Genomic DNA, 576716 nt, shown 5'->3' on the forward strand with positions numbered 1-576716 from the left:
ATTCATGCGATCTTGTAGTAGCAGTGTTTCAGGGTTTATGGAAAATCACAACACACATCTGGTACCAGTCTTCCCCCTTGACGTCCTTGTTCAAGCACCAGTGAATGTGGTTGTTCTCCGGGGTCTGTTTGGACCTTTGCCTGTGGGGTGGCTGCACAGCCTCTTCCAAATGTCCTCCCAGCAGGGGAACTGCCTCTCCCCATGTGACCCAAGGACCCTGAGGACCTCACTCTCTGCTCCTTGGGATTCACCCCTGCCACCAGAGCACTGCCAAGTATTGAGCTATGGAGTTTCAGACTCTGTGCTCCACCTGTTTATAGAGTCTTAATGGAATTTAAACCCTCTCCTTTCTCCTTTCTCCCTTTTTTTGTTCAGTCTCTGTGGCTGTTTCCACTTTTCCACTTTTTCTCCAGCTGCTTTTGTGGGGAGGTGCTTTTCCCATACTTTCCCCCTGTGTCCATCCTCTCTCTATAAGCAAAAACAGCTCCCTGCCCTCCAGGGCTTCTCTGTCCCTCAGTTCAACTCCTTGGCTGTGTACCTGCCGAGTTGTGGTTCAGGTTCTGCATATTGTTGTGTTTATCCTTAACTCAGTTTTCTAGGTTTGCAAGATGGTTTAGTGTTGATCTGGCTGCATTTCAGGGATGAGAGATGAAAAAAACCAAAAACCAAAAAACAAAACCTTCCATGCTGTTCCACCATCTTGGCCCCTCCCTGTGTCCCAAGTCTTTTCCTAACCCAGTTATCTTGGTAAGTAGCATTAATGGAATTCACCATTTCCAATTCTTTAGGTTTTTTTTTCCTTAACCAGACTTCAGGAAGAGCAAAGTCAAATTTGTCTTTTTAATTTTGGCCAGATATTTGATACATGTACTAAAAAAATTTTCCTTCCGTGTCCTAACTCTACCTATTTATAAAGCTATTTACCATATTTCAACGTGTGTGCACCTTTTACTAATGTGTGTGCAGATTTTTCAGATGTCTGGAACCAACTTGAAAGTCTTCTTGACTTCATATAATTGTAAGCATCCTTTCACTGATATAGTGATTTTAGCAGAATGGCAGACAGACTTGTGGCTTCCATGACCCCTGTTTCCTGGTAGTCATTCCTTTTTATAAATCTTTCCACTTGAGTGTGGGTAGGACCTGTGACTTGCTTCTAGGTCTTAGACTATGGCAAAGGTGACAGTATGTACATGATTTATGTTTATGTGATTGTGTTACATCAGATTATAATGTCTGTCTGGCAAGGAGACATTCTCTCCTTCGTTGGCTTTGACGAAGAAAGCTGCCATGTTGTGAGCTGCCTATGTAGAAGGACATGTGGCAGGAAACTAGGGTGGCCTTTGGCTGAAAGCCAGCAGGAAATAGGGGTTCTTGGTCCAACAACCTGCAAGGAGCTGAATACTGACAACATCCATATGATTTTAGAAACAGATTCTTTTAGAATGTTTGCCTAGAAGTGATTTAACCAGGAGGATATTTATAAATAAATGTAGAAAGCTTAAACTATACAAAAAGCTTCCTTAATATAATTACGTCACGATGCCAAGTGGCAGTTCATGCTATAAGCTTAGGAGAGAATTTTCACTATTTCTCGTGGCTTTCGGGCAGGTAGGGAAGCAGGCAGAAATTTACTAGTCCTCAAATAATGGCTAGAAATTACATAAGTGGTCAAAATGTTGGGAGGAGGGTTATTTCAGGTAGGATAAATAGCATAAACAAAGGTGGCAGAGGTAGCATTGTTTAGAGTGTATTTGAGAGAAAATTATTATGTTTGGATGATCCAGAAGTTTAAGGAATGGAGACAGTGTGAGAGATAGTGGTAAGGAGTACAGAGGTTATTTTGTGGAACACCTTCGATGCAAGGTAAGAAATCTAAACATTATCCTTTGAACCCGTAAATCCTTTGCTGTCCCTTCCCTACCTTAACCCAAATAACTTTGCCTTCATCTGTTTTGTGTACTGGGATTTTTCATATATTTTCTTTAAACAAAGGTCTCCCTAGCTAAAAACAATATGTGAACTTTCTTTAGAAAAGTGAAGCTTTTGTGTTTTTATTCAACAAAGTTATTAAATCCCTATTCTATAATTCATCTGGTTGTAGTTTTCAGGTGGAATTAGAGAGAGATAATTTGATGTGCTAGGGACCATTTAAAATGTTATTTTCATTATTTACCCTGTGAAATGGATTCATTGATGTAGACAAAACAGGATTTTGCAATAGGATTCAGGGATTTAATAGTGCTTAGTCCAATCCAAAGTTTTGCATACTTGAGAATCTCAATAAATATATGTTGAATTGTAGGGATTTAACAATTGGATTCATATCCAGAAAAAACAAAAAAATTTTGGAGAAAATATGTGGGTTAACTATGTTAAAAAATAGTTACAGGGGGAGAGGTGGATAGAGATATTTTATAAAGATAATAAGAGATAATTCTCAATCATTCTGTTGAAAAAATATCATTAGAAGTTTGATATTATAGTATCAACTCTGGAGAAGGAACAAACCATTTTGCTATATAAATTTTTAAATGGGATTTTTACAGTGGACCATAAACTCTTTGATTTGCTTGACTAAGTAAAATCTGCAAAACTCTATAGGATGAATTGTTATTTTGAAAGTTAAAGGGAACTACATTATGTTTATTTGAGAATTTTCTCTATAGTTGGTACTTGTCTCAAAATCATGGTTAGAAAGATTTATTTTTTTTAGAAACACAAAAATTGCAGAATCAATAACTCTCACTAAATGATTTTCTTTCTTTCTTTCTTTCTTTCTTTCTTTCTTTCTTTCTTTCTTTCATAAAAGGAATGGATTTTTATGGATTTTACAACTTTTAAAAGGTAGTCCCTTAATAATATTTTTTGGGAATTAAAAAAAAAATTTAACGTTTATTTATTTATTTATTTATTTATTTATTTATTTATTTTTGAGAGAGAGAGAGAGAGAGGGAGAGAGGCAGAGTGAGAATGGGGGAGGAGCAGAGGGAGAGGGATACACAGAATCTGAAGCAGGCTCCAGGCTCTGACCTGTCAGCACAGAGCCCCATGTGGAACTAGAACTCACCGTGAGGTCATGACCTCAACCGAAGTCGGAAGCTTAACCGACTGAGCCATCCAGGTGCCCTCTGGGAATTCTTAATATGAATAATGAATATTTTAAATAAGAATCTCTTTAATCTTCTTAATTATCCTAGTTCTATTCAAAGAAATTTACAATACATAGAATTATAATTTCTTATTTTTTTTAGCTTTTTTATCTTCTAACAACAACATTAACTTTGCAAAGTAAATATGTAAATATCAGCTTCTTGAACATTATTTTTCATGGAACTTAGAATAGTGGGCAGATCATAATGAGAGCTCAATGTATTTGACTGACTGATGTTGGAAAACAGAAATAGATGTTAATTATAGTTGGAGTAATTTCATTTCTCTTGAGTGAGAACATCAGCATCTAATATAATGCTTCATTGTAACCTTTCATTTATAATTCTATTTCTCAAACAAGCATTTTATAAAATGTGCTTCAGAAATAATCAGAGGACTATTGAATATACTTACATTTAATTTTCTCCTGTATTATTTTCTTATATGGTGTCTTCAGAAAATGTCTATAAACACATAGCCATATCCAATTAAATTATGCAGTGGTTATTGAATCTGGGTCACCCCTGGCTTCTTTCTTTTCTTTTTTTTAATGTTTATTTATTTATTTTGAGACAGAGAGAAGCCTAAGCAGGCTGCACACTGTCTGTGCAGAGCTGGATACAGAGCTTGAGCTCACTAACAGTGAGATCATTACCTGAGCCCAAATCGAAAGTTGGACGCTTAATTGACTGAGCCATCCAAGCACTCCACTCTTGGCTTATTTCTACATTTAATAGTGATTGCTTCTCCAAGGAGGGTGAGAATTTTAAAATCCCATTGACTGGTACATGGAAAAGTGCTAAATATACAAAGAGACATTCTGAATCCTACTATGTGAAAGAAAAAATCCACATAAAATATGTGACATTTTCTTTTAAAATAATAATTTTAAAAATATGCTTATTCCTCTCTTTCCTAAAAACAAAACACACTAGCAGTTAATAATAAAGGAAGATAATAAAATTCTGGAAAGACTGATGAAGATAAGGAATGCCAAATATTTGAATCAAATTATGTGTTATTTTTGATGGCTAAATTTATGTGACTAAAATAATTACCTTTCACAACTCTTAAACATGTGTGCAGACATACACACACAATTATTGCAGTTGAGTTTTATTCTTGTTCTTACTAAACTTTCTTTTCCTCACAGCCCCTTTTAGTCTTATAGAACTAAGAGTGTATTTACCTGTATTTTGCTTGAAATGTGGGAAATTGATCTGCGATTTAGGAAGTCAGTAGGAAAGAACAATCTGGAAGCCAAAAATACTATAGAACCCCCAGTGTGACTGAGAAAAAAAAATTAGATAAAGTCTGGCGGTGATGGCTGAGAATACAGAACTATTTTTGGGTTTTGCATCAGGAGAGCAGGGAACAGATCACTTCCATCCATAGGGTCATGGAGAGATCATACCTGGAATTCAATTTACTGTTTTGTGAACTCTGAGAAAAGAAACTAAGTCAACTATAGAGAGTGAAATGATGGTTACCAGAGGTGCGATGGGTGGGGGATGGGCGAAATAGGTGGTGAGGATTAAGGAGGAGAACTGGGTGATGTATGGAATCACTATAGTGTACACCTGAAACTCATGTAACATGGCATTTTAACTAACTGGAATTAAAATAGAAACTAAAAGAAAAAAAAAAAGAAAAGAAACACTGGAGGAGATCCAGAAATGAGAAATAATAGTGATAAAGAGAACTGAAGAATTGATTTGTGAGGAGAGATTAAGGCAGCTAAATGTGTCCAGTTAAGTGAAGATTAAGTGGGCACTGATAACATGCTGTTCGTATTTCTGAAGTCTAAATGAAGAGAGGACATATTTAGCATAATATGCTCAGACATAAGAAGGAAAAAATAAAGAAGGAGATGGCTTTCAAGGAAATAGATTCCAAAAAACTTATTTTAAAATACCTCTTACTTTTTTTCACAGAAATACTATCTTTGATAAGGCAGTTACTGTAAAAATGATTTTATAAAATAAATATGGGATTATAAACTTCTTAAAGTTATGATGCAGTTCATATAAGAATTTACAGATATCTTTTAAATCTTTATTCCTGTTAACCAGGAACTGCTAGAAATTATAAGACAGCATTTAATGATGGTTTAAAAAAATAAAGAGAAGAGTTTCTAAGACAGCAGTGCTCAAACTTTATGTTTCAGGACCCCTTTATACTTTAAAAAAGCATTTAAGTTTCCAAAGAGCACTGTTTACATTGTTCATTGTTATAGAGATTGATATTTACCATATTAGAAATTAAAATGAAGATAATTTTGACATATTTATCACTTCTTTAAAAATTATGATAGTCAGCTTATTACATGTTACCATATAGGACACATTTTTATTTTTATTTACTTATTTTTTCAATATATGAAATTTATTGTCAAATTGGTTTCCATACAACACCCAGTGCTCATCCTAAAAGGTGCCCTCCTCAATACCCATCACCCACCCTCCCCACCCTCCCACCCCCCCATCAACCCTCAGCTTTTGGAACACATTTTTAATGGAAAGTAGCTATAGAGGAGAAAAATGGCATTGTTTTACATTTTTGCAGGTGTCTTTAATGTCTGGCTTACTGGAAGACAGCTTGATTTTTACACTTAATATTGCAATGTGTTATTTTAGTTGAAATATATGTAAAAAGTCCAGAGTCACACAGATATGAAGTTGGGAAAAAGAGAGTATTTTAATATTTTTTTCAAATAATTGTGAATATCCTTTTTGATAACCACTAAAACTTGACAAGTTGTAGTTTTTTGCAGGTTAGTTGCAATGTGGAATCTATACTATAACAGTAAACTTTTAATACTTTCTTACTTTAAAATCCATTGGTCTGCCATCAACAAAACAAAAAGGCAACCTACTCAATGAGAGAAGATATTTGCAAATCACAAATCCGGTAAGGGATTAATATTCAGAATATATAAAGAATTTACACAGTTTAATATTAAAAAACCAACCCAATTAAAAAATGGGCTGAGGACTTAAATAGACATTTTCCAGAGAAGATATACATCTGCCAACAGGAACATGAAAAGATGCTCAACATCACTAATCATCAGGGAAATGCAAATTAAAACCACAATGAGATATCATCTCACACCTATCAGATTGGCTATTATCAAAAAACAAAAAAATAGTTTTGAGAAAACTATTTGGGGTGAAAAGAGTAACTTCTAAACCTTCTTTTTAGAAAAATTTTTTTTGAGAAAAAAAATAGTTGGTGAGAATGTGGACAAAAGGGAATCCTTCTATGCTGTTGGATGGGAATGTAAATCAGTGCAACCACTGTGGAAAACAGTATGAAGATTTCTCAAAAAATTAAAAATAGAAATACCATGTAATCCAGTAATCCACTTCTGGGTATTTATCTGAAGAAAACAGACTACCAATTTGAAGAGATACATGCACCCTTAGGTTCATTGCAGCATTATTTGCAATAGCTAAGATATGGAAACAACCTCAGTATCCATTTATAGATGAATGGACCCTATATATGTATGTATTATATTCATATATATGTATATATGAATATATAATAGTCCATTCATCTATAGATGGATATAGTCCATTTATCTGTAGATGGATACTGAGGTTGCTTCCATATCTTGGCTATTGCTATTGGTACAATTTGGTGCTAGTGCTCTGGCTTATCTACCATCAGTGCAAAAGTCAAATAATGTCATAGCATAATTACAAAAATAGTTTGACCTCACACACCTGCTGGACATGTCTCAGGGACCTCTAAGTACTGAGAAGCAAAAATTTTGATAATTAATTATTGAGATTTAGAGTGAAGGCTGCCATTTCTCTTTTTATCTTTTGGTCCCTGAGCCCATGTATGTGAGAAATAGTATCATATATTAGCTGCTGGTTCAGAATGCACACTACATGCTAGAATATTCCATATCTTGTGAGGTATTTCTTCACAATAGAGGCTGAAACTAAGTCTCAACACATGTCCTGTTTTAGCACTAAGCTACTAAATAAGTCCTGGGATGGGTGGGAATGTGTAAATGATTCCAATTCCCTTTAGAAGAAGGTAGAGGGGAGATATGCAGTAGTAGCTGGTGGTGCTCTCATAGGCTTCTTTCTTTCTTCTTTCTGCCAATAACACACATCCCTTTCATTCAAGAGGCTCTGGGTTTGGAAACTGAATTAGACCTGATAACTGGATGAAGAGCCAAGGCTTTGCACTGTGATCATACAGTCAGTTCTCTGTCAGATTTAGAGATTCTGCCTCCCCCCCCCCCCCCCCACCAATTTTACAGATACTATTTGGTTGCTCATCTATTTCAGATTTCAGTCCTGGGGTCCAAGAAGGTTTAGAAGTTACTCTTTTCACCCCAAATTTGAGAAATGCATTGTTAAAGAATATAGTACAGCATCCCAAAGTACTATAATAGTTGTTCTATCTAGGCTGGAGATGAAAATGCACTTCCTAATTCCGTGAGGATCACAGGATCTGGGTGTGGCAAGGCCCAGTTGTACCACTTAATCAACAGAAGAAAATATTGTGGTTGTCATAATTAGGTGGTTACCAGATTTTTAAACATTTTAAAATTCATTTATTTAGACTAAAACAAAGCAAAACAAAGCAAAAACAGCAGCCTGTCCATTTCTTTCACCCCCTAATCCCTGCCTCTTGCAACCACCAATCTGTTCTCTGTTTCTGTGAGCTTTTTTTTTTTTTAAGTTTCACCTAAAAAAAAAAAAAAAAGATCATACAGTATTTGTCTTTCTCTGTCTGATTTATTTGACATAGCATAATGCCCTCAAGGTCCATCCATATTGTCACAAATGGCAAGATTTTATTCTTTTTTTACGGATGAATAGTATTTCTATATCTATATCTATATCTATATCTATATCTATATCTATATCTATATCTATATCTATATCTATATATATCTCACAATTTCTTTACCCATTTGTCCACTGATGGGTATATAGGTTGTTGCCATATGTTGGCTATTGTAAACAATGCTGCAATGCTGCAATGCTGCAATGAACATGAGGTTACTGGAAATTTTTGACTATAGAGGTCTTTGACAATACCTACTCATACTCTAGTTTCCTTCAGAATGTTTCCCATTTCTAAAATATCACTAAAGACCTCTTCTTCTTCTTCATCCTTCTCAAATGCTTTCATAGTACTCCAGTTTTTGTTTGGGAAATGTTACTATTGCAATGTACAAAGAAATATTGCTCTTCAATATTTTGCAACAGTAGACAAGGAAAGGTATACTTTATCTAACTAGCTTTATATATGAAAAATTACATAAGTAATCTAGAAAATATTTATCTAAATTTATCGCTTCAACCAAATGGTAAAATTAAGATCACTAAAATATAGCGTAAAGTGTGAAATAATTTGAGGTGTGAGCATACCATATGAATTCAATCAGCCTTTTTCCTCGAAATTTGGTCATTAGATTTTTAAAGTCTAAGAGTTTTCTGGACTTTTTTTTTTTTTTAATTTTTTTTAATGTTTATTTATTTTTGAGACAGAGAGAGACAGAGCATGAACGGGGGAGGGGCAGAGAGAGAGGGAAACACAGAATCGGAAGCAGGCTCCAGGCTCTGAGCCATCAGCCCAGAGCCCGACGCGGGGCTCGAACCCACGGACCGCGAGATCCTGACCTGAGCTGAAGTCGGACGCTTAACCGACTGAGCCACTCAGGCGCCCCTTCTGGACTTTTGTTTTTAAATAAAGGGCTAGATAATAAGTATTTTAGAGTTTATAGGCCATATTATTTCTTTTTTTTTTTTTTAAGTTTATTTATTTATTTTGAGAGAGAGACAGAGAGAGAGTGAGCAAGCAGGGGAGGGGGAGAGAGAGGGAGAGAGAAAATCTCAAGCAGGCACTACATTATTAACACAAAGCCTGACATGGGGCTCAAACTCACAAACCATGAGATCATGACCTGAGCCCAAATCAAGAGTAAGATGCTTAATCGGCTGAGCCACCCGGGTCAGTTTCCTTAGACCATATGGTTTCTATTGTGACTACTCAACTTATGCTTATAGTACAAAAACAGCCATAGATAATATGTACATGAATTGGTAAAGCAGTATTTTAATAAAAGTTATTTATGAAAGCAGGCAGTAGGCCATAGTTTGCTGATCTAAGCTTATGCTTTACTTTTTAGTGTGTAGCAACTTTTATACCATGTCTTTTTGCAAATTTGTTTGAATAATATACCCACATCCTCTAGTTATTCACTCCTTGCTCTCTTATTTGTATCTAAACTTTTGATTCTTAATACCTCACCCCTGAAACTTTTATTAATAGTTATTAATTATTTCTTATATCATTAATATTTTATAGGTCAAATTCAATAACCTTGTTTGGGTTTGGAATCCTAGCTTGCCTACATATTTTAGCAGGGAATATTGTTAGAGTCAGGATTTGGATAAGCCATTTAACATCACATGCTGGCCTATTTAAAAGAGGATATTAGATAAGTTAGTGGATGTATTCTGAACTGCAAGCAGTTGGTCTGATTATTATGTGACTCATTGGTCTGTGTCCTTCTAGGGTTAACTAGTGAGAAATCAATATTACCCAGGACCTATAACTAATGATGCCCAGGAGATATTCAGGTTACTCTGAGAATATCCCTGAAGATCTCTAAGTAAAATATGAGCAGGGGCATTAGACTGGCAAGATGGAACTCTCCTTAGAGGGTAGGAAAGAAGATGATGCTGAGTGACCAAGCCAATACTTTTTTAGAAGTGGAGAGTGAAAAGGTGAGAAAGGTGACAAAGTCTAGTAGTATAAACATGCTAATAAATCTCATTCCAATCCCACAGTGAAATACAGCTTACTTAAATGAAAGCTTCTATAAAGCACTACCTTAATTCCTAAGTAAAATTTGGCTACTTATTTAACAAAATTTAAAAGATAAAATTCACTGTAGGTGTGATAATGTATTAAATTATTCAAAAGGTAATTAAGCTAACACTCTCAACACTGAATCTAATGTGATTTTGCCAACTTCATTTCCTTTTTTTTTTTTTTAACATGTGAAATCTTACAGTTTAGCATGATTTGGATAGCTTAGTTCAATTTTAAAGGAAAATAATTTAGTACATATTTTTTTGTTTCCCTTTCCCACTTGAATAATTTTCCCGACACACTGCCCATCTTTAATGTACATAATGCATGATGTGGTAAAAGGAACTGTCGAGAACAATTCAATCACATTAAAAATATCCCGCAGAAAGTATCCATCACATGGTTTGCAAAGTTTGTGGCTTCATCCAAAGTAAGTGTAAAACTAAAACAGAAGTCGTTGGTCTTTTACTATTGAGTCCCTACCACATGACTATATAGATTTCTGAAGCTGGTTGTTTGGTGTTCTACCTTCCATGCATATTGAATTAATTTTCTTGGCATTTTGCTGATTATTCCACTGCCTTTTCATTTGAACTCAGAAAATGTCATTTGCTTCTCTTTTTAGACTAGATTTTAACATTTCTTCCATTTTGTGATAATCACCATTGCTGCTATTTTCCTTACAGTTGACCATTCTTATGAGATTACCCTGGAGATGTTTCCAGAGAATTATTATGGTTGTTGTGTATTCATGCATTGGGATCTAAGTGTATAAGAAGAGCACAATCCTAGGTAATTCTTTGGTTATTAGACTATGGTGCTTAGATGTAAAACGAAGTTTATGTGTTCATTTTTTTGTTTCTTCACTGACAAATATCATTACATATTTACTATAGGGAACGTATTATGTTGAGATGAGGTAGGGAAGAGATAAAAAGATATATATGATACTATCCTTGTCTTCTGAAAAACCATAAAATTTTAGAACATGCAACCATGCCTTAGATAACATATTTCAATTTTGCAGGATATTTACCATCTTTTATCTTTTTCCCTCTCCCACTACAATACTATTCCTCACCCACCACTACCCATATTTAATGCAAAAAATGCATGATGTAGTGAAAGGAAATAGTTAAAATAGAAACCTACTTCCATCTTTTCATTAGACATGTGAGAAATCATAGATAAAAGTTTTTAAATGGGATGTTTAATATCATGTGACTTCAACTGACTGACTCTAGGAACTCACATTCTAATTTTTAGGAATTTTTAATTTCTTTAAAAAATTATACAGTAATTGGAATTTAAGATTTGGTATTATACCAAATCATTTAATAGGCTCAAAGAATCAGATTAAGGAATTTTGAACTTCTTATTTCTTTCCAAAGGCATTGGTGACATGCATTGTTTTTTTTTGCACAGAGAGGTAAGGAATGTTAACATTGTATTTGATCTATTGGTAGTCCCTTCATGTCCACTGAATCTTGAAAATCATAAATGGGACCTGCAAACTATTTCCAAAATGCCTACTTAGAATGCTTTATTTGCATGTGATAAAGGTAGATAATCTAATTCAAATACCACCCCTCTCTCTTTATCTGCAGTTACTTTGATTCAGAATGGTTTTACTGGTAATTCAGACTTATTAGAAGCTTAAAATTAATAGTTACCAATTACTGATTATCTACCATGTGCCAAGTGCTTTATGTACATTCTCTTTTAAGCATCATAAGAGAAAGCATTATTATCCATTTTTATCCAGATGAGAAGATTCTGGTTCAGAAAGGTTAAGTTGCTCAGAGAGGCTAAGCAACTTTCTCAGTTTCACTCAATATCATGGCAAAAAGTGGCATTCAGTGCCAAGATCAGTCTAATTATAAAGCCTGCACATATTCAACTATTCATTCAACCATTAATTCATTTTTTATTACTTTTTCAGAAAGAATTCAAGGCACTTTGATAAGAAGAATCTCACAAAACATGGTGTTAGTGGGAGAGAATGATAAATGATAAAAAGGTCCTTGAAAACCTCAGTACTAGTAGCTCTAGAATATTTTAGACAAACTTTTAACAGAGCTTGCCAACAAGTACAGTTTGATCTCAGTTCTTGCCAGGTGGATAGGAAAGAATGTTAATTTCCCTTGTTCCTTGTGGCAGCTTCTTTTGTCTCCTAGTGGCATTCAGGCTGATAATCTTTATGGACTGATTTATTTTTGTGTTCTTTACAATCTTGCTCTTGAGTATACTCAAAACATGGAAATATGCAGACAGCTGATCTGAAATAGGAAGGACCAAGATAAAGGGTCAAAAGATAGCACTCCTTTAAAGTTGATGACATTATAAAATGTTTACCGACCTCCATGATTATGTGGGAATGACAAGGTGGTCCCTTGATCAAGCATAAACCTAGGAAAACTTGAAGGTTTAATCCAGCTCAGTAACTGACTTGCTCTGTTGTCTCTCTTAATACTGTCAACAGTAGCCTCCTAACTGTGAAGGACAATAATAGATCTAACATCTGTTTTGGTGCCTCAGTTTCCTTGTCTGTAAACTAGAAATCATATTAGAAGTCGTTCAAATCAAAAGAACGTATGTGATGCCCAGAAATATAAAGTGTTAAAGAATATAAAGTGGTAGCATATACATGTTTTAGAATCTCTAGACATAGCGAGGTTAAATTATATATTCCTTTATAGTCTCTTGTTCAAGCTGTATGTATGTATATGTGAAAGTGGGCCATGATTTGGACAATAAAAACCTTGAAAACAAACTAGTCAAATAGGCCTGATCTTTCTGATATATCGCATCAGATGAAATTTGGTCTTGATTGATATTGGGCAAGTTACCCAATTATCGGTGGTCAAAGAGAAAAGTTTTCTCTAGAAAATTGCCTAGTAAAGGAATTACTGCCTACAAGGCAAAGATGTAAGATAAATAAATATAGTCTCTGTAAGTGGATGCTAGTGAGTCCTGTTTCTGTGTGGCCTTCATTAGGTCATCATGATCTGTCTCGTTTAGTGTACTTTACTGGGGAGGAGAATGAGAAGAAGCTTTGCAGAATGAAGAAAGAAATACCTAAATTATTAATGTTAGCAATTTATAGATTTTAAACCTTAAAACTATAACGTGTTTTTGTTTACATATTTTTAATGGTCAGAAAACATCTTAAATGTATAAAACTAACTGTCGAGTTCATTGGGGAGACTGAAACAGAAGCTGTGACTCTGTTTACTTTATTGGCACTCACTTTTTGTGGGAAAAAAAGTGGGTAGGGGGATAATTTCTTGCCTGAGTTCATAATTATAGAAATTAAACCTCACTACTCAGTCCCACGTGCTTTTTGTCTGGATCAGCTGAGTTCACATCATAATATTGCTATTCAGTGAAGCAATAGACCTTCAGCTGGGTGTGGGAGAGCTGATGTGGTTTCTCCTTCCCTGCTTCCTTAATCTCCAAGGTTGGGTGGTGGATAGTGACCTCAGAGTGACCTCTTCACTGATGAGATTTTTCTTGTCACTTTTTTAATCCTCTTCAAAAATAGCTGTATCACCTTGTATTTTGAACTGGTTCAGAACTGGGGTGACTGGCAGCATCTTAAAGACATCAGAGTCCCAGTTCACAGTAAGAGCTTCTGGACTCCTCCCTCTATTTCTTACTGTTTTGCCTGCTGAGTTTAGACTTGGGTCTTTTATCTCAGTTTGCTTCCTTGTTTTCTGAAAAGGAGCTTAATAAAACCTTGTACTTGCAAAGCACTTTAGACATATTAAGTGGTGCTACTGTATTGCAAAGTACTAAATTCTATATCTGAGTTTCAGTTACGATTTTTTTCCTGTTCCTTTTACAAGATTTGAGTTGGAGTATTGCCCAGGACAAAGGCATATCTTCAGGGGAATCTGGATTTCTTATATGGTCAAGTAAAAGAGTGTGGGCAGATGGAGGCCAGTGTTTCCGTAAGGTGAGGTCTTCTGGGATGTACTTATGTTCTGTGAATTTTTCTCCTAAAACGAGTTGCCTGCATCTCTCATTTTATTACAAGATTTTTGCATTCTTGGTAGACTTGTATCTTTCCACTATCCAGCCAAACTGGGTGGAGATGGGGGGTGGTGGAATCTATTTGTGACACATACCTTCCTTGTCTCCACTCATCCTGTATATAAGAAATGAGCTGAGAAAACAAAGTCCCTTTTGATTTTAGGATCTGAGTTGCTTTATTATTCCTCAGTATTCTATTCATAGGAGATATACTAGTCTTTAAGACTAGTTTTTTTTTTGTTTTTTTTTGTTTTGAGGGGAAGAGCATATTTTCTTAGTGAGAGTGAGAGAAGATAAAATTGTAATGAGAAGAAAGAAGAATGAATGAAAAGGGGAATGAAACCCTCACTTAAGTGAAGTTTTCAGTACCTGAAACCTGTGGGTTTAAGTTGGTTCTGTATTACAGTTAAATGAACAGATTTGTGATGAGGATGGGACATATAACCAGTTACAGAGTTCTTGCCACCACTGGGTACTGCGGCAGTGATTGGAGTCTGTAATTAGGAAAGTAATCAAGACTACAGGATTAGACCTTCCACTTTAGAAAAGAAGAGCCTTGGTTTTATTTACCATGAGCTCAGCTTGCAGATGATCATTTTGCTGTGGTTTTTAGAGAAGACCACCTTGGGAGAAAGGCATGTAAATCACATTTCACTGCTAGTTAAACAAATCAGTGAAAGTTGCAGGGGCAAACCCTCTGCAGAGTGAAGCCTTGCAGTAATTACCAACCATCTCCTGAAAGGAGATGGTGACACACACAGAGAGTATGAGTCCTGGCTTGCTCTTTGGAGTAAAAGAACATGCATTTGAAAAACTGGTTCTCTTGTTATTGTGTCAGAAAGAGAGATTTCTAACAGAGGGATTTGACGGGCTCGACAAAAGGCCTGGTTAAGTAATCAAATGTTCATGCAGGTGTTCTCATTTCCCCTGCAGCACTTGTACATACCAGATGAACTCTGCTTGGGCCTAATGTACATTCTCTTTGGGTTAAGATCTCTGTGTGTAAACATTTTTCATTGATGACATATTTTTATGTAGACATTTTGATGCTAGAATATAAGCGTTTGTTTAATTCAGAGGATGAATGGTTTCTTTCCTATTTCATCGAGCAGGAGATGAGCATTCCTTATGCTATACCATCGTCATTGAGGCTTATTTGTGAGCTTGCTGAATTTGCCATTGGCAACTGCACTATTTGACTTAACTGTTGGGCTCTGAAGCAAGGAACTATAATTTCTCCCCTGTTCCCCTTCCTATCAACGTGCTCCCTTTATTGGTACTGGGCACCATGTGCTCTGCTCTGGTCCAAGACCCAGTTTTAATTAGCGTTCAGACCAACTTAAGTGATAAAAAGACTTGCTGAGAAAATATAATGACTTTTCTCAGAAATAAAATATAGACTGTAGAACCCAGCTCAAAGGAACCACAAGATTGTCATCTGGTTACTTTTGTTTCTTGTCCCCCTGCAGGTGTAATCTCTATATAAATAGACTTATAGTCTATTCTGCTTTTCTCTGCAGCCTTTCCATGTGTACTCATCAGCATGTTTGTGACCATCCTCAATGCCATGTTATCTTTCAGTTGAGCACCTATTGTCATATAGTTATTATTACTATTATTAAATGCTTATTTATTTATTTTGAGAGAGAGAGAGAGAGAGCACATCCATGTGAGTGGGGGAGGGGCAGAGAGAGTGGGAGAGAGAGAATCCAAAGCAGGATCCATGCTCAGTGTGGGGGTGGGGGTGGGGGCACGCAGGGCTCCATCTCACGGCTGTGAGGTCATGACCTGAGCCGAAATCAAGAGGAGGATGCTTAACCAACTGAGACACCTAGGTACCCCCAATGTCATTATTTACTTTAGACCAAATAGGAAAGAGAAGGGAGGATGTAGGGGAGAGAGAGAGAGAGAGAGAGAGAGAGAGATCAGGAATCTGACAGGTTGCTGGCCAATGAATCGTTTTCCCTTATTTATTTGTTCAGTTAGGCTAGTGACAAGCTCAAAATCGAGAGCAAAGTTTTTTTTGATAGGAAAATTGTTTAAACAACAAGATGCTTGACTTGAAGGGAAAACTAGGGTTTGTTCCTTTTAGCCTAATTTATACCTACTTAAAGACAGATTGCCCTACACGTAACAGCTATGTACAAAAAAGTTATAAAATTGGCCTTTTATATATGTATGTATAATATATATATATTTGTATATGTCCATTGTTTTATAATGACAAATGAAAAGCATTAAATTTCTCCAATTATAAAAGATGTACAATAAATTTTATGTTGTTCTTTTTTGTTAAACAGCAAGAGCAACATAACTTACTGGAATATAAGTGCTGAATGAGAAAAGAGGTATTTTCATAAAACTAGTATTTTTCCCCATCCCATCTCCCTTTGATGTTTATTAAAACATACCATCAGCCATTTAGTAAAAAAATGCAATATGCTTGTGCACATAAAACGGGTGGGGAAGGGAAAAATAAAAGAATAGAGAAAACTATACATAGTAGTCAGGATGTGGCAGAACAAAAATTGTGGTTTTCTAATTGAGAATGCCTTGTTGGTCTGGAGGAACAGAGTTCTGCAGTCAAGTATTAGTTTCTGTTTTCAGCAGACATCTCCTATCTGATGCTGGAGCATATCAATTGTATCTTCAGCTTCCATGTCCCACTATGCAGGTGTAACTGTTTCATTGATTGGCTGCCTATCAAATTGCAATCTGATCTACCTCATTGACAAATCCTGTGGTTCACAATGGGCTTTTGTTGGTTTAATAAGTGATGTACGCCTCTTAATATTAAACTGTACCACAGAACCATCTTGCCCCACCACCTTGAAATTGCTATGATCATTGATCTCAGTTCTGACTCCTTCTTTGGGCTTTTTGTTTGCCATGGTGAGTGACTGAGTCTCCTTAGCATCTCAGCCACTTCACAAAAGACGTACCAGGTCCAACCTAACAAGCACACAAGCAGCACCAGGAGGGGCAGAAGAAGCTCTAGGGCAAGTTTTCTTGCTTACACTTCATGTCAATTATGGGTCATCAGGGAGGCTCTGTGCATCGTAATCATCCAGGACCAGGTCTGAGAGAATGGTCACCGTTTTGAACATTGCTGGTCTCCATGCCAGATGGAAAAGAGAGCTTTGCAAATAAATACTTGGCCCGTATAAGTGCACTACTTCCTGCTAACAAAACATGGACCCAAACTATTTTATGACCCTCTTTTTCCAATTGTATACTTAGAAGGGGCCCAAATGGCAAATATTTGATAAATAGTACTAATTGCTCCCATACCTTAGGACAAAGGTCTTATCCTTGTCTATCTCTTGGCATTAATGTAGCCATAAAAACAGCACCTTCTCTTCCTCACTAGTGCTCCTTATTTGTGAAACTTTAGAGAAACAGTGTATGTAGTTTAAGCTATTTAGACTGACTACGGTTTAAGTATTATGGGAATAATGATAAAAAGGGCAATTACTATGTATCTATTATATGCCAGACTGTTCACATAGATGAATCCTTTAATTGCTACAAAGATTCTTCGAGATTGGTAGTATTAGTGCAATTGACTAATGTGACTAATATGAAAGTTGGTAATACTGACTCCAAATCCCATGTCCTTTGTGTCAGTTACCTGGATGCTAACAGGTAGTTTGATGCTAAAATGTTTCTGAACTTACAACTGAAACCTCTCCCATTACTTTTTGTAAATCTCTTGCCTTAGATGTTTATCAGAATATAATGAAAGAAGGGTCATTACTAAAAACATCCCTAGGAAAGCCTGCTGATAATTGTAATGCTCCATGAAGCATAAGATAGATCTGTTTTGTCCTGAATACTTTTGAATGATCTTTCCTTTGTTAACATATAGCTGGCAAAACTATTTATAACTAGTTAAGAAACATACACATTTTAAAACACATTCTTCAACATTTTTTTTATTGAGGTATAAAAGACATATAACATTAGTTTCAGGTGTACAACATAATGATTCAATACTTGCATGTATTGCAAAATGATCACCACAGTGTCTGGTTATCATCTGTCACCATACATAGTTACAAATTTCTTTTTCTTGTGATAAGAGCTTTTAAGATGTACTCTCAATAACTTTCGAAAATACAATACAATGTTATTAGCTATAGTCACCATACTGCACATTACATCCCCATAACTTCTTTGTTTTATAACTAGGAATTTGTATCTTTTGACCTTCTTTACCCATTTCACCCATTCCCCACAGCCAACTTCTAGCAACCTCCAGTCTTTTCTCTGTATCTATGAGCTCAGTTTTTGTTTTAGATTTCACATATAAATGAGATTGTAGGATATTTGTCTTTCTCTGTTTGACTTATTTCACTTAGCATAATGTCCTCTAGGTGCATCCATGTTGTCACTGGTGGCAAGATTTCACTCTTTTTTATGGCTGAATCATATTCCATTATATATGTATATACCATATTTTCTGTATCCATTCATCCATCAATGGACACTTAAGTTGCTTCCATATATTAACTATTGTAAATAAGGCTGCAAAGAACATGAGGATGTATATATCTTTCTCAGAGAGTGTTTTTGTTTTTTTTCTGATAAATGCCCTGAAGTGGAGTTGTTAGATCATATGGTAGTTCTATTTTTAACTTTTTGAGGAACCTCCATACTGTTGTTCATGGTGGCTGGACCAATTTACATTCCCACCAACAGTGTGTGAGAGTGCCTTCCCTCTTCTCCACAGCCTCACCAACACTTGTTATTTCTTGTTTTATTGATAATAGACTTGCTAACAGGTGTGAGGTAATATCTTACTGTAGTTTTGATTTGCATTTCTCTGATGATTAGTGATGTTGAACACCTTTTCATATTTCTGTTGACCCTTCGTATGTTTTCTTAAAAAAATGCCTATTCAGATTCAGTGCCCATTTTTTAATTAATTTATTTTTTTTGTGCTATTTAGTTATATTCATTCTTTATATATTTTGGATATTAATCCCTTATCAGATACATAATTTGCAAATATTTTCTCCCACTGGGTAGGTAGCCTTTCATTTTGTTGATTGTTTCCTTTGCTGTGCAGAAGCTTTTTAATGATATAGTGCCATTTGTTTACTTTGCTTTTGTTGCCTTTGCTTTTGGTGTCATACCCAAAAAAGAATATTGCCAAGACGAATGTTGAGGTACTCACCATCTATGTTTCCTTGTATGATTTTTTATGGTTTCAGCTCTTACATTCAGATCTTTAATCCATTTTGAGTTAATCTTTGTGTAAGGTGGAAGAGAGTGGTCCAGTTTAATTCTTTTACATGCGGCTGTCTGGTTTTTCCAACACTGTTTATTGGAGACTCTTCTTTCCCCATTGTATGTATATTCTTGGCTTCTTTTTCCTAGATTAATTGACCATTTGTGTGTGGATTAAGAGCATTTCTGATAAGTAGCAAAGAATAGGAATATTTAAGTTGTTTTTCTAGTCCCTCCAGTTGGACATTGGAAAGAGTGACACTTCCATCCCTTTACTTGTGACTAGCTGCTTCTCTGCCTCTGATTACCTTGACGCTGGCCCTTTCCAGGTGGCTTTTACCTTTGGGAGCACAGTAAAAGCCTTTTACCACCAAGTTATATTTTGCAAAGGAGTTGTGGGGACTTCATTGATTTTTGCATTCAGTTTTCTATAAAAATAATAAGTCAATAGGTATTCAACCCTTTCCATGTATAAGGAAGAGCCAAAGTCCATTATAATGTTAAACTTAAATATTGTATAATATATCCAATTTGAAACACAGTTAAGGCACTCTAGCCAGAGATGGAAATTATCCTATTGGTGTTACATTGTTTTTTGCTTTATGTGACTTCTAGCTGGTGACCTTTTGGGGTTTCCTTTTCTTTGTGGGTTAAATGATCTCCTATTAGACCCACATGTGGAATTCTGATTAGTCTGCACTGTTCAGTTGGTTTCTTTACTCTTGTAAAGTGTAACCGTGTACTTTATTGCTGATTATTTTTTAACATAAATTTCAATCTCTATCAAAGTAATATATATGTATACACAGAGTATACAACATTTTGTGCCATATATATATATATATATATATATATATATATACACATATGTATATGTATGACATTTGAAGTAATACAATCAAGCTTATAATAACAAAAATTTCTGGCCAGTTCCTATCCCACTCTTCTCTAATTCCCACTCTTCAAAGGCACTCACTTGTAATTCTTTTAGGTAATTGTTCTGCTATTTACCTCTCTATTTTAAAACAACATTCTTACTCTCAGCACAGAGCCCGACATGGGGCTCCAACTCACAGACCCCGAGATCATGAGCTGAGCCCAAGTTGGATGCTCAACCGACTGAGCTACCCAGGTTCCCCAAGATTTGTCAATTTTAGATTAATTATTGTGAAAGATGAAGATTTAGCTCTTTTAACCTGAAACATACGCTTCCCTCTTGCCAGCCATAGTCCATCCACCTGCCTTCACCCAGTCTCCCCGTATAGTTCTATCGCACTTTTTTGTTAAAGCAAAATTCAGTGTTACTGAGTATTTTTCACAGCTGAGCCATGCATACTCTAATTACATTATTTCTTGGAGTTAATAATGCCTCTTTTTATGATTTTTTAGAGACTTTCACTTATCAGTTCTCCAACTTTCTGATAATTTTAAATGTTCTTTCAATTTAGTCAAATATATCCTTCTTCCCTGCTTTACCCGCTCCTTCTTCTTTTATTCCTTCCTTCCTTCCTTCCTTCCTTCCTTCCTTCCTTCCTTCCTTCCTTCCTTCCTTCCTTCCTTCCTTTCTTCTTCTTCTTCTTCTTCTTCTTCTTCTTCTTCTTCTTCTTCTTCTTTTCTTTCTTTCTTTCTTTCTTTCTTTCTTTCTTTCTTTCTTTCTTTCTTCATACATCCTTTATGGAGCTTTCTGTCCTCTTGCTTCACTCTTGATTATTTGCTTTCTAGGCTCAAATTTTCCTGTGTCAGAACCCTAGAGAGGCCTTAATTCTTTCTCCTGTGTCAGGTACTCTGTTTTCTCGATCTTATATCTTGATTTTTACTCTCATTTTCTTGCATCATATCTTCTAGTAGCTTCCTGAAAAAAGGTGATAGGAATTAAATTCACATATTATAATTTTACCCTCTCAAGTGATTACTATTTTGATTTGTCTGAGAATTCTTGGTAGGAAAACCTTTCTGTCAGAACTGTGAGGACATTTCTCCATTGCCCAGTTTTGCTGCTGAGAAGATATTTTGATTCCCAGGCATTTTGATGTAACTTGCCTTTTCTCTGTGGAAACTTTTATCCTATCATATTTTGTTTTGCAATCATGTTTCATCTTCAATTTTTTTTTTCATATTAGAATATTTCTTTTGTTACAACATCCCTTTTTTGTTTCACAGACTCTTTATCTTTTTATGTCTCTTTGAGGCATTTTCCAGTTTAAATTTTCATATATTTAAATGTTTATGTTTCAAATGTTCATGTATTTATTATTTTTAATAGGTAATGCATGTACATGGTAAATAATTCAAACAATAAAAAAATATTCAGTAGTAAGTGAGCCTTCCTTCCTCCTTGACACCTGCCATCCAATTTCCTAATACCAAGGTGTTCTCTTTTGGACCAGTAAGAATCCTAGTCTCCTGCTGGAGGTGTGTAAACTAGGTCCCAGGTGGACAAAAGGCTAAGAGTTTCCAGTGTTAGTAGGTTGACTACCATAACTCCTTCTTTTCATTTTGACACTTCACTTCATTATGAACTTTGCTCCCACTTTTGACTGTGTGTGACTGTGTGGTTCATTGGTTCCAGGGAGGGCTATTACTACAGTCTTCTGCTGGGATCCTAGAGAAGAATAGTCACATAACTGGGATAGGAAGTACAAAGGGAATCTGGAGGTCTGGCCGCTTTTTACAGAGACTTTTAATACCACTACCTGTTTTCAGCCCCAATCTTCATCTTACATTTTAGAGGAAACTGGTTCCTCCAATTTCTGAATCTTTTCTGTGGTTATGGAGTCTTCCGCATAGTCAATTTCAGGTGTTTGGTCCCACCCAGTCTTACTTTTAGGTATTAAATGGCCCATTACAATCCAAAGGAAAATCTTTCTCATTCCCTCATCTAAATCAAAGCTTCTCTGCTATCTCTGCTGAGTTGACTGGGTGGCCACTAGTTGGCTAGCAAGATCTGGTAAGATGTTGTCCCAGTTTTCTTGCTTCTGCTTCTTTTCCCCCTGGTTCAAGTTCCTTCAAGTTTGGAGAAGAAAAAGAGGGAAGCAGAGAATGAAAGAAAAAGCCCTTTTAACTTAATATAGACTGTTAGTAATTCTGTCTCGGTTCTTGTACCCTTTATCATGGCAGGCATTCAAGCACTTGCTCTATCTTATGGACCACTTTTTTGGGGGTGTTTTGGAGTTCCTCCTGCAGAGATCTTGACACTGCATCACCCCTCTTCTGTGCCTGCCTCCCTTACCTTCCCACCCCCATCCTGTGGTCTACCCACAGAGCCTCTATCTGCTTGTATTCATGGCCCTGAAAAGTAGCCTCCTTGGGTAATGTTTTCCTACTTATTTTATATCTATCTGTTCCTCAGTGTCAGCCTAGTCCATGGAAATTTCGGATGATCCCACCAATTTACTCTCTTTTCACCCAGCCACCATGGATCTTCTCTAGCCAGAAGCCTGTCCTCATTTTTACAAATGCAGTCAGATGTCATGATCCATGCTTCCAAACTCTGAAAGACAGAAGCTAAGAAACCTCTCTTGCTTTGTGCCAGTAGTAATAAAGGGTTGACCTATGAGCTTCTGTCCCATTTGGAGAGCATCTTTTCAATCTTTTTAAGAAGTTTCTCTGGGAGACCCTTGTTTCATTTCTTACACACAAATGCATTACAAAGTCTTCATCTGGAGAACTCTTAATGGTTGTCTTATTTAGACCACTGGGGATAAACATTGCTGGGCCAGTTTGCTAACTTGCTAATGAGTTCTATTTGGATATGTCTATCTTTTTTTTTTTTTTTTTAATATGTTTGTTTCAATCCAAGTTTATTTGTTGCCCTTCCTTACTCTGTGTATACTTCCGGAAGGCTATTCCCTACACCTAGAGTCTCTTGGAGCTGATTTCCAACATCCAGTTGAATTTGGCCAATAGGAAATCAATGAGAGAATGGGAGGAGAGAAAGGTAAAAATATACTCTTTCTCATTCTCCTGTAATGTCTCCTACATTACAGCTCCTACAACGTGGTCTCTCCTCCTCAGTGTCAATTCTCCCTGGCATCCCTGGAACACTATTGAGGAATACTCCTGGTTCAACACTACTGGTTGTAATGGCTTCCCACTACTGAAGTCTCTAGGTGCCTCACCATTCTTGCTTATTACCTTAACCCTGCCCAAAACTTATGTAAGTTCTTGCTTCATTAGAGTCTTTTCACGTAAATGGTTTGGAGTGAATCTGTTTCCTACCATGATCCTGAAAGACACAATAGGAGATCTTAGTATAATGGAAAATAAAACCATAGTCTTAGAATTTGAAATAAGATTTGTCACCAATTGAGAATGAACTGCATTGCAGGAAGGAAGGATGGTAATAATCAACAGCCAGATGCTGGGAACCACCACATCCTAGTCCCTTAGCACATTAAAACAAAAGCTTTCTTTATACACACATGCAGCCTAAGTGCTGCTCCAGGCCTTGCCTTGGTGAGGGAAGGGCAGAATATATTATTACAAATTAAGATTTTCTTAACTTTCAAAGGGAAATGGTCACAGTATTCAGTAACCCATTTAGTATCCTTCATTTTGTTGAAGTGAATTTCTTTTTCTCTATTGACCTATCATGTTATGGAAGGACTGATATCTTTATAGTCCTCACCCATTTTTCTCAGCTTTGAGAAAAGGAAAAGATCCATCCATCTCTTATTTCACAAGCAAAGCTCTTGTTCCATGTAGGTTCATGAAGTTAATCTTCTGGATTAAATTCTGTCTGCTCCTGAGAATGTCCCCACTACTTTTAGGGATATTTGCATAAGAAAAAAGAAAAGGAATTAAAAAAAGAAATCTAGGATATTATTTTTGGGGAAGGAGGGGAGGAGAAGCAGTACCAGCCACCTGTTAAATGGCTCAGGTTGTACAGCAGCAAGTCTATGAGGTTCCTGGTGAATCTTGAGAAATATGCAGTGTGTGAGGGAGCTGATCTCTCCTATTGCCCCCAAAGGACTGAACAATAATGACTTTAACAGGTGTTCAGAAGCTTTTGCCAAAAGGAAAAATAATTAGATGCTGCAGGGTAAAATTTTAGAGGCTATATACAAATCATCTTGTCTATTTGATGGATGTTATGAGCATGTGCTCTTGGAGAAATTGGTTTATTTTCGAAAGACTAAATTAATCATAAAGTTGTGATACAACCTGGCATGCTTAATTTATCTCAAATACATCAGTACGTATCAGTTGCAAAGGAAATAAATGCACATATTTATTTTTAATAATGACCTTTCCTAGATTCAAAAGTAAGTGTACATAAACTACAAATAAATGTCATTAATTCAGGAATTTGGTGGAAGGAAGTCAGTGAATGGAAAAAATTCTCTATTATTTATGTCACTTATCCTGTCAACCTATTTAGAAGAAGGGCTGTGTTTCATCTTTCTTTGAATCTGCTTCTGTACCTAACATATAGCAGGCACAAATGTTCATTAGATGTATTTTTTTCATGCAGTTCTGATGACTATCCTCCATCACTCTTCCAATAAAAGTAACTTCTATTCAAGGAGCTACTAAAATAGCTGGGCTTGGGAAAGGACTAAATTTTGTAAAAATTGCTTGAGGGCATATTATTTAAATTGCTTTCTTCAGCTTACTACTTCAAAGCTCTATATAAATATGCCTTTATTTATTGTCAAATGACTTTATTTAGAATACTCTTTGCAAGTAGTCATTGAACTTAATGGTTCAGTAATTATAAAATGCTTCTGATTAGTAGATATTTTATAATTCAGCCTGGCACATAGGGTTTGTAAAACTTCTTAACATTTGCTAAGTGTCTTTTATTTATTTAAAAGAACATTTATTAGGAACTTAGTATGTACCAGTTATACTTTGACTACATGTTTGGGTTAGAAATGAAGGCCAAAAAGAGATTTATGTTTTCATGGAGCTTAAAATTGTATGTGTGTGTGTGTGTGTGTGTGTGTGTGTGTGTGTGTGTGATATAAGGGGGAATATAGATCAATAAGATAAACACAGAATTTCGGTGAAATGGGATCACAACAGTATAGGGGGAGAGCAGGTTGTTAGGTACGAATCCCATCCTTCAGAGTGAGAGCAGGCTGACTTCTAGAAGGAGGCCATTTTTTAGCTGAGAGTGGGGGATGAGTAGGAGTTGGCCAGGTAAAGAGAGCATGAAGGAGGCAGGGACTGGGATCCAGGCAGAGGAAATCATACATGCAAGATAAGGGACCTCAGGGTGTTTGAGATACAGTGCACGACAAAACAAGTAAGAAATGATGTCTTCTGTCTTCATAAAATTCCTCCGCTCACTGACAACAATATTGGTAATAACATTAGCAATGCCATTGACAATAAGTGTGGTGATTTCTAGAACTAGTGACAGCATTTACTAAGTGTTATGTTTCAGGTACTATAGTAAGTGCTTCTTATGTATTATTTTGTTGAATCCTCACAATAGCCATATGAGGCAGTTACTGAGGTTGTCATCTTATAGATGGGGAGATTCCTGATCAGCGACTTTAGGAAACAGGCCTAACATGGCAATAAACTATGGAGTCTGGACCCAGGCAGCCCTCTCTCACTCTAAGCCCATGCTCTTAATTGCTATGCTTGTCTTCCTAGGTTAATAAATTAATAAAGCAACTTTGAGCACAAAATTCACTCTCAGTTAACAGTACACGGTTCAAGAATTTTAATTTTAAAAATCAGAAAATATAATTTTCAACTCTGCTTTTCTTTAAGTCAGACAATTCTTCATGTTATAATAAATAAATAATGAATTGGTTTCAAATACCAAATGTAAACATGTTAAATAATATAAAACATACATGGACACAATACATAGTTTTCAAGTGTGAGGAGAACTAACAAGGCTATATAAATCGAATATGCGTGATTATTGCGGTGTGTTACAGCTAAAGAAAAACTAGTATCTTGTCTTAGGTTTTTAGAGAAGTCTCTCTGAACTGCAGTTATTTGAAACAAGCCCAATACTAAAAGCCATGCATGGTGCTATTTTCAACCTTATAGGCAAACCTTGGCTTCTGTGTGTTTGACATCTTAAATCCCCTATAAGTTCCTCACTGTGATCCAGCTTGGTCTGTTTACCAAATCTAAATCTCTGGAAAATTTGTTCCTGCAGAAGATCTAGAAAAGATGATTTATTTTGATGCTGCATATTTGTCATTCACCTCCACCTTCCCTTCCCAGGGTCTCACTAAGGTTTCCATCATCAGTTCTGACACCACTGGGAATATCCTTTCTCCTTTGGTTGCCTGTTCACTTTCTTTCTGTCCTTCCTATTAAATCCTTTATCTCTCTATATAATTCTGGTTTATCGTTTGTTCTTTTATATACATATCTTTGGAATCTGTCCTCCCAATTCTATCTCCCTCCACTTCATTCTCCTCTTGTCTCCCCTTCATTTCCACCTTTTACTTTCTGCTTCACTCTTTGGAAAATAATGGTAAATACCGATATAGAGCCTGGTGTTATCTAATTCCTTACCTCTTCCTTCTTCCTTTTGCATAGTCTAAGTTGGACTGATTCACAGCTCTGTCCTTCCCTCTTTTGTCCCCTCCCCCCTACATTATTTCTTGCATGATACTGCTCTTGGAGGAGGCTGAGAGATTGCCAAATGACCCGGGGAGCCTGACTGGTGGTCATTTGTTTCTTAGCACTTGAGGGACATTATTTAAATTTTATGGAGGGTGAGGTCTTATTTTGGATACTGTATATCTCCTTTGACCTAGAAACTTCTTTGGGGAAGTGGACATTGAGATCCTCAAGCTGTGTAAGGCTAAATGTTTCCTCTCTGTACATTGCAAACAAATCTGTCCATTAAAAAAATGTAGTTAGTTAAAATGATGCTAGCATTTCTATGTTAGAACATTAAAAATTTCCTTCATTAAATAATCTATGTTCATTAAAAAGAGTGAAAGAAGGGGCGCCTGGGTGGCTCCGTTGAGTGTCCAACTTCAGCTCAGGTCATGATCCCATGGTTCGTGAGTTCGAGCCCCGCGTCGGGCTCTGTGCTGACAGCTCAGGGTCAGGAGCCTGCTTTGGATTCTGTGTCTCCCTCTCTCTCTGCTCCTCTCCTGCTCACACTCTGTCTCTCTCTCAAAAATAAATAAAGATTAAAAAAAATTTTTTTAAAAAAGAAAGAACAGGAAAAATTTCTATAGTCCCCAGGGCAACCATTGTTAGTATATTTTTCATGTTTGTTTTGTTTACTTTTTATGTGCTTCAGGGTTTTAAAAATTATGTTTTAGGGGCACCTGGGTGACTCAGTCGTTTAAGCATCCGAAGTTTGGCTCAGGTCATGATCTCACATGACCTACATTGGGCTTGCACTGAGGGTCCGAAGCCTGCTTGTGATTTTCTGTCTCTCCGTCTCTGCCGCTTTCCATGCTCATGGGTGTGCTGTCTCTCTCAAAATAAATAAATAAACTTAAATGATATTTTGTTTTGTTTTAGTTTGGTTTGGTTTGTGACTATTATATAAATTATATTGTGTATACAATTTTGTATGTTTTTCCTCCATTTAGTTTAATAACTTTTTCCTTCACATTTTACCATAGTCTCTAGAGTCATAATAAAAAAAAAAAAAACTGTGTAACTATACAAAATTTCTTGAAGTGCCTAGAATATAATTTATTCAACCATTTACCAATTGTTCCAAAATCCCTATTTTTTAATGTGTGAGATTTCACTGCTCTAAGTGCTCAGTTCAATCAATATTATTTCATCCTTCAGTGACTTTCCATGTACCCACAGTCATCACATCCGAGTCCTATGTGAAGAGTGACTCAGGGAGTATAAGGAATAAAACACTGAAAACAATCTTGAGGCTCTTTTGAGCTTCCTTCCACTGATCCCTGTTATGATGTAGTACCCAGGAACAAACTGTGAAAAAGCCTGGGAGTAAATATGATGAGAAATAGTGAGGTAAGGCAGTTAACAACATTTCTGGAAATGAAAAATACAGATGTACAGCCACAAATCTTAGAGAAAAGTTATTAATGTCCCACTCCATGTGAAAAAGGAATGTTATACTGGTACCAAGAGGGTGTTTTGTACAGATGTTTGTTGAAAGGATGGAGCAATATAAAATCACTAGAGGGAGTCTGATTTTACATTTGTGTGAGTTAGGACTGCAAGTAACAGAAAACAAAATTAAACTAGCTTAAACAAACATAAATATTATTAGCTCCCATGCTCGAAAATTCAGAGGAGGCGAGCTTCAGGCTGGCTTAATCCAGTAGTTCTGGCTGTTTCTCCACAGTTTGCTCAGCTGTACCCTCCTCTGTGTATTGGCTTCATCTTCAGGCTGGCTTCCTTCATGGAGGTAAAATGATTGCAGTTATTTTAAGCTTCATAGTTCTATTTCATGACTTTCAGAGGAAGTGAGGACTTTTTTCCCGTTTTTTATATTATTATTAATAGTGAGAAAAATGATTTCCCAGGAGTTTTATGTAAATCTTTCTCTGCATTTCATTGATCTAAATTAGGTAACTTGTCCATTCCTGAGCTAATCCTTGTGGCTAGGTCAGTGACCTATGCTACTTGGTTTATGTCTGTATTACTGACCCAATCACTGTGACAGAGGTGATTTAAACCAGTCAGGTTTACTCCTAGAGTTCACAGTGTGATAATTGCCCTTTATGCATATGGATTGTATGGGAGAAGAGATGAATGCATGAAGGAAAATTGGACCATTATTAGGAAAAGGAAAAATGTGAACGGATGCTCTATAAATTTAATCCATGGTAAGTGTCATTCTGGAGCTTGCATTTAGTTTAGGGCTTGATCACTGGAAAAATGCTGAAAACTTAAATGTTCATAGAAGGGAATAGATAAATCATGTGTAAAGTATAATTATGATAAAAATGGAGTTATTAAATCTTTTGTTGAGGTATAATTTACATATATTAGTTATAGGTGTACAATGTAACAATTTAACACTTGTATACACTGCAAAATGTTCACCACAGTAAGTCTAGTTATCATTTGTCACCATAAAAAATTACAATTTGTTTTTTTTTTTTTTTTTTTTAATTTTTTTTTTTTCAACGTTTTTTATTTATTTTTGGGACAGAGAGAGACAAAGCATGAACGGGGCAGGGGCAGAGAGAGAGGGAGACACAGAATCGGAAACAGGCTCCAGGCTCCGAGCCATCAGCCCAGAGCCTGACGCGGGGCTTGAACTCACGGACCGCGAGATCGTGACCTGGCTGAAGTCGGACACTTAACCGACTGCGCCACCCAGGCGCCCCAACAATTTGTTTTTTATGATGAGAACTTTTAAGATCCACTGTCCCAGCAACCTTCAAATATGTACCACAATACCATTGGCTATACTAACCGTGTTGCACAACATATCCCCTAACCTATTCATCTTACAACTGAAAGTCCTCCCCACTCCCTTCACCCATTTTATCCACTCCCCAAACCTCCTTCCCTCTGGTGACCACCACTCTATTGTCCATTTCCATGAATTGGCTTTTTATGACTTTTAGATTCCACCTGTAAGTGAGATCATAGAATATATGCCTTTTTCTGTCTGGCTTATTTCACTTAATACTCCCTAGGTTCATCCATGTTGTTGCAAATGGCAAGATTTCATTCCTTTTTATGGTTGAGTTGTATTCCACTGTGTGTGTGTATATATAGATATATATATAGAGAGAGATATAGATATAGATAGATCGATCCGTTCATCCATTGATGGCCACTTAGGTTGTTTCCATATCTTGACTATTGTGAATAATACTGCACTGAACATAGGGGTGCATTTATCTTTTTGAATTTATGTTTTCATTTTCTTCAAATAAATACCCAGAAGTGTAATTGCTAGATCATATGGTAGTTCTGTTTTTAATTGTTTGAGGAAACTCTAAATTATTTTCCACAGTGGCTGTACCAATTTACATTCCCACATCAACAGTGCATGATGAATCCCTTTTCTCCGTATCCTCACCTGTATTTTTTATTTTGTTTTTAATGATAGCCATCCCAATAGGTCTGAGGTAATAGTTCATTATGGTTTTGATTAGCATTTCCCTGGTGGTTAGTGATGCTGAGGATCTTTTCATGTGCCTGTTTGCCATCTGTATGTCTTCTTTAGAAAAGTGTCTATTCAGAACCTCTGCCCACTTTTTTTAATTAGAACTACCCTCTGCCTGTTTTAAAAATTGGATTATTATCTTTTTGCTATTTGATTATATGAATTCTTTATATATTTTGGATATTAACTTCTTATCAGCTACATGATTTGCAAATGTATTCTCCTATTCAATAGGTTGCCTTTTCATTTTCTTGATGTTTTCTTTGTTGTGCAGAGGCTTTTAGTTTGATGTAGCCCCACTTATTTATTTTGGCTTTTGTTGCCCTTGTTCTTAGAGTATCCCAAAAAACATCACCAAGACCAATGTCAAGGAGATTATCAGTTATGTTTTCTCTCAGGAGTTTTATGATTCAGGTCTTATGGTCAAGTCTTTAATTTATTTTGAGTTAATTTTTGTGTATGACATAAGATAGCATTTTAGTTTCAATGTTTTGCATGTGACTGTCCAGTTTTTCGAGCACCATTAATTAAAGAGATTATTATTTTTTCATTGTTATTATTTTCTCCTTTGTCTTAGATTAATTGACTATTGTCTGGTTTCACTACTCTATTCTACTGATCTCTGTCTGCTTTTATGGAAACATGCTGTTTTGGGTACTTTAGCTTTGTAGTATAGTTTGAAATCAGGGAGCATGATACCACCTGCACTGTGCTTTCTCAAATTTGATTTGGCTATGTGGGATCTTTCGTGGTTTCATACAAATTTTAGAATTATGTGTACTAGTTCTGTGAAAAATGCCATTGGAATTTTGGTAGAGATTTCATTGAATCTGTAGATTGCTTCGACTAATATGAACATTTTAACAGTATTAATTCTTCTAAGTTGTGAACACAGAATATCTTTCCATTTAATTGTGCCTTCTTTGATTTCTTTCATCAGTGTTTTATTATAGTGTTTGGTGGATATGGTTAAATTTATTCCTAGGAATTTTATTGTTTTTGGTGAAATTTTAAATGGGATTGTGTTCTTTTTTAATTTTATTTAAATTTTAGTTAACATACAGTCTAATATTAGTTTCAGGAGTAGAATTCAGTGATTCATCACTTACATACAACACCCAGTGCTCATCACAATAAGTGCCCTCTTTAATACCCATTACCCATCTAGCCCATCTCCCACTCACCTCCTTCTATCAACCCTCAGTTTGTTCTCTATTGTTGAGTCTCTTGTGGTTTGTTTCCCTCTCTTCTCTCCGTCCTTGCCATATGTTCATCTGTTTTGTTTCTTAAATTGTACATATGAGTGAATCATATGGTATTTGTCTTTCTCTGATTGACTTATTTCACTTAGCATAACACATTCTAGCTCCATCCACATCATTGCAAATGGCAAGATTTCATTCCTTTTGATGGCTAAGTAATATTCCATTATTATATCACCTCTTCTTTATCCCTTCATCAGTTGATGGACATTTGGGCTCTCCATAGTTTGGCTATTGTTGATAATGCTTCTATAAGCATTTTTGTATCCTTTGGGTAAATACCTCATAGTGCAATTGTTGGGTCATAGGGCAGTTCTATTTTTAGTTTTTTGGGGAACCTCCATACTGTTTTCCAGAGTGCACCAGTTTGCATTTCTACCAACAGTTCAAGAGGGTTTCCCTTTCTTTACATCCTCATCAACACCTGTTATTTCTTGTGTTATTAATTTTAGCCATTCTGACAGGTGTGAGGTGGTATCTCATTGTGGTTTTGATTTGTATTTATCTGATGATGAGTGATGTTGAGCATATTTTCATGTGTCTGTTAACCATATGATGTCTTCTTTAGAAAAGTTTCTACTCATGTATTCTGCCCATTTCTTAGCTGGGTTATTTAGTTTTTGGGTGTTGAGTTTGATAAGTTCTTTATAGATTTTTGGTACTAATTAAATGGGATTGTATTCTTAATTTTTTGTTCTGGTAGTTTATTCTTAGTGTATAGAAATAGAACAGATTTTTGTATGTTGATTTTATACCCTACAACTTTAGTGAATTAGTTTATTTAAACAGTTGTTTTTCACATAATCTTTAAAGTTTTCTATATACAAAAGTCATATTGTCCACAAAAATAGTGACAGTTTTACTACTTCCTTCCAAATTTGGATGCCTTTTATTTATTTTTCTTGCCTAATAGCTCTGACTAGGACTTCCAATACTATGTTGAATGAAAGTGTCAAGAGTGAGCATCCTTGAGTTGTTCCTGATCTTAGAAGAAAAGCTTTTAGCTTTTCACCACTGAGTATGATGTTAGCTGTAGGCTTGTATATGGCCTTTATTATGGTGAAGTACATTCTGTATATACGCATTTTTTTAGTACCCACAGAGTTTTTATATAAATGGATGTTGAATTTCATCAAATGCTTTTTCTGCATCTATTGAGATGGTCATAGGATTATTTTTTTAAAATTTTGTTAATGTGGTGTATCACTTTGATTGATTTGTGGATGTACAACCATTCTTGCATCCCTGGAGTAAGTCCCACGTGATCATAGTATATGATCCTTTTACTGTATTGTTGAATTCAGTTTGCTAATATTTTATTGAGGATTTTTGCATCTATATTCATCTGGGATATTGGCCTACAATTTTCTTTTTTGTGGTGTCCTTGTCAGATTTTGGTGTAGGGTAGTGCTGTCCTCATAAAATGAATTTGGAAGAATACGCTCTTCAAATTTTTGAAAGATTTTGAAAAAGATGGGTATTAAGTGTTGTTTACATGTTCAGTAGAATTTACCAGTGAAGCCATCTGGTCCTAGGCTTTTGTTTGTTGGGAAGTTTTTGATTACTCCTTAGTAGTAATTGGTCCATTCATATTGTCTATTTATTCATGATTCAGTCTTGGAACAGTGTATGTTTCTAGGAATTTATACATTTCTTCTAGGTTGTCCAGTTTGTTGGCTTATAATTATTCCTAGTAGTCTCTTATAATACTTTGTATTTCTGTGGTATCACTTGTAACTTCTTTCATTTCTGATTTTATTTATTTGAATCTCTTTTCTTGATGAATCTAGCTGATGGTTTATCAGTTTTTTAATTTTTTCAAAGAACTGGCTTATTTCATTGACCATTTCTATTGTCTTTTTAGTCTCTATTTTATATATTTTTGTTTTTATTTATTTATTTAATTTTAAATGTCTATTTATTTGAGAGACAGAGAGAAAAAGCACAGTGGGGGAGGGACAAAGAGAGCCGGAGACAGAATCTGAAGCAGGCTGCAGGCTCCGAGCTGTCAGCACAGAGCCTGACGTGGGGCTCAAACCCCACGTCATGAGATCATGACGAACCATGAGATCATGACCTGAGCTGAAGTCAGACACTCAACTTACTGAGCCACCCAGGCGCCCCTATTTTATATATTTTTTTCTGATCTTACTTACTTCATTCTACTAATTTGGAGCTTCATTTGTTCTTTTTCTAGTTTAAGTGTAAAGTTAAATTTTCTATTTGAGATTTTTCTTGTTTCTTGAGGTAGGCCTGTATTGTTATGAACTTCTCTCTTAAAGCCACTTTTTAAAAAAATTTTTTTTAACGTTTATTTATTTTTGAGACAGAGAGAGACAGAGCATGAATGGGGGAGGATCAGAGAGAGGGAAACACAGAATCTGAAACAGGCTCCAGGCTCTGAGCTGTCAGCACAGAGCCTGACGCGGGGCTCGAACTCACGGACCGTGAGATCATGACCTGAGCCGAAGTCGTCCGTTTAACCGACTGAGCCACCCAGGCACCCCATCTTAAAACCACTTTTACTGCATCCCGTAGGTTTTAGTAAGTTGTATTTCCATTTTTATTTGTATCAAAGTATTATTTTGATTTCTCCTTTGATTGCTTCATTGAATGAAGTATTGGTTGATGCATTGATTGTTCAGTAGTATGTTATTTTATCTTCACATATTTGTGATCTTCTCAGTTTTTTCCTTGAAATTGATTTCTAGTTTTATACCATGTGGTCAGAAAGGACACTTGATATGATTCAAAATTTCCTAAATTTATTAAGACTTGTTTGTGGCCTAACATATGATTTATCCTGGAGAATACTACATGTGCACTTGAAAAGAATGTGTTTTATGTGGCTTTTGGATGGAATGTTCTCTATATATCTATTAAGTCCATCTGGTATAATGTGTTGTTTAAGGTTGATGTTTCCTTATTGATATTCAATATGGATGATCTATCCATTGGTGTAAGTGGAATATTAATGTCCCCTACTATTATTGTATTGCTATCAATTTCTTCCTTTAGATATGTTAATATTTACTTTATATATTAGGTGTTCCTATGTTGGATGCATAAATATTTACAAATGTTTATCCCTTTATGGGATTGACCCCCTTTATTATTATGTAATGCTCTTCTTCATCTTTTATTACAGTCTTTGTTTTAAAGTCTATTTTATTTGATATAAGTATAGCTACCCTGGCTTTCTTTTGATTTCCATTTCTGTGAAACATCTTTTTCCATCCCTTTGCTTCCCATGTGTGTGTCTATTTACATTGGAAGTGAGTCTCTTGTAGGCATCATATAGATGGTCTTGGTTTTTGTTGTGGTGGTGGTTTGTTGGTTGTTTTATCCACTCAGCTGTTCTGTGTCTTTTGATTGGAGAATTTTGTCCATTTAAATGTAAAGTTATTATTGATAGGTATGTACTTATTGTCATTTTGTTAGTTGTTTTCTGTTTTGTAGTTTCTCTCTGCTCCTTTGTTCTTCTTTTGCTCTTTTCTGTTATGGTTTGATGACTTTCTAGTGTTATGCTTAGATTCCTTCCTTCCTCCTCATCCTTCTTCTTCCTCTGCCTCTTTTATCTCCTATAAGTTTTTGTTTTGTGGGTATTGTGAGCTCTCATATAGTAGCCTAATCAGTCTATTTTAAATTGCTAGAAACTTAAGTTCAAATATATTCTAAAACTATACACTTTCATAGATCCCCACACCCATGTTTTATGTTTTGATGAGACATTTCACATTTAAAAATTTTGTGCAGCCCTTAAATGATTATAGTAATTATAGTTATTTTCAATACTTTTGTTTTTTAATGTTTATACTAGCTTTACAACTGATTAATTCACTACCTTTACTATATATTTATCTTTACCAATGAGATTTATATTTTCATATGTTTTCTTGTTATTAATTAATGCTCTTTCTTTTCAGCTTAAGAAGGCCCTTTAACATTTTTTTAAGGTAGAATTAATGGTGATGAACTCCTTTAGCTTTTTCTTGTTTGGGAAGCTCCTTCAATTCTGAATGATAACCTTGTTGGGTAAAGTATTCTTGGTTGGAAGCTTTTTTCCTTTCAGAACTTTGAATATATCATTTCATTCCTTTATGGTCTGCAAAGTTTCTGCTAAAAAATCTACTCATTCTTCTTGTGGAGGTCTTTTGGAAATTGTTTTCCTCTTGCTGCTTTAAATATTTTTTCCTGTATCTTCAACTTTTGACTTTTTTTTCCTTTTTTTAAGTAGGCTCCATGCCCAGTGTGGAGCCCAGTGTGAGGCCAAAACTCATGACTGTGAGATCAAGATTTGAGCTGGGATCAAGAATTAGATGCTTAATTGACTGAGCCACCCAGGCACCACTTGACATTTTAATTATAATGTGTCTTAGTATGGATCTTGGGGGCTCATCTTATTTGTAATTCTTGGGTTTCCTGGATCTGGATGTCTTTTTAATTTTTCAAGGTAGGAAAGTTTTCAGCCATTATTTCTTCAAATAAGCTCTGCTGCTTTCTCTCACTCTTGTCCTTCTGGGACCCTTATAATGCAAATGTTATTTTGTTTGATATTGTTCTATAGATCCCTTAAGGTATCTTCACATTTGAATTTTTTTTTTCTGTTCTGTTTGTGTGAGTTCCACTGTTCTATCTTCTAGATTGCTGACCCTTTCTTCTACTTCATCTAATTTGCTGTTGAACCCTAGTTTTTGACAGCTAAAGACAGCTCTGTGACTTGTTTGGTATTTTCTTATATTTTCTCTTTGTTGAAGTTCTCCTTATGTTTATTCATTCTTCTCCCAAGTTCAATGTGCATCTTTATGACCATTACTTGGAACTCTTTATCAGATAAATTATTTATTTCTGTTTCATTACGGTTTTTTTCCCCTGTAGTTTTAGCTTGTTCTTTTGTTTAGAACATATTCCTCTGTTTTCTTATTTTGCTTGATTCTCTGTTTCTATGTATTAAGAAATAGCTATCTCTTCCAATCTTCAATAAATAGCCTTGTGTAGGAGACAGACCTTATCTTTCAACTTTGCCCTAGCTCTTGGTTCTCTTTCAAATCCTTGTAATTGTCTAAGCAGCCTGATTATTCATGATTGTTCCCAGTTGTTGAGGGTGTGCCAAGCCCTGTCAGTGTTCCAAAGAGAGGACTCTCAGTCAGCACCTAGTTTCAGCCTAATTAGAAGCCAAGCCCCTCAGGCAGGAGATTTTTTTTTTTTTTTTTGCATCCCAGTTAGCATATAGTGCAACAGTGATTTCAGGATTCCAGTGATTCATCACCTATGTATAACACCCAGTGCTCATTCCAATGAGTGTCTTCCTTAATGCCTCTTACCCATTTCGCCCATCCCCTCTCCCACAACCCCTCTAGCAACCCTCTGTTTGTTCTCTATATTTAAGAGTCTCTTATGTTTCATTCCCCTCCCTGTTCTTATATTATATTTGCTTCCCTTTCCTTATGTCGTCTGTTTTGTATCTTAAATTCCTCATGTGAGAGAAGTCATATGATATTTGTCTTTCTCTGACTAATTTCTCTTAGCATAATACCCTCTAGTTCCATCCACATAGTTGCAAATGGCAAGATTTCATTCTTTTTGATTGCCAAGTAATACTCCATTATATATATACCATTCATCATTCTTTATCCATTCATCCATCGATGGGCATTTGGGCTCTTTCCATACTTTGACTATTGTCAATAGTACTGCTATAAACATTAGGGTGCATGTGCCCCTTTGAAACAGCACACCTGTATCTGTTGGGTAAATACCTAGTCATGCAATTGCTGGGTCATAGGGTAGTTCTATTTTTAATTTTTTGAGGAACCTCCATACTGTTTTCCAGAGTCGCTGCACCAGTTTGCATTCTCACCAGCAGTGAAAAAGAGTTCCCCTTTCTCTGCATCCTCGCAACATCTGTTGTTCAGGCAGGAGCTTTTAAGTATATAAATATATCAGTTCCTTGGTACCACGATGAAACTCTGTTATCCTCCAGACCAGAAAATCTAGAGATGTTCCCTGGGTGACAGTTGAAAAAACTGGAGATACAGACAAGTGTATAAGCTCTTTTCTGGGAGACACCACTGAGCTGTAGTAAGGCCTAGAGAGAGCACGAAGAGGTGTCCCTCTGCCTACATTTCCTGCCTACATTTGTAGCCTACAGATATGTGGCAAACCTGAAGTCTGCCCTTTAGGCTAAAGCTCTAGTACAAGTAAATATGCCTTTTTAACAAAAGGTCTGGGAGTGTGTTTCAGTTTGCTGTCTGTGTGGTGCCCTGGGGTGGTAGTCTGCCAAAATGCAACCTTCTTTCTGGCCACCAGAACTAGGTGATCAAGGGGCATCACTTATTGTGGACTGCACATGCTCCCTGGCCTTAGCAAGTCAGCTGGAGAGTGCAGGGCAGGGGCATGCCTGCCTGTTTTCACAGGGAGATAGGAAAATGCAAGGCTGGGGTGCAACTATTTTCTTTAGCAAGCAGTGGGAGAGCACAGGGTCTGGACATGTCCATCAAAATTATCATGGTAGAGGGAGAGCACAAAAATAGTGCCTGTCAGTGGCTCAACTTCGGAGAGTGTCCCAACAGGCCCCTGCCCTTTTGGGAGATGCTGTAAGATTACCAAATTAATCATCTTCACATATAGTCTAAGTGCTTTTCAAACTGCTAATTTTCACTGGTCCCTGGGGTGACTGAGTCTGTATACAAGCTCTTTAAGGCAAGTTTCTCAGTTTCCTATTGCCCTTTGGGTCTCCTGGATATTTTCAAAGCCAGATATTTTGGGGTCTCATATTTATGTTGTCGGTCCTAGGTGTTGGAGTGCCTATGGGGCACAAATCCCTCACTCCTCAGAGAGAAGCTCTGGTTTTTGAGATCCTTCCTGTTCCAGGGATGGGATTTTTGGCAAGACTACCTCTCTGTCTCTCCTAACCATCTTGATCTGGTCCTTTTACTGTTTGTTGTGAAGAAGTATTCAGCTAGTTTTAACATCTTTTTCAAGGGGAATTTATTCCATATGTAACTGTAGATTCAGTGTGTCTGTGGGTGGAAGTGAGTTTAGGATCTTCATACACCATCATCTTGAATCATCCTCTAATAATCAGTGTTATTAAATTTTATAGAGAAGGTGGTTAAGGAGATATTTTATGATATGTGATTCTGGAAGCATGTTTTCTGGTTTTTCAAATCTCACCTCTTCCACTTACTGACTTTATGATCTTGAGCAAGTTACTTAATCTCCTTGGGATGTAGTTTCCTCATCTGTCAAATGAGATCCTAAAAATATCTACTGCATAGGGTTGTTATGAGGGCTAAAGGAGTTAATACATATGAAACTTTTTATGCTAGAGATTAGTTCACAATAGCACTTGATAAATGTTTACTTTTATACTTTTGTTTTCACAATATACTCTGATCAAAATTTCCTCACTGTCCATTTTGTCAGTTATTCATACCATATAATATTTCCACATATTATTTGAAAGAAATAGTTTAATTTCTTCCATGAACTGATGTAAAATTATTGTTACAAAATATCTGGGAAATATGCATTGAAAAGTTACATATATTTTATCTTGTGTGTGTGTGTGTGTGTGTGTGTTAGTGTGTATGTAAATGCATGTGTGTGTATGAGAGACATGGTGTAAGCTGATAAGATTCATCAATACCTTTACACTCCATTCATTTTTATGAGCTGTATTTATTTATTTATTTATTTATTTATTTATTTATTTATTTAAAGTAGGCTTCACCCCCAGCATGGAGCCCAGTACAGGGCTTGAACTCATAACCCTGAGATTAAGACCTGAGCTGAGATCAAGATTCAGACACTTAACTGACTGAGCCTCTCAGGTACCTCCATGTGCTTTTTAAATAATAAAAATAATATACATTGGCCGTTGTCACCCACTCTGTAGAGGTAGATGAACTCTAACCCAAAATTTGATTTTGATGCTGTAAGTGATGATATCACACATGCACCAAGTGGGTATGAAAAGGTTTATTACTTGAAAATGAGCTTTCTGTGAAATGCAAGTTAGTGTCCTAAGCAGGTCCAGAGATAGTGTGAAATAGAAGGGAAAGGAGGTTGGTTTAGCTTTTACTGTAGTTAGGGGATGGGTCGAGGGCATGGGTTCTGGCACATGGCCCAGGGATTATGTGGTTTGAACTTCCCACTGGCACCAAAAGAGGCAGCATCTGGGGCTTTTCATTAGCTTGGCCATTTGAGAGACAGAAAAGGAAGGGTGGTGATGGACATTAAAAGCTGTTGGCAGTCAAACATTATAAATGGAATCAGATTCTTTATTACAACTGTAGAAAACATGAAATATTTAAAAGTCATAATGCGGAAATTAAGATCTTTGGTAATCATCCAATCCGGATATATATATATGTATATTTTCTGTCTGCATCATTCTCTATTTGGATTATTCTTGGCAATTTAAAAATCCCAGAACTTGATTTTTCTAGCTATCCTTTAGCCTTTATGAATTATCATAAGCCTCACATTGATTGTGCTGAACCAAAGAAAAAAATAATTTGGGTTGTGAATCTTCTGGAAAAATCAAATTGTCTTATGGGCTTTCTTCTTTTAAATTCCAAGCCATTTAAGATTATCCATAGTAATGTGTAGTAGATAATATCAGTTTCAATCAATATATTAAACAAATGACAGTATAATTTCTGTTTATATCATGTTAGTCTGGAGTCAGAGAATCAACATCAGTCATCCAGACAAAACCCATACTTAAATGATCTGAAGTGTTTGTATTTTTTTAACCTTACTCATTACCCATTTTTAGAATTATTGTGTTTCATATTTCTATCTTTTTTTTGTACATTTTCTTTTTTGACTGGGCTAAATGTGGGTCACATTGACTCTAGAGAACTCTAAATATAGTTGTTTTAAGAAATACCTTTTTTTTTCCTTTTCATGGAAAAGATTACTCAAAGAATAGAAATTTGAAACTTTCCCTGTCTAGAATAATATAAAGTATTTAACAAAAACCATGAGGTTGTTGATGGCACAGATACAAGGTGCATGAATCAAATATTCTGAAAGTGTTGTTTTGTTCATATTTTAAAGGGTATAATACATTAATCAGGCCAGGAAACTTTCTAAAACTATTCTGTTATAAAGTTTAAAAAGTTCAAAGTACAAACTCTGTACATATATTCTAGAAATAACTCTAGCAGGCTTGCAATGAGTCAGATGAAGCTAATAAATATGCTATTTAAGGAAAATTCTGCCGTAAAATTATATTTATTCATTTATTTATTTATTCACAACATGGTTGTTAATTGCCTAGATCACAATGGTGACTGATGTATAGTCCCCAATTCAAGGAACTTTCACTCTAGTAGGGTAGCAGACAAGCAGTCAAATACAATGAAGTGTGATATACATTAGGATAGAACAAACCAGAACCATACTATTAAGTTTGTTGAAGAATTCATTGTTGTACAATATTCACTTTTCTTTTAGTTGTGTGACCTTGAGATTTTTAAAAATCTATTTGCATCTTAGTTTTCTCATTTGTTATGTATATCTGTTATGCGTGATTTATATATTTTTTTGGTAAAGATTTAGAAAAATGGACAGTACTGAACACAATGCTTGTGTATTTTAAGTGCTTGGTGAATAGTAGCTATTAATTAGCAGTACCCAAATTCCTGATTGTTGCACAACTATTCATCTTAACAAGGCTTTAGAAATATCTTAAAATTGGTAAGAGTGAAACACAATTTAATTATGGTTTGGTTATGTCACTTATTCCTTTACTCCAAATTCTTGAGTGGTTTTTTATTACTTTTCTAATAAAGGCCATTTACTTTTCTTGTATTTTGAGGCCCTCAATAATCTATTTCTCAAGGTTCCTTTTTCAATAAGCCCTGCACTTGCCTCTTCGGCTATTCCTTAAGCGTAATCTATACTTCCCTACTCCTCTTCCTCCGCTCTTACTCTATAATAATAATAGAAACTAATATTTATTGAGCACTATATAACAGGCACTCTGTAAAAGATTTTATGTGAATCATCTTAATTTAATATTTATAGCATCTTTATGATATATTTTTACATTGTCCCTGTTCACAAATGAGAAACTAGACCAAGTTTTATAGCTAGTAGGAAAGATTGCCAGAATTCTGTCACTTAACCGTTCTTAACCATTATACCCTTCTGCCCTTACCCAATCTGCTTGATGAGCTTAATTCATTCTTTATGGCATTTTTGCAATTTCAGCTGCTGTAGAGATCTTTTCCGGTTGTCTTAGCTAAAGTTAACCTTTTGTTTCCACATATACCTGGAGCATAAATTTAAACCTATGTTACAGTCTACACCTTATTCTAATTTCTATACCTGTTCTTCATGTAAATATCTCCTGAATGCTACTTAAACAGCCTGAGTAGGCACCATGTCTTAATTGGTTTTGTGCTTCTTGGGGGGCCACACGTTATGCTTTACACTTCAAAGACCATTAATAGGTGTTTTTGGAGTTAAATTAAGTTACACTGAACTGTTATCTGAACTCTGAAAATATTTTATTATCCATGTTAAGGTGTCTTTAATGAGTGTAGACTCAGTCAGCAGAAGAAAACTTGTTAAAATTTACAGATTGTACAGATTGGTATGGTTAATTTTGTGTTAAAGATAAACACTTCCACGCAGTAAATATGTGTTTAAAAGGTAGCAGATGATGCAAGTATGATAAAGGTCTCAATAGTACTGTTCTAGTTTCAGTAGTTCATACTGGGACAATTACATTCCTCATGGTCAACCAGACCATAATGTTAGAAGGAAACTTTAAGAGGCAAAGCCATAGTTGTCTTGATTGCTAAGAGTCCCCAATTCCTAGAACTGTGCCTGGATGCATAAATCCACATTTATGTGTTTGACATTAATTAAATGTTGAGCCAACTTAAATCTTTGAGAAACAAATGGACTATCAGTTAGTCAAATGATGAGTCAAACAAAGATTTAATTCCAAAGACTTCATTGCTTAAAATGTGCCATTTAACTCGTAACTTTCTTTTCTTTTTATATTGTTATTCCAAGCTGGTAGTTATATGTATTATAATTCTCAAGGTGTATATTCAGTTTTGTTTCTGTGCTATTGTCAAATGTGTAGTAAACCAAAATGGAATGTATTCATTTTTCCACAAGATTGCATTAACTCTAATTTTATGATTGCAACTTTCTCTTTGCCTGTCTCATATCTATAATCTTTTGTGCAGTTTCTGGAGCTGGACTCTCAGTGTAAATCCTTATCTGAAGCCTACACTTCACCACTAGCCTCCTTTGGAGTGAGCCTGGCAGCACCATTTCTAGTTGTGGAACTGACAAAATTCTGAGAGATAACCAGATACATCAGTTACTTTTCATCATTTATAAAAATAGGCTTTTGAGCAGAACTGTGCCTATAGCCCAGAATTACAGTTTGAGGGGGCAGGCAATGGGGCATTTTAATGATTTTCCCTAATGGAAAATCTCTTTGTGGGATATGAGTAGCATGCTTTTTTTTCTCTGACAAAGCAATAACTCTGTGATTCAAGATTACATCCTCCTGATGGAGTGACCACTGTTATCTGCTGGCTGGGGAAGGTTTCACCACCTTGTCTCAAGTGAAAGTGGGAGGGGAAAAGATAGGATAGTGAATAAAAAGGAGTGGAAAGATGGATTTCTGGTCTAAGAATCCTGTTTTCTTTTTCCTTGTTATCTTGAGGTTTTTGTGAATGTTCACAAATAAGGACATTTACTAAAACATTTCACAAAGAAGACTAATGCAGTTGGGGTGCCTGGGTGGCTCAGTCAGTTAAATGACTGACTTCGGCTCAGGTCATGATCTCACAGTTTGTGGGTTCGAGCCCCGCTTCGGGGTCTGTGCTGACAGCTTGGTGCCTGGAGCCTACTTCGGATTCTGTGTCTCCCTCTATCTCTGCCCCTCCCCAACTTGTGCTCTGTCTTTTTCTCTCTCTCTCAAAAATAAGTAAACATTAAAACATTAAAAAAAAAAAAAAAAGACTAATCCAATGAGTTCATTGGAAATCCCAGGAAACATGAAATAGCGAAGGATTTCTCTCCTCGCCCTTTTAATTTGGTATGTGCTTCCCTGGCAGGTAGCCACATACTGCCTGGAGCACAGACTCTTTGAAACTGTCTTGTGGGAGCTTGTGGGTCCTCATTTATCATCTGGATGTGGTCACAGGAGCCAGCAGAAGTGAAAATAGAACTCTTTCCAAGTCACTGGAAGCCCCGCAGGAGTCCTTGGTAACAAATGGGAAACAGCAGTGCTAGAAAATGGATTTCTTTTAAAGGCAAACACTCCAGGAGTCATTAAAAAGTTTCCATTTTCAAGCTCTGTCATAAAATGACTTTTTCCCCCCTCCAGAACATATACAAATTATCCACATTGTCATCAGGTATATTAAAGTTAAGTTAGATGTTTGCATTTTGTAATATTTGGAAAAATCATTTCTTTTACTAAATTCTGTGCAAACAAAGCTACTTCCCATGCCACTAAATATGTTATGAAAAGCTACTTCTAACATTTTAGGACTTAATTGTTTAATCAAGAAGACTCAGATAGTCTATATAGGCCAGAGTTACTGGATTCAGACCTTATAGATTTCCTGATATCTTAAGTATTCTTGTTTGTTTAGCTCATTCTTTTCTTTTCTTTTCTTTTCCTCTATGCTTACAGAATACCCATGTGAATAGGCAATTTATTGAGAGAAGATGATTGTATGAAAATGATTCTGAACATTAATCTTTATCATTCTTTGGGCATGAACCTTAAAGATTTTTGGGTTTTATTCTTTTCCATTGAGAATATTTTGGTGTTGTGTTGCCTTTAATAGAGAAACGTTCCACTGTCCTTGGCCTACTTATCCCTCCACCCCCACTCCATCCCTTGACACCTCCTTCACCCCATGGAGTCTGCTGCCTCTATCATCTTTCTGTGGTGCTGAATGTATATAGCTTCTGAAACACTTTGGAATGAAAGGTGCTATGAAATTGTAAAGTGTTTTTATCACAGAGTTCTGCCAATATGTCTCGATCCTGACATGCAACACCTCTGCTATTTCAGTGTTGTGACGGGGACACAGCTGGTCCTGAGAAGGCATCATATTCAGACAAGCATGTCAGATTGCATTCATTACTGTGGGTGAGTCTGAAACTTTAGAGCATCTACCACATTAAACATAGGTGGGCAATGCATAGAAAAAGAAGGTTAGTGCTTTGTTATTCAAAGTGTAGACTGTGACATCACCTAGGAACTTTTTAGATGTATACGACCTCAGGCTTTGCCTCAGGCCTTCTGAATCATAATCTGCATTTTAACAGGGTCTCTAGATTATTTGTATACACATCATTGGTGTAGTAGATATCTGCTACTTTTGTCTGTCCTGCGTTCCTGATTCTTGTAACCATGCCTCCTACCCCTTCTTATAAGAACTGTTCCTTTCTCCCTCAAATTGTGTGATTCTGGTGGGGTTACCAATCACAAGGCCCCAACTTTTTGTCTGTGCAGGAGGCCACAAAATTCAGGTCTGGACATTCAAGCCACAGTGATTGGTCCAAGGGTGGCCACACAAGATCCAGGCTGGGCCAGCTAAGGTCCTACCCTGTTTCTCTACATTGAAGTTGGGTAACATTCTCAAATAATTTTTATTTCACTAGCTAGAAACCTCAGAGTATTTTTCTAGAATGCTGCTCACAAAGAAGTCCTTCTTAATTACTGGGTTGTGAGTTTCAAAGCAATAACTTTTTTGAGGAAATTGTTCAGAGCCCTCTTTGCCTTGGGCAAATAAGCATTATGACACCATGCTTCTGATTGTCACAATTTCTATGTTTTCTTGATAGGAGCATAAACATGTTGACTCTTTGACTTAAAGAGTCACCTTCCTAAAGGTGACCTTTCAGCCTGCTGTAGGGTAGCCTTTATCATTGACCTCAGCCAGTCTGAGTTCAATATTTGAGCACTTGCTAGTATCCTCAAATACCTCTTTATGTGTTATTCATAGGACAGTAGTGACAACTTGGTAAATCAACTTACTAGTTTTTTAGAGGAGATATTAAATTTGAAGTTTTTTGTGCTACGCTTCCATCTGTTACAGAATAAAAATGTTTTAAAATTAATGATTCTAGAGAAAGTAGAAAAACGTCTTCTAAATCAGTAAAGACTAATTAAAATTTGCTTAAAATTGTTTTATTATTGTGTGTATTTGATTATGTGATTGATAACCTCAGTATGGTAATGGAAATTCCATTTTCTATTTAATTTTTATTGATTGACTAGTTTATATGATGTGCTGTGCTATAGGAGATACAAAATTGAATGATTTGATTTTTGCCTCCAGATATTTAAAACTTTGAAATAATTTGACATTTAGCCATGTCATATCAGAGAAAGCTTCCTCTAATATTTATTTTGAAGGAGGTCATCAGGTGGACATAACCACCAGTTGACCCTCAAGTTGGTCCCAGGCAATTGGAGACTCCTAACCTTCTCCTGTATACTTGAAACATGTGTTCTGATTGTCTTTGCCACATTACAGGCTGCCTCAAGGACACAGCCTTGAGAAAGTAATGTGTTTTTGAGACCATCAGGATGGAATATGTGATTGAACCCAGTTCAGGCCTTTGTATAAACTTTTAAGATTCTGGTGGGTGGGTATGGAGATCTACTTACCTTGTGGGCACCCAAGATGAGCCTTGTAAGTAAATTCCCATGCTAAACTTGTCACCTACCAATCTGGTGTGGTCTCCCTTTTTCTCTGATCTCTCCTTGCCCTTCACATACTGGGCCAGTTTCAGATTTCACCCAGGAAATTCCCAAGTTTTTGAAACAACAACCTACTGGTATAATGCTAGAGTAGCAATATAATAGATATTCATGAAGACTTTTAGATAATACTCTTTGGACTTACTACTTCCTATCCTATCATTACTATCTTGGGGACCTATAACATATATAGTTTTGTTTATAGTGTGGTTCTTTTCAAATATAAGTGCAACTTGGGAATTATAAAATTGAGGAGAGGGGTGCCTGGGTGGCTCAGTTGGTTAAGCATCCAACTCTTGGTTTTGGCTCAGGTCAAGATCTCATGGTTTGTGGGATTGAGCCCTGTGTTGAGCTCTGCGCTTAACAGTGCAGAGCCTGCTTGGGATTCTCTCTCTCTCCACTCTCTCTGTCCGTCCCCTGCTGTCTCTCTCTTTCTCTCTCAAAATAAACAAACATTAAAAGAATTAAAAATAAAATAAAATAAAATTGAAGGTAGAGCCATTTTCTCTACATGTATTCTATATAATGTATATATGTAGACAATATGTAGATAATATGTATGTGGCATGTGAGTAGTGTACATGTTAACTCATTATTAACCAAAATGGTTGGAGGCAGAGTATGGTATAGTGCACTGTTTCTCAACTTTTTCTTTTTCACAATTATCCTCCTAAGTAGAAAAATAAAATTAAATTTAAATTTTCTTCAATAAGAGAAATTAAATATTAAAGAAAAAGATTTCATCAGCAAAATTGAACTTTGGAGGGCCACAACCCCTTGTAGTATCTAAGAATTTTTGATGTCTACTTCCTTTAATTTTTATTTCCTTGGAGGTGATATAACCTCTACTGAAAATGTATGACATAGTGTAAAGAACGGGTCTTTTAGTGTCAAACAGACATGGATTCAAATACCAGCCCTACCGTTTATTAGTTGATGGCATTGGGTAAACAACCTAAACTTTCAGACCTCTAGTTCCCCTATCTACTATGTGAGAATAATAAAACCTATCGTGTAGGAATGTTGTGAGGATTAGATAAAATGTTGGTAAAATGCTTGGCATTTTACTATGTAGTAGCAATTACTGGCAAGGTTAATTAGTCTGAATATCATTCTCTGACTCTGTCAGATAGTGATGAGATGATAGTAAATATTGCCTAATATCCACATGGTGGTAAGTTAATCAATATTCCTGTAGACCAGTGGTTTCCAAACTTGGTTGTACATTAGAACCATCTCAGGATATATTAAAAAATTTTAAGCTCAGGTCACACTGGGACAAATGAACTTGCAGTCCTTGGGGTGGAAATATAGGTATTGGTATGTTTTTGAATCTCCTAGATAGTTTGGATGTGAAAACAAGTTTGAGAACCACAGCTTCAGATATTCAGTCTAAAGTTTGAAGACAGCCAGATAACTGTAACAATTCACCTCAAGGACATGTTACCTGAGATTTAAAATAAAATATCATAGAGTAGTTGAAAGAACAGCAGTTGCTTGGGCTTATTATAGCACTAAATAAGTTGCTATCAGAGGAATGCCTTTTTAAAAAAATTAATATATTAATTACATATATTAATAACATATGACTTAAAAACAGGTAGTTTTCAGTTTCAGAAAACCATGAGTAAATAACCCTGCAGAGTTCACAGTCTTTGTGGCATGTGGTATTTCTCTTTGTGAAGGGAAAGGCATATTTTCCAATTTGAGGCATACCAGAGCCTGGACAGCATGTCACAGCTAAGAAGTAGGCTTATGATATGCTTTTTCCTTTTATTGAGAGACATGTCGCATGTCACAAAAAATTGTGGCTTAACTATAACTAATTGGCATTGACCAGGTAAAGGAAAATATTCCATTTTAATAAGAGTAAGACAAATGCTGTATTTTATATGTCATATACAGCATGTGAAACAATTCTTACTATATTTATTCTTGGTGTTCCATGGTTTGGTTTCTAGAGTTTCAGTTAGTGATGGTTGTCCACGGAGTGATAACCTAATTTTCATCAGGGAGTTGATGCTTTGTCAACACAGGAATGTCAGGAAGACCTATAACAGAACAGACATCTAAATGGGGTATGTGGTAGACAAAAATGTCTGTGACAACTCCCTACAGAGTCTTCATTACAGATGACTTGTTTGTCCATATAGGGAGGAAAACAGGTTTAAAATCAGCCCCATGGAGATGAATGGACCAAATAAACTGAATAAGATACAATTCAGACATATAAGAATATTTAAGAGATACAAGTAGCATGTTAGGCAAACAATTGCCTATGATAGAAAATGATTCACCTTTGAACAAAGTCTGATATGTTGAATAATTTTCTGGTACATATCACTGCCTAATTCTGATTTTGGTTGAAATTTAGGGATTGCTAATGGGTTTGAAATGGAAGGAACCCTTTAGAACTGACTAGCAGAGCTGGTGTGAGAATTGACCGACAGGAGGTCTTGACCCAGGATTCTGCAGAAACGGTCAGAGAGAAGAGTAGAAATCATTTTCTATTTAGATCTATCACAATGCTATCATTGTCTTCCAGGTAGTGACTCAGTCTTAGAAATTAGTCAGTTAAGGTCTCTGGTGTAATAAAAACATATATTTGTAATCCAAATCTAAGAAAGCCCTTTAGCAGAGGTGAAATTAGTTTTGATAATGCAGAAGATTTCCTAGTACTTGAGAAATTATGATATCACAAAATTAAAAATCTGATTTTAGTGCATGAGGAATGGGCAGCTTAGATACAGGTCAATTTTCTATAGATCAACTTTTTTTCTGGTAAATATAAAATATGACATAAATATAGAGTATGAGATTATATAAAGTATGAGATATAAAAACTATTTGCTTTGGGTTTAGGGACAAAAATTAAACATAGTCAATATAAACATCTATTACAATTTCTTAATTGATTCTCTCTCTACTTGTTTTGTGATTACTTCATTATTTTCATTTATGTTTCTAACATTTGCATTGAACTTTATATATGAGTAATTACTTTCTCTCTTCTAATTTTTGTTAGCAATATTTTTTAGATTTTAAACTACTTCTCTTGCTGGATGGATAGCTAAAGACCATGTCATTTGAAATTGAGCATTTGCAAATTCTGGGCACTTGCATACCTTTCATTAATTGCTAATTGTTTTGAAAGATCTTTCCATGAAAAAAAAGCTTTTGTTATTTACAATGAACAGTTGTCCATTGACTTTTTGGGATGAAATTTCCTGAAACAGTAGGACAGAAATTATTAATTACAATTGCCAGAGAAATTAATTACCCTTAATCATAGAAATTGCCACATGTGGGAAATAAAATAGCTTGCATTTTATCACATGTGAAGGTAACTTGGGTTTAACCCAACACTCAGTCATTCTCATCATTTAAAAATGATATATATCATCTCTATTTCATTATAATTCTATTTGCAGTTCAGTGGATAGTAACATTTTCCCATGATTATAGAGGACCCTTAATTACTCATAATCAAAATGAAGTGTTAGCAGACTAATTTCTCAATTAGGCAGTTTTTTTTTTTTAAACATAATTTATTCTGCCAGGAGTTAAAACACATCAAATATGTTAATACCTTCATGGAAAAACATGATGCCAATTCAAGTGATTAATGTATTTATTGAAATGACAAGATGGTGTGAATTTTCAGGAATAGTTGTTGGTGATGCAAGTTGTCTCTCTTCTAAGTTTTATTTCAAATTTTATAGAACTTGTTAGTCACTGGTCATTCATTTAACACATACTTAGGAGCATCTCCTATTCTTTTCCAGCCTCAGTTTTGAGGTGGTCAGTAAATGTCTTACTCCATTCATTTGGGATAAAACAAACACATACACACACAAGAACACAAATTCACGGAAATATTTTTAAACACGCACCCACACACATACTCTCCTGAGGTGTGCAGTGACTGGAGAAAAGACAACCTGGTAACGGGCAAGGTCTTGAGAATGTATGGTGGGTTTGAATGCTTGGTGTGGAAAAGAGAAATAACTGGAATATAATTTAATTTGATATGCCGTTCTATTTTATTCTGAGTTTTATAAAAATGTCTTGGCAGTAGTAACAAACACTGAGAACAGAATAAATTATAGAAAATGCTTTTCTGATAATCTGGGATAGCTAATGTTCAGTTACTGAAAAGTTCCTCCTTTGCCCCCAAAAGAGGGTTTTCCCTAATCAGTTGCCCATATTTTTTTTTAAATGTATTAACTATATCAAAGGACTATGTCTTCTAGCACCTGAAAGAGGGTAGTTCTGGACTCCATCCTACTCAGTTAACATCTCAAATGAAGATGAAGTCCATCTTTCTTTTGGCTTTGACAGGAATAGAAAGAAGACATATACTACAGCTATGCTACAGCTGAGGCTACTGTGTCTGATGAAAGAAATGAATCTAGAAAGGATATGAGAGTCAATTTTAAGAGTGTTTAGAAAGAAGTATTTGGGAAAAATGTGTTCCTATTAATAATTTTGTTTGGAGTTTTAGGTTACAAACTTAAGTTCTAAAATTCCTCTTCTGTCCCCTCAGCTAAGTGCTAGAGGTGGGGTAGTTGGAGCTGTGAAAGATGCTTCATTTATCTAAGGTTTACTCAGAAGTAAGGTGATCTTAACAAGAACTGACTCAGTAACAGAAAGAAGAGTGGTGTGGGGATGTTACCAGTGTGAATTAGGACTAAGGCACCTAAGTCAGAAGCAAGGAGGTTTGGGAAATATGAGACCTTGAGTGACTGTAATGAATGTTTTCACACATGCACCAGAACCTCATAAACAGAGATGACATTTCTGAGCCTCTTTTAATGAAACAGTGCTTCTTTTCTTGAGTATGTAGGTGGGCGAAGCAAGCTTTGTGGTAGTGTGAATGAGTCTGAACCAGCTGATGTCAGGCATGAGGCTGACAAGTAGAGCATATCTTAAAATGAAAACTGATAACTTTCAATGTAGAAATGCATCTCAAGGAAAAAAAGAGAAAAACAAAAATTCAATCTCCTTCCCCTTTGGGACTAGACACTACTAACTTAGTGGTATATAGCTTTCCAGTTTTCTTCCTATGTGTAAATGAACCCATGTTCCTGCATATATAGATCTTTATTTATTTTTTTTACAAAATGAGCTCATATAACTGCTTTGAAGCATGCCTATCCCATTTAAAAATATAAATATTTTTTACATCAATAAATTAGTGTCTGTGTACTAGTCTCATGTATATCTTGTGTAAAATGGAATTTTCACTTAATTCTTTGTTTTTGTACATTTGAATCATACATTCTTCAGAAAACTTGTTTATTTGTTTGATTTATAGCAGAGTTTCTCAGTCTCAGCACTATTTGCATTTTGGGCCATATAGTTAGTGTTGTGGGTGTGTTCTATGCATTATAGGATATTTTGCAGCATCCCTGACCTCTACCTACTGGATGCTAGCTGCACCTCACAGTTTTAACAACCAAAATTATCTTCACATGTTGCTCAAAGTCTTGCGTTTGTGTGTATGTGTGTGTGTGTGTGTATGTGTGTGTGTGTGTGTGTGTGTGTGTGTGTGTGTGTCTAAAATTGCCCCCTGTTGAGAACCACGGATTCAAAGGAAGAATGAAAACAGACATTAATAGATACATCTGTAATATGAAAAATATGTGAGGTTTGAAAATAGCCAGATTTGATTTCAAATTTTGGCTTTGTCATTTACTAGCTGTGTAAATTTGGTTATGTGAATGACAGAGCTAAGATTTGGAAACATATTTGGTGGAATTTAAGGGGCACTAATGATAATTCTCTGTATGCCCAAATATCTCCTTTATAGGATTATCATGGTTCTGTAGGTCCTGAAATCCCCCTGCAGTAAATTCTCTGGATTCCAACATTGTATCTCCACAAGTCCCCCCAAACTATTACCTCTCTGGAGGGTAGGTAACATACTAAGCTTTATGGGTAATTAATCTTTCAACAAGTTTTTGATCAGAGAGAAATACAGTTACACTGGGTATAGGAGTTGGATGATTATGTGGACAAGAGACACGTATGAATGTTTCTTGGTCTATAAGCATACAATTTGACTCTGGCCAGCCTAAGGAGTTGGAAGGAAATTAGGAAAGTTCTTAGAGAATTGAAAGGAGGACAACAAGTAACATGTGGAAAGAGTAGAAGCAGGGTGCCTCTCCTGTGGATCAGGAATTTGTTGTCATTCTTTATAGGGCATTGCCATTAATGTGATTCACCTCCAAGTCACTGTACATCTTAGTTTAGAATTTCAATTCTAATGAGAGATCACTGAATGGTCCAGTTTTGGTCAGATGTCTACTTCTGGAACAATCAGCTGTTTCTACAGGATTTGGGTTGTATAAAGATGTGGCCTCTCATATCTTATACCTATGTTTGTGGCCATTCCCAAAGAGGAGAGAGTTTTGTGCTAAGAAGTTGTTTCTTCAAGTATCTGCCACAGAAGAACAAAACAGTGTATGTTGGTGAAGATGTGAGTCCTGGTTAGAAGGGAGAAGGATCAAGGGCATCAAAATAGTTCACTGACTTCCCATTTGCCTTTGAGATTAGTTAATGGATCTGCCCTTCACATTAGACTGTTAACTCACTTATGTCAGGCACCATGCTGACTTTTTAACAGCTATCGGTGACTAGAAGCACCCAGGATAGTTACTGACAGTGGGTAGCTGCTCAAAGTACTATCCCTAACAAGGCTTTCTCTAATCATTCCCTTGTTGATTCAGTTATTTTCCTTGAACTCATAACATACTGTGTTCATGTTTACCATTTTATTCAACCATGCTACATTGAAATTGTTTTTTCTGTTGCAACCACTAGACTTTGGTATCCCAGAGGGCCAGAACTCTCCCTGTTCATCTTTCCTCCCAGAACTGTACCTGGTAAAGAGCAGGATCTCATTTCATATTGGTTGATTGAAATATGCCAGGTATCTCTATTTATAATCTATTATACTTGGTCAGTGGTTCTCATCATGTGAGTTTCATATGTTGAGAATAACTGAACTAATGAATGAATTAATGAGTGTCTTGGCCAGCTCTGAATTTAAGGCTTTGAAGTACAGCAACATATGTTGTGAACAAAAATCAATTTCAAAAACACAATTCTTGAAGTAACCTTGTGGTTGATTAAAAGCATTGTTAACAGTATTGTTGCTATGATCAATATTAGTGTAGACCTCTATATTTCAGGAAAATTTTGTTCTTGGGAAGTAGTATGAAATAGTACTACTCAATCATGGTGTTGTGACATGTTAGAAGTGAGGCTGTATTTGTTACCAAATACAGTTGAAGTACTGAAGCTTGAAAATAATTTACATTTGAAAATATATTTAGAACAGCCTCAAGGTTATCTCTGTGATAACATCACTCTCACTCTCTCCGATGCTGATATGCCTTTTAGGAGTGAAGTGCACTATATCTAGTGTCAGAAGTTGTGTTGGAGAATATGTCTCACATGTGAGGCTCACATGTTGAGAACCACTGCCTGAGGTCATGGGTCACAGATATAGTCATTTGATGAATCTTATAAATTGTCTTTTTTTTTAATATATATATATATATATATATATACTTCCTATTTTTCTAGATCTTAAGAACAGGGACCTGATAACTTTAATTCAGGGGCCAGAGTAGAAAATATTTCCTGGAAAGAATGGCTGAAGAGATTGTGGATGGTACTTTCTTCATTGGCCCCTTTGAGAACCTTGGGGGATTCAACAGCCATGTAAATGTGGCTCTGTCTTTTCTCTTTTCCCCTCAGAATAGCAGCAGCATGTACTCAGGCCTTTCATTTCAAATATAATGCTACTTCTGGAAGTGAGGTTTCTACTAAGACAATCACATGTGTACTGAATAGATGTAATCCAAGATTTACTTACCTTGAAAAGGGTTTTACTACTTCCTTACCTAGTCCAAATAAATCCAGCCATACTTCCCTGATTTTGGTCATGATATTTTTGCTTGAATCTATGTAAAGTCTATATTTTTCCACTTAAGCTCACCTCTTGGTGAGTGATTAAGAAGTCTATCCACCTAGGGGTGCCTGGGTGGCTCAGTCGACTTTGGCTCAGGTCATGATCTCACTGTGGGTTCGAGCCCTGCGTTGGGTTCTGTGCTAACAGCTTGGAGCCTAAGCCTGCTTTGGATTCTGTGTCTTCCTCTCTGTCTTCCCCTCGCCACTCACACTCTGTCCATCTCTCTCTCAAAGTGAACAAATATTTTTAAAAAATTTAAAAAATAAAAGAAGCCTGTCCTAGTCCTAATTTTTATCTTTTCACTTTTCTTCTCCATTTTCTGTCTTTCTGACAATCATACCCTCTGTTGCAGTCTAGAAATGTGACCCTTTTTTGTCCTTTAAAATCAAACTTTTTTTTTTTTTTTTTTATTTATTTATTTTTTTTTTTAACGTTTTTTTTTTTTTTTTTTATTTTTGAGACAGAGAGAGACAGAGCATGAACGGGGGAGGGGCAGAGAGAGAGGGAGACACAGAATCGGAAACAGGCTCCAGGCTCTGAGCCGTCTGCCCAGAGCCCGACGCGGGGCTCGAACTCACGGACCGCGAGATCGTGACCTGAGCCGAAGTCGGACGCTTAACCGACTGAGCCACCCAGGAGCCCCTAAAATCAAACTTTTAATCCTTATCTCCTAACCCTTATAACCACCCTGTGTGGTGGTATTCATATGGCCCCCATGTAAGCAACTCACTTAGGCTGTGATGGGTGGAGAAAGCACTCACACTCTGCTCTGTGGGGATCCGTAGCCCACACCTTTCATCACATTGCCTCTTCTCAGCTTGCTTCCTACTTCTCTTTCCAGAATAATGATAAAGCACCAGTAGTGCTCCTGTGGGAAGAGAGTTCTAAAAGGGAAAGAGGTTACTTTGCTTTGTCTTTAGTAAGGGGAAGAATAAAAGTAATATTCTACAATAGGGGTTGGTCAACTTTCTCTAAAGGGCCAGATGGTAGATATTTAGGCTTTGCAGCTATATGGTCTCTGTTGCAACTATTCAGTTGTGCTGCTGTAATGTGAAAATGGTCACAGACAAACAAGTGGCTCTGTTCCAGTAACACTGTTTATAGACACTGATACTTGAATTTCATATAATTTTTACTTGCCATGAAATATTCATCTTCTTTCATTCCCCCTGCCCGCCAACCATTTAAAGATGAAAAAAAACATTCTTTGCTTGTGGGCTGTACAAAAACAGGTGGTGGGCCAGATTTAAGGTTCCCAGATTTGACATTTATTATATATTTGGGATTTACTTATACTAAAAAATTTTTTGCTTATCTGAAATTCAAATTTTACTGGGTATTTTGTGTTTTATCTCAATCCTGTCTGGCTTTGTTCTCCAGGCCATCGTTTGCAGATCCCTATTCTTTTTTTTTTTTAATGTATTAATTTTTAATTTATATCCAAGTTAGTTAGCATATAGTGCAACAATGATTTCGGGAGTAGATTCCTTAATGTCCCTTACCCATTTATCCCATTCCCCTTCCACAATACCTCCAGCACCCTCTGTTTGTTCTCCATATTTAAGAGTCTCTTATGTTTTGTCCCCCTCCCTGTTCTTATATTATTTTTGCTTCCCTTCCCTTATGTTCATCTGTTTTGTATCTTAAACTCCTCATATGAGTGAAGTCATATGATGTTTGTCTTTCTCTGACTAATTCCTCTTAGCATAAAACCCTCTAGTTCCATCCACATAGTTGCAAATAGCAAGATTTCATTCTTTTTGATTGCTGAGTAATACTCCATTGTATATATATACCATATCTTCTTTATCCATTGATCCATCGATGGACATTTTGGCTCTTTCCCTACTTTGGCTGTTGTCGATAATGCTGCTATAAACATTAGGGTGCATGTGTCCCTTCAAAACAGCACACCTTTATCCCTTGGACAAATACCTAGTAGTGCAATTGGTGGGACGTAGGGTAGTTCTATTTTTAATTTTTTGAGGAACCTCCATTCTGTTTTCCAGAATGGCTGCACCAGTTTGCATTCCCACCAGCAGTGCAAAAGAGATCCTCTTTCTCTGCATTGTCGCCAACACCTGTTGTTGCCTCAGTTGTTAATGTTAGCCATTCTGACAAGTGTGAGGTGATATCTCATTGTGGTTTTGATTTGTATTTCCCTGATGATGAGTGATATTGAGCATTTTTCCATGTGTCAGTTGGCCACCTGGATGTCTTCTTTGGAGAAGTGTCTATTCATGTCTTTTGTCCATTTCTTCTCTGAATTATTTGGTTTTGGGGTGTTGAGTTTTATCTTCTTCCATTCCATCAGTTGCCTTTTGGTTTTGCTGATTGTTTCCTTCGCTGTGAAGAAGATTTTTATTTTGATGAGGTCCCAGTAGTTCATTTTTGTTTTTGTTTCCCTTGCCTCCGGAGACGTGTTGAGTAAGAAGTTGCTGCGGCTGAGGCCAAAGAGGTTTTTGCCTGCTTTCTCCTCTAGGATTTTGATGGCTTCCTGTCTTACATTTAGTTCTTTCATCCATTTTGAGTTTATTTTTGTGTCTGGTGTAAGAAAGTCGTCCAGGTTCATTCTTCTGCATGTTGCTGTCCAGTTTTCCCAGCACCACTTGCTGAAGAGACTGTCTTTATTCCATTGGATAGTCTTTCCTGCTTTGTCAAAGATTAGTTGGCCATACGTTTGTGGGTCCATTTGTAGGTTCTCTATTCTGTTCCTTTGATCTGAGTGTCTGTTCTTGTGCCAGTACCATACTGTCTTGATGGTTACAGCTTTGTAATACAGCTTGAAGTGCGGGATTGTGATGCCTCTAGCTTTGGTTTTGGTTTTTGTTTTCCAGCATTGCTTTGGCTATTTGCGGTCTCTTCTGGTTCCATATAAATTTTAGGATTGTTTGTTCTAGCTCTGTGAAGAAAGCTGGCGTTATTTTGATAGGGATTGCTGCAGATCACTATTCTATAATTCATTCTATAATTCTGCATTCAATTCTTGCAAAATATTTCTTTGGTTGCATTTGGTGGAGGGGTGAGGGAGATTAAACCCACACATACTTTGTCCATCTAATTTTAAATAGTGATATGATTGTCAGTTCTAATGGGGTTTTCAGATGTGGGAGGATATTGATGTATTCAGAAACCAGTGTTTCCAGAAAAATAGTCATGACATTAGAGCTTAGGTTTGCTTCAGAAATTTATAAGGCCAAGGTGAAAAAGAGTTTTGACACTCAACTATATGATAAAAAATGTTTGTTGTAAGGAGGAATGAATAATATTGTCTTAAGCTTTCATTGTACTAGCTAAGATAGTGACTAATTATTGAAATATTGATAATAAAATATTTGTGCTAACAGTTGTCCAATTTCTTAATATTCATACATTCAATGAATATTTATTGTGTGCTTCCTATTTTCCAAGCAGATTCTAAGAGCTGACTATATAGTAGTAAAAAAAAATGGACAGAAGCTCTTGTCTTCAGGAAGTTTATATTCCAGTGGAGGAAAATAAACAGAAAACAAGCAAAATATTTATGCTGTAGATGAAAAGGGCTATGGAGACAAGTCAAGAAAAGGAGAATAGTATTGCTGAAGAGGGTAGGGATTGTACTTTCCATAAAGGAGTCCCTGAGGGGGTTACAGTACAGCAAGGACTTCAGGGAAGTAAGGGGATGAGCCATGTGGCAACTGGGTCAAAAGCATCCCAGACAATGGATGGGCTACTACTAAGGCCCTGATTGTTTGAGGAACAATAAAGGGGCCAGAACAATAAAGGGGCCAAGCAGAGTGAACAATGGAGAGAATAGTAGAAAGTGAGTTAGAGAGGCAACAGGGTGGAGGAGGTGGAGGGTGTGATGTGAAGGTTACGTAGGACCTTATAGAATTGGCTTTTAGTTTGCTGAAATGAGGTGCAATTTTAGGGTTTTGAACAAAGTGATGACATGCTTTTCTTAATCACTTATGTTGTACTCAATCACTCTGAATGGCTGTGTATCTAATAGGTTAGAGAGAGCAAGGGCAGAGGCAGGAGGCAAGTAAGAAGACTACTGAGCAATCCAGATGAGAGATGATGGTGACTTGGATAAGCACGGTGGCAGTGGATATAGTGTGAATCCAGATTATGAGTGATATGGAATGTAGAATTGACAGAATATGCTGATGGATTCAGAGTCAGGTGTGAAAGAAAGAGAGGAGTTAAAGATAACTCCCAATTTTTGACTTGAGTAACTGGGAGGCTAGGGTTCCTATTTACTGAGAAGGAGAAGACAGTGGGAGGAGAAGGTTTGGGAGAAAAGATCAGAAGTTTGGTTTAGGACAAGATAAGTGTAAAATGCATGTAAGACTTCTAAATGGAGATGTCAAGTAGGCAGCTGGATATATTAGTCTGGAGTTCAGAGGAGCTGTCTGGCTCTAGCTATAAATTTGGGAATCATCAGTGTATAGATGATGTTTAAAGCCAAATAACTGGATGAGATCATCATGGGAGTGAGAGTAGCTAGAGGGAACATGAAGTTCAAAGAGCATGTTTTGTATGAATTAGTAGAAATGGCTTCATAGCTACTGTATTAATCATAGCCACAAATATAATTAATATTGGGTACATTCAAATTATATCAAAACATTAAATGCTTTATGGTAGTAAAGATCTTTCACTTAGAATACTGTTCAACTGAATCTTTTCTGTAAATGAAATAAAAGTGTTTAAAAATTTTTGTATTTCTCTATTGAAACATCTAAACTCTTGGTGTGAGATTTGACCACTTTCATTGTTGGAGGCATTGTAAAGCCTAGGAAAACATGTGTCTTGTTTTGACACTGCTGATAGAGGAAAGAGTTTAAAAGAAATGGAAAAAAAATTCTAATTAGTTGGTGCTTTTATGTTTATGTTTCGCAAAATATATTTTATTGCTAAATTAAAAAGATTTGTACTTATATGAATTTAACTAAATGTGTGTGTTTCTATATATCTTTTAATAGATTTATCAATAGATAGATACTCTCAAGTGTCTTGGTAGGAATTTCTAGAGGCCTAGAACCCTCCAAGCCAAAAACTACTTTGAAACGAGACTTCTTTCCCCTCTGGTCATTAAACTATTTCCTAAAGGTAAAATCTAGGGTTTAGATATAAAACTAGCTGAGGAATTCTTCATCAAGCAGAAGTCTGAACTTAGACCCCAATATTATCTATAAATGTGGAGGTATCATTGACATTTTAATTGTGATTTAAAGGACATGGTGGGATATTGTTAACCTGGGAGCTCCAGGCCCTGAATATCTGGCCATCAGTGATGAGTGGGCAGCCTAACCTCTAAACACTTGGTCAGCTTGCCGTGTGATGCTACCTGCTTCTGGTTTGCATGGCCACTCCCATAAGAATTTGTGCAAGTTTGCTGGCTCCATAAGAAAGTGGCAGCAGATGTGTAAATCCTTCCTAATTATCTAGTGGATGTTGATCTTGTGATCTGTCATTTCATTCATTCATTTATTGTATTATGTTTATCATTGTAACAAATCACCCCACAATCTAGTGTTTTAAAACAATAAGAGATTTTTAACTCATAGTTTCTATGGGTCAGAAATTTGGAATCTGCTTAGTTGGGTGGTTTTGGATCAGGATATATCAGGAGATTACATTCAGGTGTTGGCCAGGGCTCCAGCTGTCTGTAGGCTTGGCTAGACTGTATTAGTGAGAGGAAATATCTAGTACATAAGTATAAGGATTGATTTTTTTTTTTTTTTTTTTTTTGTTAGGAACATTGGACAATTCAACAAATGGTGGCAGGCAGGAAGGCAAAGATGTTTGCTGATGCAGGCATGTGGGAAGATGTGTTGTTGGAAGTATGTGGACATTGTTTTTTTTTTTTTTAATTAAAAAAAAATTTTTTTTTTAAGTGAGAGAGAGAGAGAGAGAGAGAGAACAAGTGGGGGAGGGGCAGAGAGAGAGGTAGACACAGAATCCAAAGCAGGCTCTAGGCTCTAAGCTGTCACCACAGAGCCTGATGTGGGGCTCGTACTCACAAACTGGGAGATCATGACTTGAATTGAAGTCGGAGGCTTAACCAACTGAGCCACCCAGGTGCCCCATTTTTTTTTTTTAATTGTGTCCATTTTTTTATTTAGTAAAATAGGAAGTAAGGTTATGAACTGAGGATAACAGTGGGAGAAGGGGTATTGAGAATTTAAGAGAGTATAAAATGGCAGCTTACATGATTCAAAGAGTGCATGGATTAGAGATAACATGGTATGAATGGTAGGGCACTCGAGGTTTATGTCAAGTGTTTAAAGCAAGACCATTCATCCTGGTTTTTATTTTATCCACTATGTTTAGCACAGAGGAAGGTTTGGAGTAGGCAGAAATTTGATTTAAGTAAGATTATAGTTTGGGAAAGCAAGAACAGCAAAGCTGAAGAGAGGCAAGGGAGCCAGTAGAGTTTAAATTGGAAAAGGGGGGAAATAAGAAGGGATTGTTGAAGGGATGAGAAACAGTGAAAACATGTTAGGATCAATGGCTTAGCAACACCAGTGGTGTAGAAGAATTGGGGTACAGAATGGAGACAGAATAGTATGAAAGGGTAGGAGGTGATGTCAGAGAGCAGGATGCATGCAACTGACACTGAAGAGAAGATGTAGTTATTAATAGAAACAAAGTCTAGAGTAATGGCCATGGGAGTAGCTAGGTTGTTGTGACAACAACAATGAGGATTCATGGGTGATATAATCTGCTCACAGAGATCCTAAATGGGCAGTTTTTAGGAATGAGGGGGGATTGGAAAATTGCAAGCAGCAATAAGGAGCAATGAGGACATGTTCTGTACTTCTAGGCCTAGTCCTGCGAGAACCACGGGAGACAATTAACTCCACTAAGGGAACGGGAGCAGTAGCAGTTTCCTCAATGGAGAGCCAGGTTTCTCTTAAAGCATGAAGGGGAGAAAAGCATTCAGACAGTACTTGCAGCATTAACATAGGGGATTTTGCTGGTGGCTGACTGAGTTTTAGAGGATAGAGTGGAAGGATGTAAGAACTTGGGGAGAGATGGGAAAGGCAGACAGAATACGTTCACAGAGGCTAACAGGGATTCAACTGCAGGAGTTAAGAGGCAGTGCAGCTGTCTAGGGGTGGCCTACATGGAGTAGGATAAAAGGCAGGGATGAGGTCAGTCCTGGTCGATTAAGGCTGATGATGGTGGTGAGACTGTGAATGTTGTAGGGGGAGAGAGGAGGGCTCTGGTGGAGGGGTGGGCTCTCTCAGGTTCTCATTGTCAGGAACCAATCAAGATGGATTTCAATCCAGATCTCCCCAGCTCCAGAAACAATGTCCTTTCCTCTCCACTGCATTTAAAGTGCAGACTAAGGTCTAGCCTGAGAACTTGTTAGGAATGTGGACTCTCAGGCCTCATTCCAGATCTACTGAATCTGAATCTGCATTTCCTCATGGTCTCCAGGTGATTCATATTCATGGTGGAGTTCGAGCAGCACTGCCCTACACCACATATTTTTCACCCTCTTAAAAATTACTTGTTTCGTGTCCACTCAATGAGATTTCATGGATTAAAAAAGGAATATAACTTTTTGCAATGTAGACTTTCTGAAATTTTCAAGACTTTATAGAAAATTTCAAAATAAAGGTGTGCAAAAATTGGAAACAGGTGAGTACAAGATGAAAAAAATACTTGTCATATGTAGTTGTTTGGTAGATAACTAATCCAGTAAAATGCATTATTTTCCAAAGTTTTAGGGGTATGTGAGGAGAGAAACCCCTAAGCATTCGAGGTTAAATTCTTCCTTGTTAGATTCTGGTGTGGTCACCAGTCTGATTAATAAGTAAACCAGAACTATTAGGAAAAGGAAAGGGGAGGGGTAAAATGAGTGTTTATTTTCTTCAGTTATTATGAATCTAAGCTCTGGTGTTTGTACCAAAGAAAGGAATTACTTGTATTTATTCTTATGGCTAAGTTGCTAGCAATAAATTATGAAAAGAAAAAAATAACCATGTGGGATAATTGACTGAAAAACAAATGTCAGTAAAAGTAAACAGTCTGGATTCCACTAAACCTATTTGCAAAAATGTCAGAGGAGTTGAGTTGTTTTCCCTCACAATATTTGTGCTGGAATAAAGGGACTGAAGTTTAATTAAATTTCTCCATAGAGACTGGGTATTCCAGTAGATGTCACTTTGTGATTTTGCTCAATGAAGGACTGAATTCTGATTAAGTGATGCTACATTTGTCCTCAATAGTAGAGCGCTGATGATCGACACCTCTTTTCTCCAACTCTTCCATGCTAACCCAGCGGCAACAAATGAGAAACACTGGCCACTGAAACAGGACTCCAGAGGCTGGGCCTAGTCTTGCTTTATTCACTAACCAGCTGTATGACCTTGAGCAAGTCCCTTAAGACTTCTAGCATATTAAGGATTGGAGACATTGCTTTTTTGCCTGTGACATAAGTTCAGCAGTCGGTTCTAAAAGGCTTCTGGCTCTAAAAGCCTCTAGTTATGTTGTATCATGTTATATGTTACACAAATATACAGTCAGTGAAATTTAGCAAAAGGAAGAGAAATTTGGGGAGTTTTGGAAACTAACAAACTTTTTACTGGGCTGGAGTCATCAGGTAATGGCATATTATTCCGGCATGAGAAATTCAAATGAATAGTATGTTTGTCTACACTTTTAAATCTTAGACTTTCTTTACCTTCAGTATTTAATTTACCAGACTTATAATGCAGGTAGTACTGACCTTTCTTGATTTTGGACATATTTCCAAGCCATTTGAGAACAGCAGACAAAAGGATAACTATCTTCTGTATGTATTGCATTTTCTTCTTTTTCCATGGTGTCTAAGGTGTGGGAGAAAATGTTAGACATAATCAGTATTTTTTTCTTAAGGACCTCAAACTCAGATATAGAATTGGAGGGAACAATAGGCATCTAGGTATTTGTTTACTAAACATATGACAACAATTAAAAACAGATTAACCACACAGGTACCAAAGAAATGTGTTTGGTAAATGAGTTGGGTAAATCCGGCTTTGCTAAACCCACCTAGGTTTATCCTAAGGTGGCATACCATTTTGGTTTCTACTGCTGTGAGATACAGTGGGCCATAGATTTTAGGAAAAGTGATAATTAGTCATGTATTAAATAAATCATATTCCAATTGTTCAAGTATAGTACATGTGGGTAGGTGAAATGATAATTGGCCTCACAGCCCAAATATCTGCTGTTCCTTTGTGTGTTTTCCTGTTGTATATCCTGTATTCCTGCAGGAACTTTTATCTGAGGTCAAAATCAAATTTTCCTCAGTTGTAGCTTTTACTTCTGGGTAGATGCTATCTTAGCAGGGAAGATATCTAAGGGTATTTCTCTTGACTCTGATTGTGGTGAAGATAGATAGTAGGCATACCTTGGTATGTTTGGTGAAGCTTGGTAAATTTATCTAGAGTGACTTTATTTATTTATTTTTTTTTTTAAATTTTTTTTTTCAACATTTTTAATTTATTTTTGGGACAGAGAGAGACAGAGCATGAACGGGGGAGGGGCAGAGAGAGAGGGAGACACAGAATCGGAAACAGGCTCCAGGCTCCGAGCCATCAGCCCAGAGCCTGACGCGGGGCTCGAACTCACGGACCGCGAGATCGTGACCTGGCTGAAGTCGGACGCTTAACCGACTGCGCCACCCAGGCGCCCCTAGAGTGACTTTATTAACTGGATACTTTACTATTACTCTTGCAATAAGAACTTTGGACATATTTTCTGCTTATCCATCTCTTTTTATTTCACCTGCTGGTAATTTATAAATTGGACTTAAAGTGAAAATTCAGCAAAGTTGACCAAATGGCACCGTCACTAAAGCATGGACAAGTTTGTGGAAAACATTGTAACAATAGTAGGAAAATCTTTCTTTATAGCTGGTCACTGACTTACAGGAAAACTATTTTAAGGATTCACAAATTAAAAACAAACAGACAAACCAAGACCCCGACCCCCCCCAAACTAATTATTTTTATTAGTTTATTTTTTTATTTTTTTTATTTTAAGGAGAAAAACTTAAGATGTCCCTCATAGTCACTTTTAGGAGTCAGGCCAGGAAAGAGGGAAAATTGGAGGGGAATTTTATTGTAGGACAAGGTCAGAGGGAATATTGCTCATTACTACTGCTCTTTGAAAGGCTGGCTTAGAATTCTTTCTTCCTTGCTAAGTAGTATGGATTCTTATTCAAAGTTTGAAGTGTTTCTTTGAAGAAGAATTTCCCCCAAGGAGTTCTGGAAGTTTCTCCTACCCATAACTAAATAGCTAAAGTTATAAAATTATATTTTGAAAGAAAGTGACTTTTTCCATACTTATCAGTTATTCATTCCTTTACCATATATTTGTTGGGCTAGTCACCAGACAAGGAAATTGAAGATATAATAATAAAGTAGGCATGAACTTACCTTTAGGAGGCTTCAAGGAGTAGATAGCACTGGAACACTCAGGGGATTTATTGGCATATGCTGAAAAATAGAGTCTATTTTAAGCCAGTGTTTCTCATCTTGTATCTAATCACAGTACACATAGATAATGATAATGTTTGCAATGTACATTGGAATAACCTGCAGGAATTTATGGCGATAATAATAAAATACAGAGAAGAATGAGAGAAAATCAATGCTTAATGTACTAAAAATGCAGTATTTAATTTGCATAAAGATCAAGATAAAGTAATAGGAAGCTTCTTTATGAGATTTTTAAATTATGATCTCTTCAAGTTCTGATGAGAGGTGCCTGAATGGCTCAGTTGGTTGAGCTTCTGACGTCAGCTCAGGTCATGGTTGTGCGATCTGTGAGTTTGAGCCCTGGGTCAGGCTCTGTGCTGACAGCTCAGAGCCTGGAGCCTGCTTCAGATTCTCTCTCTGCCCCTCCCCTGCTTGAGTTCTGTCTCTCTCTCAAAAATCAATAAACATTAAAAAAATTTAAAAAAAATCACTGATGAGAAATTATTTGCATAAACAGCAGAGAATATTGTTAAAACATATTTTTACCATGTAAAAATTTATGCCAGTTGAAATTATTAAGAATCCAAAAGCCTTTAAATGTCTTTGAGTAAAAGATGTAATGTTAAAATATCTTGTGATGATGTACACAAATAGGGAATGGAATCCTTTTTCATATCAAGTATTTTTAAAATAAGAAATCTGTAATCAATAGAAATGCATAGATAGGTAGAACAGTCTCCCTCCAACTCACTTGTACACTGCTACCAGAGCCTATAACCAACATCAAAGAAAAGTATCCAGCAGAGGTGAAGATTGCTTGCCAGCCTCCCTTTCAGCTTATCAGTCAGCCCTTTACAGCTATAAGCTTAGGCTATGCTATGCTTGATGAGTGCCTTTAGTTGCTCCTTGGGCCCTGGATCCATGGTGAGCATCAGTGGGCCGACTATTGAAGTAGAGATATTCAGGTAATATAGCATAAATGGCTTATACTTAGCATGTCATGGTAGAACAGTGAATAGCTGGGTGTCACTCTTGGTTTTGCTGGCCATTGTGACCAGGAGGCACACAATCAATCTTCATTCTACTAGAGCAGTCCTTTGAGGAGCTCTAGAAAAAGACGTTCCTGGATGGAGGTGGTTGGCCCTGGAACTCTGACCACCCAAACTGTCCCCAGCCTATCTAAGAGTGGATGGGAACAAGAGTCACAACACACCTGTAATTCATTTGTAGCACATTGGATGCATACTTGCCACCAAATGAATTGTTCACTGATACAGGAGACAACCTGAAGAAAAAGTGTAGTGCTATGCAGTTGAAATTTAAGAAGCTACCTCTTTGGTATTTTGTAATTGACAATTTGTGCGTTTACAAAGTGAAAATTAGAGTGCAGGAAGTTCTTCCAAAATTTCATAGTTTTGTAATGTATTAAGAGCTCATGCTTTTTGAAAAGAGACAGAATTAAAGTATATCTTCACATTGTTTTCCGTGAATCCAATGCTGTTTTTTTGTAAATTCACCAAACTACTCTCAGTGCTGGGCGAGCTGTCACTATATGGCGGCCCACCAGCTGGGCAGTCCCTGACCTTTCACAAAAGCAATTACAAAACATGTGTCATCTAATATCCACTCAAGGGAAATTGAAGAAGACATGAGTGACTCTCCCTCTGGACCTAGTATAGGTTGTTAGCATTCAGGAATCTACTTTTAGAAGCACAGTGTATTAGTCAGGCTTCTCCAGAGAAACAGAATCAATAGGATGTATCTGTCTCTATCTCTATCTCTGTATCATCTGTCAAGAGATTTATTTTAAGAAATTGACTGACGTGATTGTGAAGGTTCACAAGTCCAAAATAGGCAGAGTAAGCCAGGAGGCTGGGTGCCCAGGAAGAGCTGATGGTTGCAGTTTGAGCCTGAAGGTAGTCAGCTGATAGGATTTCTTCTTCCTCAGAGGAGATCAGTCATTTTCTTAAGGCCTTCCACTGTTTGGATGAGGCCCACCCCCATTATGGAGGATTATCTGCTTTACTCAGTCTACTGATTGAAATGTTAATCTCATCTTAGAAGTACTTTCATGACACTATACAGAAACATTTGGCCAAATACCTTGGTGCTGTGTCCTAGCCAGGTTAACACATAAAATTAACCATTACACTAGGCCAGGTTGAGTTTCAGGGACACAGAGAAAGTCCAGGTTTAATCCAAACTTTAACAACTTTCTCCTAAAGATGAGCACCTAGGCTCTCATAAGCTCCTCCAGGAGAAACGAGGAGGGTTTTACTTTTTCCTCATCTCTTCCCTATGGTGAGCATATGCATAAATTTGGAATTTAGTTAAGCCTTCATAATGATAAAATCACTTAGCTAGTTAAGTGAGAAACATCCACTTTTCCAGTTATAGGAATCAGTGCCACCACTTGGGTATTGGCATTCAGATATTTGCTTTTAAATTAGTTGGACAGCAGATGAAGCTAGGCAGAATAAAAGTAGGTAACATTTATAAAATATTCACCCTATGCCAAAATCAGTTTCAAGTACTTTACCTGAGTGAAGCAATTTAATCCCCACAGAACCTTAGGAATGAGTTCAATTATCCCCATAGTACATAGATGGGGAATCTGAAGCAGAAAACGGCTCAGTAGATCTCTTAAGGCCACACAGCTAGTTAGTGACAGAGCCAGGACTCAGGTCAAGATGGAGAGAGCCTGGCTTTAGGGTCTGTTCCTAATAGTAACCATCCTGGATGCTGAATAAAAGAAGCAAGTTGCAAAGTACTCAGCAAAGCCCTGACACAGGCTGGTCCCAGGTCATGGAGCCACATTAATAGAGACTGAACATTGGTGACTTCCCCCCCACCCCCACTCCCACCAGAGCAGAATGAAAGGTGCAAACCTGAATAGGGATCTACTGATAGTAATTGTGCTAGAAATACACACTGACCAACTTCATTAGCAGAGTCTTAGATGATGGTTCTAATATAAAAAAGCACTTTTTGGTTTCTTTCATATGGCATGAGAAGGACTAAAGTACATAGAAGAGGTCAGAGAAATGAGCATTGCAAAGAGATAAGGGAGGCTGATGCCCTGGAACAGAGACCACATGTTTGGTCATTTGGCTAAGAATTTTTACCAACTCTTAGAGAGGAGATAATTGGAAATTTATATTAGAGCCTTACTGCATAGGAGTTATAGTTTTGGTATATACAATTGACCTTTGAACAACAGGGAGATTAGGTACTGACCACCCTCACTTCTCACTACACAGTCAAAAATCCATGTGTAAGTTTTGATTCCCCAAATTATAATTAGGTTTATTACATATATGTACTTCATTCAATACTGTAGATTTAGTGATTACTCAATGATTTTCTTTGTTTTCTTCATGAAGCCTGAATTAAAGAATACTTTGAGCTATTGTGCCTTGAGCTGCCCACCTGGACCGGGTAGACCAGATCCTACCTTGACTATCATGGCCAAGATTCTGATGGTGACTGTGGTTAATCTGCCAAACTTGCTCCCTTTCATGATAACACCTGGGTATGCTATATCAAGTCTGTGTTCTGCACAGAAATTCACAGTGATTGTCTTCTCTCAGATAAAAGCAGTAAGTGGCCCTCCACAGTGCCTACCTCTTGGACATTGTGTCTTAACTCTGTTTGGGTGGAAATACAAATTCATATGCTCTTGAACAAACCACTGATGCTTGAAGTATGAGGAAGGCTGATTAGAATGAGGAGTAACAGCAAGAGCTGTTGAGCTGTTTGAATACATTGGTGGAAAAGATTAAAAAAAGAAAACTTATCTGCAAAACTAATTATGTGGATAGTCTTCAGAATGATTTAGAGGCTTTGGAGTGATCAGGCCATCACAAGCTTGGCTGTGGTTATAAGATGTTCACTCTTTTCTTTTACATTCCTGGCTGATGTTCAAAATTCTGAGAGGTGGCAGTGAAGGCTCCCCACAGCTGTCAGCATCTTTGTGGGCATCTGAGAGGGCAAGGTGCCTACATATGGCAGTGAGTCAGGCATGGGTCTTCCTTTCCACACTAGGGCTATGGGTGACATGTTGGCAAGGCCAGCCTTAGTATTGCAAGGGCTTGCACTGAGAGAATGTCTTGACTTCCACCTAGTGGTAATTGCGAATGGGTCAATCATTCTTTCCTGGTGAGGGACATTTCAGACTAACAGCCTTTCCAAATATGGGACTTGGGGCCTTCCTAACTGCTTCCTTTAAAGGCAGGCCCATTCTGATTGCTACCAAAAAATATCAACTTGTTGGGTGCACCTTCACAGAGAAACTTTTAATTTCACAGCAAGTATCATTTTGTATGTTCTCAGTAGAGGGAAAATGAAAACTTGACTTTTGGTAGTAAAGCTAATTTAATCTTACAAGTTAAAACTTCATGTTTTTCAATAATTATGAGAAAGCAAATATATGGTTAAATTCATCTTTGCTCTCAAAATTACTGTTTTATTTGACACAGAGATAATAATGCAATGTTCTAGATTAATTTATTCCATTTTAAACCACTTGCATTCATGTACTTATGTAACTTCACTTGGGAAACTAAGAAAATTAGAATATTGACTTATGGGAACTCTTTCGTATCTTCCATTATATTTATTTCTAAAGATTTATATGTAAAACATGCTCTTCAGCAGTAATTAATGACAGTTCAAGATATATTTACTTCTTAAAAATTGTTTCAAGATTCTCTTTTTTTTAACTTAGAAAATCAAACTTTTATTCTTTCTTTTGCTCATTACTTAGCAACCAATTTAACATCCTCAAAATTTGGTTTCCATTATGCAATTTAATTCTCTGATTTGATTCTGAATATAAAGATCCAGTATAGCATTAAAATACCATAAAACTATTAATGTTTGATTAAATTCTGTATGTATGAAATTCCATTGTTAATGATAAATCAATAAAATATTATTCCATAAAAATAAAACTTTGATGTATTTCTAGTTTTAAGTGTGTTGTTATGAGTACAAGCATTTAGAATTGTGAAAATTAAATTCAACTTCTTTGGACACATGTATCAATATGATTGTTAAGGCATAGGGTGTGGCCTTTTAAAAGTGGTGTGTTAAAGGCAGGGAGGCAAGAAATGCAGAAATCACAATGACTTTTTCATTTTGAAAAAATATATTTATACAGTGTTGTTAGGCTACATGAAAGATGGTATTTGTTTACTCTGTTTTGGTCCTTAACAGCATCATTAGGAACACAGCCCCCATTCCTGTTGCAGAATGGTTATTCAGGGAGCTCTGTCCCAACAGACAATGTGCTGTTGGGCTGCACCCTTCACTCCCTAGCTTTCTCCTTTTTTAGGAGTATGAAGCACACTTCATGTAGTCCCTGTATTACTGGAGGTGGAGGCCCAGAAATCTGTTTATTTCATAAATAACAGAAGGTAATGAGGTTCTTTCTGCTATTTGGCTCTGGGCCCAAATAATTCTAGCTTCATAAATGACCTTAGTGTCAGAAGACACTGAATTATCATCTACTACATCTTGAAAAGACTAGATATAGATGGAGATAGAGATAGAGATAGAGATAGAGATAGATGTGAATGTAGATTTAGATGTAGAGATTGGTTTTGATAGTAGCAAAACTCATCTAAATGCAGTAAGGGAAAATACTCTGGGGTTCTAGCATATAAAGTATAAAAGGAAAAGTAAAGATACCAAGTGGGCCAACTTTTTCACTTTCATGTTTTATGTTTTGCTTGCTTGCCTTATAACCTATTTCTAAAGTATTATGAAGAAGTATTATATATATATGTATATGCATGAATATACATATGTATTCTGATATATGTATCTCTATCTATTCATACCTATATAACCCATATCTATGTATATGTATTTATATATAGGATTTTATTAACTTTGTAGTTGAATGTAAGATTACACTTGGTTTGAATTTATGCTATTACTGATAAATGAAAAAAAATGACTAGTTTGGTTGCATTATTCTTTTTCAATAATAAAGCAGAGATATCCTAAGCTATTTCTTCCAGCTTAGTTTTATGGTTTTGATGCAGTCATAAATTAGGCCAACTTCTTTCATTTCAGGAGTTTCATTTTACATATAAATCTTTAGAAAACATTAACTCTTTTTTGTGCAAAATAAATGAGAATGTTTTATTGTATTTTTCCTATAAATTACATAAAATCCTGTAAAAACTTCTCATAGAGGTTAGGAGCTCAGCATATATATATATATATATATATATATATATATATATATATATATAGTCCTACATATATATATATACATGAGCTCCTAACCTCAGCTTATATATTTGTCCTTCTGAGTAATATATTTATATCTTTATACACTTAGTTTTCTAGGGAGTCTATTTATTATTGTAGTTTTCTTTATAGGAACAACAATTATGGAGAAAAGAAAGAATAGAAAATATGAAATATGAAAATATAAATATTTGGTGTCCTACTCTTTTCAGTTCCCCCAACCCTGATTAAAATGAATTTAATTAAAGTAACTTATATTAATAAAAATTCATCCCCTGCCACACACAGGTATTAGATGACCCCACCCGACTCTGTAAAGTAACTTCCAGAGGATTGTATTCAGTCCTGGGTATCACACTTTCAAGAATATAACAGATTACACTTTTTCTGGGGGAAAAGAGCAGGAAGACAAGGGACTTAAAGCCATTCCAAATAGGAAGAGTAAATAGAACTGTGACCACTTCAGAGGGAAAGGAAAGGCTCAGGGGAATTTCTGGGAGCTCTCTTCAACTATCTCAGGACTCTTTCCTGGAGAAGAGTTGAATTTGTTCTACACAGCCCTAAAATGGACACAGAACTACTAGCTGACACTGTAATGGAAGGATTTAGTCTAAATATAAGGATGAATTTCCCTGTGGTCAGGTATGCTCAAGAAAGAATTGACAACTTGAGATGTAGTGAAGGGTTTGAGCATAGCCTGGATAACCTCTTGACCAGGGGTGGCTCTATCTTTAGGGTGTGGTTGGATTAAATTGTCTTTAATAGTCTTTCCAAATCTGAGGTTCTATGATTTATTTTAATCTTGTGTCAGATTTGTTCTAAAGAGCTGAGGTCTGGAACAGCTGTTGTCTTTACTTTTTTTTTTTTTTTTTAAAGAGATTTGTATACTTCTCCTACATTATAATGCAACAATCCCTTAATTGTCTACATGAGGACTATATTTAATATTTCATGCCAGATATGATTACTGTTGTCAAGCATCAGAATAATCTTGTTTTACTTATGTAATCTGTATATGGAAATATCTTCATGGAAGCCATTGCAGTATGTTCATAAAACTTCATTTGAAATTTTAATGGTCGAAATTTGTAGTCAGTAGTGGACTTGTATGCTTAACTGTATAAATATTTAATATTGGTTGCCTAAATCACTCTATGTTGCTCTCTTTGCTATGAAGAGTAGTACATTGGAGGGCCCATTTCTTTTCTTTTACACCCTCCTTCCAGGGTGATTTTATTTTAGTTGGTTGGCTTAATGAATAAATATGGTAATTTTTGGACATGTGAGATCTGAAATCAGGTCTGTCTGAGGATGTGTCTCATTTTTTGAGATAAGAAGTCAAATTACTAGCCTAGGGCTTTAGAGATTAAAAAAAAAAAAGTCAGGATTTAGAGATATATTGAATTTGTTTGTTCCATACAATTCCTTCTAGGTTCTTTTGTATTGTCACTATCTCTGACTTTAGTAATAGTGGGGGAAGGAGAAATGGAGAAAGAAATGAATACTTTTTGCCAGGGAAAAAAGGAATATCTGGCTTAAGTAATCCCCAATTTGCTTCAGTTGCAAATTTATAAGTCTATCTAAGAGCTTAAACTCTAATAAGGAGTTTGAGAAATTGGAAAATGAAAAAAATATTTAATAATTACATTGCTTCTAAAATTAGAAAATGAAAAATAGAATGTAAAGAGTCTTTTCTCCTTTAGCTCTCCTTTAGAGTTAATCTCAGGGGATAACTTCTGGAGCTAATGGTCTTCCATTGGTAGGTCCTCATGCATAGACATGTTTGAACATTACCCTAATCTGTGAAGAAATATTACAGTGTTAGAGGGAAAGTTGTGAAATTTTGTGTCTTATTCAATGGATTTACTGAATCTAACATCTTCTGTGCTAAAACAGAACAAATAAGAAGATAATAAGCAAGGGAGGAACTGTTTAGGTAAAGTGGGAATAGACACCTTTATAACTGAACATGGCATGTTATGAATGGCCTGAAGATGGAGCTCTTTGCAAAGTTTTCATGTAGAGTATGAAGACACCATCTGGATATTTGTGCTTGTTTACAGCCTTCTAAAACTTACCTTTTTCCTTAGACTTTGTTTCATGATCTGCTTGGAATATAAGCTTAGACACCGTGTTTTTAAAAAGCCAAAGAATTAAGGAAAAATTATACAAAAGCTATAATCTTGGGATCATATTTCTGCAGATGGTAGCCTAATTTATATCTTAAAAGAACCCTTAACAGTTGTCCTTATTTTGTTTTCCTGTAACTCCTCCATGGCCTCATTTTTGGTCATAGCAATCATAGTTCATTATGTAATGTTCATGGTGGACATCGTACGTTAATTGTGCTTGATACCTCTTTTTCCATGGCTATCATGTTTATCTTTTCTATTTATTTTCCTTTCAGATATGAAATACCACATGCAGAAAAAAAAACCACATATCTTTCAGATATATGTTAGCAATATTTTAGAGCTGTTTTGTGATCCAAAGGAAATATTTTCTGTAGCAATCTGTTATCTAGTTTTATTTTTAAAATGAATGAGTGCCCATATTCCCTCTCTTAACCTCTCCCTTCATATATTTATTGAGAGGAATTTACTGTTACTCATTTTTCTTAGTACATAGTTGCTAAATCTTTTTGATGTTTTATATTTCCTCATTTTTCACATTTATGCATTATGCTTTATAGCCCTAGGATTATTTTAGGAATGGAGTTTTATTTATGTAATATTTTAGGATGGATAGGGACACATTCACTTTTTAAAATCTTGCTTATTTAGGATTCAGTGTGAAGTCTTTATGAGGAAAACGTTTTTAATATTTTCTCTATTTCCCTGTGTTTTAGTCAAGCTTCACACTGAGCATTGCCTGAGATAACTCAATTAATTATAATTGTGTCTGATGAACGAAGGCAATTATTTTTAATTCTAAAATTTTAGGTCACAAGGTTTAAAGTCCTTCTAAACCACAGCTGAGATAGTCTCCAATGTGTATAAGACACATCCTGTTATATCAATTCCTTAATTCATTGTTACGTGATGGTTTAATTAAGATGTTTAATCAAGCTTCAGAGATGATATGGTAAGAATTAATCTTGTCAACCTTTCTTTTTATGAACAAGTTGCTTGCTCATTTTTTTTTTTAATTTAAGTTATAAAGAGCACTACATAAATACTGGAAAATATCGCCTTTACTCCGTTTAAATATAAACCAAAATCCTAAAGCTTTACTGTCTCAAAACAAAAATTAAAATGTATGCAAATCTCAGGTGGTATATTTTGGTGTAGTTAATAACCAATATTTTGCTATATTTGTTTATATGTTTTTAACTACACACACATATGTATACATATATTATGGATGAAGTTTGGTCAGATATTGGGGTGGCTTAAAAAATTAAAGAACAATGAATGTCTGATTATAGTGTACTGAAAAAATGTTAAAAATACCTACAAATGGTAGTAATTAATTTGTTTTTCTTTTTTTAAATAAATGAAAAACAAATGGTTACAGTTGTATAATAAGTATTTTGAAATATGGAATTTTTGTAGGTTGATGCAGAGTATTGAACAGCCATTTAAAAATTATAATAATTATTGGTCTTTTATTATATAGAAACGTCACTAGATTAATAGTTTTCTTTGCATTGAGCTGGATCTTTAGGGAAGATCCACTCACCACTGCCTTTTCTAGAAAAAGATGCAGTTGTACTAAACTCTGATGGCCTTCCTTATACTAGTACTTTCACATAATATGCTAACCTGGCATTAACAATTTAAATCCAGATTGAGTCCATTTGTTTTAATTTGAATGTGACAGGCAGGAGATGTGGACCTCTGTAAGTAAACTCCCTCTTTCTTCTAGCAGGAACCCTTGTAGGAAGCCTTGCTGAACTTCCAATATCTCCCCATCCCTAGCCATTCTGGACCAGGCACTTCTCAATTGCTCCTACGGTACCCTGTACTTAACTCTTCCAAAACACATGTAGCACTGTATTGTCATTACCTGTGTATTGCTCTCTTTCCTTTCTCCTAATAGATTAAGAACAAGAATATGTCTTATATTATTACAAAGATTAACGCAGTGAATAGATATTTTGGCATGCAATAATTATTAATGAACACATCAGGATTTTATAGTATCTGGCTGCATGCACATGGTCTCCTTCAAAACAACAAGCCCACTAATGGTATAGTTATTCTTGCAACTACCATTTCTATACACTCCCATTTACATATGTAAATTTAGAAACTTGAATCTTTTTTTCCCCCTGAAACTAGTAATAGTATTAGTTTGAAAGTTTTTTATTGGTAATTTGGCTTTCAACAACTTGAAATGAATAGTTATTTTCTTCCATGGTGATATACTTTTACATTTCTTTGATATTCCTTTTAGAATATGATTTAACAAATTATAAATGTTTTAAAAAGGTCAATAACTTGTATTAATTTGTCAACTTAATATGGTCACGAGTGATTATTTCTATAAGAGATTTGGAGGCATACAGTGAGTGGCATTGGGATAATTGTCTATGAATGAATGGAAATATACTGTAAAACTGTCCATTTGGTTTTATGCTTTAAGTAATGTGGATTGGTTTCTCACCACTGTAATGAAATCATCTGAAATCCATTAAAATCCACTTGGAGCCCATGAAATTCAGAAGACAGAGAAATCATTTAATCCCTCTATGGCATAATGGAACAAAATAAAATCTTACATGGTACCAGTGATTAAAATCCCAGCTCAGTAGTCTTCTCAGTCATTTGGTCTCTTCTTCGTTTACTCCTACCTTTGTAGATGAGACCCTTGAGATTTCGGTTTAATTCTCACCAGCTTTAACATGATCCCAGATGCCACGGAAGAATGCCCCATCCATTGCTAAATTGATTTTTCTCTTAGTCACTTATTTGCAAGTTTAAGAGATTATCCAAGGAATTTAGAAAGGTGTTTTTCCCTCCCCTCCCCCTCTCAAAATCTGTTATTCAAGAGCCTTATGAACATCTTAAATTACTTCCTTTACCACCTTGCCACATCCTCTTCCAAACCTTTTTTGTCTTGAGTTCTGCGGTCAGTTATCCTGTTTGGGACTGATGAATAAGAACTATTCATAGATCTCTCAGTAACCCAGCAGATTAAGAGTCTCTTTGGGTATTTCCAGTGCTGAAAAATTAGACTGCATAAAATAATACTTAACTGAAATTTTTAAAATAAAAATTTATATATACGATAAATATGATATGATATAGACACCCAGAAAGCTATGATGTCTTTGAACATTGTATTTTCTCTTTTGAAAAAAATGTTAAAAGCAAAATTTACTTTATTTTGGTATGATTTAGGTTAACATTGGAGGAAGCATCATTAGGAAAGCATGAACTACAAAGATGCAAACTAAAAAAGATTGACTTAGGTATTGTTATGTAGAAAAAAGGTTAGTAAGGAGCAGTGACTATAATTAGAATTTAAGTGAACACTCTTGTTACTAAAATGATCTATACACATTTTTACAGGAAAAGAGGGTTGGATTTTTTAAATAATCTAAATCAGAGTTAACTCACGGTGGATTGTGGTCAGCCAAAGAAAAACAGCACAACTAATTAAACAAAACAGGAAAACCATGAAATCCTTTAACTCTTTGGGTTCTTTGAATGTTAAGGTGTGAGGAGAGACTGTTTGGTAAGTGGAGCACGGTGCTGTTGATGGCAACTTGAGGCAATTTTGAGCACTTTAGACACTGATGGTATTTTTTAAAATCAAAATTCTGTAGTAAAGATGCTTTCTCCTTGTGGCAATTTACTATTAGTTAACCAACACCTTTCAACAAGAATTAGAGTCCTCTCCACAACTTACAAATAAAAGAAAATCTAAAATAAAATGGGACATTGATTTTCCTAAGGTAAATGAACAAGAGTAGGAAGAGAGAAGTGAAACGGAGGTTAACATATATATACTTTTAAAGGATATATATGTATATGCATATACTATATATCCTTAAAATATACACACATATACTTTTTATTGGTAATTTAACTATCAACAACTTAAATGCATATTTTCTTCCTCAGTAATATATTTTCACATTTCTTTAGTAGTCTATTTAGAATCTGATTAAATAAAAATTGTGTTTGATTTTAAGAGGTTATGTTTTGAATTATTAATTTGTTAATGTATGGCTATCATCAATATTTTTATAGGAGATTATATATATTATTTATATATATATGTATATATATATACATATATATATACATATATATATATATGTATGTATATACATATGTAGTTGCCAGTAGTGAAAGGAAATTAAATGGGGAACATACTGTGTGTGTGCCTAATCATGCAGAAGTAGAAAGGAAGCAGTAGGAAAAAAAAAAAAAAGAAGCAGAAGGAAAGAGAAAGTGGGTGAGCCAAGGGCAACTTGGTTCCTTGGGTGAATGAAGGGTGGGAGAAGGCACTATGCAATGAAGTTACCTTCTTATTATTTAATAGGTCATTCATATGAATAAATATTTGTTTATAGCTAATCAAATCCTGTTTCAGGACTGGCAACTTCTTAGAAAGACATTCTCATCTGTACTGTACCAGGCTGTTGGCATGGATCTGTACACGCTCAGTAGGCAGCTGAGTCTGAAGAATGGGAGCCCAGAACTCTGGGTTAGAGCACCTATTCAAAACTTTGCTACAAAACTATTTTTTAACTACAAAACTCTGCTGGCAACTGTTCTACACAGACTTTGCTCTGCTCTTTTAGGTGGGCAGTTCTACTAAATATATCAGAATGGTAAAGCCAACAAGAATCCTTTTTTGTTTACTTTAATGCTTTATTTTATTTTATCATGTCATTTCATTTCACTTTATTTTGAGAAAGAGAGTGTGAGCAGGAGAGAGGGGCAAAGGGATAGAGAGAGAGAGAGAGAGAGAGAGAGAGAGAGAGAGAGAGAAAATCTTAAATAGGCTCAATGCTTAGTGCAGAGACCAACATGGGGCTTGGTCCCATGACCCTAGCATCATAAGCTGAGCCAAAATCAAGAGTCAGACCCTCAACTGACTGAGCTACCCAGGTGCCCAAACACTGTTTTTTTTTAAGAGCAGTTTTAAGTTCACAACAAAATTGAGAGGAAGGTACAGTAATTTCCCATGTACTCCTGTTCCCACATTTGCATAGCCTCCCCCACCATTAAAATCTCCCACCAGGAGGGTACATTTGTTACAAACGATAAACCTACAATGATGCATCATTATGACCCAAAGTCTATAATTTATATTAGTGTTCACTCTTAACCATACATTCTATGGGTTTGGACAAATGTATAACGGCATGTATCCATCATTATACTACTATACAGAGTGTTTTCATTACCCTAAAAGTCCTCTGCCCTCTTCCTATTCATCCCTCTCTTGCCCCTAACCCTTGGCAACCATTGATCTTTTTACTATAAATGTAGTTCTCCTTTTCCAGAATGTCATATAGTTGGAATCATATAGTATATGGCCTTTTCAGATTGACTTCTCTGACTTAGCAATAGGCACTTAAGTTTCCTCTGTGTCTTCTTTATGGTTGTTTGGTAGCTCATTTCTTTTTAGTGCTGAGTAACATTCCATTGTCTGTATGTACCAGAGTTTGTTTATTCATTCACCTACTGAAGGTCATCTTGGTTGCTTCTAAGTTTTGGCAATTATGAATAAAGGTACAATAAACACCACTTGTGTGGGCACAAGTGTTCAACTCCTTTGGGTAAATATCAGTGAATTTGATTAATGGATTACCTGATAAGATCGCGTTTAATTTTGTAAGAAACTGCCAAACTGTCTTTCAGAGTGGCTGCACCATTTTCTATTTCCACCAGCGATGAATGAGCGTTCCTGTTGCTCCACATCCTCACCAGCATTTGGTGTTGTCAGTGTTCTGGATCTTAACTATTGTAATAGGTGTGCGGGGGTCTTTCATTTTTTTTTAATTGGCATTTCTTGGATGACGTAAGATGTGGAGCAAATTTTTTGTATGCTTATCACAAATTCTTAGTTGCTCCAATGAAATAGAAATAGACTCTGACAAGTACATCAGAAAGAGTTCATTTATACCAATTATTGTTTATTCACCATCTTACAGGCATTAACAACTAAATACATGTGATAAGCATTCGAGATGTACAGACATCTTTTTGAAGTCAGTCACAGAATTCTTTTCTTTTTGTTTTGGTTGGTACATATCTCTGAAATTATAATGAGAATAATGAAAAGCATTCCATTAGATATCCAAATGTTATTTTATATGTGCTAAAAGCTACTTATATGAAGCTGTCTATACAAAGCTTTGGAATTTAGCTTTCTATTTTATATTTTACATGTATAGATATGTGATAAAATAATAGCAATTTAGAAGTACTATGGACTTAAGTTTATCTTTCTAGAAGAACTCTTTATCAACCCAGATAGAGAGCACAGCACCTCAACGGAAGATAATCCATTCCATTCTTTCTCATCTCTAATTATTAAAACAATTAGTCTAATATTGAGTTACAAGTGGCTTTGCTGTATCTTATTCCTCTTCTGTAGCATTGGAATGCACATTTAAAGGCTTATTGTGTCCCATCTTGTCTTTCCCTAACTCCTTTAATGATGCATGCTTGATTAATTTATAGGCTTCGGTGCCATCTCTTCCCCTTCTGGTCCATTTTGTCAAAATTTCTTAGGACTTGTGATGATGAGGACAGAATAAATCAGGATCACTCATCCCTTGTCTGTACTTTATCTGTACCAACATAACCGAAGATTGCATTAGGCTTTGAAACTACCTCACCCTTCTGGATCATAGTAAACCTATAAATTCCAGTTATTAGGATGTTTTTTGATTGGTTGTTCTAATCCTGGACTTTGAATATTGACGTGTAGAATTCAAATAATTAATCAATAAATAAATGTTTATTAAGCACCTATTAAATGGCAGATTCTGGATAATGTTCTGAGGATATACAATGGTATATAAACAGCCCTTGCTCTCACAGAGCTTAGATTCTCAGAGAAGAGCACCACCATAAGGAATGAGCATGGAATTAATGCTACTTAGTTCAATGATTAGAAGTAAAGTGGGGAGGCATCCATGTTTTTTTTTTTTTTTATTTTTTTTTTCAACGTTTTTTATTTATTTTGGGACAGAGAGAGACAGAGCATGAACGGGGGAGGGGCAGAGAGAGAGGGAGACACAGAATCGGAAACAGGCTCCAGGCTCCGAGCCATCGGCCCAGAGCCTGACGCGGGGCTCGAACTCACGGACCGCGAGATCGTGACCTGGCTGAAGTCGGACGCTTAACCGACTGCGCCACCCAGGCGCCCCTAGGCATCCATGGTTTACAAAAATAATTCAATGTTACCTCTTTTTCGGCTACATTTTTTTTTCTTCTCAAAATATCAGTTTCTTTCAAAAATCCCTTATTAATTAATTTATATTGTAACATAGTAAAATTTCATTCAATTGGAGCATAGTTTATTCATTGCACTATTATTTTTATTATCAATACTTTGCACAAGATACTGTTGTAAATATTTAAATATGAATTACGTTTTCGGGGCACCTGGGTAGCTCAGTCGGTTGGGCATCCGACTTCAGCTTAGGTCATGATCTCATGGCTCATGAGTTTGGGCCTGCGGTGGGCTCTTTGCTGATAGCTCAGAGCCTGGAGCCTGCTTCAGATTCTGTGTCTCCCTCTCTTTCTGCCTGTCCCCTGCTCTCACTCTGTCTCTCTCTGTCTCTCAAAAATAAATAAACATTAAAAATAAATAAATAAATAAATAAATAAATAAATAAATATGAATTACGTTTTCAAACTGTGTAAAGAAACATTTCAGCATGCCCAGTGGCTTCATGTATTTCTTTTAGGTTCTCCACTGTCCTCTTCTCTAATTCTTCATTTATTTTCACTTTATAGTGATTTTTTTCTGGAAAAAAAATCACTAAACCGAAAAGTTAGATAAATATTTATTATTATTTTTTTGGTGTATTTACTTAGGTGATAATGAGAGTTTGAAGACTATAAAAAGAATAAACTAGGGGGATGGCAAGACAAACAAAAAATCCTTTGTGGAAGGAAAATATTTGACTTATAGAATCTGGAAACATTTTTACCCCTGCATTAGCATGTCCTTCCAGAACAAAACAAAACAAAACAAAACAAAACAAAACAAAACAAAACAGGAATGGAACAAGTTTGATGTGTTATATATGTTTACATTGTCACTGAAGGGGTTTGTTGGGTATTTATATGTCCATAGATTCTACAAATAAAAATAAAAGATGTGTCTAAATAAATCTGAATAGTATTAAGTGACTGGTTATGGTATCAAACTAATGAGAACCATAATCCATTTGAATTTATTATAAGGTCCCAACGTTTGCATAAAGTGTTAAAATATGTTTGAAACTGAATGCAATTAGTGATATTTGATTTATTTTGGAGATTAATACATTGCAATGAAATGCAACTATGATTTTGCAAAAGAATACTGGCCTAGCTGGCCTTTAAAATGCATGTAGGATAGTGCATAGCCATTAATTCTTTCCTGTATTATTGAAATAGAGAAGAAAGGATAGGTAGCAGTGACCCTATATCCTAGATGTGCTGGAATGTCCTGGTTTACACCTGTTGTAGATTAGTCAATGCCTATTATTTCAGCCCCCCCTTTCATTCTCAATGGTGTCCCTATTTGCATAGAAATATATCCTCACTTTATTAATAGATTCAAGGGTTTAATTTTATGTAGACAACTAAATTAAAGAAAAAAATGATGATTTTTTTCCCACAGAAATTTAAACCTAAAGTAAAACATTTTGAAAAAATGGCAAGATCACAAAATCAACCTATAGTTTTCAGAGATATATCCTGACTTGACTAGTAATTGGTTCCTAGGACAATATGAATATTTCACTTTTAATTTCTTTTCTTTAAAAGTCTATATTTGAGAGGGAGAGAGTGAGAGAGTACATGTGCACATGAGCAGAGGAGGGGCAGAGATGGACGGAAAGCAAAAATCTCAAGCAGGGTCTGCGTTGTCAGCACAGAGCCCGGCACAGGGCTCGATCCCACCAACGGTGAGATCATGACCTGAGCCAGAATCAAGAGTCCGAGGCTTAACCAAGTAAACTACCTGGTGCCCCAACTTTTAATTTCTTAAGCCAAAATATGTTTTTCAATTTGCTGTGCTCTATAAAGCTTTGAAGGACCACCTTAGAGCTTCTAAATATGGATTATCAATATTTGCAAAATATTGTTAACAGGCAACTTTTTAATCAGTGTATAGCATGAGCAACCACTAAGAATTTTTATGTGATTTTATTTAATTTTCAAAGCAACAAGATGAGGGTGACTATTATTAGCCCTATTTTACAGCTGAAGAGATTAAGGCTTAGAGTGTAAGTGATTTGTGCCCTTTCTGTCTTTCACCTTGCTGAAGAATTAAATAAATAGATACATTCTAAATCAGCAATATAACACAGGTACAGCTCTGCTTCTTACCAGTGAACATAATATTAGTATTTGCTTCCTGACTCTCATTAAATGCTTAATTACATCTGAGAGATTATTTTGTTATATATGGGGATATTGCACACAGAAGATGTAGTCTGGGCATTACTTTATATATTTTATCTTATTCTGGAATCAAGTCACACCACAGGGCATACATATATGGATAATATTGCTCTGGAACATTAAAAATGTACTTTTTTGAGCTAGGTTCTGTGTTACTCCCTAGGTTTGACTTTAAGGGAAATATGAGAAGGTGATATGTTTTTGTCGTTCATTTGTTTTTGTTTTTTTAGACTACTTTTTGTTCTTTCTCATAATGTCCATCAGAGGAGAAGCCATGGTTTTTGTTGTTGTTGCTACTGGTATACCTTTTATTTTATGGGTATACCTTTTATTTTCTGATTGTGTTGTTTTCTGTCTTTGGTTCCAAGAAAATCAGAGCCAAACTTATGATTCACATTTTGTATTAGACAAGATTTTCAATGCACATTTCTTGGGCTAACTTTAACTCTGGCTTTGTTTTCTTTCTCTATCCTTACTGTCAAGAGCATGGATCTAGAGTCAGATCGCCTGGATTCAAATCCCAATCCCAACCGCTCCTGCTCCTCTCTTAGTCTCAGTTTCTCATCTGTAACAAATGAGGATTGTACTAATAGACTAAGTAGACTAAGACTAATAGACTAATAGATTGGCTTCATAAGGCTGTTACAAGAAATAAACAAGATAATGCATGTGAAATTCTAACACTATCTGACATGTAATATAGTGTGTTTGTGTGTGTGTGTGATTATGCCATTACATTGCTCAATATTTGTGAATCTACTCAACTATTTTTTGAGATTTGAGGCTTTTAAAGTAAATAAATGTTAAAACGTTGCCTCTTTCTCTATATTTAGCATGAAACAGAAACTTATAAATACTCTCACCAGATTGAACTGTTTCTCAAAGTATATGTTATACTGAACCTACAATCACAAAATATAATATAGATTTTGTTTAGTTTATTTTGTTTATTTTCATAAAATATTTACAGAATTTAGGCAAAACCAGAGAACTTGAGTGAATGAGTAGCTTTGAATGACATGTAATAGATACCCTGCAAACTTAGAGAAACTGATTACATAAATATAAACTTCTGATTCTGCTAGGATAGAAAAGAAATCTTTTAAATAGGCAAATACATCTTATAAAAAGAAAACCATGTATCAAATAAATATGGAATTTTTCAGATACTTAACCTTTTCAAAGACATGAAAGTATTTTCTGTTATGTTGTGTAGGAGGAAGAATTTGAGTTTCAACCACAAAATCAAGCATGTTCAGACAACTGAATATATGCAGGAGTGGTTGGACAGGCCCCATTTCTGCAACATGTTCATGAAAGATGGGTTAATTAGGTTAATACTCTGGCCTATGAAAAAAACATTGAGGAAAATTAGCTCTTGTGGGGACATTGCCTCTAACATTTCCTTTTATTTCTTCAAAGTTCTACCAAGTTATAAAATAAGAAAACATTTTTGGTTGAAGCCTAGAACTAGTGTTAAATTACAAGGGATAAAAATTGTTTTCATTTTTAATTTGCCTGAGCTTTATTATGAAGAACATTTGCATTATGCTTACAGATAGTTTTATTTGTTTTTGAATTGTTAAGGTTTATCCTGGCCTATATTTTTTTCACTTGGCTGACCATTATACCAGAATTATAATTGTCAGCCTCGCTATTCTGGATACCACCCAGGTCATGGTTTGGACTGTAGGACATGTCAATGGGAAAATCAAGGGGAAGAAATTTTAAGAGAAGGATCCTTCAAAGTGAGGTCTTCAATTTACTGAAATATAGAAACAGATGACCAAGTTGCATAATACATGTTTGAGGTCACTTGTTGTAGGGTATGGAAGGAGGAGGGAGTGGATTGGCAGGGTTAGAGAGGTAGGATCCATCTACCATTATATCAGAGGATAAAATTAGAGTGGATGGAGAAGGGGATTGGAAAGAAAAAAAGTATTTATTACTTCATGTAAATGAGAGACAAGCTGGGGACTAGTTTGGAATAAGACCAAATCCTCTTCCTAGTAGTCCCAGGTCAAAAAGGTTAGCGAGGGAGGGAGCCAAAACATAAGAGACTCTTAAAAACTGAGAACAAACTGAGGGTTGATGGGGGGTGGGAGGGAGGGGAGGATGGGTGATGGGTATTGAGGAGGGCACCTGTTGGGATGAGCACTGGGTGTTGTATGGAAACCAATTTGACAATAAATTTCATATTAAAAAAATAAAATCACTACTTTCTCTTAAAAAAATCCAATAATCACCCTCTAAGAGTTAATTTCTTGGCTCAGTTAATTCATTCAGAAGTTGCATTCACTGATTTTAAATTAATTAAAATCATCAATATGGATCTTGTGCATAATCCTGAAATTCCTAGTTTGGTATCTGCCTGTAGACTCAATTACATAAATAAGATGCCAGAAATCCAATGGATTTACCTGGGCTACTACAGAGTGGGAAGGAAGGAAGAACACAACTCAAGAATACTTGTGATTTCAATGCCTGGATTTAAAAGTGGTGTCACAATGCTGCTTTTCTTCTTCCCCTGAAATACTTTATTTTCTTAGTTATAATGATAAAGGCAAATATTTACTGAGAATTTATTTTTATTAGGCACCTTAATATCTTGTTTAATCTGTGGAAAAATGATGTGATTTACCTTTTCCAATTAACAGATAAGGAAAGAGAGGGTCAGAGTTATTGCAAGACTTTTTCAGGTACTGCAGCTACTCCATGAAAGGATTTCATAAGATTTTTCATAACTACATTTATGGAATTGAAGATATGGAATAGATTGTAATGTAAATCTTATAACTTGACCAAATGTTTTCTTGAAACTAAATGAGTCTATCAAACCAGTACACACTTGCCTTATAGAGGTATTTCACTTAAGAATGCTTTGTAATTCAAATAATTTCAGATAATGTAATTGAGATTTTCACATTTAGTAGTTACATTCAAATTTCCAGTAATGACTGAATATTCATGGAGGATGGAGACCTAATCTTTGCTTTTACACTTGATGACTATCTTACATAAAAAAAACCTTATATCATGGTCCGTATTTGCACACTTATCCGTAAAAAATAGGAATGCATGCCTGTGTATTTTACTGTTGCAATTTGAAAAACAAACAAACAATAAACAGAATTGTCTACTCTCTGAAAGATTAAACCAAATAAAATTTGAGCTTCAGAAAAACTTTAACACTTTAAAGATGGGTTATCAGAAAATTTCAAGAGGTAATTAAGAGAATAAATGAACCAATGAACCACAGTAAATGTTGAGAATTTTTATGTTTATGGAATAGTATATAAAGCAACAGAGCAGGTCTGACCTGGGGATACATATATGTATATTTTGGTCCATGGATGATTACTCATTTTAATTATCCATTATTTTCTTAATATTTAAGAAATATCAATGTGGTCTTCTGCAATCTTTCCCAAATGAGTTATAAAACATATATTTGAAGAATGAAAAAAGGTTATTTGAAGGGAGATTAAACATTAGTAGTGACTTGCCTTTCCATAAAGTTTTGATAACATATTTTAGAGAATGTTTTTCTCTTAGTTCAAATTTTGGTTCTGATGGTATTGTGTATCACAAATTATTGAATAATACAAAAAATACTTTTCCCCCCAAAAATACTTTTGCAAACAGTGCATAGCTTAATAAGTTAAAATTGTTTTCTCAATGGGTCCTTATTCAGTGTCTGATATTCTGTTTGTGAACTAAGCAGTTTTGTCACTTTTCTTCTATCTCCTGTTATCTCTTTGGGATACATTTCACTGACTATCCGTTGATGTAATAAATTTAAGCCATTGTGGTCAATAAGGCAGTAAATAATATCTGTTGATTTTGATATTAGATGACATGGGATGTAGAAAGTAAGTTTTTAAGGCAATAAGTGAATGAACATAAAGTTGAAGGGAGAATTATCAGTAATCAGTATATATTCTTGAAGTGGTAGTAAACATAAGTTTGCTTACACAATTTATTATGGATTTCAGTTCCTGCTTCTCGACTTTCCCATCTCTGTGACCCAGGTGAATTATTTAGTTTCCTAAAGCCTCAGGTTCCTTAAAGGAAGTACTTAATTCATCATGTGTTATGACTAAACTAGATAATGTAGGTTTAGTGCTTAGTCCAGTACCCCTTAATATCTGCTTAGGAAGTGTGGTCATTACATTTTTCCTGGCTATTGTTTTCTCCCTCCTGGCATACATTTCTTCTATCCCTCCACCTAGCCTAACTGGTCTACTTTTAAAGTTCTGCACAAAGCCCTCATCCCTGCGAAGCCTTAACTAACTCACAGTCATTCAGGTCACAGACCATGGCCTGGCCTTTGCCTCATTTTTCTCTTATTGCCTATAGCTAGTCACAAAGTTGTGTGGTATACTTCTTGATTGTTAGCACCACTACCTAAGTGGTGATATTTCTCTTGATTGTTTAAATTTTTATCCTTTATTCACTGATGTACAGATATATTAAATTTTTAACTGATGTACAGGTATCTCAAATGCATTTCTGCCTCTGTGTTTTAGTGATTCTTTCTTTCCTTGTCCTTCTTTCTTTCTTTTTATTTAGAATCTCAAGGCCATTCAATGATTCTTGTCTCAATGATCTATCTTTTCTTTGAATTCTTAATGAACTTGTCTAGAATCTTATAATTAACAACTTTAAGATGAGATCTCTTTGGATTAAAGATAGAATTATTAATTCAATTCAGTTCAACGAGCTTTGTTGAGCACCAGCTATTTGCCAGGCATTGTGCCAGTTGCTGAGATATGGGTTACAATGATTTACTCATTAATTCAACAAATATTTTCGAATTCTTAAAATATGCCAAGTCCTGTCTTACCTACTAGTTTCTGCCCTCACGGAGCTTATATGCCAGTTGAGATAAGTATTTCCACTGATGTTTCTTCATGCATGCTAACAGTATGCATGCTAAAGGTAAATCACAAACCCTTAACAAGGAGGAAACTGATTGGCCTTCTTTATTTCTTGAATGTCTCCTCATTTTTCTTAGGCACCCTTATTTCTGGAAACTCCTTCACCTAAATCCTCCGCTTCACTCCTCAGCTCTCTTTCCATGTTCTTCAGCAGCAAATTCAGTGCCCTTGCTTCTAATCACCTTCCAAAATCTGAAAACGAGTCCTCATGTCCAAGTTCCTACTCATCAGTTGTTAAGATCCAACGTGCCTAAACATAAACTCATGTTCTTTCACCACAGTTTCCTCCTTCAGTTTTATTCATCATGGCGCCATCTCTTCTTGAAACCATCCAGTCATCTTTGAGTCATCATTTCTCTGCTTCAGTCCTTACGTCTAATTAGTCATGAAATTATGTTGATTCTTCCTTCTAATTGTTTTTTATATCCTTTTCTTTGACTGATTCATGATCATGTTGACCACTCTGGATTAAACATCCATCATTTCATACTTGAGCCATTAGATTAATTTTCTAACTGGCCCTTTATCTTCATCTTTTACTCCCTCCATCTTCCTGCCATAGGAACATTCTTTGAATACTTCCCTTTATTGCCTTTCTTCCTGTTCAAAGATCTGTAAAGAAGTCCCATTGTTTATTAAATCAAATCTAAGTTTTCTTGAATTTTCAGGTACTCTATAACTTGGTTCTGATCTGTTTATTCAACTTTTTTTTTTTTTTCTACTCTCAACATGATTCTTTTCTAGTCAGGCTATTTTCATTATGCTATGCTCCTTCTCATGCCCTTGTTCCAGAAGTAGTAGTAGAATAAAGGTTAAGAGCTTGGCCTTGGGCATCAAACAGACCAGGGCTGAAATTCACTTCCTGCTTGTGAACTTTGCTATCTCTGTGACCCAGGTGAACTACTTAGTTTCCTAAGCCTCAGGTTCCTTAAAGGAAGTACTTAATTCATTGTGTGTTATGACTAAACTAGATAATGTAGGTTTAGTGCTCAGTACAGTACCCCTTAATAGCTGCTTACTAAGTGTGGTTATTACATTTTTTCCCTAGATATTGTTTTATCCCTCCTGGCATACGTTTCTTTTATCCCTCCACCTAGCTTAACTGGTCTAGTTTTTTTTTTATTTTTTTAATTTTTTTTAATGTTTATTTATTTTTGAGACAGAGAGAGACAGAGCATGAACAGGGGAGGGTCAGAGAGAGAGGGAGACACGGAATCTGAAACAGGCTCCAGGCTCTGAGCTATCAGCACAGAGCCCAACACGGGACTCGAACTCAGGACAGCGAGATCATGACCTGAGCCAAAGTCGGACGCTTAACTGACTGAGCCACCCAGGTGCTCCAATAACTGGTCTACTTTTAAAGTTCTGCACAAAGCCCTCATCCCTATGAAGCCTTAACTAACTTACTTGTGCTTTGTCTGAATTTCTAAATAACAGATAGATTACATAGAAATTTGGAGGTGAAATTACATATGTAGAGGGTGAATACAAACTGGTATTTGGGGATCCAAGAGGCCTGGAATCTAAGCTATTTTTCCAATAACTAGCGTGAGGCCATAGACATACTCATTCTGAATCTCAGTTTCCTCATCTTAAAAATGAGAAAATTACTACTTTTTTCCACTTTATAATGTTGTCAGAGGATCAAATGAACTTACCTCAGAAATTGTCCTGGATTGTTACATGTACATGTTTTTTACCACATGTTGATAGATTGATTGTTAAGATTTTTTTTTTCAGCTCTATTGAGGTATAATTGACAAATAAAATGGTAAGATATTTAAAATGTAGACCATGATGATTTGATATATGTATGCATTGTGAAAGGATCTCACCATCTAGTTAATTAACACATACATCACTTCATGTATTTATCTTCTTGTGTGTGTGTGAGGACATTTAAATTCTACTCTCTTAGCAAATTTCAGTTAGACATTATAGTATGCAGTATCAACTATAGTCACTGTGTTATACATTAGATCCTCAAACCTTATTTATCTTATAGCTGAAAAGTCTGTACCCTTTTACCACCCTCTCCCTATTTCTTCCACACCTCAAGCCCCTGGCAACCACTGTTCTACTCTGTTTCTATGAGTTTGACTTTTTTTTTTTTTTGATTCCACATATAAGTGATATCATATGGTATTTTTCTTTCTCTGTATGGTTTATTTCCCTTAGCATAATGCCCTCAAGGTCCATCCATGTTGTTGCAAATGGTAGGATTTTCTTCTTTCTCGTGGCTGACTAATATTCCATTGTATATATGATTGTTAGGATATTTTGGTTAAGGTTACACATTGAATTGTGTAGCATTTATAGAACTTTGGGAAAATAACTATATAAAAATTATACTTATTATAGGTATTATTTAACAAATACATTTCTTTAGGACAGTACTAAAATAACTTGTTATGAAGAAATTCAGTTTTCTAAATTTATTTTGTATTCATTATTGTTTTGTCTAGGACCTTGAGAATTACACTTCTTGAAAGGATGGGGTTTAAAACAAACTTTGAAACAAAATTTTGGCATTCTTAGTGCTTAGTGATAATTCTAGAGATTATTATGCTTTCTTGATTTATTTTAAGGCATAAGGAATAAAGGAGACGTTAAGAATAAACACTAATTAGTAAAGCTTATTTTTTGCTAGCTTTAAAGTCTAACTTTTCCCTATTTTTAAACTGTTTAGTTTTATTTTTAGTTAGTCTGAAGCCCACCAATTTTTGTCCAAAGGGCAAAATTATTGCTAAAATGGTCCAGTATGTAAGATTACCCCTGTGTTGGCCCCACCCAGGCTAATTGACATTATTGAAGGTGGGTAGAAGGAATGCTAGCCACAGGGAGTTGCCCATTTTCTGTGATTCATATCTTGGAGACACTGGGGTAAAATTTAGAGGGAATCCACTCCTATTTAAATGCCAGGTTCTCACTCCTAGACAATTATTTTTCAGTACACAACCCCCCCCCTCGCTTTTTTAAATCTGGCCACACCTCTTAGGAAAACAGAAAACACCTCAAGCCATCACAAGTTGCTTCTTCAGTCTTATTCATTCATAGTTTTGTTAACTGCAAACACAAGAAATAAGATGTACAATTCAAAGTGGCGTTAGCTGTGTTTCTTTTTTGTTTTGTTTTGTTTTGTTTTTTGTTTTGTTTTGTTTAGCTTCAGCTCTGGAGATTTTGTAAATAAAAATGCATGCAGTAGAGGTGAAAATGATGGTTTTCAAAGACACAATTTGGAGTTTCTAGGAGTTCCTTCCTGCCCCTGCCCCCCCCCCCCCCCACCCGCCCTGGCCCCCACCCTGTGTTAATGCTTTCAGAAGAAACAATACTGCAAAATTAATGTAATCTGTGAAGGAACCCTTTTGAGGCTATAGAGCTTTCCAAACTGACCATGCAAAGTACATATGCTATGTTAGCTTCTTTGGTGATTTAGAAGAACCTGTGGCAATAACAGTAATAGGCCAAACTTTCCACTAGGGTCTCTGAGTAGAATCCTTGAACAAAAAAAGTGAAAGTAGTGAGCATAAAGTCAGAAAGTAATTAGACTTAACAGATGTCATTTATATAGAATTTAAAGCAGTTTAGCTGTCATCTTCCTATGGAAATGTTTCCATTTGTTTCTGTACTGAAGTATGCTGCTAAGAAAATCTTTAAATTCTTTCTTCCATCCTTCCTTCCTTCTTTTCTCCTCTTTCTTTCTTTCTTTCTTTCTTTCTTTCTTTCTTTCTTTCTTTCTTTCTTTCTTTTCTTTTCTTTTCTTTCTTTTCTTTCTCCTGGAGATTTGGATTTGAGTGGAATTTGAAATGAAAATTACCATAAAGTAATATGCTTACATTCTTCCTTTAGGGTCAATATTTAAAGTTTGCTAATGTAAGAATCTTTGAAAAGTAAGACTTTCATTTTCAAAAGTTTTTTTCTTTTTCTTTCCCTCCTGAGTAATTCTTCCTTAGTGGAGCTCCAGCCCTGTTTTCCAAAAGAGAATGATGGCTATGTCATTTTTCTGGTTTGTCTGTTTTTAAATTAGTCTTTGGTTCTCATATTATTTCCATCAGCTTATTTCAAAGTCTAATTTTTAAATGAGTTTCTTTGACTTAATGAATTCTACTGGAAGTGATTATATTACTAGCCAAAATTCATTAATTCAACTAAATTTAATAATTTGCTAGGAAACATGACTGATTTTTTTTTTTTAATGGCAGTATGCTCCTGTGAATTGTGACAGGCCAAGCAGGAAAAGGAAAACAAAAAACCTCTGTAAGCTTCTATTATCAAAACTATTTCTGTGTACAGTTCTCTTCTTTTTTTCTACCTCCACTCAAAATCCATAGGTAAATATTTTCTTCTTTTGACAACAAAGGGACTAATATAGTCTTTTTTGGGTTTTTGTTGTTGTTGTTTTAAGAATAGGAAGTTTGAGGAGTGGAGGAATTTGGGAGTAAATGTGGGTTGTAGGGTTAGCATGGGTAATAAAGACAGTATTTTTCAACATAGCCTCTGGGGTGAAGAGTGGAAGTTTCTTGGACCTACAGAGGAAAGTGAAAGTCTAGAGATTAGATAAATCGAGGTTCAGCTATATAAATGAATTGACAATTTTTAGCTACCTCCCATAGAACACTTCAGAAATTTGTTTCTACTGTGGCCCATTGCAGAAAAAATATAAGCATTGTTGATTTAGATCACTGATCTTATACAAATTGTCTACATTTCATGCAGTTTTAAGTAAAGTGATATTACAACATTTTTGTGTGGTGTTGGTTCATTCTCATTTTTTCTGATGGGTATGTTGTTCCTCCTCACTCCAGGTTCCCACTAAGTTTTCCTCTCACATGTCTACGACTCAGAGCATATAACCAAAGAGAAAATGGGTGGACAACCCCAATATGAGGGGTGGAAAAGATTAAAACGCAAATGAAGGATATCAATTTTTTTTCAGTCTAGGCTGCAAATCTAGATTGTATTTCATAAAACAGGAGAAGGAGTTGCAGGAAGGTTTTCCCCTGTTGCTGTGACAGGTCACCAATTCTAATCTGAGGGTCACAGCCAAGTTCCCTGTTTAGTAATTGCTTGATTTGACATCTATCTTGACCTTTATTTACTTTGGCCTTTCTGACTAGAGGTCACAAAAGCACAAGAAGATAGGAGTCTTATAAATGCCTCGATGATGAAAAATGAGAATAGTATCCCTTTGGCCCTATGTATGAATATATGTATAATGTGTTGGGGTATTTTAACTCTTTGGTGCAATCCACAGTGGTAACACTTATACATTTCCATCTGATTTTAGAGATGTATTTTGTAATGACTTTGGGATGAAGATAATACATATTAAAAATGGCAAAATCTTGTTCAATCTAAATCTTGACCATAGGAAGTAGAGGCAGATTGTCATGGATTAATTATATTTTTTTATCTGATCAGAATTCACAAGCACATAATTGAAGTGTCCCAAATAGAAGTGTTACTTTCCAAATCCTCTAAAACAGGATTTTGATATTTTTAACTGAATGCACATTATGGATAGGGATACGAATGGGAAATGTGGTATCATGAACAGATGATAAATTTCTCTTTCATGTATTGTTAGATATAGATCAGGCAAAGTCTTAACCTTTTCCAAGAACAAAATATTATTTTTTCCCTAAAATAATGCTATCAAATAGAATTCAGATACTTTCTTTTTATAATCAGCCCAGGAATACAAATTTGAACGTGAAATGCTGTGTTTTCTTTGCCAAAACTTAAAAAAAATTTTTTTTATTAACATTTATTTATTTATTGAGAGTCGGAGAGAGACAGAGCACAAGCAGGGGAGGTGCAGAGAGAGGGAGACACAGAATCGGAAGCAGGCTCCAGGCTCTGAATGGTCAGCACAGAGCTGGATGTGGGGCTCAAACCCATGAGCCGTGAAATCATGACCCGAGCTGAGGTCAGTCGCTTAACCGACTGAGCCACCCAGGCGCCCCTCTTTGCCAAAACTTTTGTCTTAACCAGAGAATTTTACTAATGTTCAATACGACAATTCCTTAGAAAAACTGAATGCTATAGCTGAGTTTATTATAAAACAACTATATGCTTCTTATATGAGATAATCTTTAATTTTTTTTTTAATGTTTATTTATTTTTGAAAGAGACAGAGACAGAAAGCGAGTGGGTTAGGGACAGAGAGAGAGGGAGACACAGAATCCGAAGCAGGCTCCAGGCTCTGAGCTGTCAGCACTAGAGCATGACGCGGTGCTTGAACTCACCAACCTGAGATCATGACCTGAACGGAAGTTGGACGCTCAACCAACTGAGCCACCCAGGCGACCCTTATATGAGATATTCTTTACATTAGTAGTAATAGTGGCATGAGGAAGAAAATTCTGATTTTCAATACTATTCAAATTTCTCTGTGTCTGTATCTTTGTAATGGTATAGCAGATGAATATAATGATTTATAAATGGAAAATGATTGCCAAGGGACATGTATGGACATTTTTAGAAAAAAATATATCACTATTTAGCTGGGTTTTTCATAATAATAGGTAAGATAAAATTTATTAAAAATCATTATAATTGGCTTTCTATGAAACTATTATTATTTTAATTCTTAGTGTCTAATGACATTGGTGTTTTATTTTATATGATTTAAGTGATCTAGAAGGTTGAAGCATCAAACATATTATTTAAGTGTCTTTTCTCTATTCTTTCTTCATAAAATCACCATTTGTGATTTTACATTTATTTCTTGATTAAATTTTTTTTTGAATGTTTATTTATTTTTGAAGGAGAAAGAGACAGACTGTGAGCAGGGGAGGAGCAGAGAATCCAAAGTGGGCTGCAGGCTCTAAGTGGTCAGCACGGAGCCGGACCCAGGGTTTGAACTCATGAACTGTGAGATCATGACCTGAACCGAAGTTGGATGCATAACTGACTGAGCCACCCCGGCGTCCCTATTTCATAATTTTTTAAACTAATATTTGTATCTCAAATATAAACTAAGAATAGGAACTAGGTCTATTGTTTGCCAACTGTAGAATACTCACACTTAGTTTTTGACACATAGTAAGCCTTCAGTACATATTCTTGAATACATGTGAAAACAAAATACTTATAATGAATAAATTATCCTTTGAGACAGCTGCAATTTACCAAGGCAGAAATGAGGTCAGTGGCAGGAGAAGAAAAGGAAAGGTAAGAGTCTTTACTTCTTTCACTATAAACAGATGGGACTTATTGGCCAATGACCTGTCCCATTTTGAGCAGGTTGTAGAATGCTGTCTTACCTAGGGCTTTTATTCATGATGATTTAAACCTGTGTTTATGAACACAGGAAGGAAAATGGTGAAGTTTCATGCTGTATAGAAAAATGTATCTCTGATTTGTAACTTTTGACAATTTTTGTGGTACAAATACTTTCACCAAGAATGATTTCAAATACCAAAGTGATGTTACCAAATGCAAAGTTGGAAAGAGATATGCATGATGAGCTTTCTTGTGCAGAACTAGCACATCAATGTGAGAACATGTCTTTGAAAATCTACTTTTTCAACTTATTTTTCTTCTCCCACATGAAAGTTTATTCTAATAATACTGGACATCTGCTAGATTTATATTTGTGGTGAATGGGGGACCTGGTCTGCCTAGACTCCTTCCAGAAAGGACCTGTGCCCAGTTGCCTCCAGGTCTTAGCTTTTTTTTTTCTGACTACCTCAGCTTCCTAGTGCTGTCTCACCCAAGGTCACATCCTTCTGGACATTCTATGACAGAGCCAGGCAAGGATGTAAGGTCTGGCTCCAGAGCTCCCCATGGTGCTGACAGACTTTCAAGTCCTGTATCACAGTTTAGTTTCCCCCTCTGCCTGATCCTCCTTCCTCTTGTTCCTTTCCACAGATATTTATCTTAATAATATCCTGCATTTAGTGTCTACTTCAGAGAACCAGATTTGACCACCCTTCTGTACTATACTTCATTTTGCTCCATTGCCCTGGGAGAACCTTCCCATCTTCCCTGCTGACCAGGTGCTTATCCATCTTTTCCAAAGTTAGCACAGGTTCATCTTTTCCAGGAAATATGTGAACAACTATAGGATAGGCCAAGTGTTTTCATAGCACCCTTCTCTGGGTTTCATATAATCTTGGGCAGATTGCTATCTCTTTTCTTACCACCTGTGTCAATATCTGTTTGCTTATCTTGCTCTAGAGTGTGAATAGCTCAAGAGGTCTCTTCTATACTGTTACCTCCATGCCTGACACAATGATGACACATAGTAAGCTCTTAATAAATAGTATTTGTTGAAGTTAATTAAGTCAAATGACTTATCTAAACTCATCCATTTCCCCTTGTGAGTTGATTATATAATAATAGGAGGAGTCTGAACCCCTGTGCTAATGAGGTGGAGTCCTGTAGGAAAGCAATTGTTGAAACAAAGCTGAAAGAACTGCTGAAACAAAGTGTCTACAATTGAGGGGCTTAAACAACAGAAATGTATTGCCTTAGTTCTGGAAACAAGAAATCTGAGATTGAGGGGTGTCAGCAGAGCTATGCTTCTCTGAGCATATGAGGGAAGAATCTTTCCCAGGAATCTTTCCCAGAGCCTGTTAATTCCTTGGTTTGTGGAAGCATAACACCAATTTCCACATTGCATTCTTCCTATGTCTCCAAATTTCCCCTTTTTGTAAAGACACTAGTCATGTTGCTGTAGGTTCACTCTTTTCCAGTGTGGGACCTCATCTTAACTAATAGCATGTGCAATGACCCTATTTCCAAATAAGGCTTTATTCTGAGGTATTAAGAGTTAAGACTTCAACACATGACTTTGGAATTCAACCCGTAACAAGAGCCAATACAATTTATGGCCAGTTTTAACAAAGATGCCTCCCATTGTTGCCTGGTACTCTAATTCTTTCTCTAAAATACTGTTTATTCAGAGATCACATGTTTATGGGATTCTATCAAATTAATATTATAATTATTTTTTATTGACTCTTATGGGGAATAAATCCATAAGATACCATGCTGAACACTTGACAGAATGAAACATTTAGTGTACCTGGCAGCCTGCAGTGTGCAGTGTCTGGTCAAGTGTTACCAGCATCACAGGCAATGTGCTTTGTAAGACAAAGTCACTCTAATGCTTCTTTGGTGTCCACATTTTCTAGTACTACTGTTTTATCTAGGCTGTAGGAATCTTTTTCTGGTGCTCCCAGAGCTAAGCTGTTTTTCTCTTAGAAGCAGTGTGAAACCAGGTTTAGAACGTAGGCCTAGGAGCCAGAGACTCATGCCCAGCCTTACATCACTTGGTGCTCTTGGGAATATCACTGCCTTTTCAAGGTTCCAACTTCCTTTTTATCACATGAGATTTTGAACTAGGTCAGAGATTGTATAGCAGTGCTGCTTAGACCTTTAGAATCTCTAGAGGCCCAGTGAAAAGAGCATAGAAGTAGAAGAACCAAGACCCTTCATACCCTGGCAGTTTCTATACCTTTAACTCTCAGACAATAGCTGTAGAGTAAATCATTTATTTACTGGGGATCTGAGTATGATTTTGATCTAATGCTACATGATGGATTGAAAATCACTAGACTAGATTCCATGTTGCCTTCATGTTTTGAAATTCTATGTCACTATCATTTGAATAGAAATTGTTGTAAATTAAGGCTCCTTATCATGGCTTTCAAAAGAAAAGAAATATATAATTTCATTATGGAAGATATCTTTATTCTAAGAGATTTTCCAATGTGTATTACAAGAATCCTAAGTATATTAAACCTTATAAATTGCCTTTCTTCAACACTATCATTATCTTTCATTTAACCCTACTCAATAAACAAATATTCTATTATTATTAGCAATAAAAATCTATGTATACTTATTATGTGCCAGATCCAGTTATAAATATTGGAATTAAAAGATGAAAGCTCAGGGCTCCTAGGTGGCTCAGTTGGTTGAGTGTTGACTCTTGATTTTGGCTTGGGTCATGATCTCATGGTTTGTGGGTTCGAGCTCTGTATCATGCTCTACATGGACAGCATGAAGCCTACTTGGTATTCACTCTCTCCTCTCTCTCTTACCCTCCTCCACTTGTGTTCTCTCTGTCTCTTTCCCTCCCAAAATGAATAAATAAACATTAAAAAAAAGATGAAAACTCCACCTCAAACAGCCTCTAGCCTACTCAATGAGGCAGACAAATAACCAGAACATTACACTATCATGTGGTTATGCACTGAGCTAGCTACAAGGAAACCATTTCACTCAAACTGAGTAGGAGTTGGGAAATAATCAAAAAGGTGTTTTGAAAGAGTTTAATTTCAATTGGAGAAACATTATAGGCAATGGGGAAAAGGACATGGGAATACTGTAAAAGAGAAGAGGCAAATTGTTACTGCATCATCTCTTACCCATGGAGGTGATATTAGGAGATGAGAAATGGGCAGAATTAGAGGGACCTCAAAGCTCAGCTTGATAATGACAATATATTCCTTGAGTGTTTTGAGTCTAGTGCTGTGCCAAGCAAGAGTTTATTCAGGAGATAATCAGAGGAGGGGATGCTACAACTGCATCCTGAAGATGTGACAATTAGGAGAGATAGGGATAGAGGAAAAAGTAGGGAAGCAATCTCTGCTAAAGCATAAAGACAAAACACAAGCCAGCATATTTTGGTAACTATAGAACATTTGCTGGGGCTGGATGTAATCAGCTATGAGAAGAGTAGTGAGAGATTAGGATGGATAGGTAAGCAAGGGAGAATTAACTAAGAGCCTTAAGAGTGCTGAGAAGGCTTTGGAGTTTACCCTGAACACTTTAAGGAACCATTTAGGGATTTTCAATTGGGATGACTGTATGATAACATGTGCCCTCTTGAAAGCTCATACTAATATGAGCTTGTGATATAGAGCCTGTGTTAGAGATAGGTTACACTGTAAGTACAAATATCAGTTGAGCACTTTTATAACAGTCCAAGAAAGACATTATGAAGCTCAGAACTAAGACAATGGAAGTATAGCTGGAGAAAACCTGGCTTTAGTTTTATATATATACATATATATATTATTATATAGTATCTATTATATATATACAGTATATATATTATATGCATACAGTATTTAGTTACAGTATATTAGCAGTATACAGTATATTAGCTAATATTTAATATATATTATTATATAGTATATATTATATATATACATAGTATTTAGTTACAGATTAGTTATATAGTTATAGATTTAGTTGTATATATAGTATTTAGTTATAGCATTTAATTATAGGTATATATTAACTTAAAGATAGGGTCATAAACTATTGTCTGACTAGGATACTTTTATAAATGAATGTAATATTTAAGCCATATAACTATTAATATTTAAGCCATATAAGAATTATACAAGATGGATGTGTGATCACTCTAGTTTAAGGTGGAACAGTTCAATGGAGAGTTGGATATATGGCAAGAAGCACTGTATGATGGCAGAGTCCAAGGTTTAGATTTACTTAGATCTGCATTTGAATTTGGTTTGTTTTTAGACACTATGTGTTTTGAGAATATAGTTTAGCTTCTATGAACCTCAAATTTTTCATTGTTAGTATGGGGGGTAAAATACCAGTCTCAAAGGATTTCTGGAACATCGAATGAAGAAACTTAGGTGAGCACATACTTGATCTTCAATAAATAGTAGTTATTATTATATAAGGTCACAAGACAGATGAGGACTGGAAACTTCTGAATGACCAGTGTGTTTACAGCAGATACACCAAAGGAAATAGGGTAGGCAATCTCAGCTGTGCTTATCATGTTCATGTTCTAAACCTTACACAGTCCTTGGAAGCCAAGGATTGCTTTTTATTTTTATTGAAAATATTATTCGACATATAGGTGTAACAATGAGAATTGCTCAAAATATACTATACTGCTGTTCAACTTTGAAGTCAAAATTTTAATCCTGGGAATGTTAGCAGATTCAAGGAATGATGCAAAATATACTTATAAAGAACTTATTTTGGATGAAATTCTTTAGCCAGTAAATTTACTTCCAAGAGTTAATTTCATGTTTCCCTAAAACTGTGTGCTGCTGAGACTTTGTCTCTGAAGTAAAACTTGGCATAGGGAAGTGAAAACTTGGATGCTGTTTAACCACTTCTTGAGGTATTTTTCCATCTTTGCTGTGTCATCTTTTAATTTTACTGTCATATAAAATTAGACAATTTTAGTAATAATACTACCTTCCAGTGAATAAAGCTTTCTTCTTTTTTATCACATCATATAATTAAGAACCATTAACTACTGTTAGGGGATTTGGTTAAGTCATCTTTAAGTTCGTGAAAACAAAATGAATGGCCTTTCATAATCTTAAAAAAGAGTCATAGACTTTGGCAGGCAGTACGATGCTACTGTCGACAATTCACCTAGAGTATTATTGCATTGTGGGATCTTAATCACAGAAGTTTTGAAGGCCTTATCAGTGTTTTTATGTAAACTTTCTAAAAGGTTTTGGGTTTACAGCAACATTAGCTAGTTATAACAGGCTATTCATTGTTAAAAATCACTTTCTAGGGAGCTTTGTATTTTTAGTAGTGACAATTCGTGTATTTTAAGAATGAATGCATTGTTAAATAAGCAGAAATTAAAATCTAAATAAAACTTTTAAAGACAGTATTTAGGACTATGCTTAATTTTTCTTTGTTGTTTTTGTTGTTGTTAGAAAAGGGATAAAGGAGGACTTCGTTGTTTCATGAGGCATGATAGACCTTTTACCTGCAATTGCAAAAAAATATTTTCTAAAAATTTTTCCTACTTCTCCACCACCAGTATCTCTTCAACTTTATTAAAGGAGATAATTTCTTTCTCATTGTACCACAGTATTGTGATAATATACTTAATTTTAGGTTGTTGAAGATAGTAATTATTGAGATAATGTATTTTGCTTTAGCCTGACTTAATGGGAAGAAGTGTTGGTCAAATGTTGAAATGGGTCCAGAGAATATCTATGATGATGTCAGACCACTGGGTACAATTTTGAAGACATCCAATCATTGCTGTCTCCTCTACTAGTCTTTAGAAATGTAAAGCAGTTCGGGTTACTTCATAAGTCACGGGCAAGTCTGATCTTGGTGGGAAGCAAAATTAGGAAGGAGACACATGCTTTCCGTAGAAGGAAGCAATCAGATGCCAAATCAAGGGGTGGGGGTACTATTATTTGTCACTTAAAAGAATAAAAGGTATAAACCTGGCATGTGGACCCTACTTACTTCACGGAATTAGAGCTTTGTCCAATTTTCCTGCTGCGACAAACATAGTCCATACACAAGTATTCAAACAGCTTCAAGGTACAATTTGTAAGAAGGTATTTTTATCTTGTGAAACGATGATTCCTTTCAAAGTATCTGTTGGGGGAAAGAAACTTTTAAACAGAAATGGTTTGGATCCTGAAAAATGCCAGCTTCTTTCCAATAGATGCTTGGATGTATAATGGGTCCCTCATGAGTAACAAATTCCAAACTGGATTCATTGGCTTTCTCCCTCATCCTCCTGGGCTCCTGTCTTTCTTAATCAGGCTTGACTTTTCCATCAAAACCCATATCTGATAAATACCTGAGCCCTGTAAATTCTACCTCGATGTATTGTTTTAGACTTTCTCTTTACACTCACTACTCTTGCCCTTGTTGGGACCTTTAAAAAAATCTCTCTTTCCTGGGTTTTAAAAATATCTCCTGATATTTTCCCTCCAGCCCAGTCTTTTCTCATGCATCCTTCATATCCTGGTCGGAATTCTTTTTCCAAAATATATATGTATTATGTGTTTGTTTGTTTTTCTTTTCATTAAGACCCTTCACTGATGCTCCATTGACAGCAGGATAATCTAAACACCTTAGCGAGGCACATGAAGCCCTCCTTGAAGTGGCTCCTGCCCATGACCTTTGATGACCTCATCTACAGCCCCCTAGCAATATATACCCATCTGCATGATACTAATTGCAGTTTCAGTAATGTACTATGTTATTTTGTGCCTCCATGCCTTTGCCTATAATATTCCTTCTGCCTGGAATGCCTTCTCTCTCTTTTCCATCTTTTCCCGTTCTAGGTAGCCCCCATTGCTCATCTGGCAGAGTCACTTTCATTCTTTAAAATTCATTCTCTGAAGTTTAAACTTCTTTGGGAAGTTTTCCCTGAACTTGTCCTCCGCTCGTCATTGTGTCATCAGCACCTAGCACATGATAATATTCAATAAGTGTTAGGTGATAGTGATGGTGATGTCAATACACACCATTAGGTCAGACGTAATTCTTTCACTTCAGTTTGGTTAGTTGATTTGTCTGTTGATTGAGAAGAATGTAGGGGTATTTTATTCTTGCTCGTTGCTCTTTTATCAAAATTAAAAGATTCCTTTCTGGTTATGCCCAAAGACAGAAGAGATCTATGTAACCTTCATTTAACTGAACCTGGTGTTAAATTCTGAGGTAATCCTAGGGCTTGGACATTGGGAAACTTTGATCTTGAAGGTCCTTTATTGATTGATTGATATGTTGGAATTTAAGAGAGATACAAGAGGACTAGGGATATTATCTTAAAATATTATTTAATTAAGTTCCTAAAACATGCCCTATTACTTAGAAATAGTAAATTTTTGTAGGTTAACTGTAATGTGTGAATTTACCAACCTGCATACTAATGAAAAATGCTTACAGGATGACCGGTATAATTAGCAAAGAACTGGAAAGATAAATAAAATATATTTAAAATATTACAGACTTTTTGAATATAGTATGGTTACTGTTCTTTATTTTTGAGGAGACCTGTTTTAAGTAAATTATGTTTCCTGAATTGTGATTGGATTCCTTTTCTATATTACTTTTTTACTTACTTAAATTATGTTAAAGCATTGTATATAATTGTATTTGTCATATATAATTGTATATAATTACATATATATGTCATATACATATGTCAATACATATATATATATGTCAATACATATATATATCATATATAATTGTATTTGTTCAATAATAATCATGTGTTCAATTTTAGAACAATGGTATATTTAGACCTGGATAGCCGTGATAAATTTTTGTTATAGATGAGCCATTGTTTTTAAAAAATTATCTTTTTGGTGGATGGGTTATAATATGGTGATTTTCTAATCATGGTATAGAGAGACACTGTGCTATGTCAAATAAAGTATTAGAATTTCTTTCTCCAGCATCTATAGGAACATTTTAGATAGTCTTTCCTGGATACCACTTATAAATTAAATAATTAAATTAAATTAAATTAAATTAAATTAAATTAAATTAAATAATTTCTCTCTTTCTCTCCTACCCCATATATAAACTTCATGCTTGTTATAAATTTTAATATAACAAAGTCAAATGGGTGGGAAGAAATAAATATAAGAACATAAAAATAGCAAAATCTAAAAGATGAAAAATAGTGCAGATCGTATTATTTTCTGTTTTTCAAAGGTAAAAATTATTTACTAAACCATGATTTTCATTTAGAATTACATTTAAATATATTAGTAACCATGTGGATAATAACCATAGTGTAGATATCAATGCATTGAATACACACAGCTTCAAATTATTATTGTAAAAAAACAGATGTCATGGTGTTACTGTAAAATTAAAGAAGCTTAGAATTGAAAATCATCTTGATACAGACTTCTAGTCTTCACATTTGTTTTTATGGAGTCTACAAAATTCAAACATTTTTCTTCTATTTTGTTCTTATTTAATTACAGACCACTGAATAGTAGACAAAGAGGAAATTTGTGGTAAATGATACGATTGCCAAAATATTTTGTAGTTTTCTGTACTGGACCCTTCTTTTCTTGGCCCATATCTACTCAGGGCCTTGACAATGTCAAATTTAGCCAAGTTACATATTTTGAGCAATTAAATAAGTTACAATGAAATAAGTAAGGGCACAGATGATACGGGCCACTTCCATGCTGAAGTTTTAAAAGCTTTTTTCCCCTGCGACAAGGTCTCCACGTTCCACAAAAAGGCTGCTTATTTAGATTTTCCTTCCTAAATGAAGAGGACATTGAGCATAGATGTAGCTCACCTTGAATAGACATAAATGTGAGCAAGAAATAAACTTTTACTGCAGCATGTTACTGCAGCATGACTTAACCTAAGCTGGCTAACACAGGTGAAAATTTTAATAATAAAATGACAATAGATGTAAATAAAAGCACATGCAAATTCTTTTTTCAATGACTTCAAAGTACAATTCAATGACTTAATATAAAAAATAAATATATCTTCTAAAGTTAATTTTTAAGACAGGGTTGTTCCAAAAAAGGAGATAGCTTAACCCAATAGGATTTCTGTTGTGTTTCAATATCCCCTGGAAACGCAATTGGTTTCAAGCTAAAGGAAAAGTAATTTAATTTCGTGGGAAGGTTAAAGAAGATTTTAAAAGGTGTTATTAGCTGGAAATTGGAATTGTATTTTATATTTTGGAATTTACTGTAAAGAAAGCATAATTTATTGGTTGGAATTAGATATAATATACTTGATCTTAGCCAAATGGCTGAGAAGCAATGGAATTAGATATAACAAACAGGTAATATGAGTGTTAATGAAAGTTTGTATCAGAAGTTTCTTATTAGAAAGATATTTGAGTTTGTGTGCAGAGAATAAAAAATGAGTATAATTAAATTAAATAAAGATACCTCATGTAATAGAATATAACACAACCTTGAAAACAGATGTGACAATGAAGGTGCAACTCTCTGATGAATGTAATAAAAGCCTGGAAGAGACTGATAATCTTTTTGTAAATAGTATGCCCTGTTCCACAAAGGCAAAATATGTATTAATCACTCAAGTACCTACCCACTTTTTTAGTACACCTTCTTAATTGCCCAAGAAGCCCTGTCAACTGTTAATGGGAAGCTAGTTTTACTTCCAGTACTAGACATAGAGAGAACAGGAAAGTTTTTGCAGTTCACTGATGACTTTGACACCGTTGGCCAAATAGTTGCAGTGCCAGGCTTGATTCTTTCTGCTGGACGCCTGTCCACTCTGTAAGATTGAGTCACTATGTGTATATGCTTATATAAGATTCACTATCACTATAGCACAACCACTGGGCCAGGGTGACTGAGTCTGAAAGTCTTCCTATGTCAGTCTCACTTACTGTCTAACATATTACTCTCAGGAATGCCTTCAGTTTTTGTTCAAACTTCAGCTAACAGCCTAGACTCCCCCTTCACTTAGGGACTCCTTGTTCTTTACTCTTATCAGGCCCTAGTTGGAGCTACCATGGTCCTGGACTTCCTATGAAAATGATTTACCATCTCCTTAATAATAGCTCTACTTATAAAAGAATGGGGAGTATTTCACTAATGTAGTCAAAAAGCACAAGCTATTTTTTATATCAATCTCCTTGGACCCCAGGTGCCTCCTTATTTTATATTCGCAACTTATACCCAAACTAGCTAGTATTCAACTACCCAGAGGGCAACTATATTTTGGATCTATGTACTGGTAGAGAAGAAAATGTTAGGTTTCTTGTGGTCTTTGAAGTGATGCCTATTGACCTAAATTATCATAATGCACCTGGCTTGCTAAAGGGGTTGGGCTGAAATGCCCAGGCATACTGGCCTTTCCATACATGATTTGGTCAAAAGAGGTAAACCCTTTCCTCAAATACCCTTCGTTTACTGTCATATTTTGGCCATCTGCATTGATGACACATTTCTGTGAATTTTTAGAGCATTTCCTCTACCTTTGTTCTTTGCGATTTTTAACCCACTGAGGAAAACTAGCCCAGGTTATTATTTTTTGCTGAATAATGTGGTGATGATCAGTATATATACTTGGTAAGGCTGACACATTTGAGGGCTGTGCTGCTAGGGATCCTGTCTTGCTACTTGACTTCTAAGTGTGGTTCAGAGCACCACTTCTGAGACTATGTGAGAACAAGATGTGTCTTTTGTGATAGTGACCAGGACCTTGAAAAGTTAGATACCATCACCATTTCATGGAACTTAAACTTGGACTTTTTATCATCTTTCCAAAGGATATTGCCATTTCTCATTCTGTTCTCTCTTTTTTTTTTTTTTTTTTTTTTTTCTGCACTTATAGGAGTAAGTCTTTATCTTGGAACATCCTCCCACCCCTTTTTAGTCTGAAGACCAATGTTCACATTTGAAATTATTCTCAAATCCTTCTTAGTCCTTGAGGTTTAAAAGCTTAACAGTTAAGTATCTGTTTGGGGAAATGCTTTTGAAAGGAATCTGGTCTGTGTGAATATTAAGTTGGAATTATTTATTTTTGAATACTTTTATTCGTGAGTGTTTTCTTTAATTATTGCATGTTTCCACTGGTCTCCTACTTTTTGCAAGTTGGAGCTCCAGGGTTTTTTTGCTTTTTTTTTTTTTTTTTTTTTTTCTATTTGGGCTTTTAATTTCCTTAGCATTATAATTTGTTAGTGCATTTTAGCTATGATTTTGGTTTGCTACATTATGTTTTACTCTAAATTATTGATTCTTAATTCTGTTATACCATTCTTTTTTTCTAGTCTCCATGCATGTTTCCTCTTCAACATCAACAGTGTTCACAAGTACAACAAATTTATTTTGATTCATCGCTCACTGTGACCTCCTGAATTTTAGCCTCCACTTCTGTACCTATTTGGGAGATGTCATTTATTAGTCACCTGCCTTTCAGTCATTTGTTGCTGGCAAGGCATTCAGGACTGTTAGTTCTGTTCTGGAGCCCATTCAGATATTTTCAAGGCAGATGGCCGTGGACTTGACATCCTACCCCTTTGAAAGTAAGGGTTTTACAAAAACATACATTGCAGAACCTCAGTAGTCACCTATGCAAAATACTGACTATTCAACATAAAAGGCCTAAAATAACATGCTGTGACATAAATTTGATAATCTTTCACAAGGAGCAGAATATAAAAAACAGTTTAAATGTAGCATTTACTTTAATTTTAATAAAGCTCTATATTTAACTTTAATAAAGCTCTATATTTCATTAAAAATGGTAAAGATTCAGCAGACTTAAATAGGGAATTAAAGTATATATATTTATTTATAAGGAATTTCCAATGTCTTCCTACACTCAAACCTCATCATGTAATTTGGCCAGGTTAAATAGTCCATCTGTGGTTTGCCATTTCTTGAAATATTGCAGAGAAGGCCCTTTGGCCTAGTAATCCCAGAGTCATCTTGGATTATTTTAAAATTTTGGCAATATCCTGAAGTGACACTTTGACCTTGTGATCCCTGGAGCCTCCCAAGAGTTGATTTGAACCCACTGGCCATTGTGCCTTTAAAGAATCTATCTCACATAAAAATAACTTTTTGTTCATGATATTGTCCAGTAGGAAAAAACTCCCTAAGGTTTATATAGTTTGCTATTATGACAGTCATTCAAAAATTCTGGACAGATTTTCCCACTAATACATCTGAAGATGCAATCAATTATCTAGTTTCATTACCCTTCCTTAAAAATTGGATACATTATTTTCCTTCTTAACTGCTTCTAAGTACCAGTATATTCTAATCCTAATACTAATATTCAAGTAATATATTAAACATACATGTAGTTATTGTCCTCATGGAATCATATAAATCTTCCTGATTACTTTGATTATTCTTGTGCTCAGTACAAATGCATTTTCAGTGAAAATATAATCAGCAGAGAAGATTTTATTATCACCAAACCAGTTCTGTCCCAATCTATTGACCCTTAGTTTAAGTAACAAGTTAGAAATGAAGTTAGACTAAATGACTATTGATTGATATTGGTCTCTAGTTTCTAGGATTCAAAGTAAAAGAAGGTGCTGCAAAAGTCATTACACACTAACACATTTATCCAAAATGGATTTATAAATTAGTGTCTAAATATTTATGTGAAAATAGTAGATAGTAAATGGTTGCGTTTTATGAGTATTGGACATCAAGTTATGCTCCTTCTCTTTCTATTTCAATCCAGTTTAAAAATCTCTTCACTTAAAAAAGTGATTGCCTAGAGACCTTTGAAACCAGGGAAGATGATGTGGGGGCAAGAGGTTTATTCCCAGGGTCACACTTCATTTGCATAAGCTAGTAACCATAGGGCACCGTGGAATGTCTGTAAATAGATTTCATTACAGGAGTTCAGCTTAAAGGGACTAAAATAAATCCTCAAGCAAACATTTTATATTGCTTCAGGTTCTGCTCTAATAAAAATATTTTAGTAACACAACATTCTATGAAGACAGGAAATGAAACAGGAGGGTCTCCATATCTTTCTTTTGGTGTACTGTTATGAAATGTTTTAAAAAAGACAAACACAATATTCTTATTATTTTAACAAAATGGTTCTACAAAAACAGGATTATGTCATTATATATGGCTGTCATGAGGCAGAAGGCAAATACAAGTCTCTCTCTCTCTTATTTTCTCTTCTCTCACTCCCTCCATCCTCCTCTTCTCTCTCCCTGTCCCTGTCCCTGACTTTCTCCTTCTCCTTTTCTCCTCTTTTTCTATTTTGGTTTTGTCTCTTCTGAACTCTTACTATACCATCCTTTGGACTTTCAGGTTCATTGTTGTAGCATCTGCCCCAAAACAGGAAATGATGGATACTGCAGTCTGCTCTTTAAAGGAGTTTTGGCCAGAAAAACATGATTTAAAACCCAAATATCAGATTTAAACATTGGCATTTCTGAAAAAGGAATGAAGGTAAAACACATTGTTTTAATTCTGACGCAGCAAAAAGAGAATGTTCCATTAATAACTCCTAATTAAGTTTGAACTTGAGTGAAAACAGTGGAAGGCATTGATATTCCCAATTCCTCAGATTATAATCTGAAATTAAATATGAAAGACCATATATTATGGTACATTAAAATGTATCAGTTCTTCCAACAGAAAGTGCTACTATAAATGAGATTTTAATGAAATTTATTCTAATAATACATATTGTCATAATTTTGCATATTGGCTTTAAGAAATAGATTAGTCAGTACATTTCAAACTTATAGGTCATGTTGTATACTCTACCAAATATATTGTGTATGTATGTATGTATGTATGTATGTATTCATTCATTCATTCACTGGATATTTACTAAGCAGCCACTACAGAATACTTGTGGGATTTATATAAAACTTAGGTGAAATGATTAGAATTAGGTATGTTATATGGATGCTGAAAACATCATAGCTAATTTTATTATTGTGGTTAGTACAGATTTTTTCCATTTTTAAGAAAATTAATTATTTTCTGTCAGTGCAGAGCCACTTCGGAACCTCTCCTTTCTCTGTCCCTCCTTTGCTCACACTCTCTCTCTCAAAAATGAATAAACATTATAAAAAGAAAATTAATTATTTTAAACAATTTACAATATTCATTTATCAGTGATACAGGAACACATTTTTTAATGGTTTCAAATTCAAAGGTCTCAATAAAGCAGTTTTTATTTGCATTTGTATGAGTTCGATACAATTAAAATAAGTTTAACGGACTCAGCCATATTTTCAGAATATAAGGACTAATTCATTTGAAAACCTTGAGGCTTAATCTGGAATTGGTATTCAGGAAGAACATCTATAAAAGAAGTAAGATGTTTGTTAGCCTAGGAACTGTCAGATCAGAATCTAAACATATAATGCCATAGTATCTTTAATTGCACATGCCCCAAACTTCTATTTGTATTTAAAATATCCCCATATCCTCCATATGTATTTGATTATGAGAAGGTGTAAGTTATAACAAAAAAAGGATAGGTAACACAGAGCACATAAATACTTCATTTTTCTGTGGGAATACTACTTTTTCATAGCAATTTAATCAGATAATTTCAGTTTATGTTACTTTGTGTTTCATCGTGTTTACTTTTCTAATAACTACAATTATTCTCAGACTGACATTACATTTTCCCCTAGAATAGATGTGCTTAAATTGAAAAAATCCAATTGAATAAGAGCATGTAACGAGAAATGTAATCCATCGTTATTAAAAAAGGCAGCTTACCTTTATCTGGGTGTTAAATAGTACAAATCCATGAGAGCCAGTGAATGTTTTGAAGTCAAAACGAAGGGCATTACCAAGGCTGAAGTGGATTTGTCACAGAATTATACGTATTACCTCAGAAATAGGTTATTATACCTAGGAGGGGTAAGGGGAAATATGAAGGCATAAAATGAGAGAAAGACCATTTTACTTCCATATATTTTTACCTGGGTAAAATACTTCTGATTTAGATTTTTATGCAAAATTTGTTTAAGATAATAAAATCCAAAGCAGTGTAAAAGAGCTTTACATTTAATTTATTATATACATTATGTTTTCTAGAAGGAAGCTTTAGATGAAGATCTTTCTGACTAATAAGACCTCTCATAATGGCATTATTAATGACTAGCATAGAGAGCAGGCATTATGAAGGATGGCAACTATTTTGACTAGGGATCCATACACTTAGTCCATAGAATTCATGTTTGGTTTAGTGTTGTTTGTAAGGCTTTAAAGTATTTATGAACAATGCCTTTCTTGTTAAATATGTGGCCACGTACATAGTTGCAAAATTTTTTTTGGAGTGGCAGTGACAAAGTCAACATTACTTTAAGCATGGATTTTTAAATAAAGCACTAAAATATGCTCATTTATATATAGTTGTGCTCTTGAATTTATTTACAATGACTAACAAAATGCTGTGAGAAACAGCACTTCACTGGAGAGTAGCACTTTAATATTATAGGAGGCATAGCATGGTTTGAGGTAAAGGTACCTGATTAATTGATTTCCATTATGATGTGATTTTACCTATGCATTAGACCCTGCAGCATGGAATTTATGGACCTACTTAGAGCATTGTGCTAATGTTTAAATAACATGCTTTATAGAATCAAATTCAAATGTGTTTGTGTATGTCACCGAAAATGTCATGGAATATGGTAACCATAAATATAATGTGTTTTTAGGTAAATAGTCTTTCAAAAAGAATCTTACATGCATTCATATGAAGTGATCCAGAGTGAAAGCTTGACTCATCTTAGTAGTCCTTAATACTTATTCACTCTTTATCCTACTATTGTTTTTTCTTTTATACTTATAAAAAAGAGATTTTGTTTACCTTTCTGCTCACTGTTTTGTATGTCTCTCCTGATACTCAGGATAAACACAAGACATGCTCATGATCCAATGTTATTTTGATTATGAGGAAATATTTTTCTAACTTTCAGATTCTGGAACACACTGTATGCAATGATACTGCTGCTACAGAATTTGAACAGTTATGACTGAGTAATGTAAGTCCCTGTAGAAAGTATCCATCATTATTTCCTACTGATGAAAGTTGGGGTCAGCAGCATTCCTGAAGAGTAGGCATGAAGTAGGCATGAAATACTTAAGAATTTTGGAATGACAGATTGCAGGGTTCCTGCACCAGAGAAGAAATTACCTTAACAGAGAAATAAAGATAATAATAGTTGTTATTATTTATTATGGTGTAAATAGAAGCCCAGCACAATGCTTTACATGCAGTACCCTAACAATAATCTTGGAAGGCAGATATTGTCTTCATAATTTCACAGTTGAAGGAGCTAGGCTTTATAGAATTTAAGTAACTTGTTGAATGCCACACAAACAGTGGCAGAGCTAAGATTCAAATACAAATTTAATTCCATAGGACAAGCAGAGATGGATGAATGTATAGGTAGAATGAAAATGGACAGAGAAGTATGTAGGAGAAGAAAGACTGTGGATGTGAGTGACAAATCTAAACTGTGAACAATTGTGTGGGTTAAGATAGTGGGGTGGTCTCTGAGGCTACAGAAAGGATATCAGGTGTCTCAAATTTGTTGGTGCCCCAGGATTTGTTGATGTATTTGGAGGGGCGGAGTATTGACAGGCCATAGTGTTCACACTGGAAAGCCATGGTCATAGGACTTCAGGGGGTACTTCCTAAATGTGAATAGGTTGAATGGATCTGAGTACTACTTTGTCAGAGATATTTATGACTCACATAAGACACATATGAATATAGTTTCATTACACAAATTTAACAAAAAGACTTCACAGAATAAAAAGTGGATCTTTTTTATTTGCCCCTCATAGTAATACTCTTCCAAGAGATAATCATTTTTAACAATTATATGTGTGTATAACATATACACATACACATTTATAAAATCCATTTCTGCACATATATCATGTGGATTTATCATGTTTTTGGTTAACGTTTATGAGGATCATATTCTAAACATTTGCAGCTTGAGTTTTCATTTGTGTATCTCTTAGATATTGACAAGGAAATATCTATCATGTTCTTTTTAACTGATAAGCACACACCAAATGGGTATCAGCATTTATTCAAACCATTCCCTTATTGGTGGATTCTTAGAGTGTTTTCACATTTCCACCATTGCAATTAATGAAAAGAATATTGTCATAGAAACCTTTCTTACACATGTGTAAATATTTCTCTAGAATATATAACTACAAGGAATTAGTGGGTTAAAATGTATTTGCATTTAAAATTTTGATGGATACTGGTGAATTGAATCTCAAAATTCTTTACTATTTTACCCTACCACATTAAAGTGTATGAGAATGTTTATTTTTCCAATACCTTTACTCATACTGAATTTAACTTTTATCAATGTGATGGATAAAAATTATATATCCATCCATATGTATGTTGTTGAATATTTGGTAGCATTGAGAAATGATCAGAAAATAAACATATCTGCACCTATGTTGATTATATTGTCCTTCTAATCAATACATTAGAAAAATCAGCTGGTTTTCTAATTAATACATTAGAAAAATCAGCTCATAGTTCATTTCACTAAGTTGGTCAGTACTAATCTGCTTCAGATAATAGCTAATGAATGCAGTTTAGCCATGGCTACAGGTGCTAAAATTTTAGCTAGACTATTAGCAGGGACAAGATGATATAGTATTTTGAGATTTTTTTTTAGAATGTATTATATTTCACCTTCTAAATGAATTATGATTAAATAAGGGATAACTGCAGCGTGTACATATCAGAAGTGATGTACATTTCTTATTGTGACATAATAAAAAATAAATATATGGTCTTTGTCCCAGGTTCCTGGCACAGAGCTCCTAAAACCCTTGGAATTTACTGTCATTTGCTAATGAGATGACTCATAGCGTGGGGGCCCAATGTCTTTAGGATGGAGTCTGGTCACCAGAAAAACCAATCAGGTGATGAGAGGGTTAGAACTTTCAGTCCTACCTTCCAACCTTTGGGGAGGGGAAAGGGGCTGGAAATTAAGTTCAATCACCAATGGCCAATGATTTGATCAATCATGCCTACGTAATGTAACCTCCACAAAAGTCTCTAAACAACAGGGTTTGGGAAGCTTCGGAGTTAGTGGATACATCCATGTGCTAGGAAGGTAGTGAGAAGAAAAAGATGGGCAGAATAGATGAAAATAGGAAGAGTTGGTAGGTTCATAGGGAAAGTTGGTAAGTTCATAGTAAACTCCATAAAGGAACATATGACCAAATAATTCCTATTCATCCATATTTTATGGGTCCTTAAAAACAATCTAAATAAGGTTTTTAACCTTTGAGTACACCTACAGCTTTAATCAACTTTTTTAGTTTTAAATTACAAAGGACATAACAAAATGTGCAGGTTTGAACGTTATCAGCACTAATAATATTATTAACCCTTTACATTTGTAAAGCATTTTATAGTTTACAGAGAGAGGGCTTTGTCATGCTTATCTTCATTCGATCTTTCTTACAACCAAACTAGTCACAGTTGTTATTATCAAAAATGGAGACTAGGGGCGCCTGGGTGGCGCAGTCGGTTAAGCGTCCGACTTCAGCCAGGTCACGATCTCGCGGTCCGTGAGTTCGAGCCCCGTGTCAGGCTCCGGGCTGATGGCTCGGAGCCTGGAGCCTGTTTCCGATTCTGTGTCTCCCTCTCTCTCTGCCCCTCCCCCGTTCATGCTCTGTCTCTCTCTGTCCCCAAAAAAAAAAAAAAAATGGAGACTACACAGAAGTTATGTCTCTGGGCCAGAGTCCTAAAGATGTATTGGGTGAACCTGGGAATATGCTGAAAATCACCAAGTGGTGTCTTACATGAGCTCCCTAAACAGTCTAGTCAACTACCGAGGATTACTCCTTTCAACTCTGAAGTTCTATTTCCCGACCATGCTTGCTTACTTTCTTTCCTTGGATAGATTTGCTTTTCCTTCAGAGGTCTGTAAGCCTCATATAAATGAACTTTTGTTGGGGCTTCCCATTTATATACAAATATGTTTTATTTTATTTGTTTTATTTTTTAATGTTTATTTTGAGGGAGAGAGAGAGAAAGGGAGGAAGGGGCAGAGAGAGAGAGTGAGAGAGAATCCCAAGCAGGCTCTGTGATGGCTGCCAGCACAGAGCCTGATATGGGGCTTGAACTCATGAACTGTGAGATCATGACCTGAGCCCAAACCAAGATTCAGACACTTAACCGACTGAGCCACACAGGCGCCCCAATATACAAATATGTTTTAATCCAAACTGGTGGAAGAGAAAAAAGATAATAATGACTGTCACTGGGGGCAGGGAGGGGGAACAACAACAACAAAAGACAAAATGGACCAAAAACTGGCATATCATCAATGCCAATTTAGTGATTATACCTGCCAGGATTATTTCAGTTTCAAGTGATTGGAAGTTGAATTCCAACTAGTAAAAATAAGATTTATTGGCTCACATAATTGAAAAGATGATGGACAATACTAGTTTCAAGCTTCACTGAAACTTTTATTTTTATTTATTTTGGAGAGAGAGAGAGAGTGATTGAGAGAGAGAGAGAGAGAGAGAGTGATAGAGACAGAGAGAGAGACAGAGAGAGAGAGAGAGAGAGAGAGAGAGAGAGAGAGGAGAGAGAGAGAGAGAGACCATGAGTGGGGGAGGGGCAGACAGAGAGGAAAACAGAATCTAAGCAGTCTCCAGGCCTGAGCTGTCATCACAGAGCCTGAGGCGGGGCTCAAACTCATGAACTGTGAGTTCATGACCTGAGCTGAAGTTGGATGCTCAACCTACTGAGCCACCCAGGCACCCCTACATTTTTACATTTATACATTTCATTTTGATTGGTTTCATTTTCAGGCAGAACTTTTTCATTACAGCAAGATGACTTCCAGAAGTTTTAGTCTCAAATGCTCACAACCCAATGCCAGTTGCACAAGACTGGAATAACAAAAATGGAGACTTAAGGAGCTTCAAATACATAGCTGGTCTTCCCTTCAAAACATTTTGCAAAATTCAAAGCTATAAAAGTTGGAAGGGTAAAGAACCAAGACCCCTGAAACTGAGACTTTGAAAAAGCAGAACAGAAATTATAGCAAAATCTTAGTGTTGAGGGATGAAAACATGTTCTCAACGGAAATTCCTGGAAGGTCGTGCTCTGTGAATAGAAGTGGATTAAAGGTGTACTGAAGAGCAGAGTCAACCCCCCTCAGCCCATGATTGGATTAGGTGATTTGTTTTTGTTTTTGTTTTTGATTTTTAACTCTGTGTCCCACTGTATTTGCTTGGCCAAAGAAAGGCTGAACCTCAAAAGTTGGAAGATAACATCATGACATACATCTTCATTTTTTAGGCATAATTCCAAAACTTATTACTAAGCATGTGAAAAGGACATCATAGGTAGATCCAGACATTGAAATTAGTAGACAAGAATTTACTATACATATGTTCAGATAAAGAGAATTTCAGAATAAAATTAGTTTGTGAAAAGGCAACAAATTGGAAACAATAAACCTGAAAAACTCATCTGAATGTATGGGTTTAGCAGCAGATTGGTCATACCAGAAGACAGGGTTAGTGAGCTGTATATAATATAAGTCAACAGGAAATATCCAAATTAAAACAAAAAAAGACAATATAAGAAATATAGAACAAAGTTTAAGAAATGTGGCACGTTGTGAAAAAGCAGATATATATGTAATTGGATAAATAGAGAAGACAGAAAATTGGGAAGAAGTATATGTGAAAGGATAATGGCTAAGTATATTCCAAAAATAATAAAAGACACAAACTCACAGATTGAAAATCTCAGCAAACCCCAAAAGGATACATACCAAACAAACAAAACCAGCACACACATACCATAGTTAAACTGCTGCAAACCAAGGACAAAGAGAAAAATTTTTAATAAATAACCTTAAGACTGACAGCTTACTTCTCAGCAGAAATGATGAAAGCTAGAAAGCAATATTAAAAGAGTTGAGAGAAAATAGCTATGAGTCTAGAATTTATATCCAGAGATAATAACCTTCAAAAATGAAGTGTAATTTTAAAATATTTTAAGCAAATAAAAACAGAGTTTGTCATAAAAAAACCTGAATTGAAAAAAAATACTAAAGAGAGTTCTTAAAGAACAAGGAAATAACCTGAGACAAGACAACAGAACTGAAGGAAGAAAGGTAGAGTATTGGAAAAGATAACTGTGTGGATAAATATTGACTACACAAAATCTTATGGAGTTTAAAGTATTTGTAGAATATTTGTAAAATAAAAATTAAAAAAATAACTTAAAAAGCAGGAAGAGGTAATATTGGATTTAAGTTGCTTAGAGATTTTAGGGGCAGCTGGGTGGCTCAGTTGGTTAATCGTCTGACTTCAGCTCAGGTCATGATCTCACAGTTGGTGGATTTGGGCCCCACATAGGGCTCTGTGCTGACAGCTCAGAGCCTGAACCTTGCTTGGGATTCTGTGTCTCTCTCTCTCTCTCTGCCCCACCCCCCCACTTGTGTTTTGTCTCTCAAAAATGAGTAAACATTTAAAAAAAAAACAATGCTTAGAGATTTTACCATTTTTCAGAGAAAATGGTAAAATCAGTGGTAATAATTTACATGAGAGTATCATAGAGGATGCATGTTGTAATTTCTATAGTAATGTCTAAAAGAATGCATATCTGACAAGTTACAAGTCAGAAAATGAAATAATACAAATGAAATTTGTTTAGTCCTCAGGAAGGCAAGCAATGATAACAGACAAATGTAAAAAAGATCAAATACAAAAAAAAAAAGGTGAAAGATATAAACTTCATGTTATCAGTATTTAAATTAATGTAACTGGCCTAATTTACCAAGAAAAATACTAAGGTTGTCAGACTTGCGGAAAAACAAACTATGTGATGCTTAAAAGAGACACATCTCAAACATAAGACAAAGATTGTAGGTAAAAAGATGAAGAAAGATGTATAATGTATACACTAACTGAAAATAAATAATTCTAGAGAAATTACACATTAAGTCAAGAGCTATCATCGGAGATAAACAGGGCCATTTTAAATGATAATGGTAAACTCACCAGGTCAATATCATGATCTTACATCTATGTATGTAATATAGTTTTATGATGCTAGAAAATATAAAGCATAAATTAACGGAAAGAAAAGGAGAAATACATAATCAGAGTAGGTGACTTAAATAGACCTGTCCCAATAGCTAAGGGTACAAGAAGATGAAAATCTTTTTAAAAGAATTCCAAATGAAACGATGAAAATATGACACATTAAAATTTATGGAATGTAACTAAAACAGAGCTGAGATAGAAATTTATAGCATGAAATGTATGTGATAAAATGATATTAAGCTGAAAATCAATGTTCTAATGCTTCCATCTCAATAAGATAGAGAAAATGACACCAAATTCAATTGATCAGAAATGTAAGAAGGAAATAAAGATGAAAACAAAAATAAATGAAGGAGAAAGTAAACTTAAAGAAAATCAAGAGTCAAAATTTGTTTTTATTAAAAGATAAATGCAATTGAAAAGCCCCTTGTAAGACTGATGAAGAAAAAGAGAGAACACCATTATCAATATCAAAAATAAAAAAGACAATATTATTACAGACATTTAAAGGTAATAAGACATTATGAACACTTTTTTACTATTATTTTCTTACCTCAGAGTCTTTTGCTGATCCTCAAGCATCTTTTCCCTTTTTATATTTCTGCCCATTCTTCATTGGTTTAGGCTTCACAAGCTCAGATTATTGAAATGACTTTCTTAATTTTTAATTTTTTTCTGCTTTAGATCTGCTCCTGACTCCAAATATTTCCTGAATATTTATGGCCTCATTGATCTTCCCAAAGCACTATTTTTATATTGGATTACTTATGATCTCTAAACAATTCTTGAACTTTTTAAGTCTTGAATGTTTGCTTAAACAATTTTTATTTTCTTCTACACAGTGGTTCTCGATTTTTGGTTGTTAGATCAGCTGCCTCAGCATTATCTGGAAACTTGCCATTAAGTGGTAACTTCTTAAGTCCCAGCCTAGACTTACTAAATCAGAAATTCTGGGGCATCTGGGTGGCCAGTCAATTGAGTGTCTGATTCTTGATAATGGTTCAGGTCATGATCTCACTGTTCAAGAGTCTGAACCCTGTGTCAGGCTCTGTGCTGACAGTGCAGAGCCTGCTTGGGATTCTCTGTCTCCCTCTCTCTCTCTGTCCTTCCCCTGCTTGCTCTCTCTCTCTCTCTCTCTCTCTCTCTCTCTCTCTCTCTCTTCCTCTCTCTGTGTGTCTCTAAATAAATAAATAAATAAATAAACAAACAAATAAATAAATAAATAACCTAAAAAAGAAATTCTGTGAGAGTTTCTGAGTTAAATCTATTTAATAAGATTTCCAGGAGATTCCAGGTGATCCTGATCTATGCAATAATTTCAGAAACATTCCCCTACATAGAGAACCCTACCTTGCAAGACTTCATTAAATGACCTAGATAGGCATTGAATCTTTTTTTTATTTTTGGATACCTATATGCATTTATTATTTACAACATCATTATTATCACATCATTTGCTACTGCTTTGACTTACTAATCATCCTTTTATATATGTATCGTACCTTTTTAGCCAGATTGTATGTCATGCAAGATAAGGAAGCATTTACTCTAACAGCACTTTATGGCATGTTCTTAATTAATTAAATCAACTAGAATACATAGGTATATGTTTTTCATTCTTGATGTAACAAATCACCACATACTTAGCAGCTTTAAACAACACATATGTATTATTTTCTAATTTCTGTAGGTCAGAAATCCTCATGGACTTGATAGGGTTTTCTGCTTAGGGTCTCACAAGGCTGAAATAAAGGTTTTGACTGGGTTGCATTTCTTACTGGAGGCTCTGGGGAAGAATCTACCTCCATATTCATTCAGGTTATTGGCTGAATTTAGTTCCTTGTGATTGTAGGACTGAGGTCCCCATTTTCTTTGTTAGCTGTCAGCTAGGGCCAGTCTTTGCTCTTAGGGACTGTCTGCATTCTTTCTCAAGTTTTCCATGAAACCCCCTTTCACAATGGTGAGCTGATTCCTTATCATGTTTCAAATCTCTCTGACTTTTTCTTTTTAATCTCTCTGATTTCTTCTGCAGCATCCTTTTTGACTACAGTTAGAAAAGTTAACTGTTTTTAAGGGCTCGCGTCATTAGATTGGGTTTACTTGGAAAATCCCTTAAAATCTATTTTAAGGTCCATAATTTTAATTACATTTGCAAAGTTCCTCTTGCCATGCAAGTTAACATATTCACAGATTCTAGGAACTAGGGCATGGGCATGTTTGGGGGGCTATTCTGCCCACCATGTCAATGATTTAATGGCTGTATGCAAAGTACTGTGATTCAACTGAAAATTATGAATTCTGTGTTGCATTTGTAACCTACTAATTGTCAAAACAAAAAAAAATTACAGTACTATGAATTTTACTAGTAGTGAGAAACATTTTTCCATATGAGTAGAACTGAGTGATATAGGGAGAAGAAAAAACAATTTCAAAACCCTTTAGCATTTTTAATAGTAGGGAGAAAAATGCCTTAGCTTGTACTCTAGTAGGATAAACTTGAGACTGCATCTATGTATTACAGTTGACATTGCCTAGTGTATCTTCAAATGCTGTTGGCAGTTTCTGGATAATGATGGCTTCTCCCTTTGAGAGCACCCTGCCAGGGACCTCCCCATTGGACATATTAGACAATTATTACTTTCCTAAGTCAGGTCATAGCAAAGATACATGCCAAATTTGGTGAAAATCTGTCTAACCATTTTCAAGTGATGTTGTAATAGCTAGCAGATGAAAACTTTATTTATATAGATTAAGTCATAAATGCTTTGTATGCCAATTATGATGTAACAGTCATGCTTGAAAAGCTTTGAAATCTCTAAAACAAACATAAGGTATTATTATCATCAATAACAACAATTATGTTTTATGATTTTCATTGTAAGCACTGTCATTTTATTTATGTCTATAAATAAGAAGGGATAAAATGTGCTATCAAATATCTGTTTAATAGGGCTTAATTATTTATTATGGGACTTAATAGTATATTTAATAAAATTAATGAGATTCTGATTACTTGAGCCTACCACTCTCTTTGGATGGAAACTCTCTTTGATAAGAAGTAAAGCAAGATTGCCAGTTTTCTTATGAGAATTACAGGGTTTGAGGATTAGTCAACTGAGAATTGGTGAGGTCCTCCTCTAATTAATGTCTTCCCACTGCTGTTTGCCCTAATCTCCCCTTTTATTACATTTATTACAATGCTTCAGCGGGATGTCTGTGTGGCAAGGAAGATCTATTAAATAAGGTTACTATTCGGTTAGTGAAATAGCAATAAAGGTCCTAATTCTGCATTTGTTGCTTTGTTAATTCCTTTTAATTTAAAGAGTCATCTTGAGGGAGGCACACACTTTTAATGGGAAGAACAATTGGACTGGAAGTGAGGAGATCCACAGCCAATCTTGCCTTTGCAATTTTGGGTGGGTCATTGGATCTCTTTGGCCTCCAGTTTCCCAAATTATAAAACAGGGTTTGGACAAGAGGTTCTGTAAAGTCAAATTAGCCCCCAAATTAAACATTTTGCTGATTTAAAGGAAACGCAGAAACTGATGAGGAGATACATTTCCACAGTGTTATTTGAATCTCACTTAGATTTTTGCAATTGTCTTTTAACTGAATTTCCTGCTACCAATATTTTAATGCAATAACTGTTCTGTATTCCATTGCCAGATTTAAGTTCATAAAATGCTACTTCATTCCCTGTTCAAAAACATTCCATATTAAGTCTGAATTTCAAGACTGTCTGAATTTTGATCTGATCTTATTCTCTGCAAAATTCTTCTTCTCAACCCCATGTTTTAGCCACTTCCCTTGCTATAATTGAATATGTTTACATTTTGTCCTCCACATCCTTACTTATGCTATTTTATATACCTGATATCCTTTCTTTTCCAACCCTATCCCCTTCTACCCAGCACTCAAGCACACATTTTTAACCCCACCTACTGAAATTCTATTCATTCTCTAAGGTCAACTCAAGAACTATTTCCTTTAGATAGTCTTCTATAATTATACCAACTGGAAGCAATCTTTTCCTCTCTGATATCCTATAAGACAATATGTTTACAACTCAATAATAAACATTTAGCACATTTTTTAAATGTGTATGTGTTCTGGTCACTGTCATTGGTACTGGGGATAATATAAGAGGAGAAATGGACATGGTCACTGTCCTAATGAACTTACTGTCTCACGGGCAAGACAGATATTAGTCATAATTATATAAATTGAAATAAGTTATATGGAAGAAAAGCCTTACTTCATTTCATTTACCTTTTTACTGTTTAAATCTTAGCTCCTATACTAAATTGTAAACTTGAAAAAGGAGTGGTTTTTCTAATCTCTGACAATATTAATTCATTTCTAAATAAATATTTATAGAATAAAAGAAATGCTTGAACTTTCAGATTTGGGGTTGTAAATTAAAAATGGTCACTAAGATTGTCCTAGATGAGAGAATAATTTGGACATTTTCCCCTACTTTCTCAAAGTTAGGTAGAAGTTATATTGGATTAAGTGCATTAATAAAAACCATGCATTTAATTTGGAATCTAAAAGATTCATTCTTGCCACCCTGTGTTTTAAGAGTTTTAATATTAAAGTAATTGTATTGTTATATTTTTACATCTTCATTTCATAAAGAGGTCATAACTTTTCTAAAATATGGTTACTAAATACTGTCTATATATATATATATATATATATATATATATATATATATATATGACTGTGAAACTAGTTATGGATGCTACAGAATAGTATGAGTTCGTTCAATAAGCATTTGTTGAATGCATACCAGAATCTTATGGTGTAGCGGGCATTGAGCATGAATCAGGCACAATTTATGCAATCTGAAACGGGGTAGTTTGGGGGGAAGGCAGCAACAAATATTAATAGTAGCAAAATTTTGGATCCAAATATGGCTATTTTGTTTAATGAACATAAGTTCATATAAATCCCAACAATAATGTTCTTAAGAAGATAGAATTAAGAGCCATACAATGTGAAAATAATGAAGACTCTAAGGAATGCTGTGACCATATTCATCCCATTGTGTCAGGTCTCTGGTTTCCAAGATAGGTTATTATTGTTGTTAATATTGCTGCTGTTGTTATTTTATAGAGGGAATGGAAATACTTCAAAGATATACTTTCAGCTCCTATGAATATTTTCAACTTAATATTTTTGGGTATAGTCATCCATTGTTCACACTAATCACAGGCCTAAGAATCTCACCTTCTACACTGATGACTGGTTTCCAATTACCAGAGAGGAAATTTATCAGATTGGTTAAACTCTTAACTCTAGATTCAGATAGGTCTGTGTTAGTATCAAAATCAAGGCTTTACTGCTTACTAGTAGTATGATGCCAAAAAAACCATGTCTCACTAAATCTCAATGTCCTTATGAATAAAATGGAGTTAATTACAAAACTATCTCACAGTAAATACTAAAGAAATGTAGCTATTCTTTATCTTTTCAAGCAGAATCTAATTTGAAAATGGGGGACCTTTATTGTACTTGTAAAATATTTTCAGTCTGATGCTGAAATAAGCACACTTTCATTCAGTGAAGCAGTGATAATTAAGATGGGTCTAAAAGCAGAGGATAATATTTAGCCAAAGAAATAAAACTAAAGGCAGCTGTATGAGTTTACATATGCATGGTCAAGTTACAACCAAATTGTCAACTACTGCTCAAAAGAGCATGGATTTTAAAGAAGATATAGGTTCTTTCTTTTTTTTTTTTTAGGTTTATTTTGAGAGAAAGAGAGAGAGAGAGAGAGAGAGAGCAGGGGAGGGAGAGAGAGAGAATCCCAAGCTGGCTCTGTACTGTCAGCACAGAACCCTATGCTGGGCTTGAACTCCTAAACCGTGAGATCATGACATGAGCCAAAATCAGGACTCTGATGCTTAACTGACTGAGCCACCCAGTCACCCTGAAGGTATAGGTTCTTTTTTGCTCAGTTTTGTTTACAGAATCATCATGTCGTAGTTTATGAAATCATATAAGATAGGTCTATAGAATATCTTTTTAAGGAAAAAAAAAAAGCATAAAAGCCCCATAGTTCCAGAATTGTGAAGGCACAAAGAAGCTTTTAAATTTAGCATTACAAAAAAATAGACTTAGGGAACTCATTGGGGAAGAAAAAAAAATAGAGAGGTAGATAAAAGAAAAATAAGACAAGTAGCCCTGAGTCCAATAAATTTTGTTCCTTTTTTGTCTTTGTAATATGCATTTAGAAAAGCATCTGACAACTGAGTGAGAATAACATGCTCTTTTCAACATTAATACTTTCTAGAATATTAACATTATAAATTTTGCTGCCAACAGTTCAGAAATCCACAAAATTAAGCTTATATGAATCTCCTTGTTGAAGTGAAGCTACATAAATTATAGAAATAAAATTAATTTTGAATAAGTACTATTTTGGTAAAGCTGAGTTTATTCCATTTAGGTTGTTTTTTTCTGCTTAAGGAATGGCATCATGTGGAGGTTATTAAAGTGAATTTATAAAGAATTATAAAAATATATATTCTATCACTAGTTCTAACTCTCAGCAATCTTTTACTCATTACCTGGAAATGTAACCTGTAAAGTTCAAAATGCCATCTTATACTGCTAGGTCTTATTGTGTTCTTCACCAAAGCTCATGATAATACATGACTGTGATCAAATTTGAGATGGAAACAAATGTTAGGTGGCGAGAGAGAGAAAGAAGAGGGAGGGAGGGAAGAGAGAAAGGGAGAATAAAGAAAAAATGAGATTAAAGGCCCTAATAAATCAATCAGGAGGCAATATCAGATCTGCAGGAGCATATCTGCCATCTTGAGAAAACTGGGGGGAGCTCTGTTTCCTTCCTAAGAAGAGATTTCTTAGGATCAGTTTCTTATTTTAGTGGGACATTATTTCTTTTTTATTTTTTATTCAAGTATAGTTAACATACAGTGTTTTTATGGTTTCAGGTGTACAATATAATGATGCAACAATTGTATACACTTCTCAGTACTTATCAACATAAGTGTACTCTTAATCCCCTTTATCTATTTCACCCATCCTCCCACCCACCTCCCCTCTGAAAACCATCAATTTGTTCTCTGTATTTGAGTCTGGCTTTTGTTCTGTTTTGTTTTCCTCTTTTTTTTCTTTGTTTATTTTTTTTGTTTCTTAAATTTCACATTGAGTAAAGTATGATATTTGCTTTTCTCTAATTTCACTTAGCATTATATCTTCTAAGTTAATCCACGTTGTTGCAAATGGTTAAGATTTCATTCTTTTTTTGGCTGAGTAATATTTCAGTGTGTGTGTATATGTGTGTGTGTATGTAAAATAAAACAACATATATACATATACATACATACACACACACATACCCATCTTCTTTATCCATTCATCTATTAATGGGCACTTGGGTTGCTTCCATATCTTGGCTATTGTAAATAATACTATGATAAAAATAGGAATGCATATATCTTTTCATATTGGTGTTTTGCTTTCTTTGGGTAAATATCCAGTAGTGGAATTACTGAATCATATGATAATTCTATTTTTTCGTTTTTGAAGAAATTCTGTACTGTTTCCCACAGTGGCTGCACCAGTTTACATTCCCATCAACAGTGCAAAGTGTTCCTTTTCCTCCACATCCTTACCCACACTTGTTATTTCTTATGTTTTTGACTTTAGCATCCTGACAGGTAAAAAGTGATATCTCTTTGTGGTTTTAATTTGTATTTCTAGGGAGACATTATTTATTTTTAAAGTATAAACTTAAGTAAATCTCAAGGTGACCTAGAACAATATGAGAAATAAGTTCTTTCAGTATTACATTGTGAAATGCTTGTTAGATTTTCTTTAGATTTCTTCTAATGCATGTTAATTTTCAGTTAAATAATATAAGATTTTCATTGATAGAAATTACAATAATGGCTAAGTTTGCAATTATTCATGTGCTTGGAAACAACTGCAGCAATACTGATTTGTCTTGATCATCCTAGGTTCACACTTACTTACCCAAGTCTGAAAGATATCCCTTGATTCAATAATGTGGCTTGATTTAGAATAATTAATAATAATTCAACTCAATGAAGAATGTACAAAGGCTTTGACTTTCATGTGCAATTACTTTTTCTTCTGTTGTGGTCTGTGTTGAAAATGTGAAAATGAACTTCCTTGTGAATTTTCCAGGTTTCCAGATAAGGGACTATACAATAACTTTTGTGAAAATAGTCGCAAAGCAACTTGTTTTGTAATTGTATTCCACGGCTTCCTATTTCTGGGATGGCCAAATGTATGAAGAGTGGATTATTTAACACTTATAACACATTTTGAAAACCTAAATCACATTGTTGCAACTAGGCAACTGTTGAAAAAGTAAGTACCAGATTTATTAGCAGCTATTTTCACAAAGATTCCATTTAATAATGTTGGTGTACCCTCTGTAATTTATTTGATTAATAATATTTGATTTGAACCCAAATGATGACTTCTCACATATATGACAGAACTAATGAACTGTGAAAGAAGAACTGTTCAGATGGTCACCAATAACCACTGCTTTGTTAATCCTTTAAATAAACTGGAGCTCACAATGTGTCCCTTTGAAGTCATAAATAATGTATATTTTTCTTTTGACTTTTAATAAGCCAGTAGGGTTCATCTCACAGTCTCCAAACACATATATTTTATTATGGGCCTCTGCAGTTTACTTTAATTAGTGTGTCTGAGTGCTTTGGGAGACTTAGCCCTACTGAAAACAAACAGAGTCTTACCATCTATAAAACATTAGCTCCCTTTGGTTTATCCTGACACAGCGGGGGAGGCTCAGTGAGAAACACATGGTGTAAGTAAACACTCATAATTGCATTAGCATTCTCTGGTGGATTGGTAATTCAAGCTCTGTTCCATGATATTGTAAGAGCAGTTAGAACAGGTTTACCAATCTTGTGGTCTGCTGGGGATTTCATCAAATTCCATGTGAACAGAACTTTAAGTGACACATCTACTGGAAACAGAGTGTGAGAGAAGGAGGCTGCTGTAAAATGGAAGCTTAGTATAGGCAGTATAACTTTGTTTTGTTTCTGATGTAGCTGTGGGATTTTTCAGTTCTAGTTGCCATTTCTTTCCCCATGTTATTTAATATCAGTCAGTTTCAGTCTCTTCTTTGGATACAGCCACTCTATGGACTATGATTGTATAATAAGACAGCTGGTTGATGGATTAAAATCCTCAGCTTTCAAGTTATCTATTTTGATGTAATTATACTCAAATATACTTGCCAATAAAATAACCATTCTACTAAATGTTGATCGAATGCATATATTATATTTTAAAATAATTAATTTGTAGTTAAATTTCTAAGTTTTATAGAGATATTTTGTATGGATAAGCCTAGTGTATCATTATCACTCTTAAGCTTTTGAATTTAATATTCTAGCAATTACTTAGAATAATACATGACCAATATATACGAGAGGGTAACAGGAATGAGAAGTATTCCCTAGTTGGATGAATCTGATTGACCTGGCTCTTTGAGTGATTTGACCAGTAGAAAATAGAATAACACGAGTGAAATATAACATTTGCCTTTCTCTGACTGACTTATTTCACTTAGCATTTTATCTATTTTTATATAACTTTTCCATGCTTTATGTTTTTGCACTTGGATTTTCTTCACTTATGTTTTTCTTTTGGCTAAGTTTGGTCATGTTGGTCAAAATAGGCAACTAACTTGCTTAGGGTATCTGCTACGCACTTCAGGAAAAAAGAAATATCAAAATTTTGATTGAAGTCACTGATTATTGAGTACCATGTATATTCAGCCTGTACATGTGCTGCCCATTAAAAATATAATGCAAGAAATATAATTTTGCATTTTCTGGTGGCCATATTAACAAAAGCAAAAAGAAACAGGTGACAAAAATTTTACTTATATATTATTTAGCACAATATATCCAACACATTATCATTTCAACAGTAAACAATATAAAATGTCTCTGAAATCCAGTGTACATTTTACACTGAAAGGACATCTCATTTTGTGCTAGTTACGTTTTGAAATGCTTAGTAGCCACATGTGTCCAGGGGCTACCATATTGGACAGTACAGGTTGTACGTTTTCATACAGAAGAAGTAAATAGATTGTTGAAAAAAAGAACTAGGTTGATTTTTTTAAGCCACAAAAATTCATATTCCTTATTATATATATATTGACTTAAACATTACTCTTTCTGTGACTGATTCCTGATCTTATTTTTAAATTGCAATTTTCCTACTTTATTCTAACCTCTTTTCTCAGATTCTGATTCTATTTCATTGTTTTCTCTCACTGGTTAATATTTTGAAAACTATTTGGAAAATAGTATGTATTCTAAGGAATGTAATTTTTCACATTGATGTCTATCATAGTAAATTGTGTTATTACTGGTCTAAAATTTATTTACTCAACAAGTGATTGAAAGAGCTATGTGGAAAAGATTATCTTTCAAGTATCAAAAAGAGATTGTGTTTTTCAGTATTATACTGTTTTGGATTGTTTTTGTTGGCAAAGTCCTCAGTTTGGAAGTATTCATTGCCTGCTATTGAAACAATATGAAAGAGAAAATATTGGAGCTTTGAAATTTTTTAGCGGAGTAAATAGCAGAGTACTAGAAACTATTTCCCCTCCTAATTTCCATGTTTTAGAAGTAAACTTACTTTCTATATAGAACATATTTTAAAAATTTGTTTCACATACTGTGCTCTATAGTTTTTATATAATTCTTGCTGCTTAAGAAAATTTCTTCAAAGCATCATTTTTTATTTAAGGGAAAAAAATTCCAAAATGGAATCTTACCAGTAGTCAATTAGTAGGCAAATGAAGAGAAAACTTACAAATTTCTGATCCATAACTTGCTATATGTACAAAGATATTTCCATCTGGCGCTGCCTATTCCTATTCAATTTTAAGGCTATGCTGCTTATACCTTTTTATATGAGTTCAAATTACACAGCACTAATATTTTAATATTTTAAAGTATTAAGAGTGCTAAGATAAAAAAAATCATGCAATATTTATGTCTTCAGATAATTAATTTAAAAATGAAAATTACCCATAATACCTTTTAAAAAATGTTTTAAAATTATATCATGGTTCAAGTTATATTATTTAATTTACTGAGCCAATGTTTAGTCAAATGGATCTTTTCATTTATCAAGTTTGCTGTTCACATTTCCCTATGACTATCATTGATGCCACATTTTTAAATATCTGAGTGTTTTAAGTTCTTTTTTCTAAATTTGTTCATATAGTGTAAATTTAAATGCATATTTAAGGACTTCATGTATAACTGGACATCATATAATATATATATTTTACATATTATATAGACTCTAAGCATGTAAATAAAATAAAAATATATCACTTATAAAGTAAAAGTATAGATTATATTTAACTTGCATCACAGGTAAGTTTAAACTGTGTATTTTTCATTTCCGTTATTTATTTTGAAGATTGTTTTATATAAAATCTGACATGAGATTCATTAGATATTTTATTATATCATTATAAATATTTAGTTGACACATTCTCTAATTTTGTATTGACTCTTGGAAATCTTTTTTGAATTACCATATCCAAAAGTATATTCATATATAATCTTAATAGTAGAATTCAATTTCCTAAAATCAAAAGGTAGATAATATAACTAATAGAATAAGGCAACTTTTCTTAAACATCTGAACTATTAAGATAGGACATACATATGGGATTGCTTAAATTAAAATTTTTAATATTATGAGGCACACTAAAAGATATGTCAGTATATATAACAGTTTTTAAAAGTTGTAACACAACTTTAGTTTTGAAAAGATATTTTTCAAGTTAAGATTTAATTTGTAGAACCGACTTTACGTTTTCCCACAATTTATGTAGGCTCTTTGTTTATGTATGAATGGCTATTAAAATCTCATGTAGGAAATCAATCTGCCAAAACTTTCAAGCTTTTATTTGATAACTAAATGAACAGTGCTAAATAATTCTTTGAATTATCTCTGTAAACTTGTTCCCAGTGTCTTCTTTAGGAGTAGAAACCAGATTTGCTTTGAAAGCGCTCAAAGTTTGCCTGCTGCCAAAGCTGAGCTGCGGGATAAGCACACCCACTGGCTTAAGCAAGGTGCCTGACTGACTAGAATGGTTGGTGAGGAATCAAAAATATGCTTTAATCCAGTGTTCATTTTCGTATCACAAAAGGTGCTACAGAATGATTGCCATTCGCAAAAGAAAAAGGCAAGCACAATTAAAAGCCAGGTTTCTAATCCCCTTTGCCTGGGTTTAGAACCAGAGCCAAAAGAAATAGTGTTTTAACAGGTACATATGCCCTCCGGGGGAAGCACACCCCGACCACCTAGCTGGTGAGATGAAAAGATACCAGGATTTGGTTGTATCACTGGGCAATAAATTGTGCCCCAACTGCTGTGGCTGACAGAAAAACGTAGAAATGGTGGGTGGTCACAAAAGCTCTATTTTGTGACAGTGGGCAGACAAGCATTGTGGCCAATCAAATATTGTCTTTTTAGCCTGTAGCTTCTGTCTTAGCAGCCAAGCCATATATCATCAGTATGTGAGAAAAACCTTAGAGCAAGGGCCTGACACTTGTGTGGATAGCTATTTCCCAATGATTGAAGGGCAGTCTGAGCTGCTAACCGCTAATTAGCCTAATTGACACCAAATTGAAAGGGATGACTCAGCTGTTGGAGAAACACCGCCTAATGGTAGTGTTGTGTCTCAGCTGCTTGAATGAGAAATGATTATTAATTGTACCCTGTGGAAAGAGAAACTGCTGCATTATATTAATATGGGGGAAGTAGAGGATTAAACTTCTTATTAATCTGACTGTAAGCTTGCCCCACCCTGCTGGTACTCTTGTCATCAGAAATAGCTGACACTAGTTGGGTAAAGTGGCTTAAGCTCTACTATTGCTCCACTGAGGATTTTGCAGAGAGGTTGAATTGCAAACCGACCAGTTTTCTGTCGGAGCACCAATACTGTTATTCTGTTGAGCACCAATACTATTAAAGTATATTTAACATTGAAGACTTAACCAACCAAAAAACTCAATAGGGGATGCTGGATAAGTGTTTGCCGCTGAAGAATACAAGTTTTTGTGGTTATTATTATTATTAATGTTTATTTATTTTTGAAGGAGAGACAGAATGTCAGTGGGGGAGGCGCAGAGAGAGAGGGGGAGACACAGAATCTGAAGCAGGCTCCAGGCTCAGCTGTCAGCACAGGCGGCGCTCAAACTCACAAACCTCGAGATCATGACCCGAGCTGAAGTAGGTCGCTCAACCAACTGAGCCACCCAGGCGCCCCAGTATTATTTTTAAATACAGCAAACATTATTTCAAATTAATAAAGGGACTTTTATCTATTCTACATATTAATTTCCAATTGTTGGATGTGACAGTTGATCAGTAAGTGTCTTCTGAACAAAGGAAGGAAGGCATCTTGAGGTTACTACAAGTTATAGATTCATGTATCAGCAAACACTTGAAAAGTAAATTGACTTTAGTTACACTGGTCTTTTTAAATTGAGAAACTAATTTCTGGTACCAATATAAAGGAAAATTTTTGAAATACAACTATTATCTGGGAGGGCTGTAGTTTTCTCTTCTCCTGTAAATTGTTAAGGATTCCATTATTTCTTAATAAAGATGAAATGTTTTTCTGTTTGCAGTTGTAGTACTGGAAGGACCTCTACAGGCTATTTGGGGTTTGGGCGAACTGACAATAGTAAGAACAACAGAGGAACTGCTGCCTTCTCTAACGTTTGAAACTTTTCATTCTGAAGGAAGTTATTGAATTAAAATAAGGCACAGTGATAAAAACAGATTTAACCAAGGCTTTTAAATTTTATTTGGGAAAGCTCATCGGGGAAGACAAAATTTGATCCTACTGTAACAACAGCTATAACCACAAAGTTCATAAAGATTTGATCTAGCAGTTGAGAAACAACATTACATTTTTTGGTCCCTAGTAAGATGCAGAGTTGAATGAAATTATATCAAATGTAGTCAGTTTCCAAGTTGGCAATGAGATGTGTTCTAAGTGAGCATTTTTCAAATAGGTTGGGCATCAAAGTGGATTTAGATTCCAGAAGAGTGATTTGATCTTACAATATCCATTCATTCATTCACTGATTTATTCATTAATTCAGTAAAATTTCTTTAGCATGTATTCAGGTATCATATAAAATCTCTGGGCTAAAGGTCAGATTAGCTAATGGACACCATTACTTGTAAATGAAATCAGAATATTTCCAAAGACAGTGGTAGAAAATAATAATTATGCTGCTTACCAAATAAAAGAATGCAATTTTGAATCCTTTTTGTGCCTTTTTAATAAAACACATGAAATGATGAAATTTCTCCCTTCTCAAAAATATCCTTATTTCCCACAGCAGCCCAAGGAAGAACAAAGATATTTATCAAAACACATGAAAATATAAAGCTGGTTGTTGCCTAACTTCCCACTTGGAGCAAGTCTCCTGGTAGAGATGATCTCAGTGGTAACATGATTATAGTGTCAGTGAGGAGAAAAAAGGAAGGCGAAGTATTGGGAGGGTAGAAACTCATTTTAGAAAAAAATATTTGTAGGGTGCGATCAGAGCCAGGTGCTTTCATTTATTACCATTTTTCAGATGCTCACCTGGCCTCCTGTGGTATAGACAGGTTATCCTTAGAAAATCTGGGCCAAGAAGTTTGGAGAAATAGTGACAGTACAGATGGCAATGATTTTGGACAATTTTAGGAATATAGTATTTTCCCTTACCTACAGTTTGACAACTGAATTCTTCCACTGCTAAATTCAGAAATGCTTCTACAGTATTTCTTCCCTCAATAGCCTTCATATTACATATACTGTAAAATAACTGAGGGTACATTATGCAGGTGCAGCTATATTATAGATATGCCTTCTAAGGCACTGTCCAAAAGATGGTATCACAAGATTGAGGGAGGGCATAAATATTCATTTATTTATTCAATAAACACATGTCCATCCCCTCTCTATGCCAGGCACTTGAGCATGCACTTCCTATGTGGAACCATTCATGGTGACCCTACAGGTTAGGAGGTGGCAGGAGGCTCTGAAATCAGCACAACCTTGCATGTTGAGATGTAACTTAGGGAAGAGTTCTAGTTATTTACCTTCCTCTTGACTTTATTTGGGGTGCCAGGAAATAAAGGCAGTTACTTCTCTGGGCCTAAGAATCACCATGGAAGTTGTCTTTTCCTTTCCTCTTCATTTTTTTTTCAGACCATGGTATTGTCAAGATGTGCAAAGTGGAGAGGGAGGATTTCAATCTTTAAGCTCATGGGTTCAGGGAAAGAGGTTTAATATCAAAAGCTTAGCAGAGAATTAGACTTTGTTTTTCAGGGAAGAGAGAGATGTGACGGGAAAAGGGGAAGGAAGAGTGATGACTGGGGTGCCTTTAATTTTCCTGGTAACCATGCGCATAGCTATTTGGAATGACAAGTTGGGACGTCACTGAGTTTTTGAAGTTATATTTCCAAGATTGCCGTGAAGTGGTGTGGTGTGCTGGAGGTGGCTCGTAGAGGCTCTCAGGAGCTGGTTGTGTGCAACTCTTCCTAACTCTGAAGTCAGGGACCTCTTCAGTCTCTCGAAATTGGCTGTGGTAGAAATGTTTACTCCATGGAAACTGGCAAATGCTATAAATCAGGGCTGGGTTTCTCCCCACCCCAGAAAGCTGGTTGGTAACCATTTACTGGCACACCACTGGCTGTAAGAGATTTAGGATCTCAGTGACTCATTCAACCACACACAACCGCACGATGACTGCGAGTTCCAGCAATTAGCACTTAGCTACTGATACAGTATAAATCCAATCTGAATCACTCAAAGACACTGGGAAACCCAACTACTGCAGTTGCCTCATCGACGATACATAACAAATAATATGACAATTGTTCATTCGTGTCACCCTCAGGTTTTAGGTATAAATAAAGACAAAACCACAAATAGTTTAGGACTTGTAACATGAGACAAAACACTTTCTGTTCACAAGGCATCGATATCCAAGGAACTTGTTTCACATTAAAGACTTGCTAAGATCTTAAAGGAGAGGAGTTTTTAAAACAAGAAATAAAAGAAAAAAAAAAGATCAGGAAAACGTATGCTGGAGTTGATAATGTGCTTTTGTGACACTGCAAATACGAGTATTTCTGGCATTGTTTCTGAAAATTTACATTAGTTTATTTGAGTTTCTAATGGATAGGGATATTTATACTTTATTTTCCTTGATTCTTTTATTTTAAGATTTTCTGGTTTAGTGGTTCCCATCATTCTTACTATGTGATTGTTTTTACTTGGCAAGGTATTCTAATCTCATTTCGACAAAAATTGCCTAGAAGAATGTAGATTTGCTATACTTGTATACAGTTGTATACCTTGTATTGGAGCTAACAAAAATGTATTTATTTTGGATCAAAAAATATTTAGTCTTTCTGGCGTTGTGGCTTTCTTATAGTTTCTTGAGTTAGTTTAAAAATACTTGAACTGAAAGTTAGGGTATACATATGTTTAATTACATATACATTATCTAATTGCATATATATTGAATAAACATAGAAAACAAAAAGGATACATATTAACATTTGGGGAATGGGTAGGGAGAGAGTGGGGCAGTTATTTTTTAATGTATACATTTGTGTTTGAATTTTTACAATAAATGTGTATTAATTGAGTACTTTCAAGTTTCGTTTTTGCAATGTTCTCCTCACTCAGCCCCCTAAATGCAGGGGGAAAAAATGCAATGAAAGGAATAAAGATAAGAGAGTGTAGTATATAAATAATTTTGTGTGTTTTGCCTTTATTTGTCAAAAGAAACATACATGAGCATTTTTTATGCTTTCAAAAATCTGACTCATCTTTTTTCTGTTACTGTTTCTATTTTTATACAATACAAATAATCATTATATCTATTTCCAAATGAGATTTCGGCAAAGGTTTTGTTTTGCTCTGCTAATGTTTTGATGTTTATATGGAAATTTTTATTAGTCCAGTTTTGAATTGGAACTTATTTTGTAGAAGGTTTCTTGCCCTGAAATCTTAATGACATAGGCTAATCTGCCTAATTGGAATAGTTTACATAGTCAAGAGTTTGTTTGTCATGTGGTTTGTAAAGCAAGGAAAAATAGAGCTGAGATATTTTTTTTCTAACTCCACTGGATTACTGTGTTTTTTATGTTGATACAACTTGAATTGTGGTGGTAATATTTTTTTCATTATTATTAAAAAATTCAAGTAATTCGAGTGACAGTTGAACAAAACAATGGGGATACATTCAATAAAGGAGAGCCCTGAAGCTTACTATACTTTATGCACCTTTTAACAAGATGAAAGTAACATTTTAAAGTCTCAGGCAGTCAGAAAAAAAGTTGGAGGTGTGTCGTTACCACATCACCTCAGCTTTTTTCAGTCAAGAGCTATTTCAGATCTCTTTGCGGTATGTTTGGCAATACACTTAAAAGATTACTACTTAAGCTACTAATAACCTGGCTTCAAGCAATTGTCTGTCTGTCCATCCAGCTGCCTATTCTTTCTTCAGTTTTCAAAAACCCCAAAATGAACAGCATGAAACACAACAACAACACAAAAGGAAGAAACCATAATCCTGCTCTGAGTTTCTCCCTAGCTTTCAGACAGCCGTGATATTACTAGAAGGCTAATGTACTCTGGACTCATTTCTAAGCTTTTTCAGGGAGTAGAGTGCGATGGGGGTAGAAGACAGAAGGTGATGTGGAATGGAATAATTTTGAAATTTCCATGACCTCTTTGGTGTTTTAATCTCTCCCTTTCACTATTTTAATTTAGATTAAGAAAGACAAATCTCTTTAGAGTTTTGAAGTTCTGTTTTTGAGGGATTCACTTGATGGAACATTGCTCTCATGAGTCCAGCTAAAGACAAAACTAATTTGGGGTGTTTTAAGGACAGAGGCAATTTACAAAGTAAACTTGTTGCCTTTGACTCACTGCTAAGGTCCATATTTTATTTATCTCATATTTCTGGGGACTCATATATATAATATAGTTGACATTTACTTAAAAATAATTTGCTTTTAAAAAGAAGTGGAGCATTCATTTAAATTATAAAGCCAGAAAATACGAACAAGTAATAGGTTGTTCAATTCTGTCATATTTGAATTTTGTACACTTTCATAGGCAGTAAAAAATATTTTTCACTTTTCCTGTTAATACTAATATTAACAATTACTGAATAAATCAATGCCCTAGAATTCATTCATGAATGGTAAAATATATTGATATTTAATAAAGTTTTTTCATTTTGTGCCATTTTAATTTTATTGCTCTGAAATAACTGACTATACACTACATATCCTGTATATACAATCCTATATATATATATATATATATATATATATATATGTGTGTGTGTGTATGATATATACTATATATGTGTGCACACATATATATCTAGTGTTAATATACATTATTTCTTAAGTATATTTTATTTTTATGTTTTTTCTTTTTTTTATTTTACTTAAATCCAAGTTAGTTAACATATAATGTAATAATGATTTCAGGAGTAGAATTTAGGGATTCATCACTTAGATATAAAACTCAGTGCTCATCCCAGCAAGTGCCCTCCTTAATGCCCATCACCCATTTAGCCCATTCCCCCACGCAATACCCCTCCAGCAATCCTCAGTTTGTTCTCTATATTTAAGAGTCTCCTAATGGTTTGCCTACCTCTCTGTTTTTATCTTATTTTTCCTTCCCTTCCCCTATATTCATCTGTTTTGTTTGTTAAATTCCACATATGAGTGAAATCATATATTTATCTTTCTCTGACTGACTTATTTCGCTTAGCATAATACGCTCAGGTTTTGTCTATGTTGTTGCAAATGACAAGATTTCATTCTTTTTGATTGCCGAGTAATATTTAATTGCACATACATACCACAGCTTCTTTATCCATTCATCAGTCAATGGACATTTGGGGTCTTTCCCATGTATATTACTAATGGTTGTAAACATTATATTTTAACCTTTTTAAATGTTAAGCATATGAGACTGGTTCTTCCTATTTTTTTTCTCATTTCTATTTCAAAGATTTCTATTTCTATTTCTATTTCTCATTTTCTCCTTTCAAAGACAGAAGAGATACTCAGTTATGTTTGATAACTTGATTGATAAATTGAACTTTCATTTCCAGTGATCTCTGTGGTCTAGAGAAAGTCAAGTTTTCTCTTCGTCAAATGAAGCCAGGTCTACAGCATTCCTAAGATTCTTTATTATTCTTAGATTTTCTGTGATTAGCCCCAAAGTAAATATTCAAGTTAGTCTAAACCAGTTTCTTGAAAGTATATAAATGGAATATTTAAGTAGATAAAAATGAGGTGTTTAAGGTTTCTGGAATATGACCAGAAGACCAGTGGAAGGCCGCTGGAATATGACCAGTGAAGACCATGGAAAAGACACTGTACTATAGAAAAGGACTGCGCAGTGTAGTTTTTTGCACTTGGTCACTGACCCATTGTCCTCTGGTGGGTATTCCCTTCCAAGGTGGCTCTTTTTTCTCCTGCTCTTCTCTGGCTTGTGGAAATTACTCATTTCCTAGCTCCTCTCGGGTTTGCAATCTCCGAGAGTGAGAACATCTTTCTCTGCCACATACCTGGCCATTCCCTGGGCTGCTTCACTGTGGATCCATTCTTTGTAGAGAATCTGTGGATGTGATATGTCCAGGTTTTGTAGAGCTGGAAGTTTATAATAATAAAAGTCTACAGGGACTTCTTTTGCAAAAATAACACAAAATTAGGTACAAAAAGAAATTTTTATAATGAGCAAAAGCCTAACAAATTTTAAAATTTCAAAAGCTGGAAAATATGGCAAACACCACAAAATCTAGAAAAATAGCATGATTATTTTACTCGACTGCCACACAATGATAGCTTTTCTCAACACACTCGGCAGCATTTTTTTTATTGCTTCTTCATGTGATAAAGCAATATTGTAATATCAGTTTCTATAAAGAAAATGAAAAGATAATTATGTCTTTTCTTTGGCATAGTGCATCAAATTTTTTTATTATTGACAGCTTAGAAAAGTTTCTTTCTACTCACGTCTTCTTATTGGTAATCTTAAGTAAATGTTTAAGGTTGTTTTAGACTTGAGAAATCCTCTATCAAATTTCTTTCATGAGTAAGATGTGTGAAATTGTCTTGTCCAGTGACCAATCTTAAATCTCTTTAATTTGATGACATTCTTTACCCATATTGCTAAGGGCCCTTCAGAGGGCATTGGGAGGATATCATGCATTTAAGGGGCCCTAAGTTTAAACATCATTTCTGCATGGTAACTCCACATCTGGTGATAGTGTTGGCAAAGAAAAGACTTTGGGGTTAGATCCATGCTCAGACTTCACTTTCATTACATTTTAGCTGTATACCTTTAAGGAATTCATTTAACTTCTCTCGGCTTCATCTTCCTCAATTCTAAGTTGGGAATATTAACGTATCAACCTCAGTAGATTGTTTTGAGCATTAAAATAATAGTATGCTTCTTGAAACTGTTGGTTCTGTCCTTCACTTTCCCTTTCACAGTATTTCCTAATCAGAATTTTAATGAGGCCATTTGAAACCAGGTCTTCATGCCAAAATTGGACAACATTTTTTTATCATTATGTCTAACTATTTGTGAAAGATATTTGGCAACAAAATTGGGACATTTGTGAAGATAAAATACAAATGCTTTGAGAACCTAATATGTGCCAACTACTTTCTCATGTATTATTTTGGCTTACATGCCTTAGGCTTTCTTATCAACTCAGCCACATATCTGCACACAGAGAGAGTCACTCTCTCACATGACCCTATCTCATTTTCTTATTACCACCAGAGTTTAACAGTATCTGAACCTAATTATAGGGGCGCCTGGGTGGCTCAGTCGGTTGGTTAAGTGTCCGACTTTGGCTCAGGTCACGATCTCGTGGTTCCTGAGTTCAAGCCCTGCATCGGGCTCTGTGCTGACAGCTCGGAGCCTGGAGCCTGCTTCAGACTCTGTGTCTCCCTCTCTCTCTCTCTCTCTGCCCCTCCCCCGCTCATGCTCTGTCTCTCTCTCTGTCTGTCAAAAGTAAATAAACATGAAAAAAATTAAACCTAATTATTTTTTTAATTTAATTTTTAATTTTTTAAAATTTACATCCAAATTAGTTAGCATATAGTGCAACAATGATTTCAGGAGTAGATTTCTTAGTGCCCGTTACCCATTTAGCCCATCCCCCCTCCCACACCCCCTCCCATAACCCTCAGTTTGTTCTCCATATTTATGAGTCTCTTCTGTTTTGTCCTCCTCCCTGTTTTTATATTATTTTTGTTTCCCTTCCCTTATGTTCATCTGTTTTGTCTCTTAAAGTCCTCATATGAGTGAAGTCATATGATTTTTGTCTTTCTCTGACTAATTTCACTTGCCTAATACCCTCCAGTTCCATCCGTGTAGTTGCAAAAGGCAAGATTTCATTCTTTCTGATTGCCGAGTAATACTCCATTGTATATATATACCACATCTTCTTTATCCATTCATCCATCAATGGACATTTGGGCTTTTTCTCTACTTTAGCTATTGTTGTTAGTGCTGCTATAAACATGGGGGTGCATGTGTCCCTTCGAAACAACACACCTGTATCCCATGGATAAATGCCTAGTAGTGCAATTGCTGGGTCTTAGGGTAGTTATATTTTTAGTTTTTTGAGGAACCTACATACTGTTTTCCAGAGTGGCTGCACCAGCTTGCATTCCCAAAAATAAACCTAATTATTAATGAATAAATGAATGAATGGTCTCATATAATCCTACAACAGCTCAGAGAGAGAGGCTGACCTTACTTTTAGAAGTAAGGCCTCTGATAGGTAAATCCACTTGTCTCTAGTAACACAGCTCATAAGGCCCCATCAAACCAAAGTCTTTCTAAATTCCCCCTACATTTTATTATACTTGCATTCTTTACAGATTTTGAGGCTCTTCAAGTCATTCCTTGCAGATAGATTCTTAATCCATACACTTTGGATTGGTCCTCCTGAAATACTTTTTAATCTTTAAGCTTCTCTGTTTGATACATTTCATTCATTACTAATCAATTATATTTTAAAGATGTAGTAAGGTCCTTTTAAAAAATTATCTCAATAATTTTTATCACTAAACCTTTTACTCAAACACCTCTTTGCACATATTATTGTCACATATATTTGCACATATATTGTCTAATTTATGACTCTGTTAATGATTAAAGAATGGGTATTTTTGTTATATGAATAGTTATTAATGTAAGAGTTACAATTATACAATTCATGGATTGCTACTTTTTATAAAAGTATAATGCACATTGCAATTATAGTGAATGTAAATTTGCTTTGATAATTTACAACATCTCTTCGGTTCTCTTGTACCAAAGAATATTCATGATGAACATCAAATGCTATTGTTCCTCAGACATAGAAGGTATAGGAGATAAAGCTGTCAGAAACTAAGATTGACTTTATGAACTAATCTGGATTAAAAAAGTCATTCCTGTTAGCTTGTTTATTTATTTTTATTTCTAGTTTGTTGTTTTTTTTTTTTAACATTTATTTATTTTTGAGAGACAGAGAGAGATAGAGCACGAGCAGGGGAGGGGCAGAGAGAGAGGGAGACACAGAATCTGAGGCAGGCTCCAGGCTCTGAGCTGTCAGCACAGAGCCCAATGTGGGGCTTGAACCCACAAGGAAACCACGAGGAACCCACGAACTGCGAGATTATGACCTGAGTCGAAGTCAAATGCTTAACTGACTGAGCCACCCAGGCACCCCACTTGTTTATTTTTCATTTACCTTCTTGTCCATCAGAAAGAGAGAATGATACAATTGTATTTTTATATATCCCTTTGGATTTTGGAAAAACTTGAATCACATCATTTCTACACTAACTCCCTAATATCTTATAATTCCAGTTTCCCTGACAGTGTGCCCAACCTTATGTTTATCTATGCCCTCTACTCTAAACTGAAAACTCCATATTCAGCTGTATACACTACAAATCAATGTCAACGTTTCTTAAGTATTTCAAATTTAAACTGAACTCCTGATTTCTCACCTCCACTCCCCCACACCTAATCCCCTAGTGATTTTTCCTGTTTCTGTAAATGACAGCTCTGTCTTTTCAGTTGCTCGGACCCCAAGTCATCTTTTTTTTTCTTTCTTTCATAGCCCAAATCCAGTCTACTACATATCTTGTTCCACCACTTCTGACCACTGCCCCCATTACCATACAAGTTCTTGTAGCCACCATCTTGTGCTGAGATTATTGCAATAGCCTTTCCTTTTAAAAGTAAATCAGGTTGGGGCGCCTGGGTGACTCAGTTGGTTGAGCGTCTGACTTCGGCTTAGGTCGTGATCTTGCAGGTCGGTGAGTTCGAGCCCGACGTCGTCAGGCTCTGTGCTAACAGCTCAGAGCCTGGAACTTGCTTCAGGTTTCGTGTCTCCCTCTCTCTCTGCCCCTCCCCCACTCATACTCTGTCATTCTCTCTCTGTCAAAAATAAATAAACATTAAAAAAAATTTTAAAAAAAGGAAATCAGGTCATACCACCATGGTCAAAACGCTCTTGTGGTTCTCTAGAAGTTCTCTCCATCTCTTACACTGTTCCAGCAATGCTGGCTCCTTGGAGTTCCTTCCTTCTCCTAAGCACACTCCCTATGGACCTTTGTGCTTACTATTTCCTCTGTTTTGAACTGTCCTTCCCTGATAATAATGTAATATGCTTCCTCTCCTCCCTCTCTCATATCTCTGCTCAAATGTCACTTAACAAGGACACCTTCCTTAATTACCTTAAAGAAGAAAGGAACTTTTTCTTCCTCCTCCCTTCAAAATTTTCTATTCCTCTTACCTGCTTTAGTGTCCTCCATGTCAACCATCAGCATCTAGCATACAATACGTTTTAACTATTTGTTTGTTTTGTGGCTTCCCTAAGTAGGATATAAATAGCATAAGAGCATGGGCTTTGTCTGTTTCTTTAGTTAATAAACTCTGTTTCAAACAGTACCAGCCATAGAGTTGGCACTCAATAAACATTTGTTTGAATAATGACGTCTCACTGAATGAATGAATAGTAAGTGGCTTTAAACTGTGTACTCATTCACACTGTCGTTTGTATGAGTGATCTCTCTCTCTATATATATAGATACATTACTCATACAGGGTCCCAAACTTAAAATTAAAAAAATGATATTCAATTTTAAATATGAGAAATATAAATGTTACAAACTTATAAAAAACATAATTTGAAAGTTTAATTATTTAAAATTATTTTATTACCATACTTAAAGAATTTTCTTTAAATAACTCTGTACATATTTCTTCTTGCAACGTTACTTAAATTAAAATTATAATTTCCGGGGTTCCTGGGTGTCTCAGTCGGTTAAGCATCTGACTTCAGCTCAGGTCATGACCTCATGGTTCATGAGTCGGGGCTCTGTGCTGACAGCTGGGAACCTGGAGCCTGATTCAGATTCTGTGTCTCCCTCTCTCTCTGCCCCTCTCCTGTCTGCATTCTGTCTCTCTCTTTCTCTCAAAATAAATAAATAAATAAATAAATAATAAATAAAAACATTAAAATTGTAATTTCCTACTTACCTACAGTGAATAGGGTTTAGATATTTTTGTTAATTGAATATCTTGTTAAAGTAGAAATTACGATCAATTAGTTCACAGATTGCTACTTTTCTTAAAAGTATAAGGCACATCACAGTTACATTGAATGTAAATTTACTTTGATAATTTAGAAAACAACTCATATACATAATAGATTGTTGATGTAATAATGCAAATAAATAATAAAAAGTAAATTTTTAATATTAACTTTATTCGTGCCATAGTTTCTGGTAGAGAAAGCCTTTTTCTCTGTCCACTTCATTAATCTGATCTTTCTTCCTTAGACTCTTGTGGGGTCACATAAAAACTGTTGTGCATGCTTTTTTTTTTTTAGTATGAAATTTATTGCCAAATTGGTTTCCATACAACACCCAAGCTCATCCCAAAAGGTGCCCTCCTCAATACCCATCACCCACCCTCCCCTCCTTCCCACCCCCCATCAACCCTTAGTTTGTTCTCAGTTTTTAAGAGTCTCTTATGCTTTGGCTCCCTCCCTCTCTAACCTCTTTCTTTTTTTTCTTCCCATCCCCCATTGACTTCTGTTAAGTTTCACAGGATCCACATAAGAGTGAAAACATATGGTATCTGTCTTTCTCTGTATGATGTATTTCACTTAGCATAACACTCTCCAGTTCCATCCACGTTGCTACAAAAGGCCAGATTTCATTCTTTCTCATTGCCATGTAGTATTCCATTGTGTATATAAACCACAATTTCTTTATCCATTCATCAGTTGATGGACAATTTAGGCTCTTTCCAAATTTGGCTATTGTTGAAAATGCGGCTATAAATATTGGGGTACAAGTGCCCCTATGCATCAGCACTCCTGTATCCCTTGGGTAAATTCTTAGCAGTGCTATTGCTGGGTCATAGGGTAGATCTATTTTTAATTTTTTGAGGAACATCCACACTGTTTTCCAGAGCGGCTGCACCAGCTTGCATTCCCACCTACAGTGCAAGAGGGTTCCTGTTTCTCCACATCCTCTCCAGCATCTATAGTCTCCTGATTTGTTCATTTTAGCCACTCTGACTGGCGTGAGGTGATATCTGAGTGTGGTTTTGATTTGTATTTCCCTGATGAGGAGCGACGTTGAGCATCTTTTCATGTGCCTGTTGGCCATCCGGATGTCTTCTTTTTTTTTTTTTTTTTTTTTTAAATTTTTTTTTTTCAACGTTTTTTATTTATTTTTGGGACAGAGAGAGACATAGCATGAACGGGGGAGGGGCAGAGAGAGAGGGAGACACAGAACCGGAAACAGGCTCCAGGCTCCGAGCCATCAGCCCAGAGCCTGACGCGGGGCTCGAACTCACGGACCGCGAGATCGTGACCTGGCTGAAGTCGGACGCTTAACCGACTGCGCCACCCAGGCGCCCCATAGAGAAGTGTCTATTCATGTTTTCTGCCCATTTCTTCACTGGATTATTTGTTTTTTTGGGTGTGGAGTTTGGTGAGCTCTTTATGGATTTTGGATACCAGCCCTTTGTCCGATATGTCAATTGCAAATATCTTTTCCCATTCCGTGGGTTGCCTTTTAGTTTTGTTGATTGTTTCCTTTGCAGTGCAGAAGCTTTTTATCTTCATGAGGTCCCAATAGTTCATTTTTGCTTTTAATTCCCATGCCTTTGGAGATGTGTCAAGTAAGAAATTGCTGCAGCTGAGGTCAGAGAGGTTTTTCCCTGCTTTCTCCTCTAGGGTTTTGATGGTTTCCTGTCTCACATTCAGGTCCTTTATCCATTTTGAGTCTGTTTTTGTGAATGGTGTAAGAAAGTGGTCTAGTTTCATTCTTCTGCATGTTGTTGTCCAGTTCTCCCAGCACCATTTGTTAAAGAGACTGTCTTTTTTCCATTGGATGTTCTTTCCTGCATTGTCAAAGATGAGTTGGCCATACTTTTGTGGGTCTAATTCTGGGGTTTCTATTCTATTCCATTGGTCTATGTGTCTGTTTTTGTGCCAATACCATGCTGTCTTGATGATTACAGTTTGTAGTAGAGGCTAAAGTCTTGGATTGTGATGCCTCCTGCTTTGGTCTTCTTCTTCAAAATTACTTCTTCAAAATTACTTTTGTGGTTCCATTCAAATTTTAGGATTGCTTGTTATAGCTTTGAGAAGAATGCTGGTGCAATTTTGATTGGGATTGCATTGAATGTGTAGGTAGATTTGGGTAGTATTGACATTTTAACAATATTTATTCTTCCAATTCATGAGCATGGAATGTTTTTCCATTTCTTTATATCTTCTTCAATTTCCTTCATAAGCTTTCTATAGTTTTCAGCATACAGATCTTTTACAACTTTGGTCAGGTTTATTCCTAGGTATTTTATGCTTCTTGGTGCAATTGTGAATGGGATCAGTTTCTTTATTTGTCTTTCTGTTGCTTCATTATTAGTGTACAAGAATGCAACTGGTTTCTGTACATTGATTTTGTATCCTGCGACTTTGCTGAATTCATGTATCAGTTCTAGCAGACTTTTGGTGGAGTCTGTCGGGCTTTCCATGTATAATACGATGTCATCTGCAAAAAGTGAAAGCTTAACTTCATCTGCCAATTTTGATGCCTTTGATTTCCTTTTGTTGTCTGATTGCTGATGCTAGAACTTCCAGCACTATGTTAAACAACAGCGGTGAGGGTGGACATCCCTGTCATGTTCTTGATCTCAGGGAGAAAGCTCTCAGTTTTTCCCCATTGAGGATGATGTTAGCTGTGGGCTTTTCATAAATGGCTTTTATGATGTTTAAGTATGTTCCCTCTATCCTGACTTTCTTGGGGGTTTTTATTAAGAAAGGATGCTGAATTTTGTCAAATGCTTTTCCTGCATCGATTGACAGGATCATATGGTTCTTATCTTTTCTTTTATTAATGTGATGTATCATGTTGATTGATTTGCGAATGTTGAACCAGCCCTGCAGCCCAGGAATGAATCCCACTTGATCATGGTGAATAATTCTTTTTATATGCTGTTGAGTTCGATTTGCTAGTATCTTATTGAGAATTTTTGCATCCATATTCATCAGGGATATTGGTCTGTAGTTCTCTTTTTTTACTGGGTCTCTGGTTTGGGAATCAAAGTAATGCTGGCTTCATAGAATGAGTCTGGAAGTTTTCCTTCCCTTTCTATTTTTTTGAAATAGCTTGAGAAGAATAGGTATTATCTCTGCTTTAAATGTCTGGTAGAATTCCCCTGGGAAGCCATCTGGTCCTGGACTCTTATTTGTTGTGAGATTTTTGATAACTGATTCAATTTCTTCACTGGTTATGGGTCTGTTCAAGTTTTGTATTTCTTCCTGTTTGAGTTTTGGAAGTATGTGGGTGCTGAGGAATTTGTCCATTTCTTCCAGGTTGTCCAGTTTGTTGGCATATAATTTTTCATAGTATTCCCTGATAATTGTTTGTATTTCTGAGGGATTGGTTGCAATAATTCCATTTTCATTCATGATTTTATCTATTTGGGTCATCTCCCTTTTCTTTTTGAGAAGCCTAGCTAGAGGTTTGTCAATTTTGTTTATTTTTTCAAAAAAACAACTCTTGGTTTCATTGATCTGCTCTATAGTTTTTTTAGATTCTATATTGTTTATTTCTGCTCTGATCTTTATTATTTCTCTTCTTCTGCTGGATTTGGGGTGTCTTTGCTGTTCTGCTTCTATTTCCTTTAGGTGTGCTGTTAGATTTTGTATTTGGGATTTTTCTTGTTTCTTGAGATAGGCCTGGATTGCAATGTATTTTCCTCTCAGGACTGCCTTCGCTGCATCCCAAAGCGTTTGGATTGTTGTATTTTCATCTTCATTTGTTTCCATATATTTTTTAAATTTCTTCTCTAATTGCCTGGTTGACCCATTCATTCTTTAGTAGGGTGTTCTTTAACCTCCATTCTTTGGAGGTTTTCCAGATTTTTTTCCTGTGGTTGATTTCAAGCTTCATAGCCTTGTGGTCTGAAAGTGTGCATGGTATGATCTCAATTCTTTTATACTTATAAAGGGCTGTTTTGTGACCCAGGATATGATCTATCTTGGGGAATGTTCCATGTGCACTCGAGAAGAAAGTATATTCTGTTGCTTTGGGATGCAGAGTTCTAAATATATCTGTCACGTCCATCTGATCCAATGTATCATTCAGGGCCCTTGTTTCTTTATTGATCCTGTGTCTAGATGATGTATCCATTGTTGTAAGTGGAGTATTAAAGTCCCCTGCAATTACCACATTCTTATCAATAAGGTTGCTTATGTTTGTGGTTAATTGTTTTATGTATTTGGGGGCTCCAGTATTTGGCTCATAGACATTTATAATTGTTAGCTTTTCCTGAAGGAAAGACCCTGTAATTATTATACAATGCCCTTCTTCATCTCTTGTTACAGCCTTTAATTTAAAGTCTAGTTTGTCTGATATAAGTATGGCTACTCCAGCGTTCTTTTGAGTTCTAGTAGCATGATAGATAGTTCTACATCCCCTCACTTTCAATCTGAAGGTGTCCCCAGGTCTAAAATGAGTCTCTTGTAGACAGCAAATAGATGGGTCTTGTTTTTTTATCCATTCTGATACCCAATTTCTTTTGGTTGGAACATTTAGTCCATTTAAATTCAGTGTTATTATAGAAAGATATGGGTTTAGAGTCATTGTGATGTCTGTAGGTTTCATGCTTGTAGTGATGTCTCTGGTACTTTTTCTCACAGAATCCCCCTTTGGATCTCTTGTGGGGCTGATTTAGTGGTGATGAATTCTTTCAGTTTTTTTTTTTTGGGGAAGACCTTTATCTCTCCTTCTATTCTAAATGACAGACTTGCTGGATAAAGGATTCTCGGCTGCATATTTTTTTCTGTTCATCACATTGAAGATCTCCTGCCATTCCTTTCTGGCCTGCCAAGTTTCAGTAGAGAGATGGGTCACGAGTCTTATAGGTCTCCCTTTACATGTTAGAGCACGTTTATCTCTAGCTGCTTTCAGAATTTTCTCTTTGTCCTTGTATTTTGCCAGTTTCACTATGATATGTCGTGCAGAAGATCGATTCAAGTTATGTCTGAAGGGAGTTCTCTGTGCCTCTTGGCTTTCAATGCGTTTTTCCTTCCCCAGATCAGGGCAGTTCTCAGCTATGATTTCTTCAAGTACACCTTCAGCACTTTTCCCTCTCTTCCTCCTCTGGAATACAAATTATGCGTAGATTATTTCTCTTTAGTGCATCACTTAGTTCTCTAATTTTCCCCTCATACTCCTGGAATATTTTATCTCTCTTTTTCTCAGCTTCCTATTTTTCCATAATTTTATCTTCTAATTCACCTATTCTCTCCTCTGCCTCTTCAATCCGAGCTGTGGTTGCCTCCACTTTATTTTGCACCTCATTTATAGCATTTTTTAGCTCCTCCTGACTGTTTCTTAGTCCCTTGATCTCTGTAGCAATGGATTCTCTGCTGTCCTCTATACTTTTTTCAAGCCCAGCAATTAGTTTTATGACTATTACTTTAAATTCATGTTCCGTTATATTGCTTAAATTGTTTTTGATCAATTCGTTAGCTGTCGCTACTTCCTGGAGTTTCTTTTGAGGAGAATTCTTCCATTTCATCATTTGGATAGTCCTTGGAGTGGTGCAGAACTGCAGGGTCTTCCCCTGTGCTGTCTGGAGTAACTTGTGTTGGCGGGCGGGGCCAAAGTCAGACTGGTGTGTACCTTATCTTCCCCACTACCAGGGGCAGGACTCACTGTGGAGTGGTGTGGCCCCTGTCTGGGCTACTTGCACACTGCCAGGCTTGTGGTGCTGCTTCTATGGAATCTGGCGTATTAGCCAGGGTGGATCCGCAAGGTGCACAGGGGTGGGAGGGGCAGGCTCAGCTCACTTTTCCTTTGGTGGTCTGCTGCAGGAGGGGCCCTGTGGCAATGGGAGGGAGGCAGACTCATTGGAGGGATGGATCCAGAGACACACAGCGTTGGGTGTTTGCGTGGTGCAAGCAAGTTCCTTGGCGGGAACTGGTTCCCTTTGGGATTTTGGCTGGGGGATGTGTGAGAGAGATGGTGCTGGCCAGTGCCTTTGTTCCCCGTCAAGCTGAGCTCTATCTTCCAGGGCTCAACAACTCTTCCTCCAGGTGTCCTCTCACCCTCCCACTCTCTGAGTGGAGCTGTTGACTTATAACATTCTAGATGTTAAGTCCTGCTGGCTGTCAGAACTCACTCCGTCTGGCCCCTCCGCTTTTGCAAGCCAGACTCCGGTGCTCTGCCTTGCCAAGTGGGCTGCCCCTTCACTGCCCTGGCTCCCTCCCCCCCGTCCGTGTAGCACGCACCGCCTCTCTGCCCTTCCTACCCTCTTCCGTGGGCCTCTTGTCTATGCTTGGCTCTGGAGAGTCCATTCTGCTAGTCTTCTGGCAGTTTTCTCATGTATGCTTTAATACTTTATTCTTTGAATGATGTTTAGACTAGGATTACAAACACAATCCCTGTAATATGGATGCACATGTAGTGTTTTTTTTTTTGCAAACTTTAAAAATTGACTACAATATATAGTACAAGACAATGGTTATGTTAAATGTTAATAAGAAATATGTCAACATGTAACAAATTTAATTAACATTTTAACACTTTTTTCTTTTTTCTTTTAAATTTTTTTTAACGTTTATTTATTTTTGAGACAGAGAGAGACAGAGCATGAATGGGGGAGGGTCAGAGAGAGAGGGAGACACAGAATCTGAAACAGGCTCCAGGCTCTGAGCTGTCAGCACAGAGCCTGATGCGGGGCTCGAACGCATGAACCGTGAGATCATGACCTGAAGTCAGACGCTCAACCGACTGAGCCCCCAGGCGCCCCATTGAAAACTTTTTTCTAAGTGTATAGTGTTATGCTTCTGAGCTTATTAAGGCTTAAAGCTCTACAAAGACTTTTGGAATCCTGTGTATATGTGAGTCTTTATCTGTGCATGATACTTAAGTAAATTGTCAAAATTACTTGGAATTTATTAAAAAAGACACATTTATGGGATCCTTGTGCTATATCCCCATTGCCATCAGACTTCTAAGTCTATCAGTCTGGATGGTACCTGCAGTCTATATTTATAGTACCTACAGTTTATATTTACTAGTCTCCTCCCAAAGTTCTCAGTAATGAATAGTGTCCACATTTGGATGAGATTAGAAAATGCTAGGCCCTGTACATCTGGAATATAGACAGTACACATTGTCATAGTATAGGCTTCAACAAGTCCTGTCGTTATGAAATATGAAACTTTGGTTAACCCACAGTTTGTCAAACTACTTGATCGTGAAATCCTATTTTTTCCCCACAGCAGCTGTTAACAACCCTTAAAATGTGGGAGCTGGCATGCTGCTTTCAAATTTTCTGTCTTTGTTAGACAACTGAAATTTCATCAGGCTGTTCTTAAATAAAAGGCTAGGCTATTCTTTATAGAGGACAGAAGTTTTGAGACATTTTAATTCCTCCCCCAAACTCAAGTTCATCTGTATACTCCATAAGGTAAAGTTCAGTTGCTATTATTTTTCTTAAATATTTCCAGAGATTTTTTCTACTTTTTAAAAGAAACAGGTAAGAGTAAGTCTTCATAGTTTCCAAAATATATTTCTAATGATAGATCCAGAGAATTGGCATGTTGTTAAGATATTGGGTGATGTTATCCTTTACTGGGATTAACATAAAACTATTGTGTTTACTATGTGCTCTAGGCTAGCCTCACTCCTTGTAAGTTTGTTTGGAAACAGTGGCATGTGGGGCCTATTTTAAAAGTGGCTTAATTCAGCTATTACCATAGCTTCTATTCCTGTCTGTTAGTTGCTGTCACAAGTGTTGGCTAGAAGAATCCTGGGAGTAATATGTTCCAAACCCTTCCATTCTCTTTGTTCATACTTCAGAGAAAGATTGTTTCTCTCCCAACCAAATGTATTTCTAGTTTATCTGTGTTCTAGGAGACTATTACTTTCACAGAAAAGAGTACAGAGGCAGTACTTAATTATTTTGGTACTTTCCTGATAGTACTTTTTCTCTCTCTATCTTGTTTTGATTATCTTTTTTGGTGTTAAGTTATCTACCAGTGTTGTTTCTCTAAGGCCCCCTCTTGTCTTATTTATTTGTTTGTCCCTTCCTATTTTCATTTCCCATTTACACACCTGTTCTTTATGAGCAATCAATGTAATATATTTAACATCTATCTTTTTGAATATATGGGTTCTCTTAAATGTGTATTTTTGTTAACATATACATTAAAAAATTCACATACATAGTATTGTGCTATTGATATCATTCTTCTTTGCACCGTCCCTGCCTCCCTGCCTCCCTTCCCCTCCCACCCAACCCCCTCCACCAGCACTCTATTGGTGTGTTCCTTTTAACTATTTCATGGTACTTTGTAATGTTCACCACATTCTATCTATCTGATACTTACCCAAGGAAGAATATCCAAATAGCCTTCACTTCCTGTCATCACCAACAACAGTATAATGAACATCATCATATTTTCCCATTTACATATCTGTTGGAATTTCAGTGAGCTACATACCCAGGTAAATAACTCAACTGAATCCTGCCAGTGCGCTCTTCTTTAGGGTGGCTGATGGCTTCCATCAACAGTGCCCACGATTTGGATATCACCACATTCTCATCAATGTGTGGTTTTCTGTTGCTGTATCATTTTTGCTAGTCTATACAGTATAGACTGAAATTTCACTGTGGTTTTAGTTTGCATATCTCTCATTAATAAAGAGCTTGAGAATCTCTTAATTTTTTGTTATTTTTTGGGTTTCCTCTTTTGTAAATTGGCTATGATAGCTTTTTATCCTTTATCTATGTGATGAAGTTGATTAAATTTAAAGACTTATCTGTAGCAAAAATTAATTCCTTTATGTTTTTAAATTTTTCAATGTTATTGCATCTTGTTCACTTTTATTTCAGTTTATTTTTTGTTGCATAAGCCCATGAGTTTTTTACCTTAAGTCTTAAGATACGTATTTTTGTTGACTACTTCATATAGAAATGATAGTAATTTGGCTCTTTCCTTTTTCCCTAATCTGTAATGAAAATATCTATGGCACAAAAATTCTCTGCAGACACCATCCAAGTGAAAATATCAAGAGAGATACATTGTAGGGATCTTGCTCTCCCTTCACTCCTCTGCCAGCCAATGGTACTAGCATGTTTGCCCTAAAAGGAAAATCACATAATAGAAAACCAAGATAAGCCTTGCTTGCTGCTGTAGTGTCTAGAGTGGGGATTCCATATGCACTTGGTAGAAAAGAGATCCTATGAAAACCCTTTCTTCAGAGATGAATGCTCATGTACTCCTTCAAGTCAGCTGAGAGACATTTGCGAATAGGGTATAAGGATATCTCCTCCACCCTCCCTACATCATTGTGAGTTTTTTGATTAAAGAAAACTGAGACGAATGGGATCCAACAATGTAAAAGAAAGAAAAGGAATCAGGAAGCCAGCCCATTGTGATCACACCTCTGTTTTCCTGATGTGGCTGTGTTGAAGGCAGGCATGTTCAGATGGGATTCTTAAACATTGCAGCTTTCACTTGATATGTATTATTCAACTTTTTGTAAAGAAACTGTTTTGCACAGTTTCTGTGGTTAGACCGCACATCCAGCACGACTATGAATAATCTTTAGCAATCAAGTTTCTGTGAAGATTCCTTGGGCTCATTGGTTTTAGCACAAATTGTTTGTTGTTTGTTTGCTCTTAGTTCTACAAAAGATTAAGGACATAGCTTTTGTAATTCAAGGCATTTTTCTTTTTTTTCTTTTTTTTAATGTTTTTATTTATTTTTGAGACAGAGAGAGACAGAGCATGAGCAGGGGAGGGGCAGAGAGAGAGGGAGACACAGAATCCAAAGCAGGCTCCAGGCTCTGAGCTGTCAGCACAGAGCCCGACGCGGGACTCGAACTCACGGACTGTGAGATCATGACCTGAGCCGAAGTCAGACGCTCAACCGACTGAGCCGCCCAGGCTTCCCATTCAAGGTGTTTATCAATAATTGTTGGGGGGAAATTGAGAGGCAGAAAGAGGGAGCATTTTGGCAAGATTACAGGCGCTAATTACAAACATATCAAAGGGAAACAGCCACATCTCCTGACCTCCATCACTTGCTCTAATAACTAAAGGCTGCTTTCACAGTTAGGACAAGGAGTCAGTGTCAACTTGGTATATTAAAGCACTAACCTAAAACAACAACAAGATGGAAGGTTATGAAAGTGACAATATCATACTTGTTCAATCTTCTTTGACTTCTTTCAGTTTCCATGCCTGACTCCACAAAAACACTGAATATCACATAAACAAATTCACCCTACACTCACTGTTCAGTCTTTGTTCTGAAATTTCTCCTTAGCCAATTTTTAAAGCCTAATTCTTTCCTGATGTTCCTGGCCACCAACTATGATGTGTTTTCTGCCTACAGCTTTTCTTTGCATTTAGTTCTCAATATCTTTGTCCTTTTGTTCTTTACCCCACTGTTCCATCAGTCATCTTAGTTAAATTTGGCTCAGGAGCTTTTTACATTGGAACCACCGTAAAGAAAGATGTTTCTATGGGTCTTGTCCTAGATATTCAGAAGGAATCAGATACTTTTAAAAAGTTAATTAAGGTTTTTTAAAATTTATTTCATTTATTTTTAAGAGAGAGATTGAGAGCACAAGTAGGAGAAGAGATGTGAGAAAGGGAGAAAGAATTCCAGGTAGGCCCCACACTCATCCCAGAGTCCAACATGGGGCTCGATCTCATGACTGTGAGATCATGACCAGAGCCAAAATCAAGAGTCCGACTCCTAACCGACTGAGCTACTTAGGTGCCCCACATTTATTAAGGGCTTAAAAGGTTGGCAAAAGATTTTAACAGACACTTCAATAAAGAAGATATATGAGTGACCAATAGACACATGAAAAGGTGCTCAACAAGAGTAGTCAATAGGAAAAGACAAAAGTAAAACCACAATGTAATACCAGTCTATACCCATTAGCCATTACCCATGGCTAAATTAAAAGACTGACAATACCAAGTGTTAGCAAGGATGGAAAGCAAACAGAACTCTCATACACTGCTGGTGAATAATATGATATAACCATTTGGAAAAGAGTTTGACAATTTCATATAAAGTTTAAATAATAATTACTGTAGCATCCACAACTCTGCTCTGAGTTAATGTTCAGATTTTGACTATGGTGGTGGCTACATGGTATACATGTTTGCCAAAACTCATCAAAATGTACACTTAAAATGGGCACATTTTGTTGTATATAAATTACACCTCAATAAAGTTGCATAAAAATTAAATAAAATTTAGTGGCAAAAGAGAAATTCCTCAAAGAAAAACCTTAATTAAGAAGTTGCAGGAATTTGGGGCAGTTTACAAAAGATGCCACATGTACAATAAACTAGGCTGTATTGTCGTCAAAGCATGTTGTCTTTGAAAAGTGGAATCAACATCATTCCTTATATGCTGATTTTGTATTAGGAATCATTCAAGGCACTGTGTGACCGTTGTCATGTTAAATGATCAAAATATCCCTGTGAAGTGGATATTTTTAGCCTCATTTAAAAGAGAGTGTATTTTAAGTGGAACAGATATTTTGAGATGGATTTGTTTAGACACAGGATATAACTGTAGCATAGAAGGCCTGATAGTGTATGTCCCTACAATAACTAATCCATTCTCCTATTTTCCACAAAAATAGAAAAATGATTGATGAAGCCTCTTGGAAAAATCATTTATATTCTTCTGTAACATCATTCACATCTAACTATAAGAGTAAAGCTATTTCAAAATATTTAAAGTATTTTTATTATTACAGTTTGACTAATTTTTTACAGATTAGGATCTAGCACATTCATTATATCTTGTAATGTTTTTGAGAATCACTTTTTTAAAAATTATTTTATTATGGTAAAAACTTAATTATGAGATTTATCCTCTTAACAGGTTTTTAAATGTATAATACATTATTGTTGACTATTGATACAATGTTGTATAGCAGATATCTAGAGCTTATTTACCTTACTTAACTAAAACTTTATGCCTACTGATTAGCAACTCCCCATTTTCCCTTCTTTCAGTCCTGGCAACCACCTTTGCACTCTTTGATTCAATGGATTTGACTACTTTGATACGTTATGTAAATGGAATCATGCAGTATTTGTCTTTTTGTAGCTAGTTTATTTTACCTACCACAATGTCTTCAAGGTTCATTCAAATTGTTGCATATTACAGAATTTTCTTTTTTTTTAAAAGACAGAATACTATCCCATTGTGTGTATATACAATATTTCCTGTATCCATTTATCTGCTGGTAGACATTTAGGTTGTTTTCACATTTGGCTATTGTGAACAGTGCTGCAATGAACATGGGTGTGCCAATATCTCTTTAACATCCTGATTTCAGTTCTTTTAGCTAAATACCCAGAAGTAGAATTGCTGTTTTTTTTTTTTTTAAGGTTTATTTATTTGAGAGAGACAGAGCAAAAGTCAGAGAGGGACAGAAAAAGAGGGAGAGAGAGAATCCCAAGCAGGTTCCATACTGCCAGCACAGAGCCTGATGCGGGGCTCAAACCCATGAAGCTGCAAGATCATGACCGGAGCCAAAACCAAGAGTCAGACACTTAACTGACTGAGCCACCCAGGTGCCCCTAGTAGTTCTAGTTTTGAATTTTGAGGAAACTTCATGCTGGTTTCCACAACAGCTGCACCATTTTGCATTCCCACCAACAATGTGCAAGGGTTCCAATATCTCTACATCCTTGCCATCCTCATCTTTGTTTCGATAGTGGTCATATCTCAATATTGTTTTTATTTGTGTTCCCCTGATGACTAATGATGTTGAACTTTCTAATTATTTATTTATTTTTAATATGCTTAAGGGCCATTTGTGCATCTTCCCTGGAGAAATGTCTGGTAAAGTCCTTTGCCCATTTTAAAAGGATTTTTGCTATTGAGTTGTAGGAGTGCCATATATATTTTGAAGATGAATCCCTTACCAGATAGGTGATTTGACAATATTTTTCCCATTCCATTGGTTGCCTTTCTTTCTGTAGATAATTTCCTTTGCTGTGTAAAAGCTTTTTAGCTTGATGTAGTCCCAAGTATATAATATTCCTTTTGTTGCCTGTGCTTTTGGTGTTTGTCCATGAAATCATTACCAAGACCAATATCATGAAGCTTTCTTTTATGTTTTCTCCTAGGAGTTTTACAGTTTCAAGTCTTATATTGAAGTCTTTAATCCATTTTGACTTTTGTGCATGTCTGTGTTTGATGTTAGGGAAGGTCCAAATTTCATTCTTTTACATACGGATATTCAGCTTCCCAACACTATTTGTTGAAAAGACTATTCTTTCCCCATTGTGGATTCTTGGAACTCTTGTCCCAGATCAGTCAACAGTGTATGTATGCATTTATTTCTGGGCTCTTTATCTAGTCAATACTATATTGTTTTGGTTACTGTGGCTATTAATGTATTTTGAAATCGGGAAGTATGATGTTTCCAGCTTTGTTCTTCTTGCTCAAGATTGGTTTAGCTATCTGAGGTCTTTTGTGCTCCATATAAATTGTAGAAATATTTTTTTTCTATGTCTGTAAAAAAATGCTACTGGAATGTTGATAGAGACTGCATTGTGTCTATAGATTGTTTTGAGTATTTTGGACACTTTAACAATGTTAAGTCTTTCAATTCATGAACATGGATGTGCTTCAATCTGTGTGATTAATTTCTTTCATCAATGTTTTGTTATTTTCAGGGTATACTTGGTAATGTTAACTAAAATGGCTAAATATACAATATATAATAAATAAAATGGCTAAATATACAGTAAATGGAGTCTCAAGCTTATAGAAGTAATTTAAAATTAATTTAAAACAACTTAAGGATTTCTTACTTTTTGGAAAAAAAGGTAAAGTTTTATAAACTTGTTATTCTTTTATCAGACCCATGAAGACTTTAAGGTCTCTTAGTTAAGAAATACCATCTTTGAGGTGCCTGTGTGGCTCAGTTGGTTGGTATCTGCATCTTGATTTTTGCTTAGGTCATGATCTCATAGTTCATGAGATCAAGCTTAATATCCCTTGGATTCTGCGCTGACAGCATGGAGACTGCCTGGGATTCTCTCTCTCCCTTTCTCTCTGTCCCTCTCCTCCTCAAAATAAATAAGTAAACATTAAAAAAAAGAAATACCATCTTCTTGGCACAGATTTGTCTTGAACATAAGCAAACTTTTTTTTTTTTACCTAGGTTTTGAATTCTTGTTACAAGTTTATTTAAAAAGAGGTTTAATATAACAGGCATCAAGTTAATAGATAATATAGAAGCAGACAATTCCCAAAGACCCCAATATCACAGTACTTTGAATGCTTTTCATATATTTGAATTGCTAAAGATATAGGAACTGTCTTTGGTCCAGTTTCTGGCATCTCTGATAGCATCATGAGTCCAGTAATCCACTTTTCTGGACTTTATAGGTCAAGGTTAGTTCTTTGGGGAATCACTGGTTCCCATGTAACCCTCATTTTGGTTTTTTTTTGCTTAGCTCTTACATCATTCTGATCTTTACTTGTCAACTTAAAAGAGGAAAAGAAGAAAGCTAATCTTTATTCAACTTTTGACTTTAATTTTCTTTGTGATTCAATGTCTCAATTTTTATGTTTCCTTTTAAGAGAGCTTGGAACTCATCTTCAGTTTATGTAGCTTTTAAAAGTTCCCCCAGCTATCCACACAGGTATCTCTCTCCTCTCTTTAAAAAAAAAAATTTTTTTAACATTTATTCAATTTTTGAGAGACAGAGAGAGACAGCACAAGGAGTGACAGAGAGAGAGGGAGACACAGAATCTGAAGCAGACTCCAGGCTCTGAGCTGTCAGCACAGAGCTTGATGCGGGGCTCTAACCCAGGAACGGTGAGATCATGACCTGAGTTGAAGTCAGATGCTTAACCAGCTGAGCCACCCAGGCGCCCCTCTCCCTCTCTTTTTAAATGCCAGTATACCTAAATAATAAAAATCCAACTTCGTTCAGTGACTTGACAGCTATATGAGAGACATAGTCGTAAATATTATGTATCAAAAGCAGTCCTAGATTCAGTTCCAGTACTTATAATATTTCATTTCGCTTGCTTGCATATAGCTCTCCATTCATAGGAGTAGCAGAAATGAAGAGGATAAGATGAAAAATACAATGTTTCATAAAATATGAGCTAATGATTTCAGTGTACTCTTAATGAGGTATGGCTTTTTGATAGTTTCCAAGAACTTAACCCATACATTATTATCTCTTAACCATTGTATTCTGAGATCACCATGCCTGCTACTTTACTGGATAGATGAGATGAGAAGACCATCCTACCTACCATCAGAGCAAATGAAAGACACAAATGAAAGAAATGTTTGTTTGCAGTCACTGTGTCTTTACAGAAGATAGGATTCATTAGAAGATAAATGTAAATTTCTTATTTCCATATTTGGAATAATTGATTATCAATTTGTAGGATCTGAATGGATAGAACTTGTTTGTTTGTTTTTTTTTTCTTTCTGAAAAATCATAGATTGCAAGATTTTTGCCAACTTACCAAAGGTAACCTAATCATAAATCTCATAGTTAAGCAATTTCTGTTTCACATACCAGGTTCATTTTAGGACCAACTGCAGTATATTGGTTGATTTGTCACTCCTGCAGGTGACTAGAATCTGAACAACAGAATTCCAGGCATCCTGTAATTTAGGTATTTGTTCTCTGCGTTCTTATCACCTAATTTTGATGTTTAGTGACCTCCTTTGTTGGCTGATTGGACCTGTGTTTTAGAAGATGGAGCTAAACTCATGTCACTAAAAGCACTTAACTATAATGTCAGCACCTCACACTTTTCCAGTGATAAATCCTTTAATATCTCTGTTTATAACTTCTTATTTCCAAGTTGAGAATCAAGAAAATATAATAGTTTCCTAAAATTAAAAAAAAAAGATCACAATTGGACAAAATATATAATGTTAACTACATTGATACTTATACATGTGAATAGTGACTAGAAAGTTAAAGACAACAATGACAAAGAGATCAAGATGGTGAGATATTACTAATGAAAAACCATTTAATTTTCTTGTTATATTCTTTTCATGGAGATGATAACCAGTAAAGTACGACTTACTAGTGAGATCTCTTTCATTTTCAGAAATTATAATTTGATTTGATATTTGTTAACGGAATGAGTGAACGGAGCAAGCAGCTGTTTTTAGAACTATTGATTGTTTATCCATAAGAACACTAGAGGTCACTGTAGCTAGTCTTTGTGTCACTATTTCAATGATTTTGTTAAATTACTAGCAATTTTCTGTTTATTTAAATAACTGAATGTTTTAAAGGGAATCCCATCTTCCTGATGTGATAGATTATATATCTTTATATATTGATGTTCTTAGATAACTCTACCTATATTTTTTATTCTATTTTAAAAAGCAAATAGGGTAAAACCTTGGATTGCGAGTAACTTGTTCTGCAAGTGTTCCACAAGACGAGCAAACATTTCTAATAAATTTTAACTTGATGAACGAGCGATGTCTTGCGATACGAGCAGTATGTGATGCCAAATGTCACATGATCAAAACTGCGCCAATGGTTCTTGAAATTCTCTTTGATAGATTAGTGCTCTGGATTACAAGCATGTTTCCGGAACGAATTATGCTGGCAAGCCAAGGTTTTACTGTAATTTTAAAAAGGGATATATACAAGACAGTTGAGAAATGCATGTCTGTCAAAATTGGATGTCCTACAGTCAAGTCCCAATTTCAATTTCTCAAATTATTAGCCCATGACAAAATAAACTTCAGGTGACAGAGGCGCATGCCACTTATACTCCTAAGTGATTAATTAAGGCCTGATAGAATTGCAAGCAGGCAAGAGAAGCTGTTTTGAGAAGGTAGAGGGCAGAGATACTGCTCTCTAGTGCCTCCACATTATTGGCTTAATCAGGACGGAAAATTTGTGATCTAAGAGCTATCTTGGAAATAGGTCTGCAGCCTCATCAGTGGCTTTAGGAGAGTCCAGTCTCATTGAAGTCAAAAGCTGGATTTGCTGCTTCAACCTGTGAAGGCAGTGGGAGCAGAGGACCTGGGTCTAATTGGTATTTATTGTTGCCATTGTTTTGCATTCCAGACCTTTGATAAACCTTTCCCAGCACAGGGAACCCATGGTTAACTCCACAGCAGTGAGGAAGCTATGGGAGCAGAACTGCAATTAACCTTCATGGGCAAAACAAAACATAAAAAACCATGAGGAAGGCTTGCTTTTTGCAGATGCAATTTTTAATGACAGCTGGCAGGTGAAAACAATATACCTTAAAATGAGAACATATTTGTGTTCATACACATTAACCAGAGAAGAGACATTTATCTTAAAGAGGGACAATTATTCATATTGAAGTGAAGGGGAAAAAAAAGGAAGAATGTAAAAGACAAAATCATTTTAATTAAATAGTAGATTGTTTCTAATACTGAGATTCGAGAATAAGTGTTGTCAGGTGGCTTTTTATTTCAGTGGCAATGCTCAAAAAGTACAAACAACCTAACCCCTTTCTCGAAACTTTTTCCGTGTTATGTGTAAGAGGTGGTGTTTATAATGGGAAATATTCTGTCTTAAGAAGCTGCAAATTCCAGGTAATTATCAGTGGGCAAGACACTTACTGGCTCTAAGTCTCAATTTCAATATATGGAAAATTCAAAGAGGCACCTTAACAGTCTGTTAGCTGAAGGGTCTTCCACATTATATTTTGAGACCCTTCGGGGCTCCAAGCTCTATGAGTCTATAATGCTTTGTAGTAGAACATCTCCAGTAATATATCCCTTAACAGACTGCTTCACGTGTTAGTAATAACAGGAGGCTGAGGAAAGTTCATTAGATGAAGATTAAGGGAAATAAAAGCCAAGAGAGAGAAAAGCCAAACCCTGAACCCAGAAAAGAACAGTATTTTGAGGTAGAGGAAAGTGACCTGGTAGAGGTGGCTGTGTTAGGGAGGAGAGGCCAGGTAGCAGTAAAAAATAGAAGAAAGGAAACCAGAAAGGGGACAAAGGTAAGGAGGGGTTGCATGCATGAATTAGTTAAGGAGACACATTTAAGAGGTGGGATGAGGTATCAGAATTGATGCGTCAGGCTTGTTGGTCAGAGGGGTTAGCCTAACCTCCCTCCTGGTTCTTATCTGAACAGTCACCCATCACCCATGGTTGTGAATTGTCTGTGCACAGTGCTTGTGGGCTCACTGGTGCTGGTGAATAATAGAGGCTTATAAATTTGAAAGGCATATATATCTTCCCATCTTTATTCCAAAGCATTTTCCCTTCTCTGAAGCTGTGCTTTGAATTTAGAGGCTGCTATGAAGGTTGAACCCTCAAGAGAGTCAAGGCAATGTTGTATGTGGGATATGGCTGGAACCTGGGCCAAGGCCCAGAAATTCTGATCCCGTGAATCTTTGAGTGTCTGCTCGGAACCTCTGGGAGTTGCTGATATTGTGGGCTCTCAGCTGGAATATATTCAGTACATTAAAATTTTTTTATTATGTCAGTTTTCACTCCAAATTGCTTGTCAGCTTGGGAATATTCTGGTATTAGCTTGTCCCCTGGTGTTACGGTTTTTCTTGTACTTTTCTAAATGCGAAACTATTAATGAAATGCTATGTGGAATAAAGCTCTGCTCCTGTCTTTTCCCTGGCCATCTCTTTTCCCTAAAGTTTAAGCTGTGTTATTTAAATTTCAGAAGTTCTTGGAAATTTTATCTCGGTACTTTTGTTACTTTAAATTGATTTTCTATACAAGGGAAGTCCTCCTGGATTTGACCTCTATCCGTTTTTCATCTCATCTTTACATACACACCAGCTGTTACCAGGTGGTGAAGAAGATTGGACAGTGGGCCTTTGCTGGCGAGAATTCAAAGCATCACTTTCTCCACGTCTCTCTCTGAACTGTGCTGACGTTCCCAGTGGCCGCTGGGGGGAGCCACATACCCGTATTCTCTCACCCTTAACAGAGTCCCTTTTTAAGGAAGCTGAGATCATATTTAGCTTGTGGCCAATATGAAAAGTAAATTGTTTTAAATGTCTTTGGAAAGAAAGCAGCAATTCAGACTGACAAATTTATGGGTTTAAATTTGAATCAAATAATGTATTTGACTTTCTCCATTTTTTTTTTCTCTAGAGGATGTGGAAACTAATGAGAAAGGGAACGTATATATCTTGAAGGAGAAATGCATACTTGCAAAACACTGCTTTCTTATCTTCCTGTCGAATGTACTTCTCAGGTTAATAGCTGGGAGGTTGTTAAAACCCCAAATATGCTTGTCTTGCTAAGGTTATAAGCACATGTTGAGTTAATATGGCTCCCAGTTTGTCTGGAAATATCAAACTGCATAAAAGGGAGTATCTTTTTATTTCATTCTTTTTATTTTGCATCTCTCAAATATCTGTAAATTGAGTCTACTTTTTAACATTATCTAAAAACAATATTAAATCATAATGTCAAGAGATTTCCATACTATGGGAAGCAGAAAGGTAAGTAGTAGAGATATCAGAGCTACTACTCCTGTATCAGCTTATACCAGTGGTGGTTTTGTGTACTGTTCACACACAGTAATAAACAACAACAACAACAACAAAAAAACAAAACAAAAACAACAAAAATCCCCAAAACCAAAAAAAAAACCAACAAAAAACAAACAAAAAGAAACAAACCCAAAACAACAACAACAACAACAAAACGAGAAAGAGTGATGAAATTAAATTTAAAAAATGGCATTTCATTTCAGGAACCTGGGATTTATTTTAAGCCGTTTTTTGAGGAATAAGGCCAAATGTATATTGAGAAATATTGGATGTGGGATTTAAGAAGGTTGTAAACCCAGTGACTCAAAACCTTAATTAATGTGATGCAAATAGAAGGACCAGTGCTTCTGAGACCCCTTTGCTTGGCTCAGCTGTGAGAAGGACCCCTCATTTGATGAGACTGGGCTAGTAGTCTGTTCATTTTCTCACAATGCATTTTACTGAGTTTCATAATGTTGTTCCTGTTTTCATTTAGCTGCCATATAATCAGCTATCTCTTTGAAGAACAATAATCAAAATAATTTTAATCATGTTAAATTTGTGCCAGATTTACATAAACTATATATGCCTGCTTATTACATTTGAAAAGACAAATTCTTCTTTAGAAAAAAATTAAAATTAAACAGTGTTAGAATTCTATGACCTAAAAGATCATCTCAATCCAACCCTTTGTTTTTTTATGATTACAAAGAAGAGTCACACGCGTGTTTGTGGCAAGACTTAATTCTGAAAGTAAAATTTAGTTATAGATATGATTGGAAAATTGATTGTTCACCACCATTATTAAGAAACTGTTTTTATAAAGGAAGACATAGTATTGGCAGATCATTTGGGGCAAGTTGTTTTGTAGAAGATGAGCATTTGTTGAGGGTTTGCCCTGTATCAAGCATTTTATATACATTTGTTCATTTACTCTTCCCAATAACACAATAAAAATACTATACCTTTTACAGATTAGGAAACTCAAGTGCAGATGTTAAATAATATCACAACTTTGAACAGTTAATGTCAAAAACGTAGTCAAAACAGGTCTCTGTGATACCAACATCTATTCTTCTACTTAAGAAAAATTCTTCCCTTTTTCCAGTTTTCTTGAGAAATAATTGATATATGTCGCTGTATAAGCTTGAGGTATACAGAATGATGATTTATATATATATATATATATATATATATATATATATATATATATATATATAATGAAATGATTATCACAGTAGGTTCAGCCAACATCCATTTCTTACATAGATACATAAAAAGAAAATAAGAATAAGGAAAAAATTTTCCTTATGATGATAATTCATAGATGATAACTTATCTTTTTGTGATGATTTACTCTGTTAACAATTTTCCTGTATATTTATTAGCTATAGTCATTATGTTGTACATTACATCCTAGTACTTATTTATCTTTAACTGGAAGCTTGTACCTTTTGATCAACTTCCTCTGATTCTCTCTCTCTCTACACCCTGCCTTTGGTAAACACAAGTCTGATCTCTTTTTCTATGAATTTGGGATTTTTTCTTAGTTTTTTTTTTTGTTTTTGTTTTTTTAGATTCCACATAAAAGTGAGATCATACAGTTATTTGTCTTTATCTAACTTATTTCACTTACCATAATGTCTTCAAGATCCATTCATGTTGTCACAAATGGTAGGATTTCTCATTTCTTATGGCTGAATAATCCATTATTCATTAACCCATTGGTAAACATTTAGGTTGGTTGTTTCCATGTCTTGGCTATTGTAAATAACACTGCTATGAACATGGGGATGCAGATACCTTTTCAAGTTAGTGTCTTTGATACCTTTGGATATATTCTCAGAAATGAAATTGCTGGGTCATATAGCAGTTCTATTTTTTAAATCAATTTGAGGATCCTCCATACGGTCTTCCATAGTAATACCAATTTCCATAGGCTATACCAGTTTACAATCCCACCAACAGTGCACAAGAGTTTCCTTTTCTCCACAGCCTCACCAGCACTTGTTATCTCTTGGCTATTTGATGATGACCATTCTAATAGGCATGAGGTGATATCTTACTGTGCTTTTAATTTGTATTTCTCTAATGACTAGTGAGATTGAGCATCTTTTCATACCTGTTGGCCTTTCATGTATTCAATTTGAAGACATGTTTATTCAGGTCCTTTGCCCATATTTTCACTATTTTTTTTTTCTTTTGTGTTGGTTTGTTGTTTTTTTTTTGACATTGAGTTGGTATGAGTTCATTACATTTTTTGGATATTAACTCTTATGAGATGTATGGTTTGCAAATAATTTTTCCCAATTTGTAGATTGTCTTTTCACTTTGTTGATACTATCTTTTGCTGTGTAGAGTATTTTTAGTTGGATGCAGCCCCACTTGTGTATTTGTTATTTTGTTTCTTGTGCTTTTGGTATTGTATACAAAAAATTATTACCAAGACCAAAGCCAGAGAGCTTTGTTCCTATGTTTTCTTCTAGGGGTTTCTTCTAGGAGTTTAATGGTTTCAGGTCTTATATTTAAGTCTTTTATCCATTTCAAGTTAATTTTTATGAGTGGAATGATGTATGGGTCCAGCTTCATTCTTTTACATGTGAATATCCAATTAAATGCCATTGGAATCTTGATAGAGATTGCATTGATCTACAGACAGCATTTGGTAGTATTCACATCTTAACAACATTAATTCTTTCAATTCATGAACAGGGGACACCTTTCCCTTTATTGGTATCTTCTTCAGTTTCTTTTTCAGCATAGAAATCTTTTAACTCCTTACTTAAATTTATTTCTAAATATTTGTCCTTTTTGATGCTATTGTAAATGGGATTAATTAATTTATTTTTTTCAGAAATTTCAGTGTTAGTGTATAGAAATGCCACTGATTTTTGTATGTTTTATATCTTGCAAATTTACTGAATTCATTGATTAGATCTAAAAGTTTTTGAGTATAGTCTTTAGGAATGAATATATATATATTCATTATATATATATAATCATATCGTCTTCAAATGCAGGCAGTTTTACTTCTTCCTTTCCAATTCTGATACCTCTTATTTCTTTTTATTGCCTGACTACTCTAGCCAGGACTTCTAGTAATAGGTGGAACAAGAGTGGTGAGTGTGAGAACCCTTGTCCTGTCTCGATCATAAAAGAAAAATTTTCATTCTTTCACCACTGAATATGATGTTAGCTGTCAGCTTGTCATATATGACCTTTATTATGTTGAGATATGTTCCTTCTATGCCTAATATTTTAGGAGTTTTTATCATGAATAGATGTTGAATTTCACTGAATGCTTTTTCTGAGTCTACTGAGATAATCATATGATTATTTTCTTTCATTTTGTTAATATGATAGATAGATCTGTGTATGTTGAACTATCCTTGAAAACCAGGGTTAAATCCCTCTTGGTCATAGTGAATGAACCTTTTAATCTGTTGCTAAATTTGATTAACTAATATTTCATTAAGAAAAATTTCAACTTTGTTCATCAGGAATAATGGCCTGCAATTTTCTTTTTAGTAGTGTTTTCTGGTTTTGGTGTCAGAGTAATGTTGAGTAAGAGTTTGAGAAGGATTGATATTAATTATTCTTTAAATGGTAAAATTCCCCAGGGAAGCCATCTGGTCTTGGTTTTTCTTCATTGGAAGATGTTAGATTATTGATTCAATCTCTTTATTAGTAATTGGCCTTTTCAGATTTTCTATTTCTTCTTGAATTAGTCATAGTAAATTGTATGTTTCTAAAAAATTTTTCCATTGCTTCTAGGTTGTTCAGATTGTTGGCATATTTTGATCTTTTGAATTTCTGTGGTATCATTTGAATGTATCTTTTTTTTATTTATAATTTTGTTGATTTGGGTCCTTTTGTTCATTTGTTTTTCTTTTGTTTTGCTTGGTTAGTCTAGCTAAGAGTTTATCAATTTTATCTTCTGAAAGAACAAATTCTTAATTTGGTCAATCATTTCTACTGTTTTTCTCTTCCCTTTTTCATTTATTTCTGCTTTAATCTTTATTATTTCTTCCTTCTGTTAACATTTGGCTTACTTTGTTCTTTTCCTAGTTTCTTAAGGCATCATTAGGTTGTTTACTTGGGATCTTTCTTGCTTCTTAGTGTAGAAGTTTATTATCATAAACTTCCTCCTTAGAACTGCTTTTGCTGCATCCCATAAATTCTGGTAAATTGTGTTTCCATATTTTTTTTGTTTAAAGAAACTTTAAATTTCATTTTAATTTCTTCTTTGATTCATTGGTTGTTTAGGAGAATGTTGTTTAATTTCCATGAGTTTATGAATTTTCCAGTTTTCCTCCTCTTACTCTTAGTTTCATGCCATTGTGGTCAGAGAAGATACTTGGTATGATTTCAGTCTTCTTCAATTTTCTAAGATTAGTTTTGTGACCTAACATATGATCTGTCCAAGGAAATGTTCCAGGTATGCTTGACAAAAATGTGTATTGTGCTGTTGTTGCATACAACGTTCTATGTTCTATATTTGTCTGTTAGGTCCATTTGATATAAGATGTTCAAATCAGTTGTTTCCTTATTTATTATCTCTTGATAATCTATCCATTGTTGAGAGCAGGGTATTACAGTCCCCAAATATTTTTATATCATTGTTTATTTCTCCTTTTAGCTCTGTCAGTTTTCACTTCATATTTTTAGGTGCTTTGATGTTGGGCACATAAATATTTACAATTATTATATCTTCTTAATGTACTTACCCTTTTATCATTTTATAATAACCCTCTTTGTCTTTTTTATACCATTTTTAAAGTCTATTTTGTCTGATATACATACAGTTACTCCTGCTTTTTGTTGGTTACCATTTGCTTGAAATGTTTTTTGTTTTGTTTTGTTTTGTTTTTCCTATTCCTTCACTCTCAGTGTATGTGTCTTTATGGCTAAAGTAAGTCTCTTATAGGTTGCATATTATTAGATCTTTTTTTTTTTAATTCAGCCATTCTGTGTCTTTTGATTGGATAGTTCAATCTGTTTCCATTTAGAGTAATTATTGATAGGTAAGATTTACTTTTGCCCTTTTTTTCATTGTTTTATGCTTGTTTTGTAGATCCATTTGTTCCTTGCTTCTTACACTTCTGTCTTTTTTGTGGGTTTTGATGTTTTTGGTGTTAGTGTGCTTTGACTTCTTTATCATGGTCTTTTTTCAAATACCACAAGATTTTTCTTGTAGTTATCATGAGGCTTACATAAAATATCTTAGTCCAGAAGTGAGCATTGCTGGGGTGTGGTTGTGGAGAGAAGGTGACTGTGAGGAAAGCATTTCTCCATTGAGCACTTGGATTTATCTCCCTCATTTCCAAAATGGAAGACACTTAGATCAATTCCCTGGACCCTGAAAAGCCATTACAATGCCCCTGTGATAAAAACCACAGATGAGGGTCTGCAGGTTTCCTTATCATCTTATCAAGTGTAAAAAGAATCTTTCTGATGTCACAAACAATTGGCTACTTGTCTCTTTAATGCTCACCACCAGGTTCTTTGGCCCCAAATCAGTCATTATATCTCAAGCTGTAATGATAAAAGTTGTATTGTGCAGGTTGTTGTCAACCAAACCAGAAATCTTGGACAGGAGACTCTGGCTGAGAGCATATGGCAGTTCCATACTTGCAATGAAGAGTGGGATAAAGATCTGTGGGAACAGACCAGCACCCATTTGTCTGGGGCACAACCAACTACTATGGCAACAACAGCCCCGCAAGCAACATAGTTATGGAACAAAAGAGTAAACTGGCTTCAGGTATGTGCATTCCCAAGTCTCTGCTATATGTTCTGCCATGGAAAAATAATGGAAGTGCACAGTAACAGAATGTCTATCTCATCAAATGCTGCGCCCTAGAAGACTCTTGCTTCTTTCCACTACCAGTGGGTTATTCATCTCTTTTCTCCTAAGCTAATTATAGAAAGATAAACTGTGACTTTCAAACTGAAAAGAAAATCTTAAATTTTTTAAGGAAAAAAGTGTTAAGAGGGGAGGAGATAAGATGGCGGAAAAGTAGGGGAACTGGGATGTTCCTTGTCCTTCAAACACAGCTGTATTGAGGTCAGAACACCCGAAATACCCAGGAATACAGTGTATGGAGTGACAGAAAAATCTCCACAGGTGGAAAGAGGTTGGTGGGACAGAGGTGCATATCTGCAAATTGGGAGAGATAAAATGGGTGGTGTCGGCATGGAAGGGGGGAAACTCCTTCTGTGGAGAGACAACAGGAAGACAAAGAGAGGCTGTGGAAGTGTGATATTTTATGTGGAGAAGAAAAAGACCTCTCTGGACCATGGACTGAGGAAGAAAAAATATGAAGAGTGCCAGTTTATACTTTGCGAACAGCCTTGGAAACTAAACATCAGAGTTTTCAGGGGTGCGTGACTCTCTCCAGACCAAAGCCACTGCTGTGTGATCATGTCCAGTTGGGAAGGAAGCCAGCCCTGGGACACAGTAGCCATTTCAGGGGCGCACTGGGAAACAGTAGTCCCTTCTCTCGAGTCTGTGGGAAGAGGGTTTATTGCCCATCCAAGGACAAAAGACCCTGCAGTCTCCAGCCAGAGGCCCTTTATCAGCAGGGTGGGGTGGTGCTACCCCAGATCCAGGTTCATATTGTGTGGGATCCTTTAAGACATCAGGTTTTGAATCCCAGCTGAGAGCTTAGGAGGCACCGGAGACGAGCACAACAGGCTGATTGCCTGCACTACTCTGTGAGGGCTTCCTGAACAGTGTGGTTTGAGACACTCAGTCTGGGGAGGAAAGATTGGGGTGTCGCCATTTTTCTCCCCATCAACAACAGGGTGGGGCTTCAGGGAACAGGACGGTAACCCCAAGGGGAGGCATGACACATTTACACCAAACCCCGTCCCTCTGTGCGTGGTAACTGCTTATCTACTGAAGTAAAACTGACACTGACCAAATCAGGGACCAGATGGCCTCTCCTCCACACCAGCATAGCCACCAATCCCAGGTACCAACAGGCAACTGTCCTGCAGTTTTGTATGATAGTCTGTTTTTAAAAAAAAAAAACTTCTAAAAACTATTATTGTTTTTTCTTTTTTCTTTTCTTTCCTTCTCTTTTCCTTTCTTTTTCTTTCTACTCTCCTTTTTTTTTGTTTGTTTGCTTTTTAATTTCCTTTAGAATCAAGCTCATAGTTTCTGATTTGATTTGGGGTCAAATACCTTTTTGATACACACACACACACACACACACACATATACATACATACACACACACACACACACACACATACATTTTTTTCCCTTTCTTTCTCTATTCTGGTTGTTTAATCAGGCATTTTTATTCTATTCTTTTTACACCTTTTCCTGTATCTCTCTCTTCTTTATTTTCCTCTCTCTCTTCCTGGATTAAGCCTTATATTTTCTTTGATTTTCTGCCAGGTCTTTTTTCCCCCTCCCTTTCATTTCTCTTTCTGTACCTGTGTAAGGTGCCTCCCACCCTTTCCCCCTTTTTCCAGGGTTACTTCAAGGAAAAATCAAAGCACACATGGTGGAAATACCAAACAATCCACCACAATGACAATGGGATAGAGCAGCCCATAGAGTTGGGAAGACGCAACACCAGAGTGCATGCAAAACATTCCAAAAACACTTCCTGAAGTGCCAGGCCCTGGACATTGTATGACCCCTTTTAAATATAGTAGTACTTGTAGGTGGACAAATTCCTAGACACCCACACACTACCAAAACTCGAAAGGGAAGAAATAGAAAATTTGAACAGACCCATGACAAGTGAACAAATTGAATCAGTTATCAAAAATCTCCCAAGAAATAAGAGTCCTCAGCTAGAAGTCTTCCTAGGGGAATTCTACCAGACATTTAAAGCAGAGTTGATACCTATTTTTCTCAAGCTGCTCCAAAAAATAGAAATTGAAGGAAAGTGTCCAGACTCATTCTATGAAGCCAGTATTACCTTCCCAAACCAAAGATCCCACTGAAAAGGAGAAATATAGGCAAATATCCCTGATGAACATGGATGCAAAAATTCTCAACAAGATACTTATCAAATTGAATTCAACAGTACATTAAAAGAATTATTCACCATGATCAAGTGGGATTCATTCCTGGGATACAGGACAGGTTCAATATTTGCAAATCAATCAACATGATACATCACATTAATAGAAGAAAGGATAAGAACCATATGATCCTCTCAATAGATTCAGAAAAGGCACTTGACAAATTACAGCATCCTTTCTTAATAAAAACCCTCAAGAAAGTTAGGATATAAGGAAAATACCTTAACATCATAAAAGCCATTTATGAAAGGCCCACAGCTAATATCTTCCTCAATGGGGAAAAACTGAGAGCTTTCCCCCTGAGATCAGGAACACAATAGGGATGTCTACTCTCACCACTGTTGTTTAACATAGTGTTGAGAGTCCTAGCTGCACAATCAGACAACAAAATGAAGTAAAAGGCATCCACATTGGCAAAGAAGTCAAACTTTCACTTTTCACAGATGACATGATACTCTACATGAAAAACCCAAAAGACTTCACCAAAATGCTGCTAGAACTGATACATGAATTCAACAAAGTCTCAGGATATAAAATCAATGCATGGAAATCGGTTGCATTTCTATACAACAATAATGAAGCAACAGAAGGAGATATCTAGGAATCAATCCCATTTACATTTGCACCAAGAACCATTAAATACCTAACCAAAGGAATAAACCTAACCAAAGAAGTAAAAGATCTGTATGCTGAAAACTATAGAAAGCTTATGAAAGAAATTGAAGAAGACACAGAGAAATGGAAAAACATTCTATGCTCATGGACTAGAAGAACAAATATTGTTAAAATGTCAATACTACCCAAAGCAATATACACATTCAATGCAATCCCAATAAAAATAATATCAGCATTCTTCACAGAGCTAGACCAAATGATCCTAAAATTTGTATGGAACTGCAAAAGACCTGGATAGCCAATGTAATGTTGAAGAAGAAAACCAGTGCTGGAGACATCACAATCCTGGACTTTAGCCTGTATTACAAAGCTGTAATCATCAAGGCAATATGGTATTGGCACAAAAACAGACACAGAGACAATGGAATAGAATAGAGAACCCAGAAATGGACTCACAAAAATATATAGCAAGCTAATATTTGACAAAGCAGGAGAGAGTATCCAATGGAAAAAAGACAGTTTCTTTAGCAAATGTTGCTGAGAGAACTGAACAGCAACATGCAGAAGAATGAAACTGGACCACTTTCTTACACCATCCACAAAAATAAATTCAAGATGGATGAAAGACCTAAATGTGAGTCAGGCAACCATTAAAATCCTACAGGAAAAAACAGGCAGCAATCTCTTTAACCTTGCCCACAACAACTCTTACTTGACATGTTTCTGAAAGCAAGGGAAATAAAAGCAAAAATGAACTATTGGGACCTCATCAAGATAAATAGCTTCCACATAGCAAAGGAAACAATCAACAAAACTAAAAGGCAACTGATGGAATGGGAGAAGATATTTGCAAATGACATATTGGATAAAGGGTTACTATCAAAAATCTGTAAAAAACTTCCAAACTCAACATCCGAAAAACAAATAATCCAGTAAAGAAATTCCAAAGAAGACATCCAGATGGCCAACAGACATGAAAAGATGCTCAACATCACTCATCATTAGGGAAATACAAATGAAAACCATATTGGGATACCACCTTAGCATCAGATGATGGTGAGAATGTGGAGAAAGGGGAACCTTCTGGCACTGTTGGTAGGAATGCAAACTGGTGCAGCCACTCTGGAAAACAGTGTGCAGGTTCCTAAAAAAATTAAAAATAGAATTACACTATGACACACTAATAGAACTACTAGGAATTTATTCAAAGGATACAGGAGTGCTGATTCATAGGAGCACACATACCCCAATGTTTATAGCAGTGCTATCAACAATAACCAAATTATGGAAAGAGCCCAAATGTCCACCAACTGATGAATGGATAAAGAAGATGTGGTGTATATATACTCAGTGACAAGAAAGAATGAGATCTTGCCATTTACAATAATGTGGATGGTACTGGAGTATTATCCTAAATGAAATAAGTCAGTCAGAGAAAGACTGGTATCATATGTTTTCACTCATATGTGGAACTTGAGAAACTTAATAGAAAACCATAGGGGAAGGGAAGGAAAAATAAGTTACAAACAGAGAAGGAGGCAAATTATGAGTCTCTTAAATACAGAGAACAAACTGAGGGTTGATGGGGTGGGAGGTTGAGGAGGAGGGCCCTTGTTGGGATGAACACTGGGTATTGTATGTAAGTGATGAATCATGGGAATCTACTCCTGAAGCCAAGACTACACTGTATGTTAGCTAATTTGACAATTAATTATAAAAAAAAAAGAGAAAGAAAAAATGTTAAGAAAGTGTTAAGTCTTAGGTGTTAAGAAAATGACACTCTATTCTAAATGAATAACAACTCAACTTGCAATAAAGTTATTATACTTTACACTTTTACTTCTCCCTCTCACAATTTAGGTTATTGCTGTTATGATTCACATTTTTAAAAATTTATTGTGACCCTAGTAACCAATTATTGTATTTATGGTTATTTTTGTGGTGCTCATTTAATTTTTTTTAATATTTATTTTATTTTTGAGACAGAGAGCATGAACATGGGAGGGGCAGAGAGAGAGGGAGACAAATCCAAAGAAGTCTCCAGTCTGTCAGTGCAAAGCCCAATGTTGGGCTTGAACTCATGAACCATGAGATGATGACCTGAGCAGAAGTCAGACACTCAATTGATTGAGCCATCTAGGCACTCCTCTGTGTTCATTTTTTTTTAACTTTTAAACTAGAGTTGTATGTGAGTTTTGCACCTCTATTACCATATTGCAGAATCTAACTATGATATATGTTTACAATTACCAGTGAGATTTTTACTACCTTTTTGTGCTTTCATGATGTTAGTTAATGTTATTTTACTTCCACTTATAGAACTCCTTTTAGCATATCTTGTAAGGTAGATCTAGTGGTAATGAACGCCCTTAGCTTTTGTTTGTTTGGGGAGGTCTTTATCCCTCCTTTGTTTCTGAAGGATTACTTTTCTGGGTATAGAATTCTTGGTTGACAGCTATTTTCTTTCAAATTTTAAATATATAATTTCTTTCTCTTTTGGCCTGAAAAGTTTCTGTTGAGAAATCAACCTATAGTCTTGTGGGGTTCCCTTGTATATAAATTCTCTCTTTTTTTTTTTTTTTTTTTTTTTTTTATTTTGGGACAGAGAGAGACAGAGCATGAACGGGGGAGGGGCAGAGAGAGAGGGAGACACAGAATCGGAAACAGGCTCCAGGCTCCGAGCCATCAGCCCAGAGCCTGACGCGGGGCTCGAACTCACGGACCGCGAGATTGTGACCTGGCTGAAGTCGGACGCTTAACCGACTGCGCCACCCAGGCGCCCCATAAATTCTCTTTTATCTTACTGCTCTTAAAATGTTTTGTCTTTGACTTTGCATGATGTAATTATAATGTGTCTTGGTGTGGCCCTTTTTAGGTTCAAGCTATTTGGTATCTTTTGGGCTTCATGGAGCTGGATGCTCATCTCTCTTCAAGTCTGAGAAGTTTCAGCTATTATTTGATTTCAATATACTTTCTATATCTTTCCCTTTTTCTTTTTCTCTAGAATTCCCATAATGCAAATGTTGTTTCTTTTCATTGTGTCTTATAATTCCCATACACATTCTTCACATGTTTTCATGCTTTTTTTCCCCCTCATCTAACTAATTCCTTATATCCTATCTTCCGGGTCGCTGATTCTTCCTTCTGCATGGTTGGCCTGCTTTTGAAATTATTGAATTCTTCAGTTCAGTTATTGTATTTTTCAACTCTAAGATTTCTGGGTTTTGTTTTGTTTTGTTTTTGATGATTGCTACTTTCTTGTCAAACTTCTTATTTTTTATGCATTGTTTTTTTTTTAAATACTGTTTAGTTTTCTGTGCTTTGTTGTAGTTTGCTAAGCTTTCCTAAGATAATTATTCTGAATTCTTTGTCTGACTGTTTATTAGATGTCTATTTTTTTTAGGGTCAGTTATTGGAGCTTGGTTAATTTCCTTTGGTGGTTTCATATTTACCTAATTTTTCCTTGATTCCTTACATTGCTCTCTGCACATTTGAGTAATAGAGCTTTTTTCCCCTAGACTTTATAGGTTACTTTGGCAGAGACAGTTCTTCATCAATTTTCTCAGTTTAGGTTTTTCAGTGTGTCTGCTGAATAGGGCCTCTTATTATGGCCTCTATGAACAGTGAGGCAACTGTTCATGCTCTGAGGACAGGGATGGAATGTGTGTTACTGGCTGCTGGATAGGATTGCTAACTTTGCTCCCTACCAAGTGAGGCTATAGGATCAGCTCCATAGTTGTCTGAATTCTTTGGTCAAGCGTACTAGATGGTTAGGTCCAGGCACCATACTCAGTAATAGATGGGGATATGAATTATCTTCTCTGCCTGGGGAGAGCACTAGTACAGGGTCTAGGGCCTGTACAGTTCATTGGGGGCCCAAATCAGGCCTGAGTGTGCACTGAATTCTCTGGTCACATGAAGCCACTAGTTTTGCTCTACAGACTGGGGAAGCCATGTGCGGTGTTCTTTGTTCAAGTGCCACTGTACCTAGGGCTGCTTAATTGGCTACATCTCTTCCCATGTGCTCTGGTTGGGTTGCTTCGTGGGACAGGCTGAAGGCTGTACTTAGCAATGAGTGGTGCTACAAATTATATTCCCCCCACCCCCCGCCCCCGGGGTACAGCAGAAGCATCTCTAAAAATTTGGAAAAGCTCTTTGTTTGTTGTCTTAACTAAAGCCAACCCACATCCCAAGTTCCCTGGGTTCCCTTGAAGTTCCCAAGTTCCCTTGAAGAAGGTCACTGGCTTTGCTCTGCAAACTGTTGGCTCTGTCTATCCTTTTGGCTTCAGTGCTGCTGAGCTGAATAGCTTTGAGGTATTGTCACTAGCCCTTCTGTTTAGATGGGGCTAGAAGGCACCCTCCAAGGAGGTGGAACAATGTCTCAGCTCCCTCTTCTGGGAGTGTGAGGGCCACTCCAGGCTACTGGTGTGACAATATCTCAGCTCTGTGTGGGAGCTGCAGGGCTAGTCCAGGCTACAAGCTCTCTATTTGGGAGGAACCAGGAGCTACCCTCAGCCTTGGCTATGAATTAATCCCTCTGCCTGTGCATAGTCTGGGAAGCTTCCATACCCAGTATTGGCTTTGCTCTGAGGGTAATCAGCAATGCTTATCTGCCTCTCAGCTTGAGTATCACTGGGCTGCATAGCTATTAGGAGTTGTCACTAGCCCTCTTGGTCTGATGGGGGCACTTTCCACAGCATGTGAGGCTGTGACTCAGCACCTTGCCTGGGTGTGAGCCAAATGGACTCTAGGGCTGTCAAAACCCACTTGAGGATCTGTCACGTAGATCCATACCCCAATGAGTTCCCTGGTCAGAGTATCCCCAGCTTGATTTTGCAGATGAACAAAGCTGCTGATTGGGATTACCACAAGGGCATTGCAGATATGAACTTGGTCTGCCAAGATCCATTGCTTGTTTTTGCAAGCCCCTCCTCCCTTTTCTGTCACAGTCAAATTCCCAGTGGTGGGGTCCTACAGATTTCCCTACAGTCCCCATAGTGCAAGATCAGAGTGGAGCCTCCCACAAAGTGACCCATGATGCTGATTATCTTGTCTGGAGGACAGGAGCTACCCTCAGTAGCTGGAGGAACTGAAGGATCAGGGGAGACCTCTCCATGTGGTGCTGTGCTGTCCTGGGGATGGGGCAATGTGGTCAACATGTAGCTGCTTCTCTTACCCTTCTAATGCAGTCTGTCTTGGTCTCTGGTGTGGGGGTGGTACCTCAGACCCATCCCCATCTTCTAGGATTCTCTCAGTGTCTTGCTCTTCAGTAGATGTTAGTTGTTTTTGTGAGGGGGAATCAAGTCAGGAATGACTTATGTTACCATCTTGATGATGTCACTCTAAGTTTTCTGTTTATTTTTGTACCATTTAATTTAAACTGTTATATATGTTAATTTACATAATTTATGTTTTCTTAATTTTAGAATGATATGTCAAAATAGTCTAAAACAAATCCATATTTTAATCTTGTATCAACTTATGTAGAGAATTTGCACTGCTATTCTCTGAAGGCTATGGTGATTAACAGTTTAACTAGTTCTCCTTTTCTAAAACTTAGACTTTTAGATTTATTAAATTTCTCACAGTGAAGAAATAAATGTAGGTGTCTTATTCCAGTGTCTAATTAATACTATCTTAGCAAACTTCAAATGTATAACTAGATTTGATTCTAATGGGTCTCTTCTTCCAGTTTCGGTGTTGAGTACTATCTTATGATTTAAAGGTAAATGGAAAACACATATAAATATCAGAAAAAGAATGAGGGGAAATGTGGTTTCTATTTCATAAGTAGCTCAAATATTTAATTGAGCAGGTGTTTATTGGATAATAGGGAGAAGGAGGTGATTGTAGAGAAGTTAAGTAGGACAATAATATCTGCTTTAATTGCAGGTACTGAAGAAATATTTATAGAAAACCAGAGAATAGCAGCAAGTAAAAGACTATTCTTTTATTCCCTTAATTTGTTTATTTGACCAGTATTTTATGTTATTCAACAAAAAGCCTTAGTTTAACAAGTGATATATTAGCAATAAGTAGAAGGAAAGGGATACTGTATTAGAGGAATAAACATTATTATAGTTAAGAGGAATATTTTTAAATGATAGTGGATTTTGCTCCAAAATTTGCTGTCTTAATGTCATAGCCTATGCAATCAAGTAGCTAATATACAAACTATGTATAATAAATAAATTTTAAATTATAAATAACAAGAAGAGATTCAAAATGACCTAGATAAAATTTTCCCATGGGCATATTACTTGTCCTCATTTCATTGTTCTAGGTACAAACTTGTCTTGAATAATTTAGTCTGGCTTCCAGAAGTTATTTGGAGCCAACAGTCTAGCCTGAGTCTAGATTACTGACTTTTTAAATTAGAAGAGCATGTTTTTATATTGTTTGTAAATTTACTTCTAATTTACTTAAGAGTTAAGACAATTCTCACTTAGGTTTCTCAAAAAATTAAAAATAGAATTACCATATGATCCAATAATTCTATACTGTGTTTTTACCCAAAGAAAACAAAAACACTAATTCAAAAAGATATATGCACCCTGTGTTTATTGCATCATTATTTTCAATAGCCAAGATGTGAAAGCAACCTAAATGTCTCTCAATAGACAAATGGATAAGGAAGATGTGGGGTAACACACACACACACACACACACACACACACACACACACACACAATGGATCTTTACACAACCATAAAAAAGGATGAGATCTTGCCATTTGTAACAAGATACCTAGAGGATATTATACTAAGTGAAATAAGTCAGACTGAGAAAGACAAATACCATACGATTTTACTCATATGTGGAATCTAAAAAAAGAATCAAAATCAGAATCAGATCTATGAATACAGAGAAAAAACTGATTATTGCCAGAGGGATGGGAAGTGGGGAGATGGGAAAAATGGGTGAAGGGGAGTGTGAGATACAGCCTTCCAGATATGAAATAAGTAAGTCATGGGTATAAAGGCACAGAATCTGGAATATAGTTAATGATATTATAATAGCAATGTATGGTGACAGAGAGTAACTACACTTGTGAGTATAGTATGATATATAGAGAAGTTGAGTCACTATGTTGTACACCTGAAATTAATTTAACACCGTGTGTCAACTATAATTAAATGAAAAACTTAAAAAATAAAAGAAGATAATCCTTCTTTCCCCTCAACTTTTCATTTTGAAATTTTCAAAACTTCAGAGCAGTATAAACACCAGCACATATCCTTTGCCTGGATTATGCAATTGCTAACATTTTGCCACATTTTAGTTTTCTTTCTTTTTCTCTGTCTCTGTCTCTGTTTCTGCTTCTCTCTCTCTCTCTCTCTCTCTCTCTCTTTCTCTCTCTCTCTTTTTCTCTCCATACACCTACTATTTATAAATTAGTTGTAGACATCATGATATTTTACCTCTGGATACTTCAGCATGCACTTTCTAAGAACAAAGAACTTTCTCATATATAACTATAAAACTGTTATCGCACTTAAGAAATTTTACATCAATTCAGCAATTTTATTTATATCAAGCTTATTTAAAAATTTTTCCAATGATCTCCTAATGAGAATTCCTCCGCAAGTCTCAGTTTAAGTTAGTTCCATGGAAGATGAGGCTGATACCAGACACTGGCCTTTGGAGCCTCCATTTTTCTAATGAATCTACTTCCTGATCCTAGAGGCTTCCAGTTCTGTTGCACAGATCACTTATGCCTCATCTATGCTATATAAATATGTAGATCTTAATCGATAAAGAAAGGCTCCTCTCTACTTCACATTGGCCAGACACTTATCTATGCCCAACCAAAACTGTGAGATTATAAAAATTATGGGGACTACAAACTCTCTTCTGTTTCTGCTTTAAACCTTTCACTCAATAAACCCCATTGTATATACTACTACTGTGTGTCTGTGACCTGTATGGATGGCATCCCCCAGAGACTTAAGCAATATATTTTTTTCCTATGTACAATCCAGTCAGGGTTCACACATTGCATTTAGTTTTTATGTCTATTTAGTCTTACTAGGACAGGGCTCCTCTGTTATTTTCACCCCATGAGAGTGACTTTTGAGTTCAGGGTAATTTTCTCTTAGATGTCACACATTCTAGATTTTTCTGATTGCTTCCTCATGGTGTCATTTAATTGGCGCCTCTACCCATTGTTTTTCCTGTAATTTGGATTTGTGGTCAAAAAGGTTGACTATATTAAGTTCAAAACTTCATGGCAGGAATATTTCATAGGTGATCCATTGTTTGTATAACATTGTATCAGGAGGCATATAACAAAGTTGTCTCACTATTAGTGATTGGGTGAGGTGCAGACCACCAGAATTAGTATTGAAAAAAGTGTACTTTTGATCTTTTAAATTAACATTTAATATATTAGATGATATTTTGGCACTATGTAACTCACTTGTTATATAACTACATGTTACCCAATGCTTTTAGCTTTTTTTATTAATCCTTGCCTAAATCATTTATTACATTGAGGGAACATAAAATGATGATTTTCTAAATGTCTAATTTCTTCCAAATTTGTTACTTGGCACTCTTTTATAAGTAAGACTGTTCTTCCTCTCCACTCATCGCCTTTTCTTTTCATTTCTTCTTTTTTTTTTTTTAAAGACATAGACCAAAATTTTTATTGGATCAAATACATGTAACCTTTCCATGGAAACTGGGTGCAATATAGAATTGTTGAAGATAATGTGACTTTTCAAAAAAAAAAAGTCTAGATTTCCTGTTTAAAATGACAATCTCAGTTCAAATAATACATTTCCATCACTTTAAAATTCTTTTTTGTCCTTTACCTTTTCTAATAACTATAGACTTTTTAAAAATTCATTGTATCATAATCAATTATCATTGTTATTTTTATTGATGATCAAATTTCCCTAAATAGCCTATTCAATTTGAACTCATTCAAGTTTGTTCCTTTGCAGATATGATCTATGTGATAGGTAGCCACTAGAATGTCTCCCAATGGTCCCTGCCTAAATATTCATGCCCTTATATAATCCTTCCCCTTCAATATGGGCTGGACCTAGTGATTGACTTCTAACAGACAGGAAGGGCAAAAGTGATGGTATGTCATGTCTAAGATTAGGTTATGAAAAGCCTGTGGCTTCTGTCTTGCTTATCCTCTCTTTCTTGTTTGCTTATGCTAATGGAAGCCAGACACAATGTTGTCAGCTTCCCTATGAGGAAGCCCACATGGCTAGAAATTGAGAATGCCTTTTGATCAACAGCCAGCAAGAAACTTAAGCTTTCAGTATAACAGGCAATGAAGAAGCATTTGTCAACAGCCACATGAATGAGTTTAAAAGTAGCTCTTCTTTCATATGAGCCTAGGGGGACTGCAGCCTGGCTGAAAACTTCATTGCAGCCTTTTGAGAGACCTTAAGCCAGAGGACCCAGCTAAGCTGTCCTCGTGTTTTGGAATCACAGAACTGTGAGATAATAAATATTTATTGTTTTTACATCCTAAGTGTGGGAGTAACTTATACCAATGGATAACTAACACAACCTCACTAGTCTTTGAGCACTTTTATTTATTTATAGTTCAACATGATTTCTTAGATTAACTTTATATTTTTCCCAGTTTATTGCCTGAATAAGCATTTCTCCAAATTTCTCTATTTTCTTTCAGTGGAGAATGGTGTTTAGAATACAAGATCTGGTCACAAAATGTGCTCATTGTTTAAGAGATGTCATTGTTTCTATATCCATCCAGTGAACAGAGCTAGAGAACAAATATAAAAAATCTTGAGCTCATACTGATATTACCAATTTTCATTTAATATTACATGGCTCTTCTTTGCCTACTTTATTTGCATATTTTATCTCTTTCCTCTTAAAGTGAAGATATTGCTTTCTTTAAAAAATTTTTAATGTTTATTTGAGAGAGAGAGAGAGAGAGAGAGAGCGCGCGCGCGCGAGAGCGGGGGAGGGGCAGAGAGAGCGGGAGACACAAAATCTGAAGCAGGCTTCAGGCTCTGAGCTGTCAGCACAGAACCTGATGCTGGGCTCGAACTCTAAACTGAGACATTGTAACCTGAGCGGAAGTCGAACGCTTAACCAACTGAACCACCCAGGTGCCCCAAGATCTTGCTTTCTAAATAGTGGAAGGTTAAAATTACAAGGAAGAGGATTAGTGAGCATCACAATTTTAGCGATGACAATAAGTTGTCCGGCTTTATGTAATATCTTCTTATAATGTCTTCATTTCTACCAGTTAAGATTTATTAGTTTGATTCTTCTGGGCTTTTTGAACGTTAGAATTTTTTTTTATCAAAATTTTTTAGAATTATTTTCCAACTTAGAAAAAAGATACAGAAAGAATAATATTTTAAAAAATTAGGAGAAAATAACAAAAAATATAAGTAAATAGCTCTGGTTGTGAATTTGTGGTTTTGTTTTTTAAATTATTATTTGTTCACAAATAATACAACTACATGTCACCCAATGCTTTTAGCTCTTTTTAATAATCCTTACCTAAATCACTTATTACATTGAGAGAATGTTGTGCCTCTAATATAATGCTCTTCACTCTTTATGTCACTGTAGTCTCAAAGTTTCTGTTTCTGGCTAGAAGAATTTATATTCTGGGGAGGGAGTCATATAAATGTATCAATATAATATAATTAACTGATACCAGAGGTAAATAGCATTTTCCCATGTTAAATGTTGTCTAGAGGAGATATACTATTTTAGTAATAGAAAATGCAATAATTTGTTTTAAAGGGAGCAACGGATAGATCAAAGGGAGATGATTCTTTCTGAATTGGGAAAAATGTCAAAGGGAACAGTAGCTAATTTCACAATTTTCATTAAACTTTGATGAGTTAACAAGAGGATTTCTCAAATAAAGCTTTGCTTGTTAGCCTCCTTGCTTCAGATATAACTACAGATCTTCCTGACATTCGATGAGGTTATGTCTCCATAAGCCCACTGAAGTTGAAAATATCATAATCTGGGGGCACCTGAGTGGCTCAGTAGGTTAGGCATCCGACTTTGGCTCAGGTCATGATCTCACTGCTCAAGAGTTTGAACTGCACATGGGGCTCTCTGCTGTCAGCGCAGAGCCCTCTTGGGATCCTCTGTTTCACTCTCCATCTGCCACTGCCCTGCACTTTCCCTCTTCCTCAAAAATAAATATACATCTAAAAAAATCATAACCTGAAAACGCATTTAATACACTTAATCTACTAAACATTACGGCATTACAGCTTCGCCTAAACTACCTTAAACATGCTCATAACACATTAGCTTACAGTTGGGCAAAACCATCTAACACAAAGCCTATTTTATAATAAAGCGTTGAATATCTCATAATTTATTGAATACTGTGCTGAAAATGAAAAGCAGAATGGTTGTATGGGTGCAGAGTGGTTTTAAGTGTATCAGTTGTTTACCCTTGTGATTACGCGGCTGATTGGAGCTTTGGCTTGCTGCTTCTGCTCAGCGTCACTTGAAAGTATTATATTGTATGTCACTATCTCAGGAAAAGGTTAAAATTCAGAAATCGAATTATGGTTTCTACTGTATACATAGAGCTTTCATACCATGCCACATTCAAAAAATAATAAGTCAAACCATTGGAAGTTGGAGACGGTCTATAAATTTTATTCTGAATTTGGGTCCATAGTAGCATACATATTTATGGCCAGCTGTCATGTGGTTAATGAAGGAGTATGAACATAAATATCAAAAACCTACTAAGGTGATTCTATATATTTCTAAAAAATATTGTTGTTTTTTATTTTGAATCTCTAGCTAAGCTCTCAGATAAAACCTTTACAAAATCTGTACAACTGTGATTCCTGCTCATGCTCTTAAGGAGCAAGAGTCAAGGCATTAGTGCAAGAATCTGTTCGGTATCATTCATAGAAGTCCTTGCAGAAAGGAGAAGAGTAGGTGGAGAAACAGAAAAGGAAAGCAACTCAACTGGCACTCACGTTTTTAATTTTTATTTTCTTTGGTAACTTAAGCTTATCTATGTTGTTTTTCTTTGATTTATTTTGTCATTTATATTGATTGAACTGAAGATAATCCCGATCAAGGCAGAAAAATGCTATAAAATGACTTAAAAAATTTTTTAAACATTTATTTATTTTTGAGACAGAGAGAGACAGAGCATGAATGGGGGAGGGTCAGAGAGAGGGAGACACAGAATCTGAAACAGGCTCCAGGCTCTGAGCTGTCAGCACAGAGCCTAACATGGGGCTGGAACTCACGGACCGTGAGATCATGACCTGAGCTGAAGTCAGCCGCTTAACTGACTGAGCCACCCAGGTGCCCCTAAAATGACTTTAGTAGAAAATAAATCAAGGCTGACAGTTTCAACCTATTTGGTAATAAACACACAACTGCAAAACTTTCATTTCATTAGTTATTCCTTAGAAATTCTAGGGAAGTGCAGTGTATTTACAAATGATAACCATCAACACATAAGAAGTTCTTGCTGGGCCAATCGCCTGTCAGGCTTTGCAGGGGCTAACCATGAATGACTGGATGAGAGAAAGCCACTGAGGATGGATTCTTTTGGAACATTTAATTATAATGAAATTTATGCAGCTCTTTTTTTTTTTTTTTTTCCTTTTCAGTTCCATTGCTAGCTCATGAGCATAGTCATTGGGACAATGCATGTTGATATAGTTTCAGAGAGGAGATTTCTGATTTTTCAGAGCTAAAACAAAAATCAGAAATTGCTTTCTACTGGTTGCACTAGGCACTACAGGTACAGAGAATAAGACAAACCCCCTGCTTTCAAGCAATTCTCAGCTTAAGCTCATTTGAGTCATTACCATGGACACAGACATTTGTATTAGGAATGTTTTATTGAGCAGTGTCAACCAGTGAGGACCGTGGGATATCACTGGAAAATACCCATTTAGGAGAATACCTTGCGGACTCTTTTAGCTCTTCTGTTCTTTGTAACACCTGAAACAAAATGAATTTATGTACTTACTATCTTGTCATTTTGTGATACATAACAGTGAAGGAAAGGCCATGAGGAACTAGCCTAGTTCCAAGGCCTTGTAAACCATAGTCAATTTGATGTAGCTGTCCATACAAAGTGGTTGTGAGTCATGGTTAAGTGATTGTGACATGTCTGAAAGGCAAACTTATGTCACAGAAAAGAAGAGCTCTCTGGATAGGTGGTTACATATAGCTTTTGTAAAGATATTTGGAAACTTTGATCTGGAAGAGACCACATCACAGAGAAACTGTTATTGTCTGAAAGCACACTGGTGATAAAAACCTTTCAGTACCTATCTAAACTAAATCTTATATGTGCTCATATTGCCACCTTTTTTTGTGATTACTGGAGCTAATATTCTAACATTTTATCTTATTTCCAATATTCACTGTAACTATGATATCAATATCAATAAATTTCACTTTGAGTTTTCATGTTATAATTCTATTGTCTTCTCATAAGACCACAAAAATAATGGAAGTCAAAAACAATATATTTAAGAAAGCTGAAAGGAAAGATGTTCATTTATTTTACATAAAGTACATTAGTATTCTCCATGGCCTACCTTCCAACTTTCCAGAGTTAATTCTTGCCATGTCTCAATGTCTCAGTTGTTTTCTTTTTTATTCACCCAAGCCAACCAATTGACAACGGTTTCCTAGTGTTCTAATTCCTCCTAATTGGTGTACATGCTGCATCTCACTGTCCTCCTTGTGTGCTTTTTAATATCCACAACAGCCTAGAGGACATTACCAGAAAGAAAACTATATTGCTATTGGCCCAGTTAGTGTCATGGAGACCAAATTCATTTTTCCTTCTGGTTCTGTTCCTTTTTTCTTCTTTGCCCACACTTCCCTGGGCCTTCTTGACTCACCTACGTTGTGATATTGGATTCTCTGGGAAGCAGATATGGAGACCAAGTAGGAGTGCAAAAGGGGAAGGAAAGAAGGAAAGAGGCAGAAATGGACAAGGGGAAGCTATCTGACTGTGATGCTGACCTGATGAAGCTCAACAGACAGGTCTGGAGCAGCAAGTGCCCTTAGAGGATCCCATATTGGATGAAAATGGCCAGCTTCTTATATCCCTATTTGGGTCAGGCATTGGTTAGATTGTCTTCCTCTGTCCTCAGATAAGAGTGACCTCAGCTGGAAAGCTGGGATAGCCCCTGGTATAGTTAATGGCTGGAGGCTGTCAGTCTTACATTCCATAGCTTGCAGCCAGGAAGCCTGTCCCTTCTTGGAGAGGAGTATCTCTCTTTGCCACATCCTGCTCCTAGGATCTCAGTCTCACGTCTGACATGCAGCAAAGTACTCAAGGTCACCAATTTCTGATTCCATTGGGGGATATTTTCCCCCTCAATTTATTAGAAAGAGGCCTTAGATTTTTCAGATTCAAGATAGTAAGAATAAATAACCTTTCTCCAGTTGATTTTAAGAATCCCTCATAATGAGACCTTGTTGGCAGTCTGAAGGCTCTATGTTTTTACTATGTCTCCTTGATCTCTAAACTACTGTAAGAAGAAAAGAATGAGGAAGAACCATTCAGATCAAAGGGCACGTTCTTTGTGGAGGTTTTTCCAACACCCTCCTCTAGGCTGAATTCGCTGTTTTTCAACTGTACTTGCACTGGCTGCTGTGAATGCCTCAGTTATAGCACTTAGCATATTGTGTTCTAGTAGTTGACCGTCTTGTCTGTTCCTTCATTAGACTGGACACTTTTTATTTAAAATTTTTTTTAACATGTATTTATTTTTGAGACAGAGAGAGACAGAGCATGAACGGGGGAGGGTCAGAGAGAGGGAGACACAGAATCTGAAACAGGCTCCAGGCTCTGAGCTGTCAGCACAGAGCCCGACGCGGGGCTCAAACTCAGACTGCGAGATCATGACCTGAGGTGAAGTCGGCCGCTTAACCGACTGAGCCACCCAGGCGCCCCATGACTGGACACTTTTTAAGGGCAAGAAAATTCCTTGTCCCTCTACTGTCTTCTAACTCTTAGGCTTGTAATAGATGCTTTGGGTTTGAACTCTTGTGGTGCGACAGCAGCCCCAAACCCACTGTGATATAAAGCTGTATTTTCATTAGATTTCCAGATGGTTGAAAAATATACTCAATGCTTTATCAAACACTTTATAAAATGTTTATAATATACACTTACCAAATTCAGAAAAATACCGAATAGCTTTTAGAAGAAAATAAAACTTTATAATTATACAATCTCAATATAATTAATGTTGATGTTTTGTTTCCTTTGTGTTTTTTTATGATTTAGAATTTTATAAGTTGATATATGTACTTTTGCACCTAATATTATATTTAAAGCATTTACCATGTCATTTAATATTATTAAAAGTTATTTAATTATTTTTCTGTTATCGGAAATTAGGTAGTTTCCAATATTTGCTTTTATGGATAACCTGTCATGAACTTCTTTCAAAATAAATCTTGATTCTAACCTGTGACTATTTCCTTCAGATTAAGCAGTAATATATTTGTTAATATTTGTACATGTTGTTGAACTATTTTCCAGAGAGTTTATACCAGTTTATCCTTACCTATAAGTATGTGTGTGAAGTCCTCACCACACTCATGGCAGCACTATTATCTTTAAAACAGGACAAATTAGACAACATAAACAATGGTTCTTTCTGTTTTAATGGGGATTTCTCTGAGTCCAGCTAGCTAAATCTAAATATAAAAGTTTTTATATTTTATTTTATATTTCATATTTTATTTCATATTTTATTAGTCACTTATATGCTACCTTCTCTAATACTTTTATATTCATAGTATTTGTTCATTATTATGAGTTTGAGCGAGTTTTTAATGTATTGAGTGAGTTTTTTAAGTACTATTAAATGTGTTTGTCATTACTGATATAAACAATATTCTCAGTTTGAATTGTCTTACAATTTTATAAGATTCTGCTCTTCAGAGAGCCCCAAATTTTATCTAGATAAATTTAACCAGCACTTCCTAATCTATTTAATTCCATATTTAGAAAGTACTTATTCACTACAAGATCAGTTCATCATTATTCCCATCTGTTTTCTGCTTTTATTTTAAAATAAAATTTATTTTAATGGGTGGTAGTTTAAAATTGTGATCCAACTTAATATGTTCCTCAAAAGTATAATTTCCCCAAAACCTTTCAGTAATTCATCTATACACATTGGTTTACAATGCTTCTTTTCTATCTATTATGATCTTTTTTATTTTATTGGTTTTAAGATAGTCTCTAATATTCTGCTGATTTATTTGCCCATTCTTGAAACAATATTTACAAATGTTTTATGGATGCTTGAAAAGAAAGCACATTCACAGTTAGTGGGAAACATCCATCCATCCACCCAGATATTCCACGTTTGTTTCAGATCAATCCAAACACCTTTAGAAATAAAGTGAGTGATATGAATGTGCCCAAAGGCCAAGTGTAATTCATTAGGAAGTGGTTTCAATGAGGTTGGTGGGGAGAGCACATGCCTGGCCTAGAGACACAAAGTCAAATATTAAAAAAATATATTTTACTGATGCAATTCCTCAGTTCAAGTATGTTTATAGAATGAATTTGGCTTCTTGTCTCTACATTCACATACTCCAGTATGCCTAATTATGTTGGGAGGGGGAACTTTTTTCAAAACAAACCAAAACAAAATAAAACAATTGTAACAGCCTTTACCTTCTGAGTGAGAGGAGGCAAGAATGAGGTATATATTTTATTGGGAAAACAGATTGTGATGGGAGGAGAAAGGAAAGCTTGAACTTTCAAGGCTTCTATGAATTCTTCTATGTTAAACTCAAACTATCGGGTCATTTGCTTATCAGAGCATATGATCTAATCTTTGGATTTTTGAAAAGCTAAATTACTGCGCAGACAAATAGTGGTGAGGTTTGGGGCTGGCACTTAGGGGAATGGAGGGAGAAATTAGACATCTTGTCTTTGTTGAGAAGTAAAATGATGAGAAGTTTGTGCCAATATGTATTTAGGTTTAAATACTACTTTACAAATAAATAAATTGCTAAATAAAGGGAAAAAATTCCATTGGTTCCAGATGAGATAACCTAGGACACCAAGCCATTTGCCATAATATGAATACATGGCAGGGAAGGGACCAGAAAGTACAGACTTGATCACCTGGGCCAGAGAACAGTCACAGGATAGGGTGGAGAACTCACACATGAAGAAGGTCCATGAGAGATCAACTCTTTTCAATGCCTTTCATTCAGAGAGGCCACTATCAGCATCCAGAAGAGTGGCATGAACTGGAATAAACTAACAGAGAGTCTGTCACAGTGAGGGAGCATTGAAAGGGATTTGTGAGGAGAGAGGAAAAAGGCAATAAAGGAGGAAGGTTTGGGTTTGTTTTTGTTTTGTGTAAATCCAAATAAGCACTGTTTATTAAGAGGTGGATCTCAACTGGATGGAGTACAAACATGAAATTTTATTTTTCTCTAATCAGGGCTTTCAACATTTATCAAATTCTTCACTTCATTCTTTAAGAGTATCATAGACACATTCCATAACCTTTGGACACTCTCCGATTTAAAAACTCAACCCAATCAAGTTTAAAAATCCCTTCATACTTGATCTAAAATTTTGCTTCACCACATCACTTCTTAAAGTCATGATTCATGGGTCTTTAAGTGGGAGATTAACACGAGCGGTTCTTGTACCCTCTTATTTCACCCTCTCATCTAGACAAGTGGAAAAATGGACTGAACAGTACCAGGTAGAGTTGTGCTTCCCTCTTTGTTGGCTTGTGCTGGTTTATGCTGCTCCTCAGGTTAATCCTGACAGGCTGGTGATGGTGGCCTTTCCGTGTGAAAGGCACTCTCTCAGTGGAGGCGCATGTGTGAGTTCTTTACACCATCCTATGAGATCTTCCTGTAGTTCATTTCTCTGGCATGGGGCATCTTCTCTTGCATACACACTTCTAATTTCTTCTACCCAGTTCCCATCCACAGTGGTATACATTATAGACTCTCCATGCTGTAGTCCCTTAACCTGGAGGGCAGCCTTCTTGGATGAGGTACTGGCTAAAGATCTCAAGATTAGTTCCTTTTCTGGTGTCCCTTGGATCTATAAGAATTCATCCACCCTTAGAAGAGCAAATGATGTCTTTGCTATTCTATTGTTATCATCTCTCTTTAATTTGTAGGGGCAAGTCATCAAGTCTTGGCAGATAGTCATTCCGCCAATGCAAGGCCAACTTGCCCATTCTGGAGGGACTAAATATTTCTATTCAACAGTTTCTGAGAGAATCCCCTCCTGGCATCTTGACTTGAGTGCTGTGGAAGTGCATTTTCCCATGAATACTACATATACCAAAAGCCCAATGACTTCAACAGTCTTTCCTTCTTTCTCTCAAGTCAACTCCTTATATAGGTGGTTGGGGTATGGTGTGGTGGGGATGGGACCTGGATGAGGATAGTAGGCTGATTTTTCTGTTTTTCATTAGATCAGAGATATTGATGCCCAGAGCCTCTCTTTATGATGTGATATAATAGCTTCTCTTTGTCCTCAAATTTGAACTCTAGTAAGGTTAGTATATGTAACAAATTAATAGATTATACAGTTTATACAGTTGCATATCCATGTTGCCTGAACAGTTCCACTCAATATTGTTGCATGGAGAAAATCATGCACTAGAATAAGGCAGAGTATTGTATTCCTGTGGTCTGTGTCAAATCCAAGCAGTGGAATCATCTTGTTGTTTAGTGTTCTTGCCCTGCTCTTATTTCTGCCTTGGAGGGTTAAGCTGGTTCTTTTGGGAGGGAGTAAAAAAAATCTTTGTTTACGCATTAAATACAGAGCTTTCTAGAGTATATGCTGTGTTGTGCTGATAAATGTGTCCTCAAAATAAGCAAACAAAAAATCAAGAACAGAACAAAACAAAACAGAAAATCACAGGAAAAAAACCCAAACTGAAACAAAAACAATGATATTTGTAGTGTTTTCCAACTTCCAAGGTGTAAATACTTACACTATGTGGATTTTGACCTCTGGATATGAAGTCAGTAAATGGGGAGTAGGAAAGAAATCCACATAATTGTCTTTAAAAAATTTTTTTTTGAATGTTTATTTATTTTTGACAGAGAGAAAGAGACAGAACATGAGTGGGGAAGGGACAGAGAGAGAGAGAGGGAGGCACAGAATCTGAAGCAGGCTCCAGGCTCTCAGCTGACAGCACAGAGCCCGAAGCGGGGCTCAAACTCAGGAATTGAGATCATGACCTGAGCCGAAGTTGGACACTTAACCAACTGAGCCACCCAGGCACCCCTCACATAAATGTCCCTTGTGAGCCAGTACAAGCTGGCTGCAGTGCATCATTATTTATTAGGTGTTACTTTATAGAGCATGATGGAAATTACGTTGATATTGTAACCCTTCTGATACGTTCTACCTGAGCTAATTGTTGGAGGTATCTTTAAGAGAGAGAGAGAGAGAGAGAAAGAGAGAGAGTGTGTGTGTGTTATTTTCTGAGATAAGGCAAAATGAAGTAGACCTGAAAACAGAGCAACAGGGAAATGTTTGGGCACTTTTCCTGGGGGAAGCAGAGCTATGTGACAAGGGAAGAAGCTAGATTTACTAGAAAAATGGGTGAAATTCACAGTGGTGGGATAGCCAAACTCTAATGACTTTTAAGAACAGGCTGTCTAGTATACATAGTCTGCTCATCAGGGTTGTAATTCTACTTTACTGCCCCAAACTTTTACTTACATTGACCATACATACAAAAAGACCTGTTTGAGCTGTTGTTAGATAAATGAAGAAAAGGGTCTGTGTGCCATGTCTGGGTCAATGCACAGTGAATAAAGTAGAATGAAACAGAAGGCAAGAATCTAATGAGGTTGAGAGGGCAAGAACAAGGCTGGAGGGAATTTTGAGAAGGGAAGACATGGGAATTCCCAGAAGTGGTGGGGAGGAACTTTTGCCTGATGTGTAATGGGGGTGTTTACCAATTTTATTTTTGACAGAAAGATGACCTTAGCTGACATCTGGATATCATTTAGTCTAGTGTTAAAAATAATCGTGACCTTATTTTAATTTATTTGATCTGCCAAAGGTTATTATTTTTTACTATAACTGTGTTTCTGTCATTTACTCATATATTTAACAGTCTTATTTCATACACGTTTTCGTTATAGTGTTTGAGGCATTAAAATTCATGGCTATTACAACTTATTTGTGGATTATCAAGGCAAATTTTCCTATTGTTTACCCAAGAACATGACGTGCTTTTTCATTTGTTCAGATCCTATGTATCTCTCAGGCAATTTAAAAGTATTTCTTTCTAGATCTTACATTTTTCTTCTTAAACATTCCTATGTGTAATAGAGACTGCTAATTGTCCCCTAATATTATTTCTCCTCTTGTTTCCCTGCAGTGGAAGCCCTGAATTTTAGCTGGCACATGTCTGCCTCATTTCACAGCCTCCATTGCAGGTAAGCCTGGCCACTGACCAAGTTTTGGACAAAGGGATGTAAGTGGAAGTGGTATATGCAATTTTGAGGAGTGTTTTTTAAGTGGGAAGGTATGTTCTCCTTTCTCTTTCTTGTGGTGAGAATGGGACACTATGGTTAGAGCAGAAACCAGGAAGGAGCCCAGGATTCTTAGTGATCTGTGGAACAGCTGTTCTAGTCTTGGACCCCTGACCACTGGACTTTGCACATGAAACAATAACCACTTGTGTGTCTAAGACACTGAGTTTTATGTTGCATATAGCTGAACCTAATCGTAATTTATTTGCTAAGCTTTAAAAAAATATTATAAATGCAATATTTTTCTGATTATATCTTCTGATTGATTATTATTTTTACATACACAATGTATTGATATATTCACTTTGTATCTTACTATGTGACTGAATTTTCACATTGTAGTAGTTAGGAAACAAGGATGGAACACAGAAGAAAAAGGAGGCACTGGTTTATGTGATTGCTTTAGCAGTTAAAGATATGAGGGGGTCAGTGTTTCTTATAACAATAGTGGAGATGATTTGCAGTTGTTAACTGCTACAGAAGTTTCGCTAGACAAGAATGACAGGTTCAGGGCAGCCAACTACCAAGGTACATCATGAAGACTAAAGAGCTTACAGAGTAGCATTTAAAGAGAGCCTCATCTCCTGCAACCAGAGAGCCACCTGTGATGAAAATTAGGCCTGAAATTTGATTGTGAGACTGGCAGAGTTACAAGAGACTGGATTCATAGTCCCAGCTAGTATCCCCTGGTAAAGACAAAATCGTGGAATGGGGACATTTGGGTAGATGCTCTTGAGAACCACAAACCCACAGATTCCTGTGAATCCCCCAGTCTGGCTAACTCACCTCCCCCTTGTTAGAGGACAGTAGTGTCCTGCTGCATGCAGGCAAAAACCTTATCTGAAATGTATTTCTTGAAAAAGATGTTTATTCTCCTCAGGATCTTTCACTACATACATATATACATACAATTTATTTATTTATTTATTTATTTATTTATTTATTTATTTATTTATTTATTTTTTTTTTAATTTTTTTTTTCAACGTTTTTTATTTATTTTTGGGACAGAGAGAGACAGAGCATGAATGGGGGGAGGGTCAGAGAGAGAGGGAGACACAGAATCGGAAACAGGCTCCAGGCTCCGAGCCATCAGCCCAGAGCCTGATGCGGGGCTCGAACTCACGGACCGCGAGATCGTGACCTGGCTGAAGTCGGACGCTTAACCGACTGCGCCACCCAGGCGCCCCTTTATTTATTTATTTAATTTATTTATTAGCTGATGGAGCCAGGCCTCAACATGGTCTTTCTATGGAACTACTACCTCTTCAGGAGACATATATGTAGGCTATGGCTCATATTTACTAGCGGGAATCAGAACGAAAACAAGCAAACAAAAAAATGTATTGGGATGGATCTTGAAGATGCTCAGTTGGGAGGGGCAGAATATAAAGCTGAGTAGGATCAAGCTTTGCCTTTTATTATTTTTTTTCTCCTCTTTCCATCAATGTAACTTTTTTGTTATATGTGTCATTTGGTTTTACTTTTGGAATCTAGATCTTAGGTTTCAGGTGTTCATGATGATTGGATTTTGCTAGGCGTGCTATACCTGGGTGATGGGAAAATGAAGAAAGGAGATTACTTCTGTATTGGAAGAGCTGTGATAGAGGCATTACTGAGTTGGTGGTCTAATGAAGGCAAAGTGCTGCTTGGGGGGAGAGGTTGAATAAGTGAGGTGGAAGGAGAAACAGTTATGGTGAGAAAGTGGCTGTGACTCATTGTTTTTGGAGATGGAGCAATCATGGATTGTGACAGGGCTGGGTGCCAATCTGGTGTGGGTATCCAAGTTGGAAGTGGAAGAGAAGGTTACATGGAACCTGTAAGCCAGGAAACTGAAGGACTGGGTTTGTTGGAACAGCAAAGTTCTTCAGGCAAATGATAGGTTTTAACATGGAGAGAAAACTCGGTCGGATGATAAGGACCTTCACTTCATTTTGATGACACTAACAAGAATGGAGTGGAGAGTATAATAAAATTGCATGAGCCTTAAAGAGCAGGTTTTATGTGACAGGAGTGGAGGTAGGAATGGTCTGAAGACAAAGGTACATTCCTTAGAGTTCTGAATTCTGTAGAAAGACAGTGGAAGAAAAAAGATTTTCTTCCAGTGTTCTTTGGGGTAGGAAAATAGTTTTTTCTCCATCCAGTCAGATCAGTCTTATTGTTTATAGAAATTACTCCAAAATGCCAGCAATATCAGTTCTGGCAATACGAACACATTTCAAATGTAAAGTTGTGAGAGGCCAATTCATAGAGCCACCAACTCACTGCCATTTTAAATAAAATCTTTATTATATATGTCAGTACACTATATATATATATATATATATATATATATATATATATATATATGTCAATGGGAAACTGTATTGAGTTTATATAAATTTTATGATTTTATAATATTCTTCAGGTATTAATGGCTTAAGACAAAGTAATGCCAACGTAACTGGACAACTTAATAAAAAATTCAAAGCCGTTATTTTAACACAAATGTCGTTATTCAAAATGACCAATTCGTTCATTTCATTACTGATTTAACAGCACAGTTTTTTGGCCTTTCAAAGTTTTCCATGACAGCTGTTTTCTTTTATTTGTTTCTATTTTTGCCTGTTACACCATAGAAAACAATAAACAGAAAATTCTGAAACAGATGGCTACTATTGTATTTTGTAGTTTATTTTTAAAATATGCAACCCAAAACATCTGCCATAATCTGGAACTAATTTTCAGAAAATGATTTTGACTTAATGTTTAATGTGGATCCAATTGTAAATGATAATGGTATATACAGTGACTAGACAGACACTAAGGTAAGCATTTTGCTTCTGTGGAAGCATTTGATGAAGTTACTAAGGTTTTATTTTATTTTTTAGTTAAATTCTACTCTTGTATCAATAATCTACTGAACTTCAATTTAGTCTTTGTACTTGGATTTGTTTTCTTTCCATCAAATCTCTCTACATTCGCTCCCGTTTTCACACCAAATCATACTTCGTTTTATAGGTCTAGACATGCTAGAAGGCAAAGATCCGTATTATTTTGAAATTAGCCCCACTGTCCTATTATTTACTGTATGGACCTCATTGAGATAATTAGGAAGTATATTTAAATAAACATCTGCTTCCAAGTTTACTTATTAACAAAATGCATGTTTTTCTAGGATTATCATGAGAACAGTGGATATATTCAGATATTTTCTAGGTCATCATTTTATCACTTTGAGGTTTAATGTTCTCTATTGGTATTCTAGAAAACAGAGAGCTTGCAAATCAGAGAAAGGTGACTTGCTCATTCTTCTCAGAAAAAAATGGAAATGCTGAAGAGATATTTAGTTAGGATTCTAGCAAATAGGTACCTGTGTTAAATTAATGCAGTTCATCTAACAACTCTATGCATCACATATTATATGTGCCATGTTTTGATATATATAGTTTTTTGATATTTTAAATTAATCGATTCTTTTAGCAAATATTTATTGAAATCTTACTGTGTTTCAGACACCACCTAGATGTTGGATGTGAACAAACCAGACAAAGTTGTATTCAAATGGGAAGATGGATAATAAATAAAAGTACACATAGTATAATTTTAGAAAATCACAAATGCTGAGGAGAGGAAACATCATAGCAAGGGAATAGAGAATGACTAATGGATGGAGATAGGGGCATGTTAGATATATTATTTCTTCATTTCAAAACACTTAGATCAAATCTGTGATATTCACTGCATAAGAATTTATAGACATTTTAAAGATCTTAAATATTTATGTCTGCAATTGATATAAAAGTACTAACACTTCCTTTTTTCCCCTCTGATCATTATCATTTGCAATCCTTACCTAGAATTTTAAATTTGCAAGTTATGCATTATTTTTTTTTCCTTTTGTAACCATCTTAGGTAGCTCAGTAAGGGGGGAAAACAGTTGCAGTTAGTGCACGAGAAAGCTTAATGAAAATAGAAATAAATGAAAATAGAATTAAAGTCTCATGTTCAGATATTGAATAAAGAGTGTAATACATAGATCTTTAGGAGAACCGGATTTTAAGTTACAGCTTTTATTTATTGATTTACATTTAAAATGCATGCGTCTGGTTTGCCTCATCTGCAAATGAAGACAGAACATTTTCTAAATTTGAAGACTGATGCTTGAATAATAAAATTAACTCAAGAAAATTTCAGATCTAATAATTTTGATGCTATGAAAAATCAAATTTATAATTAATGTTCTAAATAATAATGATATGTTTTGAGACTTGGAAAAATCAATTTGTAAATACCACTGTAACAAATACTATCTTTAATCAGATTTCATTCTTTTTGTTTGTTTTGCCTATAGCACAAGGTGGACTTATGTCCTGTATCTGAATGAACTAGCATCCAATATACTCTTACTAATTCCAAACATCGATTATCTGTCAAAGAACCATCACCTTTAGTTTTCTTTACTTAAATTAGCATTAGCCTCTGATTTTTATGGGGATGCTTTTCCCAAAGAAAAGAAACTGCTTATAACCCTAAACACAAAAGAAACAGGGGACAAAATGCATTAGTTTTGTTGAATCCACTTGGCTTCTTGTGACCACCTCCTTTATAGTGCTCACAAACCACCCACTGGTGGCCTGTTCTACACACTTAACTAAGATCAATACAAAGCTTGCAAGTTTCAATTCATGTTTCGTATTTTCTTCTTATTTTCGTTTGTTTGTTTTTTGTAAATTGAGACATCTCTCAATCTCTAGTGTTCAGTGATAAGCATATTACAATCTTATTTGCAAGTTATTTCAGTATCTTGAGTTGTAATATATTGGAGTTAAAAGTCTAGAAAACAATTAGGCCCTGTTGACTGCTCACCTGCATTGTTGAAAGTTGCCATGTTCTACAGAAGAGGGTTATGTTTATACTCTGAGTGTTGGAGTTTTCCCAAAGGTAAATAATCCATCACTCTCTTTGGCCTACATTCCATTCCTTACATGTGCTCAATATAATTGTGAATAGCTCTTCTACTTAGTGTGAGAGGGGAGTGTGTACACAGTGGCATTTTAGTCATTGCTTAGGCTGTGGTCTTTCCTAATGCCAGTTGCCAGTGGGCCTCAAAGGCCAGGAAACCAAGTAATACAGAACTGATAACTACTAATTCTACATTCGTGAAGCTTCTTTTACTTACTTACTAAGGAGTATAAATGAAGGGCAGTTCTGAGTTGAGGCTGTTCTGAACTGTAGATGTGTCTCTTGAAGAATGTCTCATAGCTCCACCTTACCTTAGATTCATGGTCTAGTTTCTATGTGTTAAATACAATTCACAAAGGTACAAATCCTCTGCTTTGAAAGTAGTGTTATGGAAAATATGGAAAATAAACTTCCTGTTTATTGATCTCTTACATTACCACATGGAACAGAATACATTTGTTTGTATACTACCTTTTGATAGGCTTAAAGTTGTCTAATTTTCCTATAAAGTTAATTGATTCAATGTTGCTACGCTATTATTAATGCATCATTAATCCAAATAAGTCAATAATCTGCCTATCACTATTGGAATATATTAAAAATTATTTATAATTAAAGAAACATCAGCAAAGTAGTCATCTCTCATCTTTCCATAATTCTTTTGTTTGTGGTCCTCTTTTTGAGGTAGTGCAGTGGCCTTTTGTAATGATTGATTTGGACCATTAATGACAAGTCCAACTAGGTTTTGGTTCATCCATCTTCTCTTAGTCCAGCCAAAAATGTTCCTATAAATAAACATCACGTCTGAGTGATTTTTGACGGAAAGAACTCCAAGGAGTCTCGTGGCTGTTACGTTTGTCTCTTCATCTACCTGACCGGACTGACACAGCTCCGACTGGGGCCATTTGACCCTGAGTTTAGCATACCCAAAACCTAACTGTGAGATAACCTTTTGGGGGTGCTAACTTGATGCCTTGAAATTCTGGAACAGTTTCTGGGATCCCTAAGGCTATCTGGGTGTTGGTGAGGAATGACACATCGAAACACAGGCCCTTACTACAGCACCACATGCAGGGGTGTATATTTCTGCATGATGTCTCTGCGTGTGGAAACTGACAAAACCAGTAGGAGAAATTGTGCTAATGGGATATTACCTTCTCTGATGACAGTACTGTTTTCAAACCTTCCTTTTCCTGGCTGTGACAAAAAGTGATTTTTTTAAAGTTTCTGTTTCAAAGAGGATGTGGATATAAGTGGTGGATGAGCAGGCATCACACTGGCAGGCAGATTCTCCAGGGCACGTTGTGCTGAATGCTCCCTGTTCCTGCTTTTCATTTGATTCTCTTGAGGAGTCTGTTCTTGTCTCTGCAGGAAGGTATTAATTATTCTCCACTTGTACCTCCTGGGCTTCTAAAAGCAAAAATATGCAAAGCAAGGTTTTCAGTAATTTGAGAAACTCCTTCATAAAGTAGAAATTCAGTGACTTTATTAGCATGACTAAAATCATTACAACAATTCTATTTATGTCTGCTGTGCTGTTGAAGGGTAGACCTCTTTTCTCCTAAGGCTTCTGGTAATTTTCATCACTGTAAAGCATTTTTTTTCTTTTTTAACTCAATCAATTTGTTCTTACATATTCATACAGAGTTGGAACCGAACTTAAAATTTGGGCTGGAAATTGTGAGGTATATTTAACCTGTGGAAAATTTGATGTTTACATTCTTCTTGCATTTAAATATGATGAAATTACTACAAAGGAAGACAAGTTTTTGGATTCATTTTGGTGCAACTGTCTGAAGCTTTCCCAGTATCTCCCCCATTTTCTGAAGTCTCCAAAAAGAGATTACTTTCAAGCAGTTTCTAAATAGCTCACTACCTTGAATCACACTTCATTCAATGCCATCCATTCTGCCAGAGTGTCTCCCTAAAGTATTACTTAGACCAGGTCACTGCACTGTTCAGTGTCCATTACCCAGTGTCTAATGCAAACACCATACCTGATTGTCAGTGTCTTCTATAATTTGGGCCTATCAAACTGTGATATCTGGTTAATTGCCTTTTCAAGTCTAGTGACATTTCTGCCTAAATATTGGGAACTATTCAGCAACAATTGTATACACTGCTTCTATAGCATATGATTTTACTAGATCAGTTATATTTCTCTGAGACATGCACTTGTAAACGTAAAAAAAAATTAATTCAAAATTTTCAAAGTATACCAAAGTCTTGTTCATGAAACTGCACTAACTAGATCCTGGCTCAGTAGGTCTCTATGGCCAACAATTCTACTCCTTAGGTAGGTGTTCGTTAAAGTTGAATGCATATGCCAAGTCAAAAGAGATGTACAAGAATATTCAAAGAAGCATTATTTGTAATAGTCCACAGGCAGGGTAGCTATAGATAGAATTTATAGAGTGTAATTTGGCTAGAAAAAATCAATATATGAAAATCTATTTAAATTCTTTGAATTAGAAAGAATAATTTAAAAATTGGAACAGATATATCTTATTTGAAATAATGATAAAATAAATATAATAAGCAAGGTATTCCTATGTGGAAAAAGGTTTTATATTATTGGAGGATATTATATAAAGTCTAAACAACTACAGAATCATAATATGTTTCCTAAGGGAAAGAGTTAATATTATAAAAATATAAGTTCCATAAAAATATTATTCAAATCATAATTCCAGTAGAGTGAAAGTTTCATTGACTAGAATGAGATAAGTGAAGTCAAATTTCATATCGAAGTATTGTTGTCTGAGAATAGCTATGCCGGTTTGAAAAAGGGCCTAGAGTGCTTGATTTACCAGATATTAACTGCTACAATAATTCTGTAATTCAGTTGCTTGTACAAGGTAGTGTAAGTGCTATGACCAGCAACCCTCAAGTTTTAGTGGCCAACACAATTATTTCATATTCCTGTAATAGGTGGTGGAGGTGAGAGGCTCTTTTTCACCAGGCAGTCAGGGATATGCTGTATCAGTCAGGAGACAGAAACTACAGCAGTAATTTGAGCAGGGAAATTTTAAGTTAGAGATTTATGAACTAGGGGGATTAACTACTAAGGTACAGAGAGAACACTGTAAAGAACAGAGAAATAGCAGATAAGAGAAGCAGTTTCTACCTCTAGGGCTGAAGCAGAGTACTCAAAAGAGGGACAGACTTGGAAGCGCCTCTCCTGCAGCCCCCAAAAGCTGAGTCAGAGCTCCTTGGAAAGGATGTGGCTGTGGTCAGTTGGAAAGCGAGAAGGTTTGCTGAAGTGCCACAGGCTGAGGCTGGCAAGCAGAAAACTACCCACTATGCTGGTGAGGCTCTGTAAGAAGCTGCCTGCCTGTGCTCCAGGGAGACTTGCTGGGTGGCTGAGTGCCACCAAGTATCCGGCACACTGTTGCCATGGGCTTCAAGAATCAATAGGAAAAAACACCTCAGAATCAGGATAAGAAGCCCATTCCTCTTGTAGCGTCCCTCTAACACCTTCTGCTGACAAGCTTAGCCTTGTGCCACCTGGCAAAGGAGGAGTGTTTGTTTATAGGATCTGACTTCAGTGTGACAAAGCAGGGCAAAGAGGGGTAGATTTGGCGCTGAGAGAGAGGCAAGACAGTGATAAACCAGCACACCTGTAGTCCTTCTGTCTTGTGGCTTTTCCTCCCTTCTGAAAATCTCTGTTCACCCAGTGATTGGCAAGAAGATGAAGTCTCACCCTAAACTTCCTTGAGGAGTAGTCACTAATCACGTGGCCTTACCTAAATGCAAGAGGAATGAGAAATGTATTTTACTATTTATTTATTTATTTGTTTGTTTGTTTATTTATTTATGAGACAGAGAGAGAGAGACAGAGACAGAGACAGAGAGAGAGCATGAGCAGGGGAGAGGCAGAGAGAGAGGGAGACAGAGAATCCCCAGCAGGCTTCGTCTGTCAGCACAGAGCCTGATGCAGGGGCTCAAATCCACGAACTGTGAGATCATACCCTGAACTGAAATCCAGAGTGAGATGCTTAACTGACTGAGCCACCCCAGCACCCTGAGAAATAGATGTTAGTGGTGTACATAGGAAGAGGAAGAAAACACAAATATTCATTAGCAATTGTCATCTCTACCATAACCGATCAAGTGTTATGTTAGTTACCACCCTAGAAAAAGACAACTAGGGGCGCCTGGGTGGCGCAGTCGGTTAAGCGTCCGACTTCAGCCAGGTCACGATCTCGCGGTCCGTGAGTTCGAGCCCCGCGTCAGGCTCTGGGCTGATGGCTCGGAGCCTGGAGCCTGTTTCCGATTCTGTGTCTCCCTCTCTCTCTGCCCCTCCCCCGTTCATGCTCTGTCTCTCTCTGTCCCAAAAAAATAAATTAAAAAAAATAAATAAAAAAATAAAGAAAAAGACAACTAGATCAGGCAAATAGAATAGAGAGTAGATCAATGCATATTAAATACCCAATTTCAAAATTAAAAGTACATACATTCATTGGCTCTTTGAATATCTATCTTGTAATAAGAAATAGAAGCTCTATTATGGATAGATATTTATAGAAGATGATTTATCACAGAATTTTTTTGTAATGGTTTACGAACACATAGACAAGCAAATAAAACCCAAACAAACTCATGAATGCCCAAGTTGAATCAGTTGTGGTATATCATACTAGAGAATATAATTCTATAATATAAAATGAGTTAGATTCTGGTGTGCTTGGGTGGCAAAGTCAGTTAAGTGGCCAACTTCAGCTCAGGTCATGATCTTGCAATTTTGTGAGTTCAAGCGCTGCATCGGGCTCTGTGCTGACAGCTCAGAGCCTGGAGCCCGCTTCAGATTCTGTGTCTCCCTCTCTCTCTTCCCCTTCCCTGATTGTGCTCTGTCTCTGTCTCTCTCTCTCTCTCAAACATAAATAAGCATTAAAAAAAATAAAATGAGCTAGATTCATATTTATGAACTGGAGGAATGTTTATATGTTAAGTGAGTGATGCAATGTATTTGGTACAATTCCATTTTGTAAAAAAAAATAATCTTTAGAATTCTATGTACATGTATGCTTGTATATTTGTGTATGATCAAGGAGAAAAATGCTCACATTGTTTACCCGAGCTGGGGGATGGAAAAAGAGGGAGGGAAATCATTAAGTCCTTCTTCGTGCATTTTAGCTTGTTTCATTACATGCTTAGCACAAATTTCTTTTCTAAGACAAAATAGTAAAATGTGAAGTAAAAAAATAAACTTTTATCTGTGGTACAAATAAACAAATGTCTTAGGTCTGGAAACCCATGCAAAAAGCTGCCTCTTCCAAAATGCTGACAGACACAAATTTGAACTGGTTACTTGACTCACCTATACCTTTGTCTTTGAACACTTGCAAGAGAGAACTGCTCATAAGAGTTAGATGACGTTTCAGACATAGTAGTATTTAGTCAATAACAGTCTTTAACCGAAATAATGTGTTGACATATTTATGCTGAAGGTGTGGGAAGGCAGTTTGAGTATAATGATAGTGTAAGTTGCTGTATATCTGTTGTGTAATATTTAGATTGTGCTAATATTTAATAATGATATATATGCATTTGTAAATATATATATATTATACACATGTATGCATACATACATAAACATCTGTTGTTTCTTATGTTATTGATCGTAGCCATCCGACAGGTACTGAGGTGATATCTCATTGTAGTTTTGATTTGCATTTCCCTGAAGATAAGGGATGATGAACATCTTTTCATGTGTCTGTTGGCCATCTGTATATCTTCTTTGGATAGATGTCTGTTTATCTTCTGCCCATTTTTTAATTGGATTATTTGATTTGGGGTGTTGATGTAAATATGTATATATATTATCTTTCTTTTTTATTTTTTAATTTAATTTAATTTTTTATCTGACAGTAATCTTTTTAGCAGTCTTAAAAGTTTAAAGTTGTATAGATGAAGAAACTAAGAGATTAAGTACTTGCTTAGTTTTTTATACCTAAGTAGTAGAACTAGAATGTGAATTAGTTCTTTCTGACTCTTTAAAAAAAAATTTTTTTTTAATGTTTTTGTTTTTGAGAGACAGAGAGAGACAGAGCATGAGTAGGGGAGGGGCAGAGAGAGGGACACACAGACTCCGAAGCAGCCTCCAGGCTCTGAGCTGTCAGCACAGAGCCCGATGTGAGGCTTGAACTCACGAACCACGAGATCATGACCTTAGCCAAAGTCAGACACTTAACCAACTGAGCCACCTAGGCACCGTGTTTCTTTCTAACGCTTAAGTAATTACCACATTAAAATAGGCTACTCAAGGAATTTCAAGCCAGAAAGGACTCTTTTTATGTTTAAAGTTGCTATTAGTAACGCACATTGGGAAATTTGTTAGCGTACTGGGACCAGCTTTTAAAAGTGGAGTGCTACCCTACAGGTGTGAATGGATTTTCTGATCAAGCTCCTGTATATTGATTAAAACTATCTTCTGGGAAGAATACGCTAGGTTTTTGTAATTGATTTTGTTTATTGTGGTAAAATATACACAGCATGAAAGTTACCATTTTAGCCATATTTAAGTGTACAGTTCAGTGGCATTAAGTGCATTCATATTGTTGCGCCCCATCACCCCATCCATCTCCAGAGCTTTCTTCATTTTCCCTAAATGAAACTCCTTACCCATTAAACAGTAACTCCTCGCTTCTCTTCTCCCAACCCCTGGTGGTCACCATTCTTTCTGTCTCTATACATTTTGATAGCTCTAGGTACTTCATCTGTGTGATGTCATAGGAAATGTGTCCTTTTGTGACTGGCTTCAAGTATAGTGTCTTCAAGGTCTATCCATTTTGTAACATGTGTCAGAATTTCCTTCCTTTTTAAATCTGCATAATATTTCATTGCATTATATATACCACATTTGTTTATCCATTGACCTATCAATTGACATTTAGGTTCCTTCCACCTTTCAGCTATTGTAAATAATGATGTTACAACATGGGTGTACAAATACCTGTTCAAGTAGATGCTTTCTTTCTTCTTTCTTTCTTTCTTTCTTTCTTTCTTTCTTTCTTTCTTTCTTTCTTTCTTTCTTTCTTTCTTTCTTTTTAAATTTTAATTCCATTTAGCTAATATACAGTGTTATGTTAGTTTCAGGTGTACAATATCATGGTACATCACTCTGTGTTCATCATTATAAGTATATTCCTTAATCCCCATCACCTATTTCACCCATGCCCCATCCCTCTTCCCTCTGGTAACCATCAGTTTGTTCTCTATAATTAAGAGTCTGTTTCTTGATCTCTCTCTCTCTTTCCTTTGCTTATTTGTTTGTTTTCTTAAATTCCAAATATGAGTGAAATCATATGGTATTTGTATTTCTCTGACTGACTTATTTCACTTAGCATTATACTTACTAGGTCCATCCATGGGTTGTTGCAAATGGCAAGAGTTTATTATTTTTTATGGCTGAATAATATTCCATTATATATATATATGACCACATCTTTCTCCATTCATCTATCGCTAGGCACTTGGGCTGTTTCCATATCTTGGCTTTGTAAATAATTCTGCTATAAATATAGGAATGCACATATACCTTTGAATTAGTGCTTTTGTATTTTTTGAGTAAATTCCCAGTAGTGTGATTCCTAGATGGTAAGGTTGTTCTATTTTTAACTTTTTGAGGAAATTTCATACTGCTTTCCATTGTGGCTGCATCTGTTTGCATTCCCACCAATGGTGCATGAGGGTTCCTTTTCCTCCACATCCTCGTGAACACCTGTTGTTTCTTCTGTTGCCAATTGTAACCATTCTGACATGTGTGAAGTGATATCTCATTGTAGTTTTGATTTGCATTTCCTTGATGATAAGTGATGATGTACATCTTTTCATGTGTCTATTGGCCATCTGGATGTCTTCTTTGGAGAAATGTCTGTTCGTGTCTTCTTTCCATTTTAATTGGATTATTTGGGTTTGGGTTTTGGGTGCTGAGTTGTATAAGTTCTTTATATATTTTGGATACTAATCCTTTATCAGAGATGTCATTTGCAAATATCTTCTCCCATTCTGTAAGCTGCATTTTAGTTTTGTTGATTGTTTCCGTTGTTGTGCAGAAGCTTTTTGTTTTGATGTTGTCCCAACAGCTTATTTTTGCTTTTGCTTCCCTTGCCTCAGGAGACATGTCAAGTAGCTACTCTCAGTTCTTTTGGGAAAATGCCCAGAAATAGAATTGCTGGATCATGTGGTTATTCTATTTTTAATTTTTTGAGGAACCACCATACTGTTTTCCATAGCAGCTGCGCCATTTTCCATTCCCACCAGCAGCGCACATTTCTCCACTTCCTTGCCAACAATTGGTTTTTGTTTGTTTGCTTGCTTTTTTGATAATTACCATCTTAATGAGTGAAATGGTATCATTGTGGTTTTGATTTTGCATTTTCCTAATGTGTAGTGATGTTGAGCATCTTTTCATGTGGTTTTTTATCATGTGTATACCTTCTTTGGAGAAATGTCTGTTCAAACCCTTTGTTTTTTAATTGAATTGTCTGTTTTTTGTTGGTGGTGAGTTAAAGGAGTTCATTATAAAGTCTGGGTGTTAACCCTTTACCAGATATGATTTGCAAATATTTCTTTTCCATTCAGTGTGTTGCCTTTTTGTTTTGTTGAAAATGTCATTTGATGAAGATAGTTTTTGATTTTGGTAAAGTCCAGTTTATTTATTTATTTATTTTTGTTGTTTATGCTTGGTATCATACCCAAGAAATATTTTCCAAATCCAGTGTCATGAAGCTTTCCCCATTTTGTTCCAAGGGTTTTATGGGTTTAGGTTTTGCATTTAGATCTTTGACCCATTTTGAGTCTATTTTTGTATGTGATGTAAGATAAAGGTTCAACTTCATTCTTTTGCATGTGATTGTCTTATTTTCCCAAAACCATTCATTGAAAAGTCTATCCTTTCATGAAATAAAATGATGTCAGTCCAGAGGGAAAAAAATAAAAAGAAACAGTACTAAAATAATAAAAAATCAAGTCATAGTTCTTAGGGGGTTTAAAAATGACAAATTTACATTGATCCTGTAAAAATAATTTAAATGTTTTTTTTAACCCTAATATTTATTTTATGGCTACTGACGAAGAAGTAAGTACTAACACATATTTTTTTAATTACATGTCACATTCTAGGTACTTATATATGTCCTTACTCCTCATAAACCTATGTATAGGTGCCCAAAATAGAATTTAACCCAGGTCCAACTCCAGACTTTTGTTTGTCTCATATAGCATGGGAGCAATTTTTAATATAAATGTGACTGTGTGTTTGTGCATAGGTACATATATACATACATATATGTATATGTACCTACATGCATACATATGGAGAAAACAAACCATCAAACTTATTTTAAATATGAAGTATATACCTAAAATATCAGAAATGAATAAATTTGGGGGAGAGCAGTTTATAATTGGTTGCAAGGCTTGAGGGTTTCTGTGTTAGTCATCCTTTCCAAATGGCTGTAATATTTAGAATGCCCAGTCTTGGTTTTTTTCCCCTTCTCAGATTACTTTGTGACCCTCTTTCTGTTTCAATACATCATTGATAATAGCACTGAATTGGAACTAATGGGAGAAAGAGAAGCTGCAAATGTGGTGTTCCAAGTTAAAGGGGAATAAACACAGGCCTTTCACTTGGAGTAGTTGATGGCGCTTCAGAAGCACAGTCTTCAAACTTGACTGCCAAGTGATCTACTCTGAACATATCCCTCAGTTTATCTTCGGCTCTTCAGGCACTAGGCAGTATTTACGGGCAAACCAAAACAGAATGAGTGTCCTTGATTTTTCAAGTATGGATGCATTTAGATGATTCTTTGAAATGTGTTCTTATCAGTTTGTATTGATAAAATTTTTTAAGAGAAAAAGCAACTTGAGTAACGATTTTGGTATCAGTCTTTCTCTGAGTGAAGCATTTATGTCAATCTACAGGGAGGAAAGTGTTCGGAGGCTTGTCTTAAAAGGCTAGATAGGAACCCAGTGCCATTTGGTGCTAGGCCCTGCTGACAGATTTACTGCCTGCTCCGAGCTGTGGCTGCAGCATGATGGAAGTGGCAGGTGAGGGCCGCAGGAAAGAGGATTCCCATGCTTTGTGTGTGTGTGTGTAACTGGCAGCATCCAGGGTCATGGAGGGGCAGGCCTGTGTTTACAGTCAGGATTTGTGGGGGGAAAAATGTTATTTTTCTCTTATCCCTTACAGCAAAGAGCTCCCCTCATTTCTTGGCCAGGAGACGTTTCCAAATGACCAGACCAAAAGACGAGCATGGGCTTTAGAAATAGGGAAATGATCACACCTTCCACAAGTTCTGTAGCATGAAAAAAAGTCACAAATGCCAAAAAATTAAACTAATCTCTCCCCTCCCCTGTGTTAAATAAAAGACACTTGACGTAAACTAATGGATATGACGTAAACAGCATGGATATGATGTTTTCTTTCTGTAAGTAACAGGCTATGCAGAATTTCAAAATTACTCAGTTCATAATGAATTAAATTTCAACCTAAGAACTATACTGAGTAATTGTTAGAGACTTACTTCTGAAGCACAGTAATGTGTAAATTTATTATAAATGGTAAATGCATTCAAGTTCAGATGAAAAAGGGACTATTTCAGTAAGTGCAACTGTGGAATCAAAGTATCTCATGGACAGAGAGATTGTGTGTAAGTGTATATAGACCAAAATTGGAGCTAATGTGTCAGTGCAAAGAGAATTCTGCACAAACAGTGCTGGAAAGCATTTCCTTTGGTGTGTGTTAAAATTCCTTTTTTTCTTTCTAAGTTTTATTAATTTATTTGAGAGACACAGAGAGAGAGAGAGAGTGCAAGGGAGGGGCAGAGAGGGGGGAGAGAGAATACCAAGCAGGCTCCGCGCTCTTTGTGCCTCCCACCCATCTGTCCTGATGCGGGGCTCAAATCCACATACAAATGGAGAGGGATCATGACCTGAGCCGAAACCAAGAGTCGGGCACTCAACTGACTGAGCCACCCAGGCGCCCTGATGTGTTAACATTCTAAGATGTTCTATACATTACTGACTTTCCTAAAAAGAGAAAAATTTGACCTAATTAGTCAGGGAGTATCTTTACTCCCACCCACAATTTAAATACATCTTCAATACTTAAAATTGGTAATTTGGTAACTAAATTGATAGTTAATTTTTAGAAGTTAAAAATACCTTTGATATTTTAAATCGGTAGCTAATAAGGGAGCAAAGTTTTATAGAAATATATTGTGTAGTCAGATTGGCTGGTAACTATTCTGCTACAAATACAAGATGTCTTAATTCAGTTTCTTTGTTTTAATATCACTTGTTAGATTACTTGATCCTGTCCTCCATCCACCAGGTCTCCTTTCTTTCTGAATCCTCAGTACCCACCCTGGAGCCTGGAGTCTGTCCCACAGGTGCTTAGTTAGTGCGTATTAAATCTGTGTCTAAAAGGAAACTTCTCAAGCATTTGTGCCACTGCTTTTGTTCTTTTGAGTCCTAGACTCGCAAAGCCAACCTCACTTTGTGGTCCACTTAAAATGTTTATATGTGCCTTGATGTGCCCAGAAAAGCAACAGAACTGATTTTTCTTGCTGATAGTGGATGTGTTTATGGCAGGGTGCAGTTTTGAAATCATTTGACAATAATACTGAACTGCTACCAAGAATGGGGGTTTGCAGAGCAGCTAAGTTTTAATGAATTTTTGTATTTAACACTTGGAGTTGTATGGGTTGGTGTGGTAGATGGGGATGGTGTCACAAGTTAATGAGTTATGAAGAAACTCCTGGACACAGAGGAAAAAGACCTGGACAAAGAGATTGTAGGGAAATTCAACTGACCCGTCTCTTGTTTAGGGTCTGTACTAAAATGAAAAGAAAAATCCCTAACATGGCACTTTTCACATGGCACTGTAATTAATTTGTTTATGAATGAAGTTTACTTTCTAACTTTTTTTTCCAAATCTCTCTCTCTGAATAACGTGTGAGGTTTACATGTCTAATTTATCTTTATCCAGTATTAGTGCCTGACTTTAACAGATCCTCAACAATTATTGATTACATCAGTAAAACAAATGAGTGTGATTTCATAGTCAGTATTTGGAAAACCACATGTGTGTGGGTGTATGGATTTACTTATATATAATTTCATATAATTACATGTTTTTAATATGGTATACATATATGATGTTGCTGTGTTTTGTTTTGCTTGTGGCTCTTGTTCATAGAATAATAACATTCAGTGCAATGAGCTAGTTGAAAAATTAAATGAAGATAAATTCAAGATTAACTATCCAAGAGCTTGAGAGTTTGCAAGACTGATGTATAGTAATGTGTCAAAAAGTTTGTATCTCACTGATTTGAGTTTAGTGATTCTTGGAATGTTTAGTCTCTATGGACATTTGTTGCTCCTATATTTTGGAAATAAAATAGAAAAAAATACATACATTATCATTTAGAATGACTTCACTGTTCATGAAGGAAGAATCGGGCTTAAAGCCATTTATGTACCTTAGTGTGAGAAGAAGGCTCGAACCATCTGACATTTTGTTGTTTATAGAAGCCAATAGTACATGGCATCACTGTATGACCTCCCCCCCCTCCATGTGAAAATAACTCAAAATTTAGGCCTCAATTAGAGAATGTAGATAATCTGACTAGATCACACCTGCTCCTTACCAGGCTACCTGTTCCTAGTAAAAAATAGAGTTAAGGGGCCCCTGGGTGGCTCAGTCGGTTAAGCGGCCAACTTCAGCTCAGGTCATGATCTCATGGTCTGTGAGTTAGAGCCCCACGTCGGGCTCTGTGCTGACAGCTCAGAGCCTGGAGCCTATTTCGGATTCTGTGTCTCCCTCTCTCTGACCCTCCCCTGTTCATGCTCTGTCTCTCTCTGTCTCAAAAATAAAATAAACGTTAAAAAAATTTAAAAAAAAAATAGAATTAAGCGGTTTTAAGCATGTTTCTTTCAGAACCTGAGAAAATGGAATGGAAGAAGGCCAGGGAACTTGCCTTTTCTCACTTGCCATGGACCTTTAGGGCACAGAGCTCTCTGTTTTTTATTGAACTAAGTCTATTTCAGCTGCTTTGATCCCTTTGTCCTGACCAAACTTGTTACATACTTCCTGAGATGTATTTTTCTTATCACATCATGTTAGGTCATTTTTAATTATCAAATAGTTTATTTGAGACTTCATCAGAGTGACAAGTTGCTTATTTTACCTGGGTGTGGGATAAGTTGAATGGAATGTCCAGAATGCATACAGTTGGAACCACAACATGTACTTTTTGCTGGAATTGTACATCATTTCTGCATTTGAGCAAATAAGCATGGGCACATGTTAAAGTTTGGAATTCAGTAGGATAGCTGCCTGTAATATAAAGTTTAAACTTATTAAATACTACATATAGCACAAACTGTAATCATATTATATAGAAGGGAGTATTGTGTGGATTTTGGAAAGGAGAATTCAAGTCTGTAAGCCAGAACTATTCACAGTGCCTCTGTCCCCCTTCCCCATGGAAGGGCTAGTTCTCAAGTCCATTTGTTGTCCTTAATTATGTCAATGGTCAATATCAATTTTCCAGTAACATATTAAACAAAGGTAAATAAGGACTCTTCTCTAGGTTTGTTTACTAGGAAGCTTTTGACAGAGCTATTGAAGAGTTTGTTGGGAAAAGCCTTAATGAATGTAGCCTGCAATTTAAGACCAATTTATTTGAGCAAGCTTATGTGCATCCATATTGTCAGCAAAGTGATATAATATCACTCATTTTCCATCATGTTCATTGGTGACATCAGAAGAAATGCTATTTAGTTCTCAATACTATCGATTTATACTTTACTATCCACAAATCTCCTATTGCATTTTTTTCTAATAAGCCAGAAGATTAATAAGAAAGCTGACTCAGGAGCTGTTACCGGGTTCTGGCTAGGACAAGTTTTAACTGCTTGGCTTTTACAAGTAGATCTGCAGTAGAAATATATTAATATAGTACAGAGTCTTTTTTAAATTTATTTTCATTTTATTAATTTTAGAGAGAGAGAGAGAGAGAACAGGGAGGGGCAGAGAGAGGGAGAGAGAATCCCAAGTAGGCTCTACACTCAATATGGAGCCCGATGAGGGGCTTGAATTCACGAACTGTGAGATCATGACCTGAGCTGAAATCAAGAGTTGGAAGCTCAACTGACTGAGCCACCCAGGTGCCCCAATATAGTAGTACTGAGTCTTAATGGAGAAAAAGTAATTCCACTCTGTTAATAAAATGCCTTACAATTTTCATGTTGCAGGTAAAAATTTGGGGTAAAATTGAGCAGAGTAAAATAATTCTTCTTGATGCAGACTTGAGCCCTGAGGTATTTTAAAAAGACAGGAGACACAGTCACAAGTAGGTCATTTTCACCAAACTTCTTTGTCCAAGATCCATTTTTAAATACAACATGTGTTACTTTGAAGGGGCACTTGAAGAAATTTGTAACTTCAATGTTACCTTGGAACACTGTGTGTGTAAATTATGTAACTAATAATTCTATTTTCTAAAGCACCGTATTTACTGGCTTTCTTTAAAAGAAGTTAGTTTCACAGAAAAATACATTTCCACAGAGTCCTTGAAAGTTTTAAATTAAATGTTTGGTTTTTGTCCAAAGAGCAGTCTCAAGACTATAATTTTTGTATTTTTATACGTAATAGCAGTAAACTAGATGGGAGGGAATGGGATTATCATTTGCCACCACTACCCAAGCTTGATGTGAAGCTTGACGTGCTTCCATTTGTTTTGTGTAAAGTGTACCTCTATTTACCAAGTATTTCTATTAAGTACTGAGTCCTGATTGTCGGTCAAAACTTCGCTGAAGAAATAAGTTGATTAGTAGGATTTAAAAAGCAGAAACAAGAATAAAGTCAAATTTCCAAATGGAGGAATTGATCTCTATGAGAAAGACAGCCTTTTGAGACTTTTCAAAAGAATTGGGTGTCCGAGGCACTCTCCTCTCAGATTGTTGAGCATAGCAGTGTCTGGTTGGAAAGAATCTCACCATGACATGTACGTGGCTTGTGTGGTCATCTCACTGTGATCCGAGAAGTTTCTGCTTACTGTGGTGGCATGCTATGTTCCGCCTTGCTGCAGCCTTATGCAATGGGTTGCCTTTTATTTCAGAAGACTTGTTTCGCCTACAGACTATTGAACAGCTACTTTGGCACCTACTACTATATGAGTGTTATTCACTTATATTTGTCCAGGATTTTAGAGCAGTAGTCCTCCACGTGTGGCACTTGGTCCAGGACTTATCAAAATGCAAATTCCCAGGCCCCACCCATGACCCACTGAATCAGGAACTCTCAGAGTGGGGCCCACCTATCTGTGTGTCAACAAGCCCTCCAGATGATGCTGAGGTACCCTAGAGCTTGACAAAAATGAACTTGGGGTTTTCACTTTGGTATTAGGTGATAGGGCACTGATTTTGTTTTTAAAGTTTAGGGAAGTCGATTGATATGCTCAAGCTCACTCAAATCTAAGTGGAAGAATTTGGATTTGAATCATATTCTCTGTGCCCCAAATCTTATCATTCTTTCCATGCCATGCTTTCTACCCACACTTGTCAAGTTGTGGTAACTGGGGGTTAGGGAACAGACCCAGGCTCTTGCCAAACAACTTCATGATGGTGAATGCTGTCTGGACTCTAGGAGTAACTGGCTTAAAGGGGCAAGATTATTTTACTTCCCTTCAGTGGGCAGGGAGGAAATATGAATCTTAGTATAACTGTAATTCCTGTAAAATCCAGGCAATCAAGTCACAATCCTGGAGACACCAGAGAGGGGATGCTAGTTCTCTAGTGAGATGCCTGCCACATTGGCCATATTTATTACCACGTCCAAGATTTTCTCGTTGCAGTGATGATAGGACGCGAGGGGCATTTATGTCTCTATACTGAAAGTGTGAACTCACCTGGGCAATAAGACACAGTACAAAATAGTTAAATGAGGTGATTTAATTTATGACATACAACATTTGTTTGGAAAAACTGATTGTGCTTTACTTTTTGTGCTGATGTCACTTCAAAAACAATCCTGGGGCACCTGGGTGGCTCAGTCGGTTAAGCGGCCGACTTCGGCTCAGGTCATGATCTCACGGTCCGTGAGTTCGAGCCCCACGTCGGGCTCTGTGCTGACAGCTCAGAGCCTGGAGCCTGTTTCGGATTCTGTGTCTCCCTCTTTCTGACCCTCCCCCATTCATGCTCTGTCTCTCTCTGTCTCAAAAATAAATGTTAAAAAAAAATAAATAAATAAAAAAAAACAAAAACAATCCTAACAAATTCTGTTTATCACTAAGTTTCCCCAACTCTTCTTTCCTTTTGATTTCTCTTAAGGAAAGAAAACCTTAAACACTAAAGAGAAAGATAATCAAGTTTCTCTCCTTGTAAAAAATTATTTAGTATAAAATATATTATATATATGTATATATTCAATATATATTAAAATGTGAAATACCCAAGTTTCTCAAGTTTCTCAAAAATGTTGTTTTGTAGTGGAAGCAGAGGACTAATTATAGTAAATGTTAAGGATAAGTCATAAAATGCTTCAAAACTGGGTTTTGGTTAGCATTTTTAACAGGTGATTCTGTCCTATTTCCCAATTTGTAACTTCAAACCTAATTTCCAAAAAAATTGCACAATATCTGGAAAAGAAGAACAATTTCTTATTATTCAGTTTTTACAGTGTGGTATTCAAAATGAGAATGATAGTTATTATGATATAATTTATATAGTACTTTTTAATTTTTAAATAATTTCCACCCACATATTTTTGTTTAATTCATAAAATAAAAGTATGATTTAATTTTTGTTATGTCTTACTTGATAGGTGAAGATACTAGGGCTTAAGGGAGTGACATGAATTTTCAAAACTGAGTAGCAACTTGGACCCTCTGACTTAAAATCTCATTCACTTTCTACCATACTGAACCTACCACAAAGGACACCATGAGCCATGCTTCTTGGCTGTAAATGATGGGAAAGTTTACTAGTTAATGTATAAGGTATTTATTTATATCTCTGATAAACTTTTATTTAAAAAAACTATAACATGTCTCAGTTAAAAAAATCTATACTATATCTTCTTCCATTTTGTCCTTGAAGGGCAGTGATTATTTCATAGATAAATTTGCTAATATTCAAAATCCTTGTATTTTAAAAATTATGATAACTTACTCCAAGTAAATTGCTTCTACTGTGACTTTATATTTACAAAACATTTCAATGGAGTAAATCACACTCAAAATTTATCTCCTCCTTAGTATGTTTCCTTCTATCTTTTTCTACCTGTTCCTACCTTCCTTCCATATCCTATAATTTAAGATCCTGAGTTGTGGAGACAATTGTAAAAAAGTTGAAAACTCTAAGATTTATTTCATCTTTAATAGTTTTGATTCTGCTTTGTGTTTCTCATATAACTGGCAAATAAATAAATAAATAAATAAATAAATAAATAAATAGTTTGAGCAGAGAGACTTACTGGTGTCCAAGACTGTAAGCCCCACTCCATATTGGTAGAATGTTCAATTATTGAGTTTTTAAAAAAAAATTAGAGAAGTCTAGAAATTAGTCAAAGGGATGCCTGGCTTATGGATAAAAACTGTAAAAACCACATGAGATAATCTTGCATTTTATTGACAACAGTGAATACTTGATCTGAAGCCAGAGTCAGTTACTAAAACAGTTTTAAAAAATTATCTTTGGGGAAAAACTGTGTGTTATCAGTTGAATTAAGCTGCTATTTAAGCAAGCTGTGGCTTTGGAAGCTGTGCTCCTGGCACACTTGACTAAGGAAAATGGGTTAGGAATATTGGAACTGGCAAGTTAGATATTGCCAGTAATCCACTTAGTCTGATGTCTTGTGTCTATCAGAAATCTCTTTTGATTACTTCTAAAAGGCTTCTCTCCTAACCCAAAAAAGAACCATTTTTAGTAATATATCATGTGGAATATCTTACTTTTTTCTTATGGCATTTATACATGTGTAATTATTCCATGAAATGTTATTTCACAAAAGGTTAGCATGAGCTAGAATGGGAAAAAAAAACATTCTTTATTTACTGGCCTGATTCTTTCAAGACTGAAACATTTACAAGAGTTCTGTTCTTATTCAGGCTCTGAGAATTACCCAGATCAGTTGACTACCAATGGGCCAATAGGAGAACAGAGAAAAGTATAGCACTTAATACGAAGAACATAAAATCTTGTCAACTTTAACTTGAAGTTCTTGATGTGCATCCATGCCAGATTCTATATGAGATAGAATGAAAGTATAGTGCCAGTGTTTCTTTTTGTCCTTATGGAAAGATGAAAAAAATGTCATTAGTTTTCTTTTGTCATAGGGAGTTGCTGTGGTAGATGGTGTTATCCAAAAATGGCACAAGCATTATTGCTGGTCCCACGTGCTCTTCTAGAACTTTGCAAGCCTGCATCAAGAAGTAAGGTCTGTTCCCCCTTATTTTGAAACTAGGTAGCATTTTGTGCCAGACCCTCCACAGTTGAGTGATAGAGTTCATGGTGCATGACTTTGGAAGTGAGGTCATAAGAACAGTAAAGCTTCCTCCTGACTCTCTCTTCTTTGGAACTTTTACCCTTGGAACCTAAACCTCATGTTAGGAAGAAGCCAAGCATCCTCATTAAAAGCCACATCTAGGTGTGCAAGCCACAGCTCCAGATGAGCTCTCAACCAGCAGCCGACATGAACCCCCAAACATGTGAATGAATCTTTAGATGATTTCTGGCCCTCAGCCTTCAAGCCACCCCATGTGATGATAAGTGGATTAAAAATGAGCTGTTCCCACTGGGCTCTGACTCCATTGCAGATTCATGAGAGTATGAGTATTTGAGGTGGTTTGTTATATGGCAATAAATAAAAGAATGCATGCTCCAGAAAAAAAAATGTAGCAGCATTTCATATAATCACAATGAGAGAAACAAATTTTTTGCACACATATGAAATATTTGTGAAAACCAGACGTCATAAGGGTCTAGAATGCAACAGAAAATTATATATTAGACAAGATAAGGAAAAATTTCCATCTCTGAACATCCTTTTCCTGTTCTACAAAACAATTCTCAACAGCATTTTATTTATTTATTTATTTATTTATTTATTTATTTATTTATTTATTATAAATGTTTATTCATTTTTGAGAGAGAGAGAGAGCGTGTGTATGCTCATGTGTGGGGGAGGGGGCAGAGAGACAGGGGGACAGAGGATCCATAGTGGGCTCTGCGCTGACAACAGGGAGCCCCATGCGGAGCTTGCATTTACAAACCATGCGATCATGAACTGAGCTGAAGTCAGACGTTCAACTGACTGAGCCACCCAGGTGTCCTCAACAGCATTTTAAAGATCATTGCCACTTCTACTTCCCAACGTCCCAGCTCTACCTCTTGGATTTTCTGTTAGTCCTTGTTTGTAGCCTGGATAAGCAACAGTATTTTCAAGAAAAAAACAGATCCTATGATACTCTTTCTAGAAGATTAGCACTAAAAATCCATCAGGTAGATCTGAACTAAAATGGGCTACAAGTCCACCTAACTAAAACAAAGTGGCCTTTTCAGATGCCCCTGAATTATTTCAAGCAGTCTACTAAGTTTAGTTGAATTATGGCTATTTGGTTGATTGGAGGACTTTATTCTCCTTTTTAATAGAAAAAAATTTATCAGTGGCTGAACATCAATAATGATATGAGTTGATGATTGTGGCGGTTAAGAGTTAATTTATCTAAAGCACTCAATATTCCCTACACAGAGTGAATACTATTTGTGTATACATATATTTTGATTATAATTATGATAGTCAAATCTGTTGCTATTTATTTAAATATTAAAGTAATGCACAACTATGATTCCCTACAGTGGATTAAGAAAGAATTAAAAAAACAAAGTAGTGCATCTACTCTTTATCAAGAAATCAGAAAATTACTCTGTGAGCTTTCAAATAAATTAAAACCAGTTTAGAGGGATGGTTTTTCTAAAGTTGTGAAGCCATGTTTTGCTTTCCCACTGGAGATTCTGCTGATAGTACATTAGGATTTCCGGAACACCATGCAGTCTTTGTAGCCCAGGATAGGATACACAGGAACCTTCTAATTTTGGACAATTCTGTTGCTTATTTAATTCCTATGTTGTAGTGGCCTGAGAATCTGTAACTCTTAAAGAAAAAAAAAATCAGAGAGCTCTGTACAAAGTTAAAGAACAGTTTCCAACACCACTTGCTTCTTACAACTGCAGAAATTGGGGTTCCAAAGATCATCCTCAGTTTTGCTAGTTCACTAGAAGGATTCATCAAACTCACTGAAAGCTGTTATACTCACAGTCACAGTTTCTTACAGGGTAAGGATACAGATTTTAAAATGTCAGCCAAGGGGAGGGGTGCCTGGTTGGCTCAGTGTCCGACTCTTGGTTTCCGCTTGGATCATGATCTCAAGGTTTGTGAGTTCAAGCCTGGCATCAGGCTCCGTGCTGACAGTACAGAGCCTGCTTGTGATTCTCTCTCCCCCTCTCTCTCTGTCCCTCCCCCTGGTTGCTCTCTCTTTCAAAATAAATAAACTTCAAAAAACAATTTTTTTTTGTTTAAATCAGCCAAGGGGGAGAGTTTCACGGGGAATCCAAGAAAATTCCCAACAAGGAGCTTCCAATTATCCTTACTCTTATGGAGTCATGGACAGTGTTACTTTTCTGGTGACGATAAGTGATGATACACATGGAGTACTACCAACTGGGGAAATTCAGCTAGGGTTTGATTATGAGTTGATTGCCCAAGTGTCTGATCTTTTTTTTTTTTTTAATATTTATTTATTTATTTATTTATTTATTTATTTATTTATTTATTTATTATTTTTGAGACACAGAGAGAGTGCAAGCTGGGAAGGGGCAGAGAGAGAGGTAGACAAAGAATCTGAAGCAGGCTCCAGGCTCTGAGCTGTCAAGGCAGAGCTCAACAGGGGCTAAAATCTCAGTAACCATGAGATCATGACCTAAGCCGAAGTCAGATGCCTAACTGACTGAGCCACCTGAGTGCCCCCTAGGTGTCTGATCTTTCTTTAGTCTCTAGCTTCTCTGGAGGTAGAGCTGATACCTTTAGTCTCAAGACTCAGCTGAGGTAGAGTGGATACTGTGTGGCCCAAAACCTCCTTCATAAGTGACATGGTTAGAACGTTCTGTGTGGCCTGAAGCCCCCAGGTTAAAAAAGACACTCCTCCTAGAGGTCATCTCCGAGGAGACAAGCGCAATATATCCAGACCTCTCTTTGGGTAAGACTAATTCTTTTCTACCTGTTCTGAGGTTGAACTAACCTAAGTGACTAAATACCTGGTCTAGTTCTTTCCCGCACTTCCTGCTAACTTGGTCCTGATCACCCAAGAGGTGTCGTAAAATATGTATTATTGCCTCCTCTTAAATAGTTATTATGTTTTGGTGATAACTTCCAATGCTTTATCAGTAGAGAGACAATGGAAATGTGTGGCAGGTTGGGTTCAGCTTTTCAGCACATATTCAAAGGTAAATGTTCTGATTCTAATGCAGGAACCTGAGGCCTAACAGTCATTAAGCCATATAGCTTCTCTTTGTCTTTTATATGTTACACCAGCCTTACCCTTATGAATCAATACTGCCTCTTCTTCTCCTAAACACCAGCACCCTCTTGTCTCCTCTTCCCATCACTGTACAAATAAATGTTAATTAGAAAACAGTACATCAAAATCTTTTTTTTTTTCCAAAATGGTTTTGGTGAATGATTTGAGTCAAAATTATTAGTACTGAATTATTTGAACTGCAGGTTACCTTGTTTCACTCACTCATTCATTCAGAGTCTGTTAATCTCTTGTGATGTTCCAGGTACTGATATGCACATAATTATAAATGCAGTGTATCTCCTCCCTATAGTGGGGAACTTTGTAAAAATACACATGACCTCTCTCTTCATTCTCTCCTCCCTACCTTCCTGTGTTTTGTCAGTCTTTAGGATGGAGTAGGAAGTGCTGGAAAGGTTAATGTATATATACAAAGAGGTCTCTAGAAATGATCCATGCACCTCCTGTCCAACCACTGTGAAGGACTGTTGCTAGAAGTTTCCTGTATGAAGGAAGGAGATGAGATAAAGAAATAACTACAACCCCCCAGGTGAAACACTGATGGGGGATGTTCAACACATTGCTAAATACGTTCAAGTGTTTGGTTAACATTGTCAGAGTGGAGAGGACAAAAAATGTTTTCAGGTACTTTTAAAGTTTGCACTTTGTTTTGGCCCTATGAATTCATGCTTGTGAGATACTTGGCATGGAGTATTTTCAGGATTAGATTGAATGAGGAGTTACTGATAGTGGTGGCTGTTCTAACCATGGACTGACATGTAGTTTCAGAGGAGAATAAACTTCAGTAGCTTTAGTATAGTAGAAATTAAAAAAAAAAAAATATATATATATATATATAATCATTATTTATACAACGCCATTCATAGGCATTTTACTGTAAGCAGAAAAATAAATCTTTTTTTCTTTTTCATTAAAAAGAAATCTATATAGATGTAGCCTAGAGAGGATGAAAGTGTCGGTTTTTACATTTAAGGATTTGTGCTTTATGAGCCTTGATACGTTAATGCTTCCTCTGGGGCTCTTCTGGATGAGCACATTGCACAGGTGGCCCATTGAATTTATGGACACAATAACTAAATGGGAGAAATAAGAGGCCAGAGCATTTGTGGCACATGGGATGCAGCTGGCTTGGCCACTTAACAGCCAACATAAGTTTTATGTGACATAGTCACTTACTAAAGCACAGGAGACACTGTTTTTCCTGGGACCCCAACCTACTGCTTTTTTCACTCTTCCTTTTCTCTGGCACAGACCAGGAAAGGGCCTGAGAGCTGCTTTGCCAAACTCTGAAATGAGCAAATTAATTTACAATAATTTATAACATTCTGAAGCTCCTTGAAAGTAACATCTGTTAAATGCAACATCACTTTGTAACATTCTAAAACTTCAATGAGTTACACAGTTGAGGGGCTTGGAAACTTGAAAAAGGTAAAGTGGCTGTGTCTGAAGAAAGTTTGAAAAACCCAGGGTACTAGTTTTCACAAATTTAAGTGGTTATTTTATCATCTAAATTATAAACACCACTTGGGTGGGGGTGGTGGTAGATAGGGTGATTTGACCAGAATATCCTCCAGACCATTGAGATATCTATTGCCAAATCTTCTTGAGAATAAAAAAATAAATAAAAAGTACTACACACACACAGATACTCTAAAACTTAAGAGACTTAGAATTAGTTACTGCCAAATACTTTTACAGATTCTCCTGACAGTTTAATCTAAGCTAGTGCCATATTCAACACAGTGCTATTTCCAATGAGGGATATGGGTTCTGGAAAGAGAAGAAAGATGAAAACATGAGAGAAATGGAAAAAGTTAGAGAAAGATTTATATAAATATTACATACATATAATATACATTTTATCTACACATAATATATATACATGTATATAAATATATATGTATATATACTTTATGTATATATATAAAGTATAAATAATACTTTTGCATATTTATGTTCAAGGTAAGATATTAAGGTATTAGTCAATTTATTTTTTTCCCTATTATTCCTTGTAGCCAGACTCTAGTGTCCTTGAAACGTTTGTTTAGAGGACAAAAGTGGAAGTTATTCACAAATAACCTGGTTTTGGATTTTGTTTTATAGAAGCTTGAACTCTTTGGAGAGGGAGAAATGAAAATGAGGACATTCTTTGAGGCTGGGGTGGGTCTGGCAGACTTTTGGTCCCTAACTGGGAGATGGAAAGTCCTTAGAGGGCAGTGCTGGCAAGATGGGCCCTAAAAGCGTGTCCTCAGCCTCTGGTTTCCAGCCTCAGCCAAGACTCTGTTGTGTTACCTGTGGCACAAGAGCAGCAGGCTGACGTGGCCCCATCTAAGCTTGGACAAGGGACATTTTTGCACCAACCTGTTCAGAGAAAAAAGCAGAGGAACCTTCATGATTTACTGACATGGCATGGGACCTCTGGACCATTGTAATACTTGAATGGAGTAAGGGAATCCTCCCAATAATAACTGACGAAAAATGCCCTGCATTCCAATGGGATGAGGGTTCCGATTAGGGTGTGTAGTTTCATATTTCTCTCTGCTACATTTGGTTTGTGGGCTTGGGATTTCCTTTTCAATAGCTTCCAAGTATACCTTACCCCTTTCTTGTTTTATTTGTAGCAGAGAAAAATATTTACAGATATTTTTAACTCTATCTTTATAGATAGATGTAGGTACAGGTATATATGTGTATATACACACACATAGACATTTTGTTATTTTTAATCTACCATTTCCCACAATTGTAGATGATTTGTTGGGGAAAATTATCAATTCAATGATAATCTCCTTTCCACAATGAACAATAAAATATAGCTAAAAGTATTGTGGACCTATTGATTTGAGACAAGAGCTAAATCTAAATTTATTCATTATTTAAGATATAAGGTCTATTTAAAAATTAAGAATTTATAAAATTCTTTGGGTTAGATATTTGATATTTTTATGAGCCCACATAATGTAATGGTTAATGAACTTAAACTCTGAGACCAGGCATAACAATTCAATTCTCATTGAGTTGAGATTCAATGCCAGCTTTTCTTAACGCTATGTAATATTGGGCAAGTTACTTTATGTTTTTCTCAGTTGTGGAGGATCATTGTAAGGACTGATTGTAAATGTGGGGTGAAGCACTTGAACAGTGCCTGCACAGACTTATGTTTACTGCTTAATAATGCTACTAGTTTTCTTGCTACTCAAGAGTCCCACTTATAACAACTTAGGATATAACCATATGAGGCAAGCAATTCATATGTTCACAGTAAGTCATAATCTTTGGTTCATTTAAGCTAGACCCCTAGGAATTCCTAACTGAACACATTTTAGTATTGCTCTTCTGTGTACCCAGAGAAATAAATCTGTATTTCTTTGGGATGCTTTAGAAATCAAGTGATTTACTTCTTCAAACTGATACTTCTCTAGACTTAAATGAAAACTGAGATGTTTTTATTCTATAACAATACATCAGTATATGTGTTGGCTTGCTTTGTGCAAAAGTAGTAATGGATTGCACTAAATTATTAACATAGTTTTTCAAGTTTTACCCGGTACTTCTACTTATCTGTCTTGAGTGCATGTATCTATTTGCCTGTGTGCATGTGCACATATGCCCACATTCATGCACCTAAAGAATCTAAAGTTACCTAAGTTCCATACCTTAATGGATATTGGTGTTATCACATTGGCCTGGTAAACACTGAGCACCAATTTAAAAACTAATTCAGACTACAGAGAACCTATGACAAGATTAGATAGTGCATTATAGAGCATTTTTATGCAATATATGACATAAACTGATGGAAATAATTTTCCTTAAGATGCATCCTGTAAGTGGTCATGTTTGTTCTGCAGTTTTTTTGTTTTTTTGTTTTTTTCTTGTTTTGTTTTTTTAGTTTATTTATTTGTTTATTTTAAGAGAGACAGAGAGCGCGAGCAGGGCAAGGGCAGTGGGAGAGGGAGAGAGAGAATCCCAGGCAGGCTCTTTGAGGTGAGTATGCAGAGCCCGACACAGGGCTTGAACTCACAAAAACGAGAGCTCATGACCTGAGTCTAAATCAGGAGTTGAATGTTTAATAGCCTGTGCCATGCACGTGCCTCCTGTTCTGCAGTTTTTAAAAAATGTTTACTTATTTATTTTAAGAGAGAGAGAGAGAACATGTGCATGAGTGGGGGGTCAGCAGAGAGAGAGGGAGAGAGAGAATCCCAAGCAGGTTCCACACTGTCAGTACAGAGCTTGACACAAAGCAGGGCTCAATCCAAGGAACTGTGAGATCATGACCTGAGCCAAAATCAAGAGTCGGATGCTCAGCAGACTGGGCCACCCAGGCACCTCTGCTCTGCTGTTTTTAAAAAAATATATAGTCTTAATTTTAATAATATAATGTCCATCATATTCAAGATATTTATTGAGTTATTTTTACCTGGGAATTTATTATTGCTCATAAAAATAGTTAGAATAACTGAACAGGTACAATGGAGTGAGAACTTTACACTGTTAAGTAACAATTTATTATGATTATATAGCTCAAAAATACAAACAACTCACAAGTTTTTGATGAGATGGTCCTTCCTCACTAAAACTGGGTGGACCACTTGGTCAGATGGAGTTGGCAGTGTGGCTTCTCCACTGACTGCATTGGAAGGTTTGTTTTCTTACATAAGGCTTGGAGACAGATCTGGAGCTGTTTCTCCTCTTGCAAGTGTTCAGAGCTCTGTCTTTGAGGTTTTCTCTGTGCTTCCTGTTATCTTCCAGATCTAGGCAGAGGCTGGACCATGGGAAAGTTTGCTGTGATGACACATGCTGTCTGAGGAACACATTCTTTTTACCCTGGAAATAATGACTCTCTTTGAGCTACAGTTTATTTTCTGTCTCCTGGAGTTCATGGCAGTGGTGGGAGGAACTCAGCATGTTCTAGGTCAGGGATGAAAAAGATTTTTACTGAAAAACATTTTTATTTTTCTTGAAAAATTCATGGAGAAAAAAAGGAAGAAAGGAAGGGAATGTGAGGTTGCAAAGTCAATTGTTTGAGTTGAAAATATTGCCTTGAATAGTTTCTTAAGGCTCATGGAGAATTAGTTTGTGGTAGCAGAATGAATGACTCAAAAAGGTCAATATCCAGTAGATTTCTTATGGAGTTTTACTAATCCAGGTAATGCATTATCATATTATTGGGAATATATGATTGCAAAGAATAGTTAATAGATAAACCCTGCTTAATAAAGAGAGTTTAGCTACTGAGCAGAGTCAAATAATAGATTCTTCCAATTTCTAAATTTATCCCAAAACAAGAGTGTATGCACACACTTGACTATATCAACTTGCTTACTGTAGCTTTATAGTATGTTTCTCTAGCTGATAGAACAAATTTCCCAGTACCATTCTTTTTTTAAAAATGTAAATTATGTATTTATTCATTCACAAAATCTGTAACTCTGTCATATTCCATCATCTTTGTCATAAATTATATTTTTATTTAAATTATATTAAATATACAAATAAATATAGTAGAATTAAATCTGTACAGTTTTGAGATTTTCATCTAAGAATACTGAAATATTTTTTAACATTGAGACAATACATTATATCTAATGCTGTCCAATTTTATATTTGTGGTTAGGCTCATTTTTATGCTTATCAAAATCATGTTTTTTTCTGAGAGAGAGAGAGAGGGTGCAAGTGAGTGAGGGACAGAGAGAGAGAAAGAATCCCAGGTGGGGAGAGCAGAAAGAGAGAGAGAGACGTGGGGTTCACCTGGAGCGGGGCTCATGTTCACCCAAAGCGGGGCTTGAGCTCACCCGATGTGGGACTCGAACTCAAGAACCGTGAGATCATGACCTGAGCCGAAGTCAGATGCTTAACGACTGAGCTACCCAAACACCCTATCAAGATGATTTTTAATCTTATACATTAAGTGTATAACAATCTGCTTAGCTTCAAAATTTTGATGAGGATGCCTTTGTATGTTTAGCAAATTTAAGTTTAAAGTGTTAACAGCACAAAGCCTTGTACACAAAGCTATAAGATGCCCTAAATTTAACTGAATAGATTTGTGATCCACTTAAGGGTTTTAAGTAATCTCTGTTACATAATTCTTAACTCTGTTTAACATAAAAACTATATTTTTAATGTAGAATTTAATTTTAAAAACTCATTCAGGTATCATTCAGGAATCTTTATCGTTTCCATGTCATTTTATGTGGTAATAATTTTTATACTATTCATATATAAAAGTATTGATTATTGATATTAATATTTGGCAGAATGCCCAATAAACAGGTTTCACTTCCTAAATACAGTAGTATTAACTCCACCTCTACAAATAAACTCAACATTCCTCTGCTCCCTTTTCAAAATCTCACCCTTGCTCAATGGCTCTCATCAAATCTCTTCTATTGAGTCTGTTCCTGCGTGGCCAGTTTGTCCAATGTTTGGCACAGTTGCTGAGGCAATGAAAGTCAATTTTGACTGCTTATTAAGGACCCATAAGTCTTGTGATGAGGAAAGGATTAGGAATCGATCTGTCGCTCTCAACTTCAAATCTGATGTTCAGTAGATGAGCTCTGATTGCACTAGCTTGCCTTCTTTCTAACTAACTTCATGTGGATCCCGTGATTACTAGTTTATAATCCAAGTACAACTGAAAATGAAATCTCGTCCTGAATATCAGGCTGATTTGGGCCCTACCCTCCCTAAGCCTTTATTTCTAAGAACTTGAATTCCATATTTCACATCCAGCCATGCTGGCTGAGGCATTGCCTCATTCTATTTTCTCCTTCTACCTCAGGTCAAGATACTACTTGCCTACAGATAGGGATTATAGCTTCCCAGAGTCATGTCATTATTACCTTACCTTCTAGAATGTACTTTGTATATTGTCAATTTGAATGAATTCCAGGTCATGAATCCCCCTCTTAGGCATTTGGTTTACAGTGTTGGTAATTCTGCTTGGGTTCCACTCCAGAGTCATTTCACTTTTCACAGACTCAGAATTATTGCAGTTCTGGATATTTGTTTTTTCATGCCAGCCTACTGCTCAGGTAGCTTTAGACATTTTATCTGAGACAGTGAAGATGATGAAATTACCATGTCTTCCTGAACAATTCTAGCTTAATTATTAAATTATTGTCTTTCATTCAGTTTTCAGTTCAATTACAAACTTTCAAAGGACAGGAATTTTGTGTTATTGTGTCTTTTATTGTTGTAGCAACCATGTATTATTTTCTGAACAGATCCAGATACATGATTTTATAAAAAATCTGGTATCCTTGAAAATTAGAACATGGATTATTAGAAATAGAACCTGACACTGTATTCTGACTAGTATGGTTATCTTATTTCTAGCATAGTTTCTTGTATGCAGTTTTCAAAATTTGTTTCTTGGTTAATATGTATGATTACTGCATAAAATGCATTGTTAAAAGAAACATCTTTTTTTTTTCTTAGATTGTTTAAAATTGCAATTATCATTCTCAGAGAACTTTTGAACAAATTGCTCTGTTGAAAATTCTTAGCATGCATGCATTATGTCAGGAGGACCTTAAATATTTTGTGTATAAAATAGTCTTTTCAATACGGCACCTGAAGGGGTCACTCATACACAGGACAAATAATACTCTCAGTGGCAAAGACTCTTGATTTGAATAGTAAAATGTCTTTGAGTGGTGCTAGAAACATTTGTGTGACTTCTGAGGACAGAGGAGTTGAATTCCTTCTGGAAATAAATGTTGTTTTCCTTAGGAACTTAAGGGATATTCTTATCAACTTTCAAAAGTTTTTATTTCCTTGATATTTTCCTAGAAACTTGTTTTAAGGATAGCAATGAAACCCAGAGCACATAAGCATTAGAGAGATTAGACTTTCAAAAGGTTTGAAGAGAATGAGGGTGAAATTTTTTCAGGCTTTTATCCTCTATTTTCTCATGAAGAAAGTATTTTTTAGGAGCAGGATTGAGAAGGGTTACAATTGCACAGCATATCTTTTTTTTTTCCAGATCTAAATTTACTTGTATTTTTATTATCCAAAATATAGCTCAACAAAGTATACCCTTGTTTCATGGTTTATTACTGATTTCACCCTAGGCAAAAATATATGAAAACAAGCAGCTTTTAGCAATTAGATATTGCTATGGTGAAATCTTTTCATAATAGTGATATTTTTTCCCATTAAGAAAATGGAATTGGTTAATTTCACACAAAGAGAGATTGCTTGGAGAATTCTATCACTTATATGATTGTTGTATACTTAACTTATTCTTTTTTTTTCAAATAAAATGTGTTTGCTTAAAAATCCTAGCACAATGAATACATGATAAAAGTTCTAATTGCTTTTGAAATACTTTAAGTCCATCTATGGCTAAAAATTAGATGAAAAGTCCAATTTTTCTATACTTTCACTGAGTAGGTTTCTTTATTTCTAAATTTAAATTAAGGTTGACATCTTAAAGTACTTTTATAGAGAAAAGTATGGTCACATTTCTAGGTTCCTTATGTTTGACACTTGGATTTCTTCAAGCAAGCAATACTCATTGATTACCTAGAAGGTTTCTTTATGCTTTGTTAATTTGATAGACCCAGCAATTTATTAGGTGTTTCCTGTTTTTAACTGTAGTCTGATTCTGAAGGAAATGAGCAGTGTCTGTGGCACAGCAGATGAGTCTGTGTCTGATGAGAGCCATGTGGGCCAAACTCTCATTTTTCATAAGTGCTGTCATTTTACAGATGTATGACCTTTTTCTTCTTTCTTCGGAGAAGGAGGGGCTGGGGGAAGAAGATAATGCACAGGGTTCATTTGAGAAAGTCTTGTAGGCAGATACACAAATCATGTCATGTAAACCAGAACAGGCAAAGGAAACCTCACATCTCTTTTCCGAAGACAATAACAGATAGGACAGAGAAAGATGGAGTCAAAGATGATTAGGAAAACAGGAATGGTTAATGGATAACAGCAACGTGGCGCCAAGCTGTTCATTCCATGTCATAAAGATATGAAGCCACACAAACAGAGGCCAGGTAAAAGGTCTCTGAATGCATATCCGATCAATGCACATGTAGATCTGTGCTTTGAGACTATTTGATGGAGAATAATTTGAAGCATGGAGAAGTTACTGAAAACGCATGAAGCTATTCTTTCCTTACACATTGCAGCACACACCCAGAGCTGGCTTCATGGATGTATAGTGTCATCCAGGCAGCCACACAGGTCTCTCCACTCATTTAATGCTCTGCTATTTTCCTACATTTTCATTTTGCACTGGGTCCCACAAGTTTTGTAGTCATTCCCGAGCCTGCCTAATAGGTTTTGGACCTGTATTTCTTACGTTTTAGTACATGACATTTTACTTTTCAATTCTGAAACCATAGATTCACCTGGTCCTTGAAACTAAGGTGGTTTAAATGCTCATCATGATGGTCAGCAAGGAGATCTCTTACCTATTTTCATACCTAACATCTGACCCACCTTTACTTCCTCTAGGCTTAGGCGGTTCATTTAAGTAAGGCTACATTTGATAAAAAGCTGACATATCTGAAAGACTTTCACATCACAACTCATGTTTATGATAGAATGAAAAAAATGAAAAAAAATTCTTAGATTGTGTTCCTGAGTAAAAACTCTATATTATATTCTCTAGACTTGAACTCACACACACACACACACACACTCTCTCTCTCTCTCTTATACATCCATCCATACATAGTTAGGAATGTTTAGTGATAAAAGCTACATATGATTTTAAAAAACACAATTTTATTTCACAATATAAAAACAAACTGGATCAAGCCTAAAGATTTCAGACATACGAAGGGCCATAACTTCATAATATCTCTTTATGGAAATGTCTCCACTATTTCAAGTCTTCATTTGAAATAAACATTCTATAATATTATCATCATACCATTAGAAAGTGTTCATTGAGAAGAGTATTAGTTTTTACTTTACTCTTGCTAAAATATTTTGTAATATTGAGCCAGTTTCTGTTTCTGAGCGTTTAAGTTAGGCCTAACAGTGAGTCCTGTTGCTATAATGTGAAGTCAGTTTCTCATTTTATTCTGGAGAACTTTTTTGTTCAATTCATTTACTTGGTCCTGTGATAAAATGAGATATGAATGTAACTGATGAAAGCCCAGTGAATTATCTCGCCTGGGGTTTATTTGACTTCATTATTAAAGGGAATTCTCTAATCTGAGCTTCTCAGGAGCAGCCTCCATCCATTTCACGTACATTACAAACTGCACTGGGAGCCTAGCCTCATCCTCCTCCTGTCCCTGATGCAGGAGGTAATGTTTATTTTGGGGTGACTACAAAGGGAGAATCTCTTTCCCTTTTGTTGATCTTTTTCAAAAAGAAGATAACACACAATGCAGCTACACAGATCCTATCTATTGATAAATGGGAAGAAAAACTCTGCTATCAATTAAATCAACTTTATACATTCATCTTAAAGAGCATTCAATCAATCCAAATGCTTTCCGGCAGTGTCCAAGCAGAACATTAAATGACAGTTGCCAAGCAATTTCTATTTTACAAATCAATTCCATACTAAGTGGAGGTATATGGCCAAAACGGCTAATCTATTACATAGTTTTTTAAAAAGACCTTCCCTTCCCCCAACCCAAACTGTTAATTATTGCACAGTCAAGGCTGCAATTAAAGGCTGGAGAGATTTGTCTAGTGAGATAACAGAGGGAAGAAAACAAGGACACAATCTCTCTGGGCAGTTACATCACACTTGATAGCTCTCTCATGGATGCTATTGTGTTTGTTCCTTCATAGAATGTCCTAGTCAATAGATATGTAAAAATAAAGAGCAATTGAGATGTACATCTGCCTGATTATTGGAGAGGAATACATCCTATGAAAGGCCTAAAAGATTCTCCTCTACCCAATCATATCAAATACAGCCCTTTCTCTTTTGTTAATGTCTCTGGATAATATCGTTGGTTGGAATACAACTATTCAATCACTTATTTCTTGTAAGATAAGGGACTATAAACTCGCTTAACACAGACATAGCAGTTCTTCTAAGGAACAAGTAAGATTTTCTCATAAAATTTAATTTATCCAACAGACTTGAGCTAAGACTATAGAAAGATATTTAAGAGCAAAGATAAGTTTCTTATAAAATACCATTTTATTTCCATTATAAAACTTGAAGGCTCTAAACTTATAGCTCTAAATGACTCTGGTTTGTTTCAGGAAAAATCTTTTCCATTACTTATAAAAAAAATATGTTCAGCTATTTTTCATCTTTCCTATTTCAATTTTAAAATCATCTATTTCTGAAAATAAATTTTTCTTCATCTTCTTTTTTTTAAATGATAGTCAACTTCTTGTTATAATCTTCTGGAGCCACAGCATTTGAAACTGGATAAATAAACTCTAATTCATTTTTAACTTTTCTTTTGAATTGTTTCTCATTTATCTAATCTCTTTTAAGAGTCTCCATTGTGTATTTAGTTTGGGTACACTTATCCATTTATCTTGTAGCAATACTGTCCATCTTGATACAGGGGGCATTGATTAAAGTCTACCTAGAAATTAAGTACTTTCTCCTTTTAATAGTTATTGTGTTATAATATGGTTTCTATATACTTGACATTAGAAATAATACATTTTCATCTATTTGTTGAAATCTCCATGAAATATATGAAGTACTAAAATGATAGATACATCATGGCGATGTTTTGAATTGAGTCTCAAGTTAGGTCAAAAAGATATTTAACATATTTTTTTGATAAATGTAACTATCATAACTACATACTTGTATAGTTTTACAACTTAGGGGAAACATTTTTTCTTGCCATAAAGATTGAAGATGGCCTAAGGAAAGTATGACATAGCCCCAAAATAAAGTGTTAAAGGAGTAAGGAGTTGAGAAAGGTTGGGCTTACACTTAACTTGCTGCTTGTAATATTTTAGTAAGATTTAGTTAGGTTGAGATCCTAAATAATGTTTTTGCTTTTATTAGTTCATAATAAATACAAATAATTTTAGAAACTAGTGATGGAATTTGAATGAAAGGGCTTTATGTGAATCTAAAAACCCTATCTGTGAATATTATACAAGAATTGATCTTTCTGAGATTTTAGACTTTTCAGTTAGGTCTGATATGTATGTATATAGATTTATGTGAAACATGAAAACACTGGGCTCTCCTAAGTGTGGAATCTTCTTGAGCCATTTTAATAGGACCCACTTAATCTTTCCTTTATAATGAGTCTTCAGAAAGGCCTGTAAGATCCCAATTTAAGGCTTAAATTGCTACCCACACAGATTCTAAGTTGTTTAGAAAGCTCAGTCTTATCACTAGGATAGAGCATATTCTAGCTTTTCCTTCTTAATAAAGGCAATGACATAATCTAATAGGATGTTGAGAGTTGAATCCTATTTTGTGTAATATCTGCTAGGCAGCAATTCTGAGTTGAAATAATGTAGCAAACTTTCTGCACTAAAGAGTGATATATATTTTTTAGGCTTTTTGTGTAGGAAGTTGAAAACAAAGTACAAAATAGTATGCCTATTTTGCTTAACCATAGGATTGTAAAATTTAATATTCAACCAACATGCAAATTAGAAAATAACATCCTAGGAACTGGTCAATCAAAAAAAAAAAATCCCAAGATTAAACAATTTGTTTGATAAGCATTCAAAGAGACCCCCCATATTCTTTCTCTTTTTGGCACAGATGTTTCCCTTCTTATCTTCTCAGGCCTAAGGCATTTCATTTGCATTTTATTTGCCTTTTGTTCTTAATAGGAAAAAAGAAAAAGCAAGGAGATAAGAGAAAGAAAGAAAAAAACAGTTCCAGATATCTAGCAGTAACCAATTCCTTGGTGTTAGTCTGTGCTTTTGAATATTTTATAATTTATAAACTGAAAACACATTATGCTCTGCTTTTCAAACAGGCCATGTCACATGCCTTTCCTAAACCTTTTAAGACATAAGGCTTGTGACTGGGATAAAAAATATGCATTCTTTATTTCTCCATATCTCCTGCGGTGCTACGTTGTGGGATTGGAAGAATAGAAGAGGTTAGAAGGAGGTCTGAAGTGCCTGCTAATCATTGACAGAGGCAAAAAACTGATTTTTAACTTTTTACTTTCATTGGAAAAAATATATGTTAATACTTTTAAAATATCAAGAGAGTGTATGTTAGCTTGAGAAGTCCTTTTCCTGACTGCTTAATCATCATTTGGACACATATTTTTAGAGATGCTGCTAAGAGATTTGTTGAACCTTATTGAAATAAAGCCAACTCATCAATTCTTAACAGGAATATAAGTTGATTCCTAATAACTTCTGGAATGTAAAAGAAATGCTGACCTTTAGTCTAGATGTCAATGGAAGCAAAGTCAAGAGCCAGAGAGTTTTGGTAAGAAATTTATACATTGCTGATAAGAGATGGAGATTGTCTCTGTGTTTCATATATTGGAATCCAAGGTGGTGTTTCTAGTTCTGCTTTTGTAAGACCAAGACCAGTCATTTAACCTCCCTGTCTTTTAATTTGCTTTGCATGCATGAGAATTTGTCAGCTTATTGTTTTTCTAGAGACAAAATGAATGCTGTATTAATGTAGCATACTGATTGCTACATGTATAATATAAATGATTTCAATTTGCTAAGAGAAAACACCCCAAGTTAGCTAAAGACCAGATCTGGAAATAGAACGTTGAAGAGAAGGGCAGAGCCTGGCTGTTCTCCGAAAAGGGTGGCCATGCGCCATGCAGCTTCCAGACAACTGCTGGAGAGCCAGGCAGTGCAGGGATCCTGTAAAACTTCAGCCCTTGAGTTCTGCAGTGATAAGGCAAGCTCTCTGGATTAACAACCCTGTCAAGGGTAACCCTCTGGAGTGCTTATTTGTTTAGAAGAAGAACCTCATTCATCATCAGGGAGTGATAGATATGGGGGCTCTCTGACACTATATCTGAAGGCTACCTGGATGTATGGGCTCTTTTGGCACCGTGAGTAGGAAGAGGAAGAGAAAGGGCACTATTGCTATTTAGTTTCAACATAGTATTAAAATGAAATGTATTATACATGTTAAAAATGTCATTTGTTATGATGCGAATCTCATCTCTTTTTCTTACAAACCTCTTTGGGGAAGAGTTGCAGTTTGCCTTTTAATTATTTTATTATTAGATCATTTGAAACCTATTTTATCAATCAATTCTTTTAGTCAAGCTTGTGGATTTGATGTTTGTTTGCTATATATATTAAAAAAAGGGATTATAAACCCAAACAAGTTTTCTTAAAAATTTAGTTTAAAAAATGATTTAAACGAGTTTTGGGATAACCCCAGATGTTTATATGATAGTTTAGAATTTAAAATGATATGAAAATGGGAAAAGTTCAAGAGCAAATATCCATATCTGTAGAAATTAATGACAATAACTGGCATAAAAATTGAGTGCCTTGAGTGTAAATAAGAATAAGATTACTTGTTAGGTGGATGAAATTTTAGGTACTATACTTAATTAGTTATGATTGGCAATTAAAAAAAATTCTGTGATTTGGAGTGTGTCTGTAATTAATAAAATTTTAGTTTTATTTAAAGCAGAAATGACCTATATTTCCATTACTAATTTGTACTTACATAGTATAAAACTCACTACTATATAGTACTCTATTCATATATCAACAGTACATATATAGATATAACCTATAAACTACAAAGCATATCTTCACTTTCTAATGTAAATATAATTTATTGGGAATTATGTGGTAATAATGATTTCTTTATAACATTCTTACAAGCAGATGTTGTGGTCTTAGTTTATAGATAAGTAAGTTTTAGGGAGGTTAAATAACATGTCCAAGGTCACATAGCTAGTATGTGGCAGAAACAGAATGTGAAGACATGTATACCCAGTTTAAAGCGGTTGCCATTTACTCATGCTCACATCACCTCCTTTTACTGTATCTACGTGTATATATTACAAATGTCATTCTTACTTCTTTAAAAAATTTTTTTTAATGTTTATTTATTTTTGAGAGAGAGAGAACGCATGAGCAGGGGAGGGGCAGAGAGACAGGGAGATATAGAATCCAAAGCAGGCTCCAGGCTCTGAGCTATCAGCACAGAACCCAATGTGGGGCTGGAACCCGTGAACTATGAATTCATGGCCTGAGCTAAAGTTGGATGCTTAACCAACTGAGCCACCCAGGTGCCCCTACAAATACTATTCTTACTTCTAATAATGCTGTGTGCAATGCTTTCCTCAAAGGATCTTTCAGATACCTTGATGGCTTCAAAGAGAAAAACAAAGCAAAGCAAATACAGTGGTTGATTCTTGTTGCTTTCTAAGAATCAAACCCAATGTAAATGATTTAATGTTAGAAAGTAGCAGGCCGACATCAGGGGAAAAAATTGTGCTATAGGCAACGTGTTTCTGATATCATCTCACTTGTTCATTCTGTTTACTCCACTCTTTCCCCAACTCACCTTAGAGTCCTCTATATATTTCTTCTTTACTCAGATCTGACTTCCCAGGAACTTCCCTCCCTTTTGCCTGATTTCTCAAAGTCCTGATGTTTCCTGGGTGATTATGGGAAAAATAGAATATCTTACCACTCTAGTTAATATGGTAGTTAGCAAAGTTGCACCTATTCTGAGAAACTTAACAATAATAAAACCAACAAGAAAAATAAACAATAATAATAAACATATAAACTACTTACTACATACACTGAGGAGTGAAACTACTTAGCACCCCTACTATATCCTCCCGCCCTCCCCCCTCGCACACACACAAAAACAAACCCGAAACAATAACAACAGCAAAAACCAACCAATTTACTGTCTACATTAACTTGACTATTTCATGAGACTCTTGTCCAGGCAGATGGCTTTATTGTTCACTACAGGAACTTCCCGAAAGACTCACCAAATCATCAATGGAAAGCATCAAAACACACTTAGGGATGGGCAATTGTATCCTAATCTTCACCTAATGATAAGCAAACCCTTTAACTAGAAGATTCACATAAACCAAGCTTCCAATTCCCCACAAATTTTGACTTTGCCTCCTTCCGCCTTTATGGCACTGTCAAAGCTCTACGAAGGTTTTCTTTTTCCTTACTGAGGTAAGCAATAAAGTCAACAACAGGTTGTGTCAGTAACATTTGGGGAGCTGGCATTTGAGAATAATAACAGCTACTATTTCCAAGGCACTATGTGTCAAGTGCTGTGTATGCATGCACACACACACACACACACACACACACACACTTACACATATATCATTTAATCCTCAAAACAACACTATGAAGCAGGAATTAATATGTTCCCCATATTACAAAAGAGGGAACTGGGGCCCAAAGAGGTGTTAAGTAGCTTGCCTGGACAATACAGATTCTTATCTTGGCCTCCTAAACTGCCTCTTGTACTATACCATCACCAAAGAAATGGGTCTGCAGGAGGCTGTACAACATTGACTGTTAAAGGGAAGCTTGTGGAACTGTGAAAGCAGATTTAGGGAGATGGTTGTCCACTGGATACTTGCTTCAAGTTATATTAGCTGCTGTCATTGTCTACAGCACTACCAGCTTGCATGTGAGTAAATCAGGTTGAAGGAATTAGTGTGGCATATAAATTGAAGGAAAATTGTTCCACTCAGGGTCTGAGTGAGGTATAATTACCCTAGATAACAGTCCTCAGGAGATGGTTTTCTATACCAACTCTATCAACAATTGCAGTAAGTTCTGCTATACTTACCTCTAAATAAGGGATGACTTACCCATGGGAAAAACATTAAAGGCACAGAGGAAAGAAGCTACAGATAAGAAGCTCACAACTTCATACTTGAGCCATGGATCATGTCAATGCCATAACTGTAAATCATCATGATTCATTAATAGATGTATGGCTGGGATAACTTTTTTCTTGATGTTCTATCATTTCTCTACCAATGAACTTCTAACTGAATGGTACTGGTTATATTTCCTCCATCACTCTCTCTTACCCAGTGTTCTCTAACAATACACACATTTCCTGCTATCCGAATTCATTAAATTCTTGAATTGGATAGCAGGGGACACCTGTATGTTTCTTGGTCTTCTCTTCCTGTCTCTCACACAAATTTCTCTCCAACTCTTCCATCTTTCTACTTTCCCTCTTGTTTTTCATGGTGCGATCACAATTTTGCATTAGTTCCTTTGCAAAGGTGGTGACTGGGTTGACATGTGTTTTGTGACCTTATCTGTGGAGTTAGCCTTTGTTGAATTGCTATTTGATAATATGTCACCTGGTAATGACACTCCTGGAAACTAGGACCAAAGAGTCTTGATAGGAATTAGTATAAAAGTAAATATAGGCTAACATATAATACATTTAAATATCTCTTAAATCATTTATCCTACATGGCTGTCAAGTGAAATACCTCATTAGGATTCTAATTGTTTCTATGTTATATATCTATATCTCTATAAGTATAGATAGATATAGATATGTTTGTGTATATTTCCAAATTCTAATGCAAAATACTATGTTACTCTTTCTAAAGTAACTACCCTGCTCGAGCTCTTCTTTTACCGTCTTTCATCTACAAATAAAATCTGGAATGTTTTCTGATGCTCAAGGCTCATATCTCTATTTGTCATGCTCTCTTGCTATAGTTTTCTAGAACAGTGCACCTCAAACCTTAAGGTTTGAACCATGTAGAGATCTAGTTAAAGTAGAGTCTGATGCAGTAGGTCTCAAGAAAGTCCTCAGGTGCCACGCCTCTCACAAGCTCACAAGTGATGCTGATGATGCTGACCCCTGAACTACACTGTGGAGTGGGGAGAATCTACATTCTAGAGCCTTATTACTTCAGCCAACAGTCATCTGTTCTGCCATTACACTTTTTCAGTCTTTGCTTTTCCTGCCAACTTGACTTTATCTATGCTCTTTCATGTGTACCTCTTTTTTTTTTCTTCTGAGGTTTGTATTATCTACAGAAATGTAAATGAATGTGATAATTTCTCACAGCATTTCCTCTCAAAAAACCACATCTCCTTGATGTGCCCTTGAAGGAAAATCCCTTGCTTTCCAGTTTCCTGAATAAACAGATTTCTTTGAACCACGCCCTTGCACTGTCAAGAATTCCAAGGACATGGAAAGACTCTTTGGTTGTAGTCATGTGACATAGAGACAGTTTAAGTCACTGAAGGGATAGGTGCAGATTGAAAAGGCTGTCTTTGGCTCATGGAAATAACACTTACTATAAAAATATTAAGAAATGTATCATAAATGTTCCTTCTCTTTTTCTACAATGGAAAGCACTGCAGTCTCCGGATGAACACATTGAATAATTCTGGCTTTTAAGAAATATCACACCCTGGCTGGTTCTGCACATTGGAAGCCATCCTGAGACCTGCTATGACTCTTGTGGACGCAGGCATTTCTTTAACGTTGTTTTAAAGTGACTGTCTCACTACTTAATAGCAAGCTCCCTAGAGAGTGCTAATTAACACACAAAAGAGTCGTGCCATGTTTATACCTGTGGGGTACTGGCTTCTAGGCCCTCAGGACAGCGGGCAGCCGGGTGCTGGCCAGGTGTTGCCTGAGCCGAAGTTAATCCCCGCGCTGAGTGTGAACTCAGACTCCCTGAACACGCTCTTCTCAGGGTTGATAAAGCCCTTCTGGCCTCGCAGTCCGGACTTCCTGGCCGCACTGCTTTCTTGCCTCATCAAAGTGAAACTCTCCGCTCACCTGGTTTAACTGGCTAATCCTAAATCAGCTTTTAGATTGTCACTTAACAACTCTGAGGAGGCCCTCCAGCAGGATTCCGTGCAAATCCCGAGGTGAATGAGGCCTAGGCTGAGTGAAAATGAGCCAACAAAAGATTTAAAAATGGACAGCAAATTCTTCACCTAAATTGTACTTTTAGTTCTTTTGTCTGAGAATTAAGGTCATAGGTCATTTCCAAAGATGATGTATGACTCTCAGACTTTACACAAATTTCCGTGACAAAATCAGGTGATGAAACAAAAGCTCCTTTTTTTATTAAATTTTATTCTTTTCCCTTTTTAATTTACTGATGACACATAGTATATAGCTCTTAAGATTTTAACTTCTGCTTGAGGCTGAACATTCTCGCTTCTAATTTATTCAGTAATACACCCTTTCAAAATATTTGTGTTTTGTTATGAAAAGACTCGTGTTCTTTCAAGTGTATTTCACTTTTGTAATGACATAAACATATTATTGGTGCCTCAAAAGAAGTTCTCAGATTTAAAATACAAATTCCTACATACCCATCAGTGTTCTGATTCAGTTATTTCTAGAAGGAAGCCAGGAAACTATATTTTTATCAAGCCCTCCAGGTCATTTTGATGCACACTGAAAATATGCTCTGTACATCTTCTTGAAGCAACTTTCCTTCTTTATTTAACAAATTCTTACCCGAAGTAAAAGAGTAAAAGACAAACAAAGCGCGTTGTTTGTGAGGGCATGCTTCCTCAGCTATGAAAGGAGTCACCCAGACGGCTGGTGGACCATCACCCCCAGTGGCTCCGCTGGCACAGAGCTAGAGTTTGGTGGGAGTAGATTAGTGCAGAAAGATTCAAGGGAAGAAGGCAACTGGGAATTCTTGTGAGTGATTTTGAAAGGAAGGGGTGATTTGAGCAGAGGCCACATGGTTTAACTTACAATGAACCTGCAGGTTTTGAAAATCGCATGCTGGATTTCCTCATAAACATACATCAATTTCAGGGAGCAGGAGGCTCTGCTCTTTGGTATGCAATCTTTTGGGAGTTTTTTCTCATTCAGTACAAATACATAGAAAATATACATTAGAGTTGAGAATTAAAAAATGCAGAGAGATGAAAAAGCTTTCAATAATTTAATAAAAAGCATGTGGGCAAATACGCCCTCTAGTCATTTTCCATTTAAATTATGAAACCTTTGAATTTGCTTTTAGGGGGATAAGCACAGGGTCCCTTGGCATTCTCTCTCTCTCTCTCTCTCTCTCTTTTCTTCTTCTTCTTTTTTTTTTTAAATCTGCATGTCATTGCAGAATGAAGTGGTAGCAATTATTCTTAGGGACCCAAGCAAGCGGCAGCACTTAATAGGATGAATGATGCATGGTACAGAATGAAATTGGGGTTGCCATCTGAAGCTCAGCCTTAAGCACTTGTCTTTTCTGATACACAAATACACAGGAAAAAAAGAAATATGAACACACAAAGGTATAAAAGTATTATTTTGCTGCTTTTTTGGAATTAATAAAATACACAAAAATCTCTGGTTTGTCTTGTAGGAAGTTTAGCAAGTTTCTAGGATTAAATGGCTTTCCTCCTCTGTGAAGGGTCTGATGTAAACTCTTGTACCAAGGCTTAAAGTCTTAAGGCTGTTAGAAGTTTCCATCAGTCAGTCTGTATGTCAGTGGATAAAGTCGTTGCTGATCTAACCTATTCATTGCTCTCTGGAAAAATGCATCAAACTATAGAAGTATTTTTTAGTGATGAAGGAGGGCTGGGGAAGATACAGGACTGTCAGATGATAAAATGTGGGGTTTCTAACCCGCAACATTTTGGAGCAACATATTACCACAATGCCTTCTAAGTAATTTTAAGTGTTATGTTTGATGAAGTGGTGAAAAAAGGACATTGGTTGTCTTTGGTAATCTATCTTTAGTTCCTTCCATGAACTGGAAGTTTCCCTCATTTCCATGGTTAGAAAAGTTTGTGCTCAATGTAGATTCTTCTTGAAACAGTTCATTTTGCACATTCAATACCAGAAAAACTAAGTGAAAGGTCATGAAATTTGTTTTACTTTCCCCTGCCTGGTTCTCTGTTGTCATAAGTTGATCTACATTTTTTTAATATTTGAAATGTCTGCATTTTGTGATACCATAGAGTCTATACAGGGGGATGTGTATGCCTTGTTAGTCAACAATTATTTGACTCTGAGTGCTGAACTGTGTATTGCACTCAATGAAATGTTAGCAAAGGGGCAGACAAGGATAGAATATAGATAAAATACCACATATGGCCTTGGCGTTGGCCCTCCAGGGGTTTATATAGTATATTTGAAAACATATGATTGTAGAGCTTAATAAGCTTGGTTGAAGGAATATAAGGATACATGTGCTTTGCATGCGCGTGAATTCTTAGGAGGCTGCTCTTATAGTTCATGTCACAAAGTTCACTAAAGGAATTTGCTAATGATTTAACAATGCTGTTGAAATTACTGGGTTACTCTCTAGTTAGACTGGCAAACTTTCTATGAAGCGTTGTAATCCACATTATCACATTCAGTTCCAACAATGGGGTTCCCAAAAGGTTGGTCAGTTTCTCTCCTCCAAAGTTATAGTACTTTTGTCAGATATTCTCAGGAGCCAATTATGACTATAGAAAATAAGTTGATTCATAGGTATGTAAGGTGAATTTTGACATTTTCCTTTAGTCTGAATGACTGTATCCCAGAATTGATTTAGTCTTGTCTCTGCATAGCTTGGGTAGATAAATGCTAATGTCATTCACATTTCCAACTGTTATGACTAAGTTTTTGACTTGAAAGCATATGGAAATAAAGTCTTATTGCAGACTTTAGAAAAACACAAGTTTTTGTACGTGAGCAAAAGATAGCAATAGGAAAATGACAAACTTGGCTTGCTATTGATTAGAAGAAATTTCATACCTTTTGGCAGATACAAAACAGTAATATGGTGTTTTTTTTCAGATCTAAAATTTTCTTCAGTCAAATCCTGAGAATAAGTCAGTTACTGTGAGTTTCAGTATGGAACTTTGGGAAGGGCAACAATTCTGATTGGGCCACTTGAATATTATAAATGTGTCTAGCACTTCTTAGCAGAGAGGCTCCTTCATATGTAGCATGTGGCTCAATGTTTGCTTCATTATATTAGCATTTTTTTTTCAAAACCTGGGATTGATTTCCTGCTGCTACTTTCAATCTCAGTTTAGATGTTTTTTTGGAGTTGATATTGTATCTGCTTTCTTCCGTCCCTCCTTTCAAACCTCCAACCCAGATGTCAATTTTTTTTTTTATTTGAATATAGAGAAGCTCATTAATTTTTCTTTCAAAGGAGCTTTGGTAAACATGTAAACTATGAGGAAAAAAGGAAAATAAAACCTTATTAAAACTTATAAAATAGTTCTAAATTCTAGATGACTATAAAATTCACCTTAACAAAGCACTAAAAAAAAATTAGATACTAAATGTTAGCCTAGAATCTAAACAATAGAATAACTCAGAATTCTATCACAATAGGTGAGAGACATTTCCTCATTTAGTTTTTAAACAATTGTTTGACAACAGATCTTTCCACAGATGCCAGTAACTCCAGTCATGTGACTTGACTTGATGGTCATGGGGGTCAGGGGTGCATCTCAACTCATCATGTTTGTAGTCAAAGAAAACAAGCTAATAAAAGTTAGCTTGGTTAATTTTTTGTAGCTGATACTATTTGTAGAATGCAGAGTTTATCGTTTGGGAGGAGGGGAAAATCATGATAGATAGAAAATAAACATTAAACTCACATAGTGCAAAAGCAAGCAAAACAAAACATTGGTCAATTACCTAAGAAAAGAACTTCATGAAATAACCCTGAGCAAGGATATTTTTGCTTTGCTTTGGGAAAGATTGGTCATCCTGTATATGATAGTAGGTTCTTGTTAACTTTCTTTAAACTTTCACCCTAAGTTTTCCCAGTACTTTTCATTCTAATCAGTAATATTTAGGTGAAACTTTTTTTATACAGAATAACTAGTGAAGGTTTAAAATGTATTTGATTTATGCTAACCTCTGTAAAATCCATGAAAGGGCATGGGATATTTGCTAACATCAAAACCTGAATACCTTAGAACTGAGGAGATTGTTCCTAAGATTTTATTCTAATACTTACCAACAATACTTACCAAATGGTTGTTATTTACCATTTAAAATTGGCTTTTGGTTAAAGCGTCTGAGTTATTACAAAGAATGTTGCAAAGGAAAAAACTTTATAATGTGTGAATTGCCAAAAAATATTCTTATGTGCTTTGGCTATCTGCATGAAGAAAGATGCTTGACTTTGAGGTTTTATTAATCTTTTTCCTCAACAAAATTTTGTTATTATAATGCTAAATAGAAGCAACAAGTATCATAATTTTTAAGTTTCCTTCCCAAATGCCATTGATGTGATTTTAATAATCATAATCTTCTAGTGATAGAATGTCCTATAGATATTTTCCTTTTATTCTTCCAAAATATCATGATCTAATTTTTTAGAAAATGTTTGTTTATTTCTGAGAGAGAGAGAGAGAGAGAGAGAGAGAGAGAGAGAGAGAGAGAGAGCGCCAAGTGGGGGAGGGGCAGAGAGAGAGAGGGAGATGCAGAATCTGAAGTAGGCTCCCAGCTCTGAGCTGTTAGTACAGAGACTGATGTGGGGCTCGAACCCACCATGAGATCATGACCTGAGCCAAAATCATACGCTGAACTGACTCACCCACCCAGGCACCCCAAAATATCATGATTTAGTGAGAAATTAGGATCTGGCCTCATGTCTTACTATGATTTTGGTGACTAAAGTACCTGGTTTTTAGCTTCAATTGCCTTGATTTTGAACAGAAGACCAATAATATGTAATAATTATGTGACAAATGCTGCTTTAAGTTTTTTATTTACTTTACAGTGATGTTGTGAAAACCATATATTATTCCTATGTTACAGATGAGAAAACTGAGGCAAGAAAAAGTAGCTTGTCCAGTTAATAAATAAATTAATGAATAGCAGAGTCAAGATTTGAATGCAGGAAATACTATTTTAGTATTATTCTTAATACTTTAAGAATAGTGTTATTCTTGACACTACTTTAGTATATGTTCTTAATCATTTAACCCTTCTGCATTAGAGGTATTCTGAGCATAAATTAAGGGTTAGTAGATGCTTTATATTTATATATAAGTTCATAAAAATCTGTCTGCCTTCATAATTTTCTTTAGCCCTTCAGACTTAAATTAAAAATAATGACATACAATATTAATTCTGGTGAAATTTAAAGATGCGTAACAATTGAGATCCCTCCCAATTACACTGAAATTTAAGTTTATGTTAATTTGGCATAATTTATTTTAGGCTTTAAGACTCTGAACCTACATTAATATGTGTTAACATATTAATAGTTAACAAAAACAGCTAACAGAAAAAATGTTGAAAAAGAAAATATAAAATTAGTGGTGAATTGTATATGAGGATATTAACATTTGATCAATGTCAATCTTCCTTGGATTTGTATAAAACCATCGTACCTACTGTAGATGTTAACAGTAGGCATGTATGGCAGTCAGTTAAGTGCCAGATATAAAGATGTTGATTTAATAGTTTTTTATTGAGCACCACATGGTTATACAATTTTTTGGGGGGGGGCAGGATATACAATATTGGAAGACTCAAATGTGAATACTTCATAATCTTTTGCCTTTTCATAGTTATTTTCATTGGGAATACCAACGCATTTCACCTCAAATTATTAAACATCCTCAGCATAAAATTATTTTTGGAAGAAATTTCTTGGTACACATGGATCTCAGTGTTAAATTCCTCAGATGAAAATGAGAATACATGAATTCTTCTCAGTTCTGTGATTTTTAGAATACACACACACACACACATACACACACACACACACACACACACACACACACACATGAGTGAGAGAGAATCTGTATGTCAATGTGAGATTGAGAAAACAAGATAAAAAAAAGCCCTCAGTGCTTGTTTTTAGGGAAATCTTATTTCCCACATGGTGATCTTTTAAGAAAGTTAACTGTTGTTACCTTCAAATAAATAACTCAAAGAATAATATCCTAATAAAAACCATCACACCAAATGCATTGTTTGATCTTGTCTTTCGCTGCCAAATGTGGATATATTTTTTCTAACATCTATGGATGATAAATTATAGTAGGGATAACAAACTTAATTCTACACTATGTATTTCTTCTTATTTTCTTCTTTATTTAAAAATAGTGGAACTGTCACATTCTCATCTCTCCTTTTTCATCATTTGCCTGCCCTTTCTGGTGCCCAATGCCTGAACTCCATTATTACCTGTGAAGGACTTTTTAAAAAATTTTTTTTAAAGTTTATTTGCTTTTGAGAGAGAGAGAGAGAGAGAGCGAGCAAGTGCACACGAGTGGGGAGGAGCAGAGAGAGAGGGAGACAAAGAATCTGAAGCAGGCTCCAGGCCCCAAGCTGTCAGCACACAGCCTGACTCGGGGCTTGAACTCACCGACTGTGAGATAATGACCCGAGCTGAAGTCGGACACTTAAACGACTGAGCCACCCAGGCACCCCAGGATTTCTTTTTTAAATTGTGATAAATATACATAACATAAAAGTTACCATTTTAAACTATTTTTAAGTGTACAGGTAGGTAGGGTTGAGTGCTTTTACATTGTTGCATAACCATCACCATTACTTCCAGAACTTTTTCATTACCTCAAACAGAAACTGTTTAAAGAGTAAACTTCTACAGCTCTTCCCTTTCCTTAGATCCCAGTAACCTTTATTTTATGTTTTGTCTGTATGAATTTGCCTATTTTAAAAATCTCATATAAGTGGAATCATAACAGTATTTTTCCTTTTGTGTCTGGCTTGTTTCACTTAGCATAATGTTTTCAAGGTTCGCATATATCAGAATTTCATCCCTTTTTAATTTAAGGGTGAATACTATTCTGTTGTAGGCATATGCCAGGTGAATAATATTCTATTGTATGTATATACCATATTTTCTCCATTCATCTTTTGAAGGATACTTGAGTTGTTTCCACTTGTGACTATTGTGAATAATGCTATGAACATTGGAGTAAAAGTATCTATTTGAGTTCCTGCTTTCATTTCTTTTGGGTATATACCTAGGAGTTGAATTGCTGGATCATGTAGTATTTCTATGTTTAACTTTCTGAGAAATCACTAAACTGTTTTCCACAGAAGCTGAACCATTTTACATTCCTACCGGCAATGCACCAGGGTTCCAATTTCTCTACTCCCTCATCAATACTTGTTTCCTGTTTTTTGTTTTGTTTTGTTTTGTTTTGTTTTGTTTCATACTAGCCATCCTAATGGGTGTGAAGTAATAGTTCATCGTGGTTCTGATTTGCATTTCCCTAATGACTGGAGATGTTGCTTGTGAAGTATTTAACTGTTTTGACCAAATTATAATAAACCTTGCAGGAACCACATTGAGATTCACCTATCACAGCTTCTTAAGTTATTAAAAATCAAAACTCTTCTTCTTAAAACTTCCATAGAGCAGGAAGGGTAACTATATGGGAGGCTACACAATGTGTCATAAAACAATATGATTTATAAGTAAGCAGAATCTGAATTCAAATCCACTCCTTCACTTGCAAGCAGTAAGATCTTGGGCAAGATTCCGTAAAATAGGAAACAGTTATTGCTTATGGAATATTATGAGGCTTTCATGGAGTTGTGTACGTATATTTGTTTTTTGTAGTATCCCTAGCACTTGTAACAGTGCCTGGGATATCACAGGTACTTAATATGTATTTGCTGAATGAATGAATAATGATTATAACATGGCTCAATTAATTTTAACTATTCTTATTATTCAATAAGCAGAAGCATGAACCTTCTATTTAAACAAACTTAAATGACAGATCTCAATTTGTTTATTTTTATAATTTTAAATATTATCTAGTGTATGTATAATAACATATATATATATCTTATATACTTAAATATACTTATATATCTATAAATATCATTGGTATCGTTTGACAAATCATTTATCCAAATATATATTAGGTAAATATATAGCTTAGAAAAGTTTGAAAAATACAATCCAATACTAAATATTAAAACTTCTCACAGAGCCAAATACTGAGCAGTTGAATAAGAGAACTGTAGAGCCTACTTCAGTTCATACTGCTTAGGTTTTAAAATGATTTAGGATGTTTCTTAAATGAGAATTTGATTGTTTTCCGGTAATCTAGACAATGTATATTCAAGTAAGAGTCGTTAGAAATGTTTTGGGGTGTGTCTAAGTGAATTGATTTGAATATTACTGTCTCAGTATTCACTACTCATTCTTAGAAGGTGAATCCTTTGGGTTGGCTCAGTTGATTGAGCGGCTGACTTTGGCTCAAGTCATGATCTTGCAGTTGGTGGGTTTGAGCTCCTTATAGGGCTCTTCACTGACAGCACAGATCCTGCCTGTCTCCCTCTCTCTCTACCCCTCCCCAGCTCCCTCTCTGCCTCTCTTTCTCAAAAATAAATAAACATTAAAAAAACTTAAAAAATAAAGAAGATGAATTGTTAAAATGTCTGTACATGTGATACATAGAGACAAGCTAGATCTCTCCTTGGATTTCCAGGTATTTTTAGCTATTGCTTTATTTATCTACTTCAGTTTTACAATTTGTGTTTCTTTAAAGCCACTCACAGAATAGACAGAGTGTCTTTGTATTCATCATGCAACACGGTAAACTGACTAACATACTACAGAAAATCCAACCCTCTTGTGATTTTTTAAATTTGTTTTAACAAGATAAATTAGAAACAAAGCTATATACTCATTTACTTTTTAGACCATTAGCTCTAAACAACGATTAGCTCTAAACAATTAGCTCTCAGGTAGTTATTTTAAACAGCCTTGGGAAATAATGTTTGACGTTTCATGCTTAAAAATGAAAAAAAAAAACACAACACTTGATAGGTTCTGTTATACAAAATTATTAACAGAATAACCTGTCATCTCAAGTTTTATGGATTCTTAGTGGCTCCTTTTTACAAAATGCTGATTTCTTCTAAGGGATTATCTCCTGGAAAATTTCCATATTCTCTATCTGAGGCTTTTCAATTTTGTTTGAATTATATTTGGAAAATTACCACTGTCAGTATGTTCTTTTCTCTCTCTCTCTAGATGGCAGCATTTGCCTTACAGACTATCTCCCCTTTCGTTTTTGGACCATCTTTTTTATGAGGGTGTGACACCTGGGGAATAAAAATGATGTCTACCAGACTAGATGACTAAATGCATGACTGCCTGGCTTGTTAGTGAACATTGAGGTTATTTATTTTACAAATCCTATTTGTGTCTTCTCAACAAAATACTTGTATTTCACGAAATCAATTCATGGAAATTTAGGAGGAGGTATTTCAAATGAAATGAGTAAATACTAAATCTGAAGGCCATACTTTCCCCCATTCCCCGTATGGTCACATGGGATACTGTAATTCTTCCATCTTAGAAGATTAAGATTTTTATCAATTTGGATGAAACTCAAAAGCTCATGAATGTAGAAAATCCATTTCCTAGACAAAGTAATCTGTGAAAACATGTATCCACTTGATATGTGGAAATAGAAATAAAATCTTCAAACTTTTTGAGGTTTGCACATCTCCGATACAAGTTATTTGTAGGAAGTGTGATGATGGGGCATGGAATTTAGAAGTAGTTGAAATATGCCACCATTCCTGGCTGCCTCCATGGGCATCTGATTTGTACAGCTGCATAGGGTTCCATACTTAGAAGGGCTCTGAATCTAGGCCTTTTAATGCTCTACTGTAACCATCTAGAAATTCTTAATACTTTTTGCATAAGAGGCCTGAATTTTTATTTTCCACTAGGCCCTTTAAATTGGGTAGCCCATTCGTATTTTTACTAAGGGCAAGTATCTCAAATTGACAATACGTACATATTGAATGCTAATAATAATTCCTATTATGTCATGAAGTGTGAAGTAGACAAAATGTTATATGATAACTGAGACCTCTAGGGATAATTAGAAAGCACTCACTTAAATTTCTTGGATGTTTAAAGTCACAATTTTGCAAATAGCAAGATTTTCTAAATTCATGTCAATAAAGGAAAAGTAAAGATTGACGAAAATATTCTTTTTGTTAAGAAAAAAAAAAAAAAGAACTGAGTGGCACCTGGGTGGCTCAGTCAGTTGGTTAAGTGTCCGACTTTGGCCTAGTCATGATCTTGGGGTTTGTGGGTTTGAGCACCGCTTTGGGCTCTGTGCTGTCAGCACAGCCTGCTTGGATTCTGTGTCTCCCTCTCTCTATGCCTCTCCCCCACTCACACTCTTTCTCTCTCACACACAAAAATAAACATTAAAAAAATTAAAATTAAAGAAAAACCTGAATATATTTCAACACATTTGTTTCTGTGGCTTCAAGTGGAATCCAGAAATCAGTAACACATATAAAAGAAGGAAAACAGAAAGAATTAAATGTACTTCATTTATGTTCTTTTGTATAAAGTATCTCATAAACTGTTAATATGGCTGGAGAAATGGAGTGAGGATATAGTGTCACTACCAAAACAAAGTCAGCAGACAATCATTTTTTTAACTGAGTGTGTAAAAGAAAAATACATCAGGGCATTGAGACTTTTTTTTCCCACAAACTTAAGAAAAAAACATTAATTTATAGCTTACTGTAAACAAAAATTCTATACTCATTTTCATCTTGAAGTAGTAATGTAACACAGAACATGCACTGACATATTACTGCCCGAACAAAATAGTTGTTTATAAACCACTCAAGAGATCTAAGGTGGAAGGGAGTTGGAGTTGACAACTGAAATTTATGGCTGTGTGAATTCAGCTTATTTCATTGATATCTACTTAAATATGTCATTTAATAGTGGCTGACTTTTTGGATCCTGAATAAATAGAGCATGTAAGCAACCCAATAACCCCCATCAATCAAGGGAAAGTGCAAATAATGTCCAGTTTCCTGTTTATCTCATCAGTGTGTTCCTAGATACCAGGGCATAAGCCAGAATGGTCCTAGAAAGTCATGTGGTATCTAGAGATGCTTGTATGCATAAGAACTTAATAATAATTAGAAGAAAAGGAAGGGAAGGCAGGAAAGAAAGATGAAAGGACTTTTTCTGTGTATACTTAGGCTATGGGATTAGTAGGAGTAAGAGCAGATGAGATTTATTGAATTATAGAAAAGGATTTTAAAATTTTACTCTGAATTCCTAGGTATGCATAAGGTTTCCTCCAAACTTGTAGACTGTGTGGTTAAAAAACATGTATAGAGGGAAGTTTCAACCAAAGATTGCTGAGTCGGGGGGAAGGAATGTTCATGTAGTTCTCCTTTGGTCTGAAACCTAAAGACAGACACAGTCTTCCGTGTCAGGGATTAGGATACAATTTACACTGAGTGTCTTTGGCTTTGTTTTTAAAGGTAAAAGTTTTCATTCAGCGAGGCAGTGATAAACCCTGAACTTATACCTAAAAATAAGGAGCAAAAATAGTGCTTCTCACAGTATGATACACCTACATACCCTATACAGTGAGAAAACATTGGCTTTTTGAGGCTTTTAAATACTTTCAAAATACTAAGCGATTACAGAAATAGGAGATTGTGAAAAAGATGCCAAAAGGAAAAAATAGAATCTTGTGCTACTTAAACAAGAAAAAATATACTTTCCTAAGTGTCTTTCCTGCCTACATGTTTGGATAGAGGTAGGAGAGTGGTATGAGTCTCTGTCAGTATTGGAATAACTCAAAGAGATAAACAAAAGTTATCTAAACAAACAAGTTATAATTCTATTCCATGATGACATTTATAGGAACAGTCATTTTTTCCCAAGCTGATAGAGTATCAAGAAATACATAAACATTGAAATAAATTGCATATTCTAGATATATGTAAAAAGGAAAGGCATCGTGGTATAATCAAGCACATATGCATCACACATAGTTTCGTTCTGAGCCATAACCCTGTCTTTTTTTCCTCCAGTTGGGAAGATACATCTGTTTCTTCTCCCTCATTTGATATGATCCAGCAAAATCCAAGCTTTGGAGATGCTTGCCTGGAACATCAATGATTACTTGATTTCTCAGCACATAAATCTAACTCCAATCCTTGTTGGGCATATATTAGTAATGAGGTAACTCAGCCTATGGCATCATCTGCTCTTTACTTCCTCCACCAGGAGACTCTTTGTAACCTGCCACTTTAACACTGTCAAGACTGATGTCAATTGTTTTCCCAGATCAGTACGGTGGGGAAATATACACTGTTTAAAGAAAAACAGAAATGGCTGTGGAGGTTTGTAGTATTACGGAATGCTGATTTCTAAACTCCAAGTTAAATTTCAAAACATGATGCCATAAAAGACTCTGCTGGAACTTGGACGCCAACCTCTGTCAGATTTCTTCTTTTAATACCTAGATGGACTTCTCCCCCCCATACACCCATTTTTTACTTTACTTACCATGTTTCCCCTTTTAAAGGCTTTTACACACTAAAAACTCTTCCTATTTAACAGACTAAAACATATACATAATTACATTACATTTCTTCTATTTTAGTTTTAGAACATTCATGAGCCTTGCCAGTGGAGCATGAACACCAGTTATCTAAGAGTGAATTTTTCTGTTATTATATTAGTTTTTTGGTTGATGTAGTGGAAGTGAAGATATTTTTGTTTGCTGTGCTAAACTGACTGGGACGGACTGAATTGACAGGCTACCCCGATACATGAACAACTACCTATGTAACTGCCTTTGAGTATATATGTTTAATTGTATTTCACATACTGTGTTTTAGACTTTCAGCAAGGCCAGCTTCATGGGCATGACACTTATGCAATTCCATAGGACATCACTCTTAGTGGGACCTTCCATCTGATTTATGCCCTGCTGTTGTTGCCTTGCAATTCTTAATGATTTTTGGAGGCAGTACCTAGATCTTCATTCTTCCCTGTGCCCCACAATTTATATATCTGGTCCTGACTTTCAGTAATAATTTCTTTCAGATTTTTGGCCTCTAGGTACATTGCTACTGGTAGGAAAAGCTGGTTTATTGTCCATGAGAACATGCCGGGGACTCAATAAATTGTTGGTTTACACAGAGCTCTGACCTTAAAAGAAGAATATAGGTGTCCAATGATTATGCAAGATTGTTTATAAAGAGTAACTGTATACATTTTTCCATTGACTTTCATCATAAAAACAAAGATTTGTTCTTATGGACTATTCTGTCAGTGAACAACTTGGAATCATTTGGTGGAGAGGAGTTAAAATTGAGGAGCTTCCTTTCCTCTTTGTCAATGCTCTGGGATTGGCCTGTACTTTTCCTCATGTACTTCAGCTTGAGATTGTTAAGTAAAGCAATTTATTTTGCCCTCATAAAAAGTAAACAGTTAACATATATTTGAAGCCCCAACTGCTTTGCCTTCTGGCAATTTAGGATTGGGTTAACTTCTTCTTTCTTCTTTCTCCTCCTCCTTCTTCTTCTTCTTCTTCTTCTTCTTCTTCTTCTTCTTCTTCTTCTTCTTCTTCTTCTTCTTTTTCTTCTTCTTCTTCTTCTTCTCCTCTTCCCCCTCTTTCTCCTCCCCCTCCTCCTCCCCTCCTCCTCCCCTTCTCCTCCTCCTTCTTCTTCTTCTTCTTCTTCTTCTTCTTCTTCTTCTTCTTCTTCTTCTTCTTCTGTTATTCTTTTTTTAAATAACATGAGCAATGAGGTTTTGTTTAACCTAACTTTGTAGCAGTCTATAAAACACAGTTTCCCATTTTGGCCTTCTCCTGCCTGTAGTCCTCCTCTGGTCTAAAACCTAAAGGCAGTTACAGTCTTCTGTGTCAGGGATTAGGGTACAATTTACACTGAGTGTCTTTGACTCTGTTTCTGTGTTTTCTGTGTTTCTGTGTTTTTACAGTGGACTTTTATTAAGTATTGGGTAACTTTAGAGTTTTTTTTCTCCTGTACTTTCTACCTGAAACTATCATCTCTTCAGATCATCAGAGTATCTTGTCGTTGCCTATCTGTTGGTCATGACTTTGCCTTGGATGGTGATAGCAAGGACTAGCCAAGAGAAGGCTGGGGTTAAGAACCCAGACACATCGGGTGAAACTGCAGGAATATGAATATGAGATTGGAAAAATGTTAATCATTTTCAGGCTGCCCCTGTTAGTCTAAGAATCTTTAACTGGTCATGTAAAAATTAAAGACCATCAACAAGAGAAAGGAAGAGGAGAGATACAGGTACCATTAGGAAAATAATTAAATTTGGTATGAGGACGTCTATTCAAGAAAATTCAAGATAGGTAATAATGAGTTCTCAGATAGGTAGTCAGCCAGCATCAATTAGGATAAAAAGTAATTGTTTAGGACCAATTCATGGAAAGACAGGGTCAGGAGCAAGTAATTCAGTTCCAAAGGCGTTGAGATTATCAGGAAGAAATTCCACTTCTTTAAAACATAGAGAAGGCAAAGAAAGAACCAATTATTGAGGTAAGAACAAAGGAACTGGTTAATAAGGTGCTGTGACCCCTAGCTAAACTATCTCAATACTGAAATAGGAAGTTACTAGTGTAGGGAGTATAAAAAGGTAAAATTTGCTATACATTGTCAAGTACTGCTGATGCTTATAAAACTTCTTCAGAAGCCTTTTGAGTAGATGTGGAAGATGGTGGGGGCATAAGCTAAAGTTACATAATTTTATCATTCAGTTTATATGAACTATCTATCCATTTACTCTTTGATAAAATGTAGTACTACCAAAAAACAAAACAAAACAAAACAAAAAAGATTCTTGGCTATTGAAGGAAGTAAGAGCATATATTTATATAATTATAATGATGGCTTCTTCCCTCTGTTCAATGCATGCTTTTGGGGGAAGTTATGTTTATTGTCATATGTTCATTGTAAGTAAGGATTGTAAAGTCTTTTAGAACAACAGAGATCATATTTAAACCCTGACCATGGGCACAATGGTGGATTTAATCTCTGACTACAGTAAAGCCGGGCATTTTGACATTTTACTGCAGTAGCAGGAGTGTTTGGCTTTGTTTTTTACAGACTGGCACTGTGCCATTACTTTATATCCCCCTGAAATAGCACTTCTAATACCCGTGCCTCCTTCCAGGACTCTTGCACTGGTTCAAGACTGAGAAGCAATGGCCCAGTGCCAGCTCTAATTAAGCAATAAGACACTCCAGGCGGTACATTTCTGAGGATTACTGCATGCCTGCTTTAAGTGTGTCACTACTCAAGAAGGGCAATCATCCTTTAGAAAATGCATTCTCTGAAGTGACTTATTGCTGTTTAGAAGGGGAACTTTTATAACCTGGAAAGAAAAAAGAGAGGAGGAGAGGTATTTCCCATGCACCACGCGGCATTCTGTGTGTGTGATTTTCTTATTCCTTTGAAAGAGGGAAGCAATATTCACCTGAGAACATCAGAGTCAGCAATTAGACGTTCTATCTAGACCAGATCTGACCGCGAACACATGCTTGTCTGATTATCTTCTCGTTGCAGGTCAGTACACACAATGGATAGGCATTTAATCTGAGGTATTTTTGCCCGTTGTGTAAAAGTCTCCTCACCAGACAAATTTTAAAATAACACTACACCTCTCTTGTTTTAAGTTCAAAATGACAAGAGTTGCAAAATGAATTTGGATGAATTAAAGACAGCCAAGTGCTTTACTTTTTGTATATCTAATAGGCGTGTGGTATAGAGTACTGGTTATGAAGCCATGCTCTCAATTCAGAATGCTGAGTCGGAGCGCCAACCTTGACACTTTTTTAGCTGTATGACCCTGTGGAAATTATTTCAATTCTCTATCATTTATCTTGTCTGTAAAATGTGTGTAACAAGCATATATACCTACCTTATAGGCTTGTTTTATAGATTAAACATGATGATGTTATGCCAAGCAATTTAAATTGCTGGCACATAGCAAATAAAAAAATGCATCTCTTGACTTTTTGAAAATAATTATTATATTTAAATTTATCAGTGATCCTCAGAGATGTTGAGCAAGGAATCAGAATTACTCTGCATCACTTTAACTGTGTAAATTGGGAAAAGTTGACAACTCTAGATTTAAACTTCTATATCTATAATATGGTCAAAAATTTAGGCAGCTTCTAAGATGGCCCCAGTGATCCCTGTCTCCAGTATTTACACCCCATATAATCCCCTCATCTTGGACCGAGACATTACTTCTCAGATTAGGTCATGAAAGGTGGTGGCTTCTGTCTTGGAAGTCCTTTCTAGCTCTCTTTCTCAGAGTACCAGCTGCCATGTCATAAGAACGCGCTCAGGCAGCTTATGGAGTGGCACGTGTGGTGAACAACATGAAAGGATCTGAAAATGGGTGTTCATCCCTGACAAACCTGAGATAACTGGGGACCTAGCTGATAGCTTGCTTGACTGTGACCTCGGGAGAGATGTGGAACCAGAGCACCAGCTAAGCAAGCTGCAAACAGTCCTCATTACAGAGACAGAGATGGTAAATATTTCTTATTTGTAGCTAAGGTTTGAGATAATTTGTTTGTTGTGTAGATAACTAATACAGTCAATAAACTAACATATGTGTAAGGCACTTAAAATGCACAACATACTTACAAAATTGAAGTATTAATATTGTTAATAGCTGTCTTAAAGAAACTAAATCATATATGCAAAATATATTGAAGTATATTATTTTATTGTTTGTTCCATATGTATTTGTATCCTTCATTAACAACAAAAAATACCTGGAGAGATATCTGTACCTCCTTATGTGCCATGCACCATATGGGACTGGTAATACAGCAGCAAAGACAACAAATATCCCTGTCCTTTTGAAGCTTACATGTGGGAAATAAAGAAAAAATAGGGCATATTATATTTCAGTAAGTACGTATTGTAAAGCTTAAACACAGAAGGGGATAGGGAGTACTTGCATATAGGTTGTGGGTTTTTTTTCCCAATGTTTATTTATTTATTTTGAGAGAGAAAGAGAGAGAGAGACAGCCAGGGAGGGGCAGAGAGAGAGGGAGAGAGAATCCCAAGCAGAGCCTGTGCTGTTAGCACAGAGCCTGATGTGAGACTCGATCCCACAAACTGTGAGATCAAGAGTCAGATGCTCAACCAACTGAACCATCCAGGCACCCCTAGGGTGTGTGTTTTTGTTTTTGTTTTACAGTTTTAAAAAGGTTGTCTGGGAAAAGACTCCATGTGAAGGTAATATTTAAGTCAAGATCTAAAAAGGCAGAAGTTGGGGTGCCTGGTTGTCTCAGTTGGTTAAGCATCCAACTCTTGATTTTGGCCCAGGTCATGTTCTCACAGTTGCAAGATTGAGTTCCCCCAAACTCTGTGCTGGGCGTGGAGTCTTCTTAAGATTCTCTCTCCCCTTCTCTCTCTGCCCCTTCCCCATTCATGTGTTCTTTCTCTCTCTCTATCATTCTCTCTCTCTCATAAAAAAATACAATACATAAAAAGGCAGAAGTAATAAGCCTTGAGGGTCTTGAGGGTGGAAAGAATGTTTCAAGCAGAGGTAATACCAAGAGCTGAGAGCCTGAAACGAGGGGATTTCCTGGTCCTTTAGGAACATCAGGAGATGAGGTCAAATGGGTGTACGGAGTTGGTGAAGGTTCCTGTAGGTTATTTCAGATCAGGCTTAACTCTGAGTAAGATAGGAAATCACAGAGGGCTCTGAGGGGATCATAGCATGATCTGATTCTGATTTTACAGGATCCTTGGCTGCTGAGTGGAGAACAGACTTGGGATGGGGGTGTAGCTGGAGGGGAGACAAGAGTGGCAGCCAGGAGGCCAATTATTGACATTAGTTTAAGTGAAATAATAAAATGTGATTTAACTCTGTGGTAATTGGGGAAAAGATAACCTAAAATTTCCTTTCATTTATAAATGTACTGAATTAACTTTGTTAAATTCTCATGAGAAAATGTGTTTAAGTATTAAGACAATGTGTATTAAGTATTTTTACTTCTGTAAAAAATGTTATTTTATTCATTCCACTTGATAAAACCTAACCTTAGGAATGATTATGAATGTACATCTAACTCTTAAATGAGTCAGCTACATATATATACACATATGTGTATGTATATATGCACGTGTATGCGTGTGTATATTATACAGCTATGTGCACATGGAAGGGAGCATGCAAATGTGACAAAATGTTAGTCACTGATAAATCTAGGTAAAGGTACATGTGTGCTTATTTACGACCCTTGAAACTTTTCTATAGGTCGGAATTTTTCAAAATAAAATGTTAGAGGAAAAATGCATCAGAATTGTGTATTCATTCAAAATTGATTTTTTTTTTTTACTAAATATGTAAATATACCATGGTAAAAATAAGAAAGAAATAGGATTATGGCCTTGAGTTTCTCACTTGGGTATTTATACACTAATTAGACTAAGCTAAACCCTATACAGTTAAATCGAATTATGGATGCTGAGGGCTCTGGCCTCTTCTAGCTGATTACTTTGTAATTTAATGCTCCTAAACACTTTCAAGAAACCTCATTTACTTGCTAAAATAATTAAGCACTTCAGAAAACTTGCTAAGGGGAAGTGGGTACATTTAAATTAACAGATAGAACATGGCATTGTAGAGGAATGATTAACTTGTATGATATATGCCCTGCTCAGAGAAGAGATTCTGTACACATGTCTCAGACAAGATGCATTGTCCCAGAAACACACAGTCAACTAAGCAATCACTGTGGACAATAATACTTTAGAAGTTTGATCCATGAAAATTGTTGTTGGCATGCTACCACTGGTTCTATACTAATTCTATTCTTATCTTTGTCTATCAAGTACAGTGTCGAAGCATTTTAAAAATTGTTATTTCAGTTTTATTGGGAAAAAAAAGTTAAAGCAAATGGAATAAAGAAAATAGGGACAGAACAGAAGTTATTTTAGATCAGCCTCCCCCGCCCCCAATTTTCATCACAAAATAAATGTAAGCAACATATTTTTTGCTATGATAAGCCAAAAGTTGTAGTAAGAATGCTCCTTCATTATAATATTTGGTTTCTCTAACAGGATCACCAAAAAAGTATGTCAAATTTCTACAGACTTTATTAGTCATGAAAATAATTTAAGATTTAATCCCCAAGATCTTTTTGGCAATAGCAAAGTCTGATAGCTATCTAAAATGAATCAAGTGTCTTAAGTAAATAAAACAAAAATAACAAAATTCAAGTATTTGTAAATATATGTACAGTTTCTAAAGTTTTATAGAATTTAGGAAAAGCCAGTTCTATTTTAATTCAACTTATTGTACCCTTACAAAGTTGTGAAAATTAAATTATGGTATATTTCTTTCCATATCTGGTCTTTCATAGGACTGATACATGGAGATGGTTTATGTTCTTGGCACAGATTTTACTAATAATAATTGTGGAGAACAAATGGAAAATTGTTTTTTAATTTCTCAGAAAAACACACAGTCCAGCTGTAGAATTTTTGTGGCCAATACAGGTGAAATAATTTTACTTTTATAATAATTGCATGTGAGGACTGATATATAGTACAATCAAGTTTTAATGTTGCAGTTTTAATGTTAGTTGATAAATAATAAAAATGGCCATTAAAGTCTCTTAAGAGAGGAAGTTAAGGTTTTACATATATATATATAATATATTTATATATTTATATATAAATATATATTTATATTTCTTATATATTATAAAATATATTAATATATATTATATTATATATTTTATAATATATTATATATAATTATATATTATATGACATATATTATAAAATATATTTATATAATTCTACATATATACATTTTTTTTGCTAATGATTGCATCAAGTGATCTTGGAGAGGGGGAAAACATGTTCTTTTTATTTCAGATTTAACAGACATGTTACTAAGTTCTCCTATGAGTAGACTAATACCTAGAATATATCTTTAATTTTAAGTAGTTTATCTTCATGAAACACCCTTTTCCTTATGCTAATTTGCAAATGAGCATCTTGTGATAGCTCACCAGCAGGTTTGGTCCCACTCAGCAATATCACTGAAGGGTATTTTCCTACCTGAGTACTAGTAATCATCAGGTGCTCAGCGTCTCCTGAGGCAGCCCACAAAATGTTGGATAGTATGGGATGGGGAAATTGTCAGGGTTAATTTTAGCAGCAAAATCATTGGCCTCGTGTGAACAGCATATGCAGTTTTCAAACAAAGTAGTAAGTATCTCCACATGTCAGGTAGAGTAAGTAGCCTCTCAACAGCAGAGTAGCCATATTGGGGGGTCTCTTTAAGCTCAAGTTGGCCAAATAATTGAGATACATGCCTTTATGTATTTATATGTATATTCCTGACAGATGATATTCCTCATACATAAGAACTACAAATCTATTTCAGTATATTCTCCATATTATTTTCCTGTATTCTGTCTCTAATATTCTCTTTAACAATAGATTGTCTCTAAGTAGTCTCTTTAACAACAGATTAACAAAGGTCTTTGCTTCATTAATTATTGAGCTTCTAAAATTTAGAATCTCTAATTTCCCCTAGTCTCTTGATGAATTTAGCTCTGTAAAACACTAAGAATAATGATGTATGCTTCTGAATAAAATGAATTTCTCAAGTGCAGTGTTTCAAATTATTTGTTGTTCAAAATAGGAAGTAGGTATTCTTGGGGCTGGTTACCTATTTAATGTGATGTCAGGTCCCTGGAAAAGCTTAAAAGTAAATGATTGGAACCTGTATTAGAATTCTATTGCTGTGTTGCACAATATCAACAACTTAGGAAACTTAAAACCACACCCACTTATTAGCTCACAGTTATGTAGGCTGGATATCTGGGCATGGGATGGTTGTATTCTTTGCTCAGCATCTCCCCAGGACAAAATCCAGTGTTGGCTGGGGCTGTGGTTCTCATCTGGGCCTCAGGGCATCTTTGAAGCTCAAGGGCTGTGAGAAGAATTCGGTTTCTCACATTTGTAGGACTGAAGTCCCTATTTCCTTCTTGTCTGTCAACTGAGTCCTGCTCTCAGCTCCAAGAGGCTATCCTCATTCCCCACCAGGTGGTCTCTTCATCTTCCAGCCAGCAATGGTACATTGGATCCTTCCTGTGTTTTGAATCTCTGACCTCCTCTTCTGCAACCAGCTGGAAAAAGCTTTCTGCTTTTAAAAGGCTCATGTGGGGCTCCTGGGTGGCTTAGTCAGTTAAGTGTCTGACTTCGGCTCAGGTCATGAACTCGAGCCCCTTGTTGGGCTCTGTGCTGACAGCTTGGAGCCTGGAGCCTGCTTCAGATTCTGTGTCTCCCTCTCTGTTCCTCCCCTGCTCGCACTCTCTCTTTCTCTCTCTCTCTCAAAAATAAATTTCCCTGTTTAAGATCAGTTGAAGTGGGACCTTAATTACATTTTCAAAATCTCATCATTGCAGTGCCTAGATTAGTGTTTCAATAATTGGGAGAAGGTTTGTCTATACCAGAGAAAGCAGAATCTTGAGGGCGGGTTTTAGAATTTTGCTTACCACAGAGCTTGATTCTTGAACTGTCTTGATTAAGAACCATGTCAACTTCCTGTAAATTCCTTTTAATACATTTATTAATCTGGAATCAATAGTTGTGCTTTGCAACCTCATTCCATGATTTTGAGTCAGCTATTAAAATTTCACTTCTATTTCTGTGGGGGAAAAATAATAATTTTTTAGGACGTCTTCCTAGTTATGAATATACATGTAACTGACATGCCTATTCAGTGAGGGGAGAATTGGAATGAAATTCTGTAAAAATGAAAGTTTTCCAATTATCCCACATTTTTCAGCATCACACTTATTTAGATGCCATGTAGAGATGGAGATGTTAGATGGAGTGGGATGAACCAGTCTACACCTGTGGTGTGAGAGGTGGTGATGAGTTGTGGGGGTGTGGATAAGTGTGGAAAAGCAGAAGTGTCATAGAAAGCTTTGCTTAACTTCCTGATGCCATTGCTTACTCTGTGTTAAGAAGTTATAGAAAGAGATGTTCAGTTATAGAACATTGAACCATACTGAAGAGTGGCCAACTTTTCTATCTCATGATTTTGGCATCATTTTGATTTTGTGCTTTCCTTTTCCATCTTATTCCCACGTTCCTCACTGAGGCCTGATCAGCTCATGATTGGTTTACCACTATAGTCTTTTTCCTCACCCTCTCTCCTTGGGCTCTCCTCCTTTGACTCAGCCTACATTCAACTGCTAAATCAATCTTCCTAAAACGTTGCTGTTGTCACATTAGTCCCTTGATATGGCAGACAGAACAGAGCAGGCAGAGATAAGCCAGGAGACAGGAAGCCTCCTCTAGGGTCCTGGCTTGACCACTGCTGGCTGGGTGCCTTTGGATATGTCCTTCTCCTGGTCCTCACTCCCTTCTAGGCAAAATGAAGTTAGTGGAGTCATAAAGTTCCCTCCAACTCTAAAATCCCATATATCTGTGATCAAAAATCTAGTCATATGGGTGAGTCTATACAAAATCTGACCTGTATGTCTCTGCCTCCATCCTTTGCCTCCTTTTCTTACCCGAGTGACCCACACATTTTCAGCCCTGTCTACTTACAATGATTACAAAACTTGTGGACAATGAGAAGTTAATCTTCTGAAATACTACTCACATGTGCCCAGATGGATCGACCTCATGGTTCATCTATGTGAAACTTCCCGCTGATGTCTTCAGTTTATACTCTAATTCACACATATGGAACTCTCACCTTTATCTCTTTCTTGTGGATCATCTAAATAATGATGACAATAATATTAGCTGAAATTTATCAAACACTTATCAAGTATTAGGTACTACATTGTTTTCTTTTTCCTTATCTTCTTTATTCATTCAACAAGGTCCTGTTATTATTTCTGCTTTAAATTTCCTTTTCATTTTTGAAAGAGAGAGAGAGACAGAGCATGAGCAGGGGAGGGGTAGAGAGAGGGAAAGGGAGACACAGAATCCAAAGCAAGCTCCAGGCTCTGAGCTGTCAGCATAGAGCCCGATGTGACACTCAAACTCACGAACCGCAAGATCATGACCTGAGTCAAAGTCGTACGCATAACTGACTGAGCCACCCAGGTGCCCCAATATTCCTGCTTTTCAGATAAGGAAACTGAGGCATAGACAGGATAAGAAATTTCCCAGAGGTTATCCCGTTGTTAGATGGTGGAGTTGTAGCTCCTGACAAGATCTGACCAACTCCTGAACCACCAAACTGCACCATTGATGATGATGTTGTTTCTATTTTGTCTTTTTCCCTCTTGTAAATAAAGTCTATTGTCAAGAACGCTATCTTATACCTTTTATTAAATACCACACAAACCTGATATGTGACAAGTACATATAAATTCCCAGTTGGAAATAGTGATGAATTTAATAGAAATTAGCATTTTTCTCAGGGCTGGGAATATTCTGAATGTGTTAGATCTGTATGTATTGATGAGGAAAGTAGTTTATAAGAAGTTATTAATTTTAAAAATATAGAATAGTGTGATAAAAACAATGTATATATTTAAAAACTTTAAAAAGATCACCTGTTTTTATATTTGCACATTTTAAAATTAGAAATTAAAAGAGGACTGTAAATGAGTGTGTATATACTTATAAGGTATAATTAAGTTAACTTAAAAAGAAGTGAGAAAATATACTAAATTTTTAATATTGAGTATTCTGGTGGGTGAGATTCAAGGGAAGGAAGAAGAGGCTTAACTTGTCTTTAAACTTCTTCATTGTTTGAAATGACACAAGGGACATGTGAGTTTTTTTAGAATTTGAGAACAAAATACAAAAGAAACAAAGATTGAATCTTGGACTTAAAAATTTTTTTAATGGTTTCATTTGGGATTTTTTAAATAATTTTCCTGAAAACATTCCTTTTTATTTTACCATACACTTGGCTGATTTTGGCAAGTTGAATGTAGATTTTTCTTAATATTTATTATGAGAAGAATATTATATTATAGCAAGTAGAAAAAATAGAGAACTATTTGACAGGTTTCTTCAGCGCGGCTTGTTTGAACTTCATAACTGTAGGGTTGACATTTAGGATTGTGAGCTTTACTTCCAAATTCAGTCAAACAATCTCTTCTTAGAAAGTGTCTGACACTGAGATTGCTGTTGACTTATTTTTCACATGAAAGATTTGATATTAATCTGTTAATTAATTAAAAAGTCTAGTCATATGAAAATATTTCTGGATCCTTTTACCTATCATGCTTCACTAACAAAGAATACCAGAAAAGCAATATTTGAGGACAAACGCTTACATTTTTGAGATGTAATATTCTCAAATATTGGCTGTGAAATTTCTATAATTAGCATGACCCTTGGAAAATGTCATTGGATATTTGATGAAACAGGGCATGAACTCTTCTCCTGCCATCCAAGGGGCCTGTAATACTACCCAGAATGACGCCTGGGAATTTTAAACTACGAGATAGTTCTTATCTGAGAAACTCAGGGAGAAAGGCATTTGTCTACTCTACTGACTTCTGTTAGCAGATTTATGTCACTTAGATCAATATGTTTCTATCTTCCTACCTACCCCCTAAAACTCCACTCCTTGGATGAAAAGAAAAAAGAAAGGAAACAAAAGAAGAGAAAAGAAAAGATATGCTTGATCCCAATTTTCATAACTAAAACAACAACAACAAAACAACAATGTATGATAATAATTTTCTAGTAAACCACTCTAGTTCATATTCTTTGTTATATTTTTTGACATGCCTAGAGATACAAAGGTGCAAACACAAAGAAAACTATTGACTTTCCTTGTAGGACTAATCACACATTTTAAGAAAGCAACTAGAATTACATTGAAATAAGAGGCTAATAATGAGATACTTTATTAAAAACATTTCAATCAGAAGTCATTATTTCTTCATAAACAGCTTTTCTAAGTGGTCATTGTTTTAGTAATTATAAGACCATTATCTTTTCTCTTAAATCAGTCTTGACTAAAGATCAATAAAAGGAATAAATGTCTCTTTTATAAAGATAAATACTGTTGGAGAAAGGATGATTTTTGAAAATCGCCTATTGTAACCAAGGGTTTGCTCTTTGATTAAAAGTATCTCTAAAACAAATAACCTGCATGCGTATATGTGTGTGTAACTAATGCAATTAATCTTCATGCTAGATTAACTTGATAAAATATTGACCTAATTTGGGATTAAAAGATTACGAGTAACATTTTGCGCTGAAGGCTGCAACATGCCTCATGTCAACGCAGTAATGACAGAATTAACCTCCCAAGGCCTCTTCAGTTGGGGCATTTCTGAACTGCTACTTGAGCAGTGTTTAGATGACCTATAATGGTTGGTGCACAAAAGGCCCCATGATGCTGTTTTCTCAGCTAGCTGAGCTGCGTCCCTGTTTCAGAACGGTGCAATGGGAAAACATATTCAAGAGATATTCTAGAAGTGTCAGCTTCTGCTTGTCAAATAAATGTTTTAATTTACTAGCAAAACGGGTTGTCTGGAGTTACTTACAAGATTTTTATTTTAAGCACAAAAAATGCCATGTATAAACATTGTATAATTGCTTGCAAGTGTCAGACATTTTGCTTTTAAATGTAAAGACTTGAAGGTAGAAAAAATTTCCCTATTGTTTAATTCTCTTTCTTTGTGATTTTGGTTATAGTTTTCTGATAATTAATAAAGAATTCTTATTGATATGTTAGAGTGGCTAGAGATAATTGTGCCTGACTCCTTTTTCTGATTGGGCTTGCTGTATGATACGTAAAATTCCAATCTATAGTTAACCCTCAGTTACTCTTGGCAGTAACGGACGAGGTTGCATAACAAATGAAATATGTAGATGATTAAAATGATTTTTTTAATAAACAATCAATTGTGAGAGAAAGAGAAGCAGTGCTAGTGTAACCTGTAATTATCAAGTGGAATAAAATAAAAACTGGCTACTGAGCCTTACATTCTTGAATGGATCATATCTTCCTTTAATAGAGTTTCTAGTTATGTAGATCCTGATTTTCCTTATCTGTAAAGTACAGCAAGTATTTGCATGGGAGAGGGATAGAAAAAACACCATTCTTTGCACTTATAAATGATAAAAACTCCATATGTGTAAGTATGTGAAAGAAGACTATCTCAGGTGGGGCCAGCCTTATGTGGAGATATTATGATAATGATGCTCACAAGGGGCTTTGAAGGCCTTTTTTTTATGTTTATTTATTTTTGAGAGAGAGAGAGACAGAGCACAAGTGGGGGAGGAGCAGAGAGAGAGGGAGACACAGAATCCGAAGCAGGCTCCAGGCTCTGAGCTGTCAGCACAGAACCCAGCACAGGGCTCAAACCCATGAACTGTGAGATCATGACCTGGGCCGAAGTCGGATGCTTAAACGACTGAGTCACCCAGGCACCCCAAGGGCTTTGAAGGGTTTTAAGTCAAGGTTTTATGATACACATTGTGAACCAGTCTCTAATCTTTCTACCATTGGAACTTCCTTCAGTAATCAAAAATCTTCATGTGGAGCACACATGCATTATTATTTTTTCCAAGTTCTGTAACACACTGTGGATTCTGCATTCAGAAGTGACTTCCAGAGGAGAATTTTGACCAAGCTAAGAAATCCATTGTCAATATTTCTTAGAAGAAGTAAAATTTAAAAGGAAAAACATATCCTGGGGCACCGGGGTGGCTCAGTCGGTTAAGCGTCCAACTTTGGGTCAGGTCATGATCCATAGTTTGTGAGTTCAAGCCCCACATTGGGCTCTGCACTGCCTCCCTCTCTCTGCCCCCCACCCTCTCTCTCTGCCCACCACCTTCTCAAAATAAAGAAATAAACTTTAAAAAATACATATCTTGATGCATTTGATGAGTTTTCTGCGGAAAGCAATATGTGAATTTGGGCCATGAAAAGCAATAAGATATATGAGCCAACTCATGCACTCATTCTTTACTGTTTTTTAAAAGTGGAAAATTCCTATCATCAGTTAGGCCGATCTACATTAGGCAGTATTTAATGGCTTATATTAGTTCAACATATGTGTCTATATGTACATAAAAATACTTCAAAAATATTGTCACCAAGGGTTCTGATTTCCTGTGAATGGAGGGCTACAGAGACTACTCTTTCAGCAATTTCTTGCCTGCTATTCTTTCTGCATCATTACTCATTTCCTTTCCTTGTTGTGTAGTGTTTTTATTCATGAGTAACTCAAAACCTTTTTGGAGTCTCTGCCATTTTATCTCTGTAACTATTCAGCACATTGAACCAGTCCTCATTGTATTTCAAATATAGAAACTCAAAATGAAAAGAAAAAGCAACAGAAGAAATTGCTATTTTGTTTCAACCCATTGAATGTGGCATATATGGCAGCTTATACTTCAGATGTTTTTGTAGATAAAAAGACTTTTAGCTATTCTGGCCTCTCAACAGGCCAAAAAACAAAAATTAATGGGTAAAAGAGATTGTAATCTTTCAGCCAGTTGTGTGTAATCATTTCCACAAAATGATTAGTGCTTATAGTAAATAAAGGGTAGGCAATCACCAAGTTGTAATTTGTGCTTGTACAAAAAGTTCTACTTTTGTACAAAGCATGAAATTGCTAGAGTGTGCCAAGGAAAAGAACAGAACATTTCTGTTTTTTCTGATAGAACTTGTTTCTATGTACTATTAATACTATTCAGTGTAGCAGAAGTGATTGGATAAATGTTTCAGGACATTTGTACTGGTTATACATATACATATATGTATATATGTATACATATACACACATATATGTGCTACATATATGTATGTATGTGTATATATGCACATGTATGTGTGTATATATACATATATACATATATATGCTATACATATATGTATATGTATATGTATACATATATAGCACATATGTGATACACATATGTGTACATATATATCATATATGTGCTAAAGCAAATTGACTTTTTCTGTCCACATTCTCCTTGACCTGCTTGTGAATTTGAGATTCTAAACTTGTATTTCCTCAAAAATCTTTTTCTTCAGTTTCTTGGTGTGTCATTATCCCAATTCTTTTCATATTTGGATGATTCTTTCCACTTCCTTTCCTTTCCTTTCCTGTATCCTTTTTTATTAAAAAAAAATTTCCATGCTTATTCTGTTTTAGATTTATTTTCATCTCTCTTTTGGTTAGCCTTTTGATTCTCTTGACTTCAACTATCAATTCTATGATTTATCAACAGAATCATAATTAACCTTGGTTATTTTTGAGGAGTGGGGTTATGGGGGCCTTTTTCTAATCTCTAATTGAATTTAATCTCTAATTTGAATTATTTTCAAGTGATAGTTATTGCTTTTAATATTGAAAGTAATGATGACATTTGTATGCCAATTTTGAATGGCTTACACTGGTACTTCAGGTCTTAGATCTTTTTCAGCAGATTTTGTCAGTTCCACTTTTTTTTGTCCTCCCTTTGAGTCAAAATATGGTTCAAACATCTGCTCACTACCACAGCTCCAGGGGCCTTAAAAGTGGGTTCCAGAGTGTTCTCATCAATTTACCATCATCTACAAAGATCTCATCATTCATTGCATTATTTCTGCATTTACAGACTCCCTGCTGCCTTATGATTTCTCACTAGGGGATATGTTGCTTTATACACTTACAAGTTATTCACCATTATTTAAATTATTTTTTCATTCGATTTATAAATTCTCTAAGGGCTGAAAATTGTAATGAGGATAATAATGGTAAAACATAAGCCAGGTTATTTCTCTCCCCTCAAAGACCTTCAGTGTTTTACCAGTTCATTTGCATAAAAAACAAGACCATTTACAGGTATACACTCTTTAATCCACTTCTAAGTGTATACCCAAAAGAATTGGAAGCAAGAACTCAAGCAGATACTTGTATACAAATGTTCTTAGTGGCATTATTCACAATAGTCAAAGGGTGGGATCAAGCCAAATGCCCATCATCACACAAACAAAATGTAGTACATATAAACAATAGACTATTATTTAGCCTTAAAAAGGAATGAAATTCTGATATATGTTACAACATGAATACACCTCAAACACGTTATGCTAAGTGTAATAAACCAGACACAAAGAACACATATTGTGTGATTCCATTTATATGATACCTAAAACTGTCAAATTCATAGTGAATTTGAAAGAGTGGTTACTAAGGTCTAGGAGAAGGGGAAGTTGGGGAGTTATTATGTAATGAGTCCAGAGATTCAGTTTAGGATGATAAATAATTCTGGAGATAGGTAATGGTGATGGTTGCACAACAATGTGAGTGTATGCAATTCGGATTCTGTATCTCCCTCTCTCTCTGCCCCTCCCCCTCCCCCCTCTCAAAAATAAATAAACATTTAAAAATTGTAAAAACCCACATAAACAGCTACTTGTCACGTGTCTGCATGTGACTGTCAAGTTATGTCTCCAGGGCTGAATTATAATTTGTCATTTGTTTCCTTCTGCTTATGTAAGTTCTAAAACCTGTTTGTAAGCAGAAGTGGGAACAAAAAGAAAACAAAGTTATGAACAAAAGAAAATCAAGGGCAGCAGTTTAGTAATTGAAGTTCACAATATTTGTATATCGTGTCTGTGGAGAACTGACCTAGATGTTTTCATTCATTCATCCACCCAATTCGATGTGCCACGGTTCTGAGCGTCCAGTAGTAAGTGAGACAGATAAGATCTCTTACCTAATGGGTAATTTCAGGCACTAACAAGTGCTATGAAGAAAGGTAAAGCAGAATAAGTTGATAGAGTGTGCATATTTGCACACATATTTGTGTTAAGATGGGATGTTGATAGAGAAAGAGAGGTGGGAAAAATAATGATTGTTTAACTGGTCTCTGTACTACCTATTGCTGTAATGGTTTCCAATGATGATGGTGCTCATCCCTAAAGTCCATTGAGAGCTACATTACTAAGGGGTCCCTCTCTCTCTCTCTCTTTCACACACACACACTCACACGCGCGCACACACACACACACACACACACACACACACACAAGCACAAGCACACATACACACAGTTCTTTACTTGGGTCTTTGAAAATATAGCTTTGATAACATGACTTTGCAAGGGTGGTAAAATTCACCTACCAGTTCATATGTAGGCATTGCATTACTCCAACTTCCTACACCTGTTACTGTATTGCTCTGACAAGTCTCTTTTGGCAATATTCACAAGAAGGAAAATAGCATTTCCTCACAGTGTATGTGTATCTTTTTCTAAGTAGGTCCTCTTCTTGTATGATTCTCTCTCTGAGATATTTATTGCTATTGCCTTTTGTTGTACATTAGCACCTGGGTTTATTTTGGTTAGAGTATACATTCTTTTTTTTTTTTTAACTTTGTATACCTCCCACCACTTTCTTCAGTGTCTAAAGCAGAGTGTGTTTTCTCAGTAAATACGTCTCAAATTGAACTGCATCCATGATTTGCAGGTTTAGTTTTGCATATTAGAGATGGTCAGAATTTCATGGTTGTTTTATTATTGTTGAAAGATCTGGGGCACCTGGTTGGCTTAGTTGAGTGTATCCATCTTCAGCTCAGGCCACAATCTCATGGTTTGTTAGTTTGAGCCCCACGTCCGGCTCTGGGCTTATAGTGTGGAGCCTGCTTGAGATTCTCTCTCTCTCTCTCTCTCTCTCTCTCTCTCTCTCTCTCTCTCTCTCTCTCCCTCTCTCTCTAATTTTCTCTCTTTCTCTAAAAATAAATAAGTAAACTTAAAAAAGGAGAACTTAGTAATATTTTTCTTCCTTTGGAATTGTTATAATTATATGAGGCAATACTTTTGGGGTGTGCCAGCTTATAGAGTTTGAGAAGCTAAAAGAAATGTTGTATGGAAAGCCTGCTGACTTCCTGCTCATTTACTATTGTCAATGAACAGAGCTGTTGCCTACACTTGAGTGTGCCTCTGGTGCCCATACTTTCTGGAGATTTTCAGAGTCATCTTATTCTTCCTTGATAGAATCATGACGTTTTTTCAAAGGTGGGTGTAAGGGTGAATTTAGATGTTGGGTGTTTACATTTTATTTTTGGTGAAGTTCCCATGAAAGTTCTGAAAACACCTTCTGGTCAAAGAAAATTTCACCTATGTCCTGATGGCAACTTTTTCATGCAGTCATATTCCCTTAAAAGTTTACTCAGGGACTGCCTAGGTTTAATTGTAGAATTGGACAGAAAATGATTTTGAGGTCACTCAGATTCTTCTATGTAATTGTTTTAAAATCTCTATTGCAAACATTTGAAAGGTATTTCTGGGTACATTCATTTAGACTTCATTTTATAACTACTTTGAAAGTTTAAAATATTTTCTTGGATGCCACCAATTAGAACAAAAACTGTGCTTATCTATTCCTTCATTGCCAACATTCCCCAATATTTTGTCCTTAGCCTTCCAACCCTTTCGGCCATCTCACATGCTACCTAAATTTTAAAAGTTCCTATTATTTGTGTTAATGGTACCCATTTTCTTGATCCATCTGGCTTATGTCCAGTCCCTGAGTCTCTCTTGAACATGAACCATTATAAAACTATAGTCCCTAATTTGACCAGTTGTAACATGCCCCCTGTTTTAGCACTTCACCCAGTCTCTTTGATGATTAAATCTTTCGTCATGTTTCTCATGTGACATGTTTAACCATTTCCTCCTGTCAGCAATGACCTCTTCATTTACTAGAAAATTGTGCTTATCACAACTATGTTGCAAACTCTTATGATAACTTGTCCTTCTACCTATAAGCTGCTTATGTCTAGACAAACTTAAAAAGTCTTTTTCCTAAACTCATAGATGTATCTATCCATTCTATCCTTTGATTCTGTTATGCCCCCATTTTGCTGGATTTTATTCCATTTTTATAGGGCTAAACCCAACTTCAAACTCACTCTGTCTAAAGGATCCTTCTCATAAGCCTATAGGAATGCTCAAATCTCTCTCGTTCTAATAAATATCTTTTAATACTGAGTCTCTACAGTTATTATCCATTTTTTCATCTCCCTTTCTCATCTAAACTTTACAAAAGAGTAGTTTTCACTTTAATTAATTTTTCAGTTCTCTGAAATGTGATTTTCTTTTTATTTTTAATTTTAGTTTTTAAATGTTTATTTTGGGAGAGTGAGAGAGAGAGCCTGCATGCATGGAAGCATGTGAGCAGGAGAGGGGCAGAGAGAGGGGGAGAGAGAATCCCAAGTAGGCTCCACAGTCTGCACAGAGACCAACATGGGACTTGACCTCAGGAAACTTCAGATCATGACCTGAGATGAAATCAAGAGTTGGATGCTTAACCAACTGAGCCACCCAGGTGCCCCTGTGATTTTATTTTTAACCACATACTGACACTTCTTTTTTTTTAAAGTTTATTTATTTATTTTGAAAAAAAAAGAGACAGAGGGAGCGCATGTGTGCCCACAAGTGGGGGAAGGGCAGATTGAGAGAGAGAGAGAGAAAGAGAGAGAGAGAGAGAGAGAGAGAGAATCCCAAGCAGACCCCGTGCTGTCAGCGCACAGCCTGACTTGAGGCTTTAGCTCATGAACCGTGAGATCATGACCTGAACTAAAGTCAAGTCTGATGCTTAACCCACTGAGCCATCCAGGTGCCCTGAAACTTCTTTTATTAAGGTAACATCTATACACTTAAAATTTCTGAACCCAATAATTATTTTTCATCTTTATATTACTGGGGTGGACACTGGACGTAAAAAAGACATATATGATGTGATTGTTAAATTGTTTTGATTTGTAGTGAGATTTTATTTTATGCTAGAAAATTCACAACCACTTAAACATGTCTACAATTTGATATTCTTATTTAGGTTTGAAAGGATATAAAACAACAAGGTTTGCAAAGATACAAAGCAGTAGGATCATCTACAACAAAAAGTATAAAACTAATCAGCTGAGGAAAAATATCATAACATGAGTTTTATAGGATTTTAGGGAAGTGACTGTCATTAAAAAAAAAAAAAAAAGAGTAATGACATAATACAAAATCTTTGCTCCACTAGGAAATGGTGATCTGGCTTAAGGAGTTCAAAGACTCTTCATTTTTATTTTATTTTATGTAAAATTTTTTTAATGTTTATTTATTTTTGAGAGAGAGAGAGAGAGAGAGAGACAGATTGTGAGTGGGGGAGAGGAAGAGAGAGAGAGAGAGAGAGAGAGAGAGAGACAGAGTCCAAAGCAGGCTCCAGTCTCTGAGCTGTCAGCACAGAGCCTGATGCGGGGCTGGAACTCACAAACTGCAAGATCATGAGATCATGTCCTGAGCCGAAGTCATATGCTTACCCTACTGAGCCACCCAGGCGCCCCCAGAGACTCTTTAAATGTGTCATGGTTTTAGTTCCTCTTCCCACTGTTTCATCTTTTTCCATTGAATTCTTATCATTCACCCAAGCTGATATCATATAGGTTACCATAGTCATGGATAAGACAACTATTCATTGACCTGAAATATTTGGAGGCCTTCTCACCTTTGACAAAATGGGGAAGCCTAGAGAGCTGGGCTTCATTCTATGTTGTAGGTGGCTTCATAGGAATGACTTAATAACTGCCACCCACATAAAGCTGTAAAACTTCTTCCTCTGCCAATCTTTTAACATATTTAAAATTGTAAATATTTGGAGTTTTTATATAACTCCAAATCATAGCCCATTTGTTTGTTTTTACACTGACTCGTCTATGTACATAATATGAATGGCAGTTAAATAAAGTTCTCTTATTCTATAAACATCCTTTGAGGATGATGTTTTCCATAAGCTTCTTTTATATTTCAAAATGTTTTCCAAGCAGTTATATTATTCATGGAGTTATTTTTATTACTATTTTGCTATTTAAAATGAAGAAATATGTTTTAGCTTCTATTATTGCTTATTTTTTATATTTCTTCAGAAACAGGAAGACCAAGGTCTCTCTACTTTCATAACTAAATTCATGACATACTTGTCGTGAGATTGTAAAAAATCCAGTACTTTGGGACTTTCTACCCAAGGTGCTGTGGCACAGAGGCCTATTGGCCCATGGTTTAAAGGTGTGAAGACAGATTGATGTCTTCAGGGAGACATTGAGGAAGCAGGGTGGACTCTTAACCAAAGGGAGCTTTCTCTGTTAAACCAGGGCCCAAAGAAATATTATCATTTCTTTTGTAGGCTACATTATGAAAATAATCAGGCAGCACTATTTTACAGTAAAACCAAACTTATCTTGAGGACAGTTGTGGGGAAAAAGAAAATCCTGATATTTATTTATGCAGATGTTTATATTACTACAGAATAGTGAATAAAGAGGATTTTTCATTAAAAATCAAGAAATCAAAATTGTTTCTGATGGTTAATAACTGATAATAAAATACTAGATGTGTTAGTAGTTTGATGTTCATTTTTAAAGTGAGAATAATTTTATCAGTGATTTTTTTTTTTTTTGGAGTAATACATTGCATAATGATGGCCTGCGGTTGAACTGATAAGTAAACACAAGTCTGAAAGTGTGTTTATACATAAAGACTGGTTTAATTGATTCTAATTTTAAAAAATCATGGTTGCAGGCCAACAAAGAGCTTTTAGTTATTATCATGTGAAATACCTAGTTCAAGTCTGTTTTTTATTCATTTTTATTTTATGCTTCATGTATTAATATTATTTGCTAGAACAATATTATGCAAAATAAAATTTCTAATAGGTAGTTTTCACTTCTTGTGGGCCAAAGTGAATTCAATAATTTTTGCATTAAATACATTTTTATTGGCTTATTTATGTATTCATCAAATATTTATTGACTGCCTGTTGTTAGCCAGATGCAGCAAGATGTCAGAGCAATGGAAACTCCAGATGGAATTCTCCTCAGATAATAGTGTTAATTTGGGGCTGTATATTCCTTCTTTTGGTAATAATATATGCAAAAGTACACAGACTGAGTTTATCCTGAGGAACTGGGATTTTATTTATACTGTTTCCCGTAGAGAAGAAAACAATCTCTTCTCCTTAGGAAAAGAAAGAGTGTGTTCTTGAAATCAAAGAGGAAAGCATCAATGAGTCCTGCCGTGTTACTATGAGGTCTAGGGGTGTTAGCTCCTGTAGATGACATAACTATTTTTGAAATGATAATGAGGCCACAATGATAATTCATCTATAAACCCAAATATCTGAACATCCTAATTTTTGGTATTTTGGAAACAGCTAAAAATATTTCTTAGTTTTAACTGAGTCTAAGCAGAAAGATTGTTTTCTGATATGATAATTTTCACTTTAAGAAATTCACTTTAAGAATCCCAAAGTGGATAATGAAACTTGTAAGAAAAAAACAAAGCCTAAGTTATTTTAGAATGCTAGATTTGTTTGTAAGTGGAAATTGTATCATTACAACTATTTCACAAGTATTCTTTAAGAATTCTGGTAACTCCTATATGGGAAAAATGTAAACCCCTTTTATAGAGACCAAAGTTTCATTTGATATAAGTACAAATATGTATATCTTTTAACTCTCTCAGATGGTTCTGGAACTGATGCTCAAGTCCATTTGTGAAAAAAAAAGTACCTCTTATACTGTATTTTATCATCATAACAAATGTGTTAATACGATCATGATTATTTACTTCCTTTTGGCTTTAAATTTCATTAAGTAATACCATTGTCTTAAAAATTTGTTGCAGAGGGAAGAAAGCAAACCCATGTCATTTGGCTGTCAATGTCCAAGTTTCCTTTCATCCTGGGAGCCTGGTGGAGGAGTGTAGGGTGGAGAGACAAAGCAGTGTTAGGAGAATGAAGGCTCTGTCTTTCTTGGAGGTGGGGGTATTATTTTATGAATCCAATTTCATATCTATCTTGCCATCTGCCACTAGACAGAAGAGATATAGGACAGTGGCAAACTCATGTTAAAAAGGCTGTCTTGGGATAACAAAGAGAAAAGTTAATGGACATGGATTTACAAATTATTAATGATTTTTCTTGTCATTTCTTGAAAAATGAAAGCTATGCACGCTGCCTCTTTCCCCAAACAGATTGCATTTTATTCCTCTGCAGTTTGTCCATCAGCCTTCACTCTGACAACATAATCCAGAACTAATCCAGAGCATTCAGTTTTCCTTGTTGGCTCTCAGGCAGCCTGCTTAGACAAATCCTGCTACCTGTCAGCCCTCCTGTGGGTGCCAAACCGGCTGCCAGGTTAACCTCTGGGGAAGCAGGAAGACCTGCTGATTTAACCCCAACTTCCCTTCCTGTAATCCACAGTAAATAGGGAGGATGCAGACAGGCTAACTGTTTTAATCAGTCCTGGATCCTTTAAAATCTGTTTCATACACAGCTTTAAGAACTAGGGTTATGAGCATCCCTTACATAAAATCATATGGCAGTTCCTCCAAAGTGCGGGCCCTGAGGAAGCAGATGTATCAGATACCCTGGAAGGTCTTAATCTTCTGAAGTAGTCTGTGAAATATATACATCACTTCCCTAAACCACATCATTGCTTATAAATACTTACTAATTGTCAGGATAAGGTCAAAATTGATTGAGGGGTCAAAAAGAAGAGGAAGAAAAAAAAACAACCCACCCAATTTGGTAATCATAAAGACTCACGCTTTGCTAATTTCTAAAATGTTTGCCATAATTTACCTTCTCTTTATCCCCCGACTCCCCCAATACATGTATATGCATACACGTTAATTCTTGTTGCATGACAGTGAATTTGAATGTTGTTTACAGATCGGTCTGAAATGATTCCAATATGAGCAAATAACCAGACAAAGTTTTCAAATGAGTAAATACAAATTAATGTTGCATGACATTTAAATGACCCACATCGAATTGATCGAGAATAAAAATGGAACACATTGAAGTAAAAAGCCTTTTGAAAATACTCACTCTTTATTCAAAAAGAACACACCACCTTCTCCTTGTTTGAATTCAAGGCACATCAGTTCATCTGCTCCTGCAGCATCAACAACAATCCACAGCAGAAAAAACAAACAAACGAACAAACAAAAACCCAACTTCCATGAACATGGCGCTCCAAGGCACGCTTTCAAGTTCCACTAAGTTTAGCCTTCTGAGAAATATAATGAAACTTCACTCAGCTCTTTCAGTATTGGGAAGGCAAGATATCCAGGTTAACAGGGAAGAGGAAAGCATAGCCCAGTCCCTGGGAAGAGCAGCAGAACTCTACCACAAAGAGGTGGGAATCACTGTGATTCTAATGAGAATCTTTAGTTTTCCTCTATTTAATCACAGGCTTTTCTTTAAGAGCAAGAAGGACAAGGTTTGCCCCATTCCCATCTACTCCCTCCCACAGAGCAGAAGATGACAGATGAGGAAGTTTCGTTATGCAAAACACCCAGATATGGTTCAATGAATTGAGTGCACTTGTACACATATACACACACACATACACCACTCACTTGTTGATTTCTGACCTAACCAGTTTTGAAATTAATATTTTATTCCTATTTAATCCTCACGATGATGGATGTATTTTCGTGATAACAATTATATGTTAAAACTATGCAGTAAGAAAGAAAACACACATTTCGTTTTTTTAATACGCCATTGCTTTTTAAAAACCTATCTTTTCTTTCTTTCTGTTCAACAGAAAGATAAATACAAATACAAATCCTTGTATTTATTTGAAAATGGAATTTTAATTTTCTTCAAACTTTTTTGATTTGTTTTTGTTAGCATTTTTTTCACCTCTCTTTTTCCATGGTCCATATTCTTACTTTTCTTTTACACCTTTAAATTCCTATTTGTTTTATTGGTGATAAAGTTTGCTAGGGTGTCAGACAGTAATTTATCACAAAGCAGCTGACTTTCATAGTTAAGGTGAGAACAGGGATTAATTGTTAAACACATCCTGTAAGATAAAGCTTTTTTTAAAGCAGACCTATTCTTTTTTTGTTCTTATTGAGACTAGGCAGTTATTCAACTGACATTTGGAAATATAAAATCTGAAATCAGAAATACAAGACGAAATTAAAAAACATTGGTTACTGGAGTGAAAAATCTTCAAAGTCTTCCAGAAGATTATATTGGTCACCATTAAAAAATGTTCTTAAAAGACAAGTTTATTACAGCACTGACTCTAAGTTTTGTGATAAGACACACTAGGGTGATAATGTTAGGATTATCAAAGGATGATAATTGAGTCACTTGCTAGGAGCCAAAGGCCAGAAATAAGGACTTGAGTGACAGGGTGGGATTAGGAAAGCCAGTAGATCTGGGATGCAGCTCTGAGGGGAGGAAAAAGTGGCATATGAGAGAAGAGGAGTGAACTTTTTGAGAGAAGAGCTTCAGGAACATACATAAATGAGTTGAGAAGAGAAGGGGAAGTAGAAAATAAAAGAGAGAGAGAGAGAAAAGAAAGACATCTGTGGCAATTCCTTTACATGGATATTCCCCTTTATGGACTGAAACAATCACAGAACTTTTGGAAAAGGGCGTTACTCAGTAACAGGATCCTTCTGCCACATTTAAGACATTTAACAATATGCGTCCATAGAAATTTTAAAGACACATACTTTAACATATACATGCGAGATACAATAATCTCTGTATAGTTATACCCAGGTTCAGAGTCTAAGATCATGAATGATAGAGCTGGACTGGCTAAGGGTTGAGACTCAGTTGCACCAGCCTCTAACCCAGTAGGCAGGGACGTATTTATTCTCCAGGCTTCATTCTCTTCTCTGAAATGGGGAATAGCCGTTCTGTAATGCTGCTGTTCAGATTACTTGAAATAAAATATCTGTAGTGCTTAAGATGGAGACTGACATACAAAATGAGCTTGAGGCGGTTTAGCAATTATTCCTGAGTACAAATGCACTCAAACCTCATTTAAACTTTTGGTGTTAGAATTCTGTAGTCAGTAATCACAGGTCCATATTTTGTTAATGAAAATATTGAGTTGTTTAAGGTTCATATTAGATGGAATATTTAGAATCTCTATATCAGACTTTTTTTCCCAGAGCTTAGAGCTTTAGACAAGAGCTCTGATCCTTTGGGATACTGAGTAAATTGATTTAAAAACCCTCATATACTACTTTGACCCGAGATTTTTCAGAGCTTAAGTTGACCTACTTTTTGTTTGTATTTGACTTATTTACTCGGTGAAGAACACACTATTTTCAGGATAGTAAAGAGAAGTGCCAGGATGCATCATTAAAGCCATATATATTAAATTATTATAGATAAATAGTATATATATTAAATAGAAATATAAAAAAATCAATAGGCACACTGAAAAACAGTTTCATAGCAGCTTCATGGGTTTCTATCTGATTTGTATGAAAAAAGGCAACTTCAGCTTGAGCAGTCATGCTGTTTAGAGTACATTGACTGCTATACAATTGATCAATATATTGTAAACAAATGCTAAAAATGTTATGTCATTTTTAACCATCTTTATTTTCTAAAGTACCAGTTGTAAGACGCTATCTGGTTATTGATCATGCTTCTTATCAGCTCTGCACATTATGGTATGTTTGTAGTTGGAACATAAACTAAACAATACTGGCCTAATTCACTGACCTTTGAAATCTGGGTCTAAATGGCAGTAAAACAAGAAGACTGATCACACTTAAACAAGTCTTTAACTCAGTCTTACTATCTGCTAAAATTGGAAATGATCATAGCCCCAAAAGTAAATTAGACTGTACAATTCACCTGAATAAAAAGAATGTTCCAATCGATGGATGAAAATAAAATTTGAGCTTTGTATTTTTAAGCCAGTTATTTTATTTTATTTTTTTTAGAAAACAGGAACTATACTCACTTATAAGAACCAATATAAGGAGACCAGCCTCTGCCAGAATTTTGACTCCTATTTCAGCTAAAGGATAATAGGATGACCCTAGAATGGTCTATAACACATGACTGATTTTAATTTGCGAGAAAATACCTCAAAAACTTAATTGAAGTTTTTGTGGTTTGGGGCTTTTAGAACAAAAATTTGTCTAATACTTGGAGTACACAGTATTCAGTGACCACACATAAATCTGTTTACCAAATGAATTCTAAGTTTATATTAAAAATTATAAAAAGAATCATAAATTAAAAACAGAAGAAAGAAAAAATCTAAATTAAGCAGAACCAATGAAACTAATGGGAACTTTTAGTGAACAGATTTATACATCCTTCACCAGCCCCTGGCAGTTTGATATATATTTAGTTTGGCTTTTTTTTTTTTTTTTTTTTTAATGAGACGATACAGTGCTTACACATATCACACTTTCAAAATTTATCCTACTATTATTACTTTTGTTACCTAGGAGTTATTCTTTAATATAAATGTTCCAATAGATATTTAGGCATATCCCTTTTGAAAGATGAGATTGTTTCCAAGTTTTCACTATATGGATCATTCATATGTGTAATATATTTACACTGTTTCACACATTTCCTTAGGATAAATTCTTAGGGTTGAAATGAATAGGTTACATTGTACCTGTTTTTTTTTTTAAATGTCATTATAAGTAGTGCATATGACCTTCTAAGAAGAATGTATTGATTTATACTTGAACATCCTTTGCGTATGATTATTAGCATTCATATTCCATTGCACTATTTTCATTTTTTATTGCTTTTTAATCTGGCAGACAAAAAAGAGATATATGTTATTATTTTTTAATGTTTATTTATTTATTTATTTATTTATTTATTTAGAATAGAGGAAGAACAGAGAGAGAGGGAGAGAGAGAATCCCAGGCAGGGTCTGCACTGTCAGCATGGGGCTAGATCCCATGAACCGTGAGATCATGACCTGAGCTGAAATCAAGAGTCAGATGCTTAACCGACTGAGCCACCCAGGTGCCCCTGTATCTTATTATTTTAATTTGCACTTGTTTGGCTAACACAGTGAACAACTTTTTGACTTCTCTATTTATTTGCTATTGCATATGTTTCCACTGAGTTGTGAATTTTGTTTATTTATTTGTGAGAACTTTTTATAATAAATATTTTCCACTTCACTTATACATAAAATAAATATATAATATATATTTAGATAGTTAATATAGTTTCACTATATAGTTCAAGTATTTCCCTAATTTATGTTTTAGTTGTTGCATGTTTTTGATTCCTAATTTTATTGTATTATGATCAGAGAATATGACCTGTCAAAATTTTGCTTTTTTGGATTCTCTTGCAGTTTTCTTTGTGACATAATATACAATTGTTTTTAATAAATATTTCATGAATACTTAGAAAATAAGCTATGTTCTCTATTATAGATTGAATCCAATATATTAATCTTACATTATTCAGATATTCTATATCTTCTTCCCTCTTCATTTATTTAATGTGACAGAGATTGAGTAGTAAATTAAATTCTTCCAGTACAATTATATATTTAAAAATTTCCAAAGACTTGGAATGTTTGAATTATATATCTTGAAATTGTTATTAATTATTAGAAGTTTATGTTTTTATTTAGGAAGGATTGCATTACTTTCATCTTAAAATGACCCTCTTAGACAAACATAATCTTCTTCCTTAAATTATTGTTGTTAGTATTATTTGCTAGATCTTTGAAAATCCTTTTTATTTTCACTCTCCCGTGCCATTTATCTAGGGATACTCTTTTATTTGCTTAGTATTTCTGCATATATCTCTTTAAGTAAGTCAGAGTTTTAGCGGTTTGTAGATAGCTCCCTTGGTCAGGTTTTGGTGTGAGGATTAGAGTAACATCAAAAAGAGCATTTGAAACTATTTTTTTTCTATGTTAGATAATACTACATAACATTGGCATTATCTCATTCTTATGAGATCAAAGTAATTCCTCAGTAGTTATTTTGGTCTGAAACTGTTCGAGGACATAGACTCTAATCTACTTTCAATTTTTTCCATTTTATTTCTCTCTTCAGGTTCTGTATTTTAAAAATGTACTTTTGAAGTGTATATATATTTTAAAGTGATATAAAATTTCAAATTGATTAGTACTAGAGTATACAGAATAAAAATCTTTTAAATCTCATTTCTTCGTTAGGCATCTTTCTCATTCTCATATGTGGTTGTTTTGATACAGTCTTTTTCTTCATTTTATTTACCATAAGTCTGTCTGTTTTATTGTTAATATATAAGTCTTAATTAGTGTATTGCTAATCCCACTTTGGCTTGAAATTCACTAATCTGTTATTTTTAATATTTTATTCCTCCTGGTTAGGATCTCATGCATTCTACTATGAGTCTAAATTTGGCACTTGTTAGCCGTATGATTTTGCACAAGTGTCTTAAACTCTCTGAGCCTCAGTTTCCCATGTGCAAAATTCAAACAATGGTATCTACCTCATAAAGTGAAAGTTAAAAGTAAAAAACTATTCCAAAGTGTTTAATAGACTATACTAGCAGGCGGTTGCTTAAAACAGAAGCTTCTATTGATATTATTAATGCTTATATAATAATTACAATTTTTAAAAATGTTTATTTATTTTGAGAGAGAGAGAGAGAAGTGGGGGCGGGGAGAACAAAGAAATAGGGAAAGAGAGAATCCCAAGAAGGTTCTGCACTGTCAGGACAGAACCTGACATGTGACTTCATCTTATGAACCATGAGATCATAACCTGAGCCAAAATCAAGGGTCAGATGCTTAACTGACTGAACTACCTAGGCACCCCAATAATTATAATGTTTTAATTTAAGTGCTTGCTTCATTTATTTTTATTTTTAATGATTACCTGTAAGGCTATACATTTATCTTCATTAAGATTTGGCTGTGTCTTCCAAGTATTGAAATGTAGTGTTCTCAATTTTATCATTTCCTAAATTGTTTAGTATGGCTTTTAAAATTCATTATTTAACTCAATAATGATTTAAATAAGCTTTATGAAATTCCAATAGGGTACTTTTTCACTTAAAATTTGTATATTCCATTTTTGTAGTATTGTCAGACACAGATATGGATGGGACTTATGCAATTTCTGAAGTTAGGGATTTATTGAGATTTTCTTATGGCTTAATTTATATATATGTATATATATCTGTATCTATAGAAATGCATGTATGTATATATATATATATATATATATATATGTGTGTGTGTGTGTGTGTGTATTATAATATTTTGAAAATATCCAATGAATACTTGAAGATAAATTAATTTTGGGCCTCTATAGGTTACACAGTTATAATATAACCTTATAATAGTATCTTAATTTTCCCTGCCCTTATATATTATTTGTGTATTTGCTTTGTCACATATTTAAAAAGATATAATAAAGTTTCCCAAAATAATGATTTATAATACTTTTCTTACCTTATCTCAGAACAGTAAGTTTGCTTCATGTTATTAAGGTAAAGTTCATCTTTATGTCTCAACTGCAAATTCTAAGACAATCAAAAAATCTCACTCGATGTCCTATTGTATTAGATTTAGGTGGTAGTACAAATTTTATATTTTCTGTTTGTCTTTTTTTAATATCTTATGGGAATTTGAGAGAGGATGCTTCAGAGTAAATGAGAGAAAAAGTAAAACAAAGAAACAAAAAAAAGCAACTTGAAACTTGTTTGTTTTTAAGAAACAAAATAACTTTCCACTAACAGAATGAAATATTGTGAACCTAGGCAGGAAAGTGGGAAGGAAACAAGTTTATGTAATGGTGAAAATTAGTCTCCTCATTTTAATGAATATAGCTTATCAAACAACTTATTCATTCTTCCAAAAGCATTCATCTGCAAAAAGCAATGTATTGTGGATCACACACCTAGTACTTTGGGAGTATTTAAAGATTGATAGGACAATGATTTTGCACTTACAGAATTTGTCTATAGTAGACAGACAAGACATGGTCATAATTAGGTAAATACAGTAAAACCTTGGTTTCCGAGCATAATTTATTCCAGAAACATGCTTGCAATCCAAAGCACTTGTATATCAAAGTGAATTTCCCCATAAGAAATAATGGAAACTTAGATGATTCGTTCTACAACCTAAAAATATTCATATAAAAATGATTACAATACTGTAATATAATATAAACTAATAAAGAAACTACAAAATATGAAGAAAAAGAAACAAATTAACCTGTGCTTACCTTTGAAAACCTTCATGGCTGGTGTGAAGGAGATGAGAGAGAGGAGGGTGATTGTGTAGGACAGCTTTCACCATCACTCAGAAAATCACTGCTATTTATTGGCGTGGTGCATCTTTTTCTTTTCCTACCACTTTAACAGGAACCTACCCAGTGACACTTGCTTGCCTCCTTTTGAGGATTTCACCAAAACGTGACATAGCGGCGTTAAACAGATTAATTGCTTGCACTGCTACAGCCTTATTCGGGTGGTGTTTTTCTACAAAATTTTGCAGTTTCCCACATTTTACACATCTCCCCAATCTCACTTGAAGTGAGGGATTCTTCCGCCATTTTCTTCTCTTCCACTGTGGATGAGATGTCTTCCATAACCTCTTGCTGTTACTTGCATGGATGTTGACTATAGTACAGTATTGATAAAATCTTGTCATCTACTGTATTTAATGTAACTGGCAATAAGGCAGCAGAGGAAAGGGTCTATACCTGCATGCAGCCTGACCTAGAATGAAGCAAAGCATTCCTAAGCTTCCTCTTGTATGGAAAAGCAAAGGACTGTCCATAGGTGCTTTGAAGTGACAAAAAAATACACTAGTGCCAGTTGTGGGCACATTCCAACGTTCAGAAAAATCACTGATTTCTGCCAAACACTGAGGTCTGAGACTGAGCATCCGAGACTGGGAGACAGTCACACACAATCCCACAGCAAGAGAAGAACCACTGGCTCAGTGGTGATCATGGGATATTTGGCATAATGTACTACTCGTATTGCAAGACATCGTTTGTTTATTAAGTTAAAAGTTATTAGAAATGTTTGCTTGTCTTGTGGAACACTCACAGAACAAGTTACTTGCAATCCAAGGTTTTACAAATAGAGAGAAATTTTTGTTTTCTTAGCAGCTGGTATAAAACTTCAAATTATGAGGGGACTCCTGCCACCCATGCCTCCCAATGATGTTTTTGATGATAATTTGATGAACTCACATCTGGACAGAGGCTGAGATTCCAAAGTACTACTATCAGGGGCGCCTGGGTGGCGCAGTCGGTTAAGCGTCCGACTTCAGCCAGGTCACGATCTTGCGGTCCGTGAGTTCGAGCCCCGCGTCAGGCTCTGGGCTGATGGCTGGGAGCCTGGAGCCTGTTTCCGATTCTGTGTCTCCCTCTCTCTCTGCCCCTCCCCTGTTCATGCTCTGTCTCTCTCTGTCCCAAAAAAAAAAAAAAAAAAAAAAAAAAACCGTCAAAGTACTACTATCAGCTGGGGTCCAGACTTCATAAAGAGGAAGCAGCTCTCTGCTTAGTGGAGGGACATTTGGCCAATACAGTGACCACTCTGGGTGGCTGAGTGTTAGAAGATAAGAATTCCTAGGTCAGACCAGTGGAGACAGAGACTTGGGGAAGACAGGATATAGTTAACAGGGATTTAAAGTGATTCTTACATTGTTTTCTGAGAATCTGTAATGTAAAACACCTGTCCTACAAGTTATAAAATTTTATGTAAAAAAAAATCTTTGTTTCTCATCAATTAATTTCTCAAGTGGACTTTTTGGGAAATGTTAAGAAGTGTAGAGTCATGCATACAAGCTGGTGCCAAGTGAAACCAGAAATGGCTACATACATATTGGAGACCAAAGAAAAAGGGGGAAAGCTGTCTTTAGGGTAATAGCAGATCAATATTTCTGATGTGGCAAAACGTATCCACAAAATTACCACCACCCCTACCTCCCCTTTCAAAGGAGTTTAGAAACTAAAAGATTTTTTCCCACTCTGTACGATCTGTGGAGACAGTGGCATTTGAGATGGGTTTCTTTGGAAAGTGCCCTGCAATCATAAGAGATATATTGAGAACATGTATAATGGGAAGAAGAAAGTGGGTAGATTTGGAAAAGTAGACATGTATCAGGTCTGTTCAGAGAATGGGGAGTAATTCAGTTTGTTCATACCTTAAAGATAATGTAGGGGAGTTTAGAAAATAATGTTAAATGTGTATGAATGAAAAGATTAACACGCTTCTAAATGTGATGTTCCATACCAAATATAATTGTAATATGCTTGTGGCCAAATGAATAGGTATATTAAGGGTAATTCTTATGAAAACCTATGGTTTGTTTTGTGAAACAAAATAGTTTGAAAACTTACCTAGAATAATAATCATATGAATGTATATTCAGAAAAAAAATTGCGACGATAAAACACAGATGAATAATTTAAACATTTCAGTAGTGGTGTTGAGAATAGGCAGGGCAATGCACTAGAATTCCTTGAAATTGGCTGACTGGGTTCAAGAAAACAGAACGGAATTGTGAAGGGAAGGTTTATTTGATACATAGTATTAACTGGCCATTTAGAAAAAAAAAAAAGTGGTCTAAGCCAGTTAACATAAAAAAGTCATGCCAAATCGAATACTTTAAAAATATAGAAACACCTAGAAATAAATGGAATGTAATAACTCTCAAACTTTTATTTTGAGGAAAAAGAGTAAGCATAGGACTGGCAAATGTTAGAAGTAACTGCAATCATAGATTTGAATGACTATAGGTGAAACAAATAGGACTGATATAAACAAATAGACTATAAATAGGGGTGCCTGGGTGGCTCAGTTGGTTAAGCATCTGACTTGGGCTCAGGTCATAATCTCATGGCTGGTGTGTTTGAGCCCCAAGTCGGGGTCTGTGCTGACAGCTCAGAGCCTGGAGCCTGCTTCAGATGCTGTGTCTCCTTCTCTCTTTGCCCCGCCCCCCTCAAAAATAAACATTACAAAAAAATTTTTTTTAACCAAATAGACTAAAATTAAATAAGAATTTGACAGAAGGATAGTCTATTTTGAAGTGTAACAGTTGAGGAAAGCAAATCAAGAACAGAATTGGTGCATCAGAGAAGGAAAGAATTTGTTTAGAATAGGGTAAGTGGCAGGAGGTTGACTGTGAACTGGCCTGGAGCTATTGAAGACATTTGCAAGGCAGAGGGATCCTATTGGCCTGCTGGGAGCAAAGTGTGCTGTTGAGAATTGCTGAGAGGTCAGATTAAGAAAGGCCTTGAGAATCCTTCTCAGAAGTGCACTGAGGAGTGTGTGAAACCATTTAGAGGGTGTTGTGGGAAATTAGGCATGAAATAAACACAGAGGAGTGCTTTATTTTTGTTTTTTAATGTTTTTCTATTTGCTTATTCAGTATTTTGTCCTTCCAATATAAATCTCCAGAGAGGAAAAACCAAAACTTCCTTTCCATAAAAATGTCTTTGTGACCCCATGTTCTGAGTGTGAAAGATGGAATAGACTCACAAAGTTAAATCATCATTAAAGCCAAATGAGAGGAAATGAACAAGCGCTTGGCGTAATTGTTTTGTGCCGGTCAGCACCGCACCATTTATTTTTGATTCACTGGATTTTCAGCTAATGATTCCAGCATCGAACCAGATAAGATCTGTCTTGCAATTTCTAAAATAGCCATTCTCAAGAGGTGTGAAATATGGAGTAACACTTCTTTGCGTTTACTATTTTATTGATTACAGTGCTCCCTTTCATTGATGATTCTGCCTCCAATTCTAAGAGTTCAACGTGCTCATGACAGCTGCACCACAAAATGGTGAGAAATGGTGAAATCTGGGATCGATTTTCACAGGAAGATTTGCTAAATTTTAGAAATGATCAATGAAAAGGGCTAATAAGCATAGCTATGTATGTAAATGTAATAGCTAAACTAATAATTTACTTGCGTCTTATTTCATCTTTAAAACCATCCGCTGAGGTGAGTGCCCATGTTACATAAGAAGAAACTTGAGTCTGATAGTGGTTAAGTCACCAGCCAGGATCACAGAACTGGTGAGTGGCAGAGCTAACCTTTGAGGCCGGGCAGCATAGCACCAAATCCCAGGTTCTTAGTGACTGCATCATACTGCCTCCACCATGTACCATGTGTTGAATTTCCCTTACTTGTCAAGACTTGGTTAAATCTTACGGTCTTTCTGAAGACTTTTCCAATTCCTTACCTGAATTTACTCACTATGCTCTTTAGGCTCTCAGTAAATTTTACTTGTACCGTGTGTCACACCACAGTTTAGTCTGTTTTATAGTTAAAACAAGGATTGTAAATTGCAGTCGGAATTGGACTGATAGACTATTTTGATTTGTTAGCACAAGGTTTTAAAAATAGTTTAGGGGTGCCCTGGGTGTCTCAGTTGGTGAAGCACCCGACTCTTGATTTTGGCTCAGGTCATGATCTCGTGGTTCGTGGGTTTGAGCCCCACATCAGGCTCAGCCCTGACGGTGTGAAACCTGCTTGGGATTCTCTGTCTCCCTCTCTTTCTGCCCCTCCCCTGCTCACACTCTGTCTCTCTCTCAAATAAATACGCATTTAAAAAATAAATAAAAATAATTTACTTTGCATGCCTCTGTATGGGGATGCACTCTACAGTTAGAGTTCTTACCACTCCCTCATGTCTCTTAGGTAGCTTCTGAATTTGTATTTCCTGCCTGTCTTCTCAAAGGCTTTTGTAGCTGAGTTCTGTGGCTTGTGTATTTTAGTTCACCTCTGCCTAGTGTGCTTCCCATTCCTCTCCTACTCCCCTCCCCAAACCTCACTCCTAGATTAAAAGCTCTCTGAAGTCAGACCCTATGTTTTATTGTCTTTTTACTTCCATCACCATATGCTGCAGTGTCTGCTATACAGCTGGCATTAAATAAAAGATGACTTTTAAAATCTCTTGGCCTACTTTTCTCAATTCTTAGGATTATATAAAACTTCTATAACAATTGGAGTGCTCTAATGAAATGTCTCCAGGAAATTTTTGAAAGGGCTTTAGTATCATTGACCTTGAGGATAAAGTATTTTAAAATGGCTTAGATGACCCTTGTAAATCATTCCCTTAGGCCTTGCTTTTGTTTAAAAATACATAAACAAATTAAGGAAAACATTCCCCCCTCAGGAGAAATGTTTAAATTTGGTCAAATGTCTCTTTACATAGCATTCTCACTAATTTTACCCATTTCTAATAAGGCAGGCTGCACAATTATCTTCTCTTTGCATTGTCCTGTGTTAGTACTATGGGGCTTCGATTCCATATCTTATCCTTTTCAGGATTGGTATTGTCATTTCAATGAATTTTTTTTGAAATGTAGATAGGTGCTCAGATAATCATTTTGAAATTGATGTAATTCTTAACAAGTTATTAAAATCATAATTGTGAACATTATGTATAAAGTTTATGATATAATGTTCCATAAAAGAATCAAAGTGAAAAAATGAATAAAAAATAAATTTAGTCAGATGTCTAATAGTAATCTCACCAAACAGCTATTTGAGGAGCAGTATTTTTTTTTCAGAGCACTTTATGAGTCTAGATATATTTATAATGATTGCAAGTCATTATTTCCTATCGGACAGCATGTTATTTTCCTAATCTGCAGTAACACTCAACTCAGAACAAACCTACGCTGATACCATTTTGTTATCTGTAAATTACAAATCTAGTCAAATCTTTTAAAAGATCAGGCAATAATTTTCACATTTTGTTCTTTATTACAGTCAAAACCAACATTTTAAATTTGAAAGTTGTTAACATCATTTCAACCTCCTTGTTTTTATGAGGGTCGGAATCGGAAAAGATTTGTTGAATCTGTCAGATTCAAAAGAATTTTTTAATCATTTTTTAGAAGAAAATTTTATCCCTAGGATCAACATTTACAACATCTTAAGAATAATTCTGTTCTGAAGTGGATTTACCAAGTAGATTATGTTTATGATCCAGCTGTACTGGAATATAAAACTACCTCAGTTAAACTAAATGTGTTTTGGATATGTTACTTCAAATAGTTATTATTTGGCTCAAATTATTAAGTAGCTATTGGACAAAAGGGGTGTTTTTCAAGATGAATGAAGACAATGCACTGAACTAGAAGAAATAGAAAATGTTACATGTGCTAGAGTTGACTATGGGCAGTACCATTTACTCCAATCTCCATGCATATAATGTAGAACGTGTGTGTTGTTCCATGACACCCTTTTGCAGTTTCTGTTACTGCCAGCTTCAGTTACTGTAAACATCTCATCAGATACTCCTCACAAGATGACCTTGCTTCTGTGGGGATGTAACAGGGGTTTTAGTTCTAATGAGAAGAATGCAAATTCTTAAGGCCTATACCTTGGACATACTTTTAACGATTTGAGTCTAAATGAGAGCTATTTCACTGCACTTATGGATAGAAATGAATCATAATTTTTTCTTTAAATCTTGGGGCAAAGCATTTAAAAATTATGAAATTAAAGCTGCACAGTAATTGTCATGCATGGCTGGAAGCCGTAACCACTTCAGCCTTTGAAATACACTGCGATTGGTGTTCATGTGGATTACATTTTAATATTATGCTGGAAGCTTAATTATAAAGGATTATTAGCAGATCATAAGAGGACTACAATGAAATAGGGTCGTGCAGAGTGGAATATTATTAGCTGTCTAATCTTTAAGTCATATCTTTCTCTGAGGTTGACATCTTTCCTCAGTGTGAACTGTGGACTGGGTTTATAAGTTCTATCTACCAGGTTTTTGCCCCAACATTTTTAGCAAAAAGTCTGACTTCTCCCGGTTGTTGGTTTGGATTTTTTGTTGTCTGATCATTTGGTTGGTTGGATTGCTCCTCGGAGAGTTCTATGATCCTTAGGAGGTGAGCTTCATAATGTGATCCCTCCAAAGCCTCTTGTTGTGGACTTAATGTATCAGTTAACAAATGTTGGTTCATAAAAAAAATGAAGATGATATTGGATAAGCACATCTCTATTTTATTTCTCTGGCAAAAATAAAAATAAATAAAAATTGTAAAGCGCTTGGGATCCCTGTTTAAACTCTTGCAAATCCCACAGTAAAACTGCAATTAGGCAAAGAATCAGTGCTCCTGTTGTACTTTTCAACAGATGATAGGAGGAACCCGGCGTGAGCAACTGTCTTTTACAACCCAGGAGTAGCGTTGTCCTAAAATAGCACTGATGTTGACTTTTGTCATGTTAACTGTGGGAACTTTGGGGGAAATACATTTAGGTACTTGAAGACTATAAGTTAAAAGATAAGAGCAACTGATATTGTGAACAGTGTGCCTGAGAGGTAAATTACATGGAGAAACCAAACATGACAGGCTTAGATAAAACACTTATTATGATTAATACCAGAAGTAGTAACGAGCTCATTTCTTTCTGCAGCCCCAGGAAACCTCACTTTTACCTGATAATGTTTATGGCTACAGCTCACTCACCCAATGCCCACACTTTCCTAATGGCAGGCTACTAATCTGTGAAACATCAGAACGTTAGGAATTTTTGCTTCTCTGATTTTCACCTTTCTTTAGAAGATTTACAAATCGTGATTGTCAAATATCCCGTCAAGACTTAAAGGAGATAGGCCAGGGGTCCAAAATTCACTGAAACCCAGATTTAATATCATTTGTTTTCTTAAATGTAGTTGGAGGTCATCTGCTGTTGGTTTTTGGAGCAGGTATAGGAATATAGTTAAGCGATTTCACTCGAATTATTGCCAAGGGCAACAAATCAGGTAGACTAATCAAATCAATAATGGGGAGCTTATTTGGGGCAAATATAAGAAGCAGCAAAAGATGAAAAGTCATGGCACATTAATACAGATACATCTGTATTTTCTTAGTACTATAGAATTCTGAAATTTAGAGAGACTATAAAGGTCTTATGATCTGACCCACAACAATTCTATTACAAATCTCTGGCATTTTCGTCATGACAGTCTCATTATCACTTGGGGAAGGTCTTTGATTTTCTAAAAAGCTTTATTCTTATCCACTTTTAACTAGTATTGATTTGACATCTGTGGCTATATAACTGTGGCCTGATTGTTCTAGGTTGGTGTCATGGTATTGTCCAAACAATGTATTGTTCTTCTTTGACAAGGCAATTCTTCAAGACCCATCACTGTTTCTCTAAGGATGTCTTCAAATTTCAGAAAATTCCTATTTTATTCAATCATTCTTCTGTGGCATTCAGAGTCAATCTATTGTAATCTAAACAGTTTTGTATGTTTCTTAGCATTTATAGAATAATATAGTTTATTACTCTTGCAATAAATACTTTATCTAATGAACTCTAAATTGTACATTTCTTAGTTGACTCATATATAGTCAAGTATAGAATTGTCAAAGAAGGCCTAAGATTTTTTTCTTTTAAACATATATTAAGATCTGATGCTGTTTACTTATTTATTTTTTAATTACTTATTTTTGAGAGAGAGAGAGACAGAGCATGAACAAGGTAGGGGGAGAAAGAGAGGGAGACACAGAATCTGAAACAGGCACCAGGCTCTGAGCTGTCAGTACAGAGCCCAACATGGGGCTCAACCATGAGATCATGACCTCAGCTGAAGTAGGATGCTTAACCGACTGAGCCTCCCAGGTGCCCTTAGAACTTTAAAATTAATCTCAGTAGTATGGTCCAAATGTTTCAACCTATTGGAATCTTATATAAAATCTTCCCTCCAAGTTCATATCAATACATAAATTGTCTTAGCTTTAATTGTATAGTTACACAGTCTAATAAAGTATATATTATACACCTTGGCACAAAGCAGGCATTCAGTAAACATTGCATATAAACTGCATGAAAATAAGGAAGCTTTATTGGTCTTTTTGCATCCCCAGCTTTCAGAAAAGTGCTGGTACACTGGCACATAGTAAACACTCAATAAAAACTTATTAAATAAGGGGCCCTTGGATGGTTCAGTCTGTTAAGGGTCCAACTCGATTTTGGCTCAGGTCATGATCTCACAGGTCATTAGTTTGAGCCCTGTGTGCAAAGCTTGCTTGGGATTCTGTCTCTCACTCTCTCTTTCTGCCCCTCCCCTGCATGCTCTCTTGCTCTTTCAAAGTAAATAAATGAATTGAAAAAATAAAAACTTGTTAAATAAGTGAATAAATGGTCAGGTACATGAAAACTGTAATGTCATTAGTATTTGAATATGGGAATGGAAACTCAAAATAATGTTAAAGGCAGGAGGAACCAGACCTAGAAAATAGATGTGCCTATGAAACCCTGAAGGTGTGTTTGCTCCCGTTTCCAGTGATATTAAATTCACTTGAAAGATAGCAAGCCCAGACAGATGTTAGCCAGAAAAGTCCAAAGGAGTTTGTTGTGTTTCTGTGTTCATTCCATTTCACTTAATCGTGGCATGGAGGAGGCCAAATGTCTTAACTTTCTTCCATTTCCCCTGGCTCAAGAATAGTAGGAAAATTCCCACATAGCCAGTGGGGCATAGAAATTTCATGGAGAGCTGACAGACACTAGACCACTTTATTTGAGTTTCAACTAGTTTTCCATTTTCCTCTTTCTGTTCTAGGATCCACTCCAGAATACCACACTGCATTTAGTCCTTATGTCTCCTTAGTCTCCTCTCATCTGGGGCAGCTTCTCATTCTTATTTTTCATGATCCTCATATACCTGAAGAGTACTGACTGGTCAGATATTTTGTAGAATGTCTTTCAGTGTGAGTTTGTCTGATATTTTCTTCATGATTTCACTGGGATTTTATTCTATTTTAATCTAAACATTTTGTATTTTCTTAGCAACTTGATATCTATCATCTATCTATCTATCTATCTATCTATCTATCTATCTATCTATATCTATCTCACTACCTTCCCTATGCAGTAGGCCCCTTTCTTCCTACCTATATGCTTTTTCTTTTCTTAGTTGAAATGCAGCAAATTATACCCAATCAATTAACCAAACCACACAAAAGCAACCTAACAACAAACAAACATAGAACTCCCTACTCCCCATTCCACAGTTATTTTGTTGTCCTGGATATTTTCCAGAAGACTCAGTTCTGTGTGTGTTCTAGCTGTTTTCTTCTTTGATATTCAAGGCTTTTTATTCAGAATAGTCCCCTTCCATCTTCTGTTCACAATAACTCCTGTGAATGCAGATCAGTTTCTTCAGCTGTCTCTGGTGTAAAGTTTACTTTTATCCCATACATAATTTTTATGGATTTCCATCCCCCTTGATCAATTACTGTTTTAGAATTTCCAGTTTTATCTGCCTTTCAGTTTATGTAAGAATATGTCATGTTACAGACCAGGGCACATTATTTACTATAGCTAGTATTTATTTTTTTGAGTTAGGCAAGTTCTGAGATGAGAATCCCTCTTTGCAAACACTATTGCCAGTTTCACTTTATTCTCTTGTTCTTTATTATAATTATTTCTTCAAATATCACATATCTATTGGGTGGCTACTGTGGGTATGGTATGTGCTAAGGGCTATGAGGATACAAAAATGAATCAACTATGCATATCATACTAAAAAAAAAACTCATAGCCTACAAAAAGAGATTAGGTATATGCAAAAATAAATCTGATAAATTGCACAACATGATGGTTGCTTTCATCAACAGCACATATAAAGCATTATAAAACTTGTGATCAGCAGAGAGATCACTGAAGACTATGATGAACATCATGTTTGAGGTGAGCTTTGAAGAGGTTGGACAAAGAAGAAAGAAACTGCATTCTAGTTCAAAGTAATAGCAAAAGAAAATAATAGGAGTATGAAAATGTGTCCTCTATTTAGAGAAAAACAAGTTGTCATTTGGGCTGGATTGTAGGGTAATTGGAAAGAAGAAAACAGTTTGCAAAGATATGTGTTAGAATCAGATGAATGTGATGTCCTAGAGTTTAAACTAAGAATTTTGGGGGATTTGTGTTGCTAATGGAGAAACATTGAAGATTTTGACCTGGAGAGTATCACAATTGGAAGTTTAATCTGCCAGCAGAAGCCAAGATAAGTTAGAAAATAGGGACTCTGGAGCCTGGAAAATAGTTGGAATGCTTTTTGAGGGGATAGAAAGGGTGAGACTTGTGGTTTAAGTTAGCTGGCAATGAGGCTCAGAAACAGAGATATGTTTATGGGTTACAGAGTAGGGATGAATTCAAGAGTTTCAAGGGATAAGAGAGAGAGTTATCAACAAAGCTGATATGCAGCGGATATATAACAACATGGGTATAATGTTAGAATGTTGCAATCCTGAGTGATAAATACCACTTCCCTGAGACACACAAGTGTCCCACCAGTTCACTGGATGCTCAGATCTCTCTTCGGATCCAGGGCATCCACTGTCCAGCTCACAGAGTAACTGCTGAAGCACGGGGGGCCAATGGGACCTGACTGGTTGGTACCTATTCAGTGCTGCTTATGAAATAGTGCAAATATCACCCTAGGTGGTAGGATTTATTAAATTAAGTTCAAAATACCATTTCTCCACTCTTGCTTCCTTATCTTCTTAAAAATGAAATTATCAGCAAGTCAAAGCAAGGAAAGACAAGGCAGGGTTTTATCAGATGCTCTGCTATTAGCAGGACAAGACTTCCAGGTGACAGCCAGAGGTTTATATTTTCAATCAATCATACGTACATCATGCTTATGTGTCAACTTTGTAATTGTGATTAGGAAAATATCAATATTTTCTGTCCAGTCAGCCCTGCCTATAACTGTAGCGTCATTATTACTATTAGCCATGATAACACTTAAAATTTCTGTACTGGCTATAGGGCACCTGGGTGGCTCAGTTGGTTAAGCCTCTGACTTCGACTCAGGTCATGATCTTGCCCCTGGGTTTGAGCCCCGTGTCAGGCTCTGTGCTGACAGCTCAGAGCCTGGAGCCTGCTTCAGATTCTATGCTCCATCTCTCTCTCTCTGCTCTACCCCTGCTTGTGCTGTCTCTCTCTGTCTTTCAAAAGTGAATAAACATTAAAAAAATTAAAAAAAAATTCAGTACTGGCTAGGATGTCCTTTTGTCTATTGAATAGGAAATTTTGGGGAAAAATCTGTATCAAAATTATTATAATAATTAAATGTTATAATAAATACATATTTAAAAATCCATTTAGCTACATCTTTTGTTGCTAGTTCAGTTATAATTATTAGGAGGTACTCCAAGTAGATAGATTGAAAACCAGTTTTTTTTTTTTCCTGCGTTTTGAATAATCCTAAACATATTTGTTATTTTCTTTGGGTCCCAGTTTTTCCTGTGAAATAAAAATTGTTATTACCTATTAGATCAATGCAGAAAGTAGAACTTGAAAAAGAGAGAATAATAGGAAGTTGTAATGATTCAAAAAGGTCTTGGTTCTACTGTTTCAATCTACTGGAAAATTTTTGTGTTCTGAAATATTGAGTATTAGATTTGCAATTCCATGGGTAAGCACAGAATCTCTGATTCTAGATCACTCTTCCATGGAGCTCAGACGCAACACATTTGAAAACAAAATAAACACATGATAACACCTACTTTTGAAATGATGAATATAAGAGCAATCAATAATTGTAGAATTCATTTGCCATTCATGTTTTATGAAAACTATATTTAAAAAGTTTTAATGTAATTTGATTTATTTGCAAAAGGCAAATAAAATTACTTTTCATTTTAAAGGAATCTAATGTAGACATATGATGAGACGTGTAGTGCTTTAGTTTAATTCAATTTAAAAATATTAAATTCCTGCCATGTTCAAGACACGATTCTAGGTACTTCAGAGAAGATAACGATGGACATTTCTTTTTTTTTAAAGTTTATTTAATTATTTTGAGAGAGAGAAAGAGAGAGAGAGAGAGAGAGAGAATGAGTGGGGGAGGGACAGAGAGAGAAGGAGAGAGAATTACAATTACAAGCAGGCTCCACAATACCAGCGTGGAACCCAATATGGAGCTCAACCCCATGAACTGTGAGATCATGAGCCAAAACCAAGAGTCAGATGCTTAACCAAGAGTCAGATTGAGCCACCAGGTGCCCCAAGATGGACATGTGATGGTAATACAGGAAAAACAGAAATACACAGAGAATTTCAATAGTTGATAGATGTGGAAATATATTGAGATACACATTCAAAAATTACATTAGGCATTCAAGAAGAAACTTCCATACATTTGGAATGATGTTGATATGAACATCTAACATGTTTTAAGCAATTCTTTTGGCCAAGCATTATGTTAAATACTTCACAGGGGCTATCTCATTTACTTTTGACAATGTTTTCATGAGATAGGTACAACCATATTGCCATTTTATAAGGGAGGAAACTGACTGTTGGAGAATTAAATAACTTTCCCAAGGTTGCCATTGTAGTAAGCAAAGGAGTCAAGATTCAAAATATCATAATATAATTTCAAAGCCCAACTGTTTACCAGTTTATTCTCTTACCTTGATTAAAGTTTAAGGAGAAGCTATAGTTTAGAAAAGTCAGGGTCATGGGCCCGTACCTTATCCAACTCATCTGAGAAAGATAGAATGTATTAGAAAAATGAAATCTTAATTTGTTTATTTATTTTTGTATCAGAAATAAGCTTTGGAGATATTGACAATTGACTGATAGATCTAGAATAAAAATAAAATTTCCTAGCACTTATCTCTATTAAGCTAAATCTCCAGAAATCTAAAAGACAGAATGAGTCTGAAAATCATTTTTTATGAGATTGGGCTGGACTGTAAAGTGCAGTACTTAATATGTCTCTGTAAAGGTGTTATTGATAAGCGCCATATGTATGGCATAGTAAGGAGGAAACCTGAGTTACTTTGAATTTTAGTCTCCTCTCTAAAAGCATTATAAATTATATTATGGTTAAAAAATAATAGAAAACTAACTTATGTGAAAGAAGTACAAATGTAGCAATTTATAAAATCTTTTGTGTGGGTTGACTTTCAATAAAAAAATGAAAGGGAAATAATTTAATTAGAAAAATACTGCTGGAAGAATAAGAAAAAGTTCACTAATATAAAAAAAACTTTTCTATGTTGTATTATATAGAGAGGAAAATAATTTAATTTCCAGTGTTAAACTATTAATAAATTCAGGCAATGATTATTAATTGAATGTTGTCTATATGCCAGGAACTATTTTCAGAATTGGAGATAGAATTGCAAACAATATAGACAAAGTCTCCACTCTCTTGAAGTTTATATGAATAAATAAATATTAATGAATATAAATAATAAATAACAGTCATGCCAGGTGGTGATAAGTGCTATAGAGAATACTAAAGTACAGATAAGTGAAATGAAGAATGACTTTTTCAGATGTATGGAGGTGGAGGGCAGAAATCTTGAAATTCTAAGCTCACACGTGGTCATGCTATTTTTTGCTTCTATGTCTTCACACATTCCATGATAAGATATGTGACTAAGGAAACATCAGGATCAGAGGACATGAAGAGCCATTTGCCTTTGGGGCATGGGATTGTGTGATTTCACAGTTATTATGTCACTAACACTGTCAGATATGGTTGTGTCTAGATCAACTGAGCTACAGTGCATTAAAACCATTCATTTTCTTGTAGAGGAGATATTTATAAATTTATTACTCCATTAGTTCTTAGGTGAAGGACTAAAATGTTACTATCCGGAGAAAGCACTTTAAGTGACACCAAGAGGGAGTGAGATTAATTTGTAGAGTCATCAGTCAGGAGAAACTTGGGGAAAAAGAAAGCAAAGTTAGTAAAAGTTAGAAATAATTTAGTTAATGTTTGTATCTACTTAGGACTGACTCCATCTTTCTGGTGACAAAAGATTTCCTGTGATCACTGTCAATTTGAAGAGATTGATTTATTGTTTCCTTTTGGAAGGTATCACTACCAGAATAAGAGAAATCTATAGAATATGAATATATCATCATATACAGGCATACATGGTGAAATACTTTATCTAATGGAGATATTTCAGGTAAAAAAGAACAGAGAGAAAGACTAGATTTTAAAGATATGAGATCTTATTTGGGGGTAGACATAGAGCCAATTTAATGGAAGGATAGAATATTTGAAAAATTTCTATGGCAAGAATATTTTAGAAGTTGGTATTTATTTGAGGAATGGAATACACAATTTCTGTCCTCCATCTTGTTCCTCATAACAAAATATGTAAGTAATTAAAGGAGAGAACAATAAGAGAATTAATAAGGAGCAGGGCCTCATAATAAGTGTTCGACCAGATGTTGGACATCAACATGGGCATGATTTGTGACATTCTCAGTGACATGAAGTTTCACGAAGGTCTAAGTTCTCCCCTCAGTTGTTGTTCTGCCCAAGAGCTCTTAGATGGTTGAGGGGCAACATAAACACACATGAGCTGGTACAGGACAAGGACTATTTCATGTTGAGTTTTTAAAAAATAACTTAATTTTTTTCATAGAACATGATATCTATAACTACACATGATTTTGTTTTATTATTAACATCTTAATATATTTGAATAAAATTTCAGAAATCACAAAATGTCACATTAGAATAATGCACTTTTAGAAAAAAAATGTTCTGTTAGATGCTTAGAAAGCTGGACTGTTTCGTCTTTTATTGTGTGATTTTGTAAGCTATTTGCCTACGAAAGTAAATCTTATTTCATGATACCTGTCATCACTGTATGCTTTAAAATAAGAAACATTTCTATTATGAATGGAAAAAATTGTTTAACATAAAAATGATTCCTAAAACCACTTAATTGAAACAACATTTTTGTCAAGTATTTTTGTCTTCTGGGCCATAGCTATAGGGTATACATTTTATTTAGAATATAATTATTTTTATCAAAATCAGTTGTTTGGTAGAGCCAGTTCACTCTTACAACTGTGTGGTAGGTAAAAGCACAGATTTCTCTTCACCCGACTAGTCCAGTAGAAGACTATTCTCTCAAGTGGGTTTGCATGCTCTGTGATTGTGAACCATGATCCACCAGGTGGGAGAGGGCAAGATTATAAATTCCACTTATGTTGATGTTCATCTAAATGGGAAAAGAATGAAAGTTGATAGTATTTAGTATGTTTTCTGACCCTTCCACTATCCCTGTGTCTGATCTTCAGATAATGCTTCTCGAAGTTAAGGAAGCATAGGTGTTTTGACAATAGCATGCTCGCATATTTGTTCATGTTCAGCTTATGGTGAAGCATTGTGGTGTTACAAGGTGTCATTAATTTTGTAACGATAAAACCAAGACTTTTATTTTTTATTTATTTATTTTTTTTTAATTTTTTTTTTCAACGTTTTTTATTTATTTTTGGGACAGAGAGAGACAGAGCATGAACGGGGGAGGGGCAGAGAGAGAGGGAGACACAGAATCGGAAACAGGCTCCAGGCTCCGAGCCATCAGCTCAGAGCCTGACGCGGGGCTCGAACTCACGGACCGCGAGATCGTGACCTGGCTGAAGTCGGACGCTTAACCGACTGCGCCACCCAGGCGCCCCAAACCAAGACTTTTAAATGCCAGCATCTTTAGTATTGTGTGGAATGACCGAGAAAATCTTTTTACCACACAGAAATTCTTTGGCTATCTCATGAATTGCCAAAGATGAGTTATACACTTTTTTTAAAAAAATTGAAAAGCATTCCAGTTTTCCTGATTTTTTTTTTTTTTTTGGTGTGTGATACCAAGTGGATGATGATACCATGCTACCTAATAGGTATTACATAAATAATACACAAGATGAAGTTTAAATGGTTTAAACAGTGTTTAAAAGATTAAGTCCACTTAAAATAAGCTTGTGGTTTTGGAGAAAGTATTTTGTTTGTTTGTTTTTCAAGTTTATTTATTTTGAGAGAGAGAGAGAGAGAGAGAGAACATGTGTGCACACAGTGGGGGAGGGACAGGGGAGGAGGGGGAGAGAAAGAATCCTAAGCAGGTTTCAAACCATCAGCACAGAGCCCAACACAGGACTCAAACTCACAGACTGTGAGATCATGATCCAAGCCAAAATAGGGTTGGACACTTAACTGACTGAGCCACCCAGGCTCCCCAGCACTACTCTGTTTTTAATTCTTTGGGGGCATGTATCTAGGAGTAGAACTGGGGGATCATATGGTAACTGTGTCGAACTTTTTGAGGAATGGCCAAATTATTTTCCATAGTGACTAAACCATTTTGCATTCCCACCAGCAGTACATGAGGGCTCCATTTTCAAGGAGGATACTTTAAAAATAAACAAATGCACTCGTGTTAGTGGTGCCTGCCCAAATGTTTTTCACTGACTGGAAATAAAAATATGAAAAGTCTGGAGCCTACTCCAGAGAAAGCCCTTTGGCCCCATGTGAGGTGAGTGTATGATCACGTATGTTTGTAGGATGGAATAGGGCTGGGACACTGTAGTTGTGGGAAGCAGGGTCTGACTCTCTTTGGCCTCAGCTTTTTCATCTGTAAATGAGAAGTTTCTACAATGAGATTGTAGAGTATCCCTAAGAGCTCTGTAGGCCACTAGTCACTTATTATTCCTCAGGCTCTATTCTGATGAGCATTTACATTTTATACATGAGAGGAATGAAAATAAATCACAATCTGACTTCTTATGAATTGTACAAAAGTTACATGTACTATTTGTTTCTCTCCCTCTCAGCACACTGGGCTGCATTGCAGTTATCTTACTGTAGATGCCTTTATTGCTAATGCAGCATCTTTTTTCTTTAGGGCACCATGGAATAAAAACAATCATAACAATACAGAGAAGCTCCCTCATGTAAGGCACATAATGCATTCTTACAAACATAATTTTTATTCAAGTCTCATTAGAACCCATCTCTCCTTTATAAAGAAGGGGTCTGAAGCTGACATAACTTAACAAACTTGCCTAAAGAACAAAGTAGAAGAGCTTGAATTAGAATACAGGTTGGTCTGATCTCAAGATAACTGTTCTTTCCATTTCATTTTCACTGGAAAGAAAAATTGTTTCCATATTTCTTCTGAATGCCCTGCTGAGTCATTTTACCCGGCAACTTTCTGACCTTGGCTTGATTTAGCTTTATTATACATAGGGCACTGCTGAATTGTAAAGTATCACTAGCCGCATGAATAGGAGATTCTTTTCTAGAAATCCTTAATAATGCCTAAGATGATTTCAGGCAACCTAAGGAGACTCTGTCTCTCTGTATTCCTTCTCCCCTAAGGCAGGTAGATGAGGATTTGTTTGTTGCTTTTGATTAAGCTCATTCTTTTGTAAGTTTGTACATTTACTTCTGGTCCAGAAAAACAGAGATGCATTAAGCCAGTAAGTCTCAGGAGCTCAATTCCTGAGACTAATCATTCTGTATTGTAAAAGAGCCATGTTCCTCTTATATAACCATTGTACATTTCCTATGCTGCATTCAATCAAAGAATTTACAAAGATCAGGAAACCCTGTTGGGAGCTCTAGAAATACAAACTGAAGGCAGGGACAATGAAACCCTCCAGCAAAATCATCTTGATAAAGAAAAGTGTCAAAATAGTGAGAAAACCACAGGCTAGGCCTTTAGAATCCTGGGCACCAAGTTTTAATAATATGACTACATAGAACGAGTATACATTGTTATTTACCACAAATGCCACTATCTAAGCATTGTGTTCATTGTTTATAAGATTCAAAACTAACAAGAGAAGTATTCTTCAGGAGTTCAGTGAATCAGGCAATGGGCCTCCAATACTACTACTGAACCCACTTAACAAGTCCCCATAGTGATTTAGTAGCTATTTTCTCCAAAGACCATGTATTACTTACTTCTCTTGTCATCTCTGATGCCCAGCACCATACCTGGCAGACAGGAATTGCTCAATAAAGGTATGAAGAAATAATGGATAAAAGAAGCAAAGATGAAATTGTTTCTTAAGGCAAAAGCTTTTTATTATGCATGTTTTAATGACTTTGCTTTAGATTTAGTATGCTTTTAATATGAAGGAGGATATTCTAGAATGGTACAGATATAATTACGTATTTTTAACTCTGAAGAAGAAGGCTCTAGAAGAAGAGAAGACACTCATAGATGATGCTTCTGCTGGCTACCTTCCTTCTGCTGACTTCTCAGGTGCTCTTTGGGCCTTCACTCTGGGCTGCATTAATGGTTTCCCTTGCCTCTGGGTTTTGGCTGGATTAGACTAAGGCAGTCATAGCAAGAGACCAGATGGCAAGAGGAGAGTGAGTCAGATTATTTATCCTCTTTACTTCCTCCCCACGGGATCATGGTGCGCTGACTGCATGACCTTTTCAGGTGGACTTTGCCAGACCCATCTCTGTCTCCAGGTTCCCATAACTGCTCCTTCCACTCATTCTTTCAGTTCTTGGGAATTTATGTGCCACAGAGAATGTACTCAATGGTGTTCAGGCTTGTTTTCTCAGCTTTCATGAACACGTTTATTATTTTTTAATTGTAATAAGATAATTCATTAGGATCTCTTTACATTTATCTATTGTTTATACTTCTTCAGGAAAAATAACATAGTTACTACTAATCTGAAACCCATTTTACCTACACATTTTTACCTACATGTTTTTACATGTCTTTATAAGGCAATGTTTTAAATGTAGGGTTACTTTTGGGGATGCCTGGTGGCTCAGTCGGTAAAGCATCTGACTCTTGATTTCAGCTCAGGTCATGATGTCACATTTGGAGGATCAAGCGCCACATTGGGCTCTGTCCTGAGCATGGAGCCTGCTTGGGATTCTTTCCCCCTCTCTCTCTGCCCCTCTCCCACACTAGCACTCTCTTTCTCAATCAAAACAAATAAATAAACATTAAAAAATAAATGTAGGGTTACTTTGGAATACACTAATCTGTCAGTAGGACAGATTGCATTATTTCTTATGAAATTCTGTAGTTCTATTGTCCACTCAATAATATAATTGCTATGAAGCCAACGTTGTTACTTTTAGCTACAGATGCAAGATCATACGTTCTGTTGTCAAACTACCTGGGTTCCAAATCCTGACTCCAACACTTACTTGAAATTTTTAGAAATTTACTAGTTTTCACATCCATAATATGTAAATTACACTAGTGTATTTATTTTTGTGTTTTGGGAAAGGCTGAGTATAAAGCATTTAACCCCCTACCTGGCAAGAGGAAAACACCTTATGTATGTTCCCTGCTATTGTTATTTGCTACAACATCTCTAACATCATCAGAGAGTGTCAGTTACCTGCAATTTGTTAAGATCTCTAATTTTAAAATGCTTTATTTATTTCTATGGAAATCCTTTGAAAATACACCTTATTCTTTTCTTCATTTTTAAGATAAAGACCACCTTGTCTTGGTGACCAGGCTTATTTTAACAGACATTAATTTTTATTGACTCATTATACATTTGTAGATATTAAGGTGTTTTGCTTTACTCAATTCTTTACTAAATGCCAACAAGAGGAAACTGCTCTATAACCAAGAAAGTGTTAAATACCAATTCTAAAAACATTTTTGGGTTCTTTATGAATTATACAGACAATAAGTTCCATAGGATTGCTGTGGATTTTAGTGATTAAAGAAGGCTTTATAGATGGGATTTCAGCTGGATCTGGAAAAATGGACTTATTTTTACTAATCCTCAGATGAAGTGAATCCGTTTACACTGTGGGCTCAGTCAGTTTCAGGTGAATGCTCTCCAACAGTCACCTGGGGATAAGACTATCATGCCAGAGAAACATAGGCTAGGAGAGTTTCCTAACAACACGGAGCACGAACTGGCCTGCCTCTGGAATTTGGATGGAGTATTGTAGGTGCATATCCCTGGCATCAAGCTACCGCTCCAAAGAAAGCAATGTTTTCCTCTTCTTCCCTCTTGGAGGACAGTGCTCTGATGTACTGGAGAAGAAGAAAGGAACTAACATAAGAAACATTAACTTATGTTTCAGGTATGTCAAGCAAGCCTTAGGATTATTAAACTCACAGGATGATATCTCAATTCTCCACTTTGTCAAGAGTATACTTGAAATGGATCATGTGTTTAACAGTGAAGTGATATTTAGATAACTGTGCCCTGTTAAAAATTTGTTTTGCCAGGAGCAGAAATAGAGGAGTTGAGCTAAAAGTCCAAATATGAGATGAGCTTCACAAATAATTCGATGATTGTTGTTGGGGGAAGTGTCCAAATTAAAAAAAAAAACATAGGAGAAAGGGCAGTGGAAGATCAAAGTGGACAGGGAAGCAGAGAGCTGGAAGGGCAAAGCCTGGCCCTTCCATTGTGTGCGTGTGCAGCCAATATCTCTGAGCTTTGATGATGCTGATGGAGGATTATAAGCTTCCTATGGTATTTTTGGAGAAACTCTGAAAATCGTTTTTTCTAAATTCAGGTTAGGTTGACTATAAGAGGATTAACTGTGTCTGTATCAAAAAGGCTTTCAGGGATATAGGGATTTTAAGGCACTTGAAATAATCCCTGCAGAGCAGGCAAGAAAATAGTATCTTTACTTTAATCGAGTAAAAGATATTATTAAGGAATCACACATGATGGATACAGTTCAATTTATTACAAAATTATCTGCTTAGCAAAATTAAGCAATACTTTATGAAGGAAGCTTTATGTATATAATTTTTTCATGTATTGATGTACCATTTGTCTCAGCATATCTGTTGCTTACAATTTAAAAAAAATGTCATTTGCTATTTTTAATTTATTTTTTGCTCTCTCTCTCTCTCTCTCTCTCTCTCTCTCTCTCTCTCTCTCTCTTCTCTCATCCCCCCACCTCCTGGTTGTATAGAAGTGCAGTATAATGTAAGAGTTGAGAGTCTGATTGTGGAGTGAGGTAGATCTAGATTCACATTGAATCCTGGGCGACTCATTCCATATATGCCTTTCAAGTTACTTAGTTTCTCTGCCTCAGTTTCCTGATTAGTAAAGTGAGGATACCAACACATATCTCACTGTTTTGGTGACAATCCAATATGGTAATATATGTAAGGTGCTTAAGTGGATAAATATTGTGGCACATAAATATTGTGGAATATATAAGAGCTCGTACTTTTTTATTCCTCATATGAGCTTTCATGATGATTCTGCTGACAGTTCATACTCCATATTTGATGTACAAGCAAATTTATATTTATGTTTCCCAGTTTCAGTTTTGCAGTTTGATACAGGTGATGATGGTGATGATGATTCCCTGTGAACAGATAAGACAATTGAGCCTCAGAGGTTTTAAGTCATAAACAGAAGTAACTGCTAAATAGAAGAATTAAAATATGAAATTAGTGCACCCAATTTTAAGTGACTGAGATTATTTTTCTCTTAAGTGGTATGTAGAGTGAGCAGTATGGAAAATGAAAAAGGAAAGTGATTTTTTTAAAAAAATCAATATGGTGTTATCATTTATAACTCATTTCCCTGATTCTGTTGTCCTGTGACTAAAACATCGTGTCTTCATCTCTAAGGGCTCACAGACAGTGGCAGGAGAAATACATGTTGCGTGTATGGAAAAGCACACAAAAGGGGAAATGGGCAAGTATTTTCAATGCACCACTTTAAGGAATGAGATTTTTTACTGTTGCCCAGAGAGTTCTTAAAATATGGGGCATACCACATAAAATATAATTTAAAGGAGCTCTCCCATCCCTCTGAGATAAGCAAATGGCTATAGGGATTTTATCCAGCTTAGAAGGCAAAGCCAGGACACTTTCAGCCTCATTCATATCCTTGAAGGGAACTGTGGAATAGGGTATTTTATTTGGCTTCATTTCTACTGGCAGAAAAAAAAAAAAGAAGAAGAAAGAAAGACACAGTATCAGCTCAACAGGATTTTTCAGGTCTTAAGGATTAACCATTGAAAGAAAGACAATTTTATTAAAACTTCTTCACTTTAACCATCTATAAAGGATTGATTTGAGCTATAGACTCCAAGAGGTTTTAAATTAGGTAGCAGAATCATTCGTCTTTACAAAATCAACCAGTCAGGGCATCAAAATCTAAACTCCTTGGGAAAAATAATGCTATATTTCTTTCAGTTGAGTATTTCTATACTGAGGACAAGATTAGAAGTTATGACATTGGTTAGGAAAAGCTGCTGTTTTTTACTTCAAGCCCACAAAGTCACCTATCTTTTATTTCACCTACAAATGCTTTATGTACTTTTTTAAATGAAAGATAGGATAAATACATCATATTTTTTAATTTAGCAGGTTTCAAGATGAGTCAGTTTCCTAGCATCCTCAAAAAGTGACCAATACATGTGAATTTAAACATGCAGTCTGTTACAGTTATTATCCACATGGATACCTGTGGATACAGGCTTGGATACCCAAGCCTGTTTTACTGTCCCAAGAAATCTCTCTTGGATTCTGAGTCTTTTGGACATACCCTAAATGGGTTCTGACAGCTTTCTTGCTTTCTTACTTGTGTACAAGACTCATCCTGTATACTTGCTACCCAGCCACTTCTTTTTTTTTTTTTTTTTTTTTTTTTAACGTGTATTTATTTTTGAGACACAGAGAGAGCATGAATGGGGGAGGGGCAGAGAGAGAGGGAGACACAGAATCAGAAGCAGGCTCCAGGCTCTGAGCCATCAGCCCAGAGCTCGATGCGGGGCTCGAACTCACAGACCGCGAGATCGTGACCCGAGTTGAAGTTGGACGCTTAATGGAATGAGCCACCCAGGCGCCCCAACTACCCAGCCACTTCTTAAGGAGCCTGGCTTACTTATAGGGGGCAACAATTTTTAGATGCCACAGTTGAATGTTGGGGAAACCAAACATTTTCTGTAAGATATTTAGCATAGCTTATTATCTGAAATCTTTAAATTATTATAATTATACTTAAAATTTTTTTTTTCAACGTTTTTTTTTATTTATTTTTGGGACAGAGAGAGACAGAGCATGAACGGGGGAGGGGCAGAGAGAGAGGGAGACACAGAATCGGAAACAGGCTCCAGGCTCCGAGCCATCAGCCCAGAGCCTGACGCGGGGCTCAAACTCACGGACCGCGAGATCGTGACCTGGCTGAAGTCGGACGCTTAACCGACTGCGCCACCCAGGCGCCCCTATAATTATACTTAAGTACCAAACCAGAGTAATTTATTTTTATTTGTATTTTTTATCTTTAATTTTTATTGTTTTTTTTTTTTTTTTTTTTTTACCTTTGACCTCCTTCACCCATTTCTCCCACCTCCCAATCCTCACCTATGGCAACCACCAGTCTGTTCTCTATATCTATGATCTTGTTTCCCTCCCACCTCAAATTCCATATGTGAGAGAGATCATACAGTATTTGTCTTTCTCTGTCTGACTTATTTCACTTAGCACAATGCCCTTGAGGTCTATCCATGTTATTGCAAATGGTAATATTTCATTATTTTTTACTGCTGAATAATATCCCTCTTTGTGTGTGTGTGTGTGTGTGTGTGTGTGTGTGTGTGTGTGTGTATACCACAATTTCTTTATCCATTCATTGATAGGCATGCAGGTTGTTTCCATATTTTGACTATTGGAAATAATGCTGCTGTAAACATGCAGTTACATACATTTTTTGAGTTAGTGTTTTAATTTCCTTCTGATAAATACCCAGAATTGGAATTGCTGGATCATGTGGTAAGACCTACTTTTAATTTTTTGCAGAAAGTCTTCACTGTTTTCCATAGTGGCTGCCCAATTTTCATTCCCATCAGCCATGCACAAGAGTTCCCTTTTCTTTACATCCTTGCTAACACTTATTATTTCCTGACTTTGATGATAGCCATTATAACATGTGTGAGGAGATATCTCACACATGATTTGCATTTTCTGATGGTTAAAGATGTTGAACATCTTTTCATGTGCAACATGGCTTTTTATTAATGGTTTTAATTTTATTAATGGCTTCATATTCTGTGCAGATTTTAGTTTGATGTAGCCTCTCATATTTATTTGAACTTTGGTTGCCTTTACTTTTGGCATCAGATTTAAAAAATTCATCACCAAGACCTATGTCAAGTTGCTTACCACCTATGTTTTCTTCTAGGAGTTTTATGGTTTCAGGTTTTGTGTTCAAGTCTTTAATTCATTTTTTAATCTGTTAATTTTTGTAAATACTATTAGATAGTGGTCCAGTTACACTCTTTTGCATAAGGCTTACCAGTTTTTTCATCATGATTTGTTGAAGAGACTGTCCTTTCCCTATTGCATATTCTTGACTTCTTTGTTGTATATTTATTGACTAAATATTTGTGGGCCTATTTCTGGGCTTTCTATTCTATTCCATTCAATTTTTTTTCCTTAATGCTTTATAGCTTTCAGTATGCAGGTCTTTTACCTCCTTGGTTAAATTCATTCTTAGGTGATTTATTCTTTTTGATTCAATTGTTAATGAGATTTTTCTTCTTAACTTCTCTGATAGTTTGTTATTTTTGCATGTATTGATTTTGTATCCTTCAACTTTTAATTATGTTGACTAAAAGTGGTGAGAGTGAGTATCCTAGTTTTTATCTTGGTCTTGGAAGAAACACTTTTTCACTATTGAGTGTGATATTAGTTGTGGCCTTTTCATATATGGCATTTATTATGTTAAGGTACATTCTCTTCCTACCCACTTTGTGGAGAGTTTTTTTTTAAATCATAATTGGATGTTAAACTTTGTCAAATGCTTTTAAAAATATATATACTTGCTTTTGAGAGACAGAGAGACAGAGAGAGCATGAGCAGGGGAGGGGCAGAAAGAGAGGGAGAGAGAGCCCCAAGCAGGCTCCATGTTTATTGCAGAGCCTGACATGGGGCTTGATTCCATAACAATGAGATTATGACTGAGCCAAAATCAAGATTCGGACTTTCAACTGACTGAGCTACCCAAGCACCCCTTGGCAAATGCTTTTTATGCATTTTTAAGATGGTCAAATGATTTTTATCCATTTTTTATTACTAATAATTTATTTATATTTTAAATTTACATCCAAGTTAGTTAGCATATGGTGCAAGAATGATTTCAGGAGTAGATTCCTTAATGCCCCTTACCCATTGAGCCCATCCCCCCTCCCACACCCCCTCCATCAACCCTCTGTTTGTCCTTTATATTTAAAAGTCTCTTATGTTTCGTCCCCATCCCTGTTTTTATATTACTTTTGCTTCCTTTCCCTTATGTCCCATCTGTGTTGTATCTTAAAGTCCTCATATGAGTGAAGTCATATGATATTTGTCTTTTTCAGTCTGACTAATTCCGCTTAACATAAGACCCTCTAGTTCCATCCATGTAGTTGCAAATAGCAAGATTTCATTCTTTTTGATTGCTGAGTAATACTCCATTATGTATGTATGTGTATATATATATAATATACATATATATATATATATGTGTGTGTGTGTGTGTGTGTGTGTGTGTGTGTGTATCACATCTTCTTTATCCATTCATCTGTCAATGGACATTTAGACTCTTCATATTTTGGCTATTGTCGATCGTGCTGCTATAAACATTGGGGTACAGGTACCCCTTCAAAGAGCATACCTATATCCCTTGGATATAGCAATTGCTGTGTCATAGAGTGGTTCTATTTTTAATTTCTTGAGGAACCTCCATACTGTTTTCCAGAGTAGCTGCACCAGTTTGCATTCCCACCAAAAATGCAAAAGAGATCCTCTTTCTCTGCATCCTCACCAACATCTGTTGTTGCCTGAGGTGTTAATGTTAGCCATTCTGACAGGTGTGAGGTTGTATCTCATTGTGGTTTTGATTTGTATTTCCCTAATGATGAGTGATGTTGAGCATTTTTTCCTGTGTCAGTTGGCCATCTGGATGTCTTCTTTAGAGAAGTGTCTATTCCTCTCTTTTGTCCATGTCTTCACTAGATTGTATTTTTGGGTGTTGAGTTTGATAATTTCTCTATAGATTTTGGATACTAACCCTTTATCTGATATGTCATTTGCAAATATCTTCTCCCATTCTATCAGTAGCCTTTTAGTTTTGCTAATTGTTTCTTTCACTCTGCAGAAGGTTTTTATTTTGATGAGGTCCCAATAGTTCATTTTTGCTTGGGTTTTCCTTGCCTCTGGAGACGTGTTGAGTAAGAAGTTGCTGTGGCTGAGGTCAAAGAGTTTTTCGCCTGCTTTCTACTCAAGGATTTTGATGGCTTCCTGTTTTACATTTAGGTCTGTCATGCATTTTGGGTTTATTTTTGTGTATGGTGTAAGAAAGTGGTCCAGTTTCTTTCTTCTGCTTGTTGCTGTCCAGTTTTCCCAGCACCACTTGCTGAAGAGACTGTCTTTATTCCATTGGATATTCTTTCCTGCTTTGTCAAAGATTAGTTGCCCATACGTTTGTGGGTCCATTTGTGGATTCTTTATTCTGTTCCATTGATCTGAGTGTCTGTTCTTGTGCCAGTACCGTACTGTCTTGATGATTACACCTTTGTAATACAGCTTGAAGTCTGGGATTGTGATGCCTCCCCTGTTAGTTTTCTTTTCCAAGATTGCTATGGCTATTCGGGGTCCTTTCTGGTTCCATACAAATTTTAGGATTATTTGTTCTAGCTCTGTGAAGAATAGTGGGATGGGTATTGCATTGAATATGCAGATTGCTTTGGGTAGTGTTGACATTTTAACAATATTTGTTCTTCCTATCCAGGAGCATGGAATATTTTTCCATTTTTTTGTGTCTTCTTCAATTTCTTTCATAAGCTTTCTACAGTTTTCAGTGTATAAATTTTTCACCTCTTTGATTAGATTTATTCCTAGGTGTTTTATGGGTTTTGGTGCAATTATAATTGGAATCAATAGATTCCTTGATTTCTCTTTCTGTTGCTTCAGTTTTGGTGTATAGGAATGCAACTGATTTCTGTGCACTGATTTTATATCCTACAACTTTTCTGAATGCGTGGATCAGTTCTAGCAGTTTATTGGTGGAATCTTTTGGGTTTTCCATATAGACTATCATGTCATCTGCAAAGAGTGAAATTTTAACCTCCTCCTGGCCAGTTTGGATGCCTTTTATTTCTTTGTGTACTCTGATTGCTGAGGCTAAGGCTTCCAATACTGTGTTGAATAACAGTGACAAGAGTGGACATCCCTGTCTTGTTCCTGACTTTAGGGGAAAAGCTCTCAGTTTTTCTCCATTGAGGATGATATTAGCAGTGGGTCTTTCATATATGGCTTTTTGATCTCGAGATATAATCTTTCTATCCCTACTTTCTTAAGGGTTTTTATCAAGAAAGGATGCTGTATTTTGTCAAATGCTTTCTCTGCATCTATTGAGAGGATCATGTGGTTTTGTCCTTTCTTTTACTGATGTGATGGATCACATTGATTGTTTTGCAGATATTGAACCAGCCCTGCATCCCAGGTATAAATCCCACTAGGTCGTGGTGAATAATTTTTTTAATGTATTGTTGGATCCAGTTGGCTAGTATCTTGTTGAGAATTTTTGCATCCATGTTCATCAGGGAAATTGGTTTATAGTTCTCCTTTTTAGTGGGGTCTTTGGTTTTGGAATCAAGGTAATGCTGGCTTTATAGAAAGAGTTTGGAGGTTTCTATTTTTTTGGGACATTCCATTTCTATTTTTGGGGGACAACTTCAAGAGAATGGGTGTTAACTGTTCTTTAAATGTTTGGTAGAATTCCCCTGGAAAGCCATCTGGCCCTGGACTCTTGTTTTTTGGGAGATTGTTGATTACTAATTAAATTTCTTTATGGGTTATGGGTCTGTTCATATTTTCTATTTCTTCCTGTTTCAATTTTTGTAGTTTATATGTTTCTAGGAATTTGTGCATTTCTTCCAGTTTGCCCATTTTATTGGCATATAATTGCTTGTAATAGTCTCTTCTTATTGTTTGTATTTCTGCTGTATTTTTTATGATCTTTCCTCTTTCATCCTTGATTTTATTTATTTATGTCTTTTCTTTTTGATCGAATTGGCTAGGGGTTTATCAATTTTGTCAATTCTTTCAAAGAATTGACAGCTTCTGGTTTCATTGATCTGTTCTATTGTGTTTTTGGTTTCAATAGCATTGATTTCTTTTCTAATCTTTATTTCCTGTGTTCTGCTGGTTTTGGGTTTTATTTGCTGTTCTTTTTCCAGCTCCTTAAGGTGTAAGGTTAGATTGTGTATCTGAGACTTTTCTTCCTTCTTTAGGAAGTCCTGGATGGCTATATACTTCCCTCTTTTTTTTTTTTTTTTTTTTTTTTTTTTTTTAATTTTTTTTTTTTTCAACTTTTTTTTTTTTTTTATTCATTTTTTGGGACAGAGAGAGACAGAGCATGAACGGGGGAGGGGCAGAGAGAGAGGGAGACACAGAATCGGAAACAGGCTCCAGGCTCCGAGCCATCAGCCCAGAGCCTGACGCGGGGCTCGAACTCACGGACCGCGAGATCGTGACCTGGCTGAAGTCGGACGCTTAACCGACTGCGCCACCCAGGCGCCCCTATACTTCCCTCTTATGACTATCTTTGTTGTGTCCCACAGGTTTTGGGCTGTGGTGTTATCACTTTCATTGGCTTTTATGTACTTTTTAATTTCCTCTTTAACCTCTTGGCTAGCCCATTCATTCTTTAGTAGGATGGTCTCTGGTCTCCAAGTATCTGTTCTATTTCCAAATTTTTTCTTGTGGTTGATTTTGAGTTTCATAGCGTTGTGGTCTGAAAATATGCATGGTATGATCTCGATCTTTTTGTACTTGTTGAGGGCTGATTTATGTCCCAGTATGTTATCTATCCTGGAGAACATTCCATGTGCACTGGAGAATAATATGTATTCTGCTACTTTAGGATGAAATGTTCTGAATATATCTGTTAAGACCATCCGGTTTAATGTGTCATTCAAAGCCATTGTTTCCTTGTTGATTTTCTGTTTAGATGATCTGTCCATTGTTGTAAGTGGGGTGTTGAAGTCCCCTACTATAATGGTATTATTATCAATGAATTTCTTTGTTTGTGATTAATTCATTTATATATTTGGGTGCTCTCACATTTGGAGCATAAATGTTTACAATTGCTAGATCTTGGTGGATAGACCCCTTAATTATGACATAATTCCCTTCGTCATCTCTTGTTACAGTCTTTATTTTAAAGTCTATATTGTATGGCTACTCTGGCTTTCTTTTGTTGACCATTAGCATGATAGATGGTTTTCCATCCCCTTACTTTCAATCTGAAGGTGTCTTTGGGTCTAAAGTGGGTCTCTTGTGAACAGCATATAGATGGATCTTGTTTCTTATCCATTCTGTTACCCTATGTCTTTTGATTGGAGCATTTAGTCCATTGACATTTAGAGTGAGTACTGAAAGATATGAATTTATTGCCATTATGTTTCTTGTAGAGTTGGAGTTTCTGGTGGTGTTAGCTGGTCCTTTCTAGTCTTTGTTGCTTTTGGTCTTTTTTTTTCATATTTTCTCCCCTCAGAAAGTCCCCCTTAAAATTTCTTGCAGGGATGGTTTAGTGGTCATGAACTCCTTTAGTTTTTGTTTGTCTGGGAAACTTTTAATATATCTATTTTGAATGATAGCCTTGTTGGATAAAGAATTCTTGGCTGCATATTTTTCAGATTCAGCACACTGAATATATCCTACCACTCCTTTCTGGCCTGCCAAGTTTCTGTGGATAGGTCTGCTTCAAACCTGATCTGTCTTCCCTTGTAGGTGAAGGACTTTTTTTCCCTCGCTGCTTTCATGATTCTTTTCTTACCTAAATATTTTGTGAATTTGACTATGATATGCCTTGTTGATAGTCAGTTTTTGTTGACTCTAATGGTAATTCTCTGTGCTTCCTGGATTTGATGTCTTTGTCTTTCCCCACGTTAGGAAAGTTTTCCATTATGATTTGCTCACATAACCCTTATATCCCTTTCTCTTGCTCTTCATCTTCTGGGACCCTTATGATTCTGATGTTGTTCCTTTTTAATGAGTCACTGATTTCTCTAATTCTTCAATCATGCTCTTTTCCCTTACTCTCCTTCTTTTTTTTCTGCTTCATTGTTCTCCATAAGTTTGTCCTCTATATGGCTGATTCACTGCTCTGTGTCATCCATTCTTGATGCTGTGGCATCCACTTGAGATTGCAGCTCAGTTACAACATTTTTTTATTTCATCCTGATTAGCTTTTGTCTCCACAGAAAGTGATTATAATCTGTTTTCAGCCCCAGCTAGTATTCTTAATATCATGAATCTAAATTCTGGTTCAGACATCTTGCTTGTATCTGTGTTGATTAAGTCTCTGGCTGTCATTTCTTCCTGTTCTTTCTTTTGGGGTGAATTCCTTAATTTCATCATTTTGAAGGAAGAAAAGGAATTAATAAGGTCAAAAAAATTAAAATTAAAACATTAAAAACAACACACAAAAAATCAAATAAAGGATGTTAGATCCTAGGTGTGTTTTGGTCTGGTTGTTGAAAGGAGCTTGATATATTAGAGTAAAAAGGGAAAGATAGGAAAAGAATAAAAAAAAAGGAAAATGTTTGAAAATTTGAAAAACTGAATTCAATGAAATAGAATAAAATGAAATGGTGGAAGTAAAATAGAAGTTGAAAAATTTACAAAAAATGTAAAAAATATAGTAGATCAAAATTAGAGAAAAATATTTTTGATAAAAATGGAAAATAAGCATTTTTTTCTTTCTGTATTCAAGAATAAGAAAAGAAAATTAAAAAACATTGAATAGACGGACCAGCAAACAGACTGAAATACAATGGAAATTACATCAGTTTCCCCTGGAAATCAAACTATGAAGCACTTTATAGTCTGTAACCTAAGCAGGCAGAGAGACTGGTGGTATTCCTGAGGAGCAAGGTTGGCCTGGTTGGGTGGGGCTTAGTGTAATGGCTCCATTCTCCTCTAGATGGCACTGCTTAGCTTACTGGGGTGGATTGTAGTGGTACACGTAGGTGTGTATGTGTATGCATGGGAGGAGTGAAAATGGCTTCACCCAGCTACACAATCTCTAGTATCAGAACTCTGCTTTCCCTGACCAGCTATTGGACACCCCTCCTTTATCTCTGGCTCCTATCAACTCCTGACTTTTACACTGTCCATGATCAAGCCATCAAGTTGCCAGGCGGCACCTCCCTCCTTACTTATATCTCAGATGGGGCTGTTTCCCATCCCCTCACTTCTGAGGGACTGCAGCTTTGACCTGCTCAGATCTTCTAGGGGAGGGTCCTACCTAGCAATGGCCAGGTGCCAGCAGCACCCAGGAACATTCATGGGACCGTGCTGCTGCCAATGCCCAGAGCCTGTGGCTGGGTGCCAGCCTGCCCCAGAAAAAGTTCATGCAATCATGTAGCAGCAGCATTTCAGAGATTATGGAAAATCACAGCAAACATCTAGTACCAGGCTTTCCCCTTAACGTCCTTGTTCCAACACCAGTGAATGTGTTTTTTTTCCAGGGTCTGCTGGGACCTTTGTCCATGGGGTGGCTGCGCAGCCTCTACCAAATGTCCTCCCTCCAGGGAACTGCCTGGCTCCCTGTGGCCCAAGGACCCCTCTGACCTCACTCTCTGCTACTGGGAATTCACCCTTCCCACCAGAGCACCTCCAGGTATCAAGCTGCGGAGTTTCCAATTGTGCACTCCTCCTGTTTATAGAGTCTTAATGGAATTTAAACCCTCTCCTTTCTTCTTTATCCCTTTTTTGTTCAGTCCCTTGCATACTCTTTCTTTCTCTCCAGCTGCTTTTGTACTCTCCAACCCCCCCCCCCCTCGCCCCCCATCTCCATCCTCTCTCCACAAGCAAAAACAGCTCCCTGCCCTCTGTGGCTTCTCTCTCCCCCAGTTCACCTCTCTGCACCACATACCTGCTGGTTCAGGTTGTGTAGATTGTTGTGTTAATACTGAAATCAGTTTTCTAGGTGTGCAGGATGGTTTAGTGTTGATCTGACTGTATCACAGGGATGAGAGATACAAAAAAAAACCTTCCATGCTGTTGCACCATCTTGGCTCCTCTCTCTACCCTTCATTTGGTTAATGTGACATACCATACTGACTGGTTTGTAGGTGTTGAGCCAGCCTTGCAACCCTGCAATAAATCCCACCTGATCATGTTGTGTGATTTTTTTTAATGTATTGTTGAATTTGGTTTGGTAATATTTTGTTGAAGATTTTTGCATCTGTGTTCATCAGAGATATTGGCAGAGTAAGTTAGTTCAATAGTTTCCAGTTAATTTTGGTGATGTGTACCTGTAAGTAAAACATTCTCATGATACACCATCATTATAGGTACATTTACTCATTTTTGAACTACATACAAGTATTATTATATTAATGTATGTCATAAAAAGTTAGCCAAAAGTGGAAATAGACTTTCTTCATTTAAATTTTTTAAGTGTTTATTTATTTTTGAGAGAGAGAGAGACAGAGCACAAGAAGGGGAGGGACAGAGATAGAGTGAGACATAGAATCCAAAGCTCCAGGCTCCAAACTATCAGCATAAAGCCTGATGCAGGGCTCAAACCCATGAACTATGATATCATGACATCAGCTGAAGTCAGATGCTTAAGCGACTGAGCCACTCAGGTGCCCTGGAAGTAGGACTTTTATAATATTTTCTTTTCACACTCCAATGTGTTGTATTGTGGGTGGGGGAGAGGGATGGGTTACCCTCTATTGCAGAAAATACTGATCTATACTATGAAGGTCAAATATTGCATATTATGATTTATGTAATACTTTACACTTTTACCTGAAAATTTCTTCTTGTCAGTTTTGAAAATTAAATCAGTATTTAGTGAGGATTCATTCTTTGATAAATATTGTAAAATACTTGAGATTTAGAAGAAGGAAATTCTGAATGTTCCTGTTCAACATTGTTTTTTGAATCATAGGCCCTCTGGAATTCCTTGGTCTGGCTGGTGTTTTAACTGTTTTGCTTAAATACTTGCCAGCCAATAATAAATAAGAAGTCATTATCTGTTAGTCTCAATTTAATTGGCACTGTTGAATGTATATAGAATTCTCTCACCTTTTCAAATGCTAGTGCTTACCTTCTGTTGAAATCAGTGGTTTTTATATTCCTGGAAATGTAATGAAATGCTACTTAATAAGAGTTAGTTTGATTTTGGGGAATGCTGAATTTTCATTTATGATGATAGATTTAAGTTCTATTGAAGACAGTGTTTGGGGCTTTATCATAAACTGCCATCTATTTCAATATAGTAATACAATTTAATCTCATTGCCTGGGTGTATACTATAAACTGCTGGTGAATAAAAACTATATATATATATATTACTAGGTTTTGAAACAAAACACCACATCACTATTCAGAAACAGGTTATGTAGTTCATTTTGAAATATGCAAACTCTTTATATAAAACATAAAATATTTATTATGGTTAAGAATGATCTTTGCTATATTTTAAAATAACTATGTTGGATTAATTATGGAGCTAATAAGTATCATTCACATTTTGTGTCTGCATTTATTTTGTTACTGTATAGTTCAGGATTGGCAAAGTGTAAGAAACCAAATAATAAATATTTATTTGAGGCTTTGGAGGCCATATGGTCTCTATTGCAGCTATTAAGCTCTGTTGTTGTAGAATGATATTAGCCAGAGACAATACATTAACAAATGACGTATACTGTGTTCAAATTAAATTTTATTTATGGGCACTGAAATTTGAATTTCATATAATTTTCATTGTCACAAAAAGTACTTTTTTCTTTTAATCCTCTTCTCCAATCATTTATAAATGTAAAACCATTCTTAGCTCACAGCCATAAATGAACAGGCGGTGGATTGGATTTGACCTTTGGGCCATAGCTGCTGATGTCTGGTGTGGCCTAGAGAACATAGTCCACAGGTTGGAGTTTTCTACCTGATTATTAATTTCATTGTTAATTTAAAGGAGCCAAGAGAGACTACTAAAAAAAATTAAATTTTAAGGGCTCCGTGGCTCAGTCAGTTAAGCCTGAGACCCTTGATTTTGGCTCAGGTCATAATCTCATTGTTCATGAGATCGTGCTCTGCATCGGAGCTCCATGCTGACAGTGTGTAGCCTGCTTGGGATTTTCTCTCTTCCTCTCTTTCTGCCCCCCCTCACTTTCATACACATTTTATCTGTCAAAACAAATAAAAAAAACTTAAAAAGATTAACTCCAGTGCAGTTAACGTACAGTGTTATATTAGTTTCAGGTGTACAATATAATGATTCAACAATTCTATACATTACTCAGTGCTCATCATGATAAGTATCCTGTTAATCCCCTTCACCTATTTCCCCTATGGTAGCCATCAGTTTGTTCTCTATAGTTGACTGTGTTTTCTGGTTTGTCTCTTTTTTCAAGAGAAACTAATTTGAAGTTTTTCAGAATGTGGGTGCCTCTCTTGGTAGCAGTCACTTGATGGTCAGGTTCAAATGTCTAAATATTTTAGGAAGTAAGTACAGAACTTGATATTCTTCTAAACTCAACTGTATTATTAATCTTTTCTCTAATTTCCTTGTCTTAAAGGGGTTCTTTTTTTCTACTTACATGCATTAAATGAATTATCAGATTAGAATCATGCATAGAAATCAATTCAAATAGTCTATGAAGCTAATTCTAGTTTGTTTTCCCCTCCAAGCATGGAATCAACCAAACAGATTATTACTTAAATTTATTATAAAATGAAAAATTTAATAGCACTTTGCTTTTTGCTTACTTTATGTAATTTGTTCCTGACAATAGCTTGTGAGGCAGGTGTGATTATTACTCCATTTGCAGAGGAGGAAATTTTAGAAGAAATTCTAAAAATTACACAGTGGTGGAAAAGTTGGAAGCAGAACTTGAAGTACTATTTATCTTTAGATTCCAAAGACTGGTCTCTTTGCCTTAGTAAGGGTCTGAGTGTCCATGAATACATGCACACCTATACATCCATGTATACATAACGACTTAGAATTACCTACCTTTATTTATTTGAAAAGGAATCAGAAAACCTGCAGAGAATTTATTGTATAAAGTTGAAATAGGGAACCTAAAATAACTTCCATTTCTTTAGTAATTTCTTAAAGGACATGTGTTCAGAGCTTTATACATATAATTCAGAATCTTAAGCCAATATATTGCTTAACAATGCTAAAAATGGGATCCTCAAAGTTTACTTTTAAAAATAAAACATTTTTATTTATCTTTCCTCCCCTCTGCTTCTGCTAATTAAAAAAAAATATTTGGAGAAGAACCAAGGATTGTTGAGATAGAGCCAATCAGAGTGGATGAAATGGAAATTGAGACAGGTGAGATAAAAATATGTTTCTTTCCTTCAGATTCAAAGGCCGCACACTTGAAAATTATTTGGTACAGCTAGGTTGCTAGTTTTATGTTGATTTAAAGGAAATTAATTGTTTTAAACTTTATATTCCTATGAAATTTAATACCAACCTTATGATGTGTGCTTTGTGGCAATAATTTTCAAACTATGAGCCATGACATGTTAGTGGGTCATGAAATCAATGTGGCATTGTGGTCAGCTTAAAAAAATGATAGAATAAAAAACATGAGAGTGCACTGCACTAAAGGAGGATAAGTTTTGTTTCATGAGACTTTAACTTCAATTGTGGATGTTTAGTTATGTCTATGTTAATGTGCTTTCTGGGTCCTCATATGAAATGAATTTCTCACTATGAATGGTGGTCTCAAATCTTTGGAAACACTGATTTATGGAGGTGGTAACTCCCTTTCACTTTTGCTGCATGTACTTCATTGTCTCAATTCAAACTCAGACCCCAGCTCTAATTACTAATAAGGGATCCAGAACTTTATTTAGAGTGCATTTGATTTAAAATATGTGTGCCTTCTTTTCTCATCAGGACGTTTAGCTGTTCTAAGCAAGAAAAGCCCAGATTCAGAAGTTTGGACAATTGTTTAATAATAGTCTATGAAAACATGGCAGATGCTTGGAGAAGTCAGATGCAGGAGAGAGGAAATAGAAGAAAAAGGGAAATAGAAAGAGACAGGCAAAAACACACGTGGATACACAGTCAGAAACCATTTCACAAAAACACAATTTAGGGCTTTTACAGTACTAGAAGAGTATATGGATTATGTACAGAAAAGGCTATGTGTACTAGAATAATGATATGAATTAACCACATTTTTCAACGAGTAACACATTTATTTCCATGTGAAATGCTGAACCAGTTGTTTTAATACTTTTGCTTAGAGAAACTAGTAAGAATAAGGTAAAGCTGGGGGATCAGGCAGAATAGTTTTAAGATTTTTATTTTATCAAGATAAAGGAAAAAAATTAAGCAGCTATCATTCTTTATAACATCTCTTGATTATTCAAAGGGTATTTTAACAAAGAAAAAGCACAAATTGCCAAAACAGAAATTACATTTTATTTAAAATTCACTATGTTGTCCTTTTTTTCTTTTCTTTTTTCTCATTTCATTAAACACTGAAGGAACTTACTGAGTTTCATTTGGTAACCACTGTTCTAAATTTCTTTCCAAAACTGTGGAAAGGGTGTGACTGCCAGTCTGCCAGTCTGTCTATCTGTGTTTCTATTCAGAAGAGGAAACACGAGACCTTGGGAACATGTGGAAATGCTAAATTACAGCTATACATTAACTGGCTTTCCAGCATCTGAGGAAAAGGGTGGTTCTCAAGTAGATTAGCATTTGAAGAGAGAAGCAGGCAGTTAGTCAAATATATTGATGGCTTGCTGGTTGATTCTCTATTGGTTATATTTGATGGTTATTGGCTATATTTGAGTGCCTACCTCTCTTAGCATCTATGTTTTTTTGACCATGGTTTCACTGAAATGTTAAACTCTTAATATGATGTAAATCACAGTAGGTGATTGTGATGTCATATCTCACTCATGATATACACTGTGTCCTACTAACTCACCTATAAATTTGTATGTCAAGATAACTGACATAATTAGAATTTTGTCTTAAACTTTGAAAACTGTTTCTTTTCCTAAATCATTTTTATAATCTTCTTGATTACTACTCTCACATATACTAAAAGAAACAATTTCAGAATTAGGTAATTTAGATTATTATTTTCTTTGATGTGTTAAATCATTCAAAACATTTGCTCTGGTCTGCCTTCTTTTTTCATCTAATTATCAGTGGAATTAATACCTCTCACAGAGATTCACATCTTTTTCTTTCAACTTTTAACTTGGAAGATATTTTTCTATGAAAAATGTATAAAAAATACACTTCACATTCAATTATTATCATTAGAAACAGTACATAAAACATTCAGCAACTAAAGGTCAGTGGTAGCATCATTATTCTTTAAATCTTTTCTTTAAGTCTTTGGATTCTGTAGAAAACCAGTGACAGAGCTTATGTGACTAATATTATCCTGGTTTTTAGCAAAATCACATGTGTATTCTCTCTAAAGATCACACTCCCTACCATAAGGATTCCATAAAACTATTCAGCTGCCCAAGTAGAATGGTGCTGTCCTTGCCAATCCCACTCAGATGTGGTGATGGATGTGCATTGGGTTTTGCTAGTGTGCTAAAAATGTCCTGGTTGTAGCACTCCCTGCGTGACTAGACTATCCACAAGCTGATGAGCAACTCTTCCTAGGTCCTTCAAAGAACTGTACAGATCTTCTCTCAGGAACTGAAGGAGTTTGGGCAGAAGATTGGGAAAGTTGGTGCAGATATTTTAATGCGATTGTTATTCGGAGAGAATCTTGCCCTAGACTTCCAGCAATTGTTCAAAACCTAGTTCAGTCATTGGTAACTGTTACGGTCACATTGTTCTTACACTGGCTCCACTGTCAGTGATGAATTAGGAAGAAAGCCCTGGGAGGCAAAGCACAGGTTCATTCATTCTTTGAGCTTTAAAAGTGAGTTTTAACACATAATGTAACTTAACTTAAAGCCAAATAGTATCAGTTACATATCGAATTTCTTTTTCTTTCACATTCATCCCGTGAAGCTATTTTTAGAGCAAAATGAGTAGATCTAGATCTCCTCACTGGCTATCTTAATGGTGTTTGAAGTTGAAAAGTCACTTAGTAATTGTGAGGGAAAGGAGGTCTGGCAGTTTATGCAAGGGAAGAGTAATTTTTTTTTTTAGTTTCAAGTTTTTATTTAAATTCTAGTTAGTTAACTTATAGTGTAATTTTAGTTTCAGGAGTAGAATTTAGTGATTCATCACTTACATATAACATCCAGTGCTCATCCCAACAAGTGCCCTCCTTAATACCTATCACCCATTCAGCCCATTACCCTGGCCCACTTCCCCTTCAGTAACTCTCAGTTTGTTCTCTATATTTAAGAGTCTATTCCAGGGTTTGCCTCTCTCTTTTTTTCCCCTTATATTTATGTTCATCTGTTTGTTTGTTTTTTTTTTTACTTTTCTTAATTATTATCTTTTTTAAGAGAGCAAGTGAGAGAGAGCACACAAGCAGGGAAAAGTGGCAGAGGGAGAGAGAGAGAGAATCTTAACCAGACTCCACAGTCAGCATAGAGCCTAATGTGGGCCTTGATCCCACGACCCTGGAATCATGACCTGAGCCAAAATCAAGGGTCAGACACTCAACTGAGTCTGTTTCATTTCTTAAATTCCACAGATGAGTGAAATCATATGGTATTTGTCTTTCTTTGACTTATTTCACTAAGCATTATACTCTTTAGCTCCATCCATGGCATTGCAAATGACAACATTTCATTCTTTTCGTTTGCTGAGTAATATTCCATTGTATATATACACCACATCTTCTTTATTCATTCATTAGTTAGTGGACATTTGGGCTCTTTCTATAATTTGGTTATTGTTGATAATGCTGCTATAAACATCGAGATGCATGTATCCCTTCAAATCAGTATTTTGGTAAACTTTGGGTAAATACCTAGTAGAGTAATTTCTGGATCATAGAGTAGTTCTATTTTTAACTTTTTAAGCAACCTCACTACTGTTTTCCAGAGTGGCTACACCAGTTTGCATTTTCACTAACAGTGTAAGAGTAAAGAGTAAATTAAAAAGCTATGGTCATATCCTCTTTCTTCTTCCACTCCAACTAAAAATCTGTCATTTTTCATTTATTTTTCTCTTATACAATCAAGTAAATCCTAATTTCTTTTCCTTAAGGAATCAGTATGGTCTCAATGGCATGCAGGAATTCAGGGATCTTTTAATGACTTACAATAAAAGCATATCTAAAAATCACTATAAACACTGTAAAAATAATCTTTATTTAGATTATTTTGAAAACATGAAGGTTAAGAATGGGTAAGATGTAGTATGTCTATTTTAGGCAGCTAAATTTAGTCTCATGATTATTTTGGTCAGGTTGATTAATGTCTCCAAATGAAAATTTTTCATTATTAATTTTTAAAAAAAATTTTATTTACTTTTGAAAGAGAGAGAGAGAAAGAGCAAGCACACGAGTGGGAGAGGGACAGAGAAAGAGGGGGACAGAGGATTGGAAGTGGGCTCTGCACTGACAGCCGAGAGTCTGGTGTGGGACCCAAGCTCACAAACCATGAGATCATGACCTGAAAGGGTCAGATGCTTAACTGACTGAGCCACCCAGGGGTCCCTCATTATTTAAAAATTTTAAAAATAAAAACATTATACAGTTAATTTGTTCACTCATCTACCAAGAATTTATGGAGTACCTATAATTTCCAGACTTTAAGCTGGTCCTAGAAATACACAGGTGAATCAAAGCTAGTGCCTTCCTCAAGACCAGTACTTTAGTGACAGAAATGGACTTAGATATTATTGAAGCATTTGATATGGGAGCATAACCAAATCAAGGAGTTTCAAAAATCAAGGACATTTATTTTACTTTCAGAATCTCTTGGTATTACTTCACTCTACCAATAGTTACTCTTTGACCTTGCCTTTTTCAAAGTAGATCAAATTGTCTGCATTAGTTGTGATAAAGTCCTGGTCTCAACACTACCAGAAAACCCCATACAGTGCAAAGTGTAGTGAAAATAAAGGTCTAGTGACCTTTCACTTCATCTTCCTATGCCATATTTTCTAATACTCAGAGTTTTTGTATAGATCAAATGAGATAAACAATACAAATGCTATGTGATATATAACAACAGGTTTTAATTTAAGACTATTAATCAATATTGTAAAATCTTAAAAAATAAAGAATTGGGTTTGTGAAATGTTATCAATGAAGGAAATAGTGTTGAATGTCATCCTGAGTTTCCTTTTACATGTAAAATAAACACCGAGTGTTTAGGAGTGTACATTAGAGGATTTGGCATTAACATCACAGTTCATAAATCTTTGGCTCTATATTTTACCATTTTGATCTGTATGGAAAAATTGCCTCATTTCTCAGCACATCTATAGTCTGCATTCAAGTGCAAGGAATTATCCTTCCAGGATTTCAAGTTTATCACTATAAAGGCTTTATGTTATTATGGAAGGAACATTGGACTAAGAATCAAAGACCTAGTTTAGAGTTCTTCATCTGCAATTCTTTATGTTATCCTGCCTAAGTTTTGGTTTACTCTTTTGGAGAAAATGGAGATAATAATTACCATTATTTCCTTTATTAACTAGTGGGGAAGAATAATTGAGCAAAGCTTTAAATGCCATATAGATATGGGGGCTGTGTCTGGAATTGCAGTAGCAAGGCATATATTGCACTGAGAGAGTTAAAACTGCAGTAAATGCAACTTTTTTGGAATGTGGAGTTATTCTAATAATAGAGGGTGCCTTGGCATTCCCTTTATGTGAGTTATTTGTACAGAAATAACAGCCATGATTTTCATTGCCTTTTCATGAGTCCTGGGAGGCAAGATTCTTTGTGAGAACCTTATAGATATGTCTGCCTCAGGACAGAACTACTGCCAGAGGAGCTAGTAGTTAGCCATCTACCTGGGAATGTTCCAGCTGAACAGTACTCTATTTTTTAAGGTTATTTGTTTTAAGTGAAATAAATGTGAACATGGCACACACACATGCTCTGGTCAGAGAAAAATGGACTTTTTCCATAATATCAGAAGTTGTGGAATCTTGATATTTGGACATATTTAAACAGCAGTATTTTATGAGGGATCAGAAAAAGATGAAACTAGAAAGGATCATATATAGCTATAGTCCTTGGTGTAAAATAATTGCATGATGTATGGTAAGAGAAGCATTACAGTCTGTATGATAACAATGCAGCAGATGGGATTTCACAGAGGGAAAAGGCTTTGAATGGCTAGTCCCTATGAAATGTAAACCAAAACAATTTTTCTTCTCAAAGCAGATGATGGATCCTCAATAGTTCCATGGCTCTCCATCATAGGACACCAAGCTATCTTCTAGTCCTCTTACTAGAATCCTCTTTTCAATTATTGATTGCATGCATTTATGATAATCATGTGAAGTTACTAATTTTCTTATTGTTGGTCTTGTTCTCTCTATCCACTATCCCCAGAAGAGTGTCAGGTACTTATGAGGAATCCCTTTATTGCTTCTTGAAAAACTGAATGAAAAAATTAACCCTAATAACACAGTGTCAGTCTCACCTGTGGCAGGTTTAACAGCCTTCATGTTACAAGTTTTACTTGTATGTACAGCTCTCCTATTGGTTGTACAGTTTTTGAGGGAAGAGATGGTAATTTATTTATCTTACTATTGCTACAGAATCCCTAGTACTTTGTACTTGATAAAGCCTTAATAAATGATTGTTGGATATATGAATACATATACATCTATTTAAATATAATTTAGGTATTCCTTTTTGTATATAAACATATAAATGAATGATAAAATGTTAATCACATTTAATCATTATTCCTTTTAAAAATTCTCTTCTCACTCTTAAATACTGAGAATAAACTGAAGGTTGATGGGGGTGGTGGGGAGGGGAAAGTAGGTGATGGGCATTGAGGAGGGCACCTGTTGGGATGAGCACTGGGTGTTGTATGGAAACCAATTTGACAATAAATTTCATATAAAATAAATAAATATATAGATAGATAAATAAAAACTCCCTTCTCTATGTGAAATTCAACTGACAATGACATATTGCTATTTAAAGTTATTTTGAAGCTTTAGATATCTTTTTCATAAATCTAATGCTTTTTAAAAAATGTTTATTTATTTATTTTGAGAGAGAGAGAGAGAACAAGTGGGAGAGGGGCATAGAGGGAGGGAGAACAGCGTGTAGCCTGACTCAGGGCTGGATGTCAGGAATCATGAGATTATGACTTGAGCTGAAATTAAGAGTCAGACACTTAATTGACTGAGCCACCTAGGCACCCCATAAATGTAATGCTTTATATAAATACTTAAGTTCTAAACACATTGACTTAAAATAATTGATTAAGTTTATTAGATAGCTTAGTAATTTCTAGGAAAAAACACATATTAGGAGTACATAATCTGAGAAGAAGCTATTAAGTGGCTGATAGTGAAAATGATAGTCTAAGGCATAGCTGGGTGCTGTGCATGGCATGTTTTGATTTTCTGTATCTGCTCTCAGATTTCTCCAACAGTCTAATTTCAATTTCACATGTTCCCACACTATCATTTGGAACTTATTGAGCATGACAGACTTTGTTGAAATGAATAATCCCAAACAACATCCAAACATTTCTTTCACTCTCTGTAACTATCAGCTTCAAACTTAATCCTTTTCTTTTTATAGTCATGTTATTCAACAAACAGTTTTAATGGTCACATTTTTTCCTACAGTGTATTTTCCAGTTGATAACATGAGATAGTTTAAAGAGCATATATAATTCTTAGTTTGATGGTGGTGTTTTAATCATCATGATGCTATGGCATAGGATAGTTGAGAGAAAGATGAACACAATCCCAAAGTATATGAAATGACTATATAATGAAGTAGCTGTGTTTTCCTTCGTAAGGTTCCATAAGGAAACTGTGAAATATTAAAAGAGTAAGCATAGAAGCCTTATTGAGTAACAGGGAAACTTTATGTAGATAGTAGGGGAAAAAGTACTTTTAAAATCAGAATATTAAAAAAAATTGTATTGTGTGAATGGGTGCGTACGTGCTCTTATGGAAAAAGGAGAAGCAGATAATAAAGGTGATGAAGAAAGGGTCTTAACTGATTTACAATAAAAAAATGTGCATAAATTTAGTCTAAGTGACATTGAGCTCAGCCAACACTAAGCTTCTCACAAGGAAAAAAAGTAAGATGAGAGATTTCAGAATTCAAAAAATGCAGTAAAATAGGTGCAGGCTCTTCAAGTAGCCAAATTTAAGAAAATCTTGTTCCAGTCTTTCATATGAAGCCGGTAGTCAAGCAAAGATTTTTTTTTTTTCTTTTGCTGAATCTCCTTTGGCCACTTCCTTATTTATTTAATTGTTTATCTCAAAGATGGTAGATTTTAGTGTTTTCTTTGCAGAACTTGGAATATGAGCATTATGTGTGGTAAAAGATGATAAATTACCCTGTTAAGTGATGTTCTTTTTGATAAATTAACTCATGTTGGTAAATAAACAGTGAGTCATTTTTTTTTTTCTTTTGAAGCCATTGTGATATCCAAGACCCCAAGGAGCCAGTATCATATAGTAATCAATTTCAAAGACGGTGAGAGAAACTACCAGACAGTTTGACCCATCAGGACTGCCACAGTGGTGTGGTTCTTTGACTTTATTCCAACTCTCTTAAATGTGTTATTTAAAAAAAAAAAAAAATTTAATGTTTTTATTTATTTTTGAGACAGAGAGAGACAGAGCATGAGCGGGGAAGGGGCACAGAGAGAGGGATATGCAGAATCTGAAGCAGGCTCCAGGCTCTGAGCTGTCAGCACAGAGCCTGACGCAGGGCTCGGACTCACGAACTGTGAGATCATGACCTGAGCTGAAGTCGTACGCTTAACCAACTGAGCCAGCCAGGTGCCCCTAAATGTGTTATTTTTAAGGCTAAAAAATTTTTAGAAAACCAGTCTATATTGCATTGTGACTCACACATTAACTCTATAGCAGGACTATCATTTTCTTCTACGTAGATCTTGTATTTCTATGTGATGGATATTTCTATGTAATTTCCATGAAGTAAATATTTCATTTATGATTTTGCACTTCTTTTTTTGCACTAATTTTGCCTCTGGTTTCTTTAACCTTCCATTCATCAAGAAATCTGGTTTCTTTACTTTTGTCTTAAACCTTCTTTGATCCTATAATTTATTTTCAATACAGCAACCACAAGGATCCTTAAAACTTAAGAAAGATCAAATCACTCCTCGCTAAAAACCCTCAATAGCCTCCCTTAAAAGGACTGCGAGCATTTTAATCGATAGAATTTTTCTATTAATATTTAGAATTAATTGAGGCTTCCTTTTTTTGGCTGCTACATGATCAGTTTCTGAAATAACTCATATGCTTAAAAGAATGTGTATTCTCTAACTGCTGGGTGCATGGTTCTTCATGTATATTAGATCAAGATTGTTGATTGTATTGTTTACATCTGCATCCTTACTAATATTCTATGTGTTTTGCCTATTAATTTCAGAGCTATATTTTTAGATACATTTATATTGATGGTTGTTACATCCTCTTAGACCATTTTTTCTTTTATTAATTAATAAGGTCACATTTTCTCTCTATTAATCTTTTATTAATACCTCATCAAAGCATTATTTTGATTAATATTTTCCTGTGTTTCCTCCCATCATTTTATGTTAACATTTCTGTGTTACTGTGGTTTTTTAGCATTTATTTATTTTTATTATTATTTTTTTAACCATGATATGAACTTTATTATTATTATTTTTTAAATACAATTTAGTTAGCATATAGTGTAATAATGGTTTCAGGAGTTAATTTAGTGATTCATCACTTGCATATAACACCTAGTGCTCATCCCAACAAGTGCCCTCCTTAATGCCCATCACCCATTTAGCCCATCCAGCATCTGCCCTCCAGCATCCCTCAGTTTGTTCTCTGTATTTAAGAGCCTCTGTATTAAGAGCCTTATATGGTTTGCCTCCCTCTCTGTTTTTATCTTTTCTTTTCCCTTCCCCTGTGTTCATCTGTTTTGTTTCTTAAATTCCACACGAGTGAAATAATGATATTTATCTTTCTCTGATAGACTTATTTTGCTTAGCATAATACATTCTAGTTCCATCCATGTTGTTGCAAATGGCAAGATTTCATTCTTTTTGATTGCCAAATGATATTCTATTATATATATACACACATATATATATATATACATATATATATGTGTATGTATGTGTGTGTGTGTGTGTGTGTATATATATATATATATATATATATATATATATATATATATACACATATATCTCACATCTTCTTTATCCATTCATGAGTCAGTTGACATTTGGGCTCCTTCTGTGATTTGGCTCTTGTTGATAGTGCTGCTATAAACATTGAGGTGCATGTGCCCCATCCAATCAGCATATTTGTATCCTTTGGAAAGATACCTGGTCATGTGATTGCTAGGTTGCAGGTAGCTCTATTAATTTTTTGAGGAACCTCTGTACTGTTTTCCAGAGTGGCTGCACCAGTTTGCCTTCCCACCAAAGTGCAAAAATGTTCCCCTTTATCCTCAACCTTACCAACATCTATTGTTTCCTGAGTGTGTTATTATGTTTTAATCTTGTCTTTGGTAAATATAGTGATATTGCAGGTAATCCAATCTCAGAATCTCTACTTCAACAAGTAAGCTTAATTTAGTTTCATTGATTGTAATGGCTAATGAGGCTGATTATAATTTCGTCATCTTGGACTATGTTTTTCCTGGATTTTTATTGATTGCTGTTTTTTTTTATTTGTTTGTTTTTACCTCTCTTTCTTTTTGTAAATTGATCTCCTCCACCCTATTAATGATTTTGAACGTTAAACAGCCTCTATCTATATATTCTTTATCTACTTATACATTTAACTGAACAATGTCTAAATTTAATCAACATCTCAATTTTCCCACAGATTTTATTACTTTGTTTATTCACTTAAGCATTTTAATAATATTTATATAAAAGTCGTTTTCAGATTGCCCTACTATTTTGAATATGAGATTTCTTCTCTGTTAATCTATTGACTCCTTCATGATATGTTTTCCCTTCTTGTTATTTAAACATTTTAGTTGTAAACTCTTTTTTTTTCTGCTGACTATACTGAAATAAAAATATAATAAAAATAAATAATGAATTACTTTTAAGAACAAACTTGAAAAATAAAATTTTATATTCTGTAGGGAAAATTGTCAACCTGTGAAAGTCCTGTGTATGACCTAGATTGTGGAGGCAGCAACCTCTTTCCACCCCCTTCCAAGATTACTTCTGTCATAGCTCAACAGGATTAATTGGTTCTTGACCAGTTCTCTTATTTGCTTCTTAATACAGGCTTCTGTACCTTAAAAATATGTGTGAATCTGAGTTCCACAATTTGGGAAGGGGTGGATATTCTTTGTCAACACATGGCTCAGAGTCTGTGGCCTACACCTGTGTTGCATTTCCAGTCCAATGTGCAGATTTGTTTTTTCAAGTTCACCAACTCTAGTTCTCTTTTCTTGGATGAGACAGCTCCTTTTAGTTCTGGTATATGTGTATATACTCTGGCTTCTAAGGTCTGGCTTCTTGCACAAGATCTGCAGTGTTGGATTTCATTCTTACTCATGAAAACCTGTCTCTACTTGTATACGGGGTCCTAAACCCTGTGTACTTAACTTTATGTAGTTTGGAATGCTTATGTGCCTCCATCTATCTATCTATCTATCTATCTATCTATCTATCTATCTATCACCTATCTGCCATCTATTTATCTATTATATATCTATCCATCTATCTATCTTGACAATTGTTAGAATTTGGTTTTTATAGATATCAAAAGACATTTTGGTCTTTGATGGCATTTTGTTAGCACAACTACAAACCTTATTCTTGCCTCAGATGAACAGTTAATTCTTCATTATTTACATTTAAGCATTTTTTCTATCCATATCTCATTAAATGGTCTTTGAAGACAAAATATTATAACTTTTATTTTTGAATTATATTGACTCTTCAGTGTATTCACAGGAGATGTTTATGCCTATTAATATAATTGGTTTTAAATCTATAGCCACAAGAGTTTTGGTGGTGTCAGGTGTTTATGAAGAGACTATTGACATGCACACGTGTGCACACACATGCACACAGGGTATAAGGGTAGATGAGGCTCTTGACTTAATCAGATAAAGATGCAAATTCTTATTGGGAATAATAAGTTTACACAGAGTGGGAATTCATGGGATAAATCTTACCTGAGCTTCCCTTGATTCATAGCATAATGACAGGGACTTATAAATGCCAGATCTGAGGTACTCAGTTCTCATCTCTTTATACTCACCTTTTGGAGTGCCTTACACTAACAAACCAAGTGTGTCTATTTCAGAGAATGTTTACAAACATTGGATTTTCCTGGATCTTGCACCAGGCTCAGTGTTAGCAAGGCCACAAGACCCTTTGAGAAGATGTAAGATTCTATGCACAGGTGTTTTGAATAATTTCTCAGCCTTCAGCCTTCCACTAACTATCTTGGAAAGCCTGTTTCTCTACAGATCACTTCTAATTCTGATTTTCTTATGCTTTTATCTGGATAGTTCTGATGAGTTTGGTCCAAATTCATTATCCTTTAGTAGGGTTCAATAGCCACTATCTGCCAGGCAGAATGTGGATGCTGGGAAGTAGTGGAATTGGTCGTTACTATCTCAGGTGGAGCTCATGGTCTGCTAAGTTTGTGTGGTTGTGTGTTTTTCTTTCTTTTATTTATTGTTATCATCGTTACTATTGTTGTTGTTATAGCGATTGTTAGTGTTTTGCAAATAGCTACTGAAGTAGCTGCATTGATAAAAAAGTAAAATCTCCAAAAAGGCTGGTATTAGGTCAACTATTCTGCAACGGTCAGATTATGCTCAACTTGTAATACTCAGTTTGGGGCATTATACTTTAAGGGAGACATAGACTGGCATTTTTGCAGAAATGACCAAGACTTTGAGGGGATTTGAAGCCATGTTATGTGAAAATTTGGTGAAAGGATTGGAGAAATAGGATTGTTCATAATGAGGTTGGAAAGACTTATATTCACCAATCCTTTCTTCCCTTTTTCACATAACATGATGACATTTAAAGTAAGAAGTCTGTCATTCTCTATTTCTATCAATGTGAATGTCATATTAACTATTTTACCAGAGCCATGCACATGGCTCTGGTACATTTACTAGATTGTCACAGACTCCCAATGGCTAATAGTAGTGATCAGGCCCCTCCACTGTTTATTATTCACCAAATACCAATGCCTATGGCTGGCTCGTGTCTTGTTTATATAAAAGGATGCCAATGCTACTATTGTATACTGGAGGAGTCCCTTCACATTTGTTTCTGGTCAAATCCAAATGTGAATCGTCTTTAATTTATTTATTTACCCAAGAATAAATTATAGCTTTTCACACTGAGAATAAACTCTTTCCATCTGTATCTTTTCAAAATTGTGTTGTGCCATGCATGGGGCTTTTGTGAGCCACAGATAGAGTCACATTTCTTTCTACTAACTGAAACAAGCTTGTAGAAAGTTAACCATCAGAAAGTTAAATATTTGTTATGGGTTCTACAAATGGAAAATATGAACATGAAATTAGTTTTTCTTTTTATTGAAAATATGATCTATCTGTAGAATGGTAGGACACCAATATAAAAATGATTTTGGTGCATGATAAATTCATAGTTTGCTACATCAATTTGGGGGAAGAGGGGATAAAAAGTTGGAACTCTGGCTTGTTATCAAATTTAAATCATTACCAGACAAGATCATGCTAAAGCCCAAATACTGTGGTTTGGAACTATCTGAATCTATTCCAAATTACCCTTGGAAAACATCAGACAGGTTTAGATTCATTGAGCTTATAAAAGAAGTTACTCTTTGCTGTACTGGCTCCATCTGTTCTAAACTGCAGTGAACATGTCCCACTTGGGTCTGCAACCCCAGTAAAGGTGTCTCACAGGTGCACATTGGGCCACTTGCTGGCAAAGGGTCACTGAAATTCCTTTCCAACTCTAATTTCAGATTTAGCCTCCTTCTTAGAGAAGTGAAGAGACCAACAGAGTAGAAAGGATAGAATGCTTTATGTCAAGGAAAGTTTTATTCATATTTTTTCTTTCTTCTTTCCCCTGAATTATTTAAACTTGCATAGACTATTTTCTACTCTGGTTCAAGGTTAACTTCAAAACGTCTTTGGACACACCTTGTTTTATGTCTTGTTGTGTATGTCATTCCAGTAAGGTAATGTTTATGCCAGTTCTAGTGAAGACCTTGAAGAGAGGGCTTTGCACACCAGCTGGAAGATATAACGTCTGAGATACTCTAGCACTTTATGGAATCATCTCTTTCAATGAAGACGATTTATAGTCTCATCTTTTCAATCTTTACTGTTTCTTATCCTTCTTACCAGCACCTTCCAAGAGAAATTTGCACAGTTTACATAATGTAGAAACATATTCATCATGATATATTCAGAAGTCTTTGGTTTACAAATATTACCTGGCATGTACTGAGTACTTAGGCCACAACAGACTATTATTGACATAATGGAAACTTAAAAAAAAAAGTGTGTTTTCCCTCAGAATCTTCATAGTCTACTTTGCAAATGCAATTTTACATTATCAAACAATTAGGAATGACTTTAAATGTTTTTTATCCTTATGAAGAGATATACGAGTACATGTGTACTTATATATCTCACATAAGACTTTAGTTTCCAATAAGCCTTTATACTGATGTATAATCTAAGCAAAATAAGACAAAACTTTCCCAGTTTTGAAATCTCTTTTCCTTTGTTTTCTTCCTCACAATGACAGCTTCACCTTATTTTTATTTTCTATTTGCTCCCATTTCTCTCTCCCTGTAGTGGCCAGTGTTTTCCAGAATGTAGGATGTAGTTCCTAGCTCCCCTTCCAGATCGGTGTGGGCATGTGGAGGTCATACACTCTAGCCAATGACCTGCAAGCTAAAATCTTCTATGGTGGATTTGGGGGCATCTTTTTGATATATGAACATAGTCGTCTTCCTCTCTTCTCTCATTTTGCTGCCCTGAAGCATGGGTATAGGTCATCTTGGATCATAAGCACGAAGCCACTTGAAGAGTGTTAGAGCAGTGACTGGAGAAACCCCAGAGGGTTACATTGTTGCACAACTCCAATCGGCTCTAATGCACATTGTAGCCCCTATGAATTGTACCCCTTGTAACTGGGTAATGTAGCAGCTTCAGAAGCTGGGTCCCTGAGGACTTTGTGGGGTAGAGTCATTATACCAGTCCCCAAATCCCCCAGAATGCATATGTGTGAGGAACAAACTTCTTGTTATGGCCATTGTGAATTTAGATTTTAGTATTTATTGAAGTTGAATCCAATATTGTTTTATATACCCTTTATCTGAAGTAAGCTTATGGTCTAGCTGGAAAATGAATATGCATATTTAAGATGAAATAAAATAATTGACAGCTTATATGACAGGTATAAATATAAAATAAATGATCACATATTGGTGGAGGCTATCGGATCTTCCACAACTTAGGAAATACACATAAGGAGAGAGTTTCATAACATATGACCTAAAGGCAAAAACTAAAATATGTTGACAATGGACATTAAATTAAGATAGTAGGATAAAGGAATAGAATTAGACAACAATGAAGCATGAATTAGGCAAAAAATGAGAAATTGAGATACAGATATGACACAGGGCACTGGGTGTAATGAGAAAGTATATAAGAGTGGGATTTTTCATGGTCAGATCATGACTTGATTTTTGACTTACATTTGAAGAGTTATTAATGTGTATGTGTCTTAATGTAAGTTATTACTATATATGTGTATTATATAACTTCTTATAAGTTTAAATCACCAGATTATAAATGATAGTGATTTTGTCTTCTATTATTCTATAATTTCTCCAAATAGCCTTGTATTTTGTAGTAAGTAAAATAGTAAGAAAAAAATACACAAAGGTTCTTAAAATAAATTCTCTTCTTTTTAAGGGAAATTTCAGGCTCTTTTAGATCATGAAGATTTGAACCATTTACTTTGGGTCTTCAAAGAGATTTAATTTCAAGAGATTGTGTAATTTCCCATAGTAGCTCATGACCACATTTAAAAATTTTCACTGTTGAGAAAGTCTTCCGTGTACTTAAGTTAAATCATGTGGTTTTGGTGAATTTTTCTGGATTGTCCCTTCATATAGGTGAAGTTTCATGTCCTATGCAAACAAGAACAATGATCATTGTAAAAGGGAATTCAGTTGCATGATAGTAAATGTAACATCTTTACCTTATGGAGCTTTATATATTACAGTACATGATTATATATATATATATATATATATATATATATATATATATATAATGCATGATAATATATATTTAGTTTTTATAGCAGTCTGTAATAACAATATTCTTATCCTAAGTAGTAGCTTAATATCACCTCTCCTGGAAATTAGTGAATTGAGAACTGAATCCATCTCTTATAATATCAAATCCAGGAACTCTGGGTATGAATCTAGGTTTTATGACATATGAAATCTAAATTATGCAATTTCAGGGGCCCTCCTGTTGAAAAATAATGCAGCACTAAAAATACAAACAGATTCAGGTGTGAATAATTAAGGAAAGAAATAGAAGTAAACAATTTAAAAAGCAAGCAAATGTAATATTTGAAAATCCTTATAGTTAGCTATCTGATATATTTCTATGATATTTTTATCCTTAATTTTGTTGCAGGAAGTACACCACATACTCTTTGCCTCTTCATATGACAACAATTCTTTAATTTCTTTACATAGAACAATAATTCAATCCATCTTCTGGAAAGTTGATGGAAATTTCTGGGATCATTTTTTATTGCTGGATCTGAAAACTTAGCTTCACAGATCAATTTAGCAATGTCAAGTAGATTTTTAGGCTTATTCTCAAATTTGGGAAAAGTATCCACTGTCTTTCATGTAAGGGCTATAATATTTCATGGTATTTAAAGATTACTTATGCAATAAGTAATCTTAAATACTCTGCATTAACCAGTTTTTTTCTCTACTATGTCCTTGTAGTAAAGAATTATTGTGAGTTTTGTGTTATTTTGTATATGTTAATATTTTGTGTCAAATTAGCAAAAATTGTCTTTACCAATGTATTTATAAGAATTAGTCTACTTTATTAATTGGATTTTCAAATAATCTAAGACTATAGTCATTACTTCTTTTCAAAATCTGTGTCTTCCTTTCAATGAATAACTGCTTTTAGTGTGGCCTAAATTTTGTCATAATTTACTTCTCAATGTCAGAATAAATTCTATTGCTTCCTTTGCTAATTTTATCATTTTGGTTCATATTCTACTAATTCTAATCAGAATTTTCATGGTTGTTTTCATAAATAAATTTAAGGATGACTAAAAAAATTACCCTTCGATTGTGTCAAAATCATGAGTCTCGAGCTACATATAATATAACCCAACACTGATATGTGCATTGCTTGATTGATGAATATATGAGGAATTTTGCCACTGAACACTTGTTTCTTCATATTGGCTTGTTGCATATGTAGCAATTTTGGATGCTTTTTCATCTGTAACCTTCAGACTTCATTGGCCATGATGAGTCAGATACACTTAGACATGACCCAATATGTTGGCATGAAAGTGAGTGATTTCACTCACAAACATATTAGTTGGAGCAACACTTCTGGGCTTGTGTTCTACAAACACAGGATTTTTTTTTTTTTATAAAATCCTAATGCAATTCCCATAAATAAATAAAATATCTGTTGCATTTATGGTTTATATACTGTATTATTCAATGTATTTCTTTCCTGATAAGGGAGAACTTATATTTTGTCTAGGCATTGATGAGAAGCAAATTCTTCACTTATAACTTTACATGTTTGGTGACTGGGAAAATATCCAAAGGTTAGTTTCTGGCTCCAGTCATTCATTCATTCATTTCTTTCTGTTTCCTTCATTCCTTTCCTTCCTTCCTCCCTCCCTCCCTCCCTCCCCCCTTCCTTCCTTTCTTCCTCTGTTTCTTTATTCTTTCTTCTTTCTTCCTTTCCCTCTTTCTTTCTTTCTTTCTTTCTTTCTTTCTTTCTTTCTTTCTTTCTTTCTTTCTTTCTTTCTTTCTTTCTTTCTTTCTCTTTCCTTCTTCTCTCCCTGTTCTGCTACCCACATACTTCCAGTCCTAGGTGTTAAAAGATGTGTTCATATCATACTACCACCTCTGGCTCTTTCAGTGGTTGGTAGTAAGACTTGTGGGAGCCATTTATGGCTAGCAATAAGTTAACTATACATAGAAATCACTGAAAATCCCCAAACTATACTCCAGTAAATCTAAATTAAATGTTTTTTCCAGATAAATTTCCCCTTAGCTGGATCTCAAAAATATCCTTGGCTACTCTATTGTCACCCAAGGTGATCGGATGGAAATGGGGAGAAAGTTGGAGTAGAAGGAGACAGATTTCTGAGCAAATTTTGGCTGAAATATTCAACCCTAGAATATTTTGCAAAACCACATAATCTTCGTGGTCCTGGAAGGAACTTATAAAAGTGAGGGATGCTAAAGTTTCAAGTACTTTGCAGCAAACCTGCCTCTATGCAGTGCTATCATTTTAAAGATACAGATTTTAGATCTAAAATTGAAATGCTTGACTCTTCATTGTTAGATAAAAATGTAAAATTAGACTTATGACTGAGATTATTTTTAAATCCAAATTTCATTTGTAATATTCAACTGGGTGGCCATTCTTTCTGTTTTTTATATATGTGTAGAGTTCTGTTTTGTTTTATCATGGTCTACATGATACTCATAGTTTGCTATGCATGGAATGAATTGTTGGTTACTAATACTTTCTGATAGTTAATGTCCATGCTGTGCTACTTTAACTTAATTAAAGTTTTAGTAACTTCTTTCTTCTTGCCTTGTCAAGTATGCCAAGAAAGAACCTTCTGGTTGTTTTCCTTCTTCTTCTCAGTTCTTCTGAGGTTGGATTATTTTGCAGTGCGCAAGCAAAAATGGTGGATGGCCCACCTATAGTACAGATTTTTGTTGTTGAGTCTGTAGTATTGAAACCGTTATGTTTTTTATTGATATTCACCAAGTTAAATGTGTCACATGTTGCACATCCATACATGTCCCCACTATATTCATGTTTTCCTTCATCTAAAACAATGCAATATATTTTGTTAGCTATATTCCAAAATAACTAACATCATATTCTTGGTATAATGTCCTGCTTTGTTGTGTAGAAGAGATACCAACAGTATTTTTTCCCTAGGTAGTGCAGCATAAGGATAAATATATATTTTCTTGATTTAGCTTTTCATCTCAATATTTACTGTAAGTTGAGCTTGACATAAGTATCACTAGGTTAAAAATTCTCCGCATCAGGCTGGTACCATGACCCCAAATTTCACCCATTTTTTTATGCTGGAAATAAAAACCCATGGTTTTCCTGGGGATAGTTTATAATACTTAGTGATGATATATGATAAGAACTGCGTGTTTATATTACCTGTGTCAGGATTCCCTTAGGTCTATAATTAACATGTTGGCCAAACACTATACAATTCTCTGATGAATGTACTCACCCTTTTAACTGAGTGACCCAAAGATATGTTGTATTTTAATCTCCACCTGACTTCTACATTCACTTTTTCCAAACATTTTATTTGGCATTTATCACATTTAGTGCTCTCCCATTCTTTTCATCCTTCTTGTTTTATTGATGAATAATGAGAATGTTAACACTGCTTATCTTGACTTGGGCAAATGAAGAGTGACTTACCTAAGAGCCTCTAGCCTGAATCAACTGGATGATTTCTGTGTGTTTGCTTCCAGTTTTAAGCTATGATTGCTTACACCTAACAGTAGCTATAAAATACACATTTATGGGGAAGGCTCTAATCTCACAGTCAACGAAAGTAATCTTATTCTGTGATATGACTATAAATGAAATCACACTTCACAATGGCTAGTCTGATGCCCATGTAAATCCAGAAGGGTTTGAGACACAAGAAAATTCAGAAGATATAGCTCAATAGGCATCTTATTTCTATAAGCCACTTTTTTTTTCCAATTCAGTCATTGCTGCATGAATATTCTTTTTTGTTTTTAATGTCTATTTATTTTTGAGAGAGAGAGAGAGAGACAGAGAGACAGAGACAGAGAGACAGAGCACGAGCAGGGAAGGGGCAGAGAGAGAGGGAGACACAGAATCTGAAAACGGGCTCCAGGCTCTGAGCTGTCAGCACGGAGCCTGAGACGAGGCTTGAACTCACAAACTGTGAGATCATGACCTGAGCTGAAGTCGATGCCTAACTGACTGAGCCACCCAGGTGCCCCATGAATATTCTTTTTAAAATTTTTAAAAAAACGTTTATTTATTTTTGAGAGAGAGAGAGAGAGAGAGAGTAAAAGCAGGAGGGGGCAGAGAGAGAGGGAGACACAGAATCTGAAGCAGGCTCCAGGCTCTGAGCTGTCAGCACATAGCCCAACACGGGGCTCAAACCCACAAACCACGAGATCATGACCTGAGCTGAAGTTGGACGTCTAACTGACCCACTCAGGAGCCCCACCGTGTGAATATTCTCAAAATATATTCTTAAAATTAATGGGTTAGCCACCTTTGTGAAAGAATTATTTTCCCAGAGAGATGGATTATATGACTATGATAAAGTTTAAAACCAAACTCATAATTATATGAAAAACTATATAAGCGTAGGAAAAAGGAGAGTTATGGAAGAATCTCCAAATGACATTCATTCTGAGAATGCTGACTGGTGACACAATGTGTGTGTCACAAGGAGTTGTCATATACATAAGAACTTGAGTTACATAAAGGGTTATGGTAAATACATCATTCTCACTGTGTGTTGTGCATACACATATATATACGTATTCATATATACATATATATGTGCACATACATATATACATACATGCATTTATGTACACATACACATATGTAAGTATCAGGATAGAATATATAGAATATAGAATATATTTAATATAGAATACATATATATAATATATATTAGGATATAATATATTTTTTTACATATTTTTATATGAATATGCAGCAAGTATTGGTACCTTAACTTAAACAAGCATTGTTATTATTTCAATACCCATATATGCATGGATATATAAAGTATGCATGCATGTATGACCATATTATGTATAAATATTCAGGAAATGCCTAACGTTTATAACATATTTGGCTGACCAAGTCCCAGCTCAGGCAACCTCAGCACTTTAACACTTTTGGAGGCCAGCACATTCCTAAAATTGCTGAATTCATCTTTTACAAGAAAAAGAGTTTGTTCTTACATCTTATCTTTTAAATCCTCATGCTGCATTGATTCTTCCTGAATCAGATTCCAACTAAGAGACATATTTTTAAGTTTTATCTTCTATTTACAAACTCAAGACTGTCAGTCTGCTTAGTCACACTGGATTGATGTTTAGTTATCATCAAAGATGTTACCGAAGCAGACTCAGCCACACATTCTTCTCTTTTCCTTTATTGCTCACAGCACTGTTTCTATTAGTAGAAATTACTAATTGAAATGAGAAGGGATTTTTGTGAATTAACTTCCTCTTATCTTTAATATTATGTATCTTTAACTCTGCAAATAGTTTCTACGACTTTTGCCGCTCCAATCTCATATTTTTATTTGCTTTCTGAGATACACTAAAAATGTATATAAAATACATAAAGGGAAGAAGCCTATGCTGGTCATAAAGAACTGAGTAACTAAGAAAACTCCACACATACTGAGAGAAAATCACCAGTTCTTGTGGTTTTGCCTTTTCTAAATAAGGTATCTGTTCTTGCACATTCCTGAGACTTTCAAGGGATGTTATGAAAAGTAAGTAGGAGTGAGTACAACATAACTTGGGCACTATTTGTACTGAGAAAGTAGTGTGATACGGTTGGGAAGAAAATCAGTCCTCTTCCATAAATGAAAACTTTATTACTTCAGGAAGCTTTGGCCCTAGCCTGTGAGGTTAGTTTTTATCACGTGATCTGTGCTATATTTGTACTTCCATGAAAATATCCATAAGTATATGAGTCCTTTTTCAAAATGCAAATTCCTGAAATATTTTGTTCTTGTTGTTAGGTGCAGTGAAAAAAATGTTTTGAGTTTGAAACACTGGAAATATTATTTCAGAGCACTCTTTGATTCCTTTAAGATACTTCTCATACTCCAAAATTCACTTTATCTTTTTGCAAACTTACAAAAAAAAAAAACCCAAACTTTTGGTACTTCTGTTAAGGCACTTGAAATGTCATTAATCATGCAAATCCCTGAAACCGCTAAGTTTTAAATTTTTGATATGCATCTTCTGACTCTCTTGGTCAACATTATAAACTGAGCTTGGACTGAACGTTAGGGTATTTCATGTTGACAATATGTGCTGTTAAAACCCTGGGTAGGATTCTTGGCTTTACCACTTCTCAGTTGCTTGACTTGAGGGAGGCAGCTTTGGCCCAGATGAACTTCAGTACTCTCACTTCAAAAACAGATATAATAGTGTCTAATTTACAGAATGGTTGAGAATACATGTGTATTATCTTATATATGTAGTATTGTGATTTTTACTCAGTAATAGATGAAAGGCATCATCAATGTTATTCTCAAGAACTGAGTAATAACTCGATTTAGACTTCTCACGTCTCCCAAGAGGAGTGAATTTAAGTAATTGTGAGAGGAAATATCCGGCTGGACCCTGTGTAACGGACTGAGAACACAATGGGCAGATAACATTATTATATTCAAAGGAGCACCTCACATATATTAGTGCACCTAGCTGGGTGAAGAAATAGTACTGATAGATGCTGAAATTTAGACTCTTGATTTAAGGGATTAAATTGGAAAGAGGGATATGCGTTCATATAAGTAAAGGTATTCTTTCTGGAGAGGTCATAATGACCACAAATATGTTTCTATTTTATCAATTCACATTGAAAATTATCTTTAGCCCTAATAGTTCCGTAACAACTGTTCAACAAAATATTCCAATGAGACCAAGTACAGCTGTTTGGCACACCATAGGTACTGATCGTATATATGCTCGATAGTACTGGTAGAAAGCAGTAGTACTGCATTGTGCTTAAGCAGCCCTCCGTAGTATGTCAAAACTGTAATCTTTCTTAGGAGTCATGTGTTATAATAATATAACATCACGTGAAGTCAAACCCTAGTCGTTTTTAAAGTAATAAACTTAAAGGGCAAGTAGATTACTTCTATCACCCTTCCAATCTCTCAACCTTGAGCTTGGGTGATAATTTAAAATACAGAGAGACACTTTGGCAGAGTTTTTTAAGATGAAGTTTAATATCAGCACTGTATTATATAATTAATCCTAAAAACAGCACAATTTCTAAAATGACTTCGAACAAAATTTCACTTCAAAAAGCAATAGAGGGGTGCCTGGGTGGCTCAACTGGTTAGGCATCCAACTTCGGCTCAGGTCATGATCTCAGTTTGGGAGTTTGAGCCCCATGTAGGGCTCTGTGCTGACATCTCAGAACCTGGAGCCTGCTTCATATTCTATGTCTCCCTCTCTCTCTGCCCCTCTCCTGCTCGCAATCTGTCTCTCCCTCTCTCTCTCAAAAATAAATAAACGTTAAAAGAAATAAAAATAAAAGGAACAGAAAGAGAGAAAGGAAGAAAACATAGCAAAGAAATGAAAAGCAACAACAGAGAAAGGAACACAATGGTTTTATTTATTTACATAATTATAAATAGGATGATAAAATATTTCAGTGAATGTTACTATGTAGCTGAGATGAAATATATGGATTTAATATGGGAAATTTCCCAAGATATGTCTGCAAAAATACAAAATGTTTTTAAACTATCAAGTGAATTCTATCATACAGTAATTTAAGTTTACTTATGAATTTGCAAAGTTTTCTGATAATATTTGCTCCTTGTTTTGATGTCCTTACAGATGCTTATAAATTATCAAATGATTTCACAAAGAGGTTTTGGTCCTGTTTATTCTTCAGCAGGGATGGCATTAAGTTTTTCTTCCCACAGTACATTATCTCTTCAGAACTTATTAGTCAGTCATTTTTCCCTGGAGTAACATTAATGATTGATGTTTATCTAAAGATAAGTACTCTATAAGAAAAAATAAGCAAAACTATTTTTAAAAAATTTGGCAGATATTCATTTACATCAATAATGATATTATTAAGCAAAATTTCTGTACAAATAAATCATTGTCTTTGGAGCTTCAAGAAATATAAATATGGAAAACAATGAGATTTATCTAGTAGGAGGATATAACAAATAAATGACTAAGGACAACTCACATCTCCTGAGTGCTTATAGATGGAAGTTAACTTGTGAGATTTAGGCAGGAAAAGCTTCAGTATTTTTGTCTGCATATTTTAAACATAATCAAACAGAAATTCCCATGCATGCCAGAATATTTTTCAGAAGCTTTCATGTGATAAATGGCAAAAGAGAAGCCAAAGTTGGTGGGAGCTCAGAGAATCCAAATACCACATCTCGTTGATGGTGGAAGGACTCAGAAACACTTTGTGGGCTCGATTATGTCTCCATATGTCTATATCTTACCTACTTCTATATCTCACCTATATTTTCAAATAGATGTTGGTCAGGAATTTTTTATTTATGTCCAAGATGGAAGTCTTGGAGTTTTCTTCCATGTATTCAGCTTTTCACATCATAATAAGTAGGACCAGCATTTTTGTAAATGCTCAAGTCCCAAATTTAGGAGATACCCTTTTTATCCTTTGTTTTCCTCCACCCTCTGTGCCAGCATCACCCATCTAATCACTGACTGAGTTTCTATAGTTCTCGTCATCATGGCCACCACCCATCCATACTAACATCATCCCATTTCCAGAGCTCAACCAATCATTGTCCCGCTTAAGACCTTTTAATGGTCTTTCTCTTAGAATGCCCTCACCTGGGCCGTTTGCACAGATGGTCTCTTCCCATCCTTGAGATTTCAGCAAAGATACCATCTGGCCAGACAAGTCTCTTTTCCAGTTACTCTCTCTTACTCTTCTATATTTATATTTTTGCCATTGTCTGAGATCTGTATTTATCTTATATAACCATGTAGTCTTTGACACTAGAATATAAGCTCCACTGAGGATGAAGAACTTGCCTCTACCAAGTACTTGGAATATAACAGGTGTTCAATAAACAACTATTGTGTGATAAAATGCTTATACATGTGCTTTGGGTACTTCTTGGGGAAAGCCAGAACACAGATGATATCATGAATATATGGGAAAAGAGATTTAGGTATCGGAAACAGAGAATATCCAATTTCCCTTGATTTCAATTAAAGCTCATGAAGTAGAGTAATAAGAAATAAAGCAGGAATAGTAGTTCTGGAACAATTTGTTGAGGCTTAAATGCAAGGGAAAATAGCCTGTACTTAGTTGTACATCAACAAGGAGATTGCAGATCTCTCTAGGTCATTAGGTATATGAAGACACAGTAGGCCATAATGACAACTTATCTGGGGAGCTAGGATATCTGAGTTTAAATTCCAGTTCTGTTGCTTCCTAGCTGTGTGGCCTTGAAAAAAAAATTCCTTCACTTTTCTGTGCCTCATTCTTTTCATATATAAAGTAGGGAAAGTGGTTTTAATATGTCAAAGCTTTCTCAATTTTAAATAAATCAATATAGATAAAGTACTTAAAATTATATATCATTTATATTTAATATTATCTATTCTTATTTTACTTTTAGCCACAGGTGAAAGTTCATGCAATTTGCCCATATTCTCATAAAATATTCAAACCTATAAAATGGCATGGTAGGGAAAAAATTAACTATGCCAGGTACGTTATCTTCCAGCATAAAGACTCAGTAGGAAATAGTTTTTGGATAAGTGTTGTTGTTATTTTCATAAATACTCAAGTTTTCAGGGTTTCAGTCTCATCCTTCCCCCACTGCCCATCCAAAGTGAGAGATGCAAGTCTGATACCTGTGATTGGAGAGAGGAAAGGGAGACTGATTGGGTAGGAAGAGTCTTAAATTGACCAGGCCAATGAATCCTTGAGCCAAAGATGTTCAAGCATCCTGAATTTCACAGGAACATGCCTGCTTTAATTCCCCTAAAATCCTTTGTCATTGGCTAGGAGTAGCACAATAACAATGATTATTTTGACAATTATCTTATAAATTATTTTTGTCTTTAGTCATAACATATAAATTATTTTTGTCTTTAGTCATAACATAATTATTTCTTTTGAATCCATATTACACCTTTATTTAAATATAACTATAAAGTAACAAAGAGTTCATATTTGTTTAAATTAGATAGAGTATGCTGTGACAACAATCCCAAATAAACTAAGACTTTTATAGCATAAAACACACAGTATGAACATGACTTAAAAAAGAGATCAGAGTTGAGATGTTAATATCCAGATAGTCTAGAAAGGGGTATTTTTTTTAAGTTTACATTTATTTTGAGAAAGTGAGCATGAATGGGGCAAAGGCAAAGAGAGAGGGTAGAAAGGGCTACTTAATATTGAGAAAACAAACTGAGGACAAAGCAACTTTACTGCAGAATTAATAATATATTAGACACAGAATGACCAAACTATGTGTGATTCAAAAGTTAATTGCATGTGGGGCGCCTGGGTGGCGCAGTCGGTTAAGCGTCCGACTTCAGCCAGGTCACGATCTCGCGGTCCGTGAGTTCGAGCCCCGCGTCAGGCTCTGGGCTGATGGCTCGGAGCCTGGAGCCTGTTTCCGATTCTGTGTCTCCCTCTCTCTCTGCCCCTCCCCCGTTCATGCTCTGTCTCTCTCTGTCCCAAAAATAAATAAATAAAAAACGTTGAAAAAAAAAAAAAACAACAACAAAAGTTAATTGCATGAATTAAAAGTTTGAGGTAACCAACATATGTAGGATGAGTAAAACCAAAATCTTAAGGAAACTAAAGAGAAAGTAATATACATGGAATATAGATAAAGGTGAGCAAGATGAAGTCGAAAACCCATAAATGTATCAGAAGAAGTTTGATATTATGTACATGAATCTGAAATACAGGAAAAACAAAAACCCAAACTGAATCTGCAACTTGTAAAGGACATAGAAAAAAATGTTGAAAAGACAGTCTCAAATCTCAATCCCAAAGGCATCTTTGAAATCAGCAGTGCTTTTGGGATGTGGATATACTATCTTAATAGTGTGAAGGGGAAAATACAAGTTAAAGAATAAATTCAGGTTGGTTTTATGACTTGTCCCATCTAATGTTTATGCCTGATGCCCAGAAGAATTAGTGCATTATTACAAAAATATTATAATGTCTTCTTTGATAATGTATAAAGACAACATATTTGTTAGGAATCACTTCAAATTAACTTTAAAGTAAAAAAGAACTTAGTAGAATTACATGAGAGTGCCAAACTTCTGGTCAAGCATGGATATTGTTTGAGCTTTTGAAATAACTATAACAATATAATCTGGTTGCTAATAAATTTTTTTGTCTTTCTTCTTTTCTTTGGGTGCCCATATTCTTCCTTCTTACCATAGATTTGTTTTTATCATGTAGCAAAAGAATATAGATACAAAAGCTATGGATTTTGCAATTCTCAGTCTTAAATTACTGTAGATAGACCAAGTCAACTTTCTTGGCCCCATACCCAGGAAAGGAGCTCAATGGCTTAGTTTAAGGCAGGAATCTGTACAGTCTTCTATCAACTATAGATTTTCAAATAGATTTTGCCCAGCTATCTTGAGGTTCTTGGTTGCCCACTCATGTTTGAAAATGAAAGAAGAGGTGTTTATTTTAGACAGATTGTGTGTTTTCTCTCTTTTGTCCAGGTAGGTATGTTCCCAGTGGACTGTCTCAAAAATGAGAGGTTTAACTGGGAATTCTGGGTACATGGGTGGAATTGGCTTGCTGACAAACTACTTTGTGGTATAGGGAAGGAGAGCAGAATAGTTGACTGAGGATCCTATAAAAAAGCAGAATTATCCAGATTTTCTTGAGGCACCAACATCCACACTTTGGTACCCTCAGGCTGAGGGTTCAGTTTTTCATCTGAGAAGACCCCTAGTTTTTGTCTGACCATAAAAATTGCATGGGCAGGAGTGGGTACAAAGAAAGCAACTAATACAATCCTTTCATAAATGCACCTTCATTTAGGCCCGAGGGTCTACCCTAGTCCATACACATGTTTCTTTTTTTTCTTTAATTTTTTTTTTTTTATTGCCAAGATGGAGTTCTGAGCCTTTCCAAGATCCTTTTTGAAAGAATAACATACTTCCAGTGCAAGACCCTGGTTCAAGTGGTATGGGCTAAAGTTTCCTCTAGTCTGTTTTGTCCTTCAACACAATTTCAAATACTTTTCATTTTACAGACATGTGTTAATATCTTATCTCATATCTGCTGACCATAAATTTGATTTAGGGTTCATATTCAAAATATTTAAAACACATACGACAGTGGAAAAATGAGACAAGGAGTTAGGCCAGGTTATTAGTAGCAAACAACTGTGACAACAGACTGACAGTGTTGGTTATTCCTTTGGGTTCTGTGTTGCTACTATTGTTAAGGAGTCTTGGAAGCAAGTGTGGTAAAGGCATGCCAACTTAGCTTTAGAATAATTTTTACATTCTTTCTCAGTCACCTGCTTCATATTTGCATTGTGTGAGGCAGAAAACCCAACACAAAGTTATAGACAGTATTATAAAACTAAGCTTCTGACCATTGATCCTATTTTCATATTAGTCCATTCTAAAGTTCTTAATTCTATGTATTTTATGGAAGAACATAATATTAGACTAACATGGCTTTAATGAAATTACAGATTTAGACATGGCTAAAACAGAGAGGACATTATGTCATAAACTATAAGTAGTGAAGCTCATTGTTTCTTTTCAGTAAATATGCTTTTTAAGGAGGATATAAGTACATATTTACATTTAAATCATTAAATTAGCCTCATTCAGAAACCCTTAGATGCTGCACACTTATATTTATTTGTCCTCTTTCATTTGGTCCTTCATAAAATGTAGCAAATGTCTTGATACACCTTCAGGAAGGAATCCAAACATACACATTTGGATGAAGATACAAAACCAAATGAAAATAATGCCTTTCATTGCTATACTGTATTTTATCAAAGTAGAATCAGTTTTTTCATTTATATTATAATGGCTTTTCTTCTTTCAATTTATATTTAGTTGGTATAAGGTTATATTCTTCAAATATCAGATAATTCAGACCCAAATTATGCAATTAATTGAGGAATATAGTTTTAATGCATTCTATTTTAGAATAAATTGATGCTGTGTTGACTTGACCATAGAAGACCACACAGTGATTATACTACCATAGAACTAATGAAGAGGTAACAACTCATTTGACTTTTGAAAACTGTATTCAACTAATGTTGAACATTCCTTGGCATTCCATATGCTAGTTAGGTGGTAAAAATTAGTTTCATTAAAATGCCCTTATCTTTTATGCCTTTGGCCTGTTATTTTACACTCATGGTTTTATTTCTTCTAAGGATGTTTTTGAGAACTTGGCTTACTTCATTACACAGTGTCTTTTTAATGAAGATGTAGGATATATATATTTATATATATATATAAATTTATATATAAATTTATATATATATTTATATATAATTTATATATATATATATAAATTTATATATTTATATTTATATAAATATATTTATATATTTATATTTATATATATATTTATATATTTATATTTATATATATAAACATATATATAAATATATATATATAAACATATATATAAATATATATATATAAATATATATATAAATATATATATTCAAATCTATATATTCAAATCTCTATACTTTTGAGAGTTGGGTTTCTGACAAACATCCCTTTTTTTAACTTTATGGCAACTGAATCATGGAATTGATTAAGATTCCACTTTGAAATGACTATTGACAAACCCAGTGCTAAGTTTGTTGGTTATTCCCCACTAGGCATTTTACAGGCATAACTTGGGAGTTATTGCAGGTTCAGATCCAGACCACTGCAATGAAGCGAATTTCACAATGAAGCAAGTCAAATGAATTCTTTGCTTTTCAATGCACATAAAAGTTAGGTTTACACTACACCGTAGTCTATTAAGTATGCAACAGCTTTATGCCTAAAAGAACAGTGTACATCCCTTAATTAAAAATGTTTTATTTTCAGGAGCACCTGGGTGGCTCAGTTGGTTAAGCATCTGACTTTGGCTCAGGTCATGATCTCCTAGTTCTTGGGTTCGAGCCCTGCATTGGGTTCTCTGCTGTCAGTACAGAGCCTACTCTGGATCCTCTGTCCCCCACCCCTTCTGCCCCTCCCCTGCTTGCATTCTCTCTCTCTCAAAAATAAAATAAACATCAACACAATATTTTATTGCTAAAAATGTTGACCATCATTTGAGCTTTCAGTGAGTTTTAATCACTGATCAAAGTTCACCAGAACAAATATAATAATAATGAAAAAGCTTAAAGTATTGCAAGAATTGCCAAAACGTGAACAGAGACACAATGTGAGCAAAAATGCTGTTGGAGGAATGGTGACTCTAGCCTTGCTCAACAAAGGGTTGTCACAAATCTTCAGTTTGTAGAAAATGCAGTATCTGCTGAATTCTGTAAGGTGAAGGAAACTTTAATAAAGTGAGGTATTCCTGCATATACTAATCTTACTCCTGGCTTCATCTTAGTTATTTTTTTTAAATCTTAGTTATCTTTACAATATTTCTTCTTTGTGCACACTTTCTCATTTACTTTTATTTGTAGTATAGTATTTAAATATAAATATAAATAGGTTTTAGTATTTTCAAGTTGCATAAAATCCTTTCTGGACAAAGTAGAAACTAACTACTATTTTTATTAATGACTACTAAAGTAGTAACTTCTTTTACTACTTACCATTATAAAGATGAATTGATTCAGAGTTAGCTTTTTAGCTCATTATATTATTTTTCCAATTTATTTATTATGCATGCCAACAAAAATGAACAGATGACACCCTCAATGTCATGTGATAGATACAGAGACATGTAAATTTTCCACAAATATGTATTGGGTGCCTTTATGTTCCCAGGAACTTTCTAAGAACTAAGAATAAATCAACAAATAAAACAGACTTAGATGCCTACCATCATGGAACTCACCTTCTAGTGAGGGTAGATGGGCAATGGTATACAATAAAATGTATAATAAATTGTGAAATGTTCTAAGAACGAAAATTAAAGTGGGGAAAAAGAGATGTAGGGCTTAGCAAATTAAGTGGGCAGACAGAGAAGCCATCACCCAGGAGGTAACATTTGCATAGAGACCTAAAAGAGGCAAAGGGGTGCCCCATGTAGACATTCAGATACCAGGAAGCAGGAGTGTACATGACTTGAAGGGGATCCTGGCCATTGTGTTGGAGAAAGAGCAAAGTGATCTGTCACTGAAGTGAAGTGGGAAATATGCAGAGTAGTAGGAGATGATGGCCAGCTTTTGTAGACCCTTGTTGACCATTAAAATTCCATTTTTTTCTTTGCTGGGAAAAAACACCATTGGAAAGTTTTTTGAGTATAATAAGATTCCTGTAACCTGAAGTGTTTTTAAAAAGAATTTTTCTACCTGCTCTGTTAAGAAAAGATTTAAAAGGGTTGTGAAGAGAATGAAAGGCAAAAGACAAATTAAGACACTACTGCAAAAATTCACGTCAGAACATATACAGGAAGACTGTGTAGTCTTATACCACAGACATAGAGGTGAGGAGTGGTTGAGTTTGATTGTAAAGCCCACTGGATCTGTTCAAGATTGGATATAGTGTTAAAAAAATCAATGATGGGGTGCCTGCATGGTTCAGTCAGTTAAGTGCCTGGCTCTTGATTCTGGCTCAGGTTATGATCTCATGGTTTGTGAGTCTGAGCCCCACATTGGGCTCTGCACCAACAGTGTGGAGCCTGCTTGGGATCTTCTTTCTCCCTCTCTCTCTGCCTCCCCCGTGCTCACTTGCACTCTCTCAAAAAATAATATATAAAATTTAAAATAATCAGCGAAGATGCTGGAATTGTGCCCTGAACAACAAGAACGATGGAGTTGTTGGAAACTATTCTGGGGAATATTGCCAAAAGAGTGGATTTGCTGGGATGATCAGCAGTTCGCTTTTGCTCCTTTTGAGTTTGAGATGCTTCATGCTTTCTCTCCACTTAGAAATCCAAGTGGAGAGATATGGATATGCCAAGCAGATTAAACATTACCCAGTGATGTGTATGTATGTAATTGCATATTTATAAATGCAGATGATCCAGAAAGCTTGGAAAGTCCTGTTTCACCTGACAGGATATGTTTCCCCATCAGATATATCTAGGTATTTCTGCTGCCTTCAATGTCTGCTATAGTAAGGACACTGGCTTCTATTTAATTACCGAAGGTACTTAATTCCCCATTCATATTAAAAGATGCACATAAGTAATCTTTTACAGAAAAAAGAAACATGTGAGTATTAGCCAGTATTTCCTCATATCCTCACATGGTTTTCAGGTCAATAAGAAATCTGATGAGAAAGACAAGAATATGAAATTAGTATCCGTTCCCCCAATCCCTACCCCCCCCCCAGAAATAAATCAAAAGAGACTGATCCTTCCACTCTAAAAAGTAACAGGGAATAAAGAAATGTTTATGACTATCAAGGACCTATTGTATTAAAGGGAATGAAAATAAGCTGTTTGTATCTGGTGATATAATTAGCAGGACACTTCCTCTGAGAGAGGCTTGCTTGTTAAGGCTGTAAAAGAAGCCACAGATAAGGTGGAGTGCTTACAACTTAGCAACAGCTTGGAAAGTATTGTCAATAAATGCTCCAGTTTGAAATGGGGCCAAGTGATAGGATGTGATAATATTGTACAATTGAAGCAGCACTTCAGTATCTAATCTTGGGATTAGAGTAGATCTGGGGGTTCACACCAATGAAACCATGTCAGGGTGGAATTTATAACTCTTCTCATTGATATTAATAATAGCCACAGATTAGTGCAGGCAAACTTTGATACAGTTTACTGCAATATATCTATGATAAAGTGTGGAAACTTGCTCTTTATACCAGGAAAAAAAAAATAAAGACCCACCTCTCAAAAGTGTTGTAATAGAAACTAAAGCATCTGGTTCCCACTATCACCATGTTTTGTATAAGTGTTTCCAAAGATGTAGTTCCTTGATAATGGCCTTTGGTAAATTCATTTAAGAAAAACCTGGCCCCACACCAGCATTTCCCTACACAATGCCTTTACACGTGAGAATCATTTGCTAACCTAGCCTTTCATAGTTAACCTAATGTTGAGACAGTTTGTATTTAGTTCATAATCTGCAAACAGGAAATCCCAAGGAAGTGTGTTGCCTCTTCACAAATAGCTGGCCAAGAAGCCAGGACGGAAGGCAAAGAGGTGACCAAGGTAGGAAGAAGAGGATGAGCAAAGAAGGGGAGCGAGGAGAGGAATGGAGTGTGAGAGAGAATACAAATTGGAAACAGAAGCTTGAATGGGAAAATGCCATTTTAGAAAGTAATCTTTTGAATTCTGTTTTTAAAGTCGTGCCTAGAAGCTGTCCAAACTACAGCCAAATAATAAGATTATGTCTGATTCCTGATCCGAGCACTGTCAGGCTTGGTTAGGGTGATGTCTATAATGTATTTGGTGTGGTTACTTTTTGTTTTGTAGCACAGCAGGAATCCTCTACATTAGACATAAATTGTTTACAGGTTTTTTTTTTCATTGCCGAATTTGCATGGAAATTTCAAAGTGAACATTTTTACTTTACAATATGGTTCTTTCTTTTTTTTTTTTTTTGACCCCAACTAACAGATACAACTACTCTAACACAAATGAAAATCACTACACACAACCAGTAATTCTTATTTCATGAGAGTTAGAGGGGATTTCACGTTTTTTTGGTAATTTTGCATCAGTATGAGAGAAACTTCGCTCATTTTTCTATTAAAGGTACATCACTACATTGTTTTAATAATATTATTAATAATAAAGTCAACGCGAACAAGTGGATAAGGTTACACTTAGAAAACTTAGTATGGTGACTTCTTTGTTTTTAAGACTATTTTCTGTCCTTTTCATCAACTTATCTCAGTAAATGTTTACTTCTGGGTTCAACACACATAGGTATTAGAAGCAGAAAGCAGATTTATGGCTGAGGCATATGACATTGACATTACTTTTCAAGCTAAAGATTTCACTAATTCTTTTTTATTCTTGTCCATTGAGGAAAAATCTTTTTATCCTTTTGTTTCCTAAGAACACTTACAAGACTAGTTGGTAAATGCTCATGACTTCCAAACCATACACTTCAAAATGTTTTGTTATTATGAATAGTACTAATAGTTGTTCATTTGATAGAGCCCATAAAGAAATGATCAGCTCATTTTATGGGTCTTACCCCTAGAAAGGAAATTAAAACCGAGTCCTGTGTTGAATACGATTGGAGAATATAAAGTTCACATCCTAGTAGAATGAAGTTTTAGGATATATGCCTTGATTTCTATCTAGGTCCTTAAGCGATTTTTCCTTTAAAAACTTTCTCTAAAACTTGCACTCACATCTGGATATAGGCTCACAATCTAAGATCGCTTGCACTTCCTAACATCAGACAAGATGCCGAACAGTAATCATGTCAGTTATTTTTGTTGTTATTCTCACTGTTGTGCACAATACATTTGACAAAAAGTGGTGAGAAAAATAAAAGAATCCAGAGGTAAGATCTTCCTAAGATTATTATCCTTGGTCGCTCTTTTTAATGCAAATTCTAATTATCATCTGGAGTGTTCTGGCAGGATTTTATTATGAATTGACTTCGAACATTTCCCTCTTCTTAAACAAAGACTCCTGGAACTTTAGTCTTCTAGCCCTGTAAATCTGCAGTGTTTCTTTTTTTGTCAATAGGCACGCGGAAAGACTTAAAAAGACACATTTATTTCATTTCTGAGAAATTAAATCCAGATTTAAAGCTTTTCTCTCACCCACTACTGTTGGCTCTCTTTACAATGATTCTGTGGTGGTGCTGGGCCCCAGGAAGCATTGTAACATGTGTTGGCAATCTTGCAAACCAAATTTAGAGTCCCTTAGATTCAATATCAGGATATTTATTAGGAGTAATGCTTGCCTTGAGCTCTTTCTGTGGGTTGATGTTAAGCCACTGGCAGTGTTTCTAGGGTGAGTTTTTCTTGTTTATCCCTGGTGATGTTTAATGCAAAGCTAATCCACTTCCCGGGACATCCTGCTGAGAGCAAGTCATTCTATTAATAGTTAGCAGCCTTGATTCTAATTTCCAAGTGGGATATAGAATTAAGGTCCATATCTTCTCAGTAGCTTTCATTTATACAAATCAAAATTATCTTGAGATAATAGAAAAAAGATGAAATGGAAGAGTAGTTTTCTCTTATTATTTGTAACATCTCGCTGCACTTTGTTTTTAATGTACTTAATTTGTTCTGAATTACTTTTTGAAACAATTCCTACCATTTTTAGCATGGAGCCAATCCTAATTCAAAAACTACAAAAACAGAAGACATTTGTTGTTTAACAATATTGGTTTAGTTATCTCACTTAATGTGCCCATAAGTGTTTAATAACTGCCTTTCTAGAAAAAAAAACATATTTGCATTATTCACAAATTTCCAAGGTATAAATGTCCCCAGTCGTGATTAATCCCAACCTAACAACCTGTTGTCAAGTGGCTTTTAATATTCCTAAAAATTTAACAATTGGCCAGCAATAGCTGGCTTCCACACTTCACTGGAAAAAAAATACTGTGTGTAACATATATATCTTCTATGTTATTAAGTTCAAGCCTTCCCTAATTAAAAGACTGAAAATTACACTAATTACACAACAGTGTAATCTACAAGAATGGATTATTTGGAATTACCAACTCTGAACTATGTCATAAAATCCTAGAATTTGGGAGCTAGGAGGATTCTGGTTTCATATCTTTGTGTTGAAGAGTCTGAAACTCAGAAAAGATCATTTTTTTCAAGGTTACAATGGCAACGATAAGACTCAAACTGCATCTACTGGGCTTCAGCTCAGTGTTCTTCCCATTCGTTTGGCCTTGTTTCTTAATTATTAGCTCATAGAGATGATCTTGAGTTACCTGGGTTTTCCTTGTTTTTTTTTTTTTTTTTAATGTTTATTATTTTTGAGTGACAGAGAGAGACAGAGAGACACAGAGCACAAGCAGCGGAAGGGCAGAGAGAGAGGGAGACACAGAATCCGAAGCAGGCTCCAGGCTCTGAGCTGCCGCACAGAGCCCGACGCAGGGCTCTAACTCACGGACCAGACTGCAAGTTTGTGACCTGAGCTGAAGTTGGAAGCTCAACTGACTGAGCCACCCAGGTGCCCCTTCCTTGGTCTTAAGAAAGCTAGTTTGTTGCCCAGTAGTTATAATCTCTTGTTAAATCTCAGGACTGAGGCATGAGTCAGTAATTGCTTTCTCATTTCTTTAGTGACTATAACTAATAATTGTGCAATCTACAGTAAATTCTGCAAAAGGAATATGTGCCCTTATAACTATGATGTCTCTATTTTGCCACTTCAGAGCTCAGCCAAACATGCAAATGAATGGCATACCTTTTAACCCACGGTTTTGATCTTTCATAACTTTTAACTAGAAAGGTATTCAGTTTTTCCTATAAAGATAATAACTGGCTTCTATCTGTAGCTGTTGTTACCCTGTGTAAATCTTCCACTACAAGTTTACTGGACTACTTACCCCTAAGTTAGTTTTCATCATGATATGTCTCTTTAAAAGGAAGAACAAAAAAATTATTGCCTTTCATCCAACCCAATCAGTCTACTTTTCTTACCATAAACTCCTGATGACAAGGATCAAGTATGTTTTGCTCACCTATATCCCCAGTGCCACCACAGTGCCTGGACCATGTCTGTATTAGCAATCACTTTACATGTATCAACTTATGTACCCACACATACTTTGGAAGTGGGAACTACTAGGATCCTCACTGTGCACCTGGAGAAATAAATAGAAGTAACCTCCCCAAGGACGCACAGCCAGTTAGTAGCGAAGCCTGTATTTGGACTCTGCTTTTCAGATTGTACTTTAACCACCATACCATATGCTACCCTGTTGAATAATTTTGACAGTCTGACCTAATGTGGGGTGTTCTCTATAATTTGGTGTAAGTCCATCTCCCTAGGTTTTCTCTTTCTAAGCTTCTGGGTGAAGTCTTGACTTGAGACATGCTGGTGCTCTCATGATCCAAATGGGCTCCAGAAAACCTCTATTCCTTTGCTAAAATGTGTCCCATGTTGTGTCATTGGAATCCCCCTTTTTGTTCACCAACATCCTAACCTTTCATCAGGGCTGTTTGTTAACCACCTGGCCTCTGCTTCTCACTGTGCTCTCTTCTCCCGAAGTCCATGCACTGCTTTGCCCTTCTGGTTGTTTTTTCTGGATGTCAGGCCTTCCCAGAGTTCAGATCTCTTTGAACGGGGACAATGAATTATGCTTTTTTATATTATCCACTGTGATCTGTACAATATTGTAATCATTTTATAATATTTATTCAGTATATATTGATGACAATTTTGTCAATTATTTAGATATTCACAGGCATCTTGACCGCATCTAAAAAGTAAGATCCTGGAAAAGAGCATTGAATTTCAAAATGCCATTGAAAGTTGAATGATGTCTGATAGAGACAATAAAGAACAATTCACCTGTGAAGAGAAAACTATCCTAAGAACACAGACTGAACCTTTCAGAGTGAAGCAACAGTAGCAGAAAAATAATGGCATTAGAGTGGATAACAAGCTAACTGGGAATCAGCCGTGTGCCTTTATGAACTGTGCATAAATAAAAGTTTAGCAGGCAAGAAGCCCGTGCTAATCCTCCTACTAGATTTTGCATAGGTCAGGCTTTCTGAGGAATAATTCACCTGATTCTGAATTGTTCCTTTTCCATCGAAGTGATGAGGAAGGAACTATAACAGTAGGGATTTAGATGATATATTAGGAAGATAATAGAAAAGAAAGGAACATAAAATTCATTCAGCTTTCTGCCCTTTGAAAACCATTTAACCCACAGCCTTGATTGTGCAAAGAACTGCTCTCAAGCCAAACCAGAGGGCGTGTTAGCCTTGTCTTACAGTTTCTTTACAGTTCACAAACTCTGTCAACACTGCTTCGGCTGTGCAAACCTAATGATCAGGAACTTCCACACAAGGCTCAGTCCCAAGCTGTACTGTCATATTCCACAGCTACTGGCTGTCCCAGGATGGCTCATTTGAGAGAGCAAGAGCCAGCCAGCCCTGAGGGCCTAGGGAAATCCTGGCTTAAGTCCATATTTACATATTACCTTATGAAAATCCTTGTTCCTTTGCTTTTGAGTTGCTAAATTAAGCTATTTTTAGCCCCCTGAAATTAATGCGCTTACCTAAAAAGATACAGTGTGGAATGATGACCCTTTTAGTTCTCTGAGGAAACTTGGTTGAGTTGTGTGATGGGAATGATTGCTAATAAGTATTTTGGATGCTTAGGAGTTTCTTCAGCTTCACTCTTTCTCGTATGACTTGTTCTTTCCTTAGTTCTAATGAATATGTAACCAATCTTTATGGATTTGGCAGCATTAGAGGCATTTCACACTCATACCATCTGATAACAACCTTTTGAACTGGTATTATTACACTTACTTTCGTAAATGAGGAAACAGAAGTTAAGTGCCTATCCAATGAGAAACAGCTAGTAAATGCCTGACTTTATGCTCTTTCTACTATATTACTGAGTCACACAAAACCTTCCCTTTGATTGGGCTGGTGAATTTGATCAAAAATGCTCGGATTCTTCCATAGTTAACACTTGTAGTAAAAACTTTCGTGAAAGAAATTTGTCGCCTGTTTGCATTGATAAGCAGAAAGAATCTAAATGAGACAACAATAAAAATGGCTGCAGTGTGTCTCATACTTTTACAAAATAGAAAACGTGAGATGCTAATAAAAACGTGCCGATAAAGTGCCTCTATTACAGAGGTACTTTTATGAGGGAAAAACAGTATAAAGTTTTAACAAGGAATCTTCTTAGGAATCGCATCTAGTAATTCAAGTTTGTAGACCTTTGACTTCTATAAGCTCTATTTTATTATTAGCATAGCTATTACCACAGGTTGTGTTTTTACTGTGTGCCTTGTTGTCATCATTTCTTTTTTCCATTAATGCTCAGGAGCTTCCTTGAAGTGCTGATAGTTCCACTCCAATAGGCCTAATGGTGCAGTAACTTTACACTAACCTTCCTTAAATGGCTATCCGTTGACATGCTAATTTTTCACCGGCTAAAACTGCAGCCTGTTAAACGTAAATGCATTCCTGCCAGGCTCCAATGGTGGATTCGGAGCTCAGATGACCCCTTGACATTTTACAGGCATTGACAAGGTGCTGTCCCCTCTCTGGAAATAATCTAAACATTGATCCCAACCAACAGAGGGGAACTCTAGATAAGCAAAGAAAATGTGTTTATAGACATTTTTAGGCCATTCAGGGTGTATTACTGAAGGCTGAATTACTTATGCTTTTGAAGAGTAGGAAGTGGAGAGGGAAGGAGTTCTATCAAACCCACTTAAATAGTTTTGAAATCCTACCATATAAATGATTCCTCGGATACCTCATGAGGTTAGTAAAATGCAAAGCATGTTTGTTTCCTGTTAGGGATGATGCAGCAGATACTGACAAGATGTGGGATAGCATTAGATTGTACCAGATAAAAATTTCCCTTCACTTTCTAGATCTTTTGGCAATTTTTAAAGAAATAATCATTAGTTTAAAACGTATATCAGAGAACACAGACTGCAGGAGACACTTGCTTTGGATTTGTTTAAAAAATCTAAACATTTTTGAGGGCTACAATGATTTTTATGTTCATACAGGATTTAATGCTTTACAAGTCATACACTGGGGGTGTGGTTTAACTGTTCACACATTTGACAAACTGCAGTTCTTGGTCTCAAACTCAACAGGGTATTTGTTTCTTTTGATGATATTACAGTTCAAAATTCCAGGTAAAATGTATATTTTCTAATATAGAGAAAACTATATATATATATATATATATATATATATATATATGTATATACATATACATATACATATACGTATATGTATATGTATATATATATGTATATGTACTATATATATGTATATACATATACATATACATATACATACATATACATATATGTATATGTATATGTATGTATATGTATATGTGTGTATATATATATATATAAACATTGTTGTTTTTTTTTAAGAATTTAGTTTAAGGGGTTTAGAAGTAAGCCAGAAACTTCTCCTAGAATGTCACTTGCAGTAGGATGACGATTTTTGTTTATTTAGGCATTGCTTTATCCCTAATGGCTGACATATGGTTGATGCTTAGTAAATATTTTTTTTTTTTTCAACATTTTTTATTTATTTTTGGGACAGAGAGAGACAGAGCATGAACGGGGGAGGGGCAGAGAGAGAGGGAGACACAGAATCGGAAACAGGCTCCAGGCTCCGAGCCATCAGCCCAGAGCCTGACGCGGGGCTCGAACTCACGGACCGTGAGATCGTGACCTGGCTGAAGTCGGACGCTTAACCGACTGCGCCACCCAGGCGCCCCATGCTTAGTAAATATTTTTGAATGAATGAAAATTCAGTTCAGGAGTGTTTATTCAATACAGTCTAGATGAAAGTATTTCCGATCTGAGGATTTGCTCAGTTAAACATAGGTATAACCTTATTGTACATTCGGATACATAAGACTCTCTTAGATAGGCCCCATTACGTGTTCAAATAGAAGTAACATTCCATCCTCATCAAGAAAGCTTTAGATTCTCATGTCAATTACCAATAGGTTAAAAATATTATATTGTGAGGAAACCATTTTCTAGTGTGTGGTTACCTTGGAAATTACTATTCTTATCATAAACTAATGAACTAACATCAGTATTATAGTTAGCTCTTTCTAGAACTTGGTAATATTAGTCTGTCTTGGGGAGACAACTATATGTGGAGCAGGGTAATAAACTAAACACTGCACAAGGGCAGAAAACAAATAGACTGCTGTTCTTCAAGGAGGAAATCAGATTGAAGCACACATGAGACTTTGTCCTAAATAAACCATATGCTATAAATGCGTATCAGTGCATTTATGTGGTACATAATGTGAATTTGTGAGCCAATGAAGAATAGAAGTAGAGTTAAGGAAGGCTTCCAGGAAACAGAAAATGAAAATAGATTGGCCTCTAAGAAAGAGAGGGATATCACAGGTGGTGAAAAATGCTCCAGATACAAGATGCAAAAATGGAAGAAAGAGGTTATATGAAGGATAGGTCAAGTAGATTGGCTTAGGCATAGTAAAGAGGATGTGTTAGGAGAAATTAGATATGAGGTAAATGTGATAGATAAAACAAAAACAAAAACTTGCTATCACAAGTAGAAGGCAATGAATAGAGAGCCTTACATAGCATCCATGATTACAATAATTTTGAAAATTAATATGTAGCTTTGTAACTAATACTAGGTGTTTGGTTATTACTTATTTGTTTTTTTATAAAGATTTTATTAATTAATTTATTTTTTCAGAGTGAGAGGGGAAGAGGAGAGAGAGGATCTGCAGGCTCCATGCCCAGAGGGGAGCCTGACACAGGGGCTCAGTTTTACAACTCTGAGATCATGACCTGAGCTGAAATCAAGAGTGGACCGCTCAACCAACTGAGCCACCCAAGCGCCCTTATTTGTTGATATATAACAAACTACCTCACCACCATGTGGCTCAAAATAGCAACATTTAATTATTTATTAGGTTTCTGTTGATTAAATAAGGCTCAGCTGCATGATTCTTCCACTGGTCTCACTTGAGGTAACTCTTGTGGCTGTGGTCAAATGGTGGCCAGGATTAGTGCCTTGGGTGGGATGACTGGAAAGTTGGGTTCAGCTGGGATGGTATGATGAATAGATGCCTTTGTTTCTTTTTTCTTTTTCTTTTGAGAGAGAGAGAGCAGCAGTGGGGGTAAGGAGCAGAGGGAGAGAGACAGACAGACAGAGAGAGAGAGAATCCCATGTGGGGCTTCCCACATGACTCGAGATCATGACCTGAGCCAAAGTCGAGAGTTGGATTTCAGGAGTCACTCAACCAACTGAGCCGCCCAGGTGCCTCCAAGACTGCTTTATTTCTTTATGTATTCTCTGAGGCCTTGCTCCTCTTTGTGGCCTTTCTTCAGGGTTTTTCTACATGGTCTGTCTCTATCAGGTTAGCTGAACTTCTTACACAGTGGCTCAATAGGTCGCAAAAGTGTGTTAGAAGAAGCTATTCAGTATTTTTAAGGCTTAGTTCCAAAACTAGAATAGTGTCACTTCTACCACATTCTGTTGGTTGAAGCCAGCCACAAGGTCAGCCCAGTATTCAGTGTGGAAGCAGATTACACAAGGGCATAAATATTGGAGGCTTGTTGATCATTGGGGGCTGTTTTGGGGGCTGATATCACAGTAGGTGATATCAAATCATTATTCTTATCAACATCACAACTACAGCAGCAACAACAAAACACATTTAGCAGGCCCTTTTAAGTGCTAGGCATTATTCTTAATTAACTTGTGTTAATGTGTTTAAATCTAGAGAAAAGTGATATTATTATCCCAGTTTTACAGGTGAGAAAACTGAGGCCCAGAGAAATTAAGTAACTTGTTCAAGATTACATAGCTTGTAATTTAAACCCACACAGTTTTACCTCAGAACCTGTGCTAGTGAGTACAGTACTGTATTGCTCCTCTTGTAAAAGTACAAAATTTCAAACCTAGCTCTCTCTCTCTACCTGTATGCACCCAAAAAGTGTCTGCTAAATAAATAAAGTGTCAAAAATCATTGAAAATGATGTGGTATCCCTGTGTATTTGTACCACTATTCCTAAAATACTTCAACGTAGCTCAATAGATTTAGTTCCATTTGGTATGCAAAGGATGTGATACCAAATGTCAAGGTTGGGCTTGCTCAAGTTGAAGGGCTATATATGATGTTGCCCTACTTCAGAAATCAATGCACTCTGATGTGAGTGAAATCTGCTGGAGATGTGAAGTGTGCAGCTGTCCAGAGGGACCACAATTTGAATATGCTCCCCAGCATCGGGCCATGTGACTAACGGGTAGTGTCAGATTTACAGACCATTGCTTCAAACCTGAATTCTATTTTATTTTTATTTTTGTTGTCAATATATGAAGTTTATTGTCAAATTGGTTTCCATACAACACCCAGTGCTCATCCCAACAGGTGCCCTCCTCAACACCCATCACCCACCCTCCCCTCCCTCCCACCCGCCATCAACCCTCAGTTTGTTCTCAGTTTTTAAGAGTCTCTTATGCTTTGGCTCTCTTCCACTCTAACCTCTTTTTTTTTTTTCCTTCCCCTCCCCCATGGGTTTCTGTTAAGTTTCTCAGGATCCACATAAGAGTGAAACCATATGGTATCTGTCTTTCTCTGTATGGCTCATTTCACTTAGCATAACACTCTCCAGTTCCATCCATGTTGCTACAAAGGGCCATATTTCATTCTTTCTCATTGCCACGTAGTACTCCATTGTTCAAACCTGAATTTTAGATGAAACTACAAGATCAGCATGTAGGTGTCTATATTTTTTCTAATGAGTTCATTATTTGTGTCTTTGTTTATACTAATATATGATATAGAAACTGTAAAGATATTTCTTCATCTAATGACATACACTGTATTTGGATTGATCTGCTGAGAAGTTGCATAGTTTAGTGTCAAGGGCTGTGAACTTTCAATCAGAAGAAAGAGGCTTTAGATCTGACATATTCTGCTATTCATTGTGTAACTGCAAGCAATCACTTCCTCTAAATTTTAATATAGCTGTATAATCTTAAAAAACCATTTGATGCTATCAACATGTTTCCCTATCTGTAAAAAGAGATGAAAATCTTTAGTTCTCAGAACTCTGTGAATCTGAAATAAAAATGCAAATGTTTGTGTGCTAAATGGTTCCATGTAATTAAGTTTATGCAAATACATGGTAATATTAATGGTAATTGAGAGAAACTGTAGCTGAATTGATGTTTTATTATTAACGCTAGAAACCACCTCAATTATATTACCTGATCAGTGTAGTGATCTTTCCGGCATATAGTATACATTAAGATATCCCAAAAGGTTGAGGAATGATGGAGGAAAAGGCTTGAACATGTAAAAAAGCAAAAAAAAGAAATGTATATCCTTTGAAAGCAGACTTTACACAATTAATCTTAGCTACTCAAATGTCTTTGTTAGTTTATCTTTTTTCTTTTTCTTAATTATTTTTTAAGTTTATTTATTTATTTTAAAAGAGAGAGGACGAGTGGGAGAGAGACAGAGAGAGAGAGAGAGAGAGAGAGAGAGAGAATCCAAAGCAGGCTCCATGTTGTCAGCAAAGAGCTTGATGTGGGGCTCAATCTCACGAACTGTGAGATCATGACCTAAGCTGAAAACAAGAATCTGATGCTTAACCAAATTAGCCACCCAGGTGCCCCTATAAGTTTTTTCTTTAATTTCATTGGGTGCCTATTACATGCTAGGAATTATACTGGGCCAGCACTAGCCAATGAAGCTTTCCGTGATGATGGAAAAGTTTCATGTCTGCACTGTTCAGTACAGTAGTCATTTGACAGATGTGGCTATTGAGCACTTGAGATGTGGTTCTTGCAACTGTTTAATTGATTTTTAAATTAAATTTAATTTAAATTAAAATTACATAACTGTATGTGGCTGGCAGCTACCATATTGAATGATTCGGTATTTAACACTGCATCACTGTATCCCACCATCCTTCAGATCCTAATCTCTTTTGGGAAGGGATACTTGGAATCATTCATTTTTTGATAGTGATAGATCTCATTCATCCATACTCCTTGAGCCTGCCCTTCTTTGGATATGGGTGCATATTTACAAGGCTACTGACAAATGTTAGGGAGGTCATCGGACTTAAGGAATGCAGATTATAACTGCTCTCTCTAGGCATGTGGAGCTCATAGTTTGAGTCTGATTTTCCTTGAACACCAACCAATATAAAGAAAAGGAAGAAAGAAAGAAAGAAAAAAAGAAAGAAAGAAAGAACCCTAATTGATGAATCCTTAATCTCCTAATCATACTTTGAGAAGAAGAAATAACATATAATCATGTAATTGGTAGTAAAGAAGTCATCTGAACGAACAGGAATACAACATTAAAGTGGGAAGAGCTCAGTGTCCTCTTGTCCACAGTGTCATACATAATTTAATTTTTTAGCTTTGGAGAAATTCAAAATTCATTTTATTGGGTTATTTTCATTCAATTTTTAAAACTTAGGAAGATTCACTCCGTATGTTTCTGATTGGTGTAGACATAACTCATCAAAATGGGTTTGGTAAGACTTGTTTTGAAGAGGTTCCAGAAGTCCTGTGAATCTTTTGAATGAGGAGGAAGACCGTATCGGTTTTAGATAAAACTCCCATTTGGCCAAAGGTGCCTTAGTACAAAGTCCGGCAATCTACGAGGCCAGCTGACTGCTGAGGCAATTCCCCCTTCCATAGCTAAAGTACTAATATATTAGTATTTAGAACTATGTCATCTCTGTGCATACGATACAGGATTCAAAAGAACCTAAAAAACCATCACCTACCTTTTTTTGTCAAATTTAAAAATGAGGAAACCTTGGCTGTAAGCGCAAAAGCAACTTGAGCAAGTTCTTAAACATGGTTTATGACAGATCTGGAATTCAAACTCAGGCCACATGTTTTCTGGTCATGGATGCTTTTTGACATAGCATACAGTTGCATCTTTATTCCTTAAAAACCAATATAGTATAGATTAGAAAACTACTACTACATACAAAGATGGGTGCTTGGGTGGTTCTGTTGGTTAAGTGTCTGACTCCTGATATCGGATAAGGTCATGATCTCACAGTTCATGAACTTGAGCCCCAAATCAGGCTCTGCACTGACAGCATGGAATCTGCTTGGGATTCTGTCTCTCCTTCTCTCTGTCCCTCCCCCTGTCATTCTCTCTCTCTCTCTCTCTCTCTCTCTCTCTCCCTCTCTCTCTCAAATAATAAATAAATAAACATTAAAAAAGAACATACAAAGACACCTGTAATTTTATATGACTTTTCCTGTAATGATACTGATTTATTAACATTTTAATTAAATATGTATATATCTGTCCAAGTTATCTTCAAGAGAAAAAACATATTTTAACTGACATGAAAATACAGACTCTTATGTTGAACATGCAACAGGAAATTCCTTTTGGCTGCCAGCTGTTTTTCAACCAAAGGTAAATGAAAAGAGAAGATTTTGCCTAATTACTTTTTTGAGGAAAAGAAGTGGAACCATATTCTATATGATTTGTTAACATAGAGGCTTATAGGGTGATATGATGTAATCCAACGGATGAATTGTATTTCAGTTCACACCTGATGCCATGAGATCCGATGGCTCTTTTTCGTTTTTGTTCTAGGGATTTTAGAAAAGAGGTGTCACTTAAACTCTTAAGTGCTATCAGTTTGTCTGGGGAATGTCTGTCTGAAGGAATCTTCCTGTCTCTAAATTCTTGTCTGTTGCTGTCATCAATTCAATACCATTATAGCTCTCCTCTAAAAATTTATAAGCTAGCAGAAGGCTGAAGCTGGGAAGATTAAAAAAAACGCCCATTGGGTTATTTATCATTTGCCTGTTTCAGAGATGTTTACACACAGATTTTTCTTTGTACAGCGACTATTCAACTATTCAAGCTCCTGACAATTTACAAATGCCTTCCTATATCGATTAAAAAATTAACCTTCAGGAGACTGAAGGCTTGGGGGGATGAAGATAGGAGGCTTGGGGTACAGACTTCTCTCTGTGCTTTACTCTGGGGTAAGATTCTGATATTGGGAGATCTTGGTCCCAGTACTCAACCTTCTACTTTGTGACCCTGAATGTCATTTAATCTCCTGTGCTCATTCTAGTTTCCCAGTTTTTAAAGAGGAGAGAGCAATTCCGCAAAAATTAGAGTGCAATTAATAGTTAGCAACCTAATACATTAGAAACTCTCTGTAACATTATTCCTTAAACATCAGATGTCATCACAAGGAAGAGTATGCATTTAACCTTACCCAAAAAACTCAGTTATTGAAAATTAAAAGATTGGTCTTCTAAATATCTTCACATACAAAAATAGAAGAAACTTAAGATGCTACAGATAGAATCAAGATTTAAAAAGTCTCAAAAAGGAGAGATGGAATAGGAAATGCTACTAATGGGGGAGGGGGATATCTTAAAATAATAATAAAAGCAGGAACATTTCCTAGAATTTAAATTTTAAAAAATGTAATGCTTAAAGAAAGAAGAAAAGATCACTATAAAAGAATTATTGTAGATAATCAAATTTTATAAATTTTCTTCAATATACTGTTCTAAGTAAAATTTCTTTGTGATGATTATAATGAGGTATAAAAGTTTGAAAAAATGTACTACATTTATTAATGTTAATGATATAATCTAACATATAGACATTACATATAGTTTTGTGATTCTAATAAGTCATATGTTGAGATATTTATTAGAGATTATTTCAGGGTTTAAAATTTTTCATGATAGATGTGGCCTAGTAGGCCAACTTTAATTCAAATATTCTCCTTGTTTATGCCTCTTGCTGAATATTCGCATTTTTTTTCCAAATGCTAGAGAACTGATTTTTCACCTCTGGTAATTTTATTACCATGATTGGATTTGCTATAACCTCAACTCTATGCAAGAGAATAAAGACTTCAGTAATGTCAAATAAAATAGCATGCGTGTGTAAGTGGCCTTGTAACATACTATTATTGTTTCATAGCCGCATTTAATGATAATTATTCTTTGGAGAACGTTGCATTATGTGGTTTCTGTAGAGTTACATGTGATTTAGTGACAATGGCTGTCTTTTTAGTGATTACAGATTTAAAGGATTACTGAACCCTTCAGATTTTAAAACAACAGAATATCCAAGAGGTTTTTGTTTTCAACTCTTGTTTACTTCCTAAATCATGCATTAATGTGATGTTTGGAAAATGAGCTAAATATTCCAGTGTTGATCCAAAGCCATCTAGAATGTGAATTAGAAAAGTGGAAGCAAATTGCCCATGTGTCCTGGAAATGATGTGTTATATACAAATGCATTTACAAATAAAACACATTAAAAGTGGGAGTGTGAGGTTGGGTGTACAGCTGGTTAGGAAATAAACCTATTTTTTGCATGCATGACATGACCTCGCGTAGATTAAAAAGGTTAATATACGTAACGTATGTAGACTAGTGCCACACACACAGAGCAGCACAGTATTTGCCATCACCACCACCACCATCACTGTTGTCCACCTTGTCTCTTTCTGGTCTCTGACTTGTATCCTCAACTTAGATTCCAGGCTCAACTATTTTAAGAACTGTCTTAAAAACCATTCTTAATTCTTTTGTCCTTTTGCCGTTCCACCCTAGGGGTGAAGCAATGGCCAGCGCTGAGTCAGTTGAATCCTCCTCTTCCTCCAGTATTAGAGGGTATTGACGGAGAAAAATATTCACTTCTGCTGGTTGGAATGCCAGAATTTAAAATTGAGCCTTAGGACTGTTCAGCAATCCTCTCACTTATCTCTAGTCAACTCATTTCTCTGTCTCTCAAAGGAGAAATTTCAAATCTTATTCCCTTCTTTAAACCTCTGCCACAACTTGATTTTCCTTCTCTCTTTAGCAAATGACCTCATCTCAGTCTTTGCCATAAAAGCAAAATGATTAAACTTCTACTAAACACACACACACACACACACACACCCCTTGTTAAAACCCCTCAACTTCGATCTCCTATTGCTTAAAAAAAAAAAAAAAAAAGAAAAAAGAAAAGAAAAGGAAAGAACCCCCCCCCCACACACACACACACACACACAACCGGAGTGGCTCAGTCTGTTAAGCTTCTGACTCTTGGTTTCAACTCAGATCAAGATCTCAGGGTTTCGTGTATTCCAGCCCCATGTCGGGCTCTGCGCTGACGGTGTGAAGCCTGCTTTGGCTTCTCTGTCTCCCTCTCTCTGCCCCTACCCCACTCATGCTGTCTCTGTCTCTCTCAAAATAAGTAATAAACTTATGGGGCGCCTGGGTGGCTCAGTCGGTTAAGCCTCTGACTTTGGCTCAGGTCATGATCTCGAGGTCCGTGAGTTCGAGCCCTGCGTCGGGCTCTGTGCTGACAGCTCAGAGCCTGGAGCCTGTTTCAGATTCTGTGTCTCCCTCTCTCTGACCCTCCCCTGTTCATGCTCTGTCTCTCCCTGTCTCAAAAAGAAATAAAACGTTAAAAATAATTTTTAAAAAATAAGTAATAAACTTTAAAAAAAAAGCAACAATGGCAACAGAAAAACAAAACAAAACAAAACTCTGTGCTTGCCCTTCTTTCTCTTCTGCCTCAAGTAAAGGAGCATTTATTTCTCTTCCAGAGCTCCTGATCAAGACCCTTTTCATTTCCTCCCCAATCTTTCTCTATCTGTCATTCCCTATCTAGGATACCTTAAAATATATTTCTCTTCCATTTGCTTCTTTTCTCTTATAAATTAAAAAAAAATCTATCATCATCTTTGAAAAAATAAAAATCCTCTTTTGCTCCAAGAAATCCAATATTCTTCTTCACTGCCAACTTTCTCATAAAAGTTTAAAATTTTTGCTTGCACTATTTCACCTACCATTTATCCTCACCCCATTGTGTCCAAAAGACTAGTAAAGCAGCAGAGATTTTCTAACTGTCTGATCAATGGGTTCTTCTTGATCATTATCCCGATTAATCTCTGCAAGCATTTGGCATTGACGGATGTTTGCTTTCTTGAAGTCACTCTCCTTGGGAGACCCTGTGAGTTTCTTTCTTGCTGTGTCTCCTCCCCTGTTCTTGACTCCCCTGTTTTAATATCCTTATCTCCTGTAGTACTTCTTTTTCTTGTGTTTTTCTCTTATGTGGGACCAACTTCCCAGAGTTCATTTTGAACTTTCTCTTGTTACTTCATATTCCATCCCCATGAGGGATATTTTTTCCATCATTTATTCTTGTGGCTTGAACTTTCACCTATTTTCATATAGGAGAAATATAGAGTACTTTCCTCTTACAACAGACATCGTAAATATATGATGGAAGTATTATGAACTCTAGCCATCTGTCAATGATCTATCATCTCTCTATCATTTATCATTGTTTGTGGCTCTGTTTCTCCTCTGGAACTACAGATACATTTCTAAATATTTACTGGCAGTATGACCTGAATATTTTGATGACCTCTCTCTTATCATTACTACTGATATCCATTTATCCACCAAATTCTGTCAATTCCATTCCTACCTCTTCTACCTACTTCGCCTCTTCTACCCAACACACCTGTATCCATTCATACTCCTCAATTTGGCAGTTCAAACTTCTTCCCTTTCTTATTTGAACTATTGGAGTACTATCACTGTATTGTGTTTAATTTATCTTTATTTCTATTTATTCAGGATCCACCAACTCCAATCCATTTGTTACCTTTCGAACAATTATTTTTCTAATAATTCAGATCTGATTATATAACTCCTTTGCTGACTCTATCCTGATTCTCTTTTTGTACTATAGGATAAAGTCTAAATTTCTTAGTAGGACGGCCAGAGAGTTCTTCAGAACCTGCATTTCTAGTTTTATCACCTTCATTCCCCTGTGTACAAAATCACTGGATATGCAGGACCATGAAGCTCCTTCTATCTCCTATCTCAACCCTGGGTAGAGTTTGATCTTTCTGCCAAAATATATTCTCTCATTTTTATCGATCGGTTACACAGATAAAACATTAGAATGGTGCACAGAGTAATTATTTAATACATCTGAATATTTTATTATTAATTACTGCTATTTTTATTTATATTTTAATAAATTCAGTGCCACCTCTTCTACTTGGCCTAATTGGGTTCTGCCAAGTTGAAATTCATCACTCTCTCCTTAATCTCCCATACTACTTCATAAACTCTATATTGCCTTATGGCTAGTTGCTTCTTTGTTTGCTTTTCTCACTAAAAAACACAGGCCGAAGTCTGAAGAACTTGAATTCAAATCTGAGCTTTACCACTTGGCAAGTCTGGTGACTTTTCAATCTACCTGGCGAAGACATAATGTTTAAAATACTGAGTGTTGGGGCGCCTGGGTGGCTCAGTCGGTTAAGCGTCCGTCTTCAGCTCAGGTCACGATCTCGCGGCTTGTGAGTTCGAGCCCTGCGTCAGGCTCTGTGCTGACAGCTCAGAGCCTGGAGCCTGTTTCAGATTCTGTGTCTCCCTCTCTCTCTCTCTGACCCTCCCCTGTTCATGCTGTCTCTCTGTCTCAAAAATAAATAAATGTTAAAAAAAAAAAAATACTGAGTGTTGCCAGAGGGGAGGGGGATGGGAAGATGGGTATTAAGGAGAGCACTAGGGGGGTACCTGGGTGGCTCAGTCGGTTAAGCGGCCGACTTCGGCTCAGGTCATGATCTCGCGGTCCGTGGGTTCGAGCCCCATGTTAGGCTCTGTGCTGATAGCTCAGAGCCTGGAGCCTGTTTCAGATTCCGTGTCTCCCTCTCTCTGACCCTCCCCCGTTCATGCTCTGTCTCTCTCTGTCTCAAAAATAAATAAACATTAAAAAAAAAAATTTAAGGAGAGCACTAGGGGTGAGCACTGGGTGTTATATGTAAGTGATGAATCACTAAATTCTACACCTGAAACTAATATTACACTATATGTTAGCTAAAATTTGAATAAAAACTTGAAAAAAAGATAAAAGAAAATACGGAGTATAATGCCTGACACCTATTTAACATTTAATATATATTAGTCCTTATCTTTTTCCCCTTTCTCCCTCTCCTTTTATTAACTAGCACCTATCACTATGCAAACAGTAAGTGCTCAATTATTATATTATTGTTGAATTGAATTAAAAGAAACCCATAGAAGAACCAGCTCAGATATCTTCTTCAGGATATAGGAAATAAAAATATTCACCCAGTAGAAATTTGGAATTATTATCAGCTCCGTCCTTACTATCACATGACAACTTTCCTTTTATTTGTAATTACAGCATTATTGGGCTCTGTCAGGCACAATGTTAAGCATTTTTTCATGGATTGTTCATTTTATCCACAGATTAATGTCATGAAATAGGTGCTATTTCCAGGGACTCAGAGATAGCAAGTAATGAAACTGAGGTGCAAAACTGGGTAGTCTGACTTGAATTAAAACTCTGCACCACCATATTACATTAGCATCATCTCTGTTTCTGGCTTAGTTCTACCACTTTCTATGTATCAATTGATTGCATTATACAGGAAAATACTGGAGAGCTGAGACTGGGTATATTGCAGGACTGAAAATGCAGCTCAAAGAGAGACTAAATTTAAATATTGGAATATGTGACTGATGGGATTTGAAGGGATAATGGGATAAGGGTATAATAATCAAGAATGATTTGGGGCAATAGAACGGGTAGGTCAAAGAGCAAGAAAACTATTCAGATGACCTATATAAGCCCTACTCAACCACCTCAATGGAAAGTTTCCTCATGTGCCTTGTGAAGATGATATGAATCAATGAAGTCATTTACTGTCATAGACCTGTATGACTTAATCGTGGTCCACTGGGTAGACAACCATGCATGATGACTTTAATCTATAGGAAATATGTGCTTTTTGTGCTTTGCTTTGGGAAGACAGATATTTGGTCCCTTTCTTTACTTTAAGTAAAGTGTAGTTAAATAAATATAAAATAACTTTTGATTTTAGTGATAGGATATTCTTCTTTCTCTAACAAAAATTAAATTTCAGAATATCAAAAGTTAGAAGAAAGTTGAGCATACTATGGGAATGTACAAACATTTCCTTGCTGTGTCCAAAGAAAAAGATTTCAGAAACAATATTTTTCTTTTTAGGTAATCTATTTACTATGAGGATTATATGTGCCATTTTGAAAAAAAGAGTGCACATTAAAAGCAATTTCCACTGAGTTAAATTCTTGATTGCTGTGTAATTTTCCTCTAAACGAGATGTTGAACTTAATCTACCAGTAGAGTAGGTCATTCATGCTCAAAAGCCCATTTCTAGATAGCAAAGTGGAATACTTATTTAAGCACTAAAAGCACAGCTCATGGAGGATGACAGGGCAAAAGAAAGATTGTTATGGCTTTAAAATGTTTGTAGGAAGAAAATGGAAGACAAAGCTTGCCACAAATTTCAGAAAACTGGGAAGATGCTGCTGCATCGTTTTTGTTTCTTGGTTTAGACATGAGGTAATTACTTTTGGATTTTAAGCATTACATGAACCTTAAGATCTTTTAGTGTACTTTTCTTAAATAACATTTTGCTATCTCTCCTTTGTAACTCCAAGATGCCAGGTGTAACTTCAAGTTATAAACCCTCTTGACCAACTTTCAAGTTTTTCTTTTTTTCTCTTCTAACAAAAACACTGCTAATGATTATGTGGTCTTGTTGTAAGGCGTGTTTGCTTGACTTTCTTGCAGAGGTAAATAGTTTATATATGAAAGTTTTCATTGTTTAGCATATACCTCCTATCCAAAAAAGACAAAGAGACAAATGTGGTTCAAGTTGGCATTTTGCCATAAGAAAACACACTTAGAATGAGAATCATGTTATCTTAGAGAAATTAGGGAGAGGCATGACCACCTACCAAGAAATCTACAAGTAACAATTGTCATTTATCACTTTATCTATCGTAAACTTTTTCCTATTAGGGGAAAAGCTGGTAGGAGCATTTTGTGTTCTGAGGACGAATTAAACTGGAGAGAAGGATAGTTCGAGTTTTGTTTAAAACTGTGTCTCCAATTTGCTTTAGTTTCTGAAGTGTTGAAATGAGGGTACTTCTACACCAGCATTTGTATGGATGATACAGCTACTATACTGAGACTAAAGATACCCACAGATACTGTGACCACACAGGGAATGAAAATGTGCATGGGATTTAATGTTTCTGGTTCATATTTCCAGAGATGGAGTAATTGAGCATAGAGTCACATTAGTTGATGGTACTGGTCTACCTAATTCAAAAATACACTGCCCTTAACTAAGCTGTCTTTTAAAAGGGCCAACGCAGAAATTGACAATGTTTTCTGTCATGTGCTCATTGTGGAAGGGAAAATATGTGTTGTATTGGTCAGGAAAAACTGGTATATGGGTTATTTACTGAAATAAAATTTATAGAGCTAATTTTAAACTGACAATTGATTCAGGTTTTCTAATACAAATGAGAAAAGCTGCAAATCATTATAATCTTTTGAAAAGCCAGGGTTTCATTTGAAGTTCAAAGTGATAAAAATATTGTAAGTTTAAAATTAAGAAAAATAAGATTTTCCATAAAATACATCTACTATTTTCTACGTCTTTGTTAGAAAAGCTTGGGAAATATTACAAGAAGGGGATGCCTCAGACAGGGAGGCATCCTTAGCCAGGTAGTCTACCTTGCTGTCATGACCTCTGTACCATGATGGCCAAGGGTGCCATTTTCACTGTTTGGAATTTGTGCAGTCAAATAATTAAAAGTGTCTTTGCTGATTTTCACTTAAGCAAATTAAAGTTAACAAACTTTAACAATGACACTTTGATAAAAACTAAACAGTAGAAAATATCTTACCATATGTAATGCGGTTTAGTACATATATATGTGAAACTACATTTACATCTCTTTACCCAACAGCAAAGGAAGAGAAGTTTTATGAACTGACGTTGTGTTAGTCACCGAAGCTTACCCTTTTGTGTGCCATACCATTTCTATCATTCTGGATTAAATTTTTATAAAATATATTATGCATTTCCATACTGACTAGCATAAAAGTTATAAGACTATATTTAACCATTTCTTGACTACCAGTGTTAATCATTTTGAAAGAACATCCATTCCCATGTGGTAACAGATCCCCATGTGTGCCTTTTTCTGTCACCTTTCTTGGTGTTAGCCTGTCAACTGTCACTTCATTGTAACAGCCCAGTGACTGCCTCTAAATTTCTCTTCCTACCTTCAAACCTTCAACTGTTTGTAGTAATCTTGTGAATACTAGGAAGCCACATAACAAAACTTTAAAAGATTTCTGATTATAAAATAAATGCATGTTCATAATAGAATAAGTGGTACAAATAGGAAATATCAATAGTTTTATGGTTAACATTTGATCTAATATATTTTTTTATCATTTTGCAAGGCACATAAAATTTGTTTTAAAAATCATCAAGGGAGGGGCATCTGGGTGGCTCAGTCAGTTGAGTGTTCGACTCTTGACTTCAGCTTGGGTCATGATCCCAAAATTGTGGGATTGAGCCTTGTGTTGGGCTCCACACTGGGTGTGGAGCCTGCTTAAGACTCTTTCTCTCTCTCAAATAAAATAAAATAAAATAAAATAAAATAAAATAAAATATTAATAAATCACCAAGTGAATAAATCTCTGAATGAAGGTTGGAAGAGAACAGTTCAATGACACTATCACATAGGCCAAGTTGTCAGAGAGTTGGGGTTATCTGCAGAGAGGCCAGGGTAAAATCAAGAAGATCTTCAGTTCCATCCATGAGTGACAGCATCGTTGCACATTGGTCAGGAATCAGTAAAAACAGCAGCAGGCGAGGTGAAAGAACTATACGTTCTGGTGAGTGGGTTTGTTTCTTCAATATTATCAGAGATAAATCATGAACTCTGTATATATTGGTTTTTTTCTCTTAATTTTAATTACTCTATAACTAATAGTTCTTAGGAACCTTTAGTTTTGAAGGGAAATCTTTTGATTTCCAGTAGATTCCAGTAGATTCCATTTGAATCCAGTAGATTCTTTATCCATGCACAAAATTTTTTTCTTCCTCGGGTCTACTGAGATATAATTGACACATAGCACCATGTATACAACATGATGAATGGGTATACATATACATCATAAAATACCTGCCACTCTAAGTTTGGTTAACACATCTTTTATTTCACATAATAAAAACCTTGTATTTGACAGAAATAAGCTATCCATTTATAAGAACATAATTTTCTTGGAGAACTGTATTAATGTGTCATGTTTGACAGTGCAGAATACTAGTGATAAATATGGATCAGAAACAGAGTTTGAAATAATAAACACACATTTCTTAACTTTAAGTTAAGCACATTTAATGATGACATTTCTGTGTCTTTATTAAAATGGGTACATTTTTCAAGAATCAGATTATGTATCTGATAGATTCATAAGATTCTGGAGCTGGGAGGGTCATTAGAAAACTTCCAGAGTACTATTTTCCACAGTTCTGTGGGACGCTATCTTTTGAGATGCCACACACACACACACACACACACACCCCAAATTCTTTTGTCATATAACTTAGGACACATTGCGAACTGTATCTCCTCTCTTGGAGATTCATGATACACATCAATATTATAAAAGTTATGATAAATCCTGCAAAAAATAAAATCTGTTTAACAGTGTTTTAAATAAACATTTCCCAGGTGTATTTGAACACTGGACACTGTTTGGTTTGTTTAGGACTTAAAAATCTTATGTGGAACAACTTGTAAGAAATGCTGATCTTATCTTAATCCCTTATTTTGCATACAAAGAATTCTATTCAGAAAAGGCTTGTATGGGGCACCTGGGTGGCTCAGTGGGTTAAGCGTCCGACTTCAGCTCAGGTCACGATCTCGCGGTCCGTGAGTTCGAGCCCCGCGTCAGGCTCTGGGCTGATGGCTCGGAGCCTGGAGCCTGTTTCGGATTCTGTGTCTCCCTCTCTCTCTGCCCCTCCCCCGTTCATGCTCTGTCTCTCTCTGTCCCAAAAATAAATAAACGTTAAAAAAAAAGAAAAATTTAAGAAAAGTTTTGTAAAAATTAGTAATAGCAGACCCAGAACCAAAATCTTTGTTCTGTAACTATGACGCTGCTGCTCTTCCCACACCCCATGCTACTTTTCCTGTTAGTCTCTCTTCTGATATGCCAAATTCTGCACTGTCATCTTTCATTGCATCCAAAGTCCCACCTGCCTCTTCCTCATCCCTACCTTTTGAGACTCCCTCCACACTCACTCTTGGGACATCTCACCCACTCTCAGCTTCATGTATCACCTCTACATTTTGTCTTCTCCATGCCCAGCTCTAGTTCTGTCTTCCCACCAAATTGTCATTTCAGAATCACCAGGCACCTGTTGTATTTATTTTCTTGTATATCTTGCCCTTACTTTTAACAGCATGTCTAACACCAAAGTTACCTTCTTGCTATCCTTTCTAGCTAGCTTCTAGCTAACCTGACTATCCTTTCAAACATCTCTCTTTCTAGCAACAAAATTATCCCAATACTGAAGGTTTTCTTTCTTACTGTCAATTTAGGAGTATTTACATCTTTTATTATTTAGATCCAGTCAGATCCTAATTTTTCAAAGTACATGTCTCATAAAGGTCATCCTAATTCACCCTTTCTTCTCCTTTCTCCATTGTATATTTTCATTTATGCCTACAATACTACAAATTCCTTTTTCCTTGTCTCTTATACCAATCTCTGTATTGTCATAATTTACGTATGACTCCCAGGTTATTCAGTCAAAATCAAGTTCCATCCCGCAACTTCCCTGTCGAAGAGTCTTTAATGGGTTAATATTTCCTGATGTTTCTAGTTTTGAGCCTCCATAAGTTAGCCTCATGTGGTCTGGCCAGTAAGCATGACTTCAGCCTCCATATTTCGGAGGATGCTATGTTGTCAGCAGGTCCATTGCCCTCTCTGGTGATGGAGAATGAACTATCAACAGGAACCAGGCTGGTGACGGGCTGATGTGGTGATACCTGGACACCTGGACTTGATTCAAGTAAGAGATTGTGTCCTACGAGTTTCATTTGATATGCTGTCATCATTGTTTCTGAGCAATGAAAAATAGGGAAATGGAATGTGGTTTATTCCATTTCCCTCATAGCCATGCTTTTCAAATGGAGCAGAAGTGATGGATGAGAGGCTACTGAGTTACAGAATTCCTTACAGCCTAGTTAAGGCCAGTTAGAAGGAAGGGGAGAAAACAAAAGGAGGATATATTATGCTTATTATTTCTTTTGAGAAAGTATAAGAAGATAAGGTCTGTTTGACACACAGAGGAGTTCTAGGTGAGGATATGGTGAGAAAGAAAATAATGGCCAGGTCTCCATTTGGGCGTGGTCTCCTGTGGTGTTCTTTCAAAGGCCATTTTCTGCTCCAAAAGGCATTATAATCATTCCCTTGTGTTAGCTTACTACATTTCAGCAGTTCAGCAAAATAGGTACTTAAATTGTCCAAGTCTCAGATGGAGCAAAAGCAACTAATTCATGTCCTTTGCTGAGGTTGGGAGTGCTTCCTAAGGAGTTGGTTACCTTCCTCAGCTTTTCCCAGGATCTCTCTCACTGAGGATTGATTCCTCTCCAAGTCTCCCAGGAACAAGAGAGGCTTGGTTATGGAACCCCTTCTCATTTGATTTGTCATGGTAGGATGTTCCGTAGAATTTCCTTAGGTGTAGAAAGTGTTTTTGTATGCTAATTTAACACAGTACCAAATGATAGAAGAATGATCAAATACATGGTATGCAGCAACATGGTGTAAATTTATGGAACGGGAAAATGTTCTTTCAACACATGAAAGTGGTGTAGATGACCATTATGAAGTCTTTTTGTTTATGCAGAAATTTGAGAGACTCAGAGATCCTTCTCTGAAATGTGTTAGTTCTGTTAGTTCTTCTTAGATGTAAAAACAGATTATGGGCATACCTCATTTCATTGTGCTTTGCTTTGTTGCACTTTGTAGATACTGTGTCTGTTTGTTTGTTGTTGTTTACAGATTAAAGGTTTGTAGCAACCTGGTGCCATTTTAATAACAGATTTTCTCACTTTGTGTCTTTGTGTCAAATTTTGGTAATTCTCACAGTATTTCAAAATTTTCATCACTATTATATTTGTCCTGGTTGTCTGTGATCAGTGATTAAAACTCACTGAATGCTTAGTAATGGTCCGCATTTTTTAGCAATAAAGAATTTTTAAATTAAGGTGTACACATTTTTTTAGACAATGCTATTGCACACTTTATCGAATACAGTATAGTGTACACATAATTTTTATATGCATGCACTGGGAAACCAAAAAATTCATTTGACCTCCTTTATTGAGATAGTCACTTTATTGCTGTGGTTTGGAACTGTACTCCCAATATCTCCAAGGTATGCCTGTACATACTTTCAACTTTTTAGATTTAGGGGTATAGCTCAGTCTGGGCAAATGATTAATTTCCTAGATGAAGATGATTTTCTCATTTAAAAAAGCTATCTCAGTTTATATATTTTGATGTTTTATACTATGATATTTTCAAAAAATTCAATGAGCGTTTGATAGAAAACAGATTTCTTCTTTACATAGTTGAGACAGAAAGAAAAAAAAAGAAAAGCATAAACATCACTCCCTTGCTGGTATAGATAACAAAATTGATGGTGGGAGTAGGGACGAGACCATTTGACTCCATTTTGTGGATTTTCTGGAAAGATGCACTTTTAAATAAATCACTTCATGGGGATTTGAGCGAAATTGTTAGTGTCTAGGCTTGAAGAATAAGAAAGGAGCACTTGTGAAGTTACTAACAGAATTTTGGGTAAAGGCAATGGGCCATCAGCATTTTAAGTGCTGTCCTTCACTGGAGCTCCCTTTTCCTCTTTCAGACTCCATCCCCCCTTCGGTCTCCCCTTCTTCATTTCCCTTTGGTTCCTCTTTCTCACATATACATTTAAAAGATATTGGCTTTTTTTGTTTTTAATTCTGGGGGTTTCATGTTTACAGAACTATTTGGGTGAAGTAAAAAACTATCTTCTAAAGATTCCTTCCCATACGAGTAGTGCACACTCCCTGCCCAGCTAGTATCCTAGTATCCCCACCCTGCCCCTGTCCTCCAAGAAACAAAAAGAGATAAACACCAGTTTCACATTTCCTGTTGTTGGGAGTTGACCCTCCAATCCACAATTTCATTAAATACAATTGTTGCATGGAGAAAACGTAAGCTACCCTTTGACAACGATAATGGAAAAAAAAAGCTGGATGCTGATGCAAACTTTATATGTATATTTAAGACAAATAACGTGTGTACATAAAGACAGAAGACTGTGCTATTGTGCATCGCCTGAATGTTCAATTAGGAGGAAAGGAAATTGCCCATAAAAGGTAGTACATGCTCTGATAGAGGGAGGGGCCACTTGTTCCTGGTGCATATAGATTTTCTATATGATAATTGCTCCTATTCTTGGCCTCCTACCTTAGCTAAGAAAGAAGTGGCTTACATTGGCCTGTATGCATTTAGATGGTTACGGATACCATATCCAATTATTGACAGCTGCATGGCCACCAAAGCTGTTTTCATCTATGAGTTATTCCTCAGAGCCCGGAGAGGAGGGCAACATTAAAACTCCCTTCTATATATAGGACAGGAGAGGGCAGTAGTGGGGGAAGAAACTGAAGGAGAGAGCATACTGAGAGGGCTAACTTATTAAGCCAAAACAAAAGAGAATCGGAGGGAAGAGAATAAAGCTGATGGTGAGCTAGCATTGAATGAGAGGATTTCCAGGCCAGCATCAATTACAAATGTCTCTTACACAAGGCCATGCCACAGCCTGCTGGGCTGATCAAAAGTCTCTAGTTACAAGCTAAACATTTTCTTTGGTCTCAAAATGGATTCCACATTTTTATTTATTTTATTTTATTTTTTTTACATTTGTGACTCTCACCCTGACAGCACTGGAGTCACATGAGAAATTTCCATAAATGCTTATGCTCAGGTTTCAGCCCAAATCAATTAAGTCACACTCTGTGTACAAAAAGATCATCAGGCAATTCTAATGCACAGCTAGAATCTAGGACCACTCAGGAGACACAGAAGGCAAGGCAAAAATTTGTAGTGTGTGTGCACAATTTTTCAGGCGTTTTTTATATCTATGTTGTTAGGGCTGAAATATATGAAAAGCTATCCTCTAGTAAGGTGTTTTCTTACCTATGTACTCCATTTTGTCCTGCATTTACCCCCAGCTTTATTGAGGTATAATTAGACAATAAAATCATAAGACATTTAAAATGTACATGGTGGTGATTTGACATATGTTGTGAAAGAATCTTCCACTTAACTAGTTAACACATTCATCACCTCACATATTTATCTTGTGTGTGTGTGTGTGTGTGTGTGTGTGTGAGAGAGAGAGAGAGAGAGAGAGAGAGAGAGAGAGAGAGAGAGAGAGAGAGAAAACATCAATTCTATTTTCTTAGAAAATTTCAATCATACATTACAGTCTTATCAACTACAGTCAACATGTTTTACATTAGATCTCAGACATCATTCATCTTATAGCTGAAAGTTTGTACCCTTTCTTGCATTTTGTTTACATAAAGTCTAGATGGCTCCCATGCATCACACTGCATTGTTTAACAGCAGTGTTACCAAATATGCCAATGAAATCAGTGGATAGAAATACTTGGGAAATGTTATGCTTTGGGGGAGTTTTCAGAGACTTTACTATGTATATTGGTGTGTATATACTTACTAACTTATACTAACATAAATTTTTAATCTCCAATGATATTTTTAATCTCCAACTTAACTCCAATTAAGTTACATATATATGTGTGTATATATATACACACACATATATATACATATATACACACATATATATACATATATACACATATATATACAAATATATACACATATATATGAAACGGAAGTGTTTTATATATATATATATATATATATTTGTATATATATGTATATACATATATATATGTATATAAAGTGTTTCCTAAACTTATTCAATCAAAGAAATATTTTGCAAGGAGAGAGAGTGTCTATCTATTTAGTTTTGTGTTCCACAAGATATACTTCGGAAAATAATGTTTAGTGTCTACCACCCCACCCCTAACACCCTCCCTACTGCATTCCTATCCCATACCTTCTGAAGTTGACTGGCAAGAGTTACACTGGTTCTGATTATAATTCTGAATATCAATGAAACATTACCATATACAGATTTATGTAAATATATATCTTTCACAGTTGCTAAATGGGCATGGTCTTTGCCCAGTGGGCTATGGATAACCCTCCAAAGCCATACAGTGTACAACTTGTTTTTTTAAGTGTTAAGTTCCCAAAAGTCACAAAATTTGACCAGTGCTAGCTCTTTAGTAGGAGTCAATATTCCCATTTATGACAAAGTTTTCTGGGTGTCAAAAGTTTCCCCTCAGTATACTGCTATACCCTGGTTTCTATTGAGAAAGTGTAGTGCCTTCATCCATCCCACATATGTTGACCTTGAGACCTGGGAATGGTCAAAAGTATACAGGGGTTCTCAGATCATGTCCCAGTCACCCTTTTCTCAGGTGAAGTAGATTTCAGCAAGGAGAGTGTTCAGTTACATGCAGGGAGGTCAAAATTGCTCATTGCAGAAAAGCTTCAATTCTGTGAGGACATATACCTGTGGGCAGAGAAAATCACTCACCTGGGTTATTTCTTGGTCAGTCTCTGCTTTTTTTCTTTCCTCAGGTCTTTATCAACTATTTCCCCATTTCTCGTCTTTGATCACTGTCTTTTACTCTTCTTGTTTTTTTCGCCCTTATAGTTGCCGTGTCATTCTCTTTTGCATTTAAATCTTTATGATATAGTTCCATTTCATGATCTCACAACTTATATATACCTGATGGCCAAAGAGTTGCCTATTAGTTTATCAGCCCTACTCACTGAGAGAGGTTTTCTAAAAAAGAACTGTAGGGGTTTAAAATTAATTAAGCTCAAATATCTCAAATACAAAAGACATCTTGTTTTACAAAATGGTATAGGAATTTAGAGTACATTGTGATTATATTTTAATTAATTATTAGGATTTTGGGGTTATTTTAACACAGAATAAATTGATAAAAATAGTAACAGCATAATTCTGAATTGATTATTTGCAAGTAAAGGAATAGAGATATAATAAAAACCAGTAGAGTTTTAAAAATCCATTTAAACATTTTCCATGGACACTATTTAGGGTTTTCTTTGAGATTACAGATACTTTTCCAACTACCAAGCCCAATAAGACAGCCTCTTGAGGCCCTCCAAAATGGACAAGTTTTATGACCCTTCAGTCTTTTCCTCCTTTCATCTTCATAAGGTGAATAAATTGTTTTCTATACAGCATTCAATCTGGAGATCTTCTCTCTAGAGACTCAAATCTTCTTTTGCTCTTTGTAGCCATATTTTTAAAACCCTGTGATATCTTCCAGAAGAGTAGGCTTTGTATATAGCCTCAATGGACTCAAACATTAGGAACCTAAATGAAAATCAGGGAAGTCAAGATCTTTGCTTATGTCATTGGTGAATTGTTTTTGCTGGGATATTTTTGTAATACACTTCTTGAATTTATAAAGTCCTTTATATTCTTAAAAGGAATTTTAGATCAATCAACTTCTGAGAATCTTTTCTTGTGGCCAAGACGTAACTGTTTCTGGAAGCCATTATTTGCAAAGAAGGAAAATGTTGTTTACAAGGGCTCCCTCCATTCACACAACCAGAATCCATGTCTTGAATACTAGTTTTTGGGTTTTTTTTGTTTGTTTGTTTGTTTTTGTCTGTAGATACATAGTTACTCTTATGACTACTTTAAGGGAGAACAAAGTGAAAGAAAAGGAAGGATTAATAAAAGTAAGGAACAGAAGAAGAGGGGCAATGCATCCTTATATATTAGCCTTACAATGAATAAAATGGTTTTTGAAAGTGGAAATGAATTGGTCTTAATAATGAGTCAAAATAAATATTTTAAGATAAGAGAAACAAAATAATATAAGAAAATTTATAATGAAATATTTTCTAATATACTTTTAATAAATAAGTTTCTTCAGATCTATATTGATGTTTTCTTTCTCTTTCCTTTCTCTTCTGTTTATATCCCTTCTCACCCCTTCCCCTCTTCATTTCCTCTTACTTTTTCATAATGCTTATGATGCAACGCTGATCAAAATGGGAAGTTTAAAATTATTATGTCTATTGAGAATTAATAATATTTTAAAGCTCATGTGAGGAGCATCAAATTGCTATTAACTTATTGGTAATCTTGTCAACAAAGGCATCAGGAAAATTATATATAATGTTCCACAATGTCAGCAGTAGTACATTAAGCATTAACTATTATTAGGAAACAATTGAAGAAGTGGATAAGTGGTGAATAGTTGTCCTGGATAGCAAATCCCATCTTCCTGTTTTGCTCTATGGGTTTGAAAGGATTTTTCAAGCTCCAGAGTAAACAAAGTAAGGAGAAAATGTCTACATTTCATTCTCATAAACTATAGAATGCTCTATGGCTTTTTATGTCTAATTACACTTCATAAAGGATTTTGAATCAAAGATATAACACCACTAGCTGTTAGGTATTTAAGAATTATAAGAAGAATCTCAGGAAATTTTCTCTTCATCCTGACAGAGTATCTTTCCTTCCTCTTCGCCTCCTTCCTATTCTGGTTCATTACATTTATTAACCAGGGAGGCTGTATTAACCCATATATGTGTATTTTCCATGATATACAAAAGTCCTTGGATTAATTTCATTATGTTAGAAAATGTATTTCCATAAAGAGTGTTGTTTTGTTGCTATGCTGCTGAATTTTACTCTGGTAATGAAATAGGCTTCAGTGTTTCACTTGCATGAATGTATTAGAAGGAATAGATTTAATAAGGTGATGAACATAATATTTGGCAGATATGAAATCTGGGATAACCTCTTTACCTCTTTCAGCAGAAAATACTAAGTGATTTTTCATAATTTACTGACCACAGCTGGATGATTCTATTTATCATGCGAAGGGGAGGGATTTTGATCCCTTGAATTACACAAGGTAGGCATACATTTTGTGTTTAGAGAAAAAGCTGTATGTCAGGATTTGAAGATTCATAGACTTAAAGAATCTCATATTTGGGCTGTTTAAAGGCCCCTGCTTCAACCTGCTATTTAATGCTCAAATCAACTCAGATTCCAATAGCTACTATCTGCTGAGCTGTGTAATAAGTGCTTTAGAAACATGCTCACATTTAATCTTCCTATCAGGTATGGGTTATTGAAAAACAAATTAACAGTTCAAGGAAGTTAAATAATTTGCCCAAAGATACATAGCTACCTAGTAAGTGGTGGATTCAAGATGTGAACTTCTAGCTATAGGGCTCCATAGGCAATGTTCTTTGCATTGCCACCAGATTATTTGAACTTATAACACAATTTACATTGAAGAATCTGAGAAGACTATGCTTTTGGTTAGCCAAAGACAGATACTGCATTCATCTGTTCCCTGACTGTAACTAGGAGCAGTTTCTCTCTTAAGAGTGAAGCCCAAGCTTCTATAAATATTTTTTTTCTACAGATAAATGATACTCCTGACTAGGACTTATTTTTGTAGATCCAAATCCATTTTTCCTCCCTTCCACTAAAGAGGAGGAACCATCTCTACAGAAAATAATATTACCTGAGTGAGGAGAACAATCAAATTGTCTTCCAGGCATGGACAACTTGTGATATGACATTTATCTTTTATAAAAGGAAGAAAAAAATCATACTTTGGAAACAACCCACAGTTGGTCTGTACCAGTCCTTAGTAGTTTATGGGAATCTATATTCATAGTGCCTAAAGGACAATGTCCTGACAATTTATTGCTCTGAATCTTACTTTCTTCACTAACGCGTAGAACAAGAACATATTCCAGATATTTGAAAAGTGCTTTGAACAACTTAGTATTAATCTACAGGGGTTTATTATTCAACTTCAAATCTTGGCTCTTTTAATTTCAAAAAGCATGTATTTAATATTTATTGAGTACTTGCTAAATTCTGGAAACTGTTCTAAGCATCTTACATGCCTTACCTCACTTGACCATTATAATAACCCTATCATGTATGTACTATTGATACCTTTATTTTATAGATGAGGAGTTTGTTATTGAGAAAGATTAACTACTTTGCTTTATGTTCACAGAGCCAGTAAGGGGGGTAGTCAGGATTCAAATCTGAATAGTCAGAAACTAGATGGAACCTGAAGAAGTGAGCCGGAAGGAGAAGTTCATGGTATGGGAGAGGTCATTTGCATAGATATTAGTGGTCCTTCCACTTGGCACTAGCCTGGGGGAAAGATCTCAAAGCAGAAATGTTACCTGAAATTAAAAATATTTTTGGGAAGAGTTAACATGAGTACTGTCATCCAGGTCTTTCCCCTAAAGGGATGTCTCTCCCAAGTAGACCGTGGAGTTTTCCACCTTGTCCTACTGCCAAGTTCCAACCAAAAAATCTATATGACTAATGACGATGCAAGAGGCAAAGAGCAGCTTTATTTTCAGATTCCAGATGGAGTTTATGATGTTGTCAGATAGAAAGTCATTTGACTTACAACCGCAGTAGAGTCAGTACGGATGCTTTTCAGAGACATAATATATGTGGAATGCTACATCATAATTTAACTTTTCAAATATATTACTGCGTTTTAAAATTTAGCAGAACTTTTAAGATAGAAAACTTCAATAATAAACACTTCTGAGTAGTAATTATGGTAACAAAATCATAATGAGAAGAATGGGTACTCTGGCATCAAACCTGGGCTTTAATCCTGGTTTAGGCTATGGAACTTGGATATTTTTTTAAAAACTTTTGTATCTCAGTTGTATTATTTGGAAAAGGGGGATAATAACCTTTAGCATGGTTTGGAATTACAAATTAATACAAGTAAAGCATTCAAAACAGTGCTCAGCACTAAGGAAGTAATTCAATCAAGTCAGCTCTTAAAAGTCCACTTCAATTTCCTTTGGATGATGTTAGATTGGATGAAGATAAATACTTCAACTCAGCAACTACCTCCCTCCCTCTCTCCCTCCCTCTCTCTCTCTCTCTCTCTTTTTTTTTTTTTTTTTTTTTTTGCTTAATTTACGGTGACTCTTCTTTTTAATTAATTTTTTTAATGTTTTTATTTATTTTTGAAGGAGAGAGAGAGCATGAGCAGGGGAGGAGCAGAGAGAGAGGGAAACACAGAATCTGAAGTGGGATCCAGGCTCTAAGCTGTCAGCACAGAGCCCGATGCAGGGCTCGAACTCACGACCTGTGAGATCATGACCAGAGGCGAAGTCAGATGCTTAACTGACTGAGCCACCCAGGTGCCCCTATGGTGACTCTGTTTAAGTTTTTCCCATTAACTTGTCTAATACCTGTTATATTTTGTTATACACATGTGACCTCGATGCCACTTCGCTATGCTTAATAGCAGATTCATTCATGAGATGGTTCTTTTTGTTGCACAAAGCAATACTCCTTTCAAAGGATAGAACTTTTTCTATAATAATAAATTCTAGACACCGAATTGAGTATTTTCTAACAGGGGAACTTTAATGGGCATTTCTATCAAACAAATTTTTTTCTTGTTCCTTTCAATAGTGATGTTTAGATGTGGGAGGCTTACAAGGCAAGGCCTAGTGTCAGAATGACTGAGTCTAACCTGCACCTACTTTATATCTGCAAGAAATATAAATCCTCAATTAAAGTTGATTATAAGGATAATTATTATATAATTTCTTAGATTTTTGTATTAATCCTTAATCAGTTAGTATCTCAAATACTAGAAAGAGCTAAAAGTAATAAGAAGGGTGTAACAGTAAGACTAAATTCCTGCCCTACAATTTTTAAAAGAGTATGAACCATGAAGTTTGAAAAATATTGTAACATAATCTTCATTTTTCATATAAATTTCAAAAAGCACAGGCCTCCTGGAGCCTGCTTCTGATTCTGTGTCTCCCTCTCTCTGACCCTCCCCCGTTCATGCTCTGTCTCTGTCTCAAAAATAAATAAACGTTAAAAAAAAAAAAAAAAAAAAAAAAAAAAAACACAGGCCTAAGTGCCCAAACAGGCACAGATGTGTCTCTCTGTATTCTTACCTTCCTGAATAAGAAAAATGTAAATAGTTTGCATCAAATAGTATAAAATAATGGTGGATTACAAATACGAGATCATACCATTTGCTCTCAGGAAGACATGCAGACAGATGGCTGTGCATAATGCAAGGATTGTATTAAATGTAAGGAACTCTTTTATAGCCTTCCACTCATTTTTTTTCCCTAAATTCAACCTTAAGATTTCTTTTGATGGAGTGCCTTTGTTTCATTCTTTTTTTTTTTTTTTTTTAATAATTTTTTTTTTAAATTTATTTTTGGGACAGAGAGAGACAGAGCATGAACGGGGAGGGGCAGAGAGAGAGGGAGACACAGAATCAGAAACAGGCTCCAGGCTCCGAGCCATCAGCCCAGAGCCTGACGCGGGGCTCGAACTCACAGACCGCGAGATCGTGACCTGGCTGAAGTCGGACGCTTAACCGACTGCGCCACCCAGGCGCCCCGGAGTGCCTTTGTTTCAAAGAAGAGACATATAACAAGTCAAGACCAGTTAAAAGAAAGGGCTTTGGCATCAGAAAAGAAGACGCTTCCAGTGTCCCTCCTTTCACTGACCAGCTATGTGACCTTGGTCAGTTTTCCTACTTCTCTAAGCCTAAATTTTCAGGATTACTCATAGTATTCATCTCATTGGCTTGTTGTGAGGACTACATGAGATAACACACTTAAGAGCATGTAACACATGACTAACATACTAGTTATTAAGCCTACCAAATTCCTTAGGATTATAATGATTTGAATCTTTGCCTACTAAATAATCCTTGTGTGTAAAACACAAACAGGATATTCTGTGTAATATGTGGTTCACCCAGTTGGATCAGGCTGGTCTGAGGTATGCTTCCATAAGGCACTAAAAACAACTCAAAGAACTAGGGCCATCCATCTGATAGCCAGTGTAGTCCTCAATTTCCCCAAGGTCTTTTTCAGCTCAAACACTGTAGAAAGAACAAGTGGAGCAGGCTTTCGGATAATCACTTCAGGCGCAGCAAAAAACCTTTTCAGATTTAATGCTCTCCAAGGAGGTAAGCTAGAGCAAGGGTTTCTGCCAGAAAGCTGGTGATCGGGAGACGGATGGGATAGAACTTACTCCCCGGGGAGACCAGCAGATGAGGGCACGTGAGGAAAAGGGTATTGAGAATTTCCCTAATCTAGAGACTCTGGTTACTGGGACTCTCCCAAAGTTTCTGAAAAGAGAAAGGGCCCTTCCTGGAAAATGGTATAAAGGATTCTACTTAGCTATGCCACGTGCTTTACCTTGCCTAGCTCAAATAAAGAAGAGATGGCATATTCTTGGGACAGGGTGGTTCAGGTGGGACTACCTCTTATTCATCTTTGTATTTGCACAGTAATGCCTGGCACTAGGAGAGTTTCTGACACAAAGTAGTCAGAAATTGTAGCATTGTTTGGAACGGGCTAATTTTTGCCTAGCTCTGTGGCTACCGGCACTGCTGGCTGTATCAATCTGCCAGTATCATTTTACCTTTTGGTTTCCCCATGGCAAAATGGAGCTAACAATAGTTTCTACCTTGAAATTTTTCTCCGTTGATAAAATGAGATAATACATGTGAATTCTCTTTGCAAACTCTAACTTGCTAACAGATATTAAAATGAAAGATAAGAGCTATTTCCACACTGTTATTACTCCAATAATTCCAGACACTAAGATTTTAGGGTTAAGTTTCTGTTTTGTCAGTGACACTTTTCCAATAAATGTAAGGTAGCTTTTAAAGATAAGACCTTCCTCCCACACACAATTCAGCGAATACAATTTTGTTTGTGTGAAAAAAATCTAGCTTGTAAACATTTCTGTTCTTACTGAACTGGATCTCATGCAAAATAATGAGTTCATCATGCTCTAAGGTTTACTGCCTTTTGGTTGGCCTAATCTAAATTTAGAAATGTGACCCTTTTATGCACACTTCTATGTGGACTATGTCTGCAGGTCACAAGAAAGCTAGTCTGACTTGCTGATGTGTCTGTGTTAGAGTTGGCCATTTGCTCTAACATACAATGCCAACATTTTAGTGGCTTCACATAATAAAACGTATTTTTCTCTCCTATAATAGTCCATCATGAATGTTCTCAATCAGGAAGTTGTTTTTGTTTGTTTTGTTGTTGTTGTTGTTTTGTGGCTCTCCTCCAGGTGATGATTCAGGGATCAAGGCTCTTACCATAGTGTGGCTCTACTAACCCCGAAGGCCCTGGAGTCATCTCCAAGAAAACAGAACATGAAAAATTGCTTGCGTGAGGCTTCACTGGCCATTAGTCAAAGCTTGGTCATATCCCACCAAACATGAAAAGAAGCCTTGGAAATGTGGTCTAGCTAGAAAAAAGCAAAAGGGCTGTATTTGTCTCTGCCAAAGAGATATTTCTAAATGTCATTATGTCTAAATGTCCATAATGACATTTAGAAATGGATAACAGGGGCGCCTGGGTGGCTCAGTCGGTTAAGCGGCCGACTTCAGCTCAGGTCATGATCTTGCGGTCTGTGAGTTCGAGCCCTGCGTTGGGCTCTGTGCTGACAGCTCAGAGCCTGGAGCCTGTTTCAGATTCTGTGTGTCCCTCTCTCTCTCTCTGACCCTCCCCCATTCATGCTCTATCTCTCTCTGTCTCAAAAATTAATAAACGTTAAAAAATTTAAAAAAAGAAATGGATAATGAATATTATATTTTAATGAATATCATAATTGCATCTCTGTGTAATGTTAATTCAAAAAGTGTGACAAATAATCACACACTCTCTGAGTCTTCTTTTTAAGTGTATGTAGGACATAAACACCTGGCCAACAGGGCTTTAGTACATAAAAATTACTTACAGAAAAACTTTTATTAGCAAAATTTCCTTATATTTTACTCTTCTAAGATCGATCTATCTTCATTTTTATCTATTGTTTTTCAGTTGAGAAAGCTTTATTGGATGTGAAAATATATCTTTTTTACATAATTTAAACAATAGTATAACCCTTTTCTTCAAATTTCCTAAGACACATCTTTTCAATGCAAAACATAATCTTGAAAATTGTCACTCCTTAAAAAAATGATTTGCAATAAAAATACTTTCCAATTTTAATTCCAATGTTAAGTCTAAATATCATAATTCATCATTTGATAAACTAACTTTGTACAGCATCTTGGAGGCCAAAATACCCTGAAGCATGGGATACCATTTGTTTCTTAAAGGCACATTAGACCTCAGGGGATAATCTCACTAAGAAGTGCTTTGAATAAAAATAATCGGTTATGAATTATAATTATTTGTATATATATGTGTGTTTTCAAAAAACTTCATTATGTTCAGCACTCATATTTATCACACCCAGAGATTCACTGATTCTCAGAGTTTAGTATTAGAATACCTAAGATTTGTACTGGAAAAAAATTAAATATGGTAAGTATACTAAGCTCAGAAAGCAGTTTAGAAAAAGTGTTATACGAGTTTAGAGAAAACACACAGAAGCTTCTAGTTGTGAAGGAAATCAGAGGTTGCTTCAAAAAAGAAATGCCATTTCAATTAGTTCTTGAAGATTCAAGTTCACAACAAAATTGAGGAAAGATAATTTTTGCCAGAAAACAATTTACAGACAAAATTAGGAGAAAAGTTGAGAATCAGTAATACACAAGAAACAATGTTGTTAAAATGTCCCCCATGTAGACAGCATGGAGGAGATTATGGGGAAATAGGGCTGGGAAAGTAGAGGGTGATGGAAAAGCCTGAAATCGTTGGCAAAATCCCTATTGGCTTAATTCAGTGAAAAAAGGTGTTATATTTTTGCCAGGCACCATTTTTGGATAGAGATAGAGATTGTGATGGGAATTGAAAGAATACTGAACTCCTTCAGATTGAGTTTGAACTTCCTAGCGTTCACTTATATTATCTGATATTTGTTACAATCATGGTCCCTTTAGTATTTGAAGTTAGTAAGCCCTCCCTTACATGACTCTAAAAATGAGCAAGAACGTTGTTTTTTGAAAACATGATCAATGCATCAGTCCCAAACTGAGAAGCTAAAAAGAAAAATGCAGGAAATCTTCAGAAATCTTTGACAGTAAGAAAAATAAAAGGGTGAGATTAAAAACCTATAAACTTTTAACAGTGTATTATTCACAACAAACGATTTCAACACTTTCCATAAACTCTTTTTCTGCCTTGGAAAGATTAACTGTGCTTTAGCTCTATGAATATTTGTAGAATATGATAAATGACATAACAGTGTTATCTATTGTGAAATGAAAATGTCAGTTTAATGAGGGCAGTGTATTGCTTCCTCACCAGGGCCTGGGACTGGGTCTAACTCATGAGAGCCATTGAATATTTGTCTGATGAACAGATGAATGTTTAATCTGAATCGAAAGTACATATAGTTTAATTCCTATTCTGCATTCTAGAAGTGTGTATAAATATTTATAAAATTAAACTTTTCTGAACATTTAGAGTTTCAGTCTTACTCTGCTTGGATTATTGAAAGCTTTTAAAAACAATGTAGATCTAGGTTTCAAGGTAAAATTGGGCAGTTCCTAGCTGCCATCCTTTAGTTGCCTTTATTCTTTAAAATTTCACTGGCTTCAAAATAAGTATATATATGTATATGAAATTGGACACCAAAAGAAGGACAATGTGAACATATAATAACTAATAGCACTTGTTCATCTTCAGCCCATGCTTACCTCTTCTCTCCCCAACTCTCATCTCCCAACACTGACATATAGGCCTAATTTTCAAAGCTGGGTTAATGCTCAGTATTTTTAATGGTCTATATAAGCCCAAATGCAAGGAAACAACTCAAGATACTTTCCTTTTATATTGTATCATTCATGCTGGGCTTGGTCAAGTGGAAGTTCATGTTACAGAACAGGCAAAAAGTTGCTTATTTTCACTTATGTTTAATAATCATTTTTTTTCTTTTTGCTGTGGAAAACATTAATATCCTCCTTTTCCCTGAATAAAAAGTAAAATTTTTGCAAGTTAGTACTAAGTGCCCACATAGAACATTTATATTTCACCATTACACCTCACTATTCAAAGTATCTTTTAGGGATAATTTAAAAGTAATGTCTTAAATATAGACTAAAAAAATGACTAGTGTAACCAGTCTAAACTGGAAGCAAAAACAATCACACTCTTTGCTGTCAAATATCTGCTTTATTTACTATAGATGGACCTTTTCAACAGTCATAAAACAGTGGCAAATATTAATGGAGGAAATATTTTCCAACCTTATTTACCTCTAACAAAAATACCTCTAGGAATTTCTAGAGATTTATTGTTTCTCAGGAGAAATTATAATGAATAATATTTTATTTATAATTAACACTTATTTCCCATAAAATTGAAAGTAATTGTATTACCAATTAATCTGAATTAAAAGATATCTTTTTCTGAAGGTTTCTTCAAAGGAATTGAAAAGCAAGCAGACATTGAAATCGTTTTCAGTAACTGGAATTATTGATAAACTATCACAAGGAAAGCCACATCATTCAGTTGGTACAAGCTCTGATCCCAAACCCCTTTAAACAGACTCTTTCACCTACTAGAAAACTATTTTACATTAAAATGATATTCCTGCATTATAGGAATATGAATATAATAGTTTTATATATTTCATATTAAGATTCTGGAATATGTAGGAGTCGTATAGTTATGGAGAAACTATCGTAACACTTCAGTGATGATACAAATTTCAGAGTAGTGAGATTTTCCACCAAGATTTGACTTATTGACTTCAAAATTCACAGAAAAAATATAAAGCATGTATTTAATTTTTTAATTGAAATGAATTAAAATTAGATTATATTTTGGAAATCCTGCTACACCCTGTGTGATGACTGGTAATGCATGCTAAGATCAAGTTTGGAATTCAGTGCTTGCAAATTCTTTTTGAAATCTGAACTTTTACCAGTGACTCCAGCAGAGGGCACCGCAGGTAACTTCCAACTTCTTTCTTTTCCTGCCTGCCTTTAGTCTCCTTAAATCATGCAGGGGCTCCCTCTGCTGTCCTTTCAGACCAGAGAACAGAAAGATGTCAATTCATTGACCCACAACCTCACAAATTTTGTGCAATTATATTTTAAACATTATTGCAAAATGTTGTAGTTGCAGAGCTTTTGAACTTCACTATCTACAGGATTACAAGAAAAAATAGCAAGCAAGTTGAGTAAGGCTTAGTTAAATACCTCTGTAAATAAATGCTGAAAATGTTATTTCTTCTAAGGTGGCTAGGTAGACAAATAAATTCTAATGGTACCTGCATATTATACAGTAGGAGGAGAGAATGGCACATAGATATTGAATTTTACTTGCGATGAATCAGAGAATCAAAATACCTGGATTAATGTCTCTGCGAGTGAATAAATGTGTGTGTGTGTGTGTGTGTGTGTGTGTGTGCTGGGTGGGGAATAGAGGTAGAGAGGAAAGAGACACTACCTACTTGACTTTACAACTACTTTTGACCCAAGTTATTTTTCTGTATTGTTTTTTTGATTTGTATTTTCCTTTTTTCATTTTAAATAAAGCCAGAAAATAGGTTTTGGCAAACTTTTAGTTTGTCCACTTATCTAATACAATTAAAACAAATGAGATTATGTGTTTCTGCAAATGCAGAAAGGATACATATTGAGGTAATTGTGTTGATAATTGTTTATTTCAAAATAAATTTAAAAACTAAACAGTGGGGTAATTGCCGAAGAAGTCTTTCTTAGCTGGTAATATATCTTGCTACATACTGAATGCTGTTTAATTTTTGTATAAAAGCCATTAACAAATTAGTGGAATAACATAGATTTTAATTTCAAATAAGTATTCTAATTCTTTACTTTTCTACCAGGATTTGTCTCAGTTTTATGTATTGATAAATGAAATTGTGTTTGCCTTTTATACCTCAAGCTAAACATAAGCCAACAAAATTATGGAAACTCTTGGAATGTCAAAATCCATTAGCTCCTTTTTAATAATGAATCTCAATAAATGGAATATTCATGCCTCAATGTCGCAATAATAATGGACCTCTTTCTACTAATTGGCCAAGTGTGTTTTCTGATTGTTAACAATAAATAATCGTTATCTACGATACATTAGTTAAATGGATAAATGATGAGGCAGAAAAGAGAAATGATCTTACACAATATAATAAGAAACAGATCTGTCAGGTCTGGTGGGCTATTCCAAACGTTACCAACAGTAGGGTTCTTGTGGGAGAAAGCCAATGGAGTTTTTTCAAAATTTCTCTTGTGGGATTTGGAATAACATGTGTAATGCTGTCTGGCTACATAAAGTTGTCATCTTGAGTAGAGGCATTCCTTGCACCACTGGCGCTACTCTATTCATCCAGTGGTTCTGGAACCAAAATTTGGGGAAAATTGCAAAACCATTATCATTAAAGTATTTTTTGTTTTAATTTTACAAGCCTGTAAATCTATTACCCCATAGTCAGAGAAGGTTTCCAAACAAACCGTATGAGAACACAATGCAACAGGAGGTACAACTTACAATTTGAGGAGTTAATATTTTCGTTAAGTTAGCCCATTTGTCTCATGATTGTTCCAGGTCTGGGGCATTGGTTGGAGAGCAGAAGGTGAAATCTAAACTTTAATGAGTGATGCAATTTTAGGTGTAGCAGAAACAAATCCTTAATAATATTTTACAGTAGATCTTTGCTTGTGATATATTTCAAGGAGTGGATTTTATTCTTCCGATTTGGCATACATTTATCTAGGAAATTATATTTCTGGAAATAGAAAATTATTTTTTTATTCACCTGTAGTTTTAGTCCTAAAGCATTGTGGAAAATTTGGATCACCATCTCACCTTTAACATCCCCCTTATTGTTCTTAAAGTTGACTGGAAGTCTTTCTCATTCTGCTTGTTTGACTCTATCTTCTGGCCTTACCAATTACTTGTCTCTAAAAGCAATTGACGATGCCGCTTTGAGGAAGCACAAAGCCCAGGCCAAACCAAATATTGAAAATTATGACTAAAGTCACATTATATTCAGAAATAAGAAAACATGTCTTTAGTAGAGTCCAATAAAACAGTATCATAGAAAAAAATCATTCCAATTAGGTGATTTTTAGGAGATTTTTATATTAAAATGTTTGACCAGATATACTTTTTATAAAGGTGGGATTTGGCACGCTTACGTATGCATGAATTTTTTTTTTTTCTTTAGAATTGCTACCATAAAAAAAAATGACTCAGATTCACACAACAGCCTTCTTTGCTGTAACTAATCCCTCCAGATCTGGCTGAGCTGTTCAGGCTGTGCTTCCTGCCTGAACCCGCCTGTGTGAACTAAAGGCAGAACAGAAACAAAATAGAAATTCAGCAAAGATCCTTTTCATTATTTTTTAAGAATCCCAAACTTCTTGTCAAATTAGTTAACTTCAAAGTGTGTCCCTGTCTCTCTAACATTGTCTCTGCGTGAAATCCTATTCATTCATTGTCTTGGGGGGGAAAAAGAAAAAGGAAGTTCCAGGTCTTTTCAGGGAGTGTTTCAAGGAACCCCTGTGTATTCCAGCAATAAGAAGGCACTGAAGGTTTGTAACAGTAACAGTAGAGCAAATCAGACACTTTCTTCTTCTAAAAAGAATTACCTACAAAAATATTAAGAAATCTTAAAGGATTTTATTTTAGGAAAGTCTATAAAATAATCTGCTTCAACTATGAGGGTTCTTCTCTCTTTCTCTCTCTCTCTTCTAAGATTGGAGGAATTAGGACTACAGATAATTCATATGGATCAAAGTGGGTTGGTTTAGTTTATCTCATGTAAGGTTTTATTTGAATCTTTTACAAAAAGATTTTGGATTAAGTCTTGTTGGGTCTCTGTTTTGCAACTCTAAGCTCTGTGTTATTTATAATATTTTAACAGGGATTAGTGGAAGGGAGGTAAAGTGATAAGCTTCCACATTTAAATAGTTTTTCCAGCAAATTTTAGTTAAAATATCACAGACTATATTTGCACAGATGGAATGCACTGATAGAGCATCAGTCTGGCAGTGACTCACAAGTCCAGGTTTCTCTTGTGAACATTAGTCCATGGAAGACATTTCACAATAGGAAAACCTTCTAGACAATGGGCCCATCTAGTCTAACTGTTAATATTCTTAATTTTCACGTAAACCACCATGATCTCACTACTGGCATAAGAATTTTTTTAAAGTTAGGCTAAAAACATTTAAGGATTATGTAACTCCACCATTTATAATTTTAAATCCTCTGGAAGATATCATCAACCCATACATTCTTTAGGACCATATGTTGCCCTTGAAGACTATCATCCCAGAGAGATAGAATGTAGAACTTACCTCCTTACTATAGCATAGTTTTCATTTCTGTATTAAACACAAGTATTTTGCATGAAAGAAATGTTCTACATACGTTTGTCTCCTTGTAAGATGACCCGTCTCTGACACAAGTTTGTGAGTCATTGAGTTTTTCCTTGAATTTTCCACTTTAGCTAAATTTAGGTGGTACCTAAATCTTTTCTAGTGGATATTTAAGTCTTACTTTTCCTATCTTAGAAAGCTGAGCCTGTTGTGTAGGAATTCTTTTGGTGAACAGTTTGGCCTGGGTGGTTTTGTTTCCCATAGAAGAATGTAATCTGTTGCTCAACTGATAGACTCTGTTCTATGAGAATAGCATAGCTCTGTGTTTTATGAGTACAGCCAGGAACACATAATCACATAGGATTCCTCATACTATCCACTGGCTAGCTATCTATCTATAAACATGTTTTTAGAATGCCTTTCAGTTATGGTCCATCCAGACACCAACCCAATCATCTTTGTATTATTTATATTTGACCTTGCTTTATAAATAATTTGGTATAGTTGATGACAAGTATGGACATCGAAAAAGTATATATGAATAGATACTGATGTTTCAGGGACTAAGGAGAAAAAAAAAAGAAAAGAAGAGTGTAACATCTTGGAGACAAATGGCTGCATCTTGGCTTAACACACAAAATGTGATCCATCATTATTTGTTGAAGAAATGAATGGATAGAGAAATGATAGATGTAAAGACAAAATTAAGAGGGAAAAATGCATAGTTTGTCTCTCAGGTTCTGTGTTTCGGAGTAGTCAGCACCCACCCACCAACCCCCCACCCCCGACACACACAATGGTAAATCTCATAAAATCAGACCTTTATTTTTCAAAGTTTTTTTCTCTCTAAATAAGAAGGATGGTAACTGAGGGAGAGAATATGAAGTGAGCTGTTCCACTTTGTACATGGGGGTACATTCTCTTTTCATTCTTAAAAAGCTGCATAGATTGTACTGTCCTGAATTCAAATGAAAGAATGTAACTATTACGGGAAATGGAAAAAAGAAAAACCCTATCATTTCTTATCAATTTTCTAATGGCTCTGTTTGTCAAATAATATGCCAGCTGTAAAGTCCTTAATAATAACTTCTTAAAATTAAGCATTGAGAACCTGGAAAAATATTTTTCTGGATAGAAAAAAAAAAAAAACAGACACAGAAAATCCCTGACTTCATGTCAGTTTAAATCAATGAAAGAATTGTCATAGTAATCTACTAGTCCAGCATTCTTGCAGTGAAAGGTTTGCTCTGCAGAGCAAAGGGCTATTTATCTTCCTTGATATCAACCTCAACATTTAGAGAGAGAGAAAAGACAGCTTAGTTTCTGTGACTAACCTTTTGTTATTCCGTTATCTGTGAATTCATATCAGCTTTAAAATTTTCATTTTCAGGAAAGTTATTTTCAAATACATTAGCCATTTCAAGCTCTAGGATATGATTATGATATTCCAATGCATGCATAGGTAGTACATGCACACATACGATACTCGCATACACACATAACACAATGTAGATGGAATGTGTCTACAGGTGTTGATTTATTCATATATTAGTATGCCTCTTTGTATGACCAGGTTAACTGAACATATTTCTGCATGTATGTGCATGAATTCACAAGCATATGCTATCGAAGGTACACCTACATACTTTCTCAATTGTCATCTTTGGCCTTGCACATTACTATTTCCCAATCTTCATGGCCTCAAGCATAAACATACCTTTCCTCCCCTGTTTACTGATTTACTCTTCACCAGATAAACACAATCCTGTGACCATGACCTGCCCTTATCCTGTCTTCCTTTGCCAACCAAAGGAAGTATGAGTGCCCGAGATCCTTATCGGTGGGCAGGGGGAAAATCATTTATCAGTGGTAAAGTTTGGGACTTGCACAAGAGAAACTGACACTTTTGAATACTCCAGTGACTATCTGGAGCCAGCAGATGTTACCCTGCATGTTTTAAGCTTAATGACCTCTCCCACCATGTAAAGATTATAATGTTTCATTTCTCAGTAAACCTAAATGAAAACTTACTATTTGAGAAAGAATATCATTTCTCCTGGGAAAACAAATCAATACCAGTTCTCTAGTTTCAATACTTACAGTAAGTGCATATTTCTCATGCTTTATTCACAAAGGCATCCCTTTGTACAAATAAGTTTAGATGCTTGCTAAAATTCAACGGGGCAGGCTGAGTCTGTAAGAACATTGACAAGTCAAGGTTTTCACACAGAGATCATGTGCACATTTTGCTTGCGTTATATTAAATTAATAATGGAGAAATATGGTTGAAAATATATATACCATCGGCAACCACAAATGTCTATATTACAGATTATGCGGTTGGGCTGCAAGCTATTGCACGCGAAGAATGCCCGGCACCACCTTGCTTTTCCGAACACCATGACAGTATGAATTATCATCTATTTACAGCAAAAACTAAGACTGTTAAATCAAAAGGGATCAATTTAACCCTTGCAGTCTAAGAAAGTTCTGATACATGACTTTCACACCATTGACTAGAAAAAATACCTTAACTATTGACATTAACCATGTTTCAGATCTTGCTCTCTTTTTCCTCAGTCGGATTTAATTGTTCAGGACACTATACTCCTTTCTTTGAGGGTCTCCACTTTTAGTATGAATTTCTAGCACCAAAACGCCACAGCTCTTCAATGTGTCTGGCTTTTAGGCTAAACTGTTTTGCACATTATAATTAATGATAATTATATCAATCACCACAGGGAAAATATTTCAATATCAATTTCTTTAGCCCCAGAGTCTCTAAACAAGTTTAGCTACTTCATTTTTATAGATGGTACCATAAAGAGTGACAAACCAAGGGAAGGTCCTAGGAATTTGTTGTTGGTGGTGGTGGTGTTTTTACAGAGCAGATACATTTGTTGTCCATATTATTGGTTTCTAGTATTACATAGTAAAGCACTGCAAGTGAATTCCAAGTGTACAGCAAATTTATACACACTCACCATGTTTTTTCCAGGCTGCGCTCACCACTTCTTTCCCTTCCTGCCTGACAATATGTTGCCATGCTATAAAAGCCCTAATGCCCATTTTCAACGATTAGCTGTACATCAGCATTACCACCACAAATCCACAAGTTTCACATCAAGCATTAAATGGGATGAATATTGATCTGCTAAAGAGGATTTATTTATTTCTAGCTCTATCCAAAGATCAACTGCTAGCAGCTTTTGGGGGATCTGTGAAGCTCTCACAGCACAAAGCTACTGCATACATGACACTGGACTTGACATTTCAGTTCTGGAAGAAAACCAAACAGTAAATTCAGTGCAATAATCCTAGATAAATGAGATGATCACTGGAAAAGCTGAGATAGTTAAGTGGTCTATCAGAGAAGTCCAACGGATGGTATTGAACAGTTGCTACATAGAATCCTCACTCATGTCAATATGGTCCAAAGCACCATCATATCAGATGCCAATATAATCACATTAAAACAAGCTCTACCTCCTGCTCTGATTTTCCTGCCTGGGTGTTTTGCCGGATTTACAAGTGATTGTAAATAATGCACAATGTGACAAAAGCTGGAGCTTAAAGAGTATGCATAGCAATTGTTTTGAATATGTGTAAGCTGCATTATAATGTGGCATGACATATATGAAATGCATTAAATCGAATTATGCTGTATAGCGTGCGGGATGCAGTTCCTTTTTCTTACTGGTAGCTCAAGGGATGAGGGGGCAGATCTGTGTAACCTAAATCCAATCAGTTTTTGAAAACAAAGATCAAATTCTGTCATGAATCTTCTAAGACTTGTGCAGCACTCGCCCACCTCCCCAATTGGGAGTACCTGTTCTCCTGTTGTATACCATTCAATCACTGTAATCACTAAAACTCACAATTGAACATTGGTTGAACCAAATAAATATTCAGCTTTTGTGCCAGTTCAGCGTTGCTGAGCGAGACACCCTTTAACTTTCACACAACCAAAAATTCACTCCTACCCAAATGAGTATTTCAAAAAAGTTTGTCCCCCCTAAGTCCCTGATTACCAGAAAGTAAAGAGGTTTGTATTTGTATATATTTAACAGAATTAAACAACCGTTCATTTATTTATTTCTCATTACCAAAAATATAAAACATAAAATAAATCAAAAACTTTTTGTATGTCTAGAAACATAAGAAATACTTACATTAATTATTATCTTGGTCCAACTCATCACACAAACTCAGCAAACTTATAAAACTTATAAAAACTTATAAAAATTTATAATTTTAAGCAATGTAAAAATTGTTACTTGTGTGTCAGTGTTTTTTTTTTTTTTTTTTTTTTAACCTGTGTGTCATTTTATACCACTTACTCATTCACATGAACTGGAATAGTGTTAATTTTACTTTGCCTCATAGAGACACCCTCTTAAAGAAACTACTTTATAAATCTGCAAAGACTGAGAGGAAGAACAACAAAAAACCATCTTAGATTTTCTTCCCGCCTCTACTGCATTGTAATGCTTTGCTGTTTGTTTACATTGTCTTAATTATTAAATTTGTGAAACTGGTGAGAGAGTCCCAATACCCAAAGAAAGAAACAAACACAAAAAGTGGAGTAAGTCAAGGTTTTGCAGTTCTAAGAAAATGAAAGCACTATCTCAATTCGTAACTCTACCCTTTTGGAAAAAGAATACTTCTATATTAATCATAATGTTTCTGGAGGCTGAAAAATCATGCTTTGTTATGGATATTTGAAACTTTTGGGAGCAGATGTCCTCGGAAAAGGTACCACTTAGCTTAATTAGGGTTTGTCTGCAGACCTGAGGGTCTAGATTGCCAAGGCCAAATGATGTTTATCAGTTTAAACAGTGTTATTGGAAGAAAGAAGCTGAAATAAACATTGCAGACCCATTTATCTTCACTCTCTGGTTGTGTAGTTCATTAAAATTCATGTTAGTCACCTGGAAAATAGGCAGAGTGTACGCTGATCTTAGAAAAGAGTAAAAAATATATTCCAAGTGCATGTGAGAGTAGTTTGGGGCTAGGTTTTGAGATGGTTCGGTTATCCACTTTGAAGATCTTTAAGAGACAGAAAATTTTGTGGTTTCAGTATTCCCACCCCCACCCCCATCCCCAAAGGAAAACAAAGCATTTAATAACTGTATTATTTGCAAGTTAATAGTTTCCTTTCACGAGTTGAATTTTCCATGTTTCTGAATCATATACCCTTTGAGGAGGAAAATTAAAAGAAAATTGAGGGTGGGATTATGACATAAAATTCTGATCATGTATTTAGGGCATTTCTCAAACCACTGATCCTAGAAACTGGAATAGTCTTGAGAGTTTAAAGGCCATTTATGAATTCATAGACTAGGGATCTGTATGGTTAGTAGAACCCATAATTGACACTTACCAAATTTCTCCATTTATGAGTGCAGCTCATTCTCTTGGATCGTTTTACCTGTCTTCCTCAAATGCCTCATCTTCCTTTTAGACACCTTTTTGGCAGTTTTTGTGAGAAAATACTCAATATACATTAAAAATGTCTATAACATTGGGGCATCTGGGTGGCTCAGTCGGTTGAGCATCCGACTTCAGCTCAGGTCATGATCTCCTGGCTTGTGAGTTCGAGCCCCACACCAGGCTCACTGTGTCAGACTGTCAGTGCAGAGCCTGCTTTGGATCCTCTGTCTGCCTGTGTTTCTGTGCCCCTACCCAACTTGCGTTCTCCCCTAAATAAATAAATAAATAAATATTTTAAAAATGTCTATAAAAGTCAAAGGCTTGTAAAGATCAAGAATCTCTAATATCAACTAACTATCCATTTATCACTGTTATGCTTAAAAGTTATCAGTAGACACATAGTGGGCATCCAATAAAACTAAGCTTTTTTATTGAACTAAACTTTTTCATCCAGATTTTCTTAAACGTGACTCCAGTTGAACCTATCTTATAATTATTATTACTCAATTAATTAAGAGGAAATCAAGTTTCCGATTCTGTGTCTCCCTCTCTCTCTGCCCCTCCCCCGTTCATGCTCTGTCTCTCTCTGTCCCAAAAATAAATAAAAAACGTTGAAAAAAAAAATTTAAAAATAAAAAAAAAAGAGGAAATCAAGCTATTTAAAAAACTAGAAAATGCACTCACAGATGGCTTAAACAAGAATTAAAAGGCATATATACCTTTAATAATCCACACACATGAGATTCTAAAACCTTTTTACATATGTCTCAGTGGATATGATTCTAGTATACCTGGAGCAGTCAGTCATGCCAAAGCTAAAGCTGCAGAATATTTGCCTTATTCTTCTTGGACATAGTGCTGTTACTGAACAATGACACCTTTCTTCAGAAACACTTCATAACATATGCCACACTGAAGTGGACCGCAATGCTTGCGGTTAAAGAAACATGGCAGGATTTCAGATAGGAAGGAAAGCATCTCTCTCTCTCGTCCACTTAAAAAAAATATATATATATGATCAGTCACACCTCTTCCCTTTCTGTTGGATATTAAGACAATATCCATTCTCTCTCTCTCTCTCTCTCTCTCTCTCTCTCTCTCTTTTGTGTGATTGTTGTAGGTAAACCAAGGCCATTTGGGTAATGTGCTGCTTTTGTCTGGATTGTTTATGCCAGCTGGGAGCAAACGTGTAAGAAAGGTGCTAAAGGCAAGCTTTCAAGTCACTGTGCTGAGAGCTGGACTAGAAATTTGAGTTGAATTACTTAGTTAATCAAATGTCTAGATGTAAAAAGAGTGTGGAAGCACTGTTTTGTGGTAGCTCATTTAAGAGACAGATCTGCTTAGACCTCTGCTACCGTTTTTCCAATTTCCTACCAAGAGTAAATTGGTTTTGCTCACATTATTGCTCTTTCTCACGTTTCAGTTGGTCTTACCAGAGAAAATGACTCAATGCTGTAACAATGATTTGGAGAATACCAATCCCTCTGATTTAGACAACAGGTTTTTATTTCTTCTCATCTATTGTTCTGGATGCTTTTTCTTCTGTTTATAAACAGACTAGAACAAAGGACTATTGTTCTTAACATGCACTGCATGTGCTAGAAACATATATGGAAAAATATAAAAGGAAGGGTTCTCTTTTCCAGTTACATATTATACTACTGACTAACAAAAGTGCTGGCGGCGTAAAATCATGCAATAAACCTCTCTAACAGTAGCTGATTTGTATGCAACAATGACCATAAGGGTAACTCTTCAGCAAACCTGAATCTCATATATAATGCATAGCACTTAATAAATCATAGTAAAATCAGATGGCTTAGAGCCAACAATACCTAACTAGTAATGGAAAGGGGTGGAAAGATTTATAGAGAGACAGAGTCTGTCTGGATTTTGCTTTTAAGATGCTCACCAACTGCAGTGGAGTATCTTACACGGTTTCTAACTAGATGTGTATTCTGTTGATTGATTCCATCTCTTTTTCTGAGGGTCTTTTGCAAAAAGTGGCTACCCTTTTTCTTCTACCACCAGGTGGAGTGTTTTCTACCAAGTATTTAAGGTTTTACACTTTAGAATCAATACAAATCTAATGGGGGAGAAAATGATCCTTTTGAACCTCTACTTAGTTGAAAAACAAGTTTTTAGTAAGGTGTTTCCCGCAATCAAATACATGCAGATAAATACTCCTTGGGATTTCTGCCCCAAAATCTAACTTTATATGGCATGTCACATATCTTGATAGAGAGACAGGGTCGAATTTTTGCTTTATAGTTTCAGAACAAAGTGTTCTTAGATGTGCTCATTCTATCTCACTGCTAGTGTTTTACTGGCTGTATCATGTGAATCTTAAAAATGCAGAATTTGCAAATTTGTCACATGTCAGGAGACAGAATACTGAAGACAACATGTGCCATACAGATCTGAGAGAAGCATTCATTTCAAATCTGTTTCTGGTTATTAGTAGGTTTTGGCCAATTTCCGGTGCTGACATGGGCTATTGAGATGTGTGGCAAACACGTCACTTCAGAGTTAGGAATATTTGAACCTACTGAATTATGACCTTTTACAAATTCTTAACATTAAAAACAATGAAGATAAATTACTGACGTAGGCAGTAGATAATACAAATTATTAATGCCTCTGTTTAGTTGCCTACATAATTTTCTATTCTGTGCAGACTCAAGATTTTATTTTAGATCACTTCACATTTACATTTTGACCAAGTGTGGAAAAGAGATCTTTTTGAATGTTATAATACTAGTGTACATATTTTCACTGAAAAACAATGTGCATTATGGTGCCTCTTTAATGATGTACATTGGAAGTAAATGGATAAAAGACAGAGAGCATTATATCACCCGAGTCTTTTTTTCTTGCTCAGTGGTTCGTTAGGATTATTTGCCTTCAATTATAATGGCCACAAGATGGCAGTAATTCCTTATTAAATGGCCAGTCATCTTTGCTCTGGCTAACTGGGTAGGGACTGATTCCTGGCTAAAAAGAGGTAGGAAAATTAAGAAAAGGACTTCCTAGTATTACAGCTGAAAAAATGGTGCAAGGGGTAGAGATAATAGGAATGGTCTAAAGTAGAATGAAATTAGTTTTATACTAATGTCTTTCGGTTTTCAGGAGGCAGAAATTTTAGGTGAAGTGGTGTTCTTAATCAAAATGATCACCTAGAAGGCAGTATTATAAAATGACCATTTTGGAATAATCTGGGAATGTGATTAGTTTCATTTCTTTATGTAGTAATTAATTTCCCAGTGGCTATAAAACCTTGGTTTGTTTTGGCAGATCTAATTATTGGCTCTCATTTGACAGTGCTGAAGTAATGCACAGTAATTGTAGGCGGTAGTTAGATAGAGATGTTTCACTGTAAAAACCTGTATATATCCCTGAAATGAAGCATTAATTCAAAGTAAAATAACTAAAGACAAAAATACATAATTAGGTGTCCAAACTCTTTGTTTCCCCCCAAACGTTCTGTACTTAGAGCATTCAGAACAGCCCATATTTCAAGGTAGTAGCCATATAAGCAGCATTGTAGAAAGCAAGGCAAATCTGAAAATACTACTTTTTAAAAATTTATTCTTTACAAACAGCTCCAATTGATAAAGAAACTAAGCTTTATTTTTGCAAATGTTAGCCAACATGGATAAGATATATGTAAATTGGAGATTTAGAAATAAACATTGTCAATAAAAATATTTTGAAAATCAGGTAATCAGATATAACTGCATAAAATTTAGCAACGAAGCTAGAGGAAGCAAGGGATCAGAAAGTTATTTGTCACAGAGGTCTGAAAGGCTAAGTATGGCTAACATCTAAAAAATACCACATAAAATTAGTGTGTTTAATAACAGATGAATTGGATTAAGTTTTACACAATTAATGGAAAGGAATTGTATTCATTTTCATCGATATGTAGAAAGTCTATTTCAACTATTTTGAATAATTAATCTCTGATTTCCTGTTCAATATTATAATTTTGATTGTAGTGTTTCAGGATTTTGATTGGTTTTCTTTGTGTCCACACAGGAAGAGTCAAAGGGGTTATATGGATACTTCAACCTTAACGTGTTATTACTAGAAATATCTAAATAATTAGAACAGAAACATATTTTGAAAAATAATGCTTACTGTTTTGGCTCAATTTGTCTGTATTATATTTTTTGCTAGCATAGATCCAGTGACAGAAAAATATTTATTTCTGTTCTTCCTTTTCTGAATTATCTAAAATGGCTATTTGTAAGAGGAGGTTAGTAAATTTAGTTGAATTTCTCCTTTTAAATATATAGGCAGAAGCTAAATTTAGTTCCTGTAAGTATATGGTATTTAATATATTCTTACCACTGTCGCCAAGCATATTAAAGTCATTAGAGTATTTGCTTCATTTAAGCCGGGGTTAAAGCAGATGTATAGTGATCATAGCAGGAGGGCTGGGGGTTTTAGTCACATTTTCTCCATGTAGATAAACCTTGCTTGAAAAGAGAAAGGCTATGTTTAGAGAAAGAGAAGAAGAGGGCGGTTGAGAAAACCTATGTTTCTTTTATCTGTCTGTTTATAAGCTTTGATTTATTCATGATATAACAATATTGAAAAACATAACTTTGAAAATTCTGTACTGGAAAAATAAATTTCTCCTGAGAAGCAGAAACTTCAAAGACATGAAACTTTCAAACAGGAGAAAATGAAGAATCATAAGATTTTTTTTTCCTCAAAAAAACATCTAAATTATAATCATCAAAGCCTTTAAAAATATGGTAATATTTTAGCATAGAAGACTATAGATATTTCCTAATCAACTAGAAAATTATGAAAATGTTCAAAATTATTTACCATGGCATAAAGAAACTGCATAGCATATAGTTCTTCAAGGCCAACTTGCCCTTGGCTATTCATAACAAAATGCAATATTGTTAAGCAACCATTATATAAATAAAATAGGCAGGATCATGGCTGAATAAGATGTTCCTTCTTTCTGTTCCCTTTCTGAACAATAACAATTTGGCATTTATTTATAGACAAAAGTTCCTTTTTGGAGCTGTGGGGTCCAGCAGCATATACCAAACAACCTGGTGGCATATTGTTACCTGTTTATTGGATAAAGAGCATGCAGACCTTGGTCCCATTTGTGGGCCCTACAGTAGCCCCTGAACTGGATTCAGCTTCTCTGGGCTTGGTCCAGAAGCCACTAGAAAAGACTGTCTTAGGTAATTACCCATGGATGAGAGAGCCTTTGTGGAAATCCATATTTCCACCAGAGAAGTTCCAGTGCACTGTTAAAGCAAATTAAAAAAAAAAAATGAGTTTGGATGCGTTGGAGAGAACAGTTAGTGATGACTAGAGGAAGTGAATACTATTTCAAATACAAAGACAGCAACACAAAACTTCAAAGAACATGAAAAAATCAAGGAAACATAACACTACCAAAAGATCACAATAATTTTTCAGTAACCAATCCCAAAGACATGGAGACCTGTGATTTACCTGTTAAAGAAATTCAAAATAGCATTACATAGACACTCAATGAGCTACAAGAAAATACCAAAATATCATTAAAAAAAGAGATAAATATGTAAGGTGATGGATGTGATAATTAAATAGATGGGGGAATCCATTCACAAAGTGTGTGTATATATATTTAGAGAGAGAAAGTGAGAGTGAGAGGAGTGAGAGAGAGAGAGAGAAAGAGAGAGAGAGAATCTTAATCAGGTTCCATGCTCAGTGCAGAGCCCATCATGGGGCTCAGTCCCACACACCTGAGATCATGACCTGAGTTGAAATCAAGAATCAGATGCTTAACTGACTGAGCCACCCAGTCACAATGTATATTAAATCACCACAATTACAATTAGACTTAAAAAAAACTTATAATTTTATATGTCAATTGTACCTCAGTAAAGCTAAAATTAAAAAAAAAAAGATTAAAAACAAAGAATACAAAAAGCCAATTCAATAAAAATCAGGGAAATAATACACAAACAAAATAAGAGGTTTAACAAAGAAATGCAAATTAAAAAAAATAATCAAGCAGACATGCTGGATATGAAGAATACAATGAGTGAAATAGAAAATGCAATAGAAAGCATCACTAGTGGAATGGATCAAGCAGAAGAAAAAAATGTCTTAGTTAGAAGACAGGGATTTTGAAATTATCCAGTCAGAAGAGAACAAAGAAAAAGAGTGAAAGAGAGTGAAGAATGCCTATGTGATCTATATGATAACCACAAAAGAAACTGTTTGCAAATTATTGGAGTTCAGAAGGAGAAGAGAGAGAGACGAGGGCAGAAAAATTATTTTAAAAAATAATAGCTTAGAAATACCTAGGTCTCGAGAGTGTTTTGAATATCCAACTTCATGAAGTTCATAGATAACCAAACAAACTCTTCTTAAAGAGATCCTCTCCAGGGTTGATGGGGGGTGGGAGGGAGGGGAGGGTGGGTGATGGGTATTGAGGAGGGCACCTTTTGGGATGAGCACTGGGTGTTGTATGGAAACCAATTTGACAATAAATTTCATGAAAAAAAAAAAAGAATCTAAAGTATAAAAAAAAAAAAAAGAGATCCTCTCCAAAACACATTACAATAAAATTGTCATATATTAAAGACAAAGAGAGAATCTGAAAAAAAGAAAAAGAAAAAAAAAAGTTTGTAATTTATAAGCAGAGGTTATCAGCAGATTTGTCAGCAGAAACTTCATAGGCTGGAAGAAAGTAAGATGATATGTTCAAAGTGCCGAAAGAAAACAAAAAACAAACAACAAACTAACAAAAACTACCACCACAAATATTCTATCCAGCAAAGTTATCCATCAAAATGAAGGAGAAATAAAGATGCCCAGAGAAACAAAAGATCTGCCTTATAAGAAATTGCCAATAGTTCTTCAAGCTGAAATGAAAAGATGCTATCTATCATAAAAACATATGACAATATACAGCACCCTGATAAAGGTAAATATAGTCAAATTCAGAATGTTCTAATACTATAATATGGTGGTGTGTCAATCACAGAACTCTAGAAGGAAGGTTAAAGGATGAGAGTATTAAAAGTAACCATAGCTTGGGCACCTGGGTGGCTCAGTTGGTTAAGCGTCAGACTTCGGCTCAGGTTGTGATCTCACAGTTTGTGGATTCAAGCCCCGCATGGGACTCTGTGCTGACAGCTCGGACGGAGCCTGGAGGCTGCTTTGGATTCTATCTCCTTCTCTCTCTGCCCCTCCCCACATGTGCTCTGTTTTGCTGTCTCTCAAAAATAAATAAATGTAAAAAAAAATTTTTAAATAACCATAGCTACAATAATTGGTAGATAAATACAGAATATCAAAAGGATAAATTTTGACATCAAAAACATGAAAAAGGGAGAATAAAAAAGTGACGTTTTGTATGCAATTGAAGCTAAGATTTTATCAACGTAAAATAGACTGTAATATCTATGTTTCATGTAAGTCTCATGGTAACCACAATGCAAAAGCCTACAGTATATTCATGAAAGAAAAAAGAGAAGGGAATCAAAGCATAACACTATGGAAAATCATCAATGTTTAAAGTAAAGTGGTAAGAGAGGAAGAAAAGGAGTCACAAAACAGCTAGAAAACAGTAAGATGGCATTAGTAAAGTCATACCTATCAATAATTACTTTAAATGTAAATGGATTAAATTCTCCAATCAAAAGACAGATTGGCTGGATGGATGTAAAAACAGGCTCCAACTTTATGCTGCCTTAAAGAAGCTTAAGTCTGCTTTTAAAACACTCATAGGCTCAAAGAAAAAGAATGGAAAAAGGCATTCTATGCAAGTGGAGACTAAAAGAGAGCAGTTGTAGCTATACTTATATCAGACAAAATAGACTTTAAGCTAAACACTGTAACAAGAGACAGAGAAGATCATTGTAAAATGATAAAGCAGTCAATTCATCAAGAAGATACAATTGTAAATAATATATATAATATATATTTATATTTTTATACAATTATAATATTATACACACACACACACACACACACACACATACCCAACACCTAAATATATGAAACATACTAACAAATTTAAGGGAAAAATAGACATGTGGGATTACATCAAAAGCAAACATAAACAAATGGATTATAACAAAGCTTCTGCATAGCAAAAGAAATAATCAACAAAATGAAAAGGCAACCTATGGAATGAAACCAAATATTTGTAAATCACATATCTGATCAAGCATTAATATCAAAAATATATAAGAAACTTACACAAAATACAAAACAAAACATGAAAGAAAAATAATCTGATTTAAAAATGAGCAGCTGTAGTCATCAAGACAGTATGGTACTGACACAGAAACAGACACATAGATCAATGCAACAAAATAGAAAACCCGGAAACTGACCCACAAATATATGGTCAACTAATCTTCAACAAAGCAGGAAAAAATATCCAGTGGAAACAAGACAGTCTTTTTTAACAAATGTTGCTGGGAAAACTGCAAAGCAAAATGCAGGAGAATGAAACTGGACCATTTTCTTATACCACACACAAAAATAAATTCAAAATAGATGAGAGACCTAAATGTGAGACAGAAAACCATCAAAATCCTACAGGAGAACATAGGTAGCAACCTCTTTGACCTAGGCCATAGCAACTTCTGTCTAGACACTTCACTGGAAGCAAGGGAAACAAAAACAAAAATATACTATTGGGACTTCTCAATATAAAAACTTCTGCACAGTGAAGGAAACAACCAATGAAACCCAAAAGGCAGCCTACTGAATGGGAGAAGATAATTGCAAATGACATATCTGATAAAGAGTTCCTATCCAAAATCTATAAACTGTAAACAAATTCAACAAAAAAACCCCCAAATAATCCAGTTAAGAAATAAGCAGAAGACATGAACAGTCATTTTTCCAAAGAAGATACTTTTCATGTGGCTAACAGACACATGAAAAGATGCTCAACATCACTCATCATCAGGGAATAAAAATCAAAACTACTATGAGATGTAACCTCACACCTCACACCTCACACCTGACATTTAGTCAGAATGGCTAAAATAAGCAAGAAACAACTATTGGCAAGGATGCAGAGAAAGGGGAACTATCTTGCACTGTTGGTGGGACTCCAAACTAGTTCAGCCACTCTAGAAAACAGTATGGAGTTTCCTCAAAGAGTTAAAAATAGAACTACCCTACGATTCAGCAATTGCGTTACTAGGTGTTTACCCAAAGGATATAAAAATACAGATTCAAAAGGGTACATGTATGGAAAGAGCCCAAATGTCCGTCGACTGATGAATGGATAAAGAAGATGTGGTTTATATTAAAAAATGGAATATTAGCCATCAAAAGGAATGAAATCTTGCCATTTGCAACTACATGGATGGAGCTTGAATGTATTATGTATTATTGTAAGTGAAATACATCAGGTGGAGAAAGACAAGTACCATATAGTTTTACTCATACGTGGAATTTAAGAAACAAAACAGATGAACATATGGGAAGGGGGAAAAAGAGAGACTGAGAGGGAAAGAAACCATAAGAGACTCTATGATAGAGAACAAACTGAGGATTGCTGGAGGGGAGGTCAGTGGGGGGAATGGGCTAAATGTGTGATAGGTATCTTGTGTTGAGCACCAGGTGCTGTATGTGAGTGGTGAATCACTAAATTCTACTCCTGAAAGCAATATTATACTATATGTTAACTAACTAGAATTTAAATAAAAATTTGAAAAAAATATTAGCTGTAAGTATGGCTAAATTTTTTTTTAAAAATACGTAACAATGAGCAGAGGGCATAGACGTACACATGGCTAACAGGAACATGAAGAAATGGTCAACGTTAGTAATCATGAGGGAAATGAAAATTAAAACCACAAGGTACCACTTTACACCTGTCAGAGACAATAGACAGCAATTGTTGGCAAGGATGTGAAGAAAATGGAACTCTTGTGCACTGTAGGTGGGATAGTAAATTGATTCAGTCATCATAGAAAACAGTATGGAGGTTCCTCAAAAAATTAAAAATAGAACTACCATGTTATCAGGCAATCTCACTTCTGGGTATATGTACGGAAGAAATGAAGCCGTTATCTCAAGGGGATATATATACTCCCTGTTCACTGCACCATTATTCACAGTAGTTAAATAATCAGTCGCTAAATGAATGGATAAAGATGTGGTATATATACAATGGAATATTATTCAGCCATGAGAAAGAAGAAAATTTTAACATTTGTGACAACATGGTTGGACCAAAGGATATTATGCTAGTGAAGTAACTAAGTAAAAACATTTATATACCAAATTAAAAAAATTAAAGGTGGAAAGATCTGACTAAAAATGGATGTAACTCTCATAATCTGGGCTTTACACTGTTATTTGACAAATACAAAATCAGCCTGATGGTATTGCTTCTTCAGTTACTTGTAACTGAAGTTACAATTTATAAATTGCTAGTTATAAGATCATTTAATAAGGGGTCCAGTCAACCACCCATTTGTTCAACTGCTTATAGATCCTGTCTCAGTTGAAACCTAGAAACACAAACACAAAGACTTGTTCTGGAAATGCACATGACCAATGAAGACATAATCTGTGTTCTTAATTCTCTTTATTAGTAATAGATGATTTTAAGAGATGATTTTATGTTTGCAATCCGTTGTTGACCTTAGACATATCTCAGAAACTGCCTATTGGATTTCATAGCCATTTGGTAATATTATACAACATGAAATGTCCTGGTGGCCTCAGAGGATGTTAGAGGCCATCCTCTAACATGTGATATCTAGGACTACAACTTTATTCTAAAACTATCTGCCAAAATATTAATTCTTAATTCTTAAAAAAAGTATCCATTGAAATCTACTAATTTCAATTCCTTCAGATATATACCTGGAGTGGGATTGCTGTATCATATGGTAGTTCAATTTAAATTTTTCTTTTTTTTTTTTTTTTGGAAGAACCACCATACTGTTTTCCATAGTGGCTGTATCATTTTCACCAACTACACACACACACACACACACACACCACAGACACACACATAAACACACACACACACACACACACACACACACCGGAATATTATTTATCCATAAAACTGAAGGAAACCTTGACATTTGCAGGGCACTGTGCTAGTGAAATAGGGCGGAAGAGAAGGACAAATGCTGCATGCTATAATTCATGTGTGAAATCTAAAAAAATATGCCAGTTTCATAAAAACATAATAGAATGGTATTTGTCAGGTGTTGGGGGGGGGGAAGAATTGGATAATGTAGGTCAAAGGGTACAAATTTTCATTTATAGGAAGAATAAATTCTGAGTATCTCATGTATAGCACAATAATAATAGCTAATAATATGGTTTGAAAGTTGTAAGAACAGATCTTAAGCATTTTTACCACACACACACACACACACACACACACACACAAACGCACACACAAGAGTTAATTATGTTAACTAAGGGGATGGATGTGTTACTTTCATTGTGGTAATCATTACATTAAATATATACATATATATATTTATATATATTCACCACGTTGTACACTTTATATATATTTGTCAATTATTTCTCAATAAGTTTTTTAAAAGTACACATTTTGGCTATGAAATTAAATAAAAGCAAAAGAGAAATAGAAGGATTCAACTAAAGTGAATATTATTACATATTGGATAAGATCTTCCAAAATATATTATTAAAGAAAACGTATTTTAGGAATTTTCTCATGGGAAATTATTACTTCTCAACTGAGAAAAATTCAAATCATTAAATATTTCAATATTGAAAGTATTTAATATTTCTGTGTGGAATTATATGTCCATATAAATATATGCTGTCCCCAAAATATATACTCATGTCTATACATATATGATATTGGAATAAATTTCATGTGATGTCCTTTTTTACATGACATGCATCTTCAGAAATTTTCATCTAAATGAAGGGGTGAAATAAAAACAAGGATGGAAATAAGGCAAACAAAATTATTCTTATATATCTATATTATCTATAGATATTATATATTTATATTAATGTATATCTTATCTATGTTTTTTGTGTTCCCTAGTTGTCCAACTTGTCTGTGGCACAGGAAAAATGTCACTACTTGAAGTACACACATGCATACAGAAACATACATATTCACACAAACTAGAAGAGAATTCCATGGATTAGGTAGAGCCTGCATAATTTTGATATCTTGTATGGTGAGCTATTTTCACCAGTATGGAATAAACAGTAAAAACTAACTGTTTTTATGGAATAAACAGTAAAACTAACTGTTTTATGGGAAGATAACTAGTTTGAAGGATTTAGTTACAGGTAGTTAAAATAACATTTCAAAGCTATTTGCATCCTTTATTTATTCATTCATGCTCATCCCCTGTCTTCATTAATGTTCAAGTTAGTAGGCATTGAGTGTGAAATCCTGGGAAGACAATCAACCAGGTATTAAGGACGTGAAGTATACCAGAGAAATCTTTCTCCTCCCCATTTATCCACTCAATAAATATTTATCACTCATTCTATATATACAGTCTTCTAGGAACTTAGGATATAACAATGAACAAAACACAAAAGGTTACTGACTTTGTAGAGTATTCATTCTAATTGTGGAAGACAAACAATAAGTAATAAACAGGATTAATAAGTAAATTATATAAAATGATATCAGGTGATAAGAGCTAAGAGAAAAAAAGGAAGATAGAGCATGGTAAGGGGCTTTGGGACTATGGACATAAGAATGCAGCCTATGGTATCAAATATTCTCAGGTCAGCTTTATTAGTTGAGGAATTAGTGGGGAAAGCATTAACATAATTGTAGAAATAATAATTACAGTTATGGTAACTATTATAGGGCAAAACACAGGGCACTGTGAGAGTGTACAAAGACTGAAGAGTCAGGAAATGTTTCCCTAAATAATTGACATTTAAGCTGCGACTTGAAGAATGAGACCTGAGGTGACCTTGAGTTTTATTGTTAAGCATTCTGGTCTTTCACTCCTGTGCTGGAGTATTCTAGGGCATTAAGTAATGGTTATTGAAAATATCACCTGTTTGCCACTTAATAGCTTTCGTTCTGCAACACAAAAGAGAAAATGGAAAGAAATCCCAAACCTTCTGATGCTGTTCCCCAAAGACCGTTTAGTATAGTCTGGACAACTTTGAGGCTTGGATTTGTGTTGGATTATTGCCAGGAAAATGTGGGAGACGTTTTCTGCTTGCCAGATAAAGGCTGTTTTATCCCTGTTCTTATTGGGCTGACATCAAGGGAGGAATTTGTAGGCACTACATAGGTTCCTGAGGGAAGGTCAAGAAGAAAGGAAACTGGTGAACTAAAGGAATCATCATTAACATGAATCATCCCTTTTCCCTCAAATTCTGGCTTTTATCAGATAGAGACTCATGATCAAGCAGATCATCATTCCAATTTTGCTGTAACCCATTCTCACTCTCAAACTTTCCCTCCTTTGGCTAAGGATGGAAACACAGAAATTGAAATGACATTCTAGACTCTGAGACAGTACATGTTCATTCCTAGTAGGACTAGGAATAGGAGTGATGGATTCACAAGCTGGTGGGTTCTATGTATAAATAAAATCTTCTGAAATGGGGCAATGTATCAATAGACATAGATACAGTTTTCTAGACTAAACAAGTGAGGAAACCATGCAGAAGTAGTGCAGTAAAAAATTCCAGAAAATGCTTAGAATTTACAGAAATCTAATACAGAAGTTCTCATGAGTAAGGTCACCAAAGTAAAGATGGTGAGAGAGGTGGGAGCACATCAGCAGAGGGTCCATGTGGAAGAATGAGGTGTCTTAGTCCCCCAACAGCAGCAGTCTGAGGTCAAATACTTATTTCTTCTATTCTTTCTATTATCCTTTTCTCCTGACTCCCTTTCTTTTCTCTCCATCTTTTTTTTTTTTTCTAGTAGGAGTGAAAAAGGAAAGGTGGGAAAGATTTTGACTGATCTGGGTGGGTGAAACAGAAGAGAATGGGGAGATCAGGACAGGGTGACATTGGCAAACTTCTAACAACTTGGCATTCTAGCCAGAAGCCTGATAACCTGTAGAAGCCACAGGAGAGAGAGCAGGCTAGCCACCCAGCCACAGTTCTTGCCACTTAGGGAATACTGCCAAAGTTCCTCTTCAGCCTCAAATACATTATTTTCTGAATCCTTCTACACCCTATGCCATCTCTCCTACCTTTTCACATGCCCACATATTTTCTGGCTTCTGTGAAGGGGCAACTGTGACCTTGGATATATTATTACCTTTCTCTGGATCTCTATTTCCTCCTCTGTAAATAAACCATGGGTAATACTAGTATCTAAGTAATAGAATTGTTGTGAAAATTAAATAAGATTTACCCATGCATGGTACTAAATGCTTCCAAATGTTAACTGCTATTATTATTACTATTATCATTATTCATTAATTTTGTCACTCATTCATTCATTCATTCATTCATTGAATTTTGTCTATGTGAAATTCAAAATATCCACTCAACTAAGAATCAGGCACAGTGTTGGAAGATACAGAGGCGACCAAGACACAACCCCTAGCCTCAAAAATATAGTCTAATGCAAGAAAATTGCTGTAGAAGTTTGTAATTGCTTTAATAAATGTAGTCACTGGATACTTGAGAGTATAGAGTAAAAACTCCTAATTAGGTCTAATTCATTCCATGCCCATATTATTCACCTATTCAATCTCTCCTTGCACTATTCTCCAAGATATTTATTTTTTGTTATTACTCATCTGGTAACTTTAAATGGGTCTCATTTTTATTAGAATTCTCTTTTCCATATGCACAGACCCCCTTGCTTCCCACACACATACATTGCAAACTCATCTCAAACCTCCAGTCCCCAAATAGGGATTTCCTTCTCTCCCATCAACCATAGTTGATTATTTTCTAATTTGCACCACAGTTATTAATAGGTCTGCTATTATTTTATCTCACAAATTAAATTACAATTATTTGTTTACCTTACTGTGTTCTCCCGCACATTTTGGATGGAAAGGTCCTTGAGGATGGAGCTTCTGGCTTATTTATTCTTTTTACTTAGAATATAGCACAAAATTGGTTATACAGTAGTCTTTCACTGATGCTTCAAAATTAACTAAAAGTTGAAATTTCTCTCCCTTGAAATGTTTCATGCTTTAGAAGTTATCTATTCTTATTTATTTATTTATTTATTTATTCTACAGTCAGAACTCTCATTTTTTTTAATAATTTTTTTTTTTTTTTGAGAGAGAGAGAGAGCTCATGAGTGGGGTAGGGACAGAGGATCAGAAGTGGGCTCTGCTCTGACAGCAGCAAGGCCAATGGAGGCTCAAACCCACAAACCGTGAGATCATGACCTGAGCCCAAGTTGGATGCTCAACTGACTGAACCACCCAGGTGCCCCACAATTTTCATTTGTTGATAATGAGTTCTAATTTTATGAACTGTTATCATGTATTAATAACTAATAGAATTTCTCTTTTTGGAGAATACAGATACACAAACCCTGAAGTGTGTTGAGAAAAATGGGAACCTATATGTCATGTTTCAAGTGGGAAATATCAAGGCACTAAAAGCCTGGAATACTCAACTCCTTATATATCAGTATTCTACATAATATAAAATACTTAATAGACCAGTTACCAAAATTATTTATCACTTAATAAATACGTAATTTAAATAATATGTTTTTGTATAATACTCAGTAACACTATACAGTATTGGATATGAATTGTTTTACTTCTACATTGTAATAAACAAGAAATTGAATAATCACCATTTTCAAATCACTTTTTCATCTCCAGCTCTTACAAAATATGGTCATTTCTGGTTTTTTTATTTTCAGATTAAATTAATTTGTTTTCAGCTATACTAATAGTATATTTGTGCTCTGCCCAAATCCCCTCTGCTAGTGGGAATACCTACTGCTGACCGTCACTGAGTTTACCCCCTTGCCAGGGATTGCCAAAGGTCACAGGGTAGCACCTCTCACAAAGTTATACCCCTCCCATGGTTCAGACTGTGCCCTCATAGTCTGATATGAGGTTGAAAAAGTCTGCTTGCTTCAAGTTGTGATAACTCTGAAGGTGCACCCCAGTTCCAAGGGTTGCAGGATTGCTTGAAATTTCCATTGCTTACAGCATTTTGTACTTTATTTCCCCATTGGTAGTAAACCAAGATGAAATACTGTGGAGGATATTGCACTAGCTGGTGAGGTATGAGACAAATGATAATTACTGTTAAGAATATGGAACTACAACATCGTTGCAGAGCACTGAGGGGATAATGACAGGCTTGGGCTGATTAATCACCAATTTGTGAAAGCCAGAGGACCTCCTTGACAGTATTGAAGGAAATTTTTATCTCTTGTAGCTAAAAGCACAGAGAATGAAGGACCAGGCTCAGGATTTAGTTTGTATGGGTAATAGACCTTCAGATGCTTAGTCCCAGCATGTCTACTATACCAAGGGCAGGGCCCTAAGAAGGAGAAATTGGAATCCTGAGACTGAACAAGGGATTCTGGGCAGATGTGGGGAAATCCCCCCTAACTCTGCTGGGCCTTGCAAAAGTGGCCCTTCTGTAAGGAACCCTTGTTTGAAGACCAGTGAAGAGGCCTCAAATGAGACAGGTCCTTATAAGACAATACTTGGCCTTCCCTTCCTGGCAACCAAGGAAATAACAGGAATCCAACCCCAGCTTACCTCAGCAGGGGCTGTGCTGTTGAACCTATTAAGGGAGGAGTGAGACAGTTGCCAAGGGAGTTCAATGTATGTCTAACATGTATTAGTAGGAATCTAGGGAGTATGCATGAGACTTGATCCTGAGGGTGCTGAATCAAGGCGGCAGAGGTATAAAGTTGAATAGGGGAGAGCTGATCAATATGCAAATACTTTCCTATGGAACAGAATTTAGCACCTAAGCATGAACCTTGAGTATGGTGTCAACAAGTAGCTAAGATGGCTCTTGGAAACTTGGGAGTTGGGGACAAACAAATTGAAGCATAAATGTTGGTACAACTTTAGCAGGTGATGAAGGATCAATGGACTCATAGAGTGAGTATGGTAGAGTGGGTCTACCATGTAAGGCTGGAACTCTCCACTAGCTGGTTGGATATGTTGCACAAAATAGCCCAGAAAACAGTTTCTTCCATAAGTGATAAGGAATATACTGATAAGAGCAGCACCAACCGCAATGATAAACTCAGTAATTTCTGTACTCTGTGACCAGGGATGATAGGAGATACTATTATGGAATTGAGTGTCTTGATGGTAATGGGAATAATGATGTCCTGAAATCTTGGAATCCATGACAGTGGATGAGGTGGTGGTACTTAATCGTCAGAAAAAGGATGAGTGCTACTATGTCAATGAATAGTAAGACTGGTGTGGTAGCCAGAGCAGAGAAATGGTTAATAGAACACAGTGTTACTAGAGGCAAGATACATGGACAGCCAAAATATGGATTGGCTTAATTTATTCACTCAAAAGAAATAGAGAATGGAGGCTGATCAAAAGCCTGATGGCAGTCACCTCAACAAAAAGTCCCTTGATAGGTTTCTCTCCTTGACCCAGAACCCACTGACTGAAGGAAAGCTTCTTATAAATATGGGCCCAGCAAGAGGTGTTTTAGAGGTGAAAGCCAAGTGGAAAACAAAACTACTCATCCAAGGCCATAAATCAAAACAATACTACATACTGTGGGTACGGGAAGTTAATTACCTCAGAAATTAAAGAATATCAAACTTAAACAGGATGGCGATCTCTGTGATATCTCTAATTTATCAATTTGTTACCACTTTATCAACGGGGATCATCGCAAATGACAGTGGAAAATAGCTGAGCATACTTCACAATTGACTAGACTTCATATGTCCATGAGTTAATGGTGCAACGCAAGCCCACTCAGAGGCATTTGTCAAAGGGAGTGCAGTGAGAGGAACTTTTTCCAGTCATTGGAATTTTGGGGATCTATTTGGTAGGGAAATGACCCTGAGGTAAAAATATACATGGACTTATAGGCAGTAGTAAGTAGCCTGGCTGACTGGTAAGTCTGGAAGAGAAAAGACTAAAATATTCTGTTCAAGGGTCTATGGAATCATCTATCTATCTATCTATCTATCTATCTGAAGGTTTCTGTATTACCCACCAGAGGTTACCACCATAAAAAAGACACTAAACAACCAAGTAGAAAGAATGATCCAGCAAGTTTTTATTAGTGAATTTCTCCCAAGTGTTGAAATATGGGTACATGAATGAGGTACTAATGGTGGCAAGGAGGGAGACGATATATGCACACTACATTATGGGCTGGCACTAAGACAGATCCAGCTATTTCTAATGCCAATATCTAACCTGTCAACAGTAGATATTAATACTGTGGCTATGATATGGTATTATCTCCCCCACCCCACCCCCCCACACAAAAAAAGCCAACCCGCCACTTGTGGCAAGTGGACGGACATTGGGCCTCTTTTGCTTTGGAAGGGGTAATAACTCAACTTGACCGAAACTGACACAGTTCTTGTTATATGACAGTTTCTCATGATGATAAAGTTTTGGCCAGCAGTATTAGTGAGAGATGTATATATTGTTTGACCTTCTAACTTAAGACTTGATGTATTACCACCTTAGATGATAAAAAACAAATTTCAATAAAGATGATGGAAATGTGAGTTTGGGACATGTGAGTTTGAGTCATATTCAAATGCTGTTGGCTTTATAGAGAGGTGGGATGGCTTCCTAAAGCACAGCTGAATTGCCAGATTGGGACACCATCCTATAGGATATGGTATACACTCTAGATCCATAGCATTTATATAGTACTGTGTCCCCGCTGGATAAATGTGTGGGTCCAGGGACTAAGACAATAGGCATGTACTTGATGAATTTATAGTCTCTGTTCTGAAAGTTTAGAGTTTGCAGGCCTAGAGCTCTTGATTCTCAGAGAGGGGAGTTTTCCACCTGGGGATACAGTAAGGGTCTCATTTAACTTAGACCATAGTTTTATAGCTATCACCAGTAACTTTAAACATCTGGTACCAAGAAATGAGCAGACAAGGAAAGAAGTCACTATTCTGGCAGAGTAATTGAACAGGATCATTAGGAAAAGGTAGGGCTGCTAGTACAGAATGTTGAGTTATAATATTAAATGGAGACGTATAGAAGCCATGAAGAGCATTTCACACAGAGGTAAAATAAGTATAAAGTATCTAAGGCAGTAGCACACTTGACTGTTTAAGGAAGAACAAGGAGGCCAACTTGGCTGAAGTGCATTGGGTGAAGGGAAAATGGAGATAAATGGAGGAGTAACTAGAAGCCAGATCACTTGGGACCCCCCCCCCCCCAATACTTTTAATTTAATTCTAAATGTGGAAGAAACCAAAATGAATGTTGAGCAGGAGAGGAACGATACACAAACTGTGGTTATGGATGAAATTGAAGCAACAGAGAAGATGATATACAAGCAGAATGAGTAGGGCAATAAGTTCTTAAAATCCCATTCCTACCATGAAACCTCCAATACCAGATGGAGGAGAAGTAGGGAATTATGTCTGGTACAAACCCATAGAAACAACTGTTATGATTAATCTTATTGATATACATTTAATACATTTATTTTGTGTGCATATTTAATATTTTCATTTTGCTTGTTAAATTACCTCCTTTATTTCTGTTCATGAAACTTTTGACTTCTTTTATTGGAGGAAATATTTCAATGAAGTGTTATGCCTGGTATCTTATTTTATATAAGATTAATAGCGTATTGAATAAGGACTAGAGCGCAATTTGTAAATTGTGTTTGTGAGGGCAATATTTCTTAAGTTCTTTTTTTAAAGATTTTTTTATTTTTAAGTAATCTCTACACCCAACATGGGGCTCAAACCAATAACCCCAAGATCAAGAGTCTCGCACTTCACTGACTGAAGCCAGATAGGTGCCCTAGGACTTCTTAGGTTCTAATTATTCATTCTTGATCATGCCTCTGTGCCTTCTTTCCTATCCTCATTCATTTAATGAGTTGTCTTCTCTTAGGTCATCAATTGGGGCAGACTAATCAGGGGCTCATTTTTTCTGTACAGGTACTAAAATTCTTATAGGCTCTCTAACAATCTTCAATTCTTTACATAAATATATATCACTTATTTTGTTGTCATTTTATTGAAAGCAAAGAAGTAGACAATGAGGACTAGGTTTCTGCTTGCTTTTGCAACTTAAAGAAGTACATATTTAGTTTGCAGTTTATCTAACTGTACTCTGTACTGTTGAAAACAAGAAAGCATTAGGCATAGTCCCTAATCTTGAGAAACTTAGTGGAAGAAGTCACAGTGTTACGCATAAGAATTATGGAACTTTGAAACCTACACCAGAAGAAAATTTAATTATAATAATAATTTTTGCAGGTGTTCAGATATTAGAGAGGATGATATATCTGTATTAGGGAGGCTTTATAGAGGAATTAGAACCCTGAAGGATGATTGAGATTTGAATGTCTTTACCTGAAAAAGCAGGCCTTCAAAGATGAGTTAGATTATAATTTGTGGAAATGAAACTACCAAGAAGAGAAGCCTGGTGGAAGTGAAGCGTATTTTGGCCCCCATTCTGATGGTAGGAAATAGCAACAGTGAAAATGATTGTAGAAGACCAAGTTCCTGGCCTTTGAAATGTCTGAGTTCATTTTCAGGCTTCAGGTACCTCTGGCTGAGGATATGAACATCAGAAATCAATGTTAAAAGGAACTTTCATTGCTGCACACTGAAGTCTGGTAGAAAGGGATTTGAAATAGTAAGTCCGTTGTCCAGGCTGAACTGGACAAAGCTACTGGATCTTTATCGACGTTATTAGATAGGAGTTTGTGCAGTAATGAAGTCCTTGGCCTTGGATATTGTGTTGAAATATAAAAGAAAGGTTGAGCCTAAATATTTCTAAACAGAGGTTAATAGGATTTGACCAGAGGGTTATATAGAGGGAAGAACACAAAAATTAGAGATGGCACATCAATGGCTTAAATGGAGGAAATGAGAAGGATTTCTCACTATATCATGGTTTAGTAAGTATAGGACTAAGACATAGGTGGGGAGCAATATTACCCTCATCTTCTGACTGCCCATTAAATGTTAGAATTATGTAGGGTTTGGTCCATTGTTTCATTTCTCATCTACCTGTCCTACTTAGATATGCTTATCCCTGACTGTGGTTTCAACTTCCATCCATTTATATTTGTATGACTCCCAAATGCATATATCTCATTCTGACTTCACCCACTGAAGCTAGAATCATATTCCCAAATGCCAGCTGGGTGTATTTGCCAGCAGGCAACTTACATAATTGACATATTAAAACATATTACTTTCTTTTTGAGTCAGTCCTACCTGCATCCTCTAGATGAATAGCAGAGCTGTCTTCAGTTGTCTGGACCAAATCCTTACAGATTCTAATTCTCTAATAGACCATGTGATTTTTTTTTTCTTTAGGAAATTTAACAAGCATGAAGAGTGCCCCCTCCTCTGACAGTGTTTCAATATACCTCAGGTACTTTTATGTCTTCACTTTGGTATCATAGATACACATGCAGATAATTTGCTCAGCAACTTTCTTTGTATATATTTCTGATGACTGGACTATTTTCCTCCCCACTCTGACTATGTAAAAGACAGATAAGGATTGCTTAAATTTCTTACATGTTTTCTATAAAACCAGCCACACTTCACTGTTGTATCATGAGCAAAAATATTCAGGCTTAGACTCCATTTCCCAGTCATCTTACTAAAATACCAAGAGACTACTTCTAGACATAATCTCAGATCTATGTAATATTTTCCTGCATTGTCCCTTTTTACTCTTATATTGGCAACTAGAAACTGATGACTACTGTTTGAAAATGACATTACAGCAATTTTTGTTAGTTTGTTTTAAAATAAATAGCAAGAGACATTCAGGGTAAAGTCAGAAATATTTCCAATGCTGACTTGAATGGTATTACAAATACTGTTGCTCTATAACTTTATACCCTGTACTCCTACACAGATATAAATTAAATTGAGCTAACATAACTGGTTGTGTGTATTGTCACTTTATCATATATATTTATCATCCTTTAAACATAGCTTTTAATTTGGTTAGCTTGTTCCAGTATCTTTTCAGATCTCAACATCAAGCTGATTGACTTGACTGATAATATCTTTTGTTGTCCTACTCATTAAAAAATAAAAATGATATAAAAATGCTTCGTGTCTAGTAGAGTGACTTCTACCTCCCTAAGCAAATGTCAGCAATATTTAAATATTACTTTAATAATTTGTACATCCTTGAAAATTAAGCAAACTATCATTACTACAATCCCTACATATTATACTATCCTAAATATTCCTGTAGAATTTATTAAATAAAACTATGTTCACTGCCTTTCTCTCTCTCTCGTATACACACACACACACACACACACACACACACACACATATATATGTGTGTGTGTGTATTTATTTATTTTGAGAGAGAGAGAGAGAGAGAGAGAGCAGGAGGAGAGGCAGAGAGAGAGGACAGAGAGAATCCCAAGCAAGTTCTTTGCTGTCAGTACAGAGCCCGAAGCGGGGCTTGATCTCCTGATCATAACCTGAGCCAAAATCAAAAGTTGGTCACTTAACTTTGTTAAGCCACCCAGGCACCCATCTACTCTATATTTTATATACCTTTGAACTACTACTGAATGCCCTTTCCATCATTGCAGCATTTGACTAGCCCTTCATTACCATGTCATGAAATGTGGTTTCTTGTCCTTAATGATTCTCTGTGTTATTTGCAACTCTATAAAAGGAATTTAAGTAATTGCAGGTACACTTACATCATACCAAATCAAGTACATGTGAACAGTTTTAATGGTTAATAATGTTAGGTAATTTTTATATTAATTCATGTTGAAATATGATTATATCCTTAGGGAAAGTGGCAAGGCCAGTTAATTTCTATTATTAAATTCTGACCTTGCATTTTAGAGTGAAATAAGTTTAGATTTATTAATTTATTTGTTCAACTAAAATATGTTCATTCCTAATTGTATTCATTCCTGATTATATACTATGCATTGGTAAACAAGGAAAACAAAGCCCTTTTGCTTAGAGCTTATCAGCGAGGTCTAAAAGGCTTATAGACAATGAAGCAAGTGATTAGAATAAAATCTGCTGTGTTCGATAGGCTGATATGATGACTATTATTCATATTTTCTTGTAGTTTCAAACCAATACTAAAACAAATTGTTGGCTTCTCTGAATTGTTAGTTGGCCAAATTCCAGTGGGAAAATATTTTGAGTTTTAACTTAGTTGTCAACTTTAAACAACCTCAGAAATGTGATCTCCTAAATTCTTTTCTTTTCTCTGCATCATATCCATTTCCGCTAATGGTGAAATGTTTCAGAATCATCTTTTCTTTTATATTTGGTGGCTTAGTATACCTTTTTTTAAAATAACCTTTTACATGAAGTTACCATACTGGGTAACTTACTACTAAATTATTCATTCAAGACCCAATTCAAAAGATGTCTCCTTCAGAACTCCTTGTTTGCTATCCAAAGTAACTTCTTAATTCTGCAAGTTCACCTTTGTGTAAATATCATTTGTATAAATCCATTGATATACCATGACCTATGTATACATTTGTCATAACTGTTTCTTTTAAACTTCAAAGGCAAAAATGGAATTTATTGCCTAGCTTTTGAAATTCCTTAAATATGGAACAAGTGCTCAAACGTAGGATTGCAATACAGTGATTGCTTGATGACAAAAAATTTGCACAAGGTCCAGAATGCCTCCCAGAACATTTGACCAGTTAATGACATCACTGACATTTGTTTACGATTCCTATTTTCTAGATTTGGGAGCTGAGGGTCTTTCTAACGTTTCTAATTTCCTCTGCTACTTTGTAAATTTCTTAAAGGCAGAGATAATATCTCATTCAACTTCACAACATCTATCATACTGCTCTTCACATAGAAGGAACTCAATAAATATCAGTCAAATTAATTAATAAAACATCAACTGAGGCTGATAAAACAAGATGCCATGGACTGGGGGGGGGGTGCTTAAATAACAGAAATTTATTTTCTCACACTTCCAGAGGCTGAAAGTCTGAGAGCAAGGTGCCAACATAGCTGGTTTCTCATGGGGTCTCTCTTCCTGGTGTGCAAACAGCTGCCTTCTCACTGTGTCCTCAGGTGGCAGAGAGCGGGCAAGGAAGAGTTCTGGTGTTTCTTCCTCCTTGTATAAGAGCACTAGCTCTCTTGGATCAGGGCTCCACTCTGTGAACCTATTTAACCTTAATTACTTCCTCACAGACCCCCATCTCCAAATACAGTCACATTGGGGATTAGGACTTCAACATATGAATTTTGGGGAGACACAAACATTCAGTCCATAGCAATTATTAATGTAATCATTAAACACATATAGTGGACATTTGATCTTGCTCTCATGTATACCACAAATCAATTGTGGAAGTACCAACCTTTTTTTTCTAAGTTTATTTTTATTTACTTTTTGAAAGAGCAAGTGGGGGAAAGGCAGAGAAAGGAAGAGAGAGAGAATCTTAACCAGGCTTCACACTGCCAATACAGAGCCCAGAGTGGGGCTCAAACTCATGAACCATGAGATCATGACCCGACCTGAAATCTAGAGTTGGACACAACCGATTGAGCCACCCACACTCCCCCTTATTTTGTTATTCAGTGGATAGAAATAAAAAAAACAAAAAAACAAAAAACTACAATAGTGTTCTATATATGAATGCCTGGAAAAGGTTTTATTTTCTTTCTCTAGTATTGTTTTTCAAAATTTCCACCTATATCCTTTTTGGGGCATTTTCAAATCATCCCAAATTTGAGAGAAAAACACCCTCAATTTCTCCTTTCTCTAACCGCCATGTCTAACTAGTCACCAAGTCCAATTAGTTTACTTCCTATATGCTCCCTGAATCTCTTTTTCCTGTCTATTTCTGTGGCCACTGCCTCAGTTCAACCATTTCATTTTTATTTAATCTAGAGATTAATGCAAATACCTGATAGCTGGAGGTAGGTGATAAGCTGTGTGGGCAAGTGCTGACCCTGGAGTCAGCTGACTGTGTTCAATGCCCAGTTCTGCCTCTCAATGGCTGTGATGCCTTGTCAAATAAAATATATATGTGTATGTGTGTGTGTGTGTGTGTATATATATATGAATTAATTATTCAGCAGACATTTACTGAGTATAGGCTTCATGTGTGTGTGTGTATATATATATATATATATATATATATATATATTTCCTCATATAATTTTAATTATATTAAAATAATTTAGTAATTATCAAATGAGATAGTACACTCATAATAAACCACTAAGAAATTCTCATTCTTCCCCTTTTTTTCCTAGCTTCTGTTTTCTCCTATATTCTCCCCAATGTACAAATCCCCTTAAAGCTCATATTTGTACATGCTGTTCTGTTTGAATTCTATTACTGACTTTCCGTTAACATACAGGGCGAATCCCAAGCACTGTAGTGTATTATTCAAGGTCTTTAAAAATCTGAAACCAACCTGCCTCTTTCAGATCAGACATTTCAACTAACCACATGTGTCTACAGTCCTTAAGGCATCCCATGCTCTATTTCATGTGGCTTTGTATGTTTTTCTATTATTCGAATTAATTATCTGCTCTTCTTATTATTGATGTACATGTCTCTCTCCTCTATCATCTCAACCCCTTGTCATGTCTCCCCAACACTGCTGCAAATAGTCATACTTTACTAATCTTCAAGTTTTTCATTTATCCTTTCAGTAAACATATTCCTTGGGGTTCTGCTGTATTCTTGGCATGATGTAAAGAGATTAAGAAGACATGACACTAGTCCATGCAAATTCTTTGTAATGTTAGGAAGGACAGTTTTATAGATAAACTGATGCAGAGAGAGGATAAGTTCCTCACAAGGTCTCACACTTACTAAGCTGTAGAGACTGCAAATCAGGTCTTCTAACTCCTAAGCCAGAATTATTACTACTCTGCCAAGGAGACTCCAGAGCATAACAAATAGAAATGACAAAATTCTATAATTTGACTGGTTCCTGATACCACATATCGGTAAACACTTTGCACAAACCTTTATATTAGTTACTCATAACGTTTGCTGATGCACATAATATCAGAAATAATATTTACTCATATATTGCATTAAATGGATGGTGGAAGAGAAAGGCATGCCAGTAAGGTAAGGTGATATCTTGGTAGTGTAGAAATGTAAGAAATATGCCATTAGTACTTGGGAAGGAAATGGTGAGTATTTAGTTCTTTATACATAACAGTCTTTGGTAATTTTAAGAAAAAAATAGCGTATGCTTATATGAATTGATTATTCGGCAGACATTTATTGAGTACTGTATGCCACATATTCTTCTATAAGCTCTTTTTTTAAGTTTATTTATTTTTCAGAGAGAGAGCCAACATGCACATGCACGTGAGGGAAGGGGAGGGGCAGAGAGAGAGGGGGAGAGAGAATCCTGAGCACTCTTCACACAGTCAGCACAGAGCTCAGTGCGGGGTTTGATCTCACAAACCGAACCATGAGATCATGACCTGAGCTGAAATCAAGAGTTGGAGACTTAACTGACTTAATGACTTATCCATGACTAGTGTTTCAATAAAAGGTACAGTCAGAAAGTGATTAAAACTAGAGGATTTTAGACACACGTCTGCTTATTATTTAAAATTTCTTACAAAAAGTAACAAAATACACTGTAAATGTAGGGGTTTATGCATTAAATTTATGACATAAGCAAACATCAAAAAAATTAAAAAATAAGAATCAAATCTGCAGGTCATCAAATTAGTAAAATTAGCAAATTGTTCTAATTTACTTACGTTTACCATTTTTAACGATGTGCAAAACTTTGCAATCTTTCTGAATATTAAGTAATGTTTTAATGTACCTTTAAATTTTGGTTTTTGTTGCTTCTAGAATTTTTTTGTAAGCATGTCTACTCTTTTTTTTTTTTTTTTTTTTTAGGACTTGTCATTCTCCTCTTCTAAAATGTAAAAAAGAAAATGGTGGGGGAAGGAGAAAAGAAAAGGTAAAGTAAAAGGTATACTCATGGTATTTAGACCTAGTGGACAGTATTTAAAAGCCCACACATGAAGCAACTTGTTGTTGGTTTAAAGAATAAGTAAGTAAATGACTAGCAGATTGGGACCTTTTATGGCAGAACAATGCAGGGATGAACTGAGGGCATTAGTCTCTGAAAGAAAGCTGGACCCATTACTAGTAATTATAGTTAATCAGCAGCAATTGTCTTGACTAAGATACAGATCAAGATTGAGCACTAACCCAACAGGACTAATGGGGGTAATGGAGGATGAAGAAATCCTGATTGAACTCAGCAAGGCATTGAACAACCAGAGCAGATGATGCATTTTCAATCTGTTACTTTAGTCCAGAAAGCACTAGCTTTCTTCAAATCAGGGGCCCATGGTTGTAAATCTCAGCATAGAAATTGAAAAGTGGTTAATGTTTAGCATAATGAGTAATATTTATTTATATGGCCCACACCACATTCGCATGGTGGCACTGTCTTTTAATCCTTGCTACTGAAAATGTGGTTTGAGGACCAACCAAATTGACATCTCCTGGAAGCTGGTTAGGTATTCAAACTTTCAGGCCATATCCCAGGCCAACATAGCCAGAATCTGCTGGTGACAAGATTCCCCCAGGTGATTCCTGTGCACTTTAAAGTTTAAGAAATACTGATACTCTAAATTGAGGGATCCTGGAATCTAATTATTGTGTTGCCACACATTAGTTATCCAGGGATAATTTCTTAGAGAGGAACAAACTATAATAACTTGCACTCCAGTCTATGATAAAACTAGTGTATTTGAGAAGAAAAAGTCATTTTTCTAGTGCTTATTTAATCCCAGACCACATTAATGCTCACAAAAGGAGAGGTAAAAGGTCTCCTCGGGGAAGGAAGAGCTGGGTTGGTCTATGTATACAGTGCATAGAACACAATGTCTTCCATTAAATTAGAATTTTTTTTTTGTTTGTATTGCAACAATCTCTGCCAAGAAGCCAATGTGTGTTACACAGATAATAATTCATTTTTACGTCTCCAACTAGATAACCAGAGGCATCTTTCCTTTTTCATTCAATATGGGGAGAACATCTGAATCCTGAGAAAATTAAGTGATTTGGACCACTTGTTCAGTGGAAGTTTTGAGACCAAAAAGTAAAATCTTTCATTTCCCACCACTCCATACAATGCAGTAGATTTAGTGAATGTCAAGGTCTCACCTAAAGTATTAGATCTTCACCTTCACTAGATGAATATAATACCAGATTGTTGAATTGCATACATTTTAACTTTGGCCTGTGGATCTCAGGTATTTATATTGTACATTGAAGTTAATTTTGATGAGCATTCTTAAAGAGTACAAGATATTTATGTATTTATTCAGATAACTGCGAATACAAAAGGAAGGATGTGAGCTCACAAATATTAAAATTCTGCTATGCTTTAGTTACTTTACAATTGTATCATTTATTTCCATTAAAAATAAGACAGACAACAGGCCCAAAATGGAGTCGCTTACGCTAAGCCCCATGTCACTAAACAGACTGAACTTAATTACAGTTTTGGCCTCTCCCAGAAATGGAATCTTAAACCAGTCAATCAGGAATCTCCTGGTCAGTACTAGTGATGTAATCTGACTGATAGACTCCTGCCATTCCCCACAAGGAAGTGACCTTGCTGCAAACAACCTACTGTTTGCCTAATATAGCTTCCTCGTTTCTGTTCCCTTCTACCCATAAAAGTCTTTCATTTCATATAGGTCCTTGGAGCTTCTTTTTATCTGCTAGATGAGATGTTGCTTGATTCATGAATCATTCAATAAAGACAGTAGGATCTTTAAAATTTGCTCTGCTAAATTTTGTGTTGTTATAGTTTATTTAAACATTTCTGACAACAGCACTTGATGATAAAGAACTTATCCTCATTTTTGCCACATGGAAACTGAGGCTAAAGAAGTCTAAATAAATAATTTACCTAATATGGTAAGTAGAAGTGAATGCAAATCATGTCTGCTTGATAGGAAAACTCTCTATTTACCATACTCATTTGGCTTGATGAGGATTTCTGTCCATATTCTACACCTTTGGAAAGTAATCATTATCCTTATCCAAGAAGAGCTAAAAAGAGTACAAGAAGATTTTATTACAAATAGAACAAACTCTTGCTCCATACCTTCTGTCTTCTTCTTCTCCCATAGCCAAATATTCTAAATTCTCAAATTTACTTCTTCTTGCTCTTGTATCCAGTTGTCTATATAATATTATTATCTGTTAATTATTAAATCAATTTTAGATGTTAAGTATTTATTTTACGTTTTAATAGTTGAAAACTTAGCTCTTTTTAATTTCTTTTAATGTTTTATTTTATTTTTGAGGGAGAGAGAGAGAGAGAAACAGAGTGCAAGCAGGGGAGGGGCAGAGAGAGAGGGAGACACAGAATCTGAAGCAGACTCTGAGCTGTCAGCACAGAGCCTGATGTGGGGCTTGAACTCACAAACCGTGAGATCGTGACCTCAGCCAAAGTCGGACGCTTAACCAACTGAGCCACCCGGGAGCCCAAAGACTTAGCCCTTTTTATATTTTCCACCTTTCTCTAACATTTTTATTGCTTTGGAGGCTAAGCAGTATCTTGTTTACTTATTTATTTATTTTTTTTTTTGAGAGAGAGAGAGAGTGCATGTGCACAGGTAGGGGAGGGGCTGAAGGAGAGGGAGAGAGAGAATCCCAAGCAGGCTCCATGCTCAGCACAGAGCTTGAAGCAGGCCTAGACCTCATGACTGAGATAATAATGTAGGCCAAAATCAAGAGTCAGATGTTTAACTGACTGAGCCACCCAGGAGCACTTAATTTGTTCAGTTTCATATGTGCTAACCAACCATTTGTTTCCAAAAGCTCCAATGGATCTTGCAAATACTACTTAATAATAATTATTCAAAGTGCTCAAATTCTTTTTAAAATCAGTATTCTGCACCCCCCCCCCCCCACAAAGGGACTCTCCTTCCAACGCCCTCCATCTCTTGCTAAACTTGATAGTTTTCTCTGGAGTTCTGCTGCAGAGTTTATAATCCCCAGACTCCCTTCCCTCTTTCCAGTGCTTGATTCCCTGTTTTCTGGATTGGATGTTTCTTTTCTTTTGGTTGACCCATCATATTGCTAAAGTATTCCATATACTAGTTCCCTGAGAAATGATTTTTGGGAGATACATATTCTGAATTGTTGCATGTCTGAAAATTTTGGGATTCAGTTGAGGGTCTAGCTGATATTCTAGTTATGTATTTGCTGTATAAGACATTACACTGAACTTTAGTGGCATAATGTAACAACTATTTTTTTATGTTCACTAATTTTGTGGATCAGGAATCTAAGCAGGCACAGTGAGGATGGCATATCTTAGCTCCACAATGTCTCATATCTGAGCTGCAAAGGCTTAAGGGGCCATGAAACAGTCAAATGGCTGAGCTACAATCATTAGGAGTTTCCTCATTCACAGAGCTGGTACTAGATTGGGTTCAGCTGATGGACTGATGTGCCTAACCAACACAATCAGTATAAAATTTTAGGTTTAAAAAATCATATTTTTCCCTTTGGAATTTGAAACACTCAATAGGAATATCTAATCTGGAAACCAGTGATTTTCAGTTTTATCTCTTTTCTTTTGGATTTGTTTAGAAAATTTTCATTTCATTGTTCTTTTTTTTTAAGCTTATTTTTGAGAGAATGTGTGTACATGTGCAAGCTGGGTAGAGGCAGAGAGAGAGAGGGGAACAGAGGATTCTAAGTGGGCTCTGTGCTGACAGCAGAGAACCCAATGCCGGGTTTGAAATCATGAACCATGAGATCATGACCTGGACTGAAGTCAGATGCTTAACCAGCTAAGTCACCCAGGTGCCCCAGATTTTCTCTTTTTTTAGTTTCTGAAATTTATATTGGTTGTATACTGCTTTTTAAACTTGATCTAATTCTTGTATGTTTCCACTTTAGTTATCCATCTTTTTGTTATTTTAACTTCCTAGATTTTTTCAGATTCACCTTATCATTTAAAAATTATATTTTTAATATGTAGGAGCTCATTTTGTTCTCTGATTAATTTTGTTCATAGCATTCTACTTCTGGATCATAGATTAAGTATCTTTTCTTTTTTATTTGATGGTATTAATAATGATGATGATAAATTTTGTATGTTACCTGAGTTATCTTTATTTCATCTAAATTATTTCCTTTTTTATTTGTTTTAGTCTCTCTGTTTGAAGATTTTTCTCAAAGCCTTGGTAATCCTTTACCTTCAAGAATGTGACCTAAAAAAAAATCATGAAAATAATTTGTGCATTTGTGCGGTGGTGGTAATAGAATTCTAGAGGCATTCTAGAGGAAATTTCTAGCTTTTCACAGAAAGATGACAAATATTAATCCCTATGTAGGTCTTTTCTCATTTAGTTTCTCTAATGAAGAACCCCCACCAGTCTCTTGTAGTAGAAGTATATACCTAGATATCAGTGCTCTGGGAGCAGTATGCAGTAAGGTGACTGAGAGGCCTCACTACTCATGTGCAGATTTTATTTGATCCTTGTTTTTATTCTGGCACCTGACTTCCCTCTTCCACTGTCCCTGGTATGTCTCTAGTTCCGTTTTTGTTTCTGTTTTTGTTTTTTATCAAGTGAAGTTGTGGAATTTCACAAGATTTGGAAGTATTAATAATGGTGGGAGAAAGAGATCTGTGATCTAACCCCTCCCAATTAAAACTTTCAACCAACCTGTCTTTTGAATCCAAGCCTAACCCTTTCCTTTTATGTTATTTAGTTCTGGCAAGAAGTAAGATTTTATGAGTTCAAGGCAGATGGGCTCAACTTCTCTTTATTATTCCCATCCATTTAACTTTCCGTTCCATCTCTTCTGTCATGTAAGTTACCTCTCCTTCCTCCATTTTCCAGCTTCAAAATGAGTTGAGCAATTATCTGCTTATAATCAATCACCTCTCTTGTTTTCTCTGTTCTTTTGGTTTGTATCTTTTCTTTTTCATTTACTATTACCTCAATGTGTTTTATGGAGGCAGTGGTAGGCAAACACATTTTGTTCTGTGGAGCGGTCTGAATATAATAATAAATGAACTTCAATTCTCACAGGCTTAAAATGCAATTCATTCCTACCTTTCACACAAGGAAATTCATCACAGTCTAATGGGTGGTCCATTGGGTGGACCATTGGGTGCACTGGGTGGTCCAGTGCAATGGGGTACTTTTCACCATGGGGTCATTTGGGAATCCAGCTCCCTGCTCTACCACCAACCAGGGCCTTGACAGCCTACTGGATCCTCTGCACGTTAGGAGAAAAGAGTCTATGTTCTTTCCTACATCTAGGGTGGAGATAACTGCGGACTAAGGAGTTACATGTCGCATTTGTACACATGGCTATGACTAAGCTTAAGAGAGCTTCAAAAATGTAGTCTGGCTGTGCCCCTGTGAAGAAAGGGAAACAAGTTTGTGGAGCATCCAACTTATGCTGCTGGACACATCTATTCTATCTTCTACTTAATCAGAAGTTTCTAACATATTTTCTTTCCAAAATGTACTCATCAGGTAAATACATAGGAGAACATAGTTCAGTTCCTAATTTCTGGGAATTTAATTTACTTGGGAAAGAGGAATCTAATTTTAATTTTTAATCATCTGAGTGTAATTTCTCCATCTTTAAACTGAGGGGGTTCCTGGTACCCTTCTACTTGCATGGCCTTTTTGAAAAATATTAAAATAATTTACACTTAGGATATTCTGTTAATATCTTGGAGGAAAGTCACCATGGAAATGTAAAAGGACAAAACATTTGTTAAGGGGGGAGATTAAGAAAACAAAATTTGTTATTTTTCCCTGACAAGTTTAAATTATTGGTTCTGCTCCATAAACTCTAGACGGGGTTATCTAGATGGCTAGCCTGCCTGCCATTTTACCTACTTATAAATTTGGTTCTCCAGCTTTAACTAATTGTAAACTTTAATGTCAAGTACTATAATTAATTTTTTTCTGGAAAACTGGATTTTATCAATTATGTATCTTGTTGAGAAGCTCCTTTTGCAAATACTAATGCTCATTCTATGAAACCCATGCCCATGCATGTCTGGCTACACAAGTTTTGTGTTAGGTAAAGCAACCAAAGTAATCCGTTCATATGAACAACCTTTTTAAATGACATACTTCTCTTGTACATGAAGAGCAGCCTTTCATTTAATGCCAGTATCGCTCCTTGGCAGTAAGTTGAATGTTTAGATAGGCAATAACTCTTCTATTTTTTTCACTTGTCAGTTCTCAAATTGTTCCAAGAAAGCAAGCTCACTGACAGAGAACAAATATGTGAAAAATCTGTCCTATTCTCTATAGAGGTGGGTTCTGGAGGCACAGCCAGATGCAATTGGGTGCATATAAATATTTTAAAGTTTTTATCATTAGTTTATATACATTTTCTATTAGAGTCAATAATATATTTTTTACCTTTAACTTAAAATATTATTCTCCTTCCAAAACTATCCAATTACATTATGCTCAAGGATATATAATTAATTTTTTGAAAATTATTATTATTTATTTGGAGAGAGAGAGAGACAGAGAGACAGAGAGACAGAGAGTGGGGGAAGGGCAGAGAGGGAGACACAGAATCTGAAGCAGGCTCCAGGCTCTGAGCTATCAGCGCAGAGTCCAACATGGGGCTCAAACTCATGATTGTGAGATCATGACCAGAGCCTAAGTTGGACGCTCAACTGACTGAGCCACCCAGACTCCCCAAGGACAAACTATTTTTTTTTTTATTTTTTTAACGTTTTATTTATTTTTGAGACAGGGAGAGACAGAGCATGAACAGGGGAGGGTCAGAGAGAGGGAGACACAGAATCTGAAACAGGCTCCAGGCTCTGTGCTGTCAGCACAGAGCCCGACGCGGGGCTCAAACCCACGGACTGCGAGATCATGACCTGAGCCGAAGTCGGACACGTAACCGACTGAGCCACCCAGGCGCCCCAGGACAAACTATTTTTATTCCTGTGACCATGCTTTGTATTACTCACCCAGTTTGACTGATAAAAAAAATAGTGAAAATGCATTATAAATATCAGTGTTTCCTCACCCTATTGTGGAGAAGATGGTAAAAATCTATGATTTTTCACTTCAAACTGTGTGCAGCTACTATTTATTTGCTGTGTCAGTGGTTTTATGTCTATGCAGTGACTGATAGCAGTAATTTATATAATAACCCAGTTATTTGTTTTATCTTTCTATTATATCGATTGGAGCAGCCTTTTTTTCAGATTTTTTTTCTGTATACTAGTTGAGCTCACAATTACTGTAAGAACTGTGGGATCCTGCTGAGATGTACAAGCAGATAGGAAAATGTTCATTGGCTAATTGCATGAGCTTTGCATTATGTGGGATGTTGAACAATGCCTTGTATTTGTATTATTATAATATCATCACTGCCTTTATAAGAAAAAGTGATAGAGTTGAAATCTTATACCTTTAATCTTAAACTATAGGTCATATTCTACTAGATGATGCCATTAAATTAAATAGCACCTTTCAAAATGATAAAATATTAGATAATAATTAGAATCTAAAACATTTGAGAGATTTATCAAACACTTATGAAATGTGTAGACATTGGGACTTCATTTTAAATTTCCTATTGGCAGTTCAAAAATTGAACCTGTCTGCTCATGCTTTGTCCATCACCATTTTTCAAACTTTCTTCTTAAAAAAATTTTTCTTTATAAAAGATTCTTCTTCAGTATTTTTCAGCCAATATTTTCCCGGTTTCTCCTCAAGCTTTTCAATTGTTTACTCCTAGCTTTTCCAGTATCACTTTTTCCAATATTTCTTACTCTTGTTTTACTTATGTCAGATTTTCCTTAAAAATAAACATAATTTTTTAGGTTGGATCATATGAAATTACTGATAATTAACTGTCTTTTGACCTACAAAAATGACAATTTTATGATTCAATCTAAAAGTAATAATTCCATCCTATAGGCTATTTCTTCAATGTTAGATTTCTCAAGCATGGCATTTAGTTTCTCGCAATTAAATATATTATCATTTGTTATCATTGTCATTATAATCTCTTGTATCTCAAACTACTTCATCTGGATCCCAAAGGCCACCAACGCTCCTGCACTGCCTAATTAAGTTACCTCTTGTAAATACTCTTTTTGCTCTCTGCAACTTTTGGATACATTAGCATTTCTAGAGAAACTTAAGCACTCTGAATGCTTTAAACTGCCCCCCCCCATGTTTATTTACTTTTGAGAGAGAGAGATAGCAAGAGCAGAGTAGGGGTAGGGGTGGGGAGACAGATATTCTGAAGCAGGTTCTTCATTGTCAACACAAAACTCAAGGTGGGGCTCAAACCCATGAACTGTGAGATCATCACCTGAGCTGAAGTCAGATGCTCACCCAACTGAGCCACCAAAGAGCCCCTAATCACTCTGATGCTTTAATATCCTGACAGTCCATCTACCTTTCTGTCCTTTCTTCTTTAGCATCTCCATGGCTCCTTTTGCTCTATTTTTATTGTGAGTCTTCCCCATGTCAGTCTGTGGACCTGCTTTCTTATGGCTTTAATCTTTTTTTTTTTTTTGAGTCTTCCACCATGCTCATTGTATTGATGATTGTTATGTGCTACTTTGTGTCCTCTAAAATTCATATGTTGAAGCTCTAAGCACCAGTACCTCAGAATGTGACTGATTGGAGATAGGGCTTTCAAAGAGGTGATGAAGTTAAGATGAGGTCCTTAGGATAGCCCTAATCCAATCTGGTATCCATAAAAAAGAAGAAATGTGGACTCACAAAATGACACAGGGGATGTACACATATAGGGAAGAGACCACATGAGGGCACATAGTGAAGGCAGCCCTCTACAAGGCTCATCTGCATCCTTATTAGCAAGCCAAAGAGGCACCAAAAGACACCAAATATGCTGACACATTGATCATAAACTTCCGGTCTTAAGAACTGTGAAAAAACAAATTTCTGTTTAAGCCAGTCACCCAGTCTGTGGTATTTTGTTATGGCAGCCCTACCTAGCAAACTAAACAATGATCTATGTCTTCTTCACTTTTATTTTCCTATGGATTAGAAATCCTGGTAGATGTTTCATAATAAACAAATGGTGCTTGAACAAATTTGGAGAACTTTATGGATATAAAACCACTGTATTGAGATTTGTAAGGCACATAGGATATTAAAGACTCAGATCTTTTGCAGTAAAGGATTATTTTGATTCAATGCTTCTCAAATTTATACTTATTTAGCCATGGCTGCTTTTTCTTTTATTTTTATATCTTATTTAATACTTTATAACATCCCATGGAACATATTTTGGAAAATGCTATTCTGTGTCTCTGACTGTAACCTCAGAGCTCATATTTTCAGTTCTGAATCTCTACTTGCCTAATAGTTAATTTCTACCTTCATATCATTGTTTTCTCTCAAAACCTTATTTGATTTTCTGTACTGTGTAAATCCAGTTTCTCTATTATCCAGGCTCAAACCCTGTGCCATTTCATAGTCTTCTCTGTTTCCCACAGTGAACAAGGTAAAAAGTCCTGACAATTCTTCTGTAGGCTCTGATTCCCTCATATCGTTCTAGAGCAGGAATCTGTCATGATATGTTTGGTTTATTGCAATAGGTCCCTTACTGACCTTGGCTTTTTTTCTCTTCATGCTGGGCCATACCACATGACTCAAATTTCCAACATTCTTTAATTCTTAAAATTACTTTTTCCTTAATTACTTGCTGATACAAAACCTTTTATTATTCCCGATTATCATTGGTTTATTACAAACTTCTTTGCTTGATATTTAAGATTGCTTTGAATTTGATTCCAGCTTCTGTTTTTCTGCATTATTCCTCTAGTAGAGTTCTCTGTTCTATCCAGAATCATCTGAAATTTCTTTAATTCAGCTGGGTTCAGCAAACATTTACTGAGTACCAGTTAGATTGACAGTCTGTGAATATCTAGTGAGTCAAATACTTTGCTAGTTCTGCAAGGGTTGCTCACTTCCTACCTCCCCTCCCCTTTGAACACTTCTTCCTTCCCAACATGGGATGTAATGTAACAGCCATTGTGACTCATTCGTTCATCTCATAAATCCTGAGCAAATATTTTCCTCAATCGATCGACACAGGGACTGGGGGCGGATACACCCATCTTAAATTGAAAATATTGTAAGTAAAACTACATTTAATACACCTTATTGGTAGAATGCCATAGCTTAGCCTAGCCTACCTTAAATGTGCTTAGAACACTTTCGTTAGCCTGCAGTTGGGCAAGATCATCTAAGACAAATCCTGTTTTGTAATAAAATGTTGACTATCTCATGTAATTTATTGAACATTCTACTAAAAGGGAAAACAGGATGATTGTATGGGTGCAGAATGGTTGCAAGTGTATCAGTTTTTACCCTGTTTTGTGTGGTTGACTGGGAGCTGTGGCTCACTGCCACTGCCCAGCATCACAGAAGAGTGTTAGAACATGTATCACTAGCCTGGGAAAGAATGGAATTTCAAAATTTGAAGTACAATTTCTACTGAATGCATACTGTTTTTACACCATTGTGAAGTCAGAAAATCATAAGTCAAACAATCGTAAGTCACAGATCATCTGTATTTATTACTTGATCAAGTCCCTGGGGATACAACAAGAAATCAAAGCTTCCAGTAGGAGTGAAAGACAAAAAAGAAAACAAATATGCATTTTAGACATTCATATACGCCATGAAAAAAATATATTCATTTGATAGAGAGTGACAACTGGGAGGAATAAATAATAAGCTAAGGCAGAAAGACTGAGAAGGAATCAACCTGGGAAAATATGAAGTAAGAGGATTGCTGTCAGAATAATTGCAAAGGTCCTGAGGCATGTTAGAACTTGAATGTTTACAAAGTAAACCAAATTACGAACAATTGACTTTTAGTATTCTAGAATTAACAATGGATGATTATGCCTATGTTCTTAATTAGCATCTTTTATTTCTCAGTGACTGTCATTAAATCTTCCTATTCATCCCAAGCCAAGACCAAGTGTCATCTATAAGTTTCCATGGCAGTGTGTTCTCTGGCAGACTCTAGGTTCTCAGCATGCATTTGATTGCTCATTGTCTACTAATATAAATATTTTTTGTAATGATAGCTAGTATTGTGCTATTTAACATTTTAAATAATGTATATATATTTTGCTTTACTGTTAAAATTATAAACTTAATGAAAATAATATACATTTTCAAACACCCAGTAGCTGCCTTTCAGAGTGTGATTGAACATAGAAGTTGTCTTTGTAGACCTTGCATTCTAGAGCAGAAAAAAAACCCTGAAAATAATTGTGGCATACATGGACATAGAGTAATTGAGAATAGAATCCATATTTGAGTCTTGAGACATTTATTTTTATTTTTTTAAAAATTTTGTAAATTTTTTATTCATTCTTGAGAGAGAGAGAGAGACAAAGCATGAGCAGGGGAGGAGCAGAGCGAGAGAGGGACACAGAATCCGAAGCAGGCTCCAGGCTCTGAGTGGTCAGCACAGAGCCCGACGCAGGGCTCGAAGTCACAGACCGTGAGATCATGACCTGAGCTGAAGTCAGATGCTCAACCGACTGTGCCACCCAGGCACCCCGAGTCTTGAGACATTTAAGCAATAAAACAAATTGTGATATTCTGCTACTTCAATCTATAGCTGTGGTCAGAAAATATCAAAGTGGAATCATACATTAAGCTATTCCAAGAAAATATTATATATAGGCTTATTGCCATTTACGGTGACTACATGGTGAAAAGGAGAGGCAGACACTGAATAGCCCAAGCCTACCCATGAGATCTTGACCCACATTCTGCCCTGTTTAACCACTTCCAAAATGATCTTTAGGGGATGTGTGTGTGTAGAGCAAATCAGACAAAAAACTCTTAACTTATGAATGGGTGTTGATACCAACTTCTGTGCAATTTCCAGGTAAAGTTTACTAGACCACCTGTGAGTTATAAGCTCACACTTGTCACTTTAGCTCAAGTTCTAGACAAAAATGCCAGCTTGTCACATTTCCCCAACCTGTCTAATTTTGGCATTAAAGGGATTAATGCCATTAGTTTTGATTGGGTTCAAGAAGGACAAGGAAGAGAAAGCAACAAGTGAAAGAAAGAAAACTAATCTAAATTCTGGAGCAGAGTTTACCTAAACTTCCAAATTCAATACAAACAGCAGTGGTGGAGAATGAGGGAGAAAGAAATGTGTCCTGGTCTTTTTTCAAGAGGAAGGCAGTATGAGTTCCTTTTATTGCATGAGTCTCAGAGTAGTATTAAAAGAGGAAATTATTCAAAAAAGAATAAAGGAAGGGAAAGAGAAAACCATAAAGACACAGGAGATACTACTCACTTATATATGGCCCACCTCAGACCTATTCTACTCTGGAGCTTCTTTTTCACCTCCAACCCCAGTAGAGTGTGTAACCAACCAATCATGGGGCTGTAGATTACAGAGTACTATCACAGATGCAATAATTGCTTCTGACATAGTGTAAATTAACTCCTAATGCTTAAGGATGTTACAATCTGGGTTTATCTTGCTCCTGCATTCACTAGCTGGCATGTTGGGCTAATTACCCATCAATGTATAATGGAGATAATTGTATTCCCTCATGGTGTGCACATGAGCGTTATATGAATACCGTGCCTAATATGTAGTGAATGTTCAACAAATTATTTGCTGTTATTTTTATCATTATACCTTGCTCCTTTGGATACAAAATATATAGTATGGAATTAGAGAATTTAATATTTACCTCTCAAGTACTAAGAACAATAGCTTTCGCTTGTGATTCAAGTGCCCTGTACTTGTAAAGATAATTGCTTTTACTTATAAGTTGCTTGGATGTTTTCTTAAATGGCAAAGACCTCTTGTATCCCTGCAGCATGAATCAAAAAGGTATGATATATCTAGCCTTATAATGTGACAGGAAAAATAGCCAATATTTACTCTATATGATGGTATTATCTAACTTTTATTACCAAAAATAAATAGTGAAAGGACCTAATAAGTAAAAGAAATCTTTCAAAGGAGATGTTCCTGAAATGTTAAGTGCCAATGCTGGTGTTCTAGTTATTTAGTTCAAGAAATCTCAGTGTGCCCATTTGAAAGGTCAGCTAAAAAGGGCCCATTCTGCAGAAAAAGTACAACGAGGAACACAGGACAGCAATTAATTAGGTTTTCCATTTTAAGAATAATAAAATTATTAATAGTCCTGATACTTTTCTATAAGGATTTACTTACTTCTTATTCTTGGTATCTTAAGTGCTAGCACTTTTTTAAAATTTCTCAAGTAATTTCGAACTCAAATCTGTAACAGATCAAATCTGATTTAAGGTTTATGGATATGTTAAAATAGTTAAAATTTAAAGTAATATTAAATTATTGATGTCTGTCCTGCCATATGTTTTCCTTATTTCTGTATTCAAATATCATTTTTATTTTGTGTGCTTCTCTTCTCTGCTACTCTGAAGAGGGAAAGCAGATTTTGAACCCAGGTTGTGACTTGAAAAATAATGTCACATCACTTTGGACCTACATCCATCATTCTGGATATCTAGAAAAAAAGACAGAAAATATTTCATTTTTTCAAAGGGAAGTGTTGTTTGCAACCATCTGTGAAATATTTCTTGTGAAATTTTAAGGTGATTTGATCAATCTTATAAACATTAGACACCTAATTTCAATCTTTACACATGTGAACTTCTAAAATTATAGAGTGTGAGGTCATGACATAGAACATTTTATTGCAGTTTCTGAAAATTGTAAGAGATACAGTATATAAATATACAGTATATAGGTATTTTTAAAAGGGGAATAATAATTTTTATTGAACACACACCATATTTTCAACTGATGTGCTTTGTTTGTATTCAGTTTTTAAGTTATTATAGTATCTGGATGTCTTCTTTGGAAAAGTGTCTATTCATGTTTTCTGCCCATTTCTTCACTGGATTATTTGTTTTTCGGGTGTTGAGTTTAGTAAGTTCTTTATAGCTTTTTGATACTAACTCTTTATCTGATATGTGATTTGCAAATGTGTTCTCCCATTCCATCAGGTGCCTTTTAGCTTTGTTGATTGTTTCCTTTGCTGTGCAGAAGCTTTTCATCTTGATAAGGTCCCAATAGTTCATTTTTGCTTTTATTTCCCTTGCTTTTGGAGATAAGTTAAGTAAGAAGTTGTTGCGGCTGAGGTCAAAGAGGTTATTGCCTATTTTCTCCTGTAGGATTTTGATGGTTTCCTGTCTCACATTTAGGTCTTTCATTCATTTTGAATTTATTTTTGTGGATGGTGTAAGAAAGTGGTTCAGTTCCATTCTTCTGCATGCTGCTGTCCAGTTCTCCCAGCACCATTTGCTAAAGAGACTGTTTTTTTCCCATTGGATACTCTTTCCTGCTTTGTCAAAGATTGGTTGGCCATATATTTGTGGATCCAATTCTGGGTTCTCTATTCTATTCCATTGGTCTATGTGTCTGTTTTTGTGCCAGTCCCATACTATTTTGATGATTACCACTTTGTGATACAGGCTGAAGTCCAGGGGTATGATGCCTCCAGCTTTGGTTTTCTTTTTCAACATTGTTTTGGCTATCCGGGGTCTTTTGTGGTTCCATAAAAATTTTAAGATTGTTTGTTCTAGCTTCTTGAAGAATACCGGTGCTATTTTGATTGGAATTGCGTTGAATATGTAGACTGCTTTGTGTATTATCAGAACTTTAACAGTATTGTTCTTCCAATCCATGAGCATGGAATGTTTTTCCATGTTTTGTGTCTTCTTCAATGGCACATGAAAAGATGCTCAACATCACTCATCATCAGGGAAATGCAAATCAAAACCACATTGGGATATGACCTCACACCAGTCAGAGTGGCTAAAATTAACAACAGATGTTAGCGAGGATATGGAGAAAGGGGAACCCTCTTGCACTGTTTGTGGGAATACAAACTGGTATAGCCACTCTGGAAAACAGTGTTCAGGTTCCTCAAACAAATTAAAAATAAAATTTTCCTATAACCCAGCAGTTGCACTACTAGGAATTTATCCAAAGGATACAGGAGTGCTGATTTGAAGGGGCATATGCACCCCAGTGTTTACAGCAGTACTATCAACAATAGTCAAATTACAGAGAGAGCCCAAATGTGCATCCCCTGATGAATGGATAAAGAAGAAGTGGTATATATATACAATAGAATACTACTTGGTGATAAAAAAGAATGAAATCTTGTCATTTGGAGCAATGTGGCAGAACTGGAGGGTATAATGTTAAGCAAAATAAGTCAGTCAGAGAAAGATAAATATCATATGATTTCATTCATATGCAGAATTTGAGAAACTTAACAGATGAGTGTAAGGAAAGGGAAGGAAAAATAAGTTAAAAATAGAGAGAGAGGCAAACCATAAAAGACTCTTAAATACAGAGAACTGAGGGTTGATGGGGGTGGGGGACTGGGAGGCAGGGAAAATGCCATTGAGACATTGAGGAGGGCACTTGTTGGGATGAGCACTGGGTGTCATATGTAAGTGATGAATCATGGGAATCTACTCCTGAAGCCAAGACTACACTATATGTTAGCTAATTTGAGAATAAGTAATAAAAAATTATTATAATAACCCTATGTAGATATTCAAAAAGGTTAAGAAACTTACCCAAGTTTATTTGATCAATAAGAAATAAATCTAAAATATGAACTTTGGTAGTCTAATTTTAGAGTAGGTAGCCAGCCAGCTAAGCTCCAAAATTCTAGTCATATAGTGACATTGAGTCACAATAATTTCCATAGACAAGGAAGATGTTATGTTCTATTAACGTACATTCAGAAAATAGAGTCACACAGCCACTAAATGTGAGCACAGGACAGTGAAAATGACACCCACTAGCTGGTTTCATGAGACATATTGCAAGGAGATTAACTGGATAATTTTAACTGACCTTGAAAAGAAGCTATTAAGGTGCCATAATCTCAACACCATGGAATACTTTCAGACACATATTCGGACAAGGACACATTTCTTTTAAGATAGTGCAGGTCTTCTGAGAGATTGACAAGAATGAAACTGAGAAGTTGATGCTATATGCAGTATTTGTTCCCTCACTAGACCATTCTTGATTGTATTTAAAACTCCACCTTTTGCCTCTCTCAGGTTTGAATTCAGTGACATTCCCCTCTCTCTAAATCTGGCTCAAAGGCCTAATGATAGCATAATCAGGTGTGTGTAGATACCAGATCTCTAGGCAAGGACATAGTATATGTGATTATTCACTTTTCACATGTACATAAAAGGTAACATGTCATTTAAGGACTCAAATTAGGTGATGCAGCAATTACACAAAAATTTCAGATGACCATTCCACATTTAAGATGAGCCAAATTCTTTTCCTGCTAAGCAGAACTTAATTTAGTGGTTAATAAGCTAACTTATTGATAACTATTTATGAATATAATGCATTCCATATACTACTCATGATTTCTAAAAGCAACATTGTACCTTTATTAATTGGCATAAAATAACTTCAGGAAGTAGTGGTTGCATAAGTAGAAGAACCAGCAGAGACATGGTGGCCAAGGAAGGAGAGAGTTCCAAGAAGGACATAGCTCAAACTGCCAAGTAGCAGACAAGTCAGAAGAGGACATTTATCTCTAGGCCTATGCTTGTGTACAACACTTTCTTATCTCTGATGTCACTTAAAAAATTCACGAAATGTTTGCTGCTGATGGCCATGGTACTTCATAGTTATTTCCACTTAAATGTGTGGTTCTGACGAGTGGAACCCTTTTAAGACTTAAGACAAAATGCTGTCCTAGAAGTAAAATCAATGTTGAATTTGGAAAAGAGTTGCGTACTTGGTCAACCTATAGTCTTAGAAATCTTCAAATGTTAGAATATAAATTCATACAATCCTTATTTGATGGATGAGGAAAATGAGTCCCAGAGAGTTAGATGCTTTTCTTTAGATAGAGCACCCAGAGTTATGACTACAGTGAAGGTTGTTGTTGTTGCTGGTCGTGCTGGTGGTGTGTGTCCATGTGTGCCTGGCTATGTAGAATGAGGTAATAAAGAAACCTCTTTCCTTCCTCTTCTTCTTCACCTTTGACTTTCCTCATCTTCTGATTGGCCATTCACATAATCATTAAAAGATTAAAGGGTGGGAGATCTTCCTCTCCAATGGTTTTGGACAGTTCTAAGCTGCCTGACTTGGACAGGTCATTTCACTTGCTTAGTATATATATTGAGCATTTTTCATGAACTAGAACAGAACACTGAGAATAAAGGGTGGCCAAAACGCATTTCTTGTCCTTATGGATACTGAAGCTTAGTAGGAGGTACAGAAATTAAGCCAATAATCACACAAATACATATATAATACATTGCCTATAATGAGTGATAAAAAGCATGTGGGATTATTAGAACAGATGACCTCTGCAGGATGGGGTAACAGAGAAGGCCTTTTTGAGCATGTCACATTTAAACTGAAGGACAAGTACCAGTTGCATTGTGAAAAATAGGTGAATGTGTTTTCCAGACAGAGGGAAGGGCATGTAACACTGAGGTTCCAAAAAAGACCTGAGTCAGCGTGTTGAGTTAGGAGAGAGTAGCACAGCATGGGGCTAAAGAGGTGTGCAGATGCTAGATAATTGATAGGATTCTGGGCCCCATTAGTGTTTTGGACTTTAGCTTAGGTCCAATGGAATGGTTTTGAAAAGCTTTAAGCAAGGGTTTTAACAAGATCTAGTTGGTATCTTAAGAACATCTATTTAGGTGATATGAGGAGGATTGATGGGGAGAAATCAAAAACCGAATTGAGCAAACAGTTGGGTTTTTTCAGTTTTAAGGAAAAAATGAAGGAAAGTTTGATAGTTTGAAGAACAATGAAGAAGGCTTTGATTGTTTAGTAGACAGAGGGTAAAGTCTTGGATTGTCAGGGTGGCAATGACAATGGACAGATGTGAAAAAATTTAAGATATCTCTTTCTTCTGGAATCAATAAGTATTTTCCACATATTCGATGTCTGGGGACAGGGCCATGTCATGGATGACTTCCAAGTTTCTGTCATGTGCAGCTGTGTGGATAAGGTGTTGTTACTGATATGAAGAACACTGGAAGAGAAGCTGCTTGGGCAAGGATTAAAGCTGGATTGTAGCTACTTAGTGAGATGAAAAGAAACGCAAAGTTTCTGATGTTTAATTCCTTCAGGGAATATTTGTTTGATAAACCTCACTGTAGATAAAACCCTGAAGTAGGTACTATGGCTGATGAAATTATGTTCAACACATGATTACTGTTCTTTAAGATCTTCCAGTAAGAATAACTACAGGGCATAATTTTTTGGTTACGTTGGACTTCTATTCAGCTAAGTACCAAGCCCATCTCTGAAACAGCTGATTCAGGACTTAATTTTCTCAGTTTTTCTCATTTATAAAATAAAATGATTATGCATACAACCCATCAATAGAATATTTAGCATCTGTGTTCCTGTGAGCTTATTAAGAGTGCAAAATCTCAAGTCCCATGTTAGAGCTAATAAATCAGAATTTGCATTTCTGCAAGTTATCCAGATAATTAACATGCATATTAAATTTTGAGAATTGCTGTTTTAGATGATCTCCCACCCCCAAACTGGATTTATAGAGCTAAGTCATATCCTTCCCCCAGGGAAGTTTAGGTTTGGATTTTCACCCATCTGTACCAATATATGTTAGTAGTAGAGGATGGAGAACTATGGATATAATTACCAAATCAATTCTGGAAACCAGTTGGAATGTATGTAGGGAAGATGGCATTATCTAGATAGGAAAATGAAGTATTATATGTTCCCTCTCATTTGGTTCAAACTTGCCAACAGTAAAAACAGATATTCTAAAGTTAATCTATTGGGCCTTGATTAGGCTTCATGTTTCCATTTATCTTTGTGACAAAAAACTTTGAATCATTGGTGAATTTGAAATGTAATAAATTTTATGGCCAATAACCCAGAGTAGGCATTAGAACAATTGTAAGTACTATATTATTTAATAAATAGTCCACAATCCACAACAATTAGATATCACAATAAATATTATAATTATTATAAATTATTATAATTATTTATTATTATTTAGGAGCATGTAATGGTGATAATTATATTTACAAATGAAAACTTCTTGGCCTATGTTTTGTGACAAAACTAAAGATATAGATTAAAGAAAACATTATAAGGCCTTTAAAAACATTTTTTTAATGCTTATTTTTGAGAGAGAGAGAGAGAGAGAGAAACCTAGTGTGAGCTGGGGAGGGACAGAAGGAGGGTGAGACACAGAATCCAAAGGAGGCTCCAGGCTCTGGGCTGTCAGCCAGAGCCTGATGCGGGACTCAAACCCACAAACCAAGAGATCATGAACTGAGCCAAATCAGAAGCTTAACCGACTGACCTACCCAGGCACCCCAGGCCTTTGAAGCGTTCAAAGTCAAAGTCATGTTATTGAATTGATGATTTCCTTTTTAACAATTTATTACATATTCTTTATAGATCAAATGAAAAAAATATAATCCTACTTTAAAATTGTGATAAAATTGTTTTATTTTTCAAGCACATCTTGATTAAATATATAAGCTCTTTACTTTTTTAAAAAACGTTTATTTATTTTTAGACAAAGAGAGACAGAGCATGAACGGAGGAGGGTCAGAGAAAGAGGGAGACACAGAATCTGAAACAAGCTCCAGGCTCTGAGATGTCAGCACAGAGCCCGATGCGGGGCTCGAACTCACGGACCTCGAGATCATGACCTGACCTGAGCCGAAGTCGGACGCTTAACCGACTGAGCCACCCAGGTGCCCCTAAGCTCTTTACTTTTAATTAAATATGTATTAATACACTGATTAAACATCCACATTTAAGAATCACATAATTCAGATAAAACATCCACATTTAAGAATCAGATAATTTCCTTTGTAAAGGAATTTTCACATTTTAGAAAGAATGAACTGTGAACAAATTTTTCTTTAATTTTTTAAAGATTTTTTATTTATGATTTTTGAGAGACAGAGAGAGACAGACCATGAGTGGGGGAGGGGCAGAGAGAGAAGGAGACACAGATTCTGAAGCAGGCTCCAGGCTCTGAGCTGTCAGAACAAAGCCTGATGTGGGGCTCAAAACCGCAAACCGTGAGATCACCCACAAACCACAAGACCATGACCTAAGCTTAAGTCGAATTCTTAACCTACTGAGCCACCCAGGTGCCCCTGAACTGAATATTTTTAAATGCTAATCTCATCTCCTGCTTTTAAAATGTTATTCAGTTTAGATAAATTGAATTTATACAGGTATTTTAAAAACATACCTACTGAGAAAAGTCAGTCTCAAACTAGTATGGAAATCTTAAGATAATTTACAAATTTGTTCTTCACTAGATAGGAAGAACATATTTATTCTATGTAAATATTCTGCGTAAATATTCTACATATTTATATTTCTTTTAGTTGAATCTTAAGTTTCTTTATAGGCACATGAATTGCCCAAATGAATATTAAATTCCTGAGAATAAGAAGCATGTTTTCCCTCTTATTTTTTTCAACAAAGCACATCATTAATTGAGATAGAACAGATACTAATAACATTAATGAACTATACTGTAAAGAAATAGCCTTTCTTAATTTTGCCCTATTTTTATGTTGATCATTTGGAGAAATTTTGAACTTCTGTAATTAAATAACCTTGAGGTCATTTCTCTTTAATATTAAGGCTCTGGAAAACCTATTTCTCTACTGGCAGGTTTTGCATACATGATTATAAAAGAGAGTTTGCTTTTTGGTTAGTTCTCTTCACTTACAACAGAGACTAAACCAAAATATTTATAGTTCAACATTGAAGTCAGAGTTTCTTTGTGAAGTTCTTCATTTTCTTCATCTTCTTTTTTTTTTTTTTTTTGGCTTAAACTAGTGATTGGAGATACTTTAATCAATTTTTATGTGTTCATACATGCCTAATACTTCTCTCCTTTATTAAATGTACTAATAAGTCCTATAATCCTTAAAATGGATTGTGGACTCAAGCTGTCTGTGTTTTCACCTGAACTCTCCTTGGCAACCACAGAGATATACTTGCAAGACTCCAGATAAATCAGGATGTCACAAACTATAGTTAATACTTATTATCATATCAATATGTCTCAGTCTCTCTCTGTCTCTCTCTCTTAATACCACACTCTATGCTGGATCCAATGTTTCTAATTCAAAAGAGGATATACAGTGCTACTTTCCACGATAAATATTTAAAATATCTTAATGCCATAGGACATTAAATTGAATCCTATTATTTTGATCTCCATCATAGGGGGAAAAAAATCTACGAGTATTTATGATGGCAGAAGGAATGGATGTTAAGAGTGGTGTGGTGGAATTGCTTGGGTGCCAAGATCAACAGTAAAATACAGTTTAGAGTTATGGTTTAGAAAATGGATCCAGTTTTACAGATGGGTGGAGTCAATGTAGAGTCAGAGGAGAATTCCAACCCCCAAGTGAACAGAATTATTACAATAGTAAAAAACTTTTAGAGAATATACCTTTTATCCTGTTTATTTAAAAACAATGTGCCTTCAAGATATTAAATACGTCTTCCCAAAGATTCCCAGTTTCTTTAATTTTAAGAGTTAAATTTAAATTAAAAAAAATTATGCTCTTACTTGGCATAATGTTTTAACTCAAGACTGAGAGGCATTTTGAAAACATTTAGCTATAACCAAAAGAGGTAGAAATATTCTTGCTCATATTTTCCTGAATATAACCTTATAGTTCAGTAGCTAATTTGAAATGGATTGTTTTTTACTCATAAAAGTTTATATTTTAGTTTGAAATCTAGCAATATTGAATATTTTCTGTAAGAGTTTATTTACATAGAAAAACACGTATAGTTTTAAATTGAAATTTTTATAATATAGAATAGAAAACTTAAAATTTATCTTTCTTTGATTATAGATCCAAATTGACATCAAAATACTGTGTATACCTTTTTTTTTTAATGTTCATTCATTTTTGAGAGACAGAGAGAGACAGACCATGAGTCAGGGAGGGGCAGAGAGAGAGAGAAACACAGAATCTGAAGCAGGCTCCAGGTTCTGAGCGGTCAGCACAGAACCCAATGCAGAGTTCGAACTCTCAGTGTGAGATAATGACCTGAGCTGAAGTTGGACCCCCACCCAACTGAGCCACCAGGCACCCCTGTATATACCTGTTCTGAGTACTACATTTGTAATTCTACATTGTGACCACATTCAGAATTCATAAAAAAGGTTTATGGTTTCCATACATAAAATATGCATGTCTGATAAAACCAATATGTAATTACAAATGGTAAACCAACTTGGGCGTAAGTTTGAACCATATCTAAGGATATTTTATATCTGAAGAAAATTTCAAAAAGTTTGAAGCTGGACCTAAGAATCTATGAATCTAGGAATCTAGGAATAAGATATTAATAGACACTAACTATACTTACTAGATACATCTCTAAAAAAGGTAAATAATAAATTATAAAAAGTGTATTTTACTTATCATATATATATTATTGCATTCTGGTGCTGAAGTTATTACATATTTGGAAGTATGCTTTATAATGTTTATAACTTAAAAGCCATGTAACTATAAAAGAAGTTCAAGAAGCTAGTTCACTAAGAATTGGGAACACCCAAGAGATAATCTTTTTGAAAACTGTTCACTTTTCTATCACCAAAGTGTCCAATAGGAAATTTCTCCTGTGCTCAAAAATATACTGTTGAATTGGATGTATAAATATGTCAGGTGGGTGAAAATATTTAATGGAGGAAATCTAGTAGATTTTCAATCTTGAAGGGAAAAAATATATGATGTACAATATTTATTAAGGTTTCATGACGTATTTTCTCCCTCTCTGTTAAAACATAAGAAAAAACTTTACAAAATATCCAGGAACTACCATTTTTCTTTGTCCTTCCTAATGGTATATTTTACTCGAATAGTTGTTTTCCTTGGCATGGTTTTTAGAAAGCCTAGATCTTATCTAAGTTTCTCTTCTTTCCAAATAAGCCATGAAGAAAGGAAGAAAACAAAACTTTAGGAGTCAATTAGCCATCCCATTGCAGTTAGTGGTTCTAAATTTTCAGAAATAGAATTTGAAATTAAGGTCTAATAAACTCCTAAAAGATTTCCTTGAGATGAGCTTAGCTGAATGCAGTGGCAGTGTTATCTTGTTTTTCCCCTCCTACCAGGGACAACGTCTGCTTTTTCCACATAGAGTTTTCTTTACTTCTTATCATGAAATCTTCTCTCTCAGTACTGTCCTGTATCATGCTCCTGGTATGTCCTCTGGAGCACAAGTTCTATGAGATTTCTTGGTAATTGGAAACAAATTTTAAAACAATGATTATCCACAGTGTATCCATAGAATTACATAACTGTTGAATAGAATCAATTTTGGTATTTTCATAACGTATATGTATGACATACTGTGATTTTAATCTCCTTGTGTTTGTGAATAGAAATCTAAAGCATTTGTGGTAGTGGTAAGGCAGAGAAAGACATGAGCCTGGATACATTTATTCACTGTCTTTAAATTTTGTTGATGAGTGGTTTATTTATAGCACACTCTGATTTCATTAGCATAAGAGACAGAATCCTAAGAATGAAAAAAATATGATTATTAAGTTAAAGATGCAACATAACCAAGTTGCAAGTATTTTATATATATAATTTTATATATATATAAAAGTGTGATTTGGCTAATTTTTATTTTTTTTCAAAAGCAAGATGCACAGTTTTCAATGTCTTTTGGGTGGAGATAGGTACAGGATGGAGAAGAAGGTGGGGATGTTTTGGTTTGCATTCTATACACTATCTGGATTTTCCTACAAATCAAGACAAGTTTTTCAAATCGTTTCACATTCCTATATGAACTCACTATTACATATTTTCTCTTGCTATAGCTCTCATGGTAAGTCCTGGAAATCCTGGGCAAAAGTTTTTCTAAGCAGTGTGATACATTTTATGTTTCGAACTCTTGAAAAGTAAGAACTGTTTTATGTCTATGTCCTTGGATTAATAAAATTTTTCAAAAGTTAACACAATAAATACCGTAGTTTTATTCCAGATGTGATGCCCATGTGATTATACACTACAGTATTATTGCAGTAAGGTGATCCAGGAAAGGCAAGGAGTAATCAGGTCAGTTTCACTTTTTACCATTATAGAGGGTACTATTTTATTTTATTTTATTTTATTTTATTTTATTTTATTTTATTAATTTTTTAATTTTTAATTTTTTTATTTTTCAATGTTTCAAATACAATTGTCAAGTTAGCTAACATATAGCGAGTACAGTATGCTCTTGGTTTTGGGGGTAGATTCCCACGATTCATCATTTACATACAATACCCAGTGCTTATTTCAACAAGTGCCTTCCTCAATGCCCATCACCCATTTTAGGAGTACTTATTTTAAATGAACTTCAGCCATTCAATAGAGTGTTATGCAGGTATATTTTAACTTCCTCAATACAATAGTAGTAAATAGAGAAAGTGATCACTGACATTAGTCCCTAAAGTCTGCATAATGAATTCTCTTTTAACCTGGTGACCCATACAATTCCATGCAATGATTCAAATGACAGGAATGTTCACTTTAATACTCCTAACTATAGGTTTGGAGAGCAGTCTGTAATTAAGGGGCAGGTGATTGAGAATCATTGATAAATCCAAACAACCCCCATCATTCAGAACCTCTCAGTATGGAAGTCATTTACACAAATAACCTCTAACTGCTCTTAATTGATGTGCAAGTGTATAATTTATACTATTTTCCTCTGGACCTGCTCAACCAAAGCATTCATTTCCTGTTCAGTAATGGTGTTTGGTGCGAGATTTAGGACATTTGTGAAACATATCCTGCCATTGATATTGAACATATTGGCTGGTGACTTATGGCTGATCCCATGCAGTGATAAGGAAAAATAAAACAAAACCTGTTTGGGGATAAACTTTTTCATATCCATATTTGAGTATATCTATCTACAATGATTTGGGAAACAAGGTGGGACATGCATAAATGGTGATATGAATAAATATTTTCACCTTGTATAACCGTAGATTCCTCCCACCTCTCTCTCTTTCCATTTGTACCCCTTACTTTCATCTATTTGTGTCATCAAAATTCATACCACGTGAAAGCAATTTTCTTTTTCCTTCTGAATTGTTCTCTTTTATTTTTCCTTTGTTTTTGGCACATAGCTAGATGACATTTCAATACTTTTTAAAGTTTACAGACACTTAAGTGGGCAATTTACAACTTAAGCATCATGTACCACAGTGAATATTGTTGCAGGTAGCTAGCCTTATTCTGAGAATACTAAAGGATGAATCTGCATCATGCTCAAGGAACATTTGGAGTGTAAGATGTTCTGGGCTCTCAATTTCCTCTCAATGCTGAAACTAAAAGGAAAAAGAATGAGTGAACAGCTATAAGGTTTGGATCATTCACTACCTATGTACCGATTTTAAAAAGAATAAAAAAGGAAAACGAAGACGATGTGGAATTTTCAAGTCTAACAATAAAGAGCAACAATCAATAGCAGACACAATATAAAGTCAGAAGGCAAGAACAGTGTTAAAAATCACTTATTTCTCACTCTGAGTTTGTCTCACTGGGGAGAAATATTAGCCTCGTGATTGTTGAAGACAAGATCCCAGGATTTAAGAGAGATGCTTTTTTCTTTTTTAATCAGCTTAAAGCTTCACAGTTTGCCACACCCTGGGAAGGAAACATAGCCCCTAGTTTTCCCATCAACCTGAAAGAATGATGGCACTGGTGTTATTGTGTCAGCAATATCACCTGCCATTTTAACTACACACTTTGGTGAACCCCTCCCATGAGTATGGATTTAAGTAGTCAATTAGCAAATGAAGTCACACTATTTGCTTTTGTTTCATGTCATTTCACCAGAAATTCCATTGGTCTTGTGTTAATTAGTATTTTCTTCCTATTTTGGTTTCCAGGTATGGGAATATTCCTGATTATAACAACGCTTATATTTCCGAGTTAATATATTGAGGACAGGCCTATGAATAAGAAAAATACAACAAATAAAATGTATGAGAACAAAAGCACAAGACAATTAAGATGAACAATATGTAATTATGTTAAATGGACGTGTGAAAGCACGTTACACAATCGTATGCTAAAATTACGGAAAGGCTACCTGTATCATTTCCATCCTGCAGTTATTTTATTTCTGTTATTTTCCTACCATCCCCAGATGCACACTTACTTATTCCTGTTATAACATGAAGTTTTCCAAGGGATGTAAATATTTAAGTAATTTTTTAAAAGGGAAGTTTAAACATAATTGGTAGATAATTTGTTTGTACCTACCTAGCTATACCAAAAGCAACATTCTCTGATTTTATCACAGAAGGAAAAAACATAAGAATTTTTAAAAGATAAGCCTCTAACAGGAGAATATTCCTAACATCTATTATTTGAGATAGTACTATCTCAGTAGCTTTCAGTGCTCTTGAGAATAAAACCTTAATGTCATATTTACCTACTAGCTGCAAAGTATATTGAAATAGGTACCAAGCTGGGGCAAAAAACAAGACCGTTATGGCAAGGGGGCTACACGCAGCAGCAGGTCGATGCATTAACCTTTTGCCTCACGGCACCTGAGGTTAAAGTGTGCTTTAAATCAAAGATGAAATGATCATGGTATCTCAATTCCAAACCAGTTGATATTTGCCCACATCTTTGAAAACTAGCAATTGAAATATCACACATTGACTATGACTGTATGAGTTACACGTTAGAAAGGAAAGGGAAGACAGTTCTCTCGCTGGCTGGGCTCTTGGGAGGCAGTGTGCAGAGATGTACGGGAGGAGTAATTAACTGGGAGAAGTTTTCACCTGGGCAGGGAATGTCCAAAGGCTGATTCAGTCACTGAGCAATCAGTGGTCCAGGCTTTTTTGTCCTAAGGGATTCTGACAATCCTGTCTAACGTGCACTCATTTTAGTTGCGAGTACTTCTAGTTCTACCGATAATAGGGTTTCCCTTGGAAACTTAAGAGCGCTGGTTTAGGGGAGCAGGAGACAGGTTCCTGCATTGGTAATGACAGAAACTGTATCATGAGTATCAGTTACCTCAGCTGTAAAATGGGCATAAAATACTATTTTACTTCAATAAAAATAAATCTTCTACTTATGCCTGGTGTCATCCTTATGTCTCTGACAGATCCACACGATTCCTATAATTATGACCAATATATTCAGATTTATTATTTGGTATAAATGGCAAATTGCTTATGTCATTCAGAAACATCAAAGCATATGAAACTGACTTTTATTAATTCTAAAAATTAAGATTTATCAACTCTTGAAACTTACAGAGATTCATCTGGGTTCTAAAATCTGAATAGCAAAATACTTCAATTACAATTTTGAAAATAACTATCAATGTACAGATATAACATTGTATTAAATAGGTCTATTTTTTCATGAATATACATAAAATGTTAAAATACATAATTATATATCAATTATATATGATTATAATTATATAAATATATAATTATATAAAACTATATATGTTATATATAAATTATATATATTATATATTATAACACAATAACATATATAATTATATAAACATATATTTTTAAATGTTTGTTAATTTTTGACAGAGAGAGCACAAACAAGTGGGGGAGGAGCAGAGAGTCTGATGCAGGGTTTGAACCTGTCAACCTCAAGATCATGACCTGAGCCAAAGTCAGACACTTAACCAGTGAACCACCCAGGTGCCCCGTTTTCTTCTCTGAAATAAGCTAGTGTTCAAGACATTCTCACTTTTCCTGAATTTAATGTAAGGCCAATTCAGTCCATAGTCAAAATTACAGGAGAAACGAAGTCAAGGGTGAATACGGAGCCCCAGATTTTGTACTGACCAATTTGTAACATAATGTTCCCATATTTAATTCTTAGACCTAATTTTCTCAACTCATCTCAGGCCTGAGGATGGAGATATTTTTACTCTGTTGGAATATGTCTTGATTTCTCCCCTACCAAATATATTGAAGGATATTTCTCCATAATCATAGTGGATTGAACATATGTATTTATCTTTTCTCCCTTCTAAAACACCACCAAAACCCAGCAAATTAGAAAAAAAATGTATTATCCATCAAGAACAACAGAACAATAGAATATAGCCTATATTTGAAGAAATATTAGGAACATGCAAAGATGATTCAAGAGTTGCAATTGACTCACAAGAACAAAGGCAGTTCCCTTCTATCTGTAGAAAGCTAAAGTCTGTAACTACAAATAGGCAATCATGTTAAAGTCCATAGACAGCATACTTGGCCTTCAAGTTCCCATTCTCCACCCTGCTCAGGCAAGCTGCTACCCATCCATATTGACCTACTCACACACACGCACACACAAGCCATTCTCTGAAACATTGGGGACACAGGTATAACTGAAAGCAAGGGTGAGGCACAGAGCTGACACCAGGGGATTAGATGAAAACCTGAATGCTGACTGATCAGAATCTCCATTCTGATCTCTCCCTGCCTTGTTCCCAGAACAGCATTCAGGAATGTGTATTTCATGGATAGGAAATTAGAATATCCTTCTCTAAAGCAAAGGGGTGGCTCAGAGACATTAGGCAAAGTCCAATGTAACCACTAACATTACACAGAAAAGGGTATGGAACAACAACTTCCTTAGTTCCCCTATAAAGAAGTTCAGTGGTCTTCACTCAGTTGTAAACGGAGAGCCAAAATCTTGAGATACTTAAGGGAAATCTTCAAAACAAAGAGACCAAACCAAATGGAGAGAAACTGAAACAGAGACATTAGATCAAGGATAATATAAAAGAAAGTAAATTGTTAAATAATCAGATAAGAGAGGAAATTGTACTAATGGTAAGAAAAAAACCCCCACGAAGCTATAAGAAAAGAAAATTAAACTTACCTCCCTCCAAAAAAGAAGTCATAGAAATTAAAAATATGAGAATTGAAATTAAGAAGAAGTAAATAGCATGTCCTGAAGAAAAGGTGAGGAAATGTCCCAGAAAGTAGAACACAATGATACAGAGATTAAAAATTAGGGAACAAGCTGTTAAAGCCAATTCTGAGGGTCAATCCGTATGGGCACCACATCTAAGTAACAGGAGCTCTGGTAAAGAAGGACAGAGTGAAGAAAAAGGAGGCCAAAAAATCCTGGAATCAGGAGGATGGTTGAGGATTCACTCACAGAAGCCACAGTGGACCTGGAGAGAAAACCATCTAGACAGGAGCAGGAAGAGTGGTTGGGGTGGGGATCTTGAGGTTAAAAACAAACAAATTGGTGCATTGCCTGAAGCAACTGAGCATTGGAGAAATTATTGCAAGGAATATGATGGGTTTTTGAAATATATGGGGAAAGTGGGTATCTGTACTAGAAAACCAAGTGAATGAAGAAAAAATAAACAGAAAAATAATTGTGGGAGAAAGAAAATATAATTCATGGCATGTTACTTGGCTTAGAAGTAGACAATAGTAATATTTCAAAATTGAAACCAAAATTATGAAATAAGCATACTGGCAAAATAGAAAAAAAAAAGGGAAAAGAAGTATGATAGAGTAAAACTTTTGAAACGTTAACTACCATTAAAAGGAGTCAATTAATCCTGTCTAAAATTAGAGATAAACACACACACACAAACACTGCTACAAAAGTTGCAAATATAAATGCCTAACCCAATCGCCATCCTCCAATGACCCCAGCACAGACTTGGTGCAATCTTCTGCAATGATGAAAATTCTATAATGTACAGACTGGTGACCAATGGGAAGTCTGATTCTCTATTTTTGTTTTGGGGGTTTATTCGTAGGAGGAAATTTTTCTCAAAGCAAGATGTGATCTGTAGTATCTTCATTCACTTCTCCTGTTCCATCAAACTTTCTCACTAAGCTTTCCATCCTTCTACTTTTTTGTTTTATTTTTATTTAGTGATTCATTCATAAAGTTTATTCATTTCTTTTGAGAGAGAGAGAGAAAGAGTGAGCAGGGGAGGGGCAGAGAGAGAGAGAGAGAGAGAGAATCCTAATCAGGCTCTGCACGGTTAGCGCAGAGACTGATGTGGGGCTGGAACTCATGACCCAGGAGATCTTGACTCAAGCCAAAACCGAGTCAGACGCTTAGCCCACTGAGCCACCCAGGTGCTCCTATGTTTCTACTTTTTTAGAAGGAAAATTGCTACAATGCTCTTCACAGAATAATCTGCAATACATGGGTAAATTTACTTTGCTTATCTAAACAAAATTTACATAATCACAAAAAGAACTTTCAGAACTCTCCTCAACTCAGTGAGAACTTTCCTCCTGTCTACTTTCATGGGAATTTGTATAAATTTCTATGATGAGATTTATCTTGTTGATTATATTCATATGACAGGAACTTTATTCAATTTTTGTGTTTTCAGAATCTGTTAGAGTGATTGAAACATAATAGGAATTTGTAAATAAGTGTATGACAAATAAAATGAACTACTTTTAGACAAATGTTTGATATAAAAGAGTTCTTTTATATCAAAAATATGATAATTATAAATCTGACATAATGAAATAAAAAGTACAGGATCACATACAAAAAATAAGAGATTCTGATCCTGATAATGTTTTTTACTGCATAATCAGTTAAAATGTTTTATTTGTTTTAAACCGTTCTCTTACCCAGGTATAATGTTCAGCATACATAATACTTCTGATAATGAGGATCAAAGCATGTGGCTGCTCTCTAAAACTGAGATGTTACGTAGAAAAGCAATATTTGGCTCTCACATTACAATCATGTTCTATACCTTGGTAAACTGTTATATTTCTTTCTAAGTTTGGATCAGCCTCCAACATTTTATCCTTCATACTTTTAGTGCCATAGAATATCTCTGAGAGCTCCATTAATATGAATATTGTTTGCCAGTAACACTTCCTCAGGGAGGTTGTTATTCTTTTCATCACAACCCCTTTCTTTTGCTTCCCTTCCCTTCTCTTTTCTCATCTTTTCTTCTCTTTTCTCACCTTTGCTTTCTTTTCTTTTCTTAATCTTTTTTTCTCTTCCCCTCTCTCCCCCTTCCTTTTTAATTTTTTTCTTTTAAATTCTAGTATAATTCACATAAAGTATTATATTAGTTTCAGGTATACAATATAGTGATTCAACAATTCTTTTTTTGTTGTTTATTTAAAAAATTTTTTTTTAACATTTATTTTCTTGAGACAGAGAGAGAGAGACAGAGCATGAATGGGGAAGGGTCAGAGAGAGGGAGACACAGAATCTGAAACAGGCTCCAGGCTCTGAGCTGTCAGCACAGAGCCTGACGCTGGACTCGAACTCACAAACCATGAGATCATGACCTGAGCTGAAGTCGGATGCTTAACCGACTGAGACACCCAGGTACCCCTATAGTGATTGAACAATTCTATGCATTACCCAGTGCCCATCCTGGTAAGTGTACTATTAATCCCCTTCATCTATTTTTACTATCCCCCCACCCACTTCCTGACTGGTAACCACCAGTTTGTTCTCTATAAATAAGAGTCTGTTTTTTGTTCGTTTCTATTTTTTTATTTTGTTTCTTAAATTCCATATATGAGTGAAATCAAATAGTATTTGCCTCTGACTGAGTTATTAAACTTAACATTATACCCTCTAGATCCATCTGTGTTGTTGCAGATGGCAAGATTTGCTTCTTTTTTATGGCTGAGTAATACTCATTCTATCATCTTTATTCATTTATCGATGGATACTTCCATATCTTGACTATTGTAAGTAATGTTGCAATAAACATAGGTGTGCATATATATTTTCAAATTAGTGTTTTTGTACTCTTTGAATAAATACCTAGTAGTGGCATTCCTGGATCATATGGTAATTCTAGTTATAATTTTTTATGTTTATTTATTTTTGAGAAAGAGAGACAGAGCTTGGGCAAGGGAGAGGCAGAGAGAGAGAGAGAAAGAGAGAGAGACAGGAAGAGAGAGAGAGAGAGAGAGAGAGAGAGAGAGAATGTGAAGCAGGCTCCAGGCTCTGAGTTATCAGCACAGAGCCCAATGCAGGCCTCAAACCCATGAACTGTGAGATCATGACCTGAGCCAAAGTCAGATGCTTAACTGACTGTACTACCCAGGCTTCCCTCTATTTTTAATTTTTAAAGGAGGTTCCATACTGTTTCACACAATGGCTGCACCAGTTTACATTCCCACAACCACTTTTCTGGTTTATGCTAATACATTTGCTTTCACTACATTCTGCTGGCTGCACATCTAGGGGCTCCTAAATGGCAGCAATGCTAACATCCACACTCCCACTATTTCTTCTATAACTCAGTTTATATTTAATTCAAATTTCACTTCCAGCTTTATCATTTTTTGTTTCTTTGCTATTTCCATCTTAATTAACCAATTCCCTCTTTTAATTTTTTTTTTTTTTTTTTTTTTTGTAAAATGGCACCTGAGTTTCTCCTTAAGACAAGGAGGCAACATAGCCACACAATTTGCTGTCTGAGTATGAACTGATTAACAGACACGGAGTGGCCAAACCCTGGCAGACATTAAAAGGAGTGACATGCTTGGTCACTGATCATGATGGGCATCTGTTATTCCATAGTAACTTGTGAACTAAAGAGCTAGCAGTGAAATTTATGCTTTTTACAGTTACAGTTAATACACTGTGGTAATTGAAATTTGAACTGTGTTGTAGCAGAACTGGTGTTAGTTAACTAAACTGTGGTAACTGAAATCCATGCATTTTGGAACCATACAAAGTGAGGGTTGTATTTTTATCGTGCTTATAATCACTACCTAGCTACCTTGCCACTTTTTGATAGAAGTAAATTATATTTATCTGCTATTTGTATGATAATCAAGAATAGGTTTATACCTCAAGAGATTAATATTTTTGTTAATATGAGGAATGATTGCAAGGTAATAGATTTTGACAATTTATATTCTAATTCTGAAAGTGTCAAAGCATATTTTTTAACCAACGCAATCCCTTTAATTTATCACAATATAGAAAATGTACGCACACTTAGAAAATTAGAGTTTGATAGAAAAAGCTTCAATTTTAAGTTAAGGCTGTAGGTATAATTTTTCTACTCTCCCAGTAGAGAGAATTCTCTTTTCTGAAATTCAAGGGGGAAAAACAGGGCAGTACTTAATGTAAAATTAGCCCTTTGGTTCTTTCTTTAGAAAAGTGACAAGTGGTCATTATTGATTCCTGGGGTCTGGTTTGGATTACACTATATAATTAGGTTTTAAGGATGCATCTGAGGTTATGCAATGGAATGAGAATGGGGCTGATACAGTAGAAAAGGAAGCGAGACAACAGTAATGGCAGAGCGCGTTGGCAAAAATTAATTTAAACTAGTGCATTGGCACTAATCTCATGAGTTACTGATATTTTCCAAGAGCTCATTTTTAGTGGGAGAACCACATCTCTGATTTTGCTTAACTGTTTCCTTCTTTCCTTCTTTCAAATGCTGGAGACCGCTAAAAAGAAACATAATGAGACATTTCAAATCTTAGTTACTCCATATAGGGATGTTAGGTTTCCTTCCTGGGAAAAATATGTGAAACTGCTCCAATTAGGAATTAGGCTTCCCTTGCATTTCACAACACTGATCTGGATGCCAGTGATGAGACGTTCTGTCTCATTTTCTTTCTCATGCTATTCTCACATTATATTTTTCTGCATATTCTTGCTACATTCCCTTTATAATGACTCTTGAAAAGCCATTTTGTGCTTTCTCTGTCTCAAAGTCCCCAAATTATCATATGTATTTAAAAGTTCTTGGCCCCATCCCCTCAACACATTTCTCCAAAGAGAGTATTTGTAACCATTACATACGTACTGGTATAGTCATGAGATTACTGTTTAGACCTGCTTTTGCGAAGCTCCATGTATAAATCAATCAATTCTTTTAGGCCATTACTGAGAATTCAGCTACTTTCTTTGCATCAGAAGTTTAGGGTTATTTCTCGAAAAAGAAATCCAAACCAATTATTCTTCTATCTGGTTTTTCTGTCTACTGCTGTCACCATTACCAAGTTCATTTCTTATATAAGGCAGACAATAGGATGACATTTCACCATTTAATACTCAAAACCTCTAAGTAATACTCTCCCAGAACAGATATGTAACCCTGACACTGAAAAAAAAACATGTTTTTAAATCCCCTCTAGAAGATCACCCTCTGTCCCCCACCAAATACAAACATTGCTTATATTCTGGGAAAATGCTTATATAATTCAAATTGACAAACTAGAAGGAAATGTTTGCTGACATATTTTTATATATATGTTCTGTTTTGTCAGGATAAATAACTAACATGCACCATGAAAATCCTATGCCAACTGTGAAAGATTAGAAATCTAATAAAAGATGATTTTTTAAAGAATAAAATTTGAGTATTTTGTGATTCAAAATTTTATTTCTTTAAGATTAGTGCTCATAGTAGTATTTCCTCTCCTTAAGACCTGAGAAACACAAAAGATGTTAGTTCTCAGAATATGAATATGCTTGGTAATTCCTCCTTTGTTGTAACTTTTGGGAAAATTAGTATTCTTACACAAAGGAAATAGACATTGTTAATGATTCAACTAGACTATGTATTTCAGAGTCATAATTATAAGAGACTACTAATTTCAGAACTATGTTCTTATACTAGTGAAAGACAAGGAAAGCTAAGCTGTGCGAATATCTTTGAAATTTACATATGTTGATTGGAAATGCCCTACTCAGTAATATTGTAAGTGTAAACTCCCAGTAAGTTATGTCAAAACAAGAACAATCCAAAATGATTGAGATTCAGATAGAGAAGAAATGATATACTAACACTTACTCTATTTTGCTCTTTCATAGAATATTCTTTTCAGATAATTTAAGAACATTTTATATAACCCTTCCTTTTAGAGTTACAAAATCCTTGAGTAGAAAATAAGAGCATATTTGGAAAATAATATTTCTAAATTTTTCTTCAGTGTCCTTTTCAATAAAGAGAATAACGATAATGATTAAGTCTAACTACGGCTGAATTCACTTTAGTTTGCTAGCAATCTGCATATGCTTTGTGATATGACAGTATAATAACATGATTTGACATTTTGTATTGTTTTAGTATCCCTACTAAGTGTGCTTTTTAAGGAAGAGGATAATTTGACTACTTTTTGCTTAAGCGAAATCATTACAAAAGAGCAAGATTTAAATAATTGACATTATTTATGCAGCAAACAAATACTAATCTGTCAAACATGTGCTAAATTTTACTTTTTTTCTCTTTTGGGAATTAATGCATGTAAATTTCTAACTGTATCCTCGTGTTTGTTGTTTGTTTGTTTGTTTGTTTTTGTTTGTTTTAATCCATAGAATGAAAAGGGAAAGTAAGGAACAAGTTACACTCTGCAATATATGGCACATAATAATTTCATTTTTGTGAAAGTTTCTTTCTCCTTTTACTTATATATTTTTATTCCCCATTATCCTTATTCTTTACTCTTCTCTCAGCAACATTCTGTTACATTTGAAGAGTGTTTTTATTAATACACTATTATTTTCTTGCATACACCTTAAGGTGCATGAATGATATGCACCATAGATCTTTTGATGTTGCTTAATATATAATTCATCCACTGTGTCTAATTGCTACAAAACACAGTGATTCACCAAATTATGTTTATACATACCTCCACATGGGCATGTACCTTGCGTCGATCTCCCTGCTACAGTAATCTTGCTATCGGAAACACCTTCACGAATATCTCCGTTACCAACTTGTGTGATAATTTCTTTAGGAAATTATCCCAGGAGCAGGATTTGGATTATGTATCTTTGAATTATTAAACTTGGCTAAGCTCTACCATCTACATTGCACTTCAGAATTATGGCACCAAACTACATTACTACTTGTATTTTTGTCAGGGCTTTCAGACTTTTCATTTTTTCTGGAGATTAACCATTTGCTTCCTTTCCATTTTACCAATAGGACTACTATGTTATTCCTGTTAACTTGTGAATTTTAGGTAAGGGTTTTTTGTTGGTATTAAATATTGCACATTGTTTCTACCCCAACCTGTTATTTGTATGTCAGTTTTTTGTCGTTTCTTTTTGAGGAGAAATCTTAATTGGTTCTAATCAAATTGATCAGACCTTTTGCCTTAATTTTTGTGTTTAATTATTTGGTTTTTGTTTTAATAATAGGGCATTTCAACCATATAAAACAAGATATCCTAAATTAACATTATGATTTTACAAGTATTGGGTAAAATTTGTCCTGTTATATGTTTTTTTGTAACAATTTGTAAGCCCCTTGAATATTTGTTATGACTCACCCTTAAGCAATCCAAAGCTGTTTTAATACTATGAAATCTACCAGGATGTATAATTGGAAATTGATTTTATAACAATATGTGATAAAATTCATAGAGTACTTCTTTAAAGCACTGGGAATAAAAGGCTCTTCTATATCAGCATCTTGATTAGTGGCATAAGATTAAGAGGGTGTGGCAGGTGGTCTCCAAATTCCTTCCCCATTACTGACATACAAGTTAGTCTTCACAAAAGTCAAAGCTCAATTCTCTTTCCCTTGAGGTTCAGCTAATTTTGTGGTTGGCATTGGCTGCAGTCAGTGATAATATGGGATTTCTGAGCCCAGAATTTAAGAAGACTGGAAGTTTTCTGTCTCAGAATCAGTTTCAGCTTGATTCCAAGCTACCGTGTTTTGAGAAAGACCAAGGAGTCATGTGAAGGAAGTAAAATCAAGAACTAAGACCTTCAGCCAATAGCTGATTTCTTAAGCATCTGTCAGCCATCTGACTGAGGTAATTTTTGAGATTGTGGCCATCCCGAACCCCAGCAGACTCCAAGGGAAAGTTGCCCAGTTGAATACAAGAACTGTGAACATTTATATATCGTTATTTCAAGCTAACACATCTTGGAGATAATTTGTTATATAACAATAGGTTAACTGAAACAGTATAAAAAACTAAACAAACATGACTGATAATACTATTTTTACTTGAAATTCCAGTCATCTCAATAAAGGTAAAACAGATATGAGAAATAAAAATTTTCAAAGGAAGAAAAAAATTATTAGTATTTAGAGATGATTTTTTTATTTTTTTATGCCAAGATGAATACAGTATAATAAAATCTAAAACTTTAAAATTCCTATAAAATTATAGATCTTCAAGAGGAAACAAAATATATCAAATATGGTAAATATCTAGGAATATATAAAATACTGTTTTCCTCTTAATTTTATTAAAATCCAAGGGACTATTTGAAACAAAAAATATAACTAATTTGTGGGATTTATAATCTCCGCATATATACATATATGAGAAATATAACAAAAATAATGGTAGGTAAATGGGTTTAAATGATTGCAGTTTTCTACATTTTACATAAACAGTATAATATCCATTTTAAGTAGAGTATGAAAAATTAAGAATGCACATTAAGACCCCTGGATCAACAATAATAAGACTACAACAAAATTAATGCAAACAGGTAGTTTAAAAGCCTAAAGATAAATTAGAATAAAAATCTGAAATATATTTAAGTACTCAAAAAAATAATAAAAGGTTGAAAGGAGAAACAAAAGAACAAAAACCCACCCAGAGATAATAAACAGAAAAAAAAAAGAAAAAAAAATCCAAAACAATGGTAACCCTAAATTCCATTATGTCAATAATTATACTAAATATTAATGGAATAAGTAATCCAATAAAATACAAAGATTGTTTGTTAGAGTGGATTAAAACAACAACAATAGCCACAATTTCAAAAAAACAAGCCCTAACTCTAGACTGTCTACAGAGATGAATTTCAAATCTAAAAACACAAATATACCTGAATAAAATTGATAGAAAAAGATATACAAATAGTAAACTAAGAAGGCTGGAGAGGCTATATCAATATAAGATAAAATAGACTTCAAAATAAAAGAATTGCCAGAGCTAAATAGGGATATTTTATAATAATTTTAATTCATTAGTTAGACACAATAATTACAAATATATATGCACCAAATAATAGAGCCTTAAAATATGTGAATGAAAAATCAACAGAAACAAAGGAGAAATAGACAATTCTACAATCAGAGTTGTAGATTTTTTTAAACACTTTTCTCTGAGAAATTGAGACCAGTAAGAAGTAATTCAGCAAAGACATGGAAGATCAGAAAAATCTCAATCACCTAGATCTATTTATATTTATAGATCACTGTATTTAGAATACATACTCTTTTAAGTTGTATTTGAAATATTTAGCAAGGTAGAGCATACATTGGGCCATAAAGCTAATCTCAAAAAAAATTTTATAATAAAATCATAAAAGGTATAATATCTAACCAGAGTGGAATAAGATTACAAATCAATAATAATATATCTAGAAAACACTAAATATTTGGAAATCAAACAAAAAACTTCCAAATCATCCAAGGATCAAAAAAAAAAATCACAAGTAAAGTTCAAAAATACTATAAAGTGAATAATAATAAAAATTCAACATATCAAAATTTGTACAGCTAAATAGTACTAAAAGGAAAACATAATGCTCTACATTTGTTTATTAGTAAATTAAAAAAGTATAAATGGCCTGTGGTAGATAGAAAAGGAATAGCAAAAGAAAATAAAGAAGGTAGAAGTATATCTATATAGAAAAACTCTCTCAATCCTTTATAACATACTGAAAGATAAATTTGTGAATGATTATAGTTCTAAATGTAAAAGCTCAAAGTGTGAAATTTTGGAGGAAAATACAGGAGAATATTATGGTTACCTGTTGTTAGGCAAAGTTTTCTGAGGTCAAGAAAGTGATAAATATTTTAAAAAATGATCATTTAGTCTTCACTAAAATTGAGCACTTTGCTCATCAATAGTTACCATTAAGAAAGTGAATAGACTAGCTTCAGAAGGAGAGAAAATATTCTCTCTCTCTCTCTCTCTCTCTCTCTCTATATATATATATATATATCTGACAAAGGACTGGTATCCAAGACATAAGGAGCTCCTCATATTCAAAAATAAAAATGTCAAATAACCCAATTAAACATAGACAAAACATGTGAATGGGCATGGACAAAATATCTGAAGAGGCATTTACAAAATAGATTCATCAATAGTCACAAAGGATATAAAAATATGTTTGATGTTTTTAGTCATCAGGAAAATGCAAAACAGTACCACAATGAGATATGATTGCATGTCCAACCAGAATGGCTATATATTTCAAAATCTGATAGTAAGTATTATTTGTGAAAATGAAGAACAACTAAAAGTTGTATATACTGTTGGTGTGAATGTAAAATGATACAACCATATTAGATAAAGCTGTAGTTATCAGTTGTAAATCTAAATTTACATCTATCTTATGACCCAGAAATTTTACCCCAAGAGATAAAGCCTATATGCACAAAATAATTATAAATCTATATTCACAAAATAGTTTTAAATAATTTAAATAGTTTAAACTGGAAAAATTATTTGTAATGGTCCAAAATGGAAATAGCCTAATGGTTCAGTGAGAAAACGGAAAAATACACTGTGGTATATTCATGTGATGAAATATTACTTACCTTTAAAAAGAAACAAACTGATGTCACAGATCAAGCTCTAAATATTATGCAGCTCCAAAATATTGTGCAGAGTGTAAGAAGTCTTACACAAAAGAGAACATATTGTGTTTATTCATTTATATTAAGATCTAGAACAAGTAAAGCTCATCTATGGTATAAAAATTAGAATAGTAGTTGCCTTAGAGTGAACCTTGAACTAAGAGTGAGGATTGACTGGGAAGAGACACAAGGGAATTTTGAGAGTGATAACAATAAATATCTTGAGAGGGGATTTAGTTGCCCAAGTATATACATTTGTCAAGTGTATATAAGTAAGTTTTGTGGATTTCATTGTAAATTTCACATGAAAATATTTTAAGCAACATTAAATTCTGAGTAAAGATGTGCATCCGGAAGTATTTTTTGGCAAATGAACAGAAGTCTGTAATTTATTTGAAATGCATTCAAATAAAATGGATTAATAGATTGGTGGAGGGATAGCTATAACACATAAAGTAAAATGGCAAAATCTAGGTGGTGGCTACCTGGTGTTCACTGTAAAATTCTTTTAACTTTGTTATATGTTCATAAATTTTCTTAATAAATGGCTGGGGGAAAATACAGTATGAAAGGAATTCTTATACACTGTTGGTTAGAATGTAAATACATGCAACTTTTCTTCAAAAATCTGTGCATACACTCATAATATTCATACCTTGAGATAGTAACTACACATCAAGACACAGTTCAATAGGAAATGATAATAACTACTAAAATGTGTTTTATGTTCATAATGATGATTTAGAAAAAATATGAAATGTCTAATTTTAATAATTGAGTAATATACAGAATTGAATCACTATATTGTATACCTGAAACTTATATAACACTATATGTTAATTACACTGGAATTAAAATTAAAAAAAAAACTGTGAAGTAAGTTTCATTTTATTGATTGATTGATTGATTTACTTTTGAGAATTGCTAAGTAATTTTTTGATGAACTTTTTTACTTTAGAATTGTTTTAGTTGGAAATTTATCTTTGAAAAGTTACAAAAATAGTACAGCAACCCAGTATAATCTGCACTGTTTTCCTTCATGCTAATATCTTACATTACCGTGGTACCTTTGTCACAATTAGTACACCAGTAACTAAAATGTATATTTTATTCAGATTTTTTTAATTTTTTTCTAGTTTATGAAATGAAGTATTTTATAGTCATTAAAGTGATTTTAAAGAATTTTCAGCAACATAGTGAAAGATTTGGGATAAAATATTGAGGGAAAACTTACGATGATTGCCATTAGTTAAACCGTAATATGAATGGAACTTTATTGTTTTTCTATAAAAAATGGTCATGTTTTTCCTTTGTTTCTTGTTTTCCTCCTCTCTTCCTCCTTCCTCCCCCTTTACCTTCCTTCCTTCCTTCCTTCCTTCCTTCCTTCCTTCCTTCCTTCCTCCTTTTCTTTCTTTCCCTCTTTTTCTTTTTCTCTTTCCTTTTCTTTCTTTCTTTCTTTCTTTCTTTCTTTCTTTCTTTCTTTCTTCTTTCTTTCATATATATTTAAATTTATATATTTGGTGTCCTAATATACATATATAACTTTTGAATGGAATAAAAAACAAAGCTCTAATTAAATCACATTTAAGATTGACTTTTTAATTAAAATTGAAATATAAACATTGATACAGATATATAAATAATAAGTCAACAACCTATTTCCAAAGAAAATATTTAATATAATGTCATATATGTTTTCCCAACCTAGTGATATAAATGCTATAATGGACTTCACCTGGTACAAAACCCATACAGTGTGTTACAATATAAGAAAACAGAGTGCAGGCTGACACCTAATGACACCCATCAAAATGTTGGAGGAAACTAGAAACAGATACTGTGTCGGGGAGTAATGGCTGTTCTTATGTTATATGGTGTGATTTGAAGAGGTTACCCAAAATGGGATGTGTAGCTCTTTTGCCCCAGGATCATGACTGCTGTACTCATGATTTATATAAACATGTGGCATTCTACAATGCTCCTCCTCCATAAAAATCATCCTTAGCCAGCTGGGTGATGTTAACTAGGAACTAATCATAAACATCTGGTTAGTTTACATACATGTTGCCTTTATTCCCATATTTTCACTGAATGAATTATCTGTTCACTTTCACACAAATTATTTTCGCTTTTTTTCTCATAATGTAAAAGGAAAGGAAAATGTTTCCTTTAATGTCCTTAGTCCCAATAATTTTTGTTTGCTTATTTCTTGGACCAACACAGAATTTAACAAAAGTTGTTTCTGCTTGAAATACACACTCTCTTTGTTAACATTTTATATAAAAATCTCTGACATTTTTTATTCAACTTAGCAATACATTTTTATGTAAATAATGGCCCAAGATATGCTCTTCTATTAGAAAAGCAATCAAAAGTTTTTCAAATAAGTCTTATGTAAACTTATTTCTTTCAGAAATACAACTAAAATGCTTGTATAAAGTTAGGTATTTAATTTATGGATGATAGCAAACACTCTCCATCTAGTCATTTATCAGCTATTCTCTCTCTTTTCCTCCTCCTCTCCCTCCTTTCTTTCCTTCCTCCTCTCTCTTGAACTAATTTACAATTTTTTGATAAAAGCATGAAGTCCTGTATGGTATTTTTGTCATACTAGGCTACTTACTAAAATTTATGAATATCTGATTCATGCATTTACCCCTTTGGTTTGTTTTCATCACACCTTTGTAGAAGTGTACCATCATGAAAAGCTGGAAAAACGTGAATATCAGGAACATCTTCTCTTTGAAATTCTTAAATTCTGATTTGATCCACATTGTTTAACACAAATTCCAAAAATAAAAGTACATACCAGGAGGGATAAGTTTGCTCTTAGCTCAGGCTGTCAACAAATGTTGACATTCTTCTCTGGAAAAAATCTTGACAAGATAAACCACATGGTCTTTTTACTCATTTTCATTTTCTCGCCTGTTCTTTCCAATTAATTATCAAAATTTCACATGAAACTTATTCCTAACAGAAAACTTTACTTAAATTTGTCTCAGTGTGCCTGTCCATGTATCCCTTTAGCCAGGTCGATTTTAAGTTTAATTGTTTTGCTTTTTGTGTATATTCTGTTTTAACTTTCTAACTAGAAAGACTAAGCTCTTGTCTTTTCTAACAAGATACGTTATTTAAGCTAATATTATTTTATTTACCTTCCGATAAAATTGTTATCATACTATCCTAGCAATAACTGTATTCACTAAGCAATCAGAAAGCTGACCATATCTGAATTGGGTTTAATATTTTGCAAAGCAGTGGAATAATAACCCTTTGAAATTATATGGTAAATTCTATTTTAAAGGATTACAAATTACTTCACAAAAGTAATATAGACCACAAATATTCCAAGAGATTTTGCAACTAAATGATTTGCAGTATTAAAAAAAATTGGACAAGAGGGAAAAGGTGATTAATATCTCTATTTATGAGGGAATGGTTAGTAGCAAATACTGCACTAAGCATTTTATGTACGTTACCATATTGCTTTCTAATATTGGCTATTATCTTTATTTTACAGAGAAGGAAATTGAAGCTTAGGAATTCAAACAAATTGTCTAACATTGTATGACAAATAATTGGCTGAGTCAGAATTTAAACCCATGACTGTCTGAATCCAACTCTTGTATCTAATATGCATAAAGAAAATACAAATTTAAAATTCAAATTACAAATGTCTGTATCGTAGTTGAATATGAATTTCCATTTTTCTTATGTTACCACCGTGGTTTATTTATACTGTCAATGTGCCTAGAGTTCCCAACCAGCCTGGAATTCTTCTGTTAGAAAATTTCAATTATTTTTTATTAGAATTATTTTTTAAAATCAATTCCCAAGGCTATTCCTTATAGATGACAGGCCATAAGAGGCAAATTTCAAAGTTACTTGACAATTGTGATGTGTCCTCCTATATTATATAGAAAAGCTGGTTGACAACACATTCAGTAGAATCTGTTATCCTTGCCATCAGACCTGTGCAAGACTGCTCTAGCTTTAAATTCATCTAAGATACGTTTGAGGCACTCAATACATATTTCCAAAGGGAATCCATAAGAACTCTGAAAGTAGGGGATGACTTTTGTCTTTCACTATTTTTATAAGGTAACACTTTCTATTCGTGATGACTGAATGTTTAGATTGAAGCAAAAGCATTTCATTTTCTTGTTTGGATGATGGAATGGCTAATAAGTTTATCTTTCTGGTTCTATAGTGTGTGCCTCCAAAAACCATACTGCAATTTATCTCTAATCTTTAAATTCTACACCATAGGTCCTGGGTTTGAGAAAAGGGGGATGGGCAATGGGAAACAGGTAAGAACAGTGTATGGGAAAGAAAGCAAGGTTGAAATAGTAAAAAGAAAAAAAAATATTTCCAGAATGGGAAAATTCCTTCCACAGAACGTCCAAAGTGCTACTTTAATCAAATGCAAACTATGGCACTGTAGTATTCTACTTCAGAAAGGTAACAGTTGTGTATTACTTCAACGCTGTGATTTCATGGAATTTAATCGGGGGTTTTTCCTTAGAACTTTTGCACGATATGAAATTTCCTCAGGGGACATGTGACTCATTAGGGGAGACTAGACATGAATACAAAAAAACCTGTAAATAAAGACAGAAAAAACTGAGTTATGCAACAGCTACACAAATGCTGTCAAAGAAAAGTAGAGTAAGGTTCATAAAAAGAAATGATTTTTGAGATGAATCTTAATAGAATTTGTCTAGATATATGTGGGTAGGAAAGGTATTTTACACATGGAAATTATGAGATGATGTCTGGAGATAGATTCTCACTTAGCATATTTGATGATTAGCAACTGGAAGTATGCAGTTAAATAAAAACGATGTGCATGCCTGGCGGAGCTATCTCTCAAGAGCCTCTGTCATAGGTCTTTCTTTCTTTTGCTTATATCCCAGCAAAAAAATTGTCAGCCGGACATGCCGCTTGTGTGCCTTTCGCCTTACAATGTGTGTAAGTATGTGTAAGGAAAAAGAAAGTAAAATGCAGCAACTGCCTTCCACCATAAAAGGAAGGATGGAAGGACACCTGCAGAACTCAGTCGGTTAAGCGTCCAACTTCTGCTCAGGTCGTGATCTCACGGTTCGTGGGTTGGAGCTCCACATTGGGCTCTGTGCTGAGGCTGGAGCCCACTTAGGATTCTGTGTCCCTTTCTCTCTCTGCCCCTCCCCCGTTCACGATCTGACTCTCTGTCTTTCAAAAATAAAAACACACACACACAAAATTAAAAACAAAATACAATGAAAAAAAATTAAAAAAGAAGGATGGAATGCCAGTCAGCTGAATAAAAAACAGTCACTTGAGGGGATGATTGGAATGGTGGTCATTCTATGGCCCCCCGCATTGATGAAGACAAGGCAGCTTATCAGTATTTCCATGACGTAAAGGAAGACCTACCAGAACGCACCTGGGCCCTGATATGGAGCCCTGGTGGCCTGAGAGGGCTGAGGGATGTCTCTGGTTTTCTCTACCAGAGGATGAGCCAAAGGGCCTCACCACCTAAAGGAAGCAGTCAAGACACAACCTGCCCTAGCATTCTGGCTTTCTCAGCTTCTCTCCAAGGCTTGCACCAAAGAAAAGTAACCAGCCATCCTCCTGAATGCTTAGCTTTTTCTAGGTCCCGCCTTGCCCCCCACTAGAAAGTTAACACCCTATAGCTTATAATTGCATTGCTCCTTCCTGTGTTACCATTCACCCCCTCACCATTCTGTCATGAGTTGATGAGTGTAAGAGAAGTGGGGTCCTCTCTCACCACCTCTGAATAGTCAGGGATATGACCTATAAATGTTGGAAGTACAAAATACTGGGTAGTTTCTCTGCGGTGTGACCTTGGCAAACCTTAATTATCTTTTGTGTAAGATGAAGACAGTATGATTACTTATTATATGGGACTGTTGTAATACTTAAAACCATACATGTAAACCTATTAACACATTGCCTAATGCATATTAAATGCTCAGTAAGTTTAGTCATGTGTGTGTTCTATCAGTGAGAGAGACAGAGAGAGAGAGAGAGAGAGAGAGAGAGAGAGGGAGAAAACACACGCCAGTGAATATTTAAAATCTCAAACTTAAGTTGTACAATTAACATAAAAATGGAATTTAGAAACAGAGGCACTTCAGAGTATGGCTGGGGGGTAGGTAGACGCTGCTTTTTAGATATTGGCGGGAGAGCCCAGTGGAGATGCCTTGGAAACAATTATAAATGTGATTGGGACTGAAGTTGAGAAACTACATAGAACATTATATTTTTAGGAAATTTACAGAGCTATCAGAAAACATGTCTAAGGACAGAATTAATTGAAAAGGATGAAAAAATGTTTTAGAGAAGATAAGTGCAAAAAGATAGTGACAAAGATAAAGAGAAAGGAAATATTAAAAGAAGAAATAGTCATTAGACAAATGTTGCATAAAGCTCGAAAATTGGGAATAAAATTTAAATATACCCAAACTATGTCAAGTAAGTTTGCAGTCTAATTTATCAAGTTAGCAAACTCAGTTTCCAAAGTTTTCTAAGTAATACATCTTAAGAAGTACAAGGAGGCAGAAAACATGTGGTTTAAAACATTAGATCATGACTTTAGGGCCTCTTTTCAAAAATTAACTAAAAATTTCAGTTTCAGAAATATATCACACCTGCCTGTCTATTATCATTCACATGAGTTCCAGTTATCACGAAGGCAAGTTTGGAGATTTGCCTACTGAAAACCGATTTACATCATCAGTGATTTTTAACAAATTTTTGCCTCTCTGTTGAACAGATGCTGTTTAATATTGAATATGTACCCACTAGAATTAAATCTTTGCTTTTGAGGAGCTTCTGAGAAGCTTGAAATCTAGTTGGAGAGAGACACAGGAAGAGATTTTTTTTTTTTTTTTAATTTTTTTTTTTCAACTTTTTTTTAAATTTACTTTTGGGACAGAGAGAGACAGAGCATGAACGGGGGAGGGGCAGAGAGAGAGGGAGACACAGAATCGGAAACAGGCTCCAGGCTCCGAGCCATCAGCCCAGAGCCTGACGCGGGGCTCGAACTCACAGACCGCGAGATCGTGACCTGGCTGAAGACGGACGCTTAACCGACTGCGCCACCCAGGCGCCCCCAGGAAGAGATTTCAATGCAGTAAAGAAGTTTAGTGATTGACAGATGTGCTGGGTGTCGTGGATGGACCTAGAAGGTGCAGTCTGGTCTCAGATTTCTTAAAGAAAACGATGCCTACTTCAATTTTAAGGGATGCTTAAAAATGTCCCGGGTGAAGAAAGGGGAAGTCTTGTCAATACGTTGAGAGAATAAGTCAAGTCTCAAAAGCACAGAACAGTTACATTGTGCAGGGAAACAAGAGTAAAGGCCCATCTAAAATATATTTTCTGGTTATCAGGTGATGATGACCAAAAGCTTGACTGACAGAAACTTTTTGCCAAGTAGAACATTTGGTTTGCATTTTTAACCAATGAATCCTACAGTTGGGATTTGAAAATGCATATATAGGAAGAAAATTGATTATTACCAAAGCTGTCAGTGCCTCTTTTTTTTTTTTAATTAGGTGTCATTTAAAAAAGAAAATCCTGTATATGATTTAAAATCATATTTCAAGTATATTATTTACTAACTTCTGGAAGGAACAAAGATGGTAAATTGTATGAAATGGTTGTGTATGAATCAGGGGAGGATAAACCAATCAAAATGCAACAGAGAAAAAGAAAACTTTTGGGCACCTATTGCCCAAATGCGTTTAACCAGGAAAATAATTACTTCATGTAGAACATTGATTATAGATGTTAGCTCTATAAACTTTTTCAAGAGTTTTACATTCTCTTTTTTTTAATACTTTTTTTTAAAGTTTATTTATTTATTTTGAGAGAGAGAGAGAGAGAGAGAGAGAGAGAGAATACCAAGCAGGCTCTGTGCTATCATTGCAGAGCCTGATGTGGGGCTCAAACTCAAGGACCATGAGATCATGACCCAATCGTAAATCAAGTCAGATTTTCAGCTGACTGAGCCAGCTAGGCACCTCTAGAGTTTTAAATATTCTGATTACAAATTATTATTATTTTAAAGTTTATTTATCCATTTTGAGAGAGATAGAGACAGCATGAGTGGGGGAGGGGCAGTGGGAGGGAGAAAATCTCAAGCAGGCTCCATGCTGCCAGCACAGAATCCAATGGGGGGCTCAAACCCATGAAATAGTGAGATCATGACCTGAGCTCAAACCAAGACTTAGACTCTTAACTGACTGAGCCACCCAGGCACCTGATTACAAATTATTTTAAAGAAGAAAATAATTTGAATCTAGTTTTGACAACTCAGTGGTTACACATAAGCCTTGTCATGATTTCTTTCCTCTCAGTAGTAAATATAACTACTAAAATATTTTAGCAGTAGAATAAAGCATAAGTGTAGACCTGCTAATATTTTTGAGTGTACGGAGATTCATTTCTTTGATTCATCCATGTACATCATTTATTCATTCATTCATTCATTCATTCATTTATTCATTCAGCAAATAGTTATATATCACCTCGTATGTGCTCAATAGAGATGTATAAATGAATATATGTCTATTATTTTCTAAGTCAGTGCTCTCTAATCACCCAAGTCTTTACCTTTCCCTCCGGGAAACCTCAGGGTTGTTGTGAATCAAGGTTATAAGAAGAAAATAGGCCTGGAACATATTTCTACAGAATCTATGGGACATCAAGAAATCTCGGCAATGGTAATTAAACTATGAAGTCAGGTAAGATTGTGCTAGAGGCTCTCCACCATTTCAGAAAGCTTGTAAAACTCAATCAGGTATCAAGAAACCTCTGTCAAGTCCAAAACCAAGAGGAATCCTCTAGAGCAATATCTGAAAACTTTTTCTGTAAAAGTCTAGCTTATATATATATATATATATATATATATATATATATATATATATTTTATTTTATGGGTCATACAATTTCTGTAGTAAATTTTTTAACTCTGTGGTTTGGCACAGCTAAATACACTGCAAAAATGCAGCCGGTATGTAAACAAGGGAGAATACATGTGTTTTAATAAAAAGTTATTTACATAAATAAGCTGTGAGTCAGATGAGACTTTACAAATTGAAACAAACTGAAATTAGATAAAACTCAGTTCCTCAGTCCCACTAGCTGTATTTCAAGTGCTCGATAGCCACACGTGACTTATGGCTGCCATTTTGAATGGCACAAATTATAGAATGTTTTTGGCATTTCATCAAGTACTATTGGACAGCACTGCTCTAGACTTTCTTATAGCACCTATTTATCCTAGATATGGGAAGATAAGGAAGAGGTGAATGGGCTTGATCTTCCTGAAACTCTCAAGAAAAATAGAACAAAAGTGTGACTAGGAAGTTTTAAGAAGTTAATATACTGAGAATCAGTGTGTTAGAATACTTACACTCTTATCAACTTTAGTGTATTAAACCCATATAGGATCACATTAATAAAAATTGACATCAATGACTGAGTAGCTACAAATACTATAAAACTATGTATCCCACTAAAAATGTAGTTTCTTAGTGTATATAAGATTTTTTCCTCACTAAAGATTATTGAAACAGTGAGAGACTGTAATGTTTTCATTTATTTCCACTGGCTTTTATTAATGAGACAAAGCCTATGTGAATTTATTTTCTAACTTCAAGCATTTGTTGAGAAAGCATTAAAAAATAGTTCAAGTCTTCTGGACAAATACATAAATCTTCTAGATAAATATAAGTTAAGGAAAGAGTACATTTGGCTCTAAAGCTGGTAAGAAATCAAAGACCAATTTAATAGTGCAATGAAAGAAAGTGAACAAGCATTAGATGACATTGTTTTGATTTAAACTATACTTCAAGATTCTAATAATTAGGTTCAATTAATCAAGTTGTAAAAGTTGAAAACAATGAAGAACAATGCTGAGAAAGGTGATGCAAAAAAATTACCCTTCCTTAGTTATTTCTAAATAACTTGGAAATTATCTAGTGTGATGATAATTTGGCTCACCTTTGTGACTGTATATCTAATGTTTCATGACAACTTCTTTCAGGAGTGTTAATAACTACTTTAAACACTTTCTTTAAAATTTTTTAATGTTTATTTATTTTTGAGAGAGAGACAGACAGAATGTGAGCAGGGGAGGGGCAGAGAGAGAGGGAGACACAGAATCTGAAGCAGGCTCCAGGCTCTGAGCTGTAAGCACAGAGCCTGATGCTGGACTTGAACTTACAAACCATGAGATCATGACCTGAGCCGAAGTCGAACGCTTAACTCACTGAGCCACCTGGGTGCCCCTTTAAACACTTTTCTTGGCAAAGATTTACATACTCGCTTCTAGCACTTTGTTAGCCTGTTTGTTGTGTATCTTTCTCCTGTATTTTGCAACTTTTGATGAGCCTTTTCATCAACTAATGACTGTATGAAGTTCCTTTTAATAGTAGATACTTTGCTATTGCCTGCCCTTGCTTTCATTCATTCTGTATTAAATTGTGGTTTCAATTTTATAGAAATGTTCAGGAGTTTCTCTTTAACATCTATATGCCTTTAAAATTAAGCAGCACTTGTGAAATTTGTCATAGTTCATTAAGATCACTTGTGTTGATGGTTTTGAGCATTTAAGATAAAACGTTTTACTTCTATCTTCTAGAGATAGAACTGCCCCGTGGCACACTTTCTCTTTTTTAAGAGTTTCAAATTGAAGATAGATGGGTAAGGACCCTGGCTTCTCTTCCTACTGCTGTTATTAACCTGCAGATACAGATACGTATGGGACCTTCTTGTACCACCAAAGCAGAACAGAGAGGCAGATAACAGCAGATCATAAGAGGAAAAGCACAGTTCCTTGCACAAATTGAGTTTATCTACTACTGAAAGACTGTGTTAACCACAAGGGGATTTAAACCAAATGTCCAAAGGAGTCTCAAAATGTCGAACCTGATACTTAAACCACGAGCCATTCTCTTGTGTTTATCCAATGTGCTTCTTACACTGACCCCTGGATATTAGAAGGACCCTATGCCCTGTGGAAGCCTTTCCACATGCTTCCATTATTAAATGAGTTTGTTTAGCTCTGACTTCAATTGTGATAGTAAATAGTATTTCCTACATTAAAACATGGGGATGAACTCCAGGTGGACATAGCCAGCACGCTTAATGTCTCCAGTGGTTTTCCAGTTTGGGAAGGGAGTGTGAACATTATAAGAACTTACAGATGTGTTGGACATAACATTTTAAAACTCTCTCTTGCTCACCATTTTAATAGCACATTTTATTTTATTGGTACCCTTTGATTTTAGCAAATTCTCTGGAGCCTATTTCATAGGGCTTTTCATTTGTTTTCTCTTTAAAAATCATTTCTTCCAGGAGAAATCCTCAAACACGTGAAAAATTTGTATTCAATTCAAGCTCCAAGCTTTGTGTGGAACACCACTTAAGAGACCACTCGGAAGCTTCAGACCCTGAAAATGCTGTGGTCTGCTTGCTTAACTAGATTGGTTACATGAAGCATGTTACACCTGTGCTCTGCCATCTGTGCTGATTGCCTTTTAGCTTCTGAGTGCAATTCAAGGTGATCATTTTAATCTCTAAGGCCCTGTATGGCTTGGGACCCAGTTATCTGCTAAATTGCCTTTTTCCCTGGGCATGGCAATTAATATCATCAGAGTGGCGCCAATAGCGGTTCCCCGTTCTGAAACTGAGGAACTGAAGGCAGGAGTGTGTTTGCAGGAAGTGTGCTCCCCAGGGTGTAAGACCCATATCGCTGATACTTTCTAGCACTTTTCAGGTGAGCATACATATATATACACAAGTGACATGGATCTTACACACTGGGGTGCACGCTTCTGGCATATATATACAACTTCTGTGGATGTACACACACACACACACACACACACACACACACACACACATTGGGGTTAACCTTTCTAATTGGCGACCTAATCTTTTTAATAATTAGTGTTTAAATTATTTTCAGCACTTATAAATTTCCTTTGGAAAAAATGGTTAACCTTTACTATGTTCCCTATGCATTACATTTCATTCTTATGACTTAGTCATTCCATAACTGGAAGGCTGTATCTCTATACAAAAATATGCATTATTAAAAAGAATTTTTAAAAATTGTTAACATTTGCTTTGATTATAATATCCTTAACACTTCAGCGGATGGGTGGTGCTTTTTAAAGTAAAAGCCATCTGTGTTACTCACATTCTCAGAAATATAAATCATTATTGGATTCAGTGGAAAACTGAAGTATTCCTGAAGAAACATACTCATTCAATAAACATTTATCAAAGTCTCACTATGTAGCAAGTACTTTTTTCAGACATAAAAAAAGGATGAAAAAATATAGTGTTGTTTAAAGAATAACTGCTACACAAGGGCGCCTGGGTGGCTCACTAGGTTTAGTGACTGGCTCTTGGTTTTGGGTCAGGTCATGATCTTATAGTTTGTGTATTCAAGCCCCATGTCAGGGTCTGGAGCATGCTTGGGATTTTCTTTTTCTCTCCTTTTGCCCCTCTCCCTGCTTGCACTCTCTCTGTCTCTCTCTCTCTCTCAACATAAACAAATAAACATTTTAAAAAAAAGAATAACTGGTACATAAAGTCAGTGTTTGCTGCTTTCCTTGTATACATAATCATAAATTGTATTTGACAAAATTAATGATGTTTTTTAGACATACATACTTTCGTGCACACAAGTCCAAACACTGATATTAATGGGCATTATTTGACATTGTGTATTAAGGCTGCACAAGAGTTGGGGCGTCTGGGCGGCTCAGTTGGTTAAGTGTCCAACTTTGGCTCAGGTCATGGTCTCACAGCTCATGGGTTCAAGCCCCGCATTGGGCTCTGTGCTGACAGCTCAGAGCCTGGAGCCTGCTTCAGATCCTGTGTCTTCCTCTCTCTCTGCCCGCCCCCCCCCCGCCCCCGCTCATTCTCTCTCTTTCTTCCTCTCTCTCAAAAAATAAAATTAAAGGGGCGCCTGGGTGGCGCAGTTGGTTAAGCATCTGACTTCAGCCAGGTCACGATCTCGCGGTCCGGTCCGTGAGTTCGAGCCTGGCGTCAGGCTCTGGGCTGATGGCTCGGAGCCTGGAGCCTGTTTCCGATTCTGTGTCTCCCTCTCTCTCTGCCCCTCCCCCATTCATGCTCTGTCTCTCTCTGTCCCAAAAATAAAAAATTAAAAAAATTAAAAAAAAGTAATAAAATAAAAATTAAAATAAATAAAAATAAAATTAAATTAAATTAAAAAAAAATTTAAAAGACCGCACAAGAGTTAGTGATAGTGGTTCAATCTATCCAATTCTAGTTACTTTCACAAAAAGGAATACATTAAAAGGATATGAATAGATGAATGGACAAATAAGATGTCACACGCACACACACACACACACCAGAATATTATGCAGCCATAGAAAAAAGAGTGAAATTTTGCCAAATTTTGTGACAATATGGATGGATCTAGAGGGTACTATGTTAAGTGAAATAAGTTGGACTGAGAAAGACAAATGCCATATGATTTCACATTTTAGACGTGGAATCTAAAAAAAAAATGAATAAACAAAAAGCTGAGTCAGACCTATAAATAACAGGGAACAAAATGATGGTTGCCAGAGGGAAGGGCGGGTGGGAGGATGGGCAAAATGGGTGAAGGGCAGTGGGAGATATGGACTTCCAATTGTGGAATAAGTCATGAGAATAAAAGCCACAACATAAGGAATATAGTCAATGATATTGTAATAGTGTTGCATGGTTACAGAGGGTAGGTACACTTGGGGTGACCGTCCCGTAACATGTAGAATTGTTGAGCCACTATGCTGTACACATGAAACTAATGTAACATTTTATGTCAATCATAGCCAAAATAAAAATAGAAATTCAAAAATAATAATAAAATAAAATGAGACACTCTCAGCTCACACATACAAAAAGGATGTGAATAGCTTACAGAATCAGCGATAACAAATAGTCTATCTTAGGAAGAACAGGTATGTGGAAAAAAACGAGGATCTAGGGAAAGACTAGATAGTAAAATCTTTCATTATACGTCTCTCCATTCCAACTGTTTCTGTCACTGCATCATTCTAATCAAGATTCAGATATCAGGGAGCAAGACAAGAGAGAGCAAAAGAGAGAGAAATATTCACTGCAGAATTCAGAAACAAGATAGATTTGTCCATTTAAAATTTGGCAGATGGAAGGTTCCTCGAATAGGTTTCATACTTGTGTATTCCTGTTCTGGCAACCAGCTCTACTTGTTCCCCAACTGCAGGCTGATCTTCAACCTGACCTTTAGAATAAATCTGGTCTCTAGTGTGGGAGACTATTGGCTTTCTTGCTCAGTGGTTTCGACTTGCTGCGACAGTCCCCATAATTGGATTTCTGTAGCATATCTGCATTCTCCATGGTAGAGTCTTCCACTCTGGCCCCATATCTCCCAGTGACTAGGGACCTGACCATTGCTATCAAACCTCCTTCACTGTCACAGCCTTCTTGTACCACCTTTATTAATGGTTTAAATGATGTTTGCTAATTGATTATCTTACTTTTGCTTGAAGGACAGCCTGGAGCTAAGCTCTGCTTCAACTCTGGTTAATAGTACTAACCGTCCCTGTCCCCTCTCCTGGTCCCCCCAACTCCTACCCATTTCAAGGAAAAAATAGATTTGAAATTCAGACCTTGGACTCTCACTGACAATGTTTTTCTTACATCTACTTCTCATGGTCAGATATGTGTTATTGTTAGTTTGTTGTTTGGTTGTTTGTCCAATGGAACCATTTGATTGTCCAAGGCTTGACTAGTCTCTTGAAACAAGCCTTCTGGCCCCTTGGTTCTTTCCTTTCCTAGTATGACTTTCTCTTGTCTCCCTGAATACCAGTTATGATACTTCTAAAAGTTATCAATTCATGCTTTCTTTTATGTATTCACTAGTTAAATCAACAAGTCCTTATTAGATATTTCTATATTGACATACACCTTTTAGTAATTAAAAAGATGAGTTCAAACCTTGTAATTGTCTAGTGGAAGAAATAACATACACACTAAACACAGAGACTACAAAAGTGCAAAGTTATACACAATTTAGTGTCAACATAAGAGTTACAGAAATAAATGCTACAGAGGTTCAGAAAAGAAAGGATGTTATATGGGTGTACTCAGAGAGGGAGGGAAGAGATGAGATTTGATATTGAGGCTAAAGTGAGGATAGAACCTGAATAAATTGTTTGGAGAGGGTAGTTGGGAGGGCTTCCTGAACAAGCATTTACATTAAGGAATTTATTTGGCTTGTTCAGAGGATGATCATAAAATGATTAGAACCAAGAGCTGAGTCACTGGAAGAACAATTGGGAGATAAATGTGCTAACAGAAAGTGTCCTCGGATTGTGAAGCCTCTGTCCTTTGGATTTCTTTCTAAAAACATTTTTTTTTAACATTTATTTATTTTTGAGAGAGACAGAGCATGAGTGGGAGAGGGGCAGAGAGAGAGGGGGACACAGAATCCAAAGCAGGCTCCAGGCTTTGATATGTCAGCACAAAGCTCAATGTGGGGCTGGAACTCATGAACTGTGAGACTGTGACCTGAGCTGAAGTCGGACGCTTGACCAACGGAGCCACCCAGGCACCCCTGGATTTCTTAACAAAAGCAACAGTAGTCACGGTACCTTTCAGAGCAAAACAAAATCTCATTGTGAGATGTAACTCCTTTTTGGAAAAATTTAGCTCTCAAGAGGAGAAGGAAAAAAGAAAGCCAAGCAACTATTTTGTTTGCTTTGTTTTGTTCTCTTATGAAAGTGAAAATATCTGTGCGCATTTTAAATGGTTTTTCTTCATTACTAAAACAAACTAGATTAATATAGAAAATTTAGGAAGAAGAAAGAAAAATATAAAACAATTTATATTTTTAGAGCTTAGAAATAGATCTTGTTATTAAAAACGTGTTTCAGATTTTTAAAAACAATTTATAAAATTGGGATTTTTCTTTGTCTCTACTATTATGTCATGAGTATCTTCTTCATTTTCTTTATTGCGTTGAGATATTTAACTCCTTTATCTCAAGCAGCCCACTTTCTGAAGAATACATAATTTATCAATATCTAAGAATCTCCTTACTGCACATATTTATCATCCAGACTTCTATTTTCCCTTTTGTTTTTGTTTATACTTGCAGCATTTTAAAGTCTGGGTGCAATATTGTAGTTTATCAGAAACTGTTAAAATCCAGTCAGACCACCAAATTGTATACTTTAAAACAGTGAATTTTATGGTGTATGAATTATATATCCCAATGAAGCTTTCATGAAAAAAATCCAATGGACTTTCTTCGTATTTCAAATCTATTCTTATTGCAGTAGTCAATACATATAAGATAGAATATTCACAACTGAAAAAAAATTCTACAAAAATTTCTATTGCATTGGAACTCTAAAAGTTTGGGCTTTTAAAAAAATTTTTTAACGTTTTTTTAATTTATTTTTGAGACAGAGAGAGACAGAGCATGAATGGGGGAGGGTCAGAGAGAGAGGGAGACACAGAATCTGAAACAGGCTCCAGGCTCTGAGCAGTCAGCACAGAGCTGGATGTGGGGCTTGAACTCACAGACAGTGAGATCGTGACCTGAGCCGAAGTTGGATGCTTAACCGACTGAGCCACCCAGGCGCCCCAAGTTTGGGCTTTTTAAAGACATATGTCATTTGTTTTCCAGCATGAAAAGGAAAAGATTATTGAAGGATTCCTGAAAACAGTTTCTCGGACCATGGAATTTCAATGGGTCTTCTAACATTACATGTACTAATGTTAGGATCTGAAGAAAACAATTCTAGCTACATGCAGTGTGCCTGAAAATCATTTCATCTTTTGAGATTTGGTTCTTTAAATTGCAACAAGGGAAGATTTTTTTTCATAAAGCATTATTTGATTTTTATCAGTTCTCTATTTGAATTTACATTGCTTGAGAGATACTTGCCTAAAAGAATGACGATAAATACTCATAAATATGATCAAGCCACTATTAAAGTCAACAGGACCCTTAAAAACAAAAAGAAACTATAAATTTGTGAATGATTGCTACAAAGCAAAGTAGAATGTATAAAATCTGTATCTTAGGGAATAATTTCCTAAAATTATAGTTTCTTAACTGTTATTACTCCATATGATTTATTTTTTGAAATAATGTTTGAAATTCATTTAATATTAAAGTGTTCAGATTTTTTTTTTTTGAGAGAAGTTACTTTTTAATTCCTTTAAGGTCAAAGGGAATAAAGAAAATATTAAGGAAGGAATTATCTTCCTTGGACCTTCAAAGAGAAGTAAGACCAGATGACACCCTTGATCTGCCTTCCCATTCTTTAAAAACAATGCGGTGTTTGATTTTTCAAGAGATCTTAGAGAATAATCGATGGTTTGTTTTGGAGATAAGATTACTGAAGTCTACAAATCATAAAGTGCAGAAATCTAGGGCTCTCACATCAGCTATTATACTCTCCAGTATACCGTGCTGTTTAAGATAAAAATTTAGAACTAATTTTTATGGATTGACTCATGACATGTATTAATTTCCAAACTTCAATCTTCACGAAAGGAATGTATGCTCTTGAAAATGGTACTACTAAAAAATTCAGTTTTTACAAAAAAAAAAAAGTTTACAAAGTTTGGAATACACTGAAACCATATCAGGTCTGCAGGCACCTGTTCCTGTCTCACAAATTGCATGCATGTAATATGTAGTTGGGTGGTCCCAGCCATCCAATCTCATGATACTCAGGACAAACGTGAACATCAGTGCACGATGATAGTTTTATGAAATCTTTGATTATTTACACTCATCTCATTTGTAATACCAGTTACCAAATATCAGTTATTGGAAATTATTAAAATTTTCTAATTATACAGTTGAAAATGAGATCTTGGCTAATTTATTTTTAAAATAATGGTTGAGTGGAAATACCTCAATTTGTTTCAAATTGTAGTTGTTTTTTCTCTGCCATATTTTGTTGAATTGAGACTATGTGGTAATATTTACACATATACTTGAATAAGTGCACACATATATTTGAATAAATATAGAATGGATATATGAATAATACCAGTAGTATTGGTTTTGTGACATGTAGGGTCTCCTTAAGTTGGAATTCCTAAAGTAACATAAGGAATCCCATTTCCCTGGAAAAATTCATTTGCTTCACAATAGCATAAAACTATGAAAATTCTTCTGGATATGCTCATAATTTTCTTTTTTTTTTTTTAAATTTTTTTTTTCAACGTTTTTTTTTTTGTTTTTTTTATTTTTGGGACAGAGAGAGACAGAGCATGAACGGGGGAGGGGCAGAGAGAGAGGGAGACACAGAATCGGAAACAGGCTCCAGGCTCCGAGCCATCAGCCCAGAGCCTGACGCGGGGCTCGAACTCACGGACCGCGAGATCGTGACCTGGCTGAAGTCGGACGCTTAACCGACTGCGCCACCCAGGCGCCCCACTCATAATTTTCATAATTGGAAATAATTTCAAAATTTGGAAGTCAACTGTTGCTAATCAAATTAAATAATGTTTGATGAAATTTTATTCAGAAGTGTTACAGCATAGTTATTACATTAATTTTATTTTAATACCCTCTTCTAGAACTTCTCTTTACTAAAATAATTATTTTTATCATAGGCCTTCCTGTACCTTTCCTTTTTACTTCCTTCTCTTTCTGTCATAGCATTATCTTTTATTGTAATTATATCTTTTGTTGAAACTAGAGTCACTTTTGTTACCTCAAAAATCTTTGATTCTGTAAGAAACAGACTCTTAACTATAATTTTTTTAACGTTTATTCATTTTTTGAGAGACAGAGCATGAGTGGGGGAGGGACAGAGAGAGAGAGGGAGACACAGAATCCGAAGCAGGCTCCAGGCTCTGAACGGACAACACAGAGCATAACGCGGGGCTCAAACCCGCATACTGCGAGATCATGACCCTAGCGGAAGTCGGACACTTAACCTACTGAGCCACCCAGGTGCCCCTAGACTCTTAAATATAGAGAGCAAACTGACAGTTACCCAGACGGGAAGTACGGGTGTGAGGATGGGTGAAATAGGTGATAGGGATTAAGGGGTACACTTGTGATGAGCACCTGGTGTTGTAGGGAAGTTTCGAATCGCTATATTGCACACCTGAAACTAATATTACACAGTAAGTTAACTGGAATTTCACTAAAAACAAAAAAATATCTGTGGTTCTGGTAATTAAAAATAAAGAGTTTAAAATATAATAGTACAAAAATGTTATTTATGTCAAACTAAGTTTATTTGAGTAGGCTTATTAAATAGAAACTGTAATAATTGATTGCTAAGTCATATGACATTTTAGTTCAGCTTACATTTGGCCCTTGATGTTATTATACAGTTTTTTGCCCTTGGTAATTTTAATTGTTATTCTCTTATCTTGTTTGTAACTGGCAGCACTTAGCTATACCTTATCATTGTGAACACACAACTCCTTAATTACACCAGTTGCTAATTGAAATCCACTTTCTTCTGAGGGCCTTTATTTCAGAATCTCTGATTTTCTGCTTTAATATCAATGAAACTTTTACTTTCTAGACCTGCTGCAACCTAACATTTACATCTTACATACTAGAGAGTCGATAAATATTATCTGAGAAGATAAATTACAAAATAGAGGTTTGAATACATTATTTAAGGTAATAAATACTAAAAAAATTTAAAAACAGAAATTATCTTTCTACATTTTTTAGGAGAAGGGATGCAGTGGTTAAGTAATTAAAATTCATTTTTCTATGAAGGTGAAACTTGTAAATATTTAAATTGATATTTTTTGAAATTAAAGTATAGCATACTTTTGGAGTTACTTAAATAACCATCAAAGAAGAAAAAAATAGAAATGATTGAACATGGTTTTGTCTAGGGAAAAGTCTAAAAGTATAAGAGAGGCTTTTACTTTTTCGTTGTCTAATTGTCTAGATTTTGGAACTTTCTTGCCCTCAGTCTATTTACACTTATAATAATCATACAAGACAACCACTTTAGAAACAAAAAAAAAGCGATTTTTGTCATAACCTGAAATTAGAATATTTAAAATCAGGGAATGTTTATTAGCAAAGGGCAAATGAGAGTAAGCATTTTTAAAATAAAAATCAACGTTACTTCATATTAAAAAATGCTTATTGGTAGCTGTGTATGTGACCAGAACTATACATAGTGTTGGAGATGCAAAATAGTAAACAATGAAAATGTGTTCCCTTTCCTCACAGACATAGTAGTTTAGACAAGTAAAGACAAGAAGCTAAAGGCTACATAGGAAGACAGCTGACACTCAAAATAATGCCTGTCACATCCATCCATCCTTATCTCAATGCAGTCTTATCTAATTTATCTTTTTCTCCTCCAAATAAAACAAGCATAAACAAAATAAAACATACACACAAACAGATTCAGAAAAAGTTTCCAGTTTTACACTGGTGACCAATCTGATACACCATCCTAAAGCGTCAGATTGTGATTTCACATAGCTCTAACCAATGAAAAAGTGTGGTCTGCATCCATACTCCGCTTGTAATTTCCAACAAAACAGTATTATTGACCATATAATGCTGTGCAGCAAACATCACAAAATCTCAGCTATCTACAATATTCAACCCTTATTGAGGTGCTTATCCAGACAGTTGGCAGTCAGCTGACCTAAACCTGGCCCAGCTAGGTGTTTCTGATAATCTCAGATGGCCTTTCTCAAGTGCTCTGGGGGTCAGCTGGAGCTCAGATGGTCTAGACTGGTCTTGCTGTGAACAGTTTGGATAGGCTCCATGTGTTTCTCATGCTACTTCTGGAACCATCAAACTGGCCCCGGCATATTCTTTGTAAGTTGATGGCAGGGGTCTCAGAAAGAGACATGAAGCATGTGAGGACTCTCGAGGCCTGCTTGCACAGCTGGCATGTGTTCAACTCTGTCTTATACCATTGGCCAAAGCAAGCAAGTCTCGAAGCCCAACATGAAGCCAAGAAGCAGGAAAATACATTCTGTCCATCGGGGGGAGAATCTGAAAAGCCACGGAGCAAAGAGTACGGATGTAGGTTAGCGTGGAGAATTGAGGCAGTTGATGTAAGTACACAAATAATAAAACATAGGCTAATTATAAAAATGTTCTGCAAAAATTTTCCACTATACCCACTCTATCGCTCTTTTCAGATAACAAGATTAAAAATGTTTCAGGGGTGCCTGTGTGTCCGACTTCAGCTCAGATGATGATCTCACGGTTCGTGGGGTTGAGCCCTGCATCGGGCTCTGCTTTGACAGTGCAGAGCCTGCTTGGGATTTTTCTCTCTCTCTGCCCCTTCCCCACTTGCACTCACTCTCTGTCTCTCTGTCTCTCTGTCTCTGTGTCTCAAAATAAATAAAGAAATAAAATAAAGAAAAACTTAAAAATAAATAGAAAACAGTCATGGGTAGATGAGAGGGACTTAATAAGACTGGGTGAAGGACCTGTAGAGGGTAGTTTACTGATGTTAGTTCACACGTGTGAAATTTAAGAGCTAGAATTTATAAAGTTATTTCTAAAATTCTGCACCATTTTAATTACTAATCAATTCTATAATAAAGCCTTTTTGCTCGTGTATTAACCTGCCTAGACCTTTAATGGACAATATATATAGATTGTCTCAGATGTCAACAGGTATGTTGATTAGTTTGTGGATGAAATAATAACACAAAGTGAAATGTTGAATTCTTAGGTACTTATGCTATGTACCTTCATAACTCCTATAAGGGAATGATCAGTGCTGTCAGAATAGACAAAAACAGGGGCGCCTGGGTGGCTCAGTCGGTTGAGCGACCGACTTTGGCTCAGGTCATGATCTCACGGTTTGTGAATTCGAGCCCTGCGTCAGGCTCTGTGCTGACAGCTCAGAGCCTGGAGCCTGCTTCTGATTCTGTGTCTCCCCCTCTCTCTGCTCCTCCCCCGCTCATGCCTTGTCTCTGTCTCAGAAATAAATAAACAGAGAGTTCCGGAAGATGGCGGCGTAGGAGGACGCTGGGCTCACCGCGCGTCCTGCTAATCACTTAGATTCCACCTACACCTGCCTAAAGAACCCAGAAAACCGCCAGAGGATTAGCAGAACGGAGTCTCCGGAGCCAAGCGCAGACGAGAGGCCCACGGAAGAGGGTAGGAAGGGCGGCGAGGCGGTGCGCGCTCCACGGACTGGCGGGAGGGAGCCGGGGCGGAGGGGCGGCTCGCCGGCCAAGCAGAGCCCCCGAGTCGGGCTGGCAAAAGCGGAGGGGCCGGACGGACTGTGTTCTGACAGCAAGCGCGACTTAGCGTCTGGGAGGTCATAAGTTAACAGCTCTGCTCAGAAAGCGGGAAGGCTGGAGGACAAAGGGAGGGAGAGCTGCTGAGCCCCCGGACGACAGAGCTCAGCTTGGCGGGGAACAAAGGCGCTCGCCAGCGCCATCTCCCTCGCCCATCCCCCAGCCAAAATCCCAAAGAGAACCAGTTCCTGCCAGGGAACTTGCTCGCTCCGCGCAAACACCCAACTCTGTGCTTCTGCGGAGCCAAACCTCCGGCAGCAGATCTGACTCCCTCCCGCTGCCACAGGGCCCCTCCTGAAGTGGATCACCTAAGGAGAAGCGAGCTAAGCCTGCCCCTCCCGCCCCCGTGCACCTTGCCTACCCACCCCAGCTAATACGCCAGATCCCCAGCACCACAAGCCTGGCAGTGTGCAAGTAGCCCAGACGGGCCACGCCACCCCACAGTGAATCCCGCCCCTAGGAGAGGGGAAGAGAAGGCACTCACCAGTCTGACTGTGGCCCCAGTGGTGGGCTGGGGGCAGACATCAGGTCGGACTGCGGCCCCGCCCACCAACTCCAGTTATACACCACAGCACGGGGGAAGTGCCCTGCAGGTCCTCACCGCTCCAGGGACTATCCAAAATGACCAAACGGAAGAATTCCCCTCAGAAGAATCTCCAGGAAATAACAACAGCTAATGAACTGATCAAAAAGGATTTAAATAATATAACAGAAAGTGAATTTAGAATAATAGTCATAAAATTAATCGCTGGGCTTGAAAACAGTATACAGGACAGCAGAGAATCTCTTGCTACAGAGATCAAGGGACTAAGGAACAGTCACGAGGAGCTGAAAAACGCTTTAAACGAAATGCAAAACAAAATGGAAACCACCACGGCTCGGATTGAAGAGGCAGAGGAGAGAATAGGTGAACTAGAAGATAAAGTTATGGAGAAAGAGGAAGCTGAAAGAAAGAGAGATAAAAAAATCCAGGAGTATGAGGGGAAAATTAGAGAACTAAGTGATACACTAAAAAGAAATAATATACGCATAATTGGTATCCCAGAGGAGGAAGAGAGAGGGAAAGGTGCTGAAGGGGTACTTGAAGAAATTATAGCTGAGAACTTCCCTGAACTGGGGAAGGAAAAAGGCATTGAAATCCAAGAGGCACAGAGAACTCCCTTCAGACGTAACTTGAATCGATCTTCTGCACGACATATCATAGTGAAACTGGCAAAATACAAGGATAAAGAGAAAATTCTGAAAGCAGCAAGGGATAAACGTGCCCTCACATATAAAGGGAGACCTATAAGACTCGTGACTGATCTCTCCTTTGAAACTTGGCAGGCCAGAAAGGCTTGGCACGATATCTTCAGTGTGCTAAACAGAAAAAATATGCAGCCTAGAATCCTTTATCCAGCAAGTCTGTCATTTAGAATAGAAGGAGAGATAAAGGTCTTCCCAAACAAACAAAAACCGAAGGAATTTGTCACCACGAAACCAGCCCTACAAGAGATCCTAAGGGGGATCCTGTGAGACAAAGTACCAGAGACATCACTACAAGCATAAAACATACAGACATCACAATGACTCTAAACCCGTATCTTTCTATAATAACACTGAATGTAAATGGATTAAATGCGCCAACCAAAAGACATAGGGTATCAGAATGGATAAAAAAACAAGACCCATCTATTTGCTGTCTACAAGAGACTCATTTGAGATCTGAGGACACCTTTAGATTGAGAGTGAGGGGATGGAGAACTATTTATCATGCTACTGGAAGCCAAAAGAAAGCTGGAGTAGCCATACTTATATCAGACAAACTAGACTTTAAATTAAAGGCTGTAACAAGAGATGAAGAAGGGCATTATATAATAATTACAGGGTCTATCCATCAGGAAGAGCTAACAATTATAAATGTCTATGCGCCAAATACCGGAGCCCCCAGATATATAAAACAGTTACTCATAAACATAAGCAACCTTATTGATAAGAATGTGGTCATTGCAGGGGACTTTAACACCCCACTTACAGAAATGGATAGATCATCTAGACACACAGTCAATAAAGAAACAAGGGCCCTGAATGATACATTGGATCAGATGGACTTGACAGATATATTTAGAACTCTGCATCCCAAAGCAACAGAATATACTTTCTTCTTGAGTGCACATGGAACATTCTCCAAGATAGATCATATACTGGGTCACAAAACAGCCCTTCATAAGTTTACAAGAATTGAAATTATACCATGCATACTTTCAGACCACAATGCTATGAAGCTTGAAATCAACCACAGGAAAAAGTCTGGAAAACCTCCAAAAGCATGGAGGTTAAAGAACACCCTACTAACGAATGAGTGGGTCAACCAGGCAATTAGAGAAGAAATTAAAAATTATATGGAAACAAACGAAAATGAAAATACAACAATCCAAACTCTTTGGGATGCAGCGAAGGCAGTCCTGAGAGGAAAATACATTGCAATCCAGGCCTATCTCAAGAAACAAGAAAAATCCCAAATACAAAATCTAACAGCACACCTAAAGGAAATAGAAGCAGAACAGCAAAGGCAGCCTAAACCCAGCAGAAGAAGAGAAATCATAAAGATCAGAGCAGAAATAAACAATATAGAATCTAAAAAAACGGTAGAGCAGATCAACGAAACCAAGAGTTGGTTTTTTGAAAAAATAAACAAAATTGACAAACCTCTAGCCAGGCTTCTCAAAAAGAAAAGGGAGATGACCCAAATAGATAAAATCATGAATGAAAATGGAATTATTACAACCAATCCCTCAGAGATACAAACAATTATCAGGGAATACTATGAAAAATTATATGCCAACAAATTGGACAACCTTGAAGAAATGGACAAATTCCTAAACACCCACACTCTTCCAAAACTCAATCAGGAGGAAATAGAAAGCTTGAACAGACCCATAACCAGTGAAGAAATTGAATCGGTTATCAAAAATCTCCCAACAAATAAGAGTCCAGGACCAGATGGCTTCCCAGGGGAGTTCTACCAGACGTTTAAAGCAGAGATAATACCTATCCTTCTCAAGCTATTCCAAGAAATAGAAAGGGAAGGAAAACTTCCAGACTCATTCTATGAAGCCAGTATTACTTTGATTCCTAAACCAGACAGAGACCCAGTAAAAAAAGAGAACTACAGGCCAATATCCCTGATGAATATGGATGCAAAAATTCTCAATAAGATACTAGCAAATCGAATTCAACAGCATATAAAAAGAATTATTCACCATGATCAAGTGGGATTCATTCCTGGGATGCAGGGCTGGTTCAACATTCGCAAATCGATCAACGTGATACATCACATTAACAAAAAAAAAGAGAAGAACCATATGATCCTGTCAATCGATGCAGAAAAGGCCTTTGACAAAATCCAGCACCCTTTCTTAATAAAAACCCTTGAGAAAGTCGGGATAGAAGGAACATACTTAAAGATCATAAAAGCCATTTATGAAAAGCCCACAGCTAACATCATCCTCAATGGGGAAAAACTGAGAGCTTTTTCCCTGAGATCAGGAACACGACAGGGATGCCCACTCTCACCGCTGTTGTTTAATATAGTGCTGGAAGTTCTAGCATCAGCAATCAGACAACAAAAGGAAATCAAAGGCATCAAAATTGGCAAGGATGAAGTCAAGCTTTCGCTTTTTGCAGATGACATGATATTATACATGGAAAATCCGATAGACTCCACCAAAAGTCTGCTAGAACTGATACATGAATTCAGCAAAGTGGCAGGATACAAAATCAATGTACAGAAATCAGTTGCATTCTTATACACTAACAATGAAGCAACAGAAAGACAAATAAAGAAACTGATCCCATTCACAATTGCACCAAGAAGCATAAAATACCTAGGAATAAATCTAACCAAAGATGTAAAAGATCTGTATGCTGAAAACTATAGAAAGCTTATGCAGGTAATTGAAGAAGATATAAAGAAATGGAAAGACATTCCCTGCTCATGGATTGGAAGAATAAATATTGTCAAAATGTCAATACTACCCAAAGCTATCTACACATTCAATGCAATCCCAATCAAAATTGCACCAGCATTCTTCTTGAAACTGGAACAAGCAATCCTAAAATTCATATGGAACCACAAAAGGCCCCGAATAGCCAAAGTAATTTTGAAGAAGAAGACCAAAGCAGGAGGCATCACAATCCCAGACTTTAGCCTCTACTACAAAGCTGTCATCATCAAGACAGCATGGTATTGGCATAAAAACAGACACATAGACCAATGGAATCGAATAGAAACCCCAGAACTAGACCCACAAACGTATGGCCAACTCATTTTTGACAAAGCAGGAAAGAACATCCAATGGAAAAAAGACAGTCTCTTTAACAAATGGTGCTGGGAGAACTGGACAGCAACATGCAGAAGGTTGAAACTAGACCACTTTCTCACACCATTCACAAAAATAAACTCAAAATGGATAAAGGACCTGAATGTGAGACAGGAAACCATCAAAACCTTAGAGGAGAAAGCAGGAAAAGACCTCTCTGACCTCAGCCGTAGCAATCTCTTACTTGACACATCCCCAAAGGCAAGGGAATTAAAAGCAAAAGTGAATTACTGGGACCTTATGAAGATAAAAAGCTTCTGCACAGCAAAGGAAACAACCAACAAAACTAAAAGGCAACCAACGGAATGGGAAAAGATATTTGCAAATGACACATCGGACAAAGGGCTAGTATCCAAAATCTATAAAGAGCTCATCAAACTCCACACCCGAAAAACAAATAACCCAGTGAAGAAATGGGCAGAAAACATGAATAGACACTTCTCTAAAGAAGACATCCGGATGGCCAACAGGCACATGAAAAGATGTTCAACGTCGCTCCTCATCAGGGAAATACAAATCAAAACCACACTCAGATACCACCTCACGCCAGTCAGAGTGGCCAAAATGAAGAAATCAGGAGACTATAGATGCTGGAGAGGATGTGGAGAGACGGGAACCCTCTTGCACTGTTGGTGGGAATGCAAATTGGTGCAGCCGCTCTGGAAAGCAGTGTGGAGGTTCCTCAGAAAATTAAAAATAGACATACCCTATGACCCAGCAGTAGCACTGCTAGGAATTTATCCAAGGGATACAGGAGTACTGATGCATAGGGGCACTTGTACCCCAATGTTTATAGCAGCACTCTCAACAATCGCCAAATTATGGAAAGAGCCTAAATGTCCATCAACTGATGAATGGATAAAGAAATTGTGGTTTACATACACAATGGAATACTACGTGGCAATGAGAAAAAATGAAATATGGCCTTTTGTAGCAACGTGGATGGAACTGGAGAGTGTGATGCTAAGTGAAATAAGCCATACAGAGAAAGACAGATACCATATGGTTTCACTCTTATATGGATCCTGAGAAACGTAACAGAAACCCATGGGGGAGGGGAAGGGAAAAAAAAAAAAAGAGGTTAGAGTGGGAGAGAGCCAAAGCATAAGAGACTGTTAAAAACTGAGAACAAACTGAGGGTTGATGGGGGGTGGGAGGGAGGGCAGGGTGGGTGATGGGTATTGAGGAGGGCACCTTTTGGGATGAGCACTGGGTGTTGTATGGAAACCAATTTGACAGTAAATTTCATATATTAAAAAAAAAAATAAAAAAAAAATAAACAAAAAAAAAAAAAAAGAAAGAAATAAACATTTAAAAAAATTTTTAAAAAAGAATAGACAAAAACGATCTCTGGAGAGAGTATAACTTGATATTATGACCTTAACAAATATTTAAGATACAAATGTGTGGAAGAAGAGGAGAAGGATTCATGATAGGAGAAGATCAAACAGAAATAGGTATAAGGAATGGTCAGGATGGGTTCCACTGTCAGAAGAATCCTCCTTAAATGCAAAAGGCAGAAAGAGACTGAGTCCATTGGAGTCGGAAGATGCAGACCGAAAAATCAGTCAAAAGATTTTGGGCCTGATATTGCAGCCAAGAGAGAGTTGTGGTAGCATAAGGAAGAAGGTGTTAGAAGGAGGTGAACCTGGTTGTGGTAGGCAGAGTAATTTGAAAGAGAGAATTGGATGGCAGGGAGAGAATTAAGAGGATATTTATTTAATCCAGGAAAAGAGAATGTCTAGACCACAGAGGAATAAGAGAAATACAAATATATTTTGGAAGAAACAAAGGGAAAAAATCAAGAAGCCCGAAGGACGAAAAGAGTCACGTCAACATGAAGAGAACTCTGATGACTGTGTGGTGGATCAAAACCGGAAAAGATGAAAATGAGGTGTTCTGGGATTATGCAATCCTGGAGGTACCTGCTGAACACCTCAAAAGAAAAAAAATGGAAATCACGATTTAAAGTGGAGATATGTGGCCAGTGATGGAATTAGAGATTCCACAGCCAATTTAACAAGGCTGAGATAGATGATGCCATAAAACTGGCTTTATTTATTTGTTATTTTTTTATATTCAATTTTAGATGATAAAACTCAAATTATTAACAAGAAGTAAGCAAACAGTATATTTTTTGAAGGAAAAAAAATCCATTCCATATTACTATATTGTTTTGGGATATGCACACAAGAATGCACAGAGGGGGAAAAAAAAGAAGGCACAGGGAAAGAAAATTCTCAAATGTCAAAGTAATCTTTTTAGTAAATATTAAAAGAGCTAACATTTATATTGCTGGAGTTCTAAGTACTTCACAGACTCATGCAGTTCTCACAACAGTCTTAAGACATAAATATTGTTATCTTTATTTTTATAGATATGGAAACAGATGCTCAAAGAGTTTAAATGGCTTGCTCAAAGTCATCCGCCAAATTAAATGGCAGAGCTAGGATTCAAACCCAAGTAGTCTGGCACCATTTTACTGTCTTACTATCCCCGCTATACTTTTTCTGGCACAATGATTGTTAGCTGTGAAATTTTATGTCATTTCTTACATATTAATGTTACCTTAGTTGTATCAAGACATAGAAAGACTAATCATTAAGTTCTCAACTGGCCAAGATTTAGAATCTTGTCTAATTGTAACAAAAACTCCAGAATATTTCTCTTCTCAATTCCTTTCGTTTTATGCCACAAATGGTCCCTAAAATGACTTATTTATTCCAGAATATTATATAACTTCATTTACGTAAAAAGCAGCACTCCCAAATGATCATCAAATAAATATTATTTTGGGGGCGCCTGGGTGGCTCAGTCAGTTAGGCGATCGACTTTAGCTCAGGTCATGATCTCGCTGTACCCTAGTTCAAGCCCCGCATCAGGCTCTGTGCTGACAGCTCAGAGCCTGGAGCCTGCTTCAGATTCTGTGTCTCCCTCTCTCCCTGCCCTTCGCCCCACTTGTGCTCTGTCTCTGTCTCTCAAAAATAAATAAACAATTAAAATTTTTTTTTAATAAAATAAATATTATTTTGCAATCAGATCCTGTTCCTTTTAAAAAAAACTTCATTTTTTTCTTATTTTTTAAGGTTATTTATTTACTTTGAGAGAGTGAGAGAGTGCTAGTGGGGAAGGTGCAGAGAGAGAGAGAGAGAGAATCTCACGCGGGCTCTGCATCACCTGATATGGGGCTTGAATTCACAAAGAGTGAGATCATGACCTGAGCCGAAGTCAGATGCTCAAAGGATTGAGCCACCCAGGAGCCCAGATCCTGTTCTAAATTAAGGTTTTCAAAAAAAACCACAGGGGCGCCTGGGTGGCTCAGTCGGTTGGTCGTCCAACTTCGGCCCAGGTCATGATCTCATGGTCTGTGAACTCAAGCCCTGAGTGGGGCTCTGTGCTGACAATCTCAGAGCCTGGACACTGCTTCAGATTCTGTGTCCTCCCTCTTTCTCTGCCCTTCCCCCGTTCATGCTCTGTCTCCGTTTCTCTCAAAAATAAATAAACATTAAAAAAATTTAAATATATAAAAAACTACAGATTTATGTTTATCATTTCATGTTATGAATGTGCATAAAGTAGACAATAATACCAAATTCTAATTAAACAATGCCAACAAAATAAAGCCCTACAATAGAATCTTGAATAGAAATCCATTGCTGGTGTCTATTTCTGGACTGGTTTTCAGCAAAAGTTGTAGTTCTTTTTCCATATTTGTTTTGAAAATTTCCAGCATGACTACATTTTATTCCATTTATTTCTAATGTTAGCACCATTTACTGAAGAGGAAATCAAGTCCAAGAAGATTGTTTCAACCCATTGTTTTGTAAGTTCCTTAATCAGAGAGGGCTGTTTTATCTCAGAACAACTGCAGTGAACTGTTTGTAATTATGGAGGCATCTTGGAATTGCAAGCACTGAGGAAGAAAGCTCTGGGATCGGCTGTGATTGAGAAAGATAGAATGCTTCAATGAAAATTCAGTACCTTTAGAAACTAGAACGATTCTAATTTTTAACTAACTGTAAAAATTTAGAGACGTAGGGGAGCTGCTGAATCTTGAAATGACATTCTTTCCGAAAAGTACAGATTCAAGTATTTTTATAAAGAAGTCTTTTGTAATATCAAATGGCTTCTACAGACACCATTTTGATAAGTAAAGTGTAAATGAATCAGATCATATAGATTAAACCTCCTTTGAAATGCACAAGGGTTTAAATAACTAGGGATGTGTGATTTGTCCAAATCATTTGGGGGTTTATGGACTCCAAAGTATTCAAAAGTCAAACTGAGATTTCAGGCCACTGGAATGTGGCCATTGGTCTACTGATGATATTTGATGTAAAACCTCAAGAACACATTTCTATTTCTTTTACTGTAACATTAATTTTTTTGCCATCAGGTAATAATAGATGATATAAGACAAAGTCAAGAAAACATTCCCTGCTAATATTTTTATCAAAACCTTGTACTAATTTTATATGGTTATCAACATAACTAATTTCCTTTTTGTATTGTATTGTTTGTGTTGTTGAACTCTACTTCTCAATTGGAATTAACTTGCCTTTCCAGAATTTGGTTAGAGTCAAGGGTGATGAGGTCTACTGGGAAGTGTGCAGGTGGAGAACGAGGAAATTATACCCTTGAGAAGCTCTGGGGTTTTTAATCATTGAGATCTGACCCATAATGACTGATGAAAACATTCTGTTCCTCACTAGTGACTTGCAGATGGTGGAACTAGTTCAGACTCATTTTAACTTCTTTCTTCCTTAAATTAGCAAGTGTGTGTGTGTGTGTGTGTGTGTGTGTGTGCATTTGTATATGAATATAGGATTTAAACAGCTAGCCAAAAATCTTATTTTTGTTATTCATGACACCTAGCATCAGACTAAGATGTTAGGTGTGATTTTACATGCAAAAATTTTCCAACAAAAGCCTTTCACTATGCAGAGAAAATCAAAAGCTATGCTCTCACCTGCTACTCTCCCCACAGGCATGCACACACACACATGCGCACTGACACATACACACACACACACACGCATATTGGGAATATGCACAATGTACAATGTGCATATGTACACATATAGCAATGTGCATTAATATTAGCTTGGTGAAATACAACTAGCTTTCTGTCATATGTTATGTACACACATAATATATATTTGCAGTGTATATGCTTGTATATATGCACGTGTATACATATATATGTCTGAGAAAGGTTGATATCAGATAAAAAGTGAAACACCTAACTATGAATTATAAATGACATTTTTTTCTGTTATCTTATTATGATTTGTAAGGTGCTTTGTGTATATAGCTGATGATAGAGAAGATGCAGACCCGGCAAGCTGAGAAAAGGCAGAGATGGCCTTCCTATATTTCCCCCCACACTATGTAATCTATGTTTACATAATTCATTTTCATTTGAGAGAGGCAGTGACTCCCTTTTTTCTCATTGGTTTTAAAAGATTCTTAAGGCCTTTTTAATTAATAAGAAAATTTAACTCCATTGAATTTAAAATTATGTTATCATGTTTAACAGTGACATGACTATAATATCGTTGTAAATACAGATTGTACTCCTAATGTTTTTTTTAATTTTCCCTTCATTACAAAATAACGTTTCATTTTGCGTTGTTGCAAAATACTGAACCAAAATATTAATTCTTCATATTAATGACTATGTTATTATTTAGTTTATCTTCTAGAATACAGAATCTCTTTGTGAAAGAAAACACTTGAAAGTTTTTCTAAATCTTGTTAAAACAGTTGGTCATTGGTGGAAAAACCTTGCGATTTCTCTAAAAACAACATCTGAGAACAGTTCTTTTTAACCAAGTTAGCATGATTACTAGGGAATATTTGCATTGTTCTATTTTGTCAGGATAGCATAAGTACATTGATGGTTATGATTGTTATATAAGTTATTATATAACATATGTGACAATATTTTACTTAAAATGTTAATATATGCTGTATATAAAATTCATACTTTAACGCAAGTATAAGTAATTCAAATTCAAATTATTTTCTCTAATATGACAATTAATATTGTGTAATTTAAATAATTCTGTTCATATGTATTTTATATTGTGCATGTATGTGTGTAGTATTCAAAGGTAAAAGACAAGTCTCATGAAGGGAAATCATAATCGTCTACAGTTGTAGCTATATTATGAAGGAAAAATACACATTTTACTTATATTTTAAAAATATTACTTATATAGTAAATATCGTTTAATAATACTATAGACATATAGCCACAGAAATAAGCTAATAGTATTTGCAAGTTACTCATCTCAGAAATTACCATCTGAAGATATGGTTTTAAAATTATAAATAGGTAAGGTATACAAATGAATAAAACCCTTTTAGCTTCCTTAAGTCTCCATTTTCAGTATTTTTAATCAAATGGTTAGATACCTGCTGGTTTCAACTTATTTTTATGTATATTAAAACTTTCCATGCTCTGCATGTTCTTAAAATAAAGTTACCATCAGATGACATTACTTTCAGCTCCTGCGAGAATATGTCATATATGAGTTATATTTCCTTCCACTTATATTTGCCCTGTTTCTCTTCTGTATTTCTGGAGACATATTCATTTGAAACCTACAACTTCTATTTTCTTACTTTTTACTCCGGTAAGTAGTGTTCTTTCCAGACTCATTATAGTGCAGAAGGAAGGTGTTGTCCTAAAATGACAGTTTAGCAGTCCTGAGCATGTCCTGGGAGCTAACGGTCCAGAATGACCAGACGTGTATAGTGTGTCCTTATTTCCCATTTTATTCTTACCCTGCTGGTTAATGGCACATATAGAGCCTGTTGATCAGCCAGATAAAATGATCCTGACGCTTAACGGTCTGAGCATCCTTTGGATGGCTCTTAATTGTCCCTGAGAACATTGTGCATGAACCAGACTCAGGTGTATGACGCCAAGATACATTTCCAATCCGACATATAATACAAATGTTTAGATGGCTGTTATAACAAAAGATTTCATTTTTTCTCGGCCTTAGTCAGGCTTTTGTTTCCTTCAGTGTAACTCCTAATCTCAAAAAATAAACGTCTGCAGTTGAATTTCTCATCTTTGCCATTTTACCGCAGGGAAGGTTTTTGCAAATGTGTGTAAATTTCCCATAGTCAAAAGATTTTGTAGAAAAGAAAATGTCTGATTTATTCTCTTGTATTTTTAATGAAGAAGGTCAGATCCATCGTGTTCATGCCAAGAAGTAATTACACCTGCAGTGTTTGAACCTTGAAGGGCCTGGTAATTTCTGAGCGTTGCCCGAATGATGTGGTGACGAGACATATCATATGGTGAATCATATGGTGAATGATATGGTTAAAGAAATATATATTGTTAGGGAAATGTGTCCTTTAGGCAGAGAAGTTTTAGAATCATAAGGCACCTTGAAATTGCTGATACCTCTCTTTTTCAATAGCAGCTAGCTCAGAGTGTGCAAGGACCTCAGTAATAACCAGCTCCCCAGGGTATAGGTGGAAGAGATACAGAATCACAAAATTTGGTGAGTTTGCCCAGGGATCTAATAATATGAAAACATCTTCGCTTCTCAGACAATCTGAATTGCTTTAACTTCATGTCCTGGGTCTTTCCATGTCACAGCAGACCACCATGAAGGCCAATAACCCAGCATCCATGGCCAGTTTCTTTGTTTAGAGCCCCATCTGGTTATAAAAATCTTTCTTATTTCTTGGAGATGGACCAGAACCATGGGTCCAATTTACATGGGCGAGGTGGCACAAGTGCGTCTCCAGTAGCATGGTCTCCACAAGCTGCAACTGATTAATTTTGTGGTTTATTTGCTTTGCAGCGACCTTGTAACAGCAGCACGTGCCCTCACGACCACAGGGTTCGATTGCCATCAGGGCCTCCCCAAAGGGCTCCCCGCAGGGCTTCTCCATTGCTAGCAGCTTGTGTGGAATATAGTAGCATACCCTCTCAGTGGTGTGAGGAACCCAGATCAGATTTCCCGTCTCTCCTCCCCAGTTTGGTTTGGGCTGCCTGTGTGGTGGGTTGACTCTCAGTTGGTTTTGCAGATTTTTAATGAGGAGCAAACATTGTTTTGGAGTGGCGCAGCTGAGAGGCAGAGGACTAGTGGAAGATGTTGTTTTTGGCAGAAATGGTGGCAGGATCAGGCGGAACAGCTGGTGAGAGTGCACTCGCTGTTGGGAAAAAATAAAAAAAGAGTATCTCCTAACCGCAAAACTCATAATTTTGTTTGTGAGCTTCAGTCAACGGCTATGATTGCAAATTCACATGTCTTGCAAATTACTGAATGTGGAATTATTGCTGCTAAGAATCTAAAAAATTCCTGTTGCAATAAACTGTGGGGTTAGTAGCTCTTTTGCATCTCTCTTGGAGTTTTGTTTTGTGTCACGTTATCATTAAGGTAAACTGTTTATGTATCTATCTCTCTGTTCTTATTCCATAAAAAAATGAGTATTTATTATAGACTTACCAGTAGCCCTTCAGATGATAGAAAATTTAATTAAACATAGCCCCTATCCTTCAACACTTCACAATCTTGCAAGTGAGGAAAAACATCTGTAAATAACTATGCAAAATGAGATGGCATATAAAGTATTATCAGAGTTCAGATGAGCAAAGGGATTTTTTTCTATGTAGAAGGATTAGGAAAAGCATTAAGACTGAGATAGTATTTGAGTTTAGCCTTGAATGATGAGTAGAAGTTAGAAATTCAGACATAGGGAAAATACATCTCAGTTGGCAGAAATGGCTAAACAAAGGCAAGGGGACTATACCAGAAGTAGAGAGCTCTTTGCTTCTACGAGGATGTCTCAAGTGAACATTAAGAGGGAAGATTCAGAAGGTACATTGGAGATATATATTAGTGAACTTAAAAGCTGGTTGGAAATAAAAAACCCTTACATGTGAGAAGTTGTCAAATTTTTAAACAGATTTAGGGGGCTCAATCTTTTAGAAAACTGTGGGCTATTCATTGATTACTTATTAATCGCGTAAACGTGTGGCTTATACTGAAAATATTTTCGGTTTGCCTTTACAAATCTGGGCATATAATATGATAAACAATATTTTAATTTCAGTCATTGCTAAAAAGGAATGTAAGATAACATGGAGAGAAATGATAATGAAATGTATACTTTTCTTGTATTTCTGCAAAACTTTTGCTAAGCGAATGAATACTGCAAAGAAAGACATGGTGAGGTAGACAAGTAGTGAGAACATAAGAACATATGTTCTAATATAATTTCTACTGCTCAATAAAGGACTTTAGTTCCTTTGTTTGTAAGATGGCATCTTGTGTGTGTGTGTTTGTGTGTATAAATTCTTCCAAATTGGTTTGAGTCTAAGATTTTAGAGAAATGTGTAAGTTTTGTAAGAGAAGGTATTTTCTTTAAGCATTTTAAGGGTTTCAGAAATACCAACTATTCATTTATGAAGAATATGTCATTTAGACACCATCTTGAGCCCTTCATCTCTCAAAGCCAATGGGAAGTAGCCAATTTATTAGCTCATATCCAGTTAACAGTTTTTCAGAGTAAATCACTGCATTTGTCTAAGGAATTCACCGTGATTCACAGTAGCCGTTATTTATACTGAACCTCTTCTTGCTAGTGCATGTTACTGTTATTTCATGGTCTTCTTAAAGTGAAGGTAACATTTACTACGGTGTAAAACACTCAGAGTTGAGAAAAATGCCATAAAATCACCCAATGTTTTTTAGGGAGGCAAGACTTTAGTCTTATATTTATTAGAAAAAAAGAATGGGTCATGAAACACTAGGACGTATGTCCTAGCATTCTATATGAGAACTAAAATTGTGATTCAGAGGAGGGTATACAATCCAATAAACTATATTTTCTTTAGCAGCTCCCTTTGCTGGAGTGCACTAGTTTCTTTCCTGCTCAACTTGTGAAATTAATGGAACAGTTTTCAGAACCAAGTTGCTGAATATCTTTTCCACTTTACTGTTCTGTGTGGTTGATAAATGCGTGATGCATATTCTCAAAATCACCTTTCTGTGCCAGTATTAGAGTACTCTAAAATGGAAAGAAGAATATTTAACTATTTGTATACAAAAATCCCATGAACCACTATAGTTTTTGTAGTGACAGAAGCATACCAGGAAAAAAAAAAAGGTGTAACTACCTTGCTATATCTTATTTCCTGTTTTCTAGATCAGCCTTAAAACATTTAGGTACAAAGTTTAATGACAACATCAGTAACTTTTTAAATTTAGAAGTCATTTAAAATATTTTTGGTACTTTTTGTTTAAAATAAGCACTCACTCTTTATTTGATACGACCATTCCTTATTTTTCTCTGAAAGGCCTAGTTGAGAATTGCTACTTTAAACCAAAAGATCTTGTGTTTAGGGACGATTCTACATGTTCACATTGAGTAGGTATTCCACTCTAATTTACAAAATCGGTAACTTTTATATTTTTTCTGTGCAACAGTTCTCAACTAAGGGCAATTTTGCTGCACCCCTCCATCTTCACATTCGGCAATGTTTGGAGACACTGTCACAACTTGGGGATTAGCATCTAGTGAGCAGAGACTAGAAATGTTGCTGAACATCCTGCACTGCAGAGACATTCCTCAACAATTATCTGAGGCAAAATGTCAATAGTGCCAGGATTAAGAAACCGTGGAGTAAAGCAAAATTAAGACCAATTGGACTTTCCATATCTATAGTGAGCTTGTATTTTTGAAATTAGATGGAAAGACTCTTCATCCCCTTCCACTGTCGAGTTCCTGAATTAAAAATGTAAAATCTATATCAATTGGGAGAGAAAGAAAGAAATTATAAAGATAAAACAAGTGAAGCAAATTAGTTGAAGCTAATATACAATGAAAAGGATGCAGAAAAGCAAATATAGAAGCTAAAAAAAAACTAATAATATGGACAAATTTCTGGTAAGATTGATCAAGACATAAAGGATAAATGTACAAATAAATTATGTTAGGAAAGGAAAAGAGGACATGACCATATCTGTGGATGCAGAGAGTAAAAGCCAATGTAGTTTATATGGTTACAAATCCAAATTTCATAACCAGATTGGGTATGTTTATTTACAAGCTCCACAACTTATGCATGTGTGATCATAGTCAAGTTAACTAATTTTTTCAGTTTCATTGCCAGTAGCAGGAAGGGACAATAATAAGATTTATCTCAATGAATGGCATCTGGATTAAACAGGAAATATATGGTAAACAACAACACAGTATTTAGTAAATGTTGTATAAGCATTGTATTATTTTATTACATATAATCTGAGATGATGATGATGATGATGATGAGAATAGCTTTGTGAAAATAAAATGTAAAATAAAATCATTAAATTTCTAGAAAAAATATAATTTATCAAAACTCACTTAAGAAGAAATAGAAAACCTGTGTAATCCAATAACCGCTGATTAAAATCATCAATAGTAAAAACATTCCCATAAAAAACACACAAATCCAGATGAATTCACCAATAAAATCTACCAAATAGTCAATAATCAAATACAATTATTTTCACACAAAATATTACAGATTAAAGAAATCATGGAAACACCCCTTAATCTTTTTATAAATTTAGCCTAACCCTGACACTACAAGGGTTACAAACAAGAAAAATTAGAGACTATAGTCACTTGGAAATAGATGAAAAAAATTCCAAATAAAAATCCAGAGTCAAGCATTGTACAAAAATTATAATACACCATAACCAAGGTGGAGTTACCCTAGGAATACAAGTGTAGTTTAACAACAGAAAAGTTTCCTAACATAATGCACCATGACAACAGTTTAAAATTAAAAAAAATCTCATTTTCTCAATGAAGATCAGTGGTTTGATAAAACTGAACATCTATGATTAAACAGTTTTTTTGTTTTTTGTTTTTTGGGGTTTGTATTTTTTTTTTGAGAGAGAGAAAGAGAGTGGGGAAGGGACAGAGCGGGAGAGAGGGAGAGAATCTTAAGCAGGCTTCACACCCAGTATGAGCCCAACATGGGGCTTTACCCAGGGCTCAATCTCACGATCATGAGATCATGACCTGAGCCAAAATCAAGTCAAATGCTTAATCGAGTGAGCCACCTAGGCACCCCAAACATCTATTATTAAAAAAAGAAACTTAGCAACAAGCAACACAAGGAAATGTCCTGACCCTCAGAAATAGGATCTACAAAAGAAAATCTGTAACAAGCAGAAAGATCAATTACAAAGGTGGAATATTTTCCTCTTAATAGGGCAACAAGACAAGTATGAGTGCTATTGGTCCTTCAATTCAGTATTTTAATAAATTTAAACTTTAATTATTAAATTAAACATTTAATAAATGTCTAAGTTTAAGAAGGCAAAAAAAAAGATTTAAAAACTGTATAGGCAAAAACAAAACTGTCTATATTAAAACTCAAAGAATATCAATTAAAAAGCAATATACAAAAAGCCATCTTAATGAAGAAACCACAAGGGATTATAAAATATTAAAATACTGTTGATAATGACACCAAAAAGAATAGAATACTTAAGAAAAAATCTAATAAAATACGGAAGCCTTTACAAAAAAGTCTATTTATTTTGAGAGAGATAGCATTCATGCACATGATCAGGGAGGGGGCAGAGAGAGAGAGAGAGAGAGAGAGAGAGAGAGAATCTTAAGGAGCCCCCATGCTGTGAGCACAGAGCCTGAAGAGGGCTCAATCTCATGATTGACCTTGAGATCACGACCTGAGCTGAAATCAAGAATTGGACACTTAACCAACTGAGCCACCCAGGTGCCCCTGGAAACCTTTTGGAAAAAGTCATAAAAGCTTATTGAAAGTCATGACATCTAAGTGAATGAGTAGAGATTCCATGTTCTTAAACTGTCAGTTTCAGTGTTGCAATTATCAGGTCTTTCCTAAGTTACAGCATAAGTTCAATAAGTATAACAACCTCAGTAGGTTTATTTAATTATTTCTATATTTGTTTATAGAATTGTCAAGTCAAGTCCTTTATTTACATGGAAAAATAGAGGAAGAATAATAGACAAGGTGCTGCTGGAGAATAAGTTTGGGTGGGATGGAAACTGCCTTAGTGAATATCAAAAATTTTTATAAAGCTCCAGTAACAAAGGAATAGAATATTGGTGCCTGGAAAAACAAATATATAAAGAGAATTAGATAGAAAACTTACTACATGATAAATACTAGGACTGGCATTGTAAAATACTGGAGAAAGGAAGACATTTAAATAAATAATGATGGAACAGTTGATTAGCCATACATAGCCTTTACTTTTATGAAAAAATGGACTGTACTCAACACCGTATACATAGATCAATGCCAGATGAAAAACTAAGCCGTATAACTTTAAAAAAAAAAAAAAAAACAGAGGAAAATATTTTTGTGATCTTGAGAATAGAGGACTTTTTAATTTTTTTTTTTTACGTTTATTTATTTTTGAGACAGAGCATGAACCAGGGAGGGTCAGAGAGAGAGGGAGACACAGAATCTGAAACAGGCTCCAGGCTCTGAGCTGTCAGCACAGAGCCCGATGTGAGGCTTGAACTCACAGACTGAGAGATCATGACCTGAGCCGAAGTCGGTCGCCCAACTGACTGAGCCACCCAGGCACCCTGAGAATAGAGGACTTTTTAAACAAGACACAAAAAATAATAAACCATAAAAGAATGATAAATTCAACTTTATGAAATTTAAGAACTTCTCTTCAGTAAAAGATACATAAAGAGAACAGTGGTGGTGGTCAGAGGAGGGGGCTGATCTACAAATCACAAATTGAGAGAAGATATTTGCAACACTCAAATCCAATCAGGATTAGTATCTTGCAAACTTAAAGAATGTTGTAAATCGATTAGAATATCAAATATAAACAATTAGAAAAAGAGGCAAAATAAGTGATTGAGGGTTTTACAGGAAAGAAAATATGAGTAGCTCATGAACAGTTGAGCACATGCTCATTCATTAATGTCAGGACACTGAGGATGAAAATGGAGAGAGAAATTGCCTGAGAGTTGATTTTTTGTTTTGCTTGTTTGTTTGATCACAAATTCTGCCACAGAAGAAATCAACCCAGACAGGTATGAACTTGGGACTGGAGGCCCTTAAGTACTATTTCAGGAGAAATGAGAAATTAAGGAAGAATGAAGGAAAGCAATCCTGAGTCATTGAAATAGCAAAAAGGGAAAAGAAGAGTTCATGTGGCCACAAGACCCCACCCCCCCCAATCTGAGTATCAATTACAAAGTGATTATAAATAAAAGTTTAAATTTGTAAGTTGAGGAGTTACAAAACTGTTATATGCATGATTTTTTCATTAATACTTGTAGTCTTTTAAAAATTACACTATTTCTTTGTATTCTCTAAATGCTGATATTCTTTTAGCTGACCATTTTTTTTTTTAAGAATTATTTATTTTGCAGGGAGAGAGAGAGAGCACAAGTGGGGAAGGGGCAGAGAGAGAGACACATAGAATCTGAAGCAGGCTCCAAGCTCCGAGCTGTCAGAGCAGAGCCCCACATGGGGTTTGAACCCATAAACCATGAGATCATGAGCTGAGTCACATTGGGACACTTAACCAACTGAGTCCCCTAGCTGACCAGTTTTAACTTCTTACTCAATAGCCTCCATGAAACTATCCCTGATAATGAACTCTACAGGCTTAACTATCTTTCTTAGCTATTATACTACACATCCCGCCAACTTAGTAAAACTCCACATACTTCTCAAGATCACATGTTGGATTTCTGCTTAAATACCTCATACCCAAAATATTTTTGATATCTCTTTCCATTACTCCATTTTATTCATTTACTCAACGAATATTTAAAAAATTTTTTTTAAAAAAAATAATGTTTTTTATTTTATTTTATTTTATTTTATTTTATTTTATTTTGAGAGAGAAGACAGAGTGCGTGGGGGAGGGGTAGAGAGAGAGGGAGACAGAATCTGAAGTAGGCTCCAGGCTCTGAGCTGTTAGCGCAGAGCCTGACATGGGCCTTGAACTCACAGACTGTGAGATCATGACCTGAGCCGAAGGGACGCCCAACTGACTGAGCCACCCAGGCACCTCACAATCAATATTTATAGATTTCCTAAGATGTATTCTAGGATAAAGAAAACACAGTCCAATAAGACTACTTCCCCACCCTCATGGAGCTTACAACATAGCTGGCAAGACAAAGAATTACATCTGTGATAATGGCAGAATCATTTGATAAGCAAAAGAATAAAGCTACCTGAGGGTTCTGTATGGGTACAGGCTCCTAAACTAAATTGAGGAGTAAACCCTGTGCTCATGATGAGATTTAAAGTCTGAACAGACCGATGAATTGGTTACAAGTGGCAGAAACTCAAAGCAAACCTGGTTAAGAAGTGGACCATGTTGGCTTGCACGAATGATAAATCCAAGGGTAAAACTCACTCTCTCTAAATAATATATCAAGAACCTGTCCTTTCCCGTACATTTGTCTTCTTTCCCTTAGTTTTCCCTTTTTTTCTTTTCTTCTTCCTTTCTTTTCTTTCTTTCTTTCTTTCTTTCTTTCTTTCTTTCTTTCTTTCTTTCTTTCTTTCTTTCTTATTGGCTTAATTTTTAGGCCAGCTCTCTCCTGTGGAACAAGAGGGACACCAGCAGCCCAGCCTCCCATTCTAGCTGATCACCAACCTCAGAGAGAAGACTGTTTTCTTCTGATCCATTGAACAAAATCCCTGGGCTTGATGCTTGTTGATATGAATTCAATGAATATCCATTTCTCACCCACTCACCAGGGGAAAGGGATATAAAGCTTGGAGCACACACTCACACTTAGCATTTGAGTGGGCATATTTGGAGGACTAGATTAACCACAGCTAAGCCACATGGATGAAAAGAGGGAGGCATTTTTCCCAAAGGAAATGAAAGTTTCTTTTTAAACAGGAATGGATGCTGGACAGGGTAAAAACAAAAAAGGAAAGCAGATTACTGTGGAGGAAGTTGGGAAGAACATTCTAGGCAAATAAATCAGCATACAAAAATCATGGAAATATGAAATTGTGTAATTTGGGGGAACAATAGTAGTTGAAAGTGTTTCCAGAAAAGATTATGAATTGGTGGCAGAGGGTAGGAGGACTGTTTAGTAGAAGCACCTCCTTTCTCAGTACACATTGGAGTACTTATCTTAACTTCCCCACTATAGATTTCATTGTAGAAAAAAAGCATAAAGGAAAGTATTTTAGTTACTTAAAGATAGTCTGCAAATGTTTTCCTTCTCAGTTTGGCTTTTGGAAAAACATTATATGTTACTGCCTGCATCTGTTATTTGTAAACATAGCATACCACATACATATTCACAGACTAATGCCTTCATTATCTTCAATCCCTTTCTTAGTATTTTTCTTGTTTAGTTTTTCTTTGCCTTGTAATTCAGTCATGTCTCATACATTTCTGTCTTGGCTCTTGAACCTTAAGAGGACAAGATAAATGTCTTTTTCAAATTTTTTGTGTGTCTTTTTGCAGAAGCTAGTAATTTCCTTGGCCATAATCTGTTCTCAATAAATTTTGTTTGAATTGGTTTACATGGAATTATATCCTTCAAAAATTTTATGAAATAAATTGTCATTATGAGGCTGATGTTATATTAGCCCAACTTCCACATTATAGTAATAATATATCTCTGTTTTTCCTTCTTTTTCTTATCTGTATATAACTGTCTACTTAATTTTTAAAATACTTTAAGAAAACTTGAGATCACACAATATTGGACTAAAGAGAAGGATGACTGACAAAAATAATGGTAGATTAGAAAACACAAAGAAACGGAAAGACAGTCCATGCTCATGGATTGGAAGAACAAATATTGTTAAAATGTCTATACTACCCAAAGCAATCTACAGATTTAATGCACTTTCTATCAAAATACTAACAGCATTTTGCACAGAACTAAAACAAGCAATCCTAAATTTTGTATGGAATCACAAAAGACCCTAAATAGTCAAAGCAATCTTGAAAAAGAACAAACGAACCTGGAAATATTACAATTCCAGACTACAAGTTATATTACAAAGTTGTAAATAAATAATCAAAACAGTATGGTACCATCGCAAAAATAGACACATAGATCAATGGAACTGAATAAAAAGCTCAGAAATAAACTCACAATTACATGGTCAATTAATCTTTGGCAAAGGAAGCAAGATATGCAATGGCAAAAAGACAGTCTCTTCAATAAATGGTGTTGGGCAACTGGACCACTGGACCACTTTCTTACACCATACACAAAAATAAAATCAAAACGGATTAAGGACCTAAATGTGAGAACTGAGACCAAAAATTCCTAGAAGAGAGCACAGGCAGTAATTTCTCTGATATTTGCCACAACAGCATCTTTTTAGATATGTCTCTTGTGGGACAGACATAGGGAAACAAAAGCAAACATAAACTATTGAGACTATATGAAAAAGCTTCTGCATAGCAAACAACAAACAAAGCTAAAAGACAACCTACTAAATGAGAGAGATATTTGCAGATGACATATCCTATATATATATATATATATATATATATATATTCAAAATATATATGTATATAAAATATCCAAAATATATAAAGAACTGATAAAACTCAACACCAAAAAAATAAGAATCTAATTAAAAAATGGGCAGAAGACATGAATGGACATTTCTCAAAGACATCCAGATAGCCAATAGAAACATGAAAGGATGCTCAACTCATCATCAGGGAAATACAAATAAAAGCTACAATACAATATCACCTCACACCTGCCAGAGTGGCTAAATTAAAAATCACAAGAAACAACAAGTGTTGGCAAGGATGTGAAGAAATAGGAACCCTCATGCACTGTTGGTGGGAATGCAAACTGGTGCACCTACTGTGGAAGATAGTATGGAGATTCTTCAAAAAATTAAAAATAGAATTACCTTACAATCTGGTAATTTTCTACTGGATATTTACTCAAAGAAGACAAAAATACTAATTCAAAGGGATACATTTACCTCTATGTTTATTACAGCATTATGTATAATAGCCAAATTATGGAAGCAACTTAAGTGTCCATGATAGATGAATAAAGAAGATATGAATAAAGAAGATATGATATATACATATAAAAAATATATATATAAACATGTATGTGTATATATTTGTGTGTATATATTATATATAATATTATATAGACATATAATGGAATATTAGGGGCCTCTGGGTGGCTCAGATGGTTAAGTGTCTGACTTCAGCTCAAATCATGATCTCATGGTTCGTTGGTTTGAGCCTCACATCAGGTTCTGTGCTGACAGTTCAGAGCCTGGAGCCCACTTCAGATTCTGTGTCTCCCTCTCTCTCTGCCCTTCCCCCACTAACACTCTGTGTCTCTCTTTCTCAAAAATAAAATTTAGAAAACATTAAAAAATAATGGAATATTATTCAGACATAAAAAAGAATGAAATCTTGCCATTTGCAACAATATGAATGGATCTGAAGAGTACAATGCTAAGTAAAATAAGCCTATCAGAGAAAGACAAATACCATGATTTTATTCATATGTGCAATTTAAGAAAAAAACAAACAAAAGAAACAGAGATGGGGGACAAACCAAAAAACAGACTCTTAACTATAGAGGACAAACTGATGGTTGCCAGAGGGGAGGTGGGTAGGGCCATGAAGTAAAATAGGTGATGGGGATTAAGGAGTGCACTTCTCTTGATGAGCACTGAGTAATGTATAGAACTGTTGAATCACTATATGGTACACCTGAAATGAATATAACAGTGTATGTTAATTACTCTGGAATTAAATTTAAAAAACAGGTCAATAGAGTAAGAAAGAGAGAAAAAGAAATGGCAGAAAACACTTCCACAAATTTGTAGCCACAGGAGAAATTAGAAAACAAGACGTTAGGGGAGTGCCTGGGTGGCTCAGTCAGTTAAGCATCTGACTCTTGATTTCAACTCAGGTCTTAATCTCACAGTTCATGAGTTTGAGCCCCGCATTGGGCTCTACGCAGAGTGTAGAGCCTGCTTGAGATTCTCTCTCTGCCTCTTCTTTCTCTCTCTGCCCCTCCCCCTTCTCAAAAAAATATATAAATAAACATTAAAAAACTAAAACTTTAGGAAAAAGAAACCGCAATATTGAATAAATATTGATGAATGAAAAATAGAATTCTGATAGCATCATCCTACCTACTTATGACTCATATTCTAAAGGTTACAAAACTTACACATTTTTATCATAATGACAAACATGTAGGTAAAACTATGTAATTTGAAATTCAGGAATTAACTCATTTAAATTCAGAACAGCTGAGGTTTTTCTCATTGTAATACCAAAATGTTGATTTTATTTTATTTATATAATTTTATTTAGGGGCACCTGGGTGGCTCAGTCAGTTAAGCCTCTGACCTCGGCTGGGGTCATGATCTCACGATTTGTGGGTTCGAGCCTGGTGGCAGGCTCTGTGCTGACAGCTCAGAGCCTGGAGCCTGTTCGGATTCCGTGTCTCCCTCTCTCTGCCCCTCCTCTGCTCACACTCTGTCTCACTCTCCTTCAAAAATAAATATCTTAAAAATTCTTAAATGTAAACATGTTTCCTTGCTTTTATAAATGTGTATCACGGGGTCTTATTTTACATTGGACCCGTTTTTAAGGTAACTTTTTATAAGGCAAAAATTAATACAATCGAAATTATTCTTGAAAGCCCATTAAATTGAAGATAAAGTACAGTATACACGGCCAAATACGAATTCCTACAGGAGAGTAATTTATTATCCCTTTATAATGTCAGTCAATTTGAAGTGGCTTTTGGGTACTTGGGCAATATTTAAGGTTCATGTTATACAAAACAAAACAAAAACAAAAACAAAACAAAACCTCAAAGCATATACTGGAAGAGACACAGGACAGATATAACTGACTGAGGGAAGGGCAAGTGTGTCTGTTTTGCACAGCCTTTATTCTTGGATATAAGCTTAACACTATATATCTTTATCCCTCTCCCAAAACTAGTTACATTCATGTAAGGGCATACATCATGAAAAACCAAATATAACAAAATATTACTTAATACTTGATGATCCAGACAAAATCATGGTTTTAAGAACAAACGAATATTTTGTAATTTGGGACTCCTGTAATTTGACCCTCTCTCTCTTCTATCAAAATCTCTCTTTGGTGACCTCATACAATTTTTCCCTCCTGATGTTAGTTGGTTCTAACTTTATCCTTCCAGGGTCATGAAAAAGAAGTGGGGAAGTCATGCCTGATTCTATTTTTCCCTCATGCCACAGATCCAATTTGTCAAGAAATCCCAAAGGCTCAACTTTCTAAATATCCAGAATCCAACTACTCTTCACTATCTTTATAGTTACCAGTCTGGTTTAATCAATTAGTATACTGACTTTGATTAATTAATTAATTTAGTTATTTATCTATCAATTATTATTTAATTTTTTTTATCTTCTGGTATTAAGCTATTGGTTGATGTTTAGTATGGATAATAACGAGGGGCAGCTTCTTTACTCTTTTTGTTTCTTGCAACTGATATCACAAAGCTTATTATGATTGAATATAAAATGTCAATCAATGAACTCTGAAGGGAAACATAGGAGGGTCTCACATGCATAAAAATGATTTTATATTCAGATGCATTTGTGAATTTCTTTTGGATTCTTGGCAGAAGTTCTTGCTTTCTGTTGTTTGTTTATGTTCAGCTGATCAGTGTTCTCAGATTAGTTGTATTGATCAAAGGAAACTGATCCTTAAATTTTGGTCTTTTCGCAAATTATTCATGGTTCAGCAACTTGGAAAACATTTTCACTGCAGTTCTCATCTTTTTCGCTTTATGAATTGTCCCTCAGTAAAACACCATTCCATGTCCTAAGCATGTTTTGTACTCTCAACTTTTCCTTTAGTTTCTTGAGTTTGCTTTTTTAGGCGATTTCAGGTATTTGAAAGATATCTAAGTTTATATTAAGTGGCACAATACCTTTAAAAGAAAAAGTAATCTGAAACTTTGGAACCACTCTTGCAAATAAATAAGAATTTGGGTCCTGCTAATGTCTCTTGACTTTTTATTTTAAAAGAAGGTATCGATGGAAAAAAAAAAAAAGGAAAAGAAAAAATGTACCTTCAGACAGATTAATTATTTTGGGGGTCAAAGCAATGTTTTTCCTGGGAAGTTGTCAACTGTCAACTAGAGGGAAATTCTGAGAAAATCAGAACTGAATTAAATGAATTTATTAGATTAAAAGAAGTTGAGTCACTCAATTCTTCCTTTTTAAAAGAATATGAACATTTTAAAAAATATGTTGATGTAAGACATTAAATTATAATTCATCAATTAGTGGAATTTATATTACTCTTTTATAAAATAAGTTTAAATAAAAAATGTGCTTAGCCTGAAATTTTCTTTTAAGATGCACATCAAAAAGAATATTTTATATGTTCAATATCTTTAACATATATGATTCCAGTTTGACTCTTCTTTTTACAAGCATTCATTTACACTACCTCATTTTTTTTATCTGATATTAAATGAATTAGATTTCAAGAATATCTTTTGCCCTAAAATTGTGATTCAATTTTTTTCATATAATCTCTGAACACCGAGTTTTTAATCCAATTAAAATCATTTCTTGGTGGAAAGGAGGCATGTTACCCTGGTAGAAACTAGCACATGGATTCTCAAGTAGGCCAATGTGAAAAATGTACGATGAAAGCAAAATTTTCATGTAGATTTTAACATAATCATATCTGTATTTAGAGATCACATAAAGACCAATCAATTTAGATTCTCTAGAACATAATTTTAAAAACTGAAAATCAATTAGATAACTAAACTATGGAAAACCCTTATGAAACGGTGTACTTTTTAAAGTTTGACTATAAAAGTTCAATGATGTGTAGACAGAGACTGCTACAAGATTATTGCTATCACAGTCTGAAATACGTATAACACAATCTGATACTGTGTTGAGGATCGGTGCATCTGTCCATCTTGCATATCTGCCCTGCTGGAGGGAAAGCAACGGTCAGACCAGTGGAGAGCTCAGTTGCTGAGCAACGGTTCCATCTCGGACATGCTCTTTGCTTTGATTTGTCACAAAGACAAGAAATAAATACATATATATATATATATATATATATATATATATATGTATACACACACACACACACACTAAAACAAGTCTATCAATAGCAAAGAAACCTGTGATATCATGTTGATATTAAAATTATTGATCTTCATAGAAAATGAATTTAGTAGAATCAATGTGAAAAGAGATAATTTTACTTTGAATTTTCCTGATACTGTGCATCCGTAAATGATTGCTCTGTATGCACAAAGGTACCAAAATTAGACTATTAAAATATTTCCTTAGAGTCTAAGTGATTATGTCTTCCTTTCTCTAACCTGTGCATCAGACTGTGTGCAGTGAAAATATCACAGATGTGGTAGTTATTGGAATGATTCAAATCTTTTCAATTTGAAAGCACATTATGGTTTCTGTTAAATAGGGACATGGATAGTTGGGAATGCTTCGGATTAATGTCTAATTTACTCTATTTGCCTTTCTTCTTATAACTGGACAACTACTTGTAGTCTCATAATTTTCGAATCATCACCCATGAGTCTTAGGTCTTTAGAATGAGCTTCCTGAGTCCTTGTTATTAGTTAGCAAATTTAAAGAACAGGGTGCATTGGCCAAATCTCCATATGCAAACCAAGTGGAAATTAAATGATCTAATGTAACAAAGGAACAAAATGAAATTATTTCTCACAGTATCCTTTGTTTGTCTATTCTTAACCACCATCTTAGAGAAGTGTAAATTAAAAGTCGAAATGATTTATTTCAGAAACTAAATAAATAGAGCACACTGCTGCTTTTTCATTTCATTGTGTACCTTCACTTCTGGTATTTTTTTCCTCCCTCTGAAAGCGCTATTTCAACAAGACCATGTAAATGTCTATAATTGCGAGAGAAAATGTTAATATAACATTTACACAGTTCAACAGCTTCAAAGCTGTTTCATTGACTATGCTTAAAAGGAAACTTCCACACAGAGGCCCCAAGCCCACATAAATGCTAGTTTAGTGGGACATTTGGTGACAGAGCCTAGAAAACAGAAACAAAAAGGAAGGGAAATCAAACAGCCCTATCTTCCAGCCTAATTCAAGCCATTTAGAAGCTCTGTGCTTAAGCCAAGGATTACCAGTGATACTATCTACATCAGCTTTGCTGTTCGGGAAGAAATGTCCCTCTTATTAAAGAGAAAAAGAGGGAAAAAAAAGTAGGGGAGAAGAAAATAGTTTAAAGCCAAGTAATTCAGGCTTGCATAAATCTTTAATGGGTTCTGTCTTCATATGATTGGCTGTGCGTTCTTTTCTCTGCCCAGGGGAAACACTATATGTCTTAGAGGAGAATAATAGTAACTCCATCTTGTGTGTTATATGATATCTTCAAGTAATCCCGAGGATTTTGGCTTTGTCTGCCGTAAACAAAAGGCCACCCATACATAATGTGTCTGGGCTATTCCAGACTCCTCACCTTAGCAGGTGACACCCATAAGATGGACGTCGGAGACTAAGCCCATATGTAGCTGGAGGCAGTTTTGCTCCCAAGACAACTGAGAAAACGTAAAAACAAATAGCATATTTCTCTTCTTGTAAGAACAAAGTGTGATCAGCACCCCGCAGTTGTGTCAATTTTCTGGGCTTTTCTCAGGAGTAAGAATGAAACGTCAAATGACATGCTTTGCTTTGTGAGCTGATGAAGAAAATACCACGCTGTAGATTCATTTGTTGAAATTATATGAATGGTTCCAAGCCCTCTGTGTCAAACCACAAAAACAAAAGAGAAATTAAGGAATAAATGCACCCACCATTTACATGTTAAGATTTCAATAAAGATTAATAAAAGTTACCTAGAAGAGTCCACTTTGTCTATTTTATCATCATTCTTTCTTATTTTTCTTGGAGCGTTGCTTACTGGGTTACTTTCTGAACAATTGTGCTTCTTAGCTGATGGATTTATTCACTCAACAAATGTACACCTATTACATGGAAGAGCCTTTCTTCCACTCTGATATTAGGAGAGCTTTCTCTTTTACATCTACTTACTACACAGGTTAACTTGGTAAAAATTTAAATCTGAAAGGGTAAGACCTGAGTCTGCTCTATTTCTTCATCATCTCTGATCAATATCAATTCTCAGCATTCTATGCTTACGAATCACATTGCATATAAATAGAATGTCTTTTGTCATTATCAAATAGTACCAACACATCAGGAAGGGATTTCTAAGTTGCTTGGCTAAAATGAATTATTTAAAAAGCTAGATCTTATAGCAAAAGTGTTTTGAATTTAAGGCCAAAAAATGTATATTTGTGCTCTTTAATAAGATAACAAATTGTCTCTAGGATACATGCAACTTTATGCAAGAGTGCATGTTTCTTTTTATTTCAGGTTTCCAGGAAAAGTTTTCTTGTAAGGTACAAAAGGAAAATGCTTTGTCAAATACCAATTCTCAGTGAAGAGGTTAAGTTATAATTTTGAGTCCAGTCTTTGGTGATAAAAGACTGGATGTTCATCAACAGACACATACAATAATGCTAATTTCAAAAATTTGCTGCAGTGTATAATATATGGTGACAAATATAAGTAGTATGTGAAAGAGTAAGTGGTTTTTAAAAAGGATTGACAGAGATACTACTATTATTATTTTTAACATGGATTCAAAGCATTAATTTTATAATATATTTCTATGCAAGGTTAGTATCTTCACACTATGTTTTTTTTTAGGTACCAGAATCATATTAATAATTCATTCTTAGTCTACATATTGTGACTAACAAAAGGGAGGGCCAATTGCCTTCCGATAGATCAAGTTGTTGCTTGATCTTGCTCAGTGTTTTATCTCCAAATTTCATGAAAACAAATTTTAAAAATTCAAAAAAGGAAGAGAGACATCAAAACAACCCAATCATGGGTTGTTAATCATGGCTAACATGTTAATGTATCTTATATGACCCTTAATTAGTTGTGAAAATGTGTAGAAACCTGTAATATGTTAGTCATCCAATGGCAATTAAATGATTTAGGTTTGGGTCATATAATTCAGTATTTAATGAGACATGTTTACACAATTAGGAATTCAGTGTATATCCCCTAGTTCATGACTTCTTTAACTGATTATTAACTTGTTAAATAAATGTAATAAATATCTGATTAACTGAATTTACTAATATTTTAATCCATTAAAATCTTATATTCTAAGATATGTTACTTTGCTTAATTAAGATGAATTAGCCTCAGCATTACTGTGAATAACTTCAGTCACAGAAGATAGGCTTTGACATATGTGGTCACATCTATGGTGAATATACTGGTTTTCTGATTAAGAAACATGTCTCTCAAAAATGCATTTGGGGGGCACAAAGTATGGCCTATTGCCTAGCTTAAAATTTCAGTTTGATGCATATTCTAGACTCTGATGTGATTCCTTCATTCAAGCCTTTCTACAAACAATCTGAATTCATTTGTATTTTCTTCCTGTTGCTTTCTAGAACTGTTAGTTTTATACAGTTTACATATACGCAGTTTTCTTTTTATGAGCTTTAAGTTTATGTCACTCAGCTTACAAAGAATTCCCCCTCTTCCAATTGTAGTTTATAAATATATTTTATGCATTATTTTAATGGTTTTAATCATAAAGAAAAATTAGGAACTTAAACCAAAACACTCATTTATTTGCCCTACATTTGTATTATATAGGATATGTATTATATAGGATATTGTATGAAATAAAGAAAGGAAATTGATCATTTGAGAAGTTACTATGCCTTGACTTTGCCAAGTACATCTAGAAGACATTAAACAGAAAGTAGAGATGTTAATCGATTTATTATTAGTTTTTCAACAAAGTTAAAATATAAATAGTAAAAACAAGTACAATTTTAATATTATTAGCTTTAATATTACAACAGAATGTAAATCATAAATCACATCTTCTCATTATTATTTCTCTCTGTCATCCTTTCACTGACATGAGCTAAAAAAATAAAGTCTACTACTCACTAAAAACCTAATATCTTCATTCTATCAGACATACTGACTAAAATAAATGTTATAATGTGTTGAACACTTACTATCATTGAGGAGTATTAACAAGAGTACTTTCTGCTGCTATAACAAATGAAGTTCAAGATTTCAGGGGCATAACATGATAGGAAGTTATTTTTTTCCTACATTACAGTTCAATGCCGATGTACCTGCTTAGTGAGTGGCTTTTTTACTTGCAGTTATCCAGGCTTTCAAATTCCTAATAACTTATAGCTTCAATAATATTCTAGGCGAGGATCTCCTCATGCTTGGCATCTAGTCAGGGAAAAGGGAGAGAGAGTGTGAGGAAGGACACTAGTCTTAAAAGCTCACATTATTCCGTTCTGATTCTGTTGCAAGATCTAGTGCCAAGATCTCACTGGATGCAAGGCATCTCTAAATTAAAGTCCCTGGCTGATAGCTGCCTCCTGGAGACAATTTCAACTACAGATAATTGAGTAGACAGCTATGTGTCTTGGGCACGTAAGATATGGTGCTCGGAACTTTATATTCATTATAAGTTTTATACTCTTGCAATTTGAACCTGATATCATTGTTTCTTATTCTGCAGAAGAGAAAAACCAAGGCTCAGAGAAGCTAATTATTTGCATCAGTAAATATGAACACAACTTAAAATTCTAACTTAAAAATTTTAACAAAAATCAAGTTCTTAAAATTATAGTATATGTTATAAAATTATAATGGATACAGTTATTTCCAATAATATTAATATTAATTGATTTTGACCTCTTATTATCTATTTGTCACTATTCTAGGTGCTCTTAATGTACTAGCTAATGTTATCTTCTTAACAGCCTATATGATGTAGGTACTAATGTTATCCACATTTTCCAGGAAGAAATTGAGGTAAAACCATATTCACCCAGTTCATAACTTATAAAGCCATAGTTTGAAATCCTGGCTCCAGCAACCACCCTTTTACCATTACCTTAAACTGCTTTTCTATTCAGTAACATAATGGGAAATCTCTGTTCTGGATTGGTCTTCAGCACATGTACAAATCGCCCGAAAACATATCCATCCTGGAAGCTACTCATTAATTTCTTAGTTCTGTCAAAACAGGTCCAAAAACAGAACAAAACCAAAACACTGATTGGCACCTTCTCTTCTTCCAACTTCCGCCATTAATTTCTTTCAAAAGCAGGTAACGATTTTTTATGACTTTCCTAACACAAATTGGACACCTGTTGTAAGCACAATGGAGACTCAGGGATACCAATGCTATCTTCCTTTGGTTCGGAGCATGCTCAGCACACATCATGTCAGTGTGGCACATATTCATGAGCACCTTCCCAGGCACCTCATCATTTCATAGAAGCAGAAACCTTTTTCACTGTCATAGTTTAGATCCAGAGAATATCTCAGAGGCAGTCTGGTCTTAACATCCACCAGATATAAGCTCCCTATAATGATTACTGGGCTAATATTTCCAATGTCAAGGAACTTACCACCTCACAAGATAACATGCAGTTTTAATGGGTAGAAAATACTTATAGTCATAGAGTCATAGAAATTCAAACAGTCTGTAGACTGCACATTTTTCTACTGTGCTATTCATACACATTGAGATCAACTACATGTTTTATAACTGTGAAAATAAAGGCCATGAGGGCGTCAGAGACCAATTTGCCGAGGATCAGATAGCCAGTCTTTCTGCAATTCAATCCATTGATTTTGGCTCTGACCTTGGAATTACTTAAAGCAACTCTAATTTCTCATCCATGTTAGACTCTCACATATTTGAAAACAATTATCATGTTTTCCTTAATTGTTCTACAAAATAAACAGTTTAGTTTTCTTCCATAATTTTTGGTATAAAATCCTTTCAGATATTGATAATTTGGTAAGTTTCTTTTTTTTCAATGTCTCAAAATGTTCTTCCCCATAGCCTTGGACTCCACATGTGGTCTGACCAGTGCAAGATACAGGGGAATTAGTTTCAATTTATTGCTCAGCTCTCTCTACTTCTGTTAATTCAATTTAAGATTAAATTTGTATTTTTGGCAGCCACATTACACTATTGACTTACATTGAACTATTCAACTTGCCATTATAAAACCTTCCAGGTCTTTTCCAAATAAGTCACTGCTGAATACAAAGAACTGTAAGGTCAAAGGTGCCTTCTTCTTTTTTAGTTCATCAACTGTGAAACTTGAGTGTGTCTAAGGTAATATGGCAAAAAGGAGACAATTGAGTTTACCTGGATTAAATTTCATCTCTATTATTTTGCCTCATGATTTTTGCTTGTTGCATATTTTGAGTCATAAATATTAACCTCTCAATTGTGCCTTCTGAAAATTTGAAAACAACTTCTATGTGTTGATAGAGAATATTAATGGAAATAGAAAAACTGAATAGCACAGAAGGGAAAAAACAATTTTGTTCTCAGACACCATCTCAGATTGACCTGAATAAACACTGCATAAATTTGAATATTTGCCACAGATGAACTCATCTATAAGCATCACTAGCCTTGCATACATTTGGTACCCTGTTTACATGTGTATTGTGAATGGCCCTATTCAATTTTTTGTTGAAATTAAGATATACTTATCTATGTCATCCTCTGATCTTCTTGTCTTATATCTCTTCCAGGAAATGACATAATATTAGTTTGGCATACCCTGCTTTAGTGAACCAATACTGGTTCTCAGGGATCATTGCTTATTTCTCTAAGATCTTATAAACCCATTGTTTTCTCATCTATTGTAGATCTTTGCTGATTATTAATGTTAAATTATCCCCTCTCTTTGGAAATTGGAGCAATAAATGCTAATCTTCAGATATGCTTCTAAACCAATTATAGTAAGGATAGGAGACATGAATGGCATTGTTCAAAAACAATTATAGGAGTGCCTGGGTGGCTCACTCAGTTAAGTGTTTGACTTCAGCTTAGGTCGTGATCTCATGGTTCGTGAGTTTGAGCCCCGCATTGGGCTCTGTGCTGACAGCTCAGAGTCTGGAGCCTGCTTCAGTTTCTGTGTCTGTCTCTGTCTCTGCCCCTCCCCTGCTCATGCTCTGTCTCTCTCTCTCTCTCAAAAACAAATAAAATTTAAAAAATATTAATTATAAACTAACATTTTAATTAAATAGTTAAATTAACAATTTTACTATTTTTGATATTTGATTTTATTGAGAATTTGGAACTATATGCTTTCAAACTTTTTGAAATTTCATTATTATAGATAGCAACCTATTTTATAGTAGAAGAAAAATAAAAAGGAAAAAAGAGATAAGAGAATCATGGCAGCAACAATGGCCTGTTAATAGACTGTAACACCATAGTGCATAAACTTTTTGGAGAGTGGTGTATGATACTTAGCAAGGGGTTGGGATGGAAATTTGAACATGTTTCTAGTTGAACTCTAATTTAGTTTCATATTGAACTTACCTGTTCTCTTTTCAGTATGTTAACAATTCCACAAATATCTGTGAGATTTACACTTAAATGTCAATATATAGTCAAATTTTTATTAACTTTTATTTTAGATTACCCGCATTTTGGCTTATGTAAGAGTTCCATATGTCAGACAATGTTTATTACTAGATATGCATTTTCTTTTTTTTTTTTTAATGTTTATTTATTTTTGAGACCGAGAGAGAGACAGAGTGCAAGGAAGGGAGGAGCAAAGAAAGAGGGAGACACAGCATCCAAAGCAGGCTCCAGGCTCTGAGCTGTTAGCACAGAGCCTGACGCGGGGCTTGAACTCATGAACTGTGAGATCATGACCTGAGCCGAAGTAGGATGCTCAACTGACTGAGACACCCAGGCATCACTAGATGGGCATTTTCAGTCATTGTCCTAGGTTCTTGTGTCCAAAATTACGGATTCTATATTTATTAATGAGAAATATTCAATATCAAGAAATTTGTGCCCATAGAAATAATAAGAAATTGAGTTTTCTCTTCATCCTATGGTGGACAGATACTGAAATTAAAATTTAGATATTTTAAAAGCAGATGTTTCATTATCTTGAAGCATTCTACTTTCAATGGAATTGCCAACAGTAATAGTAAAACCAATTCAGATCAGTATTCGCTAAGTAGAACGTTGGCAAAACAACCTCATTTTAAATATGGGGAAAACAGCATTACCAATGAATTGAAAACATTTTCAGAACCTGTATAATTTGTCGAATTAAATTTTTGAATAATTATACAATGACTTAAGTAACAATACTGTCTGTTAGAATTTGACTTCATCCTCCTGACTTTAGGAAGGAGAGATCTTAGCAGCCTGTCAACTCCTCTCTCATCTTTAACCCCACATCCAGTTGATCATCAAGATATGTTGATTTTTTTTGTTTTTAATCTCTTCAAGGACTTCTGGGTCTTTGCTTCTCTTGCTTTCAGCCTCTCTTATTCAGAGATCTTCTAGAAGGTTGTCTGCCTCCAACCATCCTCTATCTCACTCCTTCATGCAGTTGCAGTAATATTTCTAGAACAGACACAACCATTCCAATTTTTTATTCAGAAGTATTTGCCATCTAGATATTCTTCCAAAAGAAAGACCAAACCTTCAACATCTTCAACACAGAATGACCAGAAGACCCAGCAATTCTAGTTCTGGGTGTATCCTCAAAAAATTGAAATTAGGGACTCAAACACTATTTGTACAACCATGCCCCTAGCAGCATTACTCACTAGAGACAAAAGGTAAAAGCAACTCAAGTGTCCGTACACAGATGAAATCGATTAGCAAAATGTATACACACACCATGGACTATCACTCCACCCTAAAAAAAGGGAGGAAGTTCTGACAAACACTATGACATGGAAAAGCCTTGAAGACCTAATATTAATTAAAACAAGCCAGTCACAAAAGACAAATATTATATGATTATTTTTATATGAAGTACGTAGAGTAGCCAAATTAGACAGAAAGTAGAATTCTGGCTGTCAGGGATTAGAGGAAGATTGGAGAGTTACTGTGTCATGGGTGCAGAGTTTCAGTTTAGAAGAAAGAAGAAGTTCTGGAGATGGATGGCAGTAATGGTTGCAAAACAATGTGGATGTACTTAATGTCACTGAACTGGACACTTAAAAATGGTTAAGTAGTAAATTTTATGTTATGTTTATTTCATCACATATTTTTAGAAGACAAAACTTGCAACATAGTGTTCTTGATCACAACATTCTGGTCCAACCTTGCATTTTTCCATCTTCCTTCTAAATCTCCAGTCATACTGGAGATCCATCCACTCTGCTAAACCTCCCAGATGGTCCAATGTTTCTATGCCTCTGCCCAGGCAGCTTTTTGTTTATTAGATTTCCCTTATACCCTTCATCCATGTTTTCAAATTTCTTTCATCTTTCAAGTCCCATGTGAAGTAATCTTCGTGCAATAAAATTTTTATCAAGGCTCACATATCCCAAATATCTCCCTTTTGTTCTCCTTTAGCAGCTTGTTTATATTTGGTCATAATATTTGATAATTTGGCTAGAATTGTTTAAATTCAATCTATTAAAACAGGTCATATCTCTTGTTATATTTTTTAGCATGGTATTAGTCTAGCTTTTAGTGTAATAACCACTCAAAATTCTTATGGAATGAAATGACATGGAATAAAGTGGTAAGAAAATATAATTTAGAATAATACACAAGTTTAGAATTTCCTTTGAAAATGTAGATTAAAAAAATGTTTATGCATTTATTTTGAGAGAAAGAGACAGAGAGCAGAGTGCAGGAGGGGTGGAGAAAGGGGGAGAGAGAGAGAGAATTCCAAGTGGGCTCATGCTGTCATCACAAAGCCCAACATGGGCTTGATCTCACAAACCCTGGGATCATGACCTGAGCTGAACTCAAGAGATGGATACTCAATCTACTGAACCACCTAGGCACCCAAAAATGTAGAATTTTTATGTTTTATCACTCAAAGAAAATACGTGATGTTGTATTTATTCATGTCTAAAGATATCAAACAAAAATCTGTAACTTAAAAAAATAATAATATACTATGGACCTTTTGCTTATAATTAATGCTATAACATTTTATTGTATTGATGAATTATCACTTAGTAAACCAACTAACAGTTAATAACAATTTTCGTTGTTTATAATTATTGATATGGTGACTAGTGATATAGTGAATATCTTTGTACACTTATCTGATGATCATCTTAAAGTGTTTCTTAGGATAAAGTTCTAGAAAAGAATATGAATTATTAAAGATTGCCCTAGCTTAGCCCCATTCCAATTGTAGCCTCTTCTCTTCCTCCAAAAGCAGCTACTGTCCTGATTTCTATTATTAGAATATCCTATAATTATTCACATACAATAATTTCAGAATAATGATATCAATACCAGCACAAGTTATGACTACCATTATCAGTTAAAATTTGACATATGCTATTCCTTTTCTACCTATTTATTTATTTGTTTGTCTCAAGTTTTTATTTAATTTCTAGTTAGTTAACATACAGTGTAATATTAGTTTCACCTATAGGATTTAGTGATTTATCTCGTACATACCACGCCCAGTGCTCATCACAAGTGCTCTCCATTTAGCCTACCCTCCTCCCACTTCCCCTCCAGCAACCCTCAGTTTGTTCTCTGTAGTTAAGGTTAGCTGCAGATCTCTCCACAGCCACTTGGCAGGCAAAAGGGAGTGGTATGAAATATTCTACCTCATTATTTTTTATGTTTGTTTGCAATTGCATTATTAGATTATACCCATTATATTGTATTATTTCCTGCCTTTTACTTCTTGTGTAGTGTTCGTTAACACAAATCAAGGCTCACTATCAGTACTTAGCTCTATGTCTCTCTGGACATTTTGGTTGTCTGCACCGCTGTGTTTAGTAGATTCCTGAATGAGACCTCATGGGAACATCATTCTATGAATTCTTACATATTAATAGTAGTTTATCTACACCTTCTGAACCGAAGGACATTTTTGGTGGCTATAAAATATTTGACTCACATTATCTTTCCTTGAGCATCTTTAATATATTACTCTATTTTCTTCAGGCATAAAGCATTGTTATTAAAAATGTGTGATAATGCTCTACATTGTATGCCATTAGGGAAATCCAGAAATCACATTACTTGGTTTACATCCAGAGGAATTTAAAACTTATGTTCACACAAAAACATGCACACAGATGATTATAACAGCTTTATTAACAATTGCCCAAACTTGGAAGAAACCAAGATGCCCTTCATTAGGTGAATGGATAAACTATGGTACATCCAGACAATAAAATATTATTTAGCACTAAAACCAAATGAACTATGAAGTTATGAAAAGACAGAGGAAAATCATATTATTAAGTATAAGAAGCATACATATTATTAAGTATAAGAAGTCAATCTGAAAGGGTTATATACTATATGATTCCAACTAAATAACATTCTGAAAAAGATAAAACTATGGAGACAGTAAAAAAGCCAGTGGCTGCCAAGGATTTTTGAGGGGATTGTGATGAATAAGTTGAGTACCTTGGGTTTTTAGGGCAGTGAAACTATTCTATATGATACTATAATAATGGATACGTGTCATTATATATTTGTTCAAACCCATAGAACATACAGCACCAAGAATGAACCCTAAGATAAACTATGGACTTGGAAGATTATGATGTTTTAATGTAGGTTCATCAAGTGTAATCAATGTATCACTTTGGTGAAGGGCATTGACAATGTGGGAGGCTATGCATGTGGGGGTGCAGGAAGTATATGGGAAATCTCTGCATCTTTCTCTCAATTTTGCTGTGAAGTTAAAACTGCTCTAAGAAAATAATCTTTGTTAAAAAAAAAGTCTGATGATATTTTAATTCTTTCCTTTTTAACCATATGTTCTTTTTGTCCTCATACCTAATATTTTTTCCCTTTAATGTCCCGTAAGTTTCCTAGAATATGACTTGTTGACCATTCTGTCTGTGTCTATATTTTTAGGCAAAAGGTATGCTTTTTCAATAGCAGTCCCATTTAAAATATAATTTTAGCACATTTTTCTTGAATTATAATTTCTTTTAATATATTTTCTGTTTTCTTGCTTTTTGTGTTGTTCTTGTGCAGGGACTCCACTGATTTTTATGTTGGATTTTCTTTTACTTTTATTAGTTTGTATTATATTCTTAATGTCTGTGATGCATTAAAGATGACTACACTGTAACTTTTGACACTTTCCCATTGATGCTAAGAATGATTGTAGGGTCGATTTTTCCTCCCCTTTACTCTGGGCTGGCAGCTGACTGCTTTGACCAATACAGTATGTCTACAGTGACACCACACGTGCATATGCATGAAGAAGCTACTTTGAAATTTCATTCTCCAACCCCAGTTGCTATAGCCGATGCTACGTGGATAAGATACAAACTGTCCTCACTAGCTTTGGTCAAGTTCCTGATCCATGAAATTATGGGCAAGGTAAAGTGATTGTTTTAAGCCCCTGTTTTGAGATCGTTTGTTACCCAACAATAGATAGCCAAAACAATGTCTTTCAGCTTCCTTTGAAATAGTACATTGCAATTCTGACCTTCTTAAAAATGAACATCTCTATGGTTCACTTACATTTACTGTTGGACTGTTACTCTGCTCTTTATTCTCATCACTTTAAAAATAATGTCTTTGTGTAGGATTTGACTTCAATACTCTCCTGTTTTTCCTTTTCGCATTTAGTTTTCCTGACAGGCTCACAAGGCTTTTCTAACTCTGCTGAGCCCCCTCTTCTGATATTCTCAGGCAGTTTTAAATATTTGGCAGTTTATTTTTGAGATATCCTAGGTTTGTTTCCTTACTTTACTTTTTTTTTCCTTATCTTCTCTTTCCCTTTTCTTTTACTGTCCTTTTTGCTCAATTTTGGTTCCACTCACAGCACTTTCTCTGAAATGCTGATGTCCTCTCTTGTAAGGGAGGTTTGGTTAGTTTCAAAAGTTTATAGGGCAGACCCCTACAGCTCCTTTCAGACTGGACCCCTTTCAATTACATGAACTAGAATAGGCAAAACCCACCCAGTTTCAGTTTTATTGGTCCACCACGCTTTCCATTTATTTCCATTTGTTAATTGTTGGATATTTGGGGGTTCTCTTGTTCCAGGTCTTCCAGACACCTTCTTGCTTCCTTCTTTCTCCTTCACAGATGCTGCTAACAAACAGACTTCGCAACTATTGATGATTCTTTCCTTCTCCCTTCTATTTTGTGTTTTGAGGGATTGACCTCATCACCCAGTTTTTTTGTAAATGTTGTCCAAGTATTATTGTCTTTGCTCTATGTTTAATATTTGTTTTTATGTGAGAGTCAGAAAGATCCAAAAACTATACTGCTGTCACCTCCACCATCTTCCCATAATCTACACATCAAACATTAAATTGGAAAATTATGTGCTGTTTTTCAAAAACAGGTATTTAAAAATGATATATATTGCTTGTACAAAAGATCCCGTTGTTCTAAAAGTTTGTTACACATTTATTACACATAGACATCTAATTCTCTAGCATTTAAATTTGACTCCCCCCAAAAAAATTGACCCAGAAGTAATATACAAATATAATAAATAGTAGGTAAGTGTCTAATTAGCTGTAATGTTGTCTAAAAATTTAGAAAAGTTTTTTGAGAAAAATTAGAATGAGCCTATAAAATATAAAATTGTATAGAAATTGTGCGCTATTTCTGCCTTTTCTTTTACCCCGGGAAAAGGATACACGTGTAAAACTGTCCCATTTACTTAGAGCCTTGATTAAGTACTACAGTGGCTATATGGCACAAGTTTATAGTGAGGAGGATGAAATTCTGCTAACATAAACACATCAGATATTTTTTTCTCTAACAAAGTTTTAATGGCCAATTGCTATGTGTAATTCTTTATAACCATCACAATAAGTTAAAAAGAATAAGGCAGAATCTCTGTCTTCAAGCAACTCACAAAGTGACAAATGAAATTAACATTTATGTAATTAACAATAATTGAATAGACGGTGACTATTTTAAATTTGGTTCAGTGTTTATTAAAAACATCTTCAAACACATGACAGCTGCATGGCCTTCATAATGAATAGGAAAAGCATTAAAGTGACCAATTAGTCTGATTCTAAATTTATTTAATAAATGTGTGTACTTGGACAAAGCATCAAAGTATTTGGATACACTATGCTTCACTGTTTTCATTTGTAAAATACAAAATCTCACAATTTGGAAGAGGTTATCGTTTTATACTTCTATGAACTTTTTGTCAAATACTTAAGGCATATATGTGTACCTTGACCAATCTTAAGCTATTGATTTTCCTATCTGCAGTACTTGGCAGAAAGAATGCAAAGCAGTCTGGACTTCTTATATATGTTGCTGTATATACATGTACATAGACACATACATTGTCTCTTTAGATAATAAGCAGACAGTGGATTTTATAACTTTCTAGCAATTTTATAGTGAATTAAAGCCCATTTGTATCATGATCACTGTCTTGGAAAACTAATACATGTTCGAATTTACAAATTCTTTTTGTAATCCTTCCTCTTGATTTTTATTCCATTAATTACTGAAGTCATTTCCCATTATTTAGTTACCTTATTAACCAAGTACGCTATATCCAGAGGACCTAGAATTCTTTATATACTAACAATATCCTCTGCCATGAGTGCTTCAATCTGTGACCCGACCAGTGATCTTGGAAGCATAAGGGATAAAACAGAGAGTATCCTTGATTAAATCAATCATTTAATCAACAAGTATTAAGAGCTGTGAGGGAGATAAAAAAACACAGAAGATAATTATCTCTGCTATCAAAGAGCTTACAGTCTTGTTAGAAATGGAATACGTGCAAGAGGCAATTAGAAAATAAGACAGTATGTAATGAAGTGTTTAATTGGGATGGGGTGCAGCCGTAGCTTCTTTTGCTGTAAACGAAAGGTTTAGACAATATGGGATCTAAGATTACTTTGAGGAGTAGCATCTCTACAAAAGTAGAATGAGAAGCTATCCATGAAGGTAAGGCCTTAACGATGTAATTTATCTCTTTGCCAATTGTGCTCCTTTTCTTCATCTCACTGAATGTTGAGGAAATCTTTTTATAAGGCCCTCAGTAAGGAGTGTAATTTAATTGATCAGACCTCGTGACCACAAATATAAACTCCCTTTGGCAAACAAATATGTCATCGACTAAAAGATAATAATAACTAAAAAACCCCACCAATGTCTAAAGTTATTTAATGTATTTGTTCTTTGGCTGAAAATAGACACGTTTTCAATGAAAGAAAAATTTTAAAATAAAACACTGAAAACAATGGCAGGTTGAGTTTGAATGTCATTAATTAAAAGACGAGAGTCTGTTTATCTATGTCATACAGAGATAAAGTGATTACTAAGATTATCCTCTGAGACAGATTGGAAAACGTGCACACGAAGGTAAGGCGTTGACACACCACATGACTGCTTCATTGGACCATTATGAAAAAAAAATGGGGAATGCAAAAATGGTTTATGGTACCAGTGATCTTGGAAGCATAAACAAGAAATTTAGCTGCTTCTAAACATTCAGGTAGGTTTAAACAAGAAATTCAATTTCAGGCTTGTAAATTCTCAGACTGAGATGACATCTGAAGACCATGATCACCCTTGGATGCCCTAAAAGAATAATTACTTATCACCTCTAGTTAAAATAGCCTAAATAGATTGTCCAGTCTGACTCTGAATTGTTGAATTACAACATAGGTTATGTCCTGAACCTGTCCAGACCCTTGTAAATTTTAGAGCATTTATTGGGAAATACTTTGACCCCCAAATTGGAAGAGGGACTTTACAGGGATTCAAATAACCCCGAATATCTTATACTGCAACCCATGCTACAGTGCTGGACATGCTTTGTGTGAATACCTTATAAATACCTCACACGATAACAAATGCCAATTATTCAGAAATCTCTTTCCAGACCTTCAATATCAGTTTCTAATTTAGATGAAATTGCATCTGTGATAGAACATTTTTTTTTAATTTTTTTTTTAACGTTTATTTATTTTTGAGACAGAGAGAGACAGAGCATGAATGGGGGAGGGTCACAGAGAGAGGGAGACACAGAATCCGAAACAGGCTCCAGGCTCTGAGCTGTCAGCACAGAGCCCGACGCGGGGCTCGAACTCACAGAGCGCGAGATCGTGACCTGAGCCGAAGTCGGACGCTTAACCGACCGAGCCACCCAGGCGCCCGGATAGAACATTTTAAGGGCGAGGCAGAAGCAGAGGGCCAGCTCTCAAAGTCCCTCTCCCACTCCTACATATCACCGTTTCTTTAGTTCTTACCCAGGCCTACATATTCTATCAGGTCATTAGATAATTTTCTTCCCTCTGCTAATTGGTGGATTATTACAAATTTACTCATTTGTTAACTCCAATATCAGTAGTTGCTCCGGAAGTTGTCTCTTTATTGAAGAACATTAACCCAACTTCTAACACCAGGCCAGCAACAGCTTAGCTGGAAAATGCAGTTCCTCTATCCCAAGAGGTAGAGAATTCCAGAAGCAATTTGTTTTCATCTCTCAGTGACCATAGTATAACCGCATTACTCGAGTATGTCACATTCTGGTTCTTCATCATAATTTATTCTACAGGGACCCTGATCATCTGCCCATCATATAGGGTATCGTGCTTGCCCAATTCATGGAGGTCTGTGTGCTGCTAGAAGCTGGTGGGCAGGACATAATTATGATCAATGTGTAGGTAAGACACTTGCGTGCAAAGAGGTGAGAATGGCATGCCATAAAAATTGGTGAAGCTTGTGAAGATCCAAGAGTGTGCGCCATGTAAGGTAGTCTTCTCAAGCGTTAAAGAACACTAGTAAGACTTTACATCAACTAACATTAAGAAATGAGGCATAATGGGGATGCCTGGGTGGCTCAGTTGGTTGAGCATCTGACTCATGATCTCACGGTTGTGGGATCAAGCCTTGCATCAGGCCCCATTCTGGGTGTGGAGCCTGCTTGAGATTTTCTTTCTCCCTCTCTCTCTCTGCCCCTCCCCCACTTGCATGCTCTCTCAAAATAAATGAATAAAAATAAAAAAGAGAAACAAAGCATAATACCTATTGGGCTTCTTTAGATTTAGAGGCAATTTAAATCATACTTGTATTTTTAAAACCCATTTACTTACTACCTCTTAATGCTGGCAACTTTTGTGGGTCTCAGAGAAAGAGAAGACTCTTGAGCTTGTCTGGGCTGCGGTGAAAGCACTTTTCCACCTGATACAATGGTGCTTAAAGATTAGAAAAATGTGTGAAGAGTTGCCAAATAGCAAGATCACAGACCAGGCCTCTTAGAGTTTGGAATAAAGCTTTCTGTGATAATGACTATTCTGCTGGTCTGCCTCGGGAACGTATTGAACACCTGGCTAGGAGACACCAAGTGACACCATGTATCCTGGCTGCTTCTCATTCACTGGAGAGCCATGGAGTTGGAAGTATGCCGCGGTTGACATTGTTCAAATGAGATCAAACTTGAGCACTTCCTAAAATCACAAATTCATTGCTTGAAAAGGTGTCTTTTAGTCACATTGTACCTACTCTTGCTGACTTTTCCTTTCCACCACTTTTACCCGTGGCCTCATAGATGATTCCGATAAACTCAGTCTACTGGTTTATAGATCATTGTGAAATATATGCTTCCCCAGCCAGAGATAGATGATTCTAGCATTATAGCCATATTCAGAAATGGATCTTAAGGGGACAAATCTTCCCATCAGCAGAACCTTTAGATACAGATTTCTAAAAGGAGAAATGGCCAGAGAAGGGACTCTTCACTGGATAATAGTTTGGCCGGATGGTCAGGTGGGAGACTAGTAGCAAGAACAGTCTGAGGACATTCTTAATCAGATTATTGCTACACATCACAGGCAAGGAAGAAAATGTCTGCATTCCAAAGGCCTCTGGGAGACCATCTTGTGTTAACATTTCCCAGGGAATACTACATATCAACCCAGGGAGGTGGATTCATCAGGCATTAAAGTTTGTGTTACTCTTCCTTATAAAGTGACAGTAATCATCTGTGTGTCATGGCTGGGAGCAAAGGGAACATGCAGTGTCTATTGAAGGATGAAACTTACCATGTTCCAACTCTGAATTTATTGTCACTTGTAGAAAGAAGGACGATCATTACTATCCATGATGTCTGCATTTATACGGAAAAAGAAATGTACGCGTCAAAAATGTACCTGTGATAAGAGGATTTCAGATATAGTGACATGAACTTTTGGCTTTCATTTTCCACCCAGCCCTGTCTTCAAATGGCGTGGAAGTTCTTCCGTGTGTGTGTGGCAGGGTGAGATACAAGGGGTAGAAAGGGGAGGCCTCGTGAAGAAGCATCAAACAGCCGTATCTCAGGAAGCTTGGGGTTGGGATGAGGCCCTCTATCCCTGGTGTTTCCCTGGTCCTGTTTCCCTACATCAGGATGACAGAAACCACTGCTGAAGTCCCAAAAGTAACAGTTGGGGCAGGACACAAATTCTCTCCACTGATAGTGAAGGCAGAGTAGACACCCACTGCCAGGTGGTTCCTAACCAGAGTGGGGCCAGAGTATAGTCGGTTTACACAGCTTGACTCCTGGCCAACTTGTGGTATAGGCTCACTAGGGTCAGTTCATTACTTTCACCTGAGCCCATTTTTTACAGTGACTGAGTTTTTGAATCCCACTTACTCTTCTTTTCCCACCCTCTTTTATATAGTGAATGATTGCAGTTGTTAAATTCTTTATTTAGTACCTGGTTTGCAATATAAGACAGGATTCAAATTCAACTAGAAAAAGAAATGAAATTAACAGAGATAAATACGGTGATGGATAAAACTGTATCCACCTTTGGAGAGGGGGTGTAGAAGTGCTACAGCATGAACTCCATCTTTGACCCTCTATTTTGTTCATGCTCATGCAATGACCTCCCTCAGGAGTTTGCTTCCATCTTCCCTCAAGTGGCACACAGAAGCCTCCTGTTTAGGTAACTAGGAGACATGACTGGCACACAGATGGTGCTACTTTAGATAACCACCTTACCACAATGCCCCTTTCTCTATAAAAGCTGTGAGTTGAGGTCCAGACTGGGGGAAGAGTAGCTGCTGAGAATAGCTGCATAGCGTCAGGATCATTTGTCTGCCAGATCCTCTCCCACCCATCAGTAAATTACTCTGAATGAAACTCCGTGTAAACAGTACAGTTGGTTTGCTTCATTTTTTGGTCTCAGAGTGACTTATCATTCCAGGGGATACTTTACTGTCTCTCGTCCACTTTCTAATAGGGAGTGGAACATTTACGTTTCTATTCATTTTGGGTGTATGATAGATGGGGGAATGCTGTTATTCTCCTTATTGCTATTAAGTTTATGTATGATAAGCATGGATGTGAGGAGCCCAGGTGATGGACTGTTCACCTCTCTTGTCATGCTGTTCTATGTTGAAGAGCTAAAGAGCTAAAAGCCATCAGGCTGCTTTTACGGGAGGTCCTAGATGCGACTAGGTTCTGGCAATCCGATGTAGTCACTTGAGATTGAAAGCCAAGGTAAGGCAGGGGCCATGCTTCTGAAATATCAACTGTCTTGACTAACAAGCAGTAGTGGGAAGGCATTTTGTCTTCTCAGCATTGGTGATCTCCTAGTGTCTCTTCAAGTGGTGGGTATTGAGAAGCAGGCTTCTGGAAGTTCACTGGCTGGAGTGAAACATATTAGGCATGGCAAGTCTACTTATTCAATTCATTTAACATTTACTTCTTGAACACCTATCACATGCCAGACACTCTTCCAGGTCCATGGGATATAACAGTGGGCAGGGCTCACCATATCCCTGCCCTTTTGGAGTTTACATGCCAACAGTGGTTTCCTGGTCTGGTAGCTTGTGCATTTTTTTCCTTAATAGGGGCAGTGACAATGCATTCTTGACCAAGTAGTTCCTGACTATAGAAAAAAAAAAAAAAATAGCAGTTCCTTTGTGGCCTGGCTCTGGTATGATTCTAGAAGTCATTGCTGAAAGCTCAGTTCAGTCTTTCTTCAGTCCTATAAATTTAGAAGTTAAATAAGTCCCTATTTTAACTTCCTTTTTACTTAAATTATTTAGAAAGACTATTTTCTCAGCAAAGGGATATTGGCCAATTAAAACTATCTTCTTAGAATACCCACTCGTTCCTACTTTGGCCACGTTGGGAGTCCCACACATTAATTTCCATCCAACTAAAATGTCACCTCTGGCTCTCCCTTTTCTTGGGGAGAAACCACATGGGTTGATTATTACCCCTGCTGAGCTGCCATAGCAATCTGTACATGCTTTTGTTCTTCTTATGTTTATTTATTTTGAGAAAGAGAGAGAGTGCAAGCAGTGGAGGGGCAGAGAGAGAAGGAGAGAGAGAATCCCAAACAGGCTCCAAGCTGTCAGCACAGAGCTCGATGTGGGGCTCAAACCCGCGAACTGTGAGATCACGACCTGAGCCGATATCAAGAGTCGGACGCTTACCAACGGAGCCACCCAGGTGTCCTTCTATGTGCTTTTTTAATAGGGTTTTATCAGGTTGTGTAATTTGGTTTCTTTTCCTGCTCTCTGCCTGTTGCTCATACAAACACACATGACAGAGATTTGGTCTTACTTACCTTTGTGTTTCAGACTTTTGACAGTGTTTGACAGATTACAGTTACCTATGTTCTAATTACTCATATAGTAATAAATCACAAATTTCCTTATTGCAAAATGTTTTTAACTACATTATACCTTTCTTTTCCATTTAGATTTATTTTTATCATTTTAAACATGGTACATGAAATTATTGGATTTTAGCTTAGGAATCCTATCAGAAATCATGCAGTCCAAACTTCTTTTCTGGGTCAGGAATTTTAGGTTAGAAGGATCTGGCTTCTTGTCCCATGTGTAGTGTTCTTTTGTGTTGTTCTTCAGTGACTGAGGATAGATTATCTTGATCATGATATAGTTTGTAGTTTCTGTGAAAACATGAACATGTATGGTCTTTGAAGCTCTTCACCGTGTTTTGCAAGGTGAAAGGATAATTGGTGACTGGGGAACTGCCCATATTTCCCTCAAAAGTGCCTTTATGGAAACTTGTAATGTGGAGGGGGTGTTCTCCATTTCCAGCAGGAGCCTTTGTCAACAAATTGGTTCATGCACACCGGATAAACTGTCAAATGTTTGATTATGATTCCATAAATTATATATCATTCTCTTTTACATCATAGTTTTCCTCTGTAAGGTGCAAAAATGATACTAAAATACGAATGCATGTGCTTTTATTTACAAAATTGGAGTTCAGACTAGTGAGGTCATCAACCATGTATTAAAATAACACTTTGTACAGAGTTTTCTTTTAGCACTTAACCAATTTTTGTGAGTCTCTCTCTCTCTCTCTCTCTCTCTCTCTCTCTCTCTCTTTCCCCCAGAAGACTGTGGACTCCATGAAAGCAAGCCTCATGTCTTTATCTTAGTAGATTTGTTGCCTAGCAAGGTGTTTGGCATTGGCTGTACATTTTATATTTGTTCCTGAAGGTTCTTAGATATATTCCATCTGCCAGATAACAAACTTCTAAATCTCCCAAATTAAATGAAGTGAAACCAATTTCTTTTATCCCTGTAAACTAAGTTTATTTTTTTGTAGAAATTCCTACCAGTTTATGGATTGTCCATTTAAGTTTAACAAGTTTCTAGAGTCCTTTACCATCATTGAAGGAAGAGGAGAATTCTGTTTTCTAGGAGCTGTTTCTTTGCGAAAGCTGCTCAGTTCTCTTCCCAAAATTGCTACACGTGGCATGGAGTATCTGGAGTACAGGCGTGTTAGCACTTTGAAATGACCCCAATTAACAAACTTGACAACCGCTTCAACAAATATAGTCAAAAGTGGAAAAGGTCTGTTTTTAAGTGGTACTTCTGAGAAGTGTGAACTCATAATGGAAAACACACTCACATAATCACTTATGAACGAATCATCTTGAAAATTAGTCCTACACAAGTTAGATATAAAACACTGGTTTTTACAGAGCACACACATGTGAGCTCTCAGGAGTGTAATATGATTCTGCTTCATGCTCACAGTCGTGGTTGATGAGCAGGTGCTGTGAATGAAGACCAATGAATATGAAATCCAGTTGTTCAGGAACAGCTTCAAATGAAGCTCAGTGACAGTGATTCCTATGCGCTTTAGAACAGGAAGAGTGAGATGGATGGACATTTCTTGATCTAAATTCGAAGACACTGTAAACTTAAGCAACATAAGGAAAACCAGGAATCACGTTTAGTCCTTGGGTACTTAACTCACTCCATCTTTTTGTGATATTTCTCAAGTGAGTTGAAGAGGAGATAATAGGCCATTTTGGGATGAATTTTGTATGTTTCAGAGAACAATACAACTTTTTACATCTCAGACTACCAAAAAGAAAAAGACAATAAGAATTAAAAAAAATTTTTTTTTCCACCAGAATCTCACTTTGATTACAAACACCTACTCACCATACACCAGGGCCTTCCTATCCTTTAACACTCATACCGGAGAAGAAGGGCTTATAAGCGATTAATGTGTTAACTTGATTCATTAATGCAGAGAATATTCACGATTTTCCACCTTGGAAGAGACTGAGTCTGTCATCGCTTTAATAGAACTCTGCTGGAAATCAAACACAATTTTTATTCTAGGGGATGATTACTGTGTCTTGTTTAATTCTCCCCTAACAAATGTCAGCACTAATGTATTACAGATTATTCAGTCAATTTGATGGTTCCAGGTGAAAGAAAGGAACACAAATCTCTTCTTTTAGTGTAAAAAGGGTCAGCTGGATGACTTCCCCTGCAGGAGCCGAGATGAGGCTTGACATGAATCAATCAAGAAGGCTCAATTTTACAGTTATAGTGCCTAATGCCTAAACATGAGCGTACGGGTGGAAATTAGCACCCGATTATGAGCATACATGATCTTCCCCTGGAAGACAATAATATTGGCATTAAGCTTCTCAAGAGGGAAGATGCTGCTGGTTTTTAATATGTCTTAAATTATGTCAGGAAAAACACTGGAACATCACACAAAAGCCACAGTCAGTGTCTATTGCTATCTCATAAAGCTGGAGATCTTTACAACAATATTGACACAGGAGCAGGCAAGCAAATGTCAGCCAATATAACATATGAAATACTTAACGTAACCAATTTTCAGCTGTCAATCAGCAGGGAATAATGACTGATGCAAGGAATCAATACGCCACAATTGAATTCCAGCTCACAAACTTGTTTCGTTCTGTGCTATAAAAGACTGTCAAATGTCACACCCCAAGAGATGCAACAGGATTCCAAAGATTTATTTATTTCAAGCTCTGAAGTCTATTAGCAATAGTGCTCCTTTGCTATTGGAAATAGAGCTTCAATGACATTAAATTTTCAGAAATGACAACTTGCTTTTCTGACAAATTAATGATAGCACTTCCTTAGACCCCTATTTATTTATTTTATTTTATTTTCTCGCCAACAGGAAGAACGATGATACTCAACTCATTCTCAAGATTCCAGAAAGCAAATATTTGCCATAATTTGTCAAGTAAACTGCTCATAGAGTCAACTATTGTTAAACAAGTTGTTCTATACATGGTAAATGCATGGAAATTGCAGATGACAAATCTCGAGCCTATGTTAAATCCAAACCTTAGTATTATGCAAATGATTGATAGCAAATTAAATCTACAAAATTTTGTCTTCTTCCAATAACAATATTCTCTTTCCATGGCATAATGAACTTTTAGGTAAAAATAGTAAATCTGTATAAAAAAAGCCTGTGTTATCCAGAACACAAGTAACTCATTGTATCTCATTCATGACAGTAATTTTAGAGGTGATAGTTTGAATAGATTTTTTAAAAAGGCATTTTAGTATTAACAAATCATTTAAAAAATAGTTTTGATGTGATGTAATAACATGCTTTTTAGAAATGGGGAGAAAAACAAAACATAGACGATTGCTATCTACTCTTTCTTAGATCTTCCCTCAGGAACTTTTTTTCTTTTCTTTTCTTTTCAACCCTAGTATTTTATATGTTGCTAAATATTCTTCCTAAATCAAAGAGGAAAAACACATAATACATGAGTTTTATGAAAGGAAGAAAAAATATCAATAGTGATCTTTCAGGAAGTATTCTTTTTCTCTTTGGGGCCAAGGAAAATGCAAGTCACATACTCTTCTAAGCAAAATAAAGTAACAAGCCAGTTATCTCTCAAGGTCCAGTTATATGTGGTAGAAATGTAAGAGTTTTCCACCATTGCCAGTGGTGATAATGACAGGGCAAAAAGTCAAAGCCTGCTACCCTTTTGGCAAGGGGCACCCACTGAAGGAGCATAATCATCAAACTACTCTCATTTGGTCACACACTTGCCTATAGCCCTTTGCTGGGTGTGTGTGTGTGTGTGTGTTTGTGTGTGTGTGTGTGTGTGTTTTGTGTGTGTGTGGGGGGAGGGTTTGTCTTGTTTTGTTTTTTTCCGCTTTTGCTTTTGTTTTACAGAGTGCCAATATAGTGGGACTACTTATTGGAAGAACTCAGCACTCTACCTAGGCTGATGCCTAGGGTAGATTTTTACGATCTCATGACAACTCCTATTATAAAATTGATCTGGTTTCGTACTAAATATTTAACAGGAAATAATTTTCTTCAGGTAAATTTGGCATAAAAGTGATAAAACTCAAATAGATCATGTTGAGAATCTGATGTTTGTTTATGAAGAAACCAGCAAAACGCCCTCACTGTTTATAAATGGGAATAAAATACTGTTAAGGCAGAGTCACTCATGTGGTTGAGTGGGCTGATTAAACCCAGAGAGAACATCTTGGGCAGAGCTGCCATATCCTTCATTTGTTCTTCACCGAAAATGATAACATCGAACTGTAAAAGTTGAGATTGAAAAGCCACTAGTGTGTTGTCTAATTTCAACTGCAGAAACTGCTGTGCTCTTTTGGTGACTTTATGAGAGAATAAGATTATAGGTCACAAGAGCTTCTTTATTTCCCACCTGTAGCTTCTAACAACATTTTATTAAGGATTTTCCCATCTTCTTTCTCTGACCTATTGGGGTTGAAATCCTAAGAGCTGTTATAGGAACTTGACCAAAAAGGTATTAACATAGATTAGTGATTCTGAGATGAAGTATCCTTTTATCTGAGCTCTATGGATGGCTACTAAAATTTTTACAGGGCTAGTAGGATAAACATGATATATCATTATGTAAATAGAAAAGGAATCCTTAGTATGGTTAAATACTTAAAGCTTTATGTTGCTTCATGGAAAATCACACCGAGCCATTGTTATTTGAAGGTTTAGTGTTAATTTCTAAAACAAACATGTTGGAGAGTAGTCCACAAATACCTTCTTGGCATTCCGTTGCTTTCTGGCTTGTTTAGATGTTTTTTTTTGTTTTGTTTTTTAATTGCCCACTCACTGACTAAATTTCCAAAATAAAAACTGGAGGAAGAATTTTAAGTACATATATAGTGAGCACTCTTATTGGAGGATATAAAGTCTTGTTTTCAAGAGTTGTCTTTGAGACAAGGTGTATGATTTCTTGCCTGGATAGTTTTGAAGAGTAATGAGATGATATTTGCAGGGCACTTGGAGAGCAAAGAAAGGTGCTAAGTACCCAGTACTATCATTGGTCTTCACTCAGAGATATACTTTAACCGAATAAATGTAAACACAATAGAACAAGAACACCCTGTTCACCACTTTGGTATACTAAAAATTGGAAGGTACACATGGCTCATTGGAATGTCAGAGATTTAAATTTCCCTAATATTGCTTTATGCCAAGGCCAATGTTGCTGCTTCTTAAAACAAAAACAAAAACTATCTCCTAAACTTTATCTCATTAATCCTAGATCAATTTAGTTCCAGACACAGTCAAGTTAGACTATCTTGAGGTTTTTCTGGCTCTTAGATTTAATTCCTAAAACTGCCAAGTCAAAATTTTATTATTATTAGGCAAATCAATTCTAGAGTCCAGTTTATTTTTTGCTGTTAGTAAAATTTGAAAAAAAATCCATCTGTTCTGCAGTCAGATGGAGGATTTGAGAACACTTTGACAATAATTGTGTTTATATGAAACAGATCAAAAGGAGTCAATCTGCTGTTTTCAGCTGTCTTAACAACAAAATCGGATTGTCTGCACAGCTGATTCAATCAATAGTGGAGAAATCAGTTAATATGGCAAAGAGTGATTGGAAAGAAAACCAGCGGATTCAGTATAGTCATGGCCTGTTTATCTATGAAATAAATATCCGATGTGTTATTTAATTGAGATATTTCTCTACTCTGCATTTGTTGTTGTGAATGTACACATAAGATTAGTAGAGAAAAAAAAATACCCGTTGAATAAGCTGTCTTTGATTACTAATACGGATCAGATTGAGAAAACACCAAAATTTTGCAAAAATTTAGCTTTTTAAAATTTGAATTGTGCATTAATAGAAAGATTCGTTAGGTGAGAAGGGTAATAAATGAATAATAATAGTAGAGACATATTCCGAAGGTATTTATTTAATCTAAAAGAATGTATGGGGTGTCTGGGTGGCTCAGTCGGTTAAGCATCCGACTTCAGCTCAGGTCATGATCTCCCAGTTCGTGGGCTCAAGTCCTGCATCAGGCTCTGTGCTGACAGCTCAGAGCCTAGAGGCTGTTCTTTGTCTCCCTCTCTCCTTGCCCCTCCCCTGCTCACACTCTGTCCCCCCCCCCCTCTCTCTCTCTCTCCTTCTCTCAAAAATAAACAAACATTAAAAAAATAAGTAAATAAATAAAAGAAGGTAAATATCCAAATATTTAAAATCAGGTAAGTTGATTCTATTTCAATGCTTTCTCTAGCCTTTATCTCTTCTATTATTTTGTTATATGATGTAATCCTTATAGAAAACTTCCAATACTGTATTCTGTGTCATCTTCTTAGAGTTAATAGGATTGAAATGCAAAGGCCAAATTGGAGAGACACGATATTATGAGTTGAATTGTGATCCCCTCAAAGGGTGTTAAAGTCATAATCCCTAGTTCTTGTGAATATCATCTTCAAAATAGGGGTTTTGCAACTGACCAAGTTAAAATGAGTCATTAGGGTGCGGTCTAATCCAATATGACTGTGTCCTTATAGAAAGGAGAAATTTGGACACAGATATGCACACAAGGCGAATACCATGTAGGCATAAAAGCAGAGGTCAGGGTGATGCCTCTACAACCCAAGGAGCACCAGAGATTGCCAGCCAACCACCAGAAGCTAGAAGAGAGGCCTGGAACAGGTCCTTCCTCACAGCCCCAGAACGAACAACCTTGCTGACACCTTGAGCTCAGACTTCTTCCCCCAGAAGTGTGGGATGATACATTTCTGTTGTTTAAGCCCCCCAGTTTGGGGTACTTTGTTGTGGCAGCCCTAGCAAAGTAATATACTAGGAAGAACAGACCAATACATATCATCAAACTTCAACTTTGTAGACTTAGATTTCCAAAAGAAAACAAAGAATGAAATGTTCTGAGAGCCTTCCAGTCTCCTGTAAATTGCTTCTTTTCCTTGAACATGTGTCTGGGTGATGGAGTATCCTCAGGTGTACTTGAGACTCTGACATACAAAGTATAACTCCTGGAACTTCCAAAACATTCTAGGTCTTGCACTGAGTAGAATTTTACATATCCTTGGGCAATATCATACTGTTGGGATTTTTTTTTTTCGTACTGGTATTTTTGGGGGAAAAGAGAGAGAAAGTCTCTTCCTTGAGACTTAACATTGGAAACATGTTTCTTTGCTGCCTTGTCAATAGAGTCAAACTAGAAAAAGATACCCACGAAAATGCAGTGGCAAAGCTAAATGAGTCAAATAGGCTACAGAAGGTAGATATGGCCGCATTAGTCCCTCCTTCAAGGAAACTGAGTCATCTGAGTCAGAATTACTTTAGAAAACAAGATAGCTAAATGACGGTACTTGTGCCTATGAAAATCAGACCATTTGACTGTTAAGTATGTAATGCCAACGTCTTGATGGAATTGATTTATTTCTCACCAAAAAATATTTTTCCTCCAACACTAAATATGCAAGTTAAAATTAAACTGACAAAAAGAAAAATATACAGTGAACTCTCTAGATGAAAAATATTTTCTCATAGGTTAATATTTTTTCAATTTTATCATAAAAATATTACATAAGCACAGATTTATTTAATATGGCGATTTCTCTCATATTTGATTATTATTTTGAGATCAGACCTCCCAATGAATTTGTACATCATTAAATTCTAGGGAAAATGGGAAGTCTACTGTTACGTAAATAAAATTCTAAAGTGTCTCCATTTCTTTCTCTCCCTGTTTTATTTCTAAGATCCCCTTTTTCATAGGTGAGAAACCATGGGTAGCACAATAAACTTGGAAAAACAATGAAGTCAGCAAAAGAATGAAGACCAAATATTCTGATTGGTAGCCTGATATAATTATTCTCCAAACCAAACTTCCTGTCCATGTACTTAGCGTGCAATATATATTGGGTTGAAAATGATATTTTCAAAACCTCTTTGCAATGCCAAAAGTACCATTATGTAGCCTATTCTCTTTATTAAAAGATAATAGTAAAAGGTTATGAAAAGGCAAAAGATTAAATTGTTTAAAGTAAAAATAATTGAATTGAATTCTTGCCTGCATTTTCTAAAACTAAAAGCAGTTTATTTTGCTAAGTCAAGCAGTAAAAAGAAGGAAATACTTCTCTTTTATAGCCATGTACCTCTAAAACCACTGTCCAGGAATTTTCCAGTGCTAACTTTTGGTCTCTAAAGACCAAAAATATGCAGATAAAGTTAGTCCCAGCAAAGATTCCACAATGTAACAAAGTTTTTTCATGTATAGGGAGAAAACAAACCCATAAACTTAATGCAAATTTCAAAACATATGGCCTCATAGAACTGTCAATCAGTGATCAGCAAGGATTCTGCTTTGTTTACTTTGTGGTGGACATTAGCAATTCCTCTGGGCAGATGTTGGTCAACACAGTAACTAGCCAGAAAGTTGTGATGACTTTGCAGTGGGTTATTTTTCATAGGAAAATAGCCAGAATGCTATACCACATTTCATGTGATACATGGGCACTTCCTAACTAAAAGAAATCTGGAAAAAAAAAGAAAAAACAACCTTGTATTCAGGATGCACAACAAAATTAGAGTTGTCCAAATTCCAGCACGTCTTTGTTAAGCATGTAGAAAGTATCCAGAATCCAGAATTTCTCTTCCTTTACCAAAATGGAGTTGTCATAAAAACTGGTAAGCTTCATTCTGAAATGACTCATTCCAAATTGAGCATCTAGATATTTGTCAAATACTCTTGTCAACTATTCCAGGGTCTTTGATTAGGGCTCCTCAGTGACAGTGGTCAGATGACATGAATGGACTGTCTGAGTTGGTCTGCCTTCTTGGAAGTAATTTCTGATCAGTTTACAATATAGCATTCATATTTTTCTTCAAAGAATCTTTTTTACAATACATATTTTCAAAGAAATCTTGTCTTAACAATCATAGATTACTAACAATCTATGTAACAATTGTAATTTATTTAAATCAAATTGTAATTTATTTAAATTATTATAATTGTATTTATTTAACAATTGTAATTTATTTAAAACAATTGTAATTTATTTAAAAACAAAAGTGGCACCGAGTTTACATATCACCTAACAAATCTGCACATTTTAAAATCTTCTTAGGAATATTACAGATTATTTACATATGTATATGTACGTATATATATAATTTTAATATTTTTGATATTAATATGTTCTAGATAATGATAACATTTTTCTAAGTTATTGCTTTCTTTGGTTGTCTGAAAGAATTATAGTGACATTTAAAACCAAAAATGTCTTGGGGTGCCAGGGTGGCTGAGTCAGTTAAGGGTCCCACTCTTGGTTTTCCCTCAGGTCATGATCTCACCTTTTCAGGAGTTTGAGCCATGCTTCTGGCTCTGTGCTGACAGTGTGGAGCCTGCGTGGGATTCTCTCTCTCTCCTCTCTCTCTCTCTCTGCCCCTCCCCCACTTGCACGATCTCTATCTCTCTTAAAATAAATAAATAAACTTAAAAACAAAACACAAAAGAAAACAAAAGTCTTAAGGGTGCCTGGGTAGCTCAGTTGGTTAAGCATCTGACTCTTGATTTTGGCTCAGGTCATGATCTCATGGTTCGTGAGTTTGAGCCCTGCATTGGGTTCAGTGTGGAGCCTGCTTGGAATTCTCTCTCTCTCTGCCTCTCCTGCTCATTCTCTCTCTCTCTCTCAAAATAATAAGTAAACAATAAAAATAAGACTAAAAAGTCTTAGACTTTTGATTCCAGAAGTCAGTATGTTTTCTAAAAAGTGAGACTAAGGGGGGACCAGGAACAATGTTTCTAACTTGTTATTTTACCAAGGACATTTTTTTATTTTAATGTTTATTTTTGAGAGAGAGAGAGAGAGAGAGAGAGAGAGAGAGAGAGAGAAAGGGGATGGGGCAGAGAAAGAGAGGGAGACACAGAATCCGAAGCAGGCTCCAGGCTCTGAGCTGTCAACACAGTCTGACATGGGGTTCGAACTCACAAACTGTAAGATCATGACCTGAGCTGAAGCCGGATGTTTAACTGACTGAGCCAACTAGGCACCCCGTAAGGACCTTATTTTTAAAAAGCTTATCCTACATTACCGCTATTTGATAGAAGAGAGCCACTTTATGACAAAAAATTAAGAAGGGCAGATTCTTAGACTTAAAGTTTTATGTTTACAATATAGGACTGTTGATAACTTTGTCTTCACATACATAAAAACCTTGCCTTCAGTTTCTCATTTTGTCCTGAACTATACGGACTTGCTCAAAACCAGCCCTGGTTGTCTGAGAACTGGCACATGGGAAGCACTGTATTAAATTTCTCTAAAAAGAGAAAGAATATTAAACATTAATTCTGCATTTCTGAAAAGAACTACTCTAAATTAAAGATGACTATATAAACTATTTGGCTGTCAGGCAATCTGGTCACAGTTATAATACCTGAATATGTTTTTTTTTTAAGTTTATGTATTTGTTTTTAAGAGAGAGAGTACAAACAGGGGAGGGGTAGAGACAGAGAGAGAGAGAGAGAGAGAGAGAGAGAGAGACAGAATCCGAAGCAGGCTCCAGGCTCTGAGCTGTCAGTGCAGAGCCCTATGTGGAGCTTGAGATCATGAACTGTGAGATCATGACTTGAGCCAAAGTTAGATTCTTAACGGAGCCACACAGGCATCCCCTGAATATGTTTTAGGGGACCAACTGCTCACACCTTTTCTTGCAGGAGCAAGACAATGCATATGGCTGCTCAGGTCAAGTGTATATATGTCCATGCAGACTTGGGTCTGTAGGCTGACTGCCACCTAGGAAAATGGCTTGTATTTCTGGGAAAGAGGAAAGAATGACATTTTGAATATATTGATGATAATCTTTAAAATTTCTCAATTTTATCTTCATATATCACATCATTTTCGGAGGCCAAAAAAATGAATTCCCCACTAGCAACAGTCTTGAGATGGGTGATGTCCCAAAACTTCTAACATTATTTTGGATTTTTTTTTCTGTAAACTCTCAAATGATGTTGATTTATACTTATATTTATCTAGAACTTAAAATGTAATATGTAGTTTCTCTGATTTCCATATTCAAGAAAAAATACAGTTATAATTGAAGAATTCCTCTAGGCTTTTTGTATGGTTTCTTTCCCCTACTGAAAGAGAAATAAAAAGAACAAAATGTATTTTGTATTTTCCCTTTTAGTTTTCCTTTATTATCCTTCTTAAATAAAGTAAGAGAAATGTATGAGATTTTTTTACATACACATATTACCCTAATATAAAGTACAATAGGAGTTAATATTTCAAATTAAATGATGACCTATAATTTAAGAAATGTTAAAAGATAGTTTAGCATTGCCATCTTTTCTAAAATTCCAAGATAAATTCTTTAACAGTATGAAAATTATGTTTTTTTCTCACTAAAATGCTTAATACATAAAATAGGACAAAATTAACTAAAATCCACTAAACATAGGATTTGCAGCATTGCATCTGGAGTCCAGGATCCTAAAAATCTGTGTTATTCTTATTTATCTCAAACAGAGCTTTGGCAAAACTGTTCATAAAATGCACAGTGACAGTACAGATTTTCCACTTATAGCAAATTATCTCACTTTTGTGGATTTCAGTCATGACCTTAATATTATTTGTTCATTGTGGCAATGAACAACGGGTACATTTGTTCACTGGATAATTTTTTTTCTTTTTGATATTCAATTCATAAAATTATATCAAGATATAATAACCCTTTGACAAAATTGTTAAGAACTAAAATATTTTAAGTTGAAGTTAGAAAAACTCTGCCTAACAGGTATGTGTTATTGGTCCACAAATGTTTCAGACCCTAATAATATGAATTATGAGAATCCCGTTCAACAGCAGTGATGCTGAAACTATTCTTACCTCTCATGATAGATGTGGGATAATGCTACTAGAAATATCTTATCACATATTTTGTAATATAATGGGTCTTTCAAAGGATAATTTACTGGATCTATAAGAAAAAAAATAGCAGTGATATTTAGTACTCTTCAAGAGGCTTTCAAGCCAAGAAGAAAAGGCACTTTATAAACTCTGAGCTCATTAACCTTCACAAAATACTGGTGAGTTAGATGGCAAGTGTTACTCTTCTCAGTTCATAGATGAGTGAACTGAAGCACTGAGAGGTTAACTGATTTTTCCAATTCACAAAGCAAGTCACGGCATAAAGGGAGGTCACACAGAATCCTTGACTATTGGTTCACATGGGGCTCTACTCTCTGGACAAATAATTTATTAAATAAGCACCTATTGATTATAATTTACTGGATAATTCCATTTGGCATTTGTCCAAATAATTTGCTCATGACACAATTATCCACTCTCTAAAAAGACAAAACTGCCTGATTCACATAAGTACTATAATAGTTAACATCACAGCGGGTGAATACCAGGAGAAATTCCAGTCTGCTTTTACACTAGTAAAACTATAAAAAATATCTATAAATATTTAGAAGAAACTAATAGTTTGTTTTCACCGCTAAATAAGACTACTATCTTAATGTTCCCTCTTGGAGGAAGTTTTCAAATATAACCTAGAGGAGAAAGTTACATGTATCTTTATTTATCTTCTTTAAGGAAAAACCAAAAAAAATCTGATCTTTTAAAAATCAGGGAAGTGAAAAAAGGTAGGAATTTAGCTCTGTTTGAAAAGAAAGATATATTTGCTATAATATTGTTAAAGCCAGGTGATGGGTATATAGGGGTTCCTTTTTTGTCATTGTGTCTACTACTGCATATATTTTAAATTCTACATAAAAATTATTGAAATTAAGTAGTTAACACAGTTCCTGGAACATATAAAATGATTAATATTCAAAATAAAAAGTAAACCTAAAGAACACATATCTGACAGCAGACATAAATTTGATGTATTTTGTCCAGTGATCCAGAGTCTTATTGTATACTAAAAGCTATTCAGGTACATAAAGCATTTTCAAGTTCTAAAATGTTGAAGGATGATCTCATATATCAGCTTCCTTTTTTTATGGCAAAGAAAGAACTAAACTCACCTGCTCAATATTGAATACTCGGTGTGGCCCTAGAGAATTCTTTAATAATGTTTCTGAGAATTGGGAGACCTTTTGAACAAATCCCACCAACCTCATTTACTTTGATTAACGTGACATTTTGGGGGTGCCTGGGTGGCGCAGTTGGTTAAACATTAAACTCTTGATTTCAGCTCAGTTCACCGTCTCACAGTTCATGAGATTGAGCCCCATGTCAGACTCCGTGCTGACAACACAGAGTCTGCTTGGGATTCTCTCTCTCCTCTCTCTCTCTGCCTCACCCCCGTTTGTGCTCTTTCCCTCAAAATAAATAACCATTAAAAACATGAAATTTTCATCAATAAATTTAGTTAAAAGAATTAAAATACAGAGTAGAAAAAAGGACACAAGAAGGAAGGGAGGAAGGAAGGAAGGAAGGAAGGAAGGAAGGAAGAAACGAAGGAGGGAGGGAGGGGAGACTAGATAACAGGGAAAGTACACTAAACCCAGGCATTCAAATCTATCCTGCATTTTTCCTTTTATCTTTTTTTCTCATCACTATAAGTATGTTTCCCATTATTTGTCACTTAAACATTATAATTGTGTGTTTATGAGTTTTTTAACCTCTATTTCCTCCAGCTTCAATCTGTTTCACACGCCATTACTAGAATCTTCTAAGTGCAATTCTGATCATATTAAGTTTCCCGCTCACAAATTTTCAAAGATTTTCACTTTTTCACCAAATAAAATATTCTCACTGGAGAATCAAAAGTCCCTCACAGTATGATGACTACCGACTTTTCCAGCTGCATGTCTAATTCTTCTACCTCTCAATATTACATGTTTTAACCAAACTTACATATTCATTTTCTTTTCTGAGCCTGCCTCTCTCAAGTCATGCATGTTTGCTTGCACACCTCCAAAGCTGGCATGTGCCATTTTAAGTGTCTGAGATAACATGTTTTCTCTGTCTTCTGCCCTGGCTTTTGCATTTTGTTCCTTGGGCTTTGTAATCTGTTTTCATTCTGAGTCCACAGAAGTGCTAGAAAGATGTTTTATTAGTAGATTTAGAATAGGCAACTATCTCTTTTCTGGAAATCCTGACCCTGTTTTCTCTGCTAAACTTACTCCTTTTTTTTTTTTTCAAAGTTTTATTTAAATTCTAGTTAGTTAACATACAGTGCAATATTGGTTTCAGGAGTAGAATTCAGTGATTCGTCACTTAGATACAATATCCAGTGCTCATCACAACTTCCCTCCTTATGACCCATCCCCCATCTAGCCCATCCCCCACCCACAACAACCCTCTGCTTGTTCTCTATTGTTAATAGTCTTTTATGTCTGCTAAACCTACTTTTGAAATGAGGAATCCAATTAATCATTTTTGTCTGTCCAGAACATAGTCATCATTTTCAAGTAACAGTATTACAAGTTTTTTGGGTGAAACCAATTCTCCCTTACTCTCAGTTCATGGGATAATAAAACGACAAGGTATGTAGTGTGGAAGAGACTAAGTTGTTATATGTAGGAGGGCAATGATGATCTCTCTGTTCTAGGCTGGGAAGTCTATAGTTCTGGTTATATGGTAGCAAAACATCTGTTAAATGTTAATCCCTTTATCTTAGAACACAGATAATAAGACAACCAAGGTTAGAGTTTCGGGACCTGGTTGAGAAATTTCAGTGACCCCTTCTATCTGTGAACAAGTAAATCTATATGGCTTACAGTCTGATAATATTAATCCTTAGATGATTTAAAAAAATTGAAATATATGTTTGAGGCTAATGTTAGTTTCAACAAATGCAAAAATATGGGAGTGCAAATGTAGGATTATACTGGAACCTGGAGAAAGTCTCCCAAGCTCTCTCTGCTATTTATTTCTCCTTCCAGCCAAAGGAAACAATCACGACCATTGTAAAGAGTTATAAATTGAAATGCAGCCTGGTTTAAAGGGGCAGTTTGTACCAGCACATCTCATGCTATGGTGTACATTGTTCCAGTCTACGGCAAGTAGAAAGCATTTGGGCCTTGGACCCTCAGAAATTGACGCTTCTGAAATCTACATTCAAAGATTATGATACTGCAAGATCGCTGTCTTTAGTTACTAATTTATGGGATTAGATTAATGCAAAGCTAGAAAAAGCCCACAAGCATTTGGAAAATTGTGTTGGCTGAGAAATATTACTTCCATTTTCCTTTCCAAAATTATCTCTATGCCCAAAAGTCCCTGTGTTTCGGGAGGGGCTCAGTGCTTAGTCTCCAGTCCAGATGCCTTATTGAACCAGACTTGGTCAATTAAGTTTCCACATCATCTTGACCACAGGGATTGTTTCAAAGATGGACACATGATCCAAAATAGCCAATAATACGAGATGTAAAAACTTTTTCTGCTGTGGTTGAGGTACTAAAAACCTTAAGTTTAGACAATGTGGATACCACTCATAGTCAAACTTTGCTTTTTAAATGAATCAATTTTAAAAAGTAGATATGAGACTTTGGGAAATTAAAAAAAAAGCTCAAGAAGTGAACATATACATGAACTATTCAAACATGAAAACCATTCTATTTATAAACTTTTCTGTTACACGAGGAATATGTTTCCTTTTTCACTTATGCCAGTTTGTGATTCTGTCTCCAGTAATAGAAATACAGTAATTACCAAATAAACAATATTGAATTAAATTGAATTGAGATCATTTTCATGACCACAATTCAGCAGATTAAAAAGAAACATCCAATTGATTTAAGATATACCTAACAAAAACTAATTACAGAGTAGATTCTAATATGGGATGGTCAGTAGCCCCTTATTTAATCATTTCGATTTCCTAGTATAGTGTTTAAGAAGCACCAAGAGTAGTGATCTCAGAATAACAGTAAAAATTAGTACCGGATATTAGTCTAGTACCAGAATTTGGGAAGAATTTCCATTAGCAGCAAGATTAATGGGGCTGGATTGAAAAATACCAATCATCATGCACTACAAGATAAAAACAAGCCTCCTTACCTGAAAGTGAATGGAAATGTTTATTTCCTGCTACTCATTTACTATTTGCAGAAAACAAGTTCTGAATTAATTTGAGAAGTTCAGAGGCATCTTCTACTGCATGGTGCCTCCATTCTTCCCTTCCCTTATTTTTCAACCCCACATCTCTTTGTTAGCGTATTCTCTGTGAGTAAATGCTCTATAGGCAGAAAGTAAGCTGGAATACTGGGGATTTATTGTTAACCTAATTTCTAGGAAGTAGGGTGGGAGAATGTCTCACCTCCATGACATCATAACTTCATAAGGTGCATGCTTACCAAGGCCAGATTTAGCATAAGAGTTATATGTCCCACTTCACTTCCACCTGTAGATCTAAAAAGATTAAGCATGTGTAGAGAGAATGGATGCAATTAAATCCTCACACTCTATTGACTGACACATTTATGTGTATTTGGATTTGGCATTTTTTGAGGATTGAGCTTATTCTTTAATGAGAGTTCTCCTGGTGTTAGAATAAGAAAAAAGAAATAATGTGGGATCCACATTAAAAAGAAAAAAATTTAGGGGCACGTGGGTGGCTCAGTTGGTTCAGTGGCCAACTCCTGATTTTGGCTCAGCTCATGATCCAGGGTCATGGGATCGAGCCCCCCCCCCCCCCCCCATTAGGCTCTGTGCTGGGCATGGAGCCTGCTTGGGATTCTCTATCTCTCTCTCTCTCTCTCCTTCTGCCCCTTTCCCCCACTTGAGCTCTCTCTCTCTCTCTCTCTCTCTCTCTCAAATAAAAGAATAATTAATTAATTGATTTTAAAAAGAGAAATTTTAAACACATACCATCACTAGAATAAGACATTACTGGGGTGCCTGGGTGGCTAAGTCAGTTAAACATCCGAATTTGGTTCCTGAATTGGAGCCCTGCATTGAGCTTTCTGCTGTCAGCACAGAGGCCACTTCAGATCCTCTGTCCCCTCTCTCTCTGCCCCTCCCCCTCTCACACACACACACTCTCTCTCCCAAAATAAATAAAACACTAAAAAAAAAAAAAAAAGAATAAGACATTACCAGTTATAAGACTCAGAAGAGGAATAGACCTCACAAAATAAAATGACACAGGAATTGTAGAATATTTTATAAAATAATTTGTCATCCTTGATGTAAAACAAGAATCTATGGTTCTTTGAAATGGAAAGAAAAAACCAAAGACAAAGTTGGCAAGATTTAAACAAAAATTGATGATATACATAAAATTTACTGAAATTAAGTAGAAATACATGGAAACTAAAATTTTAATAGCAATATAAAACTATTATTGGAAGCACTAAAAAACCAAGTTTTCTGCTTTTTTAAGGCTTGGCTGACTTTCTTTTGATCCTTGAAATCATATTTTTCTAATATTTTGTCTTTTTTTTTTTAATGCTGAGCTACTGAAAAAATGGATCATGGAGGAAGAAGTAGTTTGACAAGTACGAGAAGAGGAAGAGGACATCTCTATGTTCTATATAAATCAAAATTTCTACTGACTGAGAGTCTTAGCCCAATCTTAGTGGGGTATGTATTCTCCTGAGGTGTAAAAACCTCAAAGAAAAATAAGTGGAAACTGAGTTTTGCTCTATTGCATTTGACTTATACCTGGGGAAGAAAAAAAATCAACAACAAAGTCATAAAATTGAAGAGTGGAATGGCGGCTGCAGGAGGCTGGGGGTGGGCTTGGGAGGATGGGGAGTTACTAAACAAATGGCAGGAAGCGTCAGTTAATCAAGATGAACAAGCCCTAGAGATCTGCTGTATACATTGTACCTAGAGTCAACAATAATGTATTGTACACTTAAAATTTATTAAGAGGGTACATCTAATGTTAAGTGTTCTTACCACAATAAGGTATTTTTTTTTTTTTTTAAGGAAAAATGGTGAGGAAACAGATACAACAAAATATCAGGAACAAGAAGTATCTCCTACCTCACTGAAGGTAACTTTCTTTAGTTACAACTGAATTCTGTAGGTTGAATGGGTTAAACTCAAAATTAATCCATCTTAATCACAAACTTATCAGCGATGAGGCAGGAGAAAAACTTAAAGGCACTTTCAGTCATTAAGGAACTAAAAATTAATGGCTGAAGGGGAGTAAATGTTTAATAAAAGTTTTAGTGTGGAAATTAAATTAGTCGTATGGAATTAAGTCAAAATGTTCACTTGAAATTTAGTCTTAAATGCTTTTGAAATTTTAAAAAAATATATACTTAAAAATAGAAAATGAGTAAGGGAAAATAAAATGTTAATAACAATGACCTTATTCCTAATCACCTTCATAGTAAGTAAGCCTGGAAGGTGAGTAGAGATGGTGACAAAAGGGGGAAGATTAAAATTAGGCTAATATTTTCTCAGATAATAATATTCATTCCTGATTTTGGTAAATATTAAGTTTTAAATACATATTTTTTTAAATTAAACTCTCACTAGTAGAACTACTAAAAGACTTTTTAAAGATTTAAAAAGTTGGGAAAACAAAACAAGTAAAAATAATCGTAACAAGAAAATATTCAAACAAAATTTTAATTAGAATACTATACTACATGAGAAAATCAAGACATGAAAATGAACACGTTATAGGTTCAATTGTTAAACTCAAAAAAATAAAATGTTAGTAGTGGCTTATGTTTGGTAGTGGGATTATAAATTGTTTTCTTCTTTATGATTGTCTTTGTTTTATATACATAGAGGCACAGAATTACTTCTGTAATCAGAAAATAAACTGCTCTTCAAAAGAGAGAAGAAATAAATGTGACCGCCAGTGTAGACTAATTCTAGATTATGTGACAGAGAAACTAAGAGTTGAGGAAATTTGAGAAGAACTTAAGGGTTTGAAGCAAGAATTTAGGAGTATATAAAAAGATATCCATATTTGTGGGGCAAGAAAGATGAGAACGTTAGCTTATATTTGCAGCTGTGTTTTTCTCAATTTAAAGGCTGCTCCCAGGAGCACAGTTTAAATGGAGAGAAAGCATAATTGACCCTAATAAAATAATGGGGTTTATGAAGGCTGTCTTCTTATTGCACCAGTTCCTTTTGTGTTTTGTTCTTATGCTATACACTACACACTTGAGCACTCAGTGGCCGAAAGCCCATGAGAGACCTTAAGCAGCAAAGAAAAATACAGATCCTTAACCTCAGCGTAATTGAAAATGATATTAAAATATAAAGTAAGGTAAGCATTTTCAACAAGTATTCGATTTTTCCAATTCTACATTCTTTTGGAAATATCATATGTTGAATCATTAGGAAAAAAAAATTCTGGCCTTCTCTTGGCTAGTGTCTTGATGAGCGTTTAATCCTCAAACTACAACAGCTTCATATTCTTCCCCCAACCAAAGTCTCGCTTACATGACTCATTTACCAACATTAAGATTTAAGTACCTGATCAAATGTTTCAAGGCTACCTCACCAGGACTAATGTCAGTTAGCAATGCTCAATGTCTTAGATTAATTTGCATCATCTGGAAGGAGTGGGGGCAAGAATCTTGGAGAAACTGAAGTGTTTTCCTCATGACTTTGTATTTTGGCCTAAAGCTTATGAGTCACACGGAGCAAGCAGCTCTCCCTGTACCCTTTTCATTTCTTTGTTCATATGAAGCTAGTGAAGTTTATGGATTCTTTCTGAAATGAACTATCGAAGTTATTCCCAAGATGGACACATAGGGGTCAGTGTTCAGGGCTGGCATAAAAATGACTGTAACAACTATCTGTCTCACAGGGCTCCTTCTGACGCTCATCTCAGGCTGAATGGTCTCCCACATGGTTTCTGATGGATGTTCAACCGACAGTCGTGTCTTCTGCTGAGTATGGAGCTTGTGCAATTCAATCTTTGTAAAATAAAGGCATTGTTCTAGATTTACTCGTTTGTTCATTTAATCTTTCTACAACCTTTTATTTAGTGCTAAGTATGTATCAGGCATTTGTTAAGAGAGGAGGCTGTAAATACAGTAAAACAAAGCTCTACCCTCATGGTGTTTATGTTCCAGTGGTGCATGGTTCAAACTCTTTATATTCTACAGTTACTGATTCTATTAGCTCCTCTACAAGTCAGAGAGTGTGGAGAGAGAAGTTAGGGAGGCAGGCAAGATACCTATATGGAATTTGCCACAGATGCCCTTATCTTCTTGTCACTCTTGTACTTAATATTTCTGAGAATTACAAAAGCAAGATCTGGCCAAAAGGGAGCTTCTTCTGCCTCCAGGGGTCAGTCTCTCCTTGAAAATCCTTCCTTGAACCGCCTGAAGCCACTTCGAAGGATCACAGACTCTCAGGTAGGAAGAAGCCTTTAAGAATTTTACTTGCACAGAGAAACCAGTTCTAAGTTTTCATTCAAACGTGAAATGAATCTCAAGAAAGTTTTTTCCTTTGATTGAGATAGAGGGGCTTGTGAGGGTGCGTGTGATTTGTACGTTTACATGCACTTTCATACGTCTTTGAAACCTAGACAAAGATCTTTGCCTTAGGCCACTAAGGGAGTGAATATCACAAAAGGGATTAGCATGCTGTACTTCATAGCATCAAATCGTGTATTAGGGTATTAGATCATACGTTTAATTCAAATAATTTCACATATGTCTAATTCAAGTCAGAATCATGAAGGCATATGATTGAAGGGGGGGAAGATTGGCTTTAATTTGAAGTGGCTCTACTAGTATGGTTTATTTGGAAGACAACCCCAAATATGTACATTCAACATGCTAACATTCTAGCCCTACTAAGAGACCGCTCAGTAGACACAGGGGTAATGCCATTTAAGAACTGCCTGCTGATTAGGAACCCCTTCCTTCATTTTACCCTATCCTGAAAACTCAACTTAGCAATTAACAAAATGAAAGCATTCTCTTTTTGGAATTTGACTTTAGAAACGGGAATTTAATTTACAAAACTGCCTGCAACTAATTAAAATGAGTAGTCACTGTTGGTTTGAAATGGATTATCTCTGAGAAAATTACACTTCAGATTGTCAAAAGAGGGTTTATATCCTGATTTTGAAAAAGCACCTTCCTCCATTGTAAATGCTTTCTCTGTTCAGCCGACTGATGCTCATTCAAATTAATGGAATCCGAAACCTGAAGCCACACACTGAAGATGATTGATACTCAAAGGTTAGTTTCATACATAGCTGCTTTACATCAGTGTATTTTTGAAAGGATTCGTGTTCCTTTATTCCATTATCTTCTCATTTCTTTTGCTTTGGGTGACTTTCTGGTGTGTAATATATAACCAAAGAAGTGCTGGTTTAGATTATTTGTAGATAAAAAAAAAATAGAGTATTTTTTAGTTCACCAAATATTTATTTGCACTGAATATTTTCACCAAGATTCTCCACACTTAATTTCGTGTTAGTGTTCAATCTGATAATACTTGTGTCATAATTGGAGGATAGCTATAATTCTGCCAAGTTTCAATTAAATTTCTGCATGCCTGAATTCTACAGTATTTTAAGGCAACCTGCCTTTTGCAAGTTTAATCAGGAATTTACACATTTGGCCTCATTTCAATACTTCATAGACTTCCATTGATCAACTTGAATTAATTTGGTTAGTCTAAATAAAATAATGTGGGTATATACACATTTATTACCTTGAGAAGGTTGGTAATAGGAAGTGTTCACAGTATGCCTGTTTTACACCCAGCACTCAATGTTGTCTTTTTAAATAAATCCATGAACTACTGTATGAACCCAAAGATAAAGAAGAAATAGAAATTAAAGGAATTTGGTGTTTCAAGTATAAAGAAGTATCATTAAGCTACTGCTTATTAATTGTAGTGGTAATATAAACAAAGAATGTATTTCCATAGGACAAATAATAAAAAAGTAAGTGGATTTTAATAATATAAGAAAATCAACAGAGACAGCACATTATATTTTGGAGCCGTATCACTATCGGCAGGTCCAGCAGAGATATCCTAAATTAATTCTTCCATTGGGAATATTGGTTTACACTCTGTGAATGAATGAATTTATTGCCTTTACTTATGCTTTGAATTTCTGGAGAAATGAATGCTTGGAACTATTGAAAAAGGATAGTACTGCTTAGTTTTCTCAAATTATCCAAAACCTAATTTGTAGTCACAAATGGCAAGTGATATTAAAGAAGACTACATAATAAGTGATATCTAAAATACCACTCTAAAATGAAAGACAAATATAAATTTATTTTTATTTATAAATTTACTGAGATATATATTTATTTTGTTGTGCTTTGCTCTATAATGGATTGGAACTAGTTAGGAATTACCTTATAAGAAAGGTCCAGAAATTAATCAGAAAGAGTACTAATAACACTTTGGAAATGTTTACTATAATTCATCTATCTGGATCATGCCATAATGTGTATATAGCTTAAAAGAAAACTAAATGTGCATTGTATAGGAGGATACCTGAAATAGAATATTATGCTAAAAAAAAAAACCTTTCAAAGAGAATGGGTGATTACAAAATGTATAACAGTTTATAAAGGTGAACTGTATCAAGAAGATATTTAAAACTCATATCCATTGTGAACACCCAGAAATGAGGCTATACATCAATACCTAAATTTTCTTTTCTGGCAATGTGTTGCTCCCATAAATAACATTGATAGTTGACTTAACTAATTTATGGGCTAACCTAGGTCATTCTCATTAATTTACTCAAAGCTTTAAAGCCATTAGCAGTGCTTGCCTTTGATCACTTCTTAAGGTTGCCCTAGGATCCTTTTCTGAAAACTGTTAGTTTACCTCTCCCATTTTTTATGATATAATCCTCAATCTTTCACTCATGTTGTGTGTTCTTTAGGTGTTGATCTGTGCTCCATTAAATCACTTCAATTTTCCTTAATGGGTCCGGATTAAGTGTTTCCAACTTGGACATGCACTTAGGTGCTTTTTTATGTATATTCCCTATTGCCTTCTATGCCAAAGGCAATGTGGAGCAAATGGCAGCCTTAAAAATTAATATTTTTTATGTTTTTGAAAATCACTATTAGGAGAATTGGGGAAAGAATGACAATTGCTTGGGGGCATAACCCATCAGAAGAAGCAAAATACCCACCTCTGCTCCCTAAAAAAAATCCCACATATTATATGCTCAGATGGAGAAAGTGTAGCCAAGTTCTTGCCAAAGGGTTACAAAAAAACAAAAAGATATACATCTTGGAATGTGCTCCCGCCTCGGAGGAGGGCCACTCAGTGACTTTACATGATACCACGTCTGGGGAAAATTATACTTACATCACACAAGCTATGCTTGATGACATCTATTCTATTTGCTGTGTCTGAACCCCTAAAGAATGACAAGTTCAGCACAAAAGCTTTAATATGATAACAAGACATATACCATAAGCTTTTAACCATCTTTTTTTTTCTTTTCTTTTCTTTTTTTTTTCAGCAAGCATAATCATGAATCAAAATAGAAAGTGGGATAATGGTGTGGAATTGGCATGGATTTAGGGCCAAAGACATCGATGTTTAGAATTTGGTTCAGCCACTTAACTTCCTTCTGTCTCAGTTTATTCATCTATAAGAATGTGATACAAGTGATACCTATTCTGCATGTTGAGCTAAGTTTTTGTGAATAATGCATATATGGTGCCTAGCACGATTCCTAGTAGTCAGGAAATATTTATTCATTTCCATAACCCCTTATATCATGATCAGTAACTCCAACTCTGGACTGAAAAGAAAGTTTAAAAAAAGCAAATGGAAATGTATTAACATTTCTATCATGATAGGCTATTGGCTTCTGAAGGATACATTTAAAGACACAGATAACAAGAGGTCCTCCTGTATTTATCTCATATGCATCTATTCTTGTCAGGGTGAAGAAACATGCATTCACTTAAGCTAGATTTATCTGGGTGGAGAAGTAACAGGGAAGACCACAACAGGAATACAAATAGCTTTTCAAAAAGTATTGTGTAAACTATTTTCTTTATTAGAGGAGCTTGATTTTAACTGTATATACATGAGGAGATCATACTCCAATAGTAATTTTCTAAATGAGTACCTGTTCAACAAACAGATGGTTGCCTGAGGGGAAGAGTTTGGGGTATGAGCAAAATGGGTGATGAGAAGTGGGAGATACAGGCTTCCAGTTATGGAATGAATTAATCATGGGAATAAAAGGTACAGAATAGAGGGTATAGTCAATGCTATTATATTAGCATTGTATGGTGATAGATGATAGCTACACTTGTGGTAAGCATAACATATAGTTGGATCACTAGTTGTACACCTGAAACTAATGAAACATTGTGTAGCAACTAGAGATAAATAAGTAAATAAATAGCCTTTTTTCACTCGTTCCAAAAAAAAAAAAAAAAAAAAAAAAAAAAGGACCTGTTCACCTGTTTTTCTCTTTTCACATTGGTTAGCAAGGTTTTTTTACAGCTATTAATTTCCTTCTTGGAGTGAAAATAGAATGTTCTGGTAGATTTTGGAGAACCTGGAACCTTGGGGGAATTTTAGTTTTCACTGAGATTTATATTAAATAATTAATACATTGAAGTGTTCCAAATTTTGGGCATTATTTCTGGCCAGGAGGACTTTATTATCTGTAGATTAAAAATATCTTGGAGACTTCTACTGTTCTAACTAAAAATGCAGGGGCAGTTTATTTTTTTTAAATATTAATTTATTTTGAGAGAGAGAAAGAGAGGGTGAAGGAGGGGCAGAGAGAGAGAGAGAGAGAGAGAGAGAGAGAGAGAGAAAACCTCAAGCAGGCTTCCCGCCATCAGTGAAGAGTCTGATGCTAGGCTTGATCCCACGACTGTGAGATCATGACCCGAGCTGAAATGATGAGTTGATTAAATGACTTAAATGACTGAGTCACCCAGGCACCCCACAGGGGCAGTTTAGAACCTGTGACACAGCAGAACTAAGAGTTAAAGATGCTCCATCTATAATTGTGAGTGTCTGCACCAAAAAACAACTCTTCAACTTGTATTTTTCTGTTGTATAGTATAGGATAGGAGAAAGATCTACCGAATATGATAGGGGTTTCATGCCTTAAGCTAAAAAGGTGATGAGTATTAAGGAGGGCACTTGTGATGAACACTAAGTGTTGTATGTAAGTGATGGATCACTAAATTCTATACCTGAAACTAATATTACCCTGTATGTTAACTAACTGGAATTTAAATAAAAACAAGAGGAAAAAAAGACACAAGTGCTTGTAAAAAAAAAAAAAGAATTTGTATAACAAGATACCTAAATTAAGCAAAATATTTCTACTGCGATTTGTTCTGGATATTCCGCTTCTATCAATTTATTCTGTAATTGTCTTAGGTTTTTGTTTTTGTTTTTGTTTTGGTGTGTGTGTGCGTGTGTGTGTATCTTCTCCAAACTGTCAAGTCATCCTAAACTTAGGGTCATTATTATCTCCACATCATTTGACAAAATATCAAAGCCACTTTTCTTCTATTCTACTAAGATACTTTGCAGTTAAATAAAAAAATATTCTATACAATTTAAAAATTACCATCTAGGGTTGTTTTTTTTTTTTTTTTTATTTTTTGGCTAATCATTATAGAATGTCACATTTTTTTAAAATTTTTTTTTTCAACGTTTTTTATTTATTTTTGGGACAGAGAGAGACAGAGCATGAACGGGGGAGGGGCAGAGAGAGAGGGAGACACAGAATCGGAAACGGGCTCCAGGCTCCGAGCCATCAGCCCAGAGCCCGACGCGGGGCTCGAACTCACGGACCGTGAGATCGTGACCTGGCTGAAGTCGGACGCTTAACCGACTGCGCCACCCAGGCGCCCCTAGAATGTCACATTTTTAACAAGTCTTCATTGAGTTGTCCAACAATTCATGAAACTATCTACTGACCTTGACAAGTCTATACAAATGACCAAAATGTTTTTCTTGCCTTCATTTATACCTTATAAAAGTGAAAACTAAAACAGGATAACACCATGGAAATATCCTTCTGCTTTGATACAACACTTCTTACACCAGGGAACCGAGACACTCAACAGTGTTACCAATCGTAATTATGTACTATACTGGTCCGGAAAGGGGTGTTTTTACATGTTACCTACAAGGATGTCATGAGGTTCTATCAAAAACTTCTTTGAAATTATTATACATTTTTTATATTTTCCTAAACCTATCTTGTAAAACTATCAAACATAGGGTTGTTGTTGGTTTGACATTTTTCTCTCCATTAGCAAATTCACATAAAATCTCAGTAATCATCATTTTTAAGGCATGTACAAATCATTTATTCAAAGTTTAATTTTAGAGTTTATTTTAGCAAGAAACTGACATTGTTGTATTCTAAGGAGTTCTAATTTCATTGAGACAAAGATAATTTAATTCATAGGATCCATATCTCTGTTTTTTATTTCTCCATGTGTATTAGAAAAACCTATAGAGTTTAGACAAATTCTAAAACTTGAACCCTCCTCCCAGAGATTCTGATTGAATAGTTTGGAATGGGGCTAAGTTACTTAAAGTTTTTGAGAATATACATGAAAGCTTCCACTTCTGAGAAGAATGCAGAATAGTTGTGGTGGGTTAGTGGCCCCACTACCTAAAATAGTGAAATACAGATAATTTATAAAACTGTCTTTTTTTGAAAGCATTCACTGGCTGTGGAAGCACAGAGATAAAGTCAAATTCTATGTAAAAAGAATTCTCTTGACTTTTTCAGAGCTAAGAATAAAGACCAATGCCAAGCTCCCAATTAAAACCACATGTGGTTCAGACCTAAAGAATAGGGGATAACCAGAAGTAAACTGAATTCTACTGAAATTAAACCTAGCCACAACCCAGTTTAACCCCTGAATATGTTACAGTGATCAGACTTACACCCTCTCTCACTGAAAAGATCACCTATTTTTGGTGGAAAATAATATCATCTGAAGCCCAGATTTTTTATACAAAAAGTCTAACATGATCAAAAATAAGAAGACATGCAAAGTGGAAAGACAATATGATCAATAATCAAAGAGAGCAAGTGAATACTAGAAGTTGGCCCACATGACCTAGGTCTTCAGGTTAGATGAAATATGGGAAAATATAGAAAAAAAATATATGAAAGCAGGAAAACTTTCATTAGGAAATCAAAGTATGTGAACACAATAATAGACCAGACATCCTTGAATTGAAAACTATAAGATCTAGAATTAAAACTAAGAGTTTACCTTGATTAAAATTCAGGGTTTAAAGCAGGTCAGACAGAGCAGACTAGTAAATTATAATGTGAAGAACTATGCCGGGAGTATGATTTTCCCTTACTTAGAAGCTTACAAGCTAGACTATTGCTATTTCATAGATGCTGGCAGAAGACACAAGATCCGTGGGTCAGAGACGAAGAACTTTATTACTCACAGCATAGCAGGCAGCATGAACTTTACTTTGGGGCTGGTTTCTCCAGAATAGCACAAGAGGTTGTATGTGGATGCCTCCATACAACCGTATAACACCACTGGAAGCCAACATTGATGTGAGAGGATTCACCACTTTGATAGTAGGCAGAAATAACTTTAACTTTCTCCAGGAGAGATGATACCTCAGCTACAAAGCCATCCAGGGTGAAGAGGGAATTCCAGGGGTAGCTACTAGCTGCTGGGCACTGCTGGTTAGCATGCACAGCAGAATCCAGACACTGAGAAAGTGGGACTGCTGCATGAGATTGGTACTGAAGAAACTAAGCATGGACCCTGCAGAGAGAGCAAATTGACTAGAAAGCAACAATTCACCTCCTGCAATGACTCTCCAGCATGCTGTATTGACAAATGTTCAGTGTCAGATGACAAAAGAAAAAGTACTTCCAGGGCTCAGATCCATTCTCACAAAGAAGTCAAAATGAATAAATGAATTTGGCGCAGAGAGGCAATAAATGGATAAACCATACAGCAGGCACACATATCACAATCATTGTGAGATGCACTCCACCTCCAATCAAAAGGTCAACATACTGGTATTATGAAGCATAACTAAATAACAAATCGGTTCTTTATACCATTAAGTAACTGGTCGTTTTTATTACTTATCCCTGATTCTCTGCACAAACTTATAACATTTTCATTAGAAAAACAACTTAGAACATTCAAGCTCTTCACAGAACTCCCAATCTCTTCACATTTCTTTCCGTTGCTTCATAGTCCTTAGAGATTATTCCTATGTCCCTTCTGGCAGGGAATCCAAGTAATTAGTGGTCACTGAGATTAATAACACTCACCAGGGTTTACACCGTAATGTACACAGAGTATTTTAGAAAGAGAGCACAGTTCCATATCAGTCAACATATATCTGTTGCTATGCCACTTAGGTTGTCTACCACCTTAATGCATGTTTTTAACTCAGGGGCAGTAAGTATTCACTTACCTGCCCTTGTTAAGATGCCTTCCATGCTCTTCCCTACTTCTCCCAGAGGTTTGGCTTTACTTTCTGTGTGAGACAATCCACATATAGTTAATCATAAGTTGGTTCAGGGATGCAGAGTTTTTCTTTGTCTCTCTTCTCTATATCTCATTCCTCCCATCAATATCAACTTTGATTTGTTTTAATTCCCCCTCATTTTGTGATTTCTTTTGAATAAGATTTTCTCTATTCAAGGTAGAAAAACATTCCCAATATGAAATGTAAGAACATTTGTCTCTTCTTCAAAATCACTTATTTAGAAATGAAACATTACATATCTAGGGTTAAATGCTTCAGCATAGGTGGTTTTAGATATGTTTTCATGTACACATTTGCACAAATTCTAAAAATGAAACACGTGGTGTTAAAGGACTTTCTCACTAGTAGAAAGCTGAATTTTGCAGAGGGTTTTTTTTTTTTTGATTTTTGAAGTATTTAGGTGGGTTTCTTAGGGAGACACTGCCCTGTGGATTTAGAAAGTTAGGACAAAAAGATATTAATCATCATAGATGTTCATTTTGAATGCATTTTTTAAATACCTTAAATAATCCCTGGCTGTCACTATGTGTCTTAAAAGCTGCCCGATAATCTTGATAATTGGCATCAATGAAACACTAAAACCTTAGTGCTGATGAAAGACAAGTGACCAATTAAGGTATTGGTTGTGGTGGGCAAAACACTTATTTTGCATTAGTTCATGAATATCTGAGATATAATTTATGTTGTTCTGAATGCTGGCTGAATTTGTTAAATGTTTTGCACCTTTAAGCCAAAACCTAGAAAATACCTTATATCTTGGTTTTGCTACTCACCAAAAATCACAAGTCATATATTTGGGGAAGTACAATGATGTTTTTAATGCTTTAAATGTATCAGAGGTAAAAATTCATGCATTACATAATAGCATTTTTACTAGTCTGTTGAATTTTAAAAAATGTTTTTGAGAACTTTCAAATTTTTTTGTTATTCTTTTATTCCAAGTCTTGACCTTTGTTGAAAAAGATAGGATAGTTTTTAAAAAAAATTTTGGCAACATTCAGAGTCCTATGTCCTAAGAACAGTTGCTGAGAGGCTGTTTAAAAACCTTCACTAGTTACGATTATATATATATATATATATATATATATATATATATAAAATAGCTGTTTCATTCAAGTCTTTCCATTTATAATTTATAATCTTTGAGCCTCAACCAATGCCCAACTCTCAGCTAGTCCCTGAGGATAATATTTAGTTTGAGTCAGAGTAGCCTAACATACTTATTGTCAGGTATATGTTTTGCTAATCAAATTTGCACTTCTAATCTAGAGGACTCAAGGGATAAATTTCTTACCATCTATTTTACTTAGCTTACAACCCCATGGGCAAGAACAATTTCCATTATCTGAATTTTGTTCGTGATTAAGCTACAGCAGGAACAGTAAAGAGCAGAAAAGGAAAAGCTCTTTTGCTAATGCGTTATGATATAAAGAGTTATGTTTAAGAGGCCCCCTTTAAGAAATCATCATATTATGCTGCATATTACTCCTGGAATTCACACATTGTAAAAAAAAAATTACCCTACAATTTTAGTTTAAATATCCTGAATGTAATTGTTTTTAGCCATTGTTAAACAGAAGGCATTTCTTCCATAAGTTGTGCATTCTCTGATTAGTCATATGGTTTTATTTCCTTGGAAAGCATTTATTAAACTGTATGATCTGATTAATTATTTTAACTCTTCCCATTTTGAGTCCTAACCTTAAATTATTTTAACTATTTTAACCTTATTTTGAGTTCCAGTGTTCAACTGATCTAATGAGCTCAAGTTTGTAAAAAATAACATGAATACCATCGTTGAGTATTTTTTTGGCAGACACTAAATTCATGTCTATTGAATTCTTTAACAATGTAAATCTGTCCCCTTTGCCAATAATTAAGATATAAGTCTTTAAAATGAATGATTAAAAGGATCTGCCCCTCCAAATTATGAATATATGAATGCCAGTTTAAAGTATATAATTACACATTTGCATTCTATTCCAATTACTGTAGCCTTAGATAAATTAATTTCACTTTTGCCTTCATTGCTATGCTTTTTTTTTTTTTAATTTTTTTAACGTTTTATTTATTTTTGAGACAGAGAGAGACAGAGCATGAACGGGAGAGGGGCAGAGAGAGAGGGAGACACAGAATCGGAAGCAGGCTCCAGGCTCCCAGCCGTCAACCCAGAGCCCCACGCGGGGCTCAAACTCACAGACCATGAGATCGTGACCTGAGCTGAAGTCGGACACTTAACCGACTGAGCCACCCAAGCGCCCCTTCATTGCTATGCTTTTATATAGTCTTTTTACAATGTGTTTTCCTTGTATTTTGAAGCAATTTTCTAATTTTGACATTTCTTCATCCTTTTTTCTTTCTCTGCTGCTTTTTAAGTTTATTGGCAATAATGCACTTCTGGGGTCCTTAGCAAATTCTAATACCTCTGCTTACTTCCTGATACTGATTTTGGATGCTACATATCACTATACGGCTCTAGGACAGATAATTTTTCTTTGATAACACTAAATAAGAGTCATTCAGACAGTTTTATTTTGGGGGCTGTTCTTTCATTATAATTTGAGTAAAACCTGGGAAATGATTTCAGTCTAAGGAAGCAGATGACCCAAGGAGAGAACAATAGCGTACCAAAAATGGTTTTGTATTTTGTATAATTTTGTATAATTTCTCAGATGGGTGTTATCACTGAGACAGGCTTTTGTTTCAGCCAGAACTTCCATTGGATATGCTTCATGACATGTGGAAAATGTTTCTTGACTTAGGAAAACTAATATCAAGACAGAATTTACTATAGGCTAGGGTCGTTGGGGTGAAGGCAGCATTAACACGATCTTTAAGTACTGTGTTTAAGTCATAAATGTCCTACAAATTAAAGAAATATAATTATTTGAATGATTCTTAGTTTTAAGCACTTGTAGGCAAGGTAATGATGCAATTGTATACCTAACAGTTAATAGTGCTTGTTTTAAGGAATAATTAATTCCATTTTCTTAAAAAATAAGCAATTCAATGAAAATGATTTAAAAAAACTTCATATTCTGCATTAATAATTTTTCGCATGGTCAATTAAAGTTTTAATTTAGTCATTTCATTAGGTCAAACTAGTGTGTTTTCAGATGATGTCAAATGAAAAACATGTAATAGCTGTTTGAGTTGGTATATGCTCTACACTAGTGTTGTTAAAATCAGGCTAATGAAAAGACACCAGCTAGAAAATCATTTCAAATTCTAGGGACCACATGTCAGAAATTTAAGGTAGCTTTCACTAGGTAATTGTAGTGCCTTGTTTAGTCCCAGAGTAGTCCTGGGTTGGTCCAAAGTCCTCCTCCGGGCAGGAAATTTGACATGCAAGGAATGAAAACTAAATTTAAATTTATGTCCAAGTCTGTCAAAACAGGACTTATCACTTACTGAGTAGAACACCATTACTGTCTACAACAAATATCATGCAGACTTCTCCCCAAATTATTGAGAATTACTCCAAAGTGCCTTCAAAATGGCAATGTCCAATGTTCAGTTACCTATAATATTGCTGTAATGAGAATGAGGAAGTGGCTGGTTAAAGCTCTAAACCCTTTTCCAGTATTAGATTGTTTCTGTTTTTCTTTATTCTTTTGTTTTTTTTTTTAATAATTTTATTTGTTTGTTTTTCACAACAATCCTACCCAGTATCAGCATTGAAAGCACTTTGCAAACATTAATCAATGATGTCCATGTTCTGGATCCTGATAGTTTGGTCCAGTTTTGGCAGATAGTGGAAGAAGTCTGTCTTAGACTATGGACAAAGTTCCCAAGGTGACATAGGTGGCAATAAAGCCTTCAGTGGAGGGTCATCTAAGTTACCTGACAGACCAAAGGAGATACACCACCTAAGAAGAAATGCTTTACCCCCAAATGTCCCTAAACTTTACAATTCTTCTCAAATAAAAAAATGTAAGGCTACTCCACACAACAACGGGTTATCAACTAGGTATTCTGTTATATTACTGGGGTAGGATTGAAACATTGACCTCGATTGGGCAGCCCAATTCAGAGGCTTAAAACTTGGCTTTTACTTCATTGTCATACCAGCTTTCAGTTGGTGGCCATTTAAAAAAGGAGCAACATTTGAACATATCAATTTTATGTTTCTTCTTGTACTCTCTCGTTATATATTAATTATATCGATAATAATATATTAATTAATGTTAATAATAATAATGATCAATATATAGATTTATAATATATAATATATTCTATAATATGTTTTTATGTGTTATATATTTCACTTATATATACACATATATATTTCACCTCTTTTTTTTCTTATGTGCCCATAAAGTATTTTGACTTTGACTTTTGTTCCCATCTCTCTTATACTTAGACGATTTTTAAGTTTTTTTTTTTTTTGAGCTGTTTTTGAGAGAGAGAGGGAGTGCATGCATGTACATGAGCAGGGAAGGGCCAGAGATAAAGAGAGAATCCCAAGCAGACTCTGAATTATCAGCATAGAGCTGGGCATGGGGCTTGAAGTGGGACTTGAACTCAGCAACTATGAGATCAAGAGTCAGACAATTAACTGACTAAGCCACCCAGGTGCCCCTACTTAGACAATTTTTAAATGTTCTTTTAACATTGAGGTCTGTCAGCAGATAGATGATAATGATAGATAGACAGATGGATGATACATGATGTTATCTTCTAACTACTTGATATTTCTCCTCACTCTGGCAATTGATTTATCAAGATTAGTCTACCTAGGTAAATAGATTTTTGGCATGAAGTACCACTTTCTCTGAAAGTGTGGGATAGAAGGGAAAAAGCTTAAGATGTAAAGTAATAAAACCTGGAGTTTGATTTCAACCCTTACTTGCTCTGTGACCTTAATGACGTTACATAATCCCTCTGAGATATATATCTTCTATATGTAAGTGAAGATAGTAGCATCTGTTCTATGTGTGTAATAGGACCATTTAAAAGAATAAATTAGAGCAGCAGTTTTCACACTGTCTAGAAAGGAAGGGCCAGGCGTTTATGCACGCATGCATGTATGTATGTATGTATGTTTGTTTGTTTGTATGTTTTTATTCCATTACATAGCAGACCCTACTGTTGTAAAATGCAATCTGTCAAAGTTCATTACTAGAAAATTGACAGAAAAAGAAAAGAAAACTCAAAATGAACACAATACAAGTCACATCTTTAATCATTAGATTTAATTGGCATAAAATTACTCTGTTTAATTGCCATGAAAGTTTGTAAGCATTTACTAAGTTTTTGTAGTTATTTCTGTACTTATTTCTTTGGGGGCTAAAAACAAGCAGTTATGATCATTCTTCTCTGTTTTAACCATTAAACATGTATCCATACAGTTATTTTCTTAAGCAAGTCTGTGTTTGCCTTTTATTAATATACAGCTCTGACTCCACAAACATATATATATATATATATATATATACACACACACACACACATATGACATAAAACAGGCTCAACTTTAAAGGCTACTATATCATAGACAAGTACCTTTCTCTATCATGCCAATTTGAGTTCTTAAATTTATCATGCAAGTCCTACACATGTAAAATATTCTAAAAGAAATGAGCAAAGACAAATATTGTCCATAAAACAAGACTCATAAATATGTCTCATATGATAGAGAAACAATCTTAGGATAAATTATTTTCATTTTCCTTTCAAAAATGTCAACTTTAAACTACCTTGTATTTCTACTTCTGGTTTTCTGTGTAAGGTTCCACTACGCCTGGCTATTTTCAAATACATTGGTGATACATGATAAAATTTAATTCACTAGTTTTATTTAAAGCCTCTGCATCTAAGTCTGAGTCTATCATTTAGATAGTGCTTACATGCCACGTGTTTTTTGGAGGGCATATGCATACCTTATTGCGACATTATAAGTTGCTATAGGAATGAAGTGTGAAAAACTTTCATAGTACTAAAGGGAATCTAGACAAAAGAACAATACTGCTTTCTTAGGAAAAACAAAAAATGTGATAATATCCTGATGAGGGAATCCAAGCCTTCAATTAATTTTGCCTAAAATAAATATTTCATAAAATACCACATGATTCTATGAATCCAAATGCTACACACTATGATGAGTTAATATTTCAACCTGAGGCAACTGTGAGTCTGTTTTGTGCATTATTTGTGCATACACTTATGCAGCTTTTGCAGTCAACCAAAATGAAGCATAAAATTATATATTTAGAACTTAAAATAATGTAGGGATAGAAACTAGTTTTTAGTATTTAGTACTTCTAAATATGAGACAGTTAAGGTACTGAGAGGTCAAGCACATGGACTCAAGTCTCTAGTTAATCTGTGGCAAAGCAGAATCCTGAGTCCATATCTGTCTGTCTGAAGAAGCTTCCTTAAACACTACGCCATATTGTGTCCTGTGTAATTATAATGCTCTCTTAGATTTATACAGCTAATTTCTCTAATGAGTTCAGAGAAAATTTCTGTCTATTATTCTCTTTATCCTTTCTATTAAGATTTCAAGAAGTGTGAGCTTTATATTAGGTAAGTGGTGGGGACTAAAATAGGCTTACTTGGAAAAGGGAGAAGTAGCGATACGGTTATGTAAAGTGATTTGTTGAAGGTCACACAACAAATCAATAACAGAACTAGAACTCAAACATGTTTTATATTTTCTCCGTGTTAGACTTTTTCATTGAAATACCTTTTGCTGGTCCTTTTCTCTCACAAAGGCTGAAATATTGCAAACAAATGAAGAGATTGTTTTTAAAGAATTTGTTATATAGCAAGCATCCTGGGAAAGTTAAAATATATAAAGTTCAGGGAAATAAATAGTCTTTTATACCATTTAAAAATCAGGGGTAGAGATAGGCTTAAATTTACAGTTAGAGCATGTCAAGGACCACACACAATATGCCACGCATTACACATAGCAGATTGTTAATCAGTTCTTACAGGATAAATACATACATGAATGGTGTAGTAATAAAAAAATATTTACACAAAATAAAATAAATTGTCATGTTTAAAAGAACTCACTCACTCATTTATGCACAATACATAGCAGGCAATAAATTAGTCACTCTGAATACAAAGCTCATTTTGTGCTCTCAATGAGCTTATAGTCATGTCAAGGAAATATGCAAGTCAAAAGCCAATTTATTCAGAATGTAAAGTGTTGTGATGTAGGTGGGCACAAGTCCCCTAGTGGGTGTCCATAGTATCCTGCAAGAAACAAAGCCTGGTGGTTGTTAGGTACTTCAGGAAGAGGTAAATGTGTATACGGCCCAGAAGAAAGTCCAAGGGCGGTAATTCCCTGTGAAGGAAACACAAAGTTTGAGAGAAATTTATTTCTCATGGATGCTCATACATTGAGTATTTTTCTATCTTAATTAAAAGATTTTGAAGAAAATTTAGAAAATTTTAGTATTGGCACAGTTTGTGTCAGGTGTGGGGTGCTGGCATGCAGCAGCCATCCCTTGCCTTTTTTTTCTAGATTTCAAGGCCTGGAATGCTGAAAATTTTACTCACGAGATTTAATTAAAGGTAAAGCTCAGGATGCAAATTAGATCCTACCAAGTTGAACCTGGAACTTGCATGAGATTTTGAAGACAGAATTGAAAGGCTATATATATATATATATACACACACACACACACACACACACACACACGTATATACATGTATATATATATATATATATATATTTTTTTTTTTTTTTGAGAGAGAGAGTGAGACAGAGAATGAGCGGGGGGGGGGGGGGGGGGTGGGGAGCAGGGAGAGAGGGAGACACAGATTCCAAAGCAGGATCCAGGCTCTAAACTGTCAGCACAGAGCCCGATGTGGGGCTCGAACTCACGGACTGTGAGACCATGACCTGGGCAGAAGTCTGACACTTAACTGACTGAGCCACCCAGGTGCCCCGAAAGACTCTATTTTTATTACTTCACCTGGTACTGAGAACAGGCGTGGTTTTGGAGACACTAGGTGCCCAAGCATTTGAGTGTCTAGTCATTAGCTCTGTGGGTGTAAAGAGGCATTGGTAGCAGGTCCATCAGGGACTTCCTAAGCCTTGGAGAGCAGCTGTGGACACAGCCCTCTTAGACTCAGTAGTTCCCTGAAGCCTCCCCACACCCCCACGCTCCTGAAGAGTGTAGGGTGTGGATCTCTGGCAGGCAAGCGTGGTGATGGTGTTCCAGGAGTCTTTCGTGGAGGCCCTGTCAAAATTCTACTCCTCTAGCATTGTAGGAGCACCCATTTCCTGTGCTACATTGTTTTTCACGTCCAGTAGTTAGAATTGTCTGTTTCTGGCAGCAGAACTGGACAGATGCTTGGGGGAAACCTGGCTTTATGAAAATAAGAATGAAGGAAATTTTCACCATTCCACAGAAAATTTTAATTGTTCCTAAACATAATGCATTCTTGTCTATTTATATGTCAAGCAGGCATATCATTTTCTGCTCCTTCACCTCTGCTGTTCTCATTTTATATGGCATCAAACACACAGCTGCTTAAGAAGTAACTGCCGATTAGATAAAATCAAATACCAATTTTTTTCAATCTATTCGAATTGTTTTTTCTAGATTTTATCATAATTCCAACAAAACCTTGGATTGTGAGTAACTTGTTCTATGAGTGTTGCAAGATGAGCAAGGTGAGGAAACATTTCTAATAAATTTTAACTTGATAAATGAGCAATGTCTTACAATATGAGTAGTATGGGATGCTGAATGTTGCATCATCACAACTAAGCCAATGGGTCTCCTCTGTCTCTCTCTCTCAATCTGTCTCTGCAGGATTGTGGGTGATCGACTCTCATGTTCAGATGCTTGGTCTCAGGCCACGGCGTTTGGCAGAAATCCGTGTTTTCAGAACATTGGAAAGTGCCCACAACTGACACTAGTGTATTTTTTGTCACTTTAAAACACTTCTGGACAGTCCTTTGTTTTTCCATACAAGAGGAAGCTTAGGAATGCTTTGCTTCATTCTAGGTCAGTCTGCCTGCAGATATAGACCATTTCCTCTGCTGCCTTATTGCCCATTACATTAAATACAGTATATAACAAGAGTTTATTACTATTCTACTGTAGTCAACATCCATTAGTGATAGTGAAAGTCGTCCTATACAATGACCCTCCTCTCTCTTGTCTCCCTCACACCAGCCATGAAGGTTTTCAAGTGTAAGTGCAGATTAATTTCCTCATTTTTCTTTACATTTTGTATTTTCTTTATTATTTTGTATCATATTTCATTATTATAATCATTTATATATAAATATTTTTGGGTTATGGGATAAATCATCTGAGTTTCCATTATTTCTTAGGGGGAAGTTGGTTTTGATGTACAAGTGCTTTGGATTACAAGCATGTTGCCAGAATGAATTATGCTTGCAAACCAAGGTTTTACTGTACTATTATTTTAAAAGTTTACTTCTGAGACAGAAAGGGAGAGTGCTCACATGAGTGGGGAGGGGCAGAGAGAGAGGGAGACAGAGAAAGACAGCTGTGCTGTCAGCACAGAGCCCAATACGGGGCTTGAACTCACCAAATGTGAGATCATGACCCGAGCTGAAGTTGTACGCTTAACTGACTGAGCCACCCAGGCACCTCTATTATTATTTTTTAATATTCTAGTTTGGTAAAAGTTAATTATAGGTGAGAGTGTACAGGATTTTTCATGTTCAAGCTAATAGATATTATCTATAAAATTTCTTAGTGCTCTGTGTAAAAAATTGACCAGTTAATTCTTTCATTTCAAGGTGTGATGTATATACTAAACAAAAATGATTTCTGCCATACCCACAGCAGCCATTCCAGTCAAACTATGCAGAGGATTAAAGTTCAGTAGAGGACTGACAATATTGAGATGCTTGTCTGTTAACTCTAAAAGCATCTGATGATAATTATAAGTTAATTTCATCAGAATATTGGTCAAGACATCAAAAATGTGGGCAATTTTTCTCCTTACTTTTCTTCATTAATAAAATAAATTATCTAACAGGTGACAATTTTTTAATTTACTCATCCAAAGTAAGGAGATATTGTTTATTGATTTATTGATTTATTAAGGAGAGTATAAATCACCATGAGGCAGAGTAAACAATAACCAGTTTGGGACAGTTAGCCAAGATTATTTCTGTTTATTCCTATTATGATTAAATTACAAATAAAATATATAAAAACAGAAAATGAATCCTATCAGATTGCATGGACCGTGTTATAATTAATATAATATCATGGATGGATGGCAGGCACGTAATTTTCTGCCCCCAAACGAATGTCTATACATGGCCCAAAATATAAATAGCAAACTCAGATTTAAATTATATCTGCAAATTCACTACCTGGGCTACAATCTCTTTAATAACTTACCTATAACCAAAGTAATATAAATAAAATAAGACATTCTAGAGTTTCAATGGAGCTTCTGCCAAGATTTATTTCTGTCTCCATAACTCTCCCTTTTATTCTCCACAAAAATCCCAACCAACTCTTGGGTTAGTTTCAACATATTTTTTGTGGACATGTAACTATCAACAGCAGTAAGACCAGTTCCCTGGGTTGGGGTTCACATTTGCGCTACTGAGCATGATATGCTCAAGAAATGAATGATAAACTTCACAGTCCATGGGCTACTTTCTTCTGCATACCTAGGGAATCTAGGCCCATTAGCATGTTTGATGGGCAAAAAAATGTGTTGATGGAAATATGTGGGCACTCTGGTTGTAAAAGTACCAGAAGAAGTGACATGAAAGACATTTAAAAAAATAAATCATTCTCTCAGTTCCTTGATGTTTTTGGCAGATTGAGACAATGGGAACAAACATTTGCATGGAAAATAGGTATGCTCTGATATATTTTTTAAGGACTTGGTTATAATTGGTTAAATCTTGCTTATTCATTGCTGGGAATTATTTAGTAATATTGTGCTTCTAATGTTCTAGCAACACCATTATTTATCCCTCCAATAACATCTCCACCTTGTATACTTTATTAATATTCCTACATTATAGGCTAACCTATATTAATAAAAAGAAGTTTGTTCCATTGTATCTTCAAGATGATATGATCTGTCAAGTCTAGGGAGTCACCTGAAGGTTTGATTCATGGAGTGATGAATTAATTCATGGAGTCATGTTAGTAGCCCAGGATTTCTCAAAGGAAGAGAAAATCAAATTAACAACAAAATAGTAAGTGTGCATATAGAGACTGAGGGAGAAAAAGTGGCGTTGAGAGTTAGCCACTAATTCAGCACAGAGCCAGAAGGTTGGGTTACCACATTATGGACAAGTCCGTGTTAAAGATGGGACAGTTTCCTTTAGTCAAATAAGATGTGAAGATATCACAAGCATTAACAGGCCCTACCTCATAGCTATAATTGTATGTCAAATGACATACTACTGATTGTTAGTATGATAGTCCAGTGTCAGTACATTTAGTTATAATGTGAAAGATGTGAATTTACTTGGTCCACATGAGGTCAAAATGTCTATTTGTTAGTTTCTTGTGAATTACAGTAAGTGGCTTGTTAAACTACAAACTTTCAAGGCTGTTTCATGTGAATAAAATGTTATAAGACATAGAAAGTCTGGAAATTACACCATCATCTTAAAGAAACCTCAGGCACTTTTTAAGCTCATAAATATTCATAGAAACATAAAATTATTCGGTCTGCCGTTTAATCATTCACATTTGATTTAATCATTCATGTTTTGGTAAATGTGCATGAATAAATAAAAATATCTCCTGTATGTCTTTAACAGTTAGTGTTTGCTGTTTGTTTCAATCATACTTTAACCTAAATTTATGGTTTCTCTGATAAGGGGACCAGATCTTATAGCAGACCCACCTGTTTGTCAGATATTATCATTTTATTTTCCTGATTCAGATGGAATGCTGTTCACAAAATTCAATTTCTAAAATAGCTTTTTTGCCAAAGGTTGGAACCATTTTTTATATCTTATCTTGTGTCCATTGCACCACGTGTTATTACACTGTATATGCAATTTATATATGCATTTATTAGGTGGAGTCCAGCAGAAGGAGGAAAAAAGAGAAAGCTTTAAAAGGGCGATTTTCAGGTCCATACTTTCCTCAGAAAGCAATATGGGGAGGGATAGTAGTCTCTTCGTGAGATTGCATTATGATCTAGTGACCCTGAAAATAGGGTCAGAAGGAGGTCTCCCTGCTAACTGGAAAACTAATCAATATAATTCAATATAAGGACTGGTGTCCCCAAATCATATAACTTCTCTCCTTTTCTGTCCCCCTCCATTATCAACGCTGAGACTCTAGCCTCCTACACCTCACGATTCCCCCACACCACTGCTCATATACCCATAGTCCTGCTAGGCACACGCTAACAAAAAATTGCAAAAATTTTATATTAATGGCTAAGTGTATAAAAATCAAGAACTTTTAGCTTAATTTCATATTCAACTCATTTGGACTGAATTTTACTAGTTTGAAATGTGACCTAACTTATTTCACTGAAAAAAATAATTTGGGATTGTAGCTTTTTGTTTCAAGAAAAATAAATGCATAGAATTATAATTTTTCTTAACAGATCAATTTTATTGCTTATGCCAAAGCCCAATTATTCAGATTTGTGGCAGGTTGGCAAAGGAACTTCTCTGTAGATTGGTCTGCATTTGATTCAGATCAGGTACAGTTACTGAGAAGGAGAGCAAGACAAAGGGTAAAAGGTCACTGGTGACTAATTTTCTGAAAACTAGAAGCTTGTGTAAGTAATAGAACATTTATTGCCTTTCGATGTTGTCCCAGCAATGAGCTAGAAAATCCATAAGAATTCCCAGCCCTAGCCTTTATTAAGGCATAGCCCTGGATTAGTTTAATGTGCAATTTAAAGTCACTGCCTGCCAATACTTTGCTTACTTTTCTTAAGTAGGGCCATTTTCCACCTACCCCCCACCCCCGACCATCAACTTGTCAAAAAGAAAAAAAAAAAAAAAAAGAGGTGTGCTTTTCTTAATCATTTGAGAGTGAATCTTTTTCCAATTTAAGTTATACATTTATTTCTTCTGATATAGTGCAGATCCTGATAAAATGGTCAACTCCAAGTGAAGCTCTTATTATTTACACTAAATTCATTAAAGTGTTGAAGAAGAGAACGGTTCTCTCTGTGCCATCTGCTTCCTGCCAGGTGGACCAGGCCTTAATATTCCAGCGCTTGTGAAACAGTTAGGTATCTACTGACTGCTTAGTATTTTAAAATACAATCACAAAACGAAAGCAATTTTTAAGACTCCAAGGGTTTTTCAACTAGAAACAAACTTTAGTTATTTGGAAAAGAATATTTTAACAGAGTAACACTATCAGAAGTACTATTTGATGCTGAGCATCGTGCCTGTGTTATCTCTGCATCCATTAAACAGTTTCCTAAACCAGGCTGCAACATCATCTTGTTAAGGATGAGAATGCTGAAATTGAGGAAATTTAGTAAACTAGCCAAAGTCACAGAACTGAAAGAATTAGTCAGTTTTACTCTAATGCAAATATCCCTGATTTTTTTTATGCGACTCCATAGAATATTCTGGAAGCATGTTGTTCCATGTTCCAGAAAGTCCTCAGGGGATTCTGATAAGATATCTTATGTGGTATAAGCTGGGTTATTTGAAACCTCTGAAACATGTTTAAAAATACCAACCAATTTTTCCGTATTTAAAACAATACTGAGTCCAAGTTCATAGAAAGTAAAAAGAGAATTTCATAAATAGAGAGTTTATAAAGGAAGCTTATTTTCTTTGGTCATTAACCCTAGAAAATGAGGATCAAGACATGATAGTAGGTATTCAACGAAGCAGAAAAAGAACAAAATATGCTGGTGCTTCTTTGCTATGTTTTCCTGATAGAAGTTATTGTTAAATATGTTAAAATTTTAAAAAGTTCCTGATAAATAGTGCTAGAACATTATTTCAAAGCTAAATTATTATTCTGATATTTGTTTTGCCTTAATTATGAAATGTAACAATGAGATAGGGGTCCAATTTTAATCATGTTGGTATCCTTGTTACTGCCCATACATAGCTCTTGGCACACAGAAGTTACTGTGTGAATGTCTGTGATTGTATATAATAGCCAATGAAATACACACTCCCACCAAAATCCTCATAAATTTGGAAACTCTAACAGAGAATATAACATAGTACAGAACTATTCCTCCCCCAGTTTGGACTGAGGTGCAATAAGATACCAGATATCAAAGTAAGACAAATTTCTAGTATAAAGTTTTTAAAATAAATGTTTCAGAATGGGGAGAGGTGGGGTATCCCATCTGAAACACCTCAAGCCTAATGAGGGCCTCGTCCTTGGGAAGACTCAAAGAGGTTGAGATGTATTCTCTGCTACTGGAAAGCCTGGGGGTCTGGGACCAGACTTACT

General features: G+C 35.6%; 1 long non-coding RNA gene and 1 pseudogene across 1 annotated transcript; both read left to right on the forward strand.

Moving 5' to 3' along the window:
• The first annotated feature begins 39315 nt into the window (after window positions 1-39315).
• On the forward strand, window positions 39316-425315 carry LOC131507189 (uncharacterized). Its single transcript, XR_009259384.1, has 5 exons — window positions 39316-39419; window positions 44657-44734; window positions 190161-190218; window positions 419312-419369; window positions 424863-425315. It is a non-coding gene; the product is annotated as an uncharacterized LOC131507189 (long non-coding RNA).
• Window positions 166453-166953, forward strand: LOC131507188 (gametocyte-specific factor 1-like; annotated as a pseudogene).
• Window positions 425316-576716: the final 151401 nt, after the last annotated feature.

This window comes from Neofelis nebulosa, chromosome 3, assembly GCF_028018385.1.
Source record: "Neofelis nebulosa isolate mNeoNeb1 chromosome 3, mNeoNeb1.pri, whole genome shotgun sequence".
In the NCBI taxonomy this organism is placed as follows: Eukaryota; Metazoa; Chordata; class Mammalia; order Carnivora; family Felidae; genus Neofelis; species Neofelis nebulosa.